Below are 576,716 nucleotides of genomic sequence, written 5' to 3'. Positions count from 1 at the left end.
TACAATGCATAGGATCTAGCTAGTTGTCTCCATTGCAGGGCTTCTATTGCCTAGCTGGCTGTGCAGGCCATCTGGGCTTCTCTCTCCTACAACTGTTGTTTCAGTATCAATATTTCAGCTGCTGCCTGAGACTTCCTCTCTTGGTGCTGCTTTATCCTCATTTCAACATCAGGCTGTGTCTCTTCCCTTGGCTATTGTTTCTCTAAATTCCTTTTGCTTGTCCTCCATGTGGTGTTGAGTGTTTTTTTTCTAAAAAAATGCTCAGGTGAGAAAGTAGGTAGAACTGAAAACAGAGGGATAGCTGAATTTTCACCTTTTTCTGAAACCAAACAAGGAATTTTCCATGTGCTTCTCCTTACAACATCAAATTGCAATATTTCCCTTTGTTTTAAACTGCTTTTGTACTGAATTTGACTCTCTGCTTTTGAAAAGAAGAATTTTGTTTTCATAGACAGAGTACAGAGATCAAGTTTTCTTCTCAGCACACATACAGATATGAAAATTTAAAATTTTTCATACACAGGCTGGCCCCCACAGTTGCATACATCTTCCCTACAAGAGAATTTTAAAAACAGGAAACATGGACGAGAATCTTGATGCAGAAATGACTGGGAAACCCAGTGCAATACATAGGCAAACGTTTTTCTTCCAATTCACTGGCAGATTTTTCTCTGATTCCACAATCTGATGCTGTCCAATTCACCACCTTTTCAAAACATACCATGCATAGAGGAGTTTTCTCGAGCATACCTCGTTTTGAGCTTGAAATTTTCTAAAAATCCCGTGTTTTCTTTCTGCAGGGCTGTTTTCTGCCTTTCCTGTAGACGACTTCCTGTAGAAATGCCTGTAGAGCGCCCTGCACCTCTGAGCGAGCCTAATACACATCAGAATCTAGAAGACAGGTAGAGAAACTGGTGGAGGATGACTAGTTAATCATTTTGTGCAAACTTCAGTTGACGATGTGGCAAGTGCAGATGAACAACAGTTCGTGAATTTCAGCCGAGCCTTCTTTAGTTGCTGCGTGATTTGTGGTGAGCTGGCAAGAACATGTGTTGGCCATACAGACAGAAGTGCTGTCACGAATCATCACGTTTCCTACCTATGATCACTCCATCAATCACGTTGTAGGTCAAACAGTCACCATTACTTGTTTCCCAATTTCCTCCTGAGATGGCTGAGCGCACGTGTCTTACTCACCCACCGAGCGCTGTTGAACTAGATGCGGGTGGCCAGTTAGCTGGCCACCAATTTTTTCTTAATCTTGACCATCTCATTTCTCATGCAGTTTATAAATTACATTCATGCAATCAGAGCAATTAGTTTCAGTCACGTACCTGGAAGTCGAACGGCTGCTTGTGAAGCTTTTTGCTGCTGCATGCTCATGTTCTGTTGCTGCATGCTTGGATCCGTTGGTTGCATGAGGGCTTGGCTGATGATTTTTGATTGCTTTTCCTTGTGCAAGTGTCCTCTGACCAGATCTAAGCTGCATGCATTTGTTTCCACGTTCAAATCTGCACCTTCAAGCTGCTGCTGCTGCAATGTCACAGAACCAGAACTTGTTTTCGCCATTTCTCCCGAACGGTAAAGCGGATTGATCTGAAACTTGTTGAGCATGTTTCTATCATCATGATGCATCTCCCATAGCAAAATCGTGATCAATGGATGCACGAATTTCGAGAAAAATGGAAAATGGCTGAAGATTTCAAAGATCGATTTCTCGGAAACCGTGCATCAGAATCGGCTGAAACTACTTGGGTAGGTTACCATCACTCATATGCATATCCCCATGAAACAGGTTTTGAAACAGATGCATGGTTATGGAGAAAATGAAAAAATGGCTGATGGTGATGGAGGTTGATTCCTTGGAAACCGTGCACCGGAATTGGCTGAAACTGCTCAAGCATGTTGCCATCACCCTTGTACAATTCCCCATAAAACAGTTTGTCAAATGGATGCATGGTTTTCCAGTTATGGCAAAAACAAATTTTGTTCTATGTGTTTTTGCTTCAAGGCACTTTGCATTTTTGTTGCATGGTATGAAAAAATGGATTTTGGCTGTGATGCAGGTATGGAGATGATGGAGGAGGAGTTGGAAGATTGCATGAGGGCTTCTGAACCCTTGAGGAAGCTACCATGTTCGCCAAACCACTTTTTGAAATCCATGTCTAGTTTCCCACAATTTCTAGAGGAAGTTCCTGTAGAAGCACAATGAGAAGCACAATGAGGTGGAAAAAATGATGGAGAAAGGCAAGGGATGGACACACGAGTGCTTGTAGGCCTAATCAACAGATTCCCACCATCAGATTCACTTTTGAAATTGGATTTGGCTCGTCCAAAGGTTCTACAGGATGTTTCCTGTAGAAATACAGAGCTTCCTGTAGAAGGCACAAGAAAAATTCCTTTGATCTTGATTTGAGTGCTCCTCCTGTCATGAAACGTCCTTCTTGCAACCTGCAATTAGCCAATGGAAATTAGTTTTATTTTTCTTTTTCTTTTTCTCTTTTGTTTTTTTTTTGAAAAACAACTAGGGCGCCTCATGGAGGTTTTCACCCTAATTGCCTGCCTTGGGCGCCTCCAAGGGAGGTTTTCACCCAAAGATCTTATTCCCTTTTATTTTCTCTTTTTTCCAACCCATTGACCGCCTCATGGAGGTTTTCAATCAATGAGCCAATCTAAGGCGCCTCTGAGGAGGTTTTCACCTTAGATTTCTATTTTCCTCTTTTTTCATTTTTTTCTCTTTTTTCTTTTTTTTTTCTACCCTACCCTACTTGAAAAACAAAATCATTTTCAAGTATAAGAATACTTCCAATGGAGCCATGTGCACATCGAGATTAGAGAAAAAATGATGTGAAGGCTCGAAATGCATGCTTGGACAACTATCCGGACTTTAGAGACCAAATGATCTGACTTTGAAGGGATCAAACATAGCTGAGGAAGAGAGTACCGCTGCAACTTAGTCACCTTCTGAAACCATATCTCAATATAGCTTTGATATCCTTGGTCCTTTTGCTGATCTGGATCATTCTTCATGTCACCTTCTATCATGACCTTCTCATCTTCCTCTTTTTGCTGATCTTTCTCTTGAGTACATAGAGGATTTGATGGTAACCATGAAGGAACTTTCTTGATCTCTGATTCTGATCTCTTCTCTTCATCAAGTGCAGCCCATGGTTCTTTGATCTCCTCGTTTGAATCTTGTTTTTCCAGATGTGGTCCTTCAATACTTTCAAGATAATCTCTTTTTTGCAATGCTTTTCCTGAGCTATGGTGAAGATCATTGAGCTCAAGAGGAGTCATTTGGATATGTTGTGCCTCAGCATTGTAATGGAGTTGAGCTACTCCAATGTGTGGATTTGGAAATGGTGGTATGGGTAGCTGAGTGGAAGTGTGAAATTGAGATGGAGATGGATGGCATTGTGGTTGGGTAGGCATTTGGGGTTGCCTTGGTGGAGGAGGAGGCGATGGTTGTGGATGAGAAGGTGGTGGAGGAAAATGAGCGGGATGAGAGTTGTACTGGGGCCTCCACCCCTGATAAGGTTCATTCCACTGAGGCTGTGGCTGAGCATAAGAGTGAAATGAATGAGCAACTGGTTGGGCATAATATGGATCTGTGAAGGAACAAGGAGGAGGTGTGAACCAGGAAGGATGAGCAGGGGGACCCCAAGAAGGCATGAAAGTGGCTTGGTAGGGGTCATAATAGGTCTCAGGTGTCCCTTGCAGTTCCTGCTGGTAAGATTTAGGTCCAGGCGGCTTCCTTTGGTTCATATGATAGAGTGGTTCAGTGGCTCCTTTAACTCTTTGATATGCAACTTTAAGTCCAGGCAAGGAAGGGCACTGATCTGTAGGATGGTATTCTTCACAGATGAAACACACTTCTAGGGAGTGCATTGGACATTCGTTCCTAGGATGCTTTCTAGTGCACCTGGGACAAAAGATGACCAAAGCCCTCTTGGCTTCTTCTTGCTTCTTTTGGATCCGCAAGGTATCCAGTTGCATGGCAAGAAACTGCCTCAGATCACTCTTGAAACCTTCGATCTGATTTTCAAATTCGTCTTTGGACAAGGTGCTACTCCCAACATTTCTGCTTGTAGCCATTTGCTCCAGAGGAATGGTTTCTTCTTCTTCTCCCCTAGAGGTTCTTCAAATATGCCTTGATGTCCACCCAGGGGTTCTTTAATCACAGCCATCGAAGAAGAGAGAATGCTGGCTGTGTGAAGCAGTGGGGGGGTTGTGCAATCATTTTTCTAACTTATCTCTACTCCTACAAGGCATGAAATGAAATCTTTTTGGTTGATTTTTTCTTTTCTTCTTGTACCTGCAAAACTAAAATAGATTGAACTGCAACTAACTATCTTGCTAAAACGAAAATGCGGAATTGAAACGAAAGCAGGAAAGGACTAATCTATTTTGCTCAAATGAAATTGCAGGAATGAAATGCTATTCTACGCTTGCGGAATTGAAATGCTAATCTACGCTTGCATAAATGAAATTGCGGAATTGAAATGCTAATCTATGAAAGCGGGAAATACTAATCTACTTTTGCATAAATGAAATTGCATAATGGAAATGAAATAAACTACTTAGAAGAAGTTTGTAGTAGAAAATAGAAGAAAAGCGACAATCACCAATACTCTGACGCTTCCCCGGCAATGACGCCAAAAACATGGTGGGCTCCAGTATTGTAGCAATAATGCTACAACTCCTGGAACTCCCTTCTTTAATTTTGTCAACCCGGTAGTTCGTAACAAACTTGGAAGCGACGGTGCTGTATGCACAAGTACTAGCTCTTGCCGCAGCTGTCACTTGGTCAGCTGGCACAAGTCCACTAGGAGCTTAAGCCAACTTCTATGAGCTCTTAGAAGAAGCTTTTTAATTGATGGATGAAAGCTAACTCGAAGGAAGCTAATCTAATTGCAAAAAGAAACTGAAAGCCAAAAAGAAACGCAAACCCTAGCAAACCCTAATTCTACCAACTAGTCCTACTGAGGCAAGGGAGAGAATGCAAACTACGAGAAGAGATGCCATTACTTCTATGAAGGTAAAATACATGTGTCTAGACTACCTCTATCTGAAGAAAACATCTTTTTGTATTTTTGTTTAAGTTGTTGGAATTATCATGCATGTGCTTCTAACTATTTTTGACTGTGCAGAGGTGGATCAAGGAGGAGAAATGCTTGGGAAAGGTTGGGAAGGTTCAGAGAGGGTCTAAGGGGTCCCTAACACCCTTCCAGAGAGGCTCACAAAGTTTGGCTGCCAAGAAACTGTGTTTATGAGCTTCTATAGGAAGTCTGCAGGGGTTCTACAGGATGTTCAGGATTTCTACAGGATGTTTTGTAATTCTTCTACAGGATGTTTCGAAATGGGATTTTTGAGGATGGGTGATTGATGGAAGATGCATGGATGGTTATGGAGGTAGGATGGGGGTCTGAAGTGACCCAGGAACTAATGGATGGAGTGGTGAGATGATATGTGGAAGGTTGATTTGGCTTTAAGGTAGTTGAGACAACAATGGAGAAGAAGGTAGGGTTACGTGGGCAAGAGGATGGGTGTGAAGCGAGAAGCCTAGATATGGGATGAATCAGATGGCTCTGATGAAGCTTGACCATGTGAGTGAGTGATAGAGATGCCCTGCACAATGCATATTCAACCGAATCAATGAATTCTTGCAAACAAACTAAGTCCTAGCTAACTTAATCTAACTGTCAATGAAATGAATAAACAGCAGCCTCATTTGGAAAGAGAACCATGTACATCACGTGAGCAAGAACATTCTGAAAGATCTAAATGCATGACAAACTCCTACCAATCGATTCCCAAACATAAAAAGCTACTTTAACCAACAAAAATAACCAAAATAACAAAGCAAGATCTAAAGAGCAGATTTTATTTTAAGAACGCAGCAAACACACATAAAGATAAACAAAGGAGGTACTGGGCGCTTGAGATGGGCCCAAACCCAAGAGCTACAGCCTCCAAAGAGAGATTTAGAGCTGGTGCAAAGCTAGATTCATCTTTATTGATCAAGAAATGAAGAGTTACACAAAACTGTCCATAAGAAGGACTTGAAAATGAGCTGAAAGCAAAGCTAATCTATTGCATAAAAATCGAACTACAAACTAGCTAACTATTGGCTACAAGATGACTAACCACTAGCTACTATCTACTGGCTAACTAGCTAACATCCACTGGCTAACCAAAATGAGGCCCTAAGCCTTCTTATTTATACAAATTGAGGACCCAACAGTCCTCCTAAACTTTAGGGACTCGGCTGCCCAAAACTTGGAGTTAACAACAGTCCTACTTGACTTGCTTGGCTGCCCTTGTGCTGATTGATTCGGTGGCCCTTGAACTCCGAGATGATGTAGGAGAATTCGAGGTAAGGGCCCATAAATGAAGGGGACACCTTCCTACAAATCCTCTAGCTTGTTCTCCCACGAATTTGCCTGCCAAGTGCTCATTAAGACCTTCAATTTTGTCTCCAAGTTGACCAAAAAGGCTACACAAAGCACCCATTAGACTTGTTGGCATAATGACTAACCAAATTCACTCTATTAACATAAATATAATCAAAAACATGCAATAAACTAATGAGAATGGTGGATTAAGTCAAATTAGGAGGTTGAATGAGCCCAAATAATTGTCCATTTTTGGGGCTCATCACCTGGCTATATGAAGGAAAAATAATTAGTGCCAACGTGAAAGGGGCTAAAGACCAAATTCGACGGAATTGGCAGATTTGGTAGCAATTTTCTTTAATAAAACAAAAAGGTCGTGAGCCTATTTGGTAGAAAGGACATATTAAAAATCCTTTGGGCCATAACTACAAGCATGGATTAATGAGTCGACAACTATGTTGGTAGTATTTTTAATAAATAATTTGGGCTTTGGCGAAACAAGTTGGGATAACGGAAAAATGATAGTTTAGTGGCACAAATAGTTGTTAAGCCACATTAATTGTAGATAAAAATAGAAAAACTACAGCTCAATTTTGTAGAAGACCAGATTATCCAAAATAAGCAGAAAAAATCAGTTTAACTTGGAGAACAGGTTGGTTGATCTCTGAGAATTTGGTGAATAGGTCCAAAAGAATAAAATAAATAGGAAAAAGGAAAAACATAAGGATTCATGTAGAAATACAAGAAAAACAAAGAGGCAAAAAATATCAAGCCAAAATTATTTATAAGCAAGCTTGAGAAAACATGATACAAGAAGAAGAGTGTTGGTGAGTGAAGTGAGGTCAAGTTGCTGATGTTATCAGTAATCAAATATTGCTGAAGGTATTAGTGATCAAGGAGTTATTATTATTATTTTTAAGTAGAGGTGGCATTCATGGCTCTAGTATAAAAATGGATGAAACATGAACCAATGAGTGTCAAGTAAGTTGCAACTTGAAAATTAGGAGTTGGTGCTCCTTCTAGTGGTTTTTGGTAAATAGTTAGGTGTTGTAGCTCCTTTCAGTTATAGATAATAAATCAGGGAGTTGAAGTTTCCTGTTGGTTGTAGCCAAAGAATTGTAACAACAAGTTGTATCTTTCCTCGTGAATGAATTAAAGAGAAATATCTAAAGAATTTATGTGTTCCATTGTGATTACTGAAATTTTCTCTTGTCATGCTTATTTCAATTAATTATTGAAGTACTTAATTGTATCCTAATGTTATTACACAAGTGAACCTTTATAAATTTTCAAAATTCCTACAATATTGATTCACCCCCCCTCAATATTGTCGTGGTTTCCAACAATTTGTATCAAATCCAAGTTACTCAATATCAATTTAACAATTGGAAGAAATATTAACGACCATGGAAAACTAGGAATGAGGCTTTACCAATAGGGAACATATGTCCAATGGAACAAGCTATGTGTTTTTGAAAGTAAGGATGAAGACCTACATTCAATCACTTGGAGCTGATGTATGGGGTGTTGTGGAAGAAGATTATCAAAATCCTCTAGCAGTGATTATGAAAGATCAAAAGATGGAGTTCACATGCAATGCTAAAGCCATGAATGCCCTACCTGAATCGAATCTTGTCAAAGTATTGGACTGCACATCTACCAAATCTATTTGGGACAAGATGAGAAACTTCTATGGAGGAGACAACAAGGTAAAGAAAGATAAACTTCAAGATTATAGGATACGATTTGAGTCTTTGATTATGCATGATGATGAAGATATTGAAAATTACTTTTTAAGGGTTGATGAAGTTGAAAACACCATAAGAGGAATTGATGAGAAGCTAGATTAATTTATATTAGTTCAAAAATTGTTAAGATCTCTTTCTGATAGGTTTAATCCCAAGGTGTAAACCATTGAATAAATTATCAATATGAACTCTCTCACTCTAGACTAATTACTTGGTATACTCACTGGCTATGAGATGAGGATTTCTAAATGCAAGTTTACAAAAAAAGAATCAACCTTAAAATAAGAAAATAAGTGAAAAGAAGAGACTCATGATTCTTATTTTGAAAAAAATGAAGAAGAAGTAAACTTTATGAGGAAGCTCAAGCTAGGATCAGACAATTATAAAGGTAATCTACCTTTCAAATGTTTTAATTATGGAAAAGTTTGTCACTATGCATCAAAATGTCCTCAAAAGAAGAAGACATATCACGATCCTAAAGAAATATTCAATAAAGTTCAAAAGGAGAGAAAGAAGGCTAAGAAGAGGGGTTTTTTTATGTTCAATAATAAATCTCCTCAGGAAGTGAACTTAGCCAATCCTCAGATGAGGACAAAGATGATGAGCGCCCAAAGGAATTTATGCTGATGACCAATGAAAATATGCAAGTTGAGCCTATTAATTCTAATGATGAAGAGGGAGAAGTATATCTTGAAGGAGAAATGGTATGTGCACTTGAGGAAATAGAGAGGTTGAGGAAGAAAAACAAAGCCTAGAAGGAGTCTTTGATAAAAGAAAAAAATAAAGCTGTTGAGCCATGGCTCTTGCAAGTAGAATAGGGTGTTGGACACCTAATCCTAATGGGTTAGCGTGGAAGTTGAATGGACAAAGCAGTCCAAGAGACCTTGGGATCTGAATCCCAAGAGTCACAATATGTACTATAAATGTAAATGAGTTGTTAATAAAAATTGTACTGAATGATTTATCTTTCCATCTGTCTCACTGTCCATGTGAGTTTGACATGGTATCAGAGCCATGATGTGTGGCCTGTGTAGTTTTTTCATGGTTTATTTTAGCTGAGCGCCTCTGTCCTGCGTGCCTCTGTCCTGACACTGAGCACTGTCCTGAGACTGCTTGCCTCTGTCCTGAGCACCTCTGTGAGACTGCGCATTGTCCATAGTTATGCGCTACTGAATGGGCGTTTTTGATATTGAATGCACCTGAGAAGCATAAGCGTTCATGCAGAAAATATACCCTTGATAATCTGCCTCTGACATACCTGTCTCTGCGCCTCTAAGCCTGAGCGTTTATCTGACACACCAGCGCTGCATATGCTCTCTGCGCCCTCTGCCATTACGTACGTTGCTGCCAGTACGTTGAATTGAGGTATCGTTTTGTTAATGGAGGTATGAGTATACTAAATGCTGTGGACTGTGTTGTTTATTTGATGGACTGCGTTTTTCTGTAAAACGTTTGGGCTACCCTGCGTTGAATGGAACGTTGGACTACTATGTTGGCATTATGATTCAAGTGTTGTCCTTGATGGCAACTCACTCAGAGGATGGTACAGGTGCTCAGAGGTTGGTACAGGTGATGGCAACTTAATCAGAAGACAGATCTCAGTACAGCATACCAAGGAAGCTCATACACGCCGTTTCGTTAAGCCCAAGTCGCGTGTACACGCAAGTTCGATTCATAAAAAGCGCGTGTATGTGGAAAGGTTCCTTTGGTCCATGGTGGTTAGTCCTTGGAAGTTGTGCCTATGATTTTGGACCATTGTGTCTCGACGGGCGTGTCGATCCCTAGTTTTGAAGTTGATGGTATTGTGTTACTATGGTTTTGGCTCTTGGTATTGAGTTAGGCCTAAGACTATATAAGGAGAAGAAGATCATTAGGCAAGATCATCTTTCGACAAGGCTTGAATATCTAAGAGAGAAAGAGATCTGATATGCAGGTTCTGGGTTGCTTGATCTAAGCCAAGGAGAGATCACATCGGTTGATGGAAGACTAGATCTAAGGATAGATCGGGATCTAATGGTTTGAAATGCACTATCATGATATGGTTGATTATGCGTATTTCTAGATCTGCATATTGTCGCAATGTTACGTTTTGGATCTAACTAATGTCTGGTACAGCTGCAAATTGAGAAAGTTTATTTTTAGATCTGTACGCAGGTTGGCTTCGGTAAAAGAGCGTGTATACGCGGGTTTTGCTCATTGAAGTAGCGTATATCTTTTGAAGCTTGATTTTGGGTTTACAGTGGGGTCTGACTGTTATTGCAGAGTTCTGTAGTCTGCTCTGTGTTCTGGTAACTGGTGATTGACAGGGTTCAGTGGTTCAGTGATTCAAAGTTTGGTTGTTTTATGCTTCAATGATCTGTTGTGGAAATTGAATGATTTGTGGTCTTCAGATTGTAATGTTGTGCTTCAGGAATATCCAAGTCTGAAAATGTATGAAAAGTGATATCTGAAAGAAGGAAGATTGTAGGTCAGCACCTACGTACTAGTATCTTGGCTAGTACAAGAGCAAAGGGGGTTGGAGCTCCCTTCCAAGGAAGTTTGGAGAACGAGAGAAGGTTGAAGCCTTCTGCAGGTTGTAGCCTGCGTACTGGTATAAGGCTGCACCAGTACAAAAGATTGTAAACTGAAGTTTCATATTAAAGAAAGATAGAGACAACTTGCAGCAGGTGGTTTTCACCCACATTGGGTTTCCACCTTATATCTTGGTGTTCATGTGTGTGGCTTTTTATCTGTTCTGTTTTACTGCACATGTTTACTGTTAATGTGATGAATAATGTCCTGATGCACTTAATTGAAGAAAAAGCTAACTAAATTGTGAGTTTTCTTCCTATACGCTGTTTTACTTCGTCACAGTAGCGTGTACACGCTGGTTCACTTAACTGAAGTAGCGTATATGTTTCTGAGCATTTAAAAAGTTTGATTAATCAGATAATACTGATTCACCCCCCCTCTCAGTATTATTTCCAACAATTGGAATCAGAGCAGGTCCTTCAGAGAAGCTTGATCGCTTGAAGGAAGATCATTCATCATGAGCAACTACGAGAAAGAAGCATCAATCAGGCCACCGGTTTTTGATGGAACAAATTTCAATTATTGGAAGGTAAGAGTTACTGCATATCTTCAATCTCTTGGTACAGAAGTTTGGGACATTGTAGAAACAGGCTATGCTTTTCTTTCAGCTACTCCTACAGATCCAGCTGAGAAAAAGGCATATGAAACAAATGCAAAAGCAGTCAGTACTCTATTAGGAAGTATATCTCAAACAGAATTCATGAAGGTCATGCACTTCAAATCAGCAAAAGAGATATGGGACAAAATGATCACTAGCTATGAAGGAGATGAACAGGTAAAGCAAGCTAAACTTCAAACTCTCAGGATTCAATATGAGACCCTCAAGATGTATAATGATGAAAGTGTGGCTAATTATTTTCTTCGGGTAGATGAGATTGTTAATTGTATGAAAAATCTGGGTGAAGAAATAAAAGAGACTATAGTAGTTCAAAAGATTCTAAGATCATTATCCCCCAAGTTTGAATCTAAAGTATCTGCAATAGAAGAAAAGGAAAATCTCAAAGTTCTCACTATGTCTCAGCTACATGGAATTCTAACTGCTTATGAAATGAGAAAGGGAGGTCCATCAGACAGAAGGGAAGCTGCTTTTAAGGCATCAAGAAAAGAAGATTACTATGAAGCAGGCCATGTTCCAGAAGAAGAGGAAGAAGAATCAAACTTTGTCAGAAATCTTCAAAGGGGTGCTGGAAGGTTCAGAGGTAAGCTACCTTTCAAATGCTTTGCTTGTGGAAGAGTAGGTCATTATGCTGCAAAATGTCCTAATAAGGATAAAGGAAAAGAACCTGCTAGATGGAATAAGAAACAAAGTGCAAATAAGAAAAGCTACTACACCCATGAAGATAGTGATGGCTTATCAAACAGTGATGAAGATGAACAAGGTAATAAATATAAGCTATTAATGGCATTTGAAGATGATGATTATGAGGATGCTGTAGATGTGGATAATCTCTATAATGAAATTACTAGACTCAAGAGATGCATAGAAGAAAAGAGTGTGATCATTGATACTTTGCAATTTCAAATTGATGAAAAGGAAAAACATCTTGAAAAACTAGAAGGTGAAATTGTTGGTCTCAGAAAAGAAATTGAGAAAACAAAAACTATTAATCTTAAGTTTGTCAAAGGATCTGAAACTTTGGATGAGATTATCAATGTGTAGCGGTCTCCTCTAAACAAAACAGGTTTGGGCTATAATGGAGAAACCTCTCAAGCATCCACCTCAAAAAGTTATCTTGATGCAGCAAGAAGAAATGAGCAGAAGAACAATGAAGATAATCAGGTAAAGCAGGGACGAATTACAAACAGAAACTATCAGGGACAATCCTTCTTAAGGTTGAACAAAAGCTACAACCAACCACAGGTAAAATCTTCTCAGTTTGGCACAAGAATAGATGAAAATAGAAATTACAATCAGTTGGCTGGTAGATTCAATAACCGCAGAAGCTTCTTCAATGGACAATGCTTTTCTTGCCATAACTTTGGTCACAAAGCAGCTCAATGTGTTGCATATAAAACAATCATGACTAGGGAAGCTCAAAAACAAAGAAGTATGACAGGGATTACAAAGAGGACCTATAACAACTTTTCAGTTCTTGAAAATGAAGTTGAATGTTCTATTTGCAATAATTTTGGTCATAAAGAGTCTGAATGCAGGAGCAGGTTTCAGGAGAAAAAGGAACAAGCCACGAGCACCAAAAAATGGAGAATAAAAGAACCTCAGACAGAAAGATGTGGGATAGCGTTTTATGCAGAAGGACAGGAAAATCTATGGTACATTGACAGTGGATGTTCGAAACATATGACAGGTGATAAAGAAAAACTCGAATCTTATTCTACTTTAGAAAAGGGAAAGAAAGTTTCTTTTGGAAATGATACTCCTGCAACTATAAAAGGAAAAGGTATTGCTCCTTTGAAAGAAAAGGTTAAGGCTGGAAATGTTTTGTATGTTGATGGATTGAAGCATAATCTTCTAAGTGTCAGCCAAATGTGTGATCAAAAAACTGAGGTTATTTTCAGATCGAATGGATGTCTTGTTCGTGATCTTGATACAGGTAAAACAGTTCTCAAAGGCAAAAGAACTCCAAATAATCTGTACATATTTGAAGAAGGACAACAACAATGCTATCTTAGCAAGGATGAAGAGCACTGGTTATGGCATCGAAGGTTGGGACATCTAAGCTTCTCACAAATAAGGAAAGCATGCAAATATCAGGCAGTTCGCGATCTTCCAGATATCAAAATTCCAGACAACACCATATGCAAATCTTGTCAGTTTGGAAAGCAAACCAGAACTAACTTTCCAGAGAAGGAAGGATCAGCTAGCTTGCCTCTTGAGCTAGTCCATACAGATGTATGTGGTCCATTTAGGAAAAGGACACCTCGAGGAGAAGAATATCTGATATTATTCATTGATGATTTCTCAAGGTTTGTTTGGTTAGGGCTTATGAAGCACAAAGATGAAGCATTCGAAAAATTCAAATCCTTCAAAGCATTGGCTGAAAATGAATCAGGACACAAAATTAAGTGCCTCAGATCTGACAGAGGTGGGGAGTTCACATCAAATGAATTTTTCGATTTCTGCGATGAACATGGGATAAGAAGAGAATTCTCTACAGCTAGAACTCCTCAGCAAAATGGGGTTGTGGAAAGAATGAACAGAACTATCCAACAAATGGCTCGTGCTATGCTCGATGAATCAGGTACTCCTGCAACCTTCTGGGGTGAAGCTGCACATGCTGCTGTTATCATTCTTAACAAAACAAATGTCCGAGTAAACAGCACTCAAACACCTCATGAGCTTTGGAGTGGTAAAACTCCTTCCGTGAAGCATTTCAAAATCTTTGGGAGCAAATGTTATATTAAGAACACTGATGAGCAACTTGGCAAACTTGAACCTAGAGCAGATGAGGGCATTCTTCTTGGTTATTCTCCACATAGCAAAGCATACAAGTGCTACAATAAAAGACTTGGCAGAATTGTTGACAGTATTGATATAGTGGTTGATGAGAAGGGATATATTCCTAGGCAAGTTCATCATGAAGACATTGAAGAAGATGAAGGTTACTCTCAAAGGCGAAATGATGAAGAAGAAGAACCTCAAGAAGAAGAAGAATCTCAAGAAGAACCAGAGGAGCAGACAAGAATAGAAGAGAAGACTCCATCCAGATATGTCCAAAAGAATCATCCAGAAACTCAGATTGTGGGGCAGAAAGAAGCAGGAGTACAAACAAGAAGGACACTTGCAGAAGCTTCAAGCTACTTGGCTCTACTCTCCTCCATTGAACCACAAAATGTGAAAGAAGCATGCAAAGATGAATGTTGGGTCAAAGCAATGGATGAAGAACTTGAGCAAATCGAAAGGAACAACACTTGGGAATTAGTTCCTAGACCAAAAGATAAGAATGTAATAGGAACAAAATGGGTCTTCAAGAATAAGTTAAATGAAAATGGAGAAGTAATTAGAAACAAGGCCAGACTTGTTTGTAAAGGGTATGCACAGCAAGAAGGAATAGATTTTGAAGAGACCTTTGCTCCTGTGGCAAGACTAGAGGCCATCCGAATGTTCCTTGCTCTCTCAAGCTTTCAAAACTTCAAGGTATTTCAAATGGACGTGAAATCAGCCTTCCTGAATGGAGACTTAGAAGAAGAAGTATATATTGAGCAGCCAGATGGGTTCATTCTTGGAAATGATCCAAACCTTGTATGCAGATTGAAAAAGGCACTCTATGGGCTCAAACAAGCTCCAAGGGCTTGGTACTATCGGTTGGACAAATATCTTCACCAACAAGGCTTTTCAAAAGGATCAGCAGATAGCAATCTCTATATAAAAGTTGAAAATAACAAATTGCTAATTCTTGTTGTTTATGTAGATGATATTATTTTTGGCAGCAATGAAGAGACCATGAGTCAAAACTTTGCCTTGGTTATGCAGAAAGAATTCGAAATGTCACTTCTTGGAGAATTGACATATTTTCTTGGATTGCAAATCCAACAAAGTGAAGGAGGTATCTTCTTGTCTCAAACCAAATACCTCAAGCAGATCTTGAAGAAGTATGGCATGGAAGAGTCAAAGCCAGTATGTACACCCATGGTTACAGGATGCAGCCTCAGTGCAAATGATGAATCAGCAGCAGTCCACCAACCCACTTATAGATCCATGATTGGGAGTTTGCTTTATTTGACAGGTACTCGACCAGATATTACACATGCAGTAGGAATGGTTGGAAGATTTCAAGCCAACCCAAAGGAAACTCATCTTCAGGCAGTCAAAAGAATCTTCAAATATCTTCAAGGGACCCAAAACTATGGCTTATGGTATCCTAGAAATACTGATCTCACTCTTCATGCTTACACAGATGCAGATTGGGCTGGAAGTGTGGATGATAGGAAAAGCACAAGTGGAGGTGCTTTCTTCATGGGTTCCAGATTAGTATCTTGGTTCAGCAAGAAACAAAGTTCGATTGCCTTATCTACAGCTGAAGCAGAATATGTGGCTGCAGCATCTTGTTGCACACAACTTCTTTGGATGATGCAGACCTTGCAGGACTTTCAAATCACTTGCACTCCACCTGTCTCTATCTTATGTGATAATACAAGTGCAATCAGCATTTCAAAGAATCCTGTCATGCACTCAAAGACCAAGCACATACCAATCAAGTACCATTTTCTTCGGGAACAAGTGCTTGAGCAGAAGGTCAAGTTGGAGTATGTTCCTTCTAAGAGCAAGTTGCTGATATTCTCACAAAACCACTGCCCAGGGAAACTTTTGAATATCTCAGACAAAAGCTGGGAGTAGTTGATGCTTCATCCTGTTGTTGAAGTTTGTTTGTTCTACAGAAAAGTTGGTATACGCAGGTTACGGAAGGGATATGAGCGTATACACGCGGATTCATGGTGGGTAAGTCGCGTGTATGCTGGACGCTTGTTGCAGAAAGAATATCCGCGTACATACGCTGTTTTGTACAGGATAAAACGCGTATATGAAGTTCTGAACAGCAAGGGAAAACTCTGAAGTTCTGAACAGCAATAGGAATGTCAGAATTCTTCAGGCACAGTTTCAGGGAGTGCAACAGGCACAGGTTCAGGGGGAGCAGCTCAAAAGTCTCATAAAGCATTGTTGGCATTCAGATGTTTTGGTTGTTGGTTTCAGGAGAAGGAGCTCAGAAAGAAATTCTGGTTGCTGATCTAACAAGATGTTTATCAGATGCTGCTGGTGTCTTTCCTAAGTCTTGGTCTAGATCTGTTGTCTCTATGTCATGTATCTCTCTTGTCATATCTCTTTTATGGTATCAAGGTCATGTAACGGCCTTTGTTGGTTTCCCCACTATGCCTGGGATGAATGCTGTAATATAATTGGTTGTTTCTGTTATGTCCCCTCTTGGTAGGGAGTATGGATGTATGTATTGAGTCTTTTGGTGATAGGAAGGTCCCTTATGGTGTATAAGTCTTGGTTCTTGTTGAAGAACATCTTTTGCAGATCTGGCCTTCGGTCAGGGGGAGCACAAGTCAGCACAGCCAAACAGAGATATCAGCATGTCCTCAGGGGGAGCACAGCCCTTTGCCCTTGATGTCAAAGGGGGAGAGTGACTTGGTGTGATGGTTGCCATCAAGTCCAAAGGGGGAGATTGTTGGCATTATGATTCAAGTGTTGTCCTTGATGGCAACTCACTCAGAGGATGGTACAGGTGCTCAGAGGTTGGTACAGGTGATGGCAACTTAATCAGAAGACAGATCTCAGTACAGCATACCAAGGAAGCTCATACACGCCGTTTCGTTAAGCCCAAGTCGCGTGTACACGCAAGTTCGATTCATAAAAAGCGCGTGTATGTGGAAAGGTTCCTTTGGTCCATGGTGGTTAGTCCTTGGAAGTTGTGCCTATGATTTCGGACCATTGTGTCTCGACGGGCGTGTCGATCCCTAGTTTTGAAGTTGATGGTATTGTGTTACTATGGTTTTGGCTCTTGGTATTGAGTTAGGCCTAAGACTATATAAGGAGAAGAAGATCATTAGGCAAGATCATCTTTCGATAAGGCTTGAATATCTAAGAGAGAAAGAGATCTGATATGCAGGTTCTGGGTTGCTTGATCTAAGCCAAGGAGAGATCACATCGGTTGATGGAAGACTAGATCTAAGGATAGATCGGGATCTAATGGTTTGAAATGCACTATCATGATATGGTTGATTATGCGTATTTCTAGATCTGCATATTGTCGCAATGTTACGTTTTGGATCTAACTAATGTCTGGTACAGCTGCAAATTGAGAAAGTTTATTTTTAGATCTGTACGCAGGTTGGCTTCGGTAAAAGAGCGTGTATACGCGGGTTTTGCTCATTGAAGTAGCGTATATCTTTTGAAGCTTGATTTTGGGTTTACAGTGGGGTCTGACTGTTATTGCAGAGTTCTGTAGTCTGCTCTGTGTTCTGGTAACTGGTGATTGACAGGGTTCAGTGGTTCAGTGATTCAAAGTTTGGTTGTTTTATGCTTCAATGATCTGTTGTGGAAATTGAATGATTTGTGGTCTTCAGATTGTAATGTTGTGCTTCAGGAATATCCAAGTCTGAAAATGTATGAAAAGTGATATCTGAAAGAAGGAAGATTGTAGGTCAGCACCTACGTACTAGTATCTTGGCTAGTACAAGAGCAAAGGGGGTTGGAGCTCCCTTCCAAGGAAGTTTGGAGAACGAGAGAAGGTTGAAGCCTTCTGCAGGTTGTAGCCTGCGTACTGGTATAAGGCTGCACCAGTACAAAAGATTGTAAACTGAAGTTTCATATTAAAGAAAGATAGAGACAACTTGCAGCAGGTGGTTTTCACCCACATTGGGTTTCCACCTTATATCTTGGTGTTCATGTGTGTGGCTTTTTATCTGTTCTGTTTTACTGCACATGTTTACTGTTAATGTGATGAATAATGTCCTGATGCACTTAATTGAAGAAAAAGCTAACTAAATTGTGAGTTTTCTTCCTATACGCTGTTTTACTTCGTCACAGTAGCGTGTACACGCTGGTTCACTTAACTGAAGTAGCGTATATGTTTCTGAGCATTTAAAAAGTTTGATTAATCAGATAATACTGATTCACCCCCCCTCTCAGTATTATTTCCAACATACTACTCTACGCTTGACTGTGTTATTGGTGTGCGTTGGCTTTAAACTCCATTGTATGTAAGATATAAAGAGAGGAGGCATTTTATGGTATGAACGCGTATTATTGGTGTGATGCATTTCTTTATGTTCATGTGTGAAATTCGATAGTCTGGGTGAAACATTTGAAAGCGTTCTGTGCATTCAAATCTGGGCTGGTTGTTCATTGAAAATGGTATCGCTGCGTTTTTTAATGCTGGCTGCGTGCGTCCTTATGACCACTGCGTTAATGGTGCCTTCTTCATGACTGCGTTTCAGTGATATATATTGAGACCTGCGTTAATGGTGTGCTATTGAGACCTGCGTTTAATGCTATTGAAAACGTATTGAAACCTGGAAATACAGTTATAAAAAAAAACTTGGTATGTTATGGTATGGTGACTGTGTTGGTGCGTATATATTGACGTGGAGAAAGTCACTCATGAATGCAAGGATTCGGTTCGATGATGCCATGGAACTGAACTGCAGATAGCATGGTCTTTCATCAGCAACTAACATAAACTTATGGGCGACAGAGTAGCCGTATCAAAGGAAGTGAACTTTATAATCTATGTCTAAGGTGTTTGAGAATCAAATCTGCTGTTAGTTTTAGTGGGTTACTGCTTATTGTATGGATGAAGTTGCTTCTAGAAATATCATTTCATGAACTGTGATATATTGCATGTTCTCGCTCCTGATCCTGTCGGCCTTCTTTATTTTGAGCTGACAAAGCACCAGAGTATGAGAAACATCCGAGCTGCCTCTGCACCATGAGATCCAGGTGGTAACTCTAACATTTGCGTAGAATGGGAGTACTAAAACCCTCCCTGGCCAGATAAAGCACAGGAGCTCATTCTTTTACTGCCAGGTCTGCATATGGCTTGTTTGCATTTCAACCATATGCATTTACGAGGGCATTTCCTTTTTTCGTGCGCGGTGCCAGGTTCACTCTAATTCTTTTCTATAATCTGCCACATGTCGATGTCAAGCAACCGGGCACGATTTACCCTATCTTATGGAACACATTTCCTTGTATAAATTGGGGCTTATGCGAATAGCCATGCGGCCCTTGAATCTGTAGGTTATGATAAGGAAAAAAAAACACATTCATTTTACCGTTGTATAATACATATTAATTACCACGGCATTCGGTCTTGGCATATTAACTTACAATTATGTTCTTGGTACTCACGTTCCTGGAATTTGTGATTTACCTGAGTAAGCTCGCTAAAATCAAGCGAGGCTTTGATTGATAAGCAAATTACGAGCCAGTGCTGATGTTGATACCTTCTAGTGTGTGCCTGGAAAGGGATGATACGAGGAATTTTCATTGGGATGAGGAATGAGAAGAAGATCTTGGCACCATGTCAGTGATTAAATTCTTCATTTCTCTGACTTGAAATAAAGAATTGTAAAATTGAGATGATAACAGATATACATTGCTGGATTTTATAGCAGTCCATTCGCCAAGAGCAATACAACTTAGTCTACCAAGTTCATCTTACTAAGTATTAACTCTACACCCTTGCAAAAGTAGGCCTCAACAGCGGTTTCTGCCCAATGGTTTGATCGTACACCAAATGCTTTACTTTGAAGAAGTGGCTTCAATGCATGTTATAAAAATGAAAACTTTGGATTACCTGCTTGCTTAGCCCAAGCCATATTTTCAAATTCAGGCTCCTATATTTACAGCTGTCTAGACAAAAAGGAGCCTATTTCAAGAAGAAAAGTTGGTTTCAAAGCATCTTCAAATCAAGTTTTATCAGTTTGTGTTAAAGTTGGCCTTTGTAGGCAGCTTTTATCATTGTCACAGAGTCAAATCTCCTTAATAATTGGCTGCATATACATCTGAAGCAGGGGCAAGTATTCTCTAATCTCCTGGAGGTTTTCTTGAAACTGTGAATGAGTACTTGAAGGATCCAAGCAAGTTTGCATTTGTTGCTGCCATAATTGTGGCATTGTACTTAAAACTCATTATAAGTGCATTGTTTCCTTGATTCAACTGCTTCATAAAGATTTTGGTGAGCTGATTGTAATCTTTTATGCTGCACACTTATCATTTGCTGACATTTATAAAGGATATTGTTGTGTATTGTGAGTAGATATTATTTTTCTGCATTAAGACAGATGGCCAGAATCAGTGAAGTATTAGAGTTCATGAAAACTCTTATACAATCTACTGTTGATGACACATTAAAAATCAGCAAAGGATCTCTCTCAGAAATTCAAACATGCTTATATAATGCCCAGGAAAAGATTGATTTTTTGCAGCTTGAATCACAGCTACAGCAAGAAGAGCTACATAGACATCATTCTGAACCTGTTTTTGTTCAGAACGTTGAGACAACCACCCATCAGCAGCATGTTAATATTGTTGAAGTTCATTCAGATCCAGTGCCCAATAAAGCATTAATTGTACATGCAGATGCAGAAACTCAGTCTGCACTTCCCAAGCCGATCATCAGACCTTGGGAACAGCTTGTCCACAACAAGCATAGAACTGGTCTTGGATATGACAAGGACTTGTCCTTTCATATTCCAGACTATGCCAAGCCCATTCAGTTTCAGAGTGCTGGATTCATTTTTGACAGTTCAACTGCTCCTCATGACAGTTCTGCTTCAGCTGTTCCAGACTCTGCCTCTCTTCCACAGCAGCAACAACAACAGATCGTGAAATGCCAACACTGTGATCGAGTTGGCCATTTGAAAGATCACTGTTTTGATCTTCATCCATGTAAGCACTGTCATAAAACCAGTCATTCTTCACACAGATGATTCAAAAACAAACGTCCTGCAAGAACAAAGATTCATCTTGGATGGATCGCTTCTTGGCAATGGGCATCAACAGCCAAGAAGATATTCCAAACACATGTCAGAACTTGTTCCAGAATATTGAACAGTCTTGCAGTTGAGTTTTCTCCATCTTCTCACCTTGTACCTGACAGGGGGGGAAATGATGGTCATCTACAAGCTTCAAAGTCACATCAAGCGAGCCTGAGCCACAACCTACCACACCAGTTTCAGAGTTGCAGCCAGAGACAAAGATGCCTAAACATGCCTTCAGTTGGCAATCTGGGACACTTCCTCTAGCAGAAGACTCCAGCTTCTTGCCAGTTTTGGAAGAGTTCCAGGAATTACAGAGTTGTTGGTCATCCTTAAACCATCACAGATTGAGAACACTTCCTCTAGCAGAAGACACCAGCTTCTTGCCAGTATTGGAAGAGTTCCAGGAATTGCATTAAGCATTCCAGAGTTGTTGGTCATCCTTAAACCATCACAGATTGAGAACACTTCCTCTAGCAGAAAACTTCAGTTTCTTGCCAGTATTGGAAGAGTTCCGGGAACTGCACTAAGCGTTCCAGTGTTGGTGGTCATCCTTAAACCACCGCCCTTTATACCAACATTTCATAGAGCACATTCAGCCTAGTGCTGCCATGTATTTTTTGCACATGTTGTATTACAGCTCTCTTCTTGGACTCATACATAACCCTTCGGATTAAGGGGGGGAATGTTGGACACCTAATCCTAATGGGTTAGCGTGGAAGTTGAATGGACAAAGCAGTCCAAGAGACCTTGGGATCTGAATCCCAAGAGTCACAATATGTACTATAAATGTAAATGAGTTGTTAATAAAAATTGTACTGAATGATTTATCTTTCCATCTGTCTCACTGTCCATGTGAGTTTGACATAGGGTAAGAAGATTTAAGAATACCTGAACTAGCAACTGAATGAAAAAGTTCAATCATGTGAAAGGATGGAAGGAGAAATTGTGCTTCTAAATAAGGATTTGGAGAAGGCCAAAACACAACTAATTTTCAATAAGAAATTCAGTAAAGGGACTGAAATTTTGATGAAATATTGGAAGCACAACGAGTCTCTAAAGATCATAGTGGTCTTGGATTTGAAGCAGAGTCTAGTGCAATAATTGAATTAAAGGGAAAGAATATAATTACTTTTTTCCCATCAGTGCATGAAGGGACTGTGCAACAACTAAAGGGAGATATACAACCAAAAATTCAAACTAAGAAATATCAGCAGCAACAAAAGAAAAATGTATGCGAAGAAAATCGAATTGCTCAAACTTTAGCCCAGTGTAGAAGGTAACCTTCCAGGTATAATGATATCTTCCTAGGGTACCATTTCACATGCATACACTATAACCATAGAGTAGCAAATTTTAGAGTCAATCTTTCCTCTAGGAAACTCAGATCTAAAAGAAAATTTCAATAGAGGAAAAGCAGACCCAAATATAATAATTCTTTTCCTCCACTAAACTATCTGGTGCAATTTTTTAAATGTCAAAATTTTGGGCATATAGTAGTCAACTGCAAACTTAAGGAGAAGAAGACAGAGCCAGTTATTGAGAAAATTGAATAGAAGCCCAAAGTCTAGAAAGAAAAACATAAATCAGAGCAATGTGATATTGCTTTGTATGCTCAAAATGAAGGGAGTCATTGGTATGTGGACAGGGGTCATTCCAATCACATATTAGGAGACAAAATCATGTTTTTGACATGGAAACTAGTTTACAAAGGTAATGTGAATTTTGGCAACAACACACCAAGAAAAATTATTGCAAAAGGAGTGGTCAGACTATCAAATGGAAAAGTTAAAGATAAGAATGTTTTACATATTGATGGGTTGAAGGATAACCTGCTTAGTGTATCTCAAGTGTGTGATCAAGGCTATGATGTAATATTTAAAGCCAAAAATTGTTAAATCAAGTATACAAGCACAAGTGAGATAGTTTTTGAAGTTGTGAGAATAGATAATAATTTCTATGTGCTCAAAGAGAAGACAGAGAGGTGTTTCTTATCAAAGATTGATGAAATCTTGTTTTGGCATAGGAGACTTGGAAATTTGAATTTTGATCCGATAATCCATCTGAGTAAGAAAAACATTGTTAAGGATTTACCCAAGCTTTCAAAACTAGAGAATACTATTTGCAAATCCTACCAATTGGGCAAGCAAACTCGTGTTCCATTCAAGGAAAAGGAGAACTCATCATCAAAGCCATTGTAGTTAGTGCACATGGATCTATGTGGACCATCCAGAATGTATTCACCCATAGGTAAATTATATTTTATGCTAATAATTCATGATTTTAGCAAGATGATGTGGGTTTCCTTCCTCAGAGAGAAATATGAAGCTTTTGAGAAGTTTAAAGAGTTCAAAGCTATGGTTGAGAATGAAATTGATTGCAAAATCAAAAGCATAAGGTATGACAATGGAGGTGAGTTCACTTCAAAATAATTTGATGAATTTTGTAAGAAGAATGGCATCAAAAGGAAATTTACAATAGCAGAGACTCCCCAACAAAATGGTGTAGTAGAAAGAGCAAATAGATCAGTGCAACAATTAACTAGAGCCATCATGGATGAAAGGAATGTACGACAGAGGTTTTGGGTAGAAGTTATTCATAAAACAATGGTTATCCTCAACAAATCTCATTTCATTCCAAACAATGACAAAACTTGCTATGAATTGTGGCATGGAAGACCTACAATAATTAAGCACTTCAGAGTTTTTGATAACAGATGCTATATCAAGTAAAATGATGAGAAACTTGGGAAAGTTCGTTGCAATAGAAGATGAAGGCATGTTTTGTGGATATTAATACAACAAAAAATGATATAGAAGCTATAACAAGAACATCAAGAGGATCGTTGAATGTATTGATGTCAAGGCGAATGATTACGTTGAACCTAAAGTAAAATAAATAGAGAAAACTAACGTTGATGAACCAATTAGCATTGGTGAGTAGTATACTGAGACACCTACAGAAGAAGACAATGAAGAATTCTTTAGTCCTCAAGCCAAACATCCCTCAAGGTATGTACAAAAACACCACCCAGCTAACCAGATTGTTGGAGGATTAAATTATGGTGTTGTTGGCACAAAAAAGACATTAGGGAAAGACCCTGGGTTCAGGCACAGAGAGCCAACAATGGTTTGTTGTAGCCTAGGACAACGTCAGCATTTTCACCTTACCCCAAGGGATAAGGAGTCTCACCCGAGGCATGGCGTGATCAAAAGTAAGAAGGTTTCAATATAGGGTCAAGGATATCTTAACCATTAATCTATAAGGGGACTTGTGCATATACTCATACTAACAATATGTCAACATGAAAATCAATCTACCATGAGCATAGACTTGCAATGCATTCAAATTTTTAGTTGGTCCAGATAACATAACCAAATACACACATCATACCAAATACCCAGTCTGACTCTTCATTTGTATTAACTCAACAGGATAACATTACATTATATATTAGGCCTCAGCCACAAACAGTTACATGAAATACCCGGTTACATGACACGATGGACTGTGACAGACTTCACCCCGCTTCTCAGTTGCCACTCTGGCCTTCAGGTCAGATGCTCTGAGAGCTTGCATCCTCCTCGATGTTCATCCGTGACCAAAACTCTTCAACTAACCAACCCCTTTCTCCTTACAACCTTCTCGTTTTGCATTCACCTATGTCATTTGCACTACCAATTCTTACTCAACTGTTTCTTTCCTTGGCTGCCTATCTTCCACCTTGTCTGCTCGAATGCCCCTACTTTTTGCTGACACCTTGCCATGATTTTCCCCCAACTTCTTGTTCCTATTTTCCTCCCCAACTAAGTTCTCTGGTACCTGATTGTTGTTGCTGCCATCCCCGAGTCAATCTATTTCGAGCGTTGCAGGTCCTGTTGGTGTCTCTGTAGATACTTCTATTGGTGCCTGCGTTGTTTCTGACGAATGATGAGCTATTGCTCCCATTGTATCCCCTGTCATTGGCTGGGTGGTTTCTGATCTAACTGCTCCTTCTTCACCCTTTTGTCCTTCTTTCCCAAACGAGGGCCCCAATTAAGGAACAACGGTGGTCGTTTTCTACTTGAATTCATTGTATTTGAGGAGGCCAGCATCCCATGCATTCATGATCGAGTCAGCCTATTGGGTAAAGTCTTATGTTGTGTTGGACGTTATTTCACTTGGCCTTTGACTCTGTAGTTTGTCCCATCGTTCTTCATTGTTATTATAGACTTCCTTCGGAGCTAGAACTTGTAGTTGGACTGGTGGTCATAGGTCTCCGATTATCTTTTTGGTTTTGCCAATTCCTCTTCGATATGATCAACCTATGCTTGAATGGCGGAAATTTGCTTTTCGATCTTCTGGAGTTGGTTGGAGCCTATGCATTCCCTGTTATTGACAAACAATATTTGGAGCTTCTCTCTCATAGGATATACTGGTTGATTATTTAGCACAAGACTTCCCAACCAGTTGTGAACTCTATCCATTAGGGCATATCCGTCTGCTAGTACTTCAGCGAGTGCTTATTTCTTGGCTGCCACTTCAATAATTTTTTCATCTATTGTTTTGGCATATATTTCTACCAGGTTTGGGAATGTTGATCTTATTGTTTCCAACTTCTTCTTCATATCAACGTTTGTTTCCATGAGATTTGATCATGTTGCTTGAATGTGATCGCAACAACTTGCCAATGTGCATGCTGCAATGTCCTTTGGAGCTTCTGTGTTGACATCTGTGATTTTCGGCCATAGTGACCAAAATTTCTCTATCACCTGATCGACCTGCGCCTACAAATCAATATTTTCCTATCATAGGTGATCTCTTTCCTCTGTAACTTCCTATAGCTGCTGCTTTTATTGTTTATGTTCCCAGACTAGGTCATCATGTATTCTTTCGTCTCTTTTCACAACTTGCTGGATGAATGCAAACAACTGTGCCAATGACTAGTGCTGCAGGGTGTCGGTCTACATTGTGCTGGGATCTGGAAAAATTTTCTAAATTGGTAGGCCGCTGGTAATGGATTTCTCAGAATGGGAGGTGGGAGAGTGAACTGGATGTGATTGTGGGGTAAACTGGGGAGTGGAGGTAATGATATTAGGGTTGGGGACCACTGGAAAATTTCTAGGTAACATTGACTAGTATTGTTCATTCCCCCTAACTGCAGAAGGGTTGTGATTGGTTCTTCCCCTTGGAGTGGAAATGACTACTCGTACGGTGGAAAGGACTGACAAAGCATGTGACTATTAAGACTAAAAAATAATTTACTTGCGTGTGACTATTAAGACTAACAAGAACGTCTACCTATCCCCCCCCCCGACCAAAAATGGGTTGCGGTATCATGACATTTTTTTCGTAACCTTATTTATGTCTTTTATTATTCTTACTACTATATCACAAAAGACATAAACTTCAGATGAGCTTGGTAATGAATTGACCAATTTTTATTTGCTACTACCTACTTGCGGGCTCATCTTCGAGTCCCCTTAACTTGATTGTGTGGCTTTTGGCATGTGGAAGGGTTTTAGGTGTGTGTTGTTTACCCATCCTTGTAGCATTCCACTATCTAGTTGGGCTAGTCTTATTGCTCCATAATCTTTGATTTCTGCAACTATAAATGGGCCCAACCAGTGCATCTGCAATTTTCATGGGAACTTTGGAACTTGTTGTCGTATGACAATGCATGATCTCTCACTTGGAATGTTTTCTTTCTGATATGCCTGTCATGACAAGATTTTTTCCTTCTTTGCTCTACTGACTAGTGAAATTCAACTAGGAATCTGTATTCATCTAGTTCCATTAGTTGATTCATTCTTTCTTTTAATGTTGTGTCATCTGTCATTTTTGTAGCTTGAGAAATAAACATGCTAGGCACAATGAACTCCGCTGGGACCACTACTTCTTTTCCATATACCAGCTGAAATGGTGTTTCTTTATGTAGTCTTTTCACTATTGTTCTATATGCCCATAAAGTTGCTGGCACGTGTTCATCCCAGTTGTCCCTGTTATCTGATACAATTTTTGTAAGACCTTTCTCCAGTATTTTATTGAATGCTTCAATAGTCCCATTGGCCTATGGGTGGTATGGGCTACTTTTATGATGTTGAATCATAAATTTGTTGAGAAGAGACTCAACAGTTTCATTAATGAAATATGTCCCTTGATCACTTGTCAGGATTTTTGGGCATCCAAATCTTGATATTGTGTATTCAAAAATGAATCTCATGGTAGTGTCGACTATACAGTCCTTGACTGGTGTTGCTTCTGCCCATCATTTTGGGATATTTTGTAGCCATTATTATGTATCTTACGTGTGAATGACGCGTTGGTGGTGTCATGGGCCGATGAAGTCTATCGCCCACTTCTCAAAAATATGCATTGTATGAACTAGTTTTAAATGGAATTCATCTCGCCATGATGGCTTTCCAACACTCTGACAAACATCACAATTATTAGTGTATTCCTTAGAATCTTTGTGGATAGTTGGCCACCATAATGCTGCATGCAGTATCTTCCTTACGGTGGCTTTTCCTCTGACATGGCCTCCCACAACTCCAGCATGACATTCCCAGAGCACTTCTTCTCTTTTGTGTTGAAGTATACATCGTCTCAAAATTTGATCCAGGCCCAACTTATAGATATGTCCTGCAATTAGTTGATAGTTTGATACCATCACTATTAGATGTCGCTTATATGTTGTTGTATACCCCTCCAAGCAATACCATGTTGTTAATAGCCCAACAATTTCTTCTAAGTAGTCCGGAATTGCCTCTATTCTGAATAACTCGGCATCAAGTAACTGATAATCTAATGACCCTTCATTCTCTCCAGTCCCCAGTCGTGACAGATGATCTGGTCCCACATTCAGCCTTTCAGGTTTGATGACTACCTCGAAAGTGAATTCTTGGAAGAGTAATAACCAACAACATATTCAGCCTTCTAATACCGATTTGTTCACCAAATACTTTAGTGTTGAACGATTTGTGAAAAATTTAAACAACACTCCTAGCAAGTAATGCTTGAATTTTTGTAGAGAGTAAACCATGGTTAGTTCCTCCCTCTCTATTGTCATAGAGTTCCTTTCTGCAGTTGATAGTTTCCTGTTGGTATAGTACACTGGGTGATCCATATTTCTCTCTCCTGTTTGCGCCAATACTACTCCTAGTGTGATCCCCGACGCATCAATATGTACATGAAATGTCTTGTTCCAGTATGGGTATACAAGGATAGGAGCACTTACAAGTTTCCTTTTTAGCTTATTCAATGCTACTTGACAGTCCTCTGACCAAGTGAATGCTTTCGTCCTTTTCAGTAACTTCTCCACCGGGGCTATAATTGATGCGTAGTTTTTGATGAACCACTGGTAATACCCTATATGGCCTAGAGTGCAACACAATTGCTTTACATTATGTGGTGGTTCCATGTTAATTATTTCCACAACCTTTGTGGGGTCTACACACACTCCATATTTTCAAACAATGTGGCCCAGCAGTGTTCCAAATGGAACCGCAAAGATGCATCTTTTTAGATTCAAGGAGATTTGCAACTGTCTACATCTCTCAAACATGACCCTTAGTAAGCTTGTGTGTTTCTTCAATAAACTGTATATTGTCCAGTCATCCATGTATACCTCCAGGAACTTGTGAATATAGTCTATGAATGCAGATATAACGATCCTTGAGAAAAAAATAGGTACGTTCTTCAACCCAAAAAACATTACATGATAAGAATATGACCCCCATTCAGTGGTGAATGTTGTCTTTTTCTTGTCTTCTTCTACTATTCGAACCTGATAATAGCCCAAAAATCCATTAGTGAAGGAATATGCTTCATTTTCTGCTGCATTGTCCAGAACTTCATCACTAAAAGGCATTGGGAAGGAATCATGCACACATGCATTATTCAGACTTCGATAATAAATACAGACTCTTATCTCAATCGCATATTTCTTGTTATATATGACTATTGGACTAATCCATTCCACTTCATCTACTGGAAATATAATTCCAGCTTTTATCATTTTGTCAATCTCCCTCTTAACCTTTTCTTTCACTTTGGTGTTTAGACTATATGGCCTGTGCTTTACTGGATGGGCATTCGGTTTCAGAACGATCTTCATCTCCCCTATGTCCCCCTTTATCCCTTTTATCTCAGCTACCGAAGCTAGGAACAAGTCTTGATATTCTTGCAACAGGTCAAAGATCTCCTTTGTTGTTTGTTCATCCCAATAATCCCCGACATATGCCATCTTGGGTTTATCATCTGTTCCAATATTTTTCTTTCTCAATTTCATCGGGAGTAGGTGTGCGGCTTCTCCTGTGGGACTTTCTTGAATATCCCTTTCCCCTTCTGTTTCCTCAAAGTTCAGGTGTCTCAATCCTTCTAAACCATCTTCATCTGGTTCTGCATCTACTTTGTCATAGGCCATATATTCTAGATAACCTGTGTCATAAAGATGTTGTAAGAACTTCTCATCAACACAACCTTCCCATAACTGTCCTGGGGTGAACATGATCCTTTTAATAGCATATAAGGTTTTAGTCATGCATTGATCAACATATTTGAACAAGAAGCTGCTGTTGAACTAGTTAGCCATGACATCCCAATCTGCTGTTTGTTTACAAAACTCTTCTTGTACATACCTGCTTGTGGGGTGGTACCTAGGGTGTGTATAAATACATGCACCCAAAGTTCTTTCGGAAGCCTTTCCCTTTCCCAATTTTCTATGCAGTTTTCTAAATGCTTCTTAAGGTCTGAATTTCCTGTATATTTGATATGAAATACACTCATGAGTGATCTCAATTAAATAATTAATGAATGAAGGTATTACAGACTCATGTGCTAGTGTGTGTGTCTATGTTATCTTAGGCAACAGATCGATCAGATTGAAAAATACACAGACACTGGAAAATAGAAAACAGTAAGAGAAACATAGTAAGCAAGTACAAGAACACACCAGATTAATAAGGAGTTCACCCTATTCTCCAGGGATACGTCTCCGGTCCAGCTTTCAGTGGTGGCCTTATTTTATTGTGTTTTTTAAAAAAGAGATTTACAGTGAGGAGCTCAATTTGAGTCTCCTGAAATAGATAATGCTTGGTAGGGTGGTTCTTGGATTCCCCAAGCCACTAGAGTGCACAGACTCTTTCCTTACCAAATCTTGACCTCTCTGGTCTTTAATGGGAGGAGCCCAGTGTGGTACTCAATTCCTGACAGATCCTCACAGGGATTGCTTGAACCTTTCAAGCCTTCTATCTTCTCGATGTTGTTGCAGGTCAGCTTCGCTCTTTGTTTTTTTGCCTCTTACTTCATTGTCTCTTCTGTCTCTTGGTCTCACTGTCTCGTTATTTCTTATAGTGCTTGCTCTCGCTCTCTGTTTTCTGCCTGTTCAATCATGGTTTAAATCCAAGACGTCCTTGACTGTTCGCTTCCTCTTCCACCTCTTTGGTTCACCTGCTGCTATTCGCTTGGATTTCCCTGCCTTTGTGTCATTGCCAACGTCTCACAGGGAGGTGACCACTTGTCCTCTAACGAACTGCGGCAACTCTTCCTCAAATTTTTGGTATTTCAGTTACACTATGGAATGACTCATTCACCAACTCAGTGATCAAATCAGACTTCAGACTTTTAAATATTGTGGCTTAATTCCCCCATCAAATTCAGTTTCCCATCGGGCGCAATCTTTGCCGTTAGATCTGGAGTCCCCAGATACGATGGTGTTCGCTCATTTCGCGCGGTTTACTTGCTCGACCCTTAGCCCGCGATGAGAGGCGGTTTTCTCTCTCATCCGCCGAACATGCGTTGCACAATGTATGGAATCGCTTATTTTCTTCCAAATCTGTTTACCGCCCTAGAGTGCCTCCGATATACCGCTGGTTTTGGAGTGCAGGACCCGCCTTTCGCGTTAACGCTTTCCCTACACTTTCCCAACTTCCCATGTGATCGAGCGCTCGGGGCTTCTACTTCTCGAGGGGTTTTTCCCAGCGATGCGTGATTAGCGCTAATCATGCATCAGAAATGGCCTCCGTTTCTCGATCCATGCTTCCTAACTACCAGTTTTTCATCCTGCGCGGTCTCCATGGGCCTTGATCAGCGCGCTTTGACCAAGGTCCTCGTCGTTCCTTGCTGGCTACAAAATGCCACTGTCAAGAGGTCTTCTTGATAGCTCTTTGTCCATAAATTTGAAGTCTGTCCTGATTTGATACAGTCATGGCACTTTAAGAATTTTTATGGATCCAATTCGGATCACAGCCTTTCCACTGAAAAAGCTTTTGGACCACCAAAAGTTGGTTTTCAAGCATTGACTAAGTGAGGGTACAATTGTCTCACTTGTCTAATCTCTATCCACTTTGCACTGCTCAGCTTTGAACCCTTCAGCCCAATTCTGAGGTACTCAACATCTCCCCTGCACGTCATCCTCACCTTCATGTCCAGAACTGTGTCTTCCTGCAATTCATTAAGATATTCAGGTAACAGGTCATCAATAGAAGGCAATTGAATCTGCTCTTTGGTATCTTCAATTAGTGAAGGTTCAAACAATCTCAAGCAATCTGCATTTACAACTGAGTAGATGTGCATGTAAGCTGGTAGATCAAGCAAAAATCATTCTCACCAATCTTCTCAAGTATCTTGAAGGGTCCATACCTAATAGGCTTTAGTTTTTTACCTTCACCTTGCATCTTGTCCTTGTTGATATACAACCAGACTTGGTCACAAGCTTGGAAACTATGCTCCATCCGATGCTTGTCATGCCTTGCCTTGTATTTGGCTTGGCTCCTTTCTAGTTGTTCTTGTACCGCCTGGTGGATCTCTTGGATTTGTTCAATGAACCTAATTGCCCTGTCCACATCATTGTGTCCCTCAACTGTGGTGTCTTTACCAAAGACAAAATCCAAAAGAGACCTTGGTGTGAAACCGAAACAGGTCTCAAAAGGAGATCTCAGTGTAGAAGAATGTTTTGCTTTGTTGTAAGCATGTTGCACATAACACAAATGTTCATCCCAAAGCTTAGGATGTTTGCTGCAATATACCCTGAGTAATTGGATCACTTTCCTGTTAACTACTTCTGTCTGGCCATTAGTTTTTGGATGAAAAGTTGTGCTTTTCCTCAGTTTGGTGTCCATCAGTTCCCACAGGCTTGACCAAAACTTCCCCACAATTCAGGTGTCTCGATCAAATACACTGGAAGTGGGTAATCCAAAATGAACCCATACATGTTGAAAGAATAGTTTTTTCTGTTTGTTTAGCTGTAATCTATTTATTACAAGGTATCAAAATACACATTTCGCTGAAACTATCCACAACAACATACAGATAATCATGACCTTTCCTAGATTTAGGCAGTCCTCCAACAAAATCCATGGAAACAATTTCCCAAGGATGAGAAGGTACTGGTAATGGAGTGTACAAGCCTAGTTTTCTATTGCTGGGCTTGCTATTAGCACACATAGTACACCCTCTTACATATCTATAAACTGTCTCGTTCATTTTTGCCCAATAACAAAATCTTTACAGCTGTGCAACTATTTTACTTACCCCAAAGTGACCTGATATTAGAGAAGTGTGTGCTTCTCGAATTATCTTTACTCTTTCGGTTTGTGGAATGCATAACTTCCCACAATGGTATAAGAGTTGGCCCTTTACATGATAATCCGATTCTTCTATTCATTTGCCTTGAATTAAAGTTGCATATACATCTTTGAAATCTATATCTTGAGCATATTGTTCAATGTAACTCTCATGTAACACAGAATTATGCTTAAGTATAGTAGATGCATTTATAATGGGTCTAGATAGCATATCTGTAACTTTATTGTGAATTCCCTTTTTATATCTGATGACTAGATGAAACTGTTGTAGAAAACCTATCCATCTATAGTGTCTTGATTGCTACAACTTAGTTTGGGAGTGTAGATATTGAAGTGGTTGATGATCAGTATGTATTACTGTCTCTTTGCCCATTAAGTAATGTTTCCACTTTTTCACACTCTGTACTAATGCATACAATTCTTTATCATATGTAGGATAGTTAACTACTGCAGAATTAAATGTCTCAGAATGATAACATATGGGTTTACCGTGCTGTGTCAACACTGCTCCCATGGCATAGTCACTGGCATCTATTTGGATCTCAAATGGTCTTTGAAGATCAGGCAGTGCTAGTACAGGTGCTTTACTAATCTTTTCTTTCAAGGTGTTGAAGTCTTTCTGTTGTTTGCCTCCCCACTGAAACACCTTGTTTAATCCTGTTAAATCATGTAAGGGAGCTGCAATTAAGGAAAAGTTAGAAATGAACTTTCTCCAATATTGTGTTGCTCCTAAGAAGCTTTTAACTTCTGTAGTAGATTTGGGTTTAGCCCAGTTTACAATGACTGCCACCTTAGAGGGATCTATTTTCAATTCACCACCCCCTACTATATGTCCCAAATAATTCAAAGAGTTTTTGCCAAATTCACATTTTGAGAGTTTAACATAAAGTTTTTCTCTTTTCAAAACATCTAGTGTCTGCTTAACATGCTTTAAATGTTCTTTGCATGTTTTGCTAAATATCAAAATGTCATCCAGATACACAATAACAAAATCATCAAGAAAAGGTTTGAGTACATCATTCATTAATCTCATGAAAGTAGCAGGAGCATTAGTTAAGCCAAAAGGCATAACCAGCCACTCATACAATCCTTGCTTTGTCTTGAAAGAAATCTTCCATGCATCTTGTTCTACAACTCTGACCTGATGGTATCCACTATGCAAGTCTATCTTGGAAAAGTAAACAACTTCTTTCAATTGATCCAAAATATCATCTATGCGAGGAAGGGGATAAAGGTTTTTGATTGTTATCTTATTCAGTGCTCGGTAATCAATGCACATTCTCCACGAGCCATCTTTCTTTCTCACCAAAATGATTGGTGACCCACATGGTGATGTGCTAGGTCTGATGAACCCTTTCTCGAGCAACTCCTGCACCTGCTTCTTGATTTCAGCATTCTCTAAAGTGGACAACCTATACATTCCAATGTTAGGCAATGGAGCATCTTGCTGCAAAATAATATCATGCACTATTTCCTTTTTGGGTGGCAGACCTTTAGGTTCTTGAAACAAGATATCATACTCTGAAACAACTTTTTCTAAATCAGCTTGCTGTTTAGCATCATAGCCCTCAAATACATTGGTTTTATCAGGTTTCTTTTCCTTTACAACCATCAGTAAGAATTGTTTGCATGAATTTATCATTCGTTTCATCTGCCCTGATTTTATGAGAGTATAATTATTCTTGAGCTTATGAGCTCTTACAATGTATTCGATTCCATCCTTGACAAGTAGATACTTGTTCTCAGCTCTATAGAAGATAGCTTTTCTGTCATATAAGTGAGGACTTCCTAAAACAATTCCACATATATCCAAAGGAATTATGCTTAACTCAACCTCATCTACAAATGCTGACCCAAAAGAAAACTTGAGTTTGCATTGTCTAGTCACTTGTAGTTGTGCTTTATCATTTAACCATCCTAATGGGTATGGTTTCTTGTGAGGTGTAGTCACTAATCCAAATTTCTTTACAATTGCTTCAGAAATTAAATTTACTTGTGAGCCACTATAAAAAAAAGTATCAATCTTTTGATGTTTGGAAATAACTCGAATATGGAAAAGCTCATGTCTTTTTCTCTCATTTTCTTCATCAATAGTAGATTGTGTAGAATTACTAGTAGATGCTTCAGAATTCTTACCTCTTATACCTGTGGCTGCAATAGTTGTTTCATCTCCTAAGTCTGATCCCAAATATTTTTGAATAGATGCAGCAACCTTCTTTTTCTTGCCCTCGAACTTCTTAGGTCTCAGCTCCGGATGTAGAATCCAACAATGCTCATCATCATGCCCATCCTTATTATGGTGAGTGCATGAAGCCTTGCTTTTCTGTGCAGTGTTAGCCTTCCTTACTTTCCATTTCTGCTTTATTTTCTCCTTATTCTTGGTTGTAGTGGATTGGGATGATCCCCCAACTTCTGGACTTCCATTCTTTCCTCTAGCTTCTAGATGAGTAGCTTGAACAGATACCTCATCTATACTAGTGGGATTAAACATGAGGATAGTGTGCCTCATATAGTTGTGTAGACCACCGATGTACTTTAACAGAGTCTCAGGTGAGTCTAATGAGATTCCTAGAATCAATGCTCTCTTTCTAAATTCTTGGGTGTATCCTTGTACACTTTGCCCTTTCAATTGTCAAAGAGTCTGCCAGCTCATCATGGCTTGCTGCATGTAGGCCAATGGATAGAATTTCTTTTTGATTACAGAAACAAATTCACTCTAGACAGAAATAGTCTTACCATGTCTCTTCATGTCGGCTTGGATCCTGCCTTCCCACCAAACTAAGGTAGTGCCTCCAAGACGTAGGCTTGCCAGCTGAATCTTACTCTTGTCTGAATCAATACTCTGCACTCTACAATAAACATCAATTTGTCTAATCCAATTGTCCAACTTTTCTGCATTCAACTCTCCATCATATATAAGTAAATCAAATTTAACATCTAGTTTAATCAAAGATGCCTTCTTTTTATGTTCAAGGCTATTAGGAGGTGTGAGAAAGCTTTCTTTTTTCCCTTTTCCTTTTGAGTGGTCATGGAGGAAAGACCCATATTCTCCTTTGTCTTGTTTGGAACCTGATGCATCTTCATCCTTGTGTTTTCTAAACTCCTTATACATTTCCTCTACCATGGACCTTATGTCTAGGAAACTATCTATGAATTGAGGGTCTGGCCTATTACAGGGAAAAGTGTCTATATAGAACTGCTCTATCCCACTAAGGTGTGACAGTTGCCTTAGAAACAAACAGAGAAAAGCTACTTATGTTTTTCCTTTATGAATTATAGATAGAGAGGAATAGAAAGACCAACCTCTGTCTTGCGCTAATCCTTTGATTCGATCCCTCTCTTCTTTGATAGTCCCCAACTACCTGCTCCCTTGCACGCCCAGCTTCACAAAGTACTTGTAAGATCACAGAAGCACAACACTATACAAAGACATGGATATATATTCATAAACAATCTAGGATTAGATGTAAAGTGACCATACAAATGTAACAAGCATCAATGATACAAAAGCATGGAGGAAAACTCAAATAGATTTGATTGATAAACAAGAAAAGATCCAGGAGGAGTTACAACCAGTTGTTCTAACCCAGCATCAACCTCCCAGCAAAGAAGCCCCTCTTCACCTCAAACAAAGCTTAGATCACCCAACAATTTGATGTTTGTCTCTAGAAACCAACAGTAATTCCTTACAACATGCAAAATTCCAGCCTCCGGATCTCTGGGATGAGGGATCCATATATAGATATCTGTAAGGGGGATGAGTCAGCTTATGATTTGATTAGTGTATTCTCTTTGACAGTTCTTGCTTCCACTTGGAGACTGAGGGCCTCTTACTCATCCTTGGTCGAATTCAGTGAGGCAAGTGTCACAGGAGAAGATTCTGGAAGCTTCCATTGCCTCTCCACCTCGCAGAATGACACTGCCATTTGTCATTTCTCGCCCATCGCACCCCATAGAAGGGACTTTTGAAATGCAACGCACCCTCACAGTGTATTTGGGTGAGATGCAACGCACCTAGCCAGTGGAGCAGCTGCAATGATCCTGTTTTGACCAATTTTGAGTAGTTTTTCATGGAGAACTTCTGGGAGAAGCTGTAATCTGTTGACCTTGTTCCTTTAGGGGTTAGAACAACACTTTTAGGGACTTAGGAGCCCTTGGTTTATGGACATTTCATGCTTGGGGTTGTAGGGCACAAAAATGTCTATAACAGTTGCCCCCTAAAGTATGAGGCCGTTAACCTTTTGGTGTCGGGTGAAATGCTTTATTATGAGGATCCGAAGTTCTTTCAATGCTGGGAGGAGGTCTGTAATAAGATACAATACAATACATTATCTTCATAATTTTTTCATGATCTAGCTGAGGCGGGCATTCCCACGCTCAGCTTTATAAATTCATTTTCATGTACATAGGACAGATAACCCTCTGAGTGTAGACTGATGATTCTGATAGAGCCATCATCCTTTTGATAGGATGATTATCTATGCTGCAATGATGTAAATTTAATGTCTTTATTTCCCTGAATATATATCGCAGCCCGGATGGATGAAACTAGATCTGGGGTCTTCAATCTTATCTCATCTTCACTCAAAGTACAAGTCGATCCATGTGAGAAATGTCCTGAAGTCGAACATGGAAAGACATCGCTTGATTACCATTCAATGATGTAAACTGTTAACAAGCGCGAGAGGAATCACCGATAACGATAATGACCCTCAAGGTACTGCAGTACAATTCACGTGGTGTGAATAAAGGACTTGGCGTCGAACACCACGCAAAATCTTTCGGTCGAAGGCCATGATGTATACTTTTCGCCGGAAGTGAGAAACTTGCCATTGAGGCATGCAAGCTTCAATGTACTGAATGGGGTGTTCCTAGATCAACTTCTTGGATAATGAGCTAATGTCGACAAGAAGTGATCCGTCACAGGAGGGCCTTAATGAATCCCACATCAATGACACGGAACGGAGCAAATGATTTTAATGGAAGTGAAAACGATCTAGTGATATAAGGTTCAGGGTGGCGGTCATGAAAGAATGGAGTATAATGTATGGTAGTGGGTGAGACACAGGTGAATTCTCTGAATGACTTCTCTTGAACATATCGGCGACACTGATGTGATGGATTGGTAGCATTAACCCCAAATGTGGATGGTATGGCGTGACCATGGTGATGTGACCGGTGAATGAAACAACCCAACCCGACTCGGACACAGAGTGGAAGTGTCATGTTCAAGAGCGAGTTGCTACCAACAAAGTTTCTTTGAGTTTTCTTCCCAATTTTTCCCCAGTCATTGCTGACCAGTACCTCTTTATTTTTGTCAAGCTTGAGGAGGATAACATATGCTTGTTCTATAATTTTCCCTTCGGGCAAACCCATCGCTATGTTTTAACAAGCCTAGCGATAGTGAAACTCGTTCTCGTCTAAAGACAAGTTTGTCGCTATTAATCTTTTTAACGAGTTTAACGACAAAGATAACTCGGTCCTTTTCAATTTTAGAGAGTCTAAAAAGGAACGTAAAGGTAACTCCAAAGTTCCTTTTTCGTCATCTAATCCCTTAAGTCCGAAAAAGTATAAAACAATACAGAAGGGATGGATTTTCGATACTTTTAACGAGCCGAACAAAACAAGCGCTCGATCTTTTTGTGTAATAATCCCTCATGTCCAAAAAGATTAAAATCTAGAGGAGGGATAGCACTTCATGTCCCTTTAACGAGCTGGAGAGGCCAATGGCTCAACAATATTTTCATATTTTACGAGTCAGTTGAAAAGAGCTTAAAGGAGACTCGTCTTTTGAGGAACGAGTGATAAAACGAGTAGGAGCTGATTCTAGGTAAGGTTTGGAATTTTCCAATCATGGCAGTGTCACAAGGATGGCTAGTGAAATCACTCTTCGGAGCTGTTCCTCAAAATGGGTAAATAATCAAATGGAGGTGAATGATCGGCCAATGCAAAGTGGAGGTGATGGTGCAAACACGACCAAGGCTTTAATGGCTGAAGTACTACATTCACGAAGGTTATTTACTTGGGAATAGTTCATTTTTTAACGAGCTTAAACGCGGTTGGAAACATTTGCTCATGTCTTATGTTTATTTTTTAACGAGCTTGAACTATGTGCTAAAACTACTCGATGAGGGTTTATTTTTTAACGATCTTGAACCTTGCGGTAACATTGCTCGATTAATCCAGTCGTGCAATAAGAATGTCTCATATAAAATGGCAACTTTTAGAGTTTTGCCCCACATCCTTTCTTTATGAAAGTTAGGAAACGACCAATCCAAAAAACAGATAAATTATCGCTCTTTGCTTGCACTCCAAAAGGTTTGCATGCCCCCGGTATAAAACAGAGTTTCAAGGTTACCCCTTCTTTAGTCCGTTAAAACATTTGTTTTACCAAGAGAGACCTACCTCTTACAGGTTAGCAAAGATAGTTCTATTTACGGCGTAAACAAAACACTTCTCTGGCGATGTCTACCGAAATAAACAAAGGTGAGCGGCGATGCCCGCCAACTCACATAACTTTGACAAGAGAATCTTGTTCTAGAATAACCCCCTTTTCCAACCACGGACGGGGGTACAGACTAGTCATATTCTCCCGCGGAAACCTACCCTATACCCGAAGTTTTCCTGCCGAAGTAGACCAAGGTGCATGCCCCCTGGGTTTCAGTCATGTCCTCTTGAATCACTCACGCTCATCGGGTGGAAGGACTGGAGATTGAGACATTTCTTTGTGAAAAGACCATTTAGGGATGGTATATGACTATTTGCTATGCGTGATCCGGGAAATGAAATCTGGTCCACTCTTCCTTCGTGCGAAAAACACATTACTCTAAAGAGTGAGGAGACAATTGCTCCCATGCAATAAATATAGTCTCGTCCAAGGAGTAGATTGTAATCCAGGGGTCCTTGAACTACCATTACGTTCATGTGAACGGTTTTCCCTCTCAATGTTATGGGCACATTGGGAAGGATCCCTAATGGTCGACTGGTTCGTTTATCAAAACCTGTTAGATTTCTCATCTCAGGCAAAAGCGATGGCGAACCAAGCGCTTTCCAAGAAGTTGAGGAAAGGATACCCATAGAAGCCCCCTCATCTATGATGGTACCAGCCATAACCATTCTATATATTTGAACAATAATCCGGAATGGTGTACTGGCCGGTAAACGGGGTCTGCCTAGTTGATTCCAGTCGAAGGAGACAACTAGATTGCTTGGAGAAGGGACCGAATGGACAGCCGGGTACGACTCTGACGAACTTCCTTCCTGCGGTAAAGGAACGGGTAAATTGCCCCCATGTTCGTTGGAGTCTGTGCTTATGAAAAGAATTTGGACGCTGTCATCCTTGTTCTCTTCAGTGACTGTATCATCTAAAGATGGAACCTCTGAAGGCAAGACCGGGTCAACTGCCGCCTCGACCTTTTGACTTTCGTCTGGCATGGATTCAGATGGTTTATCTTCAATGATAGGTGCTTCGGCCGACCAACTGGACGGGCTAGCCAGATTTTCAACTAGTGACGGACCTGGCAAGAGTTTTTTATATCCAGGAGGAAGTCGTAACGGTGAAACCAGACGATAATCCAAAACTATTTTAGCTTCATCTAAGAAGGGACAACGGTGGACGGCATGATCGCCTTCGCACAGTTTACAAGGAAATCTATATTTTCCTTTCTGTCCTGGGGCTTCACTTTCACTAGTTGACGGTGTGTTTTCAACATGATCATCAGAGATTGACAACACCGGGTTGTGCAAACGAGGAGACCAGTCCCTTAAGATCCGAGGGATGCAAGGACAATCTCTGTGATAGTGGTCTCCTTTGCAAATGACACATGGCGATTTAGGCCTGGTCGGTGCAGTGTGTGGATTTTCGTTAGACGACACTCGTTTGCCCCCATTCGCTTTTGGCCCCTTCTTCTTCTTCTCTTTCTTCTTCTTTTCCTTCTTCTCCTTAGGTACTTGACTTTTGGCTTTACCATCCTCATCAAGTGAAGAGGAAGGAGGAGAGGAAGAACTTGAGGAAGTAGAAGGTTGGTGGGTAACTCTGGACTCATCTAATTGCTGATTTGATTGTTCAGGAATTGTGGTGTTCTGAACGACAGAGGTTGAGAAGAGCCATATAGGCAAACCAATTTTCAGTCCTGGAAGCAACAATGTGGCCATATGGGGTGCACCAACATCTCCCCAAGAGGAGAAGGGACTAGGATTTCCTCCAAGGGGAATTCCTTGGTTGGTGGATTCCATTTTCTCAACCCAAGATCAACGTAGGAAAGGGGTAATGAATATTCCGTTTAAAATAAATTTTAGACGCTTTGACACAACTTGTTTTTTCAGTTTTTAAGAGTCGAGAAAAAACAAAAGATAACTCTAGTCGCCTTCAATTTTTAATGAGCCTGAAGTGACAAGTGCTCAGATGGATCTTTTCCGTTAAGGATTCTGAAAAGAAACGAAAGGGACTACTCTGGAAGTCTAGGTAGAGGGAGTACCAAACCAATCACAAAACTGTAGAATACTTTTTACGATACGGCAGTCAATCTTCCCGAATGCTGTGTTCAGTGCATTGCGATCAATAGGGCGGCAGACACGGCTTCCTATGGATAAAGGATTTAAGCCTATAGGGGTCTCCCAAAATATACTCGACGGTACGTGGGAGCACAAGTCCGTACTGGCACTTATCGCCTCAAAGTGGAGGAATCACCTAACCATCAGTGAGAACAACAGTTACCAGGCTTTACGACGCCGGAATACGTCTCTAGCCTAGACCTCTAATTGTTGTGCGTTAAGTTCCAAAGCATTGTTAGATTCATTGAATTTATTTTAAGTTGATCTTGCTTATGAAGTTTGCCTTTCGGGTTCACCACGAGATGTAGATGTAATTCCTAAAATGCAATCTAAAGATGATAAAAAAACTTTTTATCTCTTTTGTGCAATGAAAATCCTAGCTACTAGGGAAAAGAAAGACATAATATTTTCACAAAGAGCAAAGAGCACACTGTAAATGCACTTTCCTAAATCAAGCCAAACAGACTGTCTATATGCAAATGCACATGCATGTATTTGTTTTCAACTTTCTTAGTATATGGATGCTAAAAATAAAGTTGATGTAAAAATCTGAATTTCTTTTCAAGCGACAAATATAAACAAGCTTCTTTTCGAAATAAAAAATAGAGACGATTACGACACCTTACGATTTTGAAATGAATACTTGTTTTTGACACTAGAAAATTACAAATTCAGACCAAAAGCAATAGTAACAGGATAATCGATCATCAATAGCAATCAAACTTTCTCCTATGATCGAAATCGACACTTGCGACAGATTCAAATCAAAGGACGACGGTAAGACTATGCTACTTTTGCACAGGAGAACTGTAAACGACTCAACAAACACAAAAAAACATCTACAGTTCTTTTGTACAAAGGAGGCGGAATAGCAGCAAAGAAAAGGGGTTTCAAACAGACATATACTCATCACAGGCAGCAAAATTCAGGAATAGAACTGGAAAGAATGAACCACAGAAGCCACCACTGAACAGAGCTAATCTGATCAGCGCACCTGTAACATAGAGAATCTGAAATGCAGCACAGGTTGCCCACTTGGGAAGTGTGTTGAAATTCACAATCTCTGAACAGTACCTGCGTTGGGCCAGAAACGAGACTCTGTTCGGGTTCCGGGTCACAGTTTGCAGTTCAGTTCTTAGTTTCTGGCCGAGTAAAAAGAAATCAGTAATGCAACAATCAGGGGTAGATCTAAGGAGGATCTAAGAGCTATCACAAGGGCAATCATATAGTTTGTGAATCAGTTGTTTAAATCATAAACAGATCCAATGGATGGATTGAAGCAACAGTTATCTACTTTGCATTTGTTATGGTAAATGCAGTTCGAATGCTACTTATAAGTTTATGAAACAAACAACAAAGAATGATAAACAAACAAACTAATTATCTCCCCAGTGGAGTCGCCATTTTGTTACAGGGAAAAGTGTCTATATAGAACTGCTCTATCCCACTAAGGTGTGACAGTTGCCTTAGAAACAAACAGAGAAAAGCTACTTATGTTTTTCCTTTATGAATTATAGATAGAGAGGAATAGAAAGACCAACCTCTGTTTTGCGCTAATCCTTTGATTCGATCCCTCTCTACTTTGATAATCCCCAGCTACCTGCTCCCTTGCACGCCCAACTTCACAAAGTACCTGTAAGATCATAGAAGCACAGCACTATACAAAGACATGGATCTATATTCATAAACAATCTAGGATCAGATGTAAACTGACCATACAAATGTAAAAAGCATCAATGATACAAAAGCATAGAGGAAAACTCAAATAGCTTTTATTGATAAACAAGAAAAGATCCAGGAGGAGTTACAACGAGCTGTTCTGACCCAGCATCAACCTCCCAACAAAGAAGCCCCTCTTCACCTCAAACAAAGCTTAGATCACCCAACAATCTGATGTTTGTCTCTAGAAACCAACAACAATTCCTTACAATATGCAAAATTCCAGCCTCCGGATCTCTGGGATGAGGGATCCATATATAGATATCTGTAAGGGGGGTGAGTCAGCTTGTGATTTGATTAGTGTCTTCTCTTTGACAGTTCTTGCTTCCACTTGGAGACTGAGGGCCTCTTACTCATCCTTGGTCGAATTTAGTGAGGCAAGTGTCACAGGAGAAGATTCTGGAAGCTTCCATTGCCTCTCCACCTCGCGGAATGACACTGCCATTTGTCATTTCTCGCCCATCGCACCCCACAGAAGGGAATTTTGAAATGCAATGCACCCTCACAGTGTATTTGGGTGAGATGCAATGCACCTAGCCAGTGGAGCAGCTGCAATGATCCTGTTTTGACCAATTTTGAGTAGCTTTTCATGGAGAACTTATGGGAGAAGTTGTAATCTGTTGACCTTGTTCCTTTAGGGGTTAGAACAACACTTTTAGGGACTTAGGAGCCCTTGTTTTATGGACAAAAATGTTTATAACATGGCCCCACATAACCTTCTTCTGACATTGTCTTTTGAGGATAGACTCTCCCAATCTCAGGATTAGTTTTGACCAACTCTCCTTCTCCTAATTTGAGCTTTGATCTAGTTATCATTCAACAGCTAAATCCAACACAAGCTTGTCTAACCTTAACAACCTAAAGCTCTGATACCACTTGATCTGAAATTCACTTGTGAGTGATCTTAGTTAAATAATTAATGAATGAAGGTATTACAGACTCATGTGCTGGTGTGTGTGTCTATGTTATCTTAGGAAACGGATTGATCAGATTGCAAAATACGCAAACACTGGAAAATAGAAAACAGTAAGAGAAACATAGTAAGCAAATACAAGAACACAACAGATTAATAAGGAGTTCACCCTATTCTCTAGGGCTACCTCTTTGGTCCATCTTTCATTGGTGGCCTTCTTTTACTGTGTTTTTTAAAACAAAGATTTACAGTGAGGAGCTCAATTTGAGTCTCTTGAAACAGATAATTCTTGGTAGGGTGGTTCTTGGATTCCCCAAGCCACTAGAGTGCACAAAATCTTTCCTTACCAAATCTTGACATCTTTGGTCTTTAATGGGAGGAGCCCAGTGTGGTACTCAATTCCCGATAGATCCTCACAGGGATTGCTTGAACCTTTCAAGCCTTCTATCTGCTCGATGTTGTTGCAGGTCAACTCGGCTCTTTGTTTTTCTGCCTCTTGCTTCACTGTCTCTTCTGCCTCTTGGTCTCACTGTCTCTTTCTTTCTTACAGTGCTCGATCTTGCTCTCTATTTTTCTGCTTGTTCATTCATGGCTTAAAGCCAAGACGTCCTTGATTGTTCGCTTCCTCTTCCACCTCTTCAGTTTGCCTGCTGTTGTTCACTTAGAGTTCCCTGCCTCTGCATCTTTGCCAACGTCTCACAGGGAGGTGGCAACTTGTCCTCTCACGAACTGCACCAGCTCTTCCTCAATGATTTCGTATTTTAGTTACACTGTGGAATGACTCATCCGCCAACTCAGCGGTCAAATCGGACTTCAAACTTTTATATGCTGCGGCTTAATTCCCCCGTCAAATCTGGTTTCCCATCGGGCGCAATCTCCGCCATCAGATCTGGAGTCCCCAGATCCTACAGTGTTCGCTCATTTCGCGCGGTTGACTTACTCGACCATTAGCGCGCAATGAGAGGCGGTTTTCTCTCTCATCCACCGGACACGCATCTCACAATGTATGGAATCGCTCATTTTCTACCAAATCCGCTTATCGCCCCAAAGTGCCTCCGATATACTGCCGGTTTTGGAGCGCAGGACCCGCCTTTCACGTTAGCGCTTTCCCTATGGTTTGTCGGGTTCCCATGCAACCGAGTACTCGGGGCTTCTCCTTCTCGAGGGGTTTTTCCTAGCGATGCGTGATTAGCACTAATCACGCATCAAAAATGGCCTCCATTTCCCGATCCGAGCTTCCTAACTGGTACTTTTGCATCTTGCACGGTCTCCATGGGCCTCGGTCCACGCACTTTGACCGAGGTCCTCGTCGTTCCTTACTGGCTGCAAACTGCCACTGTCGAGAGGTCTTCCTAATAGCTCTTTGTCATAAATTCGAAGTCTGTCTTGATTTGATACAATCATGGCACTATGAGAATTTTTATGGATCCAATCCAGATCAATATTTCACTCTATTCTAAGGTTGGTCTTCTTCTTGAATGAACCTTTCTCTCATGGCTCACTTTATAGTTCCCCATTCACGCAACGTGTTGTGGTGCGTTCTCCACCACCTTACCAGGGTGGCGTGTAATGCGATATCTAGCAATAGAACTTTATGATATTCTCTTATTTCTATGTTTACTTTGTTTAAGAAAATGTCTACTGATTCAATACTGTGGAATTTGGGATAGTTGCTTACCTTTGCCCCTATCCAGTTTATCCTACATATCTTTACGCAATGTCTAGTATCAAGTTCATATCCCCCTTGTTGCCATGCATCCCACATGGATTTCGAACCATCTTTTGAGCTTTGAATACTCCTCCAGTTGACAAATCCTCCTACTCTAAGATTTATATAATCCTCTCTCTTTCCTCTCGTTAATGTGTATAGCTGGTCTAGAATTTCTGAATCATCTCTATCATCCACAGGTTTCGTGAACCTGGGTCCTTGATATGGGTCCATCCCTTCTGCTTCAAATATCATTAGTTCTTTCTTCAGGTCGATGACAACCTAGTTTTCATATGCCCAGTCGATCCCAAGGAGTGATGGGTATGGGTCATTGTTACAAATTATATCAATTACTTCGAATTTTGTGTATGTTTTTACTCCCTCCACATCCATCTCTACCACTTCTAACCTTCCAATAGGTAATATATAGTACTGATTCTCCATCCTCAATTGTATTGGTGAATACTTAAGTTGCGACTTCCCCATCGCCTCCCATGTTTCCTGGGAAAAATGTTTACATCCGACCCTAGGTCTAGCATTGTGTCTTTGATCTGGAATCCTGCAATCTGAGCATTGATTTAGAATTCCCTTCCGCTTCTCTTTTTATTCCACCACACTCTTCTTGTATGTCTTTCTGGTAAGTTGGCAGATGGTAGTTCTTCTTCCTCTTCATCTTCTGGCAATACCACTTTTAAACTTTTATGGAACTCCTTCAACATCTGATCATCATCAACGATATGAGGAAATAACTTAAACCATTATTCTATCAGTTGAGCATTGTTGAGCGCGCGTTCGTCATGTTTCTGTGTCTCCTTTGTCTCGGTCATCCCTTCAAACAATTTAGCTTCCTCTTGATAATACTATTTTTGTTGCATGGTTTTGTATGATTTCTTTGGAGACACTACCTTAAAAGTCGAGGGCGGGTCCACCGTACCCCGATCTTCCCTGGTCTTCTTTCCACCCCTTGTAACTATATTTATATTAGTTACAGGAAGAGTGTCGTTTGTACGAGGCTCTGCGTTGATCAGGTTAGCCCCTCTCTATCTAGTCCTTTCTTTCCATTTTGCAATGAGCTCAGGGAAATCCTCTGTGGCATGCATATTGATTCTAAATTGTGAACACCATGGTCTCTTGGGAGCGGACATTCCCTGGAAACATTCCCCTCCTAATAACAATTATAGCACCTTACAAGACCTCTACCTCCAGCTCTTCCTCCTCTCATATTTCCCCCTCGCCTTCCCTTGTTAGACTCATTGATTCTGAACGTAGACCTATCCAGCCATTTTGCTAGAGCATCTAATGCCCTGCATTGGTCAGTGTGATGCATTGTATATGCAAAAAATTCAAAATAGTTGTTATTCAGAACATTGGAGTACTTTTTTAGTATTGGGAATATCCGTGGTAGATGTCCGTATGTCCTATAGATTTCAAAGTATCCTTGGGTATTTCGTCCTGGGAAAGCTCCTTGCACCCCCACTGTCGCAAATCCTACTGTTGGTGGGGTTCCTAATGGTCCTGAAATCCCCCCTGAATGGTTGATTCCCCTCAACCTTGGGCATTCTGTCACAACATGTCCTTCCACCATGCAATGTGTACACCATACGTTGGGTCTAGCTGGCCGAATTGGTTGTAGATCCTTTAATTTTTCTGTTAAGTTGGCGATTTGATTTTGTAGGTCCATGATTGACGGGTCCTGCAACCCCACCCTACGATACTCATGTGGGTATCCTGCCATCTATACATGACGCTTGTTCTAAATCATCTTGGAGAGTCCAAATATTTTGTTGTGTCAACGAAGTTCTCGTAAGGTGTAAGAGTGCCTTGATGAACCACTCTCTCTGGTGATTAGGATCTAGGGTGTAACTTAGCCTAGAAATAACATCATTAAATCTCTACATCGGTTCCCAAGCAGTTTCATCTTCCTTCTGATTGATTTCCCATAATTCCAATAACACCTGCTCGTCAGTGTGAGGTACTTTGAATTCTTGCAAGAATCCTATCTTGATATCATCTACTATGGGATTCTAATTCTGTTCTACTCATCTTATAAACCAACGAAGAGATCTATCCCTCAACATGGTTTGGAACTCAATTGATTTAATGTTATCTGGCATCTAACGAGCTCTCCATATAGGTTCACACAGGTACAAACGCTGTTCTACGTCTTCATTTCTTCTACCAGCAAATTAAGGATATTTAGTGAAAGATCTCGCCATGGTTACTCGAGTATGCGCCAACAATACAAATCCTTTGTTTTTGGGTTGTTGAGATCCTTGCAGTCCCAAATTACAAAAACCACTAATTCCACTGTTATTTACTCTACTAAAATTGGCCTTATATTTCTCATGCACATTGTGTACTCATATCGCTTTAGCTAACTTAGCAACAAGTTTCTCTGGATTATTGTAAGGCACTAGGGGAAGGTCAAAATGGATACTACCTGTACTTCTGGGATTCTATTGCTGATCCCTTGTGGATGTTTCACCTTCGGTGAATAACCTTCTCATGACATTACTTGTTTCTTCTTCCATTTCCTCTTTGCGGCTCCTCCAAATTTGTCCCTCAACCATCTTTCCCACAACCTGTAAGGGAGAGTCCTCGTCATTTGATGAGCCTCATCATTGGGTAACTATATGGACCTTAATACACCTCCTAGCTTATTCAAATCAATTCTTCTCATAATTTCTTACATATTTTGATTATATTTTTCTTAATGAGATGAGTAAAAGTGAGATAATATGCCTAGTGGACTAATGTGCATTGATTGTAGGTTTTTGAGAGAAAATCATGGAAATTTTGTCTAATTAAGGGCTGAAACTCGAATTAGAAAAGGAGGAGATATTGTAGGGGATAGATCCTCCTCATTTACTCCTCACTCATTTGAGTATTCCTCCATGAAATCACACTAGCTCGGAGTTACAAGAAACCAAGTCATGAAGATCAAAAGGCAGTCGAGCCAGTGACAGTTAAAGAGCTAGTTCATCTTGATTTTGGGAGCCGAGCCTCCCTAGATTTAAGGAATTCATTGGAGACTTCAGTTGTATAAATAAGGAGGCCTAAAGCCTCATTAGGATTCGAATTTTTGATGTAAAAACACTAGGAATTTTCGAGTTCAAGACTTATGGAAGACATTGTTATGTAATTTTCTGTTTTGATAATGAGAATGAGCATTTTCTTGATCCAACACTGAGTTGACTCATAGGGCTGAAGCTCTTGGGTTAGGGCCCAAACCTAGCATCAAAGGCTCCTCTTCTTGTATTTGTATGCTTAGTTGATTTCATAGATTAATGGTTGAATTGTCTTTAGCATCATTTCATTGCAAGTAGTTGTGGATTTGATTAGTTTGCTTCCATTTGTGCATTTCTTCAGCATTAGCTTAGGAATATAAAGGAATATCAAAAATATGTTAGTAGGGGGATTTGGCTTCGCTCCTCCCTTCAGGAAGCATGGTTTGAGGAAAAAAACTCCTATGAAGCCCCAAAAACATAGAATTCTGATTTCTCATGGAATTTAGGGTTTTTTGTTACTTAGGTCAGCATTTTACTAGTTTTCAAGAATAGGATTTAATTGTCATTTCTTCTATCTTCAGTCTTACATTAGATCTCATCAAGGTTTCATATTATTCTGCAAGTTTTCCCATGCATGAAATAGGCAACTAGCTCATGAAATTATGTTTTCCTTAGTTAATTGAAAAGCTTCTTGTTTACATGATTTATGGATAAATATGAATGATTGATGTAGTGCAGGAGTTTCAGCAGTACAGAGAGATCCATGATTAGAGACCCCATCCTAACCTCATCCATCCATGTTTATCACTTTCTTTCACTAAATTCATCATTCCACAAGAATACTTCTCCAAGCTTGTTGAGCAAATCCAATCATCTCACAACTTTGTTTTTTAGTTCTGAAGGAGTCCTAGGCACTCCCTTGCTTCATTTCACCCACCATTCACCTTCCCTAAGCCTTACATCGCCTTCCAAATCCCTCTTCTTGATCTCGGATGTATCCTGTAGGAATACAGGGCATCTTGTAGGAGCATTAGGACACCCTGTAGGACAAGTGAGGACATCATGTAGGTTGACCTGTAGTGGCCTGTTTTGAGGTTGAATTGTGAAAAAAGCCCCTAGGAAGCTAGAAAATGACCCCTACTTGCCTCTCAAGCCATATGACCATCCACCATCATCCCTAATCCACTTGCCACATCACCAAAAGAAGTTAGCATTCACACTTTCACACAAAAAAGACAAAAAGGAAAAGAAGTCATTTTGTTCATTTACATGCACAATAGTAGAATGTTTGATGTTTCAAATTTCATGCCTAGGATAGTAGGATTACACATATGATAACTTAGTATTCTCATGAATCAAAGCCTCTTAGCAGTTACATTAGATGAATGGTGTGTTTAAGCATTTGATTTTCAGTCTTTTCCTTACTGCAGTAGACAAGATTTCTTTTAGTGTAGATTTCCCTTTTCCTCATTGGTAATCAAGCTTCTTCTGAATCAATAGAAGTCTGGTTTGAAAAACCTTAGTGGTTTATCGCCAGCTTAGCAGTGACAAAGAGCGGACCCATCACATTTACTTTTGTATACAACACTGTCACCTCCAAGTTTGTATGAACCCCGAGTTGATAAAGTAAATTTGGTAGCCCCATGAGTTGTAGCATTCTTGCTGCAATACTGGTGCTCATCATTTTTTGCTGCTTTTTTTGGGGAGGTGTCTAAGTAATATGTGATTTCTACTTTATTTCTTCCATTTCTTATCTCTGACATTCTGTTATTAGCTTCATTTATGCAAAAGTAATTTAGTTTGCTTTCTTTTCCATTCTACAAGTGAGATTTCATTCAAGTAGTTAGTTTTCATTTAGTTTGTGATTTCAATTTTGCAATTATCCTCAAAGCTTGAAAACAAAAACAAAAAAAAAACGAAAAATAAACACTTCTTTCATGCCTTGTAGGAATAGGGATAACTTAGGAAAATTTCTACCAAATACCCCCACCGCTTCAAACAACCAGCCTTTCCTCTTCTTCGGTGGCTGTGAATTGGGGGACCCCTTAGGTGAACAACCGGAGATATTTGAAGAGCCTACAAGGAGAGAAGAAGAAGGAGAACCCATTCCAGTTGACCAAATGGCTGAAAATAGAAATTACAGAGGAGATAGAGAAATAATTGAGGGTACCTTTCCCATCAAAGAAACTAATGGGGATATCAAGATGAAAAACATAGGCCCCTATGCTCTTCCTCATTTTGATGGACTGACCTCAGAAGATCCAAACAGTTTCTTGTTTGAGTTTACTGTCATATGCAAAACTTATGATTACATCACTGATGAGCAGAAGTTGAAACTCTTCCCTCCACTCTCAAGGATGCAATGTTGCGCTGGTTCATAGGTTTACCTAGTGATAGCATCACAACCTGGGCTTAGATGCAACAAGCCTTCAATAACAAGTATCGAGACTACTGTAGGTCCAAAAACACTAAAGAGGAAATTTTTAGGATGACCTTAGGGCATGATGAATCCCTAGAGGATTATGAAGCAAGATTCTAGCTTAGCTACAAAAGGGCCAGGTGCACACTTGATCCTGGGTCACTACAGCTAGTCCTACTCAAAGGGGTAAGGGAATATTTTTTGGATACCCTAAACCTGCTAGGAGGAGGGGACATCTACCAGATACCCTATGAAGATATCAAGACTATCTTTAGGAACCATTCTAGGGCAGTGAGGAAAAAGGGTAGGGGTAGTCAACTAATGGCCAATCTAACATCTTCCAATACATCCATCAAAGGTGAAATTGGAAATATGCTGGAAGACTTCAAGAGTGAAATGATACAAACCCTTTCCCTACAGATGGACACTATGCACATAAAGAGAAAGTAGGAGGAAGTAGAGAGAACCTTAGCCATTTTTTGCCCTAGATGCACAAGGAGCTACCCTAGGAATGAATTTCCACTGAATCTGATTTAAGTCTACTCGGTCTGTGAAGAAAACCACTCCACAGACAAGTGCCCTTCTTTACCTAGACTAAAAGCTGTGTATCAGGGAACTAAAGGGGTGACTGAACAACTCTGCTACATAAATCAAAGGAGACCTCTGGTCCTCATCCATACCAATAAGGCATGCAAGGGTCATCCCATGCATATTACAACCCTAACTAGAACACATCCATTCCCTCTTGGGCCCCCACTTCTCATCCCTCTTGGTCTAAACCTCCTCCTTGGTATTTTTCACCTTAGTACCTTTCCCAGCCGACCAGCCAGTCATTTTAGCCATATGCTTTGCCACAGCCTCAGTAGAATGCACCACCCCAAGGGTGGAGGCCCCCATACAACAATGCTTCAGATATATTGCGTTCACCACCTACTCAACCATAGATTTTACACCATGCTCCACCTAAACAGCCTCAGATGTATGCCCAGCCAAATCCAAACCCGAACAACAGCCAAGCACAACAAGTGTACAATGGAGAGACATCGTATCTTGCTTATGCTATGGATATTCAAGAAATCAACTTGAGATCTAGGAGAGTACTCCCAGATAACCAACCTCCACCTCCACCTAGGGAGAGTGAGGAGGAAAGAGAGGAAAGCATGCTCAGAATAAATCCACCAGTCTTTCTTGAGAGATTAACTCAACCAGTCTAGCCTACCCCAGAAGATAATGAACTTCTGGGTGAATTGAAAAATCTATGTGTCAAAATTCCACTTCTCCAAGCCATAAAGGATGTACCTATTTACAACAAGTTTATTATGGAGAAGTTCTTCAAACATCCAGGGAGGTGAAAAAGAGACACCCCTACCATTAATGTCATTGGACTGTTGTTCGACTTAATGTCGGGGCAGGTAGTTTTCCCAAAGTATTTGGACCCTGGAACCCCTGTAGTAGATGTGCACATCAATGGCATCATTGTCCCACACACTTTGATTGATATTGGGTTTGCCATTAATGTATTAACTAAGGACACCATGCTCAAGCTCAATCTCCAAGGTTCATTGAGAAAGACCACAATAGTCTTGCAACTTGTAGACCATTCCACAGTGACCCCTGAGGGGATTGTGGAGGATGTGATGGTCTCCATTGACTCTTGGGAGTACCCTGCAGACTTCCTAGTTCTCCAGCCTAAGGCCAAGCTTACTGGTTATTCTCTCATGCTTGGGAGGCCCTAGTTAGCCACTGTCGATGCCTACATTAGTTGTAGGGCTGGAAATATGACTATAAAAAATGGACATATGTCCAAGCAGTTAGTCTTGTACCCTCCTGCTCAGCCATCTCTAGAACATGACTTACCTTTATGGCTGGAAGAGGAGGAAGAAGATGAAGTCTACTCAAACCAACTTTGTACCTTAGAAGCAACCATGGGAGGAGGACAACCGGATGAAGATGATTTGATGGAACACATACTCCAAATTCCAACTCCCAACACCTTGTCCTTAGAGGAAGTAGTAAAGGATACCCAAAATAACCATCAGATTTCCCTATTCTTAGTTGATTCAAACCCTACCCATGTCAAAACCATAGAATTCGGCCCAAAGAGAACTTTGAAAATCAACCCATCTCTTTCTGTACACCAAGAAGAAAATTTGTGCAACATGCTAAAGGAACATCTGGATGCATTTTCTTGGAGTTACAAGGAAATGAAGGGAGTGCACCCTTCAGTGTGTACTCACCACATTTATATCAAAGAAGGTTGCAAACCGGTTTGACAACCCCAAAGGAGAATGAATCCATCTCTCAACGATATAGTCAAAGAAGAACTGCAAAAACTGCTAGATGAAAGATTCATTTACCCTATCTCGGACAGTGAGTGGGTCTCTCCTTTGGTGTTGGTTCCAAAGAAAAATGGGAAGTGGCAGATTTGTGTTGATTACAGAGAGTTAAACAAAGCAACAAAGAAGGACTGTTTCCCTCTACCTTTCATTGACCAAGTGCTAGATGGCCTGGCAGGGAAAACTTTTTTTCTTTCCTAGATGGGTTCAATGGGTACAATCAAATTCAGATCAGCCCTGAAGACCAGGATAAAACCACCTTCACTTGTCCTTGGGGTACTTTCGCCTATAGGGTCCTTCCTTTTGGCCTATGCAATGCCCCTGCCACTTTCTAGAGAGCAGTCTTGAGTATCTTTGCTGAGCTAGTCCATGATGCAGTAGAAATTTATATGGATGATTTTACACCATATGGGTGTGATTTATAGGAGGCTATGTCCAACTTAGGTAAGGTGTTGAACAAATGAATTGAAATGAACTTGTCCCTTAGTCTCAAAAAATGTGATTTCTTGATGACTGCAAGGACTGTTCTAGGTCATTCAATATCCCAGAAAGGACTGCAGGTGGACCCAAATAAAATAGCCATCATCCAGAGGGTCCCACATCTGTAAAAACAGAGAGATGTAAGAATTTTTCTAGGTTTATATGGATATGATCAAAGGTTTATAAAAGAATTCAACAAGTTATCTTCTCCTTTATTTGGGTTATTGGCCAAAGACTCTGACTTTTTATGCTCAAAAAGCTGTCAAGAGGCCCTAGACCCCCTGAAGGACAAGTTGACCACTGCATCTATTCTCTGAGGCCCAAATTGGGCCCTTCCTTTCCATATACATGTTGATGCCTCTCACAAAGCCATAGAAGCAGCGCTAGGCTAGATAGATGACAATTTACCTTATGCCATTTACTTCATTAGTAAGAACTCGTCAAAGGTCAAACTGAACTATATAGTAACTGAGAAGGAGATCCTAGCTATTGTGCATTCATTGAACGAATTTATTACATTACAGGTTACCAAACATTTGTACATACTGACCATGCTAAAATTAAATATTTGATGAATAAACCTGATGTGAATGCCCAGATTATTAGATGGTTACTTTTATTACAACAGTTTGATCTAACTATTATTGATAAGCCTAGCAAGGAGAATGTTGTTGCAGATTTTTTTATCCAGATTAACTTTTCCTGCAGGGGAGGAAGAAATGGTTGATGATCAGTTATCAAATGAACACTTATTCACCATTTCAGTTCTCTCTCCCATGTTTTCTAACATAGAAAACTACTTGGTGTTTGCACAGTTCCCACCGAATTTGTCCTCCAAAGAGAAAAGAAATATTGTGAGGAAGAGCGCCCCATTCACTTGGATTGGGGGCAACCTCTTCAAACTAGGCCTAGATCAAATTCTGAGAAGATGTGTTAGGGAGGAGGAAGTCTTTGACATCCTTCTGACCTATCATGATGGGCCTTGTGGAGGTCACTTTGCAGCCAAGAGGAAAACATTCAAGGTTCTACAAGATGGGTATTATTGGTATAATCTTCATCAGGATGTGAGAAAGTATACTAGTTAGTGTGATCAGTGCCAAAGGATGGGAAAGCCTACTCCAAGGGATGAAATTCCTCTGCAACCTCAAGCGACTTTCGAGCCATTTAACAAGTGGGGCATGCATTTTATTGGACCTATTAACCCTCCATCTAGGAAAAAGCAGTACATCATTGTGTGCACTGACTATTTGACCAAGTGGGATTAGTTATTAAGGTAAAATGTATTTTTTAAGTTTGGGTACCCTAGAGAACTCGTCACTGATCAAGGCAGCCAGTTTACATCACATGATTGAAATTTTTTTAAGCCAACACAAGATCAAGCATATAACATCCACTCCTTACCACCCACAAGCTAATGGGCAAGTGGAGGTGACCAATAGAGCACTAGAGGGAATTCTGACCAAAGTGATTAGCAGCAGTAGAAAATATTGGGCAGATAGATTAGTTGAGGCCACTTGGGCCTACAATACCACCTAGAAGACCACCACTAGATTCACTCCCTATGAGTTGGTCTATGGGAAAAAGGCCCTGCTGTCCATTGAATTTGAGTACAATACATTGAGAATGGTAGCACAACTAGATCTAGATCTCACCAGTGCAAAACAAGAGAGATTACTCCTGCTGAATGGGTTAAATGCGTTTAGAATGTGGGCCCTCCTGCACACAGAGCTGACTCAATATCAAAGGAAGATCTAGCATGACAAGAACATAAAGGACAAACAATTTCAAGAAGGTGATTGGGCTCCGTTGTATGATTCCAGATACAAATATTTTAAAGGAAATTTAAGGACTAGATGGTTAGGGCCTTATGTCATAGAGAAATGTCATGATAATTGTTCAGTGCAGATAAGAACCATTGATGCAGAGGCTATTCCTTTACTTGTCAATAGGCACAGATTGGAAGTCTACAAGAAGCCCTTGTCAAAGCAAGAATTCGTTGATGGCATCATCAAGATAGTTATGGTAGTGGAGCAAGTCTCAGCTTCCACCCCATCAGGTCACTGGAAAAAAAAAAAAAAAAATTGAGACTCAAGTGAAAACCTCCATGAGGCACCTGAGCCCCACTGTTGGGTTGAAAACCTCTTGAGGCGGCCCAATGGTGTCAAAAAAAAAAAAGGATCGCTGGGTGAAAACCCCTTTTGAGGCACCCAAGGCAAGCGGCTAGGATGAAAACCTCATGGAGGCAGAGTAGTTCTTTTTTTTTTAAAAGAAAGAAAAAAAAACAAAAAAAGAGAATAAAAAAATAGAGAGAGAAAATAAAAATTTCAAAATGTTGTTTGCAGGTCAGTAGGAGGAGGATCAGAGCAATAAGAAAGGATCAAAAGGACCTATACAATTCATGTTTTCATTCCTCTATTCAATACCCTTCATCATTCCATCATTCCCTCCATTTTTGAACTTATGTAGCTCGGTTTGCAAGGGTTTTGTGTTTTCTACAGGATTCCCTGTAAACCTATAGGATTCCTTGAAAACCTGCCGGATCATCCTGTAGGAATTACAGTGGCTTGGGAATCCCAAGGAAAGTAACCCTAGAGCAAGGGAATGACCTGCTTATGTCAAAAAAATAAGTATCTACTTCACCATCCCATCACCATGTCTTTCTCCACCATGATCACCCCTGCATTCATCTAATAAATTCAGTTTAAAAAACAATTACAGTTCGCAGAGAAAGAAACAAACAAAAGAGCATAAAGATAGAGAAAAAGAAGACAACACCTGAAAGCTATACCTCTCATTCACCAATCCCTAGACCCCTTCTCTACCCATGCCAACCATCCTCATGCTCCAGAAGTGAAGGATTGATTAAAAAATTTGAGGGAGATACAACTATAGGATGTTGAAAATAATACTGAGAGGGGGGGGTGAATCAGTATTATCAAGTCAAATATTCCCTTTTTCAATTTAGATAATATACGCTACTTCAGTTAATTAAACCCGCGTATATACGCAACTATGTTGAAAGAAACCCGCGTATACAATGCAAACTTATAATTTACTTTATCTGTCAGATGTTGATTGTTAATCTGTGTTTCAGAATCAAATAACCAGTAAGCAAGAACAGTAAAACAGAGCAGAAGACAATCACACCCAAGATATAAGGTGGAAACCCAATGTGGGTGAAAACCACCTGCTACAATTCGTATTTATCTTCTTTTAATTAGAAACTTCCTTTTACAATGTACTGGTGTACTGGTGAAGTCCTTTACCAGTACGCAAGTTGCAACCTACAGAGAGCTACAACCCTCTCTCGTTCTCCAGCTTCTCTTGGAAGGGAGCTACAACCCCCTTTGCTCTTGCACTAGCCAAGATGCTAGTACGTAGGTGCTGGCCTACAGAAGGCTACAACCTTCTCTTCTTTCAAGGACCACATTTCATAAATTTTCAGACTGGATCCACAAATAACATTAATCAAACATCAAGAATTTCTGCCTCACCCAATCATCTTTTCACCAATCAAAATTGTATCAAATTAAGAACTTCTTTGACGACTGTACCTAGATCACAGTAACAGTAACCACACACCAAATATGAACCCAGAACACTGCAACAATAAACAGAAGCAGCAAGATCACAACTCAAAATATATACGCTACTTTAATACCCTGAAATGCGTGCATACGCTTCTGCGTATGGAACAACCTGCGTATACGTTGTTTTAATTCACTAAACCAGCGTGTATACGCGCCTTCGCTTCACTGAACATGTGTACAGATATACAAAAGATAATTCACTCTTTCAAATATTCAAGCACTGATTAACCCAGATTATCAAATTTATAGATCAAGCATGCGCCATATATAACATATCAAAATCATGCAAAGATATTATCATTCGAGCCAAAAGATTATGACCCATCAATAGAACTTATCCTTCTTTGCACTAAGGTTCCTCCTCCATTCAGATCCAGATCTGCACCATGACCTTAATCACCAATATTTCAGATCTAGCACTTTATCAGATATTCAACAATAATTCAGATGATCTTTTGCCACATGATCTCCTTCCTCTTTTATAGTTTTAGGCCTTCCACAATACCATGGTCCAAAACCATAATAAACCAATACCAAGGACCCAATACCTGGGGTCAACACTTCTGACGAGGTACCATGGTCCAAAACCATAGGTTCAAATACCAAGGACTAACTACCACGGACCAAGGGTAATTTCTCCAACATATACGCGCTTTTCCTTGCATGAAAGTGCGTGTATACACATACACGTCTTTGAAACGTCTAACCCGCGTGTATACACGTCTTCATCTAGATGAATATGCGTATATGCCTTTTCCTTCATTCTGAAAGCCTGAACTGAGATCAGTTACCGAAGAGAGTTGCCATCAACGACAACACCTGTGCCATAGCTCCAAACCTGTGCCATAATGCCAACAATCTCCCCCTTTGGACTTGATGGCAACCCAAAATCCTCAGTCATTCTCTCCCTTTGACATCAAGGGCAAAGGGTTGTGCTACCCCTGAGTACAGGCTGAAATTTCTGCCCTGTTGTCCTGACCATGCTCCCCTGACTGTAGGCAAGATCTGCAAAAGATGTTATTCAAGAATAACCATGACTTATACATCATAAAAGACCTTCCTATCACCAAAAGACTCAATACATACATCCATCACCCAACCAAGTGGGGATACATCAGAAATTTACATATGACAACCAAGATCATTACATTTTCATCCCAGGCATAGTGGGGAAACCAAAATAGGCCGTTACATGACCTTGACACCATAAAAGAGATACACGACATAGAGACGAAATACTTATGAAAGACACCAATAACTGATAGCAGCAACAATAGTCAATCACCTTTCAGATCAGTAGCCAATATTCCCTTCTGTTCTCCCTCTGCCTTTGTTCCACCTGAACTCAACAATAGCTTAGAACCACAAGCTTCTAAGATAATGCCAACAATGCATCATTAGAAGTTTATCTGCTCCCACTGAACCTGTTCGAGATGGTTTCTGTCAGACCCATATCAGAATATCTTCAACCAGAGCCTGTCCCTACTGATATCCATCAAATCTCCATATACGCGACTGTCTCTGCACAAACCGGCGTATGTATGCGGATCCTCCTCATGCAACACGCGTACACCCATTTTTCTCTGAAACAGACAAGATTTAACAGCAAGATGATACATCAACTACCCCCAGCTTCTGTGTGAGGTATTCAAAAGTTTCCCTAGGCAGCGGTTTAGTGAGAATATCAGCAACTTGTTCCTTAGAAGGAACATACTCCAATTTGACCTTTTGTTCCAACACTTGTTCCCGGAGAAAGTGATACTTGATCGGTATGTGCTTGGTCTTTGAATGCATGACTGGGTTCTTTGAAATGTTGATTGCACTTGTATTATCACATAAGATGGAGATAGGTGGTGTACAAGTGATTTGAAAATCCTACAAGGTCTGCATCATCTAAAGGAGTTGAGTGCAACAAGATGCGGCAGCCACATATTCCGCTTCAACTGTAGATAAAGCAATCGAACTCTGTTTCTTGCTGAACCAAGATACTAATCTGGAACCCATAAAGAATGCTCCACCACTTGTGCTCTTCCTGTCATCCACGCTTCCAGCCCAATCTGCATCTGTATAAGCATGTAGAGTGAGATCTGTATCTCTAGGATACCATAGCCCATAGTTTTGAGTTCCTTGAAGATACTTGAAAATTCTCTTCACTGCCTGAAGATGAGTTTCCTTTGGATTTGCTTGAAATATTCCAACTATTCCCACTGCATGCATGATGTCTGGTCGAGTACCTGTCAAATAAAGTAGACTTCCAATCATAGATCTATAGGTTGGTTGATGCACTGCTGCTGATTCATCATTTGTACTGAGGCTACATCCTATAACCATGGGGGTACATACTGGTTTTGAATCTTCCATGCCATACTTCTTCAGAATCTGCTTGAGGTACTTGGTTTGAGACAAGAAGATACTACCTTCATTTTGTTGGATTTACAATCCAATAAAGTATGTCAGTTCTCCAAGCAAGGAAATTTCGAATTCTTTCTGCATCACAAAGGCAAAGCTTTGACTCATAGCTTCTTCATTGCTTCCAAAGATAATATCATCTACATACACAACAAGTATTAGCAATTTGTCATTTTCAATTTTTATATAGAGATTGCTATATGTTGATCCTTTTGAAAAACCTTGTTGATGAAGATATTTGTCCAACCGATAGTACCAAGCCCTTGGAGCCTGTTTAAGACCATAGAGAGCCTTTTTTAGTCTGCATACAAGATTTGGATCATTCCCAAGAATGAAACCATCTAGTTGCTCAATGTACACTTCTTCTTCTAAGTCTCCATTTAGAAAGGCTGATTTCACGTCCATTTGAAATACTTTGAACTTCTGAAAGCTTGAGAGAGCAAGGAACATTCGGATGGCCTCAAGTCTAGAAACGGGAGCAAAAGTTTCTTCAAATTCTATTCCTTCTTGTTGAGCATACCCTTTACACACAAGTCTGGCCTTGTTTCTGATTACTTCTCCATTTTCATTCAACTTATTTTTAAAGATCCATTTTGTCCCTATGACATTCTTATCTTTTGGTCTAGGAACCAACTCCCAAGTGTTGTTATTTTCGATCTGCTCAAGTTCTTCATCCATTGCCTTGACCCAACATTCATCTTTGCAAGCCTCTTTTACATTTTGTGGCTCAGTGGAGGAGAGCAATTCCAAATAGCTTGAAGCTTCAGCGATCGTTCTTCTTGTTTGTACGCCTGCCTCTTTCTGCCCCAAAATTTGAGATTCTGGATGATTCTTCTGAACATACCTGGATGGACTCTTCTCTTCTATCCTTATATGTTCCTCTGTTACCTCTTGAGGTTCTTCTTCATCATCAGTGTGATTTGGAGAGTAGTCTTCATCCTCTTCGATATTTTCATAATTTACTTACCTAGGAATGTATCCCTTTTCATCAACTACTACATCAATGCTGTTAACAATTCTTCCAAGTCTTTTATTGTAACACTTATATGCTTTGCTGTGGGGAGAGTAACCAAGGAGATTGCCTTCATCTGCTCTAGGTTCCAATTTGCCAAGCTGTTCATCATTATTCTTAATATAGCATTTGCTTCCAAAAATTTTGAAATTCTTTACCGAAGGAGTCTCACCATACCAGATCTCATGAGGATTTTGAGTGCTACTCACTCAGACATTTGTTTTGTTGAGAATAACAACTACAGCAAATGTGGCTTCACCCCAGAAGGTTGCGGGAGTTCCAGACTCATCAAGCATAGCACGAGCCATTTGTTGAACCGTTCTGTTCATCCTTTCCACCACTCCATTTTGTTGAGGAGTCCTAGCTGTAGAGAATTCCCTTCTTATTCCATGTTCTTCATAGAAATCGAAAAATTCATTTGAGGTAAACTCCCCACCTCTGTCAGACCTGAGACACTTAATTTTGTGATCTGATTCATTTTCAGCCAAGGCTTTGAAAGATTTGAATTTTTTGAATGCTTCATCCTTGTGTTTCATAAGTCCTAACCAAACCATCCTAGAGAAGTCGTCAATGAAAAATATAAAGTATTCTTCTCCTCAAGGTGACCTTGTCCTAAAAGGACCACATACATCTGTATGGACTAGTTCAAGAGGTCTGCTGGCTATGCCTTCCTTCTCAGGGAAGTTGGTTCTGGTTTTCTTACCAAACTGACATGATTTGCATATGGTGTTGTCTGGAATTTTGATATCTGGGAGACCACGGACTGCTTGATATTTGCATGCTTTCCTTTTTTGTGAAAAGCTTAGATGCCCCAACCTCCGGTGCCATAACCAGTGTTCATCATCCTTGCTCAAATAACATTGTTGTTGTCTTTCTTCAAATATGTATAAGCTATTTGGAGTTTTTCTGCCCTTGATCACTGTTTTTCCTGTATCAAGATCACGAACACTACATCCATTTGATCAAAATATTACCTCGGTTCCTTGATCGCACATCTGAATGATACTCAGGAGATTATGCTTCAATCCATCAACATACAAAACGTTTCCAGCTTTGACCCTTTCTTTCAAATGAGCAGTGCCTTTTCCTTTTATGACTGTAGGGGTATCATTTCCAAAAGAGACTTTCTTTCCCTTTTCTAAAACACTATATGATTCAAGTTTTTATTTATCACTTGTCATATGCTTCGAACATCCACTGTCAATGTACCATAGATTTTCTTGTCCTTCTGCATAAAAAGCTATCCCACATCTTTCTGGTTGTGGTTCCTTCATTCTTCATGTTCTGGCATTCGGGGTTTGTTCCTTCTGAGTTGTCTTCTGAAACCTACTCCCGCATTCAGACTCTTCATGACCGAAGTTATTACAAATAGAACATTCAATTTCACTTTCAAGGGCGGAAAAATTGTTATAGGTCCTCTTCATGATTCCAGACATACTTCTTTGTTTTTGAGCTTCTCTAGTCATGATTGTCTTATAGGCAACACATTGAGCTGCTTTGTGACCAAAGTTATGGCAAGAGAAACATTGCCCATTGAAGAAACTTTTGCGATTATCAAATCTGTCATCCAACCGATTGTAGTTTATACCAACATCCATTCTTGAGGCAAATTGGGAAGATTTTGCCTGTGGCTGGTTGTAGCTTTTGTTTGTCCTTAAGGTAGTTTGCCCCCGATTTTCTTGATAGTCTTTGTTCGTTCTTGAGGTAAACTGTCCCTGATTTACTTGATGATTTCTATTAGGCCTTTGCTCGCTCCTCCTTGTTGCATCAAGATAACTTTTGAAGGTGGATGCTTGAGATGCTTCTCCATTATATCCCAGACCTGTCTTGATTAGTGGAGAATGCTACACATTGATAATCTCATCCAGAGTTTCAGATCCTTTAACAAATTTAAGATTAAGAGCCTTTGTTTTCTCAATCTCTTTTCTAAGACCAACAATTTCACATTCCAATTTTTCAAGATGTTTTTCCCTTTCAGCCAGTTGACATTGCAGAGAATCAATAATCACATTTTTCTCTTCTAAGCAAATTTTGAGGTTAGAAATCTCTACATAAAAACCTTCTTCATCTATACAATCCATGTAATCATCATCTTCAAAAGCCATTAAAAGTTTATAGTCATTACCTCGTTCATCTTCGTCACTATTTGAAAGTCCATCACTATCTTCATGAGTGTAATAGGTTTTCTTATTTGCATTCTGTTTCTTGTTCCATCTAATAGGTTCCTTCCCCTTGTCAATCTTATCCTTATGAGGACATTTGGTACCATAGTGACCGACTCTTCCACAAGCAAAGCATTTGAAAGGTAACTTACCTCGGAATCGCCCAGCACCCCGTTGAAGATTTTTGACAAAATTTGATTCTTCTTCTTCTTATGACACATGTCCTGACTCATAATAATCTCCTTTGTCGGAAGCCTTGAAGGCAACTTCTCTCTTGTCTGATGGACCTCCTTTTCTCATTTCATAAGCAGTTAGAATTCCATGCAGCTGTGACATTTTAAGGTTTTGAAGATTCTCTTTTTCTTCTATTGCAGAAACTTTAGATTCAAACCTAGGGGACAAAGATCTCAGAACTTTTTCAACCACAACGGCCTCTTTTATTTCTTCACCCAAGTTTTTCATACAATTAACAATCTCATCTACATGAAGAAAATAGTTAGCCACACTTTCATCGTTGTACATTCTGAGATTTTCATACTGAATTCTGAGGGTTTGAAGTTTTGCTCGTTTTACCTGATCATCTCCTTCATAGCTCAGTACAATCTTGTCCCATATTTCTTTTGCGGATTTAAACTGCATAACTTTGAAAAATTCTGATTGAGATAGGCATCCTAATAGAGTATTGACCGCCTTTGCATTTGTTTCATATTTCTTCTTCTCAGCCGGATCTGTAGGAGTTGCTGATGGAAAATTATACCCTGTTTCTATGATATCCCAGACTTCTATACCAAGAGATTGAAGATAGGCAGTAACTCTTACCTTCCAATATATGAAGTTTGTCCCATCAAAAATCGGTGGCCTGATTGATGCTTCCCTCTCGTAGTTGCTCATGATGAACGATCTTCCTTCAAGCGATCAAGCTTCTTCTGAAGGACCTGCTCTGATACCAATTATTGAAAATAATACTGAGAGGGGGGGGTGAATCAGTATTATCAAGTCAAATATTCCCTTTTTCAATTCAGATAATATACGCTACTTCATTTAATTAAACCCACGTATATATGCAACTATGTTGAAAGAAACCCGCGTATATAATGTAAACTTATAATTTACTTTATCTGTCAGATGTTGATTGTTAATCTGTGTTTCAGAATCAAATAACCAGTAAGCAGGAACAGTAAAACAGAGCAGAAGACAATCACACACAAGAACACAAGATATAAGGTGGAAACCCAATGTGGGTGAAAACCACCTACTGCAATTCGTCTCTATCTTCTTTTAATTAGAAACTTCTTCTTACAATGTACTGGTGCAGTCCTTTACCAGTACGCAGGCTGCAACCTGCAGAGAGCTACAACCCTCTCTCGTTCTCCAGCTTCTCCTGGAAGGGAGCTACAACTCCCTTTGCTCTTGCACTAGCCAAGATTCTAGTACATAGGTGCTAGCCTACAGAAGGCTACAACCTTCTCTTTCTTTCAGGGACCACGTTTCATAAATTTTCACACTGGATCCACAAATAACATTAATCAAACATCAAGAATTTCTGCCTCACCCAATCATCTTTTCACCAATCAAAACTGTATCAGAATAAGCACTTCTCTGACGACTGTACCTAGATCACAGTAATAGTAACCACACACCAAATCTGAACCCAGAACAATGCAGCAATAAACGGAAGCAGCAAGATCACAACTCAAAATATATACGCTACTTTAATACCCTAAAACCTGCGTGCCTACACTTCTGCGTATGGAACAACCTGCGTATACGCTGTTTTAATTCACTGAACCAGCGTGTATACGCGCCTTCACTTCACTGAACCTGCGTACAGATCTACAAAAGATAATTCACTCTTTCAAATATTCAAGCACTGATTAACCCAGATTATCAGATTTATAGATCAAGCATGCGCCATATATAACAGATCAAAATCATGCAAAGATATTATCATTCAAGCCAAAAGATTATGACCCATCAATAGAACTTATCCTTCTTTGCGCTAAGGTTCCTCCTCCATTCAGATCCAGATCTGCACCATGACCTTAGTCACCAATATTTCAGATCTAGCACTTTATTAGATATTCAATAATAATTCAGATGATCTTTTGCCACATGATCTCCTTCCTCTTTTATAGTTTTAGGCCTTCCACAATACCACGGTCCAAAACCATAATAAACCAATACCAAGGACCCAATACCTGGGGTCAACAATTTTGACGAGGTACCATGGTCCAAAACCATAGGTTCAAATACCAAGGACTAACTACCACGGACCAAGGGTAAGTTCTCCAACATATACACGCTTTTCCTTGCATGAAAGTGCGTGTATACGCATACGCATCTTTGAAACGTCTAACCCGCGTGTATATGCGTCTTCGTCTAGATGAACCTGCGTATATTCCTTTTCCTTCATTCTGAAAGCCTGAACTGAGATCAGTTACCAAAGAGAGTTGCCATCAAGGACAACACCTGTGCCATAGCTCCAAACCTATGCCATAATGCCAACATAGGACATCCTATAGGAAATCCTATAGCATCCTATCCCACAAAACAAAAATGATAGGTTGCAGTCAACTTCAGCATGAAGATCCAGAGGTTAAAGAATCTCCTCCAGAGCTTAGCAACAGTAGATGATATCAGCATCACCATCCAGTACCTGCACATCAAAGAAAAACATCAAAGGAGGACAATAATAAAAAAGAAGAAGAGAAAAACACATGCAACAAATACACAACAAGGACTTCACTCTCCAACAAAGCAGCATCAAGGCATCTCACCATAGGTATGTCTCTTGCTTCAACTCTCTCATTAGAATAATATGATCAAACATGTAGATTTGTGAAAGAGTTGGTTTTATAAGCAAAAGGTGGCCAGTTAACTTGGCCACCTTCGGTTAGTCAATGAGGAGAATACAGTTAGTTCATTACACACGTGGCAGCAATCAAGTTAGGAGAAAGGAGAGATGAGGTCAAAAGTGGTTAAGTTACGGATGCCCGAAGTGGGAGTTGATTACAAGGTAAGGAGAATGATGATGTGGTAGTGGGACCAACGGTCCAAAAATGGATACTCGTAACTTGATTACCAGCACAACATCCCACTCAAATCACCCATATGAGGAAATAAAACACTAATTCCCATGCATAAAGGCATTTGCAATCTCAAGGCTACATCAAAGAAAAGTTGCTCTCGGCCCCTGAAGCAGTCTACAGGAAAGACAATGAGCATTTTTTTCCAGCACAGGAGCACCTACAAGATCCTATAGGAAAACCTACAGGATCCTACAGGATACAAAATAGTCACCTACAAGATTGGCAGTGAAAATTTTTAAAGGGAAAAACCAAAGGTTGGCTTCATTAGGCAGTGACAAGGAGGTAGGAGCTATACCTTCCCACCTTTTCCAAGTAAAAAGTATATAGAAAGCCTTCTATTTTGTTGAAAAGATTGCAGTCTAGGGGAATTATACACAAAATTTTCATTTAAAATTCCTCATCCATTAGAATTTGGTATCAAACATATACAACCCTCCACATCCATCAGAGAAAAATGACAAGGGGATTTAAGAAGAGGAAACCCACCAACACAATGAGAATTCATCAGCACCCTCCAGTACTAGAGATACTCACAAGGCACAATTGGATGGGTTTCTTTGAAAAATTGAGGGGATATGATGATGAAGTGGCCAAATACTTTGCTCTCTCCCTCATACCACTAACTATGACCCATGCCACCACTGTGGTCAAAGGCCTTTCTGTAGAACTCACCCCTGAAATCATAGGCAGAATCAACACAATTCCTTTAGGTTTGCCTTAGAGAAAGGAAGATAAGGGTAATAACCAAATTGCAAAGAAGAAATTCTTTTTGGAAGGAGAGGAGGCAATGGAAGACAAAAATGGGGTCAAAAGAGCAAGCCTGCCATATCCTTGGAATGAAATTAGGTACCACCTCATCAAATATATATCATGTGAAGGTAGGTACAATGTGGTATATGGGTACCATTTTAGGCTTCTCCAAGAGCTGAGGTTTGAAGCAGATACACCTCCTCAAACAGACTAAGCATACTCTACTTTCTTCTTCAATAAGTGATAGATATGAGCATTAAGGTGCAGGGAGGAAACCATCAATAGCTAGCCCATCATGGGTTAATTAGACTTACCATAGAAGATGCCCTCCAAAACCTGAGACTTCGTATCACATGGGCAACTTTTAGAGACATGCAGACCGAGAAAGACATAAAAACCCTTGAATATAAAAAAATCCCCACTGCCAGTGAAAGGGATTAAGAAGAAACAGAGAGGGATGAAGAAGAAACAGAGAAGGATGAAGAAGAAATAGAGGAGGAATAAAAGGAAGGAAAGGAGAAGGAAAGTGGTGAAGGGATAGAAGAAGATACAAAGGAAGAAACTAATGAAGAAAGTGAGGAACTAGAGGGAGAAGAAGAGGAGAAAGACAAGAGTGAGAAGGAGAATGGAAAAGGGGAGATAGAAGACAAGAAAGAACAGAGGTCTACAATGCAAGGCAAAGAAGGGGAGGACTCACCCAAGGTATCTCCAGAACCCATTGAGAAAGAGGCAGCAGCTGCCCTCACTGCCCTAAGTACCCCTATCAAGCAAAAAGGGAAGAGACAGAGACAAACTCCATTGTACTTTAGGACAAGAAAAAGTACAAGGATCAGGCAAGGAAAACCTCAAACACCCACCAAAGTTCCTATTGTCATTGAAGACTCACCAAAACAACAGGAAAAGATAGCTCCTCTTGTGAAAAATCAAGGGGAAGGACCATTGGGACAAGACTCCCCCAACTCTCCTATCACTTATGTTAGGAGGTCTGTCACTAGATCTGTCTCATCCAAAGGAAAAGGCATCCTATAGGAGACACAGAAGGACCTACAGGAAGTAGAGTTCAGCCTACAAGAAACTCTGCTAAACCTATAGGAAACTCAGAAATTGGACAAAGAAGGGATCATGCAGCAAGAAACAAAGAAGGAGGATCCAGAACTGAGGGAACCTAGTCCTCAACCCAACCTTGACTCTTACTACAGGTTCATTGAAGGGGGTAGCGTCATTCCCCAGAAATTTTCCATCCCCTTATTCTTTGATCTTGATAAAGAAAGGGCAAGAACACATAGGTGGATGAAAATAACCTAATCCAAAGGAGTGGAGGATATAGGCCACATGGAGGAGAATGTAAAGGAGATGGGAAGAGAAATTAGCAGCCTAAGGGATGGAGAGGAAATGATGAAAGCTCATTTGCAAGTAGATAATACATGGTTAAGGGGAAAACTACAAGAAAAAGAGAGTCAATTGGCATCCATGGCCAGTCTATCCTTAGAGGCAATCTAGTGTAGGATGCCAGCAAAGTCCTATGCATTGTATCTTAAGGAACAGTGGCTATAGTTCCAAATCAAAACTTTAGCACAGAGAGGCACTATTCCCTTCCAAGACTATAGATAATTCATTAATCTCTGTGATCAAAGCACATTGGAGGATAGAGCTAAAATTTCTGAGTTTTACCTCCACAACTTGGCCTTGACTGATCTGAATGTGTGGGATCCAAATTCAAAACTAGGGGACTTACAATTGATGGCTTTGGCATCATGGATGAATCATGAGGAAGCAAGGGTTGCAGAAATGAAGAAAGTAATGGCAAGAGAAGAAACAAAACCCCTCATGATAAGAGTTGAGCAATCAAATCCAATGGCTGTCATCAACACCCATAACTTGATTGCAAATGACCCTAAACTTGCACCTAGGTACCTTGCTGCCCAAGAGCAAGAAATCACACACTTTGAGGACATGTTCAGGCTGTTAGGGGATGACAGCATGCAATCTTTCCAAAGGATATGGAACACTTTTCCATACAGCTTGAAAATCATAGAGTACCATTCTCCTCAAATAATGAGAGAGGCGTTGAACAGAATACCGATGTACAAGCAAGATCTCCAAAGACTCAAAGTCAATTGGATTGGCTTGAGACTCAGTCCACCACTGCTCTTAGGAATGTTGGAAGGAAGGAAGGAAGAGGAAGAAAGAAAGCAGTGGGAGGAGATAGAGAGGAAGGTAGGATTCTATGCACAGGAAGAGGAAACTACAACAGAAGCATGGGATGTCAGGGAGGCCACTAGAGCAATGAAAGACATGGATATAGATTGAGTTGCTCAGAGGATGAGCAACACTTTCAGTAGGGGGTGATGATGAGCCTCATCATTGGGTAACTATATGGACCTTAATACACCTCCTAGCTTATTCAAATAAACTCTTCTCATAATTTCTTACATATTTTGATTATATTTTGCTTAATGAGATGAGTAAAAGTGAGATATTATGCCTAGTGGACTAATGTGCATTGGTTGCAGGTTTTTGAGAGAAAATCATGGAAATTTTAGCTAATTAAGGGCCGAAACTCAAATGAGACAAGGAGGAGAGATTGTAGGGGATAGATCCTCCTCATTTACTCCTCACGCATTCGAGTATTGCTCCATCAAATCACACTAGCTCAAAATTACAAGCAGCCAAGTCATGAAGACCAAAAGGAAGTTTAGCCAGTGACAGTTAAAGAGCCAGTTCATCTTGAGTTTGGGAGTCGAGCCTCCCTAGATTTAAGGAAGTTGTTGGAGACTTTAGTTGTATAAATAAGGAGGCCTAGAGCCTCATTAGGATTTGAATTTTTGATGTAAAAACACTAGGCATTTTCGAGTTCAGGACCTATGGAAGACATTGTTATGTAATTTTCTGTTTTGATAATGAGAATGAGCATTTCCTTGATCTAGCACTAAGTTGACCTAGAGGGCTGAAGCTCTTTGGTTAGGGCCCAACCCTATCAGAAATGGCTCCTCTTCTTGTATTTGTATGCTTAGTTGATTTCATATATTAATGGTTGAATTGTCTTTAGCATCATTTCTTTGCAAGTAGTTGTGGATTTGATTAGCTTGCTTCCATTTGTGCATTGCTTCAACATTAGGTTAGGAATATAAAGGAATGTCAAAAAGATGTTATTAGGTGGATTTGGCCTCACTCCTCCCTTCCGGGAGCATGGTTTGAGGAAAAGAACTCCTATGCAACCCCAAAAAGATAGAATTCTGATTTCTCATGGAATTTAGGGTTTTCTGTTACTTAGGTTAGCATTTTAGTAGCTTTCAAAAATAGGATTTAATTGTTATTTCTGCTATCTTCAGTCTTACTTTAGATCTCATCAAGGTTTCATATTATTCTCCAAGTTTTCCCATGCATGAAATAGGTTGCTAGCTCATGAAATTATGTTTTCCTTAGTTAATTGAAAAGATTATTGTTTACAAGATTTATGGATAAATATGAATGATTTATGCAATACATGACTTTCAATAGTACAAAGAGATTTCATGATCAACAACCCCGTCCTAACCTCATCCATCCATGGTTATCACTTTCTTTCACTAAATCCCTCACTAAATTCGTCATTCCACAAGAATACTTCTCCAAGCTTGTTGAGCAAATCCAATCATCTCACAACTCTGTTTTTTAGTTTTGAAGGAGTCTTGGGCAGTCCCATGCTTCATTTCACCCACCATTCACCTTCCCTAAGCCTTACATCACCTTCCAAATCCCTCTTCTTGATCTCGACTGTATCCTGTAGAAATATAGGGGATCCTATAGGAGCATTAGGACATCCTGTAGGTTGACCTGTAGTGGCCTGTTTTGAGGCCGAATTGTGGAAAAATCCCCTAGGAAGCTAGAAAAGGACCCCTACTTGCCTCCCAAGCCATATGACTATCCACCATCATCCCTAATCCATCTGCCACATCACCAAAAGAAGTTAGCATTCACACTTTCACACAAAAAAGACAAAAAGGAAAAGAAGTCATTTTGTTCATTTACATGCACATCAGTAGAATGTTTGATTTTTCAAATTTCATGCCTAGGACAGTAGGATTGTACATATGATAACTTAGTATTCTCATGAAGAAAATCCTCTTAGCAATTGTATTAGATGAAAGGTGTGCTCAAGCATTTGATTTTCAGTCTTTTCCTTACTGCAGTAGACAAGATTTCTTTTAGTGTAGATTTCTCTTTTCCTCATTGGTAATCAAGCTTATTCCAAACCAATAGAAGTCTGGTTTGAAAAACCTTAGTGGTCTATCACCAACTTAGTAGTGAAAAAGAGTGGACCCATCACATTTACTTGTGTTACAACACTGTCAACTCCAAGCTTTTATGAACCCCATGTTGATAAAGTAAAGTTGGTAGCCCCAAGAGTTGCATTATTCTTGTTGCAATACTGGTGCTCATCATCATTATCTTGGCTTCTATTCTTCCCATCAGCATTCTTGTCTTGTCCTACATCTTCCTCCATTCTCTTTCCCTCTTCTGAGCTCCCTGACACTGCTCCTACTTGGTGGGGTCCCATTCATCTCTTCTTCAAAGTCTGAACCACTCTCACCTGCCACTTGTCAGCTAATAGCACTCTCCTCTGCACCCTAACATCTCTAGCTTTCCACAATCCTTCTACATCCATTCCTTCAACAACATCTCTATTCCCCAACTGGTAGCATCCTCCCCTTAGGTCCTTCCCCCAGTACTAGGGTTTTATGCTACCATGGTTGTTGTAGATAAAGGTAGCAACCCTTCTTCCACCATGAACATCTTAATCCACAATGACACTTCCCTCACCAACTTCCCTCTTAATCCTGACTTGAACACCACTTTTGCCCTTGAGAAGGACTAATAGTTCTTTGTGGAAAACTTGACTATGTACCCCTCTACTGTAGTCTGTACCCAAAAATATACTGCCCTTGTCAGATCAATATCCAAGTGTCGAAGTGATACAAGGTTTGAGGGAGCCCAGTCACGACCTGATGGTGTCGTTCCTTCTGATTGATTCTGCACTTTTAGCCTCCTTAACCAATTATACAAGTCTTCTGGGAACTTACACCAGAAGATCTCATATTGGTCACTCACAACCTCAGCGTACAAAGTCTCTCTACTCACTTTGGCAATAGGTTGACCCCTTTGAATAGCTTGTTCTGATATAAACTGATCTACTCTTTTATCCCACCAATCCCTAATCTCTTTCTTAAATATCCTCGACACCATATTCCAAACCAGTTCTTATAGCTTCAGGTCCCGGCAATGGAACCATTTGTTGGCACAAAAATGACATCAGGGAAAGACCCTGGGTTCAAGTGTAAAGAGCCAACAATGGTTCATTGTAGTCTAGGACAACGCTGACATTTTCACCTTACCCAAAGGGATAAGGAGTCTCACTTGAGGCGTGCCACGACCGAAAGTAAGAAGGGTTCAGTATAGGGTCAGGGATATCTTAACCATTACTCAGGGCCTTGTGCATATACTCAGACTAACAATATATCAACATGAAGATCAATCTACCATGAGCATAGACTTGCAACGCGTTCAAATTTTTAGTGGGTCTAGATAACATAACCAAATACAGACATCATACAAAATACCCAATCTGACTCTTCATTTATATTAACTCAATAGGGTAACATTACATTATATATTAGGTCTCAGCCAAAGAAAGTTACATGAAATACCCGGTTACATGACATGACGGACTATGACAGACTTCACCCCACTTCTCAGTTGCTGTTCTAGCCTTCAGGTCAGATGCTTTGAGAGCTCGCATCCTCCTCGCTGCTCGTCCATGAACAAAAATATTCAACTAACCAATCCCTTTCTCCTTGCAACCTTCTCCTTTTGTATTCACCTCTGTCATTTACACAACCATTTCTTACTCGGTTGCTTCTTTCCTTGGCTACCTCTCGTCCACCTTGTCTGCTTTACTGCCCCTTCTTTTTGCTGACACCTTGTCGTGACTGTCCCACAACTACCTATTCATGTTTTCCTCCCCAACTGTCTTCTCTGAAACCTAACTATTGCTGCCACCATCTGTTTCCTCTTCTTCGTATCTCCAAAATCTTTCAAAATTGAAACGAAGACCCCAACAGGTGTGCAGACAAGAAGGAACCAAAAGGAGGTGTGCAAGCACATGTTTCCCTATTGTCCATGGAGGAACCAAAGGATGTTGCACAAGCTAGTCAATAGAAACATTGGTTAAAAAAAATACATGAAGAATTAGACTAAAGGGAGAAAAATCAAACTTGGGAACTTGTTACAAGGCTTGCTAATAAGAATATCATTAGCATAAAGTGGGGTTTCATAAATAAATTGATTGATCGTGGAGAAGTAGTAAGAAACAAGGCTAGATTGATATGCAAAGGATATGATCAAATATAAGGGCTAGACTTCGATGAAAATTTTGCTCCAGTTACTAAATTAGAAGCAATAAGAATTATTTGGAATTTTCTTGCTTTAATAAATTGAAAATCTATCAAATGGATGACAAATCTTCCTTTCTTAATGGATAACTACAATAGGAAGTGTATAGAGAAACCAAAAGGTTTTTAGTGGACATAGAAACCAGATTATGTTTGTAGACTCAAGAAGGCCTTGTATGGTCTCAAGCAAGCCCCTACAACTTGGTATTCCAAGCTAAACAACTACCTGCTCAAGTATGGTTTCAAAAGAGGTGCAACTGAAAGAAAATTTAATGTCAAAGCAAAGGATGACAAACTTATAGTTGCGGTTGTATATGTTGATGACATAATTTTTGCCAGTAATTCAGATTTGCTAACTAATGAATTTGCAGTTGATATGAAGGTTGAGTTTGAGATGTCAATGCTTAGAGAGCTTTCCTAATTCCTTGGATTGCATATTGTGCAAACCCCCAAAGGAATTTTTGTCTCTCAAAGAAAATATCTCAAAGAAGTATTGAAGGAATTTTGCATGGAAGATTGCTCTTTAGTGAGCACTCCAATGGTGACAGGTTGCAAGCTTAGTTAAACTGATGTGTCACCAGAAGTGGACCAAACTTTATACCGATCTATTATTGGCAGCCTCTTATATTTGACAGATTCAAGACCAGACATTATGAAATTCGTTGCTATATTTGGGTGATTCCAAGTAGCTCCCAGACAAAGCCATCTACTAGCAGCCAAAAGGGTTCTTAGATATATCAGAGAAATAATGTATTACGAACTATGGTACCCACTAGGTAAATACTTTTCCTTAACTATTTATACTGATGATGATTGGGTAGGTGATATATGTTTGGTCAATTTAGAGTGTCCTAAATTGCTATATTAATTGTCAATCCGGGGGTCGTAAACTGCTGAAGTGAGGTGCATTATATATGCAAGATAACTGATTTCTTACTTTTGTCGTTTTTGATTTTTAGTTTGTTTTTGAGTTTATCTTCGTTGATTCCCTAATGTAAGATGGCAATTCTAAAAGTCAAGTATGGATATAAGTGTTCAAGGCAATGGTGTCCTTTAAAATGATTTCCAAACTTCAAAATTTTCAAAAAGGTTTTAAAACTTGCAATGATGAAATTAATTCCTAAAAGAGAATGAAAATGTACCACTATTCTAATTAAACAAACAGTGAGCTAGTGACCATGAAACCCAGTATCCTTGCTGCTGTATAAATATAAAAGAAACTGAACTCAAAGAAATTCAAAAATTGCAAGCAAAGTAAACTAAAATCACATTACATCAACTCATATTCTGACCCCTCACCATTCAACTCGCTTTGGCTTTCGGAGGTAATCATAAACAACTTGAGCAATCTGATATCTAATTTGCAGAAAATAAAACTAATATTAAACTACACACTCATACTTCAATCCCTCACCATTTGTCTCGCTCTGGATTTCAGAGGTAACTAAAAATGACATGAGTAATTTAATATCTATCTTGCAGAAGAGTAAATGACCAAAACTGAAATAAATAAGACAGTGCTGAAACTAAAAACTAAGAAAATAAATCAGCAGAAGGAAAAGAATAATTCCATGTCATTAGTCATTATAAAGCTATGTGAAAATTCCCGCGCTGCCTATTGTAATCTGAAACAAAGACACTGATCAATTAATAGCATTAGAAAGCATAAAAACTATGGACAACAATCAACGTGAATACCATGAGTAGTGCAATATATACAAGTAAATGATTATGGCATCAGGATCGTAAAGAAATAAAGCATAAAACTATACAGCAATTAACAGAACCTCGGTGTGTACAAGGGCCCTCTGCACAACCTCGGGCAGTCAGCTATCAACCACGAATTGAGCTTATAAACAAAGTCTTCTCATGTATTAAAATGCAGTCATAACATAGAAATAAAGTTATGACACAGTGGGCTCATTAACAGTCAAAACTACATTACAAAAGCTAGCTACTATGCGTATGAGAACGCTTTATTTATAACAGAGGATGACATAACTACTTTCCTAAAATCTGCGCTGATAAAAGACACATGAAGCAACCACGTCTAGGAATCTAGCATTATGGTAGCCGTGAAGATTAAATCTAAGGAGGGTGGCTGTTGGACTCGGTTCATGGAGCAGTCCACAGGTGTTAACACGTCTCATGAGATTTAGAAATGGCCACGCAAGTCTTCACATAGTGAAAAATAGAGTTCTGTCACCGTAGGACTCTTAGGTTGACCACCGCTTGACTATCTTTGACAACAGCCTTCTTTGATGGATTTGACTGAGCCAATAGGACACGATCCATGTCCACATCATTTGCAACTTGCCCATGTGGCTGGATTCACCTAAAAACACCTGTAACATAGACTTTAACAAAAAGGCTGCAGAAAGTTGAACTGGCTGCGGAAAGTGACAAGATTCCACAGCTGAATGAGAAAAAATCTAATTCAAACAGCAGACACAAGACATAGTTAGGAAACCACTTTATATGCTCTTTTTAAACTAATATGCAATGATTTGACAGCTTAGGAAGTCCAAGTAAATGGAAAAAGGCTAGAAAGGTGTATAGGGAAGATGCAAGTTTGGGGCTCAACAATATAGATGATCGAAATAGCACAAGAAGTGGTGCTTTCTTTCTTGGAGAATGCCTAGTTTCATGGTTGAGCAAGAAGCAAGCATCCATTTCCTTATCTACAACTGAAGCAGAGTACATTGCAACAACCTCTTGTTGCACTCAACTATTATGGATGAAGTAGACCTTGCAGGATGTACAAGTGTTTTATGATCAACCCACACCCATTATTTGTGACAACACAAGTGCCATAATCATGTCAAATAATCCATTTTTTCACTCCAAGGCAAAGAATATTCTAATCAAGTATCATTTCTTGAGAGAGAAAGTTTCCAATTAGAATGTGAAGCTAGAGTATGTCCCTACAAAAGAGAAAGTTACTGATATTTTCACCAAGCCACTTCCTAGAGAACAATTTGAGTATTTGAGGAAAATATTGGGAGTTATTCCTCGCCTACCTATAATAACTCTTCCTTCAAGAGGAAGAAATGAAATATTGTATTTTCAGCATAACAAGATGAAGTTGCCAGGTCCACAAGATCAATAGGAGAGAGAAATATTGTTGATAGGGGGAGCATGTCGGTGTCTTTTCCATTGATGTCAAAGGGGGATAGATACATAGTGATCAATCAAAATAATGAAAAGAGAGGTACTTGGTGAGGGGAGGTGTTAGTGATCAATCAATAACAACAATCGCAACACCACAACAACAAAAAAAACTAAGATAAGTTCATCTCAGGTGAAGAAACACTCAAAGGGGACACTTAACATTGATATGTTTTACAAAGGATGTTTTGTTTGATTTTGGTGTTTCCGTCAATGCCAAAGGGGGATAATGTTGGAAATATGTTTTCATTGATGTCAACAGATGGAAACAGGTGTAAAATAGATGTCTCATAAGAACAACTTCAAGGCACAAGTAGAAGAAGCAAGAGAATCATGGATCAGTATGGTGCAGAGAGTTTGGAGCAAGTTTTGGAGTAGAAAATCACCTCAAACGCAGATGAAACCCATCTTGATTAAAATACATTAGGAAAATATTTCTAGTTATATGTGGAAGGTTGAAAATGGCCTCATGGTCTGATAGATAGTGCCAGTCAAAGTTGAAAGACCCCAATTAAAAATTAACAGAGTTAGAAGTTCGTTGGAGGAGTTTTGGTGCGCGGTGAAGTTTGGCATACAACCAAACTTAGTGGAGAAGGATATTGAGGTGAACATAAAAATGACTGGGCATACCTGGCATGGAAAAAGAAGTAGTGGAGAATGGTCATTGGCCAAAAGCCCAACCCACCTCACAACTCAACCTAGAAAAGATAGCTCGACAAGTGTACCCCAGATAAATCTTGAGGACTAATTAAGTGATAATCAGGATGGCATAAAACACAAGTTAAATGATGTACATTTTTGGAGGCAAATTGAGTTCCATGCATCCCCTACCGATGCATCAGAGGAATTGTGCAGGGGTCCACAGGTTAGTCGTTAACACACAGGGGGGGTCACACAATGGGTAGTTTTCCCTAGGCTTCCAATTAGAGATCAATGATGAAGGTTAACTACGCACAACCCCCTCCCCTCTAAAACAATAAACAACCTAAGGGGGTCACGTAAAGCACATGCAATTTTTCAACTGGTCAGGAAATGTGGCAGCAGGAGATAGGCAAGGACCCTCATAATATTTATCAAAGGAAATTAGTGAAAACCTAGCCTCAGGACCTTATCTCTCTCCTCTCTAACAAAGGACACATGGCAGCATATCATTGGGTCAAGATGATAGAGGATGATGACATCAGCACACCCAATGTGAGTGTGACATGTTACAAGCATATTTGGTGTTCTTGGGCACCTGAAGGGCCCATTTTTTATTGACACATGGACCAATCAGAGGTCAACATGTGGCATAGGTGATATCAGCATGACACTTGACAAGTATATTTGGTGTTTTTGGGAACCTAAAGGGCCCATTTTTTTATTAACACATGGACCAATTAGAGGTAAACACGTGGCATAGGTGATGTCAGTGTGACCTCATCCCAATGGTCAAAATATGAAAGATTAAAGAGAAACACAAAACGAAAGCATAAGGCAAGAGGCATTAGGGTAATAAAGCATTGTCAGAGCTGACTTAGCTCGAGAGTAATTTATATTCACTCTTGAGGTGTTGGGAGGACCATGTAGGATAACTAGGCCTACAAGGTCCAGCTTGATGGTTTATAAAGGGTGCAACTAAAGAAAACATCGAGATAGAAGGGATACAGGCTAAGTGCTAGCATGAGGTTTCATGCAGAAAATGAAGACCAAGTGTGTGGAGGATTATAAAGGAAAATAAGCCCTCGTAGGCCCAAAAAGGCTAAGCACTTGAAGGCTTAAGCGAAGGTGACGATACTTGGTTATTGTAGGAATTTATAGGGTAAGTTCCTCAAATAGAACACTAAAGGTCACCGCTCACAAAGAGATCACAGATCAATACACCAGTATTCTTGACGTGGTTAAAACCCTCAAAGAGGGAAATAGTCCATGACCTGAGCCAACGTGGCCACTTTAGGCTATTTATTAATAAAAGAAAAAAAAATTGCATAAGATTCTCTCATGAATGGTCACCCTACAAATGACCATCCATGCTCTTTAAATAGAGATCATGGACCAATCGGGTGTTAAGCCACAGATCAAGTGTCGATAATACCGATGAGAGAATGAACCATCAGATCACTTAACTTCTAGAACATATCATGAACATCGAATTGTAAGTTACAAAAGTACATAGTAAAGAAACACACTTTACCTAACTCTACACTAGACCAAGTTATATTTAACTATTTCCTATTTGTCAGAATATCCTAACATCCCCCCTTAAGAACAACTTGGGATAGGATTGAAGGATGTACAAATATGACACAATAGGAGAAGGAAGGAGGAATTAGATCCTATCCCCTCTTAGTGACAACTTCCTGAACTCCAATTATAAATCGAAGTTTAGTAAACTTCGCCTATGTGAGAGACTTTGTAAAGAAGTTTGTAACTTGATCATCTGTTGAACAATATTGCACTTTAAGAACATGGTCATGAATGAGCTTTCTATTGAAGTGCATGTGTAGTTCAATGTGTTTTTTGCACTGATGTTGGACTGGATCTTTCCATAGTTGAATGGTACTTTCATTATCACACCAAAGTGTAGTTGGATGATGTTGTTGAAAGCCAAACTCTGACAGGATCTGATGAACCACAGGGCTTCCTTACTAGCTTCTACGATGGCATGATACTCTGCTTCTGCTGAAGAAAGAGAAATGGCACTTTGTTTCTTGCAAACGCATGTAATAGGTATAGAACCAAGAGTGAATACATGACCTGCAGTAGACTTCTGATCATCAGGGTCACCAACCCAATCGGAATCAGTGAAATCAACCAATAAAGGAGATGTTTCTGCATTGTAATGGATCCCAAACTGAATTGTACCTTGAACATAACGAAGTATTCTTTTCGTTGCTTTCCAATGAATTTCATATGGGTTTTTCATAAACTGAGCAACAAGACCAACAACAAAGGATAGGTCAGGACGAGTATGGGTTAGATGCAAAATTTTTCCTACAAGCTGATGGTATAAGGTAGCATCCACTTCAGGGGAAGTACAAGTGACTGAAATTTTGGCTGCAGACTGAAAGGGAGAATGGGATAGCTTACAGTCTTCCATGTGAAAGTGGCATAGAAGATCGCATGCTGGTGGGCTCCAGTATTGTAGCAATAATGCTACAACTCCTGGAGCTTCCTATCTCTAATTTTATCAACCCGGTAGTTCGTAACAAACTTGGAAGCGACGGTGCTGTATGCACAAGTACTAGCTCTTGTCGCAGCTGTCACTTGGTCAGCTGGCACAAGTCCGCTAGGGCTCAAGCCAACTTCTATATGTTCTCAGAAGAAGCTTTTTAAATGATGAACGAAGGCTATCTCAGAGGAAATTAACCTACTTTGCAAGAATGAACTGAAAGCCAACCAAACGTGGAAACCCTAGTAAACCCTAATCTGACTAGTTTAATCTCTATGATGCAATGGAGGGAGTGCAAACTTCTAGAAATGATGCCATTACTTCTAGTGATATGAGATGCATGAATTTAAACTACTTCTACTGAAGAGAACATTGTTTTTATATTTTTGCTTAGGTGGTTGGAGTTATTATGACTTTGTTTCTTATTAGGGTTTGACTATGCAGGGGGAGTTCGGAGGTAAGGAAGGCTGGAAAATGTTCATGAAGGCTGGGAGAGGTTCCAGGGGATCTCTAACACCATTCCATAGAAGTCCACAACGTTCAGGTGCTTGGCAACCGAGTTTGCGGGCTTCTACAGGATGTCTGCAGGGGATCCTACAGGAAGCTCAGGATTTCTACAGGAAGTCTGCTAACTTCTACAGGATGTTCTACAGTTGGAGTTTTGGGTGATGGAGGAGACGAGGAGCTGTATGGGTGGATAGGTAGGATGAAAAGGGATCTTGTGATGGCTCAGGGACAGAGAGATCAGATGGAGAAAGAGTGGGTAAAGTTGGTTGGTGGATAGAAGGGTGGAAGCAATGAAAAGCCAAAAAGATGGAGCTACGTGAAAAGTGGAAGGGTTGGAAGGCAAACGAGCTGAGCAGAGGATGAGTAGGTGACTTTAGGCGCGGTTGAGAAGAAGAAGAAGATAATAGAACAATGCTGCGCAGTGTAAATGAAACAAATCCTCTATGTCCTGCACAAAACCAAGAATTCATCCACCTATTCTAACTGTGTTATTAAACCAACGAACAACAATGTAAACTTTGGAGAGAAATCGTGCATGGTGTTGGAACGAAGAAGTATTGCTCAAGATCAGAATGCATGGATGGATCTACAATTGAAATGACTGAAATGATGGTGTTGCAGCTTGCATGAACGTATAAGACTGCGTTTTTTTGGTGGTTGGTACGGTCTCCACCTCCAATCTCTAAACAGAGATGGCAGTGAGTGCACTGTCAACCTTTTCTTGGAGCTCTAATGAATGCTAATCCTCCTACTCTAATCTAAGCTACTGAAAGCACTTTAACCGTAAACTAATCCTACTCAATCACATTAAAGAAATTAAATCAGCAGACTGTGTTTTCCAAATGCATGTCAAAGCAAAGAAATGAAGTGCTGAGAGGAAAGACAAGTAACAATACAAGGAAAAGGAGGTCTATTGCTCTCAGGTTGGGCCCTAACCTGAGAGCTATAGCTCCCTTAAGAACTCAGAATTGAATCCAAAGCTGCCTGCCTTTATTAAATAATCATAACCAAGAGTCTAACAACATGCCAAAACTGGCTTACAAAAAGCAAAAACCGAGCTGTAGCTCGTGCTTAGAAATTGCAACAGTAGTTCAAAAATTCAAAAAGCTCCTATCAAAGGCTACGGCCTCAATATTTATACATGGTGAGGACCACGCTGGCTTCCTCAATTAGTGGAGCTTGGCTGCCCAACTGAAAGTAAACTGCTGTTCCTGTAGAATCCGTTGGCTGCCTTTTAGCTCGGTGGGGATAGCTGTTGGAGCTCGGAGTTGGGGTGGAGATCACGAGGGAGGTCATTCAAGACTGTGGACAACCTCCCTATAAACCTGCAATGCCACCTTTGTTGTCTCCTTGTCTCCATTTGCGTGGTCTTTGCTCCATTTAATGTCAAAAAACCTGAAATCATCATGTATTAGTCACATAGGAATAATGCCTGCCCTTCTTCCTACAAATAACACGAATATACTAAGAAATGATGCATAAGTGATAAAAGATGAAGGGTTGAGCAAGGTAAGTAGGCCAAATGAGCCCAAATTGTTACCAAAAATTGGGGCTCATCACATGCATACTTGGATTGGGAAAGCAAAATACCTTCCTTTGATTTCAAGACTTGAAGACCAAGAAAATAATGCAAGTGTCATAAGTCTGTCATTTCAAACTGCTTTTTAATGCTAGAATTCACATGCTTTATAAGGTTGGGATCACTACCAGTAAGGACAAGACCATCAACATAAGGAACAAGAATGATAAGAGACTTACCCACTTTCTTGGCATAGATAGTATTGTTAGAATGACACCTAGAAAATCCAGTATCTAAAAGAAAGCTATCCATTTTGGCATACCAAGCCTAAGGGGCTTGCTTGAGACCATAAAGGGATTTCTCAAGCTGACATACAAGGCTGGAGTCTGGTTGTATAAAGAAAAGAGTTTTTTCCATATATATTTCTTCATGCAAGTCCCCATGCAAAAAGGCATATTTAACATCCATCTGATGGACTTCTCATTTGAAAGAGGCAGCAAGGGGAAGAACAAGGCAGATGGAGTTCATTTTGGAAATAGGGGAGAAGGTTTCAGTATAGTCAATGCCTTCAACTTGTGCAAAACCCTTAGCAACAAGACAAGCTTTATGTTTATTAACTTTTCCATTTGGTCCATACTTGGTTTTGTAAACCCATTTGCATCTAACAAGTTTTCATCCCTTTGGAAGAGGAACAAGATCCCATGTATCATTTGCCAATAATGAATGATATTCTTCATTCATAGTTGAGTCCCAATCTGGATGGCCTGAAGCTTCTACAAAGGTGTCAAGATCATAATTCGCTGGAGCTTGATCCAATAAAGAAGAGGCTCTATCAAACTAAGAATGAGTGCGACGTTGATCTATTGGATCACCTACAAGAGAACATGCTGCATCCCGAGTAGCACAGACCCATTTTGGAAGTTGAGGAGCTGAAGGAGGATCTCGAGAAGGTGGGGGAGGATTTTCATGCTCACTGTCATCATCTGAAGAGAAATATTTTTAGAAGTATAAGGGATAGAGAGAGGTGGCACATTCGCCAAACTAGGCTCGTAGGCCGATATATTTTCAACAAACTTTACATCTCTTCTAATGATAATATTTTTGGATTTAGGTGAAAGAGGTCTATATCCTTTCTTTAGAATATCCAACAAAAATACATTTTTCACTCTTAGGTTCTAAGGTTTTATGTTTCTCATCTGGAATATGGGCCCATGCTTCACTTCCAAAAACACAAAAGTGACTGAAATTTGGTTTAATTGAGCTCCATGCTTCTTCTGGAGTGATATTCTTTAAAACCTTAGTAGGAGTGTGATTTACTATGTAATTTGCACAGTTAATTGCTTCTGCCCAAAAATTAAGACTAAGTCCTTTAGATTGAAGCATACAATTAGCCATTTCCTTTAAGGTGCGATTCTTCTCTTCAGCTACACCATTTTTTTATGGAGTATATGGAACCATATGTTGCAGTTGAATTCCATGCTTAGTGGAAAAGTTGATGAATTTGTTGTTAACATATTCTCTACCATTATTAGATTTTAACTTAAGAATTTGATGTCTAGATTGCTTTTCAACAAAGGCCTTAAAGGCCAAGAAGATGTTAAATACTTCCCTCTTGAGTTTTAAGAGGTATACCCAAGTGTGTCTGGAGAAATCATCAATGAAAGTTAAGAAATATTTGTAGCCGGAGAATGAAACAACTGGAAGTGGACCACATAAATCACTATGCACAAGGTGTAAAGGGGTGGAGGCATGCCAAGAAGCACGTTTTTCAAAACTATCTCCATGATGTTTTCCAAGTACACATCCAAAACGAACACCATGTCTATAAGATACCATAGGAAGACCTGTCAACATATTTTCTTTACATAGATTTTGAAGGGAGTGATAGTTTAAGTGACCAAATCACTCATGCAAATTTTTGCTCACTTCATCATTATAAGCAACAAATACTGAGGGAAGAGTAGATGACCCAAAGTTGTTATACAATCTTGTAGAATCATCAGCAATGCCAGTAACTAAAATCTATTTAGGATCTCTCAGGTCCTTAATTACAACATCGTGAGGTGAAAATTCAACGATTTTACCTTCACCTGAATGAGTTATCTGATATAAAGATAGAAGGTTGCAGGATAAGGTTGGAACACATAATACATCATTAAATTAACCATTTTCTAGATGAGCAATTCCAGTCCCTTCAACACTAAGAGATCTATCATCACCAACATATATATTTTTGGTGTTACAATCATTTAAATAAGAAAGCATGGCTTTGTTTTTGGCCATGTGATAAGAAGCTCTAGAATCAATGAGCCACTCATAAGAATGAGAGGAAGAAGATACATTTAGTGCATAAACAGATTGATATGCTTGACAACCACATGCAGAAAGTGCTATTCCTGAAGATGAAATTGAAGTTGAAGAGTGCTCCAAATGGATGTTATGCTTCTTCATTGCTTCTTCCAAGGCTTCCATCTTCTTAAAGAATTTGGATTCTAAGTGGCAATCTCGATTACAAAAGTTGAAATGTCTAGTAGTCTTTTTCCCTTTGTTTTTATTTGCCTTATCATTTTTTTGAATTGATTTTTCATTTTGAGACTGAAATTGCTTAGGACCCTTATATGGCTTAGGACCATTCTTTTTAGGATACTTCTTCTTAGAATTCTTTTAATTTGGTTGTTGCTGGGTGACTAAGGTTTTCTTAGAAGAGTTTCCAAGATTAAGAAGACCAAGATGTAAGAGTCTTTCTTGTTCTCTTATTAAAGAATCACAAAAGGCATCAAAAGAGGGGGACTTGTAGTCTTGTCCTTGAGAAATAAAGGTTTCTCTAGTAGAATGGAAGGTGGAAACAAACACAGAGTAGGCTGGTCCCAGCTTAGTAAGAATGGAATTGATAAGGCTACCATCTTCTTTCTTAACTTTAACACCTTCCAAGAGAAGTCTAAGGGTCTTGAACTTGAACAAAAAATCTTCAATAGAAGAAAAATTATTGGGGTCCAATGTAAGAAACTCATTTTCGATTTGATGGGGTCTAATTTCATTTTTAATTCCAAAAACTTTAGTGAGTTGTTTCATTGCTTCATTAGGGGTATCAAGTTCTGCGATATGGAATATAAGGTCTAGAGAAATAGACATTCCTATCAACCCACGTACTTGATCTTGCCTATTTTCCCATTTGGTTGCCTTATCTTCACCTTAAGTTTAGTTTCTTAGCCCGAGGCTATTCTGTAAAGACCTTTACTTCTAAGTAAATCCACAATGTAGGACCACCATTGGAAGTAGTTGGTTCTGTCAAGAGTAACTTGGCATGGAATTTCCATCGTAATAGAAACTAAAATTGTAGATTCTAAAACTAAGTGTTCCAATGGAAAGATCTTGAAAAATTAGGCTGATTAAAAAAAAACGGCTCTAAAAACAACTTCCGGATGAGGAAGTTATGGCTTTTTGAAGAAAAGTTGATGAAGATGCCAACGAAGTGCGTGAATGTGTGGAAGTGAATGATAATGTTATATTTTAAACCCCCCAACCCCTTCCCTTCCAAAATTAATATAATTATATCACTTTAAAAAAAAATTATGTGACCCACTTTTATAAATAAGTGAAAGTCACTTTTACAATGATACTTTATGAGCTACCCACTAAATTGTAACTTAAATAAAAGATAAAGAGACTTTAGAATTATAAGTGACTCACTTTCTATAATGAGTGAGAAACTTTTACATAAAGTAACTTTAAAACATGAGGTACATGTGCTTTTTGAAAAAGTAACTCAACAAAAAGAAAGACTTGAACTCAAGACCTCTATTCTCATAAAGTAACTTTGGACCAAGTGAGCTAGTTTAAAAGGATAATAATTTTTGGAAAAGAGGAAGTTGGTGTTTTTTTTTTCTTTTGAAAGCTTTGGGGTGTATGCTTACTTGAAAAATCCCTTCTTTCCTACAAAATAAAAAACCACACAACCCAACATGGACATACAAAAAAAACCAAACCTTATGACTTGAAGTTAGATTTCGCCGGAAAACAGCATACACATGAGAAAAATCCTTCCTTTCTGTTTTTTATTTGCCCAGATCGCACAAAGTTGCGGCGAAAAGAGCATATGCAGAAATGAAACGTATAGATCCGATAATAAAAAAACAGAGAGATAAATAACTAAAACTGCAAATAAAGACTATTGAACTCAAGACCTCTATTCTCAAAGTAACTTTGGACCAAGTGAGCTAGTTTAAAATGATAGTAATTTTTGGAAAAGAGGAAGTTTTGTTTGTTTGTTTGTTTGTTTGTTTAAGCTTTGGTGTGCATGTTTACTTGAAAAAGCCCTTCTTTCCTACAAAATAAAAAAACCACACAACCAAACATGGACATAAAAAAAAACCAAACCTTATGACTTGAAGTTAGCTTTCGCCGGAAAAGAGCATACACATGAGAAAAATCCTTGCTTTATGTTTCTGATTTGCGCAGATCGCACAAAGTTGTGGGGAAAAGAGCATACGCAGAAATGAGAGGTATAGATCCGATAATAAAAAAAATAGAGAGATAAATAACTAAAACTGCAAATAAAGACTATATACCTTCAGATCTTAAAAATGACGTACCTAGGGCTACCAGAAACCTTTTCCCATGAAAACAAAGGGGTTCCTCACTAGAACAAATGCTCCTAATGCAATAGAGAAGTATTCTCGGCCTGAAAGCGGTCAGAAAGAGTAGATCTAGGAAACGAAAATCAGATGCAGTTGTACCGACTTTCGATTTGGATCACCAACGGATGCGACCCTCAAATAGCTATGATACCATGCAAGAATTTATAGGGTAAGTGCCTCAGATAGAACACCAAAGGACACCACTCACAAACAGATCACAGAACAATACACCAATATTCTTGACATGGTTAAAACCCTCAAAGAGTGAAACAATCCACGACCTGAGCAAACGCAGCCACTTCAGGCAATTTATTAATAAAAGAAAGAAAATTTACATAAGCTTCTCTCATGAACGGTCACCCTAAAAATTACCCTCCATGCTCTTTAAATAGAGATCATGGATCAATCGGGTGTTAAGCCACGGATCAAGTGTCGGTAATACCAAGGAGAGAATGAACCGTCAGATCACTTAATGTCTAGAACATATCGTGACCGTCAGATTGTAAGTTACAAAAGTACATAGTAAAGAAACACACTTTACCTAACTCTACACTAGACCAAGTTATACTTAACTATTTCCTATGTGTTAGAATATCCTAATAGTTATATGGTAGAAAAATAGTCAGTACCAGTGTGAAAGGGGCTAAAGGCAAAATTCAACGGAATTTGGAGATTTTGTAGAAATTTTCTTTAATAAAACAAAAAGGCCATGGCCCTATTTGGTAGTAGCAACATTTAAAAAGGCTTTGGGCCATGACCATAAGCATGGATGAATGAGTTGATGGCTATTTTGGCAGCATTTTTAATCAAGACTTTGGTCTTTCGCAGAACAAGTTGGGCTAGTGGCAAAGTGGCAGTTTAGTGGCACAAAAAGAAGGTAAATCACAATTAACTGTAGATGAAACTAGAAAAACTATAGCTAAATTCTATAAAATACAAAATTAGTCAAAATAAGCAGAAAAACTCAATTTAACTTGCAAAAAAAGTTGGTTGAAGTCTAAGAACTTGGTGAACAGGCCTAGAAGACTGAAATAAATTGGACAAATGAAATAAATAAGGATTCATGCAATAATACAAGAAAATAAAAGAGGCCAAAAATATCAAGCCAAAGTTCTTTATAAGCAAGCTTGAGCAAACAATATACAAGAAGAATAATGCTAGTGAGCAAAATGAGGTGAAGTTGTTGGTGTTATCGGTAATCAAAGATTGTTGAAGGTATTGGTGATCAAGGAGGAATTTTTTTTTTGTAAGCAGAGGTGGCATTCATGGATCTAGTATTAAAATGGATGAAACATGAACAAGTGAGTGTTAAGCAAGTTGTATCTAGCAAACGAGGGGTTAGTGCTCCTTCCAATGGGTGTTGGTAAATAGGCAAGGGTTGTAGCTCCTTTCAGTTGTAGCTGATAAATCAGGGAGTTGAAGCTTCATGCTCGTTGTAGCTAAAGAATTATAACAACAAGTTGTAACTTGCATTGTGAATGAATTAAAGATAATTTTTTAAAGAATTTATATGTTCCATTAGATTGTTGAAATTGTATCTTGTCATGCTTATTTCAATTAATTGTTGAAGTACTTAATGGTGTCCTAATGTTATTGCACAAGTGAAAGAAAGTATTATAAATAGTTAAAATTCCTACAATATTGATTCACCCCCTTCTCAGTATTGTCCCGGTTTCCAACACTACACAACACTTGCTACAACTTGCCAATAAACTCCCAAAAAACATAACATTGATTATGAACATCAAAAATATATCATCAAGTATTTTCATCCCTTCAAAAATGTTCAAAATTGAGTACCAAACGTCATGCTTCTTCCATAATCAAATTTGGTGTTGAAATGAGCCCATAAACCACCAAAAACCATATAAAAGATTAACCATTCGAAAAAATGGCCCTTTTAGGGAAGTTTCAACAAAATAGCCTTTTCTCGAAAGCCCTTCTACATCATGAACATCTTCAAGCTCTTAATCATTCGATAAAATATATCTCATGGGGGGAAATAAAAAAAATAATTATTTTTTAACCTAAAAACCATCACAATTTGAACCCATGCCCTTGGCTACATTACACAAACTCAATACCAACTACACTATGTGTTTCTTCGTGTTAAATATGTCATATTATCCCTGTCAAGGAGTTGTAACTAATGCAACTAATCAAAATATTGTTGTTGCCAATCTAAGTTAGACACAAAGACATGTCATAGAGATAAGACCAATTACCAATCACAATATGTTTAGGCCATCCACGTCACATATCTATGACTAGCACAACCAATCACAATGTGTACATATCTTCCATGTCATATAGCTATGACCAATAAAATATGTTGTGTCCAATTTGGGCCAATCATAGAACATGGCACAGAGCTATGACCAACAACCAATCACAATATGTTCAGACCATCCACGTCATAGAGCTATGACCAACATGACCAAGCACAATATGTTCATATAGAGCTATAAATAATAAAATATGTTGTGCCCAACCTGGGCTAGTCACAAAAACATGTCACATGTTGAAACACATTACAGAGAAATGACCAATGCGACCAATATCAATTTGTTCATACCATCCACATCATAGATAAATTACCAACATGAAAAATCACAATGTGTTCATAACATCCAAGTCACAAAAGTACAACCAATAAAATATGTTGTGGCCTATTTTGGCCAATTACAGAACCACATCAAAAAGCTACGACAAATGACCAATCATAATATGTTCATACGATCCACACCATAGAGCTACAACCAACCACCTATGAGTAATCACAAAGCTAAAATAGAAACAAACAAGCCTTATGGGGTTTTAACCTTGAAACCTCCCAAGCAACACCACTTTAGTTTGGTCTCTAAGGCGACACCCTTCTATTGATCATGACTTCTATTAACTTCATCGAATCATTCCTTTGATTGATCTCTCGATGTGGTATATATATGTGCATGTGTAGCCTCGAAGACTGTGAAAGATGACCCAGGGGTTGACCCTCATGCTGGTGTACCTACGGGTTTAACTCATATGACCAATTACTATGACCCATGTGCTTGAGCCAAATGGATTTATCCCCCTCCCTTTTATTACTTTTTATTAATGTGATCATGCCATAAACCGAGGGATAAGGGTTATTAGTCATCCACTTGTTGACATCATCATGATGTCATGATTTCCATGTGTCTCATTTTAAGTGTGCCACGTGTCATCTAGATTTGTGCTCATTGGATGACCAAAAATTCCCTATTGGAATGCTATGTGGCATCATCACCAGATGCCACATCATTATCACTACAATGTGGACCTGTTATAACTCACCACATGTCCTTGAATCGCCACCCAAATCTTCTACCTATTCAACTGTTGGATGCCTTCCACATGTCATCCTTTGATTGGTCTGATGGAGAATGTTAAATAACATGTATCTATGACTACAATCCATCATTCATGCTTTTTCCCATTTTCAGATAGGATGAAAGGTGCACTTTGTTTAATGACGTTAAATAATGTGCATGTTACATGAAATCCACCATAGAACCATAGATCCACCTAAAAAGTGCTCGTTGTTTAACAAATTTGGTGTTTTTTACCCTCATTATAGCTAACAACTTCAAATGATCATCACTTCTAATCTAAGAGTATTTTTTCCAAGTGTGATATATCATTGGAAAGGTCTCAAATAGGCCTATCGAACCATACCATCCATAGACTCACTAATCCAATATAAAATTCACAAAAACTCAATAAAATTCAAACCTATTTGACTTCACTTTGTGAGTACATGTAATATATCAATTTGTAATATTGATTTATGAATGACATTTTTGCTTCCTTAGGCATCCCCTTTGACATAAATGTTACTTGTTGTCATCAATGACAACGTTATGTGCAACAATATCCTCCTTTTTAATTGATGGAAACAACACAAAACATTGATGGTCATTGATAGTAATGGACTAGACTCCCCTGACATGTTGGATACTTGCAAATATTCTTCCAAATTTATTTTATGTTGCTTTAATGTATTCCTTGTCAATTTATGTGAATGTATACATTCTCTCCTCCATTTTCTTCCTGCTCAATGTCTATCAGTGTCTGACGATGTATTTCAATGTCTACATTCTATATCCCTTTCACATCAATAGAAAAGGGACATGTTTGCATACCAATGCTTCCATGACTGTGTGTGGACCTGATCCTATTGTAAATGGAGTATCCCCCTAAGTCCACACTTTCTTTATGCACGATTTCTTCATGTGTTTTAAGTTCCCACAAATATTCTTCAATTTTTCCGTTGATTTCTTGTGGACCTAATCAAACCTCGCCCTTACAATATGCTCCCATTTGCTAATAAACATATTCCTCCTGTCATAGGCTGGAGGAAAACCCTTTTTGACCATGGATATAATTAGTGAAATATTCCTTCTAGTGAGGAAGAGATCGCAACCATACTTTTTTTAAGATATTCAAAACTTTCCCTTGGCAGTGTCTTAATAAATATACCAACAATCTATTTTTTGGTTGGAATATATTCCAATATGACTGAGTGATCCAAAACTTATTCTCACAAAAAGTGATAATTGATGGGAATATGCTTTGTTTTCGAGTGCATGCAAAGATTTTTTGATATACTAATTGCATAGGTATTATCGCACATGATAGATATAGGTGGATCACTATGTTCTTGAAGATCCGTGAAATTATGCTTCATCCACAGAACATAATTACTACAAGTGGTTGTAATATACTATGCTTTAATAGTAGATAGAGAGATAGAGGATTAATTTTTGTTGAGCCAAGAGACCATACATTTTCCAAGAAATAATTCTACTCCGCTAGTGTTCTTTTTGTCATATGTTTTAGGCCTTAAGAGTAAGGTTTTTCCCTCTATGATGCCATAAGTTGAAGTCCATGGTGCCCCGAAAATACTTGAATATTCTTTTAGCATAATTTACATGGGATTTTTTTGGACATTATTAAAACTTGCATGCCAATCCCACAACTTGCATGATGTCCAGTCTTGATGTTTTTAAATAGAGAAGGTTGACGCTCATTGACCTGTACATAGTTTGGTCTACCTGAAGAGATTCATCATCTTTGTGGAGTTTACAACCTATAACCATGGGAGTGCTTACATAGGCACACTTTTGCATTCAAACTTTTCAGAATTTCTTTAAAGTATTTAGATTGAGATATGAAAATTCCCTTTTCGGATTGATTGTCTTGTAATCCTAGGATGAAGGATCATTCTCCTAGCATGCAAATATTAAATTATTTATGCATACTACTTGCAACTCTCTTTCTCATGGAATCATCATCACTACCAAAAATAATATCATCCACATAGAGAACAACGATGAATTTGTTGCCTCTTTTAATCTTGATATATATATTGTTGTCAGCAAAGCCTCTCTTGCAACCCCATTGTTGAAGATAACCATCCAATCTAGAGAACCATACCTTGAGAGCTTGTTTTAAGCCATACAATGCTTTCTTTAGTCTACATACATAATATTTGTCTTATATATGTTCACTGAAATCCATTTGGATGCTCAACATATACTTTTCATTTGATTTCCCCATTCAAGAATGATGACTTTACATCCATTTGGTATACTTTGAATCCTTTGAAACAAACAAAAACTAGGAATATTCTGATAGCTTTCAACTAAGCCATTGGATCGAATTTTTCCTCAAAATCACTTCCTTCAACTTGCACATAGCCTTTTCATACAAGTCTTTCTTTATTTCTCACAACACATCCATACTCATTGAGATTGTTTCTAAAAACCCTTTTGGTTCGAATTACATTTTTACCATTAGGTCATAGAACACATTACTAATTATGATTCTTCTCAATCTAATCCAACTCCTCAATCATGGCTTTAACCCAATGCTCATCCTTGCTGGATTTTGCAAATTTTCGGGTTCCATAGGAGATAAAAGAAACTATGTTTTCTTGAGATGATGCATTCACAAGCTTCCTTTTGTTTTGAATTCCTTAATATTTGTCTCCCAAAATTTTATTATCCAAATGATTTTTCTATACATATCTAGATGGATTATTTGTGTGCAAATTCCCATCTTCCTCTCTTTGATCTGCTTCAAATTATTCATCTTCTTGTTCTTCAGATGTAGATTCTTTGAAGATAACAGGATTATGTTGAGCTTGAGGAAGAAATTCATTATGAGGCAATGATTAATCTATTTTCACATCAATGGTTTCAATAAATTCTTCTATTATTTTGTTATAGCACCTATAATTACTTCAACGTATGCATATCCATTGCATACAAGTCTTGCTTTATTTCTCACAACCTACCCATCCTCATTGATCTTGTTTCTAAAATCCCATTTGGTTCCAATTACATTTTTAACTTTAGGTCTTGGAACACATTCCAAAGTTTGATTCTTCTCAATCTGATCCAACTCCTCATTCATGGGTTTAACCCAATTCTCATCCTTGCTGGCCTATGCGAATTTTGGGGCTCCATAAGAGATAAAAAAGCTATTTCTTCTTAAGTTGACGCATTCACAAGATTCCTTCTGGTTTGAATTCTTGAATCTTTGTCTCCCAAAATTTGATTATCTGAATGATTTTTTTGTACATATCTAGATGGAGTATTTGTGTGCAAAGGCTCATCTTCCTCTCTTTGATCTTCTTCAAATTCTTCATCTTCTTGTTCTTCTGATGTTGATTCTTGGAAGATAATATGATTAGGCTGATCTTGAGGAAGAAATTCATTATGAGGTAGTGCTTCATCAATTTTTATATCAATGGTTTCAATTACTTCTCGTGGTCTATTTTTATAGCACATGTACCCCTTTCTTCAATAAGAATATCCTATGAAGATTCCGTTGTCAAATCTAGCTTCAAAATTCCCAACTTTTTCTTCATTCACTTTAAAGTAGCATTTTTGAATACATAACTATGGTAGGTCTTCCTTTCTATAGTCCTTAGGAAGTTCTAGTGATTTTTGTTATGATTTTATCCATGTTCAAGATAGGCACAACAATATTTACTACTTCTCCCCAAAAACAATCTAGTAGTTGATCTTCAAAAAGTAGAGATCTTACCATATCCTAAATTGTTTTGTTCTTCCTCTCAACCACACCAATATGGTGAGGTTCTCTTGCAATAGTGAAGTGCCTCCTAATTCCATTAAGTTTAGAAAATTAATGCAAGGTGAATTCTCCTCCTTTATCTATCCCTAGACATTTAATATTCAAATCCATTTAAATTTCAACAAAAGCCTTGAAATTTTTGAATTTCTCAAAAGCTTTAAATTTTTCTTTAATAAAACTAATCTAAGTCATTCTTGTGAAATCATCTACAAAAAACATATAATACCTTTCTCCTTTTAGAGAAAATGTCATGGATGGTCTACAAAGGGCTGTGTGAATAATTTCCAATGGTCAAGTTGTTGAATAGTCTTTTATCTTGAAGAAGACTATGGTTTATTTATTGAAATGACATGCTTTACAAAAATCATTGTTAGTCTTTAAAAATTTGGGCATATACCTGAAAAATTATGTTCTTTTGATGCTTACTAAGTTGTAAAAACTGATGTGTCCCAGCCTTTTATGCTACAACCAACTTTCATCTATCTTTCCAACATAGTATTTTTCAATTTATGATTCGTCAAGGATATATACATTGTCATCGGTCCAGGTAGATTTTGCCACTAATTCACCATTTACTAAGTTCCTGATTTCACATATTTTGGATTTGGATGTGACAACGAACCCTTGATCACACATTTGTCTAACACATAGAGATTATATTTCAATCCTTCCATATATAACACATCTTAATATTTGGTCCTTCCATTATTAATCATGACAAATTATTTTAATGTGATTCTTCTATATGCATTATTTCCAAGAATTACCTTACCTCCATCTATCTCCTTGAGGCTTATAAACTTGTTTTATCTCATAACATGTACCTTGAGCAGCCACTATCACATACCATTTATTATGTTGTTTTTTAGCATATAACATGAGACCACACCTTCCTGACACCTTTGTTGTTTTTCATTCCACATTGTAGGGGGGAACATTTCCTTTATTGGATTAATTTTACAATCTTAGAATGTAGGCTTTTGTGATTCATGATTTATAAATAATCTACTTTATGGAAAAATCACATATTAATTTTTGTTTCTTCAGCATCTTAAAATTCAATCAAGATCCATAAAATTCACCATTGAGTCTGAGGTTGACGGTAGCCTTCCCTTCCTTAACGTTCCTGTCTCTAATAAATTTGATGGTTCCTTCTCACACCAAGTTTTTCTTAAGAAAACAAACACTAAACAATATCTTCATGTTTCCTCCCATCGTTATCCCGCCCAGAAACTAGGTGTTCTAAACACTCTAGCTACTCGTGTTTTGCGGGTTTTTGATGAGAGTCACTTGGAGGGTGAGAAAACCCATCTTCTTAATGTCTTTGAGAAGAATGATTATAATAGATCCCAAGGTATAAAATCTTTTCAAAATAAGAGCAAAGGTTTGAATATTAAGAAAGAACCTAGAGAATTGGATTCTAGTGTTCAACTTCCCTTTATACAAGGGACTACCAACAAGATTTCTTGGGTTCTTAGGAAACACGATGTTGCTTCCACCTTCAGACCCTTGAACACGATTTGTATCTCCCTAAGATTAGTTAAAGACCTGGTGGATCCTAAAAACATGAAAGGTGTGTATTTGATCCCATGTTCCTGTGGGATTCCCTATATTGGAGAAACTGGTTGTTCCATTAATCAAAGGATTCAAGAACACATGGCTAACATAAAAATTGTAAGACTCACTCCTCAGTTTTGATTGAGCGCATTAAGAAGACAAAGTACCAAATTAGTATTGAGGATTCCCAAGTCATTGCCAAGATTGATCACTTCCATCACTGTAAGTTTAGGGAGGTCATTGAGATTGAAAAAATGTCTAAGTCACTAAATAGGGATGATGTTTGGAAGATTAGTCGTTGTTGGAACCCTTGTCTTTATTCCTAAGTTTTATTTTCGATTTTCTCCCTCCTTCCCTCGGCTTCCTTTTCTTTTTGTCATTTTTATTTCCCTCCTCCTCTTGATTTCTTAGCCCTATTCCTTTTGATCACTATAACATTTGATTGGTCTAGTTCCTTATTAATTATTATTTTGTTATAACTTTAATTAATTTGATAATAATAAAAATTATAATTATTTTAGTATTATTAATAATTTAAGTTTGTGTTTTCACCTTTTTTATATTATAATATTGTTTGATATTAAATTTTTTTGTTTTAACTATAATAATTATAATAATTTTGTTATAAATTTAGTTATTATAATTATTTTAATATTATTAATAGTTTCAGATGGTGTTTTTACCTATTTGTATTATAATATTTGTAATAATAATCTTTTTAACATTTGTTTTGTTTTGTTTTCCGAAAAGTATATTTCTTATAGTTTTACAATCCTTGGCCTTGTTTCAAAAATTATGGCATATAAAGCATTCAATATGAATTTGAAAATGGTTTCTTCAACTTTTACCAAACATTCTTCGTAAATAACCACAATCAGTTTCCTTACAACCAAGTGTAAAACATATATAAAAATAACCATAAAAGAATGTGTGGCGCCTAGGTGATTTAGCTTGGATGCATCCCTGATTTTCTTTTATTGATTGTTCTAACTTCTTTTTGAGGAGGACAATTTCATCATCCCTTTCAATTAACTACTTTTCCTTTTCTCCTAACTGCTTTTCCCTTTCTCCTAATTCCTTTTACCTTTATCCTAACTACTTTTTCAAGATTTTATAGATCCTTTTGAACTCTTCCAATTTAAATTCCAAAATTCTGACCAATTTTCCATCTGGATCCATGTTGCCAATATTTCTTAGATCCACCTTCTAGTTCTTAATTGTTCTTGAAAGAACATACTCCAATACCACTTGTTAGACCAAAGATCAATAAACAAAACATGTAGATGTGTATCATAACAACTTATAACATAACAATAAATGAGATCATGCATTAAGAAGTGATCATCACATCAACGCAAAGGACACAAGCTTTTATGTGGAAACCCTTGCAGGAGAAAACCAAAATTATTTTCTTTGTCTTCTTCAATTCATTACATACATTTGCAGGCACCAACCTACTGAAGGCACCCACCCCCAATATTTGCAAGCACTACTTGAAATAGGATACAACCTAATTGAGGTACCAACCATGAGAATGTGCAAGCAACCAGTTGCAATAGGCTACATCATGAATGAGTTAACCTTGAAATGTGCAAAATTCTACTTTTTATATGCTTCAACATGATTGAGGCACTGATCTTAGTGGAGGCGCTCACGTCCTTTCTCAACTTCGTGTGGACCACTTTTCACAATATTTCAAATTGGATCCACATGCTCTACACAAATATAATTTTTCAAAATTGATCTAGTTATCGTCATAATGTTGTCATTGATTTGTCGTATCTTTTTCATATCTTTTCACATCATGTTCATCAGTATTTTTCATGTAAAAATCCTCTCGGAACCTATTCTGGCCATGTAAATAACACTTGCTGCAACCTGCTCATAAGCTCCCAAAACACATAGCACTAATTTTGAACATTAAAAATACATCATCAAGCCTTTTTATGACTTAAAAAATGGTCACAACTGAATCCCAAACATCATGCTTCTTCTCGAATCAAATTTGGCTTTGAAATGAGCCCCAAAACCCCAAAAACCCATATAAAACCTTATAGAAAATTAACCATTCAACAAAATGCCCCTTTTAGGGAGCTTTCTACAATGCACATCTCCATCCTCTTAATCATTCAACAAAATGTAACTTATGGGAGAAAAAAAAATAAAAAAGATTATGAACTAAAATCCATCGCGTTTTGAACCCAAGCCATTGGCCACATTATATGATGCAATATGAACTAAATTGTGGGTTTCTTCGTGTGGGACACGTCAGAATAACAATTGTTGAGATGTTGCAACCAATGTGACGAATCAAAATTTTGTTTTCTCCAACTTGAGTTAGTTAAAGAAACATGTCACAAAGCTCTGACCAATGACCAATCACAATATTTTTAGACCATCCACATCATAGAGCTATGGCCAACACAACTCACCACAATATGTTCATACCATCCATGTCACAGAGTTAGGCCAATAAAATATGTTGTGGCCAATCTAGACCAGTCATAAAACCATGTCACAGAGCTACGACCAATGACCAATCATGATATGTTCACACCATCCACATCACAAAGCTTTGACCGACGTGACCAATCACAATGTGTTCATACAAAGCAACAACCAATAAAATATGTCGTAGTTTGTTAGGGTCATATCATTTAGGGTCGAAGTGTCTCCTTCTTGTTATCCATTTTGAGAATTTTATGGTCAATTTAGCGTATGAATCACTAAGGTTTCATAGCCTAAAGTTTTACTTATCAAAGGAGCCATTTAGTTCTTAAATTCTTGTGGTCAAAATAAGTATAAATTTTTTGGATTTTTTTTCATATGAATTCTGGTTCAAATCATGTTGTAGGTGTTTTCATGATAACGTGCTTAAAAGAAAATTTCCAACGATATATCCAGCTCTTCAAACTAACTTCTGGATCAAAAGTTAGCGCAAGTTGAAGTTTGCTCTTTAAAACCAGAAAAAAAAGGGAAAAATGCCTAAGTATGAGTCCCAGATCCCGCGTATCGTAGATTGGAAGAGGAGAAGTAGCAGAGGTCGGAGTGAATCAATGATCACCGATCACCGATATCACATATCGGTGATCAAAGATCCAATAAATAGTGCAACAATGAAGCATATCGGTGATATCTTATCACTGATCAGGGACATCGATGATGGGACATATCAGCAATCGACAATTGGAGAGTTCCTATGCATATCGCAACTGGGAATTAGCGAGATTGTAAAGCAGTGCATGTTGCAATATAAAACTTGCGATATTAAAATTGCGACACAAATTTTCCTTCAGTGTTAAAGCGTCAGGAGGGCTGAAGAGAAATTTACAGATAATTTTATTGAAAAACTAGGAAAAGACGAAGTTTTTTCTCTCTCTTGCAATAGGGATATGTGGCGAGTAGCGATTGGTTCCAATATGCCACATGGAATTTCATTTCATCATGACATGGCTGTACGGTAGATACGTGGTAGGCATATTTGGAATTTTTAGGGGTCATAAGAGGCCAAACTAGGGTGACACATGTCACCACCCAATAGGTAACACATGGCAAAGGATGACGTCAGATCAAAGATCGGCGATCAAAGGATGAGGAATTTCACTGCTTGAAATTAAAACCTCTGATTGAAAAACTCTAATTGAGAGGCTCTGATGTGGGGGTTGGCCCACGGTCATAGAGAACACAAGGAATAAGGAGCTATCAACACAAGGCAAGTGACGATAGAAATATATGTGTTTTATGCATTAAAACCAATGGTTGGGCGGAGAGGTTGATAAATCTTTAATATAAAGTAGATAAAAGTTAATAGAGGATATATATGTTAAACCTAGCACGGACCCTCCCCTATCCCCTCTACACATGGATCAGGCCACATCACACATCGGAGATCGAAGGACTAGCATTGTCGCAGCTCCAAAGTTAAAAGTGCCAATTGAAAGCTCTGATAAGTAAAGCGATGAATAACAATCAACCCCCATCCCAGCTAGACGGTTTTAAACCCCTAAAGGCTTTGACCCTAGGTCATAGGCCCCGGTCATATTAATTCTACATAAGCCCTGGGGGCTAGGCATATCGAAAAATTTATATCCCGCACAGTTCAAAGCGACACACAACTAAAAACTTTGATTGCATTAGAACTCTGATATGGTGATAAGTAGCCAAGTCGTATAACAAAAGAAACGCCAAAGGAATAAAGTATAAGGGACGAAGAAGTATTGAGGCATTGAAATAAGGAAAAATCCATTATGATAAGACCATACAAAGAAGAGAAGGAAACTGTTGCGTCAGTTTCAAAGGAAGAGGGGGAATGAACCAAGGCATCAAGAATATTTTTAGCACAATGTCAAGAAGTTCAAGATTTTCTGAGGAATATGGAGAGCTATATAAAATATATTTTGAGAGATTGATGTTGTTCAAATCAGAAAGATGAGGATAAATATGGTGTTCCTGTGTTGACACAGATCTTGTTGTTTCCATTGATAAAACACACCTTTGATCCACTTAGTGGATAAATGCAATGTATCTGGCCCTTGGCCTAAAAGGGTATTTAATGGCTAAGTATACGATGTAATAAAGAATGGGGAGTTGTTGAGAGTAGGAGGAGGCCCTGTATGTAAACATTTTAATAAAATTATCAGAGCATACTTTGCTATTAGTTTCATAGATTCTTGTGGTGTGTGGTTTCAAGTCCATGTTTCTTTTGTGTTAATCTAATATACATTTCTGAAGCCGTTGTCTTGAATTCGTCCTTAGATTTTAAGGATAATTGTGGATATCGTACATGATAGAATTATTTATTGCTCTATCATGTTTCTTCTGAATATTTGGTCATGAGTTATGTAGCAAAATTCATAATCACATGCTCTATTGCATTTGACTAATATTTTTGTGTTTCCCTCATTCTTCACTATACTAGAATCGACAATTGACTTGAAATATGTGCATCAACCTTTCCTCTATTATCTAGATGGAACATGTATGCCCTGATGTTCTATGATCTTATATTTTAGTTGCCCTCTCTCCCTACAATTTTCATTAAATCTCATATCATTTACTTTCGAAACTCAATAACTAGTCTAAAATCCATATCCTATCAGTCTTTTAGATTGATAGTTGATCCAGCGAGAGGGCCCTCTCCAAGGTTAGGGGGACTGGAACTTAACCTACAAGTGGTTTGTGGTTACCTATGTGATCCCTTTCCTCAGCCTTAAGGGATTTATAAAGTGCTAACATGGCCAATCCAAGCCAGTCACAAAACTAGGTCACACGTTGACTATCCATGTCACAAAGCAATGAGCAATGTGACCAATCACAATGTTTTTGTACCATCCACGTCACAAAGCAATGACCAATGCAACCAATCATAATGTGCATACAATGAATGCCACAAGGTTATGAGCAACAACCAATCACAATATGTTCTAGCCATCTATGTCATAAAGCTACAATCAACCATCCATTAGCAGTCACAAAGCTGCAACACAAACAAACAAGGTTACAGAGTTTCGATCCCGAAACCTCCCAACCAACACCACTTTAGTTTGGTTACTAAGGCCACACCTTTATGTTGATCATGAATTATATTCACTTTGCCAAACTTTTCCTTTGATCGATCTCTCGATGGGGTATATATGTGTGTGTGGTATTGAAGAATGTGAGAGTCATCCTTCATGCTTATATGGCCGATCAATATGAAATATATTTTCTAGATCCAATTGGATTTATCCCTATTTTTTATTTTTTATCAATGTGATTGTGCCATAAAATCGAGGGCTAAGGGTCATTGGTTATCCACTTGTTGATGTCACCATGAAATCATGATTTCCATGTGGCTCATTTTAAGTGGGCCATGTGTCATCTAGATTTGTTCTCATTAGCTGACCAAAAGTTCCTTGTTAGCATGCCACTTGCCACATGGCATCACGATCATATGCCATGTCATCATCAATACCATGTGAACTTGTCATTACTCACCACGTGTCCTTGAATCTGCACACAAATTTACCACTTGTTCAATTGTTGGATGTCTGCCAACGTCATCCTTTCATCGCTTTAACGAAGGATTTTAAATAATGTTCATCTCTGTCTACAATCCATTGTTCATGCTTTTTACCATTGTTAGATAGGCTGAAAGGTGCATGTTGTTTAACAATGTTAAACACTGCACATGTTTACATCACATATATCGTAGGTTCCACAACATAACCATAGATCCACCTACAAGGTGCTCACTATTTAACAAATTTAGTGTTTTTCACCCTCATTACAACTGGAAAATTCAGACAACCCTAACTTCCCATCCGAGAGGAATTTTTCCAAGTGTGATATACCATTGGAATTGTATCAGAGAGGACTATCCAACCATGCCACCCTTAGACTCACTAAGCCAAAATAAATTTGATAAAAAATCAATAATCTTCAAAACTCTTTGACTTCACTTGACGAGGACATGCAAGAGATTAGGTTGTCATATTGATTTATGAATGACACTGCTACTTTCTTCGGCATCCCTTGGATATCAATGACACTTGTTATCATCAATTACAACATTATGTGCAACATGATAGTCCTATTTACGGGACCATGTAGACTTATTTTCAAATGATGTTTCTATACAAATTATTCCTTTAAATGTAGTTTCTAATCCATTTTGTTTTTTTCAATTTGGATATCAAACAAAAAAGATATGGCCAAAATACCTACTACATGTCAAATGAAAAATTTAGGGACAAAGTTGGAACAATCAATTTTTGGGATACCTAATGGATGAAATTTTGAATTATGTTTCTAGAGTACATTCTCCTATGAATATAGTTCCAAAATAATTTTAATCCCTTTATTTTGATGTCGTTTGAGAAACTTATGACCAAAATACTAATTTTCTATTCTAAATTTGCACTCCTAAAACTCACCTTTCCCAATTGTTCATTGGTATGTTTGACCCATCAATTTTTATTGTCTTATAAACATGTTTCTATTGGAGATATCTAGATTAATCTACTTATCTCTAATTGGAAACACAATTATTTTTTTTATAACGAAAAAATTATTCTTAAATTAGTTATTGTTGGTCTAGGTGGGAATTCATGAACAACACCACTATGCAGATTGTTATCTAGAAATTTTGGTTTATCATTTTAGGGAATTAAAAAAAAAAAACTATTGGAGATATCCCTATCAATAAAATTGATTTTTTCTTTGAAATCACTCAAATCCAACCAAGAATGAAGAACTTATCAACAGAAACTGTCGGGTAGTCTAGCTAGTTAACACTCCTCAACAGGTAATAAATGTATTTGTCTTTGATTAATTTTCCTTGGATTTGTTTCCTATGAATTGTTTGTAACTATTTTATAACTCTTGGAAGAATAAATCCCACCAACTCTAATCTTCAAATATCTCACATTTTACTATAGGCAAGTGCTAAGTTCTTGCAGGTCTTAGGATGATCCACTATAGAGGAGTGATTTTCAAAGTCAAGCTTTGAAAATTCATGCACCAGAATATGAAACACAAATAACCAATCCAAATAAAGTGGAACATCATATAATGTTGAATTCATCAAGAAAGCTAAAAATCATTGGATCTTGCTACACAAATTTTCTAGTTGCTAACCAACAATAGCAACAATCTTATAATGCTTAAATATGGATCGAGATTGGGGAAAATGGCATGAATTCAATTATCAAAAGAAGAAGTCAAGTTCCATACCATGTCCACCATGCTATTATAGAAAATGAATCACTCATAATCCCTATTGTTCATTACTTCAATCCATTTTTCTTTCATAAGATTACCATACTTCCTTGCTTCATCCATCCCTAACCCATGAGTAGAGTAAATCATCTCACTTGCATACTAATTCATATAATTGCACTTTTCCTTTTTCCAAATAAACTCTTGCTTGATATTGAAAATATTTCATCTATGGTTCTTCAAATTATTATTTCTTAAGTTGGATGATGTGGGATTTCCTAAGACTCTCCTTCCTACAAATATTTTCCCATCGACCTTAACACCTTATCTAGGATTAAGATTATGCCCCCTCCTCCATATTAAATTACTTTTAAAGAAGAAAAAAGAAAAAAATGAAAAAGGATAAAATAATAAAAAGTTCAGTGGTGAAAATCTTGGGCCTTGGGACAACATAAACTTGAATTTTAATTAGAAAACCAAGCAATTGGCTAATGAAAATTTTAAATATAATATCTACCCAATGGTTTCACTCCCATTTTCAAAGTTGTTAGTAATATTTGATGACAATTGAATGATAATATGAGGAGAATACTTGTCAAAATAATTTTTCAATTTTTGTGAATAAGCTCTAAGGATTTGCATGAAAATTTATACAACTAAATCTCTAATTCCAAAAATATCTAATTATTGTTCCAATACAAAGGTACAACCAACATACAGTTCATCTATGAAATAGCAATATTGTTCTCATTATGAGGAGAACATAGTGGCATTTTCAAAGAATTTAAAATTCTATTCAAGTTACTAGAGAAAAAAGATAAAGGCCTATTCAAGGTGGCTAAACCTTCCATCCTCTAGAAGAAGACAAGATCAGGAACTGCTAAAGATAAAGAAATCCACCATAAGCAAATTAGTTGATGAGTTTAAGAAAAAGTTGAAGAAGAAAGGACACAAGTAACACCATTATAGTGGTAACAAGTTGGTAAGATTTTATTTTTAATGCTTTCAAATTTTGTTGAAAAATGCTCATTTAAAAGATAATGAGAATAATATCTTTTATGTTCCATCATCCTAAAAATTTTGATGATTAAAACCTATTTTTTATTTTATTTTTGAAAGAGAATACCATACTACATATGAGTCCTCATTTCTTGCTATTATATCATTTCACTATATTTCCTATTATAGCTTTATTTTTCGTTCTCTCTTTTCCTTCCTAGCCCAAATCCATTGCATTCCTAACCTAGACCTAAAATCCTAACATTCTAACTTTTAAAATCCTAGACTTAATTCATTTTTCAAAACCTAATTTTTACTTTATTACATATTATAAAAACATGTAGGAAAAACAAGGCATCATTAACATGCCACGTTTGACAACTAAAAATAACTGACATTAACCTATGCTTATAAGAGAATGAACTCTTATTCCAAAGCATTCATAAGATTATAAGTCCTCTACAAGTTTCTACGAGACTACTACAATATTGGCAACAATTCTTGTGCTATGACAATGCTATGTTTTCAAGATTAAACTTTTATCAGTCATAATTGGGAGAAATGATCTATTCTTGAAAGAATATGGGTACTTTTGCAACCTATAAGAATGATTTCATAATGAATGTCTACTAAGGATTATTACGAGAATGAGATGATGAAAAAGTATTGTAAAAGGCTCTGTTTTTTTTTACTCTATTTTCACGCACTATAATTTTGTCGTTACCTTGAGTGTATTATTATTTAAAAATTGGACATAAATCTATCAATATTCTAATCAACATAGTGAAGGAAAACAATACTAGTTATGAAAATGGGAGTTGATCAAAAGATACAAACAACCATTCATGAAGTTGCATGCAACCTTTGTTTCACATGAGGTGTTGACACATAAGTACTATTGAACACATACAAAAGGGTTGAATGTTGTTATGATTCCTAGTTATACTCCTCATATTAGTAAAAATCAATTAACCCATAGATAATTTCTAGAATATATAGGATCGAGTAATTGCATGCAAGTAAATTTTCCAAAATTTTAGCAACAAGAAAGTGTATTCATGCAATTTTTTTGTCAATTGTTAAGGTAGTAGCAACATCAGATGAAAAAGAGATGGTTGGAGGTGTTTGAAACAACCTTAGAATGTCTCATTTGGAGCATTTGAGAGAATTGTGGAGAGAATTCAAGAGATTTAATAGATTCACATCCGTATAAATGGAACCTTCAAGAAGGTACGACCATAGTTCAAATCGCATGGAGTTTCTACGGTTATTTCCCAAAAAGTTTGACACGAAGCTATAGAGAAAACTCCTTGAAAATAATGTTTTTCTATAAAAAATTATAAAGAAGCTACAGATGAACAGAGTAAACTAAAAAAAACTTGTCCTCTTCAAGAGTTATATAGGAACAAAGGTTACAAAGTAGGGATTTTGAGGTCATATTTTCATGTTTAGAGCGTTAGAGTTATAGATTTGGACCAAGTAAGCCATAAGTCTTATTTCTCTAAAAAACCCTACCATAGATTATTTTAAACACTAGTAAATGATGGATAAAGTAAATGAAGAAAATGATTGTTTTCTTTTGAGAATTTCACATTGTTCCATGAAAAATTTCAAACCTTGTTTTGAGACATTATAAAGCTCCATTTCTGGCCATATTTTTGGAATATTACAATGTTCTCTCAAAACTATAGAAATAAACAGTTAAAATATATTTTCTATATTAGGGTTTGATTGAAGAAAATTTCAGTGGTTGTGATGTATGAACTATAGAAACATGAGACTAACAAATTTAGTACGGAGACCATCATTGTACTTCAAGAAGTAGGATGGATACAATTTTTTAACATGCTTGAAGGGCACAATATTACAATGAAAAAGGTGTTTGCACATAGTTATGATTGATTTAAGTTGGAAACTTGGAACTACACCTCTCAGAACATACAACTGATCAAGCTACATGATCACCATAGGAAGGAGAAAGCTTATTTAAAAACACACATTCCAAGGTGAAGACATGGACTCCCTTTCTTGAGAGGTCTAGAAAATCAATAAATTGGACCAATCATGTTTCAAATATTTGGGTTCAACACCCATTGAATGAATTGGTATATTTGATTATCAAATATACAACATGTAGGGAAGATACAACATTATTTACTTGTATCATATTAGACTACTTGAATCTTAGCAAAGCTAAGACTATCAATATACCCTTCTACCTCCTCAATAGTCTTACAAGAATGGCAAAGAATGTACATGGATAGCCAACAAATGAAGAAAATATGTGTACCACTATGCATTGATCAAGATGGGAATTTAAAATCAACCCCAAAATGTCAACATAACCTAGAAAAAATTCCTCATTGAAAACCAATTTGTTGACCAAGATAATGATCGAGAAGAATTGGAAATGGAAGAGGAGGAAGTAAAATAAATACCTCTGATAGGGTCCTATAAATATAGTAGTCAAGGTATCATTATCTAGCCATTTATCCCATTAGGCTATTGATAATTATTTTTCATTTTAAGATTGTCTAGTCTACAAAAAGAAAAATACAAAAGAAAAAGAAAAATACAAAAGAAAAGAAAAATTAGAAAAGAAAAAAGAAAGGAAGTAAAAAATTAGAGGGGAAAAGAAAAATAATAAAACCCCAAAAGGGCATGCCAGTTCAAATGCTGCCAATTTTTCAAATTACTTTAAATTTTTGTTTTAAAGTTTGGAATAAAGGTGATTGGATTTTTTTATCACTTTCCATAAAGCACTTTCGCTTTTGGAGGGTTGAGATCGTCCCCGCCTGGATCAACGACGGGGGACGAGTTTAGACCCCCCTACCTTTCAACACTTAATGGTGGGGGAGGGGGGGTCCAAAATTTGGTTTACAATAAAACCATCGAAGATAATGTGGTGACTCCATATTTATTTCCGGGGTCCCTTCCCTTTACCGCCTACCAATCGTACCCCCTTCCCCCCTCGAAAACCACCATTCGACGCTCCTTTCACCTGTTTTCTCCTGCTCCATCCTCGCCACCCATCATCCACTAATCCATCCACGTAATGTAGCTGTTAGCGTTCAAATCTGCCTCTAATAGCCATATAGTCATTGGCCATTAAATTGTCTCCCGCCAACGTCTACAAATTCATGAATGCTACACTCCAAAACGGTAATAATCTCGTTGATCACCCTCAATTCCTATTATAAAATATCATATAAACTTGTATTATCCCATTTTTCTTATTATTTTATCCATGCAAGGTTCATATTGAAATATTTCCAAGGTCGTCAGTGCCCTCTGCAAAGTTTCCCCTTTTGCAACCAATCAAATTGTGACTTGGTAACATTGTTTTTTTTTCTCTCAAATTTCCCATTTAAATTAAAATGTCTTCACACAAAGGAAAGGGAAAGATGCCTGATGAGAATCCTATGGTACTCCTACCTGTTGTGGGGAAAAGTATCCGACTCGGATGACCCTATCCCTACTCTAAAGGTGACAGTCTTTAGCAACAACTGAAAGTAAAGCTTTAATGTTTTCCTTTATGAAAGTACAGAGAGAAGGAAGAAAAGATTAACCAACCGATGTCTTTCGCTTTTGTCGATCCTTATCCTCTCTCTTTGTCTCTTGTTCCCAGCTCCTTGCTCCCTTTGCCGGTCCAGCTACACACAGATCCTGCACAACAGAGAGAAGAAAACTACAAGATACATGTACTCATAACTGATGCATGGATTAGAGTGAATCAAATATACAAGTAAATACAATACATCAATGCAATACAAGTATATAGGAGAACATTCAAAGCTTTATTGATAAAAGTAACAGGGTTCTGAGAAGGTTACAACCATCAATGGCTCCAATCCAGCAGCACCTCCCCAGCAGCAAGAAGTCTCCTCTTCACCTCTGGAAAAACAATCACCCAATAGCTCTAACTGTAAACCAACAACACTTCCTTACTTTGCACAAAATTCCAGCCTCCTTAGACCTCATAGAAGAGCTCTATATATAGGAGAGAAGAAGAGAGGATGAGTCAGCTTGAGGCTGGCATGAAGTTGACCAGTGTCCCCTCCCTCTTCAGTTAAACTTCAGTTCTTGAGTCCACTTGGAGATCCTTGCTTACACATGGAGATCAAGTACCTCTTACTCATCACAGGGCGAATCCCATGAACCAAGTGTCAGTTTGGAAGCTTCCTGGGCAATTGACACCTTGCAGAATGACTGTGCCACTTGGCCAATCTCGCCCAGCGCAGGTAGCCTTCATTAGATTTGACTTTCAGCGCAGGTACAAGGAGGAGCAGTTGCATTCCAGCGCAGATGCTCAGTGGAGCAGCTGACATGATCCAAAAATAGCCTGTTTTTGAGTGTTTTCAGGTGGAGAACTGATGGGAAGTGCTGTGGTTTGCTGACCTTGTTCTTCTAGGGGTAAGAACAACATGTTTAGGGACTGAGGATCCCTGTAATTATCGACATTTCATGCTCCATGTTGCGAGGCACAAAAATGCCTATAACAGTTGCCCCCTAAAGTATGAGGCCGTTTATCGGGTGAAATGCTTTATCCAGAGGGTCCGAAGTTCATTCAAGTGCTGAGAGGTGCCCTGTAATACAATACAATACAATACATTATTTTTCATTCTGTTTTCATGATCTAGTTGAGGCGGGCATTCCCATGCTCAGCTTTATAAATACATTTTGGTACATAGAACAGACGATCGTCTGATGGTAGACTGATAATTTTCTGCTGAAATTATCATCCTTTGAGTAGGATGATCATCTGCTGCAATGATGTACATGACAAATGCTTTTATATTTCCTGAATATGTATCGCAGCCCGGATGGATGAAACTAGATCCGGGGTCTTCAAACTCGTTCGATCTTCACTCTAAGTACAAGTCGATCCATGTGAGAATTTCGCTGAAGTCGAACATGGAAAGACATCGCTTGATTACCGGTCAATGATGAAAACCGTTAACAAGCGCGAGAGGAATCACCGATAATGATAATGACCCTCAAGGTACTGCAGTACAATTCACGTGGCGTGAATAAAGGACTTGGCGTCGAACGCCACGCAAAATCTTCTGGTCGAAGGTCATTGATGTATACCTGTCGCCGGAAGTGAGAAACTTGCCATTGAGGCATGCAAGCTTCAAAGTACTGATGGGGTTGTTCCTAGATCAACTTCTTGGATAATGAGCTGAAGTCGACAAGAAGCGATCCGTCAAAGGAGGGCCTTAATGAATCCCACATCAATGACACGGAACGGGGCTAATGATTTTAGTGGAGGTGAAAACAAACTGTGATATATGATTCAGGGTGGCGATCATGAATGGATGAAGGATAATGTATGGCAGTGGATGGGACACGGTTGACACTTTCAGAATGACCCCTCTTGAACATATAACGACACTGATGCGATGGATCGGTAGCATTACCCCAAATGTGGATGGTTTGGCGAGGACCATGGTGATGAGACCGGTGAATGAAATAACCCAACCCGATGTGGTACGGAGGAAAAGTGTCATGTTCAAGAGCGACTTGCTACCATTAAACTTTGATGTTCTCCCAATTTTTCCCCAGTCATTTCTGACCAGTACCTCTTTATTTTTGTCAAGCTTGAGGAGGATAACATATGCTTGTTCTATAACCTGCCCTTCGGGCAAGCCCATCGCTATGATTTAACGAGCTTAGCGATAGGGAAACTCGTTCTCGTCTAAAGACAAGTTTGTCGCTATTTAATCATTTTAACGAGTCTAACGACAAAGAAAACTCGGTCCTTTTCATTTTTAGAGAGTCTGAAAAGGTACAGAAAGTTAACTCCATAATTCCTTTTTCGTCATCTAATCCCTTAAGTCCGAAAAAGTATAAAACAATACAGAAGGGATGGGTGTTCGGTTGCTTTAACGAGCCGAACAAAACAAGCGCTCGATCTTTTTGTGCAATAATCCCTCAGGTCCAAAAAAGATTAAAATCTAGAGGAGGGATAACGTTCCGGTCGTTTAACGAGCTGGAAGGCCAAAACTCGGCAAACTTTTCATATTTTACGAGTCAGTGAAAAGAGCTCAAAGAAGACTCGTCTTTTGAGGAACGAGTGATAAACAGGGATAGCAGCAGATTCCAGGTACAAATTGGAATTTTCCAATCACGGCAGTGTCACAAGGATGGCTAGGTGAAATCACTCTTCGCAGTTGTTTCTCAAAAGAGGTAAACACACAAATGGAGGTGAATGATCGGCCAAATGAACAGTGGAGGTGACGGTGCACAAACACGACCAAGGCTTTTATGGCTGATGAATTTACGATCTCAAAAGGTTATTTACCGGTTCGTTTTTTCTGAATGAGCTTGAACTCTAAAGGAAAGCCTGCTCATAAACTTATGTTTATTTTTTAACGAGCATGAACTATGTGCTAAAACTGCTCGGATCTTGCGTTTATTTTTTAACGAGCATGAACTATGTGCTAAAACTGCTCGATATACCAGTCATAGAATAAGAACGCCTCCTGTGAGATAGCTATTTTTTAAGGAGCTTTATCTCACGAAGCTATGCTCCAATTTTGGCAAGTTTTTACCTTTGCCCCACCGACTTTCTTCATGCAAGGTCGGAAACGGCTAATCCTACGAGTTTAAAGGGTTAGACCTACAGGTTTAAAGGGAGGACCTAAAAATTTAAAAAAATAAATAGTCGTCCCTCGCTCACATTCCAAAAGTTTGCATGCCCCCAGACATAGGATAGAATTTCGAGGCTGCCCCTCCTCTCCCCTACCTCTGCTTTTCTTTGGGTGTTCACAGCTACTTGTCATCTTGCCAATCTAACGTTAACGATACTAGTCTTCTCGTTATTTTAAGGGGTCTTACGTGGTACTTGTCTTCCCGTCGGCCCAACTTTTAACGAACAGCTATTTGTGACAAGAGAAGAACACTACTCAAAGACAAAACATTGGTATTATTGAGGGAGGCTTGTCTCTTTCTTATTATCCGAAGAGGGTTCTATTTGCTGCCGCAAATCAATCTCTTTCTTCGGCGATGTCTATCATTGGGTTACTCAAAGATGGTTACCCTCTGTCACAACAATAGAATCTCCTTCTTTGGAGGCTGCCCCTACTTATCCTCCAAAACATTTGTTTTGATGGGTGAGGCTTGCTTTTCCCCAAAGATGGTCACTACTTGTTACAATAAAGGGAATTTCTACTTGGGCAGCGCCCACCTATTTAGACAAAGGTGAATGACTCTTTTGCCAAACACATAACTTTAACAAAAGAATACTATTCCAGAACAACCCCTCTTCCATCCATGGACGGGGTACGGACTAGTCATATTCTTCTGCGGAAATTCTGCCTTATACCCGGGGTTTCTTCTGCCCGAAGCAGACCAGGGTGCATGCCCCCTGGGTTCCAGTCTTTCTTTCCGAATCACTCGCACTCATCGGGAAGGAGGACTGGGGGCGGAGGCGAATCTTGTGTGAACAGACCATTTAGGAATGGTATTTGACTATTTGCGATGCGAGATCCCGGAAACGAAAGTTGGTCTACGAGCTTGACCACCCTTCCTTCGTGTGGAAAACACATTACTCTAAAGAGTGAGGAGACTATCGCTCCCATGCAATAAATATAGTCGCGTCCAAGGAGTAGGTTATAATCCAAGGGTCCTTGGACGACCATCACGTTCAAATTAACGGTCTTCCCTTTCAACGTGACAGGCACATTGGGGAGGATTCCTAATGGTCGACTGGTTCCTTTATCAAAACCTGAGGGATTTCTTAACTCAGGTAAAAGCGCCGGGGAACCCAGTGCTTTCCAAGCAACAGAGGAAAGGATACTCACAGACGCCCTTTCATCAATGATAGTACCAGCCATGATCATTCTATAGATCTGGACAATGATTCTGAATGGTACACTGGCTGGTAACCGGGGTCTGCCTAGTTGATTCCAATCAAAGGATACAACCAGGTTGCTTGGTGGTGGGACCAAATATACGGCCGGATATGACCCTGATGATGTTCCTTCCTGCGATAAAGGAATGGGTGCATTGCCCTGACGCTCATCAGAGTCGGTGCTGATGAAAAGAACCTGGATGGTGTCATCCTTATTCTCTTCAGTGAGGGTGTCGCATGAAGATGACTCTTCGGCGACGGTGTCATTTGAAGATGAAACTTCTGAAGGTAGAACCGGGTCAACTGCCGTATCGACCTTTGGACTTTCGTCCGGTCTGGATTCAGTAGGTTCATTTTCAGTGACTGACGCTTCAGCCGACCACTTGAGCGGGCCAGCTGTATTTTCAACTATTGAGGGATTAGGCACGAGTTTTTGGTATCCAGGAGGAAGTCGTAACGGTGATACCGGACGATCTTCCAAAACTCTCTTGGCCTCATCTAAGAATGGACATTTGTGGATGGCATGCTTGCCTTCACACAATACACAGGGTGATCTTGATCTCCCTCTTCGTCCTTCACTCTCGCTAGTTGACGGACTGCAATCAACATGACTACCAGAGGTTGATGCTACCGGATTGTGCAACCTAGGGGACCAGTCCCTTAGTATCCGGGGAATACAAGGACAATCACGATGGAAGTGGGTCCCTTTGCAAATGACACATGGCGATTTAGGCCCGGTCGGTGCAGTGTGTGGGTTTTTTTCAGCTGCCTTTTGCTTGCCCCTAGTCGCCTTCGCCATAGGCTCCTTCTGCTTCTTTTCTCTCTTCTTCTTTTCCTTCTTCTCCTTGGGAGGCTGACTTTTGCCAGCCCCACCTTGCGAAGAGGAAGGATCAGAGGAAGTATTGTAAGAAGTGGAAGGCTGGTGGGTAGTTCTAGACTGCTCTGACTGTTGATTCGACTGTTCAGGATTAGTGGCGATCTGGACTACATTAGTTGAAAAGAGCCATACAGGTAGGCCAATTGTCAATCCTGGAAGTGACAATGTTGCCATATGAGGCGCACCAACATCTCCCCAAGAGGAGAAGGGATTTGGACTTCCGCCAAGGTTGCTTCCTTGGTTGGTGGGCTCCATACTTTTCAACTGAAAGATCAACGTGGGAATAACAGGTGATTATGTTCCGCTTAAAATAAATTTTATTAACGACGCTTTTAGACACAAACTTGCTTTTTCATGTTTTAAGAGTTGAGAAAAAGCTAAAGATGACTCTAGTCGCCTTCGATGTTTTAACGAGCCCGAAGTGACAAATGCTCGGTTGGACTTTTTCAGTTATAGAGTTTGAAAAAGGCCAAAAGAAACTGCTCTGGAGATCTAGGCAGAGGGTGTGCCAAACCTTTCGCGAAACCACAGAATACGTTTTACGGTACGGGTGGTCGATCTTCGTGAATGCTGTGTTCACTGCATCGCGATCAGTAGGGCGGTCGACACGGCTTCCTAAGGATAAAGGATAAATGCCTATAGGGGTCTCCCAATATACGCGACGGTACGCGGGAGCACAAGTCCGTATTAGTGCCACCGACTCTCAGGAGGAATCACCCACCTTCGTAGAGATCGACAGTCACTATGTTTAACGACGCCGGAACACGTTTCTACCTAGACCTCTAGATGTTTGCGTTATGTTACAAAGCGTTGTTATGTAAATTGGGTTTATTTTAATGTTGATCTTGCTTAGCAGTTTGCCTTTAAGGATCACCACGAGATGTATATATACAACTTCCTAAATGCAATCTAAGATGAGAAGCAAAACTTTTCAATCTTTCAACTTTGAAAACCTTAATCTACTGAGGGAAAAGAAAGACACAACTTTTCGCACAGATCATAGAACACACACTAAAATGCAAATTTTCCTAAATCGTCAAGCACACAGTCGAATGCAAAAAACGCACAATGCAGATATTTCTTTTCTTTTTCCTTAATGTTGATGTAAGACAGAAAGGAAACTGTTGTATAATTTCGAATCTAATTTCAAGCGAAAATAAACAAGCTTGTCCAAAATCAAAAGACACCTTAAGATCGACTTGTTTAGACACTGGAAATGTATAGATTCAAACCATAAAATGAAAAACAAACAAACTCAAACAGCCATGAACAGTAATAAAACTAGCTCTTAAGATCACAAAGACACTTTTACAGTTCAGGATCTAAGAGGCCACAGCTATACCGGTTCGCTTTTCACAATGGGAAACTGTAACTGAAGCAAGAAATACTGAAAGAACAATCACAGTTTCATCACACAACTGAGGCGGAATAATGTCAAGGAAAGTTGGTTTACAGCAAGTACAATGACAAGCAATCAGCAGCAAAATAACAGTGAAAACAGGGCTCAGACACAGTGGGAAACCTCAGGAGGACATAGCCTAACTGGATCAGCGCAGGCTCTGGTCTGTCAAATTGACTCTCAGCGCAGTTCCCGAAAGGAGTACCTGCGCTGGAATGCAGACTGCCTGTGGACAGCCTGCACTGAGACACGAGAGTTGCGTTTACAAGGATTTCCGGGTCATAAAAAGCTCAAAAATGCACTGTTTTTGCTGAAATAAAAAGCTATAGGTCAAGTACAAGCTAAGGGATGATCAAGAGGATGAAAGGCTATCACAAAGAGTACAAGAGTCTTTTGTAGATCAGCTCTTCAAATCATGAATCTGCTCAAAATGAGCAAGAGTAGCAGCCCCTCTACTTCGCTTTTGATATAGTCAAAAGCTTTTCGATTTGGTACTCTTTGGTTCAGGAAATGAATAGCAAAGATACTACAAACACCAACAAGATACTAGGCTCCCCAGCGGAGTCGCCAGTTTGTTGTGGGGAAAAGTATCCGACTCGGATGACCCTATCCCTACTCTAAAGGTGACAGTCTTTAGCAACAACTGAAAGTAAAGCTTTAATGTTTTCCTTTATGAAAGTACAGAGAGAAGGAAGAAAAGATTAACCAACCGATGTCTTTCGCTTTTGTCGATCCTTATCCTCTCTCTTTGTCTCTTGTTCCCAGCTCCTTGCTCCCTTTGCCGGTCCAGCTACACACAGATCCTGCACAACAGAGAGAAGAAAACTACAAGATACATGTACTCATAACTGATGCATGGATTAGAGTGAATCAAATATACAAGTAAATACAATACATCAATGCAATACAAGTATATAGGAGAACATTCAAAGCTTTATTGATAAAAGTAACAGGGTTCTGAGAAGGTTACAACCATCAATGGCTCCAATCCAGCAGCACCTCCCCAGCAGCAAGAAGTCTCCTCTTCACCTCTGGAAAAACAATCACCCAATAGCTCTAACTGTAAACCAACAGCACTTCCTTACTTTGCACAAAATTCCAGCCTCCTTAGACCTCATAGAAGAGCTCTATATATAGGAGAGAAGAAGAGAGGATGAGTCAGCTTGAGGCTGGCATGAAGCTGACTAGTGTCCCCTCCCTCTTCAGTTAAACTTCAGTTCTTGAGTCCACTTGGAGATCCTTGCTTACACATGGAGATCAAGTACCTCTTACTCATCACAGGGCGAATCCCATGAACCAAGTGTCAGTTTGGAAGCTTCCTGGGCAATTGACACCTTGCAGAATGACTGTGCCACTTGGCCAATCTCGCCCAGCGCAGGTAGCCTTCATTAGATTTGACTTTCAGCGCAGGTACAAGGAGGAGCAGTTGCATTCCAGCGCAGATGCTCAGTGGAGCAGCTGACATGATCCAAAAATAGCCTGTTTTTGAGTGTTTTCAGGTGGAGAACTGATGGGAAGTGCTGTGGTTTGCTGACCTTGTTCTTCTAGGGGTAAGAACAACATGTTTAGGGACTGAGGATCCCTGTAATTATCGACATTTCATGCTCCATGTTGCGAGGCACAAAAATGCCTATAACACTACCCCTAATTTAGATAGGTACCCTTTGATTGCTACCCAGTACAAGATAGCAGAAACCCAATGCAAATTTTATTTATATGAGTTTTGAAATTGGGAAAATTAGAAGTTCTTGGATAATAGTAATGATCTAAGTATCTGGGAATCGCTCTTGCTTTAGTTTATTTTTCCCTGGACTCATATTTTCCTAGAATTCACTACCTGGTGTCATCTCAGGTACCTCCCCATCCAAAAATAAGTAATTTCTCAAAACAATGAAGTTTTGTTTTCAATTACCCCGGAAAGAATTTGTCAAGATCTTTAGATAAATCCTCAAGCCTCTTTGCACACATTTTCCATCGATGCACTCTTGGAGATACACAAAAATCTTACTTTCCCCTAGCGAGCCCATATTTTTGAATGTTTTCTGCTTGAAAATTCTGAATTTACTAGAACAAATCCCCCATACTCTGCTTCTATTTTCCCTAAGATGTCAAGACAAGTCATTTCCATGGTTACTTGCCTATTAGGTTATCACACAGACCAGTGGGTAGATGAGGTAGTATTAGGGTTTTTATCAGTTTTTTCAGTTGGTCAGAAGCCTTCAATTCTTTTCAATTATAGTCAGTACTTATCAGATGTTATACATGAGCAGTTTCTCATGTTTAAATCTGAAGCTACATTCAAACACCAACCAGTCTTAGTATATTTGATGTTATTCTATCAAGCATACAAGTTCAAGTTCCAGTTACAGAAGATGGATGATCAGGGAAGTCCATTATCAATCATTCACTAGACTTCTTTAGTCAGAAGGAATTTAGAAGATTATTCATTCAACGATTTTGTGGATCAGTTTTTACATACATCCTTCTGTTTACTTAGTGGTGATGTTATACCAAGGATTTCACCAGAGATCAAGAAATTTTTGCATCTTTCAGAACATGCTAAATTTGGAGACTAGTATCTCTACCAAAACTATACAAAGATTCAGATCTATGGGTGTGAGCTTCCTCCCTATAGATTACCAGTTTTTGTACCAATAAGGATTTTCGCTTTGGAATACACTAGAAAAATGTTAAACATGGATGAATTGAATTTTTTATCAAAGAAAGAGTAAGCACAGATTAAATTGAAGGCACATGTTGGGCCTTATATTGTAAATACCAGAGCAAAAAAAAAGGAAGTGGAGGAAATATTAAAGCAAATGAAATTTAAACTAAGCTTCACATGGTCTTATGATCCATTAGGGATAATTTCGAAGCTGAGAGTTGAGAAGAAGACCACTCCATATGCACATACACCTAGGCCATAGATAGAGAAGTATGCTAATCAGGAACAATGGATAGAGAACACACTACAAGAGACTTAAGAGCAAATTATCAGTCAAACATATCTGCAAACTCTTATTCCAAAATAAAAATAAATCAAGATACCAAGGGAAATCATGTTCCCTACATATTCAGAAGCACAAGTTGTAGAATTCCACGTCTTCAAGAGGAGAAAGAAGGATCCAAAGACCAATACTAAGATTGATACTATGAGTGATCCTCAGGTAATAAATATTCAAGAAGAATCCTCAGAAGAAAATGATTCACAAGAGAAAAATATAATAGCTTTGACAAGTATTCCCACCACTTCCTTCCCATATGTTGAGGAGACAACTGAGTCACCTATGTCTTCTACATCGCAGATTCCATCTCAACAGAACATTTTTTCTAGATATAGGGAGATCAAGAAGAAGAATGAAGCTTTCAAGGCTTCAACATATTCAGGATTCTGGAAATAGACTGCCACCATTCAACACAGGATTTTGTCTGCATTTGAAACAGAAAAAGGGTGGTTTCAATTAGCTTTCCTAGAACCTACAGTTATAGTCCCCAAAAGTGCAGAAGACTACAAAGCTTCAATATTTTTTGTTGATACCAAAAAGGTTCATGCAATCAATAAAATAGATTTTCATAAGCAAGCACGTGAGATGATTTATTCAACACTGACCAGTTCATCCATGGTTTCCTCAAAGTTGCAAGCCTCATGCAATCAATAAAATAGATTTTCATAAGCAAGCACGTGAGATGATTTATTCAACACTGACCAGTTCATCCATGGTTGCCTCAAAGTTGCAAGCCTCTCTGAATAATATGCATTCACAGTTGAAGATAGAACAAATTTCTTCTCTGGCCAAAGACACTAGAATTAAAACTTTAGAAGATTTAATAATTAAACTAGGATATGCTCCTAGTAATGTCAAGGCAGCCGAGGAGATAATTAAAAACAAAAATGTAGATATTCAAGCTCTCAAGAAACAACTTAAGCTTGCAACCAAAGAGTACCCTCAGGCCAAAGAAGTACCAATATGGAAATGGAGAAAGAAAATTTGTTCAAATTAATAGTCGAACAAAATCTTCAAATCTAGAAAATGGAAAAGGACATGAAAGCACTGTTGAAGGAAAAGGAACAATTGGAAACAATAGATATATCAACACATCAGGAAGTACAAAAAACAACACAAGCATCAACTTCAGATTCTTCTGAGAAGCTAGTCCAAGCTTTAGGATAATTATCATTAACAAATAAGGAAAATGAGAAGTTAACAACAACACTCACAAAGATGGAGGAAAACAAGTTAAAAGCAGATAATGCATATGTATAAAAGGTATAAAAGAACTTCAAATTGATACAACAAATTTAAAAGTATGAGAATCAATCTCTAACATCTCAGATGTGGTAGAGGCCAAAAAGAGTATATGGCATAACATAAATGCAAACATCACAAAATTATGGTCATCCATTCAAATCATATTTGAGCAGGAAGAGTTAGTGCATAATGTCAAGACAAAAATTGAACAAACAAAGATTGAAATAGAGCATAGGCCAACAGAAGCAAATAGAATTATTAAAATGTTGAATTCTAAAACTAAGGAAGAGCTTGAAGAACTCCAGATTCAAGACATAATAGGCATAGTGATGGAAGTAAAAAGAGTATTAACAAAGAGGAATCTCATGGTGCAACTAGAAAATAAATGCAAAGAATTGGAACTGTAGGTTAAAAGATTTAACCGAAAATTTTCTTTATTGTAGGAGAAAGGGCTCCCAACCTTAAGAGCTTCTAATGGAAAATTGATTCCATTAGAAAATTATCAAGATCAATTATGTAATATAGTTGCAGATGCATCCAAGTTTACTAAAGTAAGAGGAACTATAAGTGGATAAGCTTTCATGGAAGGCCTATTGAGAAATCTAGGGCATGGATAGTTAAAATATTTCTCTGATTGATAATCAATTGTGATATAATTTTACTTCTTAGCTTATAGTATTTTCATTGTTATGTTATTATTTTGTTATTTTCGTTAAGGAAATTAACAATATGCACAATAAAAGACAAGTGACATGATATGTAGGCTTGTTAGCCAGGGCCAAAACCTCTCACCACTTAAGAGGAAAACCCGATCAAAATTCTTCTTTGAGATCTTCAATTGATGAGTACCAAGACTATGACAAAGACCCTTGACTCTAGTATCCTCCCAAGAACCTTGTCACTAACCTTGATCCTCTGCCTCTTCTCTTTCTTGACTTTCTTCTTGATCTCAAACTTCTCTCCTCGAATCCTTCTAGAGAAACTCGATCTCTATCCTTCACACTGGATTCTCCTTGACTTCCTATAGAGAAAATCAGTTTCTATGATCTTACTGGCTTCCTATAGAGAATCTCAGTCTCTAGATATCTATCTTGGTTAACCATAACAATTACCCCATAGGAATTATTTCTTCGTTTCCCTAGAAGAATCCTTCCTTCGCTATCCTAGAAGAAACTTTATTTCACTGACCCGGAATAATCTCTCCATCACACCAAGAAGAATCCTCCTTCGCTTGCCCAAAATAATCCTCTTTCTCTTGCCTAGAAGAAACTCTCCTTACACTTCTTCAGACTTCTATTTAGTAGACTTCTTCTTCACACTTCTTCACCAAATGCTTGATGAGTTGGTTTCCTCTAAGTGAGGCCAAGTGTGGCTATATATACACTTCATCACATGTCCTTTAGGCTGACATTATCACAATTAGTTAGGTCAACTTCTTCTAGCATGTTCTTCCATCGTTGTAGGTCGACTTGAGGAGGATAAGTGACAAGGTCTTGGAGGATACTTTACATAGACAAGGTTAACCTTTTAGAAAGTGTAACATGAATTCATTACATGAAAATGACTCTATCATTTTATTCCTAGATGACAAATAATTCATAAAGACTGTCAATGGGAGCCTTGACTCAAAACTAAAATCTCTTGCTCATGAAACCCATGAAGCAAGCAATAAAATAAATTTATTTTTCTTCTTTACATATCATTACATAAAATCATAATTACATGTCATTATGAAGACCGAACCTAGTTACACTTTTCAACACTCCCTCTTAACTAGGGAGGTATTCATAATGGTACTTGGACATTTTCAATGTGAAGAATTTCTCATAAGAATAATTCGGATTCGTAACTCATTTTTATAGCATCATATCAACCAACATTTCTACATAGCAAGGCCTTGACTAACAACTCCACCTCTCAACAAGATCTAATCTCAATGCTGGTGAGACTAATGATTCATAGACACTCTCATCATTGTCTCTCTCAAAACATCCCCTAGACGAGTACTCAGGGTGTGTTCCATGAGGACTATTATTATCTTGGAATCCACAACTAGCCTCAATGAATATCGGTCCTCCACAACTACTCTTCTATTGCTTGTCCTATCTTATCCTCAAAGGGTATCAGATGCCAAATGATTACCCAATCCACCATTTTAGCTTCCTGGGTAAAGACCAAAATGATGTGTCTATCTCTCGATCTCTAATAGGGAGGACATACTCCAATAAAGGAATACACTCATTCCTATAAAAGGAATGTAGATAATCTCCCTCTTGGCTTAGGAATTTCAAGTTTCTTCCAAGTAAGAAACTTCTTTTCAGGCTCCCTCTTAACTAGGGACCTGCAGCAGCTTCTTAGGTGGAGATGTTGGGTCTACCAGCTGCTTGAAGAACTCCTTTCTTCCTTGATGTCATAAATTTATTTTTTCATGGAGTGTTAATCTTTTGGGGACTTCTTCATAGGGAACATACCATGCATCACTTTCATTAATCATGTCATCGTTTATTTCATCGGAAAGTGATCCATTAGTCTTCATTTGGCATTGCTTCATGTTCTTCTACCTTCATTAGGTTTTATTTTCCGAAAGGTTCTTGCATCCTTCTACAAGGTTATTTATTGAAGACATTCATATTTCTTCCCTTTGATAGCCTTGCATAAGATCATCCATATACTTGTTCAAAAATAAAAATGAACACTTAAATCAAAGTTACCTTTGTCATGGTCTTTCATCATGACATCTTCCAGTTTTCATCAGCATCCTACATAAATGTTGACATATCTCCCAAAGATATCCATTGCCAATGGTCTCCATCTTTTCCATACTTCCATCGGAGCCTTCATATATTTTAGGGAGATTTCCTAGTCAAATCCTCTTAATCCTCTGGATGTTGATAGCCTTTAGCATGGTTTCATATTTCATGATTTCTTCCTTCCTTTCTTCACACTTTTCATTTCATTCCCCGGAGCTTCCTATTAGAATTCCTCAATTGTAGTCAACCACCTCATACTTCATATGAGGACATATTATGTTGATTTCATCTAGTGTGACTCATGCCTTCTGACATTATTTCATAGGATGAGATTCCTTTCCTTTGATCATGCTTCTCAAAATAGAGTAGTGATCTAAGTTACCTGCAAACATGCAACATTACTTTATAAAATCAAATACAAGAATACATACCTCATTTACCTTTAGGTCATCTAGGCTTCTTTTAATAGCTTCCTTTATTGAAATATCTTCAATCCCTTGATATGCTTCATGTCTTATGTCATCATAACATCTTCCCATGAATTCCACAAGTTGGGGTTCCTGATGAAACACTTGCTTCCACTCTAGATAATTGAATCCTCCAATGAGGATTCCACCAAAGAATATTGAGGATCTCGTATATCCTTATTCAACAGAAGTTTCCCTTTTGACTGATGTATGATGAGACTTTTCCTGGATGACTTACTTATTTGATCTTTCAATGAGGTCACCAAGAGATATATCCTTCAAATTTGACTATCAAACATCCTTCAATTTTCTTATGGTGATGTTACAAGCTCTTACTTCTAATTCTTTTCTTCTTTCTTGGACTTTCTTCTTTCAGCTTCTTCCACTTCTTCGGTGAAATGGAATTATTCTCTATTCTTATTGTTATTGTCCTTCTTAAGCTAAGGACAATATTGCCTGTAATGTTCATAGCATTTAATCTTAATTATGTTCTTCTTTCCTTTAGAAAAAGTGTCTGAATCCTTTCATTTGATCCTTCAACATTTTTTCCCTCAACCTGTCTTCTTCTATCTTGCATAGAAACCACAAGTATTTTACCTTCTTATCCTCATAGAAATTGTTACCTTGTTCATTAGTTAGTGCATTTAGAAAAATGAGGATTATCTCTCCCACATATTACAATTGGGGTCTTATGAAGATAACCCTTTATCCTTTGATACCTTCAAGTTGTGTAGATCAGATCTAAGTGATGTGACCTTCTTTATCACACCTTCAGAGACTGGATCTACCAGCCTATCATATATATCTCTTTGATGTCTCCAATACTTCTATATAGGGATGAGGGAACTTTGAATGATTACATAAGAATTCATTGAGACCTTTGATCCCTTTCCATGTATTTAGAGGATACCTTTCCATTGATATGTTCAATGAATTCACTTTCTTCAAATATTCTGTCTATCCTCCTTTTCCATGCAAGGAATTTCGATGAACCAACTAGCTTATAGATCTCCTTGCAAACATGAAGTCATTTTATCAAATTGATTAAAGAATGAAAGATACTTACTTGACAAGTGAAGATGAAATCTTCAACTTGATCACTTTAATGATGGTTGAAGAAGATGTATTAGTGCTCCCTTTTGGATGATCTTCTTCCAAATGAAGAACCCTTCTTCAGTGAGAGGAGATTTCTCCTTTTATAATGACAATGCCTTTAGATCTAGCTCTCTTGATTATCTTCTCCTTCCTCCTTTCGGTTCTTCTTACGCATTGAGATCATTTCCTTTCTGAGCATAATATGATAGCAACGAACTATTGACACACTTGAGATGGCACTATATTACTGTCTTGACACCAAACTGTCCTTTCTGCAGCATTAGCAAGACACTATAAAACTTTTCTTAATAGAAGCTCCTTCATATCACCAAACTGTGACATCATATAGCCAAAATTATACAGAGACATATCAGAACTTCTTTCACTGTGGAGATCCGAACATTACCCTAAAAAAACTCTCACTTTCACTTCTGTTTAGTATGAACTATATACTACGATAAGGCATTTGAAACTATGCATAAACACAAAGATACGAACTATTGTGTGATTGTGATAGGAGTCTGAATTCATCACTGTCCTCTCCAACATGATGTAATCTTCAACTTTAAAGTACTTCGGTCTACCTTTCTTTGTAGATAACTTGATGAGGATATTTGTGGTCTTTTTATGATGACTATAGGATCCAAAACCTTTGTTGTTGTAGACTTCCTCTTCGATCTAGGGTTTGATTCTTAAATGTAGATCTTGATCTTTGATAACCTTCGACTTGCTTAGATGCCTTTCTTGAAAATTGATCCTTGAGTGTGTCTTTCATTAGATGCCCTTCATTTGACTTTAAAACCTAAGATCTAATACCATGTTGAGAAATCTAGGGCATGAATAGTTAAAATATTTCCCTTCTTGATAATTTCTTGTGATATAATTTTACTTCTTAGCTTATAGTATTTTCTTTTTTATGTTATTATTTCATTATTTTCATCAAGGAAATTACCAATATGCACAATAAAATACAAGTGACACAGTATGTAGGCTTGTCAGCCAGGGCCAAAACCTCTCACCTCTTGAGAGGAAAACTCGATCAAAATTCTTCTTCTAGATCTTCAATTGATGAGTACCAAGACCATGACAATGACCCTTGACTCTAGTATCCTCCCAAGAACCTTGTCACTAACCTTGATCCTTTGCCTCTTCTCTTTCTCAACTTTTTTCTTGATCTCGAATTTCTCTCCTCAACTACTTCTAGAGAAACTCAGTCTCTATCCTTCACACTGGCTTCTCCTCAACTTCCTATAGAGAAAATTGGTCTCTATGATCTTACTGATTTCCTATAGACAATCTCAGTCTCTAGATATCTATCTTGGTTACCCAGATCAATTACCCTAGAAGAATCCCTTCTTCGCTTACCCAAGAGAATCCTTCCTTCGCTATCTCAGATGAAGCTTTACTTCACCGACCCAGAAGAATCTCTCCTTCACTCACCCAGAAGAATCTCTCCTTATCTGACCCAAAATAATCCTCCTTCGCTTGCCCAAAATAATCCTCCTTCGCTTGCCTAGAACAAACTCTCCTTATCACTTCTTCGCACTTTTGTTTAGTAGCCTTCTTCTTCACACTTCTTCACCGAATGCCTGACAAGTTGCTTGCCTCTAAGTGAGGCCGAGTGTGGTTATATATACACTTCATCACATGTCCTTTAGGCTTACATGATCACAAGTAGTTAGGTTGACTTCTTCTAGCATGCTCTTCCATCACTTTAGGCTGACTTGAAGAGGATAAGTGACAAGGTCTTAGAGGATACTTTGCATAGACAAGATTGAGGTTTTAAAAAGTGTAACATGACTTAATTACATGACAATGAATCTATAATTTTATGAATAGATGAAAAATAATTCCTAAAGACTCTCAATGGCAGTCTTGACTCAAAAATAAAATCTCTTGCTCATGAAACCCATGAAGCAAGAAATACGATAAATTTATTTTTCTTCTTTACATCGCATTACATAAAATCATAATTACATGTCATTATGAAGATCGAACCTAGTTACATTTTTCAACAAGGCCTACATCTCTTCATTCAACATCAAATCCATCATCTATTTTTAAACAAACCAACTTTCCAGACATACACAAAATTAGATGAGATATTTCAGAGCATGGTGAATTTTTCAATTCCTAGTGAAGAGCAGTGGGATAAATTGCTGGAGCTCATTGAATAAGGGAAAACATGAATCCTACAATTTGGGGAGAAGGAAAACAAAAGAAGCACAAAAGTAGCTACAATCAACAATAGTTCACCTCAAAATCTGAACAGAAAATCAGAAATAGTCTAGATTTCCTATTACTTAGTTCTATTTTAGAAATATCTACATGTTTTCAGTAGATATTATTTTGTAATAAATTTTATTTGAAGTCTAAATTAATTTGAGACAAACTCTATAAATATTTTGTAAAAATACTTAGTAAGGGTTGGATTATGCAAGAAGAAAATATTTTTCTATGATTGTAAGCAGTGAAATATATTTTTGAAGTAATCAATTCAGTAATACAAAGGTAATTTGGTTTCAAGATTCTTGTGTCAAGCAAATGGTGATGTTTCCCTCTTTGTAAATTTGTTTTCCTTTCAAGTTTCACATGAATTTTTTCCTTCTTAAGTTGTTTACAAGAAGATTAAGAGCCGAATTTACTTGTAGTACTCTTCTCTGGCTTGTTAAGAAATCTTAATGTTTTATTTATGATATTAAGTATAGAATTCATCTGTGTATGCTCTATATTTAATTGATCCTAATTCTTATTCATCTCATCCACACCACAACAAATATATGAGATCCAGGAGGTTTCCTACCTTGCCCTGTTTTCTTCTCCTATGTTTATTTTAATTGAACGCAGAAAACTTTATGACTCCATTCCCAATGGACTTCTCTTCCATTTTACAACCAAAACTTTAAAAACTTTGTCGTGTCCTTTCATATCTAACCTAAAATATAAACAATAAGATTAAAAATCATATAGAGAGAGTCCTCTCTGAAGCTGGAAGGGATAAATCCCAACTTTAAAAGTGGTTTGTGGTTACCTTTGCAGTTTCTTTTACAACCGAGGAAAACTACGAAGTGCTAACAACCTCCACCAAAATCTAAGGTTCGCAGTTTACAAAAAAGGAAAAAAATACCATTGTTAGTAGTATAAGGATAACAAGAGCAAAAACTAAAAAGAAATAAAAGAAAAAAAATAATCTCTGGTCAATAGGTCGATCAAAGTCAAGAAAAACTTTTAAACAAAATACAAGAGATTGAACCTAAAGATAACTATTATGATAAAAATCTATAAGAAAATTTATGTAACTATCTGTGAGGAATATGATGAACATAATAAAGATCATGATATAACTTATGAGAGCATGATACAACTTATGAAGAGAATGATACAACTCATGAGGAACATAATGAATATAATGATGAAAAAAAACAGCAATAGGAAAATGGTAATTCCTCCAACATTTCAAAATAGAGGAAAAATAGGAAAATCATAAAGTTAAAACAGCGATGGAGGAAATGGAGGTCCTAGAAAGATATATAAAGGCTCAAAATGAATAACTTAGAAATAAAATTATAATAATCATGTAGGAGAACGAGAAACTAAAAAGAGAGGACATAAATCTCAAAAAGGATAATAACCTAACCTCCAAGTAAGCATATAACTGGTTCTAGCAAAAGAAGGCTTTGAAATCCAAGAATCAAATTTCAAAGGTGAAACCACTCATGTAGCAAGGGCAGGTTCATAGACCAAATCAGACAAAGTTATTGTTATTTTAAGAGAAACAAAGGAAGAATGGTATTTGTGAGAGTCTTAGTTTCATGAGGACATCCAACATCTCTACCTTGGGGGAGATGTTGGGTGTGGTTTTTAATGCTCATTTTTCTTTAATTGGAACCCTAATTCAACCTAATAAACCTACTTTATACTCCATTTTGTCTACGTTATCCTCATTTTGGCCTAAAAATGCATCAAAAAGATATTTAATTTTTTATTTTTATTTATTTTTATTTATTATTTATTTATTATTATATATTTATTTATTTATTATTTATTTATTTATTTATTTTATTTATTTATTTTATTTTTTTACAAACTTTATACGCCATTTTGTCTACGTTATCCTCTTTTTCGCCTAAAAATGATCAAAAAGGTATTTATTTTTTTTAATTTATTAATTTATTTTTTTTACAAAATTTGTGCATTAGGAAATAAAACTAACCAGGAAATTACATGAAAATTGAATTTTTGGTAAATGTTCCTTTCTTAGGATTTGTGCAAGACAATTGGGTGTATTATAGATTATGGATTTTGTTTCTTGGGAATGATTGATGGATGAATACCTATTAGTTCTTCAAAACTAGACTCACACATGCTTGGTCAAAGTAACCTATTTCTAGTAGAATACTTTGTTTTAGCATTAAAAAATAAAATTGTTTTCATTTTTAAGGGATTTCAACTAATTTCAAGGCAATTGAAATGTGGAGCTTGAACCAACTAGCTATATAAAATAGCATTTTTAATATTGGTTAGATTTTTCATAGCATTTCAGTTCCAAAAGTTTATGTATAAATACCCAATCATGTATAAATACCCAAGCATGTAATTTCCAGATTTTAATATTTAAGAGTTTCGACTTTAGTTATAGATCTCTAGAGTTGTGTTGTAGCTTTGTACATTCTCATTTCATCAATACAGGAAGATTATTGAGTTTTCTTAATTGGTAGTCTCAAAAGTGTAAGCTAAGGTGTGGAGGGTCCCCATAATCTCAGTGTGTGCACTTGTTTTTCACTCATTATTTATAACTGTATATATTTTTGTATGATTTATTTTTATGTTTTTCCATACTTATGAAATAAAAATATTATTTTTATGAGATTTGAGTTATTTTGTTTATATTTTCAATTTCATTAGATTAAGTTATCTTGTTCATAATTTCAAATTTCATGATTTTAGTTTTTTCATACTTGTTTATAATTTGTTGTTTACATTATCAAACTTATTATTTTAATTTTAGTATTGTTCATTGATAAATTGAGTATTTTTATCATAAAATAATTATCTTTTTTTGAAGCTATCCTTACTGATGGGATATGCAAAAGACTGGGAACATTCATCTATGAGAAAAGGCCCTAGTGCATGCACAACTTATAAACTAATTTTTCATTAAAGAATTATTTCATTTCTTTCTCTAATAGATTAGTGAATGTCTTGGGAAACAAGCTTATTAAGGGGTTATTAAAATATTAGGAGTTTCCATGCATTTAGAAAAGGCCCTAATGCATGCAAGCCCACCAAAATAGACCTAGCCAAGCATTCTTTCCATTTTGAAGTGTGCCTTTACTTTCGAGAAGTGTGATTTTACTTTCAAAAAGTGTGTTTAGTATCTTTTAGTTGATTGAGTTATTAGATTAGTTTTATTTCATGCTTATTTGAATTTTCCAATTTAGAATTTTAGATTGCCTTCTAGTTAATGTAAGAAACTTAGCTTTAATCTTTAGAAAAACTAATTTTTTTCCATTTCTTAATGTGACAATAGGTCTAATCCTAATTCTCTACATGTAGTCAATATGATTCTAAGTTTACGAATGCTCAGATTGATTAAATTAACATTTCCTAATTTATGCCCATAGATTACGTTGAGAAACATACTAATACATATCATAGTGGTTTAACATTGGGATGGTAGGCTTTTAAATTGGTTATGGGGATTAATGGTTTTCCAATTACACCTAGTAGCAAAAATGAGCCACTAGATCTCCAGTCATCAATGAGAGGGTCTAGTGGGGATACTTGAGGATTGGATCTAACTATAGAATAATTTCTACAAATCCAGCTCTGATACCATGTAGAAAATCTGTGTAGTTTAACCCGATAATGCAATATAAATCAAAGAAGAATACTATAACCTACTTCTACTATCAGTTTGTGGAAGCTTAAAGATCGAGCTGAACAATATAACTAGAAGAAGAAGAATCAATCGCACAATACACATGAAAATACTTTGGGGAAAGCCTCAACTAAAAACGCCACACTATTGTATTATCATACATGGTGGAAATACATAGGAATTATACAAATCCTTAGCTCTCACAGCTAGCCAGCTCTCAGTACAATCCTCATAGATGATCCAAGAAATATTGGCTTCTCTCCAGCCTTCCTCTCTGCCCTCCAAGCTCCTATTTCCTTGCGTTGTTCCTTGTGGATGATTCACCTTCAACCAAGTGGAAAACCTCTTCTACCAACTGGATGATCTTCTTCTAAAACTGCGCAATCCTCAAGGATTAAATACTTGACTGTATGCATAAGTTTTCTCCATGAGAAAACACATGCAACTAATAGTACACTGTCATTGACTTTAATCTCAATTGGGTCTTTCTCAAAATAGACATACTTGAGTTTTTGATGAGGGAATCTTCAGTTAACTGGAGTAGCACTAGTTGAGTGCATGCACGCATCAACTAACTGTTAACTCACTATTAGTTCATCAAACAGTTTGGAACTAATTTAACTAGACTTAACTCAGTAAACTGAGTTAACTAATTACAACTCAAATATAACTCAATCTTATCTCCTTAATTTAAGGGATCACTCTTGCATGACTTCAGAAAGACTTCTAACTTGAATTTCTCCAACTAATTAATTTAAAATAAACTAATTAATTATTTCCAAGTAGATGTTAAGACTAAATTCGATTTTAATTCACAATTTAATTCAAGGACAAATTAAATTGGAATATTCTTGTTTCCATATTTCAACACTCCCTCTCAACAAGAAAGGGATTATCTGCCACCCCGATCATGTCTCTATGGAACTAGAATTTACACTTTGACAAGGCCTTTGTCAAAATGTCAACATCTTGCTCCTCTGTCAAAATATACTGCAACAACATGATCCTCTCGACCTGTGAAAAGCCACGGGAAACAAATCTTGCCTCATGCTTCTCCACACTACCATGAATAGCTTGATTTACCTTGTAAAGCCAACGGGAACTCACAACTAACTTGTTCTCCGGTCTTGGAACCACGTCCCAAACACTGTTACAAACTATGGAGTCATACTCCTCCACCATAGCATCAACCCAAATCGGCTGCTACACTGCTTCCTCAAAGGAAGATGGCTCGGTCTCAACACATTCCCCAACAAGGGCCATGTATCCAGTGTACCTCTCAGGTGACCTCCTCTGTCTGCGCTGAGAAAATGGTGCTCCCACATTCTCTCTCGCATCCTCCAACAATCTGTCAGCTTCTCTTGTGCGCTTCTGTCCATCTCTGGAAGACTGCTTGAGTGGATGTCTCCACTCCTGGAACCTCTGCATGCGACTACTCCGCATCAGTCTAAGGCTCCTCCTCCTTAGGAACCAACAGTTCCTCCACAGCCTGTAGTTAGAGCTCCCTCTCAAGGGAAACTCGCATGGCCTTCTGCTCATCAAACTTGAGATCTCTGCAAACCACTGTCCTCCGACTGGTAGGCAAGTACACCCAATAGTTATGAGGTGTATTAGTGTACCCCACAAGTATCCCCAACTCTACTGTCAGCTCAAGCTTCTTCCGTGCATCCTTTGTCCCACGGCATTATACTGATGAGCCAAATATCCTAAAGTGACCCACATCTGGTCTCTTACCGGAGAAAGCTTCCTCTGGTGTCTTCATCCCAAGTATGCGATGCGGGCTTCTATTCTGCAAATAGACTGCTGTGTTGCATGCCTCAGCCCACAAGTGAAGTGGTAGGCCTTGGTCATGCAACATTGCCCGTGCTGCCCCTACAATAGTTATGTTCTTCCTCTCGGCCACCCCATTCTGCTATGGGTTATGAGGTGCCATCAACTCTCATTTAATTCCTTCCGCTACACAGAAGTCCTTAAACTCTTGAGAGACATATTCTCCATCATTTTCGCTTCTCAAGGCCTTGATCTTCTTCCTTGACTCTTTCTCGACCAAAGCTTTGAACTCACAAAACTTTGTGAAAGTTTGGTCCTTCTTCTACATGAAATAAATCCAGCATTTACAAGAGTAGTCATAAATGAAAATCACATAATACCTTTGCTTCACTGTGGATGCCGTCGAGAATGGTCCACACACATCAGTGCAAGGATAATTTTAGGGGCGAATGTTCGCCCTTTGGCGAAATTAAGGGGTTTTAAATTTTTAGTGGGCAAATATTTTGTATCATAGTACATTTTTACAAATCACCTCAAATAGCCCACCTTATTTTAAGGGAGAGGGTAAAAAAGGTAAATTTAGCCCTTGAAATTAGGACTTACAACCTTCCGTTCGCCCATTTTCAAGAATAGGTTTTATTTAAGTGAATCCTATGGGCCAAATACCATATTTATAAAAGAGGTATGGTAAATTAATTAAAATATAAATAAATGAGAGGTATGGTAAATAAATAAAACATTTTTTATATTTACTCCATAAGTCACCTTATATACATGTAAGAGTGTAAACAAATAAAAATATAAGTAAAGTGGAGGTATGCTAAATAAATAAAACGTCTTTTTATACTTACTCAAAAGGTATGGTAAATAAATAAAAATATAAATAAACTAGACGTATCGTAAATAAATAAAACATCTTTTTATATTTAGTCCATAACCCTCCTATTTATGAAGGCTCAAGAAAGAGGTTTTATTTAAGTGAATCCTATGGGCCAAATACCATTTTTGTAAAAGAGGTATGGTAAATTAATAAAAATATAAATAAACGAGAGGTATGGTAAACAAATAAAACATTTTTTTATATTTACTCCATAAGTCACCTTATATTTACGAACACTCAAAAAATGGGTTATATTTAGGTGAAACCTATGGCCAAAATACTATGGGACAAATACCATGGACTAGATTGTTATTAATACCATGCAAAAAACCATTATTAACCTTAATATTAGAATTAATAAAAATAAAAATGGCACATGGTATTGACCCATGGTATTCACCAAAATGGCACATGGTATTCACCTGGAATGTAGCCTATTTAAATGGGGGAATTAAACCAGCATGTAGCCTATGCTAAGATTCACTAGGACTTTACAAAGTTTTATTATTTAGTGAAAGACTCGCCAAGATCTTATAAGATTTTATAATTGAGTAAAATATTCGCCATGCCTGGTGAGAGATTCGCCAAAAAATTATATATACATATTATATTATTGATAAAATCGCCTTCCATTTTTCCTATATACCATGGAGATTGGCCCATTTATTATATTTATAAATTTAGGGGGGGTTCTTAAAATTTTCCCTGCATCAGTGTGAACTTGCTCTAAGATAGGCTCTGCTCGACTGTCTCGATCATGAAAGGAAGACTTGGTGTACTTTCCCAAGGTACAACCTTTGCATGTGTCAACTTGCTAAAGTTTACCTTTGGGAAGTCTTGTAGAAATCTATTGCATTATCTTCAAAGCCCCATGATGCAAATGGCCCAACCACCTATGCCACAACTTGCCAATGTCTTGGCTTTACACCAGTTCTGCTTTCGTACTCAATGTTGCACAGTCATCTACCTCTAGTTTATAGAGATTCTTCACCCGAATCCCTATCCCCTTGGTCTGACCCGTGGCTATGTGTCTTAGGAACACCTTTCCTTTACTAAAGACAACATCATAGCCTTTGTCCTCCAACATCGCGACCGATACCAAGTTCTTCTTCAGTCTAGGCACATACATCACATCTGTTAAGGTGAGAGGAGCTCCATGCTCTCTCTGAAGAGCAACCGTGCCCACTCCTGAAACACTATACCTTCCGTCGTCGCTCGTATCTATGCACATCTTGAGGTCTTTCTCCTCCAAGGCACTAAATAACTTTTTATTACCGATCATGTGGAATGAAGCTCCATTGTCAAGATAACAGACATAACCCATCATAGATGACACCATTCATGAGATGAGGTTAAATTCCATTTTGAACTGAGAGGCTAATGCCTCACCTTCCGATCCTTTCAAGGATCCCTTCTTGGACTTCTTCGATGGGAAATTAGTCGCATAATGTCCCATCTTGTGACAATTAAAGCATCCTACTTTAGACATGTCACCCTTATTCCCTCCATGAGAAGAATTTGATTTGAAATGGGAAGCCTTCCCCTTCCCTTTCCTTGCCTTACTTGCTAAGGCTAGATTTTCTTCATCATCATTCTTAGATGAAGAACCATCTCGTGTGCTCCTCTTGATCTCCTCTTGCATAAGATCCGACCATAATCGTTCCCAATCTGGCAGTTTCTCCCTTCCATTCATAGAGTCCTGGTAGATATTCCAACTCTTTGGAAGGCCAAGGAGAGCGAGGCTCACCATATCATCATCAACAACAATTATTCCCACACTGCCAAGCTCATCTCTGCAGGTGGTAAGCTTGTTCAGATATGTGGAAATAGTATCGCCCTTCTCCATCTTGATTCTTCGAAGCTTATCCTTGAGCGCCAATTTCCTTTGGTCGCCACTGTTCTGGTAGACATCCTTCAATGTCTTCCACATTTAAAATGGAGTATCCTTCCCATGGAGACTCGAGACAATATGGTCTCGAACTCCCTCAAGGATGATCCGTCTCGCCTTCGCCACACACTTCTTCCACTCAGCCAACTCTTGTGCATTAGTTGAAGCTGGCTTTTGTATTTCTTGATCAATGAATTCCTTCAAGCCATTGTCTTCTAATACAGCCTCCATTCTATCTTTCCATGCTATGTAATTCGAGCTACCTTCCAAGGCATACTCGAGTCTCAAGCCATAGAATGCCTTTGGCCAACTTTGAAGTATGATATGAATTCGATTTTCACCTGCAACCCCGAACTTCAAACTTCGAATTCTCTTCTCAGTATACTATTGACAGCTCCGATACCATGTAGAATAATTTCTATAAATCCATCTCTGATACCATGTAGAAAATCTGTGTAGGTTAACCCGATAATGCAATATAAATCAAAGCAAAATACTATAACCTACTTCTACTATCAATTTGCGGAAGCTTAAAGATCGTGCTTAATAATATAACCAGAAGAAAAAGAACCAATCACACAATACACATGAAAATACTTTGGGGAAAGCCTCAGCTAAAAACCCCACACTATTGTATTATCATACATGGTGGAAATACATAGGAATTATAAAAAGCGTTAGCTCTCAAAGCTAGCCAGCTCTCAGTAGAATCCTCATAGATGCTCACAGGAAATCTTGGCTTCTCTCCAGGCTTCCTCTCTGCCCTCCAAGCTCCTATTTCCTTGCGTTGTTCCTTGTGGATGATTCACCTTCAACCAAGTGGAAAAACTCTTCTACCCACTAGATGATCTCCTTCCAAAACTATGCAATCCTCAAGGATTAAATCATTGACTACATGCATGAGTTTTCTCCATGAGAAAACACATGCAACTGATAGTACACTGTCCTTGACTTTAATCTCAATTGGGTCCTTCTCAAAATAGACATGCATGAGTTTATGATGAGAAAATCTTCAGTTAACTGGAGTAGCACTAGTTGAGTGCATGCATGCATCAACTGACTGTTAACTCGATATTAGTTCCTCAAATGGTTTGGAACTAATTTAACTAGACTTAACTCAGTGAACTAAGTTACTAATTACAACTCAAATATAACTCAATCTTATCTCCTTAATTTAAGGGATAACTCTTGCATGACTTCAAAAATACTTCTAACTTGAATTTCTCCAACTAATTAATTTAAAATAAATTAATTAATTATTTCCAAGTAGCTGTTAAGACTAAATTCGATTTTAATTCACAATTTAATTCAAGGACAAATTAAATTGGAATATTCTTGTTGCCATATTTCAACAGTAACTAACCCTGCATGATTTCAATTAGTTAGTCATTTAAATATGCATCATATTTTCTTTTTGAATTATAAAAATATTCTTAGCTATTTAATTGTTGCAGGTTTGTTTACATCCTAAGTCCATATTTTTTAAGCTAGAATTGTTGCCTTGACAAAGGAAAATGTGAGTAGATTCATTACGTTTTTATAGGAAAATATGAAGACCCAAATGGTGATGTTGGTACATCTAGCATTAGTACATGTCCAAAGGACATGCAAAAATTTGGTCGTGGCAAGTAGTGGTTAAATTTGATGGGTATTTACACATATTTTCCTTATTTAATTGACAAATACTAACTATTTTAACATTTTCACATCACTAATGACACGTTTACTTAATTTTTAAAATTGTTAATTTGATGGGTGAGTATATATATATATATATATATATATATATATATATATATATATATATATATATATATATATATATATATATATATATATAATTTCAAATAAGATTGTAGAAAATAAAATAAGGATCCTACTCGTTGCGGCTCTGAGATAAGCATAAGATTAGGAAAAGCCTACAATAATAAGATTTGATTCTAAGATAAGCATATAATTCCCTCATATTTTTGAGACCTAGGATAAGTATATAGCCAACCACAATGGATCTTTGAACGTTTTAGAAAAAGCTTGTCATTTTCTCCACCCAAATCATTTAATTGTGCATTATGCATGCTTAAGCCTAAATCCTAAGCGTTGAAGCTTGAAGCTTAAAGATTGAGTCTTATGTGGCATGCCCACACCCATGGTCGAGTGGTATACTATATATAACACTAACCTACAAATATAGAGTAATCACATTGAATGTTTTTTTAGTTGTCATTAGAAATAATATATGAGTTCTTTTCTGAGGGTTTTTATGTAGTTTCTTTAGTGTTGGCATGCTAGTGATAAATCACTAATTTTATAAAATGAATGTTTAATTCAATTTGAGGATGGTTCACTATTAAATCCTACAAAATATGTGTTGCTTAGATTTGAACCTGTGACCTCTTATGAGAAGCACATGTTCTTAACCATTCAACCCACTCAAATTTATGTGGAGAAAAAAATATTCTTACATTCACAACAAAAAATTAATAAAACTCATATAATACAAGATATTTAATTGATGAGTAAAAATAAACATCAAATGTGACAATAAGGACAATTTTAAAAAGAAACTTGTTATAAAAAAATTAATTAATTAATAAGAGTGAATGTCAAAGTTATAACTTCGTTGCAAGTGTTTGAGGGAAAAGAAAATAAAGAAAATACTATGAAGGAAAAACACAATGAAAAAAATGTTAATCAACTAATTTTATCTCAAAAATAGTATTACCTAATCTCTAAATTTCATATTACTAATTCTATTTTAAATCCTAAAATTTCATATTCCAAATTCTATTTTAAATCGTAAATTTTCCATAGCAAAATGTAATAAAATATGAGTATATGCCTAAGTAAAAAGCTAATTAAAACATCAATATTAATAAAATATGAGTATATGCCCCAGTAAGAAGCTAATTAAGCATCAATATTAAACTTTAAGTTCCACATTAAAACACTTTAAGTTCCACATTAAAGCACAATATCAATTTTTAAAAAGCCTCATTAAAACTTTAGAAGGTTATCATTTTTCATGTAGAGACTAATATGGAAAAAAACTGATTATTTTTTTCACTGCAACCCATCGAGCCAGAACTAATAATGGACAAATGGGTAAAGAGGATGATAAAGATACTTGGGTGACACTGTAAACATAAAACATGGTTAAGAAATTCAAGAGACATTTTTTTAGTCAGATTCAATGAAACTAAAATATAATGTATATTGCATGTAGATTTATGGTTTCTGATGGTTATAATTAAAATTTTAATTAAAAAATGGTTTAAATAATGAGGGTAAAATGACACTAATATATGCTTTGGTATGTATGTATATATATAATTGTGTTTTACAATTTCATCTCCTCAAGACTAATGAATGCAAAAATAAATTGTAGATGGTTGAGCATTGTTCCTAGAGGCATACCGTCAGAGAAGCTTCCTTGACCAATAGGGTAGATCAAGAAAACGGCAGTAGCAGCTGCAACAGGAGCTGAGTATGCAACAGCAATCCAAGGACGCATACCTAGACGGAAGCTAAGCTCCCACTCACGACCCATATAGCAAGCTACACCAAGTAGGAAGTGTAGAACGATTAGCTCGTAAGGACCCCCGTTGTATAGCCATTCATCGACGGAAGCTGCTTCCCAGATGGGATAGAAGTGCAAACCGATAGCTGCAGAGGTAGGAATAATGGCACCGGAGATAATATTGTTTCCATAAAGAAGAGAACCAGAAACAGGTTCACGAATACCATCAATATCTACTGGAGGAGCTGCGATGAAAGCAATAATGAATACAGAGGTTGCGGTCAATAGGGTAGGGATCATCAAGACGCCGAACCATCCAATGTAAAGACGGTTTTCAGTGCTAGTGATCCAGTCGCAGAAGCGACTCCATAAATTTACGCTTTCGCGTCTTTCTATAATTGCGGTCATGGTCAGAACTTCGTTTATAAAATCATCAGAGGCTCCCAAGCATAAGGATTGTTATTTTACAGTATAATATGATCCATGTATCAATGTCAACCAATATCTGGGATGGAATTTAAATATCTATCCCAACGGGATAGATACTGAATCTATACTATATGGATAGAATATAGAGGTATTTTAGATAGACTCTATCTTTTTTAGATATATTCCACACTCTATAGATCTATCTGTGGTTAGATACTCATCATCAATACATTGCCGGGTTCATTATGACAGAAGCCTTTGCTCATGGAGCTATATTCCTCATTAGGGATTATAATCCGGAACAGAATAAGGATAATGTATTGGCGAGAATGTTGGAGCAGAAAGAAGCTATAATATCTCATCTTAGTTGGGTTAGTTTATTACTAGGTTTCCATACCTTGGGACTTTATGTCCATAATGATGTTATGCTTACTTTCGGTACTCCAGAAAAACAAATCTTGATCGAGCCCATATTTGCTCAGTGGATACAATCTGCTCATGGTAAGACGTTATATGGTTTCGATATACTCCTATCTTCAACAAGTGGTCCATCATTCGATGCAGGTAAGAGCATATGGTTACCCGGTTGGTTAAATGCTATTAATGATAATAATAATTCATTGTTCTCAACAATTGGTCCTGGAGACTTTTTGGTTCATCATGCTATTGCTCTAGGTTTGCATACAACTAAATTGATCCTAGTTAAAGGTGCTTTGGATGCGCGTGGTTCCAGGTTAATGCCAAATAAAAAAGATTTTGGTTATAGTTTTCCTTGCGATGGTCCGGGACGGGGTGGTACTTGCGATATCTCGGCCTGGGATGCTTTTTATTTAGCAGTTTTCTGGATGTTGAATACTATTGGATGGGTTACTTTCTATTGGCATTGGAAGCATATAACATTATGGCAGGGTAATGTAGCACAATTTAATGAGTCTTCCACTTATTTAATGGGATGGTCAAGAGATTATCTATGGTTAAATTCTTCACAACTTATTAATGGATACAATCCTTTTGGTATGAACAGTTTATCTGTTTGGGCGTGGATGTTCTTATTCGGGCATCTTGTTTGGGCTACTGGATTTATGTTCCTTATTTCCTGGCGTGGATATTGGCAGGAACTGACTAATGAATGCAAAAATAAATTGTAGATGGTTGAGCATTGTTAGAAATACATGAAAACATAAAATTTCAAGAGGATAGATACAATGATTTTGTAATCACTCCGATGTAATCATTTTAGTGATAGGAAAATAACTAAACTATCCCTTCTAACACTATGTCAATAATATTGAGAAAGAATCATTTTAGTGATAGGAGAATAACTAAACTATCCCTTCTAACACTATGTCAATAATATTGAGAAAGAATCAGATCCAAGAATAATGCTAAAATTATTTTAAAAATGAAAAAAAATTAATAAATATTTGATGACTTTTTTGTCCACGTCATCACTAGTTTTTTTTATATGAAAAAAAAATGGCTTAACCCACATGGATTCAATTGGTACTTTTGAGGAATTCAACCACCTTCCCATTAAAATAATGATGGAAATTATATATATATATATATATATATATATATATATATATAATTTTATTACAACATAGAAATAGTTATAATTATTCCAAATATTGATTTATTTATATTCATAAATTCCATATTGTTGAAATATTATTATTTGTTAAAAGATATTGATTGATTTAAAAGAGAAAGGATCCTTAAACATGTTGAGTCATGTAAAAGAACTAATTTCCAAAAGATTTATTGGAAGTTACATATAATACTTCCTACCTCACATGCACTAGAGGGGACTTGGAGTTCAGAGTTTAAACCAATGTGACAGCTTCTTTCTCTACCTGTGTACATGAATTTGGCATCCCAAAGAAGTTAAGGGATCTTAAGAAATTTGTAATGGATCTGAAGGAATTTGGGTTTTAAACATAAAGTTGGTTAATAATAATATCATTATGTTTTATTTATTTAAATTTTATAATTTTTTTCCAATGTAAACTATTTTTTATCTCAAAAAAATTATTGTATAAATTCAAATTTAAGTAAATAAAATTTTAAATGTAAACTTTTTTTTCTAAATCAAATATCAATGTTGTAAATCACATCTAATTAATGTTAATTTAGTTTATTTTTTTAAATAAATCATTCGCCTTTACCTTTACTAAGAATTATAGCAATTGCCTTGCGGTTAAAGTTATTTAAATGTGGATTAATTTGTTGAGTTTTTATGAATTAATTGTAACTTTAACAAAAAAAATTAGAAAACGCTGAATATTTGCATTTTTCCGTAAATTAAAAAATAATTTCATAATTTTTTAAAATCATATTTCTATTTTTCCGTTGCCTGAGTGAGCCTTGTTGTGACATAATTCCCCTAGTGGACGGCGATTTAGTTTCGGCATTTGTCACTACCTAACAAATCATTTTAAAATGAAAAAATACTCATTTTTAAATGACCATTCCATTGGTGAGTGCTCTGACACGGACACTAATATTGTTATGCCTGATAGTGCTATTGCTCTACCCAAGTCCTTTATGTAAGTGAGATGGCGAGGGTGGGTTTGTAGTAATGGTCATATGTCCATCGGTTATATTATTTCATTTTAAACTTTTTACCTTTTATTTCATTTTGAATTTTTACACATTCAATTATGTGGAACAACACATGTATAGAGTCGAGGATGTGTGCAGAATAAAGGATGTGCAAAAGTGGGGGTATGTGTAGGAGAACATGTGTACAAAGGGAATGTGCGTGCAGAGAAAAAACACAAACTTTCTTCCACACACATGAAATTATTTTAACTTTAAGAAAAAACTTCAGATCATAGTTGCTCATGGCTGTCAACAAATGGATCTTTGAGGTTATGTCCTCCTTACAATCTCTTATTCATCCTTGTGATCTAATATCACTCTCATCGTATAAATGACTATGAAAACAAAAAAATGCACAAATAATTGAGAAATCAAAAGTTGTTGCAAAAATTAACATGATAAATAATTCACACAATAACACTTGGAAATTTGAATGGTCAAATATTTGGGTTTCTAAAATAATTAAACAAAACTATTAGTAAAAGATAATCCAAAAACACGTTAATATATCTTATAAATTCTAGATGTTCTTGTTTGTACTAATTTTGGACTCCCAATAAGTGGCATTACAGTATAGTTGCAACAAGGTAATTATATTATTGAGAAGAATAGAAAGGAAATATTAATAGGATTGAGTATAGAAAATGTCAAACTATTATCTTAGGTGTGATGTGCCCGACCCCTTCATTTTACCTTGGAGGAATGAGGTAAAATATCTTTATGCATACTTTCGTTCCCTTGATTATATATAAGTTGTGTGCGCTTCGGGACCTCTCGATGCCCCGACTCCCAAAGCTCAACCTTCCCCCAGAAACGATCCACCCAGCTGACGTGTCACATCTCTGGGACCCTCATGGTGCTTTGAGTTTCCAAGTTGAGCCCCCCCTGGAACCTGACCTATCAGCTGACCGCCCGCCAAATTCCCCGCTAATGACCGTGTCATCTATTCACTCCATTCGCTATGGGTTTGTTGTAGCGGCTGCAACACTCTCCAAAATTTTTAGCCTGCATCAAAATTTCAGAGCCTTCCTTGGTTTTTCCCCTTGATGGTCCCAAACACTCGGGCTCATCCCATGAGCTCTTGTCGAGTTATTACACCCTTTTTTCTTTATCGACAATTGGTCATCTTTTGGCACGTTGATCATTGTGTCATGCTTGTGAGTTCGTTCTGGAATTTTTTAAAGTTTGTCTTTATATGCATGAGTTATTTTTGCTCTGTCGACATCGATCGCACTCACACACAAAGTTGTAAATACTATCGCACAAGTGTCATCACAATCATTTGAAGACATATATCAATTGTCACACTTGTTGCTCTTAACCTTTGAGTCAGTCTCATTGAGCACATGTTTGTCTTGTTGGTTTGAGTTGTCTTGTCGTTGAGTCGTGCTAAGTGTGTGATCAGAATGTCACATTTGCACAAGTACACTTGCTTCCACATAGTCAATTTTCCTAAACATATGTCGACCGGATAAACCTCCATCAATCAGACCCCGATCTAAGTGACCTTGCACTACTTCCCAGAACTGCGCAGAGCTTGATGTTGTCATCTGGGCAACCTGCACTATGCAATTCTAGAAATGAGCCAACTGATTATCTCCCAGAATTGCGCAAAAGTTATCCCATAACCCGATCCAGTCTGCACTTCCCGCAAGATCTCCCATCAAGCCTCCCGCTAGTCAACTATAAAAAATAACTTGAGTTGTGACCTAAGGCTGCACTGACCTCCAAAACTACGCAGAACTTGTCCAGCCCAATTGCCTTGCACTGCCTGTAGAAACTGCATAGACATGTGGGACAAGCCTTTGTTTCCTATCACTGCACTGTCTCAGGAAATTACGCAGATTTGACAGGTAGGCTTCCATGCTAGCCTGTTTTGTCATCAACCCATAAATTGTGTAGAGTTGTCCGTCACTTGCCCTTCTGCCCCGCTCTGCAATCAACCCAGAAACTATGCAGATCTAACAGGCAGGCTTCCCTATTGGCCTGCTCTGCTCTCACTTAGAAAATTGTGTAGATTTGTCCATCAGCTGCCCTTCTATCCTGCTCTACAATCAACCCTGAAATTGTGTAGTTATGTGCGGGCCCAAACTATCTCCCAAAATTGCATAGTGTTGATCAACAACTCCTGCAGCATGATCATGTCCTCCTTTGGAAAAATGCGCATATTTTCTTACCAGTGCTTCCTGTTGCTCGCACTTTCATCCCCAGAGAATCTACGCAGATCCCAGCTAGATGACCTACCCAACACTCCCCTTGAAAATTGCGCAAATTGGCCCAGCAGCTCCTTGACACCCTACCTAGCCTTCCTCCTGTAAACTGTGTAATTCTACCTCCTAGATGGGGTTTTCCCCATAGTTGTCACTACTGTCCCCAATTGTGGAAATCTGCCTCCCAGTGACATCTGTGCAATTTTTCCCAATAGTTCTCTGGAGCCTCGCATCCCAGCTTGAGCTTTGCTCTATGTAATTTCAATGCGTTGTCCCTCTCCCAGTCACCTGCACCAAAACAAAAAACAATGCATCATGGTAGACTAGGAGATTTTTGGATTTGATGTTGTCTCATCATGCATGATTGTAGGAATAGGTACATCGATGAGACATGGCACGAAGACGAGCGATATGGAAAGGAGCGCATGCTATAATACTTACTCGCAGGTTAAGAATGCACGAAGAACATCGAGCAGCGAACGAAAGGGACACATACACATGCACCATAAAGAAAATATCAAGACCATCGAAGACCCTGCACACTTTCCCATGTAGAGTTGGAGACATGTTACACCGAGAGCATACCATCACTCAATAACACAACAACTCAATACAGACACCACAATCAGCCAATACATGTCAGTAGTCTCATGTCGAGTTGTGTCATGAGTTGTTTGAGTCACATCATCACTATGGGCCATACTTCTTGTAATCAATGTAATGTGAAGTGGAAGTTCAAGAGACCCATATATGAAGCTTAAAATTCTTGTAAAGTCAAAAATTCATAGGAGGTCAACAATAATGAGGGAAGTTGAAGAGCCACAAGGGCTAGTTACCCCCCCTTAGCTATATATACCCCCTCATTGTATGAGCAGAGGACTTTTCACCTTGGCTCCTCCCACATAGCCTTGCGAGTTTGTAGTATGTTCTTTGAGGAGGGAGCAATGGCTCCAATGTCCCACTACTGGCACTAGTGATGTATGGTGTACAAATGTGTCTTGGATATTTTTCTTAATTCAGAAGCCTGTCTTAGGCCAACATGTTTTCACGCATGTTTTGTATCTATTTGTAAGGCTATGCTTTAAATGTTTGTAATGCATGTTTTCTTAACTTGTACTAAGATAATTCAACTACTTTAGTTATTTTAGTACTTACATTGTTGAAGATGTGTTGTATTTATTATCAATGTTGTCTCTTCCGTGTGGACTACTTTGCTGCACTAGATAGACCATCCTTGTGTTTTATTGGTTTTAACGACTGTCACCACCATGTGGACTACTCTGCTAGACGTTGTACGTGTTTTCAAATTTGGTTTTCACGACTGCCACATTCGTTGTGGACTATTCCGGTGGATGTTGGACATACCCTTGTTGTTGTTCGCATGTGTTTCTTCTTGGGTTGGGACTATTCCCTCTCGTGTAAAGGCTCACTTCACTTTTCCATTTGATAGTAAGAGAACCTAGACACAAAGTTACATTACGCACTCACCAGGCATACTCACCCCACTTTCTTGAAGTTACAAACATAACACTCGCATGTGTTGAACATCAATAGCTAAGGAAAATCCCTAAGATAATGGATACCAGGCCATCATAGCAAATAGGACTCCTACATCAAAAGGTATGAGGTCTAGTTGGGACATCATACCGTGGAGATCCCCTTTGTTGGCAAGTCCAGCACCACCGAAAAAATGGTGCTAGAAGGAGGGCCATATGACAAGCAGAGCCTGTTGCATCTGGTTTGAATCTCTTATCTAAAATGGCTCATACATTAATCATGCTCCTTGGGGGTTTCTCAACTTTTTCCCTTGATCAAATTTTACTCCCTGATCAGCGTCTCAATCACTTGTCCTAGTTAAAGTTTGATGTTGAGAACGAAACGTCCATATCCAAGCACATTTCTGATTTTCTTCAAATTTTCCAACCTTATGAAATCGATAATGAAGAGTCTTCTTGTGTGCTTTTCTTCCTCACCCTTGAAGGTTGTGCTAATCGGTGGTGTCATACCTTGCCACCTGCTTCCGTCCATTCCCTTCTCCCTTTCCTTAAGGAGCTCCATCAAGCCTTCGATAAGTATAACTACCAAGATGTTTGTGGAAGAATCAACCTATTAAGAATGGAGCCTAATGAATCAATTGAGAAATTTTCTGATCGATTTCTTCACCTTTTCTATGAAATTCTGGAAGAATATTTGAACTGGGATTTCTTGAAACAAGAGTTCGAGCACTTGGTTCGTGTCTCTTCATATGGTGAACCTGAACCTCCCAATTTTTCTGCTTCCCCAACTCTTGCGGATCATGAGGCACCTCAAATTGTAGAGGAGGAGCCCAACACCCCATTTGTTCCTTGTCCTCCTCCTTTTCCAATCCCGATGTGGGTGCCCCCTTATGGTGATTGCATAACTGAGGAACCTGCACAACATGTCCCCATCCCATCTTCTCATCTATCTCCCACTTCCATGGAGGAAGTTCCATAATGGCTCAGAAAGCCTATAGCCAAGACTCACTCCTCCATTCCACAAGAGGACATCACCGTTCACAACTCAAGTCTTGAAGTTGATCTGCCTCTCTACCATCCTCCATCATTCACAAGCCATGACTCCTTGTACCATGAATTTCTTGATCAATCTGTTTCACCAGCCAGCTATGCGCATTCTCTCGATTCTCAAGCTGTTGGCTCAAATTGCAATCAAGCACAAGGCCGTCACATTACACTGACAGAGGAGAAAAAAGTGCGGAAATTATCAATTCCCCCTCTCTGATTCAAAATTGTCTGCATCAAAACAATGAGCTTCCATTCTCTAACAATTCTCAATCTGCTAATCTCAGTGAAACATCTTGTACAATTAATTCTTTCGATCAACCCCCAGCCTTGGGTAGTCATCACTCCCATGCTTCCATATACCATGACGAACACCCAAGCACATCATGTGATATTCCATTTTATCATGAATACTCTAACTCATATCTATAATTTCCTCTGGTCAAAGAAGACGTTCATATCGAAACTTCCTCTTCACCTCACTCACCCATGTGTCCTACCATTCACAATGCACCCACATGCATCGGAGATACTCCATGTTATCTTACTTCTTCATCTGATGAGTTATCTCCTCAATTGACACAAGGCAGTGAGGTTTTCCATGATGAAGTTGAAAATAGTTTAATCACAGAGCATACTTCCCATTCCCCATCATCTCTTCTCTTGCAAGAAGACAACTCTCTAAGTCCTCTTACTAAAGCTGAAAACTATAGTGCAACCTATGACAGAGATGGCTACCATCTTGAGAGAAATTTTGAAATCAACAACAACAACCATCTTCAAGCCATGCATGATCTAGTTCAAACTTCAAAATATGATTCTGCAATTCTGGAAAGTTTCGGGACATGCTAGGGAGTCGAGGCACTTCAACATCCATTGATGGTTATGTCAGGACCTCACAACTCTGGTAAGCCCCCAAAACCCAATCAAATCTAGTTTCTCATGCAAAATCCATCGATCTGCATGGTTTCGCTCAATGTGAATTCACGTGTAAAAAATGTTTGGTATTCCGGATGTGATATCTTAAATTTTCAAAATTTCAATTATGGCAGAATTCACAAAACTGTCACAACACATCTATCTTCATGCACATATCTTGCATCAATCTCGGGGTGAGAATGTCCATCCCTAATGAAATCATGGAATTATGAATTTGATCATCTCAAATATTGTCTTTGCCCGCAATCATACTTATTGGATTTTCCATCTCATGATCAGCTCCTTAGTCTCATTGCAAATCTTGTACTTCAAATAGACTCACTCATCATACCAAAAATTCCCCTGTGTGATGATGAGTGCACAAAATATCAGGTGAATCAAGTTCCTTTCATTTCACCATGCCCCAATTGGTTTCATGCATTCACAATACTAGCATTCCTTTTACATGCCTGTGATGACCATGATGTATGTGCAATTTTTCACCAATCGCAAGGGGTAATCTATCATGTCTATCTCACAACAAACTTGGTTCCATTGTTCAGTGCATTCACAATATTGTTTAGATGATTTTTTCTTTGTTCATTGTGAACTGGGAATCGGTTGTGTCAACAAAATCATTTGATCCTTCCCCCATCTCAAGTGATTGTCATGCAACTCATCATTTTCCCAACATTTCATTCAATGATAGCTACTTCGTGCTCTCTGATCTTCACTATTTAACATATTTCTCCTCATATTTCTGTCAAGCAGGTGAGGTACTTCATCCTGCGCTGATGGTTATGGCAGGTCCTCACTATCTTGGCATGACTGATCAGAATGCCCATATTTATTTTTTTGTACTAGATTCCCATCATGATCTCGTCTCTCCAATCAGAAAGCCATCTTTTCAAAGGTCACGAGACCTTCCAAAAAACCATTATGAATTTCACGATCCAATCGCTCAATGGTTGAAACAATCTTGCTTAGCGAGCCATGTTGCAGGCAACAAGCTTCAATCCTTCCTCGTGCTCGCTAAGAAGTTTGTTGCAGATGAACACACACTCGCAAGAGGCTTCTGAGGTTTGTTGAATAATAGTATCCATCAAAAAGGTAAGCATGTGTATTGGGCGGTTGTGACACATTTTTCTACCCACAAGCAAGACCTTTCTTTCGATGTGCAAGATTTTCAATTTTTTGTATTTTCTGTTGCACACTATTTGTTATCTATTTTAATCGCTTGTATCTTTGTGGTTGCAGGTCAGGAACGACTACGGTGGCTTCACTGGAAATTTCATGTCACATAATCCTAACCATTTAGCTATTAGGATAGGAGTAGGATTAGTTGCATCTTAGTTTTCCTTCCTTGCACTCGTCTTGCACTTGTAGTCCATCATGGTTTTCTTATTTTCATTATGTTTTCTTTAGCCATTTTTCTTTCTTGTCTTCTAGTTTTGTTTACTTGTTGGGAACTCATTTCCTTGTCTTGTTTTTCCCTTTCATGTTGATTTGTATTTTTTTTTTGCTACGCCCATAAGTGTGGTCCTATACTGTGTTATGGTTTTTGAATAAGTATGTGGATGAGTTTAAAGAGTCTTGTGACACTGCAACACTTGGCCAGTCCCATGTCTGTCTTCTTTGTGTTTGGTTGTAACTATTGGTTGATGAAGCTTGGATGAGAAATATGATCCATATGTAAGGGAATATTTGGTCAAACCATGAACATGTGTCCAAACTACGAAACCCCATGCCTCTACTCAATCTTCTACTATGTGTGTTCAAGCTTAATCCAACTGGTAGAAATGGAGAGAGGTGAAGAGGGAAACTCCACCAAGGTATTGAATAGGCTTGCTGGTAGTGGAGCAATGTTTGTGTTCCTACATGACCCCTCTGGAGTACTATCTAGGCTTGCTAGCAGCGAAGCAACACCAGAGATGAAAAATTATACTCTGCAAATCTTAAGATCGCAAACCAAACTACCATTTCCAATTTTGAAACACTGTGATCTAGCCAAAAAAATTGTTGTGTTTCACTGAGTTGGTACAAGGTGAACCATGTCTGTCCATGGTGTAAGTGGGGAAGCCAAAGTAACTTTCAAAACATCATGAACTCTAATTGAGGTAGGTAAGGCCTGTATGTACGCTATTGGTCCTATCTTTTCAAGTATTTCAAATGGCCCACAGTATCATGGTGCCATCTTGGCACATGTCCCCATCCTTAGGGAACTCCTTTTGGTCTTAACCCTCACATAAATGTGTTCCTCGAATTGGAACTCCTTATGGATCCTATGATTGTCTACAAACTCCTCTGTCTATCCTGTGCCATCTTTATATTTTGCCTTATGATTTGAACTTGATCTTCCATATCCTTAAGAATATAAGGTCCTACATGAACTATGTTAACTGGATCACTCCAGCTAATAGGAGTATTGCATTTCCTGCCATATAATGCTTCAAAGGGGCTCATCCTTATGGATTCTTTGTGTCCATTGTTGTATGAAAATTCCACAAGTGGAAGATACTCTTCCCATTTCCTAGGCTAATGCATCACATACACCGTTAACATGTCCTCAAGGATATAGTTGGTCCTCTCTATTTTCTTGTATGTCAGTGGATGATAGGAAGTGCTGAATGCTAATTCTGTTCCCAGTCTTGTGAACAATTCATTCCAAAACATGGAAGTAAATTTAGCATATCTGTTGGACATGATCTTTTTTGGATTGTCATGCAGCTTCACGACCTCTCTTATGATTTTTTTTCTTTTTCACTAACAGAATGGGTGGATTTGACCACCATGAAATGAGCTACCTTGCTAAGCCTGTCAACCACTACCATGATTGCATTGTGTTGCTTCACTATTTTGGGTAGTCCCATGATGAAATCCATAGATATTACCTCCCACTTCCATTTCAAAATAGGGATAGGTTGTAATAATCCTGTTGGATTCCTGCATTCGGCCTTCACTTGCTGGCATTCCATGCATTTTTCCATGAAGTCTGCTACTTATTTCTTCAATTTTGGCTAGTGGTAGCATCTTTTGATGGTTATAAGGGTCTTTTGATATCCTGGGTGTCCTGAGTAGGGATTAGTGTGGAATTATCTCATTATTAGACCTTTTATTTCATCACTGTTAGGCACGTAGATTCTTCCTTTAAATCAGACTAATTCGTCCTCAGTGAGGTGGTATTCTCCATCCTCACCACCTCGTCACAACCTCTCCTTTACTCATTGGTATGCTTCATCTTGTTGTCCAGTGTTTTTTATCTTTTCATCCAAATTTTTCACATATGAGCTTACAATTTCCAAATGGTTCACTTGGATCCTCCGACTCAAGGCATCAACAACCTTGTTTTCCTTTCCCTTTATATACTTAATCTCGAAGTCAAATTCACTAAGTGTGGCTAGCCATATGGCTTGCCTAGCATTCAACTTTGGTTGTCCAAACAAGTATTTGAGCCCACTATGATCTTTCATGAGCGTGAAATTTCGACCAAGGAGGTAGTGCCTCAACATTTTCATGTAATTTCATGTAATTCTCCTCATGTTTACTTAATTTTTTGGATTCATAGCACACAACCTGTCCCTCTTTCATTAATAATCCATCGAAACCCTCCTTTCAAGCATTGGTACATACTACAAAATCCTTGTCAAGATCTGCAATTCTCAGCATTGGTGCATTAGTGAGCAATTTCTTTAACTGCTCAAAGTTATTTACACATCATGCAATCCACTCAAATCTCTTCCCTTTTCTCTGCAAGGTTGTAATGGGACTCCCTATTTTGGAGAAATTTTGAATAAATATCTTGTAATATCCCGCTAATCCCATGAATGATATGATCTCATCTACATTAGTTGGAGTTGGCCACTCCTTTATGGCTTTGACCTTATCCGGATCAACTAATACACCTTCCTTGGATATGATGTGCCCTAAGTAGTGTATCTGTGTCTGGAAGAAGTCACACTTGTCAAGCTTTGCATAGAGCTTGTGTTCTCTCAACAACTGTAACACAAATGCTAGATGTTTCTCATGCTCTCCTTTCATTTTTTAATAGACCAATATGTCATCCACAAATACAATGAATTTTTTTTCAAGTATGGTCGTAACACCCCGTTCATCAGGCACGTGAATGTGGAAAGAGCATTAGTAAGCCCGAAGGGTACCACTACGAATTTGTAGTGCCCATATCTTGTTCTGAAAGTAGTCTTATGAATGTATTCCTCCTTTATTCTCACTTGATGGTAGCCTAACCTCAAGTCAATTTTGGAGAAGATTGTTGCTCCCCTTAACTGGTCAAAGAGATCACCAATCATTGGTAATGGATACATGCTCTTTTTGGTTACCTTATTAAGTTGTCTATAATCAATGCATAGTTGCAGGGTTCCATCTTTCTTTTTCACGAAAAAAACTGGTGCTCCCAAAGGAGACACATTTGGCCTTGTGTACCCTTTTTCCAACATTTCTTTCAGCTATAACTTCATCTCAACCAACTCAGGGGTGATCATGCTATATGAGGCCTTAGATGTTGGTGTTTCTCCAGGTATCAAGTCGATAAAGAAATCTATCTCTTTGTGAGGGGGAAATCTAGGAACCTCTATTGGGAAGACATCAACGTACTTTCAGAAGATGGGGTACCTTCGGAGTAGCTCAGCTTCCTCATTCCCTATTTCTCTTTCAGCTCCCTCATTTTTGGAAACTTGTACTACTAACAATAAACATCCCTTCCTGCAAATGCATTTGGCTTGCATGGAAGTGATCAACCTTACTGATATGGGATTTTTCTTTCCTTGCAATACCCTATTCGTCCCTTTCTCATAAAAATGCTCTAGCTCCTTAATTGCATCCTTGAGTGTCTAGGGTTCCAACAATTTAATATTATCTCTGAATATCATAGGAAACCCATTAACGAACCCGCAGCTTTTGAGCTTCTCATCCTTGAGGTATGGTACATATCTCAATATCCCCACAAACTTGGTGACATATTCACCACTAGTCATTTTTCCCATTCTGAGTTTATAAAATTCCTTTGCCTTATTGTCATATTAGTGTTCAAACAGGTATTGTTCCTTGAAAATCTTCTCAAAGTCTTCCCATGTTAGCTCCTTCTTGATGATAGATCTAGTATTCTTCAGGTTCTCCCATTAGATATCGTCTTTTCCTTTTAAATTGTAAGAGGAAACTCTGGCTTTAAATAACTTCTTCATCCCTAGTAGCCATGATTTTGCATCCTCTGCCTTTTTCGCATCCCCATTAAATGTGGTTTGCTTTTCCTTTTCAAATTATTCAGGCATAAGATCCTTCTCCTTTCTCCCTAAGCAATGGTGGTGGTGATAGTGGTGGTGTCTTCGGATGGTATAGTTAGATGGGTTACTGGATTGAGGTACCTACATTCTAGCCCTTCCCTTTGGCATACTTAAGATCCTCCCCTGGCACAATTTTCTCACTGCCTTTCCAGGTCCTCTTTAGGGATCCACTCCCATCTGATCCATTGGTTTTTCTTTTGACACTAGAGGGCTTATCCTATATCTACGACTGGTCCTCATTTTAGATTGACTTTGCCTTTGCTAGTCCAAGAGACTTTGCAAGACTACCGCATTAATATTAGCCTGCCTCTCTTGGGTTCTTACCAGCCTCTCATTAGCGGCCTTAAGGATTCTCACCTCATCTCAAATAATTATTAGAGTATCCATCCAATATGGGGATTGATTTCCTCCCCCTTTCCCAACTGATCTCTCTTCACCATTAGTTTTGACTCCATCACTTCCATGTTGGGACTGATCAGAACTATATTCAACCATTCTGGTTCTCATCACTGTATATTTTCTATGTTATGTTGGTCGTGACATGTTGTCAATCACACACATTGTTAGACATTTTAAAACAACATTTTAAACATAAATCAGGACCATGAGTTTGCATTCTCGAAGTATCATGGGGTTGTTGTGATAAGAAAGTAGCTCTGTTAACATACAAGCCATTTATAAATCATATGAAATAGTCATTCAATCATGCAATTAGTACATAAATAATGAAAAAATTATCCACAATCAAAATTCCAGCTCCTATAGGGATATTAACCATCAGCTAATTTATCCTAGCATAACTTTAGTAAGAAATCAATAAGCGCAGTCCAAACTGACTCAGTTTGCGTAACCAAACTTCTCATTTGCTCATGACAAAGACCATCTAGTCCAAGTATTGAACTTGGATGCTATGATACCACTATGTGATGTACTTGACCCATTCCTTTTACCTTGGAGGAATGGGGTAAAATATTTTTATGCATACTTCCATTCCTTGATTATATATTACAATTATATGTATAAGTTGTGCATAGCTCCAAGACCTCTCGATGCTTCGAATCCCAATGCTTGACTTCCCCCCAAAAATGATCCACCCAGCTGATGTGTCATGTCTCCGGGACCCTCATGGTACTTCAAGTTTCCGAGTTGAGTAGCCCCAGAACCTGACCTATTGGCCGATGATCTGCCAACTTCCCTACTAACAACAACGTCATCTCTTCACGCTATCCACCCTGGGTCCTCGTGGCCTAATTTCCTCGGTATCTCCATTTGATTACTTTTGGGCAATGACCCTAGGAATAGAGGGCTTCCATCAACCACCATTCTGTCAACCAATATTTTAAGATTTTCCCTGGGACATTTTGTCCTTACAATATTTCTCACCTCTAGGATATAACCATTTTCCGAGTGACATCACTCTAACATTGACCATGACCCATGCCATCCTCAGAAGGTTTCACGTGTCGTCTGTAAGTGGTTCGCTAGGGAACCTAAGATGCCCAACTACTAGCCACGTGTCCTCAAGACTTCGTGCCAATGTTGTCTCCATGTGAAGGGAAAAATTCGTTTGGTATTATAGATTCATATTGGTTCCACATTTAGTGATTGGACCATCAAACCCAAAACCCAAGAAAGATTATTTTGCACAACTTCCCAGGGTTTTGACCTTTTGGGTTTCTAGGATGGTCCCTTTCCGATAACCTTCCCTCACCTGACAATCCTAGTAATGGAAAAACTTCCATCACCATCTCTTGACAAAACCTTGACGCTCTTCTATCGTTAAGTCCTCATATATTAATTTAAATCACCTTCCAGATTCCCCCTCTATGACCTTCTATACTATCGTTCTGACCGATCTCGTGAAGGCAATATTTCTCCACCAATTATAAATCCCCTTTAACTAAGGTTTTGACCGTTCTGAGGATAAGGTAAGTTTGATTCTTCTTTAAGTTCAGGGCCTCCTTCCTCTAAACCACAACGAGACCTTCCTACTCTTTCCTTCCCTGACTCAGTCGAAGGCTTCTGACTCTGCATTGAGAGATGCCTTAGATGGAGAACTTGAAAACCCTCCCAACTACAAGCTTTAACGTTGTTCAGACTTCTTCAAACTAGCCTTGTCAGCTATAGATTTTCCTTAGGAGTCTGTTAGACCTCCAGATGAATTTTACAGGTTCACGGCGATACTCTTGGTTTCCTGGGGTGATTTAGTACATTATCCCTCGTAATCTTGAGTGATTTGTTCTCCAGTGATTTCTTGGCCCATGAGTCTTCCCATTTCACACGGAGGGAATCCCACCATGGGAGGAATAGGTGCTCCTGCGTGGATTATCTACCACAGACTTGGCGTAGACTCCGGGGAGGTTCCAACCTCACCTGCCACACACTGACGGTGCCAGACCTTGTGTCGGGCTTACAAACAACTCCATGTCGATACACAAAACCAGCATGTGCATGAACCATCACTTTACAAAGCCAACAATAGATATACAACCTACTGGAAATGTAAGGCAGAAGGAAATTCAGGTAAATTTGGGGGCTAAACTGATACTAGGGAAAAACTCCCTTCAACATTAAGGTTGTGCTCATCAAGCAACACAACAACTTGTAACATGACCACAAATGAATCACAAGAAAATATAGACCCTGCTATGAAAAAGGTCTCTTATGTAATCTTATATTAATAAAAGGGTCTCATAGCCCACTATTAGTCAAGCATTAATCCAAGATTTCATGGCTCAATGCTATATTATGGCTTGGTATTAGTTAAAATGTGATTATTATGTTTTTATGTTCCAAATATTCCATGCTTGTTGTTAGTAGTTGTTAGACATATTTCATTTTTGTATTTATTTCACATTCATGTGTATATCTAGTTCATACACACACATGGATACAAATCTCTTAACACATCGCACAAGGAATGTAACACAAAGGAAAGGTTCATCAAAAACATTGCAATCCCTAATTTCAAACCATTATCCATAACACAGTAACATCATTCATCACACATTAAACATAATAAATAGTTAATTATCTTGGAATATGAAAAGAATTTGAGTCTGGAACAAGGACTCTCCACCCAACCATAGACAACTGCAACCAAAATTACTTCCAGCCATCACCCCTGAGCCAAATTCCAGAGTCTAGGGGAAGTGATTTCTTTAGGGACAAACACACCAAGCTGCCACTGATTTTGGGACTCTAATGGATTTCCTTCCTCAATCCCACCAACTGGAATATTCTTACTTGGTCAACAATGGGAGTCTAGAGGTGCCCAAACTCACCCCCAGGTGATCACACAATGATTCACCCCCTTCTATGGAGTCTAGAATCCATTGTGCCATCCAGGTGTTAACCATTCATCTTCATTCTAGTCTTTCTTAGCTTCTGCTTTAGGATGACTTCTACCCAAGTTGTTACAGGGCTCGGAGGTTTTTTATCTCAATCCACAGCCTCCAAGGGACCCAATCTTCTACAGGGCTCCAAAGATTCTATCCCAACCCACAGCCTCCAGAGACCCAAGATATTATAAGGCTCCAGATACATCTGTCTCAACCCACATCCTCCACGGACCGATGATGTTACAGGGCTCCAGAGATTATATCCCAACCCATAGTCTCTAGGGACCCAATATATTACAAGGCTCCGAAGACATCTTTCTCAACCCACATCCTCCAGGGACCCCAGATGTTACAGGGCTCCAAAGACTAGCATCTCAACCCACAAAGTTCAAGTATCAAGATCCAATCTCCCTATCTTCTCTTCTCTTCAACATTACCTGTGGAAATATCGTGTTGCACTCTTGCCTTTTTTCCCCTCCACTCCATCTCTTCTTCCCCTCTTGTTCACCTCAATCCTAATCTCTCTCTTTTCTATCTCTTTTTTTCTCCATTTCTCTTCCGCACTCATCATTTTTCTTAGTTTCTTCCTCGGTCCCCTTTTACTATTGTGTCCTTCCTGGTTTGTAGTGCACTTCCCCTTCATAAGTTCCCTTCCTTTCTTTCTTGTGATTGCTTCCCAAGTGGCATGGGCCTACATACCTCTTTTTTCACTCATTTAATTTCAAGAGCTCTTTTCTTCAATTTTTGCACTAGCCAATATTTAATGGTTGTCCTGCATTTTAGGTTCCTCCTTTTCACAAGGAATCATGATGTCCCAAAAAAGAGACTCCCTTCCAAACTTTGGAATCTGTGTCCCCTAACTCAATCCCCATTTTGATTTCAATTTGTCGTACAATATTTACAATGAATTTACAATTCCATTTGCATGAGAAATTCGGGTGGGGTCGTCACATCAGGGCTGGAAACACTCATGGAATCAAATGGCTAGATTCCACATACACAATTATACAATATGTCCAACTTTTTCTCTAAATTTGTTGTCTTTGTAATCTCCCCTCTTCTAGATGACACACATTTTCTCAAAATCTTAAAAATTGAAAATCATCATTATCAGATCGCCAAATTCCATATATATGACAATATACCTCTCACATAAGTTGCTTTGTAGGTTCCTCGTGTAGTGTTTTGCATTTATGATGTAAGCCTCAATAGGCCGCGATTTCTTCTTACCTATGCCCTAATGATAAATTTATTCATACAATCATTTCCAACAATTGTTCCAACCCTGAGACGTTTAATAGAGACCAATATTACTTTTATCATGAGGCATTCTACGACAATCAGAATCTCTTTCATAAGGAATTAAGAACTTCTGTTAGACTCTTTTCTACCATCTTGTATTTGTTAAATTTTAAACTCCTGTTTTTGAAAACTAAAAGCATAGGAATATAGATCACATATTAGAGCCTCATTAAGTTGACAAGTGATGGAGTATAGGTCTGAGAAATATAAAATCTGCAAAGTGAAACCAGTGACCTAGAAATCTGTAGCAGCAATCATCTTCTGATTAGCACTGAAGGAATAATTTACAAATGACTACTTGATCACTAATGCACCCCCTATCTCTTTTGATGGAATAAGAGAGTGGTCCATGCTTGCAAAATTATCATAAGAATAGGAAAATGTAACTCTCCAAGTCATGTGCCCCACATGTGCCAAGAATAGGTAAATGCATGGCAATCACGTTGTTCCATGTGGTGGTCACATGTCAACAGATTCCAGGCACACTCCTCTATGGGGTGAACGCATGTCAACACATGACAAGTGCTCAATTCAATATTTAAATGCAAATAACTCACTGTTGATAATCACTAGTCACTAATAATTAGAATTGCAAAAAAAAATAGAAAATTCAAAATCCTTAAAATAGGAAATGACAAAAATGGATGGTTATTGGAAAACAAACTCGAAGCAATAGAAAAAATAACACCCTGTGTGAGGAATGTTTTCTCCAGCAAGTCAAGCTTCTCTTTCAACGTCCCAAACTTCCTCTTTATTAGGGACTTCATCAAAATATGGACCACCTATGAATATGCAGCAATGTAGTCTAGAGCCATTGCTTTCTTCTCTACTCTTTCTTAGAAAATGTTAAATTTTAGGTATGTTCTATGCATAGCACAATTTACTTCAATTTTTCATATTAGCCCAATGACAATATTCAGATTAGCAATGACATCATCATGATAATAAAGTGCAAATAGAACATAAACATAAACAACAGAAGACAACCAAGACAAGAGGACACAAGATCCATAGGTCTCAGTGTTTGAACCTATGGCTCTGATACCATATGTGACAACCCTGAAATAAAAACATGTAATTAATTAGATTAATCATGATATTTATAATCAACACGCAATTTATCAACTAATTAACATTAAATTTCAATAAATGAGTGTGAGGAGAGACAACTTACCTGTGGAACGCTAGTTGAATTCTGTTAACTGCAACAAAGTCTTGGGGACGACTCTCCACCCAACCGTAGGCTCAATTGCACAAAAACTTGCTATAACTGGCCATCCCCGAACCCTCAATCAGCGTACCACTGCCAGGGAATCCTTTGTCTCACAACACTATTCTCCCAAGAGAATGGATGGTGGAATCATGGAATGATGGAATGCCTCTCATCTTCCTCGCCAGAGCAAATATTGGAAGGGGAACCACATGCACACACTCCATGTGTCAACATGCAACTTTACTGCTTTCTTGTTTTAATTCTTTTGTTTTTACTTTTTGATAGATTTACTGATTTTTACTATTTTTCTTCTTATTCTTATTTATATTTATTTAGAGCATGTAATTAATTTATTACTATTTATTATTTATTTACTATTACTATTCTTTAATTTATTGTTTATTATTTATTTAATATTACATTATATTATATTATTATTTATTATTAAGGGACATTACATATTTAACAACCCCAAAATAACAATACGTAATTAATTAGATTAATCAAGCAATTTATAATCAACACGCAATTTATCAACTAGTTAGCATTAAATTTCAAAAGAAATGTGAGAAGAGACAACTTACCTGTGGAATGCTAGTTGAATTCTACTAACTGCAACAAAGTCTTGGGGACGACTCTCCACCCAACTGTAGGCTCAATTTCACAAAATCTTGCTACAATTGGCCACCTTCGAGCGCTCAATCAACGTACTACTACCAGGGTATCCTTTGTCTCACAACACTATTCTCCCAAGAGAATGGATGACGGAATGCCTCTCATCTTCCTCACCATCTATTAAATAGAGCAAACATTGGAATGGGAACCACATGCACACACTCCATGTATCAACATGCAGCTTTATTGCTTTCTTGTTTCATTTCTTTTGTTTTTACTTTTTGATAGCTTTACTGATTTTTATTGCTTTCTTGTTTTATTTCTTTTGTTTTTACTTTTTGATAGCTTTACTGATTTTTACTATTTTTCTGTTTATTTTTATTTTTATTTATTTAGAGCTTTAGTATTGTTATTTATTATTTTATTTTTATTTACTATTACTATTTTTTATTTATTATATATATTATTTACTATTTTTATTATTTATTATTTATTATTAAGGGACATTACATACTCCCCCACTTTAATGAACTTCGTCCCGAAGTTAAATTGAATTATTTAACATTTTATTTTGTTATTTATTACTTCATGTTCGCTGACACCCTCTACTGAACTAGTATAACCAACAAGCATCGAAAGTTTCACAACACCCGGGAAATCCCAAGGAATCTCTGTCCTTTTTCCCACTTTCGGAACTAGGCATAAGCCTCCTCGGTCTGTATCCTAGTCCAAGGCTGGCCCTAAGGTTTGCGCCCAACTCAGACCTCATCTACCCCAAGGTAGACATCTGATATAGTGCTCAATGTCTCCGGGCATCTTGCAAGGTTGGCCCACTCCCTCCACAACTCACTAAGGCGCACAACCCCAGGCATCAAAGTCCTTACACCCCTACCAGACTTCGGCATCCCAATACAATACTAGGCACCTAGCCTTCAATATCAGGCACTTGGCCTCCTCAAGATGGTCCCATAGCCCTCAAGAGCTATCCATCAAGAGCTATACAAGACAAAGGAACCACTGGCATATGTAGTGTTGATTGAGTTTTTCCCCAGCCCATATGGTGTCACTTATTCTTCCTCGTGTGTATGGGCTCACACGAGATCATCAAATAAACTGGCCCTTTTGGCCCGTTTGTGGAGTCCTGTCAATCATCACACCTCAACATGCAACCAATGCATTAGCTATACTATCATAGTATCATAGAAAATAATCCACATGTCAATTCTTGCATGTCATCATGAGAACATAATATCATTGTTATCACAAAATTATGCATGTCATAAATCTACATTCAATTACCACATGCTTCACTTCATAATATCCTCCTAAGTTATAAAATCAACATTCAACATCAAAGACGTATCATCACATAATAAATGAACCACATGTCAATATACCTCTACATAACATCATAATGCCTATGCATATCATAATCATGAACACACAACATCATTACCATATCAAACTAAATTATTAAGAACCACATGTGCATCATTATCCTCATACCATCATATCATGAAACCTTGTAAATCATAATAAAAACATGTAATTAATTAGATTAATCATGCGATTTATAATCAACACGCAATTTATCAACTAATTAACATTAAATTTCAAACATATGAGTACAGACAACTTACCTATGGCGATGGTGTTTCTCACTTGTGATTTCGGGGGATGAACGCTAGTTGAATTCTGTTAACTGCAACAAGGTCTTGGGGATGACTCTCCACCCAACCGTAGGTTCAATTGCACAAAACCTTGCTACAACTGGCCACCCCCGAGCCCTCAATCAACGTACTACTGCCAGGGAATCCTTTGTCTCACAACACTATTCTCCCAAGAGAATGGATGATGGAATCATGGAATGATGGAATGCCTCTCATATTCCTCACCATCTATTAAATAGAGCAAACATTGGAAGGGAAACCACATGCACACACTCCATGTGTCCACATGCAACTTTACTGCTTTATTATTTCATTTCTTTTGTTTTTACTTTTTGATAACTTTACTGATTTTTACTGCTTTCTTGTTTTCTTTCTTTTGTTTTTACTTTTTGATAGCTTTACTAATTTTTTCTATTTTTCTGTTTATTTTTATTTATATTTATTTAGAGATTTAGTATTGTTATTTATTATTTTATTATTATTTTATTATTATTTATTATTTATTTACTATTACTATTTTTTATTTGTTGTTTATTATTTATTTTCTTGTATTTTAATATTATATTATATTATTTATTATTTACTATTAAGGGATATTACATACTCCCCCACTTTAAGGAACTTCATCCCGAAGTTAAGTTGAATTATTTAACACTTTATTTTGTTATTTATTACTTCATGTTCGCCGACACCCTCTACAGAACTAGTATAACCAGCAGGCATGGAAAGTTTCATAACACCTAGGAAATCCCGAGGAATCTCTGTCCTTTTTCCCACTTTCAGAACCAGACATAAGCCTCCCCCGTCTGTATCCTAGTCCAGGGCTCACGCTTGACTCAGACCTCATCTGCCCCAAGGCAAGCATCTGGTACAGTGATCAATGTCTGTGGGCATCTCGCAAGGTTGGCCCACTCCCTCCAAAACTCACTAAGGCGCACAACCCCAGGCATCGAAGTCCTTACACCCCCACCAGAATTTGGCATCTCAATACAATACCAGGCACCTAGCCTACAATATCAAGCACTTTGCCTCCTCAAGATGGTCTGATAGCCCCTCAAGAGCTATCCATCAGGAGCTAACAAGACAAAGGAGCCACTGGCATATGTAGCATTGATTGAGTTTGTCCGCAACCCATATGGTGTTACTTATTCTCCCTCGTGCGTATGGGCTCACATGAGATCATCAAATAAACCAGCCCTCTCAGCCCATTTGTGGAGTCCTGTCAATCATCACACCTCAACATGCAACCGATGCATTAGCTATACCATCATAGTATCATAGAAAATAATCCACATGCCAAGTCTTGCATGTCATCATGAGAACATTCATCATTGTTAATCACAATATTATGAATAATAAAGAACTGCATGCTCATGCATGTCATAAATTTGTATGCAACTATCACATGCTTCACCTCATGAAATACCATCATAAGTTATAACATCAACATATTTGCATCAAAGACATATAATGACTTCACATAATAAATGAACCACATGTCAATAAACCTCATATTATAGCATCATAATTCCTATGCCACGTTATGCATATCATATCCATCATGAGTATTCAACATTAAATACCTATCATCACATAGTAAATGAATATGTCAATATACCTCAACATAACATCATAATGCCTATGCATATCATCATCATCATAAGGATACATCATCACTATTGTAACAACTATATAAATATGAACCACATGTGCATGATCACCCTCATACCATCATATCATGAACATTGTCAATATGAGAAACATCTCAATACTTATCAAATATAGAATAATACTCTATAAGCATACTTATCATGATTCATCAGAAAAATCAATTTCATTTACTTTACAAACATTGAATACCAATTATGAACTAAGATTATTCAACATACATCTAGGATCTATGTTATCTTATCACTGTTATTAGTGTCATGTTTCCATCAAGATACCAATTACTTTTAGATAATCCTTTCATGTTATTTATATTAGGAGTTGACTATTTACACCGTAGGTATACTCATCTAAGTACATCGTTAAATTTCAAATGAGCCTCACCATCTTGAGCCTTAATCTCTCATCACTTATTCTTCCTTCCCCAATGAAATTTTAGTGAAATTCATTGCTAAGATATTACCGTTTGTATAATCATTTAAATCATCAATATCAAGTTAAAATTCCATGATCACTATACATATTTTTCTTATCCAAATGGCACACATACAAGAGGTCATCCTTATTTAAGTCTTATGTTATGCTTAATCTACCTGCATGAGGGTTTGTTGCCCCTGGTGATTTATTCATCAGTTGCATAATTTTCATTGTTCATCCTAAAAAGATTTGCTTATCTCATCAATTTTCCTCTTGATCTCTTTTATCATAGATTCACCCATGTTCAAGTTGGAATAGGGAATCTTCCACTTTATTTTTCACCCATTAAATATTCAATTTAGACTTTGAAATGATTGGAACCACTATGATCATTATCTTCCATGAATGATTTCGTATGCCCAATGTATTTGGCAATAACTTCTTTCAATACTAATGACACGCACTAGTAATTTGTTTTGTATGAGGTAACAATATATCATCAATCCTCTAGTGAGTGAAATTTATTCAATTGCACCCTTTATTAGTTGATTCTCACTTCTTTTGCAAATTTATATGTAATCCTTCTCAAAGTCTCATTATAGAATTTCCAACAATATTTCTTCCTACACTTCATGCCATTGTAAACCATAGTCACGATGAGCACCAAGCCACCATTTTTGAATCTACAAATTCCCAAGGAGGGAATCCTTCTGGTCGAACCATTTTGTATACTAGACCATCGGGTTCGTTGACTTAGGAATCATGAGTTTGAGCAAGTCAAGGTCCAGTGGGACCAATATAGCCCAGGGTCAGCAACCTGGGAAGATGCAGATGTTATTTTAATGACCTTCCTTATCTATTTGATTAAATTGTGTGATGAACTAGATAGGAGTGCATAACTTAGCTAAGGTAGATACTTTTATGGAGCATCTAGATCATGTCTTATTATTTAAATTTTATTGATACATCTAAATCGTACACTATGATTTTAGTTTAGTTTAATTAACTATTATGCTGCTGAGTTAATGTTACATGAGGTTTCATGATATAATGGTAGGAGGATAATGATTCACATGTGTTTCTTATAGTGATGATGTATCCTTATGATGATGATGATATGCATGGGCATTATGATGTTATGTCGAGGTATTTTGACATATCTATTTACTACATGATGATAGGTATTTAATGTTGAATACTCATGATGGATATGATATGCATAACATGGCATAGGAATTATGATGCTATAATATGAGGTTTATTGACATGTGGTTCATTTATTATGTGAAGTCATGATATGTCTTTGATGCAAATATGTTGATGTTATAACTTATGATGGTATTTCATGAGGTGAAGCATGTGATAGTTGCGTACAAATTTATGACATGCATGAGCATGCAGTTCGTTATTATTCATAATGTTGCGATTAACAATGATGAATGTTCTCATGATGACATGCAAGACTTGGCATGTGGATTATTTTCTATGATACTATGATGGTATAGCTAATGCATTGGTTGCATGTTGAGGTGTGATGATTGACAGGACTCCACAAATGGGTCGAGAGGGCTGGTTTATTTGATGATCTCGTGCGAGCCCATACGCACAAGGGAGAATAAGTAACACCATATGGGCTGGGGACAAACTCAATCAACACTACATATGCCAGTGGTTCCTTTGTCTTGTGTAGCTCTTGATGGATAGCTCTTGAAGGGCTATGGGACCATCTTGAGGAGGCCAAGTGCCTGATGTTTTAGGCTAGGTGCTTGTTATTGGATTGGGATGCCGAAGTCTGGTGGGGGTGTAAGGACTTCGATGCCTGGGGCTGTGCGCCTTAGTAGTTGTGGAGGGAGTCAGCCTTGTGAGATGCCCGAAGTCATTGAGTACTGTACCGGATGCCTGCCTTGGGGCAGATGAGGTCTGAGTCAGGTGCGAGCCTTGGGGCTAGCCTTGGACTAGGATACAGACCGAGGAGGCTTATGCCTAGTTCTGAAAGTGGGAAAAAGGATAGAGATTCCTTGGGATTTCCTAGGTGTTGTGAAAATTTTGATGCCTATTGGTTATACTAGTTCAGCAGAGGGTGTTGGTGAACATGAAGTAATAAATAAAAAAAATAAATTGTTAAATAATTCAACTTAACTTCGTGACGAAGTTCCTTAAAGTGGGGGAGTATGTAATGTCCCTAAATAATAAATAATATAATATTAAAATACAAGAAAATAAATAATAAACAATAAATAAAAATAGTAATAGTAAATAAATAATAAATAATAATAAAATAATAAATAACAATACTAAAGCTCTAAATAAATATAAATATAAATAAATAGAAAAATAGTAAAAATCAGTAAAGCTATCAAAAAGTAAAAACAAAAGAAATAAAACAAGAAAGTAGTAAAGTTGCATGTTGACACATGGAGTGTGTGCATGTGGTTCCCCTTCCAATGTTTGCTCTATTTAATAGATGGTGAGGAAGATGAGAGGCATTCCATCATTCCATGATTCCATCATCCATTCTCTTGGGAGAATAGTGTTGTGAGACAAAGGATTCCCTGGTAGTCGTACGTTTATTGAGGGCTTGGGGGTGGCCAGTTGTAGCAATATTTTGTGCAATTGAGCCTACATTTGGGTGGAGAGTCGTCCCCAAGACTTTGTTGTAGTTAACAGAATTCAACTAGCGTTCCCCAGGTAAGTTGTTTCTCACTTATGACTTTAGGGTTGAATGCTAGTTGAATTATGTTAATTGCAACAAAGTCTTGGGGATGAATCTCCACCCAATTGTAGGCTCAATTGCACAAAATCTTGCTACAACTGGCCACCCCCGAGCCCTCATTCAATGTACTACAGCTAGGGAATCCTTTGTCTCACAACATTATTCTCCCAAGAGAATGGATGAAGGAATCATGGAATGATGGAATGCCTCTCATCTTCCTCACCATTTATTAAATAGAGAAAACATTGGAAGGGGAACCACATGCACACACTCCATGTGTCCACATGCAACTTTATTTCTTTCTTGTTTTATTCTTTTGTTTTTACTTTTTGATAGCTTTACTAATTTTTATTGCTGTCTTGTTTTATTTATATTTATTTAGAGCTTTAGTATTGTTATTTTTTTCCACTGAAAAAAAAAAAAAAAAAAAAAAAAAAAAAAGAAATGAACCATCTATTAATAAAAATAGAGAGTTACATAGCATATGCATAGCATTTCTGAAGGACTCATTCTTTTCCTTATAATAGGGAGAAGAAATAAGTCTCAACTGGTTGACACAAAACCAGCGCATCAGTCTCAGCTGGTTGGCAAAGAACCAGCGCGTCAGTCACAACTGGATGACATAAAACATTACAATGTGGAAAAACTGCTCACCAGTCTCACATCAAAAACAGGGAAGACGACCCATCCTGTACACGCACACCTCCCGGGATCCAATAAAGGATAGCACACAGAAGAGAATTTTGAGAAGACAGAAACTGAGGGTCTACAGAAACAACGAGGCAAACAACATCCTAAGAGAATCCAGCGTAGGCACGAGGAGGATTCTTGAAAACAAGAAAAAGTGAAAGGATTACACATCGATCCGAGCCTCCTTTTACAAGGAAAACAACCCAAAAGACCTGAAGAGGTTCATCAAACAAAGTAGTGAAAAACAAATGAAACAAATCAAACTATGTACAAAGCACAAAAATAGTTTTCTGAAAAATAAGAGCTTAAGAAAAAATGGGCTGTTTGAGAGGTCGAACCACCCCATTTTCCTCCTCCAAAACTGTCCACGACCCCATATCTTGTTCGACACCTTCTTTGGAAAGGCGATCAGCTTCAAAGTTCCTTTCCCTGAAGATGTGACAAAGGGAAAACTCCGTGAAATGACATTTTAGACGAGAAGCTTCTTTAAGTAGGGGAAGCAAGATGAAATTTCTACAGTGTTGCGTCCCATTAAACCATCTCACAGTGTTCATAGAATCCCTGAAAATCTAGGCTTCTTGCACGTTCCTTAGGATAAGCTAGCAAAGAAGGAGGTGAAGGGATTTCAACTCAGCAAAGTTATTGGAACCCTGGCCGAGACCAACTGAAGCTTTAACAATCTTTTCCTTTGATAAATGAATAATCAAGCCAGCCCCACAGCGTCCATTAATGTCAGAGGCCCCGTCAAAATAAGCCCACGGAATTGAAAATCTAATAGATTCTTGTCGAACCAACCTGGTAGTAGGAGGAGCTTGCGGAACAGGGATACTATCATAAATAGCAGCTCCTTTTGCAGCCAATCTTCCAATCAAGAAGATAGAGTCCTTAAAAATGACCTGATTCCTAGCAAGCCATGTCCCCCAAGTTATGAGAAGCGGAATGGATCTCTCTTTGTCATTTGAAGCTTCATTCCACCACTTCTGCCAAGCTTCCAATATCCCCTACCCTTCCCATCTAAAAGGGATTTTGAGCAACCTTAACATTTCAGTCCATAGGCTAGAGTTAAAAGGGCAGAATAGGAACAGGTGATGAACTGATTTGATACTATCTTTACAGAGGGGGCACCAGCCAGGACCAATCCTTCCTCTTCTTTGAAGAAAATCCCAAGTAGGAACTTTCTAGAGCAGGACACACCAGAAGAACAGTCTTGTTTTAGCTGGCCCTTTTAACTTCCAAAGCGGTTTAACCCACCAAGCTGGATTCTCCCACCCTTTTTGGGACATCATCCATTTATACCCCATCTTTGGAGAGTAAAGCCCATTCTGGGCAAAGACCCATCTAAGTTCATCCGGAGAGTCTGAGAGCCTGACTGAAGAGTTGAGGAGGTCCTTCCTATACAAGTCCCATTCCTCCAACCATTCTTCATCCAAATGTAAATCTATTCCCTGCATCCACCCTTGACTCCATATGGTGGAAGCCCGGGGATCAGCCACCTGATTTAAAGTGTAGAGACCCCTCTCTTTTAAATCCGCAACCAGCCCCTGAGATAGAGAAAACCTCTCTGAACATCCTATCCAGGGGTCTCTACCCAGCCTGATCTGAGTTCCATCCCCCACACTCCAAGCCAAACCCTTCTCTATAATTTTGACAGAAGCGACCACAGCTTTCCAAACCACCGAGGAGTTTTTGGAGGACTTTAGTGGCAATCTGATCCAATCTATCGTTGATAGAGGGTCAATGTATTTTCTTTTAGAAACAGAGGTCCACAGGTTGTCAAAGGAAATGAGCCTCCAGGCGAGCTTTGCTGCTAAAGATTGGGAGAAGCAAGCAAGATTTTTTATCCCCCAGCCTCCCCACTCTTTAGGACGAGCCACTTTATCCCAGGCAATCCACGGGGTAACTTTCTCTGACTTGGACCCCGCCCACAGAAACCTGCTGCATAATTTGTCAATTGAGGTTAAGATTCCTTTGGGAACCCATGTCAAACTAGCCCAATAGACTGGAACTGCCATCAAAACAAATTTTATTAACACAAGCCTTCCTGCCCTAGAAAGCCACCTGAAACTCCAATGTTTCAGATTGGATTCGATTTTTGCAAGGATCCAATTCCAATCTTTGATCCTGTAATTATCAGGTTTGAGAAAAAAACCCAGGTATTTAAAGGTATCCTCCAGCGCTTTGACTTCGAAATTTAGGACCATCTCCACGCTGCGCATCATTTCTCTGGACAGACCTGTGCACGTGAGAGAGGATTTTCTCTCATTAATGCATAGACTAGTAGCCTTCAGGAAAAGGTCCATGATCCTTTTGAGCATCTTACAATCCTCGAGACTACCATTGTTGAACAGTATTATGTCATCCACGAAGAGGAGGTGAGTAACCCAAAAATTTTCAGCTACTTCAATACCTTTGAGAGACCCTTATCTTTTTGCATCATGAATCATAAGACTGATGCCATCTGCTGCCAGTAGGAACAAAAGGGGAGAGAGCAGACAACCTTGACGCAGGCTGCGTTCAGGACTAAAAAAGCTGGAGGCCGCTCCGTTGATCAGGACAACTATGGAAGATGAAGAAACACAGCTCATAATCCATCTCACAAAGTCATACCTGAAACCCAGATGAGTTAGCAGAAGCCTAAGGTACATCCAGTTGATTCTGTCAAAAGCCTTTGACAAATCGATTTTCACAACGACTCCTTTTTTTTCCCAAATTTTAGACTATGAAGAGTTTCTTGAGCAACTCCTACAGCTTCATGAATTTGTCTGCCATCTAGAAAGCCAAATTGCTCAGGGAAATGTTTTTGGAGAGAAAAGGTTTTAATCTGGAGGCAATAACTTTTGCAATAATTTTGTAAACATAGGTGCACAGGGATATGGGCCTGAATTCTTCAAAAGAGCCCGGGAGATCAGATTTGGGAATGAGGGCTAGAAAGGTGGCATTGAAGGGATGATATATTGATCCTGTACGCCTGGAGTCTTCCACAACTGCCACTAACTCATCTCCAATGAATTCGAAGAAGTGTTGGAAAAATTCAACAGTCCAGCCATCAGGGCCGGGGCTTTTGTCCTTTTGCAAAGTTTTGAGAATGTCTTCTACCTCCTCCTTAGAAACAGGTGCCATGATGGAGTCATTTCCTTCCTCCTCTATGAACCTAGGAAAGAACTGGGCGACTCTTATAACTTCTGCGATAGAAGCTTCCTCTGGCGCTTTGAAGAGATTCTTGAAATAATTGACCCCTAATGATGCCAACTCTTCAAAGGAGCGTGCCAGATCACCATTGGCTTTCTTCATTTCCCAGATAGTGTTAGAATTTTTCCTTCCTTTAGCATAATTCTGAAAAAACTTGGTGTTATCATCCCCCGCCTGCAACCAGATCGCTCTACTTTTTAAGCGCCAACTCTCCTCCCTGAGCTGGAGAATTCTCTTCCTTTCCATCTCCAGCTCTTGAAGTCTGGCCCAAGACTCTACTGTTCCATAGCCATTACCGCCTGGGTCTTCAAGAAGGGCTATCTCCAAGTTGACATTTTCCAGAGTTTCTTCTTCCTTCAGTTTCTTATGGAGGGCCCATTGCTTAGAGGCGACCTTCATCCTTGTTAAATTATCCATGAAAGCCTTGCTGCGACTCTCATCTTCGTTGAGATCAACTTTCTTCCAAGTGTTGTGGAAAAGGCTAATAAAGGATGCATCCGAAAGCCAAGAGGCATTAAATTTAAAAGGAGTGCCCGGTTTAGAGAAAGCACCCTTCACTTCTAGGAAGACAGGGAAATTATCCAAGTGACTACCTTCCCCAACCCAATGTCTAAAAGCCTGTAAATTTTCAGTCAACGAATCATAGAGAAGGAATCGATCAAGCTTCTTCCCAATCCATTCTTCTCCTATTCTTCAATTCCTCCACGTCAGGCGCATCTTGAGCGGGGTGACATCCACCAAGAGAGAAGAGGCCAGTTTATTTAGAAAGAAATCAGAAAGGGGATCTACTCTGGCTCTGACCCCCCAAGATTCTGTCATCCCCAAAGAAAAATTAAGATCTCCGCCGATTATAAGGTTTGGGTGTGCCATAAAAGATTTAGCGAAGAAGGGGTTCCAGAACCTCTCCCGATCCAAAACAGGACCATAGACATTAAGAATAAGAAAGGGGATGCATAGTTCATTGGAGTATAGTTCCACAACCAATACATTTTCCGATCCCCAAGAGGAGATCTCTCGAAGAACCTTCGCGTTGAAACCTAGTGCCACCCCTCCCGAATGTCCATTAGCATCTATGACATGAAAGCTCCAGCCTGGAAGAAGCTTAACGAGGCAACCTGTAACTTCTTCCCCCTTCCCCAGAGTTTCTTGGAGTAGAATAATATCAGGTTTGTTGGACCTGACTAGTTCCTTCAGAGCTAGCTTTTTGGGTAGACTAGCTAGACCCCTGCAATTGTAGGATAAGATGATCATCGTAAACTCACAGAGGGTGTCCACTTTGCTCTAAGCACCCCTGGTAGAGACATCTGCTTCCCGTCAGCAATGTCGATGATAGCCTTCAATTGTGCCTTCGACAAATTAGATTTCCTTCCTCTTAGCTTCCTCGGGCCCGTTGACACCATATCCAACTCCAAACCTCCCACAGCAAGCCCTTTCCCCTTTCTGTTGGCCAAAGGTCTAAGATTATAGGGGGGTTCAGGACTCCAGACAATAGGAGGGACAGAAAAGATAGCGTCCATGGGAATAGAGGTCATCAAAGGGGAGGATGGAATGGCCATGATAACACTATCTAAAGAGGCTTGACCCTTCCTCAGGTCCGGCATATCGTTCAAGAGCTGCTTGAAAGGACCAGACTCATCACAGCAAGACTGAGATAAAGCGATAGGAGAGCATAAGGAGGAGGAAGGGGAAAGAAACAAACTCGCCTGAGCCGCCCCTGCCTTTTCAGAGACTGCTGAGGGTCCCAGGGAAGTCATCGTGGTTGAGATAGACTCACTTGCTACAAACCCCGGCTGTTCCTGATCATCAACCTTCCCTTGCTCGAGAACCAATCCCTGAGCGATTGCCTTAAGGTCACTTTCCTTGGTCTGAACCTCTTCTTCCTGTGTGAACACCTTCTGGTTTGCCTCCAGATTATTTCCACTTCTCCTTTGTCTTCGGCGTCGACAGTGTCAGAGAGGATACTTCTGGGCCAGATGACCATATTGATGGCAATGATGGCATCTGAAAGGGAGATTTTCATAGTCCAAGGTCTGAATAAACTCAAGACCTCGATACTTCAGGTTCATAGCGTATGCCAGACCTTCTCTGGGGTTTAGACTTACCAGGATACGAGCAACTCCCTAATAATGTGTTCGTAGATATGATCTATCAATGTCGAGAAACTTCCCCAGCATATTAACAGTTGAAGTGAAGGCCGATTCAGTCCAGAATTGCATAGGGAGACCCAGTAATTTGACCTAGACTGGAGACTCCACCGCTTTTTCTTTCTGGGCGTCAAACAGGGGCATCCATCTTCTGAATAATATTGGCCTCTTCCCGAAGCTCCAGTTCTTTCCCAGCACCCAATCGACATGCTCCTTTTGTCCAAACCAAATGCAAAACCAACCTCTGTCCAAATTCTTGATTTGTTCTGGCTGACCCGATGCTTCTTTCCATTTTGATTGTGCCCAAATCTTGATGTAGTCTACCGAGAAATTTCTTCCACAAACTCTACCAACTAAAAAGGTTTCTAAGGCTTCCATCGCCTGATCTATACGAATATCCACTCCAAAAACACAACTAGGGCGCTCCTCCTTTATTCTGATAGGTTTTTTCTTCTTCCGCTTTCCACCCCCGACATCCTTCTTGGCTTCTCCCTCTCCTGTATTCTTTTTAACAGGAGCATCTTCCTTTTCTGCCCCAAGAAACTCAGTTCTTCTTTCAACATGGTCTCTATTTCCTTCTTCTACCTCCACAACCGACCTTTTTACCCCAACGCCAGAGGTGGGGGCCAGTCTTCTCACTTGTCCCTCTTCTCCAGATCCTTTCGGCTCCCCTCCTACCTCTTCATTGGATGAAGCCTTCAACAGGTTGGGGGGCAACCCTTCCAAAATAAGATTTGTGACAGGGACCCTTTCCTGAGCTCCTATTTTCAAACCCCCTTCTCCCACCGCCTTGTCAAGAAACCGAGGGTACACTGCACTATTCGGGAAGAAGTGTTGTAGATTTTTCTCGGATACGTCATGACCCCAGCAAGCGAAAAGGTCTTCTAGCGTTGGTTCTATGTCGACGGACTCACATTCGAAAGCCATCTCCCATTCTTCACATCGACCCGATACCACCATTTATTATTCATTGCAGAAATCTAACTTGACAGCCTCCATACTGCGTAACCACTTCCATGATAAACCCCAGCACTCAACCTCCAAACTCGCACAGTGCTCTGCCTCCAAACTGCGATATCACTGTCATTCGAAGCCCTAGCACTCCGCCTCCATACTCGCACAGTGCTTGGTCTTCATATTGCGATTCCACTGCCATACGATGCTCCTACACTCGGCCTCCATGCTCACACTAGCTCGCCTCCAGTCATGTGATACTGTATCCCAGTATTGTTATTTATTATTTTATTATTATTTACTATTTATTTACTATTACTATTTATTTATTTATTGTTTATTATTTCTTTTCTTGTATTTTAATATTATATTATATTATTTATTATTTTTATTATTATTATTATTTATTATTTATTTATTTTATTATTTATTATTAAGTGACATTACATACTCCCCCACTTTAAGGAACTTCGTCCCGAAGTTAAGTTGAATTATTTAACATTTTATTTTGTTATTATTACTTCATGTTTGCCCTACACCCTTTGTTGAACTAGTATAATCAACAGGCATCAAAAATTTTCACAACACCCGAGAAATCTCAAGGAATCTCTGTCCTTTTTCCCACTTTCGGAACCAGGCATAAGCCTCCCCGGTCAGTATCTTAGTCCAAGGCTGGCCCCAGGGCTCGTGCCCGACTCAAACCTCATCTGCCCCAAGGCAGGCATCCGGTACGGTACTCAATGACTCCAGGAAACTCGCAAGGTTGGCCCACTCCCTCCACAACTCACTAAGGCACATAACCCCAGGCATCGAATTCCTTACACCCCCACCAGACTTCAGCATCCCAATCCAATAACAGGCACATAGCCTATAACATCAGGGACTTGGCCTCCTCACGATGGTCCCATAGCCCTTCAAGAGCTATCCATCAAGAGCTTCATAAGACAAAGGAACCATTGCCATATGTAGGGTTGATTGAGTTTGTCCCCAGCCCATATGGTGTTACTTATTCTCCCTCATGCATATGGGCTCACATGAGATCATCAAATAAACCGGCCCTCTCGGCCCATTTGTGGAGTCTTGTCAATCATCACACCTCAACATGCAACCAATGCATTAGGCAGGACCAGTAATTGAGCAGCTAGTGGAGCAGATCAAGCAGGAAGCGACATAGAGCACAGCCGAGGTAGCAGTAGTGCAAGTCGAGCTGGGAGGTCTTCGCAGTAAGATCTCTGTGCCAACAGAGTGACTCGGGCGCAAGTCACGATATTTGTGTTGGGGGCCTATTGGGACAGGGTCCCCTATGGTCAGTTTTGGGGCAAAATCCCAAGTTCTTGTTATGTAAAGTGTAAGTCTCTACAAGTTGTGGTCACGGATCACATAGATAGTGTCATAAAGGAATTTTCCCTTCTTTTATGTAAGTTGTGTCTTCTTTAGTAGATCTACCCATGGTCCGCAGACCATGGGATTGTATAGAAAGGAGAGTCTTAGAGAGTCTAAGGCATGATAGTTGATGATGATGAATGTAATGAGTCATTAGAAAGGAAGAGCAAAGAGTCTTAAAGTAGAAGAGAGGCTCTACAGCTGTGTGTGAAGAGGCCTAAAGTAAAGTTCATAGCTGAGTGCGCGGACCCCTGCAACTGAGTGCGCAGGGTAGTCTTGAGTCTGTAAGGAAATCTAAAGTATCAATAAAGAGATTATTATGGAAATATCTATGTTTTTCCCATTTTCTTCTGTTATGAATGAATGCATTTATGTTATGATGAATAATGGGTGTATGATTTAATACTATATTGATGTGCGATTCTGCATATTTTACATTGTTATAAGAACATAAGTAATAATATCTATTTATGCAGAGAATATCTTAATGCATGGTAAAGCTATCAAACACTTAAGCCAATCTGGGTAAATACAAAAGTAGGAGTGATTACAAAGGCATGTAAGTGGTTGATTCACCTGTTTAGGGTCCGCGAAAGACAGTCGTCGACCTTCATGAAGGTCTAGAGGCTAGTAAGACGAAGTTATATTGATAAGCCTTAAAGGCTTATTGACCTACACAAAGGCAGGTTAAGGTTATAAAACGACATCAAAATCATCTCTAGGTGCGGAAACTTGGTTCCCGCATCCCCCCATACTACTTCGGGTGAGACTTCATCCCGCGCTCCATGGATTGATGCTGAAAGGGACAATAGCGTAGGGATTTGTTTGGAAAACTTAACTCTGGACATGGGTCGGCACCCACTAAGCCAAATTCCATGATATTAAAAATATCGTTCAGCCATATATTGACGGTTTACCCACACACTCGCTTAAACATCAGGACCATCGAGCTCACCTTCAGGCGATTTTTCTTCACTATTGACATTAAAATATTCGATTGAATCCTCATAAGTGTGTATTTTGCATCGAATCATGTTATCTCTTAGGCTTTGTAGTCTCCAAAGAAGGCATATGAATTTATCCTCTCAAGGTGGAGGCCATTGTCATTTTTCCACCTCTAGTTTCCTTACATCAACTCCAGAGTTTGCAGGGAAAGACAAACTTTCTTTGTCGTTTTGTCCCTAATTATGCCGAGCTTTCCAAGGGTTTTACTCACCTTCTAAAGAAATGAGTACCATTCATTTGGGATGAAATTTCTCAGAAGTCATTTGATGCTTTAAAGGCCACACTCATTAGTGCCCCTTTGTTGCATCCTCTAAATTATCATCACGATTATCTCCTATACTTGGTCATCGCTGACAATACCATTGGTATGGTGTTAGTTCAAGATGATGATGACGAAAATGAGCATGTTATATATTACTTGAGTCATAACCTTTTTTATGCTGAGACTTGATATGCTCATGTAGAAAAGTTGGCATTGGTAGCAGTTCATGTTGTCCAACGTTTTCGTCACTATATTCTCTTACGCAAAACTGTAGCGATATCCTATTGCAACCCCATGACCTATATTTTGTCTCGTCAGTTTCTTGGGGGAAAATACTCCAAATGGATTTTCATCCTATAGGAGTTTGACTTAGAGTTCACCAAGGCTAAGTTGAAGAAATCACTTGTTTTTGCTGAATTAATTTGTGACTTTCCCTCTGCAAACATAGTTGTTGAATCTGATGAGTTGATTCTTGACGAATCTCTCTTCCTTATTAGCACCCACAATCTTTGGTATGGAGATATCATCATATATCTCCAAACTTAGACATTTTTATCAGAGTTATCTCGCTTTGAGTTGTGTCAAATCCGGTACCAGTCCCAACCCTATTGCATTATTGGGGATACCTTATACCGACTTGGCATAGATTCAGTCCTTCAACAGTGTCTGACGCATGAGGAAGCTGAGAAAGCTTTGAATGACTTCTACTCTGGAGCCTGTGGCATTCATATATCAGGATATGCTAACGCTCAAAAAATCCTTCACGCCTATTAGTTTTGGCCCTCTATTTTCAAATATTTCATTCTTGCAGTCTTGTGGCATTCATATGTCAGGATATGCTAACGCTCAAAAGATCCTTCGCGCCGATTATTTTTGGCCCTCTATTTTCAAAGATTTCATTCTTGCAGTCCAAAAATGTCATGCTTTCCATATTTACAACTAGAAACAACGATCCCCACCTACTCCTTTACACCTAGTTATCATTGTTGGCCCATTTTCCAAATGGGGCATTGATTTTATGACTTGTAACCCTCACTCGGCCAAGGGGCATGGATACATCATTGTTGTTGTTGATTATTTTACAAAATGGGCCGAGGCGATGCCTACCTACAATGTTGACGGTGAAACTGCGGCTTTGTTTTTATTCAACCATGTCATAGCTTGGTTCGGTGTACCACAAGCCATAGTCACTGACCATGGCTCCCATTTCTGAAATCACATGATGACAGAACTCATTGCTCAGTTGGGCTTACATCACGATAGCTCAACTCCTTCACAGGCCAATGGCCAAGTTGAAGTTGTTAACAAAGTTTTGGTCACAATTTGTTAGGTCCCTATAATACTAGTGATTCCCCCATTACTATTGTCATTGTAGCCCTTATTTTTATTATTGTGCCCCTATTTTTCCCATATTGTTATTAGTGTGCCCCATAGAAACCCACTATTTCTATTGTTGTGCCCTTATGTTATTACTGTTAGGTCGGCTTAATTATATTGTGACCCCTTAGACTCCTATATATAGAAGGGAGGTTTAGTCATTTGTATCATCCAAGAATTATTCATTTTTGTAATGTAAAGGAGGTTTTCCCCTCAAAGATGCTGAATTCTAAGGCGTTGACCTATATTTTCTATCTTTTTGTGAGCTGGTTTCATAACATTTGGTATCAGAGCTTTGGATTCTAGGGTTTCGCAGCTCCAAACAGGTCATCGTGGAATTTTCGCTATAATTTTTTTTGTGACGTTTCAGAAGCTAAAAAAAAATTGTTTGAGCTGCAATCATTTTGAACTTCAGGTCTGAATTTCAGAGCTTGTATCACTATATTTTCAGTGATATGATCTGAGGAAGTTAGGGTTTTTGCAGACACCCGAATTACATTCCAAACAGGTGACTTGGGGAAAATCGTCATAACTTTTGTTCTGAGCATCAGATTGCAATTTCATAAGAATTTTCAGAAATAGGACGGCCTGTAGTTTTCTGTATATCAATTTCAGGTACTAAGTTCGAAACAGTGACACATGGCACTTCATACAAGTTCGCTCTACTGAACTAGTCTATAATAAGGTCACCATGGGAGATTTGGCATAACTCTTCCTTGGAGAATCCAATCTTGATCAGACTTGCGGGGTTAGAAAGAGGACTCAAAGAGATACTGCAAGACAAGATTTTAGATATTCGAGATCCGCAGTTACAGAGATACAACAGATTGAATATCGAGCTCTTACAAAGTGAAAAAAAGCATTAATTGATGCCTCAAAGAAAGAAAATGGAAACACCTGGTAAGAAACTTGAAAGCTCTAACATGACTCATGAAGAAGAGGAAGAAATTCAACATGATATATCAAAATTACAAAACCAAGTACAACAAATTTCACTCTCACAAAAGGTAACTGAAGCCAAGATGAATGGCATGGAAGCTAATATGAATGGCGTGCAAGTTAAGATGGATGGCATGGAAGCTAATATGGATGGCATGGAGGCTAAGATGAATGGCATGGACGCTAAGATGAATGGAATGGATGCGAAGATGGAAGAATTGAAGATAATTTTGAATAAGTTGCTACAATAAATGGTTACTAATGGTGAAAGGGTAGTAAAGGACACTCATGATGAGAACAAAAGAAATGTTATTCATGGTTTCATAGACTCTAATTTTGGATTGAAGACCCACCATGTTCCAAAAGTCAAGATGAGGAAGTTTGATGGAAAGGATCCCGAAACATGGATACTACAGATGGAGCAATTTTTCGATCTCCATAATGTGCAAAACACACAAAAAATATGTATTTCAACTTTATATTTGGAACCAAATCAGTTTTTATGGTATCGATGGCTTTGCTCTCGTAAACAAATTGTCACTTGGGCAAATTTTACGGAAGAAATGATAGCACATTATGAGGATACAAAAAGCAACAATATTTTAGCCAATTGATAAATCTCAAACAAAAGGGTTCAATGATGGAGCACATTGAAGACTTCCAAAAATTGAACATAAGGGTAAAATATATTCCAGAGGAGCATAGGATTGATGTGTTCATAGGGACTTTAAAGGATGATATCCAACATGAGGTTCGCCTTTAGGAACCTTATTCACTGGAGAAAGCATTCAGGTTAGCAAGAAAAATGGAAAGTAATATTATGAAAACCAGGAAGCCTACCACTCACAACTATAAAGATGGAAGTGTTGCTGCCCCTAGCCTTCCACAGCCTACAAGGTTGACACCACAACAATTGGAAGAAAAAAGAGAAAAAGGGATTCATTACAGTTTTAATAGAAAATACACTAAAGGGCATAAGTGTGCTGAGAAGAAATTATTCTACATAGATTGTGAAGAGGAGGAAGAAAAGGAACAAGAAATGTCAAAAGAAGAGGATATACTCTAGGAACAAACCCTAGATAAAGAATAAATGAATCCAGACATATCTTGTAATGCATTGGCTGGAACTACCACTACTCAAACTATCAAGATAGAAGGACATATCAAGAAGAAAAAGGTAATAGTGTTGATTGATTCGGGAAGTACCCATAATTTTATTCATTGTAAGATAGCCAAGGAATTGAATTGTTTCCTATATCCAACACCAGAGTGTCAAGTGATGGTTGCAAGTGGAGGAACCATAAATTGCTCTAGAAAGTGCCATAATATCAAGCTATCCATGGGAGAATATGTATTAAATAGCCCAATTCTTTCCATTCCAATGGGTGGTGCTAATGTTGTACTAGGATTCCAATGGCTACAATCCTTGGGTACAATAGCTTTTAATTTTCAAGAAATTTTTATGAAATTTTGTGCGGAAGGAAAGGAAGTTGAATTAAGGGGTATTACAGGGAAACCGGGAAAGATAATTAGCTCTAACGGTATGACAAAGCTTCTAAATAAGGAACAACGAGGCGTAATTGCACAATTATGTTCACTAGAGGTTCCCACATTGAAATCATCTATTTCTCCAGATCTCCAAAAAGTACTGGACAATCATTCCAAGGTATTTGAGACTCCCAAAGGCCTCCCACCTATTCATGATCATGATCACGTTATTCATTTGATTCTAGGAAGTACTCCTCCAAACATCAGGCTGTATAGATATCCCTATGCCCAAAATAGTGAAATTGAACGTATGGTTGCAAAAATGCTAGAGGTTGGTATAATTCAACCTAGTCAAATTTCTTTCTCTGCTCCAGTAGTATTGGTGCACAAGAAGGATGGATCATGGCACATGTGTCTGGATTATAGGGAGCTCAACAAGCTCACTATTAAAGATAAATTTCCCATTCCTGTCATTGATGAATTATTGGATGAATTTCATGGATCAATTTACGTCACCAAGTTGGATCTTCGTTCAGGATATCATCAAATCAGAATGAAGACTGAAGACATTCTAAAAACAACATTTAGAACTCATGAGGGTCATTATGAATTTTTGTGCATGCCTTTTGGTCTTACCAATGCACCTTCTACATTTCAAGGCTTGATGAATTCCATTTTCAAACCCTTCCTTAGAAATTTGTGTTAGTATTTTTTGATGATATACTAGTCTACAAAAAGTCTTGGAAGGCTCATGTTCAACATGTTGACAGGGTGCTCAAACTATTGGAGGAGAAACAATTATATGCAAAAAGCTCCAAATGTTTCTTTGAAGTACAAGAGGTGGAATATATGGGTCATATTGTATCTCATAAAGGTGTTAAGGTAGACCCTATCATAATTAAATCCATTAAGGAATGGAAAATCCCCACATCCATAAAGCATCTACGAGGATTTCTCGGGTTGAAAGGGTATTATGGCAAGTTTGTTAAGAATTATGGGAGAATAGCAGCACCTCTAACAACATTATTGAAGAAAGATGCATTTCATGGACTCCAGAAGCAACAAAGGACTTTGAACATCTTAAAGAGGCAATGTGCCAAGCACCGGTCTTAGCTACACCAGACTTCACAAAAACCTTTATTGTGGAATGTGATGCTTCAAGAAATGGAATTGATGTTGTTTTAATGCAAGATGAAAGACCCATTGCTTTCAAAAGTCGTCCAATCAAAGGAAATTATTTACACAAAGCTATTTATGAGAAGGAAATGTTGGCAATACTACATGCACTTAAGAAATGGCAACCCTACCTAATGGGAAGAAACTTCAAGGTAAAAACGGATCATGATAGTCTTAAATACTTTTTAGAACAAAGGTTATCCTATGAAGAGCAACAAAAATGGATCACAAAGATGTTCAGTTATGACTTTGAAATCATCTATGGTGAGAGCCAGTATTGTAGCAAGAATGTTGCAACTCTTGGGCTACCAACTTTAATTTTATCAACTTGGTAGTTCGTAACAAACTTGGAAGCGTCGGTGCTATATGCACAAGTACTAGTTCTCACTGTAGGTTGTCACTTGGTCAGCTAGTGCGAGATCACTAGGATCTCAAGCCAACTTCTATAGATTTTAGAAGAAGCTCTATGTGTGATGAAAGGAAAGAAAGATTACTCTACAGATGCTATTCTAACTGCAGAAAGGAGAAAGACTGGAATGTAAAGCAAAACCTAGTAAACCCTAATTAACAAGCTAATTCTACTTTTTCCAAAAACACTATGAAAACCATGAAAGAAATGCCATTACCTACTCAAGGAAGTAAAAAACATATAACCATGCTATTTTTGGAAGTAAATAAGCAAAAAAACATATTTTTGGATTTTTATGTGTTTTTATGTGAATTTAACATGCATCTAATTTATTGTGTGTGAGTGTAGCAGTGAACAGGTGCAATTGGAGGGCAGTTTTGGAGATTGGGAGGATGTAGGATGGTGTGGATGGGTCCTAGGAGGTCTTAGGTGGCCTTTTGGAGGCTTTTCCCACACTTTTCCTTTAAAATAAAGCCTACAGGAAAAACTACAGTAGGACATAGGAAAAGTACAAGAGGAAAACAGGGAAACTACAGGAGGCCTATAGGAAGAGGCCAAGAGCAATTTTTGATATTTTGAGGGTGTGAGAGTGGGTGGAAAAGGTGGATGAAGGTTGGAATGAGGTGTTAGGGCACCTAAGGTCTACCATGAATCACCAGGAGAGAGAAAGATGATTGGGTTTGCTCAAGGAGAGAGGAAGAAGTTCTATGAAAAATGAAGAGAACTAGTGCAGAATTGAGGTGAGGTTTGGGAGACCTATAGGGCATGGATCATATGGAGGGTGTGATTTCTAGTAAGTTGGCTTGATTCTGAAAGAGATCTGCTGCATAGAAACTGACAGTCAACCAAGAAAATCAAGCAACCAATGAAATGAGTGCATCCTAGGAAAAATAGAGTTTTGCATTAAAATGGCCTAAACTATGATGTATAGAAGGAAATGTTGGGAAATGCTGGAAGAAAGGAAAGCATGCAAAAGGACTATTGAAAATTAGGAATTGAACATGATAAAGAAGATCTAAAGAAAAGAAAAACTGAACTATCAACCTACTAGAGAGCTGCAAACACTAGAAGTCCTAGGAATGAGGAAAATTTGTGTTTTTGGGGAAGAAAGAGAGTCCTTGCCTCAAATCATGGTCCCAGGGGGAGGAAGAGAGGCCAAGGCAGTGTTTCTATCCTTTTGAATCTTCTCTGATCAATGATTAACTTGATACAAAAAGCACAAATGGAAGAAAGCTACTAAATCATCAAAAACAACCTATTCTTAACCATAAGAGAAATACATCTAACAACAAACTAATCTACAAGCTGAAGTAAAGCATACAAATACAAGTAAAGAGAATCTTGGCTACTTGGATTGGGCCCTAACCCAAGAGCTTTAGCCCTCTGAGGTAACTCAGTGCTAGCTCAAAAAGGATTCCATCTTCATTTTCAAAAAATAGCAAGATTACATAAAATTGTCTTAAAATAGTAAGCTTGAAATTTGAGTAGAGTTTACACAAGAAACAAAGTCGACCCTAGTGAGGCCCTATGCCTCTCTACTTATACATCTGAATCTACCAACAAATTCCTTAAAATCAGGGAGGCTTGGCTCCCAAAACTCGAGATAACTATCAATCATCTTCCACTTGCTCAGTTGCCTTCTAGTGCATGATTCAGCTGCTTGTACTCCGAGCTGAATGAAGGGAAATTCAAAGTGAGGAGCAATAAATGAGGGGGATTCCCTCCTATAAGTCCTCTCCTCTATCTACTTCGAGTTATTGCTACAGTTTGACCACTAGATCCTTGACTTTGACCTCGAAATCCATCAATAATCTGCATTAAATACATGTTAGACCACACGACATAATAACTAACTCAGCCCACCCTATAAGCATAAATATAACCAAAAATTCATAGAATAAGCTAAGAGAATGGTTGATTTGACTAGGTTAGGAGGTAAAATGAGCCCATATAATTACCCATTTATGAGGCTCATCATCACCCCCCTACTGAAGGTGTTTCTCATCCTTTGAACAACCTAGTCAATCTCTTGGTCTTTCATGGCCCTGGTGGCCTCCCTGGCATTCCAGGCTTCTGATGTGATCTACTCATGTTCTCCATAAAATCCTACCTTTCTGTCTATGTCCTTCCACTGCTCCTTCTCTTCTTCTTCTCTTCTACCTTCCATCATGACTAATATGAGTGGAGGACTCAGTTTGAGGCCAATCTAGTTGACCTTTAGCCTTTGCATGGAGTGCTTGTACATTGGCACTCTTTACAATGCCTCCTTCAACCTCATGGGGGAATGGTATTCTATGATCTGCAAGCTGTGGGGTAGGGTGTTCCATATTCTCATGAATGCATGCACATAGTCATCCCAAAGTAGCCTAAACATATCTTCAAAGTGTGCAATGGTTTGTTCCTGATTGGCTACATATTTAGGGGCAATCTGAGGGTCATTGACAAGTAGGTTGTGTGTGCTGATGAGTGCCATAGGATCTGATGGCTCAGCTCTTATCATCAATAGTTCATTCTGCTCTTTTATTAACAATCTTTTAATTTGTGCTTCCCTCAATTCTTCATGGTTCATCTATGACACCATGGCCATTAATTGCAGATCCCCTAGCTTGGAATTGGGGTCCCACACATTCAAGTCTGTGAGGGCCATGTTGTGTAGATAGAACTCTACGATCTTTTCTTTGTCCTCGGAGGTGCTTTGGTCACACAAATCCATGAACTTCCTGTTGTCTTGGAAAGAAATTATGCCTCTTTGTGCCAAAGTTTTTATTTGGAATTGAAGCCATTGATCCTTCAGATAGAGGCCATAAGATTTGGCTAGTGTTCTGCATTGTAATGCTTCTATGGATAAGCTAGCCATGTATGCCAAATGAGTCTCTTTCTCCTACAACTACCTCCTTAGTAATTCATTCTCATTCTCAAGGTGGCTTCTTGTAATGGCTTCTTTATCTCTAAGAGCACTCAATTCCCTACCCATTTCCCTGAGTTTGTCTTCCATGTGGCCAATATCCTCAACTCCTTTGGACTTGGCTATCTGCATCCACCTATGCATTCTCACTCTCTCTTTTTCCAATTCTGAAAACAGTGGAATTTAATATTTCTGTGGGATTATCTTGCCTCCCTCAAGTAGTCTCTAATAGGAGTCAAGATTAGGCTAGGGGTCAGGTTCTTGTAGCTCTTGTGCTTCCTCTTTCACCTCTGTCTGTCCTCCTATCTTTTCCTCAAGTTTTTGTGTCTCCTATAGGACTATTTTAGCCTCCTATAGGTCTGGTTTGGGGTCCTGTAGAATTGCCTTTCCCTTCCATGTAGAAAATCTTATAGTCCTCTGTTCATAGGTTATGGGTGTCTTGGAATGAGACTCTTTCACCTTGGTAGATGGTGAATCTTCAATGTTAATGGGAGTCTTTGATGAGGGCTGAGGTTTGCCTATTTTAATTCTAGTACTCTTCCTTTCCCTGAAATACATGGAGGTTTTTCTTTTCCTCTTCTGCTTCTTCTTGACTGGTGTACTGAGGGTAGTGAGGGTAGCTACTGCTTCTCTTTCCAAAGTTTTAGGGGATTCTTCTCTTTGCTCTGCCCTCGCTACCTCCTTTTCTCCCTCTTCTGTCTCTTTTTCCCCCTCCTACTCTGTCTCTTTTTCTACCTCCTATTATGTCTCTTCAACTCTCCCCTCCTCTATTTCTTTTCTTTCCTCCTTCCTCTCTTGCTCTGCTATTTCATCACTAGCTTCATCTTCTCCTCCTTGATGACAGCAGGACTGACATCATAGGTTAATGCCTTGATGTCATCCTCAGCTATCATATTTCTGAAAACTTCCCATGCTATAGGGATTGTAAGGGTATGGAGGGCTTCTTCTACTAGGATCTTGATTAGGCCATGGTGAGCTAGCTGTTGTGAATTTCCTTCTTGTACCTTGGTGCTGGAGTCAATGAGGGACTGAAGGAGAAATTAAGGGATACTGAGCTTTTGATGTGTCGGGGTATCCATGCCATATCTCAATTCTTGGAGGATTCTGAAATGATATCCATAAACAATGTTGTGTCTCCCCTCACAAGAAATGTATTTGATCACTTGGTAGCTAACCTCATCCTAGGGATATGGTACACTAGCCCTCCTAATTCCATTTTTGTCTTCAATAGGGGTTTCATTATCTTGGAAAGATTTCCTCTTGATAGCCTAGCCAATTATTTTCTCATCTTTACTCCAAGGCAGCCCAAGAGGAAGGGTAGTGACCCTACTGATGAATTCAGGGGTTGTTTCAATGGAGAGGCCTCTAATGGTTATAATAGCATGAGTTCTTGTGTGAGGGACCAGAGAGAGAAAATTCATGGCCAATTTCATCACCAAACCCTCTAAACTTCTCAAAGAAATTCATCTAGTTTTCCCTTGTAAATATTTCCACCACTTGAGGATGTGCATGGAGTCTAGTGGAGTTAGTGGGCTCTTTTCTCATAAACCCCCCTGTCATACTACCTGTACTTCTTTTGAAAAACTAGATATGGAGGTGGAGACAAAGAATTTTGAGTGAAATAGAAAAACAGAGGGGACTATGTTTTTTGTTTTAAATATATATATATATATATATATATATATATATATATATTTTATTTTATTTTTTTTCTACCATATTAAAGACTCATTTTATCTTCAATTTGAGACCAACTCTTTCACATTTTGATATTAGACAAAGGGCATTCATGAAACCTACCTCTTCACACTGAAATTCGTGCCAAAAATCACGTTTCCTCCCTTCAAAATGACTCACTTCCCCTCTTGTAGAAGTCTGCTGTCCCTCCTGTAGATTTCCTGTAGGTGCTCTTGTAGAAAACCTGTAGGGCTCCTGTAGAAGATGCAAATAGAAAAAATATGGAGGAAATCGATGGAGGATGGTGGATACGAGGCTGTGGGGGCATAAGAAGACTGCTGTGTGGTTGAGTTACGAGGATAAACTAAAGAAAAGGTGGTGAGAATACGCGGGGAGGAGTGCTCATTACCTTTTATGGTTGTTTTCGGTTATGAGTGTTGAACTGGAAAGTTGTACGTTGCCCATATTAGGACCGTTGGTCCCCACCTGCTTGGTCATCATGACCCCCCTCATAATCATCCCCTCATTACTGCATTGGAGTTAACTCTTCCTCCCACTACCTATCCTTCGCATCTTTTGCTTGAGTTGACTGTGCACACATGTGGGTGATATCTCGGTTAAGTGGAGTCAACTAAATGAAGGTGGCCAAGTTAACTGGCCACCTTTCCCACTTTCGATTTCAACCATCTCGTTGCCTTCATATGATTCCTAATTACACAAATTCTGATAGAGGAGTGACTTAGCTACTTACCTGTAATCCAAGTGTATTTGCTACCATCGACTGTGAGGTGTTGTGGCTTTCTCTGCTACATGCCTTCATTTTCCTTCATGCATGCTGTCTCTGCTTGTTGATGTGTTGTTGTGTGTTTTTGCAGGTTCTTCTTTTGTTGGAGCTGAGTTGCATGTGCCTCTTCAACCTTCGATGTGTTTTCCCTTGCTATTGGTGCTGGACTTCTATGGGATCAGCTGCTGCAGGAGCTCCTGTAGCTGCTTCTCCCCTTGAAACTTCAGCTATTTCCCTATGCTTAGAGCTCGAGAATGATGCCAAAGGTGGAGATGAATGATGGAGGGATAGTAGGAAAGTTTCAGGTAAAGTTAATGGTGCCTTTTCCTCCTTTTATTTTTGTTTTTTTTCAAAACTGAAAAACTGTTTTTCTGTATTTTTCTTGGAAAGGAAAATAATAATAATAATAATAATAATTATTATTATTATTATAATGATGCTTGGAGTGTGATGCAGGCTTGGAAATGATGACAAGGAGGTTTGAATATGGTAAGAAGGATATAAGGTTCCTCATGAAGATTTTCTTGTCCCTCAAATTGCCTCCTGTAGACACTTTTGGCTCTCTGTAATTCCTACGGGAGCCTCCTGTAGAAAACACAGTTTTGGAAGAAGAGGTATAGTGGGGTGAAAGAGATGCCAAAATGATGGAGGAAGGTGTGGAGAAGATGAGATGGATGTTGGTATGAATGTCAGGGTCCCCCTGGCACCTTCTTCTGCTCCCTATAATCCTCCTGCAAACCTGCAATGCAATAAAAACTCATTTTTTTTTTCTCTTTTTTTTTTTTTTTTTTTTGAAAACAACTAGGGTGCCTCAGAGAGGTATTCACCTTAATTGTCTACCCTGGGTGCCTCCAAGGGATGTTTTCACTCAGGGATCTTATTCTTTTCCCCTTATTTTTTTTAACATCACTGGGCCGCCTCAGAAGAGGTTTTCAACCCAATGATGGGACTCAAGCGCCTCATGGAGGTTTTCACTTGAGTCCTTATTTTTTCTCTTTTTTCTTCAGTGAGTGGGTGAAGTAGAAGCTAAGACATGCTCCAATACCATCACTGTTTTATTCAAATCTTCGATAAACTCTCGCTTGGGGAGGGGTTTCTTGTAGACTTTGAACCGATGTCCATTGACAAGCATGGGGATGGCTTCATCATCACAGGTTTTGATCAGAATTGAACCATTGTCATTGCATTTCTCCACAGTGTAGGGTCCCAACCATCTTGTCCTCATCTTGCCTTTGAAATACTTGTATCTTGAATCATAGAGTAGTGCCCAATATCCCTCTTGGAATTGCTTCTCCTTGATATTTCTGTCATTCCATATCTTTCTTTGAAGTTGAACTACCTCTATATGGAGAAGGGCTTGCAATCTGTATTCATCCAGTCCATTGAGTTGAAGTAATCTCTCCTTCTGTGCAAGGCTGAGGTCTAGGTCCAACGAAGCTGCCATCCTTGGGGTATTGAATTCAAACTCTGTTGACAGCAAAGCCTTCTTCCCATAGACCAGTTCATAGTGTGTGAACCCGGTGGTGGTCTTCCATGTTGTGTTGTAGGCCCAAGTCGCCTCAACTAATCTGTCTGCCCAGTCTTTTCTGCTGCTGCTCACTACCTTGGTTAGGATCCCTTCCAATGCTTTGTTAGTGACCTCCACTTTCCCATTGGCTTGTGGATGGTAACGGGTGGAAGTCATATGCTTGATCTTATGATGTGTGAGCAAGTCTTCAATCAGGTTGGAAGTGAATTGACTGCCTTGGTCTATGACCAACTCTCTCGGATACCCGAACTTGTAGAATATGTTTTCCCTCAAAAAGTCAACTATGTTTTCCTCTGTCACTGCTTTGATTGCTTTTGTCTCCGCCCACTTTGTCAGGTAATTGGTGCACACAGTGATGTACTGCTTTTACTTTGAAGGGGGGTTGATAGGCCCCACAAAGTCCATGCCCCACTTCTCAAATGGCTCAAAGGTCACTTGAGGTTGCATGGTCATTTCATCCTTTGGAGTGGGTTTCCCCATCCTCTAACACCGATCACACTGGCTCGTGTATCTCCTCACATCCTGATGAAGAGTGGGCCAGTAGTAGCCTGCTTGCAATATCTTGAAGGTGATTTTTTTTGCTGCAAAATGACCTCCACAAGGCCCGTCATGATAGGTCAGGAGGATGTCAAAGACTTCCTCCTCCCTGACACATCTTCTCAAGATTTGATCTGGGCCAAGTTTGAAGAGATTGCCTCCAATCCAGGTGAAAGGGGCGCTTTTCCTTACTATCTTGCTCTTCTCTTTTGAGGATAGGTGTGGTGGGAATTGTGTTGAAACCAAGTAGTTTGCTATATCAGCAAACCATGGAGAGAGTGTTGATATAGCAAATAGGTGTTCATCTGGAATTTGGTCATCCACCATTCCTTCTTCACTTGTAGGAAAATTTACTATAGACAAAAAGTCAGCAACAACATTTTCTTTACCAAGCTTATCAATAATGGTCAGATCAAACTGCTGTACTAAAAGCAACCATCTAATAAACCTCATTTTATATGCATAGTAAAAGAAACCTCATTTTCTTCCATAGCTTCTACAATTTTTGCATTTGAAACATTCTGAATCTCATTGTAGGTTTTCTCTAATAACACATGTGAGATAGAATGGGTGGGAAGGGTGGGTAAATTTTCCAGTTCAACATTGTAAGCATGTTGTACTGGTTTATTATGGTGAGGGTGTGGAATTAGTTGAGCAGGAAAATGTGTAAAGAATGGAGCATTGTGATGATGTGGTTGGTTGGGTTGAGTGGATAAATTTGATATGCAAGTAGGATGTTGCAAAAGAGCCGGTGGAGAATATGGAGAATGTGCTTGTGCTACAAGATGGGGGAGAGTAGTCATGCAATCATAAGGTGAACCATGCCAAGCTTGTAGAGAAAATTGCTGGTGGTTATATTGAGATTGACATGGCTGCCCTAACACATTAGTATTCCATGATGGATTATGCAAGTAAGAGAATGGAGAAGAAGTGTTTTGAACCATACCTGTAGGCCATGATTTCCATGGTTTTGACCTTGTTGTAGCTTCCTCACCTCTTTGATATGATACTTCTGTCCTAGATAAGGAAGAGTAACCATCTACGGTATGCTCCTTTCGGTCATAAGTGAAAAACACTTCATCAAATTCTTGATTTTTATGAACTTGCAAAACATCCAATTTTTCATTTAGAGAGCTAATAAAATCAACTTTAAAATTTTCAAATAACACATTGATTTCAGCTCTTATGTCTCCTATTCTTGTAGCAGATTTGGAAAAGGAAAAACAAACATCTCTAGAATTCTTACCAGCCTTGGAGATTCCTCTTGAATACCTTATGCATAACTCACAAACATCATCATATGATAACTGAAAAACATCACCTTTTCCTATCAGATTTAAGAGTTCTAAAAATTTATCTTTGATTCCTTTAAGAAGGCGTGTTTTTAAGATCTCTTTTTCCAAATGCTTATATTTTGATTTTTGAAGGTTGTATTGAAATCGATCTACATAGTCGTCCAAACTTTCATCTTCCCCTTGTATCATACTGAAAATATCTTCATTGGATTTGCAATAGTCTTGGTACTTCTTCAAGAATATGTTTTTCATGTCCTCCCATGATTGGATGCAATTCCCACCTAGGCTCATGAACCATCGGAGAGTTGCTCCTTTTAGAGTAAGAGGAAACACTTTCAATCTTTGATCATTAGTACAATAATCATATCCTCTACAAATTATTTCAAACTCAAACAAAAATGTATGTGGATCTTCATTTGCTAAACCATGAAAATTTGGTAAAGATGGGGGAATTATGTGCATTTGTGTCACTCCTCCTAGATCTTTGATAGGAAATTCAAAAGTAGAAACGTGAGCCATTTCTTACCATAGTTTAAGATGTTCTTCATGTGTTTCTTCAAGGCTCCTTCTTCAAATGTTCCTGTCAATCAGTTAGTGAAATGGGTGGTGCTTACATCACCACTTGCGTGAGATCATGTGATTCATTTTTTAAAAATTTCTATCTTTTTCCTAATCATTCACACAAAAATTCAAACATCTATTTCTACCCTAGGTTCTTTAACAGTCCTGCTGGAAAGCGGACGGGGGAGCAGGGTTTTTACATGCTCCATATGCAGGTTCTTACCTTCCGTTTTTAAGATCCAACTCTTCCCTAGCAGGCACTCATCAGATTCACACTACTCTTTAGAAATGGCTACACTCTCCCCGGCAACGGCACCAAAATGTGGAGCGATAAAAAGGTGTCTTTTGAACTCCTAATTACCTTCACATTAATTATCAACCCAGGGACGACTTTTTATTTCAAGAGTGTACTCAGTCTGAGGCGGCTATTTACTCAAGAGTAATGGTTAGTAGTACAGCGTTCAGAGGACACAAGAGTAGACGGATGCTAAACTATGACTAAATTACTTCAAAAGGATAAAATCACACAAGACAACTTATCAGTCAAGGGTGCGGAAGCGATAACCCATCCCTCTAGAAACTGATGGAAAAGAAATTAGAGCATGGACCAAAGTTCTGGGAGCTAGGCAGCGATTGCTGAGGCTCACGACAGCCTTAGACCTTCTCTCACACCAAAGCAGCAAATGCAAGTAAATGGAACAACAGAAAGTAAATGGAACAGCAATCCAATAAACTAAATCATTCATTCAAACAACCATCAATTGAGGATACAGTAGCAATAACTCATTCCTCTGGATATTGATGCAATTGAAATCAAACACACAACATTAAATAACCAATTAGAAAGTGCAAAGAATTAAATCAATCGTATTACTACAACTCGATGAAAATGAAACAATTGTGCTAATTAAAAGAATGCTGAAAGGTAAGCTTAAAAAGGTGTCTTTTGAACTCCTAATTACCTTCACATTAATTATCAACCCAGGGACGACTTTTTATTTCAAGAGTGTACTCAGTCTGAGGCGGCTATTTACTCAAGAGTAATGGTTAGTAGTACAGCGTTCAGAGGACACAAGAGTAGACGGATGCTAAACTATGACTAAATTACTTCAAAAGGATAAAATCACACAAGACAACTTATCAGTCAAGGGTGCGGAAGCGATAACCCATCCCTCTATAAACTGATGGAAAAGAAATTAGAGCATGGACCAAAGTTCTAGGAGCTAGTCAGCGATTGCTGAGGCTCACGACAGCCTTAGACCTTCTCTCACACCAAAGCAGAAAATGCAAGTAAATGGAACAGCAGAAAGTAAATGGAACAACAATCCAATAAACTAAATCATTCATTCAAACAACCATCAATTGAGGATACAGTAGCAATAAATCATTCCTCTGGATATTGATGCGATTGAAATCAAACACACAACATTAAATAACCAATTGGAAAGTGCAAAGAATTAAATCAATCGTATTACTACAACTCGATGAAAATGAAACAATTGTGCTAATTAAAAGAATGCTGAAAGGTAAGCTTAAATAATTGCAGAAACTAAATAAATAACAACACTAAGTATTAGAACTGAATAGCCAAACTTATATAATTGTAATGAACAGAAAATTGTTAAATTACTGGAGTGATCAGCGCAGCTTTGAAGATGAAATGAACAGCGCAACAACATGCTGACAAAAAGCAGTGAGCTCTGTTAAGAAGGAAATGAACAGCAACGCAATTTAAGTACAGTATATAAAACATATCAGTTCATTCAGTCTGGAAATACCAATCAGTAAAATTACATGATTACGATAAGTAGAAATAAAATCAAACCATCACACAATAAAGATCATGAAATAATGGTACAAGAACGGCAAGTGAATCCACTGGGGTTGGGCCCGTAACCACCAGCGATCACTGCCGGTAGTGCTTCAGAAGATGCGAAGGAATAATAACTCTGCTTATATATTGATCATCAAATTGAACAGCATTATATTGAGTGGTGCCTTCTCAGCAGTGAGAGTCTGCAAATAAAATTACAGTTCAACATAATACTCGTTCCATCTCTCCCCCTATCCTATCACTCTTGAATCTCTAATTCTACATCCTCAATTCCATCATTCGAATCCCAAAAGTCCTTCTGAAGTCATCCTGAAGCCATCCTCTCTCTGATCTTTGTTTTCATTTAAATAGAGAAAGATCAGAGAGCAGTTACAACATAGATAAGTACAACATGATTTCTTTTACAAAATTGGGTTGATTCTAACCAGATGATCAACAAGAAAATATATTTCCTTTCATCTCTCAACAAAAGCAAGACGAATTTGGGTTGGCAGCTGAGATTTGGAGGACGGCCGCAACTGCAAATCTGAGAAAATCGTGCTCAAAGAACCCTACGTTTCTCTCTGTACAAGCCGAATTTGGGCAAACCATTCTTTACCAAAGTTAATTGGGCCCGTTCTGGACAAAACCCATGTTCCGGATTTCTCAAATTCGTCTTCATTTGCTCAGAATCGCAACCGCAAAACTGTCACTCCTTAAACCAGCGAATTTCTGAGTTGGCAGATTTAAAAATCAAATCTTCAATCTGGAAGTTACCTTGGAGGCTAAAAATGGTGAATAATGTTATAACCAACTTATTAGAACTATCATTGGTAAAATAATGCATAATCATCAATTTATTAGAAATAAAGGAGAATAAATAATGTAAGAGCATAAATCATCATAAAATGGATTTATATAATAAATTATAATAAATGACATGATGAAGAATGGTAGAAATGGGTGGAATAAACGTTCACAAGTGACAATAATAATGGCATATTAACGACCCAACAGATTACTCTATAGATTCTATTCTAACTGCAGAAAGGAGAAAGACTGGAATGTAAAGCAAAACTTGGTAAACCCTAATTAACAAACTAATTCTACTTTTTCCAAAAACACTATGAAACCCATCAAAGAAATGCCATTACCTAACCAAGGAAGTAAAAAACATCTAACCATGTTATTTCTGGAAGTAAATAAGCAAAAAACATATTTTTGGAGTTTTATGTGTTTTTATGTGAATTTAACATGCATCTAATTTATTGTGTGAGTGTGGCAACGAAAAGGTGGCATTAGAGGGTGGTTTTGGAGCTTGGGAGGATGTAGGATGGTGTGGATGGGTCCTAGGAGGTCTTAGGTGGTCTTCTGGAGGCTTTTCCCACACTCGGCCTTCAAAAGAAAGCCTACAAGAAAAACTACAGGAGGACACATGAAAACTACAGGAGGAAAACAGGGAAACTACAGGAGGAGGCTGAGAGAAATTTTCGTTGTTTTGAGGGTGTAAGAGTGGGTGGAAAAGGTGGATGAAGGTTGGAATGAGTTGCTAGGGTGCCTAAGGTCTACCATGAATCACCAAGAGAGAGAAAGATGATTGGGTTTGCTCAAGGAGAGAGGAAGAAGTTCTATGAAAAATGAAGGAAACTAGGGAAGAATTGAGGTGATGTTTGGGAGACCTATAGGGCATGGATCAGATGGAGGATGTGATCACCAGTAAGCTGGCCTAGTTTTGGAAGAGATTTGTTGCATATAAACTGACAGTCAACCAAGAAAAGCAAGCAACCAATGAAATGAGTGCATCTTAGGAAAAACAGAGTTTTGCATTAAAATGTCCTAAACTATGATGTATAGAAGGAAATGTTGTAAGAAAGGAAAGCATGCAAAAGGACTATTGCAAATCAGGAAGTGAACATGATAAAGAAGATCTAAAGCAAAGAAATTTTGGACTATCAACCTACTACAGAGCTGCAAACACTAGAAGTCCTAGGAATGAGGAAAATCTGTGTTTTTGGGGCAACAAAAGGGTCCTTGCCTCAAATCATGGTCCCAAAGGGAGGAAGAGAGGCCAAGGCACTATTTCTAGCCTTTTGAATCTTCTCTGATCATTGCTTAACCTACTACAAAAATCACAAATGGAAGCAAGCTACTAAATCATCAAAAGCAACCTATTCTTAACCATAAGAGAAATACATCTAACAGCAAACTAATCTACAAACTGAAGTAAAGCATAAAAATACAATTAAAGAGAAGCTTGGCTTCTTTGATTGGGCCCTAACCCAAGAGATTCAAACCTCTGAGGTAACTCAGTGCTAGCTCAAAAAGGATTCCATCTTCATTATCAAAAAATAGCAAGATTACATAAAACTGTCATAAAATAGTAAGCTCGAAATTTGAGCAAAGTTTACACAAGAAAAAAAGTTGACCCTAGTGAGGTCCTAGGCCTGTCTACTTATACATTTGAAGCTACCAACAACTTCCTTAAAATCATGGAGGCTTGGCTCCCAAAACTCAAGATAACTATCAATCATCTTCCACTTTCTCGATTGCCTTCTAGTGCATGATTTGGCTGCTTGTACTTCGAGCTGAATGAAAGGGAATTCAAAGTGAGGAGCAATAAATGAGGGGGATTCCCTCCCATAAGTCCTCTCCTCTGTCTACTTCGAGTTATTTCTACAGTTTGACCACTAGATCCTTGACTTTGACCTCGAAATCCATCAATAATCTACATTAAATATATGTTGGACCACATGGCATAATAACTAACTCAACTCACCCTATAAGCATAAATATTATCAAAAAATCATACAATAACCTAAGAGAATGGTTGATTTGACTATATTAGGAGGTAAAATGAGCCCATATAATTACCAATTTATGAGGCTCATCAATCTACAAAAAAGGGAAGCAAAATGTTGTGGCAGATGCACTCTCAAGAAAGGATGACGATGTGGAAGCATTGTTATGAACCATTTCTATTATCCAACCAGATTGGATAAATGAAGCATGGGATGAATGGAAGAATGAAAAAGAAGTGTGGGCACTCATTCAAAAGTTACAACAAGATCCCAATACATTTGATACATTTAGCTGGAAAAATTATTCGTTATGGTACAAATATTGCTTATACCTATGTAAGAATTCACAACTCAAAGAAAATATTCTTATGGAATTGCAAAATTCTCCCTTAGGAGGGCACTCAGGATTTTTAAAAACTTACCACAGGGTTAAGAAGGAATTTTTTTGGATGGCCTTAAATCGGATATTCAAAAGTTTGTGGTAGAATGTTTGGTTTGCCAACGAAATAAAGTTGAAACAATTAAGACCCTAGGTCTATTACAACGTTTATCCATTGCAAGCCAACTTTTGGAGGAGGTTTCAATGGATTTTATCACAGGTTTACCCAAGTCTGAAGGAAAGAGTGTCATCATGGTGGTAGTTGACAGACTTACCAAGTATGCACACTTTTGTGCATTATCGCATCCATTTAAATCCAGTACAGTTTCTACTGCATTTATGGAAACAATTCAAAAGCTACATGGAAACCCAAATATTATTTTAAGCGACAGAGATCCCATTTTCACTGGAAATTTTTGGACTGAATTATTTTCTTGTTTCGGTACTTAATTAGCTCATATCTCATCTTATCATCCTCAATCTGATGGGAAAACTGATATAGTAAACAAATGTTTGGAAGGATATCTTTGTTGTATCTGATAAACAGACACAATGGGTCAAATGGTTTCCTCTGGTTGAATGGTGGTATAACACTTCCTTCCATACTACAGCAAAAATGACCCCGTTTATGGCACTTTATGGATATCATCCACCATCCATCACATCATATTTAAGAGAAAATTATAAGGTTCAAGCAGTGGAACATCACATTGAGCATCAACAACATGTTCTCCAACTCTTAAAGGATAACCTCACGTTGGCACAGAATAGAATGAAACAATAGGTAGATCAACATCACAGTGAAAGAAGTTCTAATGTAGGTGACTGGGTATTCCTACGGCTACAACCATATAAACAAATGTCCCTCAAGCAAGCTAAGAAGTATAATAAATTATCACCAAAGTATTATGGTCTGTACAAGGTGTTGCAAAAGATTGGTACTATGGCATACAAATTGGAGCTTCCTGCAGCTTCCCGAGTGCACCTAGTTTTCCATGCTTCATGTTTAAAGAAGGTTATAGGTGACAAGTTCCCAATTCAAACAATATTTCCGGAACTTGACGAGGAAGTAAAAATCATATTGGAATCGGAAGCAGTCACAAACACAAGAACTTGACATCTACGAAATCGATCAATTTCAGAGTATCTCATCAAGTGGAAGAACTTATCCACTGAAGATTCCACATGGGAGGATGAGAATTTTATATAGAAGAATCCAGAACTACTCAAGCATTGAGGACAATGCTTTTCGGAAGGAGAGAGGCATGTTAGGTCCCTATAATACTAGTGATTCGCCCATTACTATTATCATTGTAGCCCTTATTGTTATTATTGTGCCCCTATTGTCCCCATGTTGTTATTAGTGTGCCCCATAGAAACCCACTATTGTTATTGTTGTGCCCTTATATTATTACTGTTATGTCAGCTTGATTATATTGTGACCGCTTAGACTCCTATATATAGAAGGGAGGTTTAGTCATTTGTAATATCCAATAATTATTCATTTGTGTAATGTAAAGGAGGTTGCCCCCTCAAAGAGCCCGAATTCTAGGACGTTGATCTATCTTTCCTATCATTTTGTGAGCTGGCTTCATAACACAATTCTTCAATGAACCATTGGGATACATAAAAATAAATGTCACCTCATGCTTTTTTTGGCATTATGGGCATATCAAACCATTGCCAAAACATGATTGGATTCACACCTTTTCAATTGGTTTATGGTCTGGAAGCCACCCTACCTATCGAATGCGAAATCCCATCTTTAAAACTAGTTATCGAATTACTCCCTGGTACTTCACCGGAGGAAGAACAGTTACTTTATTTAGAACGTCTTGATGAGACTTGTCCAATTTCTACAATAGTAATTGAGTCTAAAAAAACGAGTTAAAATTCAGTATGACAAAATTGTGACCCCTTGTGCATATGCAGAAGGTGACTTAGTCTTGTTATATGATCAGGCTAATGAAAAATTAGGAGTCGGGAAATTTGAACCTATGTGGCATGGACCCTATATCATTAAATGTGTATTACAAAAGGGTGCATATGAGTTAGTTGAATATGATGGAAATCAGTTGTCTGAGCCCCGTAATGGGCTCTACCTCAAAAAATATTATGCCTAGATTTTGCATAGATACCTTGTACATTAGTGTGTTGTCTTTTGGTGTGAATGTTTGCATTCTTGTGAACATGTTTTCCCTACTTACCATGTGTTCCACTTGGTTTGCAGATGTCAACAAACCTTCATCCTCATATCGGTTTCACTAATGGTGCTTGTCGTAGTACAAGGAATCTCTCTTCCACTATGTGGGAACTCTATGCTCCCAATGGTGAGTTGGTGAGTTTACAGGGCACATGTCTAGGTCATACAACTAACAATATTTCTGAATATAGTGTAGTTACCGAACTATTTTCTGAAGTTATTGCTCTTGGTATTAGGGCATTAGTTGTTAAAATTGACTCACAACTCATTGTATTACAATTTAACCGGGCATTATTCCGTAAAAAAACCTAATATTTTAAGGATGTACTTAGGTATTCATCTCTTGGAAAGAAATTATGATTACATTACTTATCAACATATTCTGAGACATCTAAATACATTAACGGACACATTGGAAAATCATGTATTAGATAGACATTTGCGACGCATGTAAAAAGAAAACCATCACATAGTAGGAACAGTAGATATAACAGGTAAAACATGCATATATGTATATATACATATATATATATATATATATATATATATATATATATATATATATATATATAGAGAGAGAGAGAGAGAGAGAGAGAGAGAGAGAGAGAGAGTTTTCAAAATGTCTGTTACATCAAAATATCAAAATATGTGTTCTAAGACACATGGCTTCTCGAGCCTACATAAGTGCAAAAAATGAAAACTAGAGATACAGTATCCGCCAACATGGTGCTCATGGTAGCATGAAACAACTCTGATAACTCAGTTCAACAACCAACACAGTCTGGCTAACACTCCTATGGTATGTCTCTGATACCGCAGTGGCACCTCATCAATAGACGCATACTCTGGAATGCCTCTTGTCAAGGCTTCCAGGTTGTGTTCCACCTCTACTATCAGATCAACTCCCTCCTCATAGGGTGCATCCTTGATCTGTTGAGCCACCCTCCTAGCTATTAGAGAAACCCCTGGAGGTCTCTCTAGTCCAACATCTGCAAAAATCATAAGTCTCAAATCTCATTGCACATAAAAAAAAAACTTCAAAAAACTTTAAAAAAACCTAAAAATAGTTTATTTTACTTGCATCAGTCCATTGTGTGTCAAGTGGAAGTGGGAGGTTAGGATCCCCTCAGAATTTTGTACTGACATAAGACCAATCATATACCATGATAAGATTTTTTCGCAGCCATCCAAAGAACATTGGGGGAAAAGACATTTTCTAACCACCTCCATGGTGAGGCATCAACTCACCCCACCTGAGTAGTCATGGATCCCTAGGCCTTGGAGCCTCCACCTCTATCCACTGATACCGAAATAATGGTACACGTTCTAGAAAGAATGTCACCAAGATAGATCCATAACCAATTTTTTTCAATTTCCCTATCTTGCATTTCATAAGTTTGTCTTTCATGTTGATCAACAGCCCAACGCACCAGTTAAAACCCATGGGACTAAGAAAGTCTATGGCATTCTGGAAGTGAGATTTAATCGCTTCATGTAGAGCCTGAGCTCTAGCTATTCGAGCCATGGTATGAAGAATCGTTCTCAGTGGGAGATTTGTGATAATTTTTATGTCTATTTTCCCACTCTTTGTTTTCCGAGATCCTGGGAAATATCTCGCTATCAGCATATATGTACCCTCCCCCCCAGTACAAGAACCAAACAACTGAATTTGTTGTCCCCTTATGGACAAACCTGTAATGAAACAGATGTCTACAATATCTATCTCCTATAATAAACAGTTGGTGGTCTACATCCCACCATCCAAATAAATGCTACTGTAATTCAATATGTGTCCTAATCCCAGGGATACAAAAGAATTTGAGTAGTCCACAATCCCGAAGATCCCTTATCCAATTTTGATCTTATGTTGCCTCATGATCTTATGCTTCATGCCTTCTTTCCTTCCATTCAATCACCATTTTTTAATGAATAGCCTGTGGAACATCCATAAACAAAGAATTTATTAGCTTCTATGGAAGTAAATTTGACAAAAAATCATTAACCATAGAGGATTTTTAAAAAATTTCATGTCTCTGCTCTAGCATGACTGTTTTCCACGCTTCCAGCGTGATGGCACAGTTGAGATCAGAGTGAGCAATGTGGGTCTGATGGGTAAAACCCACGTTGATTGCCACCAACATAAACTTTTTTCTAGCCCTCCTGACCATCTACCCTATGAATAAAAAAACTTGAAAACACAACAAAAATGCAAATGAAGGATAGATCTCTTCCCTTTTGCAAAAAGATCATTGAACGGTGTCCTAGATTGGTCGTACTCCTCTCCTAAAGATTGGGGAAAATTGGGGTAAAAAGTGCTCTCCAAATTATCAAATTTCAAATGGTAAATGTCTTTTTACTTTTTGAGTTTTTATAAGTTTTTTGAAATAGTTTTACCATTTAGGGCACATTTTTTCTTATATTATAAAAAAAAATCTTGAAAACGGGTAACATGTGTCCACTTGTGTAGAAATAGGTCATGGATAAATGGTGACAATGATTAATTTTGAATGAACTAACGAGTTTCATTTTATCATTTTTTCGGACTCGTGAAAAATAAACGAAAAAGGAAACCCCTCCAGTCATCTTTTAGCTCTTTTCTAACTCTCGAAATATGAAAATATTGTCGAGTACTTGTTGTTTCGAACTCGTTAAAGTAAATGAAATGAAATGAAATCTACTCAATATAAGTTTAACCTTTTTCCAGACTGAGATAGACTATTGTACGAAAAAGGAATACCTTGGTCACACATGGCTAAGAGACTCTCTTGAATATTGTTTTCTACCTTTTCGGTTTAGAGAGACTATTTACGAAAAGGGACGTCTGGAGTTTCTTTCTTTCCTATTTTTCAAAATCTCTAAACATGAAAAAGATGTCGAGTTAACCCTCCATCAAACTCGTAAAACTCAAATGACGCAAGACTTGTCACCATGATGAGACCGATTTACTCCTTCCTAGGGCTCATGATGCAAAAGCATCTAACCACCCTTAATCAAAAGTAAGACATGGAAAATCATGTAAACCGGGAGCAAATTTCTGTTAAAAACAAGCTAATTTGATGGAATTGATAAGTCTTGAGAAGACTTATTTTAATGTAATTATATGCCATGTATGTGCATTGAGAGATTTAGGTGATTTGTGAGAGGAAATCATGATCTGTGATGATCCACGACTTTGTCATTTCTCTATAAAGAGTTTGTGTGTGTGAGAACAGAGTGACAGAGAGAGCATAAACGGAGAGTGTGGATTCAATGTAGTCGAGAGGAGAAATTGTGAGTAAGGCTGAAATGCCTTAGAATGTAATCTAATTCTATGTATAATATAAAATATGTGTGTTATGTGGAATTTTTGTGGATGTATATTGTTTATGCATCAAAAGAGTTAAATTCTATTTGTAGGTTTGTTGATCGACCATCAATCACTGTAAGGATCGATGGCGATCCAACGATAAAACTCGTTAACTGTTGTATGAGTGTCATGGGTGTGTAGGCAGAGTATGGCAGAGATAACATTGTGTGATAATGAAATTCCATCATAAGCAAACAAGCGCAGAGGGAGCCATCGGATCGTTTAGACGGATATTAACGGCAGAGGAATAGACTGCGGGAGATAGAAGTGTACGGATATCTGGATCGAGGTTGAAGGCCCACAATCGATCTTAGCTGTCGATCGCAAATTCAAATGCTTGCATCATAGTCAACTACGGGGGTTGAGAGCTTGATAATCCGCATGCTAGTTGAAGGGCCGCAGACCGTCAGATTAATGATGAGATCAACAGTGGAGATTGAAGCGATAAGGCTTGGGCCATAAAGATGATCAAACGATAATCTCCAAATGAACCTGAGAAGTTTCTGGATGCAAGTTTATTTCATTTGGAGTCTGGTCTTATGCATTCAGGTGGAGTCGGCGTTCGTTGGCGGATTATGCTTCATTCTACTGTTCGGTGATCGGTTGGGTTTTGGATAAAATCCACCAATGTAATGCTTCTGATTGGTATAGGTGGGCCATAACCCACAAGCTCATGTAAGGATATTGTGAAAACTAGGAAAATTTCCTTTAGGTGGTTTTTCTTACGTCAAAGTGGTATCAGAGTAAGGAAAGGTTTCCTGCGAGTAGAAAGAAGATTTTGTGTGCAAAAAGGGAAATTCAACCGCGGAAGTCAACGTGGGATCGGTTGTTGTTAAATTGTTGTTCAATTGTTGTTCAGTTGCTGTTCAATTTCTGTTCAATTACTGTTCAATTGTTGTTCAATTGTTGTTCAATTGATGTTCAATTGTTGTTCAATTCTTTTTCAGTTGTTGTCCAATTGATGTTCAGTTGTTGTTCAATTGTTGTTCAATTGTTGTTCAATTGCTGTTCAATTGTTGTTGTTCAATTGTTGTTCAATTGACCGCCTGCGTCATTTTAAGCAAAAGGAGGAGGTACAGTTATGTGAAGATTGGTGAGTTTGTGATCTTTATATTGTCATACAAGTAGCAGCAGAAGAAGGTGAGAAGATTGCAGCAGCCTAGAGCATGGAGTGCTCAAATGGTTCCAAAGAAGAGAGAACCAGAGAGATGCCGAAAGACTGAGCTCAAAGGAGAGAAGATTGGTGAGGTATCATGTAGCAGAGGAGACTATTACTATAGAGGTTTTGTTGCAGCTCACAGAAAGATCATGAAAGCAGTTCCACTGAGGAAGTGGGTAGAATTGCTATGGGATGAAGGAGAAGCATATGACCTGGAGGTCATAAATTTTTGTGCCTCAAGAGTCTGATGCAAGAGCATCTGACCACCCTTAATCAAGTCAATGTCAAAGCTATGGAGGAGGAGACGTGGACAATCATGTAAACCGAGAGAAAATTTCTGTTAAAAATGAGCTAATTTGATGGAATTGATAAGTCTCGAGAAGACTTATTTTAATGTAATTATCTGCCATGTATGTGCGTTGAGAGATTTAGGCGATTTTTGAGAGGAAATCGTGATCTGAGATGATCCACGACTTTGTAATTTCTCTATAAAGAGTCTGTGTGTGTGAGAAGAGAGTGACAGAGAGAGCATAGACAGAGAGTGTGGATTCAATGTAGTCGAGAGGAGAAATTGTGACTAAGGCTGAAATGCCTTAGAATGTAATCTAATTCTGTGTATAATATAAAATATGTGTGTTATGTGGAATTTGTGTGGTTGTATATTGTTTATGCATCGAAAGAGTTAAATTCCGTTTGTAGGTTTGTTGATCGACCATCGATCACTATAAGGATCGATGGCGATCCAACGATAAAACTTGTTAACTGTTGTATGCGTGTCGTGGGTGTGTAGGCTAAGTATGGCAAAGATAACACAGTGTGATAAGAAAATTCCATCATAAGCGAACACACGCAGAGGGAGCCGTCAGATTGTTTAGATGGATATTAACAGCTGAGGAATAAACTGTGGGAGATAGAAGTGTACGAATATATGGATCGAGGTTGAAGGCCCGCAATCGGTCTTAGCCGTCAATCACAAATTCAAATCCTTGCGTCATAGTCAACTACGAGGGTTGAGAGCTTGATAATCCGCGTGCTAGTTGAAGGGCCGCAGACCGTCAGATTAATGATGAGACCAACAGTGGAGATTGAAGCGATAAGGCTTGGGCCATAAAGATGATTGAACGATAATCTCTTAATGGACCCGAGAAATTTCTAGATGCGGGTTTATTTCATTTGGAGTCTAGTCTTATGCATTCAAGTGGAACCGATGTTCGTCGGCGGATTATGCGTCATTTTGTTGTTCGGTGATTAGTTGGGTTTTGGATAAAATACAATAATGTAACAGTTTTGATTGGTATAGGTGGGCCATAACCCACAGGCTCACATAAGGATATTGTGAAAACCAGGAAAATTGCCTTTAGGTGGTTTTTCCTATGTCAGCTCGTTAAAATTACTAAGATGGATTCATTCGACGGATGAACTTATACAAAAAACATATGTTATCCTCTCCAATATTGTGATAAAAAATAATGAGGTACTCATTAGAAATAGTGGGGAAAAATGGAAGTGAATATGTCCTGTATTTTGTGTAAAGATAGCTTGTCACTCTTGAATATGACAATTAGCTATCGCTCATGTCAGGTTTGGGTTATCCTCACTTCGTCACTTGCGTTCTTGACTTTTTGGAATCCATTTTCCTTTCATCTGATTATATCTTGTTGTCATCATGAACTCTGATCCTATGATTGAGTCAAATGCTTCCAAACTCCGGAGCCATGTTGCTGATATGTTCAAGAGAAGTCCCATCTACACTTTTACCACTTATACCATATTTAACCTTTCTACAACAATCCTGAATCACTCTTACCTACTCTGTTCCATATTTTGTTTCATGTCGATGATGTGGGAAACATTATTCTCCCTATCGAATTCAACTCATTATCTAGGAAGATGATCTAGAAACTCCCTTTCAATACCTTGGATCTTGCATGCATCAATGGAAAGTTCTTTGCATGTGACGATAGGTTCACATCATTGGCCTTTGATCAGGTGATTTTGCGGGTGTTCGACTTCAAATTCCTTATTCACACTCATGGATTGTGTTGTTGTACCTTGAGAGCCATTTTCATTATTGGTGGTTTCTCTCGTGCTTGTTAACAATTCACATCATTGATCGGTAATCAGGTGGTTTTCTATCATGTTCGACTTCGACACATCTATTCACATGGTAGGATTCATACTTTGGTTGGATCGAGACAGAGATGAAGACCCTGGGTTTCATCTGATAAATCCAGGTTGTGTGGAGTTATTAGTTATTCATGATTGTACACATGATTCCTTCTATACGAATGGTTGCATCCATGTCATGGGTCCATACATATGATCCCTTCTATTCAGATGGCTGCGTCCATGCCGTGGATCCATACACATGATCCCTTCTATTCAGATGGTTACATCCATGCTGTGGATTCATGTATTATTAGATGCCTATTCAGAGATGTATTATTAGGCATATTTACATCATATATGTCAATATATTCTATCATTCTTAATTTACAGGTCTCCTTATGATGTTTTAATGGGTCCTTGCCTTGACTTGTAAAGCATTTCACCATCACTCCCTGTTCTTTCTTCATGCTTTAGGGGGCATCTGTTACACAGTATTTTGTCACACTTCCTGTCCCATATCCTAAAGTGTCAAAATGACGAAAGTTGTCAGTGTATTCACCATGAAACACATACAAAAGCATCCCTGAAGAAGAGAAGAAAAGTTTCCCTGAGAGAGTTCTGAAGAAGTTTGCCTAAAAACCTAGTTTTCAAGATCAACGCTTTTTGCACCACTGTTGGCCCGTGTTGATGGCTTGTTGCAACATATTAACCTAGCATTGTCAGCACTGCTTTTGATAGGAAAACCCATGTTGAACCTCTTCTAGAAATTTTTCCTAAAGTGGAGGAGAAGCTTCTCTTACTAGAAGCCTCGAGAACGACGAGCTAGATATTGTTGAATAAGGATATGGTTGAGTTCTCCCATTTTGAGTCCTTGATCCTACCTTTAGGGATCTTCCCCTTAAGACGTGGAACTTCTTCCCCCTTTCGTGTATCCCTAAATCCCTCTCCTTTCCTGTAAATGAAATCCCTTCTCTCCCCAACTGGTTGGTCATTTCTTGGTTTCATTCCTATGTTGAAACTATGACTAAATGCTGCCCATCTTACTAAGGAGAAGGAGTGCTTGAAAGTGTTGGCTTGGACTTGGAAATCCACAATAAAGGAGGCTTTCAACATCAAGGCTCATATGGTAGTATGCTTCCCTAATTTTCTATTAATAAATACATCAGGTGTTTATTTTCCATAAGTGTATAAATCATTATTCATTTAGTATGATATTCCTTGATCTGTCATATAGTTTATGTTAGAATGAATTATGCTATGTATGCTCTTATCTCTTTTTTTTTATCTTCCTTGCAGGTCCTCATCCACAACAGTTTAAAGAGGATTGAACTTGGAAGCAAGAAGATCGAGGAAGACATCAAAGAGAGCTTAGCATCAGAGTGAGGTAGGTCATTTGTCTTACTTTGTATTTTCCGACATGAACTAGGAAAGTTTGCACGTGTTTTTCTGGTTTGTTGCTAGATCCTCTTATAGGACTACAGAGATCACTTCTATCTGCAGAGGGGATCGTCTTCACACCACTTAGTATAAAAATACTAAAACAAAACTAAGCTTTATATATAACTCTTACATATTTACAATTACATTTACAATTTCTTACTCGACAACCAAAAATGGGTATGACACCCTCCTTTGATCATCCATATGCCATGTGGCTTCATTAGGTCCAAAGTGTTTCAATTGCACCTTGACCTGCTTGATTACTCAATTTAAAAGCATGATACATCTCTAATGTCCAACCATGCCATCCATTTTGCTCAGTCCTCCTTTAGGAAAAAAATTAGCTTATTTCTTTCCGAGACAGACCCAAGGCATTCCTAATCCCTATCGGTGTGGACTTGATTTTGTCATAATCAATTCATCTTTTGAGTTTCAGTATCCTTCATTAGTCGCTCAGGTGATTTTCCTCTTGATAAGGATTCCTCGCACAAGAATAATTTTGTTAGCCAAGGCATCCCTCTACCTTGCTTTAATAACACAACACATGTCATGGTGCATCCCATGGCAATTAGTGCATATCAATGGGTTCCAATGTCACCACAATGGCCTAGTTTATGAAGTATTCAGCTCCATTATGCTACTGCACAGTTGATATCTTTAAGTTGATGTTTCTTACCTTGTAGTTAGCCTCATATATATGTGTTGGGAAGTTCATTGATTCTCCTACATCACAGACACATGTCATGAGAGGTAATCATAAAGTTTTAAATCAATTTATAACATAGCATAATCATATTAAAATATAACTCAAGTCATTATGAATCAAAAATTTAAACCAAATTAAAGCATAATCTTTAAAAAAAATCTTTAAACTAATAATTAATACTTATCTCTATAGCTTCTTCTTTGCTTCTGCACTAAGTGGTTCTCAAGCCTAAGGAAAACACTCAGTGGTAGTCAAACTGCTCCACGTATTCTTTTCATATAGCTCCATCCTCAAACCCAACTGACTGAGTGGTTATCAACCCTAAAGCAAACACTTAGTGGCAGTCACACTGCTCCACACAATATTTTTACACAACTCCCAACATCTTCCTCATGCTCACCTCCTAGTGAGTATATGCATATTTCTTCTCCGACTAGCTACTCATCTTTATGGGCCTAAGCAACCCCCATTCCTGATAGGCTACCTTGCCAAAGGATTTCCTACATGGGCCCTTGTCAATCACTCACCCATTTGGGCCTAGGAAATGCCCATTTTGGGCAGTCTACCTATCCAAGGGCTTTTGATCAGGTGCTCAGAATTATGCTCAAAAAACAAAGTGTCAAAATCTTGCCAAACTTAGCTTCAGATTGAAGAGCTCATCTTTCTAAATCCAATGGTGTGAACAACACTCAAATCTGAGTTCGTATGCAGAAGATAGAACAAGTCAAAGTTCAAGTTTGACTTATCTATGTGGCAGAATTGTATGACATGGAAAGGGTTCCACCGAATGGGGAAGTGCCAAATGGTAGTTTTCCACTGGGTCCCGCATATTGCATATCAGAAAAATAAAGGATGCAGGTTAAGAATTGGCCCCCAAAAATCGCACCGAAACCCCATTGCTATTATTTGTTACCATTGATAAGTGTCGATTGCGATAGATTGTCGGATGCGATACTTTATGTGTTCTAGTTTAAAGTCTCGTTGGGTCCGTCATATCGCACTAGTTAAGTTTCCACAATTGATTTCCAATTGCGATAAGACCCAGACGTGGGATATTATATATGCCACAGTTTAAAGTCCTAATGGGTCCACAATTGCAATATTTCCATGTAACAAAACCTTCGGGTGTTGAAGTTGCTGATTGCAATGAGCAGGAGGTTCTGGACATGGGAATCTTATGTGTTATAGTTAATTATCTCATCGGGTCTGCAATACCGCATTGCAACATTTTTTGTGTTAAAGAGACCGCAACACTGTTGATTACCAATTGCGACAAGACTGATAAAATATAACCTGCCGAACAGTAAATTTCACGCTTCCTTAGTGGATTTTGGAGTGGAAAAGGGGTTTTTGGTCGGTTTTAGAGAAATTTGTGGAACAAATAGTGGAGGAACCTGGTGAAGTTATAACTTCTTCAGTTCTTATCCAAATTGGATGCAAAATGAGGCTAGATAGCCATTTTTTAGTATTTTGAACTCATTGACACAGGTTTCAGAGGCATCTGAGCATTGAAACACACTTTTGATGTAATTTGAGAATAATAGAGAGGCCCAAGCCATTGAAAGCTAGACCAAGGAGATGTAGCCCAAAAGGGGTGAACTCCTTTATCATGTGCTTGTTATGTGTTATATTTTTATGTTCTTTGTTGTTATGTTGTTGTTGTTCAGCATATGTGTTTATGTTAAACTATTTATAACATTTACATAAGAAACTCTCATGGGAATCTATTAATTAAGAAAAAGTATTGAATCCTTGAGAACTTGATAAGAAAATGATAAGAATCTTGGGTTTTATTATGAATGGGGAATTAGCACAACATTACTAATCTTCTCCAATTCAGATCAAGTTGGTATCAGAGCTCTGGTTTTTCTTACTAGATTTTCTTTGTGAAAGAAGGGTTTAATTGTTTGCAAGTTTATGTCATGCTTACAAGGTTAAAGCTAAAAAAAGGTGAAGGAAAGCTGGTTGAAAGCCCTGAAGTTGGGTCAAGTGGAAGAAGAGAAAGGTTTCCAAAGTCTTCTACACCAATTCAGCCTCAAGTTGCAAAAGTTGCAACTGAGATTCCAACACCAGTACAACCTCAAGTTGTAGTTGAGTCTTCAGAGACTATGTCTCATGAAGGAGAACCTATCATGATAGAAGATGAGAAGACCTTCAGAAAGGCTTTCTTTGATATGACAAAGATGGTTAAGGTCCTCTATGAAGAGAGGAACAATAGATTGCAAGGAGAAATCTCCAAGCCTCCCAATGGAGAAGGTTCTTCAGGAGGAGGTAATGGAAAAGGAGGTAATGGGAATGGAGGAAAACCTCCACCATCTCCACCATCTTCTTCATCTTCTTCTTTGAAAGCATCTTCACACTCTTCCACAAATACCATCATTACTCATACTCATCATCATTCTTCAAAAAGGGCTGGTAAATCACCTTTTATAAAGCATGATGTTAAATTTGAGTTACCTATGTACAATGGTGAAGTTAATGCAGAGAAGCTGGATAACTAGATTCAACAGTTGGAGCTGTATTGTAGAATTCATAACCTTCAAAAGGATGATATCAAAATTTAGTTGGCTTCATTGAGAATGGAGGGTGCAACACTTGTATCGTGGGAAGCAAGGACTCTAGACAAGATCAAAAAACATGGTAAGATCTCTATTTCTTAGTCTGATTTCATTGCTGCTATAAAAATAAAATTATACCCTTTAGCTCATATGCAGAAAGGCATTATGAATTGGTAAAATTTCAAATAATTGAAAGGTCAAAATGTGCAAGAGTATACTTAAGAGTTTAGGAAAATAGCTCTTATGCTAGGAGTAGACTTACAATCACAAGATACCTTACTGAAATACATAGAAGGGTTGCATAGCTATCTTCGACATACCATTCTTATATTGTTCAATCCTACAAATCTTGACGAGGTTTGTGTTCAAGCTACACACCTCGAAGCAAGAGGGAAAAATATACAGGAAGAAGGTAAGAAGAAGCCATTTCAGAGTGGTGAAAAAGGGAAGAAGTTTAAAGGAAAGAAGAAGAAAATTGCTTCTGTTAAGAAAGAAGGGGAGAAACCCGTGTGCAAGAATTGTTCCAAGGAGGGACATGATGAAGCTCATTGCTGGAAGCTTCATCTAGAATTACGATTGAAGAAATTTAACAATAAATGGAAACAGAAGACCAATGTTGCTACACAACAAGACTTGGGTTCTGACTCAAGAGATGAAACCAAGATCGCAACCACAGTCACCAAAGGGAAATCTATGGCAAAAGAAAGCAAAGAGACAGTCGTGGCAAGCACCAGCGCAAAAAATAATTCCCATCGTTTCAAATGAGTAAAACCAAATTGATTTGTTCCATATCCGAGTTATTTCCAAACATATGAAGATCGATATGTTGTTTGACAATGGATCTCAGGCCAACTTAATTTCTGCAGATTTGGTTAAGAAAATGAATATGGAAACCGTGCCTCATCATAAACCGTATCCATTGGGTTGGATAACCAAGGATGCTAATTTGCAGGTCACACGGAAATGTGTTTTCAGGTTTGAAATCACCACTAATTTCATTGATGAAGTTGAATTAGACATTGTGCCATTGGATATCTCAGGGATTGTATTGGGAAGCCCGTATCTGTATGACAGGAGAGATGTTTTCCATAGATTTGAGAACAAATACCATTTGTTCAAAGACGGAGTGGAGTACATTGTGAGAGCTCATCACAGAAATCTTAGTCTATCTTTGGCAAGTGCAGGTGAAATGAAGTGATTGGTTAATTCCAACAAGAGCCTTGTGCTCCTTATGATTAAGCAGAAGAATGACATAGAGAAGGAATCCTTTGCAAGTTGTGATGTGAATCTAAAAGTTGAATTGGTTGATGTGGTCAATCAATATGGAGACTTGTTTCAAGAATAAAAGGGATTGTCACTAAAAAGAGGAATTTAGCACGAAATTCAGCTACAATAGGATTGTCCACTCCCAAACATCAGTATGCATCAAATGTAAATTCTGGAAATCTTAGAAATTAAGAAAGAAGTCTAGGAATTGTTAGATAAAGGAGTAATTCGTCCCTCTACTTCTCCATGTGGTTCACCAATTGTATTGGTAGCCAAGAAAGATGGAACCTGGCGCATGTGTGTAGATTATTGAGCTTTGAATAAGACTACAATAAAGAATCGATACCCACTGCCCATAATAGATGATTTGCTAGATCAATTGAAAAATGCAAAGTATTTCACTAAATTAGACTTGAGAAGTGGATATCATGAAGTTAGAATCGCTGAGGAGGACATATGGAAGACTGCTTTTAAAACCAAACAGGGATTGTTTTTGTGGCTGGTTATGCCTTTCGGTCTTTGTAATGATCCAACTACATTCATGAGAGTTATGAATGATGTTTTAAGATCATTTCTTGATGAGTTTGTAATTGTCTATTTAGATGATATTTTGATATTCAGCAAATCACGATAAGAGCATGTCAAGCATGTTAGGAAAGTGTTGGATGTCTTAAGAAAAAAATAGTTATTTCTAAAGATGTCTAAATGTGAATTCGGGAAAATTTCCTTAGTATATTTGGGCCACATAGTTGGAGGAGGTGAGCTGAAGATTGAACCCTCTAAAGTTTCGGTCATTGTGAATTGGCCAATACCCAAATCAATTACAGAAGTAAGAATTTTTTTAGGAGAAACGTGGTACTGGAGGAAGTTCATTTCTAATTTCTCCTCCATAGCAACTCCACTACATGCGTTGACCAGTGTGAAGGTTGTCTTCTAGTGGGGAGGCAAACAAAAAAAAATCATTTGATGCTTTGAAACAAAAGACTAGTTCAGCCCTAGTTTTAGCATTGTCAAATTTGAAAAAACCATTTGAAATACGAACAGATGCAAGTGACTATGCCATGGGTGCAATTCTTTTACAACATGGTAAGCCCATTTCATTTCATTATAAAAAATTTAATGGTGTTGTTATTAATTATCCTACGTATGATAAAGAGCTTTATGCATTGGTACAAAATGTGAAGAATGGGAAGCATTATTTCATGGGAAAAGAAACCGTTATTCACACTGATCATCAACCTCTACAATATCTGCAATCTCAAACCAAATTGTGGCAGTCAAGGAACTTTTGTCGGATGGGATTTTTATAGCAATTCCACTTGGTAATTAGGTACAAGAAAGACATTTAGAACAGAGTTGTTGATATGCTTTCTAGACCAGTTGTAAATGTAGCCATTTTACTCAAGAACAATTTTTTTTGCCTAAAATTTATGTTGAACAATATGCACAGGATGTTGATTTTCAAGAGGTGTATTTGAACTTGAGTCAAGACCACCAAGTTGAGGAATTAGACTACCATGTACATGACAATTTGTTGTATCATTTGGGAAAACTTTGTGTTCCATATGGAGAAATATTAAATGTCACAAGGGAAGCACACACTTATCTTATTGTTGGACATTTCAGTGTAAGTAAAACAGTGGAAAATCTTCAAAGGTATTTTTATTGGCCTCGTATGCTTGAAAGTATGTCACAATTTATTAGAGGTTGTTCATTGTGTGCAGTCAGTAAGCCTAGTAATAGGAAACTAGCATTGTACGCACCACTTCCAGTGCCTTCACAACCATGGGAAAGTGTTTCTATGGATTTTGTAGGAGGTCTTCCTTTATCAAGGAAAAGTCATGATTATTTGTATGTAGTTGTGGATAGGTTCAACAATATGTGCATATTAATGCCTTGTAAAAAGAAAATTACAGCTGAACAAACAACTCAACTTTTCTTTCAAAATGTATGGGTTCATTTTGGATTGCCTACTTCTATTGTAAGTGATCGTGATTCTCGATTTGTTGGGAATTTTTGGTCAACTTTATGGAACTTGATGGACACCAAACTAAATAAAAGTACAATCTTTCATCCGCAAACAGATGGTCAAACTGAAGTGGTTAACATGACAGTTATTCATTTGGTAAGAGGATATTGCAGCAAACATCCTAAGTTGTGGGATGAACAATTGCATTATATTCAACATGCTTACAACCGAGCAAAACACTCTTATGCTCCAAATTCACCTTTTGAGGCACGTCCTGGTTATTTTCCTAAATCGCCTTTGGATTTCATCTTTGAGAAATATTTAGTTGTAGATGTACACAATGACATAGACAGAACAAAGAAATTCATTGAGAAAATTCAGTTGATTCACCAAACAGTTCAAGAACAAGTAGAAAAGAGTCAAGGCAAGTATAAGGCAAGGCATGATAAGCATCGTGTGGATCATCAGTTTCAAGTAGGTGATGAAGTTTTGCTATACATTAGCAAGGAAATGCTTCAAGGTGAAGGTAAAAATTTGAAACCAATCCATTATGGTCCATTTAATATTCTGGAAAAGATTGGTAATAATGCTTTCAAGCTTGATTTGCCTTCATATATGAAAATCTCTTCCGTTGTTAATGTTGAAAATTTGAGATTTTATGAACCTACTTTGATTGAAGATCAAGGAGAGAATGTTCAAATTCCATTTATTGAAGACTTTTCTCCAGAATTCCTTGATGTGCTTTAGCAAGACACTATATTTGATAGAAGGACAAGGACAACTAAAAGGGGAAGCACTGATTATCTTCGGATGGGTCTCAAAGGTACACATCCATCAAAGGCCAAATGGATTGAAGTGAGGAAGGTGAGGGAATAGTACCCTCATCTGTTCAATAACTGAATATAAATCTCTTGGGGTCCAAAATGCTTCAAGTGGGGAGGAGTGATCAGGTGCTCAGAATTATGCTCAAAAATCATAGTGTCAAAATATTGCCAAACTTAGCTTCAGTTTGAAGAGCTCGTCATTCTGAATCCAACATTGCAAACGACACTCAAATATGAGTTCGTATGCAAAATATAGAGCAATTCAAAGCTCAAGTTTGACTTGTCTATATGGCAGGATTGGATGACATGGCAAGGGTTCCAGCGAATGGGGAAGCGCCAAGTGTCAGGTTGTCACTGGGTCCCACATATCACACATCGGAAACGAAAGGATGCAAGTTAAGAATCGGCCCCCGCAAATCACAACTAAACCCCGTTGTTATCATTTGTTACCACTGATAAGTATTGATTTCGATAGACTGCCAGATGCGATACTTTATGTGTTACAGTTTAGAGTCCCAGTGGGTCTGTCATATCGCACTGGTTAAGTTCTCGTAGCTGATTACCGATTGCGATAAGACCTAAACGCAAGATATTATAAATGCCACAGTTTAAAGTCCCAGTTGGTCCACAACACTGCAATCGCAGTGTTTCCGTGTAACAAAACCTTCGGGTGTTGAACTTGCCGATTGTGATGAGCGGGAGGTTCCGGACACAGGAATCTTATGTGTTATAGTTCATTATCCCATCGGGTTCGCAATACCGCATCACAACGTTTGTTGTGTTAAGAGCCCACAACACTGTCGCTTGTCGATTATGATAAAGCCGTCAAAATATAGCTTGCCGAATGGCGAATTTCATGCTTCCTTAGCAGATTTTAGAGCGGAAAAGGAGTTTTTGGTTTGTTTTAGAGCAATTTGTGGAACAAATAGTGGAGGAACTAGGATAATTCATAACTTCTTCAGTTCTTATCCAAATTGGATGCAAAAAGAGGCTAGATAGCCATTTTTGAGTATTCTAAACTCATTGAAACAGGTTTAAGAGGCATCTGAGCATTGAAAACACACTTTTGATGTAATTTGAGAATAATAGAGAGACCCAATCCATTGGAAGTTGGACCATGGAGATGTAGCCCAGGAGGGGTGAACTCCTTTATCATATGCTTGTTGTGTGCTATATTTTGATGTTCTTTGTTGTTTTTGTTCAAAAAATGTTTTTATGTTAAAAATTTTATAACATTTACATAAGAAACTCTCATGGGAATCTTTTAATTAAGAAAAAGTATTGAATCCTTAAGCACTTGATAAGAAAATGATAAGAATATTAGGTTTTATTCTGAATGGGTAATTAGAACAACATTACTAATCTGCTCCAATTCAAATCATCTTTCTTGCATGCCCCCCTCATAAGTCACTCACCCTTCTGGGCCTAGGTAACCCCCATTCTGGTAAGTCTAACTGTCTAAGGGATTTTCTACGTGGAGGTAGTCTTTAAAGTCTTACAACCCAATATCCATTTGTCATGTTCTAATGACATGTGCATGGAGTCTTAAGGCCAACTCACAATTTGGCATGCTCCCCTGCACTAATCATGGACTCTTATAGTCAAGGTCTTGGTTATGACTTGCTCCCATGAGTTAAACAAAGTGCCACAGGCTACAATGCCTTCCTTGCAATATTATTCCCAAGTTCCTACCTCCATCGCACCACTCGTGTCACAACATTTAATTTATTTCATCATTAACATGTTCATAAAATATAGCACATTCATGGTGTTAAGGTTAGAAAACCTCTTGGTATCCATGCAAATAATGCATTAATTTGCAAACAATAGTTTCCAAAGTTAGCCAAAGGAATTCTCACCTAATTCCTTTCCTTTCGCTTTTTACCTTGTTGTCATCATGAGAACTATCAACTGATAGTTTTTTCTTGCATTATTCAACATTTTATTTAACTCATCATGTTCTCATCCATGTTGTTCATAAGCTATCAATTTTTAGCCTTTGTCCTTTTTCATTCATGCTCACCACAATTTTCAAGAGCATAAATATAACATGAATATTAGTGATGGGTCATTCCTACCCACTTTTCCAATGGTGTTCCATGCAACCTGGAACCCATTAAATAACCTTGTTGCATTAACGAATCATGGAAAATACAAACTCAGGTTCCATCCCATTCACACATTAATCACATTTTTAGAGATTGATCACTTATCATGCTATTATGATGGTTTTCAACTAATTACCTATCAAGCTATGATAGTGTCATTATGCCTTACATATTTGAGCCATGTTGTATTAAAGTTTAGGAAAACTTCCCTTTTTGTTCCATTTCCATGGTTGTTACAGTGTTTCCTATTTTATTTGAAGTGGACTTAGCTAGGCCCATCTTAGTTGTTCTATCATCTTCTTCTACCTTTTGACTGCCGTTTATCTTATGTGTGAGGTTTAACCAAGATCTTGCACTTTCTGGTTGGATTGTACTTCATCTCTTCTCGAGAGCCCATCTTCTTTCCTTTCCCCACACTCAACAAACACTAAGACCAAAACACAATTACAAGAATAAAGAAAAAGCAAGGAAAAATAAAAAACTCACAAAAACATATAATATCAACACAAACAACATGCCCATGATTAAGGTCAATAGTTAAAACAACAAAGAAAATGTGAAGCCAATCAATAAAATAAAAAACATATAAAACATTCATTAACCCACAACAACTCAATACCATGAGTTATGTTGTTCAATGTGTCCTTCACCTCCACACACACACAGAGAGAATTAGACCAAGCATTTTCCAAAGTTTTATGGCAATCTTAATATTTTAACATCCCTCGAAATAGATCCTAGATGGATCTACCCTTTTAAGGGAACCTCCCCTTTCTTGTTCATGATGGGTTGATCCATGTTATGCTACACCATACCATTTTCCATGCATTTACTTCTTACTGTAGTTGATTCTTCTTACATGTCGTCACACACACCCAACTGCTAGTTATATCAACATAAACAAATCAGTTGTTACCTTTCCATGTTAATACCAAGTATGTTGATTTGCAATCATTCACACATCTAGAATTCATGTCAGTCACATGTTCTGAGAATAAGGAATACATATCAAAATGTTTATAACCATGCTATCACAAGATTGGAAATCAATCTCTTACCAAGGCTAGCAACCATGACACAATTTGAAATTAGCTCATAGTCACCAACCATAGTGCTACAACTAGCACCCACTTGTACTCTCATGCATATCAACTATCTCAAAAAACATTGTATTAGTGCCATTGTCTTAAAATATGATCATTCATTCATGCAATATCATGAGCACATACTCATATCATGCACTTAATCAAGCATTCCAGCAAGATTTTAAGTGTCCATAAAGTTCAAGAATCATAATCAATAATTTTTAGAACACTTCTTTAGAGAAGACCATTGACTAGTAGCAAAACTCATATTAATGTAATCACAAGATTGTCACAACATGCATATCAATAGGAATAGATGTCACATTTGTTAGGATCTCATCAAAACCTTATTTTCCATAGTCTTGGTTCCCAAAGATCATATGCAATACTTTCATTGGCTTCACAATTGTGTTGTCAACCTGCTTTTGGTTACATGTTTATCATTAACCACTATTAGTCATTTGAATCATATTATGACAACAATCTTCATGCTTTCACATCCATTACTGTATACACCTGGCATACCTTCATGCATCTAGCATATCATTATTTAATATCTATTTCATGGACATGCATCTATAAACTATTTCATGTATTGCATTTTATCATGCCTATGATATTATTCATCAAGTTATGATAAATTCTCATATAATAAAAGTGTGAACTAGTAAGAAATGAGTTAAGAGATCCCCCCTCCTAATTTTCATTGCTTCATTCAGTCATAAACTTTTGCAATCATGTTGGGTTGCTCTAAGGAATCTAGTCAACGTTCTGCATGTTTATATTGTTGCATCAACTCAAATTAATATTTAAGTAACATCAGTGTATTCGTATGTACAAAAAAATAATTTCACATAAACACATATGCATGTAGTACACAATCACCAACAAAATTCAACAAACAACAAACACTTGCACCCAACAAACAATCATTCTTTTAAAATAACATAGAGTTCCAAATTTTAATATCCAAAGTTCCAATATAGCACATTTTCTTTTCATTTCACATATCCTAGATCCCATTTTGTCCAAGTGTTGAACTTAGAAGCTCTACTACCATTTTGTAACATACCCAGTTCCCTCAATGACTTTAAGAGAATACTGGGTGCCCAAAATTTTCTTTTTCCTTTTACTAGCATGATAATAAGCTACGATACCACTTTATTACTTACTCTTACTAAATTTATCTTAATTAAAACTGCATAAACTTGAATTTGATCTCTCATACATTTTGTCAAACACTTTACATGTAAACCTTTCTTCAAATACTTTGTATACAACCAATTGAGTAGTATTTTTCTTGTATACATTTTACAAAGCATTTTGTATGAAATCAAATTAGAAGCATTGCTCTAATTCCACTTGTAACATACTAATTGAAATATATCACACAATCATGCAACTTTTGATTTTCTGTCTTTGAAGTATTTTATCAAATAGTTTGTATGAAAATTGTGAATAAAACACTTTTAACACATTTCTTCATATTGTTTGCATGCAAATCTACATATATCAGATACAACAATACTATCATACAATGATATTGTCCTCATCCACAAAAAATATTTTCATTGGGGAATTTCGTCAAACAATTTGTATGCAACAAATCATTAGACCATTTAGGAATTTCTTCAAACACTTTGCATGCAAACTAATATAGAAAATTATTTTACGCATGTCTCCTAAATTGTAACTGTCCAAGTTTAAAAATTGAACTAGATGATTAGTGGGAGTTCTCCTCACTATGGTTCAAGTTTTAACTTCTGAAACCTCATAGATGAAAAGTTATAGCATAAACGTTAACATGACATGTTTCATGTGTTGAATTTCTACAATAACACACAATATAAACTCATCTTCTGATTTGGTAATTAATTTCTAATGATCTTGAATTAATTTATCTTGTGCCACATATATCATTAAGAAATTATACACAGAAAATCTCAACAAAAATGCAGCGAAAACAATAGAAACAAATAATATTATAAAGAGACAACCACACACAATGCAGAAAACACATTTTACCTGATAAACCCAGACTTGGGAGAAAACTCAACAACTCTTCTTCTAGGAGAAATTCTTCTTCAACAATGTTTACAATAAACTGTCTATAAATACGTGACAAAAAACAAGTCCAAACATTAGCCATTTCATTCTTCTGCTCCCATGAGTATCTTCTATATAGGAGATATGATGAATGAGTGTGACAAATGAAATGTCACATCATGTGTATATATACAAGTCGAATGGGTTCATTTACCCCAAGGGACACACCCTATCATGTTGGGGCCGACTTGTCCTTTATGAGCCTATATGAAACCCATAAATAAAATTTATTTTATTTTAATTTCCTTAAAAAAATTAAGCCAACTTAGGAGGCCTCTAGGCATGTAGGAATACCTCTTGATGCTACACACAAATTAACACTCCCTCTTAGTGAGGGAGGTATTCTCCTTGGTTACAACATATTATTCTTTACCTAAAATTTCTCCTCCTTTAAGAAGAGCTTATGAGCTTTCCATATTGATGTATGTCTATAAGATAACTCCATCCTAGAGTGGGCAATGTAACTCCCATATGTAAGCATTCAAGGCTTTTGGCCAATTTCCTTTATGAATCCTTAGGTATATCTATCAATTTCCTCTGGTCATGACGCCGCCAAGTCCATATGGAGTCCAAGTTCTTCTAGGTTCTTAATAGAGAATTTTCCTTTGGACCATTCACCTTTATGGTCAAAGTCCTTTGTGACCTATCCAAGTTGTTTTGGCTTCAAAGGTGAATTAAATCTATCTCCTTCAGTTGACATAGCCAACTCCTTTTGTCTTATAAGGAGAAGATATGTCCAATCCCATAACTTCACTAGGACATTCACCTCTTTTTGACCTAGCCAAGTCCTTTTGGCTTCAGGGTGAATGTATCCTATAATTTTCCCCTATAATTTCCTTAGGCAATTCACCTTTTTGGTCAAAGTCTTTTATGACCTAGCCAAGTCCTTCTGGATTTGAAGGTGAATGTATTCATCTCCTCTTGTTCAAAGTCCTTTATGGCCCATCCAAAGTCCTTTATGGATTCAGGAGATGGTCAGCCCAATCTGCATAGACCTCATCATTTCCTTCCAATGAGGGAAACATTTAGTATCATATTAAGATCATCTTTGAAGTATGTCCATAATCTGCTCATTTGTGGATATGTATTGGAGCTCTCTTGCTCCTCTCTGTATCATGTCTCGGATGAAGTGGCTTGGCCATGTCTTCTGGTTTTTGAGGCAGTTCTTCTTGTGGTAGTCATGGTAGCTCCCTCTGTCACTAAATAAAATTATCCTACCGCTGTTGTTCTCTTTGTCATGTGAGCAAGTCCTTCTCTCACAACTACTCCCTCTTACTAAGAGAACCCTCTTGTCAGAAGTCTTGCTTTGTTTTTCCTCATGTTTCCATTTGTTTCTAGAATCTTGGAAACTTTCATGATGTACCTGCAAACCTCATTCAGGAGGCCATTGAAGAAAAAATCATAACCAAGAAAAAATACAAATACAAAAGGCTAACAAATAATAATAATAATAATAATAATAATCAATGGAGAAATATGAAGTACTCATCTCTTGATTAAAGAGGAAAATAATTGAGTGTTGTAAGGAATTGTCAACTCCCTCTTGATTATTGCATCCTTGCATAAATCACTGAAATCCATCTGCAATCTTTATGAAGCTTGAAATTCTCATCCTCATCCTCAACATCAATTTTTATTACAATCAAATTTCTTTCTTTCATGACTTGTAAGGGCTAGAGTTTCTTCATCTTACAGATTCATCAAGATGTAGCACTCCAAGTCTTGCTATGTTTACTCCAAGATAAATCTTCATCAATTTTGTAACACCTTCCCTTTCTTTCATTAGAGATAGGTTTAAAATTTCAATCAGTTACACCCATCATCAAACTTCAAGTTGTGTTCCCTTACTTATTTTATGAGGGGTTAAGTTGCCCCACTTTTAGATCCCATACAATTACTAGCTCATTCGTTGAAGAAATTGGATATGGTGATAGATGATTTGCTCCTAGATCCTAGAAAGAAACCTGGTGCTAAAAAGAAACTAGATGAACAATAAGATGTAAATGAGATGTCGCAATGCATCTAATTTCTCTCTCTTTTATTTTCTCAATGGATTTTAATGCAAGTTCTTCTAGCCACTTAATGCGCAAAATTTTCTCACACTCATACTTGTTGACTAGCTTCTCCAAGTGCTCAATTTATGATCTAGGTGGATATTGGTGGCCACCGACCTATTTCACTTGGATCCCCAACATTCTATCTTTTTGTTTCCTTAATTGTAGCATAATTTACTAATTTTAGCAACTTTTCAGGTTCTGAACTTCCAGAGCTGTTTTGAGGCCCTAAATGATGTTTTTTTTTTTTTAAGGGGCAAGCTTGTACATCACAACAAGGGTTTTTAGGCAAAATTTGTAGTCCTCGGATATATATTTCTAATGAGGTATCATGTGCATCAAACAAAGATCGTATGCCAAAGTTACGACCCCGAGAAATTGATATACCAATTAACCCCAACGGGACCCACAAACTTTTGGCGCTTCATGTCCTAAGGTTAGGTTTTTGGATGTTTATGTATTTCCCTTGTCTCTAAATAATTAAAAGGCCTTCGAGCTTCATTGTAACATAGATCGAAAGGCATGTAGTTGCCACATCTCTTCTCAAAGATAAGCTACCATCACTCGAGCTAGTTTATTTCCATTTTGCACGTAAACAATTTTCAGTACTTTATTATTATGAATTGAAGCTTTGTTTACGTTGTAGCTCTATGTTTCTGTTTACAACTGTATTTCATTTCATTCCTTCATAAATCCAGATAAGTGGTATCAAAGTGGTCTTCTCTTTCTCTATTTTTCTGTGCATGTCCCCAATAAGGTCGGCGTATAAGGAGTTGGGACTTGAACTGGTTGAGGCTTTACAAGACTGTCCCTGCTGACGTTGATGACCTCCCATGGTGGAAGAAAAGAAAGACAAGGTAGTAGGAGATTCTATCAAATATTTCTCGAAGAAGCCCTCGAGTCAAAAAAGAACGAGATGATGGACAGCTTTGCCCAGATCCTTTAGAAAATGTCCACTGATGACGTATCTTCATCTAGCAGTCACTTCAGAGGCACTGCCCCCTTCAAGGTACAAGTTAAATTTGATGTCACTATATTTGAAGGTCAAATAGATGCAAATGTTGTGGATAAATGGTCGAATCTGTTGGAAGGTTATTTTTTGGTCCATAGTTTCTCTGATAGGGGAAGTATTACTTTTGCACTGCTTAAGGTCTCCCCCACTGGTGGGAAACTTATTGTGAGAAAAGGGTTAAGGAACCCTCTCTATTTATAGTTGTACCCTCTTGGAAATCTTTCTGAGATGCTTTCAAGGAACAATATTACCTCGTGGGAAGCTATGAGGACAAGTACATACAATGGACCACACTACAACAACAAAGGGACCAAGATGTGCATGAGTTCACAAATAATTTTCATATTCTACGCATAAAGTTGGGTATCAAAGACTCTGAGCAAGATCTGGTGTTTAAGTATCGCAAATGTATACACAAATACATTCAAGAAGGAATGGAGTTCCTGGACATCTCGCTTGGTGTAGCATACCGATATGCTGACAACATTGAACAAAAATTTAAACAAAAGAAGTGCAACTTTGGATCTGCAAATCACAAGCAGGAAAGAGCATCCCCAAACCACAAAACAAAGGATAGATCCAAGGTGGGGCGGCCCAAAACAACCTATCGAAGCCACAAGCAAAGAATGGCACCACGAAGACAAAGAAGGACATATGAAAGTGGTGTGAGTTCCACAAAATCCCCACTCACAACACAAATGAGTGTCACGCCAAGCAACCATTGGTGGCCAAGCTGAAAGCTTCAAAGTCTAATGCATGTTCTGACTCTGAGCTAGAACCCAACAAGGGGAACAATAATGGGAAGTAGATTATTGACACAGAACCTAGTGCCACCATTGCCACCACCAAGGTCCAAAAGATCAAGCCCAAAGATTGAGAGGAGGGGGAGTGTCTCTTTCACTCATGGATGTGGGTGAATGGTTCCCCGTTGTAGTTCATTGTCGACAGCGGGAGCCAAAAGAACCTCATTTCAATAGATTTCAATAATCGTTTGGGCCTACCAACCACCCCACACCCACATCCATACACCATCAAGTGGCTCCACCAGCGACGAGATCTTTGTGTCAACCAGCATTGTCCCCTTCCCTACAGTGCCAAGCCCTTCATGGATGAGGTACTGTGTGAGATTTCTCCTCTCGAAGTTTGTGATTATTATTAGGCAAACCATACATGTGGAAGCAACATGTTTTGTATGAGTCTAGGCCTCACACTATTAATATTACTTTGGGAAATAATCTATACAAGATACTAGAGATAGCTCTGCCTATCTCCATTTCTTTGATCTCTACTAAGCAATGCAATAAGATCATCTCCTAGACTGGGATTTTTTTTTCTTTTTTATTCACTCTGAAAATAAGGGGAAGATCATGGCCACATCCATGGGCCCTAGGAATGTTTCCTCTAGGCAGCAGAAGTAGGTGGATAAGATCATGGAAGAATACAGGGACATCTTATCATCACCCAAAGGGGCACCTTTGCACTATCAAGTCAAGAATTTGATCAATCTAACCCCCGAAGCACCTCTACCCAATGGGTCGGTATGTCATCACTCTATTCTAGAAAATGAAAAAATCGAGCAATAGTTCCAGGAGTTACAAAAAAAAGGGCACATCCGACCAAGTTCCTCACCTTGTGGGAGCCAGATTATACTTGTACATAAGAAGGATGGGACCTAAATACTCTACATTGATTATCGAGCACCAAATAAAATCACTTTCAAGAATAGGTATCCAATCCCATGGATTGATGACCTTCTTGACTAGCTCAAGGGGGGAAAGTACTTCAACAAGATAGATTTGAAGTTTGGCTACCACTAGGTTCCAATAGAACCCACAAATGTGTGGAAGATGGCCTTGAAATCTAAAGAGGCCCTTTTTTAATGGTTGGTCATGCCTTTCAAGTTGAAAAATGCCCCTGCAACTTTTATGAGGTTAGTGGATGACATCTTGTTGCCCGTTACTAACTCATTCATTTCTGTATATCTGAATGACATCCTCATCTTCAGCAATAATTAAGAAGAGCACTTGCAGCACATTTGACAGGTCCTTCAAACCCTGTGGCAGCACAAACTATGTGCTAACTTGAAAAAATGCACCTTTGATAGGATCCAAGTCCAATATTTGAGTTCCATCATTAATGAGCAAGGCGTGCATGTGTATCTAACTAAGATCCAAGTCATTTAGGATTGGCCAACCCCGACCACTCTAACAAAGCTTCACAATTTTTTGGGCCTTGCTAATTTTTATTGAAGCTTCGTGTTGGGATTCTCTCATATCACTTGGCCTTTAATTCAAGTTACCAAGGGCAGATCAAAAACCGTAATTTTTTTTGGTCTAAGTCCCAACAAAATCCATTCATTGAGATAAAGCACCACATTTACTTTGCACTAGTACTCACATTTCCAAACCTGCAGAAATCATTTGAAATTGAGACAAACATCTTTGACTACGCTATTTTTACAATTCTCACCTAGAAGTGGCATCTAGTGGCCTATCACAGTGAGATACTTTCGGATACAATTTGGAAACACCCCACCTATGATAAAGATATGTACTACATCGAGTAGGCTTGCCGACAATGGAAACATTACATTATGGGGAAGGAGACAGTTATCCATATAGATCACCAACATCTTCAGTTTATACAAACACAAGAGAAGTTGCAAAATGATCACCATCATAAGTGGTCCACATATCTACAACAATTCCATCTGAATACTAAATACAAGAAGCACAACACCAATCATGTTGCAGATTGTCTCAGCAGTCCCCCAGTTGTAGCACTGACCATTGCTCTCAACTCTTATGGCCACGATACCTCTAGATGGCCACAAATATATAAAAATGATCTATAGTTCAACACTACATACCAGAGGCTAGTGGATGGAAAGCAAGTTTCAGAATTCCACCTCCAAGACGCATTATTATGCCACTGAGCCACCTTTGTGTTCCTTTAAGCAAGCATGCCAAGATGATTTGGGAGGCACACTAAATTCGGGTCGTAGGACAGTTTGGTGTGGAGAAAACTACGGTTTTACTACCAAAGTATTTTTTTTAGCCAAATCTCCGATGGGATGTTGCAAATTACATCAGATCATCCATTGTTTGTGTCATCGCAAAGTCAACCATTAAGAAGCAAGGCCTGTATATTCCTCTGCCTACTCCTAGCCAGCCCTGAGAATCCATCTCCATGGACTATATGTTTGTCCTTTCTTTTACGAAGCATGGTAATGACTGTGTATTTGTGGTCGTAAACATATTTTCTAAGATGGCCATATTGGTTTCCTACAAGAAGAGTGTCATAGCAGAAGCCACTGCCAAACTCTTCCTTGAACGAGTGTGGGTATATTTTGGAATCATGCAAACCATTATATCAGATTGGGATAGAAGGTTTCGAAGCACATTTTCGTCAAGCATTTGGTCTGTTGAAGAATGTAACTAGGTTTGGTCTTCACAAATGTATTTGAGTCATTATGTAATGTACATGTCAAAAGAATGAAAAATATTTTTTTTATTATTATTACAATGACTTATTAAAGCATGAGTTTCTTGTTTGGGTTATCTTTATTACTAAAAGTCCACATTGTGGACTCCTAGGATTTATATTGAGTCATTAGAGTCATTGTACATTTTATGAGACACTTATTGGTATTTTGAATCATGTAAAAATATTTATTATTGAGTCAAATTAGGTATTTGACACCTCCACACCAAGTCGACCTCAAACAGGGAAATTTGACCTCACCTAAATCCTATATATACAAGTAGTTTGAATTCATTTGGAGAATCTCTCTCACAAGTTTGATATCCAAGAGAAGGAGGCAAAAAAAGTGTGAAATTCCAAGAAGAAGAAGTGTTAGAAGGTCAAGGTCAAAGTTTTTGGGTATCTCTTTCTTTGTCTTATGAAAGTTACTAGGTCAATTGTTGGATCTAAGTTTTACTGCGAGAAGGGTTGAAATTTTAAAAGTGTTGGGTTAAAGATTATGCTACTGGAAGGTCGAACTTCTGGATTTGTTGGGTCGAAGTGTTGTTGCTTCAAGGTCGAAGTTGTTGGAAGAGGAGGTTGACTTGGTGGTTGGAGGAGGTCTGTGTCTATGTTGAAGAGTCTCAAAAAACTATTGAAGGAAGATATTTTGATTGGTTTTTCCCCTAGATAGGGATTTTTCCCTGGAAGAGTGCCTATATCTTGTGTCTTGTGTTTTTGTGATCCTCATACACACATAATTTGGTAATTTCTTGACGAAAGATAATAAAAAAAATAATTAAAGAATCCAAACTAATTCATAAGTAATTATCAAGAAAGAGAAATCTAACCCTAACTCTACTAGCATAGATTTCTCAACATGGTATCAGAGCTAAGGTCAAGGAAGATTGAATATCACTCTATTGGATTTAAGGAAATGGGTACTCCCTCTATGATAAGAATGGGATTCAATGTTGTAGGAATATGGATCAAGAAAATATCCTTCTACTTGTTCAAAAAGGTCAATAGTAAAGGGTTCTTGGTTGCACTTACAGGTTCACTTAATCATGATAATGCATGGATTATTGACAGTAGAACATAAAGTCATATGATAGGGGAGAGTAAACAAATTCACACTCTATCAAAGGAACCATCTTCTCATGTAGTGGAATTGGGAGACAAAAAATGTATGTTGTTAGAGGCCTGGGATCAACATCTTTGAAGCTGGAGAATGGAGCTAAACTACATCTCAACAATCTACTATATGTTTCAGGTTTGAAAAACAATTTTCTTTCAATTTCTTGTTTAGAAGATAAAGGGGATAGAGTCTCTTTTGTTGATGGAAAGTTTTTGGTTTGGGGAAAATATTAAAGTGTTGATAAAGCTAGAGTTATTGGAGTTTGTGAAGGAAGCTTAGATAGAGTCATAACACCATCTCCTCAAGCTCTAGTTGATATGTAAATCAATCCCATTGAGCTATGGCATATAAGATATGGCAATCTACACTACAAGTTCATTCCCACTCTAAATCAATTAGTTCATGGCATCCCCAATATCAAAGAAGATCGTGAAGAAGTTTGCAATGGATGTTATTTGGGTAAACATACACGAAAACCATTTTCAAATAGTGAAAAAAGGTCTAAAGAAATATTAGACCTCATTCATTCTGATGTGTGTGGGCCTATATCTGAAAAATCACTTGGAGGTCATCTTAACTATGTAAGATTCATTGATGATCACTCTAAAAATACATGGCTCTACCTTCTCAAGAAAAAGGATGAAGTATTTGAGAAATTCAAGGAGTTTAGATATGAAGTGGAAACCCTAACCAAAAGAAAAATAAAGACTTTGAGATCCGACAATGGTGGGGAATACACTTCTAAAGAATTGATTGCATATTGTAAAGAAGCAGGAATTAAGAGGGAGCTCATTATTCCCTATTATCCCGAACAAAATGGAGTGTTTGAAAGAAAGAATAAGACAATTGAAGAAGGTATACAAACAATTCTCCTTGATCAAGACTTACCGAAATTTCTATGAGGAGAAGCAGCGATGAAAACAATATATATTCAAAATAGAAGTCCTCATAGAATTATTGAGAATATGACACTTAAGGAAGAATTCATAGGGAAGAAGCCAAGTGTGGACCATCTTCGAATGTTTGGGAGTCCTGCCTATATCCACATTCCAAAGACAAAAAAAAAGAAGTTAGATTCTACAAGCATCAAAGGGATCTTCGTTGGCTATAGTCTCTCCTCAAAGGCATATAGAATCTACATCAAGGAAGGAATACATATTGAAGTAAGAAAGGACATTATATTTGATGAAAATCATGCCTACAAAAGATCCAAGGACATTCCTATTGATTTTGATGATGAAGATATACCTATATTCGAAGAAGAAGAAGTACAACATGACAATCCATCTACAATTCAAGAAGAAGAAAAAGGACCAAGTGAGCCTATTCAACCTGTAATCATACCGAACAAAAGGAAGAGGCCAAATTTGTTAAAAGCTACTCTTGAACATGTTGAATGACATGGAGCTACGAAAGGAACCTTTAGAGAAAGTAAAAGGCTGAAAATATATTCTGGATATGCTACATATATGAAAAATTGATTGAAGTTGAACCATTGACATTTGAAGAAGTTTCTCATCAAGAAGTATGGAAGAATGCAATGCAGGAAGAGTATCAATCCATTATGAAGAATGGGGTTTGGAAAATTGTTCCTATACCTTGTGACAAATCAGTTGTCACCTCCAAATGGATCTAGAAGATCAAGCACAGTGTTGATGGAAGCATGACAAATACAAAGCTAGATTTTTTGGAAGGGGTTTCTCTCAAAAGGAAGGAACAAATTATAAAGGAACCTTTGCACCCACCGCAAGGTATTCTGCCATTAGATATTTGATTTCATTGGTTTCTATAAAGGGATGGAATACCCATCAAATGGATGTAAAGATAGCCTTTCTGAATGGGACCATCGATGAGGAAGTATACATTGAACAAATTGAAGGCTTTGAAGTAAGTAGAAAAGACACTTATTTTTGTAGACTCAAGAAGGCCCTATATGGTTTGAAGCAAGCACCTAGGGCATGGTATGCAGGAATGGATGCATACCTTTAAAGAATTGGGTTTGTGAAGAGTATTGTTGATTCAAATCTCTACATCAAGGTTGTGGATAATGAGGCAGTCATTATTCTATTATATGTGGATGATCTATTCATTATAGGTGTAGAGTGAAGGATACAAGAATGCAAGAAGATACTAGTAGTTGAATTTGAGATGAAGGACCTGGGACTAAAGCACTATTAACTAGGTCTAGAAGTATGGTAGAAGCATGGGGAGATATATCTGGGGAAAGAAAATTATATTATCAAGTTGTTACAGAAATTTGGGATGATGGATTACAAGCCCATGAATACTCCTATGATCACCAACCTTAATAAGTTGAGGAGATTTGACTCAAGTCTCGTAGATCCTACCTCCTATCATAAGTTGGTGGGTTCTCTGATGTATCTGGTAAATACTAGGCCGAATATATGTTTTGTTGTGAATATTATTAGTCAGTTTCAGTTGGAGCCTTGTCATGATCACTAGATCGATGCCAAGCATATATTGAGATATCTTTGTGGAATTATACATCACTACCTAAATTACGATAGCAAGGAAGTCAAGCTAATTGGCTTCACAAGTTTTGATTGGGATGCCCATGAGACTAATGGAAGAAGCACTACAGGTGGATTCTTTAGTTTTGGATCTTCCATGATCTCATGGATTAGTAGGAACCAAGATCATGTTGCTTTGATTTGTACTAAAGCAAAGTATAGGTCTACATGTGAAGTAGGAAAAGAGGTTGTATGGTTGAGGAAGCTTCTGACATATTTATTCGAGAAGCCTCTGGGTCCTACTATGAGAAAATGTGTTAATAAAAGTTGTATCAAGATGTTTTAGGATCCTATGTTTCATACTAGGATGCAACATATCAACAATAAGTTCCATTACATTAGGAAATTGGTGCCGGAATGGGATCGTGAAGCTACAATATGTCTTGACAAGCGATTAGGTAGCTGATATATTAACAAAGTATCTTCCTAATAAGAAGTTTGAATATCTTAGAAGCATGTTTGGTTTAGTTGACATTTTAAATCTTGTTGATGATGACAAAAGTTTGGAAGAGATTTGTTGAGGCTTTGTGTGTGCGACACATTTCCTGGGAGGACATCTGGCTGGGACTATGTGTTCATGTATGGATCCTGAAGTAGGGAAGGTGGCATTGGTCATGGAGCTCTGACCTCAGATACACACCTAGATCCCTGGGTTGATGGTTAGCAAGTAAGTATGATGGTACCTAGACAGGTTGAAAGCTTTAGTCCATCTTAGTCCCACCTGGATAGATTTCCCTTGTGGGGAATCTACTCCATGGCATTGCGATGCCTAAACTCTTCATAGTTCATATGTTTTGAGATATTCCTTGTACTTTTATATGTTGTTATGAATACCTCCCTAATTAAGAGGGAGTGTTGAAGAATGTAACTAGGTTCATTCTTCGTAAATGTATGAGTTTGTTGATTAGTGGTTATCATTGATGTCAACCCAAGCAGCACCAAGGGCTACCCTAATCTTGCAAGAGCATTTTGACTTGAAAAATCATATTATTTTGCATCAAATATCTTCTTGATGGATTCTACTTGTCGATATGTTTCCATTGATATATGGTATGCCTCCCAGTTCTTCACGATTTGAGAGTTATTTATGTTTGAAGTTAGTAACCCCAGTTAGTGGAATAAAAACCTATGGGGTTGTGGCATGGTACTCATAATTGGTTGTGGTCATTGAATAGTAAATAATTAATAAATATTTTTTCCCCTAAAATCCCTCCAACTTTCACTTGTTGAGGACCCTCCCAACTCAAGACATTCATATAAATAATGACCCCATATATCCTCCTTTTCTATGGATTTCGTGGCTTCAAATAGGTCATCGTGGAATTTTCACTATATTTGTTTTTCTATGATGCTTCAAAAGAAGAAATTAAAACCAATTTGAGCCAAAATAATGATGAACCTCGTGACCAAATTTCAGATCTTGGTTCGCTATATTTTCAGAGATATGATCTGAGGAAGTTAGGGTTTTTGCAGGCTCCCAAATTCCATGTCAAACATGTGACGTTGGGAAAATCGTCATAACTTTCTCTCTGAGCATTGGATTCAAATTTCATAAATAGTAATAGAAATAGGATATAATTTAGTTTATTGAGTAGTGTGTTCAGGGCCGAAGCTCACAACAGTGACATGTGTCACTTCGTACAAGTTTTCTCTACTGAACTAATCTATAATCCGGTCATCGTGGGATATTAGGCATAATGTTTTCTTGAAGAATCCAATCTTGATCAAACCTATGGGGTTGGAAAGAGGACTCAGAGGGCTACCACAGGATGAAATTTCAGACCCCAGAGATCCCAAAGTACATAGATACAATAGATTCAATACTGAGCTCCTAGAAGGCAAGAAAAAGCATGCATTCAAGGATCACTACAGTAAGGACCACACATCAACAGTGAAGGGTAAGTCTCCTACAAAAATATATGTATGATTAGTGTTTACATTTTAATTTTGAGTATCATATCTGACATATGTTTTTGCAGGACAACATAAGTATATACAGGGTCTCTGTTATATCTCTATGTCTTTATATGTCACAGTTAGTTTTTCGGATGTCCTATTCTTGATACTAAACATTTGATGCTACATATTCTTGATGCTGCACTAAGTATGCTAAATGTATATGATGTTGCAAGTTCATGTTACTTGTCTTGTCATATTTTGTAGAAGAGCCTCTGTTGTTGTACTTAGAACTTGGTCCATCACAAGTGTAGGTTCTGTCATCAGTTTTTATTGTATATATCTTTAGGTCAGTTTTGGATATAGTCTTGCATAGAGTCCAGGCCTATATCAAGAGTGGTAGTCTTTGTCTACTACTGCAACAAGTCAACAAAAAAAGTGACAAGCACACTTCAAGTACGCATTGTAATTTTAATTTGTATTTATTCATTATTATGCACTTACATGTGTTTTGCGGGCAGAGGTAAGTTGAAGGGTATTTTGTTTTGTTTCAGGATTGATTTTGCTGGGCAAATTTTGCATGCAGGTAGAAGAAGATTCAATTACGACTTCAAGCAAGAATTCAAGAGCAGAAGTATCAAATCAAAGGAAGCATTACAGTGGGACATCCTTTGAAGACATGACAACCATCTGTATATTGTGAAGAAGTGTCAAGGCTAAGAGTCATCATTGTAAAGTTGTAAAAGTGTCATAATTCGAAGAGTCATTATTGTAAAAGAGTCAATCTACCTAGAGTCGAAAAGGCATTATTGGGAGGTATAGGAGTCTTTGTTGGGATGATGTCATGGTTGGGTTGCAGGTCATAGTGTGATTGGGTGTTCGGTCAAAATCATTGTAAATCAGATTATATCATGGATCATTGTCCTTGGTACGGGAATCCACACTCTTGTCTCATTTTCAGTCATTATAGGGTGGCTGGGAGGTGCTAGGAGGGTGCATGAAGTCGCTTATAGGTTGGAGCCTATGAACACTTCAGGGTGGTAGGTTGGTCTAGGATGTTGGGGCATCCATTTAGTTGACTACTGAAGAAACCTGGGCATTGGGGCATCCTTCTAGTGGGAGATGGAGAAGAAAGCCTTTCTAGAATTCTAGGAAGTTGTTGCTTTCATTTCAGTTGGGGATAAAGATTAAAGAATTTATTAGAAAAGCATTCAGTGGTTTTGGGCCTAGAGGGGGTTTTCCACCTAAAAATCTTGTGTCTACCGTGTTCTTTTATTTACTGTTATTACTACATAAAAATTAATAATAATTGAATTTTAACTAATTCTCTGAAAACATTTAAAAGTGTTAATTCTTAAGGAATATGGATTCACCCCCCCTCTCAGTATTTCCAACAATTGGTATCAGATCTTGGTTCCTTCAGTAACAGCTTGACTATTGGAAGTCAACTTTCAGAGCATAGAGATGGGAAAGTCAAAGAAGTAGGTTACAAGGATTTCAAAGGAAGGTACAAGTACAACAAAATCTGAAGAAAGTGAGTATTGTGTACCAACCCCTGATTTTGATATAGATAATTACTGGATATGGGAATCCAGGATGGAAGTACATTTGCACGCACATGGAGTATGGGAATCAATTGTTTCTGAAGACACATCTACCGACGAAGCTAAAAGGTACAATTCAAAGGCCATGAATGTAATTTTGAATGTTTTTCCAAATTATGTGAAAACAAAAGTTGGTCAATGTTCAATAGCTAAATCTCTTTGGGAAAAGCTTCATAATCTCTATCCAGCAAAGCAATCAGGACAAGATGCTATTGAAAATTTAGATCCTTCTGATTAGGATGAAGAAATGGGAGAAATGAGTAAAAAATAGTTTCAAAATCAAGTGATCAAGGTGATAAAGGAACTCAAAAGTCAAAATGAAAAGACAAGACTTTTGGAAGCAGAATTCAAGACAGAAAAAGAACTCATCAGAGAAAATGAAGAGTCTGAGAAGATGATTAGTAGTCTTAGAACTCAATTGGAAGAAATCAAGAGTATGGCGACATGAGACCTCAAGAGAGAAGTCCAATAGAAGCAACAAGAACTTGACTCAATGCTTTTAGAGATTAGCAGGATCACACAACAGATGCAGGAAGAAGAAATTGAAAGGAAGGAATCTGATCAAAGATACATATCCACTGTTGAGCAAAAGCAAAAGGAATTAGAAACATCTTCAGTAGAAATAAGGAGTCTCAGGATTGAAAATGAGAAGTAGAAGGAACAGATACACGTTCTCAACAGAGAAGTATAGAAGACAACTCTTCTCAAGCTACAGGTTGAGGAGGCAGAAAAAAGAAGGAAGATCTTGAAAAGATGGTTTCAAGAAGATCTTGCTCAAAAGCAAGAAGAACTTGATGCAACCCATGATGAGATCAACAAACTCAAGGGATCACAAAAAGAACACTTACAATATAAGACAAATGAAGAAGCAAAAAAGAAGGCAATTAAAGATGGTAAAGCTCCAGTTGATGAAGGTACAAGCTCCACATCTTCACAGGATGATTCTAAGAAGGAAGTTGATCAAAGTGAAAAGCCAAAGAAGAATGTTGCAACTCCAAAGAACAAGACCAAAGCAATCAAGAACAAAGGACCACAACAAACTACAACACCGCCTCCAAAGAAGAATGAAAAATCTTCCAGGTATGTTCATTTATTTAATGGTTATTGTTTTTCATGTGCTAACTATGGACATATGGCCAAGGATTGTAAAGTTATTGATAGGTACAACTATCAAGGACCATCACATCTGAATGAACCATTCAGGTACGCACATTTATTTAATGGTTATTTCTTTTTATGTGCTAACTATGGACATATGGCTAGGGATTGTGAAGTTTTTGACAGGTACAATCATTATCTGCAAAACCATAGAAGCAAGTTTGCATGATCACGAGATAGGTTCCAAAATGATTTTGTCAGAAGAGAATACATGTTAGATGGGCCAAACATTGAATGTTTCAAATGCCATAACCATGGCCGTAGCGGTCGCGGTTGCAGATATCATATGGAATCAACTATGGACAACATTGAATGCTTCAAGTGTCATAACTATGGGCACATGGCTCGAGATTGCAGGAATAAGAAGGTCTGGAAAAGGAAACAGGTACAGGAAGACAAAGCAGATAACAAGGCTTCAGTAATTATGCTTTCAGGATTTGTAAAAGCAAAAGGTCATAAGGAATTAGCAGTTGCTTCAGATAATGACTCAAGTCAAGATGGCTCATTAGGTGAGTCACTATTTTGAACAATCTGGCTTGTCGACTCCTTAATGTTTGTAGAAAAGGAGTCTATGCAGTAGTAAATGGCACAAGTCTAGGATTGAAAAGAAGGTAGATTGAACAAGATGGCAATTTCATTACAGGTTCAGGGGGATAAAAACAGTTGAAGGATTACAAGTTACCATGAACGAGGAAAGATTAGTCTGCAAAGGATATGCATAGGTTGAAGGAATCAATTTTGAAGAAAAATTTGCTTCCGTTGCCAGAATGGAAGCTATCAGGATGTTTCTCACTTATGCTTGCTTGAGAAAACTCAAGGTCTACCAAATGGATGTTAAGTTAGATTTCCTAAATGGTCAATTGGAGGAAGAAGTTTACATTGAACAACCCAAAGGTTTTCTTCTCTCTAACATAGAAGACTATGTATGCAGATTAAAGAAGGCTCTATACAGTCTCAAGCAAGCTCCTAGAGCTTGCTATGCTCGTATTGATAAGTATCTACATCAACAAGGATTCAAGAAAGGAAGCACCGATGATAATCTCTATGTGAAAGTGGATTAAGATAACCTAACAATTATCAAGGTTTCTTAGTAGGATAAAGGAATATTCATATATCAAACCAAGTACATCAAGGAAATACTCAAAAATTCCAGATGGAATATTGCAAGCTAGTCCTTACCCCCATGATAACAGATTACAAGTTAAGCTTAGAAGATTCATCAAATGATGTGGACCAAAGGTTGTATAGATCCATGATTGGTAGTCTCCTATATGTGACAGCCTCCTGGCCTGATGTGATGCAAGTAGTTGGACAAGTAGCAAGATTCCAAGCAGCACCAAAAGAATCTCATATTATTGTTGTCAAAATAATTTTTCGATATCTTAAGGGCACAACGGAATATGTTCTATGGTATCACAAAGGAAATGATCTAGTTATCCAAGCTTATACAGATGCAGATTGGGCAGGAAGTGTTGATGATCGTAAGAGTATCAGTGGAGAAACATTCTATCTAGGTGGTTGTCTTGTTTCATGGTTTAGTAAAAAGCAGTCTTCAATCTCGCTATCCATAGCAGAAGAAGAATATATCGCGACAACATCTTGTTGTACACAATTTCTCTGAATGAAGCAAACTTTGAAATATCTTCAAGTCAAGTTTGATGAGCCTATTCTCATCTTTTACGATAACACTAGCACCATTAGTATCTTCAAGAATCTTGTGATGCATTCCAAAACAAATCACATTCCGATTAAATATCATTTCGTTAGAGAGCAAGTCACTGAAAATAATATCAACCTTGAATATGTTGGCACAAAGGAACAAATTGCTAACATCTTTACCAAACCATTACCTCGTGAAGCATTTCAGTATCTTTTCCAAAAGCTAGGGATTCCCCCAAGTTTTCATTAGACTCTTTCTCTTATCTACTTGAGTAGAAAGGGGGAGTGGAGGTGTGTACAGGTCTATAGGATGGCTCTTTGTCCTGGGGAGTTACCCTTTGACATTGATGATGAAGGGGGGGAGAAGGCAATAGGAAGAGGTGTCATGACCACAGGGGGAGTACTTGTGTTTCCATCAATGCCAAAGGGGGAATTGTTGATCAGTGGTTGTCATTGATGTCAACCCAAGAAGCACCAAAGGCTACCCCGATCTTGCAAGAGAATTTTGACTTGAAAAATCATATTATTTTGCATCAAATATCTTCTCTATGGATTATACTCGTCAAGATGTTTTCATTGATATATGGCATGTCTCCCAGCTCTTCACGGTTTGAGAGTTATTTGCGTTTGAAGTTAGTAACCCTAGTTAGTGGGCTAAAACCCTATGGGGTCATGGAATGACACTCAAAATTCGTTGTGGTAATTGAATATTAAATAATTAATAAATCTTTTTTTCCCCTAAAATCCCTCCAATGTTCACTTGTTTAGGACCCTCTCAACTCAAGACATTCATATAATAACGACCCTCGTATCCTCCTCTAGTAGGGATTTCATGGCTTCAAACAAGTCATTGTGGTATTTGTGCTATAACGTTGTTTTTACGAAGCTTCAAAAGCTGAAATTAAAACCCATTTGAGCGAAAATCTTGATGAACGTTGTGACCGAATTTCATATCTCGGTTCGCTATATTGTCGGCGATATGATCTGAGAAAGTTAGGATTTTTGCAGGCTCTCGAATTCCATGTCAAACATGTGACGTTGGTAACATTGTCATGACTTTCTCTCTGAGCATTGAATTCAAGTTTCGTAAATAGTCACAGAAATAGGACGGACTGTAGTTTATTTAGTAGCTTGTTCAGGGCCGAATCTTGCAACAGTGACATGTGTCACTTCGTACAAGTTCAATCTACTGAACTAGTCTATAATCAGGTCATCAGACCTGTGGGGTTGGAAAGAGGACTCATAGGGCTACCACAGGACGAAATTTCAGACCTTGGAGATCTGAAATTACATAGATACAATAGATTCAATATCAAGATCCTAGAAGGAAAGAAAAAGCATGCATTCAAGGATCACTACAGTAAGGACCACACATCAACAGTCAAGGGTAAGTCTCCTATAGCAAGGTATGTATGATTAGCGTTTACATTTGAATTTTGAGTATCATCTCTGACATATGTTTTTGCAGGAAAACGTAAGTATATACAGGGTCTTGATGTCTCTATATGTCACAGTTAGTTTTTCGAATGTCCTATTCTTGATACTACACATTTGATGCTACATGTTCTTGATGCCACACTAAGTTTGCTAAATGTATATGATGGTGTAAGTTCATGTTACTTGTATTGTCATGTTTGATAGTTTAATGGTCTATGTTGTTGTACTTAGAACTTGGTCCATCACAAGCCTAGGGTTTGTCATCAGTTTCTATTGTATATATCTTTAGGTCAGTTTTGGATAAAGTCTTGCATAGAGTCCAGGCCTATATCAAGAGTGGGATTTTTTGTCTACTGTTGCAGCAAGTCAACAATAAAAGTGACAAGAACACTTAAGGTACACATTGTGATTTTAATTTGTATTTATTCATTATTATGCACTTACATGTGTTTTGCAGGCAAAGGTAAGTTGAAGGGTATTTTGTTTTGTTTTGGGATTGGTTTCGTTGAGTAAATTTTGCATGCAAGTAGAAGAAGATTCAAGTACAACTTCAAGCAAGAATTCAATAGCAGAAATATCAAATCAAAGGAAGAATTGCAGGAAGACATCCTCTGAAGACATGACAACCATCTGTATATTGTGAAGAAGTGTCAAGGCCAAGAGTCATTTGTAAAAGGGTCATCATTGAAAGAGTCATTATTGTAAAAGATTCAATCTGCCTAGAGTTGAAAAGGCATTATTGGGAGGTATAGGAATCTCTGTTGGGATGATGTCATGGTTGGGTTTCAGGTCATAGTGTGATTGGGTGTTCGGTCAAAATCATTATAGATCATATTTTATCATGGATCGTTGTCCCTGGTACATGAATCCACACTCTTATCTCATTTTCAGTCACTATAGGGTGGCAGGGAGGTGCTAGGCAGGTGCATGAAATCGCTAACAGGTTGGAGCCTGTGAACACTTCAGGGTGGTAGGTTGGTCTAGGATGTTGGGGCATTTATTTAGTTGACTACTAAAGAAACCAGGGTGTTGGGGCATCCTTCCAGTGGGAGCTAGAGAAGAATTCTTTTGTAGAATTCTAGGAAGTTGTTGCTTTCATTTTTGTTGGGCCTGAATATTAAAGAATTTACCATAAAAGCATTCAGTGGTTTTTGACATGGAGGGGGTTTTCCACCTAAAAATCTTGTGTCTATTGTGTTCTTCTATTTACTATTATTACTGCATAAACATTAATAATAATTGAAGATTAACTAATGCTCTGAAAATATTTAAAAGTGTGAATTGCTAAGGAATATTGATTCACCCCCCCCCCCTAGTGTTACCAACAGAGTCATTATGTAATGTACTTATCAAAAGAATGAAAAAATATTTCTTTTGTTATTATTACAATGACTTATCAAAGCATGGGTTTAATGCTTGGGTCACCGTTTATTAGTCAAAGTAACCATTATGGGCTCCTAGGATTTATATTGATTCATTAGAGTTATTGTACATTTTATGAGACCCTTCTTGGGCTTTTCAATAATGTAAAAAGATTTATTATTGAGTAAAATTAGGTATTTGAAACCTCCACACCAAGTCAGCCTCAAGGAGATCAAGTCGGCCTCAAACAGGGAAATTAGACCTCACCTAAAGCCTATATATACAAGCAGTTCAAATTCATTTGGAGCATCTCTCTCACAAGTTTGATATCCAAGAGAAGGAGGCAAAAAAGTGTTAAATTCCAAGAAGAAGAAGAAGAAGTGTTGGAAGGATCAAGGTTGAAGTTTTTAGGTATATCTTTCTCTCTCTTATGTGAAGTTACTAGGCCAATCGTTGGATCGAAGTTTTACTGCTGGAAGGGTCAAAATTTTGAAAGTGCTAGGTCAAAGATTTTGTTGCTGGAAGGCCAAAATTCTGGCTTTGTTGGGTCGAAGTGTTGCTGCTTCAAGGTCAAAGTTGCTAGAAGAGGAGGTTGACTTGGTGGTTGGAGGAGTTTTGTGTCTACCTTGATGTGTCTTAAGAAAAATATTGAAGGAAGAGATTTTGACTGGGTTTTCCCCTAGATAGGGGTTCTTCCCTAGCAGAGTGCCTATATTTCGTGTCTTGTATTTTTGTGACCCTCATACACACATAATTTGGTAATTTATTTATGAAATATAATATAACAAAGAAGAAAAATAATCCAAACTAATTCACAAGTAATTATCAAGAAATATAAATCTAACCCTAAGTCTACTAGTATTGATTTCTCAACATGGTCATTATTGGACACTAAGCTCACCAATTCGACCACATTCCATCCCTAAACAAGGGTCATCAATAGGATGATCGTGCACATAATGCGTATGTACAACTCAAAGCATCCATGAACATCAGATGAGAGTCTTCCCTATGTGCAACATAGAAATAATAGAGCTTTCCATAGCTCGACTAGCCATAGCCCCTTTGAAGTGGGCCTAAGATTTGAACCATTACGTCCCATTCATGTTGCACTACCTTTTGCAACTAAAAGGAAGAATTTGCCCATGTTTAATTTGAAGCTAATAAAGCCACCAAGTTTATTGAGTGCATTTAACACATCCTCCAAATGCTTCATGGCATCTTGGAAAAATCCAATGCTAACTACAAATAGTGGCATGATCAATATCAAGTGCCACATAAGTTTCAAGTGCGTAACAAAATTTGGTTACATCTACAGAAAGAACACCCTGTCAAATCCAATCGAAAGCTTCAACCACTCCAATATGAGCCTTACACCATCACCAAGGTTGTGGGATACAACATTTTCGAGCTTAGTATCCCCCCATTCCTTGGCTTGCACCCCATATTCAATGTGGACTTCCTTCGGCCATACTTTCCACCATTGTTGGTCACATCATACATTGATGAGCAGTTGGCACCAACAGAACTCAACCCAAACTGCATTGAATTGGCCACAATTGATCGGATCATGGACACAAAGATCAAGAAAAATCACAAATAGAAGATCCAACTGTATCGAGTTGTCAAATTTGGCTAGATCCTGCACCAAGGCAAGTGGCTCACTAGGGACCAAGTTCAACAGAAGTTTCCTCATCTCATGGAGGCACTCAATGAAATGGAGACCTTTGCTTCCTAAGGGGGGAGGACTGATCTAGGTGGATAGTGGTGGCCACCCACCTATTCCACTTGGACCACGAACACTTTTTATTTTTGTTTCCTTAATTGTAGCACAATTTACTATTTTTTGCAATTTTTCGGGTCCTAAACTTATGGAACCGTTTTGAAGCCCTAAATGACATTTCCTTTTTAATGGGAAATAAAAAATCCTGTGGTAGAGTTTTGCAGTCAAAATTTGTAGTCCTCGGATAGATATTCCTAACAAGGTATTGTACGCATCAAATGAAGATCATATGCCAAAGTTACGACCCGAGGAAGTTGATGTATCAAGTAACCCCAACGGGGTGTTGACAAATCCTTAAGGAAACTAATGAAAATGATTTCTCTTAACTTGATAGGTTCTTCTGATGTTATCTTACTTATTTAATTAAAATATTCTTCTAGTTATCATTATTATGTTCTTTATCATCAAACAACTATCATAAAATCATCAAGATCATCTAACACAAATGGACACCAGACGTAGGCACTCAACCAGGGCAAAACCACTCTTCAAGGGGAAAACCCAAAATTCTTCTTCTCTTCTTTAGAATTAAATCAAATAAGACAAAAAGGACCCAAGTACAAGAAAAATGACTTCCTCCACTCTGCCAAGTCAGCCTCCCATGAACAAGTCAAATTGTTAGGTATCAAGTCAAGGAAAAATATCATACAATTTAGGGTTTCGTCCCTTCTCTCCCTTCTTCTGCAATTTTCAGTCTCCTTCACTTTGTCGGCCCTGTAATACTTCAAAAAAATCACACGTGTGGCAAAGGATCATTAATTTCAGTATTTCACTTGGTTTCCTTTTCTTCTTGGCATAGGATAGGCTCTCCTTCTAGTAGTTCGCACTTCATTTCTACTTCTTCGCTACAAATCAAATGTCATGTGTGTCCTCAATAGGTCAAATGCATGGGTATGAATAATATTTTGAATATCCTTCAGAGGTCGATTGAAGGGAATGGGAAGGACGACTTCGTGGAGGAATATCACATGACCAAAAATAAATAAATATTTTTCTTTCTTTGTTACAATGAACCCAAGAAGGGTCTACAAAATAAAGACATTAACAATTACTTATAACTCAATCCTAGAAGCCTTCAATGGAGGCTTAACCTAGAAGCAAAAATAAAATGAGCATGAAACCCATGCTCATAAGTAATTTTTCTTTTACAATAATTTTTTTTTCTTTCTTTTGACAAATACATGACTCAAGTACAATTATGAAGACCAATACTAGTTACATTCTTCAACACTCCCTCTTAACTAGGGATGTATTCATAATTGTTCAACCGATACAAGGTTGATGTAACGAACAAAGTTCATCTACTCAGAGGAATGCTCTAATACCAATGTAACAAACAAAGTTTGTATACTCAAAGGAATGCTCTGATACCAATGTTTCTTTTCGGTTATATATATATATATATATATATATATATATATATATATATATATATATATATATATATATATATATATATATATATATATATATATATATATATATAATAAGAACTCTTTTTTTTAATTGGGTTTTTAATATATATATATATAGATAGATAGATATATATCCTTTTCTTTTAAATAGCCAAAGGTCTATTATTATTATTATTATTAATTAACCAAAGGCCTAAATAACAACTTGCAAAATGGAGAACCTCCACACTATGTAGCGAAACGCTTCAACAACAACTAGTTTGACGAATTTTGATGGCCAAAGACTTGGATCGGAGAACACAACTCTGTGCAACAGGTGAGGGGCTAGAGGATCAAAGAACTCTGATACCAATGTAACAAACAAAGTTCATATACATGTAATAATCTTCAAAATATTTTGAAGACAAAGACATCCATTGTAGGACAAGTAATTATATATAAGAATATTTGAATACAAGTGACATGATTACAATGAGGGTGAGGATCTGCTTATATACCCTAGGCAGGTGTCCCTTTTTGAACGGTCATGTCATTGGGGAAATACCTCTTCATTAACTAATTACTAATTAATCATTATCTTTGATGTATTATTGTTATTTATATTTACATTACTTATTTATTTCTTTTTTCTTTCTTTTGACAAATATATGACTCAAGTATAATTATGATGACCAATACTAGTTACATTCTTCAACACTCCCTCTTAACTAGGGAGGTATTCATAAATGTTCAATCGGTGGAAGGTTGATCTCAATTTGAAATGTTCCAAGAATAATACAACATACACAACGCTTGGGATACCCTTACTGCGAAGGTAACCTCCCAACAGGGAATAAGGTGTCATCTAGGCATTTTCCAATATAGGTACCATAAGGGTACAACCCTGGTATCCATACAACATGATACCATCTAGGCCTCCATGCCTTGACACCAACCCTTACAATGATCTAGGTATCAACACTAAACTGAATCTCCAACTGATACGATCCCTTTGAGATCTAGACATCAACTGAGATCTCAATACTAACCAGGTTATGATGTCCTCCCAAGTACCAACATACAAGAAGTCTTATGGTACTGTATCTCTCCCTCTAAACCAAATCAAAGACATTTATCAATACACCAACTTTTCAGGAATAGATCAACATATCCACCAATCTGAGCATGCTCTTAAAACTAACTTCTTATGGGAAGAGATTTCATCAACACGTTAGCTACATGTTCATCTATTGGCACGTATTGTTGTTTGGCAAACCCAACCAGTATTCAACCTTCCAATATATGATCTTGTATGCTAGCACAATCTTCAGGGTCTTCAACTATTATGATGCTTCTTAGGTCATCACTATATTCAAACACATATTGATGGAAACTTCCTTCTATAACTTATTTGGTAGCACCAAACTCAGTGTCGACACTTTTCAACTGATCCAATTCTTGTTCACAACAACTTTATTAATCGCAAATGGAGTGTACCACCTTGGCAAGGTTAGTTTTCTGACAATTAGAGATGGTGATTTTGATGTAATGATATAATATTATGCATGACATAATTATGTACATACTTATATGTTATAGACCTAGTTTGGGTCACCTAGTTTCTATGTGTTTATGATAATATCTATGTTTGCGTGTATAAGAATTGATTTTGGTTAAGAGCATATTATCGATGTTTTCTCTTTTGGTATCCTAGTTTGGGCATAGGCGTATGACATGGATGGTGATCCAAGATTCCATGGATGATCATGGTTAAGTGGAACATATGGTTAATTATGATTTATGGATGATTTATGATTTGTATGATTATATATGAATAATCTTTTATTAAGCAGGATGTTGCAGGGGTCTTGTTTATTTGCAAACAAGGATGCTCAAATCATAAATGAATGTGGAAGTCATGGTATGTGATTTGTATGATTATATATGCTTAATATTGTATTTAGCAAGATGTGGCAGGAGACATGGTTATTTGCAAACAAGAATGCTCAAATTATAAATGACTGTAGAAGTCATGATACATGATTTTTATGATTATATATGCTTAATCTTGTATTGAGCAGGATATGACAGGGGATGTGATTATTTGCAAGCATGGATGTTCAAATTTTAAATGGTTTCGGAAGTCGTTTCTCTAGAACCAAAATGACTTTGGAAGTCATGCACCATCTTTGGTAAAATAGGAATAAGTTAATTATAAAATTCATTTGATTCCTTTGATCTATGAGATTGTGATGTGTACAGGTCTTAGAACAAGACCTTACCAATGAACCATCAGATGGGTATGAGATCACAATCAGTACCTTAAGGTGAAGTGCAGAGTTTCAAAGTAGAGTAGATGATAAGCCATGGAAATTAGGGCGCGGAGTCCTAAATCCATGAAAGATAAAGACATGGAGTCTTGGATCTATAATAAAAGGATTGGGACGTGGAGTCCTAAATATTTAAAAGATCAAGGTGTGGAATCTTGGATCCTTGGAGTAGATCAGGGTGTGGAGTCCTCAATCTACTAAGGCATGGAGATGTATGCAATAGGGATGCAGAATCCCTATTCTCCGGAAGAAAAATACCACTCATGGAAGCTCGTAGATGAATTTCTTTAATAAAATCTCATTTCTGACAATTCTGGAGTGAGTTTATAAAAATAGAAAGTCATGTCTAGCATCTCAAGTATGACTTTCCAAAAATAGTAAATCACCTTCAATCAATGGGTAATCAAGTATAGTTGAAGGAAAACCAATTAAATTATCATTAATCAATCCTAATAGTTCCTATCTCGACTTAATCCTCAATATTATTAGAATTATTAATATTATTAATATTACTATTATCATTTAGGAGACTATGATATTATTATTAAAAGGGAATTGCAAGTCACCTTCATCTCCTAAATCAATTCACACCTATCTCCTTGATGATTCTCATGGCTCTATGTAACTCTCTCTCTTTTAATAATACATTACACTCTTTTATTATGCACTCATCAAATAATCGAATATTCATCTTACGTTCATTAATGACATGTCATAAAAGATTCCTCTTACACTCTCTTTAATGCATATGCTAACTCTCCTTAACTATAGTATGCATACATCTCCTTAATGGCATGAGTTACACTCTTCTAAATGGAATACAATGCATGCATATTACTCCTCCTTTATGAAAAGAATTTGTTGTTCCTCCTATGTATGTGTCTCATGTATTCTCACTTGATAAGGGAGGTGCATTGCAATACCAAGAGTTGGAGAGACTTGAAGAAGATTGTGAGTGGGAGAGTCTTGGAGAGTATCCAAATGTTATCGAAATGAATCTAAATTCCTAAAACAAATTACTAATTAGTTCTACGTAGTTAAGTTGTCCATGAGTGGTATTGAGAGGAAGTGAAACTTATCTTCCTCACCTTGCCTTGTATATCTCTCTACTACTATATTTTGGTATTGCTTTGGAGCTCTTACAGCTCGGGGGTTCCAGGGGAGGAATTTCTCCCTGGATATGGTTGGGTGGAAATTGGATAGTTCACAATGAGTTGGTAATGACATTGGAGTTGGAGCATACTCTCATCTTTCTCGAGTTATATATATACACATTGTCAGATATATCTATAAATTCTCTTGAAATTTTGGTTTCTTATTAGTTTTAAAGTATTGATATTTTAAATTTATTATTGCTACTTTAAATTATTAAAACATTATGAATATTTATGAAATAATTAGAAATTTATTTCTGAGCTAACCCACAATGAGTTAATAGTTTCATGGAAGTTGAGCGTGAGAATTTACATGTAGGGAACTAAAAGAAGAATGTGTTGCCAAGGATTTCAAATTCTTCTTATAATGAAATTTTGTCCATAGAAGGTCATGCCTATTATCTAAATCTAATATTCTATATTTGATAGAATTTCATTGTACATTTTAGCAATTTAATACATGGTTCTTGCTTCTTGTGAATTGGGTTGTTGGTTAAAACTTAGATCTCTAAAAAAAAAGGTTGCACACTAAATGTTTGAAGAAACTCCTCAATGGATATAGCTTATTGTATGTAATTTTTTATTGTTGTTCTATTACAAATTAATTGACAAAAGGTATTAATGGTTGTAGCATTCAGGGTTGCCATGTGTTTTCCAAATTGTAGCAGCGGCTGCAATAAGTTTGTCAACTCATGTAAAAGGAAGTAACTTTGCAAGTTGTAAAATGTTTGATTAATTACTTGTATCAAGAATTCATATAGTGAACATAGAAATTCGTAAATTCAATGAACAACTCATAGTAGCATAATTTTGGGTTATATTTCTTCATGTAGAGTTGTAGATGAAAGTTTGCATGCTATGTGTTTGACAAAAGTGGTAAATGAGATCCAAAGTTTTGTTGTTTTAAAGAATTGAATCTCTCGGAGTTTTTATTGTAATTCAGCTCAACATCAGGGGGTATTCGTACCTTAAGACCATGTAACCCCCGATTTCATTCCAAAAATTTATTTTCAGAACCTGATTCGTAAATCTAAGCAATTTTTCAAATTGTGTTTGCGTGTTGTCGAGTGTTTTTATTTTTTGGTGAAAATATCTGTTTTAATATGCCAACATTTTCCTTTCAGTTTACGAATTTTATGAGATAAATAGTTTGAAGAAGAATCTCAAATTTATTACTGCCAAGTGTTTGACAAAATGTTTCAATGGTTGTAGACTGCCCACTTGCAAGGTGTTTGACAAAATGCCTCAATGATTGCAGATTGCATGCTTGCAAAGTGTCTGTCGAAATGTCTCATTGGATGTAGATTGCATGTTTGCGAAGTGTTTGTCAAGTGGCCTAAATGGCTGTAACTTTTGTGCATATAAATTGTTAGAGTAAAATTCTTACTTCCCGTAGTTTTTATGTACTAGAAATTTATGAATAGACTATTTGATGGATATAGCTTCCTATGTCTACAAGTTTTTGGTATGAATGTGAAAATTAATTTAATAATTTTTTGAAATGTGAATAGAGAATAGGATAATTTTTACTTTTATTATCTAAACCTTTCATAAAAAGAAGAAAAGGGTTGTTGGAAACAATTTTACAGTGACCATTTATGTAGTATTTTGTGCAAGTGAGCATAATAAGTGTTGTCTGAGCTGCATGTATTCATGGGTGCATTTTGTGCTTCGATGAGTGTAGAAAACAACTTCTTATGCCCAATTTATGCAGGTCCATTGTTTTACCTGACATTGTTTGAAGAATAACATGTTTCTGAATTGGTAACAGTGGTTGTTATTGCTACAACATTCATTACATAATTCTAATGATTGCAGCATTGCCTTAATAATTGGGATTGAGAATTTTTAACTGATGAATTTGGAAATGTTGTTGGGTCAATATATTTTGTGATTCCATTTCATAAACATATCATATTTATTAGATTTACTGGTGAAGAGAGGCATATTCTTCCCTCAGATACCTTGTTATAGGTAGGTTAATACTCATGCACTTATATGTGATTTTTGCAAAATAAGTATGATGCTTTTGTAGTTATGATATCAAGGGTCAATAAATGAAGCTTATTTAGCATAATCTAGGAAATCAAATAGGTTAATCTAGTTTAATGTTCACACATGGCATTACGATGGAATTTATTTCCAGTCTTACATAGAACTCACGTATAAGTATGAAAAGAGCACATGCTATGTTATTTTAAACATGAGGAGAAATGTGTTTTGGAATTGGTTTTAAGGGAAAGTTATCGCTGACTTCTTATGTTATATTCTTATATTGAAATAAATGAAGGAACATGATCTTCATGATAACCAAGTTAGTCATATTATGAGTAAAAATAAATAAAATTGAGTGATAGTGTTCAACATAACCTTTACTTATCTACACTCTTGATGGTTGGTAAGGTGGGACCTTACATATGGTATCAGAGCCAAGTTAAAACACTAGGGCCTAATGGGCCAACATGCTTTCTTGTAGCTTGATGCATGAATGTTGATTTTGCATGCATGTTGAATTATTGTGTATGTTGACTTGGAAACATATTGGTTGCATAAATGATATTATTATTATTAAGTCATTTAGAAACTCATAAAAGAAAAAGAATGCCTTCTTATATTTCTTTATATTTTTGTTAATACAAATTATTAGAAATATGATAAAGGACTTAAAGACATGTTGGGAAAGGATGTGCTTGAGAAGTTGGGGTTAAACCCAAGCATGTGAATGGCTTGATTGTCAATGGGTGAGTGAGATATGTGGAGTGCATGCATGGTTGCATATATGTTTAATGCATCATTATCAATGTGATATGGGCTTACTAGCCATCTTTACTAGCTGAAATTGTATCTACCAAGAAAAATATTGGCCTAATCTAAAATATAGTATGATGACCTTGGTGTGTATGCTTTGGGAATGTGTAACAAGTGTAAGGCCAAGATTCAATTAACATGATGATTGAGTTCGTCATGTTAATTTTGACTCTTTTCTTACCTACACTAATGGAAACTTAACAAAAGCTACCTTGAAGGATGTCACTTTTAACTGTGAATGTAGATTCAAGAGTAATGTATGTGCATTAATTTGATGTGTTAAAATATGATTTGGGAATACATTCTTAATGAGTAAGAATGGAATTCCTATGATTTCTTGTTGTGAAGACAATCCCTTTTGCAGACATAAGTGATCTCTCTAGTCCTATAAGAGGATCTAACAACAACTTAGACAAATACTTGCAAACTTTCCTAGTTCATGTCGGAAAATACAAAGTAAGACAGATGACCTACCTCACTCTAATGCTAAGCGCTCGTTGATGTCGTCCTCAATCTTCTCGCTTCCAAGTTCAATCCTCTTTACACTGTTGTGGATGAGTACCTGCAAGGAAGATCAAACAAAAGAGACAAGAACATACATAGCATAATTCATTCTAACATAAACTATATGACAGATCAAGGAATATCATACTAAATGAATAATGATTTATACACTTATGGAAAGTAAACACCTGATGTATTTATTAATAGAAAATGAGGGAAGAATACAACCATATGAGCCTTGATGTTGGAAGCCTCCTTTATGGTGGATTTCCAAGTCCAAGCCAAGACCTTCAAGCACTCCTTCTCCTTAGTAAGATGGGCAGCATTTAGGCATAGTTTCAACATAGGAATGCAACCAAGCAATGACCAACCAGTTGGGGATAGAAGGGATTTCATTTATAGGAAAGGAGAGGGAGTTAGGGATCCACAAAAGGGGGAAGAAGGTCCACATCTTAAGGGGAAGATCCCTAAAGGTAGGATCAAGGACTCAAAATGGGAGAACTCGACCATATCCTTATTCAACAATATCCAGCTTGTCGTTCTTGAGGCTTCTAGTAAGAGAAGCTTCTCCACTTTAGGAAAAACGCCAGAAGAGGTTCAGTGTGAGTTTTCCTATCAAAAGCTGTGCTCACAGTGTTAGGTCAGTATGCTGCAACAAGCCATCAACACGGGCCAGCAGTGGTGCAAAAAGCGTTGATCCTAAAAACTAGGTTTTTAGGCAAACTTCTTCAAAACTTTCTTAGGGCAACTTTTCTTGTCTTCTTCAAGGATGCTTTTGTATGTGTTTCATGGTGAATACACTGAAAAATTTCATCATTTTGACGCTTTAGGATATGGGATGGAAAGTATGACAAAATACTGTGTAACACTAAGAACACCAAGGACGATGTTTTGTTGAAAAAAGTGTAACTAGGTTCGGTCTTCATAATGACATGACCTTTGTAAATGATGAAATAAAAGAAATAAAATTATTTTTGTATGCCTTGCTGCATGGGTTTCATGAGCAAGAGGTTTATTTGTTAATGGCTCCCACTGAGAGCCTTAGGATTTATTATTGAGTCAAAAGAGTTAATGTCATGTATGAAGAGCTCTTCTTGAGCATATGAAAAATATATGAGTCAACCTAGTGTCTAGAAAACCCCTCCAAAAAGGCAAGCACAATCCTCTTAATGTCGGGTAGCAAAATGAATTAAAAACAATCATGTCGGCTCACCTATGGATACACAACCATTCCGCGTAACACATCGACTCATTTATGGATACGATACTACTATAAATACCCTGCTAAGATTTTCGTATAAACATAGTTCAGGATCTCATATGCCTCTGAAATCTTCGATGGTAATTACAGTGGGTACAATGAGGTACAAAATTTAGATTCCCTAAATTATTCGAATGGGTACAGTGAGGTACAAAATTTGGATGAAAAGCATCTATGTCATTTTCAGATGGGCACCACAGGAATGAAGTCTAGACACCCTCACAACCATGGTGATCACAGTCTTGACCTATCAAAATAGTAATCTCTGAAGCAGCCTTACAGTCTCGACATACTTATGAAGAGAAGGAGCTTAAAGAACACAATCATTGTCTCGACATACTAGATAGTCTCGACATATCTATGATGATGAAGATCTCGGTGCAGGGTGTAGCCACAGTGACACACTCTGTCTCAGCATACTTCTAGATGCAGTCATGATCTCGGTATAGATATGGTCATGATCCTGATGGAAACATAGTTACAAGATGAAGATCTCAGTAAAGGTGTAGAAATGGTGCAACAATAATGACCTCAGTGAAGCAGCAGTGATGATGATGATCTCAGCAGTAAGAGGATTGGTGTCATGGTCTTGGAGTGGCATAATAGGTCAAGGGTCATGGTCTTGGTATTCGTCAATTGGAATCTCTATAAGAAGAATTTTGTGCAGGTTTTTTTCTCAAAGAGTGAGAGGTTTTGGCCCTTGCAAAAATCCAACATCTTGTGTTCTTATCTCTTTGTTTTGGTATTTATTTGATGAACTAGGAAGGCACACCCTAATATTAAAGATTATGCTAATAAGAAAAATTAAAAACACCTCACAAATAGTTATCATGGCGAGAAGAATCTTACTAACCTACATTGCCCTAGATTCTTCAACATGGAATTAAAGCTAAGGTGATGAAGTCAAAGGAAGGGCAACAAAGAGACATTCAAGGATCAAGCTTCAAGAAGGACATCAAAGCATGTTTAAGGATATTAAAAGAAAGGGATAAAGATCTACAAGAATCAGTTTATAGCAGCAGTCTACAACTACCCACAGTCTCGATAATATTGGAAAGATGAGGTCTTGATGTTAGATGACAATGCTTAGAACTTGGATCACAGTCAAAAGAAGAAAATCCAATTTTGGTGCCTCCCACAGTTTCGGTCTATATCATATAGTGATCTCAATAGTAACATGGTCTCATCATACTAGTAATAGACACTACCTCAGATTGAATTCGTTAAAGAATATAGTCTTGACAATTCATATTCATGATGCATACTCGATAGCATATTGAAGTGGATCATCTACAACATAGTGCTCATAAATAGGTCCAAATAATATAAGGTGATCATAGCAAGATTCTCTATGATTCTACATGATACTAAGGTTCACTTGTGTGATAGCAATACAATGCCATCTAAAATCATAAGGATCAAATGTATAAGTCATAGTAACATGAAGGCAAGCTTCATATCGTTACAACAAGGATCTCATTCAGAGGAAGCATTGATGCATCCGCTTTAACCACTTTCAACATGATCAGGGTGAAGAATTTATCTTCACATGTCAAGTAAGTATTTTCATTAATCAATTTGGTAAAATGACTTCATGATTGCAAGGAGATCTATAGGTTGGATGGGTGATCAAAGGTCCTCACGTAAAATAAGGAGGATTGTCATAATCCTCATAGATAAGAGAAGTCATATGAAATCAGTCCTAGGTCCTCTCATCCCTATGTAGCGGGGGAGGTGACATAAAAGAGAGATATGAAATGCTAGAAAATATACTCTCTGAAATGCAGTGAAGAAGGTCACATCACTTAAACCTGATTGAAGGTATCAAAGAATGAAAGAATATCTTCATAAGATCTCAATTGGGAGATGAAGATAATCATCATTGTTCTAACTGATAGGCAAGGTAACAAATGTCCATGAACAAGAAGGTTACCTCATTCAACAATTTGTGGTCTCTATGCTAGATAGAAAAAGACAAGTTGATGGCAAAAGTATTGAAGGTTAAAAACATGTGCAGAAAGGAAAGAGAAGTTTGGTCCTCAAACAAGATAGAATAGTATAGCTAAGATTCAATGTTATGGAAAGATTATAGAAAGAAGCTCATATCACTGGAAAGATGGAGGAAGCTAAAGAAAATGACCAAGGAAAGAGGGAGTAACAGATCTATACTATGATTGAGATGGTATCCCTCACAAAAGGGTCCTATCATAAGCTCTTAAATCTTGTGTTATAGATATGACCATGATAATAAGATGCATCATGGCATCATGAAAGCATTAGAAACAAGAGCTCGTGACATCACCATGGGAATCATGAAGAACAAAAATCCATGGCAGTCAAACATAAAGGATATAACCCTTGGGAACCTCATTGGACATTGAAGGAAAGGAAGAAGTCATCCAAGTCAAGGCTCATCATACAAAAAAGGAAACATCTGCCAGATGGGGATATGCAAGATCCTCAAGGTTCTCTGATGGAATCCTCATCGAAGGGTTCACAAATCTAGAGAAGAAGTAAGTGTTTCATCAAGAACTCCAACTTATGGAATTCATGGAATGATGGTGTGATGACATGAGAAATGAAGCAGATCAAGGGATTAAAGATATTTTTAGTCAAGGAACCTGCTGGAAGAAGCCTAGATGACCTAAAGGTAAAATGAGGTATGTATTCTTGTGTTTAATATTATAATGTCATGTCATATGGTTGCAGGTAACATGGATCATCACTTCTACCTTAAGAAGCATGATCAAGAGAAAAAAGATATCCTCATCTAAAAGGATGAAGGAAGGCATAAAGTCACTCTAGATGAAATCAACATAATATGTCCTCATATGAAGTATGAGGAGGTTGACTACAACTAAGAAACTCTGATTGAAAGCTCTTTGGAATGGAATGTGTGAGGAAGGAAGAGATCACAAGATATGCAACCATGATGAAGGCGATCAACGTCCAAAATACCAAGAAGATTTGACTAGGAAATCTCCCGGAAGGATATGAAGACTCTGATAAAAGTCTAAAAATATGAAGACCCTTGAAAATGGATATCTTTGGGAGATGTGTCAACATGTATAAAGGATGTTGATACCTACATATCTGGATGAGTTCATGTAGGGCTGCTGGAACAAGAATTGCAAATACAAGTACAACCAGCATTCATGTGGTGGATGGAAACTCCTAGAAGAAACATGATGATGAAGAAGTAACCACATGACGAAGGTTCCAAATATGTATCAAGGAAGCCACTTTCCATGAAGAAAGGAATGACATGACAAACCAAGAAGGAAAGTGATCAATGCCTAATGCCCTACAAGGAAGAAGCTCAACTGAATTTCATGATATCAAGGAAATTGATCAAGTAGCTGAAAGACCCACGAAGAAGAAGTTGCTGATGAAAAAGAGAGTCCCTAGTTAAGAGGGAGCTCTGACAAGTCCCTAATTGAGAGGGAGCTTGGGCAAGTTCCTGGTCAGAGGGAACTTGGGTACATTCCTTTACAAGAAAGGGCATATCTTCCCTAGTTGAGAGGGAGAGTTAGACACAACATTCTTGTCTTCACTTGGGAAGAAATAATGGAGGATTGGATAATCATCTAGCATCCGATGCTCTTTGAGGATGTGTAGGGCACCCAAGATAAGAGTAGGCCAGAGGACCGATATTCTTTGAGGGCTGGGAACTCAAGATAAGAATAGACCTAGAAGGTCATGTTGGAAATACTGGGCGGTGAGGTGAATCAGTATTTATTTTCAATTGTTAGTTTTACCAGTTAGATCACTCATAATTAGAACACAAAACGAACAATAAAAATAAATACTTGTATTAATCTCAATAAATCAAGTACAATATTTGTGTAGGGCTCCAACCCTAGATGAAAACACCAATATTCAATCTCCAAGGTTCCAACCTCTATTTTGCCAAGCATCGACTTGGACTTCCCAAAGCCCTAACCTTGTCACTTTTAAGGCACCAACCTCTAGGGCTCCAACCCTATCTTTGGTACTGGCACCAACCTGGTCTCTTAAGGGCTCCTATCCTCTAGGGCTCCAACCCTATCTTCCAAGGCACCAACTTCATCAATGACAACCTTGTTCAAGATATGTTTGGTTATACTTCACGGTTCACAATGTCTTCTTCAACAAGCCCTATCAATCTTCAACTACGCCTTCACTTAGTCTCCACGTCACATCATCAATGACAACCTTGTTCTTCACATGAAGGTGTCACCACTGCTCTTCATGTTACCCAAACAAAACTTCTTCAAGGTCACCTCATGATGACTTCAATGCATCATGGTCTTCAATGATCTCCTCAAATCTTCAATATGTTGCTCCACAAAGTTCTCTAACTCTTCCCTATTATGTTCTCAAGAGAAGACTTCAACAAGCTCTATTTGTCCAATCCCAATAAATCAACACTTCGACCACGATAACTATGACAACTTCAACCACGACAGCTTCAACCACTACAACTACGACAGCTTCGGCCACGTCAACTACGCCAGCTTCGGCCACGGCAACTATGACAGCTTCGACCACGACAACTACGATAACTTCGACCACGACAACTTCGACCAAGATTTTATGCCCAAACAAAACTATGCTCTTTTTTCGTCCTAAACAATAGTCTCCTTGTTCTCCTCAGCGTTTTGTCTTCTTCTATACTTCGTATCTCTGAATTCTTTCCCGATTTACTGATCAAAATGAAGTGTTTAGATGTCTATTTATAGAGATTTAATTTATAACTGAAGGGGCACATCTATTTGAAGTGAGGTTGACTTGTATGACTGAGTGTAGGTTGGCTCATTGCTAGGAATAATTTCCTTAACTTAAAAATTCAATATCTCACAAACTATTAGGAGTTTCAGGGCAAATATAGGCTCGTTCGAAAGAGGAAAAAATCCTCTTTAAGATGATCTAGAATCCATTTTGAAAGGACGCCTCCAAGGTGTCCAAAATAGTTTTTCTTTGCGACTTTCCTTAAATTTTATGCATAAAAAGTTTGGGACAACATGAGGAATGTTTGGGACAATGTGGCTTCTTCATTCTTATCAATGTAGTCATAGGATCATAGAGTCATTATGTAGGAGTGCAACATCCATGTAGGATGAGACATGAACAATGTCATCATATACTGGTGCAATCATAGTGCAACCAAAGTGCAGCATCATTAGGAGAACTCCAAAATAATCTTCCAACCATCAAATGATCTCCAACCATGTTATCAAGACCTCATCAAGTGCCATCATCAATTGCGGTCATTCATCAAGAATATGACATCATCAAATGTAGTCCTCCATATGTCATCAAGGGCTTCTAAATGATTGGCACTTGGCACTCCTTAAGACTTCTTCATTAGTGACTTGACATATTAATTGATGACATTCTTATCAAACAAGAGATACGACATCATCATATGGAACTAGGCATCTATTATCTTCAACCTTACCATCTCATTCTAGGGTTTCATGATATTCATTAGGCATATCAAGAATATTTTCCATCTCGACCAATGCCATATTGACATCAATGGCAACATTGATTAACATGTCATACTCAGTGAACACCCGGGTGGGTATGTACCTTGAGAGACAATGATGAAGGTGTCTATACTCATTGGTCTCGCCAACATTGTGCTCTAATCTAATGAGAGATATACTCTCAGTCTAGGCCTTAGTGTGCAAACAATGTTGGTTACTATGATGCTATACAAATGGGTTACCAATCTGAGTCTTCTTATGAGAAATTTTTCAGATTGAGAATGAACAATCACCATTATGAATACCTCCCTAGTTAAGAGGGAGTGTTGAAGAAAAGTGTAACTAGGTTCAGTCTTCATAATGACATGATATTTGTAAATGATGAAATAAAAGAAATAAAATAATTTTTGTATGCCTTGTTGCATGGGTTTCATGAGCAAGTGGTTTATTTGTTAGTGGCTCCTATTGAGAGCCTTAGGATTTATTATTGAGTCAAAAGAGTCAATGTCATGTATGAAGGGCTCTTCTTGAGCATATGAAAAATATATATGAGTCAACCTAGTATCTTGAAAATCCCTCTAGAAAGACAAGCACAATCCTCTTAATGTCGACCAGCAAAATGAATTAAAAATAGTCATGTCGGCTCACCTATGGAGACACACCCATTCAGCATAACACATCAGTTCATTTATGGAGACGAAACTACTATAAATACCCTGCTGATATTTTCGTATAACCATAGTTTAGGGTATCGAATGTCTCCGAAATCTTCGATGGTAATCACAGTGGGTACAGTGAGGTACAAAATTCAAATTCCCTATATAATTCGGATGGCTACAATGAGGTACAAAATTCGGATGAAAAGCATCTTTGTGCTTTTCGGATGGGCACCACAAGGATGAAGTCTCGGCACCCTCACAACCATGGTGATCACAGTGTCAGCCTATCAAAATAGTAGTAATCTCTGAAGTAACCTTACACTCTCGGCATACTTATGAAGAGAAGGATCTTAAAGAACACAATCAATGTCTCGGCATACTAGACAATCTCGGCATATCTATGATGATGAAGATCTCGGTGCAGCTAGACAGTCTCATCAAATCTATGATGATGAAGATGTTGGTGCAGGGTGTAGCCACAGTGACATTCTATCTCAGCATACTTCTAGATGCATTCATGATCTCGGTATAGATATGGTCATGATCCTAATGGAAACGTAGTTACAAGATGAAGATCTCAGTAAAGGTGTAGCAATGGTGCAACAATAATGACCTTAGTGAAGCAATAGTGATAATGATGATCTCAACAATAATAGGATTGTTGTCTTGGTTTTGGAGTGGCATAATAGGTCAAGGGCCATGGTCTTGGTATTCGTTAATTGGAATCTTATAAGAAGAATTTTGTGTGGGTGTTCCTCTCAAAGAGTGAGAGGTTTTGGCCCTCACAGAAAGTCAACATCTTGTGTTCTTGTCTCTTTGTTTTGGTAGTTATTTGATGAACTAAAGAAGACACACTATAATATTAAAGATTGTGCTAATAAGAAAAATTAAAAACACCTCACAAATAGTTATCATGGTGAAAAGAATCTTACTAACCTACATTGCCCTAGATTCTTCAACATGTTCCCCTAAAGGGGTGGGGTTTCTAACACCCCTAATTTTTGTAATGTAATGGTACTCTGATTATAAATTTATTTGAATGGCTTGAAGAGTGGAACCACAGATCCACGATCTGATAGGGAAAATGAAGAATCATTGGGAGGGGGATTTTGTGGTCTAAAATGGGCCTCCTAAGAAAAATGTACAACAAAAAAAAAAACTTTATAAGAACCAATAGGATTTAAGATGATGATGTCAACCATGGGGGATGATTCACCATTTTTGGAGTAAAAAAGTAGAAAGATTAAAAATTAATAAAATAATAAAACTACTTCAACTCGTATTTTCAACTTATCTCCCTACAATTTTACTCAAATTTCAAGTGGGAGTACTCGTTGAATGGAAGATTTAATTCATCATCCAAGGTGTACCCATGCTGCATACTTTTGATGGATCCTGCTATAAGAAAAATGAGAAATACATTTAAAAAGTGCGATTGCAATGACATTTTTCATGAATTTCTCATTTTTAGTGTAGCAGGGTCGATCGAAAGCATGCAACATGGGTACTCCTTGGAGGAGGAATCAAATTATGCATCCAATGAATGTTTCTGCTCGAAATTTGAGAAAACCCCTAGGGAGATAAGTTGAAAATACGAGTTGAAAAAATAAATTTTTCTTTTTTCCCTCTAAAATTTGATGATGTAAATGTAATCTTATTTTATTATTTCCACTATTATTTTATAATTTCCTTAGGAGGCCCATTTTAGACCTCAAAACTCCCCTAATGAACCTAATTGGTTTTAGTTGGCACCACTACTTAATCAAATGTGCAACTAGCAAGAAATATCTAGAAGAACGTTCCATGAGGAACATGAAGAGACATATAAGAAAAAGGATAAAAAGACATTCAAACAACAAGTGGTTGGCTTTTTGTTGAATGAAAGAAGTTTGAGGAAAAAATTGGATTTTTCAGCAAGGAGCCAAACTTGTGAGCATGATTTCCAACTAAGTTTGCTTGAAAAATCCCCTTGAATCGTGGATTTGGCTCAAGGGTGATTGCTATAACTAGTCTATGGTTGGGTGGAAAATTGAAGTCTTGCCTTCAATTTCAACCATTGTTAGATCTCAACAAGTGTTATTGATTGTGAGCTATGAATATGATGATTAGTTTTTTATTAAAATTAATGTATAGCAATGTGATAATGTTGCATGGTTGTAGGAAACTGTTGCATGAAATCAATAGGAAAAATGTTTTCACTGTTCTATGGATTATATTGAAATTCTACCTTGAAGTTGTAAGAAAAATGTCTTGATTTTTATGTGCAAGTTAATATGTGCATGTGGGCATGTAGAGCTCTATGATTACAATTGCTCACTTTTATGTGATAACCTTTCTTCTGGGAGGTTTCAAAGGCTAAAACTTGGACCATGGTGAGGGGAAATCTTGTTAATTCTTTGGTTTAGTTTTCAAATCTTGCGTCGCAAAATTTTAGGAAATATGATAAGAGGAAGTTGGGATTCCTAAATTCATATTTAAACTAGTCATGATGACATTTCTATCATACCTTTTCTTTTGGGAGGTTCTAGAAGCTAAAACTTGGTCCATAGTGAGGGGAAATCCCATGGATCATCTGGTCCAACTTTCAGATCTTGGGCCGTGATATTTTAGGAGATATGATTAAAGGATGTCAAGCTTCTTGAATGCTCCTAAAATTGTGCATCAAACAAGTCATGTTAACATTTACGTTATAACTTTCCTTCAGGGAGGTTACAGACGCTGAAACTTGGTCCATAGTGAGGGGAAATCCCATTCATCATCTAGTCCAACTTTCATATCTTGAGTCACGATATTTTAAGAGATACGAACGGAGGAAGATGAGCTACTTAAGTGCTCCTAAAATCGTGCATCAAACATGTCATGTTAGCATTTATGCTATAACTTTTCATTTGGGATGTTCAGGAAGTTGAAACTTGAAACATAGTGAGGAAAATTCCCACATATATCTAGTTCAGTGTTTAGAACTTGGACTGGTATAATTTGGGAGATATGCCCTGGAAATTTTGCCATATTAGTTTACATGCAAAGTGTTTGAAGAAATTCCTAAATGGTTTAATTATTCATTGCATACAAACTGTTTGATGAAATGCCACAACATAAATGTTGTTTTATGGATGGAGACAATATTGTTGTATGATAGTATTGTTGTAGCTAATTTATGCCCATTTGCATGCAAAGAATTTGAAGAAATGTGTTAAAGGTGTTTAATTGCAAATTGCATACAAACACTTTAATAAAATACCATTGCATACAAATTGTTTGATGAAATGCCCCAACATAAATGTTGTTTTATGGATGGAGACAATATTGTTGTATGATAGTATTGTTGTAGCTGATTTATGTCCATTTGCATGCAAAGAATTTGAAGAAATGTGTTAAAGGTATTTAATTGCAAAGTGCGTACAAACTCTTTAATAAAATACCTCGAAAACAAAATTCAAAAGTTGTATGATTGAGTGCCATGTTTCAGTTAGTATGTTACAAGTGGAATTAGATTAATGTTTCTAATTTGGTTTCATACAAAATGTTTGAAAAAATTTATACAACAAAAATGATACCCAATTGGTTGTATACAAGGTATTTGAGAAAAGGTTTACATGTAAAGTGTTTGATAAAATATATGAGTTGAAAAACAAGCTTATGCAAGTATGGTTAGGATAAATTTTGTAGGGGTATCTAATAAAGTGGTATCAAAGCTTATTGTCAAGCTAGTAAACAAAAATATAAACTTTTGGGTACCCTGTAACCTTTGTAAGTCATTGAGGGAACTAGGTATGTTACATTCATAATGGTGTAAAAATCACCTAAATCAAAGCTTGTGTATGTAAATTATGTCTCCTACAAGTTGACCTACCTTTTTTATCACTATGGTACAAGTGGATCCCCATCATCTCCCATAATGGACACATGTGGGGCTAGCCATGTGTAGACTTTCAAGAAGATTCTAGAAGGTCCAAACCTTATCACTAATTGAAGGTTAAGGCATGCCAAAACTGACTATCAAGCTTTTTTAAACACTAGGTTGTTAAGAATAAAAGGGGTTCTATTCTTTAGCATTGTATTTATTCCATTGTTGAATGAAGCATCTAGGAGTAGGATTTTAGAGAATAACATAAGAGCAAGCAAATTTACTAGCCATTCAAGCCATAGTGTAATAGGGAATTCCATAATGAGTTCCCCTTTCTATGTATTTGCATATCATAATTGAAGAAACGAGAATAAAGCACAAGCCACACCTTCTAGCTTTATTTCCTCATGTTTTAGGTTTCATAAGATACATCTTATGTTCATTGTATGGATGGCATGTTCATTTGTTTTATTCTTTCATTTCCATTTCAATGATTTCATACATTAGCACTAAAGCTAGTAATAATTAATCCAGACTCTTATGAAGTAAATTGCATAATTATGGATTTCATAATATTATGAACTTTGTTGTGATGAACTATTCCAATGGAATACTCACAATAGTGTACACATCATCCTCTATTTCCTTACAAGTGTTCCTCGTAATCTTTTTCTTTATCCCTTTTGTATCATTTCCACCCTTTTGTCCTAATGCCTATGATTTTCTTGGATTACCCTTAATTATGTGATCCACTAGTGTCTTTTGATGCTACTCATCTTTCAAACTAGTCCTTTTCCATTTTTGAGACTCTCCTTAACCTTCAAGGTGTGAACCTTCTTTGTGAACTACTCTAATAACATTAGTAGTATTTCATCTTTGACCTATTCTCTCAAAGGTTCATTTTCTTTATCCATCTTTTCCCTTGTATTTTCCTTTATCTTAAATCTCTCAATGCATTCATATATAAACTTGTATACAACCTTTGAAACTTCATTATACCATTACTTGTGGGTGGGCTATTTTAGAGATTTCATATTCAATGGGATTTTGGTAAACTTTAGGAGTGAAATTGTTGTAGAGAGGTAGGTCCTTTGTCCCACAAACAAGGAGGTCTCATACACCAATTTGGTGCATAGCTTGCCTATGACCTTAGAATTAGACTACTACTATTATTATTCTTTAATATGGTTTTTTCTAGTTTTTTGCTTCTTATTGAATTCATCAAAGCCTAAGAAACTATAGTGCACTTCTTACTTGGGTTTAATGCTTTTGAGTTATTAATATTTTTCCTTCAGTATCTAAGGGATTACATATGTTGATTTATTCTCAATCTTATTATTCACCATTTGTACCTTTCATCTAGGCTACGTTGTCTTTTCCATCCGGTGAATATTTCTCCAATATTTGATGAATTGCATATCAATGTGGTTAGAGGGCTCTATTTTGGGTATTATAAGATTTAGGTCAAGGCACTATGCCTCACATATGCTTCTAATGCCATTGACTCCAATTTATCTTTTGAAAAGAATTCCCTAAACTAGTTTTGTGGTGGCTTAAAGGGTGTTACCTTCTAGTTCTTATCACTAAAGTGCTTGTTTGTGAACACTGTCTATGTAACTACATCTCTTATATATACTACACTTCGTACATATATTAAAAAGGATATGGGATAATCTAGAAATCCCTGTACCCTAATATACATATTCTCTTGTATCTTGAACCAATCCTTAACTCTCTTTTATTGGAATTTCCCTCCACATCAAACTAGGGTAACTAGGGTGTTGATTGGTCTCGATCACCCTTAAATCTTCTGCAACACATCACGACATCATCTTCTAAAACACATCACAACACCATCCTCTACCTACCTTTGGGCTATAATCCTTTATTGATATGATTTTGTAGTCCTCCAATCACGTTTCTTCGACCTTTAACATGTTTGAAATGCCAATTTCTATTGTGACTCTAATACAACTTTAATAAATCAATATAACAATAGCAAAAATTAAGTGCACCAACCATTTGAGCAGGTACATAAACCATATACCGTTACATGTCAAAAAGTACTATATGAGTATGCTATGAAGAAGTCAGAGTTTGAATTCCATTTAATTAAAGACTAAATAAAATGTATTAAATTTATATAAAAGGTCCTAACATATTGACTTTATTTTAATATATAGTTTATAATCCTTTATTGATATGCTTCTGTAATCCTCTAATCACATTTCTTCGACCTTTAACATGTTTGAAATACCGACCAAGTGGTCAAAAGCAGTCGAATGATATAAATTATAGACACTTAAAGCTCACTTGAGTCTTGACAGACATATTATAGATGCATTTACAGCTAAAAGTTTAATCAAAATCACATTCCATTCTTACCATATATCTGGTATAATTAAAAATTCAAAGCCTTAATGGACATTCCAAGCATTTATCTGGAATGAAATTGCAACCTTCAGCAATTAAGAAATCACATGGTCGTGTTTCAACTTCAAGTGGACACTAATCATGAACTTAGTGTCATTTTTCTGTCTCATCCTCTCTACAGCCTTTATGTTCAGCACTTCATTCATCACTGACAGGTCGTTTTCTATCTCACTGTTTTTCTTTCCCCTGGAGACAGGTGAAGTGTCCACCCAAAACATTCAGCGGGAATATATCATACATAGTATGAACTTATTCATGAAAAAAGGACATCAAAATGTATCAGGAACCTCTAATGGAGATTATTAAAATCCACAATATTCCCTCTGTTACCAAGACATGACAAGAGAAACAAAAATACTGGGGCTCTTGCAGGTTGCTTGGAGGACATTAAAGGGGCTTTTCATTGCTTGACCAAATATGCAGCTCAAGAAACTGCAGAGAAAGTTTTGTGATCCACCGATATTATAAGGATGAAGACACTGTAGTGAGAAGAAAGATCTACTCAATCCCAGGAAAAAGGAAGCAATATATCCTGAACTCTCAAAAAATAAGAAAATCTCTAATTCTGTACATCCAATATGCAACCCAACTTTCACAGTGGATGATGACTCCCTAGGAATCATTCAGTTCAAATATCATCTTGGTTAGTTTATCCTTTTTCATTTGATAACACTTTGCTAGATGGTGGTACTCCGGAATCTTAAATTCTTTGCTCCATTTCCAATTGAAAATACTTTGACAGGTGGAATTCTGGAATAGTAATCGCTCTTCTCCATTTTCACTTGACAACACTTCGATAGATTGTAGAATTCTGGAATCTTAATCATTCTTCTCCTTTTCCACATGGCAACACTTCGATAGATGATTGAATTCCAGAATCTGAATCACTCACCTCAACAAGCTATTGAATAAATAAAGGGAAGGGTCCCTTATTCATTACTCTGGCATGCATAAAGGAAATGCTAGAGCTCGATAAGCAAACAGGTTGTGGCTGCCCATGATATAAAGAGCACACGAACCCATGCCCCAAATGATACATAAATGATGAATCCTAAAGCTGGTTGTGGTTATGAAAACAAAAGTACAGATTTTTACAGCCTTCTGGGGCCTATATTAATTCAATAAAAGCCACATGGATTCATGGATTACAGATCTATCCACTACTGTGATCTAATAGTTTGAGTTGCAGTCTCTGCCACTCTATTGGATGATAGAATTTCTCTAGGTTGTAGCTACATGGAAACCTAAAATTTTGAAGACAGGAACATGTACTGAGAAATATCTAGATATACAAGGGATTAGGAATCGGAAATTTCACTCACCAACTTACCAATAAACTCAGTTCTCGTTTAACTAGGAGTAATTAACTTGTAATGTCTTAACAAAGGGCATCAAGTTAACACTTTGGAGAAATGACAGTGTCTTTCTCCACATGTTCTTTTGAAATTATTTCCCTATAAAAAATGGTTAAAATGGGTATGATAGCCATACATCCATCAAATTCCAAGTCTAACTAACGTCTTGAAGTATAATTTCCATATAGTGGCAACCAGCCATAACCATTTGATCCTATCATACCAAGACCAACAAAAGACCCCGCATGCTCCACAGGTTTTGGAATGCAAGCCTAGTAAGTGGTAACATCAGGTGCTTGGCATCTACAGGATACAGTGCTTTGATATTGCAGCATGCTTGTCATGTGGCCATCCAGATGCCTCCAATTTTTGTGCTACTGTTTCCTCATAGTGGAGATGCTGCAAAGTGGCTTCTTTGTCCATTAACATTGATATACTTCTAAACCTTGCAAGTTATTTCAATAAAAAGTGAATGACAAACAACATGCTGGGTAACTCAGGCCCATTCTACTGGACAAAACTAAAGCATTAACTAGATGTAACTCCAGCATAAATTAGAAAATATACAATTAAAACAATTGGGTTCCTCATTCCTTGCTCCCATTTGAGTTTAATGGGCTATACAGATGAATCAAAATTGGAAGTAGATCCAGGTTTTAAAAAGCAGGTCCACCAACACAAAACCAGGATGCCCATAAATCAGGAAGAGCATGATACACAGAAATGTTACACTGTAAAAAGGCTTAAGCTTGAGCAGAACCCAGTTATTACGCAATTAAACTGATGAACAATTTAATGTGACTAAACAAAATTGATCTCAGCTATACTAGATTGCTCGTGGAAACCAGCCCCATATCTGTCCGTGGTCGCTTCAGAAGAGCTTCTGAATTGATATTTCTAACCTGGTCATCTTGGCATTCAAAATCTGGAGATATTTTGTCATCTTTAAATGCAGCAGTTTCTGGTAGCCTAAAACTTAAACATAGCATTGCCTGCAAAGTTCAGATATGATAATATATCAAAGCCACAGGTGAAACAAAATATCAATATTAAAATTTAAAAATAATCCATACAGACCCGAGATGAAACAACAATGTTAGTATTTCTATTAACTCTATTTAAAAGGTCTTTGCACACTTCATAAATCTTTGAAAAAAAAACATAAGGATAGTCAGGTTCTAGCCTAATGAAAAACGATGACATGGAGTTAAGCAAATTTCCAACATAATTTGAAAATTGGATTTTAATAATATTTATGCCATATTTACTTCAATACTTCAGTGAGATTCTTAAACTGACCACAGGACAGGTTTTAAACTCCCTTATCACAAATTCACAACTAACGATTTAAAAACCCCACAATGACAAATCAATTTTCCCAGCACTTCCCAGTACTCCTCATTGAATATTGCACACTTCTCCATAACCGTATCAACTTCACTTCTAATAATCACCACTAGATCAATGATGACTTGGGAGTTTGACAAAATTGAAAGTCTGTAATCATCGCCTTCTTATACTGACTTCATTTGAAGCATTAAGTACCACTTATTACTTGCAAACTTGTACTTTGACAATATTACCTAGACACTATTCTGAATTATTCCAAAACAGAGAAAACGTATCAACTTCACTTATAATAATCACTAACTACAACAGTGACGACTTGGGAATTTGGCACAAATAACAGGCTGCACATCATCACCTTCTCATAATGATTTCATTTGAAGCGTTAAGTACCACTTATTATTTGCAAACTTGGACTTTGACAATACTATCTAGACTCTATTTTGAATTTTTCTAAAAGAGAAAACATAAATAAGGAGATTTATTGTTGGAGATTTCCGGAATAGCACTGTGTAATATTTGTCAAATCCAACAATATGCTATTCTGGACATCTCCAACAATATGAATAACTGTGGAAGTCTCCAATCACTCAAGGAGATTTATGTTCAATATGTTGACCTAAATGTCATTTGTCATACATAAGGATAGATATCGTAAATTAGTATTAAACCTGAAGTAAATTTCATGATACACAAGCTTCTATGCACCAGTAATTGCAAATATATAGGTAAGGAAACTATTTACAGAAATCATATGTTAGTACAACAAATTTACGTTAAGTAACAAGCATATAAATAATTGTATGCACCAACAAATCCATGAACTGAATAACCATATTTGATTTTCATGGATCCTAATCATTGCAATTGTTTTCCATGAATTTGAAAATTTAAGACCCTTTAGAAAATCTAGGCCATGCCTACACTTAAGGTTGCATCTAAACATTACCAGCAAATCAGAGGTTCTAATTTTAATTGGAAGCCACCCAGTACCAAGGCCTCATATGACTAGTCCACCATAGAATGCATTGGCGTCCTTTTAAGACCACCAAAAAAGCTATGTTGCACTGGCTGTGGGGATGGGGGGACGAGTTTCCAAGACGGCTAGAGCGCACCCCCAAATTTTCAGGGGACGGCGGCTTGGGGACGGCAACTGCGGCAACTAATTTTTATATTTATTAAAAAATTAAAATTAAAATAAAATTTAGTAATACAACATAAACATGAATCAAAATGATAAATTAAAATCAGTGTTCCACGGGGACTCCCCCCCCCCCCCCCCCTAGGGGTCTAGTTTCCTCGCTCCCCCGCGCTCCGGGGACTTGGGGATGAGTAGGGGACGTTTCCCCACGCTCCCAAAATGGAGGAAACTCGGGGGGACGTGCCAGGGAAACGTTTCCCTTCCCTGAGGGGACGTTTCCCCACGCTCCCAAAAAAATGGCCTTGCTTATAGTTTATGATTTAATAGACCTAAAGTGGTACAAAGCTACTCATGTTCTGTATGGGGATAACGTCTTGTGCTGTCTTTTGGTTTCAACAAGCATTATTTTAGAGGGTCAGTATCATGGAAATTTGCTGGACCATATAGCACGTACATGAATTTTCCCTTTTAAAACTTCTCATTTTTTTCTCAAGTGATGGCTGGATTACAGTGGGGAGATAACTGGAGTGACAGGCAAAGAATATGAGACATTCAGTTTGTGTTTTTAATTCGCATGACATTTGACATACAAACTATGGAAGCAGCACCTATGTCATGTGGGAAATAATTGGGTGGACTATAGACTAACATGCGTTTACTGCAAGCATGACAAAATACTATGGGCAACAAGAAATCTCAGGAACTGTCGTTATATATGAATTTATACAGTTACAAAATTTACACAGAGCACAGTGGCTCAGCTTGAATTCTCAGGTCTGAAAATTATTTTCACCCCTGAAATACACTGCTAGTTTGAAGTTTGAACTACATGGCATTGCTCTAATAAGGTAGACAAATTATCCATGCCATCATTGGTCACCCAAGTTGGTTCACAGATGGTCATCCTGCAGTCAATGTCATTTGATAGTAAACTGTCAGAAACTCTTTCATGTGATCTTCTCATCTCTCCTGGAACTAAAACTCTTCTTTCAGCATATGGTGTACTATCTATATTATATATAATATAACAAACTTTCTAGCTGTTGGATCCAATACAGCTGGACAACCCATTGTAGTTGCCCCTTCCACTGCCAATGCAGTGTTCCTGATCTGTTCATTTACCTTTTCACAGAATTCAGTGGCTACCTTATCAAGCTGAAGCTCTCCCTTTGTCTGACCAAAATCTAAATTAGAATTTGACCAAGCTAAATTAGAATTTTAAATTTATTATTTTATATGATATTATAAATTTGGATAATGTCAAATGATATTCATATCAATGATCATGCTTTGCAACTTTTCAATTCAAACCAAATTGTCATAGTGGACTCAATTAATAATTTATATTTTATATTTATAAATTTTTAAGACCCTGACGCTCCCCCACGTTTCCTAAAAAATGGTAGGGAGCTTTTGCATAGGCCGCTCCCGCGCCCCCTCGCTCCCTCGCCCCCTCGTCCCGGAACCTTGGTGGAACATTGATTAAAATATAAAAATTAAAACTATTACTATTTTGAAATTCAAATTACAAAATAAAATACTAAAATGATAAATCAAAAGACTAAAGTCTAATACTAATAATATCTAATTGTCATTGAGAATTGTGCATCACAAAAACAAATTTCATCATCATTGCATAACTTAAGAAGTACTATTAATTTGTTACAAGTTACAACCTACAATCTACTACAGTGTAGTATCTACATAATCATTCTGTGATGCATGATGAATCATTTCAAAATTTAAATAGCAACTTAAGTGTAAAAGTAAATAGTAATAAAATTTAATAAAGTTGTAAACATGAACAAGTCGTTAAAATTTAAATATAAATCTCAAATTAAGAGTCTAGAAAACCATGGATTATAAATTTATAAATTATAGACTACAATGAAATAAACAAAATGGAAAAAATTAAAATAATATAGTCACTAGTGTAGTTGCCAAATGGAAAAATCAAAATGTCTCAAGACAACAAAAAAGGAAGTATGAGTCAATATCCATAGTAGCATGAAGGTTGAAGCTACTCAGAAATTCATATCTTCTACATCAAGTCTATCTGAAAATGCTTGAGCCTCACTATCTTCTCTCCCATCATCATCAATGCTTTGCAACTGCAGCTCAATGTCATCTAATGGTACATTAACCAATCCTGTATGGATAGATGGCCCATCATCATCATCATCAATCTGTGAAGCATCCTCAGGATCTACATCCCATTGTGTTGCAGGTCCCTGTAAATACTTTGGAGTCTTCCTTGTAAGAAGGCGAAGACTATTGTGCACATAAACTAGTTTCTCCACTCTTTTAGAGGTAAGCCTATTCCTCTTAATAGAGTGGATAAAACTAAATGTAGACCAATTCCTTTCTGCAACTGAAGAACTAGCAACCTGAGATAGTAAACGCATAGCAAGAGTGCCTATTTCTGGTGCTTTGTCCCCATACATCCTCCACCATCCACTGGGACTTTTTTGTGCCATACCCAACAAATCTTTCTTTGCAGCTCTAGAGAAAGTGGGGCTACTGAGCAAAGCAAAATCAAGAAATTGTTCTCGAAATATGGTTGCTTGTTCTGATGTATACATCTTTTTTATGGCATCAATAAAGCCTTGTTTCACTTCAGGGTCATCTATTGGTGGAACTTTGCCTTCCCTCTCCACATACCACTTTGGATTAAGTGCATAAGCGGCCATATGAAGAGGTGTGTTTAACTTGTTCCATCTCTTTTCAATCAACCTTTGGAGTTCATTAAATAACCCCAAAGAGGGCTCCCTTTGACGAATGATGGACTTGATCTTTCCAATCATGCTATCAATTGACTCATATATTTCCCCAAGGCAAGGGGAATCTGAATATGCATACCTGATTAGCTCCACTATTGGAGCAGTGAATGAGACAATGTATTTCACATCAACCCACCAATCATCATTCAACACCAACTGCCTTACTTTCTTTCCCTGATCTGTTTTGGATTCCCCCCATGCAGACCACTCAAAACTTATAACAGTGGCCTTTAGGGCATGTTGCACCTCTAGCATGCGGTCAAAAAGGAGATAGTAGGTGGCATACCTTGTATTTGTTGGTTTCAAGAGCTCATTTTTTGCATAAATTCTATAAATAGCTAGAGAGACATGGGGGTTGCAAATGAACATTTGCCTCTCTTGCCTCCAAAATAATGCGGGTGATCCAAGAAATTTTACCAATGTCTTTAAGTGCATTAAAAGCATGCACACCAATGTTGCACGAAGTGGGGACGAAACGGGGACGTTTTTTGGAAGCGGGAACGCAGAAGCGTCATTTTCCAAAAATCTAGGAAGCGAAATGTCTGCTATATATATATATATATATATTGCATTTATACTCAAAACAAACATCCCAAATACCAAATTAGTTGTAGAAGACATGAAAACATGCATATTTTTGCATAAATCAAGATAGATATGGCATCCATGATTCCATTGTACTTACTAGTATGTACATCAACCCTCTATATTCTAGCAATTACAAATATACATCAAATTTTTAAGCATATTATAAAACATAAAACATTTAAGCATATTATAAAACATAAAACATAGAGCATATTATGATTTATCTAGCAAGTGAGCAACTGTCAACATTTGTCATGTCCAAAATTCAAATAATAATGTTTACAAAATATGTCACTTGGTCACCGCCAAGACAAAAAAGGTTCAAATTCACAAGCCTACAAGTCTAATGATTAATCTATGACAAAAGTAGTAAATTGTGAATATATCTACTAATCTCTCCTCCTTCCACCACGAAGAGAACGTGGTGGCGGGCCTCCATGTGGTGGCAATGAAGAAGATGTTGCCTATGGAAGTTGTGGCAGTGGCACTGAAACTGATGAAGACGAACCCCCTGCTGTTGGTGTTGAACCATGGAACCTAGGAACCAAGGGACCAGATGGGGGTGGCATCTCAACACGATCATCATCATCCTGGAATCGCTCAAAAAATTCATGCAAAAAAAAACACTAGTTAACAAAAAAATTAAAAACATGAATTAGAGAAATGCTTTATAAGGAAAATTCATACCACAATGGACATACCTGGATAAGAGCATCCTCTAATTGCTCTAATCACAACACTCCATCCTCCAAATTAGGCTCCTCTGGATTCTTGTCCCAAATCAATAGGTCTTTATTAGTCTTTGCATCATCATAGTAATGGGACAACAAACTCAAGTTGTAATGAACTTAAACTAAGCTCTTTGCCTAGTCTAAACTCAACCTGTTCCTTTTAACACTGTGGATGAAAGAATAAGGGCTCCAACACCTCTCTGCAAAAGAAGTGTTTACCACCTGTGATAGCACCCGCAATGCCAAAGTCTGTTGAAGTGGAGTAGCCCCTCCATGCATGTTCCACCACTCAAGAGAAGAAAAAGTCTCTCGATATTTAATTGCATGCATACTCCCAAATGGACTAGTGTTAAGCGTATAGTTGCTCAATTGCCTCTGTACCATGGCAACCTCCTCATCAGGGATTAATTTACTCAATGCAATCATATATTTTCTGTGAACCTCTTGATCTTGGTGTGGTTTTCTCCTGCTTCCCCCCCTAGATGTTGGTGTTGAAAGCCATGATGGATGATAGTATTTAGGTGTCAAAACATATGTTAATGAAAGCAATGGAACATTTAGCATTTCCCATCAGTTTTCCACCTCTACACGAATATAATTGTACATGATGATATCTCTAGGCTCAACAATGTCTTTACTCTGCCCCAACATGCTATCCATTTGCTCATATACCTCCCCAATTATTGGTCGATTTGAATCTCCAAACTTGATCATGTAATAAATTGGTTTGGTGAATTGCAAAACATATTTAATCTGTGACCAAAAGTACATGTCAAGAATAGTGTCCTTGGCTGCATTAGCACCATCTCTATCAGTGTTAATTTCATCCCATGTTTCAGCACACACCAAATTATTTAAAGCTTGTCTCACCTTCACTAGCCGCCTAAAGGTGAGGTAATAACTCGCAAATCTTGTCTTTGCAAGTTTAAGAAACTGCAACTTGGAGTAAGTGCCATAGAAGTAGTTTACCCTTGTATGCCCTGTGATGAATTTAATGAGTTGCTTCCCTCTCCTGTAAAGCTCAGTAATCCACCCACATTCTTTATGCTTCACAATATCATGCATCAAAAGGTTCAATGTGTGAACGAGGCACCCAGAACAAAAGATGTGTGGATGAGTACGCTCAATAATTTTTCCTGTTGCCTTACAATTTGCTGCATTATCTGTGATCACTTAAACCACATTATTCGGACCAACATCTTTGATTGATTGCAATAAGAGATTTGCAAATTTTTGTGCAGATCCACTGATGGAGGAGGATTCATGACATGTAATAAATATTGAACCACTAGTAGAAACACCAAGAACATTTATAAGATGTTGGTTTCTAATATTTGTCCACCCATCTGATACAATGGATACCCCAGAATCTACCCACTCATTTATAAAACGTGTCAAAGCTCTTTGAACCTTAGCTTTTTCTCTTTCTAATAACACTGTTCTAGCTTTCTCATAGCTGGGGGCCTTGTATCCTTTTGGGGCTTCATTGATGGCCTTTACCATTTCATGCCAATAGGGAGAGCAAAGCACATTCAATGGTACACCGCAAGCACAAAGAAATCGGACTATCTTTCCATCCACATCATCCCTCCCAACAACATTAAGGAAATCCCCTATTGTTCTTTTACCTCCAGAGTTTCCAGAAGTACCATGAGGAGATGAGCTACCAAATCTAGAGGTTGCACTTGATTCAGAATGAGTTTTTTGTTGTGCAGCCTCCTCTATTTGGATGTATTTTCTTCTTTGTTTAAATGAAATGTTTGGGCAAATTTGTTTCCACACAAGACCCTTTTTATCATCATTGTCCAGCACCCCACAAAGATGCCTCCTCACACGGGTATATGAACCACTAAATTGTTTTCCTCCATGACAACCATGAGGGCACAAAAAATTGGAGCTTCCACCACCCTTTCCCCCTTCAAGTTTGGTCACATAGTTCCACAAAGGTGTTAATGCAGCTTTCCCCTATAGTGTTTCAGTTTCCTCTTCAGGTTCAACTTCATCCCCTTCCTCTTCAAACCCTTCCTCCTCATCATACATTGGTTCACTCATATTGGGACCATTGTCCTCTTGTGCTTCTTCCCTTCTATTCCTACTCCCCCTTGCCATCATTAAAACCAAAAGTGGAATGAATATGATACAAAAGCCAAAAGAACACCATCTTGGAATATGGATATAGGTGGTGGGCAACCTGCAAGTAAAGGAGCAAGTAGAAACAATGGGAAAGAGTAGGAGAGGGAGGAGAAAAATACAAAAAAAAATGTCAAAAAAATAAGGGAGTTTGGGGTTTGCACTTACCTCTTAGCTCTTGTAGATGAAGTCCTCCAAGCTCCTGCTCCAAACTCCTCCTCCTTCTCCTAGCTCCTCCTCCTTCACTCCTCCAAGCTCTCCTTTCTTCTCCTCTTCTCCTCTCCTCTCTTCTCTTCTCTTCTCTTCTCCTCTCTTCTCCTCTCCTCTCTTCTCTTCTCCAACTCTCATAAACTCAAAGTGAGTAAATGATGGATGAATGGGGGCTTTATTCCCTTCATTCATCACCCTAACCCAAGGTGGACCCACCCCAAACAAGCAAACTCACAAAAAAATTAAAAATAAATAAATCACTGATTTTTTTAGGCCGCGTGGTGCACTTTTTGGAAGCGCGTACGGAATCATACGTGATCCGTACGATTCGGCCTCCGAAGCACCATACAAAACCCGCTTCGGAAGGACGCTTCCAGAATTTCCAGGAAGCGCCTTTATTAGTCTGAAACACGTTTCGGTTTTTCCGAAGCACGTTTCGGGAGGCACTGCCCCCACACATCCTTACAAACGCCATTTCAGGGGTTAGAACTAGGGGGGCGTTTCCTGCAACATTGATGCACACAACAAGGAGTCCAAAATAAATGCTTGTACCTGATTTGAATCATCAACCTTGCAGACCTACAAACTAGTGCAACATTTGTGATAACTTGAACTACGTTTGTAGGACCAATCTCCCCAATTGCATCTTTTAATACCACACACTGAAAGGTTGTTGTTGATTTGGCGTAGCGTCGGATGTGCTCTAGCCATGAAAATTGGTGGAGTGGCTAAAGCACATGAGATCTCCAAGACCCAGAAATGGTTTGGACAGATTGTACCCGGTTTGGGAGATATTAAAATAATTAATATTTTTAATGGAGTTCTTAAGTCTAAACTTAGGAAAAATAAAATATTAATGGGTATTAATATAAAACTGGGTTAGAAAGTTCCAAAAGTCATGGATCAAGCCAAATCTAATCTTAGCTGTTGATTAGAGATTTAATCTCGGTCGTTGATGGACCAACGAGAAAAGTATAAGAAGAGGCTTGAGGGTTAGTTAGAGAACACACTAGAGTGATCAGTCATTCATTTTGCTAGAGCAGGGTTGCTAAGCAAAGTTGAATCAATGATCAGCAGCGAGGGGCAATGAGTACAAGGCAGAGAGGCAGAGACAATACTGAGAGACCAGTACAGAAGCAGAGAGAGCGAGAGCAGCAACCAGTCCAGGCTACGTAGAGCCCAGTAGAGACAACGCAGAGGCCAAAGGGACTGCATCATCCATGCAGAGGTTGTTGAAGTGATGTAGAGGGTCCTAGAGGCTGAGTAGTGCCTCGGAGGGCTGACAGAGAGGGTCCTGGAGTTGACACAGGTCAGCAGGAGGCAGAGGCCATAAGGGCCAGCGCTGAGCTTCAGTTGTGCCGGAGAGGGTTTCGTGGGACAAGTTTCTGAATACTTGTTTCCGAATATAGAGGTATTGTTGCCTTGTATTTTTCTCTTTCGGGTGCGCCAGTTAGGCACCCAGTTGTACTCAGATAGACTGCATAATAATATAACCCTCTGAATAGCTGCATCAGTTTTCCCGCATTGGGTTTTCCGGGGACATTTGTCCAAAAATAACAATGTCACTTGTGTGCTTGTTTTCTTTCAGTTGATGATCTGTAGATGTTGTCACTATATTGTGTTTATTTCAGTATTTAAATGTATTAAATAGCTTGTTCGAATTTAAACAAGTAGAAGAAATAAACCAACAGAATACAAATTAATTTTCTAACGGATAGACTTAGAAAATTCAACATGGTATCAAAGCGTGGTTGCAGATCACAGGAAAACTGAAGGCATCAGCTTAGCAGAGCATTTGCGGTAGATTCAGCTATCTCGAGTGACAGAGCTGATCCTTGCAGAAAGTGACAGAGGAAGGAGTGATGCAGAGGGACTGCAACATCAATCTAGGCCAGAGAAAGGCAGCGCAGAGGTTGAGGAGGGTAGAATCAGGCTCACGCAGAGGCCAAGTGGGCTGACGCAGTTGGCTGAGGGAGTTGTTTTGCCGATGTCGAGATTACATAGGGCCAAGATGCTCAATCCTTTAGTTGCTGGGGCATAGGACGTCGTGGGTAGTTTGGCGAAGCTAGTGGGGTACTATGGTCAGAACAGTACCTAACAGGGCAAGACCAAGGTGGAGGGAGTTGCTGCCAAGGCGGATTTCTAGCCAAGGAATCTAGATCAGTGTTGCAGTTGCACAGATGATCAGAGTGGGGCAACTTGACGTTGGCAGAAGGATTTCCAGGAGGGAAATCAGGACTCAAAGGGAGTCCAAAAGAGAACTTCCAGACGGGAAGTAGAGAGACTCGGAGGAGTCGAACTGAGAACTTCCAAACGGGAAGTAGAGAGACTCAGTAGGAGTCGAACCGAGAACTTCCAGGCAGGAAGTAGAGAGACTCAAAGGAGTTGACAGAGAAGAGCAAAGAGATGGCCGTGAATGGGCTGAGAGATTAGGATACGCTGGACGGAGCATCCAACTTTGTGGTCTAGAAGGCCAGGATCTTGTCCATTCTAGACAGACATCACATCAAGGGCTTCACCTTGAGAACTATGGCTATCCCAGTTGACCCGGTAGCAAATGATAGGTACGAGGAGGCAATGGCTAAGGCAAAGTGCATCATCCTTGATGGGGTCAAGGATCATGTGGTACCACATATTGCCGAGAAGGAAACGACAAAGGAGATGTGGGACACTTTGAAGACATTGTACCAGCATACTTCCGTGCAGAGGAAGATGCTCCTAGAGAATCAGCTAAGGTCATACCAGATGCAGAAGGGAGAGTAGATAGATGTCTTCCTCAGTCGGTTGAAGGAGATCCATGACCAGCTAACTTCCATAGGGGCCACGTCGGATGAGGAATTGATGGTGAGGACCGCACTTAACGCAGTCTCCGAGGATTGGGAGATATTTGTCCAGAGCATATTGGGCAGGATGAGTCTTCCAGATTGGGAAGAATTGTGGGTGGCTCTTCGTCAAGAAGAGATCAAACGGCTGACCAAGGCGGGGAGTAGTGGCAAAGGGGTCAAGATCAAGAAGGAAGAGGAAGAGGATGCGGCTCTAGCATCTGCGGGGAAGTAGGAGAAGAGGAAGAAGGACCTCTCCAAGGTCAAGTGCTTCCATTGTGGGGAACTGGGTCACTATGCGAACCAGTGTCTAAGGAAGAAGAACAAGGAAGAGGCTTCAGACTCGAAGGCAGCACTAGCGAAGGCAAAGAAAGAAGTCGAGAAGGATGACGATTCTGCCATGAGTGCTCATGTGCCACTTGAGAAGAAGTGGGGAGACATCGAGTTGTAGTTAGGATGACTATAAGCGTTGAGGTGTAGGATCCTTGAGGTACCCAACCTCTTGGATTATACCTTGCTAGGGAGCCCCGAAGAGGAGTAGCACGACTAGCGGATGTCGGTAGAAATGGATGCAAATGAAGCAGTAGAGAGTGCTACAGTGCAGGAGTCCCCAGATAGTGTGAGGCTAGCAGGCTACAATAGTGCGAGAGGCACGGGAATGTTGCACCAGTGCAGGATGGCACAGAGAGATGTGCAATGGTGCAAGATGCAGGGAGTTGTTGCAACAGCGCAGAGATCAGTGGAGGGAGCACTTGTTAGCGGCAAGGAGAGTTTCAACATCGGGAGTGTTTATAGCCTGACATGGATGTCAGAAGTTGGGTGGATCAGTTACTTACTTCTCAGTAACTGAGTTGCAGTGCAGTAGCAGTATGCAGTAGCACGATGCAGCATGATGAGAGGGGGATGCAGCGGAGGTGCAATGTTGGGAGGATCGACCAGCAACAACAAGGATGCAGAGGGAGTTGTCGTACAGATGCAGCAATGGTAGTGGCAGAGCCATGGGCAGCAGTACAAGATGCAACAATGCAGAGGATGTTGGGCGGGGAAGCATAGCATCAGCACAGGTACCAGTGCCGGATAATCAAAGTGATGCTCAGTGAGGAGTATTGCTAGAGCACAGTCCTCGCTAAGAGGGAGTGTTGATTTGGGGTAGCAACGGATGTGCTCTAGCCATGAAAATTGGTGGAGAGGCTAAAGCACATGAGATGTCCAAGGCCCAGACATGGTTTGGATAGATTATACCCGGTTTGGGAGATATTAAAATAATTAATATTTTTAATGGAGTTCCTAAGTCTAAACTTAGGAAAAATAAAATATTAATGGGTATTAATATAAAACTAGGTTAGAAGGTTCCAGAAGTCATGGATTAAGCCAAATCTAATCTTAGCCGTTGATTAGAGATTTAATCTCGGTCATTGATGGACCAACGAGAAAAGTATAAGAAGAGGCTTGAGGGTCAGTTGGAGAACACACCAGAGTGATCAGTTATTCATTTTGCTAGAGCGGGGTTGCTAAGCAAAGTTGAATCGGTGATCAGCAGCGAGGGGCAGTGAGTACGAGGCAGAGACAATACTGAGAGACCAGTGCAGAAGCAGAGAGAGTGAGAGCAATAGCTAGTCTAGGCTATGCAGAGCCCAGGAAAGACAATGCAGAGGCAAGAGGGACTGTATCATCCACGCAGAGGCTGTTGGAGTGACGCAGAGGGTCCTAAAGGCTGTGCAATGCCTCAGAGGGCTGACGCAGAGGGTCCTGGGGTTAACGCAAGTCAACAGGAGGTTGACGCAGAGGCCAGAAGCGCTAGCGCTGAGCTTTAGTTGTGCCGGAGAGGGTTTCGTGGGACAGGTTTTCTGAATACATGTTTTAGAATATAGAGGTATTGTTGCCGTGTATTTTTCTTAGTCAGGTGAGTCGGTTAGGCATCCAGTTGTACTCAGATAGACTGCATAATAATATAACCCTCTAAATAGTTGCACCAGTTTTCTTGCATTGGCTTTTTCCGGGGACAATTGTCCAAAAATTATAGTGTCACTTGTGTGCTTGTGTTCTTTCAGTTGATGATCTGTAGATGTTTTGACTGTATTGTGTTTATTTCGGTATTTAAATGTATTAAATAACTTGTTCGAATTTAAACAAGTAGAAGAAATAAACCAGCAAAATACAAATTAATTTTCTAACGCATAGACTTAGAAAATTCAATAGTTGCATCCTTCATCTTTCCGGTACAATCAATTGTCCTTAAGAAATATGGTCCAATTGGAGAGGTGACAATGATGTTCAACAAAGGCCTTTGTTGAATATTTGTCCAACCATCCATGACAATTGAACACCCATATTCAACACATGATTTTTTAAGGCCTTCCATCACTGCCTGCATCTTTGTGACCCCTCTATCTAACAATGTTGTCCTCAATTTATTGTAACCAAGGGGTTGAAATGATGGACCAACAACAATGACTTTATTTATCATCTCTTTGTACTGAGGGGAATGGGTGGCATTAAATGATATCCCATTGACAAAAAAGAATTCAGCGATTGCATCCTCCGCCTCATTCTTGTGTTGCATATTGAACCACTCTGCCACAACAACTTTGTCTTTCTTACTTGAACTAGATTTACTGGAACCTAAATCAGTTGAATCTTTTTCATTGATTTCTTTTTGAGAGTACTCTTCTTCTATGCTTAAATTGTTTTTTGTTTTTTGAAGACAGTAGAGTTTTCCTCCTCCATCTCTACAATGCCATTTGTGGAAGCCATGTGAATTTTAGTAAGTTCAATTCTCTTTTCCAATGGACAAGTGCATGCCTTTATTCCATCTCCAGGAATAGACAAAAGATGATGGTAAACCCTAATGTAGCTTCCCTTGAAATTATGACCACAAAGGTTGCATGCCTACTCCTCTGAACCACCACTGTTTTTCCTTTCATTCTTGGAGATTTTTTTGACAAACTAAAGCAAGGGTTTCTTTGTGTTGATGAAAACAAAATTTTTTGTTGCCCCTGCTAATGTTTCACCCTCAGCTTGAGAAATTGCTGAAGTATTGTTGTCCATTTGATTTGTTTTTACTATTTAGAGGTGACGTCTGAAATTTAAAAATACAACAGATTTCTTTTAAATTTTAAGGAAAGAAAATAAAAAATATCAAAACATACTACTAGTTACAAGAAAAAAATAAATAAATAAAAATAAACTTACTTGGCAACCAAAAATGCACTGTTGTTGCAAGTTTCTTGCATTGTTCCTCCAAGTTTTTTGATAGCTCCAAGCAAGAAATTGAAAACTCTAATAAAAAAATAAAAACACCAAAAAAGTTTTAAAAAATTATCATTTATGGGTTCTAGTGATGACAGATAAATCATAAACTAAAGTTAAATTTGTGCAGCCTCCTAACCTGCGTTTTTTTGGCTCAACTTCTGACTTTTGGCTTGCCTTGCTGCTCAACAACAAAAAACGCAAAATTGTATTTAGTTGCTCACTACTAGGCGTTTAAACTATTGGGCATAAAGGGCGTGAAGGGCGTGAACTGTTGGGCGTGAAGGTTGTTCGTTGCTCGTTGTTGGGCGTGAAGCCTGCGTCCAAGTGAACCCCTATCGTGAAGCATGCTCGGAAGTCTACGTGAAACATTGAAAACCCTCCTGTGTGTGTGAAGAAAACTGCCTGCATGAAGCTTGAACTCTCCCTGTCGACTGAATGATAAATGAAAGCAAAATGTTATGTGGGTTATGTTTTATGTTTTAACTTTTACCTTTGTGAACTTAGGTATGTGCTAGGTGTTGAGATGTCAATGTTGTCATTGATGGTCATATGGATTGAATATAGCATAAGCATTGAATATATATATACAGACAAAATCCCAAGAAGCGTTGGACCCAAGGAGCAAGAGGAGCAATACCAAAGAGAAGAGCGAGAAGCAGTTTAAAGAGAAGCCATCGGAAGCCAAGAGCAGGAGCCAAGATAAGCCAAGGAGGAGCAGATCTAAGAGAAGACCGCATATGCCCAAGAGAAAGAGCCAAAAGGAAAAAGCAGTGATATCGGAGTTTCGGAGCCCAAGAAAAGAACGAAAAGAAGTATCGGAGGAGTGAAGAACAGATATTGGAGGAGCAAAGAGAAACGATATTTCGGAAGAAAGCCAAATAAGAGCCCGATTGAAGAAGTAATATCCAAGAAGAGCCCACAAGAGCAGCCAATATGGTCTATCGGAAATCAAGCATATCGGAAGTTTCACATATTGGAGGTTTCCAAAAAGTGCATCACAAATGTCACGATATTAAAGCAGACCCGAAATCGCAATTAAACCCATTGTATAACCATATCAGGTCTAGAACATATATCGGATATCGGAAGATAGGTCCGTCGGAAATTGGAGGTCGGGCGGACAAATGTCGGAGGTCGAGCGACACATCAGTGATACGATATGCTATATCGGAGATTGCGAGAGGAGCCATCGAAGGTCGGGTGGACAATCACCAATACCCATCGAAGGTCGGGCGATCAATCACTTATACTATATATCGGAAGTCGAGCGATCCATCCTCGATATGCCACATCAGGTCATCAAATCATCAGAGTATCGCCCCATTGGATCATCGGAAGTCAAAGCAAGTAGGGGCGATATGTGATATCGAAATATTGACATCGTTGACATATTGAAACTTTGGCATGTGCACAACCTAAAAATCCTCGATATCCATGTGGTCCCGATGTACGGGAGTAAAGTGATGATGTGGCATGTGGGTCCTCTCGACATCCATTATAATATGGTTTCACATTGTTTAAATGTATTCGTTTGATCAAAATCTATGGCCCCTCCTATCTTGCTATTATAATACGGTTTCTGAAATAATGAAGTTATGTTATATTAGGTCGATTATTAACAAAGACCCCTTCCGACAGCTATTTAATATATTTTCAATGTGCCACCTCATGCACAAGTCAACCTCTCCTCTAATGAACGTGTCTTTTCGTTTATTGGCGAAACTTGTATAAACACAAGTCAAATACTTCATTTCAAGCATCTATCTCGGCGAAGAATAATATTGCAAAAGTTAGAAAAGTTCACATCTCGTGAACAAAAGTGCTTGAGGAAGACTCCAAGGCATATTATTTGGGTTAATCAGATTACAGTCAGATTGAAGAAGCTTAGACGTGTGATTAAAAGGCTCGGGTCTGTGATAATCTCTGTGGAGTAATATAATTTGGTTTTTGAATATTCTTCTGTGCACAGTAATCGACTTGGCAAAATCGGACCTGTGATTTGAGAGCGGTGATATAATCTTCAAACCTGTGAGTACATAACCTTGCACTTGTGTTGGGTCTAAAGTACAAAACTCTTGTATAAAAGGTTCGGTGGTTGGCAAATTATTGACATCCTCTTGAGAGCATCATTTGGCCTAGTGAAGAATTTGAAGAAATTGAAGTCTTATTAAAGCATTTTGAAGAAGCCCTCTTGAAGATATTTGTTGAAGCATATTAAAATTGGAAACTAGGGCCAAACTCCACGTGGGTCACCTCATTTATGGCAGCTGATATTTTTCCTAGATTCCTCTTGTCGAGAGGTGTAGGATTGATCTAAAGATCATCCGATTCTGATAAGTATTTATGGAGATATGAATTTATTTGTATTTACTTGACAAATTGTCAAGGTCGGCCAACAGTTAAATGTGTGGCACACATGCCCAGTGAATCATATAAATACAAGAGAGGTTGATTCATTTTCTCATCATCTCATCTCACTCATTCTTCTCTCTCTCCTTAGCTTTGGGTTATACAAGAAGCAAGTCACACGTGGGAAGAAGGATGCATTAGGGCAAGGAGGACGTTGAAATTGTAAAGGTCTCTTTGACTTGCGTTGACCAAGAGTTGACTCATCAAGGGTGCGGTTTTGGTGTGGTTGCCTCTCCTAGGCAGGCCGCAGATTTTGGCAGAAAAATCGAGGCAATCCGTCCATAGGTTTTACCAGCATTGACTGCCCTAGTTTTGGGCAGCAGGTTGACTTCAGTCAACAACAGTTTGACTGTGTTTTAGGGGTTGTTCAAGGGTTGTTTGTTCAGGGTGTTCGAGGGCTAGTTGATCGGAAACTGACCAAGCATATTGGAGGTCAATTTCAACTCGTTTGACCAAGTTTGACTTTGTTGATCTAGGGTTTGCTGCTGCTGATATAAAATTAAAGAATTCTGATTTTGTCCTATTTCTCTTTGCTGAACTATTGAAGATAAAAGAAGATTTGATCAAAGGGTTTTCTCCCATTGGGGTTTGTCCCTGGCTAGCCACCACATCTTGTGTCTCTTGTCTTGGCTTGTTTTCTATTGATCGTTTAATGTTCTATCTACACTTTACTTAATGTATATGTGATTGCTGATCTGTGGCTAACAAGAAGAAAAGAAGTAAACTGCTCTAAGCATAGAACATACCATAATTTAACATGGTATCGGAGCTAAGGTGAAGACAAAGCCCAAGCAAGAGCAAGAGCAAGAGCAATCACCGAAGAGAAGGTTGGCAAGGCTATCCTAAAAACTTCATGGGGTCCTCAACACTCTTCCCCACCGAAGACAAGCTTCGTGAGAAGTTTGACTATCATAGATGGAAGATGTCTCTCGATCTGACTTTAGAAGATCAGGAAGTGTTGGACCATGTGAGAGGCAATATTGTTGCGCCTCCATCAAATGCATCTGCTGCTGCCAAAAGCAAGTGGTCCAAGGGAGAAGTCAAAGCAAGGAAGATCATCCGGGACTCTATCGACAAGCGCCTGGTGGCTTATGTTTCTGAGCTGACAACCTCCAAGGAAATCTACGATAGACTGGTGAGTTTATTTAAAGTTAATGATGCAAATCAAGTTCTGTTCCTTAGAAATAAGCTGAAGGAAATTAAGAATGGCAAGGATGAGAGTATGCAAGCATATTTCTTTAGGATCACTGAGATCAAGAATGATCTCCTATCTATTGGGGAAGTAGTTCTTGACAAGGAAATGACTATCACAACTCTTGGAGGACTGCCACTTGAATAGTATATATTCAGGACTACTCTTCTCATCCCAATATTTGAGGAATTGATGGCTAGATGTATTCAAGAAGAGACAAGGATGGAAGAGCAAGAAATGTCCGCACTTAAAGGCCATCCCTCTGTCTTTTCTTCGCATGCTAAAAGAAGAAACAATTCTGGGGCTAAATCTAAAGGAAAGGTTGGACCGAAGGGTGGAAGAAAAGGACGATGTTACAATTGCAATAAAATGGGCCACTATGCGAGGGAGTGCGCTGATAAAAGGGACTCACACCATGACGATGACCAAAATCACTCTCAAGGCAATCAAAGGAATGGAAGGTCCAATGGCAAAGGTAAAAGAAATGTCGGAAATCAAGCAAGAGGACAACCTTTCAAGAAGGCAAGAAACTCCAGGTATGAATCTAACATTGTTAACAATAAGCAAGATGAATATTGTCTACTAGCAGCCGTCTCTACTACTGCTCCCCCGGACACGCTGGGAAATTGGCTTATTGATAGTGGTGCTTCAAGGCACTTCACTAGTTTCAAAGAAGCTCTCTCTAATTTGATAGAGAAGGAGACCAACCTAGAAATTGTTCTTGGGGACAACGCAAAATATCCTGTGAAAGGCGTAGGGAATGTCACTCTTCAATTGAATCAGGGTAATACAATCCATTTGCAAGAAGTCCTATATGTACCTGATCTCAAAAAGAACTTGGTGTCCGTTTCAGCAATGGAAGACAAAGGCTACAAGGTAACCTTCATCAATGGCAAGGTACATGTATGGAAAAAGAATTTTAAAGAAGCTTTCACTCTTGGGTTTCGAGTTGATTCATTATATTAGAGCAGAGGAAGTTTGCTGGCTGTCATGTCTTGTGACACATTACTTTAGTCCAAACCATGGCATTGAAAGTTTGCTTGCCTTCATTATAAAGCTCTACCCAATGAAAGACAAATGGTGACAGGGATGCCCGAGTTCCAAGTAGAGCAAGAAGGTGTATGTCCAGGATGTGCGGAAGGGAAGCTCAAAAGGGGACCATTCCCCTCAAGCCCAAGCAAGACTTCGATATATTGCAGTTGGTTCACTCAGATATATCTGGTGGTATGATGCCTGGGAGGATAGTTATATTACCTCACTTTTACAGATGACTATTCTCGCAAGAATTGGATATACTTCTTTAAAAAGAAGGATGAAGTGTTCACTTGGTTTCGTCACTTCAAAGCCTTGATCAAGAATAAAACTGAAAAGAAAATCAAGATCTTAAGGACTGATAATGGGACTAAGTATGAATCCAATGAGTTCCATGACTTTTGCAAAGAAGTTGGCACTAAGAAGGAGACTACAACACCATATACTCCTGAGCAGAATGGTGTGGCGGAAAGGAAGAATCGTACGATTGTGGAAGTTTTCTGTGCTATGCTTCACGATCAAAGACATCCGAAGTTTCTATGGGCCGAAGCTACGAATACTATTGTATATGTGCAAAACCGATGCCCTCATCAAGCATTGGGTTCCAAGACTCCCGAAAAGATGTTCACTGTTAAGAAACCTGACGTATCTCATTTTAGAATTTTTGGAAGTCCAGTATATTTTCATGTGCCGAAGGAGGAGGAATAAATTGGGTGCATCTGGAAAGAAAGGAATCTTTGTGGGTTATAGCAAAAACACTAAGGGCTATAGAATCTATGTGGTTGATCAAAGGGAAATTGAGATTAGCCATGATGTCACCTTTGATGAAGATATGGCTTTTAGCAAAGTTGACAATCTTCCTACTCAAAGGGGATCTAAAGAAGCTGACACCAGGGAACCAAAGGAAAAGGAAGATGAGACAATGCCCGATGTGGAAGAACCTATGGATCCTATTGATCCCCCTTTGCAAGAGCCTTCCTCTTCTAGGAAGAGGCCTTCATGGCTTAGGGGGACACTTGATGATGCTGAAGGGCACGTTGCACCCAGGGGAACCTTCTGGGAAAGTAAGAAGCTGACCAGTTATCTGGGATACTTGACCATCATGAGCACGATCATCCAAAATGAGCCTTCATCATTTGTAGAAGCTATCAAGCATCAAGTATGGAAGGATGCTATGACTGAGGAATATGAGTCCATCATGAAAAACGATGTCTGGGATGTGGTCCCCAAACCCCAAGACAAAGCAGTTGTCACTTCAAAATGGCTTTACAAGATAAAGCATGCAGTTGATGGAAGTGCGGAAAAGTATAAGGCTCATTTTGTCGCTCATGGCTTCTCTCAGAAGGAAGGTGTAGACAATGACGAGATATTTGCACCTATTGCCCAATATACCACCATCCGCTCGATCATAGCCCTTGCTACTTCGCAAGGATGGAACCTACATCAGATGAATGTCAAGACCGCGTTCTTGCATGGTTTGATCAAAGAGGAGGTCTATGTGGAGCAACCCGAAGGATTTGAGATTCATGATCGAGAATCTCATGTGTGCAGGTTGAAGAAGGCCCTCTATGGGCTAACGCAGGCACCCCAAGCGTGGTATGAGAGGATCGATAGCTACCTAATGAAGTTGGGATTCACTAGGAGTGAAGCCGACCCTAACCTTTACTTTAAGGTTGAAGATGACAAACCTCTCATACTGGTGTTGTACGTTGACAACCTCTTTCTAACAGGTGCAGACCCTCTCATTCTAAAATGTAAGAGGGAGTTGGCTTCTGAGTTCAAGATGAAAGACCTAGGACTGATGCATTATTTCCTAGGACTGGAAGTCTGGCAGAAACCAGGGGAGATTTTCCTATCTCAAGGAAAATACGTGGTGAAAATATTGGAGAGATTCGATATGGTGGACTGCAAGCTTGTGACTACCCCGATGGAGCTTGATTTCAAGAAGTTAAGCGGTAGCGTTGCCGGACCTATTTTACAAAATGCTACCGACGAGCATTGATGTTCTTGGTGAACTCCTGTCCGGATATATGCTTTGTAGTCAACACGTTGAGTCAACATATGGTTGAGCCTCACCACACACATTGGATTGGTGCCAAGAATCTGTTGAGATATCTTCATGGCACAATCACTCATGGGTTGAGATACACTGCCGAAGATGTGAGACTACTTGGATATACTAATGCTGATTGGGCAGGAAGTGTGGTGGACCAAAAGAGCACTTTTGGGTGTTGTTTCTCTTTGGGATCTGCCTTGATATCCTGGATGAGCAGGAAGCAGAAGTCGGTGGCTTTGAGCACCGCCGAGGCAGAGTACATTGCTACTAGTATGGCCTCCTGTGAGGCGGTCTGGTTGCGAAAGCTCTTCAGTGAGCTGTTTGGATTTACATTGGATACCACCGTGATCCTGTGTGACAACCAGAGCGGGATTCGTTTATCAGAGAATCCCGTATTTCATGATCACTCCAAGCATATCGATATCAAGTACCACTATATTCGGGATATGGTGTAGCGGGGAGCAATAAGGCTCCAACATATCGGTACAGATGAACAGGTCACCGACATTTTGACAAAGCCCCTGGGAAAGGTCAAATTCTTGACTTTCCGAGAATGACTTGGTGTTGTTCAGAGACCCTATTATGAGGGTCGAGTATGATGTATTGAGCTTTGGGAGCTCAAGGGGGATGCGGGGTACTTCTTGGAGCGACATGCGACCACTGGGCGACTCACCATCCCCTGGTGGTGCACTATGTACAAGGTGAAAGGTTCAACTTTCCCCTGTGACAACCTGTGGCGACTGTAGGACAGGATGATTAGTACTCCTATGGGCCAAGATGATTAGTTCTCTGCGGTGACTGTGGAACAGGATGATTAGTTCTCCTGTGGGCCAGGATGATTAGTTCTCAATGGCAACTGTGGAACAGGATGATTAGTTCTCCTGTGGGCCAGGATGATTAGTTCTCCTGTGGGCCAGGATGATTAGTTCTTCGTGGCAACTGTGGAACAGGATGATTAGTTCTCTTGTGGCAAATGTTGGACAGAATGATTCGTTCTCCTGTTGACAAGATGATTAGTTCTCCTGTCAGAATCCTACCCATGCAGTCTGGGACTCATGGTAAGTACCTCTCATTTGATCAATGAGTAGGGAAATGGGGTTAGGGACCATTAGTAGTACTGTCGATGGACACATCGTTGTATTTACCGTACTCCCTATGTTAAGATGACCTCCTTTGATCTAGGATCAATGATACTGACCTGGGATCAGCGAGAGTGGTATGACACACTCTGAGACTGACTTTGGGTCAGTGGAGGATGGTATGATACATCCTCAATCATTTCTTCTTCTTCATAGTTCAATTAGAGCAAAGCAGGGCCAAGCAATGCAGGCCAGTCGATTTGATGGCTGGGATAGTAGTCAGTCAGACGAATTGCAGATGGAATTCTCCCTAGTTGAGAGGGAGTGTTAAAATTGGCAACTAGGGCCAAACTCCATGTGGGTCACCTCATTTATGGCAGCTGATATTTTTCCTAGATTCCTCTTGTCGAGAGGTGTAGGATTGATCTAAAGATCATCCGATTCCGACAAGTATTTATGGAGATATGAATTTATTTGTATTTACTTGACAAATTGTCAAGGTCGGCCAGTAGTTAAATGTGTGGCACACATGCCCAGTGAATCATATAAATACAAGAGAGGTTGATTCATTTTCTCATCATCTCATCTCACTCATTCTTCTCTCTCTCTCCTTAGCTTTGGGTTATACAAGGAGCAGCTCACATGTGGGAAAAAGGAGGACGCTAAAAGGACACAGAAATCGCTGAAGTTCTCTTTAACCTGCGTTGACCAAGCGTTGACTCATCAAAGGTGTGGTTTTGATGTGGCTGCCTCTCCTAGGCAGACCGCAGATTTTGGCAAAAAAATCGAGGCAATCCGTCCACAGGTTTGACCAGCGTTGACTGCCCTAGTTTTGGGTAGCAGGTTGACTTCAGCGAACAACAATTTGACTATGTTTTTGGGGCTGTTCAAGGGTTGTTCGAGGCCTATTTGAGGGCTCGTTGACCGGGAATTGACCAAGCATATTCGAGGTCAATTTCAACTCGTTTGACCAAGTTTGACTTCGTTGATCTAGGGTTTGCTGCTACTAATATAAAATTACAAAATTCTGATTTTGTACTATTTCTCTCAGCTGAACTATTGAAGATAAAAGAAGATTCGATCAAAGGGTTTCCCCGCATTGGAATTTGTTCCTGGCTAGCCGCCACATCTTGTGTCTCTTGTCTTGGCTTGTTTTCTGTTGATCGTTTAATGTTCTATCTGCACTTTACTTAATGTATATGTGATTGCTAATCTGTGGCTAATAAGAAGAAAAGAAGTAAACTGCTCTAAGCATAGAACATACCATAATTTAACAAAGCAACCTTTGGAGTGGACTTGCTTTTATAGCAGACATTGGATACTTCTAAGGGTAGCCTAACTGGAGACATTATTGGAGACCATGTTGCATGGTTGAAGCCATCATGAGGTGATTTTGGAGATCTTTGTTAGGGTGACATGAAGAGCAATGGTGACACCTTCTAAGAAGACAAGGTTGTTATTAATGAAGTAATTTGGAGAAGACATTGCCGAAGAGATTGACAAGGCTCATTAAAGAAGATATTGGGAGCTGCGAAGAATCATCAAACTTATCTTGACGAATTGAAGTTGAGGGTTGGAGCCCAAGAGGTTGGAGCCTCATAGAGACAAGGTTGGTGCCTTGGAATATAGGGTTGGAGCACTAGAGGATAGGAGTCCTCAAGAGACTAGGTTGGAGCTTGTACTAGAGATAGGGTTGGTGCCTCAAAGTGACAAGGTTGGAGCCTTGGGAAGTCCAAGTCGGTGCTTGGAAAACTATAGGTTGGAGCCTCGGAGATTGAAGATTGGTGTCTTCATCTAGGGTTGGAGCCCTACACATTATTGTATTGGATTTATTGTAAAGAAAAGATTAATAAAAGTATTTATTCTTATTGTTCATTTTATGTTCTAATTATAAGTGATCTAACTGGTAAAAATAACAATTGAAAAGAAATATTGATTCACCCCCCTCTCATTATTTCCAACACTAGGGTAGGTAAACAATTTAATTTAATTTTTTTTATTTACAATTTTGAATTAAGTTGTGATTTTTAATCTTTTTATAAAAAATGAAAAATTTTAATATTTTTTTAAGTTGTAAATTTAAATTATATTGGGGACATCCAAAAGTTCCCGATTTATCGAGGGACGTTTTGGAAGTCCCCAAAAAGTCCCCAATTTTTCGAGGGACAACTAGGGGACGGCCTTGAAGTCCCCAAGTCCCTGATGGAGTCCCCGACAAATTTGGAATGTTTCCGACGAGTTCCAAAGTCCTCGGATCGCCGAAACGGAGGAAACATCATGAATTATGGTGGGGACGGATCCCCATGCAACATAGCGAAAATGTGAAACTACGTTATGTGTCAATTCACATCACTTAAATATTGTTGAATTTGTAACTATGATTGGTCATCATAATGTACTTTTGGTCACTTGATGTAATGATATTTATCATTGTAAAGCATATTTATAAATGCTTGAGTCAAAGGAAAATTTATTTTGAGTCAAAGTCCCATTGCGACTTTTAAAAGATGTAAATTTGAATTTTTAAAATGAAATTTTTGGCTCCAAAAGTGACAAGTCGACTTCCCTCCAAGTCAATTCAGCCCTGGCTAAGAGACACATTCACTCACCCTAGACAGACCACTATATAAAGGCAGCTCGAACTTCTCATTTAGGCAATTCGCATTACTCTCAAGACAGCTTTTGGGCAAGTGAGCGAAGGACAAAAAGGACAAAGAAGGACGAAGAAGGAGGCTAGATTTTCTCTCTACTCTCTCTCTCTAGCAACTCACATGTGAAGGAATCTCTCTCTGTGATTCACAGTTTCTAGGGCAATTGTTGCAGGGGGCAAAATTTTCTGGGTTACTGAGGCAATGGCTGCAGGGCCGAAATTCTGGGCAATTGGTTATTTCAGGAGGGCCAAAATTCTGGAAGTGCAAGATCAGTTTGGGTGACTTGACTTGGAGGCTGTGTTGCACGGGTACCCGCACCCGGGGGTGGGGTTCTCGAACCCGTCCCGGGTTCCCGCACCCAAGTACCGGATTCGGGTACGGGTTCTTCCCAGACGAACCCAGAAGAACCAGGTTCTTCCATGAAGAACCGGGTTCTTCAAAAAAAAAAATTGGGTTCTTTTCCTTTAACGGGTTCTTGGGTTCTTGGGTTCTTCGGGTGCTTGGGTTCTTGGGTTCTTCGGGTTCTTCGGGTTCTTCGGGTTGGGTTCTTTGGGTTCTTCGGGTTCTTTAGGTTGGGTTCTTTGGGTTCTTCGGGTTCTTCGGGTTGGGTTCTTCGGGTTCTTCGGGTTGGGTTCTTTGGGTTCTTCGGGTTCTTCAGGTTGGGTTCTTTGGGTTCTTCGGGTTCTTCGGGTTGGGTTCTTTGGGTTCTTCGGGTTCTTCATAAAGAAAACTATATTAAAAATTTAATTTTCAAATAATTTTTTTTATTGAAATTTAAAAAATAACTTATAACAAAGGTAAAAAACTTAAAAAACCCTAAATCTTTAAGACTTTAACTCTTTACACAAGCAAATATCTGATAGACTGATACCGTGATACGTGATTATTCTTGGCGGCAAAGCACCGCGACATACCAGAAGAACAAACACCGTGATCACTGATTACTAATTTCATTTAACTTTTAAGTTTTTTCCATTTGGTTGAGGCTTGAGCAGTCCCCGTTTACCATTTCCGGCAGCTTCAGCAGCAGTGGGCAGTGGGTAGCTTCAGCAGCAGTGGACAGAGCAGCTTCAACGACAGTGGTATTTACGAGTTTTCGTTTTCAATTTTATTATTCCATGAAAAAGTTTCACAAGACCCGCGTGTGAAAAATATAGGTGCATTATAATTTATATTACACATTTGAACAGTGAACACCCACAGGGGCTCAACTACATTAAGTTGCATTACACTTTCATTGTAAGTGGATCGCAATTGCCCACTAGCAGTCACTACTGCAATATCCCTAATGCCATAGGTGTTCGTGATTACTTAAAACCAAAAATCCAGGCCTGTAGTCCCGTGTTCTCTGTTCCAACGATGAGCTTTGTGGAACGGAACGTAGCCACCATCTAATTTGTAAGGCTCCTTGGAGCATATTAGCAAGTTTAATTGCAATGTTTTCCATCGACATGTAACATTGAGCTGGCAAAACATATAATAAATAATTCCCTTCTCTATACAGATGGACATTCAATTGTAACAACTCAATTTAAAAGCTAAATATGTCACTTATGTCGAGAACATAGAATATATGGCATCGAAACCAGAACTGGAAAAGAGACCTCTTACTCTGTAATTTGAGCCTGCAGATTCTTGTAAATCAATTTGGAATGAAACATTCATTCCTGAGCCAAATAACCATCAAATTATAAACTGTAAATGCACACATACAGGTTCAGACATTTTCGATCAAATAGAAAGTAGGATTGAGACCAGCCATAAGCTGTAATCAGCTGATGCTGTTAAATGGCGAAGGGCTATTTTGGACAATGGCTAAATTAAGTATCAAAATCTGCCAATTTCTCACAGCATTCTCAAAGTTTTCTTGTTTAAAGTTGAAAAAATATACAAATTCAAATTTCATATATATTATTAATTATAAATTTATAATTTATAAAATATAATTATTAAAATTTAATATTATTATACTACCCGACGAACCCACGCACCCTGTTTCCAAAAATGCCGTCCCCGTCCCCGTCCCCGTCCCCGCACCCACGTTTCCTGGCAACATAGCTTGGAGGAGAAGACCAAGTTTGACCATAGGTCTAGGTGTGTCTCTCATTGAACAAGAAGAAATTTCTCTATTGAAAAGGTTTCTGGGATTTTACCCGTAGTGGGTTTTCCCAGGGTAAATCTTGTCTCCCTTTTGTTCATCGTGATCTCTATTGTTGTACTATTCTTTATTGTTGAATTTCTAAAGTATAACCGTTGAATTATATATGGAATAAATAAATAAAAAAGATCTACATCAAAAGTAATTATCAGAATTTCAGAAATACTGTGCTAACCCTAATTGCACTGGAAAATCAACATGTAGAGTTGCTTGTCAACACTATTCTCAAGGAGAGGAAGGGGGTGGCGGGGAGTAACACTGAACAGGTACAAGTTGTTTAATGTGGAAGAAATATATTCTATAACTAAAAGAATCTACCAGTTAGATAAAAGGGTTGGAATAATTCTATATCATATAAATTTTGTTCACATGTTCGCAAGGAGTGTCTGTTTGATAAGAAAGAACCATTTCATGTTCAGAATCAACAACTCAAGTTTTACCTTATTTGGAGCCACATCCCGAACTCTATGGATAATCGGGTCTTCTATTTTACTCAGCAAGGCTGTTTCTGCACGCTGCATGCACATATAATATACAATGTGAAGGTCAAAATAACAGTAGAACTATGGAAATGAGTCCATATTATATGCACAGTATTTACAATAACAGTAGAACTATGGAAATGAGCCCATATTATATGCACAGTATTTACAGGCAAACACAATTTCCCGCAAATAACAAAGCACCACTTCAAAAATACTACTTTCATACCAAAAGGCCTAATTTATATTGAGTTAACATGGCAATGTTACTTTACTTCAATTATAGGGAATGTCTCTACATGTCATTATGAGTGACTTTCTAAGGTGAAGGTATTACATTCAGTACAGCTATCAATGAAACTGCCTTGGAAATATATAATTTATACAATTTATCAGTGATAGGATATAGAATGAATGGAGTAGATCTGACCTTCAACGAAGGATATTCTTTTTGCAACAAATTTATTTGAGTGTGTTAATCAAAGAATTAAATGGAGGTATTTGCTGTGGTTTTCAAGTCCATCACATTAGGCCCGACATTTTTTCTAAAAAGAATAGAGGTTAGCCCATGTAGACAGAGTGCTGCATGGCAGTAAAATGAGAGACAAGCTAGTGTTACAATTTTCATCTCATGATAATTAAAAGTACAGTGTTGCAAATATCCCTGATTTCTCCTGATATTTCTAATCTTTCCCAAATTGTTTAGGTTGTCAATTTGTCCGATATTTTCCAAGTTACTCCAACTCAAGTTCATTCTTGCTGATATTTTCTGATATTTTCCCTGATATTTCTGATAAGTTTCTTTTCAGAGCCTTGGTGCCATATTTGCAACATTGATCAACTGCATTCAAAGAACCGATTCCTACAGCTAACAATGGAAAATGAGAAAACACCTATAAAACAGTAGATCTGCTTAAACAAAAAACTGTAAGAAAAACTCAAGAGTTTAGACATTGCATATCACAAGGTTAGATCAAACCAGCAGAAACCTAAAGGTTAGATCTACATAAACAGCAAACTGGAAACTCGGGACACCATAATAGATATCTCTAGTAGCAATCACATTCTTTGCTATTACCTATAGAACACAAAAATTACATGGATTGGCATTACACACAAACTTTCACTCCTAAAACATACTATCACACAATAGCAAAATCACTCTGCTACCCTAGTTCACTCTCTAGCAGAATCCTTCTACTAAGATTAAATAAACTACCTGTTAAACCTCATATTGTATGAGGTTCCACTTCGTGATTTTCATCACATTGTGGAGATTTGCTGCTGGTTCCTTGGAGATCTTTGGCTTGGGGGATGCTCACTTATTCTTGGTTGGATGATTGTGCTCACTTCTTGGTGGTCTTCGCATGTGTTGATCTCCCCTTGTTTGCACTTTTGATAGAAGTGAAGCATACTATCTCATTATTTTGGTTTCATGTATATGCTTATATTCAATATAGATGATGGTTCTAAGCCCCCAAGGGTTTGGATGATGATGTTAGGAGGTAGATGTTTCATGATGTTTCCTAGTGACTTGGTGTGTTGATGTATGATGTTGCTGTCACTAGGATGCAGTATTCTACATGATCCCTATTACCCACCAAAAGTGGGTGACCCCATAGGAGAAACAATTGCTCCCACATTTCTCATCCAGCCGGCCAGCGAACAGCCCCTGACAGCCACCACTAGCTTATGACATGCCATTTTATCTCCGCCACCTGCATCAGCCATATGTCTTCTCACACCCATCTGGCCAAAGCACATGGACAAAGGTGGGCCTCCGATCAAAAGGTACTTTATTCAGTTTGCAATTGACTGCTTATGCTTGTTTGTATTTGTTATGAACAAAGTTCATATATGCAGCAGAATACTCGGGAGATCTGAAATATGTAAATATCCATTATAGGACAAGTAGTATATTTATATAGAAATGTACAGAAAGCATGAGATGGTCATTGTTACAAATGAGGGTCCATTTATATACCTAGGCGGGTGCCCCTTCATGAATGGTCATGTCCTTAGAGACATGCCTCTTCTATACTAATCACTAATTAATCATTATTATGATTGTTATATATTATATATATATATATATATATATATATCCCTGCCCTTCAAAAGGTTTTGTCCTCAAAGCTTATTGCTGACAATGCGTGTCATCTATTTCTTTGTCTTGTAATCTATTGACATCTTTTGGAATTTTTCAATTTGTTATTTTTGTTGATACAAGATGATAGGATCCTCTAAGTGATAAACAAAATTGTCCAACTGAGAAGGGATCTGACCATCCTAAGTCAATATTTTGGGGAATCTTGTGGTTGCTGGATACTTCGTGTGAATTTTTATCACAAGACTGAATTGCACTAACATTAGTAGTCTTTTGAACATAAGTTCGTTGTTTCTGTTTGAGTGAGACAGATATGCAAACTGATTGAGTTGTCTGCTCTTGTGATTCAGATGTTGATAAAGAGTTCTTGTGGTTTGATTTTCCCTTATCATGCATGTGGCAATTTCTTGATTTACTTCAACATTGATGTTGTTGAGTTGGTTACAAAATCTTCATTTGGATTTTTCATCGTTTGAACTGCAACTGATTTGTCATCTGGTTGAGTTGTAATATTCATTGGATCGATATTCGCTCCTTTTTCTTCAACTTGAATTTATACATTTGAAGGTTTCGATGCTTCCTTCTCGATAAGTTGTTGTACCTTGTTTTCCAACAACTTTGTCCTTCTTAAGCTTCTTAATTTGCATCAGTAATTTTTCACTATGGTCCTTAAGCCGAGAAACTTCTTCATTTTTGTTAGCAGTGATTTTGTCAACTTCCCTTTGCATATTTTGTATCGTTTTTTTACTTTCTTGAAAATTTACTTTTGAGATATCTTGTATGTCTTTTGGTGTTACTGAATCTGATTTCAATGTAATGTCTTGTAGTGTTATTTTTTTCTTCTTGTAGGAAAATGTTAAAAACTTCTTCGTATTTAGGATGAAAGATCCTATTGATTCCATCCAGGGCAAACCCAAAATTATATCACTATTGACACAATTTAAGGTTTTAATGATGAATTGCGAAATAAAAGTATAATCTCCAATACTTAGTTGTAGATTGTTTATGCAATATTTTTTGTTACTCATTGAATCCATCGTTTCAATTATCTTCGATTCTGGAATCACTAATTGATTAGCACATTCAGTACTAACATATATTATTTTGATAAAGATCGATAGAGATTATAATATCCCTTCTTGTCGAAATATGTAACTAGGTTCGGTCTTCATAATGACATATGTAATGTTGATTTTATGTATTCAATGAAAAGAGAAAAAAATATATATTATTATTATACTTGAGACATGGGTTTCATGCTCAAGGGAAATTTATTTTAGGTCAAGCTCCCATTGAGAGCTTCTAGGATTTTTCATTGAGTCTATAAAGTCAAAAGAGTCATTGTCATGTATGAATAACCCTTCTTGGGCATGTTACATATTGTAATAAATTTATTTGAGTCACTGTTAAAGTCAAAAGACCCTCCAAGGCCTCTTCATAATGCAAAGGACAAGTCGGCCTATCAAAGACATGTCAGCGTAGAAGCAATGTCAAATTGACCTAATAGGAGGCTCTAGGAAGCCTATATATAGGGCACTTGGCCTCATTCAAGAAGACACACTTCTCACATCAAGGAACTCGATCAAGGATAAGAAAGAAGCCTCATATCTAGCGAAGAAGAGGGAGTCAAGAAGATAGACGAATTGAAGTGTGTGTGGGTCTGTTTTGGGTCTTTACTCTCACACATGCAAAGAGAAACTAGTGCAATCTGAAATTGCAGCAAGCCAAAATGCAATCATCTAGGAAAGTTGAGAATTGTCTTCAAAGGAGTCTTCACTACAAGCCGAAGTCCATAGAAGAAGAACCAATCCCAAGCGAAGTAAAGAAAGAAGTAGAATCTCCATCTTTCCTCACACGTGTAGAAATTAGGGTTTCTGTAATAGCCAAAATTATAGTGATGAATTGCAGGTTGAAGTTGCGGTATAAGGGTGCAGGTCCGAGATCCAAGACTAATGAAGGATATGCATTTGTTACAAGACAACATTGACTTGGTTTGACTTTGCAAAAGAAGAAAGGTTTGAAGATTCTATAAGAAGAAGAATTCGTGTGGATTTTCCTCTCAGTTTGGAGAGGTTTTGGCCCTCGCTGATAGCCTACATCTTATGTCCTTTCTCTCATTGTTCTTTTTGGTTTGGTAGCTATTGGATGAAGAAGAACACATAATAATAAACAAGTCAAAGAAGAACCCAATTAAAAGTAAAAAGTCTTCACAAGTAGTTATCATTAATTGAGAAATTCCTCATCACTCTGCCCTAGATTTCTCAACATGGTATCAGAGCTAAGGTGACAAGTCAAGGAAGGGCGACTCAATAAAAGACACTCAAGGATCAAAGTTTGAGAAAAGTATCAAGGACATCAAAGCATCAAGAAGATTCTCTCATCTCCAAGGCATTTCAAGGACAAGGATCACATCATCATCTTGAAGGAAGTCAAAACCCTAGTTCATTCAAAGAAGGCATCTACACTTGAAACTTTCTTGGGATCCTCGCTCTATCAATCATCAAATGGAAACAAAGGACTTTAAAGCATATTGAAATTTTCTCATTCAAGGGTAGAAGAAGAAAGGTGTTATCATCATCATCAAAGATATCAAGGCAATCTCCCTCTCATTGAAGCAAAGGATTTCATCTCAAAAGGGAATCCTTATTTCAAAGAAGATCATGCAAGAAGCATCAAGGCATCAAGTTGAAGAGTTCATCTTCACTTTACAAGTAACTATTTTTATTTCTATGACTAAATCTAGTAAAATGACTTCATTTTGCAAGGAGATCAACAAATTGGTTGGGTCATCAAACTTCCTTGCATGGAAAAGGAGGATAGACTTAGTCCCCAAAGAAAATGAAGTTATTGATCATGTCAATGGAAAAGTCTCCAAACCGTTTGAAGGGAAAACACTATCTAAATATATGAAAAAGGATCTAAAGGCTCAAAGGATTCTTATAGAATCCATCAAGGATTCCCTCATCCCATATGTAGCAAAGTTGGAGACATCAAAAGAGATATATGATAGGCTAGCAGAATTATTCTCTGAAAGCACGACAAGAAAAGTCATATCACTAAGATCTGAACTATACAAGTTGAAAGCATCAAAGGATGAAGGGATATCTACATGTCTTACTAAAGCATCACAAATAAGGAATCAACTTCAAGATCTAGGAGAGATGATATCCGATAAAGAAATGATTACCATTGTTCTAAATGCACTAACTGATGAACAAGGTAACCTTGTATCAAAGGCCTATGAAGAGAAGAAAGCTATCCCATTCAATAATTTGTGGTCACTATGCAAGATTGAAGAAAATAGGTTGAAGGAAAAAAGTGATGTAGGATCAAATGAGCAAGTTCAAACATTTGCTGTCATGACAAGAAGAAAAGGAAAATTTGGAAAGTTTGGTCCTCCGAAAAAGAAGAAGATCAATATGTCGCAAATCCAATGTTATAGATGTCAAGAATATGGGCACTACAAGAGAGAGTGTCCTAAGCTCAAGAAGGACAACAACAAACGAAGAAGGGAAGAAGCCCATATCACTGAAGAAGTAGAAGAAGCTGAGAAAAAGAAATGTAAGAAAGAGGAAGTAAAAGATCTCTACTATTATTGAGATAAGTCTTCCCTGCCTAGTTCTTTCAAGTTTTCTGATGTAAAGTATAGTTATCATGGTAGGAATCATTAGAAGCATGATAGGATGCATCATGTTAGGAGATGGCATCATAGAAGCATACGATTGAAAGCAAGAGCTTGTGACATCATCATAAAGAAGCATGAAATATAGCTGAAATAGAAGGATATGGTTGTCACCTATAGAAGGATGTAGCTCTTGGTAACCTCATTAGAAGCATAAGTAGTACTTATGGGAAAGAGAAAGTCATATAGTATAAAGCTCATCACACATCTTTCAAAAGGAGCATTTGTTGGATAAGGATGATCAAGATCCTCTGTTAGAATCTTCATTGGAAGGTTCACCGACTAGAAGAAGCAAGTGTCTCGCTGAGAATTCCACCTTGTATGGGATTCATGGAATAATCAGGTCAAGGGATTGAAAATTATTTCAATCAAAGTAGTTGTTGAAGGAAGTTTCAATGACCTAAAGGAAGAAAATGAGGTATGTATGCTTGTATTTGATAAAATTAAGTCATGTCATATAGTTGCAAGTAACATGAAAGAATGTTCTACCTCAAGAGCATGATCAAAAGAAAGGATCTCCACCGTTGGAAGGATGCATGAAGGCATGATTCACAAATTGACTAGATGGAATCAACACAATATGTCCGCATATGAAATATGAGATGGTTGAGAAACTTGAAGAAACTATGACTGAATGTTCCTGAGAAGAAATATATGAATAAAGAAAGGAAAAGATCATGAAAAATGCAACTATGAAGAAGGCAATCAATATTCAAGGACTAAAATATTCGACTATGGTGTCTCCATAGGAAAGATATGAAAAAGAAAGTGACCCTTGGCATTGTATATCTTTTTGGAGATGTGTCAATATATGTGCATAATGTTGCTGCAAGCAAGGAGATGTCAAAGGTAAGTTTGATTTAATGTTCATTCTTGATTTTTGAATAATATCTGGATGGGCTAACGAAGGGCTACCAAGGAAAGAGTTGTAGATATCATCTACAATTGATACTCGTGTGATAGGAAGAAAGATCCTAAAGTGAAAAAAGGTAGCAAGACATGAAAGAAGGCCAGAGATGGACTAATGAATCACTTTCCAATGAAAAGATGGATGACATGACTAAATTCCTAAATGAAAGTGATGGATGTTTGATGCCGTACGAAGAAGTCCCAAAAGATGTACGTTCCATAACAAGGAAGAAATTCATGACATCAAAAGAAGGGAGTCCTACAAGCAGCTAATTCTCCCATAATCTCCACCAAAAAAGAAAGAGTTGTTGCTAGAAATAGGTCCCTAATTAAGAGGGAGCCTGGAAGCAAGTTTCTAACTTGGTAGAAACTTGGAAGCAAGTCCCTAAGCTAAGAGGGAGCTTGGGTACATTCCTTTTATGGAATGGGTTGGTCATCCCTAAGAGGGAGTGACAGATATAGTTCTCTACTTCATGTGTCATGCACTAGACCAGGACTAACAGTCGTAAGTCTTAGTAAAGGCCAAGAGGAGAGATGGACACATCATTCTTGTCTTCACTTGGGAAGATAGAATGGAGGATTGGGTAAGCATCTGGCATCCGATACTACTCTTTGACGATGTGATAGGGCATTCAAGATAAAAGGAGTTGTGAAGGACCAATATTCTTTGAGGGCTGGGAATCCAAGATAAGAATAGTCTTGAAAGGACAAATCCTATGAACACCCTGGTGGGGTATGCTTCTGGAGAGACAATGACGAAGGTGTCTATAAATCATTGGTCTCGCCAGCACTGTGCTCTAATCTTGTAGAGGAATAGAGTTGTTAGTAAAGGCCTTGCTATATGACAATGTTGAATGATATGATGCTAAACATATGGGTTATCAATCCGACTCTTCTTATGAGAATTCTTCAAATTGAAAATGTCCAAATACTTTAAATGGATTATGAATACCTCCCTAGTTAGGAGGGAGTGTTGAAATATGTAACTAGGTTTGGTCTTCATAATGACATATCTAATGTTGATTTTATGTATTCAATGAAAAAAGAAAAAAAATTATTATTATTGTACTTGAGGCATGGATTTCATGCTCAAGGGAAATTTGTTTTAGGTCAAGCTCCCATTGAGAGCTTCTAAGATTTGTCATTGAGTCTATAAAGTCAAAAGAGTCATTGTCATGTATGAATAACCCTTCTTGGGCATGTTGCATATTTTAAGAAATTTATTTGAGTCATTGTTAGAGTCAAAAGTGTTGAAAAGTGTAACTAGGTTTGGTCTTCATAATGACATGTGTTATTATGATTTTATGTCACTGATGTAAAGAAGAAAATAAAATTATTTGTAATTCTTGACTCATGGGTTTCATGATCAAGGAATTTTATTTAAGGCTCCCATTGTGAGTTGTGCATTTAGGGTTGGTCATCATGTTATAAAAGTCTATTGAGTCAATGTCATTTATGGAAGACTCTTCTTGGGCATGTTACCTATCTAAATGAGTCATTAAGAAACCCTCCAAGACCAAGCTCAAGCACCTCCTTCAAGTCGGACTAAAGATATATCTAGAAAGGCATGTCGGCCTTGGCTCTAGGAGATGTTGGCTTACTTGTTGGGCAGATCACTATAAATAAGGTAGCTTGTCTTTCATTTAGAGAACATATTTTCAGTCAAGGCAATCTAATAGAGAAAATGTGCGAAGAAGTTCGATCAAAGAGTCAATAGAAGCCTTATATCCAAGCGAAAGAGATAGATCAAGATCAAAGGGAAAATCGAAGAAATTACAGGTTGTATTGGGCAAAGTTTGCCACACGTGCGAGGAAGGGTTAAAGCATACACATATTGCAGGGAAGCCAAATTGCAAAACTTCGAGAGTGTGAGTTAAGGCAAGAAACTTATCTATACTTCATGCCAAGTTAACATAGAGATCCTCTCTAGTTAAGCAAAGAAATAAAGGACAGAATTTACCCTAAACCTATCACACATGCAAGAAGAATAGTCCACGGCAGAAGGCTGAAGATTACAGTCAAGGAGGCCGAAAAGTTCAAATATGTGTTAGAGGAGTGAAGGCTAAAGATTGAAGAAGAAATTGTGGCTGAATCACCAAAGGATTAACTTTGACTTGAAGTAAGCTAACTTGGTCTTGGAGAGGTTGTTGAGTAAAGGTCTTGGTATTGGTATTCGTCAATTTAAGTCTTTTTAAGAAGAAGAATTCGTTTGGGGTTTCCTCTCAAGTTGGAGAGGTTTTCTACATGGTTGATCGCCTACATTTTGTGTCTCTTGTCTCTTTATTGTTTATGCATTGGTAGCTATTTGATGAAAAAGAACTCAATAATAATCTAAGTAAAGAGAAGATCCTAATCTAAACAAGTAAAAAGCACTCACAAGCAGTTATCATTAGAAGAGAAATCACCTAATCTTGATGCCTTAGGTTTCTCAACATGGTATCAGAGCTAAGGTGACAAAGTCTATGAAAATTTCTTAAACCCGAGAATCCCTACTGCAGCAACTAATGATATTTCTCCTACTTGTTAGATTTACATGAACAAGTTATTTGCAGTTTAAATAATATGCCAAAACAAGAAACTGAACAATAGAGAAAGATACAACAAAAAAGACAGTTGTTTTTATACAAATGTCCCTAGAAAAACTCAATGCGGGAAAACCAGTGGAGCAGATCTGAGGGTTTTTATTATTAAGATAAAGTATTTTTTAATACAACCTCTAGATGCCTTGCTGGCAATCCAATACAGAGAATATCACTCAGCCGAAGAAATTAGTGAGATTACCTCACTCTACTCTGCAAGTCCCGGCTGATCTGACAGTTGAACCAACGAGTTCCCCGACTACTTCTGCGTTGCCCCTGCGTGGGCCTGCATTAGCCTCTAAGGCATTGTGTCACCTCTGCTAGAGATCGATTTGCTTCTCAGGAGCTAATTCCATCTCTCCCGCCGCAAAACGTCAACCTCCTCAACAAATTCGTACTTCTGCGTGGAGGCTCTACGGTGCTCAACATGGGCCCTTCCTAACACTGTGTCACCCTCTCTAGCCTCTACGTTACCTCCTTTGTGTGTCTCTCTGCCTCTCTGCTAAGTATTCTTGGCTTCGGAGAAGCTCCTCCATCCAAAACTCCCTCTACTCCTCACTGTGTGATCACTACAAATCACTGCGCTTCCTCTAGCTTTAGCAATTCGATCAACTGATCAACTCTCTTTGTGTTTCCAAATGACCCTCAAGCCTCCTTAAATAATCTTCTCGTTGACATTCAACATCCCAGATTAGAAGCTAATCAATGGCTAAGATCATTTCTACTTGATCCTCATATTATTCTAGAAGTTACACCCATAGTTAGATTAATAGTAAATACCCATTAATTATTTTAATTTTGTTGAAATTTGGTACCGGAGGACAGGTGGTTCCCTTAGGCTTTGATCTTTGGCCTAGGGAAAAGTGTCCAAAAGAATTTAATTTTTCTCCTAAAGTGACTTTATAATTTTATAAAGTTAAATCTAATTTAAAAGTGACTTTAAGTGATAAAGTTACTAAGTCTAATTTTAAAGTAACTTTTATAAAGTAAATGAAAAATTAAAAAGGAAAAGTGACTTTGGAAATAAATGACTAAGTGGGTCTTTATTAAAGTGGGGTGAATTAAAAAATAGAAAGTGAGATTTAAATGAGCATTTAATCTCAGTCATTGATCTAAATCTGTTTCAGCCATTGGATTTAGAGATCACCCAAAAGTCACTTGGATCACCCAAAAGTCATTTGGAGTTATATTAAAGAAGGAAAAGGAGGAAAAGGTCATTCATTCTTTCATGAGCAGATTGGGAGAAGGAGAGCAAGAGAGCAAGAGAGATTTCTGAGCAGGGAGGAGAAGGAGACAGCTGTTTGGCACACATTCCAAGGCAGCAGTTGAGCAGATTTGTACAGCTGATTCAGCACATAGTGAAAGGCAGATTTTTGCACAAAAATCGAGGAGCAGTTTGCTGATTTTTCTGCACACAAAACAGAGGCTGTACAGCATTTATTGCTGTCCTGTTTGCTGTAATTTCCAGATTACTGTGAGGCACGGGAAAGGAGATAAGTTGTAAATTTGCTTGCTGATTTTTTGCTTAATAATTCTCACTGTAAAAAGGCAATTTTCAGAAATAAAGAAGAGCTCTCAAACTGGTTTTCCCCAAGAGTTGTAGGGGGTTTTTCCAGGGTCATGTTGACCAAAAATATCAGTGTTTTAATATGTTTTAATGGCTGTTTTTGATTGCTGATTTTTAATTCTGCAATTTCCAGCATTCTGAAAAATTTCCAGAATTTGTGTTTTCAGCTATATTTATTTTTTCAGTCTGTTAAATGTATGGTTATGGGAATGGGCATTTAACTACATGGGAGAAATAAGGAGAAACCGAAAATCGGGGTGGGAAAACAGAAATTTCTACATGGTATCAGAGCTTGAGTGCTGAAGGGCAGTTTGGGACAGCAAAAGGAAAAATTACAGTTGCTGATTTTTCACTCAGAAAATTCCAGCAAGCTGATTTTTTCATAAACAGCAGTTTTATCTTTACTACAGCAGTGCTATTTTTCAGTTTTAGGACAACAGGATGTCATTGGGATTGAGGGTGGAGGATAGGTTGGATGGGCATACAAATTACAGTGTTTGGAAGGAGAGAATGCAGAGTATCTTTGAGGAGGCAGAAGTCTGGGATATCATGGTGCATACCGCACAGAACCATGTTGTTGTGCCCAATGATGTTACTCAGTTAGCTGAGTATAAAAAGAAGAACAATAAGGGTAAGAGGCTGATTCTAGACGGAATCAAAGACCATTGCATTCCTCATGTGAGAGGAAAGAGCAATGCCCATGAGATGTGGATAGCATTGTCCAATCTCTACCAGAGTACCAATGAGAACCGGAAGATGGTCCTGAAGGAGAAGCTGAAGAACATTAAGATGGGGAATGATAGTGCAGCTGGATATCTCACAAAGATTACCAATGTGAGAGATGAGTTGGCAGCGATTGGAGAGGCCATTCCATCCACTGAGTTGGTGCGTATTGCAGTGAATGGCCTCCCCCGTTCATGGTTGAACTTTGCTGATGGGGTTTGTGCACGTGAGACCCTTCCCACATGGGAGAGGTTTTGGGATGATTGCATTCAGACAGAGATCAGGAAAGAATAGCTTGGGGCAGCCAAGCCAGTTGAGCAGGATGAGGACGTAGCACTGGTGGTAGGAGGCAAGAAAGGCAAAGGGAAGAAGCCGGCTTCCACAAGCAGTGGTGGGGGCAAAGGCAAAGGTAAAGGTAAACAGGGGAACACACAGAAGGACTATTCCAAGGTGAAGTGTTGGAATTGTCAAAAGATGGGACACTATGCAGTTGTGTGTCCGGAGAAGAAGAAGAAGAAGGGGAAGAACCAGGACGTGGCAGCTTCAGCAGAGATTGAGGACTTTGCTGGTCGTTTTGACCGGGAGTTTGCGTTCACTACATGTGAGTCCTCTAGTGCAGGATCACCTGCCACACAGGTTCAGAGGGAGCATGCTTTTCCCTCGATTAGCGGAGCATCTTCAGGTATCTGGTATGTGGACAGTGGGGCTTCATGTCATATGACAGGAGTCCGTGAGTACTTCTCAGAGCTTTCAGAGAGTGGCACTGATATTGAGGTAGTACTCGGTGATGACAGAGTTGTTAGAGCAGTCGGGGTGGGGACAGTGACATTTCAGAGGGAGTCCAAACCTCCCTTGAAGGTGTCAGAGGTTCTTTATGTGCCAGGGATGAGGAAGAACCTCATATCCGTCTCAGCTTTGGAGGACAGAGGATATGAGGTACTGTTCAGGGGAGGACAGGTGTTGATGTATCCCAGGGGCACTCCAGCTGATTTAGCTAGAGTGATAGGTGTACGCCATGCAAAGGTGTACAAGTTTGCATTCCAACCCCTTTTGGCATTGAGCAGTAGTACCGACAGCAGAGCTAGCAGTTCTGAGCTGTGTGAGATTTGGCACCGCAGGATGGACATATGTATCATGGAGCCTTGAGTACATTGAGGGAGATCACTACAGGTGTGCCAGATTTCAGTACTGATCACTTTGATACTTGCAGAGGTTGTGCGATGGGCAAATTTGCCAAATCCCCTTTTCCCAGCAGTGACAGCAGAGCGACAGGGATACTTGATTTGATTCATTCCGATGTGAGCGGTCGGATGTCTCATGTTTCCTTGAGTGGATATGAGTACTATGTGTTATTCATTGATGATCACTCCAGGAGGACCTGGATTTATTTTTTGAAGACCAAGAGTGAGGTCTTCAAGCGGTTTCAGGAGTTCAGAGCTCTTGTGGAGACTCAGACAGGTCGAAAGATCAAGTCCTTGAGGTCGGACAATGGAGGAGAGTACACCCTTCGAGAGTTTGTTGACTATTGTGCGGAGGCAGGCATTAGGAGGGAGTTCACTGTTCCTTACAACCCCCAGCAGAACGGGGTTGCAGAGAGGAAGAACAGATCCATCATAGGGGCTACCAAAGCCATGTTACATGATCAGGGGTTGCCATTGTTCTTGTGGGCAGAGGCCTGCAACACAGCTGTTTACTTGCAGAACAGGGGTCCGCATCGTGCCTTAGGGCACATGACTCCGGAGGAGGCTTTCTCTGGGGAGAAGCCTGACCTTGGTCATCTTCATATCTTTGGATGCATTACATACTCCTATATACCCAAGGAGAAGAGGACCAAACTAGAGCCCACCGCAGAGAAGGGTATCTTTGTGGGCTACAGTGAGACCTCAAAGGCCTTTCGGATTTACATTCCTGCACAGAGGAGAGTTGTTGTCAGACGGGATGTGAAGTTCGAGGAGGACAGGGCCTTTAGGAGGTCACGGGAGTTAGAGTATCTGGATCAGCCAGACCCTCAGCAGCAGTTGAGTCAGTCGCAGGGATCCAGTGGGCAGGGATCAGAAGGATCAGGAGGTACATCTATGAGGATGTCAGGTCCGTCAGTGAGCAGTGGCTCATCGAGCCAGAGGGGTGGTGCTCCGGGCAGCATGCAGAGCAGTTCACAGAGCAGTTCACTAGGGAGTCCACTGATGGACAGTTCACACGGTACCTCAGCTTCTATAGGTTCAGGTGCAGGCAGGAGGACAGCAGACAGACAGTCAGGAGTTCAGGCTACTGATGATGATGATGAGGAGGAGTTTCATTCTCCGGTGGGAGAAGTGCGCTCAGGGAAGAGGAATCCCAAGTGGCTTCAGGACACCTTGAGAGATGCCACATCTGTTGCTGAGCCGAAGAGGCCGGTCAGAGAGAGTAGACCACCTGAGAGGTTTTGTAGCTATATGGCGATGGTTACCAGCATCCTTGACTCTGAGCCTTCTAGCTATGAGGAGGCAGCTAGCCAGCAGGTCTGGAGAGAGGCCATGCAGGAGGAGTATTCTTCTATCATGAAGAATGATGTTTGGGAGGTGGTGCCAAGGCCTGAGGGCAAATCCGTGGTTACTTCCAGATGGCTTTACAAGGTAAAGCATGCTGCAGATGGCAGCATTGAGAAATTCAAAGCGAGGTTTGTGGCTAGAGGGTTCTCCCAGGTAGAGGGAGTTGATTATGAGGAGACCTTCGCTCCCGTGGCTCGATATACTTCGATCTGCTCCATTATATCGATAGCAGCAGAGATGGGTTGGAAGATCCACCAGATGGATGTGAAGATCGCATTTCTCAATGGCTTCATACAGGAGGAGGTGTACATTGAGCAGCCACAGGGCTTTGAGGTGCATGGGAAGGAGTCCCATGTGTACAGATTGAAGAAGGCCCTTTATGGCCTGAAGCAAGCTCCCAGAGCTTGGTACTCCAGGATAGATGCATACTTGCAGGGGATGGGTTTCACAAAGAGTGAGGCAGATCCGAACCTTTACTTTATTGTGATTGGTGAGGAGCCTCTCGTTCTGGTGTTGTATGTGGATGACTTGATCATTACAGGTGCAGAGAGACTCATAGAGCACTGCAAGAGAGATCTTGCGGCGGAGTTTGAGATGAAGGACATCGGCTTGATGCATTACTTTTTGGGTTTGGAGGTGTGGAAGGAGGAGGGGCATTTCTTCCTGGGGCAGGGGAAGTATATTGTGGACATCCTTAGCAGATTCCACATGGAGGATTGTAGACCCATGTCGACACCGATGATCACCAACTGGAAGAAGCTTCATGCTTCGGATTCCGAGTTGGTGGATCCCACATTGTACAGGCAGCTGATTGGTTCCTTGATGTATTTGGTCAACACTAGACCAGATATCTGTTTTGCAGTCAACACGATGAGTCAGTTTATGTGTGAGCCTAGGAAGGTTCACTGGGTGGCTGCAAAACACATTTTGCGGTACTTGCAGGGGACAGTGGATTATGGTCTGGACTACAGGCAGGGAGATGGAGTGAGATTGGCAGGGTACACTGATTCTGATTGGGCAGGTTGTGCTTCTGATAGGAAGAGCACTTCAGGGTGTTGTTTTGGGTTGGGTTCAGCAGTAGTGTCATGGTTCAGCCGGAAGCAGCAGTCAGTAGCACTGAGTTCAGCGGAAGCAGAGTATATGGCAGCCAGTCTAGCTAGTTGTGAGGCTATCTGGCTTCGCAAGATGTTGTTTGGCTTATTTGGTCAGCCGTTGAGACCTTCAGTGATTTACTGTGATAATCAGAGTTGCATTAAACTCACGGAGAATCTAGTATTTCATGACAGGTCAAAGCATATCGAGATCAGATATCATTTCATCAGAGACTATGTTCAGAAGGGAGTTGTGAAGCTTGAGTATATTTCCACTGATGAGCAGGTTGCAGATATCCTTACCAAATCCTTACCACGGGGCAAGCATGTCTACTTCAGGGACAAGATGGGTGTGGTGAGGAACACCTTCCTCGGTAAGAGGGAGTGTTGAAATTTGGTACCGGAGGATAGGTGGTTCCCTTAGGCTTTGATCTTTGGCCTAGGGAAAAGTGTCCAAAAGAATTTAATTTTTCTCCTAAAGTGACTTTATAATTTTATAAAGTTAAATCTAATTTAAAAGTGACTTTAAGTGATAAAGGTACTAAGTCTAATTTTAAAGTAACTTTTATAAAGTAAATGAAAAATTAGAAAGGAAAAGTGACTTTGGAAATAAATGACTAAGTGGGTCTTTATTAAAGTCGGGTGAATTAAAAAATAGAAAGTGAGATTTAAATGAGCATTTAATCTCAGCCATTGATCTAAATCTATTTCAGCCATTGGATTTAGAGATCACCCAAAAGTCACTTGGATCACCCAAAAGTCACTTGGAGTTATATTAAAGGAGGAAAAGGAGGAAAAGGTCATTCATTCTTTCATGAGCAGATTGGGAGAAGGAGAGCAAGAGAGATTTCTGAGCAGGGAGGAGAAGGAGACAGCAGCTTGGCACACATTCCAAGGCAGCAGTTGAGCAGATTTGTACAGCTGATTCAGCACATAGTGAAAGGCAGATTTTTGCACAAAAATCAAGGAGTAGTTTGCTGATTTTTCTGCACACAAAACGGAGGCCATACAGCATTTATTGTTGTCCTGTTTGCTGTAATTTCCAGATTGCTGTGAGGCACGGGAAAGGAGATAAGTTGTAAATTTGCTTGCTGATTTTTTGCTGAATAATTCTCACTGTAAAAAGGCAATTTTCAGAAATAAAGAAGAGCTCTCAAACTAGTTTTCCCCAAGAGTTGTAGGGGGTTTTTCCAGGGTCAAGTTGACCAAAAATATCAGTGTTTTAATATTTTTAATTCTGCAATTTCCAGCATTCTGAAAAATTTCCAGAATTTGTGTTTTCAGCAATATTTATTTTTTTCAGTCTGTTAAATGTATGGTTATGGGAATGGGCATTTAACTACATGGGAGAAATAAGGAGAAACTGAAAATCGGGGTGGGAAAACAGAAATTTCTACAAATTTCCTAAGTTTACACTTAGGGACCCATTAAAAATAATTAATTATTTTAATAAAACTGTCTCTGGGTGGAATTTCCCAAAGTGCTTTCTGGGTTCTTTGGAATACATGTGCCCAAGCCTCCCTGCAGAATTTGAGACTTAGAGCACATCCAATGCTACTAGAAATCAACACTCCCTCTTAGTGAGGAATGTGTTCTAGCAATGCCTCCCATTGAAACATCACCCTGACTTCATAACATCATTCTCTGTGCTGCTAATGTCTGACATGTTGTCCACCAACTACTGCACTGCTGCTGACACTGCCACTGTCAATACTGCATTTGTACTACAACTCCCTCTGAAATTATGCATCCCTGTTGCTGCTGGCACTGCCACTGCCAACTGCATCTGCCCTGCAAACTGAAATACATCCCAAAATCTGAACAAGTGTTCATCATAGATGCATCTCGATGCTGAAGATCTAAAAGCTGCTAGTCCCATTCTATCCCTCTGAAGCCACTGCGTTGCTACTGCTACTGCACTGTTGCAACTCTGCACTACGCTGCTCAGACTTGGCGTTCTAGCCACTGCATCTGTCACTCCAACACTCCTCTACGCCAGCTGACATTGGTCCATCCTGCTACTTTTGATTTGGGCTCCAGTAGCAAAGAATTGATCCGAGAGGTGGCTCCTCAAGGATCCTGCCCATCTGTAGCTCTTTCGAACTAGAACTCCAAATCAGCCCACCTCCCTCCTGGAGGTATCTCAATTTTCATGGAAAACTCCTCCTCCTCGATCTTCGCGGGTGCAGCCTTTAGATCGTGCTTCTCATTTTTGTCCTTCTTTCTGAGAGGACATTATTTTGTGTAGTGACCCATTTCACCAAACATGAAGCATTTGATCTTCAAGATGTCCTTCTTCCGCCTTCGCTGCTCTTGCTGCCCCTTGGATACAAGAGTTGCATTCTCTTCCTCCTCCTTGGGCTTCGACCCACTGTTGTTGCTTCTGTCAAGCTTACACTTGACCAAGTCTCTCCTCAGCTCCTCTTGCTTAAGAGCTGCCCACATCTCATCCCAATTTGGCAAAGTCGCCCTACTCATGATACTCTAGACAAAGACTTGCCACTCATCTGAGACAAAATTGAGGGCCAATCTAACCAACTTAGACCCTTGAGGTGCAGCTATTTGAGGGTTTTCTTATTAAGCAATATCAGAGTACAATCTAGGTGTCGAAACTGGCCTACCCAACAGAGAATTTCCTTAGCAGTTATACCTCACAGTTTGAGAAAAATCTCTTGGCTGAAACCCCGGAAAATCCTTCCGGCAGGGCCTCAGCACAAAACTGCTCTGCAACCATTCTCTTCCTCCTCCTTGGGCTTCGACCCACTGTTGTTGCTTCTGTCAAGCTTACACTTGACCAAGTCTCTCCTCAGCTCCTCTTGCTTAAGAGCTGCCCACATCTCATCCCAATTTGGCAAAGTCGCCCTACTCATGATACTCTAGACAAAGACTTGCCACTCATCTGAGACAAAATTGAGGGCCAATCTAACCAACTTAGACCCTTGAGGTGCAGCTATTTGAGGGTTTTCTTATTAAGCAATATCAGAGTACAATCTAGGTGTCGAAACTGGCCTACCCAACAGAGAATTTCCTTAGCAGTTATACCTCACAGTTTGAGAAAAATCTCTTGGCTGAAACCCCGGAAAATCCTTCCGGCAGGGCCTCAGCACAAAACTGCTCTGCAACCCCAGCGTCTGCCCAATCTGGATTGTGTCTACCCCTCTCTGTCTCACGTTGGCTCTGCGTCACCTTTTTTTGGCCTGCGTCAGCCCCAGGAGGCCATGTGCCAGCGTTCTGGGCCTCTGCATCAGACACGCTGGCCTCTCTGGTGCTCTGCACAGCACTTGGTTGCCTCTGCATGGCCCTGCATGAGCCCTTGTTGGCTCTGCATCACTCTCCTTGGCTGCTGCGCTGCTCTCCCGACACAATCTCTGCCTTCTCTATTTCTCTATACTCAATGCCCCTCAGTTGCTCTCTTGATCACTGATTCTATCTCTCTTAGCAAACCCCGCTCTAGAGAATAGAATGATTGATCATCTGGTGTGTTCTCCAAGTGACCCTCAAGCGTCCTCTTATACTTTTCCTATTGACGATTCAATGGCTGAGATTAAGTCCCTAATCAACGGCTAAGATTAGATCTGGCTTGATCCATGTCTTTTGGACCACTCTAACACAGATTCACATTAATACACATTAATATTGTATTTTCCCTAAGTTTAAACTTAGGGACTCTATTAAAAATATTATTATTTTAATATCTCCTGATTTGTTTAGAATTTGCCCAAACCCTTTCTCGGTATTGGAGATCTCATGTGCCCCAACCTCTCCACCAAATTTCGTGGCTAGAGCACATCCGATGCTACCCCAAATCAACAACATGAATTGGCATTTATGCACTCAATCAAGATCCCTTTGGATAGTTATGAGTCGACTCTCATTAACTCCAAATAGAGACAAACCACCATATACCATGATCTTATAGGATTTTCTAGATGTGCCAGCTACAAGTGCTGGAGACAGAGATGCACCTCATGTGTAGGTGCCCCCATACTATGACAACAAAGGATGCTATAATTGTCCCTATAGTAACTTGGAGGGCTCCCTCTCTATTTCCTTCTAATACTAAGGCCATAGATGCTTAGCCCTCCTAATCAAGGAGATCTTCAACGACAGATTTCAATCCCTGCACGCCATTCCCCACATTGGGATGACCAAGAAGATCACCTCATACTTTCATGTTGATCCATCATATTGAAGCAACAAACAACAAACAATGTTCCAAAGTGCACCAGATAGTATAATGGTGACACCTCAGGTCTCTACTCAGCCTGTCCCTCTAGGAGATCAATTGGTATCATCAAGATTGGTTCAAAGGTATTGAAATGTACATCGATTTACACGTCCTAACAGCATTAGAGGGATAAACTCTAAACGAATCAAGAGTGAGGTGTGTCCCACCCATTAGATTACCTACAAATTCTATAGGTGCAACCAGGGATCTCTTCAGAGTTTTTTCTTTCAACCTTGGATCTTAGGAGTATCACCTACTCTTGCATCAACCCCCGAGGATCATACAGTCAAACCCCTTGATGGTTCCAGAGGACTCTGACAACAAGTCAATGCCCAATACACCCCCCATCATCCTCTTCCATTAGACAAAGGATACCATGACATCATTTCCTTCATCATCAAATTTCTCTCTCTCTCTCACTATTGGAAATTAGTCTTGAGTTGTTTGTTTTTTCAATCTTGGACAAACTCTCTTAGTATATTGTATTCCCATACCTATTTCATGGTCATATACATGTTCTTTGAGGCAGTACTATTGTAGGTTCCTTTCTTTAGCTATTCTAGGCATTGCCTTTGTGTTGCACTTGCAATCCCACATTGCATTCAAAATGGTTGTATTCTTCAATCCCATTGACCTACTTTTGTGGTCATTCTTTGGACATTAATAAAAGTATCTTAACTGATCTTATTTCATTGCAAGCGCATCACCTCCAAGTTCAGGGAATTCAAATCCCTTGTGAAAAATCAAAGATACAAGAAGATTAAGTGTCTCAACACTAACAGTGAAGAAGAATATATTAGCAATGCTTTCTAATCGTTTCTCCTATCTCAAGGCATCTCTTGGAAGAGAATATTTACTAAAAACCTAACTTCAACATTAACTAGCAAAGAGGAAGAATAAGGCTATCATGTACATGGCTCATTGCATGCTTCATTTCAAAGGAATGAAGCTTTCATTGGGGAGAAGCAATCGTTTATGCATCCCATATCATCAGTAGAACACCTTCTTGTATTGTCTTAGGTACGACTCCTTATAAGAAATGGCCAATTGTAGTACATTAATAAAATTATCTTATCTTATCTAACACTCTGAAGATATTTGGATCTAGTGGATAGGCCCATGTTCCTAATTAAAGGAGAAACACATTGGCATCTCCAAAATCCTACTACATTCTAGTTGGCTATAGTGAAGCTTTCCAAGGTCACTACATTTATGATCCCACCACTCATGGGGTTGGTTTGGTGGATATAGAGGTGTTCTAGCCTTGAGAGGTGTCACTACGACTAGGAACATAGAGGAATTAATTATCTCCAATCCCATGTAATTTTTCCTGAGTTTCACCTAGGGAAAATGTCTTGATTAAGTTAATTAATGATTTAAATATTTCTTAAGTTAAAACTTAGGGAAACTAGATAATTAATTGACATTAGTTGAGATAAGATCGATTTGCCCCTAGAAGCTTGTAGAAAATTTCTAAGATGATCTTAGTCATTGATTGGGACAAGATAACTTCTAATCTTGGTCGTTCATTTGTGAATGAGAGATTATAAAGGGAGGTCGATGGGCAACGTTGGAGATCATCAAGTTGAGTTGAGTTAGGAGAGTTTTAAGAGACACACCCCATGTTCCTAATTAAAGGAGAAACGCATTAGCATCTCCAAAATCCTATTACATTCTAGTTGGCAATAGTGAAGCTTTCCAGGGTCACTACATTTAAGATCCCACCACTCATGGGGTTGGTTTGGTGGATATAGAAAGACTACCTTTTATAAAGTTCCTAGTCATGGTCCATTAGGATCGCTCCTATTACTCCTTTCAATTACCTCTTTAAGTGTTAAATATTGTAGCTCAAACAGGTGTTCTAGCCTTGAGAGGTGTCACTAAGGCTAGGAACATAGAGGAATTAATTATCTCCAAGCCCATGTAATTTTTCCTAAGTTTCACCTAGGGAAAATGTCTTAATTAAGTCAATTAATGATTTTTAAATATTTCTTAAGTTAAAACTTAGGGAAACTGGATAATTAATTGACATTAGTTGAGATAAGATTGATTTGCCTCTAGAAGCTTGTAGAAAGTTTCTAAGATGATCTTAGTCATTGATTGGGACAAGATAACTTCTAATCTTGGTTGTTCATTTGTGAATGAGAGATTATAAAGGGAGGTTGATGGGCAATGTTGGAGATCATCAAGTTGAGTTGAGTTAGGTGAGTTTTAAGAGAGACACCAGCAGGGTTTCAACAACAGTGATTGAGGAAGAGTTTTGCAAGGTTTATTCTTCATCCGAGAAGACTTCCAGCGTCTTGAGTTTCAAAGGGAGTTTTGTTGGCCAAATTATTGTCTGTAGAGAGGATCGAGTTATTTTTCTGGAGGTAGTGTGAGCTTCCCAGAGGTAGTGCAAATTGCCAGAATTGCAAGTGTGAGTTTCTAGAGGCAGTGTGAGTTGTGCCATGGTGGGGAAGATGAGGAGAATGTTTCTCTTGTAGTAAACAGCAAGAAGTACAAGAAGGGTTCCATGAGTGGGACCAAGCAGAAGGGTAAACAAAAGGAGGACATGAGAAAAGTGAGATGCTTTGCTTGTCAGATGATGGGACACTATGTTGTTACGCGTCCTAATAAGAATAAGAACTGTGTTGCAGCTTCAACGGAGGTGGATGAGTTTTCCACCAAGTTCAACGAGGAGTTTTCCTTGGTGGTTAGTCGTTCCACTAGTGTTACATCCTCCAGCATATGGTACATTGACAATGGAGCTTTACACCATATGAAAGGTGTCAGGGAGCACTTTACAGGTCTTACTGAGGGAGGTACATCTGTAGGTTGTGCTTGGTCATTTACTCCACAGTCAAGGCAATTGGTATTGGAACTGTATCCTTTCAAAGGGAGTCACAACCTCCCTCGAAAGTGACAAAGGTCTTATACGTTCTAGGGCTAAAGAAGAACCTGATATCAGTGTCCACTATTGAGGACAAGGGATATGAGGTGGTGTTCCGTGATGGACAAATTCTCATGTATCCTATGGGATCCAATATCACGTATGCCAAAGTGATTGGAATCCGCCATGGGAAGCTATATAGGTTCATGTTTCAGCCTACTAGAGCATTAGCTTTGACCGCCAACAACAATGATCTATGTGAGTTGTGGCATAAGAAGAATGGCCCACTTGCACCATGGGGCTTTGAGAGTATTGAGAGAGATTGTTACAAGGTTACCAAAGTTCAATACTAAGCACCAAGGTGTGTGCAAAGGGTGTTCTTTGGGAAAGTACGCCGAGACTGCTTTCCCAAGTAGCGATATTAGGGTAGCAAGGCTACTTGACTTGGTTTATTCTTATGTGTGTGGTCTTATGTCTTCAATATCATTGAGCGGATATAAGTATTATGTCACTTTCATTGATGACTACTTCAGGAAGACCTGGATTTTCTTCATGAAGACCAAGGACGAGGCCTTCAAGAGGTTCCAAGAGTTTAAAGCTCTTGTGGAGAACCACACAGGTTAGAAGATCAAGGTGTTGAGGGCCAACAATTGGGACAAATATGTTGATTTTTGGGTAGCATCGGATGTGCTCTAGCTTTGAAATTTTGTGGAGGGGCTAGAACACATGAGATCTCCAAGACCCATAAATCGTTTGGTGAAATTCCACCCGTATTAAAATAGTTAATATTTTTAATGGGGTTCCTAAGTCTAAATTTCGAAAAATAAAAATATTAATGGGTATTAATGAAAATATGGGTGAGAAGCTTCTAAGAGATGAGGATCAAGTCTAATTTAATCTTAGCCATTGATTAGAGACTTAATCTCGGTCGTTGATTCATCAACAGGAAAAGTATAAGAGGAGGCTTGAGGGTCAGTTGGAGATACACCAAGTGAGCATATTGATCAGTTAGTTCGATTTTCTGGGGCACGGTTTGCTGAGAGAATCGAACCAGTGATCTGTTGCAGTGAGAGGGGCAAAAGCAGATATTTGGATCGAAAAGTAAGTTCTGAGCTAAAGAGTACATGGCAAAGAGGCAGCTTGAGCGACAGGAAGACAGCGCAAAGGTCTACATAGCATGGGGGGGGCTCATGCAAAGCTTACGCAGTCTAAGAGGGGCTCACGCAGTGGCACTACAGAGTGTCGTCTATAGTCCGAGATTTTTCTGGAGAAGCGAAGTTCTAAGCTGGGAAGGTTGAACGAAGGTCTTCATCCCTCAGATCGATCTAGCTGACGGGGCGACGTAATCCTCTAGAGGCAAGACGCAGGTCCATGCAGTGATTGCGTAGGGATTGTGTAGTATTTGCTGGGAGGGTGCTAGATTGCTCATCGGATCAATCGAGGCTTGGAGATGAGGTAAACCCTCATATGTATTTCTTGCTACCATGATTTCTCTGTAAGGTTTGCCGGTGTGAGAGGCAACCTGATGTACTCAAATTCTGCTTGCTTAATAATATAAAACCCTATCTGTTGCACTGGTTTTCCCAAGTTGGATTTTCTGGGAACATGTTGTCCAAAAATAATGGTGTCCATTGTGTGTGTGTCTCAATTATTGGTTTAGTTTATGATCTGTATATCAGTATAGATTGCAGTAGTGTTTACATCAATGTTTATGTAATACAATAACATGTTGAATGAAATAACAAGTAGGAGATGTTAAACCAGTCACTACAATAGGATTTTTGTTTCTAGATTCAAAAATTTTCACATGGTATCAAAGGGATTGCAGATCATAGGACAATGAAGCCATCAGCCGAGAAGATCCAGCAGATCTGCTGCAGAGAGGCAGTCGTCCAGAGTGATAGTGTTGTTCCAAAGCCAAAGAAGCAGCTGAAGAGGTGACACAGTAGCCGAGAGGAGCCCACGCAGTGACTGCGTCAGCTCTTTGGGCCAGTGCAGCGGCTGGGAGGGGCAAATCAAGCTCACGCAAAGCCGTGTCATCTTTTTGGACCGAGAAGCAATGACGCAGTGGCCGGAAGAAGCTGATCTAGCTCACATAATGACTGTGCAGAGCTTGAGGGGCTCAGCTCCATCAGTTGTCGAGGCAGTAGGAGCAGTGCAGATCAGATCTGTGGCGTTGGTGGCTTCTCTCCCCAGTTGGGAGGATATGTGGGTAGCTCTTCAACAGGAAGAGATTAGATGGTTGACCAAGGCAGGAAGCAGCAGCAAAGGGATCAGAGTCAAGGAGGAAGAGGAGGATGCATCTATTGCATCAGCGAGGCAGCAAGCGCAGTAGAAGAGGAAAAGGAAAGATATATCCAAAGTCAGATGCTTCAGATGTGGAGAACTGGGACATTTCGCCACTCAGTGCCCTCGAAAGAAGAGCAAGGAAAAGAAGTCTGACTCAAAGGCTGCTCCAGCACAAGCTAACAAAGAGGGCGATGATGATGATTGTGCCATGAGTGCTCAAGCACCTCTAGAAAAGAGGTGGGGTGATATTGAGCTATAGTTGGGAGACTACAGAAAAGGGGCATGATCCTTGAGGTGCCCAAACTCTGGATAACATATGGCTACAGGAGCCCTTAATGACAGTAGCAGAATGATTGGAGTCAATTGGTACGAGGGATGAGCGAGCAACAGTGGCAGAGCTAGAGTGCCAAATTCTGAAGCAACACAGTGGAGTGTTGCAGCAATGCGGGAGGCACAGAGCAGATACAACAGCAGTGCAATAGCATCAGAGGGTCAGCACAGATTAGCAACAGAGGTAGCTTCAGCATCTAGGGCCATCTAGACTGACCAGCATGTCACTTTTGGGTGACTTTTCAGTTGCTTACTTCTCAGCAACTGAGTTGCAGTGCAGCAGTTAGCAGTGGCAATGTTATAGGCATCATGATGCAGCATATTGAGAGAGAGTTGCAGTACAGATGTAGCAATGACAGTGGCAATGTCATGGGCAACAGTACAGATTGCAGCAACGCAGTAGATGAGGGGCAGCAGGTCAAGCATCACCAGCGCAAAGGAACGATGTCATGGATCATTGTGATACTTCTATTGGAAGTATTGCTAGAGCACATTCCTCGCTAAGAAGGAGTGTTGATTTTTGGGTAGCATCGGATGTCCTCTAGCTCCGACATTTTGATGAGGGGCTAGAACACATGAGATCTCCAACACCCAAAAATTGTCTGGTGAAATTCCACCCAGATTGTATTTATTAAAATAATTAATATTTTTAATGGGGTTCCTAAGTCTAAACTTAGGAAACTAAAAATATTAATGGATATTAATGAAAATATGGGTGAGAAGCTTCTAAGAGACGAGGATCAAGTCTAATTTAATCTTAACCGTTGATTAGAGACTTAATCTCGATCGTTGATTCATCAATAGGAAAAGTATAAGAGGAGGCTTGAGGGTCAGTTGGAGATACACCAAGTGAGCATATTGATTAGTTAGTTCGATTTTTTGGGGCACGGTTTGTTGAGAGAATCGAACCAGTGATTTGTTGCAGTGAGAGGGGCAGAAGTAGAGATTTGGATCGGAAAGTAAGTTTTGAGCCAAAGAGTACGTGGCAGAGAGGTAGCTTGAGCGACAGGGAGACAAGGTAAAGGTTTACGCAGCCCAAGAGGGGCTCACGCAAAGCTTACACAGTCCAAGAGGGGCTCACGCATTGGCAGTGCAAAGTGTCGTCTATAGTCCGAGATTTTGCTGGATAAGCGAAGTTCTGAGCCAGGAAGGCTAAACGGTAGTCTTCATCCAGCAAATCGATCCAGCTGAAGGGGTGGCGCAGTCCTCTAGAGGCAGGATGCAAGCCCACACAGTGATTGCATAGGGACTACGCAAAATTTGTTGGGAGGGTGCTAGATCGCTCATCAGATCAGTTGGGGCTTGGGGATGAGGTAAACCCTCGTATGTATTTCTTGTTGTCGTGATTTCTCTGTAAGGTTTGCCAGTGTGAGAGGCAACCTGTTGTACTCAGATTCTGCTTGCTTAATAATATAAAACCCTCTATCTGCTGCACCGGTTTTCCCAAGTTGGGTTTTTCCGAGGACGTGTTGTCCAAAAATAATGGTGTCCCTTGTGTGTGTCTCAATTATTGCTTCAGTTTATGATCTATATATCTGTATAGATTGCAGTAGTGTTTACATCAATGTTTATGTAATTAAATAACATGTTGAATGAAATAACAAGTAGGAGATGTTAAACCAGTCACTGCAATAGGATTTTTGTTTCTAGATTCAGAAATTTTCACAGAATATACCTCCAATGAGATGATGGAGCAAGCATCAACAGGGAGTTGAATATTCCTGACAACCCATAATAGAATGAGGTTGCAGAGAGGAAGAACAGGGCCATAGTTGAAGCAACGAGATTCATGCTTCACAATCAGGGGCTACCTTTCTTTATTTGGGCTAAGGCATGTAACATTACAATGTATCTACAAAACAGGAGCCCACAGAGTTTTGTGGATCAAGATTCTTAAGGAGGATTTTTCTGAGAAGAAGCCTGAGATTGGGCATTTCAAGATTTTTTGGTGCCTAAGTTATTCACATGTCCCTAAGGAGAAGCAGACAAAGCTAGAACCCATGGCTAAAAATGGTAATTTTGTGGGGTATAGCGAGACCTCAAAGGCTTATCGCATATACATTCTTGCCAAGAGGAAGGTTGTTGTGAGGCAAGATGTGAGATTTGACAAGGTCATGAGAGTTAGATCAGGTAGAGAAGCAAACTCCTCAGCAAGGGAGTCCACCACAGAGTATTGTACCATTGGGTATAGGATCACAGGGGTTTGAAGAATCATAGGCTTCAGGGGTGATAGGTTCACAGGTTATAGGGTCGCAAGGCACAGGTTCTCAGGGTACAAATTCACCATCGACCACAGAGGCATCATCTTTAGGGGTACCAATTTTAGAGGAGGATAGTCCTACCCCAGTACATGAGGCTACTTCAGGGAAAAGGAAGCCAAAATAGCTTCATGATACCTTCAAAGAAGCACAAGAGTCAACGGGAAAGCCCAAGTGGTTAGTTAGGGAGAGCAGACCACCAAAGCGGTTTGGTGGCTATTTGGCTATGGTGAGTAGCATTGTTGAGACCGAGCATTCTAGCTACAAGGAAGTCGCAAGCCAACAGGTCTGGAGGGATGCCATGGTGGAAGAGTATGCTTCCATCATGAAAAATGATAAGTGGGAGATAGTGTTGAGGCATGAGGGGAAATAACTGGTGACTTTCAAGTGGCTCTATAAGATCAACTATGTTGTGGATGGAAGCATTGAGAAGTACAAATCTCGGTTTGTGGCTCGAGGGTTCTCATGGGTAAAGGGAGTTAACTATGAGGAGACCTTCGAACCAGTTGCTTGGTAAACTTCTATTAGATCAGTGGTCTCTATAGCAGCAAAGATTGGCTGGAAGATCCACCAGATGATTGTGAAAGACCGCATTTTTTAATAGCATTATTCGGGAGGAAGTGTACATTGAGCAACCACAGGGCTTTCAGCCTGGAGGTGCATGGGAGGTATTCCCATGTTTACAAGTTGAAGAAGGCATTATATGGCCTAAAGCAAGCTCTGAGAACTTGGTATTCTCAGATAAACACTTGCAACAGATGGGTTTTAAGAAGAGTGATGTGAATCCTAACCTTATTACATTGGGGTTGGTGAGGATCCTCTACTTCTAGCATTGTATGTGGATGATTTATGTATTACAGGCACAGAGAGACTCATGGAGTACTGCATGTGTGATCTTGCTTCATAGTTTAAGATCACAGACATTGGACTAACCCATTATTTCTCTGAATTAGAGGTGTGGCAAGAGGAGCGGCACATCTTTCTAGGACAGGGCAAGTATGACGCAAACATTTTGATGAGATTTCATATGGAGGATCATAGGCCCATGTCCAGACTCCACACCTATGATTACCAAATGGAAGAAGCTTCACAGTTATGAGTTTGAGTTGGTTTATCCCACGATGTATCGTCAATTGATAGGCTCATTCATGTATATGGTCAACACTAGGTTAGCATATGTTTTGTAGTCAACACTCTTAGTCAACTTATGGTTGAGCCTAGGAGAGTGCATTGGGTGGCTACAAAACATGTGCTTTGGTATCTACAAGGGACAGTGGATTATGGTCTGGACTATGTTTAGGGGGATGGAATCAGATTGATTGGCTACATAGACTCGGATTGGGTAGGATGTGTTGGTGATAGGAAAAGAACTTTTGAGCGTTTCAAGTTGGGTTTGGCAGTTGTATCATGGTTCAGCCAGAAACAATGGTCAGTAACACTGAGTTCTGCTAAGGCAAAATATATGTTAGCTAGTTAGGCTAATTGTGAGACCATTTGGCTTCGCAAGATGTTGGTGGGCTTATTCGGTCAATAGTGGAGACCTACAGTGATTCACTGCAATAATCAAAGTTGCATTAAACTTACAAAGAATCCAGTTTTTCATGACAGGTCAAAACACATAGGGATCAAATACCACTTCATCCATGTTTGTGTTCAAAAATGAGCAGTGCAACTTAAGTACATATCTACTAATGGGCAAGTGTTCGATATTCTCATGAAGGCTTTGACAAAAGGCAAGCATGTCTATTTTAGAGACAAGATGGGAGTGGTGACAAACACATTCCTTGGTAAGAGGGAGTGTTAGAAAAAAAGAGTATCAAGGACAAGTGTTCCTAAGGCTTGGTGTCTAGCCTAGGAAAAGGTGTCTTAACATGACCCCCTTGACTTAACTTTATGAGAAATAAAGTTAAAGTGACTTTAGGAGACACAAAGTCATAAAGTGACTTTTTTTATTACTTAAAGAAAAGGAAACTTGGGGGATAAAGTGACTTATGGGTCAATGAGAAATTAAATCCCCACCCTTGATCTCAATGGCTAAGATCTAATCTCAGCCATTGGATCTTAGGGTTAGGTCTCTCTTCATTATGAGAGAACAAAAAGGAAAAGAAAAGGGAGAAAAGGCACCATTACGCATACTTTCTTCATGAGATTTGGAGAATAGGAGGAGGCTAAGAGGGTAAGAGGGTAAAGTATAGCAGAGGAAGGAGAGTACAACAAGTACAATATCAAGGAAAAATAACACAAATTTCAAGGCACCCTCTAGCATACTGTCACTGTACCACTACGATTTTTGAGGAGCAGTAGTTGCAGTCTGAAGCTGTGTCATTTTGAGGAACTTAGGCATGAAAATTGAGGTGTAAGTTTGTAACGCATTTAATGTGCTGTCAAAGCAGCAGAAATTCAGGCACAAAATTCGAGGCATGGCTGCAAGAATTTCGAGAAGTTCTAGACATGATTTTCAGGATTTGACAGCCATTTAATGAAGTCTGTCAGAACTGCTACAGCAGCACAGAAATCGAGGAAGATGGTGTGAAATTCTGAGCAGTCAAGCACGAAATTCAAAGACTGACAGATCTGAGATTGGCACGTATTTCTGGGCAGGTTTGGCACAGAAGGCGAGGCCTGTCAGCACAGGAATCAACTGCTGGCACAAGTTTCAAGGAGCTACCATCACATTTCCCAAGGAATTCTGAGCATGAAATCAGGGAGATAAGTTGATTGTGTAGTTTGTTGTCATTTATTGCTGTAATAATTTCTCTGATAAGAAATAAAATCTCTCTCACAATGGTTTTCCCTTCGGGGTTTTTCCAGGATCATTAGACCAAAATTCCTTGTCTTAAAATTGTGTGATTGCTTGTATTTTTCTCAGCAAAAGTGGAAGGGTAGAGTAGGCTCATGTGTTTCTTGTTTAATTCATGTTTATGACAGCAGCATGAAACATGTGGTTTGGGAATTAAACTTGATGTGACTTCACAAAACTTGAAACCAGGTTAAGTCTAGACATCAATTATCAGTTAGCTACTGTGAGTAATGACTTCAAACCCAAGGAAAAGAGTTAGTCATACTCATAATCCAAACAAGAGTGTAGGTCTTCACATGTAAAAAGAAAACTAAACAATATAATCAGCATGTTGTTAAAACCAATCTTCAGACATCCTTAAAAAGTACAAAGTCCTTATATGTAGACAGAAAATGCATGCAAACTCACATACAGCTCAAAATATATTTATATCCAAGCTGCCTAAAGAGTCTATGAAATTATAACATATGATTACAAGGGAAAAACATGCATTAAATACAATTTCTAAACTAATCACATAAAGGAGAACTGGAGAAGCAAGATTTAAAACAAACATTAATTTCTCAATTTGGTGCATCTCTGTGTGTGTGGGTGCGGGGGGCTGTGGAGATAGAGACAGAAAGACCTCAATAATCATTTCTTCTGTTTCATTTGACCGCATGAAACAATAACAATGAATCCAGGGCATTGGCCCTTTCCAATAGCTCCTTGAAAAAAGCCCCTGAAAAACATCTTAACAATAATTCCACAATACAATAGTGAGCAGGCTATAGTTGAAATCAAAAACGTTTACCAAAACCAACTAATTATAAATATGCAGATAAATATCCTACATACATGTGGGGGTTCATTGCTCAATACTACATCACTTTCAAACTATACATAGCAAAGGCCTTCATTATGTACCATTATTCCAAGAAAAGAAAAATACGGCAGTAAATCTAAGGCAGAAAACTTAACAATAAAAGGTGACTGTAATAAACTATCAATATATATGAAATATAATTGCTGAGTGCAACTTCTAATATGTTGCTACTGCTAGAAGACCTTTCTTCCACCACCTCCTACTCTCCTTGTTGCATTAGTAACAATTGAATAATACTGAAAATAATCAAAAAGTGTAATAAAGGTCACTACTAATGTTTAAAAACTATCATTAGAATTTAAGTGTCGATAAAGCATTCCTAGTTTAAAACAATCGATAAACCAGCTACCAAACATATGCATTATGATGTATCAACCTCAATATATGTGGTGGTCTAGTTGCAGGTGTAAGGGATAATCGTTCAAATCCTCAAACGATCTCCTCAAGCGCAGGGGGAAATTCTTCTTCTATTTCCCTTGGAGTTTCAGTCATCCACCTCCAAATTTAGATATTCTACTAAACCAGCCGAATTGCTAATTTTACCCAGAAAATAGAAAAACTTCACTTACCCGGACCAAAAGAAAACAAAGCTCCAGCTTATAATTTCCCAGGTCCGAAATCTGGATAAACCCACGTATACTTTTACCACGCGACCACCGTTGGATCGCGGCCCCCGCAACCGACGATTAACCACCATTCACTTTTCCACGCAATATTCGTTGGATCTCGCTCCTCTAGTCGAACAGCCCAAATCAACTGCACTATTAACCCAGTTTGATAAAATATCGCATTCGGTTTTGGGTTAAACCTCGACGCTGATTTGCACGTGACTACCGTAGATCTAACGGTTCTGTCGATCAGACGGCTCTAGGCTTCTTTCTTAGGCTCTCTCAGCTTTTATCGGGTTTTCCTCCGTTCCGCCAAGTATTTGCCTTCGCCAAGTTTAGACTGTGTTAAACTATATTTCTTTTAAACAAATCCTGATTATCCCAATACACAGAAATAAAGATTTAATCATGATAACACAAAGTTATATTATCAACCTCGAATTCTAAAGGCCAAACTGGAAATTAACAATACACAAAGATATTTCGAAGGAATCCAAACCTCCGGGATTTAACCTTTCATGCATAAAATACACAGAGATATAGAGATATTCCAATTCTTTTACAATCTAATTCTCCATAACCAAAATCCAGCCAAATCCTCTTACAATAGTTCAAAACTTACATAAATACTTTACATCCAACAATCCAATCCTCAATCAATGGATCGAATCTATCTAATCCTAGATAAATACCTAAACTGCTTGATATTCTCCTCGAGAATCTCAACTAAGTCTGAACTACTTGGATTAATTACAAAATCCTTCAAATACCTATATTCTAGCTCAATTCCTATCTAGAAAACTTTGTAAATTGACAGCTAAAGGATCCCACTCCTTTGCTTGTAAACTTTTTTTTGGATTTTTGGAATAAAATGAAGCCTTTTGCCTTCAAGCCTCATGCTCCTACATCAGACTCCTGAGGACAAAATTCTTCATGGGCTCCTGTCCATGAGCTCTTCTACAAAACTGCCCAACTTCTGTAGCATGGTTTCTGTCACCCAGGTAGCATCAGCAATTGGTTGATCTTTCCACTTGACCAAGTACTGAAAATACTCTTGTCCCCTTGTCTTCTTAAACACTCTTTTATCCAATATCTTCTATGGTTGCAATGCCTTTGTTGTAGGTAACTATTTTACCCAATCCACCTCTTGTTCTTCCTTGTCTTCTTCTGTGTCGTGTAATGACTCTATACAAGCTTCCTTCACGAACTCCAATAACCCTAGCTTTATCAATACTTGAACCTTTTCCCCAAACCAAGACCTTTCCATCAACAAAAGCAACTCTATCCCTTTTATCTTCTAAGCAAGAAATTGAAAACAAATTCTTTTTCAAACCTGGAACATATAGTATGTCATTGAGATGCAATTTTGCTCCATTCTCCAGCTTCAAAGATGTTGATCCCAGGCCTCTAACAGCATAGCTTTTGTCGTCTCCTAATTCCACTACATGAGAAGATGGCTACTTTGATAGAGTTTGAAGTTGTTTACTTTCCCCTATCATATGCCATGATGCTGCTCCACTGTCAATGATCCATGCATTATCATCATTAAGTGATCCTGTAAGTGCAGCTAAGAACCCTTGACTTTTAACCTTGTTGAATAAGTAGTCGACAATCTTCTTGATCCATCTCCCTGTAATATTGAATTCCATTCTTATCATAGAGGGAAAAATCATTTTCTTCAAGCCAACGAAGTGATCTTCAATCTTCTTCAACCTTAGCTTTGACACCATGTTGAGAAATCAATGCTAGTAGGATTAGGGTTAGATTTCTCTTTCTTGATAATTACTTGTGAATTATGTTGGCTTCTTTTAGTTATTTGTTATATTATCTTTCATCAAGCAATTACCAAATTATATGTGCATCAAGATCACAAAAACACAAGACACAAGATGTAGGCACACTGTCAGGGCAAAACCCCTATCTAGGGAAAACCCAGTCAAAATCTCTTCCTTCAATAGTTTTTCTTGAGACTCTTTAACCTAGACACAGACCTCATCCACACCAAGCCAGCCTTTCCTTCTTCGATCCAACCTTCGGCCTAGCACCAACAACACTTCGACCCCAGCAACTTCGACTTGGCAGTTTCCGACATCAACTAGTAGCAGTAGCAGCTTTGACTATGACAAAGAGACTTCGATCTCCTAAAGTATACAACACGAGCGAGAGAGAGACATCCCCAAACTTCGATTTTGTCCTTCCCTGCTTGACCAAACTCGCACTCCTTTTAGCCTCCTTCACCTTCGCACTTTTCCCAACTCTTTCTTGGATATCGAACTTGTGAGAGAGAGTGAGTCCAAATGAATTCGATCTGCTTCAATATATAGGCTTTTGGTGAGGTTGAATTGCTTAGTTGAAGCCGACTTGGTGTGGAGGTTACATAATTCATCTTTGCCTCAAAAATAATTATTTTTATGTCGTTCGAAAGCCCAAGAAGGGTCTCATAAAATATACAATGACTCTAATGACGCATTATTAATCCTAAGAGTCCACAATGGGGAATATGAGTAATAAAAGGATGACCCAAGCATGAAACCCATGCTTTAATAAGTCATTGTAACAATAATAAAAATTCTTTTAACAAATACATTTTATGAAGACCGAACCTAGCTACATTTTTCAACATCGTTGACCGACACGTATATTTTGTAAGCTTTAGAATTTTCACAATAACCAACAAGCATACCTTTCTTACCTGAAACTTCCAACTTCGTCCTCTCTTTCTTTAGCACATGAAAGTAGACAAGGCAACCAAAGATCCTCAAGAGCTCAACTTCAGGCTTTTCACTAGTGAACACTTCTTCTGGATTCTTGTTGTTTAAGGCTCAGTGTGGATATCTATTTTGGACATAAACAACAGTGTTAGCAGCTTCTCCCCAAAGAAACATTGGTAGCTTCTAATCATGCAACATAGCTTTCACTGCTTCCATGATGGTTTTGTTCTTTCTTTCGCCACACCATTTTGTTCTAGGTTATATGGTATGGTGGTCTCTTTCCTGATTCCAGCTTCTTTATGGAAGTCAATGAAATCATTTGAAGTGAACTCTCCTCCGTTGTCAAATCTAAAGATTTTCATCTACTTTCCAAATTGTTTTTCTACCAAAGCTTTAAAGTCTTTGAACATGTTAAATGCATGACTTTTGAATTCCAAAAAGAAAATCCAACTTTTGCGGAAAAAAACATCCACAAAGATTATATAATACAAGTAGCCACCAAGAGAAGTTACAGGCATATGTCCACATAAATCAAAATGTACAAGATGAAGTACTTGACTGGTTTTGCTTTTGCTTGAAGGGAATGGTCCCTTTACATGCTTTCCACTTGCACACCCTTGGAAAACTCCATCATGATCCAATCTAATCTCCAACATTCTGAAACCATCTTTCTTACATGGGCCAATGCTTTATAGAGCAGATGAGCGAACCTTCGGTGCCAAAGTTCACATCGATGATTGTTGTCATGAATCAGTGCATGCATTGGTCTTCCGTTGGACTTTATAGAGACCTCCAAACCTCGATCCCAGATTGTTAATTTTAGGTATGTTCTATGCTTAGAGCAATTTATTTCCATTTTCACAATTAGCTCAATATATTTTCCAAATAAGCAATCGCATCATCATTAAAGTAAACTGTAGATAGAACATAAACAAAAATCTCAGAAGACAAGCCAAGACAAAAGGACACAAGATGTGGCGGAAGCTAGGGACAAACCCCAATGTGGGGAAACCCTTGATCAATTCTTCTTATATGTTCTTCAATAGTTCAGTAGAGAGAGAGAGAGAGAGATAGTACGTTTCCAACAGAAGTCAACACTTTGACTTATCTAGATAAGAGCAGAGATCATCTCTAAGAAGATGATACATGAGATCAATTGAAGACATGCTGCTTCAACTGATTCTCCAAGGTGACTCCTCACCTATCATTGTGATGCATTTCATCATCATGTTGCACCTCACCGCACTGCACCATGTTGCTTCCATCATCACTATGTTGCATCTCATCACACTTCATTAATCATGACTGTACCCATCACTGTATTGCATTACGTGCCATTGTTGCACCATGTTGCCATCCTAACCATGTTACTGTCCCAATGTTAGTAAGTTGTCCCTTGCATGCTGCTCTCCTTCGGAGACAGATGCTCCAACTGTTCCAGCAGTTCCGACAGTTCCAGTTATTCCCGGCAGTTCCGGCTGTTCCCGGCTGTTCCAGCAGTTCTGGCAGTTCCCGGCAGTTCTAGCAGTTTCCAGCTGTTCTGGCAGTTGCCGTTGTTCTCGGCAATTCCCGGCAGCTCCGTCAGTTCTAGTTGTTCCCAACAGTTCCCGGCAATTCCGGTTGTTCCCGGCAGTTCCGGCTATTCCGGTTGTTCCCATCAGTTCCATCAATTCCCAGCAGTTCCAGCAATTCTGGCTGTTCCGGCAATTCCCGGCAGTTCAAGGCAGTTCCGGCTGTTCCGGTTGTTCCAGGTAGTTCCCGACATTTCGGGCAGTTCCGGCTTCTGCCTTCTAGATTAGGACAGCATTATACCTTAGGATCTCTCCTCCTACTAAAACCCAAAAACAAGTAGAGAGGAAGAGATCCCAAGTGTGTTGAAAATGACTTGAAGGCCACCTCTATTTATACTAAAACGTTGAGCACAAGTGGGGTTTATTTGGTTGCTGGCCAACCTTGACGAATTGTCCCATAACACAAATAAATTCATATCTCCATGAATACTTATTGGAATCGGATGATCTTTAGATCAATCCTACACCTCTCGATGAGAGGGATCCAAGAAAAATATCAGCGTCCATTAATAAGATGACCCACATGGAGTTTGGCCCTAGTTGCCAATTTTAACACAAATTGAAGGCATCTCTCATGCTAGATCTCATTGGCCAAGTGAGAACTTTTCCATTTATGAAAACAACTTTCATTCCTTTATCTTCTAAAGAAGATATAGATACAAGATTCTTTTTCAGACCATGTACATAAAAAACTTCTTGAAGAGAAATAGTTTTACCTTCATCCAGATGAAAAGAAACAGAACCAAATCCCTTTATAGGATATGTAAAGTTATCTCCAAGTATGATTTTTAGATCCATCTCCCTCAACCAGATTTGAAACAACTTCTTTATAGCCAGTAAAGTGCCTTGAAGCACCACTATCAATCAACAAGCTATCACAAGAATCTGCAAGAGAGGAACTAGAAAGAGCAGAAACAAGAAAGTCCTATGAATTTGTCTCAACTGCCTTATTATCATACCTTGGGTTCCTTGAAGTCTTGGAAGAACAGTGGCTTTCTTTACGAACAGCGAGAGTTTCTCTTCTTCTATAATCAGATTTGAAGTTGTTGCTACAATTGTTGAAATTGGATCTTGTTGCTCTTTTTTTTTTAGGATAGTCACGGGCATAATGGCCATGCTTATGGTAGTTGCAACATTGAACTTCTGATACATCCTTGTTCCATATATAGTAATTGTTGTATCTGGGAGCAAGCTTTCTTTAAAAAGGATGATCTCTTCTTCCTTTCTGCTTCTTGCCTTGGATAGCCAAGGCAATAGGCTTTCCCTCTTCATTCTTAGAAATTCTTCCTCTGGAAATCATTATGGCCTCTTCTTGACTGCACTTTCCCAGGAGCTCATCAAATGTGGGAAACTTATCATTGTTGTTGATGGTAGTAATAAAAGTCTCCCAAGTAGGAGAAAGACCTCCAAGCATAATCAACACCAATTCTTTATCGGATACAATTTCCCCAGCAGTTGATCCTTGATTTTTGATATCCTCATGAAATATGCTTGAATGGTCTCTCCTCTATTCATCTTAATGTCCTTGAGTTGATTCTGTTAGGGTCCTATAATAATAGGATTCACAATTTTGAATTGGCTATGGTTAGTCTAGTAATATTGTACATACTTTTGCTTTCTGCAAAACGTTTTCCATATTAAAAAAATAATAATAAAAAAAAATGTAAAGAGGGTATGTCCTAAAAGAATAATCAATGGACAAAAAGAAAGAGAAAAGATCCAAAAAAAAAGTGAAAAAAATGAACCCCAAAAAGAGATAAAATAGATCATGAAAGTGTGCAAATTCAAATGCCACTCATTTTACTTTGCAAACAATATTGCAGTGTTGAAAATATCGATATTGGGAAAATATCGGCGAAAGTCCAGAAAATATCTTCAGCAATATCGACGAAAATATCGACAAAATATTGGCAAGCATAAAAAATGAATAATATATTCATTTTTTTTCAGATTTTTAAACATATAAAGCAATAACAACATGAAATAAACACATTGGCACATAAATATGAAGAAAGCCCTGATATATATGATGTCAAATAGAAATGATACATCAAAGGCAATACCAAATCCTGTTGATCCCTGATAATTGTCCATTCAAGGACTCAAATGTGGAGAACCAATACAAAATAACATCACATATATAAAAGTATCTCATCATCATGAGTTATATGTAGCATAACAAATAAAACTAACAGGCTAGCAGCTATCTATCTGAAATCATTGCCCTCTCCGCCTTTTACGGGAAAACATGATGGGCTGTTTGCCAGCCCTGCCCCTAGTAGTAGCAGGCCCTGACCCTGCCTCTGCACCTACTGTCAAATAATGAGTGCTAGGTATGGGGCTATGCTCTCCTATATCTATAGCAGATGGTGTTGATGCTGATGCTCCCGCAGTGTCCTCCTCCTCCTCCTCTGAGTGCTGCTGCTCCTCTGAGTCCTCCTCCTCCTCCTCCTCCTCCTCCTCTGAGTCCTCCTCCTCTTGCTGCCCCTGTTCTAATGGATCATCTGCCACTGGCTCTAACCATGAAGGTGACTCCTCCAAGATGAGCTCCTCAGACTCCACACTCCACTGAGATAATACATCATATTGTCTAAGGAAATGGCATCTGGATCCATTGGTGATTCTATTTGCCTCACTCGATGTCGGATGTTATAATGCACATACACCAAATCGTTGAGGCGTGCAAACTCCAACCTGTAAGAGTGTCAAAAAAAAGTAATGAATCTTGACTCGACTCTTGACACTTGAACGTCATAAACTAAAAATTAAAAATTACAATAAGTGTAATTTCCCAACTGAAGGCTAGAGCTCAAAATTATACCTGTTGCGCTTTTTTGCATGTATTTTCTCAAATACACTCTAATTGCGCTCACACCCTAAAGAGCTACATGTTTGACTCAAGATTCGTATGGCCAATTTCTACAAATTTGGTGCCCTTGCACCATAGCTTCACCACCAAATATCTACAACAAAATAATGAAATAAAAAATTCAAAAACTTAAAACATAATTAAACTTTCAAATAAAAGTTACATAATTGAATTTAAAAAAAATAGAATTATAAGTAAGGAAATTCTAAATTGAGAATTATAATTTCTAATGTGTGATGACTTGTCACTTGCATGGCATGAAGAGGGTCCTTTCCCTAATAGCATCATCAAAGCCAAATAGGCCAACACAATCCTGATAAGACTGTATCTCGTGATTGATTTTGCTACGAAGCTCAGGATCAGGTACCATCCTCTGAATACAGGAATGGAGCCCTTCCATCACCTCGCCATCAAAATCAAAGCCGCATTTGTATGAAAATGCGGGGTTGAGGAAGAGTGTTGCTGTATGAATGGGTCGATGAAGCATCCCTGTCCACTAACTATCAATCACATCCCATAACATCATCTGCCGATCAAGGCCAACAGAACCCTTGTCTGCATAATAAGAACAAATGGCCTCCTTGGCCCTATCCATGCCCTCATACAAATAAGCCATTGCAGGCTTCTCCCCATCCACCAATCTGAGAACCTTTACTATAGGTTCACTAACTACGCATGCTTCTTCTACTCCACGCCAAAACGTCTCAGAGTACACCATTTTTGCAATGGCTTTCCCGTCCTGTCTCCTGTTGTATCTACAATTACACCAATCATCAAACACAAACATTTGCTTCAACTCGAACTGACATCGAAGCAAAGACTGAAGAGTAATAAAGTTTGTGGCAAAACGTGTGATTGCAGGATGCCGCAACTCCTTGTTTCTAGTGAACCTCCTCATGAGGCTAAGAACAAAAGCATGGTTATAAATAAACTTGGGGACGCTCCTAGCCATATCAACTGCCTCCTTGATGAAGGAGAGTTTCCCCATATCCTCAAGTAACAAATCGAGACAATGTGCTGCACACAGAGTCCAGAACAATGTGTGATGCCTCTCCATAAGCATCTTGCCGGCAGACACATAATTAGCTGCATTGTCTGTTATGACTTGCACCACATTCTGCACACCAATCTCCCGAATGAACCCATCTAACAACTCACATATCGTTGTTGCATCTTTGATATGTTCTGATGCATCCAACGATTTAATAAACATGGTACCTTTAGGACAATGTACCAAGAAATTTAGAAGGGTCCTACCCTTCCTATCTGTCCAACCATCAGACATCACTGTGCATCCAGTAACTTCCCATGTCTCTTTCAACTCCGCCAATCTAGAGTTGATGTCCTACTTTTCTGCTTGAAGAATTGGCCCTCGCAACTCCTCATATGTGGCACTTTTGTACCCTGGGCCCACAACAGCAATAGCATCACACATTGGCTGCCAAAATGGATTGGTTTTGGTGATGCTGAGAGGTAAGTCGCTCCAGAAAATACACCTCCCCATGACTCTATCTGCTTCTTGCTTCTCCTTTTTTTTAACAAGAGATTTTATGCCAGGTTGTGCTCCAGGTCTTGTTTGTGGAACAAAAAATTATGACCTCGCACTAGCAGTAGCAAGTGATGATGTGCCAATTCCAGCTGTGGCGCCCCTCCCACTACCCTCAACATCAAAATCAGGAGAAGATATCCCAAAAGATCTACCTGCACGTTCAGCTTTGTTTCTTTCTGCCTCTTCCTTCTTTCTGTCTTTTTCATTAATTGCCTCAAGAGCTTTTTGTATAAGCTCTGGACTAGAAACTATACAAATCCCAACATCATGTCCACTGAGTCTAGCAAGATGGTATTTCAGTCGTGTAACCCCACCTGTCATCCTGGTCCCACACAATTTGCATGTAAGATATGCACGATTTGTCCCACCATTAGGGTTCCCATACTCCCAAAATGGGTCCAAGGCTTTTGGCATATTTGTATTTTGTAGTGGGCTAACTCAAACCTAGGGCACCAAAAAAAAATTGGAATTAGTAACTTAATAAGTAATAACCACATCATTTTACAAAACAATTTTTTTGCTACATTATTTGCAATTTTGCAATGTGAATTGAAAATTGAAAATTCAATGAAAAACCATAAATGACAATAAGAGGGTGTATTTGAAAGTTTAAAAAAAAAAATGCAGTTTGCTCTCGAATATCAGAGAAATCTTTAAGGGAAACACCAAGTAGATAATCATGGCTACATGAATAAACAACACTGTCAATAAGAGGAGGAATACATTTCACTTCGAAGACATTATACAACATTCAATATCAAGCACGTCACTTCATAAATTCATACATAGAAATAGGCAAACGGTAAACCTACCTTACTGTTCACATTGCATAATAAGAAACTAATTTCTAAGGTGAAGAAATTTTATAGAGATGAACCCCTAATAGATAATAAAATTAATAAATAGCCTCTGCAACTATGGACTCAAAAAAAATGGAGTTTCCTCTCCAAATATGGAGAAAACTTGAAAACTTAAAAACTTAAAACCCTTGCATTTGCTCATGGGCATGAAAATCTTTTCAAATGGAAAAAAAAAATCAAGCAAAATGATTGTAGGCAAATAGGCAAGCAAGAACAATCCTAAAACTAACAAAAAATTCATTAAAATAGGGGTTTATTTGAACATACCTGTTAATGGAAGAAATGAAATTGTCTCACTGTTCTTGAAGCTTAGATCAATGAAATCTTCATTGTTGGTAGTGATAATAGCTATGGAACGTTCAAACACTCCTTGGCAGCAAGCACATAGCTCTCCCCTTCCTTCTCTGGCAATCAGAAATGAAAATTATTCATAAAAAACCAAAATCCAAATTTTATAACCCGCGCGGATATTTTCTACTGTCTCCCGGCGATAAATTGCATCATCGCGCAATATTTTGCCGAAATATCGTTGAATTTTTCTCGGCGATATTATCAACACTGCAATATTGTGTGCAGCTTGTCAAAAATGCCACAATCCATGATGGTCAAATAACTTAATCTTGACCCATTCATGCTTTAAACTTCATGTTGATAGATAGAGAGTAAAGATCTAGCCAAACTGTTTAATCTTGGCAGATCAGTAGTTAGGTAGAGAATAATAATGAGCTCATCAGTTTAATCTAAGTCAGTGGAAGATATAAGGTTAGAATTAGATAGTTTTTTTATCAAAAGAAAAGGAAATAAAGGGTCAGCAAGCTCAAATGCACCCAATGAATGAAGAGAAAAGGCTAGGGTAAATAAAGGGTAGGTAGAAGAAATGTTGCAAATGCAAAAGGTTGCTAAGTCAAAAGCACATTCATCATGCTTAATCCTATGTTTCATGTGCAGGAGGAATTGTGAAAGAGAAAGGACATTCACTAAAAGCTTATTTACTAATTTCCCCTCATTTCATTTCACCACCACATACTTATTTGCTAATTTCCCCTCATTATCCCTTCATTACTTGTAAAAACCCTTTCCCTCCATTTTCACCTTTTATCCCTTTGTTTCACACATTTCCCTACACCTTACCCTTCAAAAATCATTCCCCCTTCCCAAAACCCCTTTTCCCTAGTGTGAAACACATTTCCATCACACATAATACTTTACCCCCTATTAATTTCCCTTTTCCCCTTAAAAGCCTACAAAAACCCTTTATTCTAAGTTTTTCCTGAAGTCCCACTTTATAAATCCCCCACATTATAATTTCCCAACACCCTTTTTAACCCACCAACCCTTGGTGCAATTAAATAACCCTGCCACATAAACCATGGTCCCCACCTCTTATTAACCTGCTGCTTATATTTAATTCCCAACATTATTTTGTTAATTAATTACAATTCTTTGTAATTAAACCCCGGGCCCCGCCAACCACTTTCTCGACTCCGTCCGTGCAACTTCACTGCGCGATATCCCTCCGATCTCCCACCCCAGATCCAACGATGCACAACCATATCACGCGGATTCATCGTCTGACTGTTAACAGCCCGAGAGCACGCAAGATTCGCGGTTTTGGCCGAGCGCTGTTTGGCTACGTGGCGGCACCAGGTTATATCGCGTGCTCGCGAAAAATACCGCCCGCCATCCAAAAGCAGTGTGATATCACACAAAACCACCTCCCCGCCTAAAACCAAAACTGCCCACTGTTCATTCAATAATACTCGCGCCAAAATCTAACCGTTATTGGTTAAAAGGCCGAAAAAGCCCCAATTTTCTCTTTTCGCTCATTTTCACTATAAACCTCTGCTAAACCAATTCTGACACCCTGAACCTCTGAGCAACCAATTTAGCCACCTTTTGCCACCTGAAGACACTGCAAACACCAAATTGAAGCAGCAAACAGCCAGTTCAAGCCTCAGTACCCTCTACAACTACCACAAAACCCTGTTTGCGCACCAAACTGTCAAATTTCCAGGTATTCTTGATATAACCAGAACGGCCCTGTAATTTGAAGTTATACACAGTAATTATCCAAGGTTAATTAATTAAATTAATTAAAAAACCTTCCTGAACTGAAGAAAAGCCCACTGTGCAACCAAACCCCTTTTTACAGATTGAAATTACCCTCCCACTATTCCAGACCTTCTGACCTCACTCCTGAAGCCATAAAAAGAGTAATTCAGTTCAATATACCAAATTATGGCTTCCCAAACTTCTCTGGATGTAAGACCCCTGCAAACCCCTCACCTGGACATTGACCACCTTCCATTAGCCGATAGAGAATTTCAAATCAAGGACACTGCTTCCCCTGCCTACCTACTGAAACTCCACTGCTGGAGTAAAGACAAGTTTTTGAACCAGAATGATGACATTCACCTATGGGAGTCCAATTTGCCCAAGTACTTGTTCCTAGAAGTACACCTATTCCTAGAAATCATCCACTTCTGCCAAGCTTGTTATGTTCCCAATCAAAGAGCCATAGTCACCCCTGACCAACAGGTTTTATTCACTATTACAGCAGAATCAATAAATCAAATGTTGTTGATCCAGCCAAGGCCCAAATGAGACCCCATTTTCCATTGAAGGCTTACTTGAACTCTACATCAAGCTAGACCTTCCCAAGAAAGCTCAAATTTTTCAAACCTTCATCATAGAGGAGTCTCATACTCCTATAGATAGTCCTCCATATGCTACCACCATTTTCTTTGAGAGAGGCAGACAAATTATTACCATGCTCTCTTGCATACTAGGGTACACCACTGATGAACATGTGGATGAGGTTGTTCTTGCTTTCCTTTCTATCTTTTGCCCAAGAAAGCCTCCTACTACAATTTACAACTATGCTCAGTTCATAGCAGACAGAATCCATGAATAGTTCATCAGACTACCAAATGAGAGAGTCTTCAAATATTCATTAGTGTTATTTCATATGTTCTTGTACTTTCAGTCAAACAAATTTCCAGTCAGCATTCAGAAGTTAGACACCAAAGGCAATCCAAGATCTGTCATCTATTGGACACCATTGATCCAAAGATACTCCACTATTTTTTCCTATAAAGAGTTCATTGACTCATTTGTTCATCCAGTTATAAATATGCTAACCAATAGCTATCAGCCCAGGATCAGTCAGGAGATTAAGAGAGTTTTATTGTTGGCAATGAATAGTAGAGTGGGAGACTAGTATCTATACCAGGACCACACAGAAATCAGGATATATGGATGCCAACTTACTCCCTACAAGCTGCCCAAATACCTCCCCATGAGGATATTTGCATTAGAGTACTTTAGGCAGATTATAAACTCTGATGAAGTTAATTTCCTGTCAGCTAGGAAGTAGGCCCAATTTAAGATGAAAATCAATTGGGCCCCTTTATTTGTAATAATAGAGAAGTTAGACCAGAGGCAGATAAAATTTTACAGCAGACAAATTTCAAGAGCAGTTCTATGTGGCAATATGACCCTCATGGAGTCATAAATAAACTAAGGCTCAAAGTCAAATTAAGTCCTTTCATACATGATCCTAGGCCAAACATTGAGAGATTTGCCAACCAGTCAGAATGGTTGGAAAACACTTTGATAGATGTGGAGAATACTGTAGTAGATGTGGAGAATACTTTGATAGATGTGGAAAAGCATATTGATACTAGTTCCTTTCTACAGGTTCCAACCCTAGAAGAACAGATGAATATTCCTCCTATTTTGCAGACTCCAACCAATGAAGACAGAAATGCAAAAAGAACCAGGGAAGAAGGTTCTAGCTCAGCAATGGACACTACAGATGACCAATTTGAGATCAGTTACAGGAAGAGGCCCAAGCTTAATCCTATAACTGAACAAGAAGACACCATTGACACAGTGGAAATCACTGACACTGAAACAATGGTTGGAAGGAATAAAGGCCCAGCAGCTTCAGAAGAAACACACCAGCCTTCTACTTCAAACACTCAACTTATTGAGAAACAGCTTAGCATTGAAGTCTCTTCATCTAGCAAGCCTGTGGATAAAGAGAAATATATTAAAGAGAAATACAAGGAAATTAAGTTGAGGAATGAGGCATTGAAGGCTGAGACTTATGCCCAGTACTTCAAACAAACACCTGCCAATCAAAATAGACTAATGTCAGCCTTTGACATTAAAACAGGTAAAATGCAAATGACATTCATGCAACCTACAGTCCAATAGCCAAGATCATCAGCAGACTACAAGAAAACAGATTTTGAAGTTTTGGCTAGGGATGTTCACCCTATTGACCAAATTGAGTTCCATAAGCAGGCAGGTGAGATGATCTATTCCACCATGACAAATAAAGAAATAACTGTGCATATCACAACACAGTATAAACTAGAAAAGGCATCCTCACAGGCCAAGGACAACAGAATCAAGTCACTGGAAGACTTGGTGATTGAGCTTGGGTATAATCCCAATGATGTCAAAGCTGCAGAGAAATTGATAAAGAAGAAGAATGAGGATATTGTTGCTTTAAAGAAACAATTAAAGTTGCCTCATTCAGAGCATCCACAGACCAAGGAGGTCTTAGAGAGCCAAACCCAGCAAGAGGAGATGATGGATCTCATTCTCCAATTAAATGATCAATTAAAAGAAATGGAGGAGTTGGACAATTTGATACAGTTAAAACAGGCCATCCTTGAGACAGCCACTGCCACTACCATTCCAATAGTCACTATAGCAGTACCATCAACCTTGGCAGCTTCATTGGCTCCCACAGCTCCACTGGCTATAGCACTTCCAGCTGCAACAGCATCTACATCAGCAACAGGTTCAACAACAGCAGCAGCTCAGCCAAGTGATGAGGCAAGCAAATTGGTCAAAGCAATGGAGGACATGTCCATTCAGACCACAGAGATAAATAAACTAAAAGAACAAATAACAAGTCTGGAGGACGAAAAGAAACTGGCACAGATAATGCACAAGAATGAAGTTTAGAAATCAACCAGGTTAACTGAAAGAATGAAGAATTTGGAGAAAGAGCTAACATTGAAGGAGCCACTTGCCCAAGCTAAAGAACAGCTATGGGCCAATATCATTGACTCTGTCAATGATATTTGGCCATCTATACAAGTCATCTTTGAACAAAATGATTTAGTCAAAGAGGCTACAGAAGCAATTTAGAGAGTTAAGGTTGAACTTGGAGACATGCCAGAAGAAGCCACCAGATTAATCCACTTCCTTAACTCTAAAAACAAATATGAATTGCAGGAGCTGGACATAGCTGACAGGATTGGCACCATACTAGAGGTGAAAAAAGTGCTCACCAAGAGGAATTTAATGATGAACCTTGAGGACAAATGCCAAACCATGCAGCTGGCTATAGACAGGTTCATGGTTAAGTTTGATGCTTTAAGGCAGAAAGGTCTGCCAAATCCCTTGGTGATAAATGACAGATTAATGCCTCATGAGGACTACAACAGGAAGATCAGAGAAGTGGCAAGAGATCAAGCCAATAATTCATCCATGAAAGGGATGCCTACAGGAAAGGTTTTGTACCAGACATTTGAGAACCTGTTTTACCTCCAGCATGAGGTAAAACACCTTTTTGTGAACAGGCCCACCTTTGCTAAGTACACAGAAGCAGATGAAATCTACAGAAAAATGGTAAATATCAAATTACCAGATGCAGAGACATGGGAAAAGTTAAATGACTTACTGTAAAAATGCACAGTAAAAGTAAAAACAGAGCAGTAAAAGAAAAGCAAAAGGCCAGCTCAGATGAAAGAGTATCAGTTGAAATGGCAAAGTAAAAGAACAATCAGCGTGGAAGACCAACAGCAAAGGAGAATAAACAGCAAAAGATCAAAGAATAAGATAGCAGAGCCAAATAAACAGGGACAACTTACATCAGTTGAACATTTGTCTCTATCTTCTTGCATGAAGATATTTCTTTTTCCTAGAATAATTCCCAAGACAGTTTGGGATATTTTGTAAACTATTTTTGTATAAATACTTCATAATTCGAAGTATAGAGTGTGGATTGCTAGACATTTCTATAGTTGTATTAATCTGAAACCTAAGGGTTCATTGTACCATTTTTTCAAGTCAGCAGACTGGACTGAGTAATAAAGAGATTGCATTACAGGATTCATGTGTTGAGCTACTTCAGTGAAGTATTTTCTTTTGTCAAATTGTTATTTTCTTATGTATTTCACAAACTTGCATGTTATCTAAATTGAATGAATTGATTGGAATTATATTACAGAATTTGTTTAAGTACACTCTATCTTGAACAGTTAATCATTTTAATGTTTTCTTCTGATATCCGGATATGAGAATCCTTAATTGCTCTCCCATCCCGGTTGACCTCTTTCACTTCCTTAATTATCCAGTGTAAGGAACCCTTATTTTCTCCTTGAATCCGATTGAAATCAACTTCACCATCCAGCCTTAAGGTCTAAATTTATTCAGCTACCTTGCACTGTAAACACTATATTTAGAACTTGATCCAATCTTGTTTGCTTGACATTTGACCCCATAGCCCAATGGTAAAAGACATCCCTCTATCCATTTAAATCAGTGATTCCACCACCAAATCAAAATCAAAACCCAAGTACAATCATAACTAGCCTAAAATCAATTAACTAGACAAAGTTAAATGATAAAGAGAGAGCACTCTCTGAGCATTAGGAAGGCTAGATCCTAATATCCAAAGTAGGTTTGTGGTTACCTCTATAATTTCTTTCATAACAACTCTAGAGAAATTTTGGAGTGATAACAGATTCTTCAAAGCAAGGATTTGACACGAGTTGTTTACTCGATACATTCCAATCAGAGTATCATACATTTACTTAGATTTCTTCAAATTGGAGACATAGGTGATGAGATGGTCTCCAAGAGAATCAAGGATAACTTTTTTAGCCTTGACTTCTTATTTCTTGTATCTAACCTTAATAGCAGCATTCGAATTTTTTGGTGGTTTTGCTACCTCACCTTCAACATATTCCAGTACATCATGTTCCTCAAGAGTAATATCCAATCTTTCCTTCCATGGACCAAAATTCGAAGCATCATTCAGCTTCTCTTCATTCTTGAAGTAAGAAGAAGACATCTTGATCTAGTCAAACAGATTTCAGCAGCAAGGAGCAGCAAATGATATTTCAGCAGTAAATAGGAGCAGCAAGTGATATTTCAGCAGTAAATAGAAAGATGACAACTCTTATCTTCTTGGGCTTGTCTTTACCAAATCTCTGATACCATGTTAAAATTGTGATGTTTTATGTAACAATTACTTATTCCAAAACTTCTTTTGTTGTTGCAATATTAGTTAAGCAATTGTAGATAGAACATAAACCAAATGCACAATTGAAGACAGCCAAGAACAAGATAAGACACGAAGAATTTAGGTCCAATGACCAAGGCAAAACCTACAAGGGGAAACCCAACCAGATTCTTCTTCTATTAAATATCAATTGTTCAGCAGAGATACAAAGTACAATGAGAGATCAAGAGAATGAGTAAGTTCACCCAAATCTGAACAAGTTGTAACATGAAGATCACTAGTAGCAGCAGTTGATGCAAACACTGAATCAACCTTCAAGTTCTGCTCTTACTCTCCAAGTCTCTCTCTCACACAATCTTCTTCAAGTCTCTCCAACTCTCTCTCTCAAGTTCGAATCCTTCTTTCACAATGCACAAGTAGTGAGAATCAGAAGATATGAGATACATTTAGGAGGAACAACAAATTTTGGTTATAAAGACAGAGCAATAAGCATGCCTTCAGGAGGAGTTACATATGCCATTTAGGGAGGTACACATGCCTTTGTAACTCATGCCATTAAGGAGGTACGCATGCCTTTGTAACTCATGCCATTAAGGAGGTGTAAGAGGAATCTTTTATGACATGATTTTATTGTGAGTAAGAGGAATATGCCATGTCTTAATGAGTGTGTAAGAGAGAGAGTAATGTTTGCATTAATGAAAGCATAAGAGAATCTTTTATGACAAGACTTTAATGAGAGTGAAATGTATCCATTAAGAGAGAGAGAGAGAGAGTTACGATGTGCTATGTGAGACATAGAGGTACGAAGTGATTAAGTGATGAAGGTAAGGTGACTTGAAGTTCCTTTTAATAATCGTAGTATCATAAGGGTAATGATAATATTGATGATTAAGTAAAAAATTGAACTATTAAGATTGATTAATGATAAGTTAAGTGATTTTCCAACATCTATACTTGATTACCAATTGATGCAAGGTGATTTACTATTTTTGGAAAGTCATGCTTGAGATGCTAGACATGACTTTCTAATTTTAGAAAATCACTCCAGAATAATCAAAAATAAAATTTTATTTTAGGAAATTCATACATTGTTGGAATTTCTAAGTCTGACACGTTAGAAACCCTTCATGCACTTTACTGATTTATTCCTACCTACTTGTTTTGTTAATTAACAAGTTATTTACCATGTAAATACTGGAAATAAATACAAGTACATGCTCAACATATTACAAATCATCAACTGAAGGAAACAGAAACAAGCACACAAGTGACACCGTTGTTTTTGGACTAATGTCCCCGGAAAAACCCAATGCGGGAAAACCGATGCAGCTATCTGAGGGTTTGATTTATTAAGCAATTTCAAAATACAATCTGGGTGCCAAATCCAGCTCACCCAACAAAGAAAAATCTCGGCAATAGTACCTCTCTACTTGGAAGCAAATATTCTCGCTGAAACCCCGGATAAACACTCCGGCAGCTCCACAGCTCCAATCTGCCCCATGAAACCCCAGCGTCAGCCTCTCTCTGGCCCAGTGTTAGCCCAGCGTCACTCTGGCTTTGCCTGTGTCAGCCTCTAGAGGCACTGCGTCAACCCTCTGTGTCACCCATGCTGGCCCTCTGAGGCACTATGCAGTTCCTGGCTGCCTCTGCGTGAACCCTGGTTGGCTCTGTGTGAACCCTTGGCTGCTTCTGCGTCCCTCTCTTCAGCTACTGCGTTGATCCTCCCAGTGCTATCTCTGCCTCTCTGCTTCTGTATTCACTGCCCCTCAGCTGCAACTATGATCACTCTCTCAACTTTCTCAGCAAACCCAGTCCCAGAAAGTCGAAATCTTGATCAACTCGGTGTGTTCTCCAAGTGACCCTCAAGCCTCCTCTTATACTTTTCTCGTTGACAATTCAACGGCCGAGATTAAGTCCCTAATCAACAGCTAAGATTAACTCTGGCTTGATCCTTGACTTTTGGACTCTTCTAACACAGTTTTATATTAATTCACATTAATATTTTATTTTCACTAAGTTTAGACTTAAGTACTCCATTAAAAATATTGATTATTTTAATATCTCTCAAACTGTTTAGAATCTGCCCAAACCATTTCTGGGTATTGGAGATCTCATGTGCCTTAGCCTCTCTACCAATTTTCGTAGCTAGAGCACATTCGATGTTACCCCAAATCAACACTCCCTCTTAGCGAGGACTGTGCTCTAGTAATACTCCTCACTGAGCATCACTCTAATCATCCGGCATCGATCCCTGTGTTGATGCTAGGCTTGTTTCCCAACATCCTCTGCACTGTTGCATCCTGTACTGCTACCCATGGCCCTGCCACTGCCACTACTGCATTCGTACTGCAACTCCCTCTGCATCTGTGCTACTACCCATGGCCCTGCCACTGCCACTGTTGCATCTGCATTGCAACCCCTCTCATCATGTTGCATCGTGCTGCCCATAGCACTACCACTGCTAACTGCTACACTGCAACCCAATTACTGAGAAGTAAGTCACTGATCTCCCAACTCTAACATCTCCGTCAGGCTAGAAACACTCATTATGTTGAAGATCCCTCTGTCACTGACAAGTGCTCCCTCTCTGACCTCTGCATTGTTGCAACAACTACATGCATCTCACACCGTTGCACACCTCTATGTGCCATCCTGCACTGGTGCAACACTCTCGTGCCTCTTGCACTGTTGCAGCCTACTAGCCTCACATTGTCCTGGGAATCCTACACTGTAGCTCCCTCTGTCGCTCCATCCACATCTGTCTCTACTGACATCGCCAGTACTGCAACTCCTCTTCGGGAACAGCAAGGTCTAATCCAAGAGGCTGGGTACCTCGAGGATCCTGCCCCTCATCGCCTGTAGTCCTCCTGACTACAGCTCGATGTCTCCCCACTTCTTCTGAAGTGGCACATGAGCACTCATGGCACAATCATCGTCTGTCTCCACTTCCTTCTCTGCCCTTGCTGGCGCTACCTTGGTCTCAGAGGCCTCTCCCTTACTCTTCTTCCTTGGACATTGGTCACATAATGACCTAGCTCCCCACAGTGGAAGCATTTGACCTTGGAGAGGTCCTTCTTTCGTTTCTCCTGCTTTCCCTTAGATGTTAGGGCAGCAGCATCCTCCTCCTCCTTCTTGATTCTGATCCTCTTACTGCTACTTCCCACCTTTCTCAGCCTTCTGATCTCTTCTTGGCGAAGAGCAGCCCACATTTCCTCCCAATCTGGAAGGGTCGCCTTGCCCAGTATACTCTGGACAAACACCTCCCAGTCTTCTGAGACTGCGTTCAGGGTTGTTCTCACCATCAATTCTGGATCCGGCATTGCCAGTATGGAAGTCAGTTGATCCCAGATCTACTTCAATCAACCGAGGAATGGGTCGATCTGTTCTCCCTTCTTCATCTAGTATGATTGCAGCTAATTTTCTATTAGCATCTTCCTCTGCACGGAAGTATGCTAATACAACTTGATCAGGGCCTCCCACATCTCCTGTGTCGTGTTCTTCTCGGCAATATGTGGTACTATATGATCACTGACCCCGTCAAGGATGATACTCTTAGCCCTAGCCATTATATCCTCATACCTGTCGTTATCAGCCGGATCAACTGGGATAGCTATCGTCCTCAAGGCGAAGTGCTTGACATGATTCCTGTCTAGTACGCATAAGATTCTGCCCTTCCAGACTATGAAGTTTGAGGCTCCGTCTAGTCTGTCCTGGTCTCTTACTCTATGGACTGCCATTTCGTTGCTCCTCTACTTCCCTCCTGGAAGTTCTTGGTGTGACTCCCTTTGAGCCTCGATTTCCCTCCCGGAAATCCTTCTGCCAATGTCGAAATGCCCCTCTCCAATCGTTTGTGCAACTGCAACATTGATCCGGATTCCTTGGCTAGAAATCCGCCTCGGCAGCAACTTCGTCTACCTTGGCCTTGCCCTGTTAGGTATTGTTCTGACTACAGTACCTCACCAGCTCAACTCTGCAACTTACCCACAGCCTCCTAAACCCCAACAAACTGAAGGTTAGAGCTCCTAGGCTCTGCACAATCCCAGCACCGGCAAATCAGCTTCCTCAGCCAACTACATCAGCCCTCTTGGCCTTTGCGTGAGCCTGCCTTTGCCTCCCTCAACCTCTGCGCTGCCTCTTCCTCGCTCAATCTTGATGACGCAGGTACTGCATCACCCTTTCCTTGCTGCTACTCTACTAGGAACAACTTTTGTCACTCGAGACCGCTGTTTTCTACTACTCCTACTCTGTTTGGCTGAAGTCCTCAATTCTCCTGTGATCTGCAACCACGCTCTGATACCATGTTAGAATTTATAAGTCTGACACGTTAGAAACCCTTCATGCACTTTATTTATTTATTCCTACCTACTTGTTCTGTTAATTAACAAGTTATTTACCATGTAAATACTGGAAATTTATACAAGTACATGCTCAACACATTACAGATCATCCACTGAAGTAAACAGAAACAAGCACACAAGTGACACTGTTATTTCTGGACTAATGTCTCCGGAGAAACAGAATGCGAGGAAACCGGTGCAGCTATCTAAGGGTTTGATTTATTAAGCAGTTTCAGAATACAATCTGGGTGCCAAATCCAACTCACCCAACAAAGAAAAATCTTGGCAGTAGTACCTCTCTACTCGGAAGCAGATATTCCGGCTGAAACCCCGGATAAACACTCCGGCAGCTCCACAGCTCCAATCTGCCCCACGAAACCCCAGCGTCAGCCTCTCTCTGGCCCAATGTTAGCCCAGCATCACTCTGGCTTGGCCTGTGTCAGCCTCTGGAGGCACTGTGTCAGCCCTCTGGCCCTCTGCGTCACCCACACTGGCCCTCTGAGGCACTGCGCAGCTCCTGGCTGCCTCTGCGTGAGCCCTGGCTGGCTCTGCATGAACCCTTGGCTGCTTCTACATCCCTCTCTCCGGCTACTGCGCTGATCCTCCTAGTGCTATCTTTGTCTCTCTGCTTCTGTATTCACTGCCCCTCAACTGCAACTCTGATCACTCTCTCAACTTTCTCAACTTTCTCAACAAACCCAACCCCAAAAAGTCGAAATCTTGATCAACTCGGTGTGTTCTCCAAGTGACCCTCAAGCCTCCTCTTATAAATTTCTCGTTGGCAATTCAATGGTCGAGATTAAGTCCCTAATAAACGGCTAAGTTCAACTCTGGCTTGATCCATGACTTTTGGACCCTTCTAACACAGTTTTATATTAATTCACATTAATAGTTTATTTTCCCTAAGTTTATACTTAGGGACTGTTAAGTTTTAGGTATGTTCTATGCTAAAGCAATTTATTTAATTTATTTTTCCATATTAGCAATCACATCAGCATAAAGTAAACTACAGATAGAACATGAATATAAATCGCAGAAGACAAGCCAAGACAAAAGGACACAAGATGTGGCGCTAGCCAGGGACAAACCCCACAATTTGTGGAAAAACCCTTGATCAATTCTTCTTTTATGTTCTTCAAAGTTCAACAGAGAGAGAGAGAGAGAGAGAGAGAGAGAGATAGTACATTTACAACAGAAGTCAACCCTTTGACTTATCTGGATCTGAGCATAGATCATTTCTTATAATGATGAGATCAATTGAAGACATTCTACTTCAACTGAATCTCCAAGGTGATGGCTTCACCTATCATAGTACCACATCTAGGTCCACTTGTTGCATCACTGCATATGACGCCATGCTGCAATAGTTGTGATTATCATCATGCTGCCCATGTCCATGATCTTATCATGTTGTTGCCCTTCATGTTCATGATCTTATAATGCTGCCTATGCATCATCATCATGCTGTCCTATATATCATTGTCACATCACAATCAGAAACATTGTCCAAATATCACTAAAGTCGCTGCCCAAACATTATTGTCATAGGAACAAATATCTCTTCCATATATCATCGCCATTCATCACTTGTCAAGAGAACAATATCACTGCTATGCATAACTGTCATAAGAGTAAGTGACACTACAATAAGCACAGAAGATCACTGTCAGAAAACTCTGTCATATTGTCATATTTCACTGTCATATGTACAGAAGATGGGGTCTGATAATAAGCCCACTTGACTACCCTTAAGCTCTTCCATATATCCATTTTTAAGACTCCAAATCATCTATCTTCTAAAAGCCCTTGTTGTCCCTCTCAAGGGACTATACTTGGAGCTTTACCAAGCATCTTCTTACAGCCCATTATACCAGAATTGCAAACTGTCTAATCTGGACCATAATATCTGGCAAATACATCATTATAAAAGACAAGCACATACCTGTGATGGACGTCATATTTTTGTCCACAAATACATTTCGACCAATGCACAGGATCCTGAAATTTCGGCCCTGGTTAGGGCTTTCTGTGGCTGCTACGACAGCCCTACTATACAGCCTTCAAACCTCTTTAATTCCTGCGTTGATGGTCAAGGGTACTGCGGCCTTCTTCCTGCTCCTTGTTGGGCCTCTCGGCCCTCTCAAAACAGACTTTTGTCCCATTGTAAAACTCAAAATCACTCAGCGGCCTGTGCATAGAGAATAACCCTTGCCCTTATGCCCAAAGCTCCTCTTTACAGGCTCAGCTAGCCTCCTTCCTTACTTGGCCAATCAGATCATAAACAAAAGACACAGAAATACTCCTCTTCGCACTTTGGCCAGAGCTCTTAAGCCTGCGGATACCTCTTCATCACTGCGACTTGACTCTTCATGACTGCAGCCTCATGTCCTTATGACTGCGGCTTCCTTTACTGCCTAAACATATCCTCTACAGTTGTGTTGTATATCTTTCCATTACAACGTGTATATCATTGATAGCGTATATGCTCCTCTATGTACAGCGACACAAAGGCATCCATTGACTTTGATTAGGGCTGCTTAGAACAGCGTATTAGTTCATGACTGCGTTCTCCATCAGGGCATCATCATACTAGGCCAGCGTAATCCATAGTGTATCTCCTTCTCCAAAAACCCAAGACGTGGAGAGGAGATAACTTGAAGAGAGTTGTACTAATGACTGCAAATCCTCTCTTATTTATACTAAAAGCGGATGATTGAATAGACATGATGTTTGGGTTTCTAGAGCCTACATAAGAGCTGGTCGGCTTGATAATAATTACATAAACAAAATAAATTCATATCTCCATAAATACTTATCGGAATCGGATGATATTTGGATCAATCCTACACCTCTCAACAAGAGGGATCCAATAAAAATATCAACTGCCATAAATAAGCCAACCCACATGGTGTTTGGCCCTAGTTGCCAATTTAACAGGGACTCCATTAAAAATATTAATTATTTCAATATCTCCCAAACTGTTTAGAATCTGCCCAAACCATTCTGGGTATTGGAGATCTCATGTGCCTTAAACTCTCCACCAATTTCCGTGGCTAGAGCACATCTAATGCTACCTCAAATCAACATACATGAGTTGCCAATTTTCAACATATTGAAAGTGGTCTCCTTGACAAAATCAAAGTTCAATATGGTAGAAAGGTTCAGATATTGGATTATGAGAAGTTTGCATTTCATTTCCACTTACATCGCTACACCATACATATGCTTATGGGTTGCTCTTTTAATCAAGTGGCTTATAAGTGGAGGTAGCGGTCTTCTGCAAGACAGTTTTGTGCCTTTTCTCCTTTGCACTTGCTCCCAAGTAAGGAACGTGTCACTTTAAAGGATAAGCTTGAGTCATAAGCTGGAGTGCTCAGTGGTCCAAGTGTGCTCTCCCATTTGGATACATTTGCAAATAAGGTCCTTGTGGCAATTGGGGTATTCACTAGCACATGGGATAAGACCGATAAGTTCATTAACAGTGGAGTCTTTACTCAAGCACAAGGTATTCATCAAGTGCTTCGGGAGGATCAATTCAAGATTTTATCATTCCTCGACTTCACTCCCCAAAGGAGGGCATTCTAGGGGAGTGTGTCGTTGATGATAGTAGCATCAGAAAGGTACTTCCACGCAAGTCTAAGTGTCTATATGTGTGGAAGTTGTCCAAAGGTACTTTAACCTTCGCAAATTACTTGAATTAAAGGAATAATTAAAGTAATGGCTTTTTATAAGAAAATCTAAACTAACTTAATGAAATAAAAAGGTTATTTGCATTAGTGAATTAGATAAATCTCAATCATCGTTATCAATTGAACTTCAAATCTAATCTCAACACTAAATCATTTTGGAGATTAGAGTTGTGGGTTGGGTCAATAACTCAAACTTATAAAAGGAATGGTAGGCTTCGGGAACAAATACATCAAGTGGGCACAAGACAGTGAGATAGTGAGATCTTAATGGTTCGGTAGAGAAGGAATTCAGCCAACTGTGCAAGGTTCAGAGGAAGAAGAACAACGGAAAACAAGGGAGAAGAATTCAGCAGCCAGCAGGATCAAAGGGCAGGTTTTGAGAGTTTGATCAGCTGGAAATTTCCAAGTTTTTGTTGTTTGAATTTTACCTCAAAGGGCAATTTTCCAATAAGAGAGCCCTTATATGAAAATAATTTATTAATAAAACAACAGATTTGAAAGGAAAAAAAATCATGTGTGCATGTGCATGAGATTTGTGCCATTTTTTGCATTTGATGTTTATCTCTTATTTAACTGTTAAAATTCCAACAGTGCTTTTTATTCAGTAGATCTACAATTAATTAATTGATGGCAAGGTATTTACTAGAGAATGAGTTGTCAGTGGCTAGAATTTTAAATTAACATGTACGCAATCCATTTCAGATATTTTTTTTCCTTTCCCACCTATCCCAAACCTGAGGATTCAAATATTCAGGCTCAGCTCATTGGCGATCCCTTGGCTTCCTTGAAGAATGGGTTTACTTGAAAGGGCAAAGTTATGCTCATTTAAGGTATTGTTGAAGACTATTCCCTACCAAACTCCTAAGCCAACAATGCAAGGAGATGGAATTGGTGGTAAATTGTTTTTCCAGCTACCTCTTTCTCTAGTGATGGCCAAGGTCTTTGGTGGTCGTTTATTTTTTATTGTGATGTGTTTTGGTAAGGAACCTTCTAGGTTCCTTTTTAATGTTAGTATGCATCTTTCTAAGATTCTTAGTGTATAGGAGGTCACTACGACATTATAGTATTATATCTCTTCTAATGCATAGAATTTTCCATCTAGAAGGCCCATACGGTCCACCCATATAACTTCTTGTTTAAAGAGATAATATATTATTTTTCACTAGCTCGAGTCATTGAGTGTTTTGAGCTTCATGAAGGAAACCCTAGTATCACCCCCTGAAGTTGGTTGCCTCTATTGCATGGCTCACTCAATGTCCCTAGAAGGTTAGGCGCTATAATCAATGTTGACAAGTTTACATTGGGTACCACTACCCACCAATAGTCGGTAAACCCTAGGAGAAAAATTTTCTCCCCATTGGTCAACCAACTAGCCAATAGTCCTATGATGATCCACAAATAGCCTTATTTCAAAGCTCTCCATCTATACTTGAGTCAATGCTCACTCCCATTTATCATACCTCTTAAAGGAAGGTAGGTGATTTATCAAAAGGTGCACTAACCATTGTTGTAATCTTGTGCTTTCATCCAATGTTGCACAAAGCGCGATCGGGATTTAATCGGCGCCGGGAAAAAAGCGGAAAAAATCGACAAAAGCGGGAAAAAAGCGGAAAAAAGCGGGAAAAAAGCGTTTGGCACAAAAATATTCATTTTTTTTTCATTTTTTTTCAATTTTTTTAATATCTAAACCATCTACAACATAAAATAAATACATTGACACATAAATATGATAAAAAAACTAATATATAAGATGTTTAATATCATTTCTAGCGCTAAAATCACACATAACATTGAATCATGTCCTGAATAGTAAGTCCTGAGTCCCAAGTCCAACTCAACCTCAAAATATCAACAAAAAATATGATAATGTATCTCATCATGTCATAATGTCATATACAATAAAATGAAAGTCTAATCCTATTGATTTCCTCTGCCCCTCTTGCGAGAAAATGGCACAGCTTTCTCTTTCCCTCTAGATGTAGAAGCTGGTGCCTGTGCTGGTGGAAATGGCAGTGGAGTCTGACGTGCTCTAGAAGCTGAAGAACTAGTAGTAGCAGCTACAAGAGGCTGAGGTGGACGGAGACCACGTCCTCTACTGGTGGTAGTGGTAGCCCGGGTAGCCCGGGTAGGCGGTGTCACCTCCTCCTCCTACTCCTCCAACTCCTCCTCCTCCTGCTCCTGCTCCTGCTCCTGCTCCTCCTCCTCCTCCTCCTCCCCCTCCTCCTCCCCCTCATCCTGCACTAACCAATCCTCAGTGGGATCCATGAGAGGCCTCTCGGTCTCAACCCTCCATTCAGCAGTGGTGTCAATCCCATCCAATGAGATGGCTTCCGTATCAGGTGTCTTCTCTAGTTGTTTCACCCACAATCGAAGATTGTAGTAGACATAGACCATGTCATTAAGTCTATGGGACTCCAACCTGTACAAAGTTCATGAAATAATAAATTAATAATTAATAATTAATATTATAAAAAAAATATTGTTTAAAACTTTAATGAATTCAAAAATTTATTTGGAAATTTGCAATATTTTAAATGTTTAAGTGTTAACCTATTGCGCTTCTTGTTGTGTATTTTTTCAAATACACTCCAATTGCGCTCACATCCCGAGGAGCTGCATGTTTGGCTGAGGATGCGTACGGCAAGATTTTGCAAAAGGGGTACTCTGCCACCATACATCTTCCACCATGCGTCTACAACAAAATTACAAATAAAATTTTAAATAAACATAAGAAAAAAATGGAATTTGAAGAAACAATGAAATTTGAAACAAAGTTACAAAGTACATACTACAAACTAAAAAATACCTGGCATTTTAATCCTCCTATCAATGACAGCCATCTCAAAGCCAAATGTGCCACCTGACAACTTATATTGCTCAATTTGTCTAGAGATCTCCATACGTTCTTCTGGAGATCTCACCATCTTCTGGACACAGGTTAATAATCCTTCCACGACCTCAACATCAAAATTAAACCCACATGCATAAGAAAATGCAGGGTTCAGGAAAAGCCCAGCAGCATGAATGGGACGATGGAGTGTGTTGTTCCATCGCTCATCAATGACTTCCCATAGAAGGAGTTGTCTCTGAAACCCATCATCTCCCTTATCATCATAGTAGGACCGAATGGCTTCTTTGGCCCTGTCCATGGCTTCATACAAATAGCCCATTGCGGGCTTCTCACCATCAACCAACCGAAGAACCTTTACCAAAGGTTCTGTAACAGCGCACACCTCCTGCACTCCCGCCCAGAAGTCTTCCTGGTATGAAACTAGTCTGCAGACGGCCTCTCCTTCTGGTTTGCGGCTCATTGACGAAGCACGCCACTCCTCTGAAAGAAACATTCTCTTCAAATCCCACATAGAATTCAAGAGGGATTGAAGAGATATGAAACTCGTCGCAAACCGTGTAATGGCGGGGCGCACCAACTCTTTGTTGTTGGTGCATTTTCTCATCAAGCTAAGCACAGATGTGTGATTGTAAATAAATTTTGTGATGCTTTTTGATGAGTCAACAACCTCTTTGACAAAGGGAATTTTCCCTATGTCCTCTAACATCAAATCAATACAATGGGCAGCACAAGGTGTCCAAAATAAAGCAGGATGCCTGTCCATAAGCATTCTACCAGCAGCAACATAATTTGCAGCATTGTCCGTTATGACTTGGACAACATTTTCTACACCCACCTCCAAAATAAACACATCCAGCAAATCACATAAAGTTCTTGCATCTTTGATTTGATGAGTTGCATCAACAGATTTGATAAACATAGTCCCCTTAGGACAACTAACCAAGAAGTTTATAAGGGTTCTCCCCTTTTGGTCAGTCCAACCATCTGACATAACAGTGCATCCTGTTTGTGCCCATGATGCCCTAAAATCCTCCAATCTTTGGGTGCAGTCACGCTTTTCATCTTGAAGAAGCCGGCCTCTGAAATCATGAAGAGAAGGGATTTTGTACCCCGGGCCAACACTGGCAATAGCATCAACAGTAGGTTGGAAAAATGGATTATTCCTTATAATGCTGAAAGGAATATCACTCCAGAGGAGAAATTTTGTCATCAACTTGTCAGCTTGTTCTTTTTCAGTTCTTTTTAGCATTGAACCAATAGTTGGTTGTGAACCAGGTGTGGTTTGAGGAACAAAATATGATGATGCAGCTACCGGATTGACTGACGCTGCAGTAGAACCAGTGCCACTTGGCCCACTTCCTTCAACTGACCTTTTTAGTTGCCTTTTGAGTTCTTCTTTGGCCTCTCTAGTGTGCTCTAATTCTCCCAATGCTCTCATGGCTTTTTGGATAATTTCAGCATTTGTATTTAGACAGGGCCCCACATCATGTCCAGGGATTTGTGCAAGGTGGAACTTCAACCTGTACACCCCCCCGAATATTTCCTTTCCACACAACTTGCAATACAAGTTTTGTCTATCATTCGGAGTTTTAGGGTCACCATATTCCCAGAAAGGATCCAATTTCCTTGGCATGTTTGTTTTTGAATTTTGAATTTGCAAACCTATGGAAAAATAAGGATTAGGAAATAGGAATTTAGGATTACATAATACAAAATACAATTTAGCATTTACAAAATTACAAGTTAATTATTTCCAAAATCCCAATTTCTAAACCCAAGTTACCCAACCAAATGCCAATGGCAAATGCCAAAAAACAATGAAAATTCAAAAAAAATAAACAATGTTTAAAAAAAATGAGAAAATAAAAATAAAAAATTGGTTCTCATAGTCATAACAAATTACCCATCCCAAATCAATGAAAATTTTCAAAAAATTCTTTAAAAACAATGAAAACCAAAGTTTTTATAGAAGCAAAACCAAAAAAAATTAATCTACATACCTCTTTTATGGACAAATTGGTGATCTTGGCTTGGATTCCTCCTAAAAACGCTTGGATTCGCTCCCAAATCCGACGGAAACCCTTCAGCTCCTCTCCCTCACCTCTTCTCCTCCTCCTCCGCGCGGACAGCACAATGAATAAAAAAAAAAATCGATTTTGCATATAAAAAGCCCGCTGCCCGCGCCTCTGCCGATTTTTTCATTAAAAATCGCGATTTTTTAGAAAAAATCGCGATTTTTTCAAAAAATCGCGATTTTTTTCGATAAAAATCGGTATAAAAAAAAAGTGGCGATTTTTACGGATAAAAATCGCGATTTGATCGGGCAGAGGAAAAAATCGCGATTTTCCGATAAAATCGCGATTTTATCGCGATTTTAACAACACTGCTTTCATCTAATGTTTCGGGCATACTCATATGGATCACAGGACAAGTTGGATGACTGACTGCTCTAAATTGTACCCTTGTCCCATACTTCACCTGGAAGATTATCCTTTGCCCCTCGTCCAATGTGATCTTTCCTAAGGTTGTTGGGAATCACAATTGTCATTAAACCAAAACCCGCAGGGTGTTAGTCAACAATCACATCACCAAATATAAGGATCCACGAGAGGTGGTTAGTCCATGACGTGAAACGCACGGGAAGTGTTGGTTTATCCAATGTCTAACAATCTCCCCCCCAACATGAGTAGAGTGCGTATCAAAATCATGACCTACGCTCTGATACCACTTGTTGGGAATCAAGATTATCGTTAAACCAAAACTCACATGTGTTAGTCAACGATCACATCACCAGAGATAAGGATCCATGAGAGGCAGTTAGTCCATGTCGCGAAACACACAGGGATCGTTGGTTTATCCAATGTCCAATAAAGGCCCCATTCTACTACTAATAGGAGGTATTGATTGATATAGCACACCCAAGGTAATCCATACTTACCACCTTCCACTTATGCCTTATATCCACTTACATCCTTTGGGTTGATTGTCATTGGTCATTGGGACTAGCACCCTATATCCTCATCTTTGAATCAAGGCCAAGAAATTTTCCCTAAGAGATTGACGCAACTGAAGGAAACAAAAGCATAAAGCCACAATTGAAAGAAAATGAAAAATGCAAAAGATGGTTGGTAAATGTAACAAACACATGGACAAAAGCCTAGCATGAGCTCTACCCCCCTCATTAGCAATCACCTAATTCCTAAGCATTTCATGCTCTATCTAAATAAAGGAACTTATGAATGTCCCAACCCTAATGAGTGATAAACTACTACATCTCAAGGGGTATTGGAAAGGCATAAAGCAATTTGGATCACATAAGTTGTCCAAGAAAGAAAGAAAAATCATTAATGTAAAACATGCACCAAAGGGTTGGAAAAAGTAAGACAAGGAAAGGGGTAACTCATAACTCCACGATTGCTCCCTCTTATCATCATTACAGTCAAAATTTTGGACCTTCTGTGGCTGGCCCCATGGCTATGGCCATCTTCCTTGAAGTCCTTCCAATTCCATAACCACATTTATCATATGAATCTATGCATTGATGAGTTTAACTAGGAAATGTCCCTCACCTAGGGGCTGGAAGTACCTAATAGGGCTAACTTTGTAATCATCCATAACATAAGTGTGGTAACTTGCTTACAAGTCACCAACTAGAAAGACTTTTAAAGGAAAGGTTTGTGTGAAGCATTTTTGTGCGCCTAGCATTGAATATGGTCCACTATGATACTTTAACGGTTTTTGCCTCTAACGATTTGAATCTCACTTAATCTTGAGAGAATGTTCCAAGCAAGGTTACTTGGGAGCGGGATCGGAAGCGAGGAGCGAGAGCAAGAGCGGTGAGTTACATTTTCAAAAACTGGTTTGGGTGTGAATCGGGAGTGAATTTTTATATAATATATATTTTACTTGGGAGCGGGAGCGGGAGCGAGGAGCGAGAGAAGGAGCGAAAGCAGGGAGCGACATTTTCAAAAACTTAAGGTTTGGGAGCAAATCGGGAGCAAATTTTTATATAATATATATATTTTTATTTTTTTATGCATATATGTCAAGAAAAGCATGTAGAATGATGAATTATATATAATAAGCATAAAAACATGGATTGAACCATATAACATCAATCATCTAGAGGTTATAATCTTCATCAACCATGTCCACAAATTAGTAACATACAACATATCGGCTCTCATGATTCATCAATCTTAAAGTTTCAAGCTTTCAAAATTCGATATATAACATCTATCATCATTGATCACAAAAGTTGTAACCTGTACTTGTAACCATTACCATTACCAAGTAACCAAACGGTAACAAAGAATATCTAACATGAAATGAAACATTTCAACTTTCACGAAGCATCATATTCATAATTCATTACCTAGATCACCAGATTCGCCCTAGAGGCCCCTCGAATCGCGAATCCAGCGAATCCGACACAATTCGGTACGGATTCGTGTCCAAATTTTATGACACGTCGTGTCCGAGGTCGTGTCACGATTTTGAAGAGCGTGTCGTGATTTTGGAAAACGTGTCCTGTTTCCAAGACTCGCTAAGCCCAGCGCGGGTATGAAAAGGGCGTGTTTGCTCGTTAATAGTTTCATTTTGCAAGTGATTTGTGCTGTTGGCAAGTGATTGTGCTGTTGCAGCAAGGAGAATCGACCACCGGTCCACCAGGGAACTATTTAGTATTAAGTTATTGTAACCTTGCATAGCATGATAGCAAAGATTCTTTTTTATTGGCTTTTATAGGTCTTGGCCTGTATACACAGAACAGTTTGAGACTCAAACGATTGTATGCCTTGGACACAAACGATTGATCAATGAGATCATTGCCCACTGCCCAGATATCACATCAATCGCCTACTTGGAGATTACTGATTAGCAACAGCCAATAAATTAATAATTGTTATGGTTTACTTGATAAGTTATAACTTACTCATGAAAGTCAAAATATTTGACACATTCATCAGGTTTAGAAGGAACTCATGCAGCCGCAGGCAAGTCAGTAAAAGTGCTAACTGCTACCTACTCATAGCCCACTCAAAAAATAGGTTATTAACTTATTAATAATTATCATAGCCCACTCGAAAACTAGGTTATCTGAATAAGTAATTGGAAGGTGAATGTTGATAAACTAGCCGTGTTCTCATGGCTGCTCTTGGAAGCTACTATTATATCCACTCCAGACAGCATTGAACTCAGACAAGGATATAATAAAATGGTTTGGAACTTTAACATCTTTGTATACTAAGATCGATACACAAGATACTACTTATGAATCATAACTTATTATTTTAAAATATTTATTATTAACAAATAACATATATGAGTCTATGACCCTTCAGATTATTTTCAATGACAAGTTACAACATAGCAGTGAGCACATGTCAAAGTGAGCGAAACTCAATATTGACAATGCTGCTTGTTGCTTAAAGCCGTCAAAAAAGATGTTTAAAATTAAGAAGTGAAGACTGTTGTCAAGTCTGAGTTGGTTGTGACCTTGACTAAGTTGCTCAAACCAAGTTAAGAGCAGACTTGGAACAGTTTTGGAGTCCCTTTGTAATGCACAAACTTGATATTCTTTGAGCAGCCTTTGAAGAAGACTTAAAGCAGTTTTAGGAGCACTCTTAAGGTTACTTGTAGTTGTCACAGACCTTAGTTGGCTTGAAAGTTGAAACTTTAAATGCAACATAGAGGATTTATTAACCCTTCAGATTATTTTTAATGGAAACGTAGCAATGAGATGTGTGAGGCCAACAGAGGTGAGGTGTCATTGCCCAAAACTGCTGCACTAGATCTGATTCCTAATATGATGCCAGACTGTTCTGAACAGTGGAATCTATTTAATAATTTAATTATAATTTATGTGTATTGTAACCTTGAATTTATGTGTATTGTCTCTGTTCTAAGACTGGCATTTCAGCAGTTTGTTCATTTTTTTGCATTTTTAAATTTTTTACAGCAGTTTGTTCATTTTTTTTACAGGTTGAGGTAACAGTGTTCATGGCTCAATCAAAGGCAGCAGTTAGGGGGCAAAGGAAGGGCAAGAATGTCATGGGTAGAGATGCCCCTCCTCCCCCAATATCATCAGAGTCTGCTGCAAGTAATGTTGAGGGAAGAGGACTTAAAGACAATGATAAATATCCATTGTGGAAATATGTCACAAGAGAGGATGGGCCAAACAACAAGGGAAAGGGAGGAGGCAATGTGCAATGGAAATGCAACTTTTGTAACATTTCTTTCAAAAGCACATATTACCGTGTGAAATCACATTTGTTGGCTTTACCTGGTTGTGGGATTGGATCTTGTAGAGCTATTACTTCACAAAAGAGAAAAGAATTGGAAAATGAGGCCAATGTTGGTATGGAACATGTGGCACTGGCTTCAATATCAAAAAAACCAAGAATGAAGACCCCCTTCCATTTTTGAGGAAAGCCACCACCAAATTTCCATTTGCGAGTTCTACTTCTACTAGGGGACAAGCATAAAAAAGAAGAGCACTTGGTCCAATGGACAAGATTTTCCAAAAAGAGAGACGGGAAGAGCTTGATCTCACCATTGCCTTCTTCTTCTATCAAAACTTCATATCATTTAATGTTGCACGTTCACCTTTATTTGTTGAGATGTGCCGAGCTCTAACTCAAGGGGCTCTAGCAGGGTATGTACCTCCTGGGTCAGAGAAGCTAAGAACCACATCGTTGACAAAGGAAAAAAAAACAGGTGCAAAAAATGCTTGAGCCTATTATGGCATCATGGCCAACATCTGTGGTTAGCATTGTTTCTTATGGATGGACAGATCCAGCATGACACCCAATCATCAACTTCATGGTGTCTTCCTCGAATGGTCCAGTTTTCATGAAAGCAATGGATACACTTGGCGAATACAAGGATGCACAATTTATGGGTGAGCTATTTATTAAAGTTGTTGAAGATGTAGGTGTTGAATCTTGTGTGCAAATCATTACAGATAATGCACCTGTTGGCAAGGTTGCTGGCATGATTGTGGAAGCTAAATATCCACAAGTATTTTGGACACCTTGCATTGTCCATTCATTGAACTTAGCACTGAAATCCATTGCTTCTGATGTGCTTTGGATTGGAAGCATTATTGAGGATGCAAGACATATCCATAACTTTGTGCAAAATCATACAAATGCCCTCACTATCTACAAGGAGTACAGCAATCTATCATTGTTGAAGATTGCTAATACACGGTTTGCATCTTCATTCATGATGTTGAAGAGGTTGAGGGAGGTCAAGACCGCTCTTGGGTCCATGGTTATTTCTGAGTTTTGGTCTTTTTGGAGAAAGACAGATCAGGCAGCCTCTAAAAGAGTGAAGGACACGGTACTAGATGATGCTTGGTGGGAGAGGGTAGATCTAATTATTCAGATCATGGACCCTATCATTTCTTTGCTTCGAGTTGCAGATACAGACAAACCCATCCTAGGAGAGGTTTATGAGGGATGGGATTCCATGATTGAGTCTGTGAGGAGCATTATTCTACAGAGTGAGTGCCCCGAGTATGAGACATCACCAGAGGCCTTCTGCGATACTATACATGATATTCTTGTCAGCAGATGGGACAAGAATTGTACACCTTTACATTGTTTGGCTCACTCATTGAACCCCAAATACTACAGCCACGAGTGGTTGAATGGTCGACCTTCCCGCAGATCCCCTCCTCACATGGATGGTGAAATCTCACAGGGGAGGAAAGAGGCATTCAGGCAGATTTATTAGGATAGTGCATTGCTTGCTAAGGTGGAGGATGCCTTTGCAGAGTTTTCCATTGGCACTGGTCGATTTGGGGGTTATGATGTGATTAGAGATAGGGGGGTTAAGAAGCCCTATTCTTGGTGGGCAAATCATGGGGCAACAAGCCCTCCTCTTCAGCAGTTAGCCATGAGGCTCCTCTCTCAGGTGACTTCATCCTCTTGTTGCGAGAGGAATTGGAGCACATATGGGAATTTGCATAATGTGAAGAAAAGCAGGCTTGAGCAGTCCAGGGCAGAGACAATGGTGTATGTGCACACCAACCTTCGTCTTATTTATAGGCAGAGGGAAGAGTGGTTGAGGGGAAAGACAAAGATGTGGGATGTCTTTCCTGATGATATGGGTCTGGACACCACTGTTGAGTTGGCATTGGCCAACATGGATCTCAGTGATCCAGTGCTAGACCCTGTTAGTTTTGATGACTTAGAGGGGTCAACCTCCATACCAGCAGATGCAGAGGCGACTATGGATACAGGGGAGGAGGAGGATGCAGAGGAGAGCAGTGGGGACCATGATGATGGGGACAGTGATGCTGATTCTGATGCTGATTGATGCCTTGAGGCTTGTATACCTGTAGGCTGTAGTTGTTTTATATTTTCTATTTCTATTTGCCATTGGCATTGCACCAACACTACCTATGTAACACATTTTGATTTGATGACTTAATGAGAAAACTACAGTTGTCAGTGTGTTTATCTTACTATCTTGTAGTTGTAAGTTGTCTTTCAGCTATGAATTATGAATCATGATTTAAATTTTTAATAGATTTATCGTTTATGTGACCAGTACCACTGACATTTATTTGAATTTTGTATGTACTATGCATGCTAATAGCTATAGATGAGGATCTATGTTTGAAATCAATAAATTTGTATCATTAATTAAAATTTGTGTAAGAAATATGATAATATCTAATTTTTAATATATATATATATATATATATATATATATATATTTAATAAAATAATATATAACGTGTCCTGTTCCGGGGGGTCAGCGTGTCTGAATCCGACACCACAAATCTCGAATCCTACGTGTCTCGAATCCCTGTGTCAAGTGACTTAGTTCATTACCAATGAGTTATAAATGCCGACTTCAAACTTCAAACTTAAATTGTCATATATTGTTTACAAAAAAAACCATAATAAATATGAAAGAGTCATAGTTATAAAAAGTACTAGAAACTAGAAAAGACAAGTAAATCTATTATCTACTACTTGACCCTGTTGCCACAAGAAATTTTTAATTTCTTGTCTCGTGCTTTATTGAGAGCAATGTTGTTAAAAGCGCGATCGGGATTTAATCGGCGCCAGGAAAAAATCGGAAAAATCGTTAAAATCGGGAAAAAATCGGAAAAAATCGGGAAAAAATCGTTTGGCACAAAAATATTCATTTTTTTCATTTTTTTTCAATTTTTTTAATATCTAAACCATCTACAACATAAAATAAATACATTAACACATAAATATGATAAAAAAACTAATATATAAGATGTTTAATATCATTTCTAGCGCTAAAATCACACATAACATTGAATCATGTCCTGAATAGTAAGTCCTGAGTCCCAACTCAGCCTCAAAATATCAACAAAAAATATGATAATGTATCTCATCATGTCATAATGTCATATACAATAAAATGAAAGTCTAAGACTCTAATCCTATTGATTTCCTCTGCCCCTCTTGCGAGAAAATGTCACTGCTTTCCCTTTCCCCCTAGATGAAGATGCTGGTGCCTGTGGTGGTGGAAATGGCAGTGGAGTCTGACGTGCTCTAGAAGCTGAAGAAGTAGCTGTAGAAGTAGCAGCTACTGTAGGTAGACAGAGACCACGTCCTCTAGTGGTAGCCCGGGTAGGCGGTGTCACCTCCTCCTCCTGCTCCTCCAACTCCTCCTCCTCCTGCTCCTGCTCCTGCTCCTCCTCCTCCTCCTCCTCCTCCCCCTCCTCCTCCCCCTCATCCTGCACTAACCAATCCTCAGTGGGATCCATGAGAGGCCTCTCGGTCTCAACCCTCCATTCAGCAGTGGTGTCAATCTCATCCAATGAGATGGCTTCCATATCAGGTGTCTTGTCTAGTTGCCTCACCCACAATCGAAGATTGTAGTAGACATAGACCATGTCATTAAGTCTACGGGACTCCAACCTGTACAAAGTTCATGAAATAATAATTAATAATTAATATTATAAAAAAAAATATTGTTTAATGAATTCAAAAATTTATTTGGAAATTTGCAATATTTTAAATGTTTAAGTGTTAAGTTGTTAACCTATTGCGCTTCTTGTTGTGTATTTTTTCAAATACACTCCAATTGCGCTCACATCCCGAGGAGCTGCATGTTTGGCTGAGGATGCGTATGGCAAGCTTTTGCAAAAGGGGTACTCTGCCACCATACATCTTCCACCATGCGGCTACAACAAAATTACAAATAAACATAAGAAAAAAATGGAATTTGAAGAGACAATGAAATTTGAAACAAAGTTACAAACTAAAAAATACCTGGCATTTTGGCCGTCCTATCAAAGATAGCCATATCAAAGCCAAATGTGCCACCTGACATCTGATACGTCTCAATTTGTTTAGAGATCTCCATACGTTGTTCTGGAGTTCTCACCATCTTCTGGACACAGGTTAATAATCCATCCATGATCTCAGCATCAAAATCAAACCCACATGCATAAGAAAATGTAGGGTTCAGGAAAAGCCCAGCAGCATGAATGGGACGATGGAGTGTGTTGTTCCATCGCTCATCAATGACCTTCCATAGAAGGAGTTGTCTCTGGAACCCATCATCTCCCTTGTCATCATAGTAGGACCGAATGGCTTCTTTGGCCCTGTCCATGGCTTCATACAAATAGCCCATTGCGGGCTTCTCACCATCTACCAACCGAAGAACCTTTACCAAAGGTTCAGTGACAGCGCACACCTCCTGCACTCTCGCCCAGAAGTCTTCTTGGTATGAAACAAGTCTGCAGACGGCCTCTCCTTCTGGTTTGCGGCTCATTGGCGAAGAACGCCACTCCTCTGAAAGAAACATTCTCTTCAAATCCCACATAGATTTCAAGAGGGATTGAAGAGATATGAAACTCGTCGCAAACCGTGTAATGGCGGGGCGCACCAACTCTTTGTTGTTGGTGCATTTTCTCATCAAGCTAAGCACAGATGTGTGATTGTAAATAAATTTTGTGATGCTTTTTGATGAGTCAACAGTCTCTTTGACAAAGGGAATTTTCCCTATGTCCTCTAACATCAAATCAATACAATGGGCAGCACAAGGTGTCCAAAATAAAGTAGGATGCCTGTCCATAAGCATTCTACCAGCAGCAACATAATTTGCAGCGTTGTCCGTTATGACTTGGACAACATTTTCTGCACCCACCTCCAAAATAAACACATCCAGCAAATCACATAAATTTTTTGCATCTTTGATTTGATGAGTTGCATCAATAGATTTGCTAAACATAGTCCCCCTAGGACAACTAACCAAGAAGTTTATAAGGGTTCTCCCCTTTTGGTCAGTCCAACCATCTGACATAACAGTGCATCCTGTTTGTGCCCAGGATTCCCTAAAATCCTCCAATCTTTGGGTGCAGTCACGCTTTTCATCTTGAAGAAGCCGGCCTCTGAAATCATGAAGAGAAGGGATTTTGTACCCCGAGCCAACACTGGCAATAGCATCAACAGTAGGTTGGAAAAATGGATTATTCCTTACAATGCTGAAAGGAATATCACTCCAGAGGAGAAATTTTGTCATCAACTTGTCAGCTTGTTCTTTTTCAGTTCTTTTCATCATTGAACCGATAGTTGGTTGTGCACCAGGTGTGGTTCGAGGAACAAAAAATGATGATGCAGCTACCGGATTGACTGACGCTGCAGTAGAACCAGTGCCACTTGGCCCACTTCCTTCAACTGACCTTTTTAGTTGCCTTTTGAGTTCTTCTTTGGCCTCTTTAGAGTGCTCTAATTCTCCCAATGCTCTCATGGCTTTTCGGATAATTTCAGCATTTGTATTAGGACAGGGCACCACATCACGTCCAGGGATTTGTGCAAGGTAGAACTTCAACCTGTACACCCCCCCGAATATCTCCTTTCCACACAACTTGCAATACAAGTTTTGTCTATCATTCGGAGTTTTAGGGTCACCATATTCCCAGAAAGGATCCAATTTCCTTGGCATGTTTGTTTTTGAATTTTGAATTTGCAAACCTATGGAAAAAATTAAAAATAAGGATTAGGAAATAGGAATTTAGGATTACATAATACAAATTACAATTTAGCATTTGCAAAATTACAAGTTAATTATTTCCAAAATCCCAATTTCTAAACCCAAGTTACCCAACCAAATGCCAATGGCAAATGCAAAAAAACAATGAAAATTCAAAAAAAATAAACAATGTTTAAAGAAAATGAGAAAATAAAAATAAAAAATTGGTTCTCATAGTCATAACAAATAACCCATCCCAAATCAATGAAAAATTTCCAAAAATTCTTTAAAAACAATGAAAAACAAAGTTTTTATAGAAGCAAAACAAAAAAAAATTAATCTACATACCTGGTTTATGGACAAATTGGTGATCTTGGCTTGGATTCCTCCTAAAATCGCTTGGATTCGCTCCCAAATCCGACGGCAACCCTCTCCCTCACTTCTTCTCCTCCTCCTCCGCGCGGACTGCTCAATGAAATAAAATAAAAATCGATTTTCCATATAAAACGCCCGCTGCCCGCGCCTCTGGCGATTTTTTCGGTAAAAATCGCGATTTTTTCAAAAAAATCGCGATTTTTTTAAAAACTCGCGTATAAAAAAAAGTGCCGATTTTTATCGATAAAAATCGCGATAAAATCGGATTTGCGAAAAAATCGCGATTTTCCGATAAAATCGCGATTTTAACAACACTGATTGAGAGTCTCCTCCTAAATAGTCGAACGACCTTGGTGCTCCTAATTAAATACAAGTTCCATACCCTAGTACCCTAGGTGTTCTTGATTATTAGGAGTCTCCCCCACATATAGGGCTTGGTGCTCTTGATTAAATACAAGTTCCATACCCTAGTACATGACAAAATCCAATGGAAACATTGCAATCCCCCCAATCCTAAAATCCTGAAAAAATGATAAGTCTGTTGGATTTTGAGTGAGATCTAAACTTCTACTTTTTGCATATGAAATCCAATGAGGTCAGAACCACTCTCAAACATCCTGAGACATTTCATGGTAATGTTAAAAATTTAAGAAATTAACATTACCATGAACTGCATATCAACACTAGGGCCAAATTCTTGTTTCCAATCTTCAATAGCTCCCTCTATCACTCTTAAATTAGTAGGGAGCGAAATTTTTTTAGGGAGCACGTTCCCGAGGTCGCTCTTGATGCGCTCCTGCCTGTAGCGTGCTTCGGGAGCGGGTTCGAGGGGGAAGTGGGTCGCTCCCCCGCAACCCTGGTTCTAGGTAGTTTCACAAAGATAAAATGGGTGTCCCTCGAGGGATTGCTTTTCACCTTTTTAGCACATTGACGAGGACGTCCAAACCAGATATGAGCGTGCTTGAAAGTTGAAACCTTACAAAGCCAATGATGCCCTTCCAGAGATCGGTGTTGGACCTTGAGGAGCCCAACATGGACGTATGGCCCCCTTCTTCACCTCCAAATGTTGAAGTGCTAAGCCAAGAAACCAAGGCATTAGATTGATTGATGATGTGCCCAAAAGATCCAGGACTCCCCCAGCCTAGCCTTGTACCTACTTGAGAGGTGTAACCTTGTTCAAGAACCTGGATGAGGATGGAGATCACTTGAGATGATTTGGGAGGCTTGGAACGCTCCCTTTGAGGCTACCATTGTGCCCTAGGGCTACCACGTCACCCATGCATGTCCTATGAGGATGATGCCAGCCTTCTTGATTATGACATCTCGGGTGAGGAGGTGTTACTTGGAGAAGCACCCGTGCATCTTGATGATGCCCCTTAGAGTGAGGAGGATTCTTGAACTCGCCTTGTCACTTGCTTAATGGATATGACACATTTATGAAGGAAGACATCATGTTGGAGAGTTTTCCCTCCCACATGTGTGGAGGTTTTATGACATTTTATTATGATTTATCCATTTGTAAAGTTATCTTTGAATATGGGAGGTTTTGTGATATTTTATTATGATTTATCCATTTGTAAAGCTATCTTTAGGTTGCCTTGTGACTATTAGACTTGATGAGCACTCTAAGCAAACTTTTAGGGCTTTTCATTGTAAATTAAGGAAAAGTGACTTGGTTTCCCTCATATAAATAGAGGCAAGTCACTTTCCATTGGATCATCATCACACTCACTTCTCTTCTCCTAAGAGAGTGCACACTAGGGTTTTCCTTCTTTCTCTTATACATAATGGCTAAGTAGAGTGTGAAATGTCTTGGGGAGGATATTTATTGCATGAAGACTATCTTGTAGATTGATGAAGTGATTCTTGCATGAATGGTGTAAGTTCAATGTTATTTTCTTCCAATTTGCATGTAATTCCTAAAATTAGGGTTTATATTGTGCCATATTTAAAATTGCAACATCTTTCATGAACTCTTACTTCTATATGTTTATGCAAAATTTGTCATTAAGGAATCCATGAAAGTAAATTGTTTTCATGCATCCTTTGAACTTAAATCTCCTATAAAAGAAGTTGTTAAGGTGTCCAAGGGAAGCAAATTGTCTTCCACCGTTCTTCATCTAAGGTCCTCCTACCTTAACCTCAACACATTCGACTCCATTCCCAATTGAATAGAGGCACTAGTCTAATTGTTTTGATCACTTTAAATTTATGTCCTTTCTTCATTTCATGATAGCTAGGGTTACGGCTTGGTCTAGATTTGCATTTTGTAGCATTTTTTACGTATACGCTATTGTCCTGTACATGGCTACTTGGGAGCAGGAGCGGAAGCAGGAGCAGGGAGCGATTTTGGGAGAAAATTTTGTACAATATATATTTTTATATATTTTGATGCATATATGTCAACAAAAGCATATAGAATGATGAATTAGTAATAAAAAATACAAAATCATGGATTAAACCATATAGCATTATTCATAATAGTTATAATCTTCATCAGCCACAAGTCCACAAATTACAAGTTCTCATTTATGTAGCATGTAAGGGAACACATAACCAAAATAGCATCAAGTCCAATCCATCTCTGAACCGAAAATACATCAACAAATAGGCTCTAGATGGCCTTTAACATCCAAAAAAATAATGCTACAACAAATACCTACATATCATCAAAATCGTTGCCTATCTTGGGATCTTTGTCATTAATATCACCCTCTAAGCATTAACATAAGATAGAAAAAACATAGCATGTCATGTCAAGATTTTGTTTGAGTGATGGGTACATTTTTAGTAGGGTCATGATAGAGGAGTTCGGCAACCAATGTCACTAACATCAAGGTATATAGAGAGCTTGGTGCTCTTGATTAAATATGAGTTCCATAACCTGACCAAATCCAATGGAAACATTGCAATCCCCCCAATCCTAAAACCTTGGAAAACTGATAATTCTACTAGATTTTGAGTGAGATCTAAAATTCTACCTTCTTCATATGAAATCCAATGAGGTCAAAACCACTCTCAAACATCCTGAGTCATTTCATGGTAATGTTAAAAATTTAAGTAAAAGGATGATTCATTTTCATCCTTTTACCTTAAGAATTAACATTACCATGAATTGCATATCAATACTAGGGCCATAGGCTTCAATATTAGTCTGCCCCACTCAAAAACTCTTGTTTCTTTGAAAAAAAAATTGTGTTTCAAACATCTTTATGGAATATAAAATATAAAAAAATTGTGAAGAAAGCCAGGGTGCGAGTTTTTTTGCTAGAGAGGATTCAAGTTTTGGGGGGGTGCGCTCCATGCAGCCCTAGTCCTGTAGGTAGGAATTGCATTTATTAATGTTAAAAAAAAAATCTATCATTTATTACATGCTCCACCATCAAAATTAGGGCTCACGCCTAGGGTTTATGTTTTTGTTTTATGCATTTTCAGCAAACAAAAACTTAAACTTGACCTATCCCTTGCTTACCTCTTTGATAGCCTTTAATCCTTTGTTGATTTTATCATTTATAGGTTATTTCTTGGTTGTTATATGGTTTTATATGTTGTAAATCTGCCCATTTTTTAAACCCTAACCTACAACAATATTTCCTTAGTGTATTGGGGTTGGTGGAGTGTGTACTTGAATATTTTTAACTCTTATCCAAACCTCCAAGGTTTTGCTCCACTGCAGCCCTAGTCCTGTAGGTAGGAATTGCATTTATTAATGTTAAAAAATAAATCTATCATTTATTACATGCTACACCATCAAAATTAGGCCTCAAGCCTAGGGTTTATGTTTTTGTTTTATGCATTTTCAGCAAACAAAAACTTAAACTTGACCTATCCCTTGCTTACCTCTTTGATAGCCTTTAATCCTTTGTTGATTTTATCATTTATAGGTTATTTCTTGGTTGTTATATGGTTTTACATGTTGTAAATCTGCCCATTTTTTAAACCCTAACCTATAACAATATTTCCTTAGTGTATTGGGGTTGGTGGAGTGTGTACTTGAATATTCTTAACTCTTATCCAAACCTCCAAGGTTTTGCCAATACCTTCTTCCATAACCATTAAGCTCTTATCACCCTTGAACCATCATTTATCGAAGATAATTCTACATCATATTGTTAGCAAGATTCCTAGAGAATCACTTATCTTACTAACTAAAGGTCATCTATCCTTTAAGCCTTGCCAAGGAAGCCTCCCTTGTGGGGATAACATCAGACCACAAAAAAACAAGAGAGAGGCCATTAAGGTGACAGCGGTGGCTGATTTATTTGTTGCCCTAAGACCTAGGTTGCCAAGTGAGGCTTTGCACTAGGCTGCGAAATTTTGCAGTAATAGGTACCATCCACAAAATGCGGTGAAGTGGCCAAGGTTTTCCCAATGAGGTTTTCCTAGAAAAAGAAGAAAATAAAATACAAACACACACACAACCCCAAGGTATAGCTCAGTTTGTTTGAACCTTTCCCCTAAGGAATAATTCCCAAGAGGGTCACAAGGATCCATTACTGATGAGTCCCATAGGGCACCAACTACTATTGAAGAAAGAAAACACACATACACAGCTCCAAAGTATAGCTCATTTTGTTTGACCCTTTCCCCTAAAGCATAATGCCCAGGGGGTCACAAGAATCCATTCCCAATGAGTCAGATAGGGCACCAACTCATGGCTAATACCATCCTCCATCCAGAAACTCAAGTAAGATAAGGAAAATATGCAAAATGGCACTGCGGAGGTACCAACTTCCTTATTATTCAATTAAGGGAAGGAGTGTCTATGGTATTATTTCTCTACTTAAGAGCTACTTTTGTGTCAGTAGTTACTCTATTTGAATCCCCCTATGTGAGGCACACTAATCTATACCAACAGTTTTACAAATGATAGCATCCACAAATGTGGGGAAGCATCCATTAGGAGTCCCTTCAAAGTTTTTCAAGGAGAAAATAATTATATATATATATAGACACAATTTGGTTTGTTATCTACCTTATCCAAACATATCATTTCAATTGTTTTTCTATAATTTTTCCATATACAACTTTGTACCTGTATTTGTATCCATGTCTTGGTAACTTCGCTATGCATTGATTTAATTTTTTATTCTTTTGCATTAATCTAAAACGGCCAAAGATAGCCCACGAGGTGTAGAGAAGATGATGAAAGGGTGTTATGTTAAGGCACTCCATGGTGTAAAGGTCACTCATTCAAAACTCTGTGGGCAAAAATCCAGTCATGCCAAGGGCTAGTGTGCCCCAAGCCAATTGCGATCCCCGCATAAATTTGACGATTAGATGCCCCTGGGTCACGGCTACTCAAGCCACATGTTCAGCATGCCACTCATCTCAGGCAAGGTTACTTGGGAGCGGGAGCGGGAGCAGCAGCGAAAGCGGATTAAACCATATAACATCAATTATCTAGAAGTTATAATCTACATCAACCACGTCCACAAGTTACAAGTTCTCATTTATATAGCATGTAAGGGTGCACATAACCAAAATAGCATCGAGTGCAATCCATCTTTAAACCAAAAATACATCAACAAATAGGCTCTAGATGGTCTCTAGCATCCAAAAAAGTCATGCTACAACAAATAGCTACATATCATCAAAATCATTGTCTATCTTGGTATCTTTGTCATTAATATTACCCTCTAAAAAATTAACATAAGATAGAAAAAATGTAGCATGTCAAGTCAATATTTTGTTTGAGTGATGGGTACATTTTTAGTAGGGTCATGATAAAGGAGTTTGACAACCAATGTCACTAACATCAAGGTACATAGAGGACTTGGTGCTCTTGATTAAAGACCAGTCTCATACCCTAGTACATGACAAAATCCAATGGAAACATTGCAATCCCCCCAATCCTGAATCCTGAAAAACTGATAAGTCTGCTGGATTTTGAGTGAGATCTAAAATTCTACTTTTCCATATGAAATCTAATGAGGTTGGAACTACTCTCAAACATCCTGAGCCATTTCATAGAAATGTTAAAAATTTAAGTAAAAGTGACATTCTCCTTTATCTTTCATTTTCATCCTTAACACTACCATTAATTGCATGTCAATACTAGTGTCATAAGCTTGAATATTAGGCTGCCCTACTCAAAAACTCGTTTCCTTGAAAAAAAATTGTGTTTGAAACATCTTTGTGGCAAAAGTTTTGTGAAAAAACTGTAGAAATTTTATGATCTGCACCCCAACCCTAGTTTACAATTTTGCAAGTGTATATTTGACCCAACCCACATGTTTTGTCATGCTGATATAATTTTTAATATGCATTCATTGTAAACATTTAAGAGTGCTTCTACTATTTTTCACATTTCCTAACAGCTATAATTAAATTAAAATTTATGCAAGCATTCAAGCATGAGAGACACTTATTTTTGGTCAAGGTGACCCCAGAAAACCCCACAACCTTTTGGGGAAAACCGGTCTTCAAAGGAGGATTTTATTGCTTGAGAAATTAGCCTAAGTACATAAAAAATAACCACATTACTTATCTACCTTTAGCTGAAGCATTAAATGCAAATCTGGAAAATTGTGCCCACTGATATTTTTCAGATATTCACAATTTTCTGCACTTTTACACAGCTCAGCTCCTCAATTTCTGCGCTCAGGAATCTGCCTCAAAATCAGTGCTGAAACAGTCTTGATTTATGTGCCCAAAACAGCCTCGAAATCTGTGCAAATACAGCCTTGATTTATGTGCAAAACACTGACTGTAACTCCTAGAAATTCATGCCAACAGCAATTGAGAACCTCCTCGATTTTTGTGCTGCCTAGAGCAGACTTCTCTAATTTTCTGCCTCAAATTTCAGGCCTGTTCTGAGCTGATTCCTCCTTGAAATGCGTGCTCAGAGCCTCCTTGAAAACCATGCCCAGCTCCTCGATTTTCATGCTGTTGTCCCTCGAATTCTGTGCTGCCTCCTTGAAATGCATGCAACAGTTTGTACAGTTTCCTCCTTGGGATTCGAGCCTCCTATGGCTGCCTCCCTCCTAGCAAATCGAAACTCTCCTTCTCTTCCAGCAGCTATTTCTCCTTGAAGATCTCCTTTCCTCCTCCTCCTCTCAAGTGTGAAGTGAGGAATGAACCTCTCTTTTCTCCTTTTGTCTTTTGGAAAAGATTGAATCCCTAACCCTAGGATTCAATGGTTGAGATTTAATCTCCAAATCTCAAGATTTGTAGCTGAGATTATTTTTCTCAAGTGACTCCCCTCATACATTGGCCCCTTTACTTAAAAGCCTCCTAATACCTTTTTCAAGTTGCATACATTTTTCTAATTTTCTCATAAAGTGAATTTCTCAACTCACTTTAATATTAGAAAAGTGAACTTAGTACTTTACACATAAAGTCACTTTATAAAGTGCAAGTGACTTTAATAGTACAAAAGTACATTTAGTACTTTACACATAAAGTCACTTTATAAAGTGCAAGTGACTTTAATATTAGAAAAGTACATGGTACACCACTTTTAAGTATCTCTTCCATCCATGACATTAATATAACTCATAAATGTCACAAAGTCAAAAGTCATTAATGTGTCTACTAGGCTAAAAGGGATAAATGCCTAGTAACACCTCTCCTTGGTATTATTTTCAACAAAAACCAGAGAGCGGATTTTTTTTTGTGGGAGCAAATTTCGGGAGCGCGCTCACGATTCACTCCCTCTCAGAGCGCGCTCCAGGAGCAATTCGAAAGGGGGGGAGCCACTCCCCCGCAACCTTGATCTTAGGACTCACATAACCTAGCAAACAAAAAAAAACCAGCCAAAGGTATCTTTAAGAGTTTTGACTTGTATGTTCTAAATGTAAAATCATTATCGAGGGTAACGTAGAGGAAAAGTGATGCTGCCTAGACATAACATATAAGTAAACTAAAGAATACTTTCGGATTCTGCTAGTGAGAACTAAAGCATATATCTTTCACAAACATCAGGTATATGTATCAAAAAGTTTGCATGTTCACTCTTACAATAAGGTTGAAAAAAACAACAAATGGTTTTGAATCCAGCATTTTAAACATAATGGTAAAAGATTACTACCAAGGAATTCCAAAGCAGAAGCAGGTAAATTCATGACGACATGATCCAAATGCTCCCATGTCTTTGATTTTGAGATCTCAATGCAAGTGGTTTCTGTCCCTCCCTTCTCCTTTCTTTTGCTCTTTTTTGAAGACTCAATTTTGGTGATATCTGTATTAACTCAAGCATTTGCAGCAATATTTTAGTACAGAACAATCAGAGAGAAAAGTACATCTACACATAATAAAACCATGTCCGAAACAAAATACAAGCATTGGGCAATAAGACACATTAGACGCATCCCACTAAAATAGTAAGGAGAAAAATCTGGTCTCCAAAAAATCAAACAAATACTGAAATTGGACAGTGCAAATATATTTGCCTACAGGTGCTTCTTTGGTGCGACAAATATGTGACCATACATAAAACAATAGTGTGGTCACAGCTTGATGAGCATATATAACTTGAATCTATTATTTCCCATCCTACATATCAATTACCACACTAATCTGAGGTTCAGGTTCATAAACATTCACCATACTGGGCAAATGCAACAACAAAGTGCTCTAAATTTTGAAGAATCTATAACGAACACATCATAATGTTCTTCCCTATGACAACAAGAAATGCAATGCTTACTAGTATGGTATCCATCTTTTTACATCATCTGGAATTGTGAAGTTGTGAACGAACATACCTTCCATAGACCCTCTCGACCATTTCCCAGACTCCACAATTGTATCTCCAACTACAGTTCCAATACTTTCAGGAACATTCTCACCAAGGACTGTCCCATTCCCATTCTTCAACTCCACTGCCACAACAATTTCAAACATGGTAGTTTGGCCTTGAAAATACTAATTGTTACCAAGTTCTAAACAATCCACAAAATATTCTGGGAAAATAGTAAAACATTACCTGCTGAACCTTCATGGTTATAACTCAATTTTTCATGTACTTCTGATATACCAGAGCTTTTCAAAAGCCCCACATTTGATGTCTGGCATTCTTCAAAAAGACCTCCTAAATCAGGCTCATTGACTCTCCTTACCATCAAATGGTGCATAAAATCTCGGGCATCCATATTATGTACAGATATTTTTCCCTTCACCTTGTTGAGTTCTGCATTAATATGCAAATAATTCACACTAGCTGGATTTAAATCATTTGCGAACACATGACAACCTCTTTGTGCAGCTGGGATAGCAAAAGGTCCCACGCCAGAAAACATGTCACAGATAATTTGTCCAGGTTGGAACTGAGATACCAACCGCTTGTGCTCATGCTCTAATCTGGAATTCCAGTAGACCAGGCCATAGTCCAGCCGGAAAGTGGCTCCATATTGCTTGACCTCTGTCACCAAATTTTCTTCTCCCTCCAAAATTTCAAAGGATGGCACTCTAAACTCATTACTAATGGTGCCAACCTTGTTAACAACAGTTTTTATCTTTGGCTGGTTTTTCTACAACACAGAGATTCATGTTGATCATGAGTATAATGTAAATAATCCATAACGTATAGTAAATAGTCTAATCTATGTTATAAGCAACAGTTCATTGAAATGAATAACCCTTAGCAGTAACTACAGCTATCAGCAGTGTTTAAGTATTTCTGAAGATTTATTTGCCGCATTACATAAAATCCTAAAATACATTGTAGCAACTAATCCTTTGGCAATCAATCATAAACTCAAAGGAGCAAAAAGATGAACACTTGGAAACAAAGTTGAATTTACCCACTGTGGACCCCCGAACCGCTTGATATGTGATTCATGAAGCATGTAAACACAAACTTAACCTCTAGGGAAAAGGTCAGCATTCATTCCCAGCTGCAATGGGATTACACACAGGAAATCCATTTCATGGGTATTTGCAAAGGTGGGTGGAACCATGGGATTTGATATTGCCTTAAATAAAAATAAAATATGAAGTACCAAAAGAGGAAAATAATTTCAAAATAGCTTACAAAAAAAGACAAATATTTCCTCCAATTTTGTCCATTCAATATCTCAATTAAAATTTTCCCAATTCTACCACACATGGTCCCCCACTTATTTTGTTCCCATCATCTTATGTTTTTTACTACTCAACCATCCCTAGCCTGAAAAATATCTTCAATCATTTGGTCATCTTAACTTGAATATTTCATCAGGTTGCAGGTCGTATCTATGTCTAGCTTACTTCAGATGTCTTTTGATTAAATAATAACAATTTTACACTATTGTGCCTATGTTTATGTTTTTATATGAGACTGATAACTCACACATTTATTTTACACTTAATTGGAGGTTTTACGACCTATAAGAAGAATGGAGCTAGTAGTCATTACGGGGTTCATTCGTTCATCTGTGAGCAAGAAGAGAGATGTCATAACAAAGTTTTTCATAAGTACTCATTATATATATATATATATATATATATATATATATATATTCTTTATGAGCACCACCCAAGTACATGTATTCATGCTACACTTTGTGTGAAGCCATAATTGAGCTACCAGCAAGTGTATGGGGCAATCGTGATCATAAAATGGTAAGAGTAAGATGTATGATGGTAGGTTCATGAAGCTCATAATTCCTTTCCAAGTGGTGCAGGTAACGGATAAAAAAACAGAGCACAACAATCATATGCCCATCAAGCTCAAGTAGGTTTGAATGCAATCAAATATTACTTTTCACACAATTGTGCTTTGTGGAGACTATCAGATGCTCTAAGCACTTTTGTGGTCATCATCGAGTTTTAGTTAACCTTAGCATGACTAAGGTTATGGTCTTCATTGGGAATGCTTTACCCAAAATTCATATTTCTCTTAAGGGAAAACTAGTAGAGATCACCACAGCTTACAGTAATCTATTCAAAAAACAAGGTATATCCACATATGTATAACACCATAATCCAAACACACACACACAGATCAAGGAAGAGCACACTGGTGTTTTACATGGTTAAAAGCCTCAAAGAGTGAAATAGTCCATGATCCCAACCAACAAAGCCACTTGAGGGAATATATTAATACAAAAAAAATGGATTACTTGAACATCTCTCACAAAAACAATCATCAACAAATGACCCTCCATCCTCTTTAAATAGAGATAATGGACCAATCGAGTGTTGAGCCATAAATCAAGTATCATTAAGATCAAGGAGATGTTTGAAGTTTGAACAATCAAATCACTTGTGTGTAGAATATGACTGATATTCAGATGTGTACAAAAGCACACTAACTACACTTTACCACTTTCAAGGCATTTTGAGTTCACCCTCGTGACTCCGCAGTTGATTGCCATGCAAGATTCAAGACAATGGCTCCTTGGGATTTGCATGAAATGTACCCTATGGATGTTAAGGATATTCCTGGATATCCTACTCATTATGGTATAGATTGTGTTACAAATGTTCCAAAATTTGATGGTGATCCTTCTTCAATTGTGGATCATGTTGTAAAATTCATCAAGTATACTTCAGAGGTCAATGTGGTTCATGAGGATGCTCTCATGAGGTTATTCATTAATTCTCTTGCGATTGATTAAAGAGAGTAGGTTAAATATCCTTGTGAACCCAAAAGCAACCCTTCCATTAAAGTAATCATTAAAAAAAATTGAGTATTGAGGGTTGATGTTTCAGATTTGAGAAGATACCCTTCGGGATTTAGTCATAGCCCTCCCAAAGGGATGCTTCCTTGATTCCTCTAAAGGTATTGAGGAATAAGCTAAAAAGAAAGATCATGATATAGATAGAGATTCCACCTATAATGAAGAGGATCTTGAGCCTTGTATGCCATGTGATCATTAGCAGGATAGAATTGATGTTTCATTTGAGCCATTTCCACTTCCTCCTAGTATCATTCCTCAATCATATTCAGATTCCATGATTTACGAACACGATGAGCCAACTTTGGTCGCCCCTTATGAATATGATCTTCATAGCGAGCAGCCTATTTGTCGAGACCTTGTCCCTAAGTCATCTCCCCCTCATGAAATTCACAACATGTCTTGACTCTTAAGGGAAATCAAGTTGCACACCAGAGATAGCTATTGACCAATAATTCCTAAAATTGATAATTGATTACTCCATATTTAGGCTGCAAGAGAGGATCCAATGGTGTAAGCTGAATTTTTTCTTTCCCTTTTCATCCTTGACTCCTCTTCATGATCAATAGTCTGTTATGAATATAAATTATAGAAAAATAATAGACAATAATGTAAACAATAATAATCATAATTAATGATTAATTAATTAAATAGTTAGTAATGAAGAGGTATGTCGCTAAGGACATAACCGTTGTGAAGAGGTACTTGCCTAGGGTATATAAGCAGGCCCTCACCCTCATTGTAATCATCTCATCAATTCTTTTATAATATACAATATACAATTATTGTCATACAATGGATGTCTTTGTCTTCGAAGTATTTTGAAGTTTACTCCGCTACATATACGAACTTTGTTTGTTACATTGATATCAGAGCCACGTTCTCCGATCCCAGCCACTGGCCATTAAAAGTCTTCAAAAACATAGTTGTCGTCACAAATCGAGCGTTTCGCTATATAGTTGGAGGTTCTCCATTCTGCCAGATTCACTATCAGGCCTTTGGCCATAAAATTATTTAATAATAAAAAATAAAAAAGAGTATATTTCAAAAAAAAATTGAAAAAAATTATAGAAAAAACAATTCATAAATGAAAAAAAAAAAAACGAAAAGTTTTTAAAAAATAGAAAATACATTTAAAAAAAAATATATATATATATAAAAACAAAAATTATTTAAAAATAAATAAAAATTAACAAAATTACATATCAAATAATATTAAAAATGAAAAAAAAACAAGAGCAGCAAATAAAAAAATATATTAAACAAAAATCAAAAATTAAATTAAATTAAAAAAAAACTTACCATCCATTGTTGCAGCTGGCGCACAAGCGCTTGCAAAATGACCCACGCAAACCACCGTTACCCTGTTTGTTGCTTGTATGTTGTAGGTGTCGCTACACAGTTGTCGCACTGTACAAGGACCGTGCCTTGTCCTGTCTACGAAACTGTGACGTATGACCTTTGTCACGAAATAGGCTGGGGAGACACATCATCGAGTGAAAAAGACTCTACATCCATTTTTACAAGTCGTTGCATTCATCCACTGTATGTAAGTTTACCAGTCGCTGCCATACATAATCTATCTTGAAAAACATCGCTGAATTGGTAGTCTACAACGTATTGTAAGTAGTCATTTTTATTCCTTGTTATTGATAATGGCAAAGGGGAAAACGAATAGGTTGTGGCTTTCAAGATGTTTGTGGTGACCTTTGAATTTGGTGTTATGTAAAGTATAGACTACGGTCACGTGGAGATCATTTTAACTTGTTAAGAGTCACAACATTGGTAAAATTAAAAAGATCCTCGTTTTCTTATCAATTTAAAGTATAAGTTATCAAAACAAAGAAGCATTACATTGTATAGGTACATTTATTAGTATTTTCCATAGGGAAAATAAGTAAAAGAAAAAAGAGTATTAGTACAAGCAGGTACAAGTGTAACAAAGTTATTTAGAAGCAATCATTTGAAAAGTCAAAAACATTTTAAAAGTTAAGAGCTGAAAAACTATTTGAGGTTTCTTTTAAAAGATTATTAAGGATTCAGTAATAAAGTTGGAAGAAAAATTAAAGTTTTAAAGGTTAGAAAATAAAAAGAGTTAAATAAAAAGATAAAAGGGTTATTTAAGAGGATATAAAAAAGGTTATTTGGAAAAAAGTAAAAGTAGAATACATTTTTATTCTCAAGTCATATTTATCTAAGTTTAAATATTGTGGTACAAGAAGTGAAGAAGTGAAGTTTGACAAAGATAATAAAGAAGAAAATAATAAAAGGGTTACCATAAAACCTTAAGGTGGAGCAATGGAGTCTAATTCGAAGATGAATGAAGGAGCTACGGATTCCATACATAGCTCTACATTTTGGACCAGATGTCCATTTTGTCGAACAGAAGATCAATGTTTATTGATTTTTAAAAATCACACAACACTTTGTCCAAAATGTCGAAGATTGTTAACTTTGGAAGAATATCAAGGTAATACCCAGATGCAAATTAAAAGATTAAAAAAAGAAATCGCAAAACTTCAACAAAAGAATGAAGCATCAAAAAAGAAGTATAAAGATCTTGAAGACATGTTTTACAATAAGTCAAAAGAAAAGGATGAGGAAATTTTGCGCCTAAGGGACCATAATAAAAAAATTACTTGAACAAATTAAGAAGTCCAAGGTTAAGAAGCAAAAATTAAAGCAAGAAAATGAAAGTTCTAAGAAGGAATTTAACGAGAATCTATCAAAGAAGGAAGAAGAAAATTTGGCTTAAAAGACCTGAATCAAAGGCTATTAGAACAAATCAAAAATATAAAAGATAAAGAGAAGGATACTAAGGACAAAGTCAACGATTCTGAAAATGGCAAACTTTCAAGTCTAAGGAATCATAACCAAAACCTTCTTACACAAATAAAGAAACTAAAAAGCGACAAAAAGTCACCAAATGACAAGTTAGAACAACTTACTCAAGAAGAAGTATTGAAGTCTCCAACTGTAACAGTGCAAGATGAAGATAAAGCAACAAATACTGATCCAGTCAATATCATAACTCAAGAAGATGAGAAGCCAACAAAAGTTAAAACATATTTCGATATTGCAGTTCAAACAATGAAAATTCTGAATGATGACTTAGTAACCAACTCAACAACAGTACCTGCAGTAAATCGGGAAATTGTGAAAATTCAAGAATCCCACCCGAATCTACTACTGCAGCAATTGATTAAATTTCTCCTATTTGTTAATTACTGAAACAAATTATTTATTGCTTCCTATAGCAAATATCGAAGCTAATACAATTGCAACCTTCACTTAATTAATTAATTTGCCCAAAACAAGAACAGAACAATAGAGAAAGATACACACAAGTGACAGTATTTTTTGGACAAATGTCCCTGGAAAAACCCAATGCAGGAAAACCGGTGCAACAGATCTGAGGGTTTTTATTATTATGCAGAAGTATTCTGAATACAACTCTGGATGCCCTCCTGGCAATCCAGTTACAGAGAAAATCACTTGGCAAGAAAGATTGGTGAGATTACCTCACTCAACACTATTGATCCCGACTGATCTAGCAGCTGAACTGCGAGTTCCCCGGCTACTTCTGCGCTGCCCCTACATGGGCCATGTGTCAGCCTCTAAGTCACTGCGTCAGCCCAACTAAGAATCGATATGCCTTCAGGAGCCTTTTCCAGCCCTCCCGACTCAAAAACGTCAGCTCCTTCAGCAAATTTGGACCTTTGCGCTGGAAGTTGCTGCGCTGCTTTGTGTGGGGCCTGCGTGAGCCCTTCCTAGCTCTGCGTCACCCTCTCTACCCTTTGCACTGCCTCCTTTGTGTGTCTTTCTACCTCTCTGTTGAGTATTCTTGGCTCCAGAGAAGATCCTCCAGCCAAAACTCTCTCTACCCCTCTCTACAACAGCTCACTATCGAAATTCTCCCAGCAGTTGCTCTGCTTCAAAAAATCGAACTTTTGAACTCTCTGTGTGTCTTTCCAAATGACCCTCAAGCCTCCTTAAATAATCTCCTCATTGACATTCAATGGCCCATATTAGAAGCTAATCAATAGCTAAGATCATTTCTTCTTGATCCTCGTCTTCATCTAGAAGTTACACCCACAGTTTATATTAATACCCTTTAATTATTTTATTTTCCTAAGTTTAGACTTAATTATTTTAATACAGTTGTTTCTGGGTGGAATTCCCCAAAACGCTTTCTACGTTCTTTGGAATACATGTGCCTAAGCCTCTCTGCCAAATTTGAGACTTAGAACACATCTGATGCTACCAGAAATGAACACTACCTCTTAGCGAGGAATGTGCTTTAGCAATGCAACCTGTTGAAGCATCACTCTGTTCTATAACATCCCCCTCTGCGTTGTTGATGTTTGACATGTTGTCCACCAACCACGGCGCAAATGTTGCATCTGTACTATTGTTGACATTGCAACTATCAACACTGCATCCTGCAACTCCCTCTGAATTTATGCATCTGTGTTGTTGTTGGCACTGCCACTACCAACTACAAACTGTTGCTACCGCTGCATCACCAACGGAAAAACATCCCAAATTACTGAACTAACTATGTTCAGTACGATACCATGTGAATGTTGGAGCTTGGTTGCTGCTAGTCTCTGCACTGACCCTCTGAATCTTCTACGTTGTTGCTGACCTCTGCATTGTGCCATATGCACTATTGCCAACTCTACTCTGCATTTTTCAGTCTTTGGCGCTCCTAGCCACTGCAATTGTCTCTTCGACACTCCTCGTCACCATCTAACACTAGTCCATCCTGCTACTTCTAATCTGGGCTCTTCTAGCAAGGAATTGATTTGAGAGGTAGGTTCCTCTAAGATCCTGCCCATCTATAGCTCCTTGGAACTACAGCTCCAAATCAGCCCACCTCCCTCCCAGAGGTATCTCGGTTGTCATGGTGAACTCCTCCTCCTCGATCTTCGCGGGTGTGGCCTTCGGAGCATGCTTCTCATCTTTTTCCTTCTTCCTAAGAGGACACTGAGTTGCATAGTGACCCATTTCACCACACCTGAAGCACTTTATCTTCAAGACGTCCTTCTTACGTCTCTGCTGCCCCTTCGATGCAAGGGTTGCATTCTCCTCCTCCTCCTTCGGCTTTGACCCATTGTTGCTGCTTCCGTCAAGTTTACACTTGACCAAGTCTCCCTTCAGCGCCTCTTGCTTGAGAGATGCCCACATCTCATCCCAATTCGGCAAAGTTTCCCTACCCAAGATACTCTGGACAAAGACTTGCCACTCATCTGAGACAGAATTGAGGGCCAGTCTAACCAACTCTGAGTCTTGAGGTGTAGACCCCACAGCAGATAACTCATCACGGGTCTCCTGAAGCTTCGTGAGGAATGGATCCACATGCTCCCCCTTTTGCATCTGAGCAGATCTTAGTTTTTGCTCAAGGTACATCTTCCACTGCTCGGAAGATCCCTGATATAGCGTAGACAACGCATCCCACATCTCCTTAGCAGTCCCTCTGCTAGCGATGTGACAGAGAACATGATCCTTCACTCCGTCGAGGATCATTCTTTTTGCCTTCACCATCTCAGCCTTGTATTTCTTCAACGGATCTGCATCTATAGGCATAGCCACCACGTCGTTGACATATGTCTTGAGAGCATACTCATCTTGAAGGAATGACATTCTAGCCTTCCAGATGACATAGTTGGATGCTTTGTCCAACCTATCTTGATCTCTCAAGCCACTGGTCGCCATTTCTGCCACAAGAATTGTCGAATGACCTCCTCTCTCCTCTGCGCAGCACTACACTGGCCTATGCACTCCCTGCTGGAGCTCGTAGATCTGCCCCTCTCCACTGTTGCTCAACAAGTGACAATTCAGACTCCTTGGTTAGAAGTCCTCTAAGGAAGAAATTCCCTCAATTGTGCTTCTTCCTTCTCTTCTGAAGTCTTTCTACCCAACAAAATGGCCTTCAGAAAACACTGCATCCCACCAGCTTCTCCTCACGCTGAAGCTTCAACGCTACTCCCTCTGCCAAAGCAAGATCTCGATATGGTAGCCCTACTCTCTGTCGACTCACTCAGAGAGAGACTGCCTCGAAATTCAGCCCTTCGACTAGGACTGCGCTTGGGATTTATAGATTTGAGTTCTTGAATGTTTGATCTTTATATACGTTGTTATATGGATGGATGTATGGATGGATGGGTTGGATGGATCGCTTGGATTGCCGGATGGCAGATTATGTTCACCAAGGAATGACCCGAAATTGGATTTTCATCTATCTGGGATCGTTCTTTTTCATAGTAATAAAAGATGTTTTCCTTCTTTTCGTTTCTTTTCTTAACAAATGAAATAACCCAATGGATCGACCGCTACGAGAAGAAGGTTATCGAAATCCAAAAGCAGGGGAAGCATAGGCAGCATCTTAGCCAATAACATCAGCAGCTGACCCAGATGCTGATCCTCCAGAGGCATAGGCAAAGGTAGCAAAAGTTGATCCATAATCCGTTGATCCAAAACCAAAGTAAAAGCCCATAACCCTCTGGGTTTCGAACTGCTGCCTCCTGCAGCTTTTTCGACCTACCTCTTCTGCTTAGCGTTGGGTTCTCTGGCACTGTTCTTCTTGCTTCACCTGCACTCGCCCTGATATTATGTGAAAAATCGAGAATCCCACCTGAATCAACTACTGCAACAACTTATTAAACTTCTATTCATAAATCACTGAAACAAATTATTTACTACTTCCTACAGAAAATATTGAAGCTAATACAACTATAGCCTTCATTTAATTAATTCATTTGCCCAAAACAAGAACAGAACAATAGAGAAAGATACACACAAGTGACACAGTATTTTTGGACAAATGTCCCCGAAAAAACCCAATGCGAGAAAACCAGTGCTGCAAATATGAGGGTTTTTATTATTATGCAGAATTATTATGAATACAACTTTGGATGCCCTTCCGACAATCCGATTACTAAGAAAATCACTTGGCAAGAAAGACTGGTGAGATTACCTCACTCAACACTGTTGATCTTAGTTGATCCGACAGTTGAACTGTGAGTTCCCCGGCTACTTCTGCGTTGCCCCTACATGGGCCCTGCGTCAACCTCTAAGTCACTGCATCAACCCAACTGAGAATTAATCTACCTTCAGGAGCCTTTTCCAACCCTCCCGGCACAGAAACGTCAACTCCTTTAGCAAATTTGGACCTCTGCGCTGGAAGTTGTTGCGCTGCTCTGCGTGGGACCTGCATGAGCCCTTCCTGGTTGTGCAACACCCTCTCTGCCCTCTACGTTGCCTCCTCTGTGTCTTTCTACCTCTCTGTTATGTATTCTTGGCTCCAGAGAAGATCCTCCAGCCAAAACTCTCTCTACCCCTCTCTGCAATAGCTCACTATCGAAATCTCCCGGCAGTTGCTCTGCTTCGGAAAATCGAACTTCTGAACTCTCCATGTATCTTTCCAAATGATGCTCAAGCCTCCTTAAATAATCTCCTCGTTGACATTCAACGGCCTAGATTAGAAGCTAATCAATGGTTAAGAACATTTCTACGTGATCCTCATCTTCTTCTAAAAGTTACACCCACAGTTTATACTTTATATTAATACCTTTTAATTATTTTATTTTCCTAAGTTTAGACTTAGGGTCCCTTTAAAAATAATTAATTATTTTAATACAACTATTTCTGGGTGGAATTTCCCAAAACGCTTTATGGGTTCTTTGAAATACATGTGCCTAAGCCTCTCTGCACAATTTGAGACTTAGAGCACATCTGATGCTACACAAATCTACAGAAATCACCACAAATAGATTAGGGAAAGATCAAACTGCAAGAGCTCCTTATTGACATCTAAATCACGAGAGCAGACAAGTAAAACAATTTACATATTTGAACCATTCAGAATGGAAACAACAAATTTAAGTTCCAAAGAATACTGAAGTTTGCAAAATCCAGTCCTATGATAACAATCCATTACAAAATTCTAGTGATCAAAAGATTCCACAGAAGGTTAATCTAGGATGGTCTGATCCATTCTCAATCCGACAATTTTGTTTATCACTCAGAGCATCATATCGTCTTGTATCAACGAAGATGAAAGTTTAGAGACAAAAAGATATTCAAAATGGGAAAAGAGATCAAGCCCTTTCATCAATAAGCTTTAAGGACAAAGATTTTTGAAGAGGAAGGCAATGTTATGAATATAATTTATAGAAAAATAATAGAAAATAATGTAAACAATAATAATCATAATTAATGATTAATTAATTAAATAGTTAATAATGAAGAGGTATGTCCTTAAGGACATAACCATTGTACCTGCCTAGGGTATATAAGCAAGCCTTCACCCTCATTGTAATCATCTCATCAATTCTTTTATAATATACAATATACAATAATTGTCCTACAATGGATGTCTTTGTCTTCTAAGTATTTTGAAATTTACTCCGCTGCATATACGAACTTTGTTCATTGCATAGTCATTTTGTTTTCCCAATACCCACCCTTGTTGCTCTAATCCAGTAGCTGAGTATTATCAGATAGTGGTTTCACAATGTAATGTTTCCTTGTTCTATCTCCTGATTAAGCACAGAGGGTAAAGGGTGTGATATTGACTATGTTAGCTTCATTGATTGTATGACTATACTTAGTCAACATATGGTGTAATAAACTTTAAGTAGTTGCATTGCATTTGTGTGTTTCATTATTGTACTTATTCATTTCTCATGTTAATGGTTTGCATTCTAGATTTAGATTGCATTTAGCTAACTTTTTCTTTTTCAGTATGGATTTATTATATCATATAAACACAAAGGTGACGATCAACACCTTGTACACATGCTAGCAAACAAGTTGATTTGAGTGTGCAAGTAACAGGTCTGTGAGCCCAGGGATTGTTGCGGTTCTCATGAACTCCTTGTTCAAACATACGATCATGTGTTCTACAATGAGCACATCTCCCCGAGTTGGATCCAAATGTTACCCACCAAAAATTAGCAACCCTATAGGAGAAAACTTTTCTCCTATCTTGGATAGCCAGTCAGCCAATAGCCCTACACATTGCTCAGTGATGATCATATGCCACATTCCTTCGCCATTTGCACAGGTCATACACCTCTCGCAACCCAGCATTCCTCTTGGATGAAGGTGGGCTACGACTCGACAAGTACTTTAACCATCTCCATTCTTCAAGTTAACTATCACTAGATCATTGGTAATTGGAACTCTCTTGTCCACATCCTTGACTCGAGCCAGAAAACATTGCTCTGGAGGTTGATGCAACTAAAAGAATGAAAAAGCATAAGATGGCCACAACGAAAGAAAAAGAAAAGTTAAAATGCAAAAGATGGTCGGGACATAAGTTAGTGTGTGGGAAAAATCTTAACATGAGCTCTACTCTCCTCAATATCCATCACCTGATTCCTAGGCACTTGATGCTCCATCTCATTAAATGGAATCATTACATGTCCCAACCCTAATGCAAAAGAAACTCTCATCTTAAGGGGTAAAAGTTAAAACAAGTGTTATATCATAAAGAGAAAGCTTTGATCCTTGAACTATGCACCAAAATAAAAAGCATTATCAAAAAGAAGTAAAAGGCGCGTGGAAAAACCAGGCCAAGAAGGGTAACTCATGCCTCCACGATTGCTCCTTCCATTACATCTATACACTCAGGATGTGGACTCCCAATAGATAGTCCCCTTGCCATGGCACTTAGCCATGACGTCCTTCCCTTCCATTGCCACTTACTTGCACCAGCACCTATGGATTGAAGAGTTGACCTTGGAAATTCCACCACCCCTTAGGGGCTAGAAGCACCTAATAGGGTTGACTACTTAGCCACTCCTACAAAGGTACCGAACACTTTCATGGGACTTGGTCTAGTTAGATATTTGAAGGTGTTCTTTGTTTGAAGTATTAGAATGCCCTTGACACTTAGGTATGGTCCACTTAAATGCATTTATGATCTTAGTCTCTAATGAATGGTTGCTTTCACTTGAGTTTGGGTTGGTTTTTCCAAGTGGTCCAGAGCAATAAAGGCCTTAAGGGCATCCTATTCCACATTATGAATAGGCCATAGATTACACTTTCAGAGAGCATCGTGATTTGGTAGATGCACATTCCCACTTCATAGCAAAGCGTTGGGCATTTTGATGACCTGAGCAGTTGATGGATATCTTAGAGCACTCCTAGATGCTAGAATGTTGAGCTTCTCTTGCTCGGCACAAAGGATTCTTGATTATGTACCAATAGACCCAAAATGCCCCCAGGCTAGCCTTAACTCTACTTGATCCATGATCCAGATCCTAGATGAGGATGGTCATCCCCCAGGATGATTGAGGAGGGCTTGTTGCACCTGATGGAGCCTCAATGTTGTAGAGAGAAGGCACCACATTGTCTACTTGGCACCGATGAAGATGATGTACGGCAACCACAATTGGATTTTGGACACATGGCGCTGCTTTGAGTCTTGATTTGAGGATTTTTCCTCGGATGGAAGACGATCATGATGCTTGGAGACCCTTGTATTGATGTGGGGTAGCATCGGATGTGCTCTAGCCACGAAATTTGGTGGAGAGGTTGGGGCACATGAGATCTCCAATACCCAGAAAGGGTTTGGGCAGATTCTAAACAGTTCAGGAGATATTAAAATAATTAATATTTTTAATGGAGTCCCTAAGTCTAAACTTAGGGAAATTAAAATATTAATGTGGATTAATATGAAACTGTGTTAGAATAGTCCAAAAGACATGGATCAAGCTAGATCTAATCTTAGCTGTTGATTAGGGACTTAATCTCGGCCGTTGATATGTCAACAGGAAAAGTATAAGAGGAGGCTTGAGGGTCACTTGGAGGATACACCAGAGTGATCAGTCATTCTATTCTCTAGAGCGGGGTTTGCTAAGAGAGATAGAATTAGTGATCGGGAGTTGCAGCTGAGGGGCATTGAGTACAGAGAGACAGAGAGGCAGAGATAGTGTCGGGAGAGCAGCGCAGTAGCCAGGGAGAGTGACGCAGAGCCAGCCAGGGCTCACGCAGGGCCATGCAGAGGCAGCTGGGAGTTGCGCAGAGCCTCAAAGAGGCCAGAATTGCTAACGCAGAGGGCCAGAAGGTTGATGCAAGGCCTCCTAAGGCTGACGCAGACCAATCCGAGGTGACGTAGGGCCAGCGCTGAGCAGAGAGGGGCTGACGCAGTCCAGAAAAGGCTGACGTTGGGGTTCTGGGGCAAATTGGTGCCAAGGAGCTGCTAGAAGGATTATCCGGGCTTTCAGCCAGGAGATTTGTCTCAAACAGAGAGGTATTACTACCAAGGAAATTCTCTATTGGGTAGGCCAGTTTCGGCACCCAAATTGTACTCTGATATTGCTTAATAAGAAAACCCTCGGATAGTTGCACCGGTTTTCCCACATTGGGTTTTTCCGGGGACATTGGTCCAAAAATAATGGTGTCATGTGATGTGATTGTTTATGTTTCCTTTAGCTTTTGATCTGTAATATGTTGAGCATGCACTAGTGTTTATTTTCAGTATTTACATTGTAAATAACTTGTTAAGTAACATAATAAGTAGGTAGGAATAAATCAGATAAAGTGCATGGAGGGTTTCTAACTATGTAGACTTAGAAACTTCAACATAGTATCAGAGGGTGATTGCAGATCATAGGAGGACTGAGGACATCAGTCGAGCAGAGCAATAGTAGCAGAAAACAGTTGTCCCGAGGTGACAAAAGTTGTTTCTAGCAGAGCAACAACAAGGGAAGGGTGATGTAGTGCCTGCATCATCAAGGGTGAGTCGGGAAGAGGCAATGCAGAGGCTAAGGAAGGCAAAGGGAGCCTCATGCAGAGCCACACAGAAGCTGGGAGGGCTGACGCAGTTGGCTGAGGAGGTCGAGTTGCTGGTGTCGAGATTGCGCAGAGCCTAGGAGCTCTCACCTTCAAGTTGTTGGGGTTTAGAAGGCTGTGGGAATAATACAGAGTGGAGCTAGTGAAGCACTGTAGTCGGAACAGTACCTGACAGAGCAAGGCCAAGAAGAGGGAGTTGCTACCGAGGGTTTCTAGCCGAGGAACCCAGATCAGTGGTGCGGTTGCACAAGACGATCAGAGTAGGGGGCATCTCGATAGTGGCAGAAAGATTTCCAGGAGGGAAATCAGGACTCAGAGGGAGTCCAAAAAAGAACTTCCAGACGGGAAGTAGAGACTCGGAGGAGTCGAACAGAGAACTTCCAAGAGGGAAGTAGAAGAGCATCATGGCACTACATGGAGTAACAGACCAGGATAGACTGGATGGAGCGTCGAACTTCGCAGTCTGAAAGGCTAGAATCTTATCCGTACTTGACAGAAATCGTGTCAAGAACTTCACCTTGAAGTTTATAGATATCCCAGTCGACCCCAATGATAATGACAAGTACGAGGAGGCAATGGCGAGGGCCAAGAGCATCATCCTTGACGGGGTCAAGGACCATGTAGTTACACGCATTACCGAGAAGGAAACGACATACGAGATGTGGGAGACCCTTAAGAAATTGTACCAGCATACTTTTGTGCAAAGAAGAATGCTACTTGAGTATCAGTTGAAGGTCGTATCAGATGAAGAGGGAAGAACTGATTGACACCTTCCTCGGAGGACTAAATGAGATCTGAGATCAGTTGACTACTATAGAAGCCACGTCGGATCAAGAGTTGATGGTGAGGACAGCCCTGAATGTTGTCTCAGAAGACTGGGAGGTATTTGTCCAGAGTATACTGGGCAGAGGGACTCTCCCACCTTGGGACAAGATGTGGGCGGCTCTTCACCAAGAAGAGATCAGACGACAGTCGAAGATGGGTAGCAGCAGCAAGGGGATCAAAGTCAAGCAGGAGGAGGAAGATGTTGCCCTAGCATCTAAGGGAAAGCAGGAAAAGTGGAAGAAGAATGATCTCTCAAAGATCAAGTGCTTCCACTACAGGGAGCTGGGTCACTATGCGCCCCAATGTCCAAGGAAGAAGAGTAATAAGGTAGAGTCTTCTGAGACTAAGGCAACGCCAGCACGAACAGAGAAGGAAGTTTTGACAGATGATGATTATGCCATGAGTGCACATGCATCACTTGAGCGGAAGTGGGGAGACATCGCGCTGTAGTCAGACGGACTACAAGCGATGAGGGGCAGGATCCTCGAGGTACCCAGCCTCTTGGATTAGACCTTGCTACGAGAGCCCCGAAGAGGAGTAGCAGGACTGGCTGAGTCGAGTAGAGATGGATGCGGATGGAGTGGCAGAGAGAGCTACAGTGCAGGAGTCCCAAGACAGCGCGAGGCTAGCAGGCTGCAGCAGTGCGAAAAGCACAGGAGTGTTGCACCAGTGCAGGATGGCACAAAGAGGTGTGCAACAGTGCAAGGTGCAAGGAGTTGTTGCAACAGCGCAGAGATCAGAGAGGGAGCACTTGTCATCGGCAGAGGGAGCTTCAGCATCAGGAGGGTCTCTAGCCCAACAAAGAGGTCAGAGTTGGGAGATCAGTTACTTACTTCTCAGTAACTGAGTTGCAGTGCAGTAGTGGGCAGCACAATGCAGCATGATGAGAGGAGGTGCAGTGCAGGTGCAGTGCGGATGCAGTGCTGGGAGAAAGGACCAGCAGCAGCACAGACGCAGAGGGATCTGTCGTACAAATGCAGCAGTGGTAGTTGTAGAACCATGGGCAGCAGTGCAGAGGATGGTGGGCAACAGGCCTAGCATCAGCACAGGGACTGATGCCGGATGATCAAGGTGATACTCAGTGAGGAGTATTACTAGAGCACACTCCTCGCTAAGAGGGAGTATTGATTTGGGGTAGCATCGAATGTGCTCTAGCCACGAAATTTGGTGGAGAGGTTGGGGCACATGAGATCTCCAATACCCAAAAAGGGTTTGGGCAGATTCTAAGTCTAAACTTAGGGAAACTAAAATATTAATGCGGATTAATATGAAACTGAGTTAGAATGGTCCAAAAGACATGGATCAAGCCAGAAATAATCTTAGCTGTTGATTAGGGACTTAATCTCGATCGTTGATATGTCAACAGGAAAAGTATAAGAGAAGGCTTGAGGGTCACTTGGAGGATACACCAGAGTGATCAGTCATTCTATTCTCTAGAGCGGGGTTTGCTAAGAGAGATAGAATTAGTGATTGGGAGTTGCAGTTGAGGGGCATTGAATACAGAGAGACAAAGAGGCAGAGATAGTGTCGGGAGAGCAGCACAATAGTCGGGGAGAGTGACGCAGAGCCAGCCAGGGCCACGCAAAGTCAGTCGGGAGCTGCGCAGAGCCTCAGAGAGGCCAAGATGTAGAGGGATAGAAGGCTGACACAAGGCCTCCTAAGGTTGACGCAGACCCATCCGGGGTGATGCAGGGCTAGCGCTGGGCAGATAGGGGCTGACACGGTCCAAAACAGGCTGATGTTGGGGTTTTTGGGGCAGATTAGTGCTAAGGAGCTACCAGAAGGATTATCCGGGGTTTCAGCCAGGAGATTTGTCTCAAACAGAGAGGTATTACTGCCAAGGAAATTCTCTGTTGGGTAGGCCAGTTTCGACACCCAGATTGTACTCTAATATTGCTTAATAAGAAAACCCTTGGATAGCTGCACCGGTTTTCCCACATTGGGTTTTTTCTTAAGCAATCTTAACTAAGAATCTCATTCATACTCATTGCATAATCATTCTATGTTTAATTTGCACTAATAACTTGCCTCCAAACATAAGCTTGGTTGATAGACTCATAGGATAACCCTTTATCAACTAAATTAAGGGATTCAACCCTTTTTAGTAGTTAATACAGTGACCTTGCAGTCGTCAGAGCCACAACCTCTGCAGCATCGGAGACACTGGGTGGTTGGAACATAGGGGGAGGTATCGTTAATCAAGCCTCTGATTGCTTCCTGTTGGCTTCCATCTCACAACCTGCTCTAAAGACTGATCTCAAAACTGTTGAGGGAGGTTCCATTTAGACTAGGCATATAACTTAAAATTAACCAACATCCTTGCATTGCACATAGTTTTTAGGACTTGCATCTCATATAAGTTAGTTAATCATTTATGTAGCAGTTGTCCATCCAGTTACTTGGTCTTGATTTCTAATAAGCAAAAATTTTGACTCCATAAGGCACTGGTCTCATTACTAAATCTAATCGAATCCTTAAGTCTTATTAAATTAAACCAAATAGCTAAGCCACTCAACTGTGTCTCCCGGATAAGTTGGTTCCCAACTTGTCTTTCATTCTCTCATCTTCATGGGGATATGGGGATCAGATGGAAAGCCCCCACCCTGAGCGGTTATCGCGGTGCCTGTACAATCTGAGCGACAACAGGGTTGTCATAACAAAATCAAATTGTTGTCCTTGCATTTTTTGTAGGTTTCAGTCTTCTACACAGCACAGCGAGCTGTATTGAGTCATAACTTTCTAACCAGTTACCAAATTCACTTGACACATTTTTGCGTAGATCTTTTCCTGTAGACCAAAATCCATAAATTACACGACCTACTTTTAGTGATTTTCTGCTACTAATATTTGCGATTTAGTTTTCTGCTACTACAGTGATATATTTTACAGCTAGACAGCTCATATAAGCGAACACCTCCACTCTAGGTGACTACATATAAGGCACTGATCTTACTTGGGGTTAATTTACAAACTCCTTCCTTAGCCATTTAGGGGGCGTTGGACCTAAATAGAAGGGGCTTGAGCCAAGGAGACAGAGGGTTCCTACCATGTGTGTGCCCATCCAGTAGGTTATCAAGACCTTAGCAACACTGCTGATTTGATCAATAACAATGCCCACTTCACATCCCTTTGCAACACAATTCAAATTGGAGGTTGCCATGTGATTTGTGTTGCACTCCATCCACAACTTCTTTGTGTCAAACTACACCATGTGTGTGTCTATATGTCACACTAAAATTGTTTTATGTGTGTGTAGGCTCACATGTGTTTCGCCATCTAACTTATTAATATTTGCATCACAAAACATTTTGTTTTCCTTGAGCTTGCTCTCTGATGACTCATTATTCATATTTTCCAAAAACTTAATATTTTCCTAAGTTGTGACTTTAGGAAATATTAATAATCACACTTTGTCATTAAAAGACATTTTTGTGTCAACCTTAATTGCCTCTACCCAATGTTACTTTGACCTAATTATTGCGTCATAATCCCTCAGCTCCTTTCTGTCTCTCACAGTCCCTTGAATTCCTTCACCATCTCTCCCTGAACTCTTTATTTTCTGGCTCTAATTGCATGTCAAAGTTTCCCTCAAATAAAATAGCAAATAATACATGTAGAATGAGATAGAAAAAGTGTTTATATGACCATATTCAATTTTGTAATGTCATAATACATAGATGAGAGAGGTGTACATTATATAAGTGGTGTAATCCTTAATTCCTGACACCTTAGTTAATAACAAGACTTAAACTAAGATATGACTTATGACGTTACCATTAATTTATACATAAAATGATATTATGGAAAAAGTAGACCTTGAAGATTATCAAATTAATAGATATGACCATCATGAACCTTTACTTTGAAAAGGTCAACATGAAATCCCGGCTAGAGTCAACTAATCCAGATGTAAATCATTGCCACTTTCTACTTGAACTACCATATTAATTGGGGCAATAATGTTTACTAATGCAAAGAGATGCTAAAAAACCCAGAAAGGATATCAGAAGAACTAGAGAGAAATTTAGCTGAGGTTGCTCCTTGTTTATTCTGAACTGTGCATCATGTATACATTTCAGATATTGCCACAATTTGATGGGTGCAACTATTTGTGTTGGTCCCATTTTCTTTTGTTCTTATAGGATGTATTAAATTGCAGTTTTATAATTCCACGGGCTCTATCTGCAGCAAGAATGTCAGACCAACTTTCTTCATTCTGAATGCTACATAATTCAGACTCAAAAAAACAAAAAGGACACAAATAAGAGAGAATATAATACATCATTAACACATACATCAAAGATAACCCTTGCAATAACATGCTTGTATGGAAGTAGGTCGCCACATATATTCAAATGAGCAATATGTCCTGTCATTCAACCAGCAAAACATTATTAGTCTAACAGCCTGCGACAATATGCAGCCCAGTCTTCCATGCTGAAACTGTAGCACAATTTTTCATGGAAGTTATATATTTTTTTAATTATTGAATCATGAAATTCAAACATCAATATCCAACACCGGTCTCACAGAAGGCTACATTAGATGAGGATGAAAAAGGAATGAGAACGGTGAGAAGTTAACATAATTAATGAAGGTTGTAAATACAAGCATAAATCTTGTGACCATGGTCAGAAAAGAATAAATACTAAAGGAAAAATCCTGTTTTATACCTATTGTTTCAAATGAAGAAGGTACTTCCACACCAGGAGGTAAGATTTCTCTCAGAATATGGTCTGCATATCACCAAAATGTCAGTAAATAGCAATCTTTTTAGATATATGTTGAGATGTAAATAGCACATTGCCATGTGACGCAGTCACGATTTTTTTAAGGTTCAAACACTTTTGTGAATTGCATGCATAAAAATTTATATTTATATGATCCATTCCATCATTTAAAAGTATTTTCAATTGCGAATACACATAAACATGATAGGTCATTCTTGCCTAAATATCACCAATTGCCAAATTGATCACAAATGGCAATGCCTTTTATATGCTAATGTTAAAATGCAAGGATGCCTCAAACTCCTGCTATAACAGTTAATGTTTTCCCCCAGGTAAATGAATCATGCATTTAGGGTCACTTGTTGTGCTACTTGAGCATGAAGACAGTAAGAGATGGTTATGAGAGTAGAAAAACAGACAAGGAAAGAAACAAAAAAAGTGCATCACCTTATGTTGATGTGAGTAGCATCAGAAGGTCTTCTACAATTGCTTCGTGTCTTAGCATGTGGAAGACATTGTTGATCCCTTATAGTGATTTATGTCTTCTTTCCTAAGTTTAACTTAGGAAAAGTACAATAATTAAAGTCAATTAATTATTGTGGATTATTGGGTTATTTTCTAAGGATAAATAATTTAATTATTTAAGTGACCTAGAAATAATCTCAACAGCTGATCTTCAAGGTTTCTAGAAGGAAGATTCAAGATGTTTCTAGGGAAGAGACTAGGTTAGATATTTGGACTCAATGAAGATTATAAATGGAGGCTAGCGATGGAGGTGAAGATACAACGAAGAACACAAATCTGTGAGTGAGTCATCACGAGAGAGAGCAATTCTCTCTGCAGTGTGACTAGCTTAGTGACCAGTGCACAGAGAAGGAAGAAGTGTGAGTGGGATTGAGTGAATCTAGGAAGGCCAAGTTGGAGAAGACCGCAAGGCTGAGTTGCCAGAAGGAGATCATGTTTGTTTGGAGAAGTCTGAGTTGTTGGAGTTCTAGGGTTTTTCCAAAGTGCATTAGTGGCAGGGAGCAATCGAGCCGCTGGAGGGTGTAGATCTGATTGCTAGAGATCGATTTCTTCAAAGCGATTCCATCTAGAGGCGGATTTCCTTGAGGTCGATTTACCTAGGCCAAATTCATTCTGAAGGAGCCAAGTTGCAGGTTCCAAATTGTATTTTTCCTTGCATCTTTGTTGGTCGAAAAACCCAAATTTTCCAGATAATGAAGCGATGGAGAATTGTTTGTGGGTTAATTAAATTTTCATTGTCTGATTGATCTCTTTGGTTTATTTTTGCTACACATTTTTAATTCTAGAAGTTAAAAATACCACTGATTTTATTTTCGGTGATTCAGTTATTATTTGGGTAAATAAATAATAAGCTAGGGATAGACTAAATTGTAGTGAGAAAATAAATTTGGCTGGTATCAGAAATTTAACATGGTATCAAAGCTTCTAGAAAACTCTGGAAGAGAGATCTAAGATCACGAGGGTTTGCAGCAGAGAGTTTTCCTTTTTGCAACAGCATAATTATTTCTAAACATTTTGCAACTGGGTTTTGTCGTTGTGGTTGATCTGCAAAGATGGCATCATTAAACAGTTTGAGATATAAAGACAGGTTGGATGGGGTATCAAATTTCAACCCCTGAAAGGAGCGACTTACCTAGATTTTGAATATGAATGATCTTTGGGATTTAGTAAGCAGAGATGTGTGGGTTCCTTCAAATCTGGTACAAGCAGCAGAACATAGAACCAAGGTTATGAAACTGAGCTGCATAATTCTAGATGGTGTGAGGGATCGTATAATTCCTCACACATCAGGGAAGGACACCAGTAGATAGATGTAGGTAGCTTTGAACAGTCTTTATTAAAGTACAAACGAGAACAAAAAAATGGTGTTGTGGGAAAAGTTAAACAGTATTCAAATGGGAATATCTGAGACTATAACTTCCTATCTCACGAGGGTCCAGTAAGCTTGTGATGAGCTTGCAGTTGTGGGGGAAACTACGCATGATGCAAAGCTCGTCAAAGTTGCTCTGAAGGGATGCGTGAAGCAATGGTCCACTTTTGTGGACGGGATTCTTGCTTGCCAACAGCTTCCTGTTTGGAGTCGAATATGGGACGATTTCACCCAGAAGGATATCTCAGAAAATTCATTAACCAAAGGACAACGAAAGGGCGGTGAGGAGAAGGACGAAGTTTCTCTTGTTGCACAAGCAAAAAAGGGCAAAGCAAAGGCCACGTAGAACCAGAGTGGAAAAGCATCTTCACAAATCAAGAAGGAAAAGGGTACAAGCAAAGTTAAATGATTTGCTTGTCATATGTTCAGGCATTTTGCCAATCAGTGTCCTAACAAAAAAGAAGGATAAGGGTAAGACTACTATGGCAGCTACTGCACAGACGGAGGAGATGGCGGAGAATGTAATATCCCAAATATAAAATTTTGCAGACAATTGCTTAAAAATTTAAACCGTCAATTCCTTAAACCATTTGCACAAATTGAACCACAAAATCAACAGCAAAAACATGAAATAAAATCTGCAACTGAAGATTTGACAAGATAATCATGCAAAAAACTCAGCCTTATTTTATTAAATAGAAGAGTACATATAATGTCAGAAATGGCTGAGAGAATGGCCTCCCACAAATATTTGCTACAAGCTAAAACTAGGCCTCCAAAATCTAAACTGAAAACAATAGTTACAACCTGTGAATTCTAGATGAATTCACCAAGGAGAGAGATGGGTGCTCACCCCCTCTCACTAAATCACCTAAGGGTTTCCGTCCTGGGGCTACTGAAATTGAGAACCTCGTTCCCAAATCCTCTCCACAAAAAATACTCAAATCCTAAATGTCTACATATGGTTTCCTCCTCCTTTATAGATCTCCATAGATAGATCCCCAAGCCTCTAGAAGCATCTCATTTTATTCTTTTAGTATTATTCTAAAAGCTCCTCCATTGACTTTAAGTGACCTTTTAATTTTATTTTATTTCACTTAAGTCATTTTTGGTTTTTTTCCTCCAATTAATTATTTTTCCTTAATTAAATGACTAATTAAAGCCATTTTTAATCAAGGAAAATGGTAAATCTCCCACCATACTCTCTCCAGCCACTGGAAGTCACTTCTCAGCATCCCATCCTGTAGATCTTCTCATTCTGGTTCCAATGAGCTATTACACTGAGGTATTCCATCAAATATTTCTCCTGGAATGCCACCTCAAGCAAAATTAATTAAGTCAAGCTCAATAATAACCCTGTTTTCTGAAAGTTGTCGGAATGCAATGAAACAAAAGGCAAGTTGTGCGGATGATAGAATATGCCAAGCAAATGCCATTGAACCCTGTAAACACTCCTCAAAACTCCTCTGAAACACCTGATGACATAAACCTGCTCCCATGACCTGGCCATCTTGTGCCCTGGAAATCCACCCTGGTTGTACTATAGAGGAAAATAAAAATGAGGACATGACAAATCCTCCCACCCCAAGATTGCTTGCCCTCAAGCAATCTATATCTATCCACTGCAGAGGCATCTGTAAACTGATACCAGGATCCCAAATGAACCAATGTACAACCAGTGTTCCACGGGGACGCGTCTCCCAAGGTCAGGGGCGTGCACCCCTCACACCCCACGCACCCAGAACAAGGGGACATATGGGGAAACGTTTCCCCATGTCCCACTTTTGGGGAGACGTGGGGAGACATGAGGGGGGATGTTTCCCTAGTGTGGGGGACGTGACTACCCAAAAGGGGGATGCCCCCTCAAAATGGGTTATGCGCCCCCCCTTAAATTTGCTTGTAAACAATGATTTATGACAGGGGAGACCTAGTATTAGACCATATTTCCCTACTAATGCTATGCAATTCATGATAATGTTAAATTCTTAAAGTAAAAGTGACATTCTCCTTTATCTTTCATTTTCATCCTTTTACTTAAATTTTTAACATTACCATCAAATGACTCAGGAGGTTTGAGAGTGGTTCTGGCCTCGTTGGATTTCATATGGAGAAAGTAGAATTTTATATCTCACCCAAAATCCAACAGACTTAACAGTTTTTCAAGAATCCAAGATTCGATGGATTGCAATGTTTCCATTGCATTTTGTCATGTACAAGGGTATGGAATTCGTATTTAATCAAGAGCACCAAGCCCTCTGTGTACTTTAGAGTGACTTTTAGACTCATCACTCCATTGTTTTTGAGTTTTAGTTATATCAATTTAGTATTCCAGTCTTCAGATTTCAGTATCTATTACAGTCTATTTTGCTTAGTACTAATTAGATTCTAGAATGATGAATGATGAATTTTAATTTTAAATCAATTTAGAATCTAGAATGATGAATTTAATTTTTAAATCAATGTAGATTCTAGAATGGTGAATAATGAATAATGAATATGGATCAGAGTATTTCCTTATTGAATCTCGTGGTCTATGGATGAAACATGTATGTATTAGTAAGGATGATGAATATGGATCAATGTATTTCATTATTTAACTCAATTATGTATGTATCAATGTATTTATGCTTTCATTATTGAATATGAATTTGAAATATATATATAAATATTAAAAAAGAAAAAAAAATTATATACCCCAACATCCCCCCTTCCCCCCTAAATTTCACTAAAATTTGAGGGTACTCCCACACGTCCCCCTTGTGCGTCTCCTCGCACCTGCGTCTCCTCGTCCAGGAGTATTGGTGGAACATTGTGTACAACACCATGCTCCAAGCTAACCAAACATTAATGGGTCCCTCACTACTTGCATCTCAAACAAACTACTAACTCAATCCACCACCTAGATCCCAAAACCACCATAACCAATCACCCTCGTCCATTCCCCATGGCTCAAGTTGTGCTTTGTCTTTGACCGTAGATGTTACTTGACTAGTAGAATACCAACTCATTACCTCTCTCCATTCCAACCCCTGGCATAAACCAAGGTCAATCCCACTATGTTGATGTTGTGTTGGAATGCTAATGAGCTGACAACCTACATCCCACTGCCAATGGAAACATGCAGTATCCCTCACTCTTAAGGGCTCCTACTGCATTATGTCCCTAAATAAAAATATTGCTCCATCAAATAGGATACCAACTCATTATCTCCTGCCAATCTATCCCGTGGAAAGAATCGAATGCATGGACACCTATGTATGGAACAAGTCTACTATGTTGCCATTGGTCCATGCTCAACTCATGCTACTCTGTCTGGTCCACCAACAATATTTGTCCAAGAAATCCTGCCCTTCTCCCTATAATGGGCAAAAGTGGGCAAGTTGTGTTGCAAGCCCTATCTATGTACTCCTAGAGAGGGTTGCTACCTAAAAATGTTGCAGCTTTGCTGGTTGTCGTTGCATCTATTTGCACCTCATCAATGGGTAGACCCAAAGATGGATGCACCACCATCTCCCTCGTCTGACGGGAACTCCATGCTCCTCTAGTCTACCAACCTCCTACAAAACTATCATGTCAGACTCCAGCACCCCATGACGACTAGTGCTTGCAACTACTACCACCCTATTGGTTGTCTATGCATTTGTCTGCTCCTCATCAATGGTTGGTCCAAAAGATGGTTGCTCATCCTCCTCTATCATGGGCTCAACATGAACCTCCAACTGGCTCTCCACAAAAGGCTCATCATGCATACTATGCATATCATCCTCCTCAATTGACTCATCACCCTGAATGTCTCCCATAAGGTACACTGACTACTCACTATACACATCATAATATAAATTTGGTCTGTTGTTAACAACTCCACATCACAGCTCATGCTCCTCAGAGGCATCCTCGTATGAACCCATGGACTCATCCAAAGAAGAATCCTCATCCTGAAAGTCGAAAAGAATCTCCTCATGATCTACCCATGTCATCTCCTCAGTGTCACTCAAGCATGAGTGGTCAGGTACCCAAGGTTCCTTGCACATGAAGCAAAGACCCTTCCTCCTCAGCGCATTCTTGTTGCATTGTTGGTCACTACCAATCTTTCACAACTCCTCTTGGGTCAATATTCTTCTGAACAGTCCAATGTTCTGCTTCACCAACATTTCGGCCAGTTCATAAGGCAAGTGGGACCAATTGTTCTCTCCTCCAAATGGCCAACAATCTAGACTACAACCTCTTGCAAATGGCATCATGGCCTCCCATACATGCGAACAAAATGGACTGCATGTGTGTTATGACTGTGTCAAGATGATGTTTCCTAATGTTGAAGAAGCATTGGAACATCTGCAGGATCAAGTCGTCACACTCCAACTCAAACATGAGGTCATAAGATCTAACCAAGGCCATGACTTCTAGAATCTCTAGCCTCTTCCCAAAGGTAGGGCCCTCACTGTTATCCAAATCCTGAAAGGTCTCCACTATCAGTCTGAAGACTCTCCTCATAATGTCATCACTGTAAGGGGGTATAGGTGCGGTCAGCATCATGATACTACTGAGACAAGAGGCAACTGGAAGTTTGACTCCTATACAAGGGTGCTCCAAATACTTGGGTTGTACTAAAGCAAGCATGGTTGGTTTTAGAGCCCAAATCAAGCTCTTCCCATCTAATTGATACACCTTGGAGAGGAGTGAAGCAAGTTCTTCCAATTTGAGAAGGGCTTTTGTTGAAAATCCCATGAATCTCAAATCCCATCTCATCTTCTTTCTATGGTCATTCTTGTTGTAGCATAGTAAGTATCTTCTTGGAAAGGGTTTTGTTGATTGCTACAGATAGTTTATTAAGAGAATTGATGAAGGTCATATCCATGTTTTAGTTCAATCAAGTTGGCATACCTTATCTACTCAACAAGACAACAATAAACTTTTGATTACATGACCAAATGACTCAATACATAGACCTCTCACATCAAGACATACTCATCCCTCACAAGTCACATTCAACAATTACATAGAGGTCCAAATATAATATGAACACCTCATGTAGACTCACCATACTCTCTCACTAACTCAGCAAATATTAAAAACTTTCTTTGAGAAATTTTAACAAACAGTTAGCAAGCAGTACTTTTGTCAAACACTTTGCAGATAAAGTGGAAACACTTGTAACATAAATAAATATGATGCCACACTGCATGCATGCAAAACCTAGGTGAAATGAAGTAGACCCAAGTGCTGGAAATGACCCAAACAAGTAGCACGCATTACCCAAAAAACACTATTGTTGTTGTTGAAGAAGAACTGGAGTTTTTGCCCTCAAACTACTTTGAGAATTTTGAAAATTTAACCCGAAGATCCTCACACCAAACCCATAAAAACCCAAAAATTGTTTGGCTTAACTCCAAGCAAAGATCAAGCCCACCATGTGATGTGAACTACCCAGTTTACAAATAAGGTGCATTGTTGAAGGAATGTCGATTTATAGCCCGACTACTGCTCGGAAAATTATGAAATTTTAACCACGAAATCCTCTCACAAAACCCAGAAAAATCTTAGGCAAATTCGAACTGACTCGAAAAGCCCCAGTTAGTGCAAATTCCCTTATCTGCCTAGCTCTACACACTACTCCAAATAAGATAAATTCGTACCACAATTCTCCAACTCTTCAATCCTGCAAAATCACCAGCTCAAATGAGAAAAATCTCTTGTAAAACCTTCGACAAATAAACTAGGCTCCGACAAATAAATTGGGTTCTAGCAAATAAACTCAACCCAACAAATAAACTTGGCCCCAATAGATAAATTTGGCTCTAGCAAATAAACTGGGCTTCGGCAAATAAACTGAGCCCAACAAATAAACTTGGGCCCAACAAAAAAATCTAGATCCAGAAAATAATTACGATAAATGGAACAATAATACGACCTCAGCAAATAAAATTTCTTCAGAAAGTATCCAAAAGTAATTTTTCCGAAATTTTAATAAATTCCAGCAAAAATTGGACATCCAGTGAATCACAATTTTTTATTGAAAAATGCCACAACAGGAAACCCAACCAAATTTATTAATAATACTGAGGAAGAACCTCTTCACCAATAAATTCAATTACTGCAAAATAATTCGACCCAACAAGAGAAATTCAGACCAGCATGCGAAATTTCGCACGGAAAAATAATTTTGGCCCAGCAAAATAATTTTGGCGCAGTAAAATAATTTTTTCCCAGAAAGATCATTAATTTTGGCCCTACAAACCAATATTACTCCATCCAATATGTTCTCTTCGGTACTTTGAGAAATCACCTGCAACAATTATTCTCCAGCAAATAGATTAAGAAATTTAACCCACAAACTTTGCTCCTTTATTCTTTAGGAACAATACGGCAACTTTGATTTTAACCCACAGCTAGCCAAAATCATGCTCTGATACCACTATAATATCCCAAATATAAAATTTTGCAGATAATTGCTTAAAAAATTAAACCGTCAATTCCTTAAACCATTTGCACAAATTTAACCACAAAATCAATAGCAAAAACATGAAATAAAATCTAAAACTGAAGATTTGACAAGATAATCATGTTGAAAACTCAGCCTTATTTTATTAAATAGAAGAGTACATATAATGTCAGAAATGGATAAGAGAATGACCTCCCACAAATATCTGCTACAAGCTGAAACTGGGCCTCCAAAATATGAACTGAAAACAATAGTTGCAACCTATGAATTCTGGATGAATTCACCAAGGAGAGAGATGGTTGTTCGCCCCCTCTCGCTGAATCACGCAAGAATTTCCGTCCTATGGCTACAAATGTTGAGAACCTTGTTCCCAAAACCTCTCCACAAAAAAACTCAAATCTCAGATGTCTCCAAATGATTTCCTCCTCCTTCTTTATAGATCTCCATAGCTAGATCCCCAAGCCTCTAGAAGCATCTCATCTTATTATTTTATTATTATTCTAGAAGCTCCTCCATTGACTTCATCTTAAGTTACCTTTTAATTTTATTTTATTTCACTTACATCACTTTTGCCTTTTTTCCTCCAATTAATTATTTTTCCTTAAAACTAATTAAAGCCATTTTTAATCAAGGAAAATGGTAAATCTCCCACCATACTCTCTATGGCCCCTGGAAGTCACTTCTCAACCTCCCATCCAATAGATCTTCTCATTCTGGTTCCAACGAGCTATTACACTGAGGTATTCCATCAAATATTTCTACTGGAAAGCCACCTCAAGTGAAATTAATTAAGGCAGGCTCAATAATAACCCTGTTTTTCGAAGGTTGTCGAAATGCAACGAATAAAAAGGCAAGTTGCACGGATTATAGCATATGCCAAGCGAATGTCATCAGACCCCGTAAAAAATCCTCAAAACTCCCTCACAACCCTTAATGACATAAACCTGCTCCCATGACCTGGCCATCCTATGCCTGGAAATCCACCCAGGTTGTACTATAGAGGAAAATAAAAATGGGGAAATGACAGAGAAGTTTGATAAAAACTTCACCCAAGCATCTTGGATTTATGGAACCATCACGAGAGGTGTCTGGTTCATGGAAAGTGGAGCATCTCTTCATATGACGAGATCGCGAGACTTCTTCACCAGCATGACCAGGGAGCCCAGAGATGTAAATGTGGAGCTTGGTGACAAGGCCAAGTATGCAGTCGAGGGCACTGAGAGTATTGAGTTCCAGATGGACTCACGTTCAATCATGGAGGTGAACGAAGTGCTATATGTATCTAGTTTGGAGAAGAATCTCCTTTCAGTTTTGACCATGGAAGACAAAGGACTAGAGGTCAGCTTTACAAGAGGTGAAGTGGTTGTTGGCCCGAAGGGGCTTGATTTCAAACCAAGACACAGATGATCGATGAGAGGGCAAAAGATCTGTATATGTTGAGAGTACAGCCCGTGAAGGCTCTCATCCATTAGAGTGACAACCAGAGCGAGATTTGGCATAGGAGGATGGGACACCTACACCATAGATCTCTTCCAATGGTGTAGAGGATGGTTACTAGCTTTCGAGAGATCCAGGAAGACCCTTCAATCGGTTTCAAGAGTTCAAGCCTCTTGTGGAGAACTAGACAGGAGAATATTAAGTTGCTAAGATCAGATAATAAGGGCGAGTATACCTACAACGAGTCCTTAGATTTTGAAGGGAAGCAGGAATGAAGAAGGAGCTCACAGTACCTTATAACACTCAGCAAAATGTGGTTGCCGAGAGGAAAAATAAGACAATCATGAAGGTAGTGAGGGAAATGATCAATGATCAAGAATTGCCTATGTTTTTGTGGCCAAAAGCCCACAATATAGTTATGTGTGTGCAGAACAAGAGTCCTCACAGGGTGTTGGAGGACATGACTCCTGAGGAGCTATTTACAGGAGTAAAACTAAATCTAAGTCATTTGTGCATATTCGGCAGTGTAGTTTATGTCCAAGAGCCTACAAAGAAAAGGACTAAATTGGAGCCCTTATCTGAGAGGGGTGTGTTTGTTGGCTACAGTGAGGTCTCGATTGTTGATTTTGGCTAGCATCGGATGTGCTCTAGCTCCGAAATTTGGTGGAGGGGCTAGAACAAGTAAGATCTCCAAAACACAGAAATAGTTTGGAGAAATTCCACCAAGATGAGGAGTTATTAAAATAATTAATATTTTTAATGGGTTCCTAAGTCTAAACTTCGGAAAACAAAAATATTAATGTGTATTAATAAAAATATGGGTGAGAAGGTTCTAAGTGACGAGGATCAAGCATGTTTTAATCTTAGCCGTTGATTAGAAATCAGATCACGGTCATTGAATCAACAACAGGAAAAGTATAAGAAGAGACTTGAGGGTCAGTTGGAGATACACCGAATTTATCAAAGAGTTTGATTTTTCTGGGTGAGGTTTGCTGAGAAAATCTGAGTTGCAGTGAAGGGCAGTTCGGCAAGGGAACTTCAGTTCGAGGCCGAAGAATACATCGCAAAGAGGCAGAGCAGAACCGGGAGAGACAGCGCAGTCCCAGAGAGGGTGACACAGAGGCTGTAGGGGCTGAAGCAGGTGACGCAGAAGCCGTAGGGACTATCGCAGGTCCTTAGAGGCAGCGCTGGGGAGATTCTGTGGAGCAGAGAGGCAGCAGTTCAGCAAATCAACCTTCTGAGAAAGGGAGGCACACTGTGGGGGTGACTCAGCTCCTAGAGGAGGTCACGCAGTTCCAACGCAGAGCTTGGAGCAGTCATCGCTGCCCAGTACTGGGAATAGTCAGGTCATCTGTGGCATCTGATCATCCAGTTGCTGAATTTTCCAGAATATCTGTCTTCGGATAGAGGTACTTCTGCCAAGATTTTTCTCTGTTGGGTGAGCCATATCTGGCACCCTAGTTGTATTCAAGAATATGCTTAATAATACAAACTATCTATATGTTGCACCAATTTTCTCGAATTGGGTTTTTCTAGGGACGATTGTCCAAAAATAACGGTATCCCTTGTGTGATTGTCTCAGTGTATTTCAGTTCATGATCTGTATGTATGTGTAGGCTACAATAGTGTTTTACATCGATATTTATGTAATTAAATAACTCGTTAATGCAAAGAACAAGTAGGAGATGTTAAACCAGTAATTGCAGAAGGGGTTTCTAATGTGTAGATTTAGAAATTTTCACATGGCATTAGAGCATTGCAGATCACAGGAGACTGAAGATACCAGCTGGGAGATACAGAAAATTTGCTGCAGAGAAGCAGCTGTCCCGAGTGACAGCGTTGTTTCAGAGGCAGAGGAGCAGTTGCAGGAGTGACACAGAGCCATAAGAGTGACACAGAGGGTGACGCAGTACCCGAAAGGAGCTCACACAGTGATTACGTCAGCTCTCTGGGCCAGTGCAAAGCCTGAGAGGCTCAATTCAGTTAGTTGTCGAGGCTGGAGAAGCAGTGCAGATTCGATCAATGGAGCTGGTGGGACGTTGTTGCTGTTGGTGCAGAACAGTGTCTGTGGAGACAAAGTCGAGGTAGAGGGAGTCACTGCCTTGACATATTTCTAGCCAAAGAAATCTAGATCTGGGTTGCAACAGCAAAGGAGGATTGCAGAGGGGTGATTCGACATTTGGCTGGAGGATTTCTATGAACGAAATCGGGACTCAGAGGGAGTCTAGAGGAGCTTGTTCCTTAGAGGGTTCCTTGCGCCAAAGAAATCCAGTTCCAAGTCTTGCTGGATTAGCAACAAGCGAGGGAGAAGAGAACCAGTCCTACTTTTTTTTAGCAGAGATGGCGGTCAATGGACTGAGGGATCAGGAAAGATTGGATGGAGCATCCAATTTTGTCATCTGGAAGGCCAAGATCCTGGCAATCCTAGACAAACATTGCATCAAGGACTATGCCTTGAAAGTAGTTGTTGTTCTAGTCAACGTTGATCCGTTAAAGAAGTACGAGGAGGCCCAGGCGAAGGCCAAGTGCATGATCCTAGACGGGGTCAAAGATCATGTAGTACCACACATTGTTGAGAAAGAAACAGCAAGGGAGATGTGGGAGACGTTGACCACCTTGTACCAGGGCACTTCCATCCAGTGGAAGATGCTATTAGAAAATCAATTGAGACAATACCAGATGTAGAAGAGAGAAGAGATTGATCCTTTCCTCCTCAGGTTGCAAGGGATCAGAGACTAATTGACTTCCGTGGGGTCTACACCAGATCCTGAGTTCATGGTCAAGACTGCCGTGAATGCAGTGACCAAGGACTAGGAGACATTTGTCCAAAGTATCTTGCGCAGAGAAACTCTCCCTAGTTGGGAGGAGATGTGAGCAGCTCTTCGACAAGAAGAGATCAAGAGGTTGACCAAGGCAGGGGGTAACAACAAAGGAGCTCGGGTCAAGAAGGAGGAGGATGCAGCTCTCGCATCATCGGGACAGCAAGGGCAGCAAAAGAGAAAAAAGAGGATATTTCCAAGGTCAGATGCTTCAAGTGTGGGGAACTTGGACATTTCGCCACTCAGTGCCCCCAGAAAAAGGGCAAGGAGGAGGCTTCTGACTCAAAGGTTGCTCCAGCGAAAGCTGACAAGGAAGGCAAGGATGACGATTGTGCCATGAGTGTTCATGCGCCTATGGAGAAGAGGTGGGATGTCATGGCGTTGTAGTCGAGAGGACTACATGACGGGCAGGATCCTTGAGGTGCCCAAACTCTTGGATCACATACAACGATGGGAGCCCTTAACGACAGTGGCAAAGCGACGGGTGTCGGTTGGAGCGAGATGTGATGGAGAGAGCAATAGCACCAATAGGGACTCAACCAGCAAATTCGAAGGATGAGTTAGATATTCCTTCAAGTTCTACCAGAAGGAGGTTGAGATGGGCCGAATAGACATTGAGGAACGCTGAGGAGCATCTACAAGCTCCTAGCAGCACTTGCAAGCAGAGCAGACCACTTTCCAAATAATCTAGTTATTTAGAACTATTGAGCAGCGTTTGCGAATCTAAGCCATCCACTTTTGAGGAGACTTTAGGCAGGCAGGTCTGGAGGGATGTCATGATAGAGGAGTATAGCTCCATCATGAGCAATGATGTTTGGTATATAGTGCCAAGATCGAAGGGGAAGTTTGTTGTCACTTCTCCATGGATCTACATGATCAAACATGCAGCAAATGGTAGTATCGAGAAGCATAAAGTGAGGCTCATGGCGAGAGGGTGCTCCCAGAAGGAGGGACTGGATTACGAGGAGACATTCATACACGTAGCTAGATATGCATCTATTAGAGAAGTTGTGTCCATTGCTTCAAAGATGAGGTGGAGGATACACCAGATGGATGTGAAGACTACTTTCCTCAATGGAGTGATTGAGGAGGAGGTATATATTGAGCAACCTTAGGGTTTTGAGGTGCATGAGAGAGATTCCCATGTATGCAGGTTGAAAAAGGCCCTTTACAACCTGAAGCAGGCTCCACACGCATGGTATGCCAGGATTGATGGATGTCTTCTTGGTTTGGGCTTCACCAAGAGTGACGCAGATCCTAACTTGTACTTCATACTCGTTCAAGGTGAGTTGCTCATCTTGGTATTGTATGTGGATGATCTCTCCTTGGCAGAACAGGAGAAGCTCATAGGGATGTGCAAGGAGGATCTTGCTTTAGAATTCGACATGACGAACATCGGCTTGATGCATTACTTTTTGGGATTGGAGATGTGGCGGCATCCATGAGAGATTTTCCTTAGACAGGGCAAGTATGCAGTGGAGATCCTGAGGAGATTTAATATGGAGGATTGCAAGTCTATGTCTACACCTATGATTACTAACCTGAAGATGTTGAGCACTTCTAAAGGTGAACTAGTGGATCCCACATTGTATAGGCAGATGATAGGTTCTTTGATGTATCTAGTCAACACTAGACAGGATATATGTTTTGTTGTGAATACACTCATCCAGTTCATGGTGGAGCCGAGACAAGTTCATGGGAAGGCAGTGAAGCATGTGATGAGAAACCTACATGGGACAATAGACTTTGGACTGAGATATGTCAGAGCTAAAGGAGTGGAACTGCAAGGATACACAGATTTTAATTGGGCAGGAAGTGTGGTGAACAAAAAGTCCACATCTAGATGTTTTAGCTTGGGATCAGCCATGATTTCATGGTTCAGCAAGAAGCAACAATCAGTGGCACTCAGTTCAGTAGGCAGAGTACATGGCTACGAGTATGACAAGCTGTGAGGCAATGTGGCTTCGTGAGATGCTTGCAAAGTTATTCGATTTACGGATGGGACCAACGGCGATACACTATTTGCAGGTTTATTTGATCTGCAGATGGGGCCATCGGTGATACACTGAGAAATCAAAGTTGCATTAAGATCTGTAAGAATCTTGTATTTCATGATCAGTCCAAGCATATCGAGAACAGATATCACTTCATCGGAGACAGGGTCCAGAGGGGTGTTGTGAGATTGTAGTACATTTCTACAAAGGAGCAGGTGGCAGATGTTCTCAGGAAGACTCTAGTGAAGGTAAAGTTTGTGAAGGGATATTTATGTGACTTAGAAATAATCTCAACTGTTGATCTTCAAGATGTTTCTAGTTTCTATAAGGAATCTTCAAAATGTTTTTAGAAGGAATATTCAAAATGTTTCTAGAGAGGAGATTGGGGTTAGAAATTTGGACTCAATGAAGATTATAATTGGAGGCTAGCAACGAAGGTGAAGACACAACGAAGAGCACAAGTGTGCGAGAGAGTCATCACGAGAGATAGTGATTCTCTCTATAGTGCAAGTGGCTCAATGACTAGCACGGAGAGAAGGAAGAAGTGTGAGTGGGTTTGAGCGAATCCAAGAAGGCCGAGTTGGAGGAGATTGCAAGGTTGAGTTGCCGAAAGGATATTGTGTTTTTCTGGAGGAGGCCGAGTTGTCGAAGTCTTGGGTTTTTTGCAATGTGCATTAATCACAAAGCGTAGATCAAGTTGTTGGAGGGTGTAGATCTGATTGTTGGACATTGATTTCTTCAAAGGGATTTCATCTAGAGACAGATTTCCTTGAGGTCGAATTCATTCTAACAGAATCGAGTTGCAAGTTCCAAATTGTATTTTTCCGTGTATCTATGTGGGTCGAATAACCCATATTTTCGAGATAATGAAGTGACAGAAAATGGTTTGTGGGTTAATTAATTATGTAATGTGTGATTGATCTCTCTGGTTTATTTCTGTTGCATATTTTTAATTCTAGAAGTTAAAGATACCAGTGATTTTATTTTTTGGTGACTCAATTATCATTTGGGTAAATAAATAATAGGTTGGGGATAAATTAAATTGTCGTGAAAAAGTAAATCTGGGTGGTATTAGAAATTTGACACCTCAAACCAAATTCATATAATGTAGAGAAATGTCTAGAGGTGCTCAACTCATCTCCAACCTAGCAAAAAAATGGCATTCCAAATTCATGGCCGAAAAATACTTGGACACTATATTGTGGGAAACATTTTCCCTTCTGGTTTCCTGCTAGAAAATGTGTTCAACACTAAAGCCACAAATGGAATTTGCAACATCTACAAAAGCCAAAATGGGCAGTTAGGTGGAAACCACTTGGTAAAACTGTTGAAATATGTAACTAGGTTCAATCTTCATAATATTCCATGTACTATTGATTTTATGTATTTGATATAAAGAGAAAAGAAAAAATTATTATTGTTATTTTATAGCATGGGTTCTGTTGACCACTACGTGTCAACTACCCATAGCAGTACACCCCCTTTTCTTCGCAAAAGGGATAGCGCTTGATCGACGTGTCCATGCCATTCAACAGTCATCGTCAACCTGATCATATTATATTGTAAACCCAGTCTGCATGTGTAAATTGTAAATAATCTTAGTAGATCTGAGTCTTGTATGTAAATTACCTACCTAATTTTCTAGTGATAATCTACGTTCCGGAAGGTTTTTTGTCTCACCGATCCATGATCAGCAGAGTTTTCCTTCAGCCTAACCCCAAAGCTGGAATGAATTTTGCCATTAGAATCTTAGGGGAATCCTAGTGTGTTGATCTGCTAGATTATATTTGGTTGCAGAACTGGGTGGTCCATGAGGGTCTATGTCAAACGGGTTTTCCCCCTTGAGATGTAAAATTGTAAAAAATCATGATGTAAAGTGTCTTGAGGGTTAGAAATGTTTTAATCCCCTCATAAGTCCTAAGCCCTAGGTCCTAGGTAATTTTTCCAAAGGCTAAGTTCAAGGATCCATTTCAAAAATTAAAAAAATAAATTAAAAAATAAATAAATAAATTGAAAAATAAAATAAAATAATAAAATAAGTCGAAATTTTGAGAAAACAAATGCAAAGTTTTAATTTTTAATTTATTAAAATTTCGACGAATGAGATTAAAAGATATCTTGATCCTCATCGACGATCAAGATCATTTTGACATGGATCACTCGAACTAGCCGTTGGGAATTTTTCCTTTAAATAGGGTGCTAGGGGTCATTTGAGATCATATTTGATCTGAGAGTCTGGTGCTAAAGAAAGCTCTCTTGTAGTCATTTTTTGTGCAATAAAGAAAGACTTTGGGGTTAAAAATCTTGCTGGTGTTACTCTTCTGGAAATGCTGTAAGATCTTTTATTTTTCTGCATAATTTTATTTTCAGCCATTGATAATAGCTTGATGAAGATTGATTCAGGCACAGGTATCTTGTCTGATCTTTGGGGTTTGAATGATAGTTTAGATTTTGAAATATAATGGCAGGTATCTCCATTTGATCTGGATTTCACTATCGTTTTTTCCCTCTATGTTAATGGTTGATTTTAAGCTGTGCAGGAAATCTTAGTTTTGAGTTTACCGGGCGTTAGGGGAAGTTCTCGGCTGAACTAGCCAACTCCCAGATTGCGTTTTCTGAAAGTGCCCAGCTAGTTTTAATCCCGGGCTTATCATCTAAAATTTTTATGAATGCATGCAAGGTTTTCTGAAATATCTCATATTAAATTGAAATTCTGAAAATATTACTGTGGATTATTGACAAATCTGGCTGCTTAAAGAGTCGAAAATCTGTAAATATTGTAAAATTTTAGCTGGTTTTAGGGTTTTCAGTTTTGTTTCTGGCACATTTTATTTCTCCGTGTTCTGTTTTGCCATTGCAGGTTGCAGGTTGCAGGTATAGATTTCAAAAGTCTTTCAGGGTTTCTATCAAGCAATCTGAAGCGGATTGATTTAAATTTTTTACAATTTCTGAAGAAATTCAAGGGTTTTCTGCTACTGCCTGGAGGGTTTCTTTTTCAGAAGGATTTTGAAATTTTGTTTCAGGTGTGCACTGTTCAAACCTCCAAGTCTGCCTGCATCCTTCAAGCAACAGCATTGCACACCGAAAAGCCTCCATTCCGCAGCTCCCATATCTTCCACGCATTCATCATCTGCTACCAAAAATCCCACGCAGCCATACTCTTTTGTCTATGCCTGTTCACGCTCATTCATCTTGTAATACGAGCTCCAGAGCTGTGTCCAATCACCCTCACGCAGATTGCAACTCCTCTTGTTGTCCATCTGCTCCACGGCTTCCATGCATAGTTACGTTTCCCTTTATTGTTGTTCGAACTAGCATCCTCACCTTACCAGCTCTGCGTGCCATCCCTCACCTTTCACTCTTGCCCACCTGCGTGCTGCCAGATCTGAGTTTCACATTCACACAGCTCCTAAACCTGCGTCTAACCCACAACCATTATTCCTCCACGCTATCTCTTCATTCGCTGTCCATATCACGCAATCTTCTGCTCATCGATTCCTTTACTCATCACACTTCCAAACCCTTCCTCCCCTTCCTACTTCGATTCCTTTGCGTTGTCTACAAAACAATCTTCCGTTGCTTGCATATCTCCTCGCATCATCAATTCCACGTCGTCCAGCCCATAAAACTACAGCGAAAACCCTCCTTTCCGTCTGCCCATCTCTGTCCAGAGGCTGTATACACAGCAAACAGGAACTCAAAGCGTTTCAAACTTCTTCTTTTTTTGTTAAGTTTTGATTACATGCGTAGGGTTAATGTAAATATAGTTAGAATGATTTTGATTTTTTTTAGTTTGCGTATATATTTTCATGAAATGTGCGTTTGATATTTTTTAGTGTTGGACATTTAGAAATTCTTTAAAGCTTTTTTTTTAAATAAAATAATTCGATTTTCACTTTTGTTTCATATAGATTATGCGTTAGCTCTTTTTTTAATTAAATTTTAGTTTAGATTTTCATTTGGTTTTAAATTTAGATCTGAGTTTTATCATTTAAATATTAATTTTTAGTTTGTTTATTTAGATTATATGTATATTAAGCTTAGGATTTTATATGAAAAAATAAAATTTTCATAAAAACAAAAAAGCTAAAAAAAAGGTCCCTTTTTTTATTTCTTTTAAAATCTTGGATTTAAATAAAAATAAAAAGGTTTAAATTAGATTTGGTTTTAGTTTAGTTTTGTTTTATTTTGTTTTAGAATAACTCAGAAATCAATAAAAAATAAAAAAGAATTTCATAAAAGGTAAAAAAGTTTTTATTTTTATTTTTTAGACTTTAGTTTAGATTAGATTTTATTTAGGATTTTAGTTTTGTTTAATTTTTAGACTTAAAAATTTATTAAAAAAATATATAAAAATTAAAAATTTTGAAAAAGGCTAATTGGAAATTCTTTTTTTTAAAGTCTTTTTCTGTTGTGGTGAAGTTAAATGTGCTCAAAATGTTTATATCTGGAGATTAACTATTTGAAATCTGGTCAGCATTTAATTTCGTGGTTATTTAAAGCATTTAATCTTTCGTATTTTAATTGCTGGAATATCGTTAAGCCATTGAGCATTTATCAATTATCTCGCATTTGGTAAAAGTTAATCTTTGTTTGAGTTATTTGATGGTAAATGATTGTTAATGAGTTCATATTTCTGCAAGCATTTGATAAATAAACATTCTGTCATTAACTCTATAAGGCACTGGTCTATTAACTTAATAAAATCAATTAAGTGCTTGTTTTCCCTCGTGTCTCCCAACCCAACTGGTTCACAGTTGGTCATCCATTGTCCCATAGGGTCTACCCCCCTTAGTCGCGGGAGACAAGCTTAAACTGAGAGATCGGGGATCAGGGTGACAACCCCCGGTCTGAGCGTTGTCGTGACAATCTGTGCGACAATAGGTTCCATGCTCAAGGTCACTTTGTTTTAGGTGAAGCACCCATTGTGTGCTTCTAGGATTTGTCATAGAGTCAAAGAAGTCAAAGAGTCATTGTCGTATGTACTAAGACCCTATTGGGAATTTTGTATCAAGTCAAAAATGTATCAAAGTGCACCTCCAAGACCAAGTTGGCCTACAAGAGAAGTAGGCCTATAGAAGATAAGTGGGCCCTATATAGGGTTATTCTTCCTCCTTAGAAGCCTATATATACAAGGCACTCGACCTCATTTGAGGAATCATCCAATTAAGTTTGATCTCAAGGACAAAAACAAGAAAAGGGAGCGAAGAAGAAGAGGACAACAAAAGGAAGAAAGATCGAAGTTTTGAAGTCTGATTTTGGGCCACATTATCTTACAATTGCGAAGAAATTAGGGCACACATTGCAGCTACAAGACCGAAATTACAGTCATCTAAAGAAGTTGAAGTTTGGTGTCATAAGGATCAAGTTTCAAAGCTAAGTTACTAAGGAGAAAGGAGGACCCTAAGCGAAGGAAGAAGGAGAATTATTTTACCATATTAGGTCTGAAGAAGGAAGCGAAATAGTGTTGCAGGGGTCAAATTCGAGGACTTAGAGAATTTCAACTATAAGTTGACTTTGTTGAAGCAGAAGTACATCCAAAAGAAATGTTGACTTGGCCTTGGAGGGATTTTTGTCTTGTGTCTAAGGTATTGGAATTCGTCATTTGAAGTTTCTATAATAAGAGAAGAATTACTTGTGAGTTTTCCTCTCTAGGAGAGATTTTGGCCTTGCCTAACATCCTATATCCTATGTCCATTTGTATTATTGATCTTCATAGTTTGGTATTTGATGATAAGAACACTATAATAATTCAGAGAAGAAGAAGCTAATTATAAATACTACAAGTTAAAGAAAAGAACATCATAAGCAGTTATCAAAGTAAAGAGAAATCACCCTAATCTTGTTGCCATAGATTTCTCAACATGGTATCAGAGCTAAGGTGACAAGAAGAAGCAGCGTGAAGATCACTCAGTTGAAGAAGGGTACATAAGGGCCAAATACAAGAAGAAGGGCATTAAGGAGAACTAGTCATCACAAGGACCCTATCTTCTTTGAAGGAAGACGAATATCTCTCCTTAGAAGAAGCATTGTCATTCTTCAAGAAGGAAGATCATCATCAACAAAGGCATCTAGTGGTAGACATCATCATCAAAGAAGCATCCTCATTTGTCAAGTAAGTACTTTATATTTCATGTCTCAATCTACAAACCAAATGACTACTTTTTGCAAAAAGAGCAATAAACTTGTTGGGACATCAAACTACCTTACATGGAAGAAGAGAATAAATTTGATCCTCATAGAAAATAAAGTTATTGAATATGTCAAGCGCTCAATAACCAAACCTCCACAACAACAATCTCAAGATTACCAAAATATATGAAAGGAGAAGGGCTCAAAAGAATCCTTATCGAATCAATCAAGGATTCCCTCATTCCCTATGTAGCAAAATTGAAGACATTAAAAGAGATCTATGACAAGTTGGTGGAATTGTTCTCTGTAAGTACTACAGGGGAAATAATATCTTTAAGAACCGAGCTATACAAGATGAACGAATCAAAGGAAAAAGGGGTACCCTCATATCTCATGAAGGTATCTCAAATAAGAGATCGACTACAAGAGCTAGGAGAAACAATGTCTAGATCTAGAAATGACCATTCTTATACTCAATGCACTACCAGAAGAATGGGGCAACTTTGTATCAAGCGTCTATGGAAAGAAGGAAACTACCCCATTCAATGATATATGGTCATTATGTAAGATTGAAGAAACCAGATTAAAGGCAAAGAATGATGTTGGATCAAATGTGCAAACACAAGCATATGGAGCTATCACAACGAGGAAAGGAAAGTTTGGAAAATTTGAGCCTCAAAAAATATTTAAACAAAAAATCAACATGTCTAAAATTCAATGCTATGAATGTAATGAATATGGGCACTTCAAAAGGAATTGTTCTAAACTCAAGAAGAGCAACAAAAAAAGAAAAGAAAGAAATAAAGCCCATGTGACTGAAGAAGTACAAGAACCGGAAGGAAAAAAGTCAAAGAATGAAGAAGTAAAAGACCTCTACTATTGAAGGTCTCACATACATTTAGTTCATTTTCAAGTATATAAAAGTTAGCAAGTCATGATAGGAAGCATTACGGTGATAATAAGATGCAATATAGCAGTATTGAGATGACATCATATTCGAAGCATAAAAGGATAGCCAAAGTAGCAATTTGTATGGTTGAAGCAAGTCATCTAGCAAGATAGGAAGATAAGAGTTTGTCACACCTCATCATCATTAGATAAAAGCATTTGCACAATAAGGATCATCAAGATCCTCCTATGGAATCTTTGTTAAAAGGTTCACCTCTACTTAGAAGAAGCAAGTGTCACATAGATAGTCTACATTCCACCTAGCGTGGGATACATAGTTTAAAATATGAAGGTATGGTGACAAAGAAGTGCAGCATGACAATTTCATTGAAACATGTTCATCTTCAAGCAAGGAAAGGGAAGTTGCTAAAGGAAGTCGAGATGATCACATAAAGGAAGAGGAAGAGGAACTCTTCTAAATGATACATGAAGGCATTAAATAATATGCCTTGAACTCTACTATATGATGACATGATAGAATCAACAGTATATGACCTCATGAAGAATATGAGGTGGTTCTCAACAATTTATCCTATGTAGAAAGGAGTTATGTATAGAAATCTCAAAGAAGCAATATATGAAGATGGAAGCAAAGTTCATAAGATGTACCTAGAGCCACTTGAGATGAGATGAGTAATCAACATCTGAGAACAATTAGAAGGATTAGCTATGACATCTCCATGAAGAAGTTATGAAGACCCTGATAAGTATGAAGAAGAACCTTGGTAGTGAATATCTTGGAGATGGGTTCGAACAGTATAAAGGATGTTGATGTTGTAGAAGCAGAAGTCATGAGGAAAGGCCATCATGAAGAGGTAATTATATTTTTTGAAGTTCACTTTTTTTATTTTTGAAAACAAGCATATGGTTGGATTGGAACAGGGCTACCGGCATAAGATTGTAGAAATTCACCTACAACTAGTACACGGAGACTTGGACGGAAAACTCTGGAAGGAACGTGACTCAGAAAGAGGTAGTAGTATGAAGGATAGCCAGATGACGACGAATAAGGTCACTTTCCGATGAAAAGAAGGATGGCATGACTAGCATAAATTGGTTCAACACTATGTTTTGTTGAAAAGGAAAAGGGAAAGTGATGCAGAGCATGGTCGAAGCCCTACAAGGAAGAAGATGGCTCCATGATATAGAAGTTGAAGTTCATCCATGATATAATGATGCAGAAAGGAGGAAACCTACAAGCAATTGATAGTACCATGATATGATGATGCAGAAAGGAGGAAACCTACAAGCAATTGATAGTACCATGATCTTCACCAAAAAGCAGATAGTTGTTGTTGGAAACAAGTCCCTAATTACGAGGGAGCTTGAGTTTATTCCTTTTATAGGAATGAGTAGATCCTACCTAGTTGAGGAGTGATAGACACATCATTCTTGTCTTCACATTATGAAGAAATAATGAAGGATTGGGTAAGCATCTGAGACAAATATTGATACTCTTTGAACATGAGGTAAGGCATCTGATAGGCAAGAGTAGTCGAAGAGGAAATTCCTTGAAGAAGTGTAAATCCTAGACAAGAATGGTACTAAAAGGACATACCTTGTGAACATACGAATGGGGTATGTGCCTTGAGAGAGCCAAGAGCCGAGGTGTGAGACCGAGAGGCAGAGAATCGGATTTTCCAGCCAGCAGAGGGTCCAAAGAAGGAGCAGCGTGATACCCAGCAGGGGTGACGCAAGAACTACATAAGAGTGATGCAGTTCTGCGCAGAGACTCCAATTCAGCGTGATCAGACTCAGATTCTCCCAATGACAGGGTGAGATCATTTCACCATTCATTTTGTCCAATTTCTCTCTATATCGGATTGCTAGTTGAGCATCCAAGAATTGTACTCAGATTTTCTCCTGCATAATAATAAAACCCTCAGATTTGTTGCACTAGTTTTCCCGCATTGGGTTTTTCTGGGGACATTTGTCCAAAAATAACGGTGTTATTGTGTTGTATTTTCTCTCTTGCTCAGTCTCTTGTTTCCGCATATAGATTAATTAAGCAAAGGTTGCAGTGTATGTATTTCAATATTTTCCGTAGGAAACTGCAAATAACTTGTTCATGTAAATCTAACAAGTAGGAGAAATATCATCAATTGTTGCAGTAGGGATTCCGGTTTAGGAATTTTCACATGGTATCGAAGCTGCAGGTGAAGCAAGAAGAGTAGAGCCGGTAGTTCTAGCGCCGAGCAGAAGAGGGAAATCGAAAAGTTGCAAGAGGCAACAGTTCGAAACCCTAGAGGGTTTGCGCAATTCTTAGCCAGAGCGTTGAAATTTCGAGGCAATCTCTCTCCGAGAGAGTTGACAGAGAGAAGGGCTTCCAGATCGAATTTTTGTCGGGGCAGAGGGAGCAGCGCTGAAGTCTCAGCGTGAGGAGAGTTGGTGGGATGCATATTTTTCTGCAAGCAGTTTACTGGGCAGAAAATCATCAGAAGAGAGAGGAGAAGCACTATGAGGGAATTTCTTCCTCAGAGAATTCCTAGCCAAGGAATTTGAATTCTCTAGAGCTAAGCACCAGCAAGGGGCAGCAGTTTTACTAGCTCCAGCAGGAAGTGCGTAGGCTAGCCCAGCTGCAGCACAAAGAAGAGAGGAGATTTTCGACGTTTTTGGCAAAAATGGCAACCAGTGGCTTGAGGGATCAGGACAGGTTGGACGGAACATCCAACTATGTCATTTGGAAGGCTAGAATGCCATTCCTTCTAGATGAGCATGCCCTCAAGACATATGTTGAAAACGTGGTGGTTGTGCCCGCATATCTAGATCCGCTGAAGAATCCTCAAATAGAAATGGCGAAGGCCAAGAGGATGATCCTAGATGGAGTAAAGGATCACATGGTTTATCACGTCGCTAGCAGAGGGACTGCTAAGGAGATGTGGGATACCTTGGCTATGTTATATCAGGGATCTTCTGAGCAGCGGAAAATGTACTTGGAGCAGAAGCTGAGATCTGCTCAGATGTAGAAGTGGGAGCGTGTGGATCCATTACTCACGAAGCTTAAGGAAACTCGTGATGAATTGTCTGTTGCGGGGCATACACCTCAAGATTCAGAGTTGGTTAGACTGGCCCTCAATTCTGTCTCCTAGGGATATCACCCACAAAATGGTGGGTAACATGTACTAAGCTCTGAGAATGGATTACTTGCTGGAATTGAACTGACCTGAAAATGACACTAGCATGCCTCTGAAAACTCTCAACAATGCTCATGCTTTTTGAGGAGTAGCACACCTGTTGCCCAATTGACCAGAAATCCTTTCTTGACCATCTGGTTAAGTAATGATGCAATATGCTACCTGAGAAAATCCCTTCCCATTTTAGTGGTTCTTCTTGAAGCCCATCAATGTCTTTCACTTTACTCTCTACTTTGTAGGAAGAGAAGTTTTTGTTGGTTTTGTTATTCTTGTATTTTTCCCTTGCTCCCTTACAATATTCACTACGACAAGAGTTTTCGAGAAAGTTGATAAAGCCTTTCCTTCCTCTTCCTCTTGGATTTCAAGCTCTCAAGTCTAGTGTAGATAGCCTCCATCAGCTCCCTGCATTTGTCCTCTACCACATTTGCTACAGTCATGAATCCTAATTTGGTGCTGATTTTCTTTATTTTGACCGTAAACTTTTATGCATTTCCTTGTTGATGGCTATTATCTTTTGAGTTATTTGTTCCTTCACTTCTTGTTAGTTTTCTGACATCTCCTTCAAACATTTAAGTTTTACAAATGGTGGGTCATGGTCTGACGTTATCTCTTCAAAGCATTTTTGAATCATGAAGTTGGTGATTTCTTTTACCCCACTAGTTGAAATCACAATGCAACCCACCACACTTTTTTTCATAAAAGATACTTCTTATATGTACAGAAAATTATTTACATCAGCATCTAGAAACAAATGAAAAAGAAACAGAAGTGTATATACTATATAGAATGTACATCATATCATTTTCTGTAGGGGGATTAAAACAGCTAATGAAATTGGAATAAGTCGTCAGATCTAACAATTTGGCATCTCTAATCAGCAATGCCCCTTTTGCTAGGAATAGCATACATACCTCATCTCCCCATAATTGACAAAACGATGTTGAGAACTAACCTCATTATCAAAAGAAAACTTGCAACGGTGTTTCAAAGCATATACAAAGTAGAAACTTTCAAACAGTGCCAAATACCGGCCAAGGAATTTCAGATCACCAATCTACAATCACCAAGCAAAACAGCCTGCCAGTGCAAATGTCCTAAAGGATGTTTGCCAGCTGAAAATGAACCTAATCTCACAAAGAACCATTCCCACGAGATGTGATTCACTGATTCTGACTTCAAGTTACAAAGGGCAAAGGCCATCAGAAATACCACTTTTTCCCAGCTGGGCTTTGGAGGGGATACCTTGATAATCACCAACCAAGCAACTACCTGGAGCTTATAGGAAACTCAAACCCACCAAACACCTTGCAACCACTGAAGCTAAGGGCTCTCTGATTCCAGAGAAATCCACCTAGCGTTTAGAACAGGACCTAACTCATGCCACTAATGCAGAATGGAGTAGAGCTTACAGGAATCCACAACACTTAAACATTATGAGTGTAACACATGGCTTCTCCCAAGCATTTCCAGCAAGTTAGTCAACTGCAGATAATGATATTGTGCACAATGCACGTGTGTAAACTTTCTTCACAAACGGTGATCTCCTTGTTTGCTTCTGGTGAATCTCTCTTCCATGTTCCAACATCTTTGGCCAGACAAAGGGGAGGCTTGTGTGTACATTCTATGAAGCTTGCTAGTTGGAGGTTCCCTGTTCTCCTATTAAAGTCCCCAACCAACGTTATGTCTCCCTTCTGTCTGAGTTCTACTATGTCATTTAGTAGGTAGTAGTATGGTTACTTGTTGTTTAGTCCATATCTCTTGTATAAATCGGACTTCTGAGAGGCAAAGTAACAGGTTACCATGAAGGTGCTAAGTTGTTGTCTAAGATTTCGAAACAAATGTATTCCTTGTTTTTGTCAATGTCTTTCAACCTTATGTCACTTCGTCAATATGTGATTAAAGTGATCCCTCCATGTCTGTTGCAGTTCTTGATATTTTGTTACATACAGCCAACATTTTGTAGTCCTGGATATTTTGGATTATAAATCCATCATTGTCATGGGATTAATATATCTCATCCCTCAGCTATCAATCTTAAACCATTTCAATAAATGAAAATTGGCTTAACAAATTAAGATGGAATCTTTACTATCTAACACTAATGAGCTAACAAAGACAACTCAAATCACCACTCTTTTCTTCTTTGGTTGCCATGGTTTTGTTCCCCAACTCCATCTTGTTGCAGCTCTCTGTTTATTTTTATAGTGCAATTAAAACAAGCACAAATTTTCTACCAGATAATTACTTCCAATGATACAATTATTTGTTTAGCACATTTCAAATCATAAAGCAATTACACTTCAGAAAATTTCAACCATAAATGCAGTAGGGTAGTAGAGATCACAATAAAACAATGATGTACAAGAGACACAAAAAATTATCCTGAGAAAATGCAAACCAGAGAAAAACCCAGCAAATCTTTTCTTAGGAGAAATTGTACAATTCAATCAATATGTACATCTGATTTTCCAGTCAAAATATGATTCCATTGACCAAACCAAATTCCAAGTCAAACCAGATGAAGGAGAGAAAAATTCAAACTTCTGCTCACAAGTCAAATCTGGTCAAAGAGGCTGAAATTCGGCGTGCCGCTGCTCATGGTCAACTGAGGTCAAAGGGGATGAATTTCGGCCATGCTGCTACACAGAAAATTTGGTCAAACAGCACTGTTTGACCTGCAGTCAAAGAGAAACACAGAAAGTCAACGCCCAGAAAATCAGCCCAGAAATTTGGGCAACTTCTTCAGTCAAAGATGCCAGAATATTCGCTCCAAATGACAGTCAAATATTTGGTCTATTCAACCCAGAAATAATCAAAGTCAACGCTGGACAAAGTCAATGTTTGCTGGTCAAACTTCAGATTTGTTCCTCCTTTGCACGTGTGAACAGAAGATTAGATTTGCTTGAGAGAAGTCAAGTTGATGATGCCAAATGAGGAGGCCTCTTTGTCAATTTATATGTGTCTTATCAAGTGGGTTTTGACCAAGGGTCAAACCCCTTCTCTTGGTGGGGCCGACCTGTCCAGTTTAGAGCCTACATGAAGAATAAAATATCCATTTAATTCCTTTTGATTTTGTTGACTTAAATACAGACCGCGGCTACAATGTTTCAACACCCTCTTCTGTATTTTAACCTTATGTTAATATTTAAAAACATTGGCCTCTTCTTCTTGGATATTCACTCGTTTTAATGAAGATGGTTGTTCTTCGTATTTCTATGAGGTGCATTTCATGATTCATATTATACATCACCAGAATGTTTAAAGAGACTAGGAAGCATATTTATAGTTAATCGGCCAGATAAGAACATCGTCATTATCATGGCTGTTCCAAATCCTAAAAATAATTGTAGTGTTTTAAGGATCCATCCTTCCCTAAGTACGAATCACTTGATCCAATACATCCACTACATTTTCATGAGATTCCTATAGCCTCTTTGCTACCATTAATCATTCATCACATGAATAATATAATCACTGGAATCCATATTCATCCAACTGCTAGCCTTTCTCAAAGAGATCTGGCTAAATAGTAAATACCGGAAAATAAAGTAAGAATTTATGGCCTTTTAGACATTTTGAAACCAGCCAAAAATAGGATTTCTTTGGCAATGAAAGTTCATTTTTGGCAGTCCAAAAACCTCACACAATTGCTCTGGCTCCAGTGACTATTAATAAAGTCCCCTTTATCAAACTTCCTTTTAAGACAACTCAAATTCTACGACACTTCTTGTACAAAGATGTGAAAATAAAACCATAACAAATCTAGACAAGTAAGCCAGAAGAAAAGCCAATAAATTATGTTTAGCACAACCAATTTGTTTGTCCTGAGATTTTGCCTACTGCCTAATAATTCAAAAAACAGATGTTTCAAGATGCAGCTCATGTCACCAAGGTTAGTTCACTTGGCAATCACTCTTGCCATGTTGGCAAAGCCAAATTTCTAGAAGCAAATACTGAGACTACAAGGCTGCATTGGCATTTGATCAGATAGAGTTCTATTTGTATTCTAAGTATACCCAACAACAGTTGTATATCTGAATTGCTCAATCATAACAAAGTTCTCAGCAACTTACCAGCTGTCCAGTACATGTATCCAAGTACTAAAGAATATGGGACCACTTTAATATCACACAATTCCTTTATAGCTTCCAGTTTGTCAGCGGGTACTTCAAATAAGCCTGTTTTAAAAGCATTAATAGCATGAGTAGTGGAACTAAATACTGATTTCAATAGCACGAAGCACTATAAACAAGAACAGATGTAGACAATTAAGGCACAAGATCTCGACTGTTGACAGTGCAATAAATTTTAACCCTGATCCAAGAAGCAGACTGCTTTTATTATATGGCTCCTAAGGCTGTATTTGATTAATCTGTCAACATGTCATATATATTATTTTCCAGAAATTAAAAGTTAAGAGTCACACCAAGATCACCTGAGTAGAAAATATAACTTGATAAAAATGGGAAAAAAAAAAGTACAATGACATAATAAGTATAACCATTATTGATACTAAATTTAGTTTTTTTGTCATCTTGAACACCAAATTGTTTTAACATAAGAACTAGTCATAAAAGACCTCTAAGAACAATTGCCTCAGAACACATATGAAATAAGACCTCTAAGAGGGTCTGGCTAAGAAGACATACGAGACCTCTAAGAGGGATATTTCAGAAGCTTATATTGTGTGTTTGTTCTCATTTAATGTACACTGGACTAATCTAGTTTATAAAACCTCTTTTCAACAGAATAGAGAATCAAATTGAATCAGAAGTTAACCAAAATATCATAAAAAATGTCATGTTAATATTTCAATACTACAGTTGAACATTACGGTTATGATCCTCCCTACTTCAATTTAACTACAACTATAAGAGTATCTGTTTCTAACGGGATCCTAAATTGGGCAATCAAGGAGAAACTGTTTTTTGTCTTCTATGGCTTGCATTTTACAGATTGCAACTATACAAGAAAACTACCAAGGATAAACGGTAGAACATAACATTATAATTAGAAAATATAAATAAGTAAAGTCAATATGTAAGGGATTTTAGAGTCTAGACTCTATACTTCCAAGTTATTGACAACATATGTGGTTGTCAGGATGCACTGCGACATACTTTTAGCCTAAGTTGCCATGCTGCAGATACAGAAAAAACACTTTTTGAATGAGGGGGCAGAGGTACATCAGGGTTACACATAAAAACATAACCAATATTTATGTAAATCAACAATAATTCAGATTCATTTTCAGACGAGTCTTTAGCCAATCGGAGTAGAATTTGACTGTTTACAATAGGCATCTCGATTCTCAATACCAACAGACAACAAGGCAACTCTCTCTATTTTGGAAAATCCCTGCCATCCTCACTCTGAGAGAGAAATCTAAACTCTAGAAGGAATGTTATGAACTTTAAAATTCCTTGTCTAGTTCTTCCTGCCCTTATCTCCCATTAGCCACTGCTTCCTGTTACAGTAATGGAGGTGGACACAGATTCTTTTAGTTCGAGCACATTCCATTCCTGAGATGGAGTTCTTGACTTACTTGATTTTAATCCTTACCTCACCCAAGATATATGTTCTTTGAACTCTGTTTTATAGTTCATGACACTTTATGAGAGCCATCCAAAAACTTTTGTCATAGAGTATAATTTTGGAAACTCCCTGAAAAGAATAATTTCTATAGTTGCACAGTTTAAGGCAACATGGAAAGAATAGAGAAGAATATATGAGAAAGAAAGAAAGAAAGAAATTATTTTAACGTCCACGAGGCTAAAGATAGCCTATGGGACAGATTGCTTCTTCATCTGCTTGATGTATTCGGCCCTTTTTTGTGAAGCTTCACAATAAATGCTCCCGTCTTCTCGACAAACCCCTCGTTATATAGATTATCCCAAGAGCTAGCTGCCAGCGTATCTGCATAACTTTCCCTGTTGTCTTTGAAGGCCTCACATTCTAAAATGAAATGTTTTTCTGTTTCCACTTTTCCGGAAGAACAAAAATGCATACCCTTTCCTCCCACACTTCCTTTGGCCTTTTCCAGTGCCCTGTTTCACAACGGAGTTGATGAGAATTAGTCCTTAACTGAGCAATAAGAATTTTGGCTCTCCAAGAGATATTGGCCTCTATGTATGCTTTTGGTTGATGATTATGAGTGGGATTAAACACTTCAATATAGTAATTTTTCTTTCTTCCTAGCTCCTTCTCCCAAGTACGTTTGTGGAACTTTTCCATAACAAAATTTTTTATCTCTTTGCTGTTTATGGGGCACGCGTTCAAGCAAATATCCCATTTACTAAACCATTTGTTATTTTGATGCATCCAAGTTTTTTTGCTCTTGCACAATCTATCATTAAAGACAACCTTAGGCCATCTACCCTCTTCCATTTGCTCAAATTTTTTTAAATACCTTATGGCTCGCACCATAGCAATTGCTTCAATAGGAGAAGTCCCTGTTTCACTTAACAAGATATCATAAGGCACTGCACTTTTAATCTTAAATTTGTTTGTAATCAAACGCTTCTGAATTTTCTCAATTTGTCTCCACTGCATGTCGGAAGTACTGCTAGCCCACAGTTCACAACCATATAGAATCATTGGAATCACTAGAAGCCCAAAAAGAGTTTGAGTGGTCTTCCAGTCCCATAACTCTGCCTCTCTACATCTATTTTGAAAAGCATAAAATGCTTTCCAACCCCCCAAAGTTCTTTTCTTTCTACAACCATTCCAGCTTAGATTTTTGTTGAAGTCAATTCCGAGGTATTTGTAATCCGCAACTTCTTCTAGAATGTTGCCTTCAAAGTAGAACTTATGTTGGTTATGTTTTCTTTTCTTAGAGAAGACCACTACTTTTGTTTTGCTGATATTGACTTGCATCCCCACACTTCTACAAAAATGCTCAAGGGATAGTAAGTGCTCTTTCAAACCAAGAGCCGATTTAGCAATCAGAATAAGGTCATCTGCATACAAAAGAAGCCTTATAACAAACTTGCACAAATAGATACCACCACCCCCTTGCGAATTTAACCACTCCTCAAGCTTGTCGATATATAAACCAAAAAGGGTAGGAGACAGTGGGCAGCCTTGCTTGACCCCGATATCGCTTCTAAAACTTTCAGAAATGCCTGCTAAAGTTCTAATTTTGACTTTCACCTCTTCATACAGCCTATGCACAGCTGCTCTCAAGTGTTTAGGAACCCCAAGTTCCTCCATTCTTTGCCAAAGTTTATCCCTAGGAACCGAGTCAAACGCTTTTCTGAAATCAACAAAGCAACAAGAGACTTCTTCCTTCTTCTCCCAAACTTTTTCAATGATGTGCCTTAAAGTTATGCAATGATCAACTGTGGAATGCTTAGGTCTAAAACCTGCTTGCCCTTTAGCATGCTTATTTCTTTCTTCTGCCCACTTGCTAATTTTGTTTTCTAGCATTCTTCCAAATAGCTTTGCAAACAAAGGGTTTATCATGATGGTCCTATAATTGGAGGGATTATTGATGTCACCGCTCTTGAAAAGAGGTATTGCCAAACTAGTTGTCCAATCTGTGGGGAACCCTTGTTGTATGATGTTGTTGAAGATTTTGTAATGTGAGGTGCAAGAATCTTTGAGCCCCACTTTAGATATTCTGCTTGGAGTTCAGCTAAGTCTTTTGCTTTTCCAACACCCAACTTCTTGATACCCATCTCTACCTCTTGTACCGTGAAGAGTTTAGTATCAGTGTTGACCAAGGGGGGAGGGTCAACCTTGGGAACCTGCTCATAGAGTTGTCTTGCATAGTCAAACCATTTAGAAGTTGTAATATTATTTCCAATTTGTATCTTTTTCGGTTGGAGCTCCTTCCAAAATAATTTGGGATTATTTTTCCCAAGGAAGATTAGTTCTTCCCTCCTTGAAACCATGAAATTAGCCTTTTTCTTGCTTAATAATTGCTTGTAAGATTTGAGCTTTATGTTATCCTTGTTTGACTCTTTCCACATTCTCCTTGCCTTTTTGCATTCCTCGTCAAACCAAGCATTAACCGAAAAGCAATTTGTTTCAGACTTCTTAATTTTTGTTCTTTTGCACTTTGCAAGTGCGCATTGAATTAAATGTGTTAATTCATGACTATGAAGGCTGTGAATTGTAATTTTCTCCTTCTCAAAGAGTCTCTCTAACGTCATTTTGAAGGTATTACAATTTTCTGGGGTCAAAAGAATTCTGCCCTGTGGGAGATTTTGTTGGACATGCTGAATTTTTGACTCTAATTGTTGAGAATAAAGCACACATATCTAATTGTGCACATGCATGTACAAAATCATAGATAGCAACAAATGAAGTATGTTTTTTTAGTACCAAATAGAATATGTGCAGACGAACATCCCATGGACGTGAAATAGAAGACACACACAAGATAAATACATGCACAAAACAACCATCCTCCAGGTCTTCAGCATACCTCTTATACTTCATAATGAAGGTTACGTCATCCAACCAAGATAGATGTTCTTTGAACGCTGTTTTGTAGGTCATGACACTTTAAGGGAGTCTTCCAAACACTTTGTCACAATATAATTTGGCAAACTCCCTAGATAGAAAGTTCCTAGAGTTGCACAGTTCAAAGCAGCATGAAAATAAAAGATAAGAATATATGAGAATCGTGCATGCATATCTAATTATGCACATGCATGCACAAAATCATAGATAGCAGCAAAGCAAGTATGCTTTCTGTTGCCCCCTCAAGGTAACTACCTTAGAGACACTAACGAGCGTGATGTTGCTGCATGTACGAGGTTCCTATTCCAGCCTTTCAGATCCAAGCCTGGTTCTCTCTTAAACTTCATCATACAACCTGTGCTTCAGATTCATCCTGCAGTAATATATTAGTTCCTATTCCCTAGACACCTCATCTCACATGTGCTAGCAGAGGTTACTCCATGATGACTTCTTTTAGTTAATATAGTTACGAGTGTTGTTTCCTAGCATAGAATGATATTGATAATTCTGACTTGTTTGTAAAGTGAGCTATGACATAGATATGAACCTTTATTATTTATAACTAAGTAAAAACTTTACCTTTTTGTCTCATCTAACCATGGGGGAACATAATTGTCCTCAAATAAGCGTGTCTTGACCTAGGCCACTAGGTACTACTAGGGATCAAGGTGGGTAGCGTGATCACCTACATGCTTAACACTTTTCACAAACCCCCTTACATTTCCATCTCATCTATATACATTTGTATTTCCCAACTTATGAATAGCCTGCCAAATGTCACCATAAAAGATCTGAATGAAGAAAGGAAAAATCATGCAAAGCTCAACCAAAACAAGCATGTTACCGCTTAAACTAGCAGCAGACATAAAACGAACTCCTAAAGGGCAACTGCTAGATCAAAGGGCAACGATGGAGGCTTAGCCCGTTGTCACCTCAACTAAGACTCCCTACTCTTCACGAACTTTCACCGATGGGAGGAGACCCAGCATATAGAATCTCACTTGTGAAGGATGAATCAAACAATGGATGTAAACTAACCTTTATAATCATTTTCCTAGAAGGTGTTTAAGAATAGAGTTTTCTTGCTTGTTAAGCAAAGTATAAAGATTTCTAGGATAAGGAGGTGAGGATTTGAGGGTCAGGTTTAGAGGAATATGCCTTATGAAGGAGTTTCCCAATCCTGAAATCCTTATTGAACTTGACTTCTTGAATGGTTCTTGAAGATTTGACTTTTCAAAGGTGTGGGACCACACAAGACCAAGTGGACCTAGTCTAGGTTAAGGGGGAAGAATCTAGCAACCAATGGTGTTTTTAACCCAGACAAGGAAGGGGAAAGGATCAAAGCAAGAATATCCACTTAAAGATATATTTATCCGATGAGGCACTAGCCTTGAGAACACTAGGGCAAAGTTTGATCTCAGAGCTAGGGCTTGGGTTATCTCACAACTCCACCGTCGGAATGGCTTCAAAATTGGAGGAGGCCTTGAGGACACACCAGCGTAGGAGAGGCTAGGAGATCAAACTTTTTATTGGCCTATTTTGTCGAGAAAATGATGCCCTAAGTGACCCAACTTGGCTAGACCTAGAAGAGAGAGAGAAAGGTGAAGAAAAGTATTCTTTGAGTGATCACCTATTGGAGTACTAGTGCCTTAATCCCTTGGGGAGAATGGAGTCTAGGAGAATGATGAGAAAGGAACTTGTATTTCGGTCAAGGAGGCCTTAAGGACTTCTTCACTTAGCTTTTAGAGCAAGAGGAAGAGACCTCAAAGCTTTTATACTTCGCTTGGCAAAAGAGATGGATTATCAAGATAAATTCCACGATGGAATTATCCCTAGGAGATTTCATTCACATACATGGCCCAAACATTGAGAGATGCTATATAAAAACAATAATTCTACAAATTTGCAATTATGCAATGCAGCAATTAGCCTTATTATAGCGAAAATCGCATTCATTGTATATGACAAAAGTAAAACAAGAATAGCATTAAAAGTGTGTACTTACATGTAATAGAACATATCCAAACATGAACAATTTGACAATAAAGAAGCTCCAAGATAAAAATACTCCAATCCAAACATCAAAATTCAGCCATGCTCCAATTCTTCTAGGGCATCATCTTCTAGGAGCTGCGTAGATCTTTCTTCCCCATGGCAGCATCTAGGGCAGCATATCTCTTAGGATCTATCCTCCCACCAAAACCCAAAGACAAGTGGAGAGGAAGAGAACACAACAAGATTGTGTACAAATGACTAGCTAGCCACCTCTTTTTATACTAAAACGTTGAGCACATGTGGGTGTTATTTAGTTGCTGGCCAACCTTGATGAATTGTCTTATAACACAAATAAATTTATAACTCCATGAATACCTATCGGAATTGGATGATCTTCAGATCAGTCCTACACCTCTCGATGAGAGGGATCCAAGAAAAATATCAGCTGCCATAAATAATATGACCCACATGGAGTTTGGCCCTAGTTGCCAATTTTAACAAGTAAATCTATGAAATACCTGAAGGAAATATCATAGAATTTTGTCTTTTTATTTTGGTTCAATTATATATTGCAGTTGGTGTCATTTTACTGTATTCACCATTGCATGCTATATACATTACAAAACTTTGCATATTTGGTGTATAATGGTTTAGATTTACATTGCTGTACATGAATCTTTTTTTTCAAATCAATATTTGAATATTTTATGTATTTTTTGGCCAATCAGTTTTTTCCTAGTTCCAGTCTAGTTTGTGATTTTGGATTCAACCAGTTCAGTTCTAGTTCAAGTTTTGATAACAATGGTTAGGGAAAGGTGGGCTAATTTTCTATGCTTTTTCCACACAAAAAATTCGCTTATTTCCATTTTTTCTAAAATGGTTCGCCCATATTTCATGGTATAAAATAATTTTACCTTAAAAATTGCCAAAAATTTATATAGTGTCAAGTCAGGAGAGTAACTTCATGAATGAATTGTGCTTTTGCATTAAGAAAAAACATGAATATATACAAGGAGAGGGAGACTATTGGGATTTATCTCCCAATGTCTCTTCAACTTCCAATTTATTTTATCTTGCTATTTACAATATTTACATGGATTTTCTTAATCCCAAAGATTAGGAGTCAACATAGAAATTATATCAAATTATTAGAAATTTGAATATTTTTACAAAAATATTGTCAAACATTTTACATATTGCATAATATGGATTAGTGAGATTCACCAAAGTGTCTAAACCTTAAGATAAATTTCCATCCTTAAAATTTTCCCTGACATTGGCCTGACCACTCCAGTTAATTCCAAATTAACAATTTCTAGTGTTTTTAAAGCAGTCTACATCATTCTTTGTGTTCCATATTCCCTTCTCCAAAGTGTTTATCAAATGTTCAGATGTAAACAGTGACAATGATTGCTGAAATGATTTTTCATATTTGATACAAATGCATGGTGACAACTTATCCAAAAATTGGGCTCTATAAACTGAACTGAAATTTCATGGGTGGGAGGATGCCCAACTAAACCCAGGCCTTCGATGAATACACCAGTGTCCATTTGTATTTGTTCTATTCTCAAGTGGAAACCTATAGAACGAAAAAAAAAAAAATCCCAGTGCCTTCACTTCATTAATTCAGAACTAGACATGATCCTCTAAAAGAAAATATTAGACATATTCTCTGAGAGTATTTTCCTTTCTTGAAGTTAAAAATGAACTAGTATAACCACAATTAAGAAGGATGAGATGCATAAACAAATATATTCAAAGCATTCTTTAAACAGATTTGTGCATGTTCCAAATATTCTAAAGATATAAATCACAAGCCATATTTGCCATTTCCATGACATTTTACCTGGATCTTTGATGCTTTCTGATAAAATTAGTAGACGAGCTTTTTCATTTGAAGGATCTTGAACAACAGGTTTGACACGTGGTCTGTCTAGCAAATACCTAGCTCCAGGCATGATGAGCACAGAATAAAGTTTACCATCAGAAAAACAGAAAATTTGCAATCTCTGCATAACTACAATAAAATTTAAAGCTTCAAGCAAATCACAAGATTGCATAAAGAGATCAAGGTACAATAGATGTATTATTTATTTATTTTTCATCTTCTCAAGGGAAAATGTACAAGAAACATATAAAACCACCATTTCAGCTCAGCAGTCAATTTAATCTCAATTTTCTTGGATTGGCTTTCACTAGAAAGAAAGTAAAAATCCACCAGCTCTCCTATGCAAATCTTGACAAACTCTACCAGCTGGAGGAGAACAAGTAATTAAAGTATTTTAACACAATCCACGACCTCTAATAGGCACTAACAGGCATATTAGATGAACAAAAGGTGTATCAAGAACAATCTTACAATACACCAAGTGTCATGCCCCCAACTCTTTTTTCATGAGTTAGTCTACGTGCGGCACCGGCGAAACACTTAAACATTTTATCTTCTAAGTTATTTTCCAAACTACGCCTAACATTCTCATCTTTCATCATCTTTACTTATTAATGTGCGGAATAAACATTAAACTTTCAACCATATGCAAGAGAGACAATACACAAGTATATACAGTAATCTTTTATAAATGTTGTTTTACAAATTCCTCGGGAGACAAGCTCAACCGAGTTATATAAAATTTATAATAGAGTGGCTGATGTGCAGCTCAGCCGATCTACCTGACTCGATCATTGCACCGTGCAAACTTGCCAACACCACCACACTATTGTGCCCGAGCACTATGCCAATCCTCCGTCGTAACCGTTGCTCGGTCATCTTACTCTACTCCCGTTCAGACTCCAGCGCGGGCGAACCGCCCACCCGGGTCGCCCTGCCCAGCTCGCCACGGCGCCCACACTCCAACCTGCAAACAGTCGTCCGCACACCCGTGTGTCAACCGTCCTGCAGTTTGCTACCCACCTATCCGCCGACCTGCGGTTCGTCCGCCCGCCTGCGGTGCGACTGCCACCCAAACTCGGCCCTCTTGCTCGTCACTTACACTGTCCATTCAACACTGTTCAGCCCGCTGTGTGGGCGCATTCCTACACCTCCACTAAGGTTCGTCCGCCCCAATACTTGGACTCCCCTTTGCTTGGTTCGATGGAATGACTTGCTGCCTTTGTCCACTCATCCACCATGTTACTTATACACTTCGTCGACCATGGGTGGGGGCTTGCTACCACCAAGCCGACCCACCGTTTCACCACTTAGTGTATTTTTCACCCGTCGGCCCAAGTGTAGGGGCACCCATACATTTGGTCGCTCGCCCCATATAAACTCGCCAACTCGCCTACCCACACTTAGTCATTTTCGCAATTCGTCTCGTGGGTGCATTCGTGGCTCATTCGGTTGACCTGGCTCGTCATTCGGGCATGCCCACTGCCAACTCGTCGGTTTTGTGCGACCGACTCATCTCGCCCATCGCGCGCCCATGACGACTCGTCGGTTAAACACGCCCGCCGTGCGCGCTCGACTCACCAATGTGCGATGATGACCCGAGGGCCTTACATCCTCCCCCACCGGAAGTCATTGTCGTCCTTGACAATCCAGCTATCCTCCGTAGCTTCCTGTCGTACTTCGCAATCTTCTTCTTCCACCTCCACAGTGAGTCCTCCATCTCCCAGCTATCCTCCTCTGGTGCATCCTTCCATCTAATGAGGAATTCTCGTCACATGTTACTCCCAAGACCTATCGTTCGAAGATCCAGGATCTTCTCCAAAACAAGGTTCGGTCTATCAACAATCATGGCTGGCCCTCTCGGTGGCTCTGTCCTGTCTGGATGGTCTACATCAAGTCAACACTTCTTCAACTGACTGATATGGAAAACAGGATGTTTTGAATGCATGTGGTTCGGAAGCTCCAACTCATATGCAACTTCTCCCACTCGCTTCTTCACTCGAAATGGCCCCTCATACTTCCTCGTCAAAGATCTCGCAGTCCCTTTCAGTGGCTGAAACTGATCTAGTAATCCTGAGAAAAACCATATCTCCCACACTGAAGTGTGCATCCCGCCTATCCTTATCTGCCCATTTCTTCATCCTCCTTGCAGCCTCGTGCAAGCGCAACCATGCCAACTCCAAGGTCTCCTCCCATGTTGTCATAAACCTCTTTGCATGAGGACTCCTCAAGAAACCTCTCGTCAATACGGTATGAGGAGCAACTGGAAACTATCCATTCACCAACTCAAATGGACTATACCCTGTTGCAGAACTCTTCTGCATGTTGTAGCTGAACTGAGCTACATCCAAGAGTTCAAGCCAATTCTTCTGATCAGTCGTCACATAATGTCTCAAGTAGTCCTCCAGAAATGCGTTAATTCACTCAGTCTGCCCATCTGTCTACGGATGGTAACTCGAACTCATCAACAAATCTGTCCTGACTAACTTGAACAATGTGGTCCAAAATCTGCCTATAAATCGCGGATCTTGGTCCGACACAATGCTCAATGGCATTCCCCAATACTTCACTATGTTCTTGAAGAACAACTCCACAGTCTTCTCGGCTCCACAAGGTATCTTCGTTGGAATGAAGACGGCATACTTGGAAAAACGATCAACCACGACCATAATCCCATTATACCCCTGCACCTGCGGTAACTAAGTAATGAAGTCCATCGAAACACTCATCCATGGTCTCTCCGGAATCGGTAAAGGCTGTAACAATCCTCCCTGCCTCTGGGTGTCCAATTTGTCTTGTTGACAAATAATACATGTGTGCACATACTCCTCTACATCCTCCCTCATCTTCTCCCAAAAGAACCCTCTCTCCAACAATGCCAAAGAACAACGTTGCCCTGGGTGGCCAACCCATGGAGAATTGTGGCACTCCTTCAAAAGGTGTCTCCTAAGTCCAGATGTCTTTGGAACATAAAGTCGGTTCCCAAAGAATAAGAGTCCATCTTAGAGAAAAAACTTTCGTGTCTTCCCCTCCTTTATCTGCTTCATAATATTCTACGCCTGAGTATCGGTCTCAATGCTCGCTTTGAGCTTATTTTGCATCTCCTTGGTCATATGTACCCAACTCCTACTTCGTGTTGCTCAATCTTCTTCCTCCTCAAGTGCGGCTAACTGTCCCTTCCTGCTAAGGGCATCTGCAACTGCATTGAGTCTACCCAGCCTGTACTCAATAGTCATGTCGAACTCTGCCAAGAAGTCTTGCCAACGAGCTTGCTTCGCTGACAGCTTCAGTTGTGATGCAAAATAACTCGTTGCAACGTTGTTAGTCTTGACAACAAAAGGCTTCCCAATCAAGTAATGCCTCCATACCTATAAACAATGGATGATTGCAATCATCTCCTTCTCATGAACCAGATACCTTCATTCCCTGTCTTGCAACTTCCGACTCTCATACGCCACCGGATGCCCATCCTGCATAAGAACTCCTCCTATCGCAAAATCCGAAGCATCTATGTGTACCTCAAACGGTCTCTCGAAGTCAGGCAACTTCAGTATCGGTGTTGAAACCATCCTCTTCTTCAAGTCTTCAAATGCCATCCGACATTTCTCCGTCCAATTCCATCGCTTATCCTTCTTCAAAAGGTCTGTCAGTGACGAGGTCACTTTGGAGTACCCCTCTACAAACTTTCACTGGTAGTTGGTCATCCCCAAAAACACCCTCATATCATGGACATTCTTCGGTTCAGCCCAATCCTCTATCGCCTTCACTCTGCTCGGCTCCATCCATATGTGCCCTTGGCCCACAATGTGCCCAAGGAACGGAATCTTGGTCTAGGCAAACATACACTTCGACTTCTTCAAGTACAACTGACTCTTCTTCAGTGCCTCAAACACCAAAGCCAAGTGTTTCTTATGATCCTCCATGTTATCACTATACACCACAATGTCGTCCAAGTATACTACTACGAACGAATCCAAATATGGATGTAGTACATCATTCATCAAAGTGAAAAATGTGGTAGGAGCATTACACAACCTGAATGGCATAACAAGGAATTCAAAACTTCCATACCTTGTCACAATTGCAGTCTTCCTCTCATCTCCTTCCGCTATCCGCACCTGATAGTACCCATGCCTCAAGTCTAGCTTGGAAAACACTCGGGCTTTCACAAGCTTATCGAAGCAATCTACAGCTAATGGCAAAGGATACATGTTCTTTATCGTCTGCTTGTTAAGAGCATGATAATCACAACACATCCGTAGCTCGTTTGTGTCTTTCTTCCGCTGGAATAATACTGGAGCTCCATATGGGGACCTTGAAGGTCTTATGAAACCTGCATCAGTCAACTCTTTCAACTGTCGTTTCAATTCCTCCAACTCCAGTCCTGACAACTGATAAGGAGCTTTCGCCGGAGGTTGCTTCCCTGGCTCTAGCTCAATGCTATGGTCCACCGCACGCCTTGGTGGAAGTTTCTTTGGTAGCTCATCAGGCATCAAATCTGCATACTTGGCCAGCACCTCGGAAATTTCAGCTGGAACAAGCATCCCCACTCCATCATCGCTATCAACTTCTCTGATGACTGTCGCATATGTCTCTACATCTGACTCCCGCATAGCCTTCTCCAAACTTAGTGCAGAAACATGCTGCACCTTGACTTCCTTCCTTTGCTTATGAGTAGGCAAAGTCCAAGTTCGTGAGCCTCCAATTAGCATAATCTCATCGCAAAAAGGGAACAATAACCACTCTATTGCCCTTCAAGAAATCCTGCCCCAATATCATGTCAAAGTTGTTCATCTCCATCACCGTGAAGTCCAACCGACCCTGTCAGTCTTCAATTCGAATTGGCACTTCGCTTGCCAATCTAGCCACTTTAGCCCTTGAGTTCACTACCTTGACCTCCACATCTGAAGGGATAATCTGCAGCCCAACTTCTTTCGCTAAACGTGTAGTCATGAAGTTATGTGTGGCACTTGTGTCCACCAATGCTTGGATGGTCTTGCCATGAACCTCCAAGTCTAGGAACCCCAAACTGTGAATCCAAGATTTCCTGTCCAAAACTTCAGACTGCATACATACCTGGTCTCTGCAATTTGCTCTGATACCATCTGTCACGCCCCCAACTCTTTTTTCACGAGTTAGTCTACGTGTAGCACCGGCTAAACACTTAAACATTTTATCTTCTAAGTTATTTTCCGGACTACGCCTAACATTCTCATCTTTCATCATCTTTACTTATTAATGTGCGGAATAAACATTAAACTTTCAACCATATGCAAGAGACACAATACACAAGTATATACAATAATCTTTCATAAATGTTGTTTTACAAATTCCTCGGGAGACAAGCTCAACCGAGTTATATAAAATTTACAATAGAGTGGCTATCGTGCAGCTCAGCCGGTCTACCCAACTCGACCGCTGCACCGTGCAAACCTGCCAACACCACCGCACTATTGTGCCCGAGCACTATGCCAATCCTTCGTCATAACTGTTGCCCGGTCATCCTACCCGACTCCTGTTCAAACTCCAACGCGGGCGCACCGCCCACCCGACTCCCCATTCAAGCTTGCCGCGGGTGCACCGCCCACCTGGGTTGCCCTGCCCAACTATCTGCGATGCCCACACTCCAACCTGCAAACAGTGGTCCGCCCGCCCATGTGTCAACCGCCCTGTTGTTTGCCACCTGCCTGATCGCCGACTTGCGGTTCGCCCGCCCACCTGCGGTATGACTGCCACCCGAACTCGGCCCTCTTGCCCGCCAGTTATGATGTCCATTCAACACTATTCAACCTGCTGTGCGGCCACATTCCTACACCTCCACTAAGGTTCGTCAGCCCCAATACTTGGACTCCCCTTTGCTTGGTTCGATGGAATGACTTGTTGCCTTTGTCCACTCATCTGCCATGTTTACTTATACACTTCATCGACCTTGGGTGGGGGGCTTGCTACCACCAAGCCGACCCACCGTTTCACCACTTTAGTGTATTTTTCACTTGTCGGCCCAAGTGTAGGGGCACCCATACATTTGGTCGCTAGCCCCATATAAACTTGCCAACTCGCCCACCCACACTTAGTCATTTTCGCAACTCGTCTTGTGGGTGCATCCGTGGCTCGTTCGGTTGACCCAGCTCGTCGATCGAGCGAGCCCACCGCCAACTCGTCGGTTTTGTGCGACCGACTCATCTCGCCCATGACGACTTGTCCTCAACTTGTCAGTTAAACGTGCCCGACGTGCGTGCCCGACTCGCCAATGTGCGATGATGACCTGGGGGCCTTACACCAAGGATGTGGAGACAAGCGATAATTATGCATAGAAAAAGTAGTATATGGGACTAAGTAATCATAAACCTACTCATCCGACCAAGGAAGTGCATTTCAAATGTACATCCAAGGACAAAATGTTGGTGCATTGCCTACTTCAGCTAGGCCAACATTCAACCTTCTTGGCATTCTTATTGGACAAAACTGCGAGTCAGTATTGCTTCTAAATATTGTAGTCTCTTCCACCTTGCTAAACAATTGTCAGATTTGACCCTAATCCTTTATCAACCTAAATCTATCTACTAATGTCCACTAGTGGCAAAAGCCAGCCAATCAGAATGCAACAACTGCAATGATATAAATGAACAAAGGAAGTGCCAAAACCAACTCCTTTTAATAATTGGCACAAGTAGGATAACAAGAATATTTGTCGTAAAAGGCCCTAATGTTGTTTTCAACAACATTGCATTGATCTCTAGATTTGAATTTATAGTATATCGATGGACCATTCTAGATCTAGATGTCACTGACAACTCATCAGTGGATCAAGACAACACCTCATCAAAGATAAGGTTTACAACTCACATCTATGTGGTCTTGAACTTTGTGATTGTTTAGGGAGTCAATCTAACATTCCCCACTCAATCAGAATTCCGAATAATGATACCAATAACTTTTGTCATCTTCAATTCGAAACTGCTAGACTGAGCTTCGATGAAGATATGTCTGAAAAATGCCAATTCATCTGGAAGTGAATAGCTACCATGTCTGAACATTTCCATTCTTTCTGATTGTCATTGATTTTGAGGAGACTGGTTGTTATGCTGGAATTCCCAAATGTTGATTGAATTTATGATTGATAGGAAGGACTTCAAATCTTGAGGCCTAATAGCTGATATCCCCCCCTGTCAGGTGCAAGGTGAAGAGTTTTTCGATAGTTCATCTTGAAAAGATCCAAGCTGGAGATTTGGATCATTTTCTTCTTCAATAATTCATTTTTGAAAGGATCCAAGTTGGAGCTTTGGATTCTTTATATGTGGTGGTTTTGTTGGTTGACCACCTAGGTTGCACGAAACGCTGAAACGTTTCAGAGTTTCCGAAACAGGTATGTTTAGAAACGTCACCTCCCAAAAATGGAAACGTTAGCCGAAACATTAGTTGAAACATCATATATGTATATAAACATATAAAAAAAATTATAAATAAGTGAATAACACATTATCTTGCAAGAAAAAGGGGAATAACACCCATAGATGACAATTTTGAAGGAAAACCAAGTCTATATTAACTCTCATAGATCATTATATGATGGTCGAGTTTCGGCCGAGTTTCAATGGAGTTTCAAAGTTTCGGGTATGGGTACGACCCGAAACGTCGGGTTACTAGAAGTTTCGTGCAACATAGTTGACCACTAACCATTTTCACTTCATTTTGTGGTTTTTGTAGTTGGCCACTAACTATATTCTATTAGTATTGCTAGTTTATGATTTACCACTAAACACTTTGACTTGAACAATGTGGTCATTTTGGATGACCACTAAACAATGTGATTTGAATAATGTCGTGGTTTCTGGTTTACCACTACCATTTTTACTCCATCAATTTACTCCCTACCCCACTTAAAAGGTGTGGGAGAGTTTCTTTTTATCATTTTGCTTACCCCCCCCCCTCCCGTCCCTTGAGGTGTGGAGAGTACCATCTTTGACTTCAAAGAACACATAGAACTGGATCTGAGCCATCCCCAAAATAATCTGGAATAATTGCTTGATAGAATTTTTTTATGTCTTGATTAGGTGGTAAGGCTTATGTAACTCCTTTACTTGTAGATTCCATCTCCAAGAATTTATCCATCCATAATGAATTGTCTTCTTGAGCTACTTTTGCTTTCAACATTTTTCTGATCGATGATTTGTCTTCCCACGATGGAGACAAGGATGAAAATCAAAACACTAACTCTCCATGTGACCAACTCTTTGACAATGTTGACATTTGTTTTAAGATTCTAGACATCTTTAAGGAATCCTACACTCAAAAATTGAACTGGTTTGGAGTAATCCAAAATATGCAAAATGTTTCCTTTCTCAAGTCCCAAGCCATGTCGATTTCTATTGAATGATAACTCTTCATAAGGTCTGACAAATATCTCAGGAAACTCTTGATGTTGTTCTTTTGCTTCATTGCTTCTTCTTGTGAATCATCTTCAATCACTATTTCCTTCATCAATTCATTCTATGATTCCTTATCCATCAGGTCTTTTGTATCACAATGAGCATCAACCACCTGTATATTGTCTTGTGTGTCAAGAGTTGCATCAATCTTTTGCATGATTTCAACAGTATCACATGTTACATCAAACTTTTGGATAAGATCCTCTATATCATATTTTGTATCAATCTTATCTAGTAGTTCCTATGTGTCACTATTTATATCAACATTCCAGATGAGTTCATTTATATCACCAATTGTATTAGCTTTTTGTATGAGATCTGTTACTTGCTAATTTCTACCTAGCAAAGAACTAGACTACAAGTGCCCAGTGGACATGGCACCAAGGAAATTTTTCATAAGATCAAAAGTCCAGTAGGTCATCTTCCCTCTCTCTCTCTGCTCTCTCTCTCTCTTTCTTCTCTAAAATTTTGTACCCCAATGGGGGAATTGTAATAAATGAACACTAGCATGATGAATTTATGTAACAGACTTAGGCAATTTGACCTGGTTACTAAGTGAGTCCACTCTAGAGTGTTTTTTTCACTTGACTAATTATTTTCGCTTTTTAGTGATAAATAACTAGTCAATTTTTTTCACTCATATACCTCCAAAGTTGGAGTGTATCTTAATAATTAGACCTAGCGTGTATACTAATGACTAGGATAAATGTATATTATGGAATTTGACTAGGCCTTTCTAGGAATTTTTAAATAATTAAAAAGTCGTGCGAAACACGATTTTTAATTAATTTTCTATGTAATGATGTAAATAAGTGGTCATAGGAAATGTTGGTGGCATGTGGGTGCTCAAAATTCATGCTCAAAGTACCAACATTCTCTTGGTATCCACTTCGGGGGTCCAAAAATGATGATTTCCCCATGAAAACCCACTTTTGCCCAAAAGTGACCATAAAAGGGCAAGAAAATTCAAAAAATTAATAAGTGGGGACATATTAAAAATGGTCTTCCAGGTCAAGGAGGCAAGTCAAGTGACATGGAAATTGAAGTCAAGTTCAAAGTCAAGCTAAAGGCCTCATAAGAAGGTTGAGTGGGTTGCCACATAGGAGGGACAAATTGTCCCTTCCAATAGAAAATAAATGGGACCAAATCCCACTAAATGAGGACCATTTATAGCTAAAAAGAGGGGTCAAGTTGGATTGTTAAAGGCAGTCTAGTTTGGCTGAGTTATGTGGAAGATTTGAGGGAGTTAACATCCCCCTCCAGCCACCTATTGCACACACAATCTGTAATATTCCTAAATGGAAATTAACAGCAAATACCGAGCAATGAACTATGAACAGTTAAATGAATCAAGCCAAGAACACAAATTAAAACACACAATAAATCCAACAGTATATATTATAAACTAAACCATTTTATTAAATTTCCAAGGAAAGAGTACATATAATGAGCTGAAATGATAGAACCTAGGGTTTCTATGCAAGTTGATTAAAATCCAAAACAAATAGCTCGAACCCAAGTGTGGAAGTGTTCCCGAAGTGATCTGTGTGTTGAGAAATCAATGCTAATAGATTTATGGTTAGATTTCTCTTTCGTGATAATTATTTGTGAATTATGTTGCCTTCTTTTACTTATTTGTTGTATTATCTTTCATATTACCAAATTATGAGTATATGAAGATCACAAAAACACAAGACACGAGATGTAGGCACTCTGCCAGGGCAAAACCCCTACCTGGGGGCAAACCCAATCAAAATCTCTTCCTTCAATAGTTTTCTTGAGACTCTTCAACCTAGACACAAACCTTCTCCAATGACCAAGTCAACCTCCTCTTCCAGCAAATTCGACCCAGAATTTCAACCTTGAAGCAACAACGCTTCGACCCAGCAAATCACAGGAGCAGCAGCTTCGACTAGACAAGAAAATCTTTGATCTCCCAGAGAAACCCAAACAAGAGAGAGAGAGAGATAGCCCAAAACTTTGATTTTCTCTTTTCATTCCTCTTTCTCCAACTTCACACTTCTTTCAGCCTCTTCTTCCTTCTTCGCGCTTCTCCAACTCTTTCTTTTGGATATCGAACTTATGAGTGAGTGAGATTGTGCTCCAAATGAATTCGATCTCCTTGTATATATAGGCTTGAGGTGAGGTTGAATTGCCCTGTTTGAGGTCGACTTGATCTTCTTGAGGCCGACTTGGTGTGTAGGTGTCAAATACCTAATTTGACTCAATAATAAATCTTTTTACATGGTTCAAAAGCCCAAGAAGGGTCTCTTTAAATGGACAATGACCCTAATGACTCAAAATAAATCCTAAAAGTCCTCAATGGGGACTTTGACCTAAAACATGATGACGCAAGCATGAAACCCATCCTTTAATAAGTCATTGTGATAATAATAAAAAAATTATTTTTCATACTTTTGATAAGTACATTACATAATGACTCGAATACATTTATGAAGACCGAACCTAGTTACATTTTTCAACACTCCCTCTTAACTAGGGAGGTATTCATAAAAACATATACAAGTACAAGGAAGATCTCAAACCATATGAACTATGAAGAGTTTAGGCACCACAATGCCATGGTCTAGATTCCTTACCAGGGCAATCTATGTTTAGGCACTTGCAATGCCATGGAATAGATTCCTGACCAGGGCAATCTATCCAGGAGGGACTAAGATGGACTAAAGCTTTTAGCCTCTCTAGGTACCATCAAGCTTACTTGCTAACCATCAACCCAGGGATCTAGATGTGTATCCGAGGTCAGAGCTCCATGACCAATGCCACCCTCCCTACTTCGAGAACTAGACATCAACACATAGTGTTGGCCAGATGTCCTTCCAGGCAATGTGTCTCACACACAAAGCCTCAACAAATCTCTTCCAAACTTTTATCATCATCAACAAGATCAACAATATCAACTAAACCAAGCATGCTTCTAAGATATTCAAACTTCTTATTAGGAAGAGACTTTGTTAGTATATCAACTACCTGATCATCTGTCGGGACATACTGTAGCTTCACGATCCCATCTTACACCAAGTTCCTAATGTAGTGGAACTTATTGTTGATATGCTTCGTCCTAGCATGAAACACGGGATCTCCAAACATCTTGATGCAAATTTGATTATCACAGTTTATCACAATAGGATCCAAAGGCTTCTCGAACAAACATGTCAGAAGCTTCCTCAGCCATACAACCTCCTTTCCTACTTCACATGCAGCCACATACTTAGCTTCAACACTACTCAAAGAAACGGGATCTTGCTTTCCACTCATCCATGAGATCATGGCAGATCCTAAAATAAAGCATCCATCTGTAGTGCTTCTACCATTGGTCTCACTGCCACCCCAATCAGAATCTGTGAAGCCAATTAGCTTGATTTCCTTGCTATTGTACTTCAAGCAGTGATGTATAATGCCATGAAGATATCTCAATATATGCTTGGCAGCTATCCAGTGATCATGACGAGGCTCCAACTGAAACTAACTAAGAATGTTCACAGCAAAGCATATATCCGGCCTAGTATTTACCAGATACATCGAAGAACCCACCAACTGACGATAGGAGGTAGGATCCGAGCTCCTCAACTTCTTGAGATTGGTGATCATAGAAGTAGTCATGGGCTTGGAATCCATCGTCCCAAATTTTTGCAACAAATCGATGATATACTTTCCTTGCCCCAAATATATCTCCCCAGGATTTTGCCATACTTCTAGACCTAGGTAATAGTGCATCAGTCCTAGATCCTTCATCTCAAATTCGGCTACCAGCATCTTCTTGCATTCTTGTATCCTTCGCTCCACACCTATAATGAATAGATCATCCACATATAATAGAATAATGACTGGCTCATTATCCACAACCTTGATGTAGAGATTTGGATCAGCGGAACTCTTCACGAACCCAATTCTTAGAAGGTATGCATCCATTCTTGCATACCATGCCCTAGGAGCTTGCTTCAAACCATATAGGGCCTTCTTGAGTCTATAGACATGAGTATCTTTGCTATTTACTTCAAAGCCTTCAGGTTTCTCAATGTATACTTCCTCATCGATGGTCCCATTCAGAAATATTGTCTTCACATCCATTTGATGGATATTCCATCCCATTGTAGTAGCCAATGAAACCAAAGATCTAATGGTAGTATACCTTGCAGTGGGTGCAAAGGTTTCTTCATAATCTATGCCCTCCTTTTGAGAGAAACCACTTGCAACAAATCTAGATTTGTTCTTGTCTATACTTCCATCAACGATGTGCTTGATCTTATAGATCCATTTGGAGGTGACAACCGATTTGTCACTGGGTCTAGGAACGATTTCCCAAACCCCATTCTTCATGATGGATCGGTATTCTTCCTGCATAGCTTTCTTCCATAGTTCTTGATGAGCAGCTTCTTCCAATGTAGATGGTTCAGCTTCAATTTGTTTTGTCATATATGTAGCGTATCCATAATATCTTTTTGGCCTTTTGCTTTCTCTAAAGGTTCCTTTTGCAGGTCCATGTCCTTCAGCATCTTTAAGAGTAGCTTTTAACCAATTTGGCCTCTTCCTTGTGTCAGTATGATCACAAGTTGAATAGCCTCACTTGGTCCTTTCTCTTCTTCTTGAATTGTAGATGGATTGTCGGGTTGTACTTCTTCTTCTTCAAATATAGGTAGATCTTCATCGTCAGAATCGATAGAATGTCCTTGGATCTTTTGTAGGCATGATTTTCATCAAATATAACGCCCTGCTTACTTCAATATGTCTCCCTTGCTTGATGTAGATTCTATATGCCTTTGAGGAGAGACCATAACCAACGAAGATCCCTTTGATGCTTGTAGAATCTAACTTCTTTCATTTGTCCTTTGGAATGTGAATATAGGCAAGACTCCCACAGATTCAGAGATGGTCCACACTTGGCTCCTTCCCTGTGAATGCTTCCTCAAGTGTCATATTTTCAAGAACTCTATAAGGACTTCTATTTTGAATATAGATGGATGTCATGGTTGCTTCTCCCCATAGAAATTTTGGTAAGTCTGGATCAAGGAGCATTGTTCGTATACCTTCTTCAATTGTCATATTCTTTTTTTTTTTGCCACTCCATTTTGTTCAGGATAGTAGGGAACAATAAGCTCCCTCTTTATTCCTGCTTCTTTACAATATGCAATCAATTCTTTAGAAGTGTATTCCCCACCATTGTCGGATCTCAAATTCTTTATTTTCCTTTTTTTAGGGTTTCCACTTTAGATCTAAACTCCTTGAATTTTTCAAATACTTCATCCTTTTTCTTGAGAAGGTAGAGCCATGTCTTTCTAGAGTGATCATCAATGAATGTCACTTAGTAAAGATGACCTCTAAGTGATTTGTCAGACATAGGCCCACACACATCAGAATGAATGAGGTCTAGTATTTCTTTATACCTTGCTTCACTATTTGAAAATGGTTTTCTTGTATGTTTGCCTAAAGAGCATCCCTTGCAAACTCCTTCACGATCTTTTTTGATATTGGGGATACCATGAACCAGTTGATTAAGAGTGGGAATGACCTTGTGGTGAAGATGACCATATCTTTTATGCCATAGCTCAATGGGATTGATTTCCATATGAACTAGAGCTTGAGGAGGTGGTCTAATGACTCTACATAAGCTTCCTTCACTAACTCCAATAACCCTAGCCTTATCAATACTTGAACCTTTTCCCCAAACCAAGACCTTTCCATCAAAAAAAGCAAATCTATCCCCTTTATCTTCTAAGCAAGAAATTGAAAGCAAATTCTTTTTCAAACCTGGAACATTAAGTATGTTGTTGAGATGTAGTTTAAATCCATTCTCCAACTTCAAAGATGTTGATCTCAGGCCTCTAACAACATAGCTTTTGTTGTCCCCCAATTCCACTGCATGAAAAGATGGTTCCTTTGATAGAGTTTGAAGTTGTTTACCTTCCCTTGTCATATGCCTTGATGCTCCATTGTCAATGATCCATGCATTGTCGTCATTAAGTGAACCTGTAAGTGCTACTAAAAACCCTTGACTCTTGACCTTGTTCCATAAGCAGTAGAAGATCTTCTTGATCCAGCGTCCTGTAGTATCGAATCCCATTCTTATCATAGAGGGAGTAATCATTTCCTTCAAGCCAACGTAGTGATCTTCAATCGTCTTTGACCTTAGCTCTGATACCATGTTGAGAAATCAATGCTAGTAGAATTATTGTTAGATTTCTCTTTCTTGATAATTACTTGTGAATTATGTTGGCTTTTTTTACTTATTTGTTGTATTATCTTTCATCAAGCAATTACCAGATTTTGTGTGTATGAATATCACAAAAACATAAGAAACAAGATGTAGGAACTCTGCAAGGGCAAAACCCCTATCTAGGGGAAAACCCAATCAAAATCTCTTCCTTCAATAGTTTTCTTGAGACTCTTCAACCTAGACACAAACCGTCTCCAACGACCAAGTCAACCTCCTCTTCCAACAAATTCAATCCAGAATTTCAACCATGAAGCAATAGCACTTCGACCCAGCAGATGGCAGCAGTAGCAGCTTCGACTAGACAAGAAAATCTTCCATCTCCCAGAGAAACCCAAACGAGAGAGAGAAAGAGATAGCCCAAAACTTCGATTTTCTCTTTTCCTTCCTCTTTCTCCAATTTCACACTTCTTCCATCGTCCTCTTCCTTCTTCGCACTTCTCCAGCTCTTTCGTCTAGATATCGAACTTATGAGTGAGTGTGAGAGTGCTCCAAATGAATTCGATCTCCTTGTATATATAGGCTTGTGGTGAGGTCGAATTGCCCTATTTGAGGCCAACTTGATCATCTTGAAGCCGACTTGGTGTAGAGGTGTCAAATACCTAATTTGACTCAATAATAAATCTTTTTACATGATTCAAAAGCCCGAGAAGGGTCTCTTTAAATGGATAATGACTCTAATGACTCAGAATAAATCTTAGAAGTCCTCAATGGGGACTTTGACCTAAAACAGGATGACCCAAGCATGAAACCTATGCATTAATAATTCATTGTGATAATAATAAATAATTATTTTTCATTCTTTTGACAAGTACATTACTTAATGACTCAAATACATTTATGAAGACTGAACCTAGTTACATTTTTTAACATTGTGCACTACCCAGAAATAATTTATTGTTGGTTGTTGGCTGGAATGTCGATATTAGGGTTGAATACACCTTGGAATGCTCAAAAATTTTAGCCACGGGGTCCTCCCACCAAACCCATAAAAACCCAAAAATGGTTTGGCTTAACACCAAGCCAAGCTCAAGCCCACAAATTGGTGTGAATTACCCAGTTGGCCAATAAAACACATTGTTGAAGGAATGTGGATTTTCGGCCCTAATTACTGCCCGGATTAATCTGAAACTTCAGCCCTAATCTTCTCTCCCAAAACGCACAAAAACCCAAAAAGGGTTTGGGCTAAATCTGACCCATGAAATTAACCTCCAAGTGGTACAAGTGGTTCTCTAGCTGGCTACACTCATTGTTGCGATATGTTGTCCCTAATCTCCCAAAAAATCACCACTAGAAAATTCCTCACGCTCCTTTACAAATTTATCTTCGAAAACCCAACCTTTTCCCAGCCCCTTGCTCCAAGAATCAGATCTCCCTCAATGCCTATACAAGCTTTGTCCAAGAACCTTTCCGCATTGCCAAAATTGACAAATTCTGCCCACAAATAATCCTCAACACCAGCACTGCAAAATGTCACCAAACATGGACCTCAAAAATACGAATTTCACCTGCAAATTATCCAACTCAATCAACTCTCTATAATTGCACCAAATCATTGCCCACGAACTACCTTTGCGCCAAGGAAGTGTGCACAGTTGGTTTACTCCTGCAAATATAGCTTTGTGGAAGCCCAGAAATGGGCTCCCCAACTTCCTCACAAGGGAGTCACGCGAAGTTCTCCAAAGTGAGGGTGGAATTTCACCTAAAACTCCTATGCTAAACAACACTTCTCTTCTTGTGCTAAACAGCTCCAAGAGAAGATGAAATGTGAAGTGTATTATAGTCAAAAGATGTTCAACAAATGAATCCATCCTCCTTCTAATATTTCTCCCCATGCTTCTAGACTCATTTTTAATATTATTTTATTGGTGGGGGCCATTTTCCATTAAGTGACTTTTGTCGTCATTATAGTAAAATAATATTTGTCACCATTCTCCAATAAAATAATACTTGCCACCTTTCTCAAAAATAATATTTTCCCCTTTCAATTAATATTACCAAAATTGGGCAAAATTCCTTTGTGATTTCCTGCTCTCAAAATTGGGGATATTACAGTCAACCAATAATCAAGCTGCCACCAATAGGACCTATTGACCACTATGTGTCAACGACCCATAGTTGTACACCCGCTTTTCTCGCAAAAGGAATAGCGCCTGATCGACATGTCTGTGTCATTCAGCTATCATCATCAGCCTGATCATCATTTTATAATGAAAACCCATTCTACAGGTGTATAATGTAAATAATCTCAGCAGATCCATGTCGTGTATGTAATTGCCTAGGTAAACCTACTTTTCTGGTGATGATCTACATTCTGAGAGGTTTTTTGTCTCACCGATCCATTCTTGAATGGTCGGCAGAGTTTTCCTTCAGCCTTACCCCAAAGCCAGAATGGATTTTGTCACTGGGATCTTAGGCGAATCCTAGTGTTCTAGATCGAGTCTATGTAAAAGTGATTTGGGAATAATCTTGACTATTTGGTTAGGTTATTTTATTACAAATTGTTTAGTCTGTTGAATTATATTTGTGTCGTAGAAATGGATAGTCTATGAGAGTCTATTACAAATGGGTTTTTCCCCTCATGATGTGAAAAATGTGAAAATTATGATGTAAAGTGTATTGAGGGTTGGAAAAATAATTTATCCCCTCATAGGTTAATTAATTAAATTTTCTGGCCAAAAAATTAATTAAAATCCTAAGCCAAAAATTTAATTAATTATAGGTCCTAGGGAAATTTAAATTCTCCAAAGGCAAAATTTGTCGATCCTTTAAAATTCAAATATTAAAAGGTCCCGGGACTAAGGTAAATTAATTATTTTGCTAAATTTTAAACCTTTGGTCCCTGGGGTTTAAGTCAAAGTTAATTTTTGAGGAAATTAACTCAATTTTTTTATTTTTGAGTTAATTAAAATGCATTTAATTCAAAAATTCGAATTTCTTCAAGAATTTAAAATTTCGACGGATGAGATTAAAAGAAATTTTAATCTTCCTCAACGGTCGAAATTGTTTTGAAGAGGATCACTCGAACTAGCCGTTGGAAAATTTATCTTTAAATAGAAGGTCTTTTGTCAGTTGATCCATCCGATCTCTGGATCGTGTACTAAGCTCTCAAACTCTCTTATATACTTTTTTGAATTAATGCAAAAGTCTTTGGAGTTTCAACGTGCTGTAGTGTTCCTCTTCATGAATTTATGGTAAAATTGTTTTAATTTCTGCTTAATATTATGTGACAACTATCAATCAATAGCTCTCTTAGAATAATCTGAATACAGGTATCTTATTCAGTTTGTTGGATCTAGGGTAACATTTTTAATTTTGATTGAAGTAGCAAGTATCTCTATTTCTTCAAAATTTTATTGTTGTTCTATTTCTCTACTTGATTTGATGGTTGATCTAGTGTTTGCAGAAGATCTCTCAGGTTCACATTGAGCGTTTGGAGATAGTCTTCGGTTGGACCAGCCAACTCTCAATACATGTTTTCTGAAGAGCCTACTTCATATAAGCCTCAGGATTTACCTAACGATAATGTTTTTTCTGCAGGGTGTTTTTGGCCTAGTGCCTCTCTAAAATTTCAAAATCTTTTAAATATTTCATAGAAATTTTGATAGATCTGGCTATTAAGAGCCTTAGATTATCAGATCTGAAAGCGGAGTTGGACTCATACTCCTCAGATCTGATAGATCTGTAAATTATTTGTATAGATCTGTTATTTACTTGTGTAGATCTGAAATTTTGTAACATAATTTTGAATTTTAACACTTGGGTTTTTGGGATTTTCTCTATTTTTGTACATATTGGGTATTGGGTTCTCCTCTTTTCACTTGTACAAGAATAGGTCTGAGAAATCAACCAAGAAAATCTTCAGATCTGAGCTAGATCTAGACCCTGGAGGGCAAGATCTGGGCTCAAAGGTTGTGTGCAAGAATAGATCTGAGAAATCAGCCAAGAAAATCTTCAGATCTAAGTTAGATCTAGGCCCAAATATTGTTTGCAGGAATAGAGCTGGGAAATCAGCCAAGTAAATCTTCAGATCTGAGATTTTTTCAAGCAAATCTGGGGGTTTTGAGACATATTTAGGCCCTGGAAGGCAATATCCTGTACCAAATATTTTTGCAGGGCCAGCGTTAAATATTTTGCAATAAATCTGAAGATCTAAAGCAATATATTTTTTCAGAACAAGGGTTTCAAGTTTTGGGGCTCCTAAGCTCAGATCTACCTTCTCCTAGCCCAACGCTAGTTCTTTTAGCGCTGTGCTAGCTCTCATTTGCCCTAGATTCCCCTTGCTCCATTTCTGATTTAAATATTTAATTTTCTGAAACTAATCATTGGTGGGTTTTGCAAAAAAATTGGTAAAAAATTGTATTTCAGGTATTGAAATTTTTTTTGGTAACTTGGGCAAGTGATCTTCAAGGCCTACGGTCTAAGGGTTTGATCTCTAAACCATCTTTTTCCTCATTGTTTGCTACAACAGTCATATACCTTTCTAATAGTAGTGAAAAACACATCTAAGTGGTTTGAAATTAACTAAAAAAATTGCTAAATACATTAATAAGTCATTTACGTTTGATGTGTATCAAGAATTTGGCCTAGATCTAAATTTTGGGTGACTATTATCTCTGAATAATTATGTTTCTGAAGTCTGAAATATAACAGTGGCAAAATTTCATGTGGGTTAGAATAAAATCAGTTCCTAAGTTGTCTAATACATTAAGGAACTAATTTCTTGAGTTGGGCATTCATCATTAGGCTTATTTCATGTTTTAATTGTTGGCTGTAATAAATATATCAGATCTCATATAATTCTAGAAATCACGTCATAACAGGCTGAAAATTTTTGATAATTCATGTGAGCAAGTTTGGAAAAATTTCAGTAAATTTTTGGCATAAAGATATCATTGACAGCTTACTATTTTCATTGTCATATTGTTGTTGTCATAAAGTTTTTCTTACTGCTGTCCTAAAAACTAATTTCTGAAAATCAAGTACTCTGTTATGGAATGGTGATAAAATGCATATCTTTTGTTTCATAAACTGAGTATTTTTTGAGCATCTGTTGACATTGATTGCAAAGAAGTTTTTGTTCTCTTTGAGCTATAATTGTATCAAAAATATTTGAAATAAGCTTGTGGTTTAATTGTAATATTTTCAGAGGTTTATTTTTAAGTCTTCATCCAATAAAGCGAGCATTTTATTTTGGTGATTAAGGGCTTTTGCGACACAAGTGTTTCTAATCCTCAGGTCTAACTTCTTCTCATCATCTGGTGCATTTGCATATAAGTTAGTTTTGCATAAATAAAATTTACTTCCAAGCATAAGCTTGGTCGATAGAGAGATAGGTATCCATCCATCTTTGCTTGAGAAGCCTATTTTCAATAGTACTTAAAACGGTGACCTTGCAGTCATCAGAGCCACAGCTCTCTGCAGCGCCAGAGGCACCGGGTATGTTAGATTTTCAGGAGAGGTATCGTTAATCACACCTTAGTGTGCTTCACCTTATCTTCTTTCTGCCAATTACTACAAAATCAAGCTCAATATAGAAAGGATCGAAGGGTTAAAACTTAGATAGGCATTTAACTAAAATTAACCAAGATTCTTGCATCTCATATTAGCTTTAGGGTCTGCACTTCATATAAGATAGACATTCATCCAAGCAGCTGTTGCAAATCAATTACTTGGTCCTAAATTTCCTAACAAGATAGTTAACTCCATAAAGCACTGGCATCAATTGCTTAAAATCTAATCAAATCCTATAAATCTTGCTAAAATCTAAATCAAGTACTTGGTCGCTTCACTGTGTCTCCCGAACTAGTTGGTTTCCAAATAGTTCTCCTTCATTCCATTTTCGTAGGGTCTACCCCCCTTAACCTGATGTAGGGAGACAGCTTAAACGGAGAGATTGGGGATCAGGGTGATAGCTCCCGATCTGAGTCGTTGTCACGATGCTTAGACATTCTATGCAACAACAGGACCCACGTAACCCTGATTTGATGTTGCCCACTAACAAGGAGGCCTATCTAATAATCAATATGCAGCAGATAAGGAGACCCGCTCAGGCAACAAGGAATCACAAGATTTTCATGGGATTGGGTTGTCAATAAGGTGGGAAAATTCCCCCCTTATCTCCCCCTAATCCACCCAGCAATCAAGGACTGATACGCTCAGCTAGATTTGACACAACGATGCCACTTGACAGGCAGTCAAATCAGCATTATTCTTGGAGATAATTCGTTGGTGTTGAAGAAAGTGTAACTAGGTTCGGTCTTCATAATGACATGATCTTTATAATTGATGCCGTAAAAGGAAATAAATTATTTTTGTAATCTTGCTACATGGGTTTCATGAGCAAGAAGTGTCACTAGGTGAAAGACTTCTTCTTAATGTCTTTAGGATTTATTTATGTGTCAAAGAGTCATGTCATGTGTATATAAACTCTTCATGATTTTATGTAAATATGTACAAGTCTTCAAAGTTATGTAACAGCCCTCCAAGACCAAGATCAATGCCTCAAAAGCAAGCCTATCAAAGTCTGCAAGCAAAACGATAAGGAGATGATCATGTCGGCTTCAAATAAATGAATTAAATATATAAATATATGTCATGTCGGCTTGAAGAAAAAATCGCGTTAGTTCATGATCACGTCGGCTCATATATGGAATACTCATCACTATAAATAGTAAATACCCATAAAGGGTCAGCGCAAAAGTGAGAAGATAGAATTCGTATGCCTCTTTAATCTTCGCATATTAGGGCAAGTCGCAGTAGAGTTTGATTGCACCTCGTTTGGGTTTTAGGTGCAGTCACAACCTCAGATACATGGAGCAGTAAATAACCTTGTATGATGTCACTGCAGTGAGTTAAGTTCTGAACCCTTTCGGCATGCCTATGATCTGAAGGTGGCGTCCTCGCATGGAGAGAGCAGAAAAGGATGTACGTGATTTAGGCATGCCATTGTCTCACTCTCGACATATCTATCTCGGATAGATGAAGCAAGACAAACTTCGGATGAGGATGCAGTAGATGGACTATCCTCGGCCTACACATATAGTATTGTCTTGGCTTAGTAGAGATCACGTTGGTCTCAAGGATTATATCCCTGTAGCAGCATGATGAATTGTAGCGGTGAAGATCTACACTATCTCGGTAGAATCATGAAATGAGAAACAGATGACATACCTATGAAAAGAGACATATAATCTCATTGGTTACCACAACATTCGGATTGAATATGAAGATCTATACTATCTCGGTAGAATCATGAAATGAGAAACACTTGACATACCTATGAAAAGAGACATATAATCTCATTGGTTACCACAACATTCGGATTGAATATGATACAGCCTTGATGTACTACAAAGAGCAGTGACAAGGATCACAGTCTAGATCTTGACATAACTATAATCACAGTAGCTATATCGTGTAGATCAATGATCTCATTGTCTCGGAGCGCAGCAGTGATATCAGTGCAGCAAGAGATGCATTAGTAAATAATCTCGATGATATTGTTGTGAAGGTCTCTATATTGTAGCAATGGTCTTGATGAAGAAAGCAACGAGGATGATCTCAGTTAAAGTACAGCAGTAGTGCAACTATGATGACATAGATGCAAGCAGCAGTGATGATGATGATCCCAGCGATGGTAAAGAAAAGGATTGATGTCTTGGTCTTGGAGAGGCAAAATGTATCAAGGGCCATAGTCTTGGTATTCGTCCATGGAATCTCTATAAGAAGAATTTTTGCGTGGGCCTTCCTCTCCAAGAGGGAGAGGTTTTGGCCCTGGCAGAAAGCCAAACATTTGTGTTCTTGTCTCTTTTGTTTTGATAGCAGTTTGATGAAGTAATCACACATACTAATAATGAATAGAACATTAAGCTAAGATAAATTATATAAATGCTTCACAAAATGTTATCATGTTAAAGAAGAATCACCTTAATATGCATGCCCTAGATTTTTCAACAGCTCTCCCAAACTCTATATATTCAACCCATTTTCTCTCATTCTTAGATGAAGGAACCCTAGAACTTGGAAAACTCATGTAATTTTGCTACATTTGTTTAATACAAATGACATTGGAGGTCCACGATCTAGCATCTTGTGTGGTTTGCTTGGTTCACATATTGAGGTAACTTGTTGAGTTTTTCAATTTAATTGTTCAAGTTGGTAACTTGGTCCTTGATGGGGGCATTGTTACCCAAAGGAGGAGATAGCAATTGCTTGCTGTCTTCTTGTCATCTTCTATTCTAGGATCTAGTATTGCATGCATTTCTAGGTTGAATAACATGCTTACTTTGCTCATTGTGCAAGTTACACATATCTTACTAACCGTTTGAGCAAGATTTTAAGTGTGATACAGGTTCCTCAAGCTTGGAGTTGGGGAAGTCCTCGGTTGGACCGGCTGAAGAAATTTCAACCCCCACTCCAATTATCAGTTTTCCTTATCACTCCATGCATTTAGTTTAAATCCAAGCATGATAGAAATTCTAAAATCTGGAAATGACAATAATTTTATGAAAACACAAATTTAGAGATTTCACAACTGCTGAAATTGCAGAAATAAAACACAGCAAAATTATGACAGCCACACACAAAAAATAACACTGATTTTTTGTCAATGTGACCCTAGAAAAACCCCCTACAACTCTTGGGGAAAACCAGTTTGAGAGCTCTTCTTTATTTCTGAAAATGCTTTTACAGAGAAACTAAAATACACAGTAAAAATTCCAACAACCACAAATTACAACTTATCTCGATTTTCGTGCTTGAACTCCGCCTCAAAAATCGTGCCAATTAGCAAACAGCCAAAACATAAATTTTTACAGCAATAAAACAACATTAAATGTTGTACGGCCAACCTCGAAAAATGTGCCCAAAATTTGTTGTCCCTCTTCCTTGATTTTTGTGCCTCTCCTGATGTACGGTTTTGTCTTGGGCTGCGTGCCAATAAATGTTGCTGCCCAGATTTGCTGAAATTTCTTCTTGCTACTCTCCTTCACTTCCTCACTGCTCAGAAATTTTCTCCTTGCTCTCTCTTCTCTTTCTCTCAAATGCTCATGAAAGAATGAATGATATTTTCCTCTTTTCTTCTCCTTTTATTCTCTAAATGACCTTTTGGGTTACTCTGAGATCTAATGGCTGAGATTCATTTAGATCTAGGGATGAAAATAAACGTGCATTTAATTCTCACTTCCTATTTTTTAACTCACCCACTTAGCCTTTTATTTCCATAGTCACTTTTTCACTTTCTAATTCTTCATTGAGTTTAATAAAGTCACCTTTAAATTAGAATGTAACTTTACCACTTATAAAGTCACTTTTAAATTAGAATGTAACTTTACCACTTATAAAATCACTTTTAAATTAAATTGACTTTATCACCTTATAAAGTCACTTTAGGAGAAAAGTACAAATAAATTTGGACACTTTTCCCTAGGCCAAAGATCAAAGCCTTAGGGAACCACTTGTCCTCTGGTACCCAAATTTTAACACCAGCCATCTTCAAGCATCTTTTTTGAAGCATTATTCCCACCCGGATCAAGGACTTTCAAAGGATCCCAAAGCATTTCAAAGAACCCCTCTATCTCTCACTTATTTCTCATAAAACTCTATCATCATTCTTAGTTCCATTCTCAAGTGTTATATTCTCAAATTTAGCAAACTAAAGGCTTGAATAGTTGGTTGTCCTCACAGTCACAAGTCAGCCAAAAAGAGTTGATTAAACGCAGCTCTTCTTAGTTGTTTTTCTTAATTTTAGGGCTAGATAGTTTGTTGTTATAGATAATTGCATTTTTAACTTTTTCAACTATTTTCACATTTCATTCACCCCATATCATCATAAGAAATTATATAGAGAGAACATTAACATAAACAATGTAGTGGAACAGTAAGGAATATTATAAGAAAAGCATACACAATAGGGACACCAGGATTTAGGTCAGACACCAGGGCAAAACCCCGCAAGGGGGAAAACCCAAAAAATCAATTCTTCTTCATCTTTAGATATTCATCAAATGTTTAGTTGAGATACAATGTACAATTATAATGACACACTAGTCTTTCAACATCTATCAAATTAGGGCTCCTAGGACCAACCCTGGATCATATAGGATCCTCATGAGATGACAGTAGTTAAACCTATCAAGGAGGTATTGACAAGCTCTCCTCAAGACCTCTGATAGATCTCCATATCACAGTCACAAGAACATATATGTCTGTCCCAAATTGCATACATGTTAATGCCATAGGAACATGAGTCACTGCCATACATCATTGTCATAAGCACAGGTGTCAATGTTATACTTCACTGTCATAAACATAAATGTCACTGTTATACTTCACAGTCATAAGGATAAGTGCCACTGTTATACTTCACTGTCATAAGGATAAGTGTCACTGCTATACTTCACTGTCCTTAGGACGTTATCATATAAGGATATTGTCATATATCATTGTCCTTCATAAGGGACTGTGTTAAGGGCTCTTCTAACCAGCCCTCCAAACTGTGCACTAACTGTCATACAAATTTGTGCTATGGACATCCATCGACACATACAACACCTAACATCCATCAACACAAAAGAAGCAGATTCATACCTTTGGGACGTCCAACCTGCTGCCCTAAATCATCATTGCTCTGGGCACAATTCTGAAGTATTCAGCCCTCTGATTAGAGCTTCCTGTACCAGCTACAGGACCTCTCTAAACTGCCAAATTTGACCTCAATACCTGTGTTATTCTTCCTTCAAGACCTTCCTCATGCGCTATCCTTCAAGATTATTCGACCCTTTATTACAAATCTGATCCAAGGTGAAACTACAAGAGATCTGCTCCCAAACTAGAGCACGACTTCCTGCGATACAAAGAGAAGAATGTGGCCTATTCACAAAGAAAAGGCATCTCCAAAATATGCTCAAAAGTCACCTTCCAATTCAGCCAAGTTGTGACAGGTTTGTTCCAACGACATATAATCTCAAACCATCTCCAAGCTAGGGCTCGGGCCCCCCGCAATGTCACAAAGATGTGTGGCCCTATCATAGAGGTATGAGGGCACCTTTAAGGGTCTCAGCCCTCCATTTCTCCATACAGAATTTTGGCCTTCTAAACAGAGAATTTCTCCATTAAACTTTCACAAAACTGCCTCTTCAATCTCGACCTGCAATCTCCCCAACTGGCCCAAGACTTGTCACAAGAAAAATCACCAAAAACATCTTCTCTCCATTTCGGTTGGAGCTCTCAAGCCTACGACTAACTTAGAGGTATTTTTAACTTTGATGGGATAGACTTGATGTAATTTTTATGAGCTCCAAGGTCTTCTATTTATACCAATTTCCAAATGGTGGAGGAGCCAACAGGGTGTTATGAGTGAGTGAGGGAGTCCCTTCATTTAGTGAGGCTGACATGAGAAAAAGGCCCTTTTAATTTGCACTTAATAATATTTAAATACATTTACCAAATACCTTTATGATTTCTTGCCCAAATAAATTTGTCACATCAAAGAGGAGTGCCAAGAATACATCAATAATAATATTTTTCCCTTTAACCAATTTGAATTCTTGCTTTGGGGCAAGACGGTTTCTTTTTGGGGTAATTGGGCTTCTTTTGGGGTAATTGGATTTCTCATGGAGAAATTCATCCCAAAGCTGCCCCAAATTTCAACGTTGCCTCTCAGCTAGGGAGGAATTTTCGACTGCACCATGTGTCTCATCTCGGATGTATAGCCTCGACATATGAGAAGTTCATCTCATCTCATCAAATCTCGTAGAAGAAGAATAATCCACAACCGACGATAGGGGAGATCAATTTACCACAACCAAGTCCATGGCAATCTTAAATGACCTTGGTAAAGATCATACACACCCTACGGGTCTCCAGGTCAACCTCCATGACCTCATCTCAACTGAACAATGATGACTTAATCCATAGAAGAAGAAGAATGGTCCACACGACAATAAGGGAGATCGATTTACCACAACCAATTCGATGGTAGTCATAAATTACCTTGGTAAAAATCATCCAAACCCTATGTCCACTAACTAACCCTCACCCAACTTGATCCTCAATAATCAACTAGTAGAACAACTGCATCCAATACTAAGGGGGATCAATTTACCTTAACCAATCCATGGTAGTCGCGTCCGACTTTAGTAAAGATCACACGCACCTAAGTCTCCTCTCCCATATGGCCAAGATGGGAGGCAATCCCAACAAGCTTAACCAAGTCCACAACCCCTTTACAAGGGCGACTTGTGGGTAGGATGCATACTGGGGTACATATTCATCCAAGTCCATGGCTTTAAGTAGTACCCTCACCTAGGAGCCTCGATGTTGAACCCCCTTCACCAAGTCCATGGCTAGTCATAAAGACAGGGCAAGGCATATGCTCAGTGTTCTCAATTAGCAATGTTTCCTCTTAAGGAAGGATACATTCTCCTACACTCCAAGTTGCTCTCTAAAAAAACTTCAACAACTTGGTGAGAATGTTTAGAACCAGCTCATTTGTTGAAGCCTCACTGCTTCAGTTCTACAACAAGTCAACGTTGGAGCCTCACCACTCCCTCTATGCTAGATCCTCATCACTCCCTCTGTGTTGGAGCCTCAATGCTCCATCAGTGGCACCATGTCTGACAATCCAATGGATAGCTTTTAAAGCCACACTGCTTGTAATTCAGGCATACAAAATGCAATGGTTGGCCATTGCTAGACTGAATGCAATGGAAGTTTGTTACCTGCTCATCCAGGAAATCAAAACAAGGCCCATACTGAAGCAACGCCTCAATGTGACTTTCTTGTTGGGGTTTTGAGGCAGATCTAGGCCTAGGAAGGCAAGATCTAGCCTCCATTTATCCTCCAGGCCCAGCGTCCAACATTTTTGCAATGATTTGTTGTGAATTTTTGCAGTTGTAGGCATCAGAACTTTTTTTAGGCCCTAAGTTCTAGCTGTCCAGGCCTTTTACCCTAGCCGTAAGCCTCCAACGGATTTTTTACGCCCTTGGCCTCCCTCCTCATTAAGCCGCTAGCCCTTTAAGGGCTAGCCGCAGGCCCTAGAGGCCATTCTAGGACCTCGATGCTCTTCCTTGGCCTAGTCATAGGCCTCCAAGGGCCTCAACCTCCCTCTCTCTCCTTGTTGTAGGCTTGTGGAGCCTCTTTTGGCCCTCACCCCCCCCTTTAAACCCTAGCCACAACCCATAAAGGGTTGTTCCCTTGGCCGCTAGCCCTCCTAGGGTTTTTCTGCCCCTGCGTCAGCCTCTAAGGACTTGATGTCAGACCTTGTGGGCTTGTCTTCCCTTGTCGTGACCTTTTCCGGGCTTAGTTGGCCTTCCCTTGCTCTTGTTTGCCCTTCTAGACTCTCATTTGTCATTTTTATCCCTAGTCTTGGGGTTTCCTAGCCTTCCAGACCTTGGCCTAGCTTTGTATTCAGTCATTTCAGATTTTGATATTATTTTAGTGGACTAACATTATGGTTTTGCAGCAATATTAGAGCTAACATTGTGGTTGTAGGTAGCCAATCTTGTTAGAAATCAATCTAGCCCTCAACTAGGTCTTTAGGCCTCTCCGTTTGCCTCTTTTCCTCTCATTTTATTCTCTGTTTAGCTAGTCATTTTATGCATTCATATAACTCAAATAATTTTACTAAAATTGCCTAAAGATCATCTAATAATCACTTACATTGATTAGCTAATCATTAGAGCTATTGTGGTATTAATAATTTGGCACCTTGATAGACTGAATCACTGATTTTTTGAGTTCTTTCAAGTCCGATATTTGTTATTTTGTAATCAATGGAAATCATTTGGAAGGTTGAATGCATCAATTTTCTAACTTATCTTGGGAATCTTGCATCACTTTTTGACTGCTGATATAAAATTGCAGACCTCTGAAAACAAGGTTGCAGCAGTAATAAAATACATATAAGTCTCTAAAATTGGCTAATAGACTCTTGTAATTCATAATCATTTGTGGTTGAAGTGATTTGGGCTAAGCTTTGGTCATTAGCATCTAGTTTCACTCTTGCATTTATACACATAAGTGCTCTAATTTAATCGGTAATTTTGATCAAATTTGCTCTAAGTGACATTGTGGATTAATGCTCTAAATTTCTCACTGCCAATGATAAGTAGATTCATTGTCAAATTGGATTTCTCTTGTGGATGCTATTCTAATCATAATTGTGATAAGAAATTTTATTTTCTCTCTTGTGTATCTAATTGGCATAAGTGGTGATTTATTGGTTACTATCAAGAAGATTGCTAATTTGTGAGAATTTCTGAATCTACACATCATAAATCCTACTACAATCACTGGTTTATCATCTCCTACTTGTTTTTACATTCAACAAGTTATTTAATTATTTAAACACTGATGAAAAACACTACTGCAGACTACACTGACATACAAATCATAAACTGAAATAGATACGAGACAAACACACAAGGAACACCGTTATTTTTGGACAAACGTCCCCGGAAAAACCCAATGTGGGAAAACCAGTGCAACAGCTCTGAGGGTTTTCTATTATTAAGCAATAGTTATGAATACAACTCTGGATGCCCTCTCGGCTATCCAGTTACAGAGATAAAATATACTAGCAGGAACCTAAGTGAGATTACCTCACTTCACCCCGCAAAACCCCTCCGGTCCGGCAACTAGACTAACTATCCCCGGCTACAACTGCGTTGCCCCTTCGCATTAGCCGCGTGGGCATGCATGGAGCTATCTGAGACTCTACATCAGCTCTGTGCTGCCTCCTCTGCCTCCTAGAGCTCTGACGTCAGCCTTCTCGATTGATCCTGCTGCTCTCCGGCTGAATTTGGACTTCTGCAGGGGGGCAGCTCTTTCCCCTGCGTCAAGCAATGCGTGGGCCCTCCTGGCCCAGCGTCAGCCTCCCTGGTCTGCGCTGCCTCCTCTGGTTTATCTCTGCCTCTCTTTGTTGTGTATTCGGGGTCCCAAAGAAGATCCTCCAACCCCAACTATCCCTACCCCTCTGCTGCAACTCAGATCACCACTTCGATTTTCTCAGCAAACCACGCCCCAGAAAAATCGAACTTATTTGATCACTTGGAGTATCTCCAACTGACCCTCAAGCCTCCTCTTATACTTTTCATGTTGATGAATCAACGGCCAAAATTAAGTCCCTAATCAACGGCTAAGATTAAGATTGACTTGATCCTCATCTCTTAGAAGCTTCTCACCCATATTTTTATTAATACCCATTAATATTTTTATTCTCCTAAGTTTCAACTTAGGAACCCATTAAAAATATTAATTATTTTAATAACTCACAATCCGGGCGGAATTTCTCCGAATGATTTTTGGGTCTTGGAGATCTTATGTATTCTAGCCCCTCCACAAAATTTCGGAGCTAGAGCACATCCGATGCTACCCAAAATCAACATAATTGTGTTAAGAAGCATAAATCTTGTCTTTGTGCAGTTCTCTACGGCCCGATGCTGCTCGACGGCGTCTCTGCCCGACGGCGACTGTCTACTCGGCCCGCGGCCCGCGTCCCTCTGCTCGACCTGGCGTCCCTCTGCTCGGCCCGCGTCTTCGGGACGGCGTCTGCTCTCCCCGCGTCTTCGGCCCGAATCTGCTCGACGGCCCGCTGCTGCTCGACGGCGTCTCTGCCCGATGACGACTGTCTGCTCGGCCCACGGCCCGCGTCCCTCTGCTCGACCTGGCGTCCCTCTGCTCGACGGCGTCCCTCTGCCCGACGGCGTCCATCTGCTCGGCCCGCCTCTGCTCACGACGTGGCCTTCGACCCGCCTCTGCTCGCGGCGTAGCCCGCCTCTACTCGCGGCGTCTCTCGCGGCGTCTCATCGTCGGCCCGTATCTGCTCGCGGCGGCGGCCAGTTAACTCACGTCGGCCCATCTCTTCGTGCGTCGGTCTGCTCGGCCCGTTTTCGCGGCGTCCAGTCTCTGCCCACGACGTCGGCCCGTTAGATAACGCCGGCCCCCCGTCTCTACCTTCTCTGCGGCCCGTATTCGTTCTGCTCGCGTCGAACTCACATCGACCTCTGCAAACCCTCGTCTGCTCCTGCAAATTTTAAAATGACAGGTTAAATATGGGTTCCCCGAAGACACACACGGAACCAGAGCACGAGATCCACCTCAGTAACCCATTCAACAACAGAGGACCTTCCAGTTACCTCCGCCAGTGCCTTAACCAACCAGAAGAGACCTATAGCCCCAGAGACATTGCCATGGAGTCAAATTTCGCCTTCTGGACATCTCAAATCAAACAATTGTTACGTCGGGTAGATTCCCTTGAAACCGAGAATGACAAGCTCCGGGCCGAAGTAAACACACTCAATGACAGAGTTTCCTTTGTGGAAGGGGAAAACTTGTCCCTTCGGAAATCAGTGCAGGAAGACCCCACAAAGACAACTTTACATGCAGAAATCCAGGAGATCAGGAACAAGCAGGAGGAGATTATATCACAACAGGTTTCCCTCAGACAGGAAATAGAAACACACATCAACTCATGGGCATAGGTGGTTCGTGGGAAAGACAAATCCCCTCCTATCACAGCAGTAGAGGAAGTTGTACAGGCCAAACTCGTGGAAGAACGATCCCGTAGAGCGAGAGAGCTAAACCTCAAAGTGAGAGGTCTCCCTCTCCCTCTTTCTTCAGCAGATCCGATGGAGGTGGCCTCAGGATTCTTGAGAGACACCCTCGACATATCCGATATAAGATTAGACAGAACTTGGCTGGGACAGGACTTCACCTTATTTCTCCGATTCCATAACACCACAGATCGCCTCTATGCTCTTCGAGCTAAACGGAAGCTATTCGGCCTTCCACACAGGATATTCCTTGATGAGGATCTCACTCGGGCACAGGTGGCTGAACTCAAACAGGCTAGGGAACAAGTGGCTGCAGCAAGACAAGCGGGAAAATGGGCAGTCATAAGGAACCTTCGTGCGGTCATCCGAGACTCCTTCCCCCCAGGATGGACACCTCGATCAGGCAGTTCCAAATGACGGGTCCCCCTGGGGAGGCGCCGAACAACAGGGATTTCAATTCACTGCTGGAACGGAAATGGGTCTTTTTGGTCCTCGCCTGGGCTACTCTACGATGCCCTTGAGTCAGCAGATATCCTTCTAGTAACAGAGACCCACGAGAGCCCAGTTCGGCCTCTCCCAGACATAACAGGGTACCAATGGCATTCAATATGTAGACAGGAAACAAGGAGCTCAGGGGGAGTCAGAGGATCAGGGGGAGTAGCGTGCCTAGTCAAAGACGGGCTCAGTTACAGAGTCACAGTGGCAAATACAGATGAGTACGCCAGATACATGTGGATCAGAATCAGAACTGGAGCCCCACCCCTGAGGGATATCTTTATTGCAGTTTGTTACTTCCCCCCAACCACATCTTCGTTTGCCATCCACGACGGTGTAGAGAGGGACCCCTTCACCAACATATACCCAGACATCACTAAATACTCAGCTGATGGAGAAATTATCATTATGGGGGATTTCAATGCCCGTACCAAGGACCAGCAGGTCCCACTCCATGACCGGTCCGAGGATGTGTTCTGCACTAGGGGTGTTGACCTGGCTTCAGTAGGCTTGCAGAGGACCTCGGAGGACGCTCTAGGCCCCATCACAGCCTACGGTAGACATCTTATGCAATTGGGCGAATCACATGATCTGATAATTCTGAACAGCCTCTCGCGCTTCCCAGAATCCCACTTCTTCACGTGTAGACCTCACGGAGGAGGAGCTAGTGTGGTGGATTACGCCTTAACCGGTCGAACACTGCTCCCTTTTATCCAGAATCTCTCCGTTTCTCCCATCCCTCTAACCGACCACGCACTGCTTTCACTTTCTCTTCAGTTTGATCCCCCCCGACCAACCCACCCCCCACCCCGATCCCCAGGTAGAACCATCTTCCGTTTTGATGAGGGCGACCCCGACATTTTCTCCTCCTCACTTAGACAAATCCTCCCCGACTCGGATGACTTCTCCCGTCTCGAGACTGTCTCAGATAAGTACCACTGTCTCTCCTCAGCAATCTGGGAGTCGACGCTTAAATCCTTTCCACACTCAATTCGGACCCCCTCAACCTCCCGTAAGACAGGAACTTCCCCTATGAACAAATGGTACGATACAGATTGTAAACTCCTCCACCAGGATCTCCGCCAAGCCTTCCACCAGTCCCTTCCCTCATACTCTGCCATCCAAAAGAATTACCGTCGCCTCCTCCGTCACAAAAAACGACAGTTCATCTCCCAACAAAGACGAGAGCTTTCCGCCCTCCTTACCCATTCCCCCAAGCAATTCTGGGGCAAGATCCTCCCCCGTCGCTCTCCTCCTCCCTCCGATCTCGACCCAGTCTCCATGTTCTCACACACCTCCCGCCTCTACGACATTCCCGGACAGTCCCAGATCCAAGTCACATCTCCTCCCCTCTCCTGCCACCTGTTCACTGATAAAGATGTCAGGGAAGCCATCTGGGCGATGAATAGCAGCAAAGCAGCGGACGAGGAAGGATTCCAAGCCGAATTCTTCAAACAAGGCATCCGACCCTTAGTCGGATACCTGGCAGATCTCTTCAACCATGTGGTCCGAGAAGGGTTCCCCCCCATATGGTCCCACCATATTATATATCCCATCCATAAGTCAGGGGATACCTCGAACCCCAACAACTACAGGACAATTATGGTGGGCCATACATTCTCAAAACTCTATGCCACTATCCTCCATAGAAAGCTTTCCAGCGATTTTGAAGAAAGAGATCTCAGGGCCAGAGGCCAAGCTGGTTTCAAGCCAGATCATCAGACCATTGACCACATTTTTACACTCCGTGTTGTGATCAAGGAAGCACGCCACCGGTCCTCGAAGGTGTACTGCTGCTTTGTGGACTTCCGGAAGGCTTTTGATTCAGTCCCGAGAGAGGATCTTCTGCAGCGACTCAAAGACACCAATACCCCAAACTCCCGGCTGATTGCTGTTATGCGTCTATACGAGTCTGTCCTGGGCCATCTTCGCACGATGGGGGGACTGTCCGAGTTCATCCGGAGCACGATTGGAGTTAAGCAGGGGTGCCCACTCTCCCCCACCTTATTTGGGATATATATTGATGAGCTCGAAGCCTTTCTGCGGGAACACATACAGGAGTCTGATGGTTGCTATCTTCATCAGGTTTTGATCTATATCTTACTCTTTGCAGATGACATTGCACTCTTATCCTCATCACCAGAAGGTCTCCAGAGGCAGCTGGATGCGTTAGCCCTATTCTGTGATCTCCGGAAATTGTCAGTGAACCTGAGTAAGACAAAGGTAATAGTCTTCAACGGGACGAAGAAGTCTCAGGATCTTCGATTTCTCTTCAAGGGAGAGAGAGTGGAGATTACCAATAGCTACACATACTTGGGAGTACAGTTTTCAGGCCCCCGGTTCAGTTTGCGGCCAGCTCTGCAACCTCGGATCAATAAGGGGTATGGCTCTCTAGCCATTTTAGAGAGACAATGTTTCCGCCACCACTTCCAAGACATCTCGTCCAAATTGAGCCTTATGGACGCCCTGATCCGACCCACGGTCCTGTACGGATCGGAAATTTGGGGCCCCTCCTTGCTTGAGTATGATTGGGCAGCAGTTGAGAGAGTCCAAACCCTTCTCCTCCGACGTATTATCCGTTGCAAGCATACTATCCCACACCAAATCATACTGGCCGAGTTTGGTGCGCAGCCCTTCCGCCTTGAGACAGCCTTCAGACTGGTCTCTTTTCTTCACCGAGCCCGAAGCTTCGCAGATACATTGAAAGGACGCGAAAGGTACCCTTATCTAGCCTACTTCTCTTCTGAAGCCATCGACCGCACCCAACCAGGAAAAGCCAAGTGTTGGTACACAGGGGTCTCGAAGTTCCTCGAGGCAGTGGGACTCCATATAGATCATCTCCCCCCCTTTCGGTATTCCCTGAATGCCCCCAGAGGGCTCCCCCCCAGGCAGGAACTAAACAAGATCATCAAGGAAGACATCTACAGGCAGTTTATCCAGGTCACATGGATTAACCCCCCGGGGGGCCTGCGCCCAAAGATGGCGTTCTATGCAGAGCACTTCTTGAGTATCAGAGACGGGCTTATAGTTCGCCCCCAGTACACGCTTCGACATTGGATGCATGCTCTTCGGATCCCTCTCGGGCAGTTCAGAGTTGGATCACAGAGCCTTCGGGTAGAGACAGACCACCAGATAGAGAGAGTTGACAGGACTTGCCGGCTATGCCATACACAGGAGGTGGAAACCGAATGGCACTTCATCTTCGGTTGTCCGATATATTATGAGATCAGAGGTCGCTACCACTGTCTGTTCAGAGGACCACAGAACCTATCCAGCTTCTTCAGCTACACGGACCAGAGATGTGTCGCACTTTACATCCAGGAGACTCTAAAGCATCGGGAGCATATCCTCCAGCCTCCCGTCCGACCCAACACTACTCGTCAGATCACCTCTTTCTTCAGCATACTCCCCTCAGCCCGAGAAGTCAAGAGATCAACCAGTCCGAGTACCGATCAGTCCGGCTCAAACAGATCGACAGACCCTCGCTCAGTTAAGAGGAGAGGCCCCTTACTTACGAGGGCCCAGCAGCAGAACCGTTCCAGGCATCTCCCCGAGAGGCGGCCCAGGACCATTAGATCACAGAGACAACACAATGGGAGGCAACCAGCGCCCACCGCTTCAAACCAGCAAACCTTGCTGAACTACCCACAGCTCTTTTCTCTCGGCCTCGGATGCTAGGAGTAGCGGACTCCCACATCCGAGTCCCCAGGGTCTTCTTCACCAGTGAGACTACGACGCAGTCTAGAGATCAACAGGCGTGGCCGGGATCGGAGCTCCATTCGCTCTTCCCAACCCGCCTTGTTTTTAGTTTTTAGTTTCTATCTTCCTTTCAGCATTTGTATTTCTGAGGAGACCGATTGGTTCTCCTACTGGGCACGGCCCCCTTATGTAACCGACAGTCCCTTTGACCTACTTTGTGGTCATTCGTTAGACATTAATAAAATTATCTTATCTACTGGTCACATTTTCTGGCGTCATTAAGATTAAGCACATTTTCTCTTGTGGTTGAGAGTGTTTATTGTTCAAATATTTCATTATTCACAATTGAAGATCATTGTAATTGAGTACTTAAGTAATCAAATAATCTCACCTTAAGAGCACTCATCTCTTGCACTTGCATTCTAGGATTAGCCTCTTGCATTAATAAATTTACTTCCAAGCATAAGCTTGGTCGATAGAAATATAGGCCCACCTTTCTCATCTAGCTTGAGGAGTTTAGCACCTCTTTAGTGGTTAACACGGTGACCTTGCAATCGTCAGAGCCACAGTCTCTGCAACGTCAGAGGCATCAAGTGGTTAGAACCCCAGGGAAGGTATCGTTAACCAAGCCTCAACTTGCTTCCCCCTAGTTTCTCTCTCACAACCTACTCTAGAGACTAGCTCCAAAACAGCTAAGAGGAAGGACACACTTAGAGTAGACTTATCATCTAAAATTAACCAAGATTTGGCATCTCACCTAGATTTGTAAGACTTACATCTCATTCACAATAGTGAAGCATCCTTAAGCAACAATTGTTTATCTGGTAACTTGGTAATAATTTGTTTTAAGCAAGTAGTTGATTCTATTCAACACACTGGTCTTCATAATAAATCTAATCAAATCACTTAACTTGCTAATTCAACCAAGTTGCTAGGTCGTTCAATTGTGTCTCGCGGATTTATCAGTTTCCAACAAGTCTCTGATCTTCACATTTCATAGGGACTACCCCCATAGCTTGTTGTAGGGAGACAGGTAGAACGGAGCAGACGGGGATCAGAGTGACAACCCTTGCCCTAACTCGTCGTCGCATTTGAGGTGTATAATTCGGGTGATAACACAGCCAAGCTTTAATCATGATCAATGGCTCAAATCATCTTAGACTATGTCAAATCACTTTTGAGAAGTCTCTACAGCAAAAGTCAATTTCCTTAATTAATACACTTTAATTAATCAGTTTTCCTAAGTTAGACTTAAGAAATATTTAATTATCTAGTCAATTAATTTAATTAAGGTATTTCAAAGTCATATCTCGTGAAAACATTTCTAGGTATTGGAGATCTCATGTTCCTTAGCCTCTTAGACACTTCAAAGACTAGAACACATGTCTGATGCTACTCCAAACTCCATCTCCAAAAACAAACACCCCCTCCTAGCGAGGTAGGTATTCTCTCTCCTTAACGTATTCCTCTACATCTGGTAGTTGGACTGGTCACATTGCTGGTGTCTGACATCTGTGATACAACTAGCTCTCACTGTCCACCACACTACTGCGCATACTCGGATTCATCTGCCACTAATCTGTAGTTGAACCTGTTACCCACCACTTTGTGGGTGATATCCCTAGGAGAAAAAATTTCTCCATGATGGTCCTCAGTCGACAGCCCCTTGCAGCCACCAACTAGATCATTGTGCCATTTTTCTGCCACCTAAGCCAGCTATGTGGTCCCTCACCCATCTGTCATGATCATATGTTTGAAGGTGGGCCTCCCAAGCCTAAAGGTATGCCTTGTCATTTAGTAATTGAGTATTTTAGTTTACTTATCATGGAAACTCTTGGGCATGGAATAATGGGGGGATTCGGCAGAAAGAGTGGACTAGGTTTGTGCTCTTGTCCCCTAGGTCTCTTTTGGGATGTTAACCTTGAACCCTAGTCCCGTGGGATCTCTTTTACTAGCCTTTGGGTTTCTGGGATGGTATTACATGGGAAACCCTGATTTTGGATGCGTGGTCCCGCTCCCCAATTCACATATATCACTCCCCTTCCACTCATTATAACCCCTTTCATCACTTCTCCCACCTAGGTCCACATAGGGTCAGCCACCCCTTCCCCTTGCCAACACCTTGGGTCGAGCCTGGAACGATGCCCCAGAGGTTGATGCAACTAAAAAGAAAAGAAAAAGCATAATTGGCCACATTCAACAGGAAATTGTACCACAAAATGCAAAAGATGGTTGGGACAAACACATTTAGCACGTGGGCAAAATCCATTACATGAGCTCTATGTTGAAGAATCTAGGGCAATTATAGATAATGAGATTCTTCTAGGCATGATAACTATTTGTGAGGTGTTTTTCAATTTTTCTTATTCCAATCTTCACTTATTATTATTAGAGTGTATCTTCGTTAGTTCATCAAATAGCTACCAAAACAAAGAGACAAGAACACAAGATGTTGGCATCCTACCAGGGCCAAAACCTCTCCCTCTTGGAGAGGAAAACCTGCACTAAATTCTTCTTATAGAGATTCCAATTGATGAATACCAAGACCGTGACCCTTGACCTACTAGGCCACTCCAAGACCAAGACACCAATCCTCTTCTTACTACTGAGATCATCATCAACACTGTTGCTTTACCTTGATCATTATTCTTGCACCTTCACTGAGATGACTGTTGTATCATATCTCCATCTTCACTTAGATCATTATTGCACTCTTACTGAGATCATCATCACTGTTGCACTGAGATCATTACTACACCACTGATATCTTTATTGAGACACCATCGAGACCACAATTGCATCTATGCTGGGATCATGACTGTATCTAGGAAGTAAGCCAAGATAGAGTGTATCACAGTGTGATCACAGAGATCCTTTTCATCACCAATATATCAAGGTTGTAACCACGTTTAGTATGTTGAGACAGTTTGTGACTGCAGTTATATGCCGAGACAATGAGTGTTTGTCGAGATCATTCTTATCATATGTATGCTTGAGACTATGACTGAGTTGTATGCTGAGATAGTGAGTGAAGAGACCGAGACATTATCTTTGCAGTACCCATTCGAAAAACACAAAGACTATTACTCATCCGAGACCTGAACCATTGAGCTTGTCTGAAGTGACTTGACCGAGATTCCTGCACTCCTGTACCCATCTGAAGTTCTGTGCCTCTGTCATCATCCGAAGTTTCAGAGAGATCCGAAAATTTGCCTTTCTGTGGTGACCCTACACGCCTATTTATAGTAGTTAGGTCTCTGTAAATAAGTTGACATGTTAGGGTGAACCGATGTGTCCCTATTTCTGGGCCAACTTGTCATTAATATTCATTTTGAGGCCGAATAAATTGTTTTCTTCATCGTTTTGCAGGCAGACTTCTTCGTGCTTGTCTTGGAGGATTGTGCTTGTCTTGGAGGGTTGTGCTAGACTTGTATACATTTCATATATGCTCAAGAAGAGCTCTTTACATATGTTAGTGACTCTTTGACCTTCCTAGACCTATGGAATGAGTAGGAAACTCATTCTTATAATTGACAAAAATAATATTTCTTTTTCTTGACAAGTACAAAGATCAAAATTACATTTGTAAATACCGAACCTAGTTACACTTTCTTCAACACTCTACCCCTTCCATGGCCATCACCCTGGTTCCTATAGGCTCTAGATGAGTCTCCTTTATCATTTAGGAACCCATGATTGTCCCAACCCCTGGTGGGCGATGAGTCGTCCCACCTTAAAAGGGGTATTCACTGTTATACTTCGTACATTATGCTCTCTCATTTCTTTGATGTAGAGACTGAACATAATTAAACAGAATTTAACAGCCATTCAGTAAAGGCTTCTAAAATTAAACATCATGAGCCTGTGATAAAAATTCCTAGATTTTATAGATTTAACTAACATAACTAATGAGAGTACTTACCTGTAATCCTGCGTTTGATGATGCCTCAAACTGCTCCTGCTTCAATTACCAAAAGATCAAAACCACCCAGCCAAACTGAGCATAACCTTGCTTACTCAGTCTAGTAAACTTCTCAATTGAAGCTAACTGTTCCCCTGTGCCCAGAAACCTCAGAACAAGCAAGGCTCCATTGTTTCTCATGAACTCTGTGTACCAATTTTTTTCTCCTGTTTCTTCCCCCTCTCAAATTTGTTCCCTACTCCTTATATGTGGTTTCTTGGCGGTGGTCGCTCCCTCCACCTGCAACCCACCGCTTCACCTTCTCGTGACACCCATCCCATGTCACGTGATATATTGATTTTTTAATTTAATATCCTTTTGTTTGTTTTTAATATAATACTTTATCTTTACTTTATTTTTATTATTTTATTAACTGATTAATATAATTTATTAATATTAATATAATTTATTTTTATTTATTTTATAGATAGGTCTTACATTTGAGCCCAAAGCAATTAACCAAAAGAAATCATAAAAGGCCAAAGGCATATAGAGAAGGGTGGAAAAATCAAAGTCAGGGTAACTCATCTACCACGATTGCTCCCTCCTACACATCATTTACCCAAGTGTGGGCTTCCCTTTTATTGGCTACCCTTGTACCATGGCATGTGACTCGGCTTGTTCCCCTTCACCCCTTCTTCATTCCATCAGTGTATCACATGCCACCACCATTTAAAGGATGTACCATGAACATATCACCCCCTTTAGAAGCAAAAACCACCTAATAGGATGATTGGTTAACCCCTCTTGGAGCTTGGAGACATTAGCACATGCCAAAGCCCACTATGGAAGGGCATGCCATTATGAAGTGCCCACTTGTTTTCCATGGTTTGTAAACTCTTTTACTTGATTGCTTTAATGACTTGATATGCTGGAAGGTATGGGGATGCATTGGATCTTATGCAGGATTGCAGATGGTCTTCATTTTGGGTTTGGTCTCCCTATACGGGGTCCTAACCCTCCAGAGGGCTACATTGGCACATGTAGGGTGTGTGTAGAGAGCCATGGGCTTCCACAGCAACATGTACCATCCCATGGATCCCCAAAGTCATTCAGAGATCGCTTATGGTTCACCTATTGGACAAGGAAGATGCACCTAGTTCCCCATGCCCAACCAGCCCCACAGTTACATTATGCACTTGGAAAATGACCCAGGACTTGTATGGTGATGTGGCATCACTTATACCATCATCCGAGCCCTTGCAAATGGTCTACAAGCATCTTCGATTTGTTTGGAGACCCATGAGGACACTTGTGTGCACCTACACCCACTTGGGAGCACCACAGGTTTATCACTTGGAGAATAAGGGGCCACCCCCTTGTCCACTACATTTGGGAGTCCTATTCCACATTTTGGCACCTATGGATTTCAATAGGCCTCCTCCAAGGCCCAAGGACATGCATTATTGATCATTCGACCTCTTGAGAGGATTATTCTTTTGATTATGAGCTAGTTTGGTGAACTTGTCACCAAAAGTTAGTTATTTTGCACATTATTTTATTTTGGGGGTTGTATTAGACCTCATTAGGCAAATCGAATTCATTTAGACATGTATAAATACAAGTTATGTGATTTCATTTTAGCATCATCACTTGGATTTGGAATTTGTATCTCTTTAGAGATTTTCGCTTTCCTTCTTGGAGAACGAATTTTTCGAGCATGGAATGAATTTTGATGTTTGGATTATTTTCTCATGTATTGGAGCTTCTTGAATGGCGAATTTTAGATGGTTGGATATATTCTTACACATGTAAGTGCAATTTAATGCTATTCTTTCTTTCTCTTTTGTCACATACATTGTTGTTGGGATTTCACTATACTAGGGTTGATTTGTTGCATCCATTTATGCGAAGTTGTGGAAATTTTGTTTCTAGATAGTGATCCTTTATGTATGGGCCATGTATAATGAATGAATGTTCTTAGGGATGTTTCATTACTGAAATTCATCATGATAAGCCATATGTTTGCAAAACGAAGTATAAAATCTTTGAAGTTGCTTTTGTTGTTGCCATAATGCTAAGCGAAGTTGTATTTGAGGCCCCCTTGACTTAGAAAATCCAAAAGTCCATAATAATAATTTTACCTGACTCCAATATCCCCAAAGGATTAGGCACTGGTCCACCATAAGGTGATCACCTTAAACCTTATTTCTTCTCCTCCCTCTTCTTTTCTAGGCCTAGCCCATTAGGTCTCCTAGGGCATCATTTATCTCACAAACCACCCACTCAAAAAATTCAATCTCTTGGCATCCTCTGCACTGGTGTGTCTCCTAGGTGCCCTCCAATTTTGAAGAAATTTCGACAGTGGGATTTTGAGATATCTCAAGCCCTAGCCTCGAGATTGAATCTTGCCCTGGGTTTCCTTAGGCTAGAAACCTCATTGGGATCCTTACATTGTCTTGCATTGAAAATTCTTTCTCTAGTCCCTTTCTCCCTCCGAAATAGGTCCAGCATAGCGTTGGTTGTTAAACCCTATCCCCTTAACCTAACCCCGGGTCCACTTGGTCCTGTGTGGTCCCATACACTATTAAGGTTAATTCTTCAAGGATCACTTGGAATCCAAGCTTTCACAATAATTTTAAGGCCTAGGAACCTCCATTATAAGATACATACCCTAAACCTAAACCTTGAAATTCTCCTTAAGCCCTTCCTTGAGATCTTTCAACCTTGCCTTCCAAAGCAAACAAGCCATATATATGAGCCTCTCTTTTAAATAGGCTTCCAGGATCAACCCTCACCCTATCATTGGTCCATCCATTTCGTGATTCTTATCATACAAGGTCTCCTCCCATCGGTGAAAGTCTGTAAAGAGTAGGGAGCCTTAGTCGAGGTGAAAGTGGGCTATCACTCCATTGTTTCCCTTACCCTAGTAGTAGCCCTTCAAGGATCCCCTTTTAGGACCCCTGCTAGTTTGAGAGGTAATAGAAACAATCTCTGATCTCAAGCTGCTCAAGCCTCTATGTTGCTACTGTTGTGCTGCCACTGCACTGTACTGCATCTACGTTGTTGCTATCACTGCAATTGTGTACTCATCTCCTCTAATCCTGAAGCACTAAGCATCTATAGGGTCGCTCCCTCTGAAGCTAGACTCCCTCTAAGTCTCAACGTCCTAGTAGGAAATCTCTCTACTCCCTTCTGGCAACTCGCAACTATCCTTCTGTACTGGAAACTGGAAAGCGTAGTTCTGCGCTGGGAATCTCATTGGCTGGAACTACACTTGCTACCTGCAACAGGGAAATTCGCACTACCTGTGTCACTACAACTGTCTCTGAAAGACTGACTGTGCCTGCTAACACTAAACTCGTGTACTTCCCTTATCACGATTGTTCCTCCTGGCTGGAAACTCTCTCGTGGAGTCTCACTCTGGATGAAACTGTACCTACTCCCTGCAACTGGACAATTCACACTACCACCAATACACATGAATTTCCTGCAACTGCAACTAGAAACTCGATCTCCCTGATCTACTGTGCCACCGCACTCTCTCTCAGACCTCAGACTGTGCTAGGATCCGCAACTGCGTCTTGAATAACTGACTCTGCAACTGCCTCTTAAGCATCTAACTACTTCAAGCTCTGCAACTGTCATCCAAGTAACTGACTGCCACTAGCTCTACACTGTCTACTGAGCATCACCCAACTGGCTCTACACTCTCTCGAATATCTAACTACAACTAGTTAACACTAATCTCCTGCTACTTTTATTTGGGCCCCTATAGCGAGGGTAATGATCCATGTGAAGAATATACAACAACTAGATCAGATCTATTGATCAATCCCTCCATGACTAGATCTAGACCTCCTTGTTGCTCCTTCCTCGAATCCTTGCTCGATCTGGGACACTGGAGTCTCATACTCCTCCTAGATCTGGTGCCCCTCTATCTCTTTTCAAGCCTAGTCCCTAGTTGGGACCCTTCTTCGCTTTGCAACTCGCACTAGATAGCTCGGACGTCCTCCGACAACTAGATGTTGATTTGTTGCCCAGATCTGCGTTCTGGCTAACTCGTACGGCCTCTTCTGGCAATCTCATACAATCATCTCTGGAAAGTTGTAAAAAACTACGAAATTCAAATACTGGAGAATTTTAACGCAAGAAATTCCCATTCTCCTTCCAGAAACTAGATTTGGCCTCCTCGGCTACTCGCACTCCTCCTGGAATGTGCAGATCTATTCTTGCACTGGCAGATTTATTTTTGCACTAGCCTCATGTGTCTGTCTTGGAACTCGCACTCTCTGTTACTTCCTTCTAGGCAGCCTACTCCACCTTCTAGCACACACACTGTTGACCTTAGAATTCGCACTGGCCGAACTAGCAACTCTATGTGGCCTTCTGCTACTGGAATTTCAATCTCCTCTCCCTAGCTAGAAAACTGGAAACCCTCTGAGAAATTGTTGGAAATTCCCTTTGTGTGCTTTCTCTTCCTTCCTTGCACAAATCAACAACCACAAACCCCTGTTGCAAATCTTTTGTGCCCAGATCTACTTTGTGAATTGACTAATCTGCTCACAGAATTACTTCCTGGCAATACCACTGCCTGTTGCCACAAATCTGGAGCAAAATCAACTTTTCCTCCTTCTAGATCTGGAAATCGATTTTTTGTGCCTCGGTTATTCGCGCCCCTGGCCAGCGTGCGCGGATCTAGAAGTTGGTGCTTCAAATCTCCCTCTGAAACTGCATGATCTGCTTTCTTTCGCCTCTGAGCCTCAAATTTGATCAACTCGCTTTGATACCATGTGAAAAACCCACGATTGCAATAAACTGGAAACTATCCTTCTAATTGATGCATTTTATTTGTCTTTTGTTATTTAAGTAACGAAAAATAAAGCAACACTTACTACTGCAGTCTTCACAATTAAAAATAAATGTTGTGGAAATAAATCAAGAACTAAGAAATAGATGCACACACATAAAAATGACAGTAATATTTTTGGACTAATGTCCCCAAAAAAGCCCCAAAGGGAAAATCGGTGCAGCAAATGAGGGTTATATTTTATTATCTTAAGAAAATTAGAGATTATATCGATTTGCTTGCCATACATTGGCTAATCTCTGGAAAATTATCTCCACCACTCCAACAAGCAGATTGAGCTAGAAACCATTTGTTTCCCTTGCAAAAACAAACTCGGCCTCCTCTAGTAAATGCGCACAAAAAAACGTTGTTGCAAGAAATACACACTAGCTGGAAACTGAGATTTTGTTGATCCTGCACTCACACTAGGCAACTCGCTCTGTCCTCTAGAATTGGTTTCCAACAAGTGGAAATACGATTTGTTGCCCAGATTTGCACACTGGAGAACTCGCACCCACTGGTACGACCTTTCTTCTGACTCTGGAAATTTGTGGAAATCTTCCGTGGAAATCTCTCTCCAATTTCTGCTAAAACCCTTTCACTGATGCTCTCCTAGCTCAAACTCTTACCTTGTGAATACTGCACACTGGGAAATTTGCACTGCCCTGCTATCTTGCTCCTTCGATGTGTCTTCTCCAAGCCCCATCGACTTTCTCTTATAATTCTCTCACTGGAGCACTAATGGCCAAGATCTAATTGTGATCAATGGCCCAGATAATCTTAGACTTCGTCAAACCACTTTTGAGAAGTCTCTAGAGCAAAAGTCGATTTCCTTAATGAATACACTTTAATTAACAAATTTTCCTAAGTTCGACTTGGGAAATATTTAATTATTCGGTCAATTAACTTAATTAAGGTATTTCGGAGTCACATCTCGCAAAACCATTTCTTGGTATTGGATATTTCGTGTTCCTTAGCCTCTTAGAAACTTAAGAGACTAGAACACCTTTCTAATGGTACTCCAAACTCCATCTCCAAAAACTAACATTCTACATCTACTAAACTAACTGACACTAATTGTCACTTCCTGCTATACCACAAGATCATGGTTGATCCCATGCTAAAACATTAGATGTGGACTTTCTATAGACAGCACTCCTAGGCCAATCGGAATTTGTCTACCCATGCAGCTCTACTCCACCAACTCCAACATATTTGATCCCAAAGTCCATTGTACCTCACAATTATCTCAGCACATGCTTCACTCCCACCTAATGAACCTGTCTCAGCTCCACCATGTACTAGTTGAGTGTGTTCACAACAAAACAAATATTGAACCTAGTGTTGACCAAATACATCAAGGAACCTATCAGTTGCCTATGCAGTGTGGGTTCCACCAGCTCACCCTCAGCCTCTTTGAGTTAGTGATCATCAATGTAGACATATGCCTACAATCCTCCATGTTGAACCTCCTCAAGATCTCAACTGCATACTTGCCCTACCCTAGAAAAATCTCTTTGTTGATGCTATGCCACCAACCCCAAAAAGTAGTACATTTGTGAAAATTTCATCTATTGCAGTAACTGGAAATTATTCTCCTAATTGTTAATTTAATTTAACAATTTATTTGCCCATACAAACAACGAATAATTCTCTACTGCAATTTTCACCATAAAAATACTGCGGAAAATAAAATACTGGAAACTGAGAAATTTTAGCACACACAAAAATTTAACACAGTTGTTTTTGGACAATTGTCCCTGGAAAAACCCAACTTCAGAAAACTGGTGCAGAAGATGAGGGTTTTAGTATTATTCTTCAGCAGCAAATCTGAGTACAATAATTTAGATGCTCTATTGGCGATCTAACCTAAGGAAAAATATTGGAAAAAATATTGTGAGAAATTTTCCACACCCCTCAGCTAATTTATGTTCCCGAAACTTTCTCCCTACCCACACGTAGATCCTTCTGCGTCAACCTCTCCGTAGTGCTTGCACAGACCCTCTGGGAATTTCGCACTCCCTCTCACTGCTTCTCCCGGAACTGGAATACTTCCTTCGAAAATGTTGTTGGCCTCCTCTACCACCTACTACTCACCCTCTGGCTCTATCTTCTCTGTTGAGTCTCTGCTACTGAGAGAATTGAATTGCTTGGGCAATTGAGTATCTACACTGGTGTGTTCTCCATCACCACATCGCTCCCTTCTTATATCTCCCTGTTGGTACTCCAACATCCAAGATTAAATCTTAATCGATGGCTTAGATCATTTTTGGATCGATCTGTGTAAGTTTGTAGAGAATTCTCACCTTGGCTTAGTTAATTTTGATTAATTAACCAGTTTTCCTAAGTTTAGGCTTAGGAAACATTAAAAAAATTGGTTAATAATCTAATTAAGTCATCTCTAGGTGGAATTTCCAGAAACGATTTCTAGGTTTTGGAGAGCCCATGTATTTAGCCTCTCCACCAATTTTTTTTGGCTAGAACACATCCGATGCTACAAAAACTAACAACATGAAGTTGATGTCCATCTCGAACTCTAAAGCAAGGTCCTCCTTGCACGTCCCTATGAACTTCTTTGATCCCGTCGAGAAAAGATCGTTAGCATAAAGGACCAAGATAGCAGCTCATCTTCAACAAGTACATAGTACAAGTTAGGGTCCACCTCTCACTTGGTGAAGCCCAAACCAAGAAGATATCAATCGATCCTGGCATACCATACGCGCAGAGGCTGCTTCAGCCCATAAAAGGTCTTCTTCAACCTACATACATGAGACTCTCTCCCATGCACCTCAAAGCCATAAGGCTGCTCAATATGCACCTCTTCCTCAATCAACTCGTTGAGGAAAGCAATCTTCACATGCATCTAATGTATCCTCCACCCCATTTCTTAAGCAATCAACATGATTGCTCTAATGGATACATATCTAGTGACAAGTGTGAATGTCTCCTCGTAATCCACTCCTTCCTGTTGGGAGAACCCTCTCGCCAAAAACCTCGCTTTGTACTCTCAACACTACCATCAACTGCATGGTTAATCTTGAAGATCCATCGAGAAGAGACCACAAACTTTCCCTCCAACCTCGACACTATTTCCCACATGTCATTCCTCGTGATCGAGCTATGCTCCTTCACCATGGCATCCCTCCGGACCTGCACATCTAAAGCCTCCTCAAAAGTATAAGGCTCGGACTCACCAAGGCCAAATAACTAGAAATTCTCATTGGTGGTCTTCTCTACCTGAAGGTTCTGCTAGGAGCCTCCACATGCTCCTCAGCATCCCTCAAGGTCTGCTCAGCCCATCTCAACCTCCTCTAACTAGAGCTCGAAGGAGCATCTCACTCCTCCTCCAGATCTATTACGTTGTGTCCCTATTGTTGGTGTTGTTGGTCCATGCTCAAACTTAGGAGCCTCTTGCTCCTAATCCTCTACCCCTGTTGGCTCTCTATCATGAGATCTCTTAAATGTCCTACCCTCATCGAATCTGACATCCCAACTAACGATAATTCTACTTTGTCCTAGAATGTAGACTCAATAGGCCTTTGAGACCTCATTGTAGCCCATAAATATGCCCCTTTCTGACAAGGGCTCCAGCTTAGTCCTTTTCTCCATAGGAACGTGAACATAAACAATACTACCAAAAATATGCAAATGAATTACCTCTGGATTCACTCCTATAAACATCTCCACGGGAGTCTTGTCCTCTAATACTCTGTGAGGAATCCTATTCTGCAAATACACAGATGTATTGCAGGCCTCCACCCACAAAAACATGGGTAATTCTTGGTCATAAACCATTGCCCTCGCTGCCTCTAATGGTCTTGTTTTTCCAATCGGCAACCCCATTCTACTGACGGTTGTAAGGTACGGTGACCTCTTTTCTAATCCTTGTTGCCCTGCAAAAATCCTGGAACTCATTGGAAGTATACTGACCCCCATTATCCGACCTCAACACCTTAATCCTCTTCCCGGTCTGGTTCTCCACAAGAGCTTTAAACTCTTGAAACCAACCGAACACCTCACCTTTGGGCTTCAAGAAGTAGACATAAGTCTTCCTTGAAAAATCATCTATGAATGTTGCAAAGTACAATGACCCTCTAATTGATTCCACTGACATAGGACCAGAAATGTCTAAATGTACCAAGTCCAACACACACTTGGACCTGGTCTCTCTCTGAGGAAACGTAGCCTTGGCCAACTTGCAAAAGTTGGTTGGAGAATGTTAACAACAGTCAGTTTATGGACGGAAGTTGTATCAAGGAAATATATATTCCCTTTATCTCTGGAGGACTAGATTCGGTATCAAAATTAGAGCAAACAAAACGTATCAACCATATGAAAGCCAGTGATTGATTCTTTCAACATCATTGGGTCAGGATTGGCATGGAGACTGGGATCAGGTGAGAGGGTTCGAATTGGTCTCGATCCATGGTTAGGCAGTGGGGATCAGCATATCCTTCCTCCTAAAGTGGTGAATTATCTGACTGTGCGAGGTAAAAAAAATTAAATCAAATTGTTGATCCGGATAGCACAACTATTTGGGGACAGGGTTGGCTATCAGCACAGCCTTTAAATTTACCTGTAGAATGGCATCAGTTGTGAAATGATTACATCAGAACCCTCAATAATACACATGTCAAGATAATTGATAGGGAGGATGAACTTCTTTGGATCCATTCAGCGCACGAGAGATACACTCTGAAAGAAGGATATGTATAAGTATATGCTGGAAAAGAACCTGAGGTATAGTTATGGTGGTGGAAGCATATATGGAAACTAAGAAAGCCCAACTAAAGCTCGATTACTTTTATGGTGTCTCTTGGAAAATAAAGTCCCTACAAGCGATAATTTAAAAATAGATCATTACATGTCCCATCACGGTGTGATTTATGCAAAGGCGCAGAGGAATCTGTAGATCGTATTTTTGCTTCCGATCCTAAAACAGTTCAGATATGGAATATGATCTATCAAGCTTTAGTTGTTCGCATCAGATGGTAGGGAGAATCATTTAACGAGGCCTAGAGGTCGTGGTGGGGTGACGCCTCTTCAAACAAATTATGGAGCCTTCCTCCGCTTATTTGTTGGGGCATATGGCTTGGGAGAAATTGAATAATCTTTCAAGACAAAGATATTTATCCAGAGCAGATTGGGGCTCGGGTGGTGGCGATATATAATCTCCTTCCTAAAGAAGAGCCAGATCCAAAACTCGATCGATCGTTGTTGAACACATTGATCATACCATGTCGTGGGCTTACTTTGACGGTTCAGCACAAAACGGCAGATGCAGCAGGCAGACTATTCTATATTTAAATAGTGATCATTTTTTCAAGCTAAAGTGTGGATTGGGGTCCGGTACAAACAATTTTGCAGAATTATATAGCCTCAGATTGCTTCTACTCTTTGCATTAGAAAAAGGGTGGCGACAGCTACAGGTTTTTGGTGACTCCAGAGTGATTGTTGATTGGTTTAACCAGCAGTCTATATGTCACGTGCACACACTCAGGAACATATTGAATGAAGTATTAATGATTAAAGGACAGTTTGATCTTATTACATGTCATCATATTTGCAGGGAAAGGAACGCCATTTCCGAATGTCTATCCAAAGAAGGCGCGTAGCAGATCCGGGAGATATGGCAGATATTAGAGCAGAATGGGAATGAACACTATCATTACTATCACCATCCTTTTGATGAGCTCCTTCGCGCATATGCAGATCTTGAATGACACACATATCATACACCTTATTTTGGTCTTTTGTACACTGACTTATATATCACAGTTTTGATGATTATGCTTAGCAGATACAATGACATTAATACAGGACAGTAATTTATAGGTGCTTTTATTTTGAGATACCGACAGTTTTTTGTATAATTATGTATATTGGATGATGCATGGACACTATACAGATGATTGTTGAGTGATCAACAGTCACATTTTGGATATGCTATATCAGCATCTACAGTATGTAGTTTTCACTTTTATTAATGAAAATTACGATTTTTCCCTTGGTAAAAGAAAAAGTAGTCAAGGCAATTCATAATCAAATATATTGTTGAAGCTTACCTTATCAATGTGGTGAAATATTTATTTATTTAAAATTTCAAAAAGATAATTCTAACGTTTACAACTTATGATTCCAACAATATAAAAATTGAAATGGCTAAAATGGCACAAATATCAGACTCACAATAGATTGAACTACGAGAATAAGTGTATATACCCATGCAAAATGCGAGTAATAACCCTACATAGCTCCTGAGGAATCTGGATTGCAAGAAGTTGCAAATGCAAATCAAACTTCGACTTCTCTAACGAAACACTTCTGCAATAGGTGGGATCCTCCTCATTTTGCTTCAACTCGTTCACTGAAGTCAAGAAGGACAAACAAACAATCAAGAACCAAAAAAATACGAACAAAGCAAACTCCCTTCTAAAGAATAAAGTACCATTCTAATACTATAGTAAACCACAATTCTTACTTGAAATGATATATTTGAGGATAATCCACATTGTTGACAATTTGTTACGTCAACCAATAGTAAGGAAGGATGACCCTAACTTGTATGTTTTCCTGGCCATAACATAACCCTTTTGTGCTATCATGATCTTGCATATCATGTCTTATTAGAACTTTTCATTATTACAATCATCCAAAGCAGAATATATTGAGCATATCTAAATTGAGGATAGCGTATATTGAAATGGATTCAGAAGTTAAGGATGAAGAGGACCCAACACACTCAAGGATTCAGTTAGAAGATGAGTAGCATTAACAAATCACTTTCAATTTCTGTGAACTTGAGATCAAGTTGCACAAAAAGATGATCCAGATGAAACTACAAGTTTAACTTATAATGTTTGAAATTTCCAGTCTTCCAAAACCAGATACAAGATAAGTCCTGGTTTTTCTTGGAGACATAGAAGAGAAAAGAATGAAAGGGGCAATAGAAATTGATCTTTTACAATTCCTTTACATTTATAATCTGATCACTATTACTATTCCTTTACATATATAATCTGATCATGAGTAAATATACATAACAGAATTTGTTTGTTGTTAAGGGAGCCATCAAACTCAACCAACACACACATTGTTCTGGAGCCTATCTGAACATAAGTCCTGGTTTTTTCTGGATACATCGAAGAGAAAAGAATGAAAGAGGCAATAGAAATTGATTTATTGCTATTCCTTTACATTTATAATCTGATCACTATTACTATTCCTTTACATATATAATCTGATCATGAGTAAATATACATAACAGAATTTGTTTTGTTGTTAAGGAAGCCATCAAACTCAACTAATACACACATTGTTCTAGAGACTTTCTGTTATGTTCCAAAAACCGGAATCTGATTTTCTTCTAGTTTTTTTAATTTTGATACAAATTAATGGAAAGTTAAAGTGCTAACGGCAGCAACCAAAAAAGAAACAGATAGTAATGATTGTACCAGCAACAGTGGATTCAGTTCTAACAACAGACAATTCTACCAATTTACCAACAGTAGACCTGATAGCAAATTTCAACTATACTAACAGCAGGAGAAAAACAACAGTAACAACACTTGAATGCTCATAAGTACTCAGCACCTAAGATCTAAAACTATCCTGAGAAGGTGTGGATGCCAACTAGACCAAATACAAGTCTGTAAGGATGTTTGCTCTTAGCCCAAAAAGTCTCTTCCAGACTACCTGTAGTGGTACCATTCCCAAAAAGTCCCTCATTGCAATACCTGTTACCCACCACCTGTGGGCGACACCCATAGGAGAATTCTTCTCCTAGATTGTCTTCAGCCGGCAGCCGGAAGCCCCGAGATAGCTTGACGTCCGCCACCTAAGCCAGCCATTATGCATCCTCGCCCATCTATCATGATCGTGTGTTTGAAGGTGGGCCTTCCAAGCCAGAAGGTATGGCTTTCATTATGTAGTTGGGCATTTTTGTTTACTTATCATAGACGCTTTTGGGCATGGATTAGTGGGAAGATTCAGCGGAAAGAGTGGACTTGGTTTGTACTCTTGTCCCCTTGTCCAACTGAGTGGTTAACCTTGTATCCTAGTCCCGTGGAATCTCCTTATAGGCTACTAGCTATAAGGGTGGCACTACATGGGAAACCTCGATTTTGGTTGCCTTGTCCCACTTCTTGACATCACATACTTCACTCCCCTCCGCTCATTATAATCCCTTTCCACATATTTCCCATTTGGGTCCACATCTGTCCATTGGGTCCACAAGGAGTTAGCCTCCCCCTCCCCTTATCCACACTTTGGGTCGGGCCTAGAATTATGCCCTGAAGGTTGATGCAACTAAAAAGAAAGTAAAAAGCATAATTTGGCCACTCTCAATAGGAAATGTACCATAAAATGCAAAAGATGGTCAGACATACAAATTTAGCACATGGGCAAAAGCCAACATGAGCTCTACCCCTATCATCATGGCCATCACCCTGGTTCCTAGGGCCCCTCATATTGGCCCCCTGCATCATTAAGGAACCCATGATTGTCCCAACCCCTGGTGGGTGATGAATTGCCCAACCTTAAGGGGGTAATCACTGCTATATCTTACACATCATGCTCTCATTCCCTGGAGCCCCGAGCAATTATAAAAGAAAAATCAATAAAAAGCAAAAGGCATATGAAGGGTGGAAAAACAAATGTCGGGGTAACTCATGTACCACGATAGCTCCCTCCTACACCTATACACCCAAGTATGGGCCTCCCTCCTTATGGCTACCCTTGTACCATGGCATGTGGCTTCAAACCTTCCTTGATGCCCCACTTTGTTCCATTATTATATCACATGACACCAGCTATATGCCTGATGTACCATGGACCTGTCACTCCCTTAGAGGTAGAAACCACTTAATAGGGTCCTTGATTAACCTCCTTCTTGAACTTGGGGACACTTGTACACTCTAAATCCCATTATGAAAGGGCATGCCACTATGAAGTGCCCACTTGGTTCCATGACTTGTAAGCTCATTTGTTCAATTACACTAATGATTTGTTGTACTAGAAGGTGAGGAGACGCATTAGATCTTATGCAGGATTGTAGGTGGGTCTTTGTCCTGGGGTTTGGTCTCCCTATACATGGTCCAAGCCCTCCAAAGGGTCATATTGGCATTTATAGGGTGTGCGTTGAGAGCCATGGGCCTCCACTATAGCAGAGAGTAGATAGCCATGCCATGGGATCCTTTAGCACCACTCATTTCTCGCTTGTGTTCCACTTGTTTGATGATGATGATGCACCTGGACCACCTTGCCCAGTCGGCTACACACTTGCACCACACACTTGGCAGTTGATCCAGGGCCCATATGAGGTTGTGTCTCACCCAATGTTTTTAAAACCGGAACCGGTGACCGGACCGATCCACCTAATGAACCGGTTTACCGACCGGAACCAGTCGAACCAGGACTGGTTAGGTCTAAACAAACCGGTTTTAGAAAAATACATTAAATAATTATTTTTTAATGAAACAAAACTATTTTTAAGATTCAAAACCATGATTCCAAGCCAATAGAGACAAAATATGCAAAGTTTTCTCATTTATATACCATGTAAAGTTGAATATATCAAAATGGCACAGAGTGCAATACATATCATCGACAAAATAGTAAAATACATAAGCAATGACTCAAATAAACAATTTGTTTTGTTTGCAATTTTATTGCCATAAAAAAACCTTTATCTTGCACTGTGTTAGAGTCAGTCCTTACAGCCCTCCGTCAGAGATCTTTTCGCTTTTGCATATTATTTTTAGGTGTCTCGCATGTTCCACTTCGTTGCATTCCGCTAGGGGCATGCCATTGACTGACAAGAGGGTCTGGTTGTCTTGTGTTTCCTCATGATTGTACCTGCAGGGTTAGTCCAAATTCCTAGAACAATTGCCAAAGTTCATCGTCATAAATAATTGGTTTCGTTAAAGAAGAGTCTTAGTCTTAGAGTCTAGGGTTTTCAGTCCTTTGCATATATGTAATAGAAGCCTGCAGGTCATGAGGTTTTTCAAAGATTTTCATTTTATATTCTTTCTCAAAAAAGCATTTAAGGGCATTTTTAGTCCAAAACTCTGTTTTGGAACTAAAAATTGTCAAACTTTATTTTTGTAATATTTGTATTTGTTTCATCATAAGAAGATTCAGATGCAAGCCTCTGATCTTTTCCAAAGCCAAATGCCATATCCCTGCAAAAAATCAACAAAAATGATCAGTCCAACCTCAGAAAAGCATGAAAAAATCAAAAAGCAGTGTTGTATGGAAAGACCAAAAGTGAAAAATGCCAAACCTTACAAAGTGGGTTTTGAAATCAAATTAAATCAAATGAGATATTTTGTTTACTTATAAAAGGGGAAAACAAGTTCATTTACTCACAAAATCCCAAAGCAACATCGGGTCTAAGTGTTTGAAGGCCAAATCCGTGAGTTGCATACTTGTAGACTGTTTTGGAGGGTGCGCTACGCATCGAGACAGTGCGCTACGCACCGGGCAGTGCGCTACGCATTGGGTTAGCGCGGCCAGTGTAAAAATACACGGGCGCTACGCATCGGACCGTGCGCTACGCGTTGAGATGGTGCGCTACGCACTCAGTCCAGCAAGTAATTTCTCTATGTTCATGCGCCCAGATCGTGTCTAATTGCCTCCAAATCTGCAAGTAGGTGTTCTATGTCCGGTCTAATCAATTTCATATTGTTTATAATGGGTTTGAAGAGAAATATGATGTGATGAATGTAAAAAAAATTTGAAACCCTAGGCCTCACCAAAATCTGCCTTAAGGGTATTTATGGATGATTGGTGAAGATTTTTCTGCCTTCCCTTGGTGAAACATAGCCTCATATCCATATGTAAGCTTTGAGCCAAACAATACTTCATATTTTGGTTCATTTGTCAAACTGTCCTTATGACTGTTTTATGCCCACAATAAAACAGAATGTCCATTATGGCATAAGTTTTATGATGTTTAGGTTGGCTTTTGAGTATGTGTTAAACTTGTGATTTCACCACAGCTACAACATACATCCTACATATTGCAGACCTCCTATATATTGCAGTCATTGTGTTTCCAAAGTCATGTCAGATACAGATTCAACTTATGAGCAGGAGAATGACAGTGATTCTACAACAGAGGGTAATGTGCCTCGGAGGTCTCGCAGAGGTGGCAAAGGTGGAAAGCATCTCAGAGAAGATCCCACTTCTTTAGCTCAATAGTAGGCTTGCCCGCTTGCAATGGATTGTTTTCGCCATCAGTGATGCTATCACTATTGCGAGCTAATTTCACAACTTCAACATCATCGTGAATTAGCTCGCCTGTTTGTTCTACATTTACATGATGGCCATGTAAACCTTGCTGGAGTTAATTTCATTTTGTCACCAGAGACTATTGCAGAGGCCACCGGGATACCAAATATTGGAGAGCAATGGAATAAACGTCAGCAACTAGAGAAGTCCTATTATGAGCCATACATCAAACTTGGGTATATGAGGCATTTGAGTAGAGTTTTTCCTTTCCAGTACCTGAATGATTAGTTTGCACCTTTGATGAAGCTCATCATTCGCTATTTCAGTTGTGAGGGCAGATTTTCCCGTCTTTATGCGTACCATGTCCGTTTGTTGATGCATTTTACAAGGGTACGTCTGATGAACATTCCATACTTCATGTTTCACAACATAGAGAGGATGGTTGTATTAGTACAAAGGAAGACCCCAGCACAGCAGCACAGGAGTATTTATCATTATGCGCTAATCAAGATCGTAGTGGTTCAGTAGCTGGCGCAGCAGGGTATTACTTGGGAGGATTTCATTTCTCGCGACCTCTTCACAGTGCCACAGCCACCTCCCGAGATTGTTCATGATGAGGGAGGCCCTTCACATCAGTTTGACATTCCTGAGACCGAGCATGTCAGCGCTCCAGCATGTGTGACATATCAGCGAGGCCACAGGGCCTTATTTGCAGCTACACGGCGAGTATTATCTCCACATGGTGTGGAAGGGGTCTCACCTTCTTCTTCAGTACAGGTACAGGTTCAGGACAGAGGCAAGGAGCCAATTTACGAGGAGGGCCATTCCGGTGATCATGATGTTGATGTTGCATTGAGTGATGTGGATAGGAGCTCTCCTAGCTCGAAACAAAAAACCGAGATTGATAGCTTGAATGAGAAGTTGCTGAAGGCAGAGTGTCAAATCAAATACTTGGAGCAGCGCAATAAACAGTTAGAGGACGAGCACATGCTTATAGAGCTGCAACGAATCCGTGAAGACCGTAGGTTGGCTCGTAAAAGACCGGGCGATTTGACACCTGTTGCACGGCAATTTGTGCTTGAGAAGGTCAACCGACATTTGGAGGGGTTGTTGGCAAAGGCCAATAGAGACAAAGACTTGCTTCGTCACATGAAGAATCATTACTGGGCTCGCATGCATGTTTGTAAAGCAAAAATGAAAATTTTGCAAAGGAGGTTGAGCAAAGCACTAAAACGACGAAAGAGGCTAGATCCGCTTCGAGTTTTGGCCGAGGCTTCGCTGGCTGAACATGACACATGATGGAGGGTCTTCGCTCCGAATTTGAGCAAATTTGGAGAAAATTTTGTCATTTCGAAATTTTTGGTCTCAAAAAACAATTTTTTCTGCTCAATGGGTAGCGCACCCGCGCGCTCGCTTTTGATTGGGGCACTTGCTAGAGAAAAACCTTATATTTTTGGGTTTGTCATGATGAAATATACATGCTCAGTTATTGCCAAGGCATTTCATCAAGTTCTGGATGATCAAAAGGCCTAAAAACATCATGAAAACCACCTTGTTGCCACCTTTTGCAACAGCTGGAAGTACTTCTAGGAGAATGCAGTTTTGGAGGGGCAAATGAGCTCCAAATTGGAAAATTCCACTTGGGTTGGAAAGTAGACATCCAGGGCTTTCCAACGAGCTATCATGAGCTCAATTTGGATGTCGGGAAGTGCCCCAAAAACAGGCTGAAATGTGCGCTACGCATTGGGGTTTTTGGTCCAGTTTTCATCGTCCAGCTCAGGAATTCGGCCAGTTTTCACCAGTTTCACTCCTTAATGTAATTTTTGACCCAACATGATGTAATTTGATGTATGTAAGGTAACATGGCACTTATCTACCTTCTTCTAGATGATTCATTCACAAATTAGCAAGCAATTAATGTAATGAATCAGTTTCCTTCTTTTTAGAGGCAGGTTGTTTTGGTCACCTAGATTCCTGCTCCATGTTTAGAATTTGTTGAAACTGCTCTTAGAAGGAGGAGCTCGACCCCTAGAGGTTAGGGAATGAGGTTAGCTTGGTCTATATATGTAAATTTTCATTCAGTAGCACAGGTTGGACTCTTGGGAAGATTTTGGACACTATTGTACATATTTTTTCACATTTGGGCTAAGGAAAGATCAGAGATTTTGCAGCACCTGTTGGGATCCTTGTGGCTTTGTGTGTTGATGGTGTGTTTCTTTCTGTAATTGTAAGTTGTTAATGTGTATCACTTTCCTTCTTTCATCTTCTGCAATTGAACAAATGAAGTGTTAAGGTAGAATCCATAGATTGTTATGCTCTGCCTTTAAGTTTGTTTGATTTTCTATGTTTTTTCATCAATTTGAAGAGGATCCAAATTCTCTTTGCCCTCTTCAACTCCTTGTCAATCTAATCTGTCCATACACCTGATCAAAAGACATCAAGACTATTGCCTAACTCGCCCCAACTCGATCTCTGCAAAAATCTGACCTCAATCCCCGCACCCAAAATTGGTTTTCCCATTTCTCCAACAAAAACTCAAAACTCTAAATCAAAATCTTCCTATCTCTTTACTAGCCTAAAATCAGTATAAATTTGAGTCATCTCAGCCCCTTTGAAGACCTTTTGCCGAGATAGACCCGGAGAGAGCCCTCTCCTGTCCTCGTAGGGCTAGCTACGAGGTTGAGCATGGTTTGATGTTGCCTTGAGTTTTGCCTTCCTCAGCCTGAGGCAAATTTGAGAGTTAACACACTGAATCACCACGATGAAAAGATATGGTTGTTCATTAATAATGAAAAATGGTTCACTTGCCTCCACCATGTTTGGCTCTCTGAGATCATCAAAGATAGACCCTACAATGCTTTCTCTATGCTTCATGAGATGGTCTTTGACGCTGATTGGAATTGGAGTAATTGAGTATGCCAATTAGACATTTCTTTATTAAACTCTAAATATCCATGTCAGAGATAGGATCTCCACAAACAAACCAGTAATACAAATGCCATCTATGCCTTACAATAAAAAAAGTATCAAAATCCTCATCCTCTTGGCCGTCATGCTCTTCATTACATGAGGGAACGATAGCACCTAAAAGGTTTTCATCTTCAGGGTTCTTCTACAAAATATACCCTCTCCGAATCATCAAAAGAATCATTCCTAAATTCAGAAACTTGGAAGGGAATATGAATTACGAAACCCTTGCCTTCATGCAAGTGTATCTCATCATCACAATGTGCTTCATTTGAGACATGATGACATGCATATTATTTAATAGAAACATGGGGTACTACAACAAGGCCTTCGTCACACTTTTCTTCCTCAGATCTAAAATCTCATGCATATATGGTTCAAGTGATGAGAGAGAATGCTAGTCATCCTCATACAATTCATTTCAAAGCTTCCAATCATGTCAGAGATAGGATCCCCACAAACAAAACAGCAATACAAATGGTGGAGGCTGGCATGGCAGGTAACCGACCGGTTAGGACAGGTTAGGGTCAAAAATCGGCCAAAGCACCTTCCTGACTGGGTTTTTCAGCCGGTCGCAACTGGTGGCCTAGCTGACTGACCGGTTTGACCGGTTACCGGTTAAGACCGGCCGGTTTCAAAAACACTAGTCTCACCATGGGAGACAAAGGGAGGGGTTGCATCATTGTTCCAGCCCTTGCAGATGGGATACATGCTTGTTCGATCCAGTTGGAGACCCATGAGGATGATTTTGTGCCCCCACAACCACTTGGGAGCACCACAGGTCATTTGCTTGGAGATCAAGGGGCCATCCACTTCATCACTATTTTTCGAGCCCTTCCACTCATTTTGGCACATGAAGGACTTCACTAGGCCTTTCAATGGCCCTTCTAGCTATTGTATTACTATTTTCGCCCTCTTGAGAGCCTTATTTTTCTTACTATGGAGCTATTTGGTGGGCTTGTCACCAAAGTATGTTATTTTGTAAATTATTTTATTACTAGGGGCATCATTAGGCCTAATTAGGCAAATCGAATCACTTAGAAAGATCTCGGACCTGCAATTTGATGGACGAATTGGATGTTAACTGATGCATTTTGATGTTCGGATATTTGCTACTTGTCTTGGAGCTTCATTTTTGCAAGTCTAATGGATGGATATAGTCTTCTTGTCATGTAAGTGCTTCTTTTATGCGAAAATTTTCATGTAATTTGTCTAATGTATGGAACGCTACATTTGCTTAATTTGTGCCTTAATTGATGATGCGAAATTTATAAACACATTGTAATCTTGGCTCGTTGTATACATTATTCATCTTGGAAAGAAGCCAAAACTATTCCTAGGGGTGGGTTAATTCTTTACACCTTGAAACTCCATTATTTTGCACAACGAAGTATAAATCCTTGTTGCCACCTTGTAGCTGCTTCTCTAGGGCATGCGAAGGTGCAATAAGGCTCCTTGAAAGAGAAAGAATCCTAAATTGAAATCGCTTTGACTCCATTCTCCTCAATAGGCAAGGCATTGGTCTACAAGTCCTTGGTGATCACCATAAATTCTCCTCATTTCTTATATTTTTAATTCCTAACCCTATAGGTCTCCTAGGCATCAAGCAAAATTCATTTGAGCCATCCATTTTGAGAGCGAGTTGGTCTAAACCTGCGTTGGGGTTTTCTCTTGGTCCTCACAAATTTTGAAGCATTTTCCACGGCTAGATTTGGAGATATCCCAAGCCCTAGCTCCAAAATCATTCTTGTTCCTAGGTTTCCTTGGTTAGTGGCTTCCTCAAGGGTCATTGCACTAAAACTCAAGTGAAATCAACATTTCATTGACCCTCTTCTTCTCCCTTGCTTGGTCTAGATCTTTTGTTTGAAGTTTCACCTGAAACCCTAGACTTTGCTTGGGTCCTCTTGGGCTTCTTTGTGGTCCCATACCTTCATCATTCATTATTTCACAAGGCCACCTAGAAACCTTCTTCCCTTATGAATCTTAGGTCTAGGAAATCCCTTATCAGGAATATCTCTAATCCCTAGGTCTAGGTTTCCTCATAAGCCTTTCTTGGAGAGCCCTACAACTCGCTTCTTCAGCAAGTCCTCTCATTTGAGTCTCTCCTATGAATGGGCTATTGAAATCATTATCCCTCCATGATTGATATATCATTCATAGTGATTTCCCTTATACCGGGACTCCTCCCATCAGTGAAAGTCCAATTGACCAAGGTGACAGTGGGTCTTTGTCTCATTGTTGCCACTTGGTCTAGTAGTTGCCCCTTTGGAACCCCTCCAAGGAACCCTACTAGATTAAGTGGTAACAATGCCTGAAAGCCTCTCTTATGAAAATTCTTACTATTTTATTAATTAAACTCACTGATGTTATTAAACTTGTTGAACATACACACCTAATAATAGACAAATTTGGATAAATGTGTTATACATTCTATTCACAGGATATATATATTAATACATTTTTCATTGACCCTTGGTTTCCATCTTCCAAGATGGTCTCTTACACGTCTCATGTTTGTTGGCCTTCACTTGAGGCTTTTCGCCTTCCATTCAAGTGAATGGCCAAGTTTGCACAACCCAAGAGGATTATGCCTCCACATTCCCCCCCCCTTAATCCGAAGAGGTGTATATGAGTCCAAGAAGAGAGCTAAAATACAAAGATATGTAACAACCAATGGTTGGATGTGCTCTCTAAAATAGTGGTTTATGAAAGACCACAAACCAAGTGAGGTAGTAGAACCCGAAATTTTCTATCTATGGTGGTTTAAGGCCAACCACCAACTTTCGAACTAGGGTCAAAGCAATCCCTAGAAGAATTATGAATCTGGCTAGAAGTTGAAGTCTTTTGCAAAGTGGAAGTGCTCCCCGATGATGGTCTAAAGATTACCACAAACTGATGAAGTGAGTGTTGAAATTGTAACTTGTATCGGTCTTCATAATGTATATTTGTCATATGTTCAATTATTATTAAAGCATATTTTACATGCTTGGGTCAAAAACAAATTGTTTAAAGCATGGGTTTCATGCTCAAGAAAAAGGAAAAATATTATATTTGAAAAAGAAAGAAAAATTGAATTTTATTTTTGAGTCTATAAATTCACAAGATGACCAAGTCAGCCCTTCTTTGGACAAGTCGGCCTAGCCTTCCAAGTGGCACCTATTCGACCCTCTTGGACAGCTATATATAAGAGACCTATTCGACCTACTTCGGAGCTTATTCATTCAACACACAAGAAAGATTTATGCACCTAGTGAAGGAGAGAAGATGACAAGTCAAAGGAGAGAGAAGGAAAGTCAAAACAAGAAGAATATTCCCTCGTTAACCGAATCTTTGATCTGCTGCAGTTCACATGTGTGGGAGGTTTGTCTTTCTATTGAAGAGGCCGAAATTCTAAGGTCAGTTGCAGACCGAAATTTAGCCCTAGTTGTAGCTCTGAAATTCTGACTTTGACTAGTTTCGGAGCAAAGTTTGACTAGCATTGACTCTTTGGAAGAGACTTGAGGAGGGATTTTGACTTGGTATATTGGTGGTTGTTTTGGTCTTGATTTTGGCTTGGATATCTCTCATTTTGATATTATTCTACAAGGAAAGGATTGCTGGTTCATCCCCCATTGTGGGTTTTTCCAGGGTAAAATTTGCATTCTCTTGTGCATTGTGATCTTGGCTTCTTGATCTTATATGGTTGAATTTCTAATGTACAATTGTTTGATGAAGAAGAAGTAAAAGATATAAGAAGATACATAATTGTTACAAGTAATTATCAAGAATTAGAGATTAAGTGCTAGCATCTTTTGCACTTGGATTCTCAACGTGGTATGATTCGTAAACTGCCATGGATATTCCATAGAACAGGTTGTCACAAAAGATCCGATAATATTATATTAAAATCTGAAATTTTGGATTTGTAAATCTACTGTTAATAGTGCATGCATGCGAATTTAATTTTGCAGAACATAGAGAATGAAAAAATAAAAGCTTACACACAGTTGACACAAGATATGCTCTGGGAACCCTTTCGGGAGAAAAACCCAGCAAGAAGGTGAGGTCTCTCTGCTCTCTCTCTGAATGGAAATATGGTTGCAAGTACAAAAGAAATATGGCATGTGGCTTGTGGGTTGCTACAATGCACAAATCCTCTCTATGTGCTTTATCTCCTATCCCTCTTAGCTATTTTTTTCAGCTATGGAACAAATGCACTCAAAAAAATGGAATCCCTTTTCCCTCCTAGTGGCCCGGTTATAACACAACCCAATAGCCTACTATTGGTTAGGTTTGACTACCTCAACTCTTAACCAAAGTTACAATATAGACTCTTCTAGAGTCGTCTACATCATAATCATGTGGCTAGCCCCTCTTTCATGAATATTGGGGGCTGGCGTGGCATCCTCTCGAATTATGGTGGTGAAAACAGGAAATTCAACTTCTTAATGGCATAACTTTCGCATACAAACTCTAATTGATGCGATTCTTGCATTGTTGGAAAGATCTTTGTGTGTAGAATAGCATGAAAAGGTGTTACGCTAAAGCGGCAAAGTTTTACCTCCAAAAAACGTTGTTTGATGCCTCAAAAAGCTCCTATTAGGTTTTAGACCTTGTTTTGCCAAATTGGGTCGCACCAATAAAAACAGTCTCGTGAGCTGATTCCTCCAACTTTTCCACTCTGAAAGCATTGAGATGGATGACAAACACTATAATGATCCAATCCGGATCAGGGTATTAGAGCTTTGGTGAAGAAAAGAAGCTTGAATATCACACCTTATTGGCTTGATTGAAGACAACCTTGTGGTACCTCTCTCTCACTTCCAAGTAAGTACTCTTCTATTGTCTCTCTCACTTCCAAGTAAACTTTTGATCCAATGGCATCTATCTGCAAAGGGAAACAAGCTTGAAGGGGCATCTAATTTCAAATCTTGGAAGAAGAGGTTTGACCTAGTCCTTATAGAAAATGAAGTCATGCAATTTGTTGAAGGAAAAGTTCCACTACCAGATAAAGACAATGCTCAAGAAGTGGCCAAGTATAATAAGGGTGAAATCAAAGCACAAAGGATTCTCTTTGAATCCATCAAAGACCACCTCATTACTTTTGTTTCAGAATTGTCTACATCCAAGGAAGTTTATGATACTTTGGTGAGCTTGTACTCTATCAACACAACAGGTCATAAGATATTTTTGAGGAATCACTCTATGGAACAAGGATGACAAAGGATGACATTGTGGCTTCATATTTTATGAAGATATCAAAAATTAGAGATCAAATTTGAGGGGTTGGTGAAACTATATCTAATTTGGTTTTCAAAATAAGAATGTTGGTAACAAATCTCTAGAAAAGAGAGACATGTCCAAGGTCCAATGCTATGGATGTCATGAATATGGGCACTACAAGAGAGATTGTCCAAAGAACCCTAGGAACAAGAAGAGGAAGGAAAGACATCAAGCATCAACAGCTGAAGATGAAGAAGCTCCAAAGAAACCCAAGGAAGAAAATCACAAGGATCTCTACTATTAAAGTTAATGTAGAACATGGTCGGTGTACATAGCAATAATCCTACATCCACTTTTGTACCAAGTTTGAATTAAAAGTTTACTTTCCATTTCATGTTTAGAAGAAGATAGTTAGAGTAGAATTTATTAATGGCAAGATAGTTGTGTGACCTATGAGGGCTAGTATATTTGGGATTCAGAAAAAGGAGTTTGTCTAGACTAGTTCAAGGGGATTGAAATTAAGAAGGAGCTCATAGTCATCTATATTGAAGAAAGAATCGATCCTTTGAAGTGTGTATATATTCTTATGAAAAGAAACCTCTTTGACTGTTGTCTACATAAAAGCTCTCTCAAAAGTCTAGCAGAAACATTCATTGATTAAAGTAAGCAGTTGCATACAAGAAGTCCAAGAATGTTCCCAAAGACTCTATGTAAGATACCCTGCCCAGAATATGTTGGGAAATCCACGAAATTCTTGAGTTTATAAATTTTAGTTCACTGAGATATTTTCACAAGCAGTTTGTATGCAAAGTGTTGTAGATGACTTTTTCGGTTTTGCCATCAAATAAACATGTACAGTGAACATAAATGCCAACTAAAACTTCAAGATAGCATGAACAATATTACAGTCACATGCAATCAACAATTCTGAACAGAAAATACCATCTTTGCATTAAAATGGAAGATACACATACCAGCGATAGTTTATGCTCCGGCCAATAAATGAGGAACAGCTTGAGAAATAACAGTGAGCAAATGAGAGAGATATGACGGGATATGGAGGTCACCTTTCTGAATTACAATATTAGCAATTACAAGCACTGTCCAACAGCGATTTAATATTTATGTTTCATCTCCCAACACTTGGATATACTCAGAAAATTAGCGCACAGGTACAGTAGTTCATTATCTAGCAGAGTTCAACCCAGAAATGACAAACTAGTGATTTTGATGGTCCCTTAAACCTCTGTGCAGTTATCCCTTCAGCACATGATGATAGTAGTAGCTTGTACAGCGCCGATAAGAGAGGGATTTCAGCCTTGGGACAGTGAACAAACTCCTGCTCTCATTCTACAGTGAATACTCCAGCAAGATAGCAAATACGACCAGCAAATGAAAGGGCACTCCACTGCTCCAAATCATAGTTACATGAAGCCCAATTAGGAAGAGGTTTATCCCTCTCTTAATGGTGACCTCATCCTTTCCACAAGGAGGAAAATCGGCCCTCAGTAAACAAAACTCGACCTAGGTATCAATGGTGAAACTCAACCTCCTTTTTAGTAGAGAGACTCATTCCCGGTGAGCCCACAAATAACCACTTCGACCCAGCCCCTCTTTAATGGCCAAATCGTTCTCCGTTGTAGCACATAACTCCACCTATGACAAGGAATATAGAGAACACAAACTCAGGAAATACAATCAATTGATAAAACCTCTCCCAGCTCAATATCTCCTGCAAATCTTTTTCTCCATGAAAGCGCAATGATGAAATCTAAGTGATTTCACTCTTGGAACCAACTAGGGTGTACCAAAGCTAGTTATGGCGGATAAGGTTTCTCAAACCATAAGCTTCTCTCCCAAAAACTCTTCAAGAGCTCCAATTCTCAAAATGCAAGTGAAAGAATTGGGAGAAACTCTTCACTTTTCTCTTTTTATAATTGAATGGTCAGTTTTGCCGTCATTTTACGTTTTTAATATTTTAATTAAGTCACTTTAGAAAACTTTCACTTTATAAAATTAAAGTGACTTTTCACTAACCTAGGATGTGTCCCCTCTTCACCCCTTAGTCAATTATAAAGTTTTCCTAGGCAACTCATGTTCCCTTATTAAAATTCCCCCCGCCTTAGCCAACAGGAAACTATTAGGCTAGCGGGACCCATCTAATTACTCCTAAGCGGTCGACGACATTACAATCCTCCCTCCCCAAGTTTTCTTACCCTCAAGCAACTTCAGCTCTCGATGTTTGAGCACCTATTCTCCTTCCCATGTGGCGTCCTCAACCAATAGATCCTTCCATTTTACCAGGCACTCTCTCATGGTTCTGCTCCTCAACTTTCGCTCCCTTGTTTCTAGGACCTCTTCCAGAAGCAGGATTAGCTCACCCTCCTCGTCCAATGAGGGCAGCTCAGTGGAGGTGACTACTTGCTTTCCCAACGCATTCTTGAGGCACAATACATGAAAGATATAATGAATTTTACATCCCTCGGGAAGTGCAAGTTCATAGGCCACTTCTCCAACTCACCTCACAAGTATGCATGGCCCATAGAACTTGGGTTTCAATTTCTCTCAATGTTGCGAAAATCGCAATCAGGATAAAACAGGCAAGGGTCCAAAAAAGGAAAATATCGTAAAAATCGGCAAACATAGGCAACAATAATAAAAGAAAACAAAAAAATCAATTTTAAGTATCTAAAGCATCCACGATTTTTTGACCATTTTTATGATTTTTGGCGACTTTTACGATTTTATTGTGATTTTTATCGCAATTTTTTCATGATCTTTTGGCGATTTTTTCATTTTAGAAAAAATCAACGATTAAATCACCATGCTGCAAAAAATCACGCTTTTTTGCAAAAATCGTGATTTTCACAACAATGGTTTCTTTGTCCTTTTAGTTTTGAGCGATGACTATCGATGGGGTTGAAGACGAAGGTATACCGTGTCCCCCACTTCAAAATTGTGCTCCACCCTGTGTCTATCTACATAATATTTTGTTGGTTTTGAGCCATTTGCAGGTTGTCCTTAAGGACTCATAAGATATCTTGGCTCTCTTGAATCCAATCTTTAACCAAAGGGGCGCGGCTATCCCCAAATATTATGTCTGCAAATGTTGGGACATCGTATTCGTATAGTGCTTTGAAGGGCGTCATACCAATGGACACATGGAAAGTGGTGTTGCAGCAATGCTCCCCAAGATGCAACCACTTAAAAACTCATGTAGGCTTAACTAAAAGACATGTATGTTCATTTCATGCACAAAAAATATATATATAGGAGGTCCTCGATGCCTTTAGAGGTCAGAGCAGTTCGAATTAATATAAGGAAGAAGATTGTTAAATTGGCAACTAGGGCCAAACTCCATGTGGATCAGCTTATTTATGACAGCTGATATTTTTATTGGATCCCTCTCGTCGAGAGGTGTAGGATTGATCCAAAGATCATCCGATTCCGATAAGTATTTATGGAGATATGAATTTATTTTGTTTATATAATTATTACCAAGCCGACCAGCAACTTGAGTAGGCTCAGAAGCCCAATAGACGTGTCTATTCATCATCTACGTTCTAGTATAAATTGGTGAGGATTTGAAGTCATTTTAACACACATTCTTGGTGTGTTCTCCTCCTCTCCACGTCTTGGGTTTTTGGAGAAGGAGGGACACCTAAAATATACAGTTCAGTTGTGCCCTAGCCGCAGTGTAGCTGATGCCCTAGCCACAGTTCAGTTGTGCCCTAGCCGCAGTGCAGCTGATGCCCTAGCCACAGTTCAGTTGTGCCTTAGCCGCAGTGCAGATGATGCCCTAGCCGCAGGCTTATAAGAAGATCTAAATGCAGATAAGAGGAGACTTATGTGCAGCATGAATAAGCCCCTATACGCTGTCTCAAGAGGCTCAATCCGCAGATGAGAGGAGGGCTAATATAGGCCCTAAATGAAGGTCTGAATCCATTGTCTATTGACCCTATATGCAGCAAGAAAGAGACTCCTTATCCACAATCATAATCTGCCTTAGCCGCAGTCAAAGAAGGAGGTTCCAGCCACAGCAAATGGAGGTCTTAAGCAGCTGTATAGTAGTGCCCTTAGCCGCAGTAAGGGGAGCCCTTATACGCAGCTCAAAGAGACCCAGTTGCTGTCACCTAAGCCGCTGACATAATGCTACATTGCTGTAGGTAACAGCGTGGCCTATTTCAGGATTGTTTGGGCATAATCAAGCTGTTCTTGATCTCGGTGTGCTGAGCAAAAGAATCCGCAAAAAGGAGGAGCTAGGGACAGTAGTTTAAGGAGCTGTTTGGATCACTGTTTGAAGGGACTAAAGTTACAGTCCACTGATGGGCTAGGCCGCAGGCCATAGCCAGCAGTTGGAGGCCTTTATCTAGTAGCTGCGTTCAGAAGGTAAGCAGCCCTATAAGGCAGCGTATCATTGGAGGATTGTATGAAAGCTAGCTGCAGTAATCAGGTGAACTGTGGGGCATGGTTAAGGTGTTGTGGCTCTCAGAGGGTGCCCTAAACAAATGACCAGGTCTGCCATGCACCAGTCCTTATGAAAGGTACCAGATTAGCAGCCTTGACATGATCAGTGAATCGGCAAAGGAAGGAGAGTCTTATGGAAGGAAAGCTTCAGTAATATGGGTAACTGACTGAGCTGTTCATCTGCTACATATCTTCAATCCTTGGGATCAGATCTGCAACCTCATTGTGTCATCTTCAAGGTGAAGATCTCTGATGTCTGATCTCCTATTTGGCAAGTCAAGTATTGACTTAAAATCATTGTACTCTATCTCTCTCTCTCTCTGCTGAACTTTGAAGATAAAAGAAGATTTGATCAAAGGGTTTCCCCACACATTGTGGGGTTTGTCCCTGGCTTGCGCCATATCTTGTGTCCTCTTGTCTTGGCTTGTCTTCTGCGTTTTATATTTATGTTCTATCTGCAGTTTATCATAATGCTGATGTGATTGCCAATTGTGAAAATTTAAATAAATTGCTCTAGCATAGAACATACCAAAAATTAACATGGTATCAGAGCTGAGGTGAAGACAATGCCCAAGCAAGAGTGAAAGAGCAATCACCAAAGGCAGTTGGGACAAGACAGAAGGATCAATGGGTTCCCCATAATTCACCTAGGGTGAAGTCAAAGCAGAGAATGTTATCAGAATGACGCAGCAGAAGTTTCTGATGGCCCATCTAATGATCCCTTCATTGGGAAGTTCGGTTCTAAGGGTGAAAGGAAAGGCAGATGCCTTGTTGAAATAAGTTCGGCCGTTATGCGAAGGAGTGTCCGAATGGCAGGGACACATCTCTTGATGAAGATAACAATCATTCCTGGGACATCTTCAATAATCAAAGGAATGACTGGTAATGCAGGTCATCAAGGAAGTGGTCGACTCCTCCACGAAAGCAAGAAACCCCTGAATCTCTTTTATGTACCTGATCGCAAGAAGAACCCGATGACCATCTCGGAAATGGAAATCAAAGGTTACAAGATGGCACTTATCAATGGAAAGGTACGTGTTTGAAAATATATCTTGTTAAGATGTTTTGAGTTCTGGGTTGTATCAAGTTGCTGGAAGTCCACTGGGGACCATGTCCGTTGACTCAGCACTGGAGGTCTGTGAGTCAGATGGTGACTCGGATGCTTGAATTCAAAGAGGAGCATGTAGGTACATGTCTGAAATTTACCGAAGGAAAATATTATAAGGGGACCATTCCCTTCATGCAGCAGGTCCACAGGCTTGGAACAACCCGAGGAGTTTAAGACTCATGATCGGGAATCTCATGTATACAGGTGGAAGAAAGCTCTCTATGGCTTGAAGCAAAACACCTCGGGCATAGTATGAGAGGATTGATAGCTGTCTAATGCAGCTGAGACTCACCAGGAGTGAAACTGATCCAAACCATTACTCGAAGGTTGTGGATGATAAACCTCTCATACCGGCACCTATGTCTGACAGGTGCAGACCCTCTCATTTATAGGAGATAGAGGGAGTTGGATTCTGAATGTGAAAAGATAAGCTGCAAGCCTGTGACTACCTCAAGGGTCTTAACTTTCAGAAGTTATATGGTAGTGATGTCGGACCTGATTTGGGAAATGCCTCTGAGTTTTATAAACTCATTCGCGTTGATGTTCTTGGAGAACCTCTGTCCGGACATCTGTGTTGCAGTTAGCATGGTGAGCTCATATTTGGTTGAGCCTCACTGGATTGGTGCCAAGAATCTTCTGAGGTATCTTCAGGGCACAATCTCTCATGGATTGAGATACACTGCCGAAAAGATGAAATTGCATTATTATTCGAATGTTGAATGGGCAGGCAGTGTGGAGGATCACTAAAGCACTTTTAAGTGCTCTTTCTCTTTGGAATCTGCCTCGATACCCTGGATGAGCAGGAAGCAGACGTCGGTGACTCTGAGCACCACCAAGGCAGAATACATTGCTGCTAGTATGGCCTTCTGTGAGGCAGTCTGGTTGCTGAAGCTCTTCAGTGAGCTGTTTGTTCACATGATGAGTACCACTGTAATTCTCTGTGACAACCAGAGGTGGGATTCGATTATTGAGGAATCCCGTATTCGTCGATTGCTCCAGCAGATAGACATCATGGTAAGTCGATGAGCAAGGAGGCTCCATCGCATTAGGATGATGCACAGGACAGAGCCCCTAGGAAAGATCAAATTTGTGATTTTCCTGAACGACTTGGAGTCGTCGAGAGACCTTTGAAGAAGGGTCCTACATGTTGTATACATTGAGCTCTGGGAGCTCTGGGGGGCTTGCAGTTCTACTGAAGCAACATATGACCACAGGGTGACTCACCCTCCCCTGGTGGTGTGCACTGGAACAAGATGATTCGCTCTCTTGTGGAACAGGATGATTCGCTCTCTTGTGGAACAGGATGATTCGCTCTCCTATGTAGCAGGATTGATTAGTTCTCCTGTGAGGCCTGGATTGATGTGTTCTCCATGGCGATTGTGGCAGGATGATTAGTTCTCCTGTGAGGCCTGGATTGATGTGTTCTCCATGGCGATTGTAGCAGGATTGATGTGTTCTCCTGTTAGGACAGGATTGATTAAGTTCTCCTGTCGAGGCATCCTACCCATGCAGTCTGGGACTCATGGGAAGTACCTCTCATCTGATCAATGAGCAGGGAAATGAAGTTAGGGACCATAGTAGTACCGATGGACGCATCGTTGTATCTACCGTACTCCCTATGCTAGGATGACCTCCATTGATCTGGGATCAATGATACTGGTCTGGGACCAGTGGTAGGAGTTGTACATACTATGACGCTGACTTCGGGTCAGCTGTGACTGGTCTGGGACCAGTGGTACATACTCCGAGACTGACTTTGTGTCAGTGCAGTACTGGTCTGGGACCAGTGAGAGTGGTACATACTATGACACTGACTTCGGGTCAGTTGAAACTGGTCTGGGACCAGTGGTACACTCTCTGAGACTGCGATACTGGTCTGGGACCAGTGGTAGGAGTGGTACTTACTATGAAGCTGACTTCGGGTCGGCTGAGACTAGTCTGGGACTAGTGGTACGCACTCTGAGACTGACTTCGGGTCAGTGGAGAATGGTATGAGACATTCTCGATCAATTCTTCTTCTTCATAGTTCAGCAGAGCTGAGCAGAGCAGAGCTAGCAGAGCCAGCAGAGCTGAGCAGAGCAGAGCCAGCAGAGCTGAGCAGAGCAGAGCCAGCAGAGCTGAGCAAAGCAGAGTTAGCAGAGCTGAGCAGAGTTGGGCAGAGCAGTGCAGGGCACTGATGGCCGAGATTGTACAGTCGGACTTATGGATCACTGGATGGAGTTCTCCCTAGTTGAGAGGGAGTGTTAAATTGGCAACTAGGGCCAAACTCCATGTGGATCAGCTTATTTATGACAGCTGATATTTTTATTGGATCCCTCTCGTCGAGAGGTGTAGGATTGATCCAAAGATCATCCGATTCCGATAAGTATTTATGGAGATATGAATTTATTTTGTTTATATAATTATTACCAAGCCGACCAGCAACTTGAGTAGGCTCAGAAGCCCAATAGACGTGTCTATTCATCATCTACGTTCTAGTATAAATTGGTGAGGATTTGAAGTCATTTTAACACACATTCTTGGTGTGTTCTCCTCCTCTCCACGTCTTGGGTTTTTGGAGAAGGAGGGACACCTAAAATATACAGTAGCTGATGCCCTAGCCACAGTTCAGTTGTGCCCTAGCCGCAGTGCAGCTGATGCCCTAGCCACAGTTCAGTTGTGCCCTAGCCGCAGTGCAGATGATGCCCTAGCCGCAGGCTTATAAGAAGATCTAAATGCAGATAAGAGGAGACTTATGTGCAGCATGAATAAGCCCCTATACGCTGTCTCAAGAGGCTCAATCCGCAGATGAGAGGAGGGCTAATATAGGCCCTAAATGAAGGTCTGAATCCATTGTCTATTGACCCTATATGCAGCAAGAAAGAGACTCCTTATCCACAATCATAATCTGCCTTAGCCGCAGTCAAAGAAGGAGGTTCCAGCCACAGCAAATGGAGGTCTTAAGCAGCTGTATAGTAGTGCCCTTAGCCGCAGTAAGGGGAGCCCTTATACGCAGCTCAAAGAGACCCAGTTGCTGTCACCTAAGCCGCTGACATAATGCTACATTGCTGTAGGTAACAGCGTGGCCTATTTCAGGATTGTTTGGGCATAATCAAGCTGTTCTTGATCTCGGTGTGCTGAGCAAAAGAATCCGCAAAAAGGAGGAGCTAGGGACAGTAGTTTAAGGAGCTGTTTGGATCACTGTTTGAAGGGACTAAAGTTACAGTCCACTGATGGGCTAGGCCGCAGGCCATAGCCAGCAGTTGGAGGCCTTTATCTAGTAGCTGCGTTCTGGAGGCCCTAGGGACTGTGCACCAATCAACACGGGACTGTGCATCAATCAACACGGAATTGTGAACCGAACAAGGATACACCAACCTCGGATTGTTGGTTCGCTTTGCGGACTGGACAGGATCACATGGTACTGACTATGTGTTGGAATATTAGCCCTCAAACTGTATTGGAGTATTAGCCCTCAGACTGTGTTGGATTGCGGACTATGTATAGTTTTTTTGATGTCGACTGTGTGTTGGTTCAAGCCTCGACTATGGTAGATACACTTGCAAATGAAACCTTGAAGATAAATATCTCCCCATGACAATAGCAGCAAACATCCTAATGCACAGTGAAGTCAAGCAACCCTGAACTGAAGATAGCACAGTGGAGTATAGTGAAGCATTGAGCAGTGAAGGAGGATTGCCTTAGACAATGAAGCATTTCATGTAAGTTCCATCTACATTCTTTATTAAAACTCAAGATTGGTGTCCTTGGAGTTGGTGCTCCTAAACTCAAGGTTGGTGCCTTGGATAGATAGGGTCGAAGCCCTAGAGGTCGGAGCCTCATCAAAACCAAGTTGGAGCTTGGGAACATATCTATATTGTATACAATTCCTTTTTGTTCAATTAATAATACAATTATTATACATTGATCTGATTTAAATTGTGAAGAATCTAATTGGTAAAATAAGAATTGAAAAAGAAATACTGATTCACCCCCCTCCCATTATTTCCAACAATTAGTATTAGAGCCAGCTTCTTCATAATCAGCCTAACAGCTAGAAGAAGGATTCTTAGTCACAATGAAAAATCAAGAAATGTCAAGAAGGCTTCCTTTGTTCGATGGCACAAATTTTGGTTTTTGGAAGAAAAGGATGTCCTACTACTTAATGTCCCTTGATCCTGAAGTTTGGCACTCTATTTTGAATGGGTACACTGCTTCTTCCACTCTTCCAACTGATCAAGACAAACGGAAAGCTTATATTGCAAATGCCAAAGCCTTAAATTCCATCACTAGTGGAATCACTGACTCTGAATTTACAAAAGTTGATAACCTTATATGATGGGAATTCTAAAGTTAAAAAGGCAAAGCTTCAAACTCATAAAAGACAATTCGAAAGTCTTAAAATGGATGACGAAGAAGATATTGCATCATACCTTCTCCGTGTGACTGAAGTTGTCAACTCCCTTAAAGGGTTAGGAGAAAAAGTTGAAGAAAGTACAGTTGTTCAAAAAATTCTGAGATCTCTTCCTGACAGATTTGACTCCAAAGTGAGTGCTATAGAAGAAATGAAGGATCTAGACACTCTCAAGATGGATGAACTTCATGGAATTCTCACTACCTATGAAATGAGGAAAGGAATCTCAAATTCCAAAGAAGCAGCATTCAAAGCCTCAAAATCAACAAGAGGAAGAAAAGGATGGAATACCAACAGTGATGACTCCGATGCTGAAACTGAATTAGCACAATTTGTACGAAGACTCAAGAAAGGATCCAAGCTAAAAGGTAAGTACCCTCTTATTTGTTTCAATTGTGGAAGAATAGGTCATTATGCTGCAAAATGTCCTCGTAAACATGATAGTGATGATGAGGAAGATTCTAAAAGGATGGTATACAAAAAGAAAGGGTTTAATAAGAAGAATTTCTTCTCTAAGCAAGATGAGTCTGATGAAGATGAATTTGTAATCATCAAGAAGAAATCAACCAAAAATTTCTCTCATCACAAAGGAGGTAATGATGAATCAGATGAAGAAAATGACTATGCTGGAAGCCAAGAAGTATTGTTCATGGCATTCACAAATGATGATGATTCAGGACTAGAAGGAAATGTAGATGAATTGTTAATAAGTGTCATTGAAGAAAATGAGAAATTACGAAATAAGATCATTTCTCTCAAGGTAGAAAAGGAGGAAGCAAAAAGAAGGGAAGACCTCTTGAAAAATAAGCTAAAAGAAAAGGAAGAAATCTGTGAAAATCGTGAAGCTGAAATAGTATCTCTAAGGAAGGAATTGGAGCAAGTCAAAAAGAGTTGGCAAAGCTCTCAAACACTTGACAATATCCTTAATGCTAAAAAACCTCAATATGACAAATCCGGGATTGGTTTTAAAGGAGAATCATCAAGTACTATGAGTATGAATAATGCAAGAAGCTATGCCGACATACTTTCCAGCAATCCAAAATAAGAAAAATCCTCTCATCCAAGGCCCATCTCAAATCCAAAGAATGAAGAAAGGGTAACTCCAAGGAAGAATGTTGATTCAAGTCATGGCTATTACAACAAGTACCAAACTATCTTTTTTGGGTATTGTTATTATTGTAAAAATTTTGGTCATTAAGCTAAACATTGCATGGCTCGTAAGAATGAAACACCAAGATTGAAGGATCAAACAAATGAACCACGTGGTCTCAAAGAGCAAGGACAAATCAAGACCTATAACTCCTTTGATCCTTTGACCAAGTTTGATCCAATTTGCTCATTATGTAATGATTATGGACATAACGAACAAAATTGTCCACTCAAAAGAAGAGAAGCAAGAAGGGAGAATCTCAATATGGATAAATGTGGCCTAGCCCTATGTGCTCATAGTGATGAAAACCATTGGTTTGTGGATAGTGGGTGCTCAAGACATATGACAGGTGACAAAAAGAAGTTTGTCTCATTGAACAATAAGGATGGAAGCGGATCTGATAAAATCACTAGAAAAGGGACCATTGCCCTTGTTAATCGAAAAGGAAAGGCTCAAAATGCTTTGCTGGTAGAAGGACTCAAACACAATCTCTTGAGTGTTAACCAAATCTGTGACCAAGAACATAATGTTGTATTTAGAACCAAGGATTGTGAAATAAGAAACTCATCCTCAAGAGAACTTGTGGCTAAAGGAATAAGAACACCAGATAACATTTACATCTTGAGCAAAATACACGAAGATAAATGTTACTTGAGTCAAACAGATGAAATTTGGTTATGGCACAAGCGATTGGGGCATATTAGTTTTGATAACTTGATCAATATTAGCAAAATTAATGCAGTAAGGGACATTCCAAAGATGTTCAAACTAGATCAAGTTGTATGTGACACTTGTCAACAGGGTAAGCAAACTAGAACCAGCCACAAGACTAAGGAGTTCTCAACATCAAAACCTTTGGAGATCATTCATGCAAATTTATGTGGGCCAACTAGAACCCCAAAGCTCCAAGGAGAAAGGTACTTTGCTTTATTTGTTGATGATTATACTAGAATGATGTGGGTATATTTCATAAAATATAAATCCGAAGCATTTGAATGTTTTAAGAATCTTAAAGCTCTTGTAGAAAATGAAGAGGATCCTAAAATTAAATGTCTTAGAACGGATAGAGGGGGAGAATTCACAGCAAAAGAATTTGATGAATTCGATAAAGTACATGGAATCGAAAGAGGACTCTCTGTTGCTAGAACACCCAAGCAAAATGGGGTAGTTGAAAGAAGAAACCGAATTGTTCAAGAAATGGCAAGAACAATGTTACTAGCCACTGACTTGCAGCCAAAGTTTTGGAGAGAATCTGTCGTGATAGCAGTTTATACCTTGAATCGAACTCAACTAAGACCAAATAATGAGAAGACTCCTTATGAATTATGGAAAGGAAGACTGGCTTCAGTAAAATACTTCAAGATTTTTGGAAGCAAATGCTTCATAAAGATCAATGATGACTCACCAAGAAAATTTGATTCTCGGGTTGACAAAGGAATATTCCTTGGATATTCTACTAGGAGCAAAGCTTACAAATGCTACAATAATCAACTACAGAAAATAGTGGAAAGCATTGATGTCAAGATCAATGAAGCCCTTCCAGAAAAGGAAATTGAAGATCGTGAAGTTGACCCCCTCATTGAAGAAAACGAAGAAGAACCTGAAAAAGAGGAAAGAGATCAAGAAAAACAAAAAGAACCATCTCAAACTCCTTCAAAAGTGAAATTCCTCCAAAAGAATCATCCGAAAGAGCAAATTATTGGCAATGTAGATGAGGGAATACAAACTCGAAGAAGGATGACAAGTACACCAAAGAAAAATGAGTTGCTCTCCTATCTATGATAGAACCAAAAACTTTTACTCAAGCAAGTAAGGATCCTAAATTCCTAATTGGGTAGAAGTGATGGAAGAAGAAATGTCTCAAATCGAGAAGAATGAGACATGGGAGTTGGTACCTCGTCCAAAGGATAAAAATATAATTGGAACCAAGTGGGTGTTCAAAAACAAAATGAATGAAGACAGACAAATCATCATAAATAAGGCAAGGCTTGTTTGTAAAGGTTATTCCCAAATTGAAGGAATCGACTTTGAAGAAACCTTTGCACTGGTAGCTCGTATGGAAGCTATAAGGATGTTCTTGGCATTTGCTTGCTCAAAAGAATTCAAAATCTATCAAATTGACGTAAAATCAGCGTTTTTGAATGGGGAACTCAAGGAAGAAGTCTACATGATGCAACCAGAAGGGTTTGACCTAGCAGAAGGAAAAGACTTTGTATGTAAGTTAAAAAAGGCATTATATGGGTTGAAACAAGCTCTTAGAGCTTGGTACGCAAGATTGGATCGTTATCTACAACAACAAGGCTTCAAAAAGGCGGTAGCAGGAAGTAATCTCTACATGAAGATGGACAAGGATAAATTATTAGTCACTCTTGTCTATGTTGATGATCTGATTTTTGCTAGCAATGATGATGAGATGAGCCATGAGTTTGCTCAAAATATGTCAAAAGAGTTTGAAATGTCGATGATTGGTGAGTTATCTTACTTCCTTGGACTACAAGTATCTCAAACCACAGCAGGCATGTTCATATCCCAAGCAAAATATCTTAAATATATGCTTAAAAGATATGGGATGGAAGATTGTGCACCTATGAGCACACCAATGACCACAGATTGCAAATTGAGCAAAGATGATGAATCCCCCTCAGTAGATGCAACTCTTTACATGTCAATAATTGGAGCTCTCCTATACTTAACTGCTACAAGACCCGACATTACGCAAGCAATAGCAATGGTGGTAAGCTTTCCTAAGCAATCCCATTTGTTGGTCGTGAAAAGAATTCTCAGATACTTGAAAGGAACTCCTAACTTGGTCTTTGGTATCCCAAAAGCACAACTCTTACAGTGACAGCTTACACTAATGCTGATTGGGCTGGAAGCATGGATGATCGAAAAAGTACCAGTAGAAATGCATTCTTCATGGGAGATTGTCTAGTATCTTGGCTCAGCAAAAAACAATCATCTATATCTCTTTCCACAGTTGAAGCCGAATATATAGTTGTTGTAGATTGTTGTACACAAATACTATGGATGAAGGAAGCTTTGAAGGATGTCAACATAGAAACTAAACAGCCAATCACCATCTATTGTGACAACACTAGTGCCATCAGTCTCTCAAAAAATTCAGTCTGCCAAAAGATGGGGGTTATTGCTCTAGCATCACACTAAGCCGATTCCTAATGACAAGGGAAGTAGTTCAATAGGGGGGGTCCTTGTGCACTCCTTTGCCATTGATGACAAAGGGGGAGAGAAGAGAAATATTGTCATCCAATGACAAAGGGGGAGATTGTTAATCTAGTTGTCATTGATGTCAATATAGTAAGGCAAGGACATGATGATGGTGACCCTATGTTGAAGAAGACAAGGACATGATAAAGAAGGCAATCAAGGACATGGTGATAGTGACCCTATATTGAAGAAGGCAAGGACATGATTAAGAAGACAATCAATGAAGAAATCAATCTATGAAGAAGCCCAACACTCAAGGCATTCTGCCCTGCCCTCATTTTTGCACTAATAATTAATCAGTCACATTAAAAATTATTTTTTACTATCTTAGAGGTAGAATTCCTTGATGACACCTACACCATCTTGTAAAGCATAATTTTGCCTTTCTAATGAGCTATTACTTGAGTAAAATATCCTAACGATGAGGGAGAATGAGATTTTACAAGTTTAAGGCAAGCTTCTACCAATAAGCCGACCTATGCCTAAACAAAACTCATGTAGGCTTAACTAAAAGACATGTTTGTTTGTTTCATGCAAATATATATATATATGAGGTCCTCGATGTCTTTAGAGCTCAGAGCAGTTCGGATTATATAAGGAAGAAGATACAGCAGTTCACATCTCATGAATAGCAAGAGCACATACTTTTGAAAGCATACATTTATCTCTGTGCAAAATTGCGAATTAGGGCTTGGTGAGTCAACGTCTCGTAAACAATATGAGGCACACATTTTCTAAAGGATCTGTCTTTGTGAGAATTGCGGATTAAGGGCTCAACATGGAATTGTGCACCAATCAACACCGAACTGTGCACCGAACAAGGATACACCAACCACGGACTGTTGGTTAACTTTGCAGACTGGACAAGATCACATGGTACTGATTATGTGTTGGAGTATTAGCCCTCGAACTATGTTGGAGTATTAGCCCTCGAAATGTATATAGTTTTTTTTTATTATGGCTGTGTGTTGGTTCAAGCCTCAACTGTGGTAGATACACTTTCAAATGAAACCTTAAAGACAAAGATCTACCCATGACAACAGCAGTAAACATCCTAATGCACGATGAAGTCAAGCAACCCTGAACTGAAGATAGCACAGTAGAGTATAGTGAAGTATTGAGTAGTGAAGGAGGATTGCCTTAGACAATGAAGCATTTCATGTAAGTTCCATCTACATTCTTTATTAAAACTCAGGATTGGTGTCCATGGAATTGGTGCTCCTAAACTCAAGGTTGGTGCCTTGGATAGATAGGGTCAAAGCCCTAGAGGTCGAAGCCTCATCAAAACCAAGTTGGAGCTTGGGAACATATCTATATTGTATACAATTCCTTTTTGTTCAATTAATAATACAATTATTATACATTGATCTAATTTAAATTGTGAAGAATCTAACTGGTAAAATAACAATTGAAAAAGAAATATTGATTCACCCCCCTCTCGATGTTTCCAATAGGGATGATAGGATCAATGACGAGATATGAATGTGATTTCCAAGGCCCATTTAAGGAGAGGCTCAAATACGGGCTCAAATGCTTCAAAAGAAGTTAAAGGGCTTTCCAAGAAAAACCTACGAGGGAGAACTAGACCTAGGGCTTAGGAATGTTCAATAGTGATGAGTTTTGGAGAATGTAACTAGTTTCGGTCTTCATAATTGTCATTTGTTTCATGTAATGATGTAATCTCTATGTATTGATCAAAAGAAGAAAGAAAAATATTTATAAAGCATGGGTTTCATGCTTGGGTCAATGGTCAATAGGTCAAAGCATCCATTGTATGCTTGTAGGGTTTGTCATGAGTCAAAGATCATCATTACATTGTTAAATACCCTATTGGGCACTTGTATCAAAGAAACAAATATTATTTTGTAAATTAGAAGTGTCTAGAGGACTCCAAAAGATAATTCGATCAGCCTTGCATATGTCTGCCTAGAAAGGGCTTAAAGAGCCTCTTGGAAAGGCCATATAAAGGAGGTACTTCGACCTCCTTGGATACACATCGATCACACATCTATTGAAGAAGGTTTGTGGTTTAGGAAGGATGTGAAGGAGCTAGAAAAGCTCACTCATGCAAGGTCCTTAGATTCTTTTGTTCACTTATGCGAGGTCCCTAGATTCTACTAAGGTTTCCTCAGGTCCTAACTGCGGGAAGAAAGGGCAGGTGTTGAAGAGGTTTTGCTTCGCTATTTTGAAGAACTTGTGTGGAAAAGTAGGCTGGTTGACTTTATCTTGAGGGGAGCCTTAGTCTAGGGTTTGGTCTTGGAAGTCTACTTTGAATCAATTCTATATAAGAGAAGTTCTTTTGGGTTTTCCCCTTGGAGGGCTTTTTCCCTGGCTTGGAGCCTATTTCTGGTCTCTCTTTTATGGTTGTGATCTTTATTGTTTTGGCATTTATTTGATGATGAGAACATAAGCATAATAATCAAACAAGAACTTAATATCACAAGTAAATGTCATGTATGGAAAATGGATTTAATATGTTGTTCTAATCTTAGTTTTCTAACATGGTATCAAAGTTAAGGTCGAGGTTAAAGGCAGCTAGAAGATCAGTGTTGCTTGAAGGGCACCAAGGACAAGAAAATGAAATCGTTTGAAGACCAAAAATGTTTCAGTAGAGGACCAAGTTCCATAAGTGTCAACAGGATAGAAAACCTATAGATGGCCCTGTGTAAGAACCAAGTCAAATGAGGATTATTGTAAGGGCTCTTTCACTTAGAAAAATGTGGGCTATCAAGCCGAGAATATTCATGTGGAGAGCGAGGTAATTAATGAAGTAATGAGGGCTCTTGTGGACGTAAGAAGGCAGCCACTACCTGAGATTCAGGTATTCAAAGACGCCAAAAATTATTCTTCAAGCAAATTCGAGGAAAGGCCTATTCTATGTCTCAAGATCAATCTTCCTTAACAAGAAAAGCAATATCTATGGTCTTAAGTTTGGGAGGCCGGCGAAACAAAAACTTTGAAGAAAACGAAAGATTGAAGTTATAAGAAACATTGTAGGCTTGTCTAGAAGACTATTTCAATGACTATGACAAGCCCTATCTAAGAGGAGCCAAAATTGCATAATGATGGCATTGAAAGTATTGAAGTGACTTCTATGAAGTATCCTTCAGATCTCTGTGGAAATCCGAGCTCTTATAGAAATACATTTCAGGATCAAAAGGTGGAAATAGTCATCACCTAGTGGAGGAAGCTAGGCCAACTTATGTGGAAGGCTTTTAGGCATGTTCTAAATATATATATATAGTAAAAACAAAAGCCCTAGTTTGAGGGCCAAGAGTACAAACTTCAGTGGTTTGTAAAGGTACCAAGACATATTGCTAAGGAGATAGCAGAGTAAAGAAAGAAGTATGGTACAAACTCGTTTAAAGATTTGTTATATCATATACCAGAACTCAAAAAGAGCAAAAGGTTAGTCATCTTGCAAATGAATATAATGTCTTGTCATACAAGAAAGCCTCTCTTGAAGGTTGTTCTAGAAGAAGAATCTCTACCATGAGATCAAGCATTTATCCTTGGAAAGTAACCACGCTGAAGGATAACGATGAATTGGAAGGATTGTAATAGTGCCTTCAAGGAACAGCAAGCTTGGCATCTTAGACAAGGTGGATCTTTAAGGCGGCTTTGATAGAAAATTGATAAAAACAAAGCTTTGGATTAGCTCTCAATGACTATGGAAGACAAAGGTATGCAGTCCTTGTCTATAAGGTATGTATAGAAAAAATTTATTGAAGGGTTTGCATAAAGTATTAGGATTTTGCTACATGTTCTAGGATTTGTGGACCTTATATTTTGTAAATCCTATGTGGATCTTGGTCAAAGAAATCCTAATGAAAAACACCAACCCTAATCTGGTATGTTCCCTCATAAAAGACCTAGTTTTGTTATTTAGGGTTTGTAAGGAGAATCTAGGAAATGGTAATCCCTGGTGAGGGTAGAATTGGTTGAAATCTAGGGTTTGATATCAAAACCCTAGGGTTGATGTTTCCAAGGGAAATATCAAGAAGTTTAGGGTTTGTACCCTAGGAATTTACTCTAAGAAATCCATGGAAACCCTAGATCGTTATCATGCTCTTGTACTTGTATTTTGCTTGGTTGTACTTGTCAAGGAATATTGCAGGTACATAATGAAGGAAGCAAAATGAGAAGGATGGATAAGCAAAGCAGTCCTTATGCTTGGTAAGGATGTGCCTGGTGGAAGGAGGGAACGGTAAGGGTCCTAAAGTATTGATGCTATCAAGGAGTAAGTATATACCATTGTAGGTATGGTGTTATGAATATAATTCATAACAAGTCAATAAATAAAATAAATGTAAATATTAAATAATCAAAAATTGATTATGTTAATTAGTCATTAAGTTAAGTGAAAAGGCATGCCTAATCATGAAAGGTCACCTGCGTAGGTATAAAAGCAGGGCCTCATTGTAACATTCAAATCACTTATACATTTTATATATATAATAAATTATTATTATTAAATACCTCTTGTGTATTTTTACATTCCAGTCTTCAAGCTATCGATTTTTATGCTTCAGTGGTATCAAAGCCATGCCACACAATATAATCATGCGGGTCTTTGAACGTTGTTCGCCGCATAATGTGCCATTATGTTCACATCCTGAATGCAATGAGCAATTTAGTAAAATTCAAGAAGCATTTCAACGTTTAGAAAAATCATATGCATAAGTTAAAGCATGTCGAAAGCAAATCGATAATAAGGAAGATGATGATTCCGATGAAGCTGATATAGATCAAGATAATGATTTTGATGAAGTTGGTCTTGATATGGATGAGAATAATATAGATCAGGATAATGATCCAAATGAATATGATGTGGATGAGGACTATCTTGAAAAACAAGAAGATGAACACTATCATAACAATGAAGAAGATGTTAAAGAAGACATTGATGATGATGAAGAAGAAGAAAATCATGTTAAGGTGCAGAGAGATATTTTGGAGGGTCTCATGGCTCAAATTGTAAGCTCAGAGAATACAACACATCTAAAGGAAGTGCTGGAGGAAGTGTCACCTCCGACCATCCTTGAAGCTTCATGTGAGAGTGGGCAAGGGCTACGAACTAATATGACAAATGAAACAACAAAAATTGTTGCAGTAAATTCCTTGACTGTTTCAACTTCATCTGCCATCACGAGAGCACAGTCTATTGTTTGCAAAGATACTAATTCAGGAGCACAAGAATCACATGGCAAGAATGAACCCCAAGCAATGGGTAAATCCATCAAAGTGTGTGATGATGATGCAGAAAATGACCTCGCAATATCATCCTTGTCTGTAGTTCCTCCTTTAGATGCAATAGAATCACATGGTAGGTCCAGACCTCAAACAATTGATAATACCATATCTGTGCTTAATGCTGCTACAGGAAATCTTGTAAAGTTGGCAGCCTCAAGATGCATTACAAGTATGGCAAAAACATTAACAGTGCATGTTATGGCAACAGTAATGGATCGAGATGATGATGTGAGGGCAGTTGCAGTAGAGGCCTTGACACCTGCAGCTGTGGTCTCCTTCGTTGGTGGGATGGTCAATACCATTCTTATGAAGCTATGGGATATTCTGCTTGCTCTTGATGATCTGAGTCCCTCCACTAGCAGCGTGATGCATTTGCTGGCAGATTTGTATTCACAATCAGAAGTGGTGCCAAAAACTTTAGGAGCCATACTGCCAGTGCAGAGGCAGATGATTGACCTCAATGAAGCAATTCAACTTGATGACTAGGGAGATGGTGCAAAATTTGATGATAACCCGTACTTACTATCAAGTTTGGCTCCTCGCCTATGGCCCTTTATGAGACATAGTATTTCATCAGTCTGCCATGCTACAATATGTACTTTGGAGCGACTTCTTGAGGCTGGAAGTAAAGGGAATTCGCTTACTAGCAGGATTGACAGCTTCTGGCCAATTCACCGCTCACCACGTGGATAGTCGAAGAAACAACGGTGTGTGGCCGTGTTGCGAAGTGACGACAGGTGTTCTCGCTATCTCTACTGCGTGGTCTGTCGAGCCCGTTAGCGTCCACTGTGCTGTAGACAAAACCCCACATCGGACACACCCTTGACCTGTGCACGCGGTGTAAATTGTGGTGGACAGATTAGTTGAAAAATCGTGCCTTTTAATTTGGGTCACCATCAATTAATCCCATGACATTTCGATACACCGATTGGTCCACGTATAATTGGTTTTTGTTGAGCGTTGGTTAAGTGCCACTAGGTTGGTGATATGTGTCTCTACAGTTAGATGGTTTGATGCATATGCGTGGTCGGTTAAATTGATGGACTCGGTTAATTTGTTGGGCTCAACGTCAGGTTTAAATAAGACCAAGTTCTATATAATAAATCAAACTAAATTCATATAATTTAATTAATTAAAATTATTTAATTAAAAGAAAAAAATATTTTAAATATATATATATATATATATTATTAACAAAAAAATAGAGTTATTAAAAAAAAATTGATAATCCTGGACTCAAATCAGAGTTACCAACAAATCATAGAAGATGAGCTACCAATGACGCAGTCCAATGAAGAAAGTATTAGCAGTCAAGTGAAGAGAAGGCATTCGCCGCAGATAAGAGATCAAATCCTTTCATCAACAAGCTTTGAAGACAAAGCTTTCGAAGGAAGGGGCTATGTTATGAATATAATTCATAACAAGTCAATAAATAACAAGTCAATAAATAAAATAAATGTAAATATGAAATAATCAAAAACTGATTATGTTAACTAGTCATTAAGTTAAGTGAAAAGGCATATCTAAAAGGCATGCCTAATCATGAAAGGTCACCTGCTTAGGTATAAAAGCAGGGCCTCATTGTAACATTCAAATCACTTATACATTTTATACATATAATAAATTATTATTAAATACCTCGTGTATTTTTACATTCAAGTCTTCAAGCTATCGATTTTTATGCTTCATATGGCATCTTAGAGAGAAGCATGTGAAAGTAGCATATTTAAAAGTCTACGTGTTTGAATTGCTTGACATCATCTAGTCTTTTAAAGAATGAAAAGCTTAGGACCATTCTGTGGGTGTGTTCATACGTTGTCTAACACTATGTTAGAGGAAGCCATTTTGCTGAGATGGATAATCAACAAACTTTGAAAAGGCATTATGACAAGGATTAGTATATATTCCATATTGCATGGAAACAATACTCTTGGAAATATAAAGAAATGCAATTGATCAAGTTGCAAGCTCATTATACATATAGCTAGATGATTGTGTGACAGATTAGGAATGCATGTTTAAATGTAACCTTTGGGTAGGATTCATATGATCCTGAAAGAACGGATGGTCACATGCATAGTGAATCTTTCATTTGATGCCTAAGTAGATGAATCTGACTTACTCAGCAATGTTTAGATTCTTATGACTTTCTCATTAACTAGTAATCAACATCTAGCATAATCTCAGGAAGAAGAACGGTAGCTTGGTAATCAAGTTCGATCCTTGGGCACTCTAATGAATGAAGGAAGGCATATGTGGAGATGGACTTTGAGGATGTTGATGATAAGAGAGTCATCATGGTGAGGTAAGTCTTATATTTTTACTCTGGTTATCTGGTTAACATATTATTTTTGCTACCTGGAAGAGTGTTGCAGGAATTCAGGATAACTGTTGAGGCAGGTTCAACTATATGAATGGAATGTTGAGGGAAAGCTCAACATCTAATACCTAGCAACTATGAAGACAAGATGTGCTCATCTTGGGATTGAAACATAGCAATGCGAGAAGATAACCTGAAAGTCAAGGGAGATTACTTTCTTGAGGAAGCTATGATCAGCTGGAACTTGGGAAGGTTCAATGGTATGCCTATGTCGAAAATTAACAAGATGAAAGTGATGTGCAAGATTGATGACCTAGAACCTGTCACTAAGATTGAAGGAAGAGGATGGCTCCATGATACCCAGAGTTGTGAAGGAAAGAGGGAGCCATGCAGAACTATGGATACAAGCTAGAGAGCTTGTGGCTATGAATTCTCAAGGAAGTCTAGTATCTCCTTTGGATTTGAGAGGGAATAAAGGAGTCTCCTTAAATAGGAGAAAGGATCTATTCTCAAGATAAAAGGAGAAAACAGATTCCTCTCTGGTTGAGAGGAAGTGATGTTGGACATCACATGTGCATTATCTTCTTTAGGTAATGGAGAGAGAATAGCAGAGGACTAGATAAGCATCTATGACTTCCTTGAGGATAGATCATCCAAGAAAGGAAAGGGACCGACACTCCTTGAGGATTTGGAATCCAAGATATGTATTAGTCCCGAGGACCGACACTCTTAGAGGATAGGACAAGTATCCAAGATAAGAGTGGTAGAAGAGGACCAATATTCTTTAAGGATTCAGGTTCGGAAATCCAAGATAAGAATAGTGCTAAAAGGACATACCTTGTTGACATCCAGATGGGCTATGTGCCTTGGAGAGGTAGTGAGGTATCACACGTAAAGCCTCCCAGCATAATGTCTAGTTAGGCCTCAGAGACAATGTTGGATGATCATAATGTTGATGCTTACAAGATGGCTTATCAATCTAACTCTTCTTATGAGAAATTTTCAAAGGGAGTATTGTCCTTGTATCAATTGGTCAATTATGAATACCTCCCTAGTTAACAGGGAGTGTTGGAAAATGTAACTAGTTTCGGTCCTTATAATTGTCATTTGTTTCATGTAATGATGTAATCTCTATGTATTGATCAAAAGAAGAAAGAAAAATGTAAAAGAAAATTATTATAAAGCATGGGTTTCATGCTTGGGTCAATGGTCAATAGGTGAAAACATCCATTGTATGGTTGTAAGGATTGTCGTGAGTCAAAGAACATCATTACATTGTTAAAGACCCTATTCGGCACATGTATCAAAGAAACAAATATTATTTTGTAGATTAGAAGTGTCTACCGACCCTAGAGGACTCCAAAAGATAAGTCGGCCATCCTTTCATATGTTGGCCTAAAAAGGGCTTAAAGAGCCTCTTGGAAAGGCCATATAAAGGAGGTACTTTGACATCCTTGGATACACATCGATCACACATCTCTTGAAGAAGGTTTGTCGTTTAGGAAGGATGCGAAGGAGCTAGAAAAGCTCACTCATGCGAGGTCCTTAGATTCTTCAATTCACTTATGCAATGTCCCTAGATTCTGCTAGGGTTTCCGCAAGTTTGAACTGCAGGAAGAAAGGAAAGGTGTTGAAGAGGTTTTGCTTCGCTATTTTGAAGACCTTGTGTGGAAAAGCAAGTTGGCTAACTTTATCTTGAGGGAAGTACTAGTCTACGGTTTGGTCTTGGATGTATGATGTACACCTCACTAGACCCGGTCAAATCTAGGGGTTTGGAGGATTCATTGTGGTTTGGCTCCCAACTTTTTTTTCCCTTGGAGTTTTTGGATGGGTTGTTGTGGGCTCAGCCCTCTTTCTTCAGATTTTTTGGTTCGCATGTGTAGAACATCAAGCCTCTTATTTTCTCTGCCTTCACAACACACACTGGTCTCCTCAAATCAGAGTAGATCTGAAAGAAAGAACCCCTCTTTCTTCTTTGTTGGGGTTACTGGGAAGCTTAAAAGTTCTAAACCATGCGAAAGGGTTTCCAGTTTTTGTCAAGACACTCAGAGGGAACTCGATCCAAATCTGGGTCACTAAATTTGAAACAGTGGTGTCCCTAAAGCAAATCTTGGAGAATCGCTTGGGGATTCTAGTATACATGCAGTGGCTAATTTGTGAAGGGAAATAGTTGCAGGATCTGTTATTTTTGCATGATTATAGTATTTCTAGGAACTCCACCATTGTCATGTTACTAAGGCTGCGTGGGGGTGCAATGGGCTCCAGGAATCTAGCTGCTTCAGCTTCATATAAGGATGTGGCAAGGGTAAGGGGCCCATCTCAACAAATTAGCCTTCATTCATTCCAGGACCATATATTGTCGAAAGATCTAATCAAATGCCAGCACTGGAGGTCAATAATAAAGAGGTAAACCATCTCTTTTATGTTTTACAGTCTAGGGTTGTCATTTGTAGATTTAATGGTTTTTGGCCAAGATCTAAAGCACTGCATCAATGGGTATTTACAGCCTAGACAAAAAATTATGACATTTATCTTTGTTCAAAAGGTTGTTTCATTGTTCAACTTGACTTTCAGGAATATTTAGAGAAAGTCTTGTAGGAAGGACCTTGGTTTTGGGGAAGAGCAGGGATTTTCATCACCCCTTGGTTCCTAGAGTTTGATTCTTCAACAATGGTGGTAACAAAGATGTCAGTCTAGGTAAGGTTGCCAAACCTTCCTCTTCCATTTTGGCATCACAAGGTACTAGAGGATATTGGAAATGCTTTGGGCTCCTTCCAAAAAATGGATGTTGAAAGAACAAAGAAAGAAGCATTTACTTGTGCTCGAATCTATGTAGAAATAAATCTAAGCAAAGGATTACTCCACCACATTTTGTTGAAACATAGATCCTATCAATGGATCCAAATCTTGGATTATGAAAACACAACATTCAAATGCCACACTTGTTTCCAAATAGGACACTTACAAGACACATGTCCACAAACTAAAAAGCCCCAAAAAATAAAACGAAAGGTCGGCAGCCTTTTGATCCCATTTTGGCGGAGGATGAAGAAGAAGAAATCAAAGAGGACGATTTAAAGCAAGATGATATTAGTACTCTGTTAGGCCCCATATACTACTAGTGTAACCCCTTATTGTTATTAGTACAACCCCCTTATTATATTGATGTACCCATGTAGTGCCCATATTGTTACTAGTGTGCCCCATAGAAGCCCACTATTGTTATTATTGTGCCCTTACATTATTATTGTTATGTCGACTCTGATTATATTATGACCCCTTAGACTCCTATATATAGAAAGGAGGTCTTTTCATTTGTATCATCTAAGAATTGTTCATTTGTGTAATGTAAAGGAGGTTGCGCCCTCAAAGAGGCTTATTTCTGAGGCATTCATCTCTCTTTTCTATCTTTTTGTGAGCTAGTTTCATAACATTTGGTATCAAAGCTTTGGATTCTAGGGTTTCGCTGCTCCAAATAGGTCATCGTGGCATGTTCGCTATAACTTTTTTTCTACAACGTTTCAGAAGCGAAAAAAAACCCATTTGAGACGAAATCGCATTGAACCTTGGGTCCGAATTTCAGATATTTTCGCACTATATTTGCAGAGATATGATCAGAGTAAGTTGGTCTTTTTGCAGACTCCTGAATTACATTCCAAACAGGTGACCTGGGGAAAATCGTTATAACTTTCTCTCTGAGCTTCAGATTGAAATTTCGTAAGGTATAGAAAGAGGACGGACTGAAGTTTCTTGTATATATTTTTCAAAGCCAAAGGTCGAAACAGTGACACGTGGCACGTCGTACAAATTCGCTCTACTGAACTAGTTTATAATCAGGTCACTGTGGGAGATTTGGCATAACTCTTCCTTGGAGAATCCAATTTGGATCAGACTGGTGGCATTGGAAAGAGGATGCAGAGGGCTACTGCAGGTCGCAATTTCAAAACTTAAAGATCCAAAAGTACAGAGTTACAGTGGTTTCAAGATCAAGCTCCTAAAATGAAGAAAAAGCAAGATGAGGAAGTTTGATGGCAAGGATCCGGTAAATTGGATACTTCAGATGGAGCAATATTTTGATCTACACGGTATACCACTATTACAAAAGGTATGTATTGCATCTTCATATTTAGAACCGGATCAATTTTTATGGTATAAAGGGCTTTGTTCTCGTAAACAACTTGTTACGTGGTCAATTTTCACGGAGGAAATGATAGCACATTATGAGGATACAAAGAGCAACACCACAACAATTGGAAAGAGTAAAAGGGCTTTGTTACATAGTGGAAAGTAAAATTATGGCAACAAGGAAGTCTACCCCTCACAACTATAAAGATGGAAGTGTTGTTTTTCCTAGCCTTCCACAACCTACAAGGGTTACAGCACAACAATTGGAAGAAAAAAGAGAAAAAGGGCTTTGTTACAATTGTGATAGCAAATGCACTAAAGGTCATAAATGTGTTGAGAAGAAATTATTTTACATAGAGTATGAAGAGGAGGAAGAAAAGGATCAAGAAACATCAAAAGAAGAGGATATACACCAGGACCCAACCCTTGAGAAAGAAGAAATGAATCAAACTATATCTTGTAAAGCATTGGCAAGAATTACCACTCCTCAAACTCTCAAGATAGCAGGGCATATCAAGAAGAAAAAAGTCCAAGAAGTGAAAGATCACATCGAGAAAGAAGAAATGACTCCAACCATATCTTGTAATTCATTGGTCGGAATTACCACTCCTCAAACTATCAAGATAGAAGGGCATATCAAGAAGAAAAATGTTCAAGAAGTGAAAGATCACATCGAGCATCAAAAAATGAATCCGACCATATCTTGTAAAGGATGGAAGAAATTACCACTCCTAAAACTCTATAGATAGAAGGACATATCAAGAAGAAAAAGGTTCAAGCAGTGAAAGATCACATCGAGCATCAACAACAAGTTCTCCAACTTTTAAAGGATAACACCACTTTGGTGCAAAATCAAATGAAACAACAGGTAGATCAACATCGTAGTGAAAAATGTTTTGATGTAGGTGATTGGGTATTTTTACTGCTACATCTCAAGCAAGCTATTTATGAGAAGGAAATGTTGGCAATACTATATGCACTTAAGAAATGGCGACCTTACCGAATGGGAAGACACTTCAAGGTAAAAATGGATCATGATAGTCTTAAATACTTTTTAGAACAACTATTATCTTTATAAGAACAAAAAAAATGGGTCACAAATATGTTGGGTTATGACTTTGACATCATCTATAGAAAAGGGAAGCAAAATTTTGTTGCAGATGCACTCTCAAGAAAGGATGAGGATGTGGAAGCATTGTTTTGTGCTATTTCTATTATCCAACCAGATTGGATAAACGAAGCAAGGGATGAATGGAAGAAGGACGAAGAAGTATGGCCACTTATTCAAAAGTTGCAAAAGATCTCAATTCAAACAATATTGCCAGAAATTGAAGAGGAAGGAAAAATCATATTGGAACCTGGAGCAGTCACAGAAACAAGAACCCGACAGCTACGAAATCGATCAATTTCAGAGTATCTCATCAAGTGGAAGAACTTACCTGCTGAAGATTTCACATGGGAGGACAAGAATTTTATATAGAAGCATCAAGAACTACTCAAGCGTTGAGGACAACACTTTTTGAAGGAGAGGGGCATGTTAGGCCCCTATACTACTAGTGTAACCCCTTATTGTTATTAGTACAACCCCCTTATTATATTGATGTACCCATGTAGTGCCCATATTGTTACTAGTGTGCCCCATAGAAGCCCACTATTGTTATTATTGTGCCCTTATATTATTATTGTTATGTCGGCTCTGATTATATTATGACCCCTTAGACTCCTATATATAGAAAACAGGTCTTTTCATTTGTATCATCTAGGACTTGTTCATTTGTGTAATGTAAAGGAGGTTGCCCCCTCGAAGAGGCTTATTTCTAAGGCATTCATCTCTTTTTTCTATCTTTTTGTGAGCTGGTTTCATAACATACTCAGGTTCCTGATGGACATGCACATCCCCTGTAGAATGCTTCAGAAATAGAACCAATCCTTGAACCTAAACATCCTGGAGCAATGGCACACAAAGAGGATGGTTTGGTGGGCTCAAAGAGAGTCCATGTCTCAAAAAGTTTAGATTCTGATAAAGAACACCCCCAGTGGTGACTGTGAATGAGTTGGCAGTGGTACTTATTGAGCCTCCTTCAGGGGGATGGCAGAAGGTCCAAAGAAAGAAAGGAAAGAAAGAGAAGTTAAGTGATTATTATAACACTTAATTTCTCTTTTGTTTATATTTTTTATTTTCTTTTCTTTTTGTTTTTGAGTCGAGAGGCTGTTAATCTACTCTCACAAGATTCTGGTCTTGCTCATAGTGAATGCTTTTAGCATCTGCAAAATGTAATTATGCTCCTTTTTTAAGTTGCAGGCATACAGGCATCTTCAATTTGTCTAGAGACCCATGAGGACACTCATGTGCCCCCACATGTCATTTGGAGCACCACATGTTGTTACAAGGGGCCAACCCCTTGTCCACTACTTTTAAGGGTCCTATTCTTCATTATGGAACCCATGGACCTCATTAGGCCTCTTAGAGGACCCTACAACATGCAGAGATTATTATTTGACCTCTTGAGAGGCTTATTTTTTTATTTATGAGCTAGTTTGGTGGGCTTGTCACCAAAAGTTGAATTATTAGAACATTATTTTATTTTTGGGGCTTATGTAGGCCAAGGAGGCTAATTCGAACTCCTAATTTGTGTATAAATAAAAGTGAGATGAGCTCATTTGCTCATCATCACTTTGGATTGGATCTTTTCTCCCTTGAGAATTTCGCACTTTTTCTAGAGGATGAATTGGAGCTTTATGGATGAAATTTAATGTGTGGATATTGGTCTCTCTTATCTTGGAGCTTTTCTTTTGTCAATTGTGGATGGTTGGATATATTATGTTACATGTAAGTACATGCTTTTAATGTTATTCTTGTTTTACTTTGTCATATACATTGGACTAGGATTTTCACTATTTCTAAGGCTAATTGTTGCATGCATTTACTGCTTAAAATTATGGAATTTTGTCTCTATTATAGCATCTCTCAATGTATGAGCCATGTAATGCGAACGAAATCTCCTAGGGGTAATTCTATCAACGAATTGACCTTGATAAGTCATCTCCTTTGCACATTGAAGTATAAAAGCTACAAGATTGCTTCTCCTTGACCTAGAAGGCTAGCGAAGTGGTCTTAAGGCCTCCTTGACTGGAAATCAAAGATTCTAACTCATATTCATCATAGACTCCATTCTCTCAAGACTAAGGCACTGATCTACCAAAAGTTGGTCACCTAAAATCATATACTTTCACCTTTTTCCAAGTCTAGCCAAGTTGGGTCACCTAGGGCATCATTTTCCCAGCAAGCTACCCATCCAAAAAGTTTGATCTCTTAGGGTCTCCTACGCTGGTGTTTCCTCAAGACTTCCTCCAAATTTGAGGCCATTCTGACGGTGGAGTTGTGAGAAAAGCCAAGCCCTAGCTTCAGGATCAAACTTTGCCCTAACATCCCCAAAGGCTAGTACCTTATTGGATCAATTCAAACCTTTAAGCACATATTCTTTCTTTGATCCATTTCCATACCTTGTCCAGGTTAGGAACATCATTGGTTGACATACTCTTCTCCCCTACCATAGACTAGGTCCACTTGGTCCCATGTGATCCCGTTCCTTTGAAAGGACAATTCTTCAAAAACCGTCAGGGATACCAATTTCAATAAGGATTTTAGGGATTGGGAAATTCCTTCATAAGTCATATCCCATAAACCTAACCCTCAAATCCTCCTCTCCTTTCCCAAGAAGACATTGTACCTCGCTTAGAAAGCAAGCAAGCTCTATCTTTCTAAATCTTTTGGGGAGGGGATTATTTGGGTCACTCCACATCCATTCATTGACTTATCCTTCATCGATGACTCAATATACTGAGTCTCCTCCCATCGGTAAAAGTCCGTAAATAGAAGGGAGCCTTAGCTTTGGTGACAGTGGGCTAAGTCTCCACTTGTTGCCCTTGGTCTTGCATTTGCCCTTTAGGGATCCCCTTTAGATCCCCTGCTAGTTTGAGCGGTAACAGTACCTATTGAACAGACAATTGCACACAAGACGAGAACACTTGAAAAGGTACAAACTCTAACATTTAAAACACAAATTCAAAGTATACATTATAATCTTAATAAAAATAAGATATTTCTTGACATTACTTTAGACCCCTAAGTGAATTGATGGTACTGAGCTTGTGAGAAAAAATTTAGATTGTTATGTGGGTTTAGGGATTCATTGGCATAAAATCCAATAAATGTGCAAATGTAACTTAGGAGTGGAAATGAACACCAAGGCCCTAGAGATTGAATATTTCAAAGGGAAAAAGACAACATTGAGATATATACCATTATACTTGGCATATCCCCTAGTATTGGTATCATGGACATCACATATATTACACAAGACACTAAAGAGGAGTTTCCTACTATAAGTATACACAGAACTTGTGACACAATTTTTTATCCAAGGAAAACCTCATGGGTAAACCCAAGGGATGCTTCCCCACATTTGTGGATCACATCCCTTGTAAACCCATCGACATAGACTAGCGTGCCTCCTCCAACAAGATTTGAAGTTTGAACCAAGCACCTACCAATACAAAACAATGCAAATGCCGAACAACATTGGCCACAACTACTTGAGCTAACCCCTTTTACTAGCTTATGACAAATGATATGAAACAGCGGGTTACCATTACAACAACAATATATTGCTTCAACATTAAGAGTACTAAAGATAGTTGACTTGCCCCCCTTTTTTCTTATGTGTATTTACTATTGACTTGGGATTACACATGCACCAAAGCACATCTAAGAGTGCAACGCATGTTCATATGGTACATCTAGTTACATATAGTAGTAATTTAGATCAACAATGACTAATTTCGAGACAAAAATCTAGAAGAATAATTAAAAACCAAGTCAGATGACCAATAAAACTCTAAACAAGTTCATAAAAATGTAAAATTCTGATCTAGAAGAAACATGACTCAAGAAGACATACTAAGCCCAAAAACTCAAATTTAAAAAAAATCGTAACTTTGGTCCTTATTACTATTAGTCATGGGTCAACGCAAGTAAAAGCATCCCACCACAAGTCTCAAAGTGGTGATGGCTGAGCTGGTTCATGAAAGGGCAGTTGATAGCAGTCTGAAGAGCTCATGTGGTAATGTTGAGCACCTAATTGAGGCATTTATAATATAGACTTGTGATTTAATTATTTATTTATAAGATATTTCTTCTCTATTTAGTTACATTAATTGTTGATTTTCTGCTTCTGAAAAAATACAGTTACATTGAAAGTGTTATCTAGGAAAAAGTTTATGGGCTAAATTTCGCAAATGGGCTAATTTTCCATACTTTTTCCAAAAAAAAGATTCACCAATTTCCATTATTTCTATAAAAAAATTGTCCAAATTTAATAGGATAAAATTAGTTTACTTTAAAGATTGCTAAAATTTTATAGAGGCCATATAAAATAAATAGCTATTTGAATATTTTTGTAAAAATATTGCCAAATGTTTTACAGTTTACATATTAGGGACTTGTGAGATTCCCCAAAGTTCCTACGCTTTAAGATAAATTTTCATCCTTCAAATTTTCCATGGCGTTTTCCTTAAATTTTAATCCACTTTGATTGTTGATTTTATGTTCTTCTTATATATAAATTTGTGCAATTCCTTATCTACATGTGTGTTGAGAATCAAGATTAAGGCTTGTTATCATGAGGCAAAACTTTAGAGTCTTATCATGACTGGACATACCTTCTCCAAGCGCTATGCTATAGTTCTTCATTTATAGCTTTCAAACAAGCTTGAGTGGAGCACCTCAAGGATGAAGGGCAGGCGGGTTTCTACTAGGAGTACCTATTGAATTTTGGTAGCTGCAATCGGTATTCATTTAATATAGAAGCCCGCAAAATTAAAAAGAGAATGAAAATATAAATTTGATTTTAAGTCGGCTCCAAATAAAAGAGGGAAAAAGTAAATTTTGAATTTCGAATTTTGCCTCCAAAAAGTCAAGTCGGCCCTCCATGAAGTACAAGTCGGCTTAGTGAAAAGACACACATATTCAGCTCCTTCAACAACTATATATTGCCATTCGTCCTCACCCATTTGGAGCAATTTGGATCAACTAAAATCATTTGTTTCTGTTCACATGTGCGAAGGAGAGAGAGAGCAAAAGGACAAAGTTTGACCTGCGTTGACTACCTAATCTTCTGGGCAGCAGACCGAGTTTTTCTCTGGGCAGGAGGAGGGGGGCGAGATTTGGCGTGTCTGTGGACAATTTGACCGCAGGTTGACTGAGGCTATTTGTGGGCAGTTTGACCAGGTTTGACCTGTGTTAGTTTCTGGTCAGTTTGACCTTGTTTGACTGGGAAAATATCAGATTGTATCTCTTGTTGAATTGGACAATTTCTCTAAGAAAAGGTTGCTGGGTTTTTCCCTAGTTAGGGTTTTCCCAGGGTAAAAAAAATTGTCTCTTGTGTTTGGCTGTCTCTTCATGATCCTACTGTCATTATTGTTTTACAGTTGAGATTTTCTATGTATAATTGCTTAATGATGAATGTAACACAAAAAGAATTAATTAAGAAATCATTGGAAGTAATTATCAAGATTAGAAGATCATGAAAACTCAACATGGTATCAGAGCAAGGTTGAGGGAACAGCAATGAAGAGGCCAAGGTTTCTGGTCTAAGTTACCGGAAACGGCTCCCTGAAGGGCCAAAACGCCGTTTTCCGTTTCTGATACGTTTTCACCCCAGAAACGGCAAAAAAACGGCTTAAATACGTTTTTGTTGATTCCAAAACGTTTCGGGTTTTTTTAAGCCGTTTTTCAGGCGTTTTCATGGGAAAACCCTCCCGTTTAAAAAAAAACGATACGTTTCAGCATTTTTTGATACGTATTTAACAAATCGAAAAACGTTTCAGAAAATCGTAAAACGTTTTTAAAAAAAATCAAAACGTTTCGTGCCTGATAACTTGGGCGCCGCCGGGAACATATTTTATGGATTTAGCGTTTTAGGTTTTGAAGTGGTAACTTACTTTTTAACTTTACGGGCACCCGTTTATGTCATATGATTCATTCTACCCTAAACCCTAAACGACAAGAGCTGAGTTCGCTGCCGCCGCTGAGTTCGTTGGATCACTGTTAGGCTTTCAGACTTCAGTTTCTGTTCACGGGAGATTACTTACTGCTGTTACTTCATATCACGTGAGATTACTTACTGCTGTTGAAGTCACTACTTAATATCTATGTTACTTCTATAGCTTTACTTTGGTGACATAATATCTATGTAACGTAACCGTAACGGTGTAACCACATTCCTTCGACTTCAAAGTTCAAAGCTGTTTAGATTTGTTTCCATCGTCTTGTTTCATTTAATGACAGGGTGAGAGATGAATTGTTGCAACAAATGCTCAATGAAATATTAGACCACATTGAAATGTCATCACCACAAACTGTTGTGAGAGTTCCAGATTTACATGATTGTTCAGCTGTATATGAAGGAGAGGTCTGCAAATATCGTAGGCTGTAGCTGGCTATAATCCATCAAACGTCCTCACAAAATGACCAAATGCTCTGAATAATAATATTGCCAATTCTGTGGTATATCATTGTTGTCAAACAATGTAAGTGAACACTCAAGTCTCAGACCATCATAATCATCAGATAATATCATAATTCCTTTGTCAAGATCAACTAACAGAATTTCATAGAACCAATGGTTTATTTGCTGAAGTGTGAAAGCCATGTAGTGATCCCTAATTAATGTTATTGCTTTGCTGTCAATTAAGAAACATTTACAACTGGTAGTTTTAACTTTAGACTTTTAGTGCCATTCTCATCCTAATATATGTCCAGACTCGACAATGTTAGAAAAATAGCTATTTAATCCTATCCTATCTTCATGCAAAATTTTCACATGTTAACTTATTATTCTTCTCAAGTATAATACCAACCTATGAGGTGTTTTCGATATATGTAGGACCTAGGTTATGTGTGAAAAACCTACATTGTGTTTTGATGTGATTACGACTTCCATTTTGAACTTTTTCAACGATTTTGAAGCATATTTTGCTTGTCAGATGAAATCCCTGTTTGGTTGTTGTCAAACTGAAATGCAAGAAATATTGTTTGAAAAGGGAAGGCCATGTGGCATTAACACTCTGAGACTTTGAACTTGAACCAATGGGACCTATCACTTTCTGTTTCCTTCAGGTTGTTACAATAGAAAGTTGAAACAGGGGTACCTGAAGGCTGAAGGCTGAAACTTTTTGTTTCCTTCAGGTAGTTACCATAGAGACAGCATTATAATTTATAAGACAGCTTATTGTGGATTGGGTGGAAATCTGATCCGTCATTCTGTGAAGGGAAATACTATATAGACCTATTTTAATTTTTGTCATTTGAATCTCTGAAAAAAGTAAAAACTTGTTGCTATGAAATCTTTCATACTGCTGTAGGTAATCAGTGATATATATTATAAAGAAGATTAGAAAATGTAAACCTACAGGGCTTGTAAATTTAAAGTTTTAACTTTTAATATATATATATATATATATATATATATATATATATATATATTTTTATATATTTATTATGTGCCGTTTCATGCCGTATCGTATCCAGATTTTTTGAAAATTTGCCGTATCCGTTTCAAACCCCGTACCCGTATCCGTTCCCGTATCCGTTTTCTGGTAACTTAGTTTCTGGTTTGATCTGTTTAGGGCTGGTCTGTGCCCTAGTTTAAGTTGCAAATCCTGTGATGACCTTCTGTTGGAGTTCAAATTTCACTTGAAAGCAGGGTTGCAGGAATCGCCCCCCCCCCCCCCGGATCCTAACCGGAACCGCGACCCGTGCGGAATCGTTTCGGAATCTCGAGGCGAAGCGCGATTCCAAATTGCAGGTGGCGCGATTCCGTTTTTTAAACACGCTTCCTGGTTTTTAGGTGGCGGTGGCCCGGATCCTCGCTTCGGAGGGAGATTCTGGCAACCGGTTGCGCCACGCAACCCGCCCGGAAGCGCACGCAACCCGCACGCAACCCCGACGCAACCCGGACGCAACCCGCGGGCAGCGAAAATGAACTTAAATTTTTTTTAATTTCTTTTAAAAGTTAACTTCATGAATAATAATCTTGCATGACTGTAACAACATCATCACATATATTTGTTTCGCAGAGGTTATATTATGGTTCATCATCTCGGAGGTTTGTTACATTGTGATTCATCACAGAGGTTCATTATTGTTAACGCTCTAATGTATAGTCTCGGCTCTGCGCTTTTCTTATGGTTAATTTTGTGTATTATATATATTATGACCTTGGCATTATGACATATAAATCTTGGCACAATCGATACGCAAGTCTCCACACAATTTTATGTATACGGGGGTATGTAGTTTGGGTTCAGTAGAGCACATGTATATATGTTACATTTGTTGTCTTTGTTGTATGGTTCCTCCCAGCCTGTTAATCTCAGCATCACTGTAATACCTATGACTCTTCTCTGCGTATAATCTACAACCTTGTTGGAATCGCCCTGTATTATCTGGTATGGTCTCTACAGTATCTTTGGATGGTCTAGGCACAATAATATACGTTGATATTTCATATGCAATACATATTCGTTGGCATCATAATTTTCACTATTGTACATTTGACATCATTATCATCATTCCAGCTATGTATGTCACCTCAGAATTATGGCATCATTGACATCAGTGGAGTTATTCATGTCATCACTATCAAATATGTATGGCATCTCAACATTGTATGGCACCTTGGTAGTATTTCAGTATTATGTATGGTCTCCCTTAGCATAGTAATATATATGCTCATGATCTCGCACAGTACACAGTGTTGATCTTGGCACTATGACATAATTTGTCTCAGCTGTATGTATGGCATCATTACAATTCAGAGGCAGGGATAATATTTATATGCTGAAACCCTAATGTCAAGCAAAATAGGTTATTGGTAACAAGCATTGTCCAGCAAAAATATGCATGTTTTCATGTCTTCTACAATTAATTTGGTATTTGGGATGTTTGTTTTGAGTATAAATGCAAAAAAATATAAAAATATATATATATATAGCAGACGCTTCCGCGGACGCTTCGCTTCCTAGATTTTTGGAAAATGACGCTTCCGCGCTCCGCGCTTCCGCTTCGCTCCCGCTTCGTGCAACATTGCTTGAAAGTGAGGCCGAATCTTGTGAAGGGTTTCAGATTATCTTTTATTGGTTCTTTTGCTGAGATTGAAGCATGGGTTTCTGAAGCTATTTTCGCACTTCTTGAGGCCTTGCCTGAGGCCTAATCGGCCCTCTGTGGCAGTGTTCTGAGGCCTGTTTTCGGCCTTATTTTAAGGCCTGTTATAGCTGTGGTTCTGAGGTATTTTTCGCACCATTTCTGAGGCCCAACTTTGGCTTTCCTAAGGACAATTTTCAATCACCTTGAGGGCACTACTGAGGCTTTATCATCATCTGATCAGAGGGCAGCTTAAAGACATACTCAAGGACTATCCTTCAGTCCTTCCTAAAACCATTTTTCTAATTCAAGTTCTGAGTTATCTAAGGCTGAGTTCAAGTTTTTTCACAGCATGTTCTTGGCCCTGTTCTAGGTCAAATCTGAGGCACCTTCAGTCTCCCCTCCTGTGGCAGACTTTCACCCTCTTTGCAGATAAATTTTGGGCCATTTTGAGGTATTTCCAAGGCACCTTTGAGGCTGAGTCTACTGTGCATCGTGATATTAGGGCTACATATTGATCTTATTCAAGCCTGCATTAAAGGTATAAAGATTTTTTTTTGGCAGCAGAAGGGGACGGATTCATACCTCAATTTCTGAGGGTCATCTGAACCAAGTTGAGACAATTGAATCACAATTTAAGGGCTTGAATTTAGAGCTGTTTTTTTCAGTCCACCTTCAAAGTCAAGTTTCAGGGGTCAAGGCTGAAGAGAATAATCAGAGTCTATAAGTTTGAGGATCTTCATTTTAAGAGGCGGAGTACAAGTCTTGCAAAGATTATATTAAACCATTGATCTTGAAACATTTGATATTGGTAGTTGACCAAGATGGAACATCCAAAATTGACTGATAACATGATGGAATAAGGCTGAACAGAACTCTGGAAAGCAGAGTAGCAGGGCCAAGTTTAATCTTAGTCGAAGACTCACTAAGGCAAGATAAGACCTGCTCACAAATCTTGCACTATTGTGGAAGTGTGGTTGAATAATGGTTCTTGACAAGAATGTAAGAGATATTTGTTGTTGAAGTTTGCATTGGTGAGATATATTGCTAGGTTTTTGCCAGAACAGATTGAAAGAAACTCCAGAGCCAAAGGGAGCTGTGAATAAAGGCCCTCTCATATAAAGCAAGAAGAGTCATAACACTTGTGCTAAATTGTGATCCCCTCTTGGAAGAACTGGTAGACTTAGGATTTTGTGAACCCTAGAAGATCTGAAGGTTATGACTTAATTAAGGGTTTGTGAAACCCTAGAATGTGACAAGAATGCTGAATGCTAGTAGGAGTATGCACTTGGTAACATGAAGATGTCATTAGCTTGCAGTTGAGTCTTTTGTGTGGATGGACAATTCACAAATGAAGAAACCCTAGCTCATACATTTCATGCAAGGAAGAAAAAGCATAGCAACATGCATTAGTAGTTGATGATGAGGATGAGGATGATGAGTTTGCAGATGGATTTCAATGATTTCTGTAGGAAGGAAAGGATTGAGAGGGAGTTGACAAATCCCTCCAAACCTTGAATCAAAAGATAAGTACTTTATGTCTTTCTTCCTTGTTCATTGCTTTGCTTTTGGTTAGCCTCTTGTCTTTGTACCTTTTGCTTGGTTATAATCCTTTCTTCCATGGCCTCCTAATGAGGGTTGCAAGTACATCGTGAAGGCTGCCAGGCTCTGGTAGCAAATGGAAGAATTAGGAAGAACAAAGAAAATCTTGTGGCAAGAGGATTCTCCCAAGATTGAGCATAAACTCAGGTAGCAAGATTTGTGTTCAAGAAGGAGAAATTGTATTGATGACCAGAAGGGCTCCTAGTTCAGTCCAATAAGTTTGAAGGATGCCATGATGGAGACAATTGTGCCGAAGAGAAGTCAATGTTGACTTCCAAGTGGATCTACAAGTATGTTGTAGATGGCAATATAGAGAAATACAAAGCGAAGATCCTCCCAGGAAGAGGGAGAGGACTATGAGGAGACATTTGCTCCAATCGTCAAGTACACTTCTGTTATAACTATTATTTCTATTGCTTCTATTATAGGTTGGAAATTACATCAGGTGGATGTGGAGATCGCTTCCTCAATGGAGTAATTGAGGAAGAAGAAGTGTACATAGAGCTACCTCAAGGCTTTGAGGTACATGAAAGGAAATCTCATGTCTACAGACTAAAAAAAGCTTTGTACAAACCTCGGGCATGGTATTCTTGGATTGATGGATATCTAATGAGTCTTGGTTGATCTTGTTATTATATGACTTGTTTCTAATGGAAGCAGAAGGACTCACGTGACAGAGGGAGCAACAATGGCAAGAGGATTTGCCTCTGTGATAGAGGAAGCAATCAAACCCTGCTTCAATGTCAGAGGGAGTTGACCTCTGAGTTCGAGATGAAGGATCTTGGTTGGATACATTACTTCTTGGGACTAGAAGTGTGGTAGAAGCCAAGTGAGATCTTCCTTGGTCAAAGGAAGCATATTATTACGATCCTTCAGAGATTTGGGATGATGGACAGCCAGTCCATGGCCATAACTAATCTGAAGAAGCTAAGTGGTAGAGGGAGCAGCTAAGATTGCCACGGCAGGGTCTGTTTTAGCGTCAGAAAGAGCACCCAATTAAGGTGACTGGAAAGCAGCTATGGTGCTAGATCCAATGAAGGAAACCGGATAGTTTATGGTTGGGCCGAGGCATGCAACACAACATTTGTTGAGGTACCGGCATGATACATGCCTCTAATTATGTAGTACAACTACAGGAATAATAGTTTCAGATTGGGCATAGATTGTTGAAGACGGGAAGAGCACATCAAGATGATGATTCAGTTTGGATCCTGCTATGATATCCTAGAAGGGCAAGAAGTAGACATTTGTCACACTCAGGACTGCAAAGGTCATGTATATTGCAGCTTATTTGGCAAGTTGTGAAGTAATGTGGCTTCGGAAGCTACTCGTAGGATTGTTTGATCAAGTGCAGGAGATGACCGTCATGACAGGTCAAAGCACATCGATATCATGGTACCACAAATCCAAGACATGGTACAGAAGGTAGCAGTGAGGCTCCAATGCATTTCTATGGACGAGCAGGTTGCTGACATCCTCACAAAGCCTCTGCGCCAGGATGAAGTTTATATACTTGAGAGACATGCTTGGAGTGATTGAGAATGCTTCCCTTGGTTAAAGGTAGTATTGATGTTGTAGCATTAAGGGGCAGTGATTCTCCCTAAGTCAATATTATTGACCAAGTCATGGGTAGTGACCGGGAGCTATCTAATGTGGCTAGGGAGATTGACCTAGTGAGCATCAAGGCTCGGAGTGCTCCCTCGGTCAGGGGTTATCTGACCATATTGCCAATGGTTATTTGGCTAGAAGGTTGAGTGAGTACCTTATAGCATTGGGCAAGTGTTTTTCCATTCAATAGCATGTGACGACATGTGGGAATGGTAAATGGGCCCAAGGTTTCACCATAGGTCACAAGTGTTGACCAGGTTCTAAGTGATGACTTGGATAATTGGTGACCCAGGACTAGTCTAGACCCCAAAAGGCCAAAAGGTATTTGGCCAGCGGGACCCCAAAAGGCCTTTGGCCAATGGGTGACTAGATCCCTTTACATGATGTTGATGCAAGATGCTTCCATGTCGTTCTGGAATAGAACATGAATTGGATGGATACATCAACATAGCTACCTCATTCAATCATTTTCTTGGGATGGAAAAAAAATTTGTCAACAAGATAAAATCTGAAAAAATCAAAGTGAATACCTCCCTAGCTAAGAGGGAGTGTTGAATTTTGATAGCTGCGGTTGGTATTCATTTATTGTATAAGCCTACAAAATTAAAAAGAGAACGAAAATATGAATTTGATTTCAAGTCAGCTCCAAATAAAAGAGGGAAGAAGTAAAGTTTTGAATTTCAAATTTCACCTCCAAAAAGTCAAGTCGGCCCTCCACGAAGTACAAGTTGGCTTAGTGAAAAGACACCCCTATTTGGCTCCTTCAACAACTATATATTTTCATTCATCCTCACCCATTTGGAGCAATATGGATCAACTAAAATCATCTATTTATGTTCACATGTGCGAAGGAGAGAAAGAGCAAAAGGACGAAGTTTGGCATGCACTGACGACCTAATCTTTTGGGCAGCAAACCAAATATTTCTATGCAGACTTCTGGGCAGCAGAATGAGTTTTTTCTGGGCAAGAGCAGGAGGCCAAAATTCGGCCTTTCTCTGGGCAATTTGACCACAGGTTGACCGAGGCTATTTGTGGGCAGTTTGACCTGCGTCAGTTGCTGATCAGTTTGACCTTGTTTGACCTGTGTTAGTTGCTGGTCGGTTTGACCTTATTTGACCTGTGTTAGTTGCTGGTTAGTTTGACCTTGTTTGACTGTGAAAATATCAGATTGTATCTCTTGTTGAATTGGACAATTTCTCTAAGAAAAGATCGTTGGGTTTTTCCCTAGTTACAATTTCCCAGGGTGAAACAATTTTGTCTCTTGTATTTGGCTATCTCGTCATGATCCTACTGTCATTATTGTTTTACAGTTGAGATTTTCTATGTATAAACTGCTTAATGATGAATGTAACACAAGAAGAATTAATTTGGTGGATGGGGAACGAGGGTTTTCTCGACAAGATTCAAAGCTAGGTCTCGACTTTCAGACAAGGATTATTAACAGTTTTTTGGGTTCTGGCTTCGCCTGAATGATGGCCGCACATGCTTCCCAATGAAACTGTCTGCGGGTGCTCCTCCTTCAAGCTCATAGTGAAGAGGAGTAGAGGTTTCTTGGACAAACCTCGCTGGGATATTTTTCTTCTGTTCTTGTTATTCACGTCGTTTCTAGTTTGACTCCTGTTTTTTTACCATTGGTATGCGAAAGGGTTACCAGTCGCGGTCACGAGAATCTTGCCAGGGGAATACGGGTCTGTGGGTCAGGCTTGGCAGCGTCATTATAATATATCCCACTGTCTTCGCCCTGCCCGCTTCCGCTACAAGGGTTTTAGTTGTTTGCAAGAAGGGAACGTCAAAAGTCCCCGGGGTCTCGGGGGTTATTAATTGTTTTTCAAGGTAGCCTCTGTGGTTACGGCGATGGAAGGGAGGCTAACGGAACGAAGCTTTCCCCACTGTGTTTTTTTTTCTCCCCCCCGGGTTATTATCCTTGTTGGTCAACAAGAGTTATTCTTACCTCGTTTCCTTGGAACGGTGCACTGACTCCCTGGGCAGTTGGCTGACAAATGGATGAACAGCTCTTAGACTACTCTACAGACTCACTAACCGCGGAAGACATCTAGGTCAATTTCTCCCGACCGATTCCCGCACTGTCTGAGCCGGTGTCAGCCAGTCCTCCAGTCACAAGGGTTGAGGCAGTTATTATGCAAATGGAGGACATGGAGGTCACAACTCAAACCCTAGACTCGCAACCATTTCCGGCAGTTTCGGAAGGTATATTTACCTCAGAAGTGGGCTCGGAGGCACCTTTCCTAACCATCCCGTCTCCTACAGATCTGAACAAATGGTTGCAAGCCCTTCCGGTAGAAACGAATGCTCAAGGAGGTGTGGGCTCTTCAGGAGAAGGAACGAGTGGCCAACGACCCCCTCCACAAGGGTTGTTGCCCGAACAGCTTGGCATCCTAGGATCCGCCCCTTTCTATACTGCCTTCCAACTGGTCGGCTCTGCCCCCCCTTCAAGCTGCTTCATTGGCATTCCTGGACAAGAGCTTGATACGGAGGACAATCGCTCTCTAGACTCTGAAGACATTGGCCTTGCAGACGGTGAACAGGCTGCCAAGACGCTGCCTAAGCGACCAAAAAATCAAGAAATTCGAAAATCAGAGAAAGGGACAGGCGTTTAATTTTTGGCAAAGGCATCACTATGGCACAAGTTGCCCTTACTGAGAACATTGTGCTAGTTGGAAGGGTAAGAGGCCGGAACTACACCCCAATGCGCCCGCGGAAGTGGACGGCGGAGATTTGGGGAAATCTTCTCATTCAACTTCCGGGTATTCTCTAGCTCTCCCAGAGTTGGTTTGCTCTGATTTTCGCTCACCCAAATCAGGTTGACTGGGTTCTCACTCGGTATTGGCATATTGAGATGACCCCAGTTCTGTTGAAAAGATGGTCGTCGATGTTCGACCCGGAAAAGGAAAACCATGGAGCTGGACCAATTTGGGTGCGTCTGCCGACTCTTCCTTTACAGTTTTGGGGGGAGGAGATCTTCAAGGTTATAGGAGATGACTTAGGTGTCTACTTGGATCACGACAGAACTTATCAAGACACAGGCTGCCTGGCGATGGCTCGTATCCTCGTACACCTAGACACCAGAGAAGGATTGGTAGAAAGCTACTTGCTCCAGATGGGCGACATTACCCGACGACAAATATTGGATTACGAAGGCATTCCTTTCCGCTGTCGGAAATGTCACGAAGTGGGGCATCTCTATAAAGACTGCCCGAGAATTTCAGGGCAGAATCCTTCTCCGGCAAAGTTATTGGTCTCATCCTCCACTCAAACTCAGGAATCAGATTTTCCTTCTCCAGTGAACCTCCATGAGACTACTCCACCCTCTCTTCAGGAGCCGCAGCAGGCAACCTATCATCAGTCCGCCAGAGCAGTTGAACTTTCTCCAGGCAAACCCCGATCCCAGGACACGGCATTTGCGGGTATTCCCTCCTCCTCTCTTCCTCATTTATCACAAGCTGCATTGGGTTCTATAAATTTAACTACTACTATGAGTTTCGTTGGTTCATTAGCAGAAGTTAATTTGTTGTACTCCCCGGTTTGCCCGGTTCCCTCTACACCTCCTTCTTCATCATCTCCCATCCCTCAACCTACTGTGGACCGGACCTCCCGCTCGCTCAATGAATGCCCGCCCTCAAGTGGGTCTCACCGTTACTTCCTTCGGTCCTTACCCGCTGCTCCCCCGATTGCCCTCGGTCTGGATATTGATCCCCCCCTTCCATAACCCCTAAACCTCCTCGCGGCTACCAATCAAAACTCTCCAAGGCAATCAAAAGGGCTAGTGTTGAAGTGGCTTCTGGGGTCCAAACCCCAATCGACTGGGTTCTTAGAGCAAAGAGCAACCCCCTCATTGCCCCCCCATGATTTGTCTCTCCTTCAATTGTAGGGGTCTAGCCAACCCTGATAAAAAACTGGCTCTAAAGAGACTCTACCTGTCTGAAAAACTAGATGCAATACTCCTACAAGAAACCCTAGGAGAAGGTCTACAGGTCAATAAGCTCCTTTTAAGTTCTCCCAAATTGGGACTTCCACTTCCTCGATGTGAAGGGCCACTCTGGCGGTTGTGCCTTGGTTTAATAAATGCACCATAAAAATTCTCAATGCCTAGGGAGGTGAAGGATTTCTGGGGGCTGACATTATATCAATGGATTTCAACAGACCTTTCAAGATTATCAACATTTATGGGCCTTGCCAGAATAGAGAAGTTTATTGGAACCGGATTTTGGAAGCTGACTTCATGAATCAAGAGAATATAATCATTGGGGGAGATCTTAATTTCTCTCTTGGTTTAGCTGAATCCTGGGGCTCCCGGGGGCAAAGCGACCATCTCACAGTTTTTTTTTAAAATCTTCTGGACTCCCATGATTTTCTGAATATTGATCCTGCGAAGCTTAAACCAACTTGGAGGAACCGCAGAATGGGGGTTGAAGCTCTTGCGAGAAGGCTAGACCGGTTCTTGATCAAAGCCCCTCTTATGGCCAGTTTAAAACTTTTCTGTCAATGGGTGGGGAGTGGTGGGATCTCTGATCATTCTCCCATCTTTCTGGAGATCAAGGGTAACTCCACAAAACCCCCTTCACCTTTCAAATTCAACTCCTCTTGGCTGCTGGAGCCGAGTTTTCGAAACTTAGTCTCGGCTACCTGGATTCACTACTCTCAAGAAGAGCCCTCCTCCCCTGGGGAGATTTTTGCGAAGAATTTAGTAACCTTAAAAGCCAAAAAAATAATATGGGCTAGAGAAAAATGGAGGAAAGATGATGAAGATCTCCAAAGGATCGAATCGGCTCTCTTAGCCTTTGAAGAATCAGCCCCCAATGGCACATCCTCGGCTGAACAAAAGGCCCAGTTGGTTCAGCTTGAAACTGACAGAGTTAAACTACTTCGCTCAAAAGAAGAAAGTTGGAGACTAAAGAGCAGAGCAATCTGGCTACAAGCTGGGGATGAAAACTCAAAAAAATTTCAACAATATGCCAAGGGCAGGAAAGCCATCAACACAATCTGGGAACTACAAGATATGAATGGAAGGAAAGCAGGCTCTTTCGAGCAGCTAGCTGACATGGGGATTAGACATTTCTCTAAAATTCTCAAAGCCCCCATAGGCATTACTCTTCCAAGCATCATCCGCACAGCTGAGGCTCTGCCCAGATTTATCGAACCAGAGGAAATTGAAGATTTGAACTCCCCGGTTTCCAGAGAAGAGCTAGAAGCGGTGCTGAAGTGTTTTAAAAAGGACAAGAGTCCGAGACCTGATGGTTGGCCAGCTGAATTCTACATCGCTTTCTTTGAGCTTATAGGAGAAGATCTCCTCCAGACCATAGAAGAATGTCGAAGATCTAGCAAAGTTTTGGAGGCTTTCAATTCTACCTTCCTTGCCCTTATTCCCAAAATAGACAACCCTTCCTCCTTTGATGACTACAGGCCCATTTCCCTTTGCAATAGCATTTACAAAATCATATCCAAAACAATTGCTCTTCGAATCAAGCCCTTTCTCTCCCGTATGATTTCCAAGGAACAATTTGCCTTTCTCCGCCATCGCCAGATCCATGAAGCCATTGGTACCACTCAGGAAGCCCTGCACTCGATCAAAAAGCTCCACAAAAAAGCAGTCATCCTAAAAATTGATCTCTCCAAAGCTTTCGACCATGCTTGTTGGTCCTACCTCCGGATTATACTCACCCACATCAGATTCCCCTTTCCTTTCATCAATTGGATCATGGGTTGTCTTACCTCAGTCAACTACAGCATTCTCATCAATGGAATGGCCTCGAGTATCTTTTATGCGAAACGTGGACTTAGGCAGGGATGCCCTCTTTCACCCTTGCTTTTTCTCCTCATTATGGAAGGGTCTAGCAAGCTGATTAAAAAAGGAAAAGAGGAAGGCTCCTTGGCTGGTGTCCAGATCTCTGATATGTTTTCTCTAACCCATCTCTTATTTGTAGATGATGTTCTGATTTTTTTAAATGGCTCCTATCAAGACTCTTATGCTTTCAAGTCCATACTATCCCTTTTTTGTAAAGCTACAGGTATGGAGCCAAATATTGTGAAATCAACAATTATCATAGTCACATGCCAGCCGAATGAAGCAAGACTGGCCAGTCAACTCTTTGCTTATGCGAGACAAGACCTAGATGCTGGCCTAAAATACTTGGGCTTCAGACTAAAACCAAATGGTTATCGAATAGCAGACTGGGCTTGGCTTATTGCTAAGATAGAAAGCAGAATCAACATTTGGCAACAACGCTGGCTCTCTCGAGCAGGCAGGCTCACTCTGCTCAAATCTGTCCTAGAAGCTATTCTGGTTTATTGGATGTCGTTGGCCTGGATCCCTAAAGGCATCTTAAAAAGAATTCAACAGCTTTGTTGCCGTTTCCTTTGGCGAGGACAAAGCGCAGGTAGAACCTTTGCCTGGGTTCGTTGGGATCGCATCAACAAACCAAAAAAACTGGGAGGCTAGGGCATAAAAAACTTGTAGTTATTTGTTGATGCTTTGGCTACCAAATTGGGTTGGCAGCTTATAAACTCAAGAAGCCTTTGGCAGGAAGTTACATTTTACAAATATATATATCCGCTCACAGTTTTGGACTGGATCCGCAGCCACTCTGTTCATTCGGCAGGTTCCTCCATAATATGGAAAGCAATTTCTCAGTCTCTTCCCCTCATCAAGCAAGGTCTGGCCTAGAAAATTGGCAATGGGGAGCAAGTGCGGATCGGACTTGATGCCTGGAGTGGCTGTGGGAATGCCCATATTCTTCCGAGACCACTTTTCTTTTTCCTACAGACCTCTGGCATCACTCACCTAGCACAGTTAGCTACCGCTAATCAAGGAAACAGGCAAAGACAGTCTTGGAAGGATCACAGAATGCTCAACATTCTTGATGCTTGGGCCGCGGACTGGCAGATTTTCATCGAAACTCTGGAGGAGGCCAACGTGCAGATCACTGACAAACATGATGTCCTTATTTGGGCAATTGATTCACAAGGCAGCTATTCTCCCAAAGCAGGCTATGCGTACTCAATGGCGGCCAGACACTCTGGGGATTTTTCCTGGTGGTGGCGACATCTTTGGAAATTAAAAGCCCCCCCAAAAACCAGGCTTTTCATGTGGTGCATTTTAATGGATAAAGTTCCTACCGAACTAATGCTTATGCGTCATCTCTGGTCCCTCCAGATGCTGCCTGTGTTTGCAACATGAGGAAGATACCACTCACTTATTCCTTACCTGCCCTGTCTCGAAATCCTTTTGGTCAAGAATCCTCGCTTCACTGAATATTCATATTGACTGGACGGGGCAAAAAGTTGAAGAGGCTTGGCATAGTTGGTGGTTAAAAGCCAACTCACAGAAAGTCAGAAACCTTCCACTGCTCATTTGCTGGGGAATCTGGCTTAACAGGAACAAAACCATCTTCATGGATGCTAAGATCGATTGGGAAGCCTCTAGTATCTCGTTGTTAGCTATTTTCAACCTGCTCCTAGAGGACCCGGATGTCAAACCCCCTCGGATCATCACTCTGGAAATCATTGATTCAAATATCCCTTGGGGTTATTTTGATGGCTAGACTCAAGCCAATGGCTGTGGGGCTGGAGCCATTTTGCATCTCAACAACATTGTGAACTATAGAATCAAAGTGGGCCTAGGCAGAGGCACCAACAATTTTGCCGAATTGAGTAGTCTAAAACACCTCCTCCTTACTGCAAGAGAACTAAACTGTCAAAAAATTCAGATCTTTGGCGACTCACAGCTCACTATAAACTGGACCAATGAAGTTAATCATTGTCACTTGCACACACTCAGAGATATTCTGACTGATATCATTTCTCTAAAGTCCCAATTTGATTCCTTTGCATGCTTACATATATACAGGGAAAGGAATGAGATCGCTGATCGTCTTTCCAAAGAGGCAGCGCAGCTGAACAGAGGTCAAAGGCAGATACAGGAATACAGGGAGGACACTTTCTACAGCTATTATCACCGACCATTCATGGATATGAATGAGCGCCCACTGAATGATCTCTAGATCATTCAGGTTTTTTCCTCCTTTTTTCTTCCTTCTTTTTCTATGCACATAGACAGTCTTTCTACAGTTTATTTGGAACAACTCTGGTATATACTTTTTCCTGATGATTACTGGACTTCTCTGAAGTTTATTATCAGTTTACATCATGATGTTTTTTCTGTAAATGCTTATAATATTTAGAACTGAACCTTTCCAGTTACAGCATCTCATACATGCAGTATTATACAACATGTAGTTTTCTTATATTATTACTGAAAATTACGCTTTTTCCAAGGAAAAAACACAAGAAGAATTAATTAAAAATCATTGGAAATAATTATCATTAGAAGATCATGAAAACTCAACAGTACCAAGGTACCAGCCATATTTTCACACTCCTAACCATTATTGAGGATGTTTGTCATCACTCTTCAAAAGTCTATTGCTGCATTGTAGAGTTTCGAAAAGCGTTTGACACAATCACGAAAGAGGCCTTGTTCTAGAGGCTCCGCGAAATTGACATTTCGAAGACACACTTGGCTACCATCATGAGACTCTAGAAGTCTGTTCTTGCCCGTATTTGTACAGCCCACGACTTATCTAATTTCATCAAGCAGCATCAGGGTTAAGGGGTGCCCCTCTCGCTGACACAATTTGGAATTTACATCGATGAGCAAGAGTCTCTTTTCCAAAAGCGTAATTAGAACAATGACAGTTGTCATCTACACCACGTGTTGATATCTCTGCTCCAGTTCACTGATGATTTCATCCTTCCGGTCTCAGCTGAGGGTCTACAAACACATTCAAGTTTTATCCAACTTTTGTTATGGGGGAAATTCCCCATCTTCAGGGTAAGCTCTCTATAAAGTAACTTATCCTTTTTTTAACTTTTTTTTTTCCAATTGTTTTGCAACATATGGCAGGCATCTCTTCTATTCCCATACACGTCTTCTAGAATAAATTTGTTGCGGTTTTGTGCTGGGCAGACAAAGTCTGTCTAGTTTGTAAAATGATCATTTCATAATTTAGAACCAATATAGCACCAAATTTTTTCTAACAAACATTTTTATAAACTGCTAAAATACCTCTTGCCGAATATACTAAACACAATGATTTTCATATTTGAGAAGCTGGAATTTAGCAGATTAAAAAGTATTTTCTGGAAAAATTAGAGAGCTACCTATGTCTGACTCGTCTGTTCTTCGCATGTCTGGACTCTCCGATAAACTAGGGCACGCTTCTGAATTTGTATCCGAAAACATGTAGGGCACGCGCATTTATCTGCTCAGTCTGGTGTTTGTATCAATCTGCGTTGAGCGTGTTTGAGTCAGATTTCTTCCTAGTCCCCTCACGATGTTCTGTGTCCTCCTGACCCGATTTCTTGCCCGCATGCGTCTGTGAAAAACGTGTCCGCCTTCGTCACCTATCTTCCTTCCCGCGACTTGTTATGCATTCTGTTTTCGTTTGTATTGTGTTTCAAAATTTCCACTCGGGTGTAGTCCACAGTGTTGCTGTTCTTTACTGTCACGTCGTTATTTACTGCGTCCACAGATTTTGATGAAGTAGTAAGACATGATTCAAAAGCTTGCGATGTTGGGACTCCGGGAGATGGCAACTACCGAATAATCTTGCTCGCGATGTTTCTCGTTGGATGCTTTTATTGATTTTTGAAGTGTGATTTTTTAGACCAGTGTAAAGCAAAAGGAAAGTAAGACCGCCCCTACTTTGGAAGAGAACTTTTGCGTCGGTCCACGTTGGAGCAGTGAGGAAATATGTTGGAGCAGGAAAAATAAAAATGAGTCAATTTCTGATTGTTATATTTTGTGGCCTCTTCAGTAATACAAATAGTTTGGTTTGATATTTTAGTTCAGCATTTATATCACAAAGGTTATGTTGAGGATTTATATCAATGTACATAAATTTACAGAATAAAAATTTACACATGGATTCGATTTAAAAAAAAAAAAGCAAGTGTATTTTCTGTTTCCAGAAGTTGAAAGAAAGATAAAAAAAATAGTGTATTTTCTGTTTTCCAGAAGTTTTTTTTTTTTTTTTTTTTTTAAGTATTTTAGAATATAATTTTATTTTTTTCAATCTGTTATTATTTATTTTATTTTATTTTAATTGAGATTATCTAAATTCCAAGTGTTTACTTTCTCCATAAGTTAATATGAGTTTTCGGTATATTTAATTGATGTAGTAGCTTTTTTTGGAGACACATTGAAAAATAATAATAGTAGTCTTTTTTATTACAACAAAAAACAAATGGAATGGATCTTCTAATTAACAGTTAGGTCACTTCCCCCGGATGCGGGTGGTGACGTGTTGAGGGAGGACGAGCCACATGCCCAGCATGTGCCGCCTCGTGGTAATCTTTATGAAGCTGGTTCGACCGTCAATGTATAGCGGCTCAGCATACACGCGATGGAATTCATTGCAGTTAATGCGCCGGGGCAGAATGCAGTTAATGTTCTGGGGAAGAGGAAGCTCAGAACTCGATTTCAGCAAACAATGTGGGAACCTTGGCAAGTTAAATCCAGACGGATGTGGGAGCAGAGGAATTGTGAGCCGAGGGAGGCCAGGAATTCAGCTGCAGTGCAAGTTTTGGTTTGCCGCTGTAACTCGGGGTGTGGCAGACAGCAGTGGTGGCAATTCAAAGGCTCTCTGGTTCAGTGGGAGGCACGAAGGGTCAATTCGCACGCAGAAGAAAGGTGCTCGGAAATTGAATTGGTCTGGGCATACGAGGGTGGCAACGAGGCAAACATGGTTAAACTACGGGAGCGACAGCCGAGTAGACGAGGACCAGGGAGAGGGTCCTCCTCTCGAACTCCTGCAGCAGACGAACACCATCATTGCTGCTGTTGCTACTGTCACAGGAGAGCCAGAGCTACACAGCTCCCATGTGGGCAATTTCTGGAGGTTGGCAGTTCGAGTGAGAGAGGGCCACTGCTGCCTGCGTTTGGCTCTGTGGTATTCACCTTGGGCGGCTCACGGGATACCACAGGAGTCAATGCCCATATCTCTGTTTTATTTACAAGAATTCCTGAAGAATTCGAGGTAGGTGCACCGGAGGGCATGGTGGAGAAACCTTCAGAAGGTTCGGGCACGAAAGCAATGGAGAAGCCACCAGAAAGTTCGGGCAAAGAGGATGCTGGCAAGGGTAGCACGGAGGAGCTGCCGCCGGTTGAGCAAGGAGGTTTGGGGAAGGAAGCGGACAAAGACACCGGACCATACTTGGGGCCGGCACCTCCGGGCGTGGACGAGGACAAATGGAAAGCCATGTGGGCAGGTGTCCCGGAGGGAAGGGGATGGTGCTATGTGGTGGAAGACCCAAGCCTCTGCGAGGAACCAGACAGCGAGCCCCAAATCCACTCAGTCCCTCCTCTCTCCACCAGAAACGAGGACCAAAGCCCCTGCGGGTAAGTCGGTCACGGAAACAACTGTGCGTCGGTCTGGTTGGAATTTCCTGAGTCTGTCTATCTGGCCCATGTATGTCGGGTTTAGCTTTAATTTTCTTTACTGTTGTGTTCAGTCAGTCACGGTTGATAGCCCCTGCGTGGGCAGACATGATTTTGTTTAAAGCAATGAAGCTCCATAGATTGTTGATTCTCTCTGCTTCTGAGCCTCCAGAAGCAATAGTTTTTTGGAAATACTCTGTTAGCTTGGTTAGTCGCCTGAGGGATAATTTTGGTAGTTCAGTCGGTGCTGCCCCTGCGAGGGAGCTTCTTGTTTCAAAGTCTAACCTTTCCAGGGTGCATCTGCTGGCCTTGGAATGCCTGCATTACTGTCTGTAATATGTTTTTGTAAATATAATAGAAACTCTTAGATAGTCTTTTAACGACAAAAAAAAAAAAAAAACAGTTAGGTCACTTCCAAGGGGCTTTGGATTGACGGTGAATGGGTGCACTGTTAAAGCACTCCTTGCGATAGGTCACTGGTTCAAATCCCCCATGGGTGCTTACCTACCAAAAAAAACAGTTAGGTCACTTATGTAACTTAATTTGGAGAATATCATAATGGTCGAAGCTTTATTGATATATTTCTGAGATTTGAGACCTTTTGGATTTGAAAATTTGTTTTGTAATACTCTGATATACAAGTGTGAACTAAATATAATGGTCGAAGCTTTATTGATATATTTCTGAGATTTGAGACCTTTTGGATTTGAAAATTTGTTTTGTAATACTCTGATATACAAGTGTGAACTAAATTTGATGTGTTTTGTTTTGTAATACTCTGATATACAAGTGTGAACTAAATTTGATGTGTCCACTGAAAGTTATGGTAACTTTCCCAAAACTTGTTGATTTTATGGCCTCTTTCCATAAGCAAACTTGTATATTGTGTCAGGTGTCTAATTCTTCAATTATAATTATGAAACTTACATATGAGATTCTTCTATATGTCTTCCAAAATCCCTGAAGATTTCACAATCTAAAACTCCCAGACATAAAGATATAGCAAAAATACCAACCTAGCCTGTTTAAAATTTATTTCATGATTGTTCACAAACCCTAACTTCCATAGGGTATAAATCCAAAAGAATAGCAAACCAGATTCTAAAAATTGAACTAGTTATTTCTGGAGATTTCTCCTTAATATGGTCCAAATTTCACTTTCCAAAGCCTTGCAAAAAAAGTTATAGTGAAAATGTCAAATTAGCATGTTTGAGATTAATTTTTGGAGCATACAAAAACCCTCGCTTCCTTGGAACATATATTTGAAAATATAGTAAAACAAGATATGTAATTTGAAACGGATGTTCACCACGATTTCGCCTCAACGTGGTCCAAGTTTCACAGTTTGAAGCCTCACTTAAAAAAAGTTAGAGTGAAAATGTCTAACTAACTTGTTTGAGACGAATTTATGAGCATTCAGAAACACTTTCCTTGGAACATATCTCTGAAAATATAGCAAACCAAGATCTTAAATTTGAAACAGAGATTGCCCGAGATGTTTTCTCAATCTTCTCCAAGTTTCACCATCTAAAACCTCATAGAAAAAAAAGGTTATAGCTAAAATGCCACCATGAGATGTTTGAAGTAGCAAATCCATAAGATCATGAGCTTTGATACCAAATGTTATGATCCTTGTGCATAAAGTAATAAGAAACCAATAATTACAGTCCTCTTCGAGGAGGAAACCTCCTTTTACAATGAATAGAATGTAAAAGACAATATTTTATGATATTAAGACTAGGGCTCCTTAGTGTGTGTATGTGAGAGAGAGAGAGATAAAGGGTACAATTATAATAAAATGGGACCAAGAGGGGTTGTAGCCTACATAACAATATAACAATAGAAATGTAATCACTCAATATCTAGGGCTTTAGAAGGGGTTTTTGGTTAACATGGGGCTTATATAAGGCTTAGCGTAGTATTAACAAGAACTATATAGTAACAATATATATGGTATTCTTTATTAGCAAAATAAAATATTTTTAATAGAAATTACAGACTAAACCAAAATTTATAATAACAAATAACAAATTATAATAATAAGAAGCAATTGTAAAAAAACCAAAATACTAGAAATAAAAAATATCTTTATTGATGAAAGCAATGTTCACTTGTTTTTTCGAGGAGCAACCTCCAAATGAGTAGAGTTTCAATTACAATATGTTTCACGAGGCATCTCATTACATTATTTTGACTTCTCTATATAGTTTATATCTAACATCTTGGGAAATTCCTAGTGAAGGAACTTTCTACTAGGTGGAACCTTCTAATATGCCTTCTCACAATCATTACTTGCACAATAGTTTCTATCTATCCTCTTGGTAACTTTTAAATGAAAGCATTTTCTAGTAGGCAGAACCTTCATACAAGCCTTCTTAAAATTATTCATTTCAGCTACATCTACTACATGGGTCTTATTTAATATAGATGGCCTCGATGCGTAGAAATAGAACTATCTACTTAAAGAGGTTAGGGTAGGACCACAGCATGCTCTCCCCCTTATAAAGCAGCATTATCCTCAAGGATGGAGATGAAAAATTTGGTAAAGGATCTTTGTTGGTTCCCATGTGGCATGGTCAACATTTTGTATCCTTCACTGCATCAAAACCTCTTAAATAGTGTGCTAGTGAAGTCAATACTCTCTTTTGTCAAGGATGGCCTCAAGGAGTAACCAAATCTAAAAGGCTAGTTTGAATATGACAATTAGATATGACTACTTTCTTTAAGCAAGAAACGTGAAACATTGGCTAAATTTTATAATAGCTAGGAAGCTCCATTTTGTAAGCCATTAGCCCATTATGCCTTAGGACTTTATATGGACCATTAAACTCTAGGAAAGCTTCTAACAATGTTTGTCTTTGAGAGAGGCTTGCTTATAAGGCTACAAATAGAAAAGCACCTCATCCCTTTCTTCAAAATGACATTCAAAATGATGTTAATGGGCCTACTACTTCATCCTCTTCTAAGCCATTATCTGATTATCCTTTAGAGTGTGAAGAAATTTGGCTCAATTTTTGAGTGTTTTGTCTACCTCTTGCACCTTAGAGACATTTGGTAAGTAGGATGGTATTTCTAGGGGATTTTGTCCATAGACAATATCAAAGGGATTCATTCAAGTGGCACCATGAGGAGTTGTATTATACCACCATTTTGCTAAGGAAAACCACTATACATGTTATGATTGTCTATTTAAAGTAAAGCACTACAAATATGCTTCCAAGCACTTGTTTTCAGTTTCAGTCTAACCATCAATTCAGGGGCGATAAGTTGTGTTACGATTCAATTGAGCGCAATGGAGTCAAAACAACTCTTACCAGAAATTTCTAGTGACAATGGGGTCGCAGTATGTCATTATAGATTATGGCATAAAATGGAGTTTAAAGATATTACCTATGAATAATTAAGTGGTTGTGGAGGCATTAAAGGGGTGTTATACAACATAGAATGAGCATATTTGGAGAGGTGATCAATTATAACCATGACCGAATAAATTTATTTCTTACCTAATCTTTCTAGAAGTAAACTATGTGTCAATTAATGAAACATCTAGTGTTTCAAGTGGATACCCCACCCATCACCAGGGATGGAAAAAACTATAATATTAATCGCACAAGAGTTGGTGATGAAATTTAAGGTACAAAATAATTGAAGCCAAATTTTGGTAACTCATAATGAATTTAACAGAAATGTCAATCTATACAGTGGGTGGAATAGGTACTGGTTTTAGTTTGCTTAGAGGCTTCATTGTTTCTCCCTTGTGTTATCATCAAAATGTTGCACTCTGCCACAAAGGTGTAGATGTCCTTCTTCATGCCTTTTAAAATGAAATGAATGTTTGATCCTTTCATATGTTTTATGAAACTCTGAATCTAGTTCAGAAAACACACATGATTTGAATGTTGACTTCTTGTTCAAATAAAGATTCCCTTTGTAGTGAAACTCTTCATTTTGCCATGTGTAGCCATAATATGCTTAGGGTTTCATTTGAAGTTGTTGGACCATACTAGTGATGTTAGGATTTATCAACCATTTGTTGCAAACATCATTTAACTAAGTTTGCTAGAGTACAATGAGCCCAATAGAATATCATCAGCAAAACAACCCAATAACATTCAGAAATAAGTTTCCAACATTAGAATATATCAGAGACAATTTTTCCCATCTGTGGTCAACTTTGGTCAACGGTCAATTTCATTCAAACTTCTTGGTCGCTTGCATGAGGTGTTGTGTGAGCGACTAGAGGTTTCTAGTCACACCCCTGATATCTACAAGCTAGTAACTGTGGTCAAGTTTTCCATGTGACGTGCTTGCGACTATAATCCAAAAACCCTAAAATAGATGTGAGCCTTGGACCTTGTAATTTCGGACTATTGCAAACTTTTGGTGTCATCCTTGCCTCTAAACTATGTGAGCCAGTCAACGAAGAAGAGAAGAAAAATATGCTTAGTGATGTCCAAATGAGCTTGAGGTCACTTGTATTTATAGGCTTCCAAGGTTGACCAATTTGTTTTAGGCCCGACCTTGTCCAAATGTGCAGATGTGGGCTTTCCTTCATAAGTACACTTCCCCTTATCTGATTTCAGTGATCCTTAGGTCAATTTTGGTCCTCTCAAAAAAAGGAATTCAATGTAATTATCATCTCCATAAAATGAGCTATCTAAAGTGGAATTTGATCATAGTTGCATAATTTAACACCTATTTTTTTTTTAGCTAGAGACTTTAAAATTATTCTCCTTTATAATCACTTGCACTTTTTGCAAGGATAATAACACGTATCATCACCATATGCCTCCTTTAACCTAGCAATAGTCCTAAAATTTCCTCTTATGATATTCATATTTTTAACTATTATAATAACATGAATTGAAATAATATTAGTACAACTTATGATATATATTCATAGAGAATTCCACAAATATAGCTGGTTTTACTTTTCCTTTTTTCAAATTGTATAATTAAAGAGAATTCCAAATAAATGATGTTGAAAGTAAATAGAAAAATAATATTATAGGTTTTTTGAAAGTATGAAAAAAACTATTACAGTCATCTAAAGTATCACATAATTATTGCCTTATATTTGTGGGTATAAATATACGTTATATGTACATCTGAATTTGACACTAGTTTGACACGGTCAACATTATTCACTACAATTGTGCAACATTAACCACCTTAAATGCAATGTTTAACTCATTTTGACAATGTCAACTATTGGCAGAATTTTAATGATGCCATATTATCATCATTACAACCTCATTGGAATGTTCGTATACCCACCATCATCAAAATTGCAATGGTCATCGAGACATAAGTTAAAAAGAAAAGAAAAGGAAGACATTTTTTAAATAATTTTGACAAATTTATGACGACACATACCAATTTTGTTTCATTATAAAAAAAACATTGGATTTCACACCCAAATTTAGTAGTGCAGTTGCTCTTTTTTGTAATGTTTCACTGTCCATGCTACTATCTCCTCATTCATAAGCTCTCATTGGCTTGATTGCAATTAAACTGACAAGCTCATTCATAGTCAACATAATAGAGACTATGTAAACATATCATTCATATTTCTATTAGGTGAAAAAACAAGAATTGAAGCAATGTGTACCATAATGCCCTATCTGAAAACGAGAAGTCAATTTCTTGATCCTATTGTTTTCCATAACATCTTTCATTAATCCTTGCCTGTAATTTCGATCTTAGTTTTTTAACTTGAGTAGTAATCTATTTGGCCACCATTATTGCCATGCACCGCTACACAATTTAGCTTCCATCTTTGATTGTAGTCCTTCATCTCATCTTTTTTCAAAATAAAGTTCCAACCTTTTATCTTTATCATACACATACAAGTCTCAATTTTTCGACTACTACATGAATGTCAAGAATGTCTACATTGGAGATCTATTGCATAGGAGATGCCACATTCTCCATAGATTTTTGGACTTCCATCACCTAACATGTATCCTTTTTCCATCTTTTGACAAGCCAAAATTGTATCTTGGATAGTACACCTAACTAGCTTATTGAGTCGAGGAAATAAAATGCATTTTAGCATTATCATTACTTCTATGTCCCCTACTCTAATCTCAAACGAATCTATATGTTTTGTCTTCATCAAAATTAACATTATATGGGGGTGTGACTAACATGTTCAATCAAAATACTGAGTATGGTATGAGTTTGATCCTATGCTTTGTAGTAGACATTTATGAATACTATGAGGCCACCGTTGATCATAACAAGGTATCAATCCTTCAAATACCTTTACATGTTATTACCCAAAGCTAAATGGTGGTCAACACTCTTGTAATAATTTTGCATACCAATGGCCTTATCTAAGTGTTACAACTTTTAGTTGATTATTTTATTCCTTCATCTTTTATCATTTCTATTATTTTTCTTTTTATCAAAAGAAAACTAGTCTACTTACTCCTACATATATATGCATATGATGAGACCACAATTCAGAACCATGTCAAATCCCAGAAGGAGCCCAAGCACATAATTCACTACACTTTGAAAGCAATGCAAGTGATATATAAATGGAAAATGATGTGAGACATTTCGGCCTTTGCACATGGGATCATTATGCAGTGTGACGAAATAATAACTTTTAGTTCCATAGGAAGATCCATGATCACTTTTTTTTTTCATGGAAAAGAGAGAAGTAATAACCTAGATCATAAATAGAACCTCTTAATACATTGTCATTAATGGAAGTTCACTTAACATGAGCAGGAATTGGTGGGTTCCAAAAATTAAGCATTTTCTTCAAATTAATAGGTGGATAAACAAAGGGAATATTTGAAGACACTCCTATCCTTTATATATGCGAAAGATACCAATGATAATTACGATTGAATGGATTTAAAAACTCAAAAGCTTGTCACAAATAACTATGTGCATGATCATGCTTGCTCATCAAATAAAAAAACTATACTTGAAATCATAATTTCCTTGCATCACAACAAATTCTTCCAATTTTCAAATCTCCAAGTATCATAACTATAGTTAGTTGGGAATCAATTTTGTTATAGTTAGCAATGGACTACCTTGGATTTCTCAATCCCCACTTTGCAAACTAGATTTGGATTTACAATGATCACCACCAACAATCTTCTAATGTTGAATCTATAAATAGGGAAATGTTTGTGGGTCCAAGAGTGTGGATACATCTGGACTATGCTTTATGAGAAAATTTGATTCACCAAGGAGCCAAAATGTAGGGTGTTGGGACTCATTTTATTCGCCATGCATAGACCATTCATAATTACTATTCTCAGTTAATCAACAACTATAGTCCCTAATGAGATTGAAAATCCAATAAACATTTCATAAACTAAGAGTTTCACACTAGGAACCTCCATCAGAGATGATAATCATAAAATCCAAACTAATGTTTTGGTGAATTTAACTTAATTATTAAAATCCAATTATAAAAGTAGAAGGAAGAATTGTGTTGAGAATAATTTTTACTTTGTGATCTAGAAATCTAAAATACCTCAAGAACATTGGGAATATAAAACTATATGGCTGTTGGCACTTGATGCCATCTTCAGTTGCACACAACCATGGATAATTATAAGCACCCCCTTCATGCCTTTTCAAGAAAATTGATCACCAAGTTGAATCCAAAACTTGAAGTTAACTCAAAAACTTGTTTTCTTGTTCAACATGTGAACCATTTGTTCAAACCTCCCCTCCAAAAATTGCAAGATGAGGAGAACCAATTGTCTACTTAAAGAAACCATTGTGCTTAATTGCAAAGGTCTCGAAACTTTAGGTTATATTGGGAGATACATAACAATTTTTATGTATCTTGACCATAGTTTCTACCTAGGTATTTGATACACGAGTTAGAAAACTTATGAAAATCATGCATGTAGTTGTAACTAAAGATAACTCAACCTTCTCTATCATTATTCCTGAAGGTCTTGGAGTGAGATTATCTCTAGGTCATCATGTAATTTTAATCCCCATGTAAGTAATATAAGCATGAGAGTTAGTGAAACGGGTAGTTTGTAACAGGAAAACAAGTAAATGGCTTAAACAAGCAGGGCCACTCTTAGGGTAATGTTTGAAATTTTGTTAGTCTATCAAGGCAATTTTGGTAAGAGCCAATCAATCTTTAAATTAGGCTAAATGAATTTCCATTAGGCACTTTTACAACTTGTCATGCATACTTTAAAAACGACCTAATGATAAGACAATTGAACCTATTTTAGACATTGCAATCACGACATATATAAGAATATGATCAATATCATTTTTATATTATATCTCATCAGGGTAAGGTTGAACATTTTATTATAGTAGATTTGAGTAATATCATTCAAATTTTAAAAGACCTGTGGTAGCAGGGCCATCAGGGTAATTTTTACTTTTTGATTGAGAGATTTCAACATTGTCCTTTTAAACTTTATCTTCTTATTTTCAAAAGAGGCTCAATGGAAAATCCAAAGGGCACTTTTAAAGCATTTCAAATCATTTTGAAAAAAAAGGATTGATGGCTTGCCATGGGCACTTTCAAACTTTGAAATTCCAAATTAAAAGGAACACTAATGGAAAATCCATTAAGGCATTTTTTACTTTGTCACGAGGCCAATTTTTAAAAAATTCATGAAGCCTTCTATCATATTATCATTGGGTCCATTTCAACTTTGCCATTGACCTCTTAAAAAGGATCAATGGTAAAACCATTAGGTTCTTTTTTAACACTGTGGTTGCAAAGTCAAAGTAGGCTTGACAATTTTCATTCAATGCTTCTCTAACTCCACAACCACAAGGTTAGATGGGCTTGATAGATCATGTTAGGAAAATTATAATTCAAAATAAAAAAGGGAAGAAGGGCCCAAGGACATACTAAAAAATAAAAAATGTGAGGGATCTCAAGGGAAGATGGGACTATCAAAATTTTGAACCACGAAGGATTCACAACCAACCAAAGTGTTTAGCTTTTGAATGATTAAAAAATGATTAACATTACCATGACAAACCCCTTTGGTTTCCTAACTTATAATCATATAACTTTCTCAAATGGCCTTAGATTTTAGAGACTCTTTTTGTATATCATAAATATGAAATTAAATGATATTTTAACATCCACGAGACTAAAAATAGTCTATCGGACCATTAGTTCCATGTTTTTCGCCTTTTGCAATTCAATGCTTTTCTTATTCAAATTGATGATGAGTTGGTCCAACTTTCCAACAATCCCCTCGCTGAAAAGACAATGCTAAGAAACTGATGCTAACATATTCCCATAACTTTCTCTGATGTCTTTGAACTCATCACATTCCAAAATGAAATGCTTTTCCGATTCCACTGCCCCAGACGTGTAAAATGTACACACTCGTTATTCCCAAGCTTCTTTAGGCCTTTTCCATCGTCCTGTTTCACACTAAAATTGATGTGAGTTGGTTTTTAATTTAGCAATGAGAACCTTTTTCCCTCCACAAATAAGTATGGTTTTCAATTGAATGGTTACACATCCACTTTCAATGTATACCTCATAGCCTTCATACCCCACGAATTTCAAACTGCCTCATTGGTGGGAAATTTTTAATGCATTTTTTCACACTTAGAAGTGTTGGATTTAAATTTTATCGATTTCATTGATTTTGTATGCCCCCAATGTTATAGACAACCCATTTCAAAGCTTAGAACATCATTTAGGATACGACCATAACTTTTTTGCAACAACATTTTTTAATTGAAAATTTAGGTCCCATTTGGGATGATGCTTTACTATAATTGTTTGTCATTAGTTCATCCTTGATCCTTTTCATTATAGGATCTTAATTTCTTAATTGATGTTGGCATGATTTCAAACATCTTACCAATTTTAATGCTTAAAAGCATCCAGTGTCTCTCGCTACGCTTAGCAACCAACACTCAACAAAAACTATTGATTATGTTTGAAACTCACATGTGGCTCATTCGATGATGAGCTAAAACTTTGATGACCCTAGAAAATATTGCATAACACTTCTTGGGAAGTTAAATTTAGTGAAATCCACGAGGTGAAACAACAAAAACTAGAATGCATGTAATGTGAACAATGCATGAAAACAAAACTAGTCTAACGAAGCAACTACAGTAGGTTATCATGATTTCATGAGAAAATAGGAGAATTAAATATAAATAAATTCAATATGATTTCAACTAGTATCACACAATCATCTGTTAAGTGTTAAAGAATAAGGTCAAGGGAGAGCAAAGTATACCTGACAATGCTTGTTAAATATTTTAAAGTGGGGCAAGTTTGATGACTTGGGGCAAGATGAAGCCTTAACATATTTTGGAGAGAATTGATATGAATTCCCTAATTCAAAGGCAATTAGATTTGTAATATAAAATGTATTATAACCCTATAGAGGTGACTTTAGGAATCCTCAACCTATAGGGTCAAATCCTGAATATATAATGGGAAAAATGAATAACATGAAAACCTAGAAAATATGGATGATGATATATTTGAGTCTAAATGTTAATAGCACTAAATAATTAACCTTAGATCCTCAATGTATAAATAGTCAACCTTGTTATGATATAAATTTAAGAGAGGAGAAAACAAGTCATTCCACTCTTTATAGTCTCTTCTCAATGTGGTGAATAAAGTATAGAGATTGATGCTTTAACATATTCCAAAATGTCTAATGTAGGGGGGATAGAATTACCAAGATGCAGTGGGAGCATCTCTTGTTATACTTTTGATCTAAATATATACAAGATTGATATGATTGAAGATGACTAAGATATTCAATTAATCTAGAAAAATCTTATACATAGGGAGATGAAATAGAAAGACAAAAAGACTAATGATGAGGTGAGGAACATCAAGAACTCAATTATAGGTATAGGAATTCTAATTGAAGATCAAAAACCATATATGAAGAAAATTCAAAAGGAATCTATTTAATATATGACTCTATCTTCTTGTATTTTCATTGAAATAAATATTGTTATTATGTAGGCTTAATGCCATATAATAGAAAAAAAGTATATTAATCATGTTGCAGGAAAATATAATTAGATGGAGGTAGCATGTGGACTTTTGAGTATATAATGGGATGTAGATGAAAAGTGTCATTGTGTTAGAGTAATATTCCAAAATTTGCTTCTAGAAATGGCTTGTTTCTTATTTGTAAGGTAATTTTTTTAGAGAGGCATTTTTATAGCATGTTGGGTATTATAATGAATATGTTTCATATTTCATCTAAAATGATTAATAGTTGTATTTTGAAGAAAATTCAATTTCGCAAAGAGGTACTCTACAACAAAATATGGGGAAGATGTTGTATTGTTCGTAAAATGAAGCATTAGATAAATAATAATAATAATAATAAACATAATGTCAGTCCAATTGAAAAAGTAATAAAAAGAAAAAAATAGTAAAAATAATAAATTTATTCAATTCAATTTGTTATATTGCGATTTTGGTTTTATTTATAAAACTACAAACAATTTTTTTCCTAGAAAAAATCATAATATACATATCAAATTAAAATAAATGTAAATAGCCCACGGGGCATAGACCAGACAATGATAGGGTGTTCTGTAAAGGCACTTGGTGGAGTAAAGGTCACTAGTTTGAAACTCTGTGGGCAAAAACCATACCATTCTAAGGGCTAGTGTGGCCCAGGTCAAGTGCGATCCAAGGTGAGTTTGACAACTTAGATGCCCTTAGGTCGCAACTACTCAAGCCACATGTGTGTTAATAATCTTAGGACTCACGGTACCTTCGCAAACAAAAAAATGTAAATAATAAAGATTCATATTCATAACCATGATATTTCGGAACATTTTTTTTTTTGTAAATTGACTTTTCTATTAATTCAAATCCATGTTACATCGTGAGAGGCTCCACAAACCAAAACTACTGACCTTATTCCTAGCAAAATTGTTCGCCTAAAGATGAAAATATAACCACATTACAAACTAACTAATGACACTATATAACCATAAATTGATAACCCAAAAGGACCAAAAAATTCCAAGCACCTTAAAACATTCGATTTTCATCACTGATTAGGATGAAGAGCTAGAGTTGAGCCACCTTTCTCATTGTCTAGAAATAGAGGAAGGTGGAAAGCCTCATGGACATGAGATTCCATATGCTCCATTCTTCCTTCTAGTCTCACTAGTCTTTCAAGGATTTTCCTTTGCCCTCTTCGCAACGAAGCCATTATGTCCATCATCCACCATTGGTTTTCTTGGAGGTCATTCATGAACCCAATAACCTCATTCCTATCCTCTTGCCTGACCTGAACCATCTACTCCAAGAGTGTTGTAATTTGTTGAAGGTGTTTGTTTAATGTATCAAAGGGAGAAGGCATCTTGACTCTACCAAGAGAGATCCCTTCTATTTGGTCACCCTCTTCACCCAAGTCACAGATGTTTTCAGGTTGCATGACTCCATGGACCCGTGGTCTCCCTCCCTACCTAACATGACCCCGCTAACGAAGCATGGAGCACCTATATCCCCAGTCACCTTGGCTAACCAATAAACACCACGCCCAGTGTACCTCTCGAGTAGTCACACCAATCACAACCTTAACACTTTCCAAACTATACTCCTAGTGAAGTGGCCTAGCACCTCGTGAATCAGTGTCTATAGCCAAAGGGAAAATAACATCCCCCCAAAAACCCTCCACTTTCCAAACCCCGCAGGGAGCCACAAGCAAGATTGCCTTCCAAACACTATAAGCATACCAACATCCACTTTCATCACCCAAAAGTTTATCTAGTGAGCTAGTCACTAGATACTATATCCTCGTGTTTTAAACGAGCTACAAGCAACCCAAAAAATGTGCCCTCCAACGAGACAAGCATACATACCCTCGTTTTAACTCATATTAATTGTAACTTACCAGAGTGCAAGAGAGCGAAGGGAACCACCAATTGTCCATCTCTCCAACTTCGTTCATCTACTGCCACTACAACGAAATGACTACACCACCATCAACATCAGGAAGTCACCCCTTCAATCCTGGATCCCACACCGACTCAGATGCAACCTCTTAACTTGCATTGGCAATTGCAACTGCTCTAACTGAAATTCCTTTGGCTTGCGTTACAGTTTTAGTAACAGGGAATGGCACCGCTAGTGTGCCACCCTGCAAAAAGAAACACACACAAACTCCCACCAGTAGTAGTCCCATACCCTTCCACAACCAATAATGCATACCAACCATTGCTCGAACAATTTTATCCATTGACATCTCCAAAAACCTTGACGATTCAATGCCAAGGGAAGTGTTTCAAGCACATTTCATCACACCAAGTAGCATGTGTGAGAGGATGATAAGGCCCCCACCAAATCACTCAAGATACTAGTTGTCACCCCCGTCAGGGAATATTTCAGAGCGTGTACTTTTTTTTATATTCCAGAGGAACACAACAACACCCCTGACACGTAACTACTAGTAAACTTCTGGGGGGCTATGATATGTCCTCCTCCTTGTAGCCCGAGCCACAACAGGGGGGATTTGAACCTCGGTCTTTCGAGTTTCATCGATTTCACTTTTCTCAGATTAACCAATTGAGCTGCCCCCTTGGGACTCATAACATATAATTAATAAAATATAAAATATTAATAAATTTAATTAATAATTGTATGATTGAAAATAAAAATATTAGGATCCATTTTACTATATAAATTAAAATAATGATCCATCTTTATAACCATTATAGTTCATAACTTTATATTTAGATTTAATTAATAAGCATATAAAAAATCAATCTTTACAATAAGGCTTTTTTCGAAGTGTTTATATATTTTAATTTGAATTATAAAATTATAAAACATGTCAAAGAAAAATGTAATGTATAAATGTAACTATATGTATTATTAGGGTTTTAATAAAATATTTCTATTAATGGAGATGTGAAATTTATATAAATATAACTAATATTATTAAGAACTAGCATGGACTTGCCTTAACTTCAGATCCACCAAGTGTTGGGAGGAATCAAACCTCTCGAGATGTAAACCTTTCCTTAAATTTTGTAATTGCAAATATGTTTGCTTCTTGAGAGATTTGATTCTCTCAGCGCTTGGTAGGTCGAGAGTTAAGATGGATCTATGGTGGCTAGTTTAATTTTTTGAATATGATATTTAAATTTGAAAGAAAAACATTTATATCGGCTAGATGAAATAGGGAAAGATAGTAATGGTAGATAATGCTCACACCATGGGCTTGTAGTATGGCCATATGTTTGATCATAACAACCATAAAAATACATGTTTCTAGTTTTTATATAAAGAGAAGGAAATTTAGTTAAAGGGAAGGGTTGTTATTTATATTATCAACTGCAATTATTGTTATCATTAGTTTGAATGGATTTGATGTCATAAAGGTGAGCTAGAGATTTTATGTGAATATATAGTGTGATAATTATATGGTATTTTCGTGTATTTATATGGTTAGTTATAAAGCAATGGTTATGATGAATGTTTGCAACCATGGCTCTATAGACAAATTATCTGAAGTTTAGATCTTTCAATAAAATTATTTAGAACAACTATGAATGTTGTATCACTGATTGATATAAGAGTTGTCAAGATTGTAATTTTTGGTATTGGTATTTCATGGGTTTTATTGATAAAGATTGTGGCTTTGGATTATATTTTTAGAGATTACATCCCAAGTTTTATGTGAATCATTGTTGTTTTCTATTTATTGTATGGGTTTCGTGTTGCTATCATGTTTGTCAATTTATATATAAGATTGTTTCAGTGGGTTAAAACAGAGCAGGGACTTTATGAGGCATTTATATTTGTGTTATTTCATAGTGTAGAGTCGGTTAAGTGTAATAACATCTCATTCACTACATTTTGGATCCAACATGTTGGGGGATATTTATATGTTAACTCAATGCTTTCTTCATAGAACACCTAAATACTCACAGTTTGTACCAAGGGATTGAATTTGTGTTTAATATTTTTCTAATCAAGGTGAGTCATAGGCAAGGGGAAAGGTATTTGTAAATAGTAGTAGTAATTGTGAGAAGTGGCAAAGTCTTGTGTAGGAAAGTCTAGGATAGTGCACCTAGCCTTGGAAGGCATCATAATACCCCTAACTTGCACTGATTACTAGTAATGGTTAATTATGTTTATGTGCTTGATTGTGGTAAACGATGATTCAATATAGATATGTTGGCTAATTATGACTATGATGGTTAAGTATGGCTATGTGATTGATTGTAATAAATGATGGTTTTATATGGCTATGTGATTGGTTGTAGCAAATGATGGTTAAATATGGTTATGAGATTTAATTACATTAAATTATGGTTAATTATGATTATGTTATTACTTGTGGTAAATGATGGTTCATTATGGATATGTTGGTTAGTTATGGTGGTGTATGATGGCTTACAATCTTTGTTAATGATCATGGTTAATGATGAATATGGTTAATGACTAATAGTTATGGTTGTTAATTGCCATTGATGATCTTTATGATGGTTATATGGCTACACATGTATCACTTGGATTATGTGAATGGCTTGATGCTCGATAATGTATGACTCCCTGTTATATTAAACATGTTTTGGCACATGGCATTATCTATCATGGTAATGATACATTGATGCTTTGATTTAGTATGTCTAGGGTTCGATTATGCTAATCTTTAAATAGGATTAGATACCACTAAAGAACCTAAATCATGATTGAACTTGAGATGGGATAGTGAGATCCTTGAAATATGGCTATATTGTGACATTATTCCTCTATTTAGTTAGTAAGCCTAAGAGCTTAACCATGGGGCATTTGTGGGACTATACTTGCATGCATTATAGTTGTAAAATAAATGTTTTTTTTCATATTTAAAGGAATTTATGGAATTATAATGATGGAAATTAGGGGGACATCCCCCATGAGGCAAGACAAGGATTATTTATAAAATGGAATGATAAAAACTGTAAAGATGCACTACATGGGACATATGATTTATTTCTCTCTCTGTGTGTCTATTTAGGGTATATAATTCTTATGAGGGCATGCAAAACCACATGTGTCTCTTTGTGGTTAGTTATAATTATTTGCTTGTGGAAATTGAAAATATTTTCTCCTCTCCTATAAATAATAATTGTATAGGCCTTTGGGGGATTGGGGGGGGATCTAATATTATTGTGTTTTTAGAATGGTTTAGAAGTATTGATATTTAATGTTATCCCATTGGTTCTTCCCAAGTGCAGCTGCATTTATAATAATGATACCAATGTGAGAGGCATGAAGCATTTTAACTGCATAGGATTTGTTGGTTGGTACAATCATTTGGATTCATAGTCCTCTTGAGGTATAGGAAGGGTGGATATTGGTGATATACAACTAATCCAAGGGCCTTGTTATATGATCCATAAGAGGGACATATTATTGGATGTGAGGATTAACTTCCCTATATTATTTAGGTTGAGCGTTTTTATCTTATGAGGCATTAAGGCTTGGTTCCTCATCATGGGAGAGCATTCACCCAATAGGTAGATATGTTTCATTGGGGGAACATGGTGTGTTCCAGTGTTGTCACAATAACAAATTGGTTTGGAAATTGGAGTAGAGACATGGGATTATTCCATTAGGGACTCCCACAAGGCATTTGAATCCATGTTTTCAATCTTTATTTTATGGGTTTATATGCATTTATGGAAGTAAAGGGAAGGAAGTTACTATCTATGCACATGAAATTTATGTATCTATTGTTTGTTTCCTTGAGAGGCTTATCACATGATTAGTTGTTTAGTATTATCCCTTCATGATGCATATGATTAACATTGATGTAGCCTATAATCCCCATTGGTTGTTATAAGGAGGCATTAGAGCACAATTGTAATCTAGAGGCTTGTGAGCCCCTTGGAAATTACTTGTGTCGAATACCATGCATGTATGTATGGAAGTGGTTTGTTTTTTTCATTCATAGAGTAAAAGCATATTTAGTTGTAGCCGCTAATATGGTATTCCAATTGAATTAGGTTTTTCTTCAAGGTAAAAAAAGTAGTAGTAGAATCTAAGATAGTACAAGTTGTTGATCAAGAAAATCATATTGCTTGTTGCTAATGGAATTTGCTTTAAGATATAACAAGAGAAATTTAAAAGTGAAAATTGTAGTAGGAACTCTTATGTAATTTGTATATAAAATATATTGGATGCTAATTAAAATTTTGGAATCAAGAAGAGTGTTGAAAATAAGTACAAGTCTATCTATAACAATACAAAACTATAGTTGCTAATGAAATTTCAAATATGGAAAATATTTACAATGAGACAAGCTAATATTGAATAAAATCAAAAGTACCTCTAGTACTAATAACAAGAACATATCTTTCATTGAATAAACATTCTATTGTTGCAATAACTAGTTGTGTTGTTTTAACAAAACATAATGATACATAGTGATGAGTGGAGAGGTCATGGAAGCAATGATATCCTCCTTTGTTTTTTCCTAAATACCTAATTTGCTTTTTCACCATAATTTATTGTTGCTTCTAGGTTTTCCAGGAAACCCTTTTCTATTGTGGTTGTATATGTATATAGATTGGTAATCATACAATGAAATATTTTACCCAAGATATTAATTTGCATAACATATTAATTGATTGCACAAAAAACAAAATAAGATGTGCAAAAACTACCTTATTTTTAAATAGATGGCATTAAATCTTAGATCTTTACAAGAAATTTTACCCCGTGCTTAGATTGATTTGTTTCTAGGCTCTCTCCTTTTCCTTAATTTCTCTCATTGGCTAATTTTCTTCCTTTTGTAGGATTATTTCTTTTCTCAGTGGATTTATTTGACTAAGAATGATGCCCATTCACCCTTCCTAGTGTTACTTGAGGGCATAATCCATCCTCTTTGTCTAGGAACAACCATTTTCCCAATTGTGTTGTGTATGAGCTTCCTAGAGAAAGTCTCAATTCCAACAATAGTAATTTGCTTCTCCTATGCTAATTCATCTTCCCCTATAGTGATTCACTTACACTTAAAGTTGTTGTCCCCATTTGATAGTGTGTTTCTCTGTCCTTTGATGTTGCAATTATCTAATGACATTTATATCTCCACCCTCCTTTCATGCATATAGATTGCATGATAAACTGCATTTTATGAAGATCATGCCAGCGAAATATTTTTTGGAATATTATAGATTTATAATTGAAATAGTTGTGAACAAAATTCATATTTTAATTTCTTCAAAAAAAATTGCAAGTTCACATACAATTAACAACAAATTTCACACACACACACGCATACACACATGTGTGTGTGTGTCAAATCTATTGTTTTTTTTTTCTCGTTAAAACTATACTATTCTATTATATACAGGAACAGGAAAAACAGTTACAATCATAGAGTCATTTTGCCAAAGGCCAACTGTGGCACTTTGGAATGAGAGTTATCAGAAAGAGCAGCCCACGCAGGGGCACCGCGACTGAGCAAAACAACCCACGCAGGGGCTTTAAACCACAGAAGTGCAACCAGATCATACTTAACATCCCGCGCAGGGGCTCTGGACCAAAAAGTGTTCATCCCTCGCAGGGGCATCAAAAAACCTTCAGCAAGATCCCTTTCGGGCCAGACAAACATAGCAAGAACATACAGTAAGCCAACATGACAAACACAGAAAATCAAAATAGGACCTGAGCAGCGCCTGAGAGAGTGATGCGGAGCGGATGGACGGCTAATCGTCCGGCTTCTCTTCGACCACCCTACACCAGCCATATTTTTCCCTTTCCTCTGCAGTAGGAAAGGAATCCATGTCGTCATTGTCCCCCGTGGGTGATAACGCTGCCTGAGTCTGAGGTAGGTTGGAGGCGTGCTCTGGAGCAGCCGCTGGCGTCTCCTCGACATCCTTTGAGCTCCCGCCCGCGTGCTTCCCCTCGCTGAGATGTTCCTCGCCATCATCCTGAGGTTCTTCAAGGAAGAGGACCGAGACGTGGGCATTGATACGGGATTTTTCCTGAGAGTTGCTGAAGGAGAAAATGGCAGTACCGAAAGCAGGCAGAGGTGCCGGGCCAGAATCTGGGCTTCTGGTGTCCATGAATTGGCTTGATTGGAGGGGATTGGCCTCAGCAATTCGATGGCAAAGGCATCGACAGCAGTGGGATTGGGGATTTTCGATTGAAGGACGTGAAGACCCTCCCCGGGCAGAGCCTCGACGGCTGAGCAGGCGCTGTCGAGGCCTGACCATCTTTGCAAAAGTACCGGGGGTATGGAACAAAGCGGAGTAGGAGGATTTGAAACGCCACCCAACCAGCCTTTCAGACCTGAAACAACGCTCAACTGACAGAGGGATGGCAAGAGCTGTTGCCCTGAAAACCATATACCAGGCAAGAGCCTGAACACCAAATACCAAATACTGAGCGTGAACCAGCACATGACGATCCAACCCACCACCTTTCTTAAACTCTTCATCGCCTCCTCGAGTTCTGTTCGCCATAACTGCTCGCTGCAGTCGCACCAAAATCCCGGACAGAGCATTGAATTGCCGTCCATGATCACCCATACATATATTCCTTGGCGGCGATCTCGCATTGAATGCCTGCCTTAAGCTTGAGGCAGCACATGGCATTCATGTGGCTCCTCACTTCCACCCGTCGTGTCACCCGCATCCGGGGAAGTGTCAAATCTATTGTTAATTGTATGTGAAGTTGCAAAATTTTCAAAGAAGTTAAAATATGAATTTTGTTCACAACTGTTTCAATGATAAATGTATATTTTTCTAAAAAACATTTGACTAGCATGATCTTCATAGAATGCAATTTATCCTGCAAATTTTATGTAGGTTTTAACCTTCTACATAAATTACCTGTAAACGAATTCTTAAAACGAAAAAATATACAATGACGAGAACATAAACAAAAATATACACAAAGATTTTCTCCTGAAACTCAAAATCGGGAAAACTAGATTGATTTTTCATTATATTTCGTTCAATATTACAATACATTATATACATGTTGAAGCATTCATAAACCCTAATCCATTAATTCTGGATTAGAACATAGTCGTAGTTCCCTTGATCAGAGCTACAAAATATCATGGACAAAACCATCATGCCCAAAACCATGCACAAAAACCATGTGAAAAACCATGGGTAGGTCTGCTAACCATCATTGGGTTTGTCCCCCATCCTTGGGTCCACATAAAATAAAAAACCTTGGGGCACTACCCCGGACCACGTGCAGGGAGGGCTACAGCCCCCTTGCAAACCCATCAGTAGGGGGGCTTCTGCCCCTGTTAAGCCTAGCGCAACATAACAACGTGTGTCACTGATCTTGGAAAGAATATAAGAGGTACCCAACATTCTACCACTTGAGGCTTTCTTTCCACACATGAACCGCAAGAGTGCATAGTCATTTGTCTGAGGTTGAAATGCCCATTGTTTCTCTACACCAAGAAAAATTCTCAGTGCTCATATACTTTTTCAATGCATTTGAAATATTCTTCAAAGTGTCCACATTTACCAACAATTATTTTTTGTCTTCAACAATTTCCCTCATAAAGTGATATTGAACATTAATACACTTTGTCTTTGAATGATAATCAAGGTTCCTTGCCAATAAAATGACACTTTGGTTGTTGCAATCTATCATTATAACTTGTTATTCCAACCCCATACTTGAACACAATATCTGCAACCAAACTGCTTCCTTTCTTGCATAGGTGGCTTCTATGTATTCAACCTCTATAGTTGAATGTGCCACTACAAACTGTCTCTTGCTCATCTAACTGATTATTCCTCCAAATAGGTTAAACACATACCCACTTGTAGATCTTCTCTGGTCCAGATCTCTAACCCAATCTTCATCAACAAAGCCATGTGTGTCAAATACTATGTCCAATCCTGGCCTTCCTTGGTAGCACGAACCATAATCACTAGTGCCACACAAATACCTAAAAGCCGGCTTCACTATTGTCTAATGCCCCTTCCCTGGTTTTAACATAAACCTTCTCAATACTCCCACTACATGTGTAATGTCTGGTCTATACAAACCATTGCATACATTAGGCTACCAACTGCACCCGCATATGGAACACGAGACATGTCCTCTTCCTCTTCATGTGCCTTGGGATATTGTTCAACAAATAAATTTACACCTACAAGAATAAGAGCTTTCACGGGTTTTCTATCTTGCATATTAAACCTCATCAATATTGTCTCAACATAATTCCTCTAGTTTAACCAGAGCTTCCTATTTTCCTAGTCTCATTTAATTTCCATGCCCAAAATATAGTTTGCAGCACCAGGATCCTTCATTTCGAATTTAGAGACAATTGGATATCCACATCTTGGATAATTTCTCTGTCATTCCCAATCAACAAAATATCATCTATACACATGACCAAATTAATAACACAGTTACCAATTAATTTAAAATACACATAGTGATCTGCTTTGCTCCTTGTGAAGCCAAGTCCCTGCATATATGTATCAAATTTTTGGTACCACATCCTTGGTGACTACATTAACCCATACAAAGACGTTTTTAACGTGCATACTAGTTCTTTCTTACCCTTCACCAGAAATCCTTCTGGTTTCTTCATGTAGATCTCTTCTTCCAGATCCCCATGAATAAATGTTGTCTTCACATCCATCTGTTCTACCTCAAAATCAAAAGAAACAAAAATAGATAAAAGTAATGTAATAGAATCCAACTTGGCAACAGGGGAAAAAATATCACCAAAATCAATTCCCAACACCCGAGAATAACCTTTCACTTGTAATAGAGCTTTGTATTTCTCCACTTTTCCTTTTGCATTCATCTTCTTCTTAAACACCCATTTGTTGCCAATGGGTTTCCTTCTAGCTGACAACTTCACCAGATCCTAAGCCTCATTCTTGTCTAAAGTTGCCATTTCTTCAACCATGGCCTTCTTCCAGAGTTCTCCATCCTTTGAATTCATTGCCTTCTTGATAGTTTTGGGATCATCATCAGTAATAGGTAAAGAAAAATTTGAACAAAAATCAAATCTCTGGCTGCCTCCTGTCCCAAACCGATCTCCTAAAAAATGGAATGTGTGGATCTTCCTCTTCTTATTCATGTTCTTATGTAGAGTCTGATTCTTCCTACTTCAGTTCAAACTCTATATTCCCCGGTTCCTTTACCTTTGGTAGGACTTCATGCTTAATAACATCTTTCACTTCTCTAAACACCGCATCTCGATTGTACACAACCTTCCTTGTTTCTAGGTTCCAACGCTTGTAACCCTTTAAACCATCCTTATACCCAATAACGATGAACCTTTAGATTTATTATCCAACTTGGTTATTTTCTCCTTTGGAACATGTACATATGCATCGCAGTAAAATACCTTGAGATGTGAGAGAGAGTGTTTCTTACTAGTCCATACCTCATGTGGAGTCTTATCCTCCAACATTGATGAAGGTGATATGTAGGTAACATGTAGTATCCACTACCTCTGCCTAGAATTCTCGTCCTAACTTGGCATCACTGAACATGGACCTTTCCTTTTCCATCAACATCCTATTCATTCTTTCTATAACTCCATTCTATTGAGGTGTGTATGGAGTATTCTTCTATCGTGCTATACCACACTTCTTACATAACTCTTCAAATTCCTTCTTGCAGAACTCTCCACCATTATATTTCCTCAACACGTTGATCTTCTTCTCTGTCTAATTTTCCACCAGAGCCTTAAATTCTTTAAACCCGTTAAAGACTTCAAATTTCTTCCTGAGGAAATATATCCATGTCTTCCTCAATAAGTCATCTATAAATGATACATAATACACAAATTTACCTAGTGATGGAACTACCACAGGTCCAAACACATCCCTTGCATAAGCTCTAATATCCCTTCTGCCCGCTTAGTACTAGAGGAGAAACTCATCTGATTCTGCTTCCCATATACACAATGTTCATAATGTTAGACATACCTTCTACCATACCATTACCATGTAGTATTCGAAGGCCCTTCTTTCTAATGTGTCCCAGCCTTTGATGCCACAACATAGTATTTTCACCTGAGATTATAAGATTTTATGCTCTAGTTTCAAGAACCACAAAATTGTTGAACTCATTTTTAATAGTACCTCCCAACAATTTGTATGGAGTTTCTAGTCGAAATCCCCTCATAAATAGTAGTGCTCCTCGAACCATCTCGCAGGTATCATTCTCAAACACTATTTTTACACCCACATTAACCATTTTTCTTACAAAAAATAGATTTATGGCCAATGTAGGAATGTGTAGAACACCAGGAAGTGTTCTAATCCTTCCATCTTGCAACTTCAAATTGACTCTTCCAAGTCCTATGATTCACTTCTTCCTGTCATCACCTAGGAAGGCATCAACACCATCATATTTCTCGTACTTATAAAACCACTCCCTATGGGGAGTAATGTGAAAGGAGGCACCCGAGTCAATCAACCATGCCTCATGATCTAGGTGTGTACTTGAAGAAGAATCCAAGTACCCATCCCCACCTTCATCTGAGGTGGTTTTCACCTTTGTAGAAGAAGCATCATCAGATCCCTTTCCTTTTTAAGGAGTTTTAGATCTACAATCCTTTTTTTAGTGCCCTTCTTTTCTCCATTTCCATCATACCTTTATAATTTTTCCTAGAGATTTAGATCTCCCTATAGATTTATATCTCTCACTTGAGGACTTATTTCTATTTCTGTTCTGGGACCATCCTCTTATAGACAAGGCATCTCCATTATGGATCTCCATATTTTTCCATCTCATCTCCTCCAACAATAAGGATGGGACTATTTCATCAAATTTCAAGGTAGTTGTATTGTTGCCTATAACAACAACTAGACTATCCCACAAGTCTGGTAGAGAACACAACAAATTGATGCACTTATCTTCATCTGAAATTTTAATATCAACAAATAACAACTGGCTTACCCCAGTATTGAAGGCATTCAAATGCTCTGTCACTGAGTCTCCATCCTTCATCCTCAGGTTATACAACTTTTTCTGCAAGAACATTTTGATCACTAGGGACTTAGATTGATATAAAATCCCTAACTTTTCCCACAAAGCCTTTTTTGTAACTTCCCCTGATACATTCAACAATATTGAATCTTAGAGACACAATCATATTGTGTTCTTTGCCTTCCGATCTAACTTCACCCAGTCTTCTATCGACATTCTTGTTGGTGCCATACTTGGATCTGCAACAATCTACTGATCTCTATCCACCAAAATATCCCCCATCTTGAACTTCCACAGCTCAAAACTTTGTCCATTGAATTTATCGATCACTATATTTCCACTGTTTTACATCTCCTTTCACCGTAGGAATCAATCCCACAGATCTCCCACTATAACATGGTCTACACAGACCCAAGCAACAAACGCCTCAGCTGCAAAGGTGTCCCCTTGAAGCTAAACCAACTCTGATACCAAATGTAGGTTTTAATCTTGTACAAAAATTACTTGCAAATGAATTCTTAAAATAGAAAAATAGATAATAGCGAGAACATAAAAAAATATGTACACTTAGATTTTCTCCTGGAACCCAAAACCAGGAAAACCAGATTGATTTTTGATTATACTCCTTTCAATGTTACAACACATTATATACATGTCGAAGCATTCATAAACCATAATCCATTAACCGTGGATTAGAACATAACTGTAATTACCTTGAACAAATCTACAAACTACCATGGGCAAAACCATCATGCCCAAAACCATGAGCGAAAACCATGGGTAGGTCCTCCTACCATCCTTGGGTCTGCCCAACCATTATTGGGTCAACATAAAAAAAATATTTCCTAGGGTGTTGCCTCAGACCCCGTGTAGGGGGGCTACTGCCCCCTTGTAAACCCCTCGACAGGGGGGCTGCCGCCCCTGCTGCGCCTGACACAACGTAAAAATGCGTGTCGCTAGTCGTGGAAATATTATAACACATACCCAACACTATACACATGAAAGGAGGGTGTAGATAGACATGTCAAAGGAGGGTTGCAACATCAAAGGACAAAGAAACATTATCAAAGGAGGACAACTTTAAGAGAAAGTGAATCACTATAGGGGAAGGTGAATTAGTAGAGGAGAAGCAAATTATTATTGTTGGATTGTATGTATGTGTGTAATTAGAAAGATACCACAACTCCCTACATATTTATTTATTACTACACATTAAAAATCATAGGGAGTATATGAGTTTTTAGGGCATTAATTTAAAAAAAATATGCAAGCTATTAATTTTTTATTGTTACATCTTATTAGACAGTGTAATACATCTTCATAGATTCGCTTGATTATTATTAGGAGGAATTGATTTAAAGATTCGAATATGTGACGCATGATCTTATTATGGCTTAAAACTATTTTTTAAGGTCTTCACTGATAAATAAAATTGACTTTATTATTGTTAAGGGATCACATGTACATTTACATTACGATCCAAAGCCATAATTGTGTTGCTTGTCCATTGTTTAGCAAGAATATTTGGTAAATTGGAGATTTTCTTCAAAGATGCAATTCTTTTCATGTTAATTTATTTACATTGTATTTATTAACGAGTTATTTTTTGTTAAGTCACACATAATTTAATTGCACTTTATCTCACAATGGGGTTGAGATATATCCATGAACATATAAGCCTAATGTTTTATAAAATGCTTGTCAAGCTTCAAGGAGCTTACAATTCATGTTCTTGTCCTATATTAGTTTTTCAAATGTCACTTTGCAAATTTATTTCCATAGTGATCATAGACATCCAACTTAACATAGGCAATGCCATTTCTTGAATATATATCTCATTGGCCATGAATCCCCATGCTCCATATGACCACATATTAGATTTCATTCACTACTGTAATATGGTCATGTTGTGTCCTTTTGTGTTAAAATTCAAGAAATTTATACATGAGGTTTTTCTTTTTACATCTCCTTTAGGCATCCATTTTCGTGTCCTTGTGTCATTTTTTTTGTTTTTTCAGTACTATCCTTAGGGTGTCATGTCATTTACATATTTGGGATTCCTTGTAGCATTAAGTCATCTCTTCCAACATCCCATTAGCATCTCAACAACATCTTTATAGTACTATTAACATCCAACCAAAATCTTGTGAGCATATATATAATGTTTTTGGAGCATTCATTTATGTCTCAGCAGGCTGCATTATTTGGCACAAAAATCGAGGCAAAATGAGGACTTTGACTTGCGTTGACCGTAGGGTTGACTTCAGGGTTTCCAACTTTGACTACAGTTTTATTGACATTTTGGGCTGAATTTGACCGACAAGGAAGGCCGGATTTGACTAAGGTTGACCGAGCTCAAGGAGGCAAGTTTGACTATTGCGTTGACCATATTTGACTTTTTTTATTAGGGCTAAATTTGACTGCAGTTGACTGCAGAATTGACAGGGTTGTTTTGACTGTGATTTGGAAGTCAATTTTACTTTTATATTCTTTCTCTCTGCTGAACATTTGATATAATAATAAGAAGATTTGATCAAAGGGTTTTCCCCACATTGGGGGTTTTCCCCAGCATCCACCAAATTTGGTGTCCTCTTATCTTGGCTTATCTTCTGCATTTTGTTTCATGTTCTATCTACTTTTACTATCAATGTGATTAATGGTTAATGTGATTTCTATTGGAAAACTAAATTAAAATTGTCATTGGGGTGCTAAAGTAACATAGAAGTAATTGTGTTAAGAATAGAACATGTCATTGTTAACTAAAATTAACATGGTATCAGAGCAAAAGTGAAGACAAAGCCCAAGCAAGAGAGAAAAACAACACTAAGAGATATCTATTATGATAAGACTATTGGACTAATGACTACTACATCTTACTTAAAATATGAGGATAAACTCAAGGACAAATCTGACTATCATGAATGGAAGATGACTTTGGACTTGACCTTGGAAGAGCATGATGTCATGGACTCTTTGAAGGGAAGAGTGGTGGAGCTTCCTTCAAATGCACCTGCTGCTACGAAGACTAAATACAAGAAAGGTGAAGTCAAAGCTAAGAAAATTATCATAGACTGCATTCAAAAGCATTTGGTTGCCTATATTTTTGTTTTGGAAACATCTAAGGAGATGTATGATAAGCTGGCTGGGATGTTCAAAGTAAACAACACAAGTAAAATCCTCTTTCTCAAGAACAAGTTGAAGGACATCAAGATGGATAAAGGGGAGTATATCCAATCCTACTTCATGAGGATCACACAAATCAAGAATGACCTTATATCGATAGGAGAAGTTATTTCTAACAGGGAGCTCACTCCCAATTCACTTTGAGGTCTTCCACGATCACAGGATGTGTTTAACACAACCATTCTCAACAATGGCATGATTACTAGTTTCAATGAATTATTGGCTAGATGCACTCGGGAAGAGACAAGGATGATGGAGAGAAACAAGCCCTCAAAAGGAAATGAACCCTCTGCCTTCTCCGCTCATGGTAAGAGGAAGAATAATGTTTATCTAAGAAGACAAGGTCAAGGATTCAAGTAGGGATTCAAAGAAGGAAGAAAATGAAGGTGTTACAATTGCAATAGGTTTTGCCATTATGCTAGAGATTGTCCTAACAAGAAGGATACTCTAAGGAATGATGACGGAAAAAACAACTACAAAGGAAATGAAAATAAAGGAACAACAGGTTCAACAATTAAAGGAAAGAGGAATGCTCCCACTGCTCAATATGGAAATGGTCGACCTCCCAAAAGGACGAGAAATTCCAGGTGTGAAGAAAGTAATGTTGTAGAAAAACAAAAGGAATTTTATCTTATTCCTGCTCTGTCTACTGCCTCTCCTCTGGATACTTTTAATCATTGGTTGATTGATAGTGGAGCCTCAAGGCACTTCACATGGTACAAGGAGGACGTTTCAAATTTGGTTGAAAAGAAGACTAATTTGGAGATCATACTTGGAGACAATGCCACCTACCTCGTGAAACGAATAGGTACTATCACTCTTCACCTAAATCAAGTTCAAACCATTCATCTACAAGAAGTATTGTATGTGACTGATTTGAAGAAGAACCCAGTGTCTATTTCTGCGATGGAAGATAAAGGCTTCAAGGTAGCATTCATTGATGGAAAGGTACCTATTTTGCAAAGAAACCCAAAATATGCATTTACACTTGGATTTAGGGTTGAAGATCTCTATCAAGTTGGAGGAAGTCCTTTGAGAGCCTTAACTTGTGATACTTCTCTTCAATCTAAATTATGACACCTAAGATTTTCTCACCTTCATTACAAAGCCTTACCCAAGGTAAGGAAGATGGTCACATGTATGCTAGAGTTCAACATGAATCATGAAAGAATTTCTCAGGGTTGTGCAACAGGGAAACTTACAAGGAGACCATTCCCTTCAAGTGAAATCCAAAATACTAATATTCTTCAATTGTTCCATTTTGACCTATCTGGTATGTTGCCCATAACATCATTGGGAGGATACTTATACTATGTATTTTTTGTGGATGACTTCTCTTGCAAAAAATGGATCTATTTCTTGAAGAAGAAGGATGGAGTGTTCAAATGGTTCCGTTATTTCAAAGCCTTGGTGGAAAATCAAACAAGGAAGAAGATCAAAATATTAAGGACTGATAACGAAACCGAATATGAATCAAATGAATTCAATGAATTTTTCAGAGAGGTTAGCATTAATAGAGAGACAATTGTTCCATACACTCCTGAGCAAAATGGAGTTGTTGAAAGAAAGAATCGAACAATCATGGAAGCCACCCGTGCCATGCTACATGATCAACGTCTACTGAAGTTCTTATGGGGAGAAGTTGCAAACATTGTTGTATATGTTTAAAATAGGATTCTGCATCAAGGACTGGATTTCAAGGCACCCGTAGAAGTTTTCACAAGTAAGAAACCTGATGTTTCTCATTTTAGAATATTTGGTTGTCTCGTGTATTTTCATGTGCCTAAAGACAAAGGAAACAAGTTAGAAGCATCTGGGAAGAAAGGTATATTTGTGGGCTACAGTGAAAATTAAAAGGCATAAAGAATCTATGTGTCCAGACAAAGAAATGTGGAAGGAAGCCATGGTGTCACCTTTGATGAAGACACTGCACTTGGGAAGGCCAAAGATCTCCCCGTTCCAAGGAAAGATAATGATGATGCTACAGAAAAGCAGGGTGAACCTCCGACATATGAGCCTATGCCTGATGGATCCCATTGATCTACCTCCTTGTGATCCCTCTACCTCAATAAAAATACCTTTATGGCTCAAAGATACACTCGAAGACGCTGAAAGACATATTTATCCAAGAGGGACATTACGTGAAAGAAAGAAGTCGAACATGTATCAAGGTTACTTAGTTGTTATGAGCATTATTGTTCAATCCGATCCATGTACCTTCGAAGAAAATGTAAAGCACCAAGTTTGGAAGTATGCGATGAATGAGGAATATGAATCTGTCATGAAAAATGATGTCTGGGATGTGGTGCCTAGACCGAAGGACAAGTCCGTAGTCACCTCAAAATGGCTATACAAAATTAAACATGGAGTTGATGGGAGTTTTGGAAAATATAAGGCCAGGTTTGTTGCTTGAGGCTTCTCTCAAAAGGAAGGAGTGGATTATGATGAGATATTTGCACCAGTTCCTTGATATACCATTATCTGATTGATTATTTCTCTCGCTACCTCTCAAGGATGGATCCTACAACAAATGGACGTTAAGACTACTTTCTTGCATGGCTTGCTTAAGGATGAAGTTTACTTGGAAAAACCTCAAGGGTTCGAAGTACAAGATCGAAGGACACATGTATGCAGGTTAAAGAAATCCCTCTATGGGTTGAAGCAAGCCCCTAAGGCTTGGCATGAAAGGATTGATATCTATCTGATGAAGTTAGGTTTTACAAGGAGAGATGTTGATCCTAACCTATACTTCAAGGTCGAAAGTGACATGCCTCTCATTTTGGTCCTTTATGTAGACGATCTCTTTTTGAAAGGTGCAAATCCTCTCATTTATCAATGCAAGAGGGAGTTGGTTTCTGAGTTACAGATGAAGGACCTAGGTATGATGCACTACTTCCTAGGCCTAGAGGTCTATCAAAAGCTAGGAGAGATTTTCCTTTCTCAAGGAAAATTATTTGTGAAGCTACTTGAGAGATGTGGGATGGTGGATTGCAAGTCTTTGTCTACTCCGATGGAACTCAACTTGATGAAATTATGTGAAATTGTAGTTGGGCCTGAATTGGCAAACCCTTTTGAGTATCGAAAACTTGTGGGGCCCCTAATGTTCTTGGTAAACTCTCGACTAGATATAACCTTCATTGTGAATACATTGAGTCAATTTATGGTCGAGCTTCATCACATACATTGGATTGCTGCTATGAATCTCTTGATATATCTTCGTGGCACAATCAACTATGGATTGAGATACACTATTAGGAATTTGAGGCTACATGGATATAGTAATGCTTATTGGGTTAGTGTGGTAGATTGTAACAGAACATGTGGATGTTTCTTCTCATTGGGATCTTCTTCAATTCCTTGGATGAGTAGGAAGCAAAAATCAGTTGCTCTAATAACCACAGAGGCTGAATACATTACTACTAGTATGGCCCATTTTGAAGTTGTTTGGTTGAGGAAGCTCTTTAGTCAGCTATTTGAGCATGTGTTGGATACCACCATGATATACTATGACAACCAGAGTGGGATTCACTTTTTAGAGAATCCTGTGTTCCACGATCACTCTAAGCACATTGATATCAGGTACCACTTTATCCGGGATATGGTACAATAGGGAGAAATAAGGCTCCAACACATCAGGACTGATGAGCAGCTCGTAGACATTCTCACGAAGCCCTTAGGGAAGGTCAAATTCTTAGCCTTCCGAGAGAGACTTCGAGTCATGGAAAGACCCTCCCATGAGGGTCCCACTTGAGTTGGACATTGAGCTCTGGGAGCTCCTGGGGGCTTGGGGTACTTCTTGGAGCTATGAACGACCATAAGTTGAGTGGTTCACCTTCCCCTACGATTGACATATGCATATGATGAGTGGTTCACCTTCTCTTGTTGATGCCCAAACAAACATCCCGCCAATGTAGTTTGGGACTCATGGGAAGTACCTCTCATCTAGCCAATGAGTTGAAAGAAGTGGATATGAACAATAGCACTACCGATGGACACATCGTGTACTACCGTACTCCTTATGTTTAGGATGCATGGTGTCCCATAACTACTTGGTTTGGGATCAATACTGACTTTTGTTAGTGGAGAGTGATAAGGTATTGTGACTCACTCTCGATTGATTCTTCTTCATTATTCATATCAGTGTTCAGCAGAGCAGAGATGAGATGAGATATAAAGATGGTTCATGATGGCATGATGATGGATGAATTGGTAGGTGGAATTCTCCCTAGTTGAGAAGGAGCGTTAAAATTGGCAACTAGGGTCAAATTATAGCTTATAACAACTCATTTGATGGAGATTATGATTGCATTAAATTCCTCTTTTTGAGAGGACCAAAATTGATATAAAGATCATCCAATTTGGACAAACAGAAGTGTATTTTTGAATTTATGCCCACACATGTGCAAATTGTTCAGGTCAGCCACATCATCATGTAGACTCATGAAGCCCAATGGACATGACTCTTCACCCTCAATGATTTGTATAAATACAAGTGCCCTCTCAACTCATTTGGCATAATCCTCACTCACACATTTTTCTCTCTCCTTCTCTCATTGGTTTGTACAACATTGGGCATTCACTCTCTCACACACGTGTGGCACAAGGAGGACAAATTTTTGGACAAAATTACAAGGCCAAAAATTTCAGACTTTTCTTTAGTTTGACCAATGTTGACTCTTATTTTCTAGGCATCCTTTGACTTTGATTTTCAAGGTGATTTTTTGTCTCAGTAGGCACAAAAATCGAGGGAAAAGGAAGACTTTCACTTGCATTGATCATAGAATTGTTTGATCGTAGGGTTGACTTCAAGTTGACAAACTTTGACTGTAGTTTTGTTGTCTGTTTGGGCTAAATTTGACCAAAAAGGAATGTTGAATTTGACTGAGATTGACCGAGCTCAAGGAGGCAAGTTTGACTAATGGGTTGACCAACTTTGACTTTCTGGTTAGGTTTGAATTTGACAACATAATTGATAGGGATGTTTTGACTATGATTTGAAGTCAATTTTACTTTTGTACTCTCTGTCTCTATTGAAAATTTGATATAATAATAAGAAGATTTAATCAAAGGGTTTTCCCCACATTAGGGTTTTTGCCTGACATCCACCAAATTTAGCGTCCTCTTGTCTCCTGCATTTTGTTTCATGTTCTATCTAATTTTATTGTCAATGTGATTAATGGTTAAAGTGATTGCTTTTGGAAAACTAAATTGAAATGCTCATTGGGTTGTTAAAGGAACATTGAAGTAATTGTGCTAAGCTTAGAACATACCATTGTTAAACTAAAATTAACATATGTAAACAGTGAAATTCAAGTTTCAAATCCTAGCGGGTTAAACAAACAAAAATAATGAATATCAATTTTATGATAGAATGTTGCATCACTAATAATTCATATTGGCAATGTGCAGATTCTTGGTAGTACTAAAACTTCTGTGTAATTTATTTGTTGTTAAAAATGCAACAAGAAATGTTAGTTTGACTTTGCTTGGTCAAACTAGAGAAAATTTGAATTTCTATTTCAACAGAAATCTTGGAGGTAGTTAACTAAGGTAACATGACACTTGTCACTCATTTAACTCAGTTAATTCGAGTTTGGGAAGCTTGAGTTTAGTTAAGTATGATTGATTGCTAATTTGTAGCAATCTATTTCAATTAATTTGAGTTATTGTCAGGTAAACTAGTTCTAATTATCAGAAGAACTAGTGGAGGTCATGTTGTGGAAGTTGAACTTCAACCACACTCAGTGATAAACTAATTAACTGAACAATCAACCCAAAATAATTGTTGCATGCAGAGAATTCGAGTTACCCAGTTGAGATGGAGATTCCAAGGCAGTGTACTATCAGTTGTATCATATTCCAATGTGTACAGGTGGTGCATGCAGTCAGAGGAAGGACCTAGAGGAATTGTGCAATTCAATAGTGGGAAATTCCTAAATAATAGGGGCTAATTTCCTAGAGGAACAACGCAAGGAAATAGGAGCTTGGAGGGCTTGAAAATTGGTTAAGTGTTGGCCAAAGTCAGTCAGTCAGGAAGAGGGATAGACTATACACTTGCAGGGTGTGCTCAAGCTTGAGCAAGCATATGTATTTCATCTCTATTCTCTGATTAATGCAATATAGATAGTAAGGGGTTTTGAGCAGTTTCTTTCCCCTAGATAAATATTTGTGCATGTGTGATGTTTCCTTTTGCATGTCTATGATTTGTGTTCTAGATGGTGAATTGACTTCCAGAGATGAATAGAGTAGCTTCAAGTCTTGTGATTTAATAAATTTCATGAGCAGTTTTGAATCTACACATTAATTTCTACATGGTATTAGAGTTGGAATCACTATAGAGGAAATATTTCGAAGTTGTCATTGCAGGAGGCTCGAATTTGAAGATCAGTTTTGCAAGTTTTCTTTAGGACTGAGAAGATGGCTTTCAATGGAATTAGGTTAGAGTATGCGGAAGGCACCTCAAACTTTGTTGCATGGAAGGACCACATGGAGGTAGTATTGGATGAGAATGGGCTGCTAGAATACATGAATACAGATGTAGTAAAACCCCAAGCATTTGATAGTGGAAGAAAAATGTGGCCAAGGTGAGGAGAATGATATTGGAGGGAGTGCGAGATCATATTGTATTGAATCTCCACAAAAAATAGACTCCATTCATGATTTAGAAAGCGTTGACATACTTGTTTGAGAATAGTAGTGACCACAGGAAGCTGACACTCAAGGACAAGCTTCGAAGTATCAAGATGTAGAAGAATGACACAATTCCGCAGTATCTGAGCAAGTTAACGCAGTGTCGTGATGAACTTGGGGGGTTTGGTGTTAATGTCCCAAAGAAGACATGGTAGCTCTATGCCTTTTGGGCCTTCCCAAGAGTTGGCATAGCTATCAAGATTCGGTAAATGGTAGGGAGAAACTACCAAGTTGGGAGTGCTTATGGTCTGACCTAGTATAGGATGAAATAAGGCAGAATACCAAAGACGAGACTTCATCCAAGGGAGAGGATGAGGAGAAATGTGCCTTGGATGGAAAGGAAAAGAAAGGGAAAGGGAGGAAATCCCAATCCAAAGAAGAATATAGTCAAGGGGGGAAGAAGAAAGACTTGTCCAGAATCAAGTGCTTTCATTGTCATGAATTTAGGCACTATGCTACAAAGTGTCCACACAAAAATAAAATGAAGAAGACCTCAAGAGGAGCAGTGAGTGAATCTTTGGCTTCACAGTTCGAGGTGACATTAATCTCATTGCATGCATGGCTAGCACAATGATGGGAAGTGTGTGGTACCTGGACAACGATGCCTCATTCCATATGATGGGGAATACAAATTTTTCAGTGATTTGGAGGAGAAATATCTCCAGATGCACATAGATATGGGAGATGATGGAAGGTACAATGCGACCAGGATTGGTACAATCACTTTTCAGAGGGAGTCGGGCTTCCCTCTCAGACTCAAGGATGTGATGTTTGTTCCGGGTCTAAAGAATAATATTGTCTTTGTTGCAGTTTTTGAAGACTGTGGTTATGATGTGATCTTCAACAAAGGAAAGGAATTCCCGAGACACATAGCCACGGGACAAGTGAAGAAGATCAGGGTTCGTGTGAAGAACCCCTACAAGATAGATGTGGAGGATTGTGTTGCAATGAGAAAAAAGGCAGATAAGTTGCAAATCCGCCAAGTTAGTGAACTATGCATAGACGACTAGGTCATTTGCATCATGGCACTTTGAAGATCATGCAATAGATAACCACAGGCATCCCCAAAGGAGAACTAGAATAGCAAGATACATTCAAAGGGTGTACCTTATGGAAGTACACAAAATCCACTTTCCACAATCAGGACAACATAACACATACAATCCTTAAAAGGATCCACTTTGATGTCTATGGAACTTTCTCGATAACCCCCACTACCAGGCACAAATATTTTGTCATATTTATTGATGACTTCTCGTGGAAGTGATAGATATTCTTCATGTGGAAGAAGGATGATACTTTCTCCAAGTTCTTATAATTCAAGGCACTAGTGGAGAAAGAAATTGGCAAGAAGGTGAAGGTTCTCAGGAGCGATAATGGAGGTGAGCAGATGTCGAATGAGTTTAAAAATTTATGTGCAAAAGAAGGCATTCGACAAGAGTTGACAACACTTGACATGATATAAATTGGAAAATTATATAGTTTTTCATCCATATCGATGCATTTGTAGTGGAAAAAGTGGAGGAATAATCTCACGGGACCATTTTTACCAATGTGACCTAGTTTGGCGAAACGAGATCTGAAACCTTCCAGGAGTGTTTTGAGGCATCAAATGATGTTTTTTTAGGTAAAACTGTGCCACTATACTGCAACCTTTTCATGCCATTCTAAACACAAAGACCTTTACAACAACATAAGAAGCATGCCAATCAGAGTCCATATGCAAATGTTATGCCACTCAGAAGTTGACCTTCCTGTTTTCACATCTATAGTTTGGGAGGATGTCACGTCAGCTCCAATTATGCATGGAAAAGGGGCTAGCCACATGTTTGTGATGTAAAAGACTCTAGAAGAGTCTATTTTGTAACCCTAGTTAAGAGTTGATGTAGTCAAACTTAACCACTAGTTGGTTATCGAGCTGTGTTATAACCGAGCCACTAGGAGGAAGAGGCATTCCATTCTTTCGAGAGCATTTTGTTCCATAGCTGAGCAAAGATAGTCATGAGAGATAGGAGGTAGAACACACAAAGAGGATATGTGCACTGTAGCAATCCATGGGCCACATGCATTACTTCTTTGTACCTGTATCTATATTTCCAGAGAGAAAGAGAGATAAGCGACCTCACCTTCCAGCTGGGTTTTCTCCCGAAAGGGTTTCCCAGAGAGCATATCTTGTGTTTTGTGTGTGTGTTCTTATTTTTCCATTCTCTACTTTCGTGCATAATTTCCATTCACATGCATGCACTAATTAAAGTTAAAACCACATATCTTAAAGTTTAATAAACTGTAATACTGTAGAATTTTCAGAGTTTTAATATAATATTATCAGATTTGTTCTGATGAACTGTCTAGTGGAATATCCACGAAAGTTTACAAATCATTTGGTATCAGAGTGGGTTTCTTTGGGTATTTTGTGGATATTGTAGGAATCTAGATCGGTGGGGCTAAAAATCGCAAAACCCTAATCATGGGCGATGAATTTCTAAACGAACCTCATGATCCTGCAGAGGTGAAGTTTTCGCAGCTCGAACAACAAGTCATAGATATAAACCCCAATGTAAACCTCCTTATGGCAGCCCTAAGCAATAAGTTGGGGATATTTGGAGAAGATGGGGGTTTGAATGCAGAGGAAAAATTAGAAGGGGGATCAAGAGATCAGGAAGACATGAAGAATCAACCGAAGAAATAACTCAGAAAAGATCAACCTAGTTTGAGTGTCGTGAATCAATCCTTGTTCAAAATGGAAGCAAAATTTGATATCAAGCCATACCACTGCGATATCGACGCTCTGAAGCTAAACCAATGGTTGAAGCAACTGGAATTTTATTTCAGCATCCATCAGATTGAGGAAGGACAAAAGATCTCATTCATGCGACTGAAATTAGAGGGCCATGCACTGACTTGGTGGGAGAGCCACATGGAAACCCTGAGGTTGGAGGGATAACCTCTAGTGACTAAGTGGGAGGATTTAAAAACCCTCATTAAGTGATAGTTTTATCCCATTGGGTACATGGAGGACTAGTGGATCCGGTGGCAAAACGTGGCCAAAGCGTGTAGGAGTATACCACAGAATTCATAAAGATGAC

The 576,716-nt window shown here is 38.9% G+C and overlaps 2 protein-coding genes across 6 annotated transcripts; both read right to left on the bottom strand.

Moving 5' to 3' along the window:
* Positions 1-260,239: 260,239 nt before the first annotated feature.
* Positions 260,240-538,188, bottom strand: LOC149237750 (S-adenosyl-L-methionine-dependent methyltransferases superfamily protein). 5 transcript variants are annotated; one of them, XM_089372762.1, is made up of 13 exons: positions 537,569-538,188; positions 476,017-476,108; positions 475,758-475,902; positions 425,333-425,430; positions 417,093-417,197; positions 388,166-388,228; positions 387,788-387,861; positions 368,189-368,732; positions 367,968-368,084; positions 367,292-367,441; positions 318,357-318,463; positions 287,730-287,804; positions 260,240-260,703 (listed from the first exon to the last, which is right to left on the bottom strand). In XM_089372762.1, the coding sequence occupies exons 2-13, from the start codon at positions 476,045-476,047 to the stop codon at positions 260,533-260,535; spliced, it is 1,680 nt and encodes a 559-aa protein (XP_089228888.1). In that variant the 5' UTR covers positions 476,048-476,108; positions 537,569-538,188; the 3' UTR covers positions 260,240-260,532. The 5 variants fall into 5 exon arrangements, with proteins under 5 accessions (XP_089228888.1, XP_089228887.1, XP_089228891.1 ...); XM_089372761.1 differs by lacking the exon at positions 476,017-476,108 and having other exon boundaries at positions 537,569-538,185; XM_089372765.1 differs by lacking the exons at positions 476,017-476,108; positions 537,569-538,188 and having other exon boundaries at positions 425,333-425,434; positions 475,758-475,895.
* LOC149237751 (uncharacterized) lies at positions 356,345-357,116 on the bottom strand. The gene is made up of 2 exons (XM_089372767.1): positions 356,950-357,116; positions 356,345-356,825 (listed from the first exon to the last, which is right to left on the bottom strand). Exons 1-2 carry the CDS (start codon positions 357,114-357,116, stop codon positions 356,345-356,347), a joined length of 648 nt encoding a protein of 215 aa, XP_089228893.1.
* Positions 538,189-576,716: the final 38,528 nt, after the last annotated feature.

Source organism: Pinus tabuliformis, chromosome 8 (genome assembly GCF_031772625.1).
Source record: "Pinus tabuliformis cultivar Carrire ecotype Pingquan chromosome 8, CPIR1, whole genome shotgun sequence".
NCBI classification, from domain to species: Eukaryota; Viridiplantae; Streptophyta; class Pinopsida; order Pinales; family Pinaceae; genus Pinus; species Pinus tabuliformis.
This window is presented reverse-complemented; position numbering and strand designations above follow the sequence as displayed.

Bases quoted from the DNA above. Each gene is read 5' to 3' on its own strand.
- LOC149237751 (XM_089372767.1), bottom strand. From the start codon at position 357,116: ATGTTTATTTGTAATTTTGTTGTAGCCGCATGGTGGAAGATGTATGGT. The intron at 356,826-356,949 runs GTTAACAACTTA...AACTTTGTACAG, and splicing joins CACAACAAGAAGCGCAATAG to GTTGGAGTCCCGTAGACTTA.
- LOC149237750 (XM_089372761.1), bottom strand. From the start codon at position 537,665: ATGCGCGTGCCCTACATGTTTTCGGATACAAATTCAGAAGCGTGCCCT. The intron at 388,229-417,092 runs GTAAGTTGCTGA...GGTGATATGCAG, and splicing joins ATACATGTACTGGACAGCTG to ACCATATTCTGAGAGAAATC. The intron at 368,085-368,188 runs GTAATGTTTTAC...TTGTTGTGGCAG, and splicing joins TAACCATGAAGGTTCAGCAG to TGGAGTTGAAGAATGGGAAT.